The sequence below is a fragment of the Chiloscyllium punctatum genome, chromosome 6 (genome assembly GCF_047496795.1).
Source record: "Chiloscyllium punctatum isolate Juve2018m chromosome 6, sChiPun1.3, whole genome shotgun sequence".
NCBI lineage: Eukaryota > Metazoa > Chordata > Chondrichthyes > Orectolobiformes > Hemiscylliidae > Chiloscyllium > Chiloscyllium punctatum.
Window position 1 is genome coordinate 69,101,760 of NC_092744.1, and position 576,716 is coordinate 69,678,475.

Below are 576,716 nucleotides of genomic sequence, written 5' to 3' on the forward strand. Positions count from 1 at the left end.
TCCCTGGTGCTATAAGGTAGCAGTGCTAACCACTGAACCGTATTGATGCTTTAAATACCCTAGTAACCTGTCCCACTCCCTCGGATCTGTGGACAAGCACCCCCAAAGTGCATAACTTCACATTTCAGGGTTAAATTCCATCAAGCACTGATCTGCCCATGTGGCCACATATCTTAAACTTGCTGTTAATTAAGATCATTTTCCTTGGTGTCAACCACCGAGTCAATCCTTGTCATTTGCAAACTTACCATTCATCCTACCTTCTCATCTTGTTAAGTAAGTTTGATGATGATATGACGATTGGCTGGTATTTGACACTGGCCTCCAGTCACATAAGCAACCTTCTACTACTACCCTCTGTCTTCTATCACTAGCCAAGATTGGATTCAACTTGCCAAGTTATCCTGGATCCCATGTGCTTGTACCTCCTGAATCAGTCTCCCAAGAGAAACCTTGTCAAAGGCATTGCTGAAATCCACAGAAATTACAACAACAGCACTACCCTCATCTCTGCACCTGATCACCACTTTGGAAAAACGTGTTGGTATAACCTCCCTTTCAAATGTCATGCTGATGATCTCTGAACAAATGTTACCTCGAAAGTGGAAGTTAATTTTCTCTATCACTGATGTGAGACCGCTCCTCTGTAAATCCTTGCTTTATCTCTATTACCCTTGAAAAGTGCAGTCATAGTAGCTGTCCTCCAGTCCTCTGGCACCTCTCCAGTGGCCAGAGAGGGATTAACAATTTGCATCAGAGCCCCAATAATTTCCTCCCTTGCCTCCACGGCAGCCTGTGATACAATTCATCTGGACCTAGGGTTCTCTTCACTTTTAAGCCTGATTAAACCTCCAGTACTGCCTCACTCCCTATATGAAATTGCACAATGTTTTTTGCTGAATTCTGTACTTACGTCCTCCTCCCAAGTGAACACAAAAGTGAAGTACTTTGGTAAGATGTTAATATCTTCTGGTTCCATGTGTACATTAGCCCCCTCTTTTCCTGGAGATCCTTTTCCTTTTTATAGAATATCTTTGAATTCTCCCTACTTTTAGTCGTGTTTTCTCATGACCCCTCTTTGTTTGAGTAACTACTTTAAGTTCCCTCTGTATTTTCTATACTCCACAAATGCCTTCATTCATTTGTTCCTTTTGTACTTCTTATCGAGTCCTGAATATTCTTAGATATCCAGGGTTCTTTGGGCTTGTTCCTTTAGGGTGAAATGTAGGAGCAACATGTTAGGCCTATACTCTTCTCATCTCCTTTTTGGATGTTGTCCACTGTTTTGCTGTAGATTTTCCCAACAGAAGCTGTTCCCACTCTACTCTGGTCAGATCCTAACTTATTTTAATTAAATCTGCCATTCCCCAATCCAAAACCCTATTTTTGCAGGCTAACTTTTTTCTATTTCATAACAAACATTTGATGTTGTAATTGCTATCACTAAAATGCTGTCTGACTGCCACCTCAAACACCTGTCTGGCTTTATTCCCCAGAATTAGGTCCAGCACTACATTGTTTCTTGTAGGATCTCCTATGTATTGACACAAAAGGCTCCCTGAATGCATTTCAAGGAACCTGCCCCTTTAAGCCCTTTACATCATAAAATATCCCAATTAATGTTGGGGAAGTTGAAATCCCTTAATATAATTACTCTTTTATTTTTACACACATCGGTGAATTATCTTATGTGCTTGCTCCTCTAATGCCCACTATTTGGGAGCATATGATACACACCCTGAAATGTGACTGCCCCCTTTGTATGCCTAAGCCCTACCCACAAAGCCTCAGTTGAAGACTCTGCCAAGCTACCATCCCTCCTTACTGCAGCATCTGAGTTGTTAATTAACAATGCTTCACCATCTCTTTTATACACTTCTGTATTGCCTGAAGATTCTATATCATTGAATGTTGAGTTGTCAGTCCTGCCTTTCCCTCAACCATGTCTCTGCAATGGTTATGATATGATAGTTCCACATCAATTCATGCCGTTAGCTCATTTGTCTTATGTATAATACTCATAGCTAGAAAAGGCCATCCAGCTCTGCATTATTATGTTGAATCACAACATTGCTGAAATCTCTCTTTCGTTGTTCCTTTACCATATTATGCTGTGTCGAGAGTATGGTGCTGGAAAAGCACAGCAGGTCAGGCAGCATCCGAGGAACAGGAGAGTCAACGTTTTGGGCAAAAGCTCTTTAATCAGGAATGAGGCTTCTTTCCTCTTTCCTGATGAATGGCTTTTGCCCGGAGCGCTGTCTCTCCTGCTGCTCGGCTGCTACCTGACCTGCTGTGCTTTTCTGGCACCACGCACTCAACTCTAATCTCCAGCATCTGCAGTCCTCACTTTCACCTATTTTATGCTGTGTCTGCATTGTACTAAAACTGTGTCCTCATTTCCTCCTCCTCCTCCCCCCTCCTCCTCCTCCTACACCACCACCACCACCACCAAAGAGAGACACAGACCCTTCGGTCCAACTCATCTATGCAGAGCAGGTACCCTAAATGCATCTCGTCCCATTTACCAGCATTTGACCTATTCATATTCATATACCCATCCGGACGCCTTTGTAATGTTGTAATTGTACCAGCATCCCCCTCTTCCTCTGGCAACTCATTCCATACTCTCACCATGCTCTGCGTGAAAACGTTGCCCCTTATCCCTCTTAAACCTTTCCTCTCTTACCTTAAACCTATACCCTCCGGTTTTGGATTCCCCCACCCATGGTGAAAAGATCTTGCCTATTTACCCTGTCTATGCCCCTCATGATGTTATACATCTCTTTAACTTCACCCCTCCTCAGCCTTTGATACTCCAGGGAAAACAGCCCCAGTCCATTTAACCTCTCCCTGTCAGTCAAACTCTCCAACCCTGGCAACATCCTTGTAAATCTTTTCTGAGCTTTTTAAAGTTCCTAAAGGTACAGGTCCCATCTTCCCCAGAAATGGGCTCAATGATCCAGGCTTCTAAACCCTTCCCTCCTGCACCAACTCTTGAGCCACATGTTCATCTGCTAAATTTTCCTATTTCTGTACTGTATACATTCTGTAATGTGTAGAGTATTTGCAATACAGTGGGTGAGTTAGTTGCACAAATCGATATAAAGATATATGATATAGTTGGGATTACAGAGACGTGACTGCAGGGTGACGAGAGGTGGGAACTGAAATTCCAGGGGTGTATGGTTTCTCGGAAGGACAGACAAAATGGAAAAGGAGGTGGGGTATCATTGTTGTTAAAGAGGAGATTAATGCATCTGAGAGGAAGGGCATTAGTTCTGGTGAAGTGGAATCTGTTTTTATATGGCTTACAACACAAAGGGGCAGAAAATGATTGTGGAAGTTGCTTATGGATCCCTCAAGCTGTTATGGTGATGATGGGCATTAAGCAGGACATTAGAGATGCATGGAATAAAGGTACAAGTGTAATTGTGGGTGACTTTAATCTGCACATAGCTTGAGCAAATCAAATCAGTAACAATACCACAGAGGAGGAATTCCTCAAGCGAGGACTGGATGGTTTTCTTTATCAATCTGTTAAGGAACCAATGAGAGAGCAGATCATCTTATACTGGGTAATGTATAATGAGAAAAGATTAGTTGGTAATCTCGCTGTGCATGACCTCTTGGAAGTGTGGTTATGTTATGAAAGAATTCTTCATTAAGATGGAGAATGATTTAATTTGATTCTGAGGCTAGGATCTTGAATACAAATAAAGGAAATTATGATGGCATTTGCCAGCACTGGCTATGATAAATTGAGGAGCATTACATGAAGGGATGATGGTAAATAGGCAAATAGTTCATGTCTGGTTGGAGGTACTGCAATGATTGTTCATTCCTGTCTCACACAAAACTAAAGGAGGAAAGTTGGTTCGAACATGGTTAACTAGGGGAATTAGGGATAGCACTCGTTGCGAGGAAGGACTATACAAATTGGTCAGAGGAGAGAGCAGATCTGGGGATTGGGAGTAGCTTAGATTTCAGCAAAGGAGGACAAAGGGGTTTAATAAGAGGGGAAAATAAATTGAGAGTTAGATTATGGGGAACGTAAACTTATTGTAAAAGCGTCCATAGGAATGTGAAGAGAAAAAGATTAGCAAAGATAAATGTAGATCCCTTATAGTCAGAAATGTTAGGAGTTGTAACAGGGAACAGAGAGCTGGCAGACCAATTAAGTACTTAATTTAGTTCCATCTTCTCAAAGGAGGACACAACTAACAAACTCAAAAATATTGAAGAACACAGGGTCTAGTGAGAGGGAGGAACTGAAGGAAATAAATATTAGTAGGAACATGATGTGAGGAAAATTGGTGGGATTAAAGGCTGATAAATTCCAAGGGCCTGATAATCTACATTCCACAATATGTAAGGAAGAAATACAATATCTAGAAATAGTGGATACATTGGTCATCTTTCAAGATTCTATAGAGTCTGGAGCTGTTCTTAAGGATTGGAAGGTTACTAATGTATACCAACTATTTAAAAAGGAGGGAAAGAGAAAACTGAATTATAGATTGGTTAGCCTGACATTAGTTGTGGAGAAAATGTCTCAGTCTACGGTAAAAGACTTAATGGAAGACCACTGGGATAACAGTGACAGGATCAGATGGACTCAACATGATTTATGGAAGTGAAATCATGCCTGACAAATTTACCAGATTTTTGGGAGGGGGATGTAACTAGTAGTTGATAAGGGGAGCTACTGGCTGTGGTTTGCTTGAACTTTGTGAAAGCTTTTGATAATACTGCACTTAAGAGATTAGCACATAAAACTAAAGCACACGGGATTTGGATCCTGTACTGACATGGATAGATGGCTGGTTGACAAATAGGCCCTTTTCCCAGTGGCAGGCAGGCAGGCAGGAGCTGGTCAAGTGCCATAGGGATCAGCACTTGGACCACAGCTGAGGGAGCTAAATGTAATATCTCCAAGTTTGCAGATGACATAAAGCTGGGTGGATGATGAATTGTAAAGAGGAGGTAGAGATACTTCAGGATGATTTGGACAAGTTGAGTGAGCAAATGCATGGCAAATGAGGCACAAGATGATTATCCACTTTAGTAGCAAAAACAAGAAGGTGTATTATTGTCTGAATGGTGACAGATTGGGAAAGGGGAAGTACAATGAGACATAGGTGTCCTTGTACACCAGTCACTGAGAGTAAGCATGCAGGTGCAGCAGGCAGTGAAGAAGGCAAATGGTGTGTGTTGACCATAATGTGAGGATTTGCGTACAGGAATGCGTTAATTCACAGGATGAGGGCATGCTGGCTAGGCAGCATTTATTGTCCATCCCTAATTGCCTAGAAGGCAGTTTAGAGTCAACCACATTGCTGTGGGTTTGAAATCACCTGGAGGCCAGACCAGGTAAGGATGGTAGTTTCCTTCCCTAAAGGGGCATGAGTTAACCAGATGGGTTTTTCCTGACAATCAGCAATGGATTGATGGGCATTAGTACACTCTTTAAATCCAGTTTCTTTTAAAAATATTTTTATTGAAAAAAGATTTTTTATAAAATTTCAAATTTACAGCAACAATAATAAACCAATGGCAACACGACTTTATATATATAAAAAAGCACATATACTCATGTGCAACATAAACAGTCCTGTAGAAGTAATAAATGAATAATACGGCTCAGTGCAACTAAATAATAGCTCCCAACCTTCAAGAGCAATGAATATAATACCTGTATTAATTTGAAATTCTTCCTCTTGCACTACCAAGTTTGCTAAATCAGATCGTCCTGGCTACACAAAAGCCCTACCTAAAATGGCAGATAAGTCTGCATCAAAGTAATCCAAATAGGGCTGCTATGTCTTATAAAAGTTTCAGTTTTTTGGTGGACTATATTTGTAAGGAGGTCCAGGGGAAAATGTTCCATGATTAGCTTACGCTAATCTGACAGGTCCAGGGGTATTTCAGACACTCAATACATCAAAATGCTTTTCCTCGCATAGAAAGTAAGGATACTAAAAATCCTTCTCCCAAGAATGTCTAAAGAAGATAAATTAGTCAGGCCTAGGAGAAGAGAGATCAGGTCTTAACTTCAGTCCCCCTTCCTATTCCTCCTGCCACAGTGCTCCAGTAGATACAAAGCCCATGGCAGGACCACAGGCAGTGAGTGAGAGTACCAGTACTTACTTTACACTTGGGGCACACTGAGAATACTCCCACCTTAAATTTTGAGAGATGATCTGGTGCCAGATGAATCCTCTCTCCCAGACCTTACGTAGTCGCTCAATATCATCCGAGGGACCATTCCTCAACAGATGATAAAGAGTATTAACTAAGAGAGTGCTCTTAGCATGGAGCACCCTTTTCTCTGTATCAGATCTGTAAGAGTCTGTCAAGAAGGTGGTTCCTTTCTGAATAAAGTCCCTAATCTGAAAAAAATTAAAAATCCATAGGTAATCCATAATTGTGGCTTATTTGGTTAAAGCACATCAAGGTATTGCCCTCAAATAAGTCACCCAGACAGGAAACTCCCCTTGTTGCCGAGTTTGAACCCGGGGTGCATTACCCCTGGCCGGAACCCTGACATACCAACAATAGGATTATGAAAAGAAGTTTTAGACATATTGCCCTCACTCTGCCACATTCCCTCTACACTTTTATAGTATTAATAATTATTGGACACTTTGCTTAGGAGGCATCCATATCCAACTATATTGACTTCAGGTCTTCACAAGCCCAGTTGCTCACAAAAGATAAAAAGGGATCTTAATTGATATCTTCTAATAGCTGTCAGGTCCATTCCCCCAGCCATTGGGGCAAATGCAATTTGGTGAGTTTAACCAGGGGCCACCTGTGGTGCCAGATAAAAGAACTAAACCAGCCATTAAGTTTCCAAAATATTTGCCTGGGAAAAATCAAGGGAAGCATTTGCATAGGGTATAGCAAAATGAGGAAGGACATTTATTTTAATAAGGGCAATTCAGTCTAATCAGGATATTGGTAAAGCCTCCTATCTTTAAGCAAGATCTTCAATTTTTGTCAAGCAAATGGTTAAAGTTAGCCTTAAATAATTGATTACTCCAGTCTTAAATGAAAATACCTAAATAAAGAAAACCCCCTGTGACCATTTAAAGGGAAACCATGACTCACCTTCAACATCAGGTATCCCCCCAAGACCACCACCCCCCCCCCCCCCCCCCACCACCACCACCATAGGCATAGCCTCTGGTTTGGAAAAATTAATCTTATAAAACCCAAAAAAACCCCAAATAAATTAATACATTGTATCAAATGGGGTACAGAAACTATTGGGTTTGACAGAAAGATAAGAACATCATCCGCATATGTGCCTTTGGTCCCACTTCTGGGGCAGTTATGTTAAGGTCCCTACGGATGGCCTCTGCCAGCAGTTCAATCACCAATATAAAAAGTAGAGGCGAGAGAGTACACCTTGCCAACTGCCACTATAGATACTAAAATTAGTGGATCTTACTCCATTGGTGAGAACTGCAGCCAGAGGATCACTATAAAGGACCCATACCCACCTAATAAAGACTTTACCTAGACCAAATCATTCCAGGGTGTAAAAAAAGATATGGCCACTCCACCCAGTCAAATGCCTTCTTTGCATCTAAAGAGATCACTGATCCTTGAAGTGATTGCTGCTGATATGCTTGGACCAAATGAAGTAATCTCCTAAAGTCGTTGCAGGATCTGTGGCACTTTTCTAAAATCCATCTGGTCCTCTTTGCTAATGGAAGGCAACACCGTTTCCAGCCTTAATGCAAGAGTCTTGGACAAAATTTTAAAATCATAATTTAAAAGTGAGATGGCCCTATAAGAAGCACAGTCCTCTGGGGTCTACCCTTTCTTAAGGATGAGAGAGATATTAGCCCCTCCCATGGATGGTGGGAGACAATCATGACTATATGAGTAAGTATACATGTTTAGCATCAGTCCTGACAATATATTTATAAATTCTTTGTAGAATTCACTAGGGAGGCCATCAAAACAAGACACCTTTCCCCCTTTGAAGCTGCTTCACTGCCTCCTGTACCTCTTGCACTGTTAAAGGAACATTAAGAAGAGACACCTGTTCAGAGGTCACTCCTGGGAGATCCAGGTTCTTAAAAAAGGGCTCCATCTTAGCCCATCTGGCCTCACAGTCTTCGAACTCGTATAATGTCTGAAATGCAGCACTGATCTTCTTAGAATCACAAGTAAGAGTTCCAGTCGCTTCCCTGATTGAAGTAATAGATTGTGGGGAGTATTCTTTTTCCTAGCCAAATATGCCAGTTATTTGCCCAGCCTAACACCATGCTCAAACAACCTTTGTTTCGCAAAGGAAAGTTCCTTTCTTGCTGCCTGTGTGAGCATGGAATTCAAGGAGAATCAAAGAGCTGTAAATCACTGCAACTTAGCCACCGCTGGTCTATCAAAATATGCCGTCTCAGCTGTCTTCAGTCATGCCTTGAGCAGGCACTGCTGCTCTCCCTCTGCCTATTCCGACTGGCAGAGTAAGAGATAATTATCCCCCTTGCATAAGTCATAACAATCTCCCAGAGAATAGATGGGTTGCAGCCGTATCTGAATTAATGGCCAAGAATGCTTCAAACTCATTAGAAAAATACTCAATGAACTTACTGTCCTTGAGAATAGAGAGGTGCATTCGCCAACGCTGTGAACCTGCTACATTGCCCTTAATCTTGACCACAAATATACTGCTGTGTGTTTGGAAATGGTGATATTCCCAATTGTGCAGGACATCACTGAATCCAAAAAGAAAGCAGGGGCTAGGAAAAGATTATGACACTTGTGCAGATTAGAAAAAATGTGAAGTCGCTCCCTGTAGGGTGGAGACTCCTCCAAACATCCACCAGTCCCAATTCTATACATAAATCAACTAGTTGCTTAGATTGCAGAGGAAGTTTTGGGGGGCCTTTGGACATTCTATCCACCGTAGGATCCATGAGACAATTAAAATCTCCCCCTACAATTATACGCCTCAATGCAAGGACAATCAGTTTGGAGAATACATCCATCAGAAATTTAAGGGGTGTGCCAGGGGGACAATAAACATTCAAAATACTGTACTCTTCACCATATATTGAGGCTTTAAGAATTCCAAACTGCACATACTTATCTTTAATATGATCTAGTAACTTAAATGGGAGATTATTCCAAGCAAGTATGTCCACTCTCCTCCTCTTAGTATTGAAGGCTGAGAACAACACCTGATCAAACCCATCCTGCTGTAATTTCAGATGTTCCTTATCATCAAGGCGAGTTTACTGCAACAAGGCGATGTCAACCCTCTCCTTTTTAAGACTCGAGAGTACCTTTTTCCCCTGGACTGGCAAGTGACTCCCTTTAATGTTCCAGGTACACCATTTGAGACCACAATTAGCCATGACCCTCTACAACAACCTTTGAACTCCCGAGAGTAAGAATCCGACTTACAACTCGCTGAATATAAATGAAGATGAGACTCATGGATCCTAAAAACTACACACACTAAAACGACTATACCTAACAAACTAACAGAACTTTCAAAAACTACATCTACAAAAAAAATCAACAAACTAAACCAAATACAAAAGGCACTTAATGGGGGACTCTAACCCCTGCCCACAGCGGGCGCTTACACATCTCCCATACACCTTCATAATTCCTTCCAGCTCGAGCCACACCCCAAACTCAAGCAAAAATTAACAAAGAAGTTAAAAGTGAAAGCTCTGCCCATCCTCAATTATACACTACCTCCAATTAACATCGGAAAAAATCCAGCAACACTTTTTTTAAGAAAAGGAGAGAAGTACAAAAAGGAAAAGAGAAAATATTCTTGTCCATATCCTTTAGACCACCTCGTCTATTTTAAACTGTCCAGAGAGTTTTTCGCTTTTTCCGAAGAATCAAATGAGCGTTCAGACCCATCATAAGTAAAATGATGTACTGCCGGGTAATTTACAGAGTACTGAATATCTAGGTCCCTCAGTCTTCTCTTTACCTCATCAAAGGACTTCCTTTTGTGGACCACAGCAGCAGAAAAGTCCTGGAAAGACGTTATCTTGGATCCTTTGTAAATCAAGGCCTGTGGATCCTTCCCTTGCATTCTGGAGGCTTCCATTACTCTCTGCAGCAGTGGAATCACACCAGGACCGAGCAGGGGCGCTGGTCCACACCGGGCCTGCATACTGCAATCCAGTGAGCTCTGTCAACCTTCACCCGTCCCCCCTTGGCCTCCCAACCAAGAAATTGTAGCAGCCAGTCTTCAAGAAAATGTACTGGCTACTTGTCTTCCACTCCTTTCAGCAGCCCAAAGACCCGGATGTTCCTCTGACCTCAGTTTTCAAGGTCATCGACCTGTTCTGTTAAGGCCTGGACCTGCTTCTCGAGGCCCGGATCCACTCTATCGAGGCCTCGATCACAGTCTCTGATGCTGTAGTCTGCCATTCGACCTCCTCCATTCGTTTTCCGAGCCCTTCCAGCTCCTGCTTGTGCTTGTGCAGCACAGCCGAGATCGGTTCCTGCTTGTTGTGACTCTCCTCGATCAACGCCTCGATCTTCTCCCGGATCTTCATAAACTCTGCAGCCAAGGTCTGTTGGGTAAGTGATTCCAGTGGAGTTGCTCTCAGTCGTGGGCAAGCATTGAACATTTTCATGAAGGAGTTACATTCAATTCTTAGGGCTAAAGGGACCAAAGTTTATGGGGGAGCTGTTGGGAAAGGTCCTGTGTTGGGACTTCCCTGAACCTTTACTTTTAGTGATCTTCCCTTGCTTAAATAAAAGGTTTATAATGATTCCACCAATATTTAATTATTGAATTTTCCCAAAATAGCTTCGGTGGGGAGGGTAAAAGCACCACTTTGCCTGGATTGTAGTGCAAAGCTCCGCAATACAGACTCTCAGACCGCCACCATCTTGGATCTCCAAATCCAGTTTTTTTTATTGAACCAAATTCCACCATCTGCCATAGCAGGATTTAAGCCTAGGTCCCCAGAACATTATCTGGGTATACAGTCCAGCATTAATACCACTAACCTATTGCCTCCCCACGTTCTGGCTATAAAGGGAATGCAGCTAGAATTTACCAGATTGATTCCAAGGCTGGCAATACTGCTGCATGAAGAGTGACTGGATCGACTCGGATTATTGTTCAGGTGAATGAGAGGGACCTCATAGAAACTTATAAAATTCCAACAAAACTAGGCAGGATAAATGCAGAAGGCTGCTTCCAATTTCCAGGGGTCACAATCTAAGGATAAGGGGTAGGTCATTTAGGACTGAGATGAGAAAAAAATTCTTCATCCAGAATGTGGTGAGCTTGTGAAACTCTGTTCCACAGAAAGCTGTTGAGGCCAAAGCATTGAACATTTTCATGAAGGAGTTACATTCAATTCTTAGGGCTAAAGGGACCAAAGTTTATGGGGGAGAGCATGAACATGATAGTTCATGATCATACTGATTGGTGGAGCATACTTCAAGGGCCGAATGTCCTCCTCCTGCTCCTATTTACTATGTTTCTGGTACAGTTTCTTGAATGTTGATAAGATTTCGGTTTCAATTACTGACCAATAATGTCTTCCTCAGCTTCACAACATTTGTATTTCAAAATGTTCTGCCTGTCCTAGTTGTTTTACAATTAATCTTTAATCTCATAACTCTTAATCTCCACTACTCTGAAACTGGAAACAGGCTATCTTGATATAGTCTATCTGTTCCTTGCTGTCCTTGTCAGATTACGCCTTAATTATCTTTTATTCTAACATAAACAGCCAGAAAGCAATTTTCTTCTCAGTTATTTTCAACTCTCCCTCCAATGTCTGGAATCTAATATTTAAATGTTTATTGCTTTGCTAGAATTAGAAATTTGTAATTTAGGGTATTGTAATTCAGAAGCAGATATCCACTAAATGTTGTCAACTCCATATCACAAAAGACCATGGTGAAAGAATTACCCTATTGTGACAGTGCTTTGCAAACATTTCCTTATTTAATGAGTATAAAAATGCAACCATAAATCACATTAATTCAGATGTCATTGCATCTGTTGGTAAAGACAAGCCAGCTCTGTTTGCCATATGAGCTTCACAATAAACGCTTCCATTATCCCTTCCAATGTCAGAAACTACACAACCTACTTGGGCTAGTGTGGTAGAGGAAGATCGCATCCTTGTCTAATTAGAAAAGTGATCATGTGTTAGCAGCTAGTTATAAGTTCTATTTTCTGCCTTCCTCACTTCATCAGTAGAGTATTTATGGTTACTATTTCTCATCTGATGGAAACCTTCCTGAACTGCAGGTACTTTTAGAAAATTAATCTACTACCAATTCATCTATTATTTCATTGGTCATCTTGTTAAAGACCTTAGGCTGAAGTTTATCTGGATCAGAGACTTGTCATCCTACAGCTCCATTAGTTTACCCAATACCACTACCCCAATGATTATAATTTCACCAAGTTCCTCTCTCCCCTTCCACCCTCTGATTTACAGCTACTACTAGATTATTTTTGTATTCTCTATATATAAAATATTTATTCATTTCATCTTCTATTTCCTTAATTTCTACTATTACTCCTCATTATCACTCTCTAGAAGGCCGGCACTCACTCAACTCTTTCTGTTTTTGAATATCGACAGAAACTCTGCTACCTGTTTTACATTACTAGCTAACTTCCTCTCGTAATTTAATGTTTTCCTCCTGATTAATCTTTTAGTTATTATCTGCTGTTCTCTGTATTTTGACTAATCATTCAGGCTGCCACACACCTTTTCACAGTTACATGCTTTTTTCTTTAGGTTTGATGCTTTCCCTAACTCCTCCAGCTAACCACATATGACGGGCAGTCCCTTTAAATCTTTTCCTTAAAGTAGTAATATGTTAGCGAGTTTTGAGAAGATTTGTAGATCAGGTTGCGGTTCTGGATGTAAGTTAGCTCTCTGAGCTGGAAGGTTCGTTTTCAGACATTTTGTCCCCATCATTAGTGAGCCTCCGGTGAAGCACTGGTGATATGGCCTGCTTTTTAGTTGTGTTTTGGTTTCCTGGGGTTGGTGATGTCATTTCCTGTGGTGACATCATTTCCTGTTCTTTTCCTCAGGGGGTGGTAAATGGGATCCAAGTCAATGTGTTTGTTAATAGAGTTCCAGTTGGCGTGCCATGCTTCTAGGAATTCTCGTGTGTGTCTCTGTTTGGCTTGTCCTAGGATGGATGTGTTGTCCCAGTCAAAGTGGTGTCCTTCCTCATCTGCATGTAAAGATACTAGTGAGGGTTGGTCATGTCTTTTTATTGCTAGTTAATGTTCGAGTAGTAATGTTTATTCTGAATATTCTGAACTATCTGCTGAAGCGTCTGCTGCTGTGTCTATTGCTCTCTCCTTTAGCAATCATTCCACTGCAATTCAGCTCACTTAGCTTCCGTGCTCACATAGTTGCCCTTATTTAAATACAAAAGTTCTAGTCTTAGACCTAGTCTTCTCTCTTTCAAACTAGATGTGAAATTCAATCATGGTTGCAGCTGCCTATTAATTAATCCTGTCATATTACATAATATCAAGTCTAATATTGTCATATTACATATTACATAATATCAAGGCTGGATGGTTCCAGAATGAAAAGAATGAAGGACATTCCTGATGAAGGATTTATGCTCAAAACATTGATTTTCCTGCTCCTTGGCTGCTGCATGACCGGCTGAGCTTTTCCAGCACCACCCTCTTGACTGATCTCCAGCATCTGCAGTCTTCACTTTCTCCCGTGGTTCCAGAATGTGCTGATCCAAGAAACTGCATTCAGAAAATTCCATGAAAGCCTCATCCAGGCTACGATTGCAAATCTGATTATTCCAGTTTATATGTAAATTAAAAGTCACCTGTGATTATTGCTATTCCCTACAACACATACCCAAATTAGTACTTTTATACTTCATCTCACTGTTAGGTTACTGTTGGGGGTTCTGTAGACCACACACATTACTGACTTCTTTCCCCTACTATTACTCATCTCCAATTTCTACATCCTCATCTTTTATAAGACCATAAGATCATGAGGCCAACCGGCCCATCAACTCTGCTCTACTATTCAATAAGATCATGGCTGATCTGCTAATCTTAAATCTACGTCCCTGCATTTGCATTTTCTCATCTCTACCTTGATTGTTGATTTTAATTAATTTATTTATTGTCACTCTATTTATTAAAAACACAGCGAAAAGTGTTGTTTAATGTCGTCACTCTTTGGCGCCATCTTAAAACACAGAAAATAAACTAAAACACAGAATATAAAGCCAGAAAAATAACACAATAAAGTTTACCTTCTAGTTTTATCTTAGTAAAGTTTCTATAGTATAGTGATCTTTGGAACAGCTCCCACTTCCAGCTCAGCTATAGGCCCGGAACCGGGCTCCTCCAAGCTGATGTGTTGAATCCCTACTGCTAAACCATTGACATTGCTGCAATCACACTTTGCTATAGTACCACTGCTAGGACAAAGAATTGCTGCTGTATGCCATTGTGCCTCCACCAACACCACTGCCAGCATGAGTTTACACTGGATCAACATCACTAATGCAGCTGCAACTGGTGCCATAGGGTCCCTGGCCTTCTGCAGTAAAGGATTGCAAAGGTTCTTTAGGTCTTTATTACTACCTTCCCAGGTCCACCAGATTTATTCTGGATATCAATAATCCAAGGCAAATCAATCAATGAAACATATGCAATTCAATCTTCATTGAAGCCAGGTACACTATAAGAATACTGCAATAATAGTGATGCATCATAAGCTTGCCTATACAATGCTTAAAATCATAAATGACTTGGTTCATGTAGACTTAGATCTGAGGATCAGGTAGAAACAGGTGATCAGACTATTTTGTCTTGACCTCTACTGATTGATCTGATGGCTCCTGTTCCTGAGCTAGCTATTGTTTTGAGTCACAATTCTTTGTATTTTCTTCCATAGAAGCAGCCTGTGTGATCAAACTTTGACACTGTCCAGTCTTTAGCGAGTGTTCAGTTTGACTACTGGCAACCATCACAAATATGTCATCTCCCATGGTCAGCAAGTTTTCACTCATCAGGACATCTGTTTGTTTTCCCTGGAAGGAGGTTTATCCCATGGTTTTAATGAGTCTTGACCTCAGGCTAGCTCGCTCATAGCTGCTGCAGCCATTGTGTCATCTAATCGCATCTATAGTATTTACAAAGCATAACCCTGTGGTCAACCATACTTTGTTTTGCTGACAAATGGTGCATCATACATCTCATAAACCACTTCTATTTTAAATCACGACTTCAGCCAGACACACTGTATCATCCGCCTTGTTCAACACTTAATTGAAATGCAAATATGTTCCTTCAGAAAATGCAGAAAATGTTAACAAATGGCCCATTGCTTTTCCAGTGACCAGGTTACCATCTAACTGATTAACCTTCCAATAGAGTAGGCTTCATTTGTTTTTTTCTCATTTCAGCAATGATCAGAAGTTCCAGACAAGGAAACTTTTCAGAATATTCCCCATCGAGCCCTAGAAGAATTTTATGCATTATGGAACCAAAAGCTGACCAGATGAAGTTAACATATGAATCTAGCCATGATCTATTTGAATAGCAGGACAGCCTTTTGAAGTTGCATGGTCTTTTTCCCTTTCCATGTTCTTTTATACCAAGTGATTGCCAAATGAAGATCTAAAACATGAAACTGTAATCTGCTTCATTTTGGCTTGTCCTGCATATTAACTTCCCATGTTTTCCTGTTCCATTCAGTCTTTAAAATCACAAATAAGCACGAGGATTAATATATGGCTCCAACACAGCCACTAACAGCATGTGTTTCATTTGAATTGATGAGGTGATTTGAAATTTTATCTCTGTAACTGTATAAATATTTAATTGAAATTTGTTACTGAACAGAAAGAATAATAGTAGTGCCAGACTGAGGTTTTTGATCCACAGACTTTGCACTTGAAACTGAAAATAAAAGTTCCAAGTAAAATATAATGTATAGCTAACATTTAATTAGAAAAGTTGAAATAAGAAAAGAGAATGCTGGAGAAACTCAGCTGGTGTGGCAACATCTGTGGAGGAAGAAACAGAGTTAACGGTTTCAAGTCCAAAGACTTTTGTTTAGAACTGGAAATTAGAAAAGTTATTTGAATTGTTATGTTTTGTGTCAAGCAATGGAACTAAATATTCTCTAATGGATCATAACACATTTTTTAATTGACATGAACTGTTCAGGATACTTTCAAGGTACTGACTACACTATAATATATTGAATGTATGTTTAAAAGATTTAAACCAAATGATATTTGGTCTCATGAGCAGTTAGTACCAGTGAATACTGCTGGTTCCCAATTGGTTATCGTTTTGACAATTGTCACGAATTGGGTGCAATGGAATTTTTTTCAAAAGCAAATATAAACTGTTGATGATGCAAACCATTAAATAACCAGGTAAAAACAATGACTGCAGATGCTGGAAACCAGATTCTGGATTCGTGGGGCTGGAAAAGCACAGCAGTTCAGGCAGCATCTAAGGAGCAGTAAAATCTACATTTCGGGCAAAAACATTCCAGTAGATTCCCCTGGCCTCTGTAACTGCTCAGACGCAATTAGCCATGCGGCTGGCGCAGCTGCCACCCCCACGCTGATTAATGATGTCACTTCCGCCCCCCCCCCCAACATGGCCACTCCCACAGCCACTTCTGCCCCTCACAATTCCTCATGCACCACACGTGACATCACTTCTGCCCCCACATCATCGCTGATGTCACACACTCAGTGACTTCTGCTCCCCCTACTGCCGTGTTTGCCACCACTTCCGCCCCCACCAACACCACTCACCTGCATTCTGCTGACATGCCCCCCACAGATCCCACTGTCACCATCCCCACCCACCAGAACCCTGAGGGGAACACCATCCCTGCTCATGACTCCACCCCCATTCCCCTCACCACCACACACACTCCAGTTACGGGGTCCGCCCCCACTCCCAGCTCCACACCCACACCAGATCCCAGCACCTGTTGAGTTTTCACCATCCCTCCAGACTCCCCCTCACTGAGGATGAACGATCAGTCCTCAGCAAAGGACACACCTTCATCCCCCTCCGTCCACGCATCAATAAATTTAACACACGCCATGACGTCGAACACTTCTTCCGCCACTGCCGCCTCCGAGCTTACTTTCACAATCAGGACTCCCGCCCACCTCCAACACACTGCATCCACCTGGACACCCCGCGCTGGCCTATTACCTGCCCTCAACCTCTTCATTTCCAACTGCCGCCGGAACATTAACCACCTCAAACTGTCGACCCCCCTCCCCCTCCCCCACTCCAACCTCTCACCCTCACAACACACAGCCCTCCAATCCCTCTGCTCCAATCCCAACCTCACCATCTAGCCAGCGGATAAAAGGGGCACTGTGGTGGTCTGGTGCACTGACTTCTACACCGCTGAAGCCAAACGCTAACTCGAGGACACCTCTTCCTACTGCCCCCTCGACCATGACCCCACCCCCATCACCAAACCATAATCTCTCAGACCATACAGAACCTCATCACCCACAAATTCCAACCTCATAGTCCGGGAACCCGGCACTGCCCGGTTCTACTTCCTTCCAAGATCCACAAGCCTGACCACCCTGGCCGACCCATTGTCTCAACATGCTCCTGCCCCACTGAACTTATTTCTACCTACCTTGACACTGTCCTATCCCCCCTAGTCCAGGAACTCCCCACATATGTTCGAGACACCACCCATGCCCTCCACCTCCTCCATTTCCCTGGCCCCCAAAGCCTCATCTTCACCATGGACATCCAATCCCTCTACACCTCCATCCGCCATGACCAGGGCCTTCAAGCACTCCGTTTCCTCATCTTCCGACGTCTCCACCAGTACCCTTCCATCGACGGTCTCATTTGTTTGGCTGAACTGGTCCTCACACTTAACAATTTCTCCTTCAAATCCTCCCACCTCCTCCAGACCAAAGAGATAGCCGTGGGCACCTGTGTGGGCCCCAGCTATGCCTGTCTCTTTGTTGGCTACGTAGAACAATCGATCTTCCGTAATTACACCGGCACCACTCCCCACCTCTTCCTCCGCTACATTGATGACTGCAGTGGCGCCACCTCATGCTCCCGCGAGGAGATTGAGCAATTCATCAACTTCACCAACACATTCCACCCTGACCTTCTCCTGAAATTCACCTGGTCCATCTCTGAAACCTCCCTCCCCTTCCTGGGCCTCTCCATCTCCATTAATGATGACCAACTTGACACTGACATATTTTACAAACCCACCGACTCCCACAGCTACCTGGATTACACCTCTTCCCACCGTACCTCTTGCAAAAATGCCATCCCATATTCCCAATTTCTCTGCCTCCGCCGTATCTGCTCCCAGGAGACCAGTTCTACCACAGAACACACCCGATGGCCTCCTTCTTTACAGACCGCAATTTTCCTTCCCATGTGGTTAAAGATGCCCTCCAACGCATCTCGTTCATGTCCTGCACCTCCGCTCTCAGACCCTACCCTTCCAACCATAATAAGGTCAGAATCCCCCTGGTGCTCACCTTCCATGCTACCAACCTTCGCATAAACCAAATCATCCGCTGACATTTCCGCCACCTCCAAACAGACCCCACCACCAGGGATATATTTCCCTCCCCACCCCTTTCCGCTTTCCGCAAAGACCATTCCCTCCGGGAATACCTGGTCAGGTCCATGCCCCCCTACGACCACCCTCACATCCTGGCACCTTCTCCTGCCACCGCAGGAATCGCAAAACCTGCACCCACACCTCCTCCCTCACCTCTATCCAAGGCCCTAAACGAGCCTTCCACATCCATCAAAATTTTACCTGCACATCCACCAATATCATTTATTGTATCCGTTGCTCCCAATGTGGTCTCCTCTACATTGGGGAGACTGGACGCCTCCTCGCAGAGCACTTTAGGGAACATCTCCAGGACACACGCACCAATCAACCACACCGCCCTGTGGCCCAACATTTCAACTCCCCCTCCCACTCTGCCGAGGACATAGAGGTCCTGGGCCTCCTTCGCCGCCGCTCCCTCACCACCAGACGCCTGGAGGAAGAATGCCTCATCTTCTGCCTCAGAACACTTCAACCCCAGGGCATCAATGTGGACTTCAACTGTTTCCTCATTTCCCCTTCCCCCACCTCACCCCAGTTCCAAACATCCAGCTCAGCACTGTTCCCATGACTTGTCCTACCTGCCTATCTTCTTTTCCACCTATTCACTCCATCCTCCCCTCCTCGATCTATCACCTTCATCCCCTCCCCCACTCACCTATTGTACTCTATGCTACTTTATCCCCACCCCCACCCTCCTCTCACTTATCTCTCCACCCTTCAGGCTCTCTGCCTGTATTCCTGATGAAGGGCTTTTGCCCGAAACGTCGATTTTACTGCTCCTCGGATGCTGCCTGAACTGCTGTGGTTTTCCAGCCCCACTAATCCATTAAATAACCAATCAATTCCTCAATCTTTATGGGCCTTCATTGCATTTACAAATCAATACTTGCAATATGCAATGATAAAGATTCAAATTAATCACTGTTAAAATCATTTCCATATTTCTCAGCTGTCCAGTTCTTTTAAAAATAAAAATCTTATAACAGAATTGGGTAAAAATGTTACATAAATGTTCTTCATGGTCTATGCGACGTAATTATCCAAATCAGTACTCTCCAGTACATGTTTATTTATTTATTGTAAAGTAATAGAAAATTTCTCAAATAGTTGGGGTTCAACAGCACAATGTTAAATTGAGTTATTCTGAGCAAATGACACAAACTTGTTTATTCCTTGCCAGGTCTGCTTGGAGTCCAGATAAGATCACAAGTGATTGAATAGCAGTCCATGTGTTGCAAAGATCACTTGAGGTGTCAATGCATGCAAGAAAACCTGCCATAATTGAAATCAGGGAAATAAATATAAATAACTGCTGCCCCCCCACCCCCACACTTCACATCAGCTCTGATGAAGAGTCATCTAGACTCAAAACGTTAGCCTGCTATCTCTGCACGGATGCTGCCTGACCCAATGTGATTTCCAGCATGTTTGTTTTCGGTACTGATTCCAACATCTGCAGTAATTTGTTCCAATAAATAAATGATATAAATTTGATTTGTATAATTTTCATATAAATCCACAAGGCTTCTGCTCGAGCATTATGTAACTCATCATGTACGGAGGGAAGAAGTGTAGGGTTGCGAATAGGTCATTCGGTCTATTATTGTGTGTTGTTCTAGTACCTTGAATCTCATCCAGATCATCTCTAATGTGTTTTTGCTTATCTGGTAGATTATTTATAGTGTGATCCATGTTTGGATTTTGAGCAACAAAAAAAACCTATCCGTGCACCATAGCAAACCCTATGTATTTAAGATATATTTAGAGTTTCATGCAGTTTATGTGTGACACGAAAGATGCAGCTTGTGTGCGTGAAGCTCCAGACATATTAGTATTTTGTGCCAGCAGAATTTAATCAGGTAATTCTTGTTTATATAGCAGGAAGCTTGACCAATCCAGGAGAACAGCGATAGATCTAACTAATGCTTTCCTTGTTGCCATGACAACAGTCGGTTGCTATCAACTCAGGGCTGGCAGGGCAGTGTATACAGGATTTAATTAATGGCTTATGTCGGTTGTAGTTTCAATTCTAGAGGAAAAACAATATCAATCTTTTGGGGTGTGTAGCAAATGAGGAGTTTCATTACCATAATGCTTACACTATTGCATTAAACTGTAAGATAGCAAGAAGGTTTCAAAGTAGACACCTCTCTCTGAAAATAATTGTTTATTGATACGTACCCTGTAAGTGCAGGACTGCATCTCGTGAGAGATACAAATTTAATGAATGGACACATACAGACACATGTCTATCCTATACTTGCTCTCTTATCCCTATTCTAGTTCAACCTTGTAACCTTCACTTAAATGAACAAACATGTAAAGGAAATGACTGAAATCACTATTACAATGAAGTGATATTTGGATTCCTTAGTAGAACCAGAATGTTTAGGGAAGGATGTCTCTATGGTCACAGTGTAAATGCAGGACATTTTGCCAGTGCTAATACATACGTTTTTCTTAGCTGTATTGAAGTCTTGTTAATTTACATCTGAATGCATGAAAGAATACCTGTTAAATGTGGTGTTTCAGGTGTTTATTTTTAGTAAACTCACCCATCATGCATGCATGATTGGTAAACTATAAGGAGGTTCAATTTTGCTTATAGGGCAACTCAGCAAATGGCTTGTGATTGGACACTAGCCATCATTCACAGCAATAGCTGCAATTATAATAAACTGACTTCTGCTCGCTTGCTGTTTTATGCACTGGTTCCTTAACCATTTTGCATATTTTCTTAAAATGATATCACCACCTTACAATATTGCTTACATTGTGACACCATTTTGTCATAGGCCACCATTCCAGTTGGTGTCTTGCTGGGGGTTCCAGACTCTGTAATGCTTAAAAATATTGTTGAACAGAAAGAGGTGGTGGCATAGTGGTATTCTGGAGCTTAATTCTCTGGTGCTATGAGTTCAAATTTCAAAATGGCAGTTGGTGGAATTTAAATCATTATTGTTATAGAAGATAATGTAAACAGTGCTGCACCAGTTAAAGATACTCTACTGGAGGCAAAACATGTCTCCAGGACCAAGCAGATGGACTAACTGGCATTAACAAAGGCACTGGAAATGACCATGGCATACTCAGCCCTGTTGATTCCACAAAGTCCGCCTTACAATCCTTACAAACACCAATACAGGTAACTGCAAATCACTGATGGCTTGCCCCAAAATTGGGATTGGTGCCACATAGACTGTTCAAGTAACCAGCTTAACAGAGTCATAAAATTTGTACAGTATGGACATAGACCCCTCAGCCCAAAATGTATACATTGGTCATCTAACATCCATCTATATTAAACCCATTATCCAGCACTTAGCTCATAGCAATGTATGCTTTGGAATTTCAATTGTTGACCTAAATCATTTTTAAAGGTTCCTGCCTCTACCATCCTTTCAGACAGTAATTTCCAGATTACCCACAACCTTCTGGGTGAACACTTTCTTTCCTTCAACTCCCATCTAAACCTCCCATTCCTTACTATAAAAATGTACCCCTGGTTATTGACCCCTTTTTCAAGGGAAATGTTTCCCCCCATCTATGCCCCATGGAACTCTCCTTAGTCAAGTCTTCCCTCACTCTTTTTTTTGCTCTACCCTGCCCATCTAGTCTCTCATTACAGCTGAATTGCTGCAGTGTCAAGATCTTGGTAAATCTCCTCTGCACCCTCCCTGCCACCAATCACATCCTTCCTATAGTGGGGAAACCAGAACTGCACACATTACTCCATGAAGAGGTGTAGATGTCCTTCCCGAGGATGGGGCATTTCAAGACGAGGGGGCACATTTTTAAGGTGAGAGGAGAGAGAATTAAAAAAGACTTGAGGGGCAATTTTTTTCACACACAGGGTAGTTTGCATGTGGAATGAGCTTTCTGAAGAAGTGGTGGAATTGAGTGCAACTACAATGTTTAAATGACATTTGGATAAGTACAGGAACAGGAAATGTTTGGAGGGATATGGGCTAGGAGCATTTAAGTGGGACTAGTTTATTTTGAGATAACGTTCGATGTGGACTGGTTGGACTGAAGGGTCTGTTTCTGTACTGTATGAGTCTATGTACAGCACCACTATAACTTCTTTGCTCTTCATTCAATGGCTTGACTAATGAAGGTAAATATTTCATACGCTTTCTGAAGCATCTTACCTATCTGTCCTGCTGCCTTCACAGATCCATAGATAAGCAGATTAAAGTCTCTTTGATCCTCTGTACTTTCTGTGGTCCTAATATTCAACAAGATTCTGGGTAATCCAAGATGGGAGACAGGAAAAATTTCTGACTGTAACAGGCTGCTCCTTTTTTGAGGTATTTTAGGTGTTGGAGGTGATTTCCTCAAATTCCAGGAGCAGCAATTGCTGTTTTATATGCTGTTGCATTATTTTGGAACTTTGGAGAAAAGAAAAGTCAAAACAACGGCACTTTTAGAAGGGAGAAGAACAGACAAAGGCAGCACATGGTGAGGACAGTCCTGGAGAGAGAGAGAGAGAGAGAAAGAAACCCACATTGCTAACTGACACAGCAATGAAACTGCACAGTTACTGCCTTTGCTGTTGAATTCATGTATTGCTAGGCATTGGAGTGTGTCTGAAAAAATTCACAACCAGTGAAATTCAAACTGATCTTGGAGGAACCTGTTTGGGAGAAGTCACAGCACAGAGACAGATAAGTGAATAGTTTTAAGTATGGCCTTGGAGAGTCTGCAATAGTGAGTAGAGTGGGTTCTTTCTTAATTATATGTTTTATTGAGATATGTCTCTTGATTAAACTTAAAAATATAAGCCATAACTTTTAATTTAACCTGGAGCAGTGTTTTGCAGAGGAGTCAGACGGGGCCATTTTCTGGGCCTGCAGATTGGAAGAAGCAAAAATAGCCCTGAGTAGAGTGATATGCTCTTCTTGTCGGATGTGGGAGTTTAGGGAGAGTTTATGTGTTACTGAGGATTATATCTGCAATGAATGCCATTGGTTGCTAATGCTATCAGATTGAATGGAACGGTTGGAACAACAGTTAGAGGCATTCAGGAATTTACAAGAGCAAGGCGGTGTGATGGATGGCAGTTATAGGAAGGGAGAAAAGTTGCAGATATAGTTACATAGATGAGTTAACTCCAGGAAAGGTAAGAGAGGTAGGCAGATAGTGCAGGAGTATTCTGTGGCTATCCCCATTTCAAACAAGTGTGCTGTTTTGGAAAATGTAGGGGGTGATGGATTCTCAGGGGAATGTAGCACAAACAGCCTAGTTTCTGGTACAGAGACTGGCTCTCATGCAATGAGGGGTATGTCGGGTTCCAAGAGATCGATTGTGTTAGGGGACTCTCTAGTCCGAGGAACAGACAAATGTTTCTGTGGCCAGCAGCAAAAAATGAGAATGGTGTGTTGTTTCCCTGGTACCAGGATCAAGGATGTCTCAGAGAGGGTGCAGAATGTTCTCACGGGGGAGAGGGTCCAGCAGGAGATCATTATACACATTAGTACCAACAACATTGGAAGGGAAAAGGATGAGATTCTGAAGAGTGATTACAGAGAGTTAGGCAGGAATTTAAAAAGGTCATTGAGAGTAGTAATATCTGGATTACTCCCAGTGATATGAGCTAGTGAGAGTAGGAATAGGAGGATAGAGCAGATGAATACATGGCCAAAGAGCTGGTGTATGGGAGAAGGATTCACATTTTTGGATCATTGGAATCTCTTCTGGGTAGAAGTGACCTGTGCAAGAAGGACGGATTGGATCTGAATTGGAAGGGGAGTAATATACTGGCAGGGAGATTTGCTCGAGCTGCTCAGGAGGAGTTAAACTAGCAAGGTTGGAGGGGGGGGGGGGGGGGGGGGAACCCAAGGAGATAGTGAGGAAAGAGATCAATCTGAGACTGGTACAGTTGAGAAAAGAAGCGAGTCAAACAGTCAGGGCAGGCTGGGATAAAGCAGAGAACGATGTAGGACTGATAAATTAAACTGCATTTATTTCAATGCAAGGGGCCAAAAAGGGAAGGCAGATGAACTTAGGGCATGGTTAGGAACATGGGACTGAGATATCATAGCAATTACAGAAACATGGCTCACGGATGGGTGAAGAGACAGCTTAATGTTCCAGGATACAAATGCTCCAGGAAGGACAGAAAGGGAGGCAAGAGAGGAGAGGGAGTGGCGTTTTTGATGAGGGATAGCATTACAGTCATACTGAGAGAGAATATTCCTGGAAATACATCCAAGCAGGTTATTTGGGTGGAACTGAGAAATAAGAAAAGGATGATCACCTTATTGGAATTGTATTATAGACCCCCTAATAGTCAGTGGGAAATTGAGAAACAAATTTGTAAGGAGATCTCAGCTATCTGTAAGAATAATAGGGTAGTTATGGTCGGGGATTTTAACTTTCCAAACATAGACTGGGACTGCCATAGTGTTAAGGGTTTAGATGGAGAGGGATTTGTTGAGCATGTACAAGAAAACTTTCTGATTCTTGGGAAATAAGGCAGGGCAGGTGACTGAGATGTCAGTGAGAGAGCACTTTGGGGCAAGTGACTATGATTATATTAGTTTTAAAATAATGATGGAAAAAGATAGACCAGATCTAAAAGTTGAAATTTTAAATTGGAGAAAGGTCTATTTTGATGATATTAGGCAAGAACTTTCGAAAGCTGATTGGGGGCAGATTTTCACAGTTAAAAGGACGGCTGGAAAATGGGAAACCTTCAGAAATGAGATAATGAGAATCCAGAGACAGTATATTCCTGTTAAGGTGAAGAGAAAAGCTGGTAGGTATAGAGAATGCCGGATGACTAAAGAAATTGAGGGTTTGTTTAAGAAAATTAAGGAAGCATATATCAGGTATTGACAGAATAGATCGAGTGAGTCTTCAGAAGAGTATACAGATAGTAGGAGTATACCTAAGAGGGAAATCAGGAGGGAAAAAAAGAGACATGAGATAGCTTTGGCAAATAGGGTGAAGGAGAATCCAAAGAGTTTTTGCAAATACAAAAGGGTAAGTAGGGAGAGAAAGGTCCCCTCAAAGATCAGCAAGGCAGTCTTTGTGTGGAGCCACAGGAGATGGGGGAGATACTAAACAAATATTTTGCATCAGTACTTACTGTGGAAAAGGACATGGAAGATATTGAATGTAGGGAAATAGATGGTGACAGCTTGAAAAATGTCCATATTACAGAGGAGGAAGTGCTGGATGTTTTGAAACGCATATAAGTGGATAAATTCCCAGGACCTGATCAGGTGTACCCTAGAATTCTGTGGGAAGCTAGAGAAGTGATTACTGGGTCCCTTGCTGAGATACTTCTATCATCGATAGTTACAAGTGAGGTGCCGGAAGACTGCAGGTTGGCTAACGTGATGCCACTATTTAAGAAGGGTGGTAAGGACAAGCCAGGGAACTATAGACCAGTGAGCCTGATGTCGGTGGTGGGCAAGTTGCTGGAGGGAATCCTGAGGGACAGGATATATGTGTATTTGGGAAGTCAAGGACTGATTAGGGATAGTCAATATGGCTTTGTGCGTGGGAAATCATGTCTCACAAACTTGATTGAGTTTTTTGAAGAAGTAACAAAGAGGATTGATGACAGCAGAGCAGTAGAAGTGATCTATATGGACTTCAGTAAGGCATTTGACAAAGTTCCCCATGGGAGACTGGTTAGCAAGGTTAGATCTCATGGAGTACAGGGAGAACTAGCCATTTGGATACAGAACTGGCTCAAAGATAGAAAATAGAGACTGGTGGTGGAGGGTTGTTTTTATGACTGGAGGCCTGTGACCAGTGGAGTGTCACAAGGATCGGTGCTAGGTCCACTACTTTTCATCATTTATATAAATGATTTGGATGTGAGCATAAGAGGTACAGTTAGTAAGTTTGCAGATGACACCAAAATTGAAGGTGTAGTGTACAGTGAAGAAAGTTATCTTAGATTACAAGGGGATTTTGATCAGAGGAGCCAATGGGCTGAGGAGTGGCAGATGGAGTCAAATTTAGATAAATGCGAATGCTGCACTTTGGGAAAGCAATCTTAGCAGGACTTACACACTTTAAAGGTCCTAGAGAGTGTTGCTGAACAAAGAGACCTTGGAGAGCAGGTTCATAACTCCTTGGAAGTAGAGTCGCAGGTAGATAAGATAGTGAAGAAGGCGTTTGATATGCTTTCCCTTATTGGTTAGAGCATTGAGTATAGGAGTTGGGAGGTCATGTTGTGGATGTACAGGCCATTGGTTAGGCCACTTTTGGAATATTGCGTGCAACTCTGGTCTCCTTCCTATCGGAAGGATGTTATGAAACTTGAAAGGATTCAGAAGAGAGTTACAAGGATGTTGTCAGGGTTGGAGGATTTGAGAAAAAAGTAGAGGTTGAATAGGCTAGGGTTGTTTTCCCTGGAACGTCGGAGGTTGAGGGCTGACCTTATAAAATCACGAGGGGCATGGATTGGGTAAGTAGACAAGATTTGTTTCCCTGTGGTGGGGGATTCCAGAACTAGAGGTCATAGGTTTAGGGTGAGAAGGGAAAGATATAAAAGGGGTAACATTTTCATGCAGAGGGTGCTGCATGTGTGGAATGGGCTGGCAGAGGAAGTGGTGGAGGCTGGTACAATTGCAGCATATAAAAGCCCTGGGTATACGAATAAAAAGGGTTTAGAGGGATATGGACTGGCTGCTGGCAGGTGGGACTAGATTGGGTTGGGATATCTGGTTGGCATGGATGAGTTGGACCAAAAGGTCTGTTTCCATGCTGTACATCTCTATGATTCTGTGTATATCACTGCCTTGTGAGTCCCACAAAAATGCATCACCTCACACTTAACAGGATTAAATTGCATTTGCCACTGTTTCAGCCCATTTAACCCACTTGCTTATGTCATTCTACTCATTGAATCACTGACATATCCCAGACACCACCATCATCAGCCCTGGGCATGACCTGTTTTACCAAGAGAATAGATGCATCAGACGTAGCAGCACAATGTGCAAGGTAAGGAATTCTGAATGTTGATTCTAAACTCTGCGAAGGTCATGGCATCTGGTCAAACAAGGATAAGATGTCCTCATACTGATTGTCACCAAATTACCCCCTCAGTTGATGAATCAATGCTCTTCCACATTGAACACTAATTGGAAAATATAGTGAGAGTGGCAAGGGTACAGAATATGTCCTGTGTTGAGTATGTCAATATCTTTTACGAAGAGGCGCTCAGTAGCACCGCTATTTTGAATAGAATTAGCAGCTCAACTGGATATCTATGACAGACTATGGGCCAGCAGTAGTAGAATTGTAATCAGTATATTTATTTTTTAGAAACTTAGGGTGGCACGGTGGCACAGTGGCACAGTGGTTAGCACTGCTGCTTCACAATACCAGAGACCCGGGTTCAATTCCCGCCTCGGGCAGCTGTCTGTGTGGAGTTTGCACATTCTTCCCGTGTCTGCGTGGGTTTCCTCCAGGTGCTCCAGTTTCCTCCCACAGTCCAAAAAAAAATGTGCAGGTTAGGTGAATTGGCCATGCTAAATTGCCCATAGGTGAAGGGGTAAATGTAGATGAATGGGTCTGGGTGGGTTGGTCTTTGGACGGTCGGTGTGGACTTGTTGAGCCGAAGGGCCTGTTTCCACACTGTAAATAATCTAATAAATCATGAATAATACTCTTTTTCACTCCTTGACACAGGTAAATATATATAATTGAAATGCACGTGTTACATTTTCTTTCTACTTCAGTTGTAAACATAAAGTATAAGCTAAAAACATTTGTCTTGGGTTTATTTATGTCATTATTACACTGTTAAGCCTGTTAAAAATGAAAAAAAAACAGATTGAAAGGTAGACAAAACAATTACCAAAAGTTGTTAGTTGTTTCACTGTTAAAGGAGGGGCTTCATTATCAAAACAGTCACCAAGCCCAGGTAGGTCACAAGCATCCATCTCTTTTACTCAGATCGATAATACAGATGTGAATTTAATTACCACACCTGAGAATGTTACTGAGCTCAAAATCCCAGCTGAAGAAAATAAATATGCCAAGCTCAATTTTCCCTGGGGTGTTTTGACTGAAGGTTATATTTTATTCTGGATCCAGAAATGTGTCTCAGATTGTTAATGTTTGAATAACCTATTTATGAAAGCGGGCATTCAAAGATAAAATTAAACATTGCTGGAAAAGTCTATTTCGTCCAATGCAAGTTAATTATGAAAGAATCAATTGAGAATGGTTTGTAGATTCTCTAACAAACAATTGTTTGCAAACTCTGTCTGCAAACCTTTCTCAATGTCATTAACAGCACTGGATTTATGGGTTTACTTGCTGACAAAATCCTTAGTTAAGAATCACACAACACCAGGTTATAGTCCACCAGATTTAATTGGAAGTACTGGCTTCATCAGGTGGTGATGAAGGAGCAGCGCTCCGAAAGCTAGTGCTTCCAATTAAATCTGTTGGACTATAACCTGGTGTTGTGTGATTTTTAACTTTGTACACCCCAGTCCAACACCAGCATCTCCAAATCATGACAAAATCCTGATGGAGTTCAAAATCGTAAGAATTTTGAGGATTATAGAAAAGTATGTTCACATATTTGACAAGGCAATGTGGGTTGACTTTGAGTTCACACCTGGAGGAACAGATGGGCAAAGGAGGAAGTGTCCTGGAGGCCTGTACTTCAGCATGCTTTTGCAGTTGTATGCACATTAGTACCAAAAATATTGCAAACAATTTATCAGTTTTGATTGATTTAAATGCCTTGGGGGAAAAAGGACAGTTGTGTGAAGATGCACAGCTTTCAGCTGAATAGTTATACTTATATCAAGGAGAATTATTCAGACATAGGACATTTAAGCAACAAGGACCTGTGTCAATTTATCACCCAAGAGAAGACTCAGTTGGTTTTCCCGACTGTGGAAGCAATATTGTGGTTGTTTTTGAGTCCAATGATAAATTGCTCAGGAGGGAGACAACTTTCACACAGATAAAAATTTTAAAATGAATTACTCGTAAGAATGCTGCAAGACAAACTGCCTAAACTTGGCGTTTTTTTCATTTGTTCACAGGACACAGGTAATTAAGAGTCAATCATATTGATATGGGTCTATAGCCACATGTATTCCAGACCAGGAGAGGACAGCTGATCCTTTGCTAATGAGAACCAGCTGGGTTATTACAACAATTAACAATGGTTGCCATTAGATGGGTATTTTTAAAATAAATTCCAGATTTTTAAAAATTGAATTTAAAATTTATCATCTGCTCTTTTTTGGGGGGGCTTTGAACCTATGTCACCCAGGACACAAAGCTGGGGTTCTTGATTACCACTCCAGTGATATTACCATTACCACTGGCTTAATAGTTTTAATGGAACTTTTCCAGTCAATGTATTGCTGTTGGGAGAATTGTGTCACATTACAGCATTTATTCAGCGCCTTGTTTTAAACAAGAATAGAGAATTGCAGTGATGTTAACCTCATAGTTGGACAAACCACACATTGAAATTCACAGCCACATATAGAGTCATAGAGATCTACAGTCATAGTGGTCCAACTCGTCCACGCCGACCAGATATCCTAAATTATTCAAGTTCCAACGACCTGCACTCGGCCCATATCTCTCTAAACCATTCCTATTCATACACTCATCAAGATGCCTTTTAAATGTTATAATTGTACCAGCCTCTACCTCTTCCTCTGGCAGTTTATTCCACACCTGCACCACCCTCTGCATGAAAATGTTGCCCCTTTGGTCCCTTTTAAATCTTTCGTCATCACCCTAAATCTATTCTCTCTAGTACTGGACTCCCCCACCACAGGGAAAAGACTTTATCTATTTACCCTACCCATGCCCCTCATGATTTTATAAAGCTTTACAAGGTCATCTCTCGGCCTCCAATGCTCCAGGGAAAACAGCCCCAGCCTATTCAGTCTCTCCCGATAGCTCAAACCCTCCTACCCTGGCAACATCTTTGTAAATCTTTTCTGAACCCTGTCAAGTTTCAAAACAAGATAGGAGGGAGAACAGAAATTGCACACAATATTTCAAAAGTGGCCTAACCAATGTCCTGTCCAGCTGCAACATGACCTCCCAACTCCTATACTCAATGCACTGACCAATAAAGGCAAGCATACCAAATGCCACCTTCACTATCCTATCTACCTGCGACTCCACTTTCAAAGAGCTATGAACCTGCACTCCAAGGCCTTTTTGTTCAGCAACACTTCCCAGGACCTTACAATTAAGTGTATAAGCCATGTCCTGATTTGTCTTTCCAAAATGCAGCACCTCACATTTATTAACATGAAGTCTTCTGACAACTACATGCAAAAGGAGCAGACACCACAAATAAACCTTGGCCAATATGGCACAAATAGAACGCAGTTTCCGTTCAATATGAAAATTGTCTATGACCTGGATTCACTCCAATCTAGTCCTGTTTACAGTGTTGATAACAGTGAATTCTTTCAAGATTACTGTTGATGATTGCTAAATAATCTTTAATAATCTTAAGCCTTGTTTACACAATGTTTTACAGCCACATTGAAGTACCTCATAAAGTTGTTAATTCAGGGTAAGGACAAAACTTGAGTGATGGTTTAATACTTCTTTCATAACCAGATTTGAATCACAGACTCTTGTCTCACACATACTGGCATAGAATGGATTCATCTTGAACTTTGTCCTGCATGTGATACTGTAAACCACTGTGCCTGCCTTCAGAGACACTAAGAAAAATCAGAGTTGCTGGGGAAAGTGATAATATGATTAATAATCACAACATGCAAAATATTGTCAGCATAAAATACCATCAAAATTCAATCCTGATCTGCCAAAAGCTTGACTTGTTGAAAATAAACTTCAATCAAAGTTTCCAGATGGTATGTACTTGCTAATTGTGCAGCGAGAGTTAAATTAAATGGGGCAGTATGGCGAAACCTTAAAGAATGGACAGCAATGGAGGGGGTGAAGTCATCGAATGTCTGGGCCCCAGTTTTGTGAATGGTGGATAGCGAGCTGCATAGGACCACTACTCTTGTTTCTGCAATGAGTAACGAAGAAGCACATAAATTTGTTAAGGAGGTAGACAGACGCAATTTTAATTGCCCTTTCACACTTACTACAAACACACATGAAACACAGAGGGAAGCTGGGTGATTGGAACTGCAACAGCTTTTATAGGACAGCAATGAGTAGTTCCAACTACCTGCACTCGGCCCATATCTCTCTAAACCGTTCCTATTCATACACTCATCAAGATGCCTTTTAAATGTTATAATTGTACCAGCCTCTACCTCTTCCTCTGGCAGCTCATTCCACACCTGCACCACCCTCTGCATGAAAATGTTGCCCCTTTGGTCCCTTTTAAATCTTTCGTCATCACCCTAAATCTATTCTCTCTAGTACTGGACTCCCCCACCACAGGGAAAAGACTTTATCTATTTACCCTACCCATGCCCCTCATGATTTTATAAAGCTTTACAAGGTCATCTCTCAGCCTCCAATGCTCCAGGGAAAACAGCCCCAGCCTATTCAGTCTCTCCCTATAGCAGCTGGAGCTGCTTTAACCCTGTACTAGGAAACCATGTAGTTAAGCATCTTACTTCCTCTCCCAGAATCTAGACAGTCATTGTTTTGGGTGTCATGGGGGCCCCTTGATGTTGGTTTTGCCTCTAGCAGCTTATATTACATGATAGTTTCTGTTATCCACTATGAGATAAGAGACAGGGTAATGTGGTATTGAAGATTTCAGGAGATATTTATTACAGTTTACTCTGATGTTGAGAAATTACATTGTCTGTGCTAACATTCCAGGACATTTGGCCTTGGACCTTCGGGTGACCATCCTCCAAGGCGGACTTTGGGACAGGCAGCAGCAAAAAGTGGCTGAGTAGAGGCTGATAGCTAAGTTCGGTGCCCATAGGGAGGGCCTCAACCCAGACCTTGGGTTCATATCACATTACAGGTGACCACCATTGCACTACACACACACACAGACACTCCTACACACGTACACACACATACAGGCACTCCTATATACACACATACACACATATACACAGACACGTACCCTTACAGACACGCACATCCCCACACTCATGCAGGTATCCTCTCAGAGACTTAGACCACTCTACATTCATGCACACACATTTACACTGTCTCTCACAGACACTCACAACCTCCCACCTCAGACATGCACACACACTCCCACACGCACACATGCACCCCCTCACAGACTTAAGCCACTCTACACTCACTACACACGCACACATATACACTCCCTCTCACACTCACAACCCCCAACCCAGACAGACACGCACACACAGACAAAGACCCACATGCACACATATATTTTGCGGGGTGAATTTGTACTTGCAGAGTTACATTGTACTTTGCTCAAAAACTGCATGTGTGCGTGTGGGAGTGTGTGTGCATGTCTGAGGTGGGAGGTTGTGAGTGTCTGTGAGAGAGAGTGTATATATGTGTGTATGAGTGTAGAGTGGTCTAAGTCTCTGAGAGGATGCCTGTATGAGTGTGGGAGTGTGCATGTCTGTAAGGGTGCATGTGAATGTCTGTGTGCGTGTCTGTGTATATGTGTGTATGTGTATATATAGGAGTGCCTGTATGTGTGTGTGTGTGTGTGTGTAGGAGTGTCTGTGTGTGTGCATAGTGCAATGGTGGTCACCTGTAATGTGATATGAACCCAAGGTCCCGGTTGAAGCCCTCCCTATGGGTACCGAACTTAGCTATCAGCCTCTACTCGGCCACGTTTCGCTGCTGCCTGTCCTGAAGTCCGCCTTGGAGGATGGTCACCCAAAGGTCTGAGGTCAAATGTCCTGGAATGTTAGCACAGACAATGTAATTTCTTAACATAATAGTAAACTGTAATAAATATCTCCTGAAATCTTCAATACCACATTACCCTGTCTCTTATCTCACAATGGATAACACAAACAATCATGTAAAGCTCTGAGCTCAAAAACTGCATGAATTCACGTGAAACTCTGTTACTCTCACTTTTTAGATTAGAATCAATCTAAACATCATGGCATAGACAGAGAACACAGGGGGCTAACACCTTCAACATATTGTCTAGCTATCACCCATTGTTACAGCTAAGCTGAGAATGCAACTTTTTAAAAAAAGGTTTTGTGATTTACACATGAAAGAAGTGAAACTATCATGGTATTTGAACAGATGAAAGACTCAACAGACAATTAAGGTATTTTTCAATGTATAATTTCAGTTACATCACTCTGTAAATTTTTGCTATAAATTCTGTGCCTTAGATTTGTGTCCTCCACAACCACCTGATGAAGGAGCGTCGCTCCGAAAGCTAATGCTTCCAATTAAACCTGTTGGACTATAACCTGGTGTTGTGTGATTTTTAACTTTGTACACCCCAGTCCAACACCGGCATCTCCAAATCATTAAACTAATAGATTACAACTGAGGAGTATGCTTTCAGAAGCATTGTATGCTTCAAGGGATCCCAAGTTACTGACTGAGACCTTTATAGCCTCAGGTTACACACTATGATACAGTGATGATATCATGAGCTCGTCACTTAAAGGTATACTGATATACTGTCCATGAGACATAACACAATATAAAGTGTGCTCTTAGCAGGGGCCTTGATAGAGAGGGACCTGGTCAGGGTTGTAGGGGTATGTGTGTTTGGAGAAAGGAGGAGATGACTGTTACTGGTTCCAAAATATTGTAGAGATCTAGGCTGGAAGGAGAGGCTTGCCCATGGATTCTGGCAAGGCCTTTCTTCCCAGGAAGGTTGCAGGGGTGATTGATGAGCCAAAGACTGTAAAAAGCAAGGCTTAGGTGCTGGCAGTCTTCTGATCATGTGTGGTGACACTTCCTACGATTTCAGGTAATTCTGTATTCATTGCCTCAAAGCTTGCTTCAGCCCCCAAGCAGACAGTCATCCCACAGAGATCAAAGGAAGCGCAGGGTGCTAGTTTGGTGTCATGAACAAATTTGGAAATACAGTAGCGCCTCGACTTACGAACTTAATCCGTTCCAGGACCCGGTTCGCGAACCGTAAAGTTCGCGAACTGAATCAATTTTCCCATTGTTCAGATATTTCCGAGTCTTTTCTCTTTTTTGTCTCTTGGAGGTTGGTGATGCCACAAGAAAATGATCCAGAGAATCTTGTTTTTTCCTTTGATGCAGAATTTTCCGAAAATGAGACATCACATTGTCATTTAAAATATTCACGGCTCTGTTGGTCACAGTTTTGTTAGGGTGATGCCTCTCAACAAAAGCCTGCACTTCACTCCATTTGCTACAAATGTCTTTGATTTGAACACTTGATACATCTTCCCTCTCGTCTTCCTCCTCTCCAGAATGGTCCTGCTGCATAACCTTCACCTGATCCTGTTGCAATTCAACAAGATCTTCTGTGCTGTGTTCTTGTCTGTGGTCCTCCACCAGCTCCACCACATCATCCTCTTCGACCTCCAAGCCCATATTTTGGCCCAGGGTCACAATCTCGTTCACTACATTTACTGATGTCTCCTACTCAAAGTCTCGAAGTCTCTCTCAGGTACACAATCTGGCCAAAGTTTCCTCCAGGCCGACTGCAACGTACAGAAAGAGACCTCGTTCCATGCCTTATCAATAAGGCTTATACAGTGGAGGATATTGAAGTGGTCCTTCCATTACTGACCAAGGGTCAAATCTGTATCGTTAGTGACCTGGGAAACACCTGGCGAACAGAGCCTTCGTATATAATTTTTTGAAATTTGCAATGACATTCTGGTCCATGGATTGGATGAGAGGAGTGGTGTTGGGAGGAAGGAACTTTACTTTTATGAAGTCGTATTCAATGTCCAAGTCTTCTTCCAAATTTGGAGGATGGGCAGGAGCATGGTCCATTACTAGAAGACACTTAAGAGGCAAATTATTTGTTTCAAGATATTCCTTGACAGCTGGTGCAAAAACTTCCATCAACCATTCCATAAAAATCATTTGCATGACCCAAGCCTGGCTATTCGCCCTCCACATTACTGGGAGTTTAGCCTTCAACACATTATTGCGTTTAAAAATGCGAGAATTTTCAGAGTGGTAGACTAATAGAGGCTTAATCTTGCAATTCCCACTTGCATTCGCGCACAATAAAAGCGTTAACCTGTCCTTCATTGGTTCGTGGCCCGGTAGTGCCTTCTCCTCTTGGGTTTTGTAGGTCCTTTTGGGCATTTTTTTCCAGAAGAGTCCAGTTTCATCACAGTTGATGTGAGACATAACCTTCATCTTCGACAAAGTTATTGAATTCCTTCACAATGTCCTCTGCTGCCTTTTTGTCCGAACTAGCCGCTTCTCCATGTCTTATTACACTATGGATTCCAGTCGTCGGCGAAATTTATCAAACCAGCCTCTGCTGGCTTTAAAGTCTTCAGTGCTAGCAGTACTTGTACTCGGCGGTTTCACCAACAAATCACGGCGTATGTGTAGAGCCTTCTCGCAGATTATAGTCTCGTTAACACTATCTCCAGCAAGCTCTTTTTACTTTATCCAAACTAATAATAATTTTTCAACCTCGCCTAACAATTTAGGCCTTTGCTTCGTTAAAATAGTCACTCCTTCAACCACGTCAGCTGCCTTTAGTGCCCTTTGTTCTTTAGGATAGTACAGATAGTCGATTTCGCCATGTTGTACTGCATAGCGAGATCAGATACGCGAGCACTATTCTCGTGTTTAGCTATTATTTCCTTTTTCATTTCTACAGTAATACATTTAGGCTTCTTAACACCACTAACACTACCACTTTTCACTTTCTTGGGAGCCATAATGAGGGCTAATTTAACGCAAAAAACAAAAAAAAGTGTAAGAATGCTTGGACGTTGGATGTTCACAGCGCGCACGCCAAAGACGAACTGAATGAGATCACGCGGGCCCGAGAACTTTTGCGTTCAAAGCGCGCGTAGAAAAGCAGAACAATGACAATGAAACCACGGGCTTTTTGCGTTCGTACCTTGAATTTCGTATATACGTTGAAGCAAAATTTTACTTACAATCCTGTTCGTAAACTGATTTGTTCGTGAACGGGGTCATTCGTATGTCGAGGCGCCACAGTATTACAATTGATCCCAACATCAAAATCATTTATGTAGATTGTGAACAGTTATGAACCTAGTCACAAGTCACATGACTCCAAGTTATTGTCCAACAGGTTTATTTGAAATCACAAGCATTCAAGAGTGCTGCTCCCTCATCAGGTCAAATTTCATCTGATGAAGGAGCAGCGCTCCAAAAGCTTGTGATTTCAAATGAACTTGTTGGACTATAATCTGGTGCTGTGTGACTTCTGACTTTGTCCACCCCCAAGGCCAACACTGGCACTTCAATATCAAAGTTATGAACTTGGCATTGAATTTTGCAATCCTGAGTATGATCCATTTATTCCTACCCTGATTTTTAGTTTGTTAATCACTTCTTAGTCCATGGTAATGAGTCCCCCCTCAATCTCATGTACTCTGCTTTTATTTACTAAGCTCCTGTTTGTGACTATATCAAAAGCCTTCTTAAAATCCAAATAAACCACATCTACTTAGAGGTCATGCTGCGGCTGTACAGGACATTGGTTAGGTCACTGTTGGAATATTGTGTGTAATTCTGGTCTCCTTCCTATCGGAAAGATGTTGTGAAACTTTAAAGGGTTCAGGAAAGCTTTACAACTACGTTGCCAGGGTCGGAGGACTGAGGGACTGGAGGACTACAGGGAGAGGCTGAGCAGGCTGGGGCTGTTTTCCCTGCATTTGTCAGGGGTAAATGTAGGGGAATGGGTCTGGGTGGGTTGCTCTTCGGAGGGTCGGTGTGGACTTGTTGGGCCGAAGGGCCTGTTTCCACACTATAGGGAATCTAATCTAATGGCACTGAGGATAATAGACTCCGACCATTCTGTATCTCCTCCACATCCTGAGGGGAGCTTCAGATGTGACGTGTTCATGTGGAGGCTCTTTGGCAGCTGCAGGAGGTTGCTGCTGGTCCTGGGCATACTGGTACATCTGTTCCTCTTCCATTTCTCTGTGCCTTCACTGAATCACAGCCACAGCAAACATAACTCCTGCTGTGGCTGGAGCTACAAGTCACAATTTGAATAAGGCTGTGTTGGGAATATCAGAAACAGAACAAGTTCATAGTTATGTAAGCAGTCAGCATTTGCTGACAAATAACTGTGAGGCAGGGAATAAGACTTGGAGGAGTTAGATAAGGAGGGCCATGATATGCCTCTACTTGGAAATTTGACATAGTGGACCTTATTCCAATGTATACAGCCACATGCCACATTGTGCAAGTATAGTAGGAGATTGTAAGTGCAGTAAAGCTGCTTAAACCTTGCGTCCCCAGACCCACATCACCCACATCACTCCACATCGCCCAAAAGAGATGGCATTGAATATAAGAGCAAATTGTTGAATACTTGCAGATCATGGTGAGAGAAAAGCAGCTCCATGCCCTTGAGCCAATGAGGAGTTGAGTTAACTTTGTGAAACGTGACCTGCAGTTGACATGTTTAAGGTCATCTCACATACCTTCTGCTTCATACAGATGACGATAAACTATTTTTAATCACATGGTCAAGATTGCTGGTGGCAAGGATTTATGTTCATCATAGATGGTTACTGCATGCATTTCATGTCCAGAATTCTGTGATTACAGATATCTTTAATCTGTCCTGTGTAATAGCCTCATAAATGCAATTTCCTCTTGAAGGGTCACGCATTGCTCACAATTTAGGGGAAAAAAATGTTTTACTCTGCCCACTTAAGGTATGGTGATAGCCATCAATTTGGATGAGAATGGATGACAACAAATATAGTACTTGCAGAGTTTGTTGCAGGCACTACCCATCAAGCTTGGGGCCCCTCGAAACCTAATATTCTTTTCTTCCTTATATTCGCTGTTAACCCCATCAGTTTGGAGCTTCTACACTCACATCTAACTCTTTCATCTCAGTCTTCATCTCTTAATATTAACACTGTGATATACCACACCTTTCCCCCCCCCCCCCACCCCAACCAGTCACAGCTATATTGGTAGTGACTATCGATGACCACTCTTCCTGCAGTAACCCATCTCCCACCCTTATATGTCGAGTTGTTTCCCCCCCGTCACAATACTGCCTCTCTGCATTCCAGCATGCTGCCTTCAATCCCCACACTTTTCAGATTGTATGAACAAGCATGCAGATGAGGAAAAGGAGGAGACAAATTATAGTTCCTTGAGGAACTCTAGAGTTAACAATGTAGGATACAGAAATAAGATGAATTTGAGGGTGACTCTAGCAATGCCTCGATAAATAAGAAAGAAACCAGGGAAGTATTGGTCCCACTCAACTGGATGAAAGTGGAGATGTAATGGAATGGACTGTCATGGTCATAACTAAAAATAGAAATTGCTGGTGAAACTCAGCATTTCTGGCAACATCTATGTGGTGAAAGCAGAGTTAATGTTTTGAGTCCTGTAACTCTTCATCAGACACTTCCTCAGAGCATCATGGTCAATTCTATCAAAGGCTATCAACAGATTCAGGAGGATGAGGACAGATGGTTTATCTTGTTTGTTACAGTCACATAGGATATAATTTGTGACTTTAGCACATGTATTTTGCTCTTAATTGTGAATATCTAATTCACGTGCCTTAGAACATATCTTTAAGTTTTGGAATACAATTTTTAGTTTTAGAAACTAAAGTTGGATAAATGCAGTTGAAGTCTGAATAGGAGTGATTTACTTAACTGATTTACTTAACTGAAGAACTGGGGATGTGATGTCTATACTACTTGCAAAGACATTCAGTCCAGAGTGATGTTTCTGTTTTGGGAGTTGGAGTAAAATTAGTTTAAAATCATTCACTGAACTATTAAAGCTTGTAAAACCAACTTAATTTACTAGATCAATTCTGAAAGGAAAATTTTGATTGGCAAGCTATTTTTGAGGATGTAACTTGCATTCCAACAGTGGCCTAACCAATGTCCTGTACAGCCACAACACAACCTCCCAACTCATGTACTCAATACTCTGACCAATAAAGGAAAGCAAAAATTGCATTGAGACCACCATGTCATGCTGCAGCAGACTTCATCATGAAAAAAGGCTTCCATTCAATAACTGTATAAATCATCACATCATAGAGGGGTGAATCAAACACGCTGGAAGATGCCATGATACCTATCCGTGCAAGATCCTGTTTCCTTTCAAGGGCCAGATGCCTTACTTATGAGGATGGTTGCTAGGAGATAACAGCTACCCTTTGTAACCATGGCTGAAGACTCCAATATCCAATCTCCTGACTGCAGCCAAGCATAGGTATAATGCCACCCATCCTTCCACCAGGGCTGGTGTGCAGCAAATGATAGTGTTCCCAGAGAGGAGATTCTAATGCTTCGAGCGGTCTTGGGACCCTTATAGTATACTCCAGATAGTGTGCAAGAGCATTTATTGCCCATTTATTCCCAGAAGAAAATGCAACTATTTTTGTTGTGTTTTCCCCCACTTTTACTGTTGTTCAATAGAAGTTCATGTTTTCAGCTGAAGGCTTTCAACGCTTTTGAACAAAGACAAGCTGTTAAGTTACACGGGGCAGTAGGCAAATAGTAGCACTCTTTTACTCTTTTTTTCCCTTCTTTCCTCAAATACAGAAAACTTTAGTCATATTCCACCATCAGGTAGAAAGAACACCCAAGTGGCCAGTGAGAAGCAGTGCCCTTGTCTTCAAGGGCAATGCCTGCATGAACAAAAAAGTGAAGGGTAGGGATTAAATCAAAATAGACTTGGAGGGGGGAATAACACACTCCACACCCTGTGGTGCCCACCTCTCCCTGAAAAACTCGAAGGTGTTAGCAGGAACTGTGTGCTTCTTCTCCAGGGACACCCGGGCCCGAACGTAACCGTGGAAGAGAGGCAGGCAATCGGCCATAATGATCCCCTCCACGGCCACTGCCTGGACCTGTTAATGGCCATCCTGGACAGGCCCAGGAGCAGACCCACCAGGTGATTCTCTGACCCGCCCTCCCTCCTGCCCACATCGGGTTTCCAAAGATCAGGAGCGTGGGGCTGAATTGCAACCAAAACACAAAAGAAGATCTTTAAGGAAACTAAAAAGGGAGTGCAGATGCACACACCCCATCTATATATGGTCCATGGACCCCCACAGCACCACAGAATGAACGCCTTAATCTGCGGCTGAGCACTCTCTAACATTGGGTTCTAACATGGTGCAGTGCTAAGAATGGCTAGCCTCTGTAGCTTCATTCTCACAGCTGCAATTACAGATAGATGATATGAAGAGGCAAGACATTTATGAATGTGAACTTTGCTTTTGAACAAAGTGTCAGCTTGCCAGCTATATGCCCTTAGAACCTGGTGTTTTACTACGTGTACTGTGAATGGCAACTTGTGGCTGGCAGTGTTTTGCACTCGTTGCAAATCCAAATATTTGCACTGCTGGTGAGCACACAACAGAGTGAACGTGGTGATGTATGAAGCATACATAATGAAGTAAGCATTGTACGAGATAAGTCATCATAGTTCACGAATGGAAACCCCGTATGGAACTCCCTGCAAGGAGCACTTTACTGATATAAAACCAAATGTAACTACTTGGAATAAATTTTCATCTTTGGAAAAAGGGGAATGCTGTGTTATATCTCATGGTTAGCGTGTCTCTGAGAGTCATGCTCATTATTTTCATCCTTGTACTATATAATGTGACTGAGGGTATAAAAGATGTCATACTTCATCACTGGGATTACTTGATATGCTACTGGAGTTATATTACTATGTATACTCATAGCTTAATACTAACCCAAGCACTTATGCTCCTGAAAATATAATGATTAAATATAATAGTTAACTGTAATTAACATCTGTTGGATTCTTTAATATCATTTTCAAAACAAGCTTTTTAAAATCATAGAATCCCTACAGTGTGGGAACAGGCCATTTGCCCCATCAAGTTCACACCAACCCTCCAGAGTATCCCACCCAGACCCATTCTCCTACCCTATTACTATACATTTACCCTGACTAATGCACCTAGCCTACACATCCCTGAACACGATGGGCAATTTAGCGTGGTCAATTCACCTAAGCTGCACATCTTTAGATTGTAGGCTCCCGGAGGAAACTCACATAGACACGGGGAGAATGTGTGAACTCCATACAGACAGTCACCCGAGGCTGGAATTGAACACGATCCCTGGTGCTGTGAGGCAGAAGTGCTAACCACTGAGCCGCTGTGTTTCCATGTTAGTTATGGAAAATCACGTAAACATTGCTGTATCAAGTAAAATGCCCAGCTGGAGGCAAAAATTACAAAATTTGATCTTGTCTGGAGGACCAGTGGGGTTAGTAATTACCCACAGTGCTTCAGGTTAGGGAGAGGAAATGGATTAAGATCCGTTATCACTGGCCAATGTTGTTTGTGTAAAAAGAGAATTTAGTTTAGATGTGATATTTCCTGTAATTGAATGGAAAACCTTGGGGAATGAAGTGTGAAAATTGAGAGAAAGGTTGCAAAATTAAGAAATAAAATTATAATCTCTTTAAAAGTCTTTATTTAATTTCAAAAGTCCAAAGCAAATTCAGCGTATGTAAAGCCATGCTATAACACAATCAGCATATTTCACACCACATGATTATTTTCAGCAATCAAAAAAGCACATCATAACAACAAACACAACTTTTATTCATTACATTTCTATAATGGTTTTTATCATTAACAATTACAATACTTTAAAAAATTGAGCAGTTTTTAAGTTGCTGTACAGTAGCTCACATTTTCATGGATGCCCCCAGTGAGTTTGCATAGAGCTAGAATTACTGTGAAAAAAAAATGGCAGTCTTTCAACTCAAATCTTCAATCATATGGTACAGATTGTATCACATCTGGATAATGAGTATGTTTTAACGATAAAAAAGACCTATTGCTATAAATAATCAACACTGGAAAAAGTGTTACTCAACTACGCTGAAGCTTTTCATATTTATTATATAAATTTGTCCAGTTTATCATCAAGAATAAATTGAACATTAATCTCAATCTCAAACTCTGAAGTTGCTTTCCTTTGCCTTTTTTTTATAAAAAGAAAACCCTAACAAGGGAAGGTAGTGTATAAATTTACATGTATTCTAATGCTGAGGTTTCTATATCGGCAAATCACACAGAATAGACAAAACAAAATTCACACTTTTAGGATGACAACTTTTTACATTACTAACAGAGATAACCAAGTACTTCTACGCACATGTACACATTAATTATCTAAAACATCAAGGTTATAAATAAGGCACATTTTCAAAAGTACTTAGTGTTAACAGGAAAGAAATGGCATTTGCAGAAATATTGTACCATATTTGTGCATTTTGGAGTTTCACAGATCATACAACAGAAAAAAGAACACAGATGTATTTTTTTTCAAATCAGTTTGAACCATATCTCTCAAACTGCAGTGTGTTTAAAGCACAGACTTGGCTGACTGTGGAACTATTTTCATTAGTAGACCCACCAACCCAGTCAATTTTCTCTGCTTTTCTATTTCTCGTTGTCACTGCTGCTTTCTTCAGAAACATTCTTTACAGTTGAAACATCCTACTTAACATCAGAGTTGAGAGGTACAGTCTGAACTGCAAGGCAGTGTGAACAAGAAAATAAACCGGGTGCAAAAGGGAGAAATTTGTGTTCAGTGCAAAGTGGTACCTTACTTTGTTTTTAAAAACATAATTAATATGAATCTTAGTTAATGAATGTCACATCGGCTATGTGGCTTTCCTCCTATTTATAAAAAAATCCCAAAAGGTTCAAATATCCTGACTGTGGTCTGAAAGTTGCGGTTTGTTTCCTGAAAGTATAAAATAAATTGTCAAAAGATATAAACAAAGTTCCTCTTCCTCTTGGAATTTTAATTGCACAACAGAAGGAAAATAAGGATCTGTAATAAAATATCCCATCACAAATAAGAGAGCTCTTGGATAGAATCTTAACCCAGCTAACTGCAGTATGGCTTCAATGAACACAGTATGAGGCCCACATCACTACCAGTGCTAGCATAATCAGAACTCCCAAATGGGTTTACTTTAAAAACTATAATCCAAGCCACAACTCAAGAAAGCTGCCAGATCAAGGTGCTACATAATTGGTAATCAATAGGAAAAATAAACTATTAGGAGTTATAAATATCTTTGTCCTGTTTTAGAGAGGTACTGTGATAGCTACTTTTGACCTCTTTGAAATAGAGAAGGTTAAAATTACACCCGTGGTCAGTGGGTTCAGGAGGCATAATTTATCACAATGTTGAGCTCAAGAGACAAATCTTTAGGAGAAGCAGTTTTGCATAATAGATGTGCAACTGAGGACAGGGAAAAAGGGGCCTCTTAAAATACATTTGCAATGTCTTGTACAAGATCCCAGTCCAAAGGTGAAACATTTGTTCCACTTCCAAAAAGGACATTAGACTGAAGAACAATCAAGCTTTCAGGGTGCTGGTGCAGGCTCATACCCCACGTGAACTGATGGCCACTTCACCTGAATGGGGCTAAGGAAGGGAAAAAAATCTTTTTCACTGCAATTAACTATACATATATAGAGCCACAAACATTTATATTGTTAGTCATCAGCCCCTCTCATCACTTGCCTCATTCTCAGTCACAATGGAGAAAATTTGGAAAGATACTTAAATAAGGTGTTTCATATTTTGAGAATTTTTCACAACTAAGTTATGTTAAAATTTATTTTCACACTAATCAGTCTGTTTGATTTGGGGTGTAATTGAAAAGTTTTTCAATGCTTATAATTCCCTTAAAACAGGCAAATTTTAAATAAGTGACAAACTAGGATCAATCCCATTTTGCAACTAAGCATGTAACTAAGATCACAGTGCAGGTAAATCTGTACATCAACATTGGTGCCTCTGCATTCTGGCCTGCTGACCAAAACAAATCATTCTTTTAGTGCAACATATTGCCCTATGTCTCTCATTTTCTAGCTTTGTGCAATTTAATACTGGTTCTGGTCACCTTTTAACAAAACATTCATTTCCAAGTCACTTCAAATAGTATTTTACTGCTAATATCTTGTCATGCATGAACAGCCATTTAATTACTGTGTACAAATTAGATTTACCTACTTGGGAAAAAAATTTCCTTTGCTTAGGATGGCAATTGTAAATGTATTGTAATTTTGTTACAGTTAATGGTAAATAGAGGAAGACATTTTTCATAGTTAGCAAAATGCAGTTGTTTTAACCCTGACAAGTCATTAGTAAATCACAGTTTTATCTGAACAGTATATTTTGCACTATTGCTTCAAATCTTATACATATACTAAATAATGGCTATATTAATTGTTTTTCAAATCAATTTTAATTAGTTCTTTTAATAAAAAGATGGAAAATGGAAGATATTTTCAATTCTGGCATTAAAGCAATAGTTTCGTTTACGTTGTCCCAACAATATGCATTAACTTCCATGTAAAAGTAACATGAATTCTTTTAGTTCCCAGCTATTTTTATAACCAGGATGCTAATTTGAGAAGAGCATGTGTTGTACACACTAACCCATTAGAAGTTGCCCATCTTGATTTAAAAATCTGAGTCTTAGAATAGTTTATTTTAAAGAGAAACATTTTGTCCTATTGGTCTGCCTTCAGTTTGAATCTGTGTCTCAGAGGTGATTGTATAGTATACTTCAGTCTAATAATTAATTACTTATATTTCAATAAACTTGTTGTGAATATGTCACAGTTATGTCTTCTATAATGTCACTGTCATCATCTATCAACTGTATGGCAGGTACTGGTATTCACTGTCAGCTGCTTTCATTCAAAAAGAATTGCTAAGCTGAATAATGAAACACCTATGATGTTAACAGTGCATATTTTTAAAAGCAGCAGACCCCTGGGTTGATTTTAAAGCTGTAATCCTGTAATAAAGCTACTGATAAAGGGTACAAAATAGACCATGTTCTGGTTCCAACCAATTACTCTTGAGTTGATAACTGTGCCGTAATCATTCCTAGAAACTTATTATTCCATGACCAAAGTCAAATGCCCCGAAATCACCCAGTATAATTGCTTAATGCAGCTGTCCAAAACTCTACTTTTGGTTATTTTAGCAGAGGCATTGACCTATTTATTTTAAAAGTGCTAAGATAACAGATTGAGGTATTTCATTCCAAGGCATTCATTTTTTGCTGGCTAGTGCTCCAGTTCAGGACCTTGAAGGTCAAATTGGACCATGGTCTTAGGAGTTTTCAACTATAACTATGTTTCAAAAGTTGGAATTTCCTGACTTTTTTGCGGGAGGTAGAACTTGGAACATAACATTTGGTTTATTCTGTATGTGAGAGAACGGGAATCATAAACTTACATGCTGTGAATTAATCCCCATGCAACGAAATAATAAAAAGCTGTTTTCCAATATAAAAACATTGGTCTTTCAGTCCATCAAACCATTCTTATCACAGACTATGCATGTTCTGAATTATCACGGATTTTACCCTTCCTAAACTTGATGGCAAGTTTATGTAAACACCTCCAAGAGCTAACAAGAGTCAATCTTGGATCCAGCATTCAACCCTGGGTTCAGATGCAAGGAACTAACATTTATTGGTACAAAATACAGCTTCCAATATGATTTGCATGCAACTCCCAAATTCAAGGGGACAAGAATGAGGTACTAGTTGATGCCATTGAATCTATCACAGTGTCAACAATTTTATGTTTTTCAAAGCATTTGATAAAAGATAATCCAATTCTCTGCTGTTGGGCTCAGCACGCGTTTCTTGGTGAACCACTGTTCTCTAGATTCCTCTTCCCCTTCAGAAATAGGTTGCTTTGATAGAGGACTAAATTTGATTTGATGGGATCTGTTTCACAACTGAAATAATCAAGACCTCCTTCCTTAGTTACTGTAAGTGAACCTGCATTTCGCCAAACAACAGCTAATGAAAGAAAATGAACATCTTTTAATAAAAACAAACAGAACATTTTGGGGAATTTCAAAACAGTCCAAAGAACAGTGCTGGAGATAAACACAGACAGCAATTTATATACCTCACTTTATATAATAATATCTGATCAAAATTGCTAAATTGAAATAATTCCTGGAGCTGAGCTGAACTTTTATGATCTTTAACTAAAACATAAGTGTGTCATGACCTATCTGCAATCATCCATTATACTGCTCGCACCTTTTCTGAATTATAGTGATTACACACATGATGTGCTTTTGTATGGCCAGTAAGCAATGCACTGTATTTTAATCTTGGCATGAATCATTACCAGTTAATTAGGCTGTCACATCATAGATTGAGCGAAAATTCCCAGGTCTTTTCCATCCATTGTCAATATTGTTAAGCCTTGGTAAATAAAGTGTTAAACTGGATCACGCAAACAGATGTAAACCTACTGGATAAAACTACTCTCACAGCAACATACAGAAAATGGCTAAGATCTCGGAGAGAGAAAATGTATAGGTAACAAATGAAGCATGTGTGCAGAACAAATATTTGCTTAATTGAGAAAGGGTTCCGACTACTTCTGCAGTTTCAGTTAAAATTTAAGCCAATGGATGGAGTGAATTTGCCTCAAAGGAATTTCACATGGAGATTTCCACTGAGTTGAAATACTGAAATAGCCTATGTGGAAAAGCCTGTCAGCTGTCACAGGAACTAAATCTGCTGAAGATCAAACATATTTTATCTGGCCGATGCAGCAATCACATCCACCTCTTTATATAGCAACTGAAGGGCCCCACACCACACAGCGCTTCAGCGGACATGTGTTTGGGCAGTGTATTATCACAAAATGCCCTTTTCTTTGCACAACATGCACAGGTACAATGACATTTCCTAGTCTTTATAGGAAATGGAAATGACTATGTGAGGTAGTACAAGATATAAGATCAGCCATGATATTATTGAAGGGTAGGTCAGGTCAAAGGCCTAGTGGCCTACTCCTGCTCCTAATTTGCATTTTCATAAGACTTGATGTTTCGAAGTTACATTTTAGTATTTGACCAATGGATGCTGAGAGGGGTAATGCCCCACTTCAGAACTGGGTAACACATCAAATTCAATGGATGGCTACAAAGTCAAATAATAAACAAATTCTCATACTCCAAGATTATATTGACATCAAGACTGCAATCAGGCCATGAAAGAACAAAGTTCAGAGAAAAGAAAAACTCAATTGTGATTCCCATCAGCAACTACACTTGACTATGGTATAGTATTTCGGCAGTACATTTAAATGAAAAGTGCATGGTACCTTTGTTAATTCCAGAATGTTGCAGCAGTCATCTCAAAATACTAAATTTGTCCCCATGTTTACAATATAATCTTGCTGGATTTTGTTTTGTAGTGACAAGAAGATTTTCAGCTTGCCTCCCGAACATAAAACTGCTGCTGCAAATTGGCAGTTCATTAGAGAAACAGCACAATGTTAATTTTCAACAAAATCTTAGAATATCTATTTCTATAAATTAAAGTTGGCATTAATGGTTTTGTGCTGTGTAATCCTCTGTATGTACAGAACTTCTTGTAGATAGAAAATGGCACGTCTAGGCAGCAACAATATGATATTCCAGCAAACTCAGAAATAATCTTGAATAGTATTTTGATTCAGGCAGAAGGAGGGTACAATGATATGGAGAAGTTACAGGCATGAGAATAGCCCTCGCATAGTTGAAAAATAAGGAATCCCTTTAGTATAGTGATAAGCTGTCGGGGGCTGGGATGTGTGTGTTTGTGTGAAAGAGAGAGGGAGGTGTGTCGTTATAGACCTTTGGGGTTGGACGGTGGCTCAGTAGTTAGCACTGCTGCCTCACAGTGCCAGGGACCCAGGTTTGATTCCAGCCTTGGGTGACTGTCTGTGTGGAGTTTGCACATTCTCCCCGTGTCTGCGTGGGTTTCCTCCGGGTGCTCCGGTTTCCTCCCACCATCCAAGCATGTGCAGGTTAGGTGAATTGGCCATGCTAAATTGCCTGTAGTGTTAGGTGCATTAGTCAGGGGTGAATGTAGGGGAATGGTCTGGGTGGGTTTCTCTTCGGAGGGTCGGTGTGAACTTGTTGGACCAAAGGGCCTGTTTCCACACTGTTGGGAATCTAATCTAATCAAATCAGACAGAGAATGCGAGAGATTCTGTGTGCGTGCGTGTTTTTGTGTGAGAGAGAGAGGGAGACAGAGTGTATGTAAGAAAGATTCAATCACAAACAGGACATTAATGAGTTGGACATGGAAATGGAGTAGACTATTCAGCCTATTGAGCCATCCCTGCCATTCAATAAAATCGTAACTGATTGAACACTTCAATGCATTTTACCCACTCCGTCCCCATAGACCTGTTTGCCAATGGTAAACAGGAACCCTTCAAGCTCAACCTGAAAAATACTCAAAGTTTGAGCTTCCACAGCTTCCTGTGGGACACGATTCCAAAAGGTCAGAACTCTCTGAGTAGCAAAAAAACTACTAATCTCTGAACTAAGTGGTAACCGCTATTCTTAAATTATGCACCCTGGTTGTAGACTCCCCAGCCAGGGGACACATCAGACTTACATCTATTTGTCTATTCTTTTAAGTATTTTATATGTTTCAATGTGATCACCTCTCCTTATTTAAAACGCTACAGAATACAGGCCTAGTTTGCCCAAGATCTCATCATAGGAAAATCCCATTATCCTGGAGACAAGTCTAGTGAATCTTCATTGCACTCCCTCTATGGCAACAATATCTTTCATTAGATCAGGAGCCTAAAACTGTACAAAGTACTTCAGGTCTCCTCAAGCTCCTTTATAGTTGAAGCAAGACTTCACTACTCCTGTACTCTGAGCTTCTTGCAATAAAGGTGAACAGACTATTAGCTGTCCTAATAGCTTGCTGCACTTGCAATGTTAGCCTTCAGTGATTTATTCTGAAGGACCTGCTTTATACTGCCAGCATGTTCTGTGCTTTTTGAATATGTATCAGTAATCAGGAATCCAGCGTAGATATTAATGGAAGATTGTTAGGATGATAGGGAGAACAGATAGCAAGCCCAAGTTAAGCATATTATCAGCCAACTCAATTACAACTTTCTAATTAAAGGCCTGTCTTCTGTTCGCAGTATTTTTGATACATGATAGAAAAGAGGACGCTTTCAACTAAAGTCAATTCATATCTAACAATATAATGCATAGCCTTTAATCAGTACCTAATCGTACCTTTGCCTTAGTCTATGAAAATCCTACTTGAAAATCAAAATGTTTTTCTCTACTCAGCATTGTAATATCGAGTTGCTTCTTTCTTCATTGTCAGTTGTTGAAACACTCATTATGGGTTGCAAATAAAATGGCCAGGGTGAGAGGAGAAAGATATTTTGTAAAGACTGGGAAATTCTAGACTAAAAGGAATTTTAAGGGCTCCCAGTGAGATTTTCAGTGTTCAAAATGAATCTCCCTGCCTCCAGAAGCATCATTTTAAAAATTAATTCAGAGAATGTGGGCATCACTAGATGGGCAATAAATGTTGGCCTATCTCTAACTGATCGGGGCAGTTGTGGGTCTGAAGTCGGATTTAGGTCAGACTTCTTTCAGTAAAGAGTATGAGGTTTTCTAGGCAATCAACAACAGTTTCATTATTAACATTAACTCTTAATTCCAGATTTTAATTGGTTTCAAATTTCACCATCTGCAAGATTTGTACCCGGGTCCCCAGGACATTTATATGGGTCTCTAGATTAATCGTCTAGTGATAATACCCCTAGGCTATTGCCTAGTGAAGTCGATTAAATATCAGACTCAATGGCTCAATATCAGATGGAAATTTGAATACAACAGCAAGTGGGAAAGTGCCAAAGATCAGAAATAGTGACCTCATGCATTAAACCAAGAACCGCTATATATTGTACAACATTTCTAAATAAACCTGCCATTTGCAGATATCAGAATAAAAATGAATTGAATTGGCTAAACGATTACTATGCCTTTCCTACAAACGCATATTGACCTTTTAATATTAGTACTTACACTCTCTTCATGATTAACTAGTTAATGTTTGTGACATTGAATTTGCTAAATTTATAAATTTCCTTCAACATTCAGAAACAGAAGGCACCTTGATATGTTTTCATTCTGAATTCATTCTGGTTTTGAGACAGGGAGTTTTATGACTTTACAGTTTTAAGGACTTTGGTCTCTGAAGGGGTAAGATTCGTGTTCAATAATCACACCTGTTTGTCACTTGAGTGAATATAGATTAGATTCTGAAAAGCTTTTAAGACTGAGTAAAAACTGAAGTGGACCAGTAATGAGACAAAATATTTGTGAATTTATAGTTGGCAAAAACGAATTCCTCAGTCAGTAAATATGATTTAAACTGCATCTAAACTGTGAAGCCAGGGTTGTTGAATTAAAGAAGGTATCCTCATAGTAGCAGCGATTGGAGTGCATCAAAAGTGCAGACTGCAGTCAGGCAAATACAGGTACTTGAATGGAACTGCACATGGAAGTAGGAAGAGGTGCCTACAAGAGCCCAAGGTGCAAGTTCAAAAAGGTTTCCTTGGGAAGTTTGTGAATTGAACTCACTGAGCAAGTGCAAGGTACTGAGTCGCTCTTATAAGGAAAAAAACTTTTCTCTTTTCCAATTTGTAGAAACTTCCACAAATGCGGAAATATAGAACATGTAAAGAAAATGGAAATTTGGCTACCTCCTTTGGGCCAGCCAACTGGCTGGTCTGATACTGTGCATTTCATTACATATTTTCCATTCAATGCAGCATGTGCTGATTGGATGTTTTACTATGTTCAAGAGCCATATGAATGCAAATGTCTTGGTGTTGCCTCCTGCAAACAATTAACATATCATTTTATCCAGCTGGGCCTTTACGTTAGGTTTTTCAGCCCATTTGGCTGGTACTGTCTTCAGATAATGAAACCATTTAAAAAAAAATCACAGTGTGAGATTTCAAATACGAAGAAATGAACTTTACCAAGCCTTGATAAGGCACTGAATAATGGATGATTCATACTGGAAAGATGATGACTCTGAAATGTGAACAAGAAAATAAAATGGGAGGAATTAGAAGAATAAGCAATAATTAAATTTGGACAAATGTAGCAATGGACATCTTGTAGAAATCCATATACATAACACTGCATTTTAAGACATATTGCACAAACAGACAGTATTTTTTTGATTTTGGATAAATTTCATTGCACACAGTAAGCATGTACTTCTTTTGTTCTGATATAAAATCTAGCATAATCTCTTCAACAAAAACAACAATATAAACAATTTATTTTCTCTACATGTCTGACCAAGCAATGGTCAGTTCTTAAAGTTGGTGTCTACTGGTCACTCTGACTGTCCAGCAGCTGAGCTAGCTTTGAATTTATGTCGGAAGGTCAGAAATGACAAGTTTGTCCATCTTGTTGCTGAGCTCTGGGGTAGATAGTTCATCTGATTCGTAGTCTTCCTCAAACGAGCTGCAAAGAAGAAGCAAAAGAAAGATTGTTCCTAAATCCAACCAGATCCTAATTGCTGTTTAAGGGCTATTGTTGTTTTGTCAATCACCACCGAATAAGTCAGTCAATTTTAACCCTACCCATTTGGCAGAAACTGAGCATCAAAATTGATGCAGCAACTTCAACTCCCCAGTACCAACGCTTTCACACAGGTTGCAAGTTTACCCTGCTCCTTTTACTTAACCAGTAGTGAATCTTTCAACCCAAAAGAGCCGTGGATGTTTAATTGTTGTGGAAATTAAAGACAGAGATTGGATTTTTGGGGACTGAGGAATTAACGGATATGGATTAGTGCCTGAAGGTGGAGTGGAGGTAGATGATCAGCCATGCCAGTAATGAAAAGCAAAGCAGACTCTCAAAGGACCAAAAACAGCCTGTTCTTGTTCTTCATTAGTGGGTTTTATGCTGTAAGGTAGTAGGGTCCTCTTCCAAATATGAATATCAAGCTTGATCATGTTAAATTTTACAGAAGGTCTGTTTCAGGAACCCACTCTGGCTATGCTGCCAAGCCACCATGAAGCAAGAAGATCCAGAGATGCTAGGCACTCTGACAGGCAAGGCACCATAATTTTTGCATTCTCTTCTCGGCCAGGAGGAGTGTGATAACTCCACTGAGATCCATGTAGAAGCCCTGGGCCTCCTCAGCCTTAGAAACTATTCCACTATATTCTCCCAACTTCTCGTCTAATTGCTTCCCTGGCTCCCTCCCAGGACCTGTTCCTTTGGACTGCTGGCAATGTTATCTAAGTGTGTAAGATCCTGCTCCCAATTTCCTGTTTGCAAGCTGTTCCCACTGGGAATCAGATGGGAGATTGATGCGCGCATATGTAAGTCAGGCTCAGGGATGTAAAATCTCCAAAGTGTGCTGGAGGTATGATGTCAGCAGAACTCCCCCGGGAGTTAAAATCAGAGGTAGAATTGTCTCGGAAAAGAAAAATTCCCTTCTTTCAAATTTTTGAAGTGAATTATTCCATATGGGCATTGACCATTACCTAACACATTACCTAAGTATATTCAACATGTTCAGGCATTTCTTGCCCTTGGCTGACACTAGGAATTCCTATAAGCTATTCATATTTATTTAGATCATCTTTATCCACAAAACTTATATTCCTAACTCCCCACACAGGTCTGCAAGAAATCTGAACCATAGGGTCTTGGTTACTTTGTCTGTATGCTGAGTTTCAAAAAACAGTTGGCGCTGAATATAGGGGGCTGTATCCAGCTATTTCCTGAGCAGGGAGTTCTTGATGATGATTTTCAGATCCCAACATGCATTTCCCAGTTTCTGCTAGGATTTTGCTGTCTTCAGACAATTTCAAAAAGCAGGAGTTCTGAAGAAGAGATACCTGTGGCTTATGAAGTTAGGAAAGACTGCTAGATCTTCTAGCAATGGTGATTGGGCTTTTGGCACAGGCCATAGTGTTTTTTGGTGTTTAGTCCTTGGCCTCCCATAATGGAAGAACGTTCACTAAATGCTGTTGGGGGTGTGGTTTAGGGGGACACTCTGGGCTTGGGGGGGGGGGGGGGGGGGGGCTGCAGAGAGTGGGCAGGGTGGAACTGGAAGAAGAGATGATTCTCAAAGCTGTCTCTCTGCTTAGATCCAGTCCTTTGATTTCCCCTCCCAAATTTAGAACTTGCCCACACTGGTTCACTAGTCAGCAAGGGCAATCGCTTCCCACCCAGCCTAGAACCAAAATAATTACAACTCAGGCAGGACCTTAAGTGGAAATTAACTGATAACCGAAGGACCTCAATTGCCACCAGGGCAGAAAGATGGGAGCCAGAACTGAATTTGAGCAAAGGTGGGAAGTTAAAAGGTTCTGGTCCACCACCATCTCGCCCGATTAAAACACCTTCCTGCTTCTCAGTTAAGAAAATTCTGTTCCTAATAGCCTTTAAGTTGTTGAGAAATAAACTTCAATTGTGCAGTGGGGCATATTTATCATCTTACCCTCCAAAGGTAGGCTACATTGGCAAGATGAATGGCCTTCCTCTTTGCTGTAAATTTCAATGACACACTTACTTCAGTTGGAGGTGCCTATTCAAGATTGCTTCTCTCCACTGTATAGTTTCACCCCCTCTCCTATTAAACTAATGCTTTCCAAACTGGCAGTTTCACAAATTTTTCACATTTTGTGAGATTTACAAAATTTCATTTGAGGTTTAAAGATTGGACCCATTAGAGGACTAACTGAAAGAGGGTCCATAAAAGATTTACAAGGATGGTGCCAGGGTTGAAGGACTTGAGCTACATGGAGAGTCTGAATAAGCCGGGGCTGTCTTCCCTGGAGCATCGGAGGCTGAGGGGTGATCTTACAGAAGTTTATAAAATCATGATGGGCATGGATAGGGTAAATAGACAAGGTCTTTTCCCTGGGGTGGGGGAGTCCAGAACTAGAGGGTATAGGTTTAGGGTGAGAGGGGAAAAATACAAAAGGGACCTAAGGGACAACATTTTCACATAGAGAGTGGTACATGTATGGAATGAGCTGCCAGAGGAAGTGGTGGACACTGGTACAATTACAACATTGAAAAGGCATCTGGATGGGTATATGATTAGGAAGGGTTTTGACAGATACGGGCCAAGTGCTGGCAAATGGGACATGATTAGGTTAGGATATCTAGTCAACATGGACGAGTTGGACCAAAGGATCTGTTGCCATGCTATACATCACTGTGACTCTGCGAGATTATGACCCACAGTAAGAGTTATACTGTCTAGGCAAAAAATAATGGCCGCAAGTGAGAAGAATTCAATGCATTTTTTTCCTGAGTAAAATAGAGTAAGATATAACTTTAGCAATGTCACTGTTTAATCAACAGGTGGCAGCACGCGTGACATTCTATTCACTCGCCTCATCACATCCTGATTATTCACACATATAATGCATTGCATATGCAGCGCAGAAATATGCTCATTTCTGATATTCTTATCTGCAAACTGATAATCAGCTTCTGAAAATCGTGACTCAAATTTTTATGCTTTAAACTGACTTCCTTAGAGCTGTCAAATATAAGCGCTGCAAGTGGCTATAACGTTTAAATTAATAGTAGGTGGTGCCACCTTTGGTTGAAACACTAATACACACAGGGCTAAGTTTGAGTAAAACAACCTTGTAGTTTGATTCTACATCATCTCTGATAATACTACTGAGTGGGGATATAGGTAAAGGCACGAACAGGTTAATCACCACAAAGGAGCTACCGTAAGCACCACAATGTTTACAAATGGTCCATACATAAGCCATTAAGATTGGTTCTGATAGCACCACTTTGAAGAGGCTTAACAGACACTCTATCAGCCTCTTCTGTCTGCTTGCACATGTAATAATTCACACCCCTGAGCCCAAGGTCTGAGTTGTTCTAAGCAAGGGCTGCATTTTTCATCCAGGAGAGCGTTGCTGCAACATGTGGAGATATTTCTGGTCATTCCTCTCCAGTTTTCTACCTGAAGCACTGGTCAGTTGGACTATTTGTCAAGGAGCTCAACAACCACTGGTGACATTAACTTCTACTTTGCTCTTACAATTCTTTCCAATTGAGCTAATTTCTATCTAATTTTCTCCTCATTTATGCTGTGCATTCCATGTTTAATCCCTCAGAGGAAGTGTCAGCAGAGTATGTGACCATGGCTAATCCTCTTTTCACTTGAGTTCCATGCAGGCAACAGTCTTTCCACAAGACTCACTAAATGCTAATACTTGCTGTTCTTCCCCAAATAATGGTACTGAAGCCAACAATGGTGACATTAATGCGCAAAGGAAGAGTAATCCTGAGACCTTCTTGACCTATCAATCTCAGTTATACACGAGGCAGCTCACAAAGTGTAAAATGTACATCTTTTTAACAGATTAGTGTTAGGGCTGCTGTAGATTTTGCAGACAGTAACACATACATCACATTACCTATTCCACCTTGAATAATTGTGTTTGAATTAATTCCCTGGCCAATTTTTAAAAAATCACTTATAGAGCACTGAAGCGGAGAAATTCTTTTCTCAATTCTTTAGGTAATACACTTTATCTCAAAGATGATGAATTCTCCACATAAACAGACATTGTATGAATTTCTACTGATGGCCATGCCAAATTAGAGGGGAGAATTCACTTAAACAAAATTAAATGATATGACATCACTTTCGGCTTAACTGACATAAACAAAGACTTTGAAGGTTGTCAGAGGTTCTACATCTCCCTTGCCTTGGAATGTACCTGTGGAAGCAATGTGAATGGGTCTGCACCATTTCCAAGGGATGTCCATTGTTCTTCCGCCAGAGTTATGGGAAGAGACAAGCAAAATTCATACAGAATACCTAGTGCCTTATCAGATTTCCTTTCAATGAACTTCTTTGCGAGGGACCAATGTCCTTGGTATTTGATGCCACCAAGGTTCTGTGATTCAGTCGTTGTAGTCAGGAAATGTAACCAGTTTAAGACCTGAAGACTAGTGCACTGTGCTTATTGTTGAATTGTTATCAACTACCTTCATCATGTGGAAAATAGAATGATTAATTCCACTTTGAAGCCACTTACCCTTCCTGTAACTGTTCATTGGCTGATTCCTCAGCAACCAAAATCTCATATTCTTCAGCTGCATACTTGTCCCAGTCGGAAGGTTCCGGGCCATCACTCTCAATATCCTCCAAGACACAAAAGGCAACCTTCAGTAAAAATGTACTGACTTCACTCATTAATTTTTTAAAAAAGTAATACTTCAAAACGGATTCCTTATCAAAGCACAGAAAGCTCAAAATTTTCACAATTCAAGTAGACCTCAAATTACTGAAGTGTTGGTTCTGCAAAAATTTCAACTAACTTTTACTTGAAAACATTCAGTCAGGGAAAAGAATCATGCACACTTTCATCAATGTAGCAGTATAATGCGTAGCAGAAGTTGGGCATTATTACATAGGTCACCTGTGATACACCTTGCCCTAATGTCAGTGGGTTCAATATTGGACATGGTTTTTTCTGGTGACCCACTGCAGTAATGTCCACTTTTCTTATCATGTAGAACAAATATAAAACTATGTGAATGAAAGGGAGTTCTGATTGTGTAATATTCATGTCCTTATTTATCCTTTCTTTGTGGTCAACAAAAGTATTGATTGGCTCTTTTATAAAAACTTGCCTCAACAGAAAGGAATTTGATTTAGTTGCATAAAATCATTAACCAAATTGCTAAACAAGTTTAACAAAGCAAAATATGTTCCATTTGTATTCTCTATTTCTACCCTTGTGGCAGAGTATAGCTCTAAGAGTTGAAACATCTCTCTAGATGCATTCCTTATAATATTCTATTATAAGATATTTGACTTTGCAAAAAAACACTCACACACTTCAACACATCAGATAGCACATTCAGATCAAATGAAGCTTTGGAACTTAGATTGATTAACTCTGCCTTAAACCTAAAGTATGTGCCTCTGATCCTGTGTTATTAATCTGCTATCCACTTTTAATCTGCTCCATTTATAATACCTTCTGTACAGCAAATGGATCCCTCTGTTCATGGTCCAGGTACTTCTCCAAGTTGAAACAAGTGTCATAAAAAATATGAGCCATTCTGCATCTCTTTAGATCCCGCATGGTTATTTTACCTGGAATGAAGAACAACAATAAAAATAAGTGATGAAGACAAGAACTAAAATCTCAGATATCACGTAATTGGTAACATATTCGCTGCCACTGCCTTTGTGCTGCCTTTTTGCACTTGCTATTTGGAAATTTGCCAACAAACTGAGTTGGCTGAACATATGAATTTCGTGTGTCTGTATTCAGGTAAGACAGAGAGAGAACTGAGCAGGGGAATGTCCTTTTTCATGTATGAACCCCAACAGAAAGTGTCTATAGACTAATGAACTAAGACGTCTACTTCAGCAAAGCCCGATTTGGCCTTATCCACAGACTCACCTCTGCTGTAGCTGGCCTTTGGAAAGTAGGAATATTGCATCAATCACTTCAGTTTTTCTGCTTCCCCCATTTTTAAGCTACCTCTTGTAGCATTCCACATCTTAAAAAGGTTGAACGTCAACATTAAACTTGTTGTGAAGGGCCTCTTGCTTTTATTTGCTGACCAACTTCAACAAAATGGAAGGTGAATGCTACTCTCTGGCACTTCCTCCTGCTCCAGGCAATGTAAATGTTTCTAAGACTGCCACTGACCTAACCTATTCTAGAGGTTTTCCCTCCACAACTTACTAAATTATGTCACCCAGATCCATACAACATACTGTTATCTCCTTCACAAGAATCAAAAGTAAGACTTGTCTAGCAAATCCATTGTTTTAGCAGTTTCCTGTTCTCTGGAAACTTCATTAACATTACTTCCATTTTCCACCTTGCCTCACCTTCACACAGTTGTCTTCTCTTCCTCAACCTCTCTTGCTTTAATCAATGGAACAACATCCTCAGTAAGCAAGCCCAAATACTCCCACAGCTACCTTAACTATATTTTCTCATATTTCACTTCTGTTCCATTTAGCCAGTTTCGCCCATTCTGTTGTGACTATATGTACAATTCCATCCAAGACAGGCATTTCTGATATGTCTTTGTTTGCCTCATTGGGGATTCCTCCACTGCTGTCTTACCACAGTAAGTTGACAGGTCTCTTAACATCGCGATTATATACAGATTATCCAATGTTCTCCCTCCCAAAGCCAGAATAAGGTTTCCTCTTTCCTGACGTTCCATGCCAGCAGCCTACATATTCAATAGGCCATCATTGCTTTGTTCAACTGAGCACATTGTCCCTTTTCCTCTTCTTTAAACACTCTAAATGGACTATTTCCCCATGAAACCCTAAACTACTCCTGAATCCCTGTCCATCCCAACTGTATTTGTCCATGCAAACACAAGAGATGCAACACTTGCACTCATACTTCATTCCTTTCTCACCATCCAGGGTCCCAAACATTCCTTCCAGGTGAAATCATATGTTTGCACTTTCCTAATAACGTACTAGTTGCTCAGGAATTAAGATTGGGTGGCTACTTCTTTTCAGTCTGACCCCAGACTTCTATCTATCTGTCTTATTTAGTCTTTGCACCAGTTCTGTAATGATCTTTCTGTCCTCTGCACTTTCCACTGTTTAAAAAAAAATGCTTAACATAAACTTAAAAGAGTAGAACATCACCTTTCAAATAGGCACTTCACAGCCTCTGGGCTCAATATTCAATTCAACAATTTCAGGTCACAATCATAACTCCATTTTTTTGACCAGTGCTTTGTTAATAATTTTGTTATGATTGGAACTCTGATAATTGGTAACAAGAATATTTTGCTGTCTGTGCTAAAGACAAACTCCTCCTTATTTTCATAATATCTGTTGGTACCATGGTGTAATGGTTATGTTAATGGAAACACCACCACCTGCAAGTTCCCCTCCAAGCCACCCAACACCAGACTTGGAAATATATCACTGTCCCTTCATTGTTGCTTGGTCAAAATCGATCTGCACCAAACATCAGCGATTCAAGAAGGTAGCTCACCATAACCTTCCTAATGGCAAATGGAGATAGGAATAAATGCTGGTCAGCCAGCGATGCCCATCTCTCGTGAATGAATAAAAATATGGAACAGTAATCCCATTGATAGTAAGTTTAAATACTAAATTAATTAGCAAACTTTTATTGAATCAATCTTTTTTTTCAAAGAATTGACTACAAAAGCTGTTGGATTATTGTTGGAATTCAATTGGTTAACAAATATCTTTTGAGGGAAAGGGAATCATGATCTGATCTCGTGTATTACACAACCAGAATTACAGAATTGTTGTGGTGCAGACAGAGTCCATTTGGCCCATTATGTATGTATTGGCTGTCTGAACATTTTAACTTAGTGCCAATCTCCTGCCTTTCCACATAACCTTACACGTTGTGTCTATTTAAATAATCATCAAATACCCTCTTGAATACCTCAACTGAACTTCCTCCAACACATTTCCAGAAGTGCATTCCTACTATAACTACTTGCTGTATAAATAAGTTTTTTTTCTCAATTTTCTCTTGCTTCTTTTGCAAAACACTGTGAAGTTGTGTCCCATGATTTTTAATCCCTTTAAGAGCAGGAAGCTTCTCTCAAGCAGTCTACCTCATTGTTTTGAAAACATTTATCAAATCTCCTGTTAGCCTTCCCCTCGCTAAGAAAACTCATCGCAACTTCTCCAATCCTTCATCATAGCTAAAGTGCCACATGCCAGGCACCACTCTTACAAACCTTTTCTGCACTTTCTTCAATACATTCATATCTTTCCTGTATCAAAGAAAAGCACAGCCTGTCAGGCAGCGTCCAAGGAGCAGGAAAGCCCTTCAACAGGCTTATGCCCGAAATGTTGACTCTCCTGCTCCTCGGATGCTGCATGATCGGCTGTGCTTTTCCAGCATCACACTCTTCAACTCTGATCTCCAGTATCTGTAGTCCTCACTTTTTCCCAGTCAATTACATCCTTCCTGTAGAGTTGCCCAGACTGTACAAAATGCATCAGCTGAGATCTAATCAGTGTCTTGCTTAAATTTATCATAACTTCCCTGCTCTTGTATCCTATGTCCCTATTAATGAAGCCTAGAATACTGTACATTTTGTTAAGACATCTCTCAACTTATCCTGCCCATTTTATTGACTTATACACAAATACATACAGGTTTCCCTACTCCTGCATACCTTTAGAATAGAATTCTTTAATCGTTCTCCATGTTCTTTGTACCAAAGTGTATCATTTCAAACTTCTTCACACGTTGTCTGCTTCTTGTCCACCTTCTCCACAATATGTCAGTCTTTTTTATGTTCTACACCATCTTCCTCAAAATTTACCATTCTCTTAAGTTTTGTGCTGTTTGCAGCTTAGATCCAGATTACTTACAAACCAGGAAAAGCAAGGGTCCCATACTAATCCCTGGGAACACGACTATAAACCTCCTTCGGTCTAAAAGATACCCATTAACCATTTTCTTAGCCCTCAGGCAATTTGTATCTACATTGCTACTGTCCATTTTATTCAATGAGCTATAACTTTCTCATAGGTCTGTTGTGTGGCATTGTATCAAATACCTTCTGGTAGCCCACATGCACCATGTCAACAGCCTTATTCTCATTAACCCTCTCAGTTACCTCTTCAAGAAACTCCAGCAAGTTAGTTAGACTTTATTTTCCCTTAACAAAGCCATTCAGACTCTTCTGAATATTTCTCCAAGTGATTATTAATTCTATGTCAAATAATTATTTTTAGAACTTCCCACCAAAGTGAAAGGGATTGGTCTATAATTCTTGGTAAAAACAACCCCAGGGCATCAATGTGGACTTCAACAGCTTCCTCATTTCCCCTTCCCCCACCTCATCCTAGTTTCAAACTTCCAGCTCAGTTACTGTCTCCTTGACTTGTCCGACCTGCCTATCTTCTTTTCCACCTATCCACTCCACCCTCTCCTCCTTGACCTATCACCTTCATCTCCTCCCCCACTCACCCATTGTACTCTATGCTACTCTCTCCCCACCCCCACCCTCCTCGAGCTTATCTCTCCATGCTTCAGGCTCACTGCCTTTATTCCTGATGAAGGGCTTTTGCCCGAAACGTTGATTTCACTGCTCGTTGGATGCTGCCTGAACTGCTGTGCTCTTCCAGCACCACTAATCCTATAATTCTTGGACCTATCTTTACAATCCTTTTTGAACAAGGGCATAATGTTTGTAATTTTCCAGCACTACTTCAAAATCCAAAGAAGACTGAAATATTATACCCAATGCTTCTGCAATTCCCACGTGGAATTCCTTTAATTTACCTTACATGCATCTCACCTGGTTCCTCTGCTTTATCAACTTGAAGCACCAATAGCTTATAAAATATTTCCACTTCATCAATTTTGAACTCTTAAAGTCAGTGAGCTTCTGCCTCATAAGTAAAGGCAGATGCAAAATATTTATTCTTTTTCCAAAAAATATACTTTATTCATGCAAAATATTTATTCTTTTTCCAAAAAATATACTTTATTCATAAAAAAACTTTATCTTCATTTACATGTACGAAAGTAGTTCTGTACAGTCTTTGCAGAACAAGAAAAGCAAACACTGGAGTTTGACATTCTCTACAGTTGCAAATAAAATGGCATTTCTTACTCACGCAGGACACTATTTACACACGTCGAGGCAACAAGAGGGTGTGATACCAGAACATACCCTTGTTATACTTCAGCACAAAGAACTCAACCATGCCTTTTTGTCCCTAAATGTAAATCCCCATTTTGACATCTATCAGGCCCTATTTCTTCTTTGACTACCCTTTTACTATGAACATGTTAATAGAAGACATGAGGCACCAGTACATACCACATGGTTGATGCCCTTGCTAGTCTTGCCTGGAAGAGAAAAAAAAAAGTCTGTTTGCTTCCCCTCTATCACTCAAAAGCGCTGACATTTGGTCTCACATCCTCATTTACCTCATCAAAGCAGCCATTCTTCAGATATGTGTCTACGCAATTAACATGAACCACAGCAAGAAGGCAGGGGCGAAGTGGGAGAATCTAAGACAAATGGTTGCACCTGTATGTGATTTCATATCTTCAGAGTGTGACCTTTCTGGCAATCATTAACATATGGTTAAAACACTATTCCAGAAGTTGAGTGCTCTTGACAAGTCCATGAAAAGGCAACGTAGTCATTTTAACAGTATGAAGTAAAGCAAAGTTAAAACTGGATCAGTTATGAGGCATTTAACTCAAACATCAAGGTGAGAGATGGTATTTTCAAATGTTGATGCGCTTTCAACATATTTGCATGTCTGCTATTTTAGGATAGGGCAGTAACCTGTTTGCTTTAAAATAGAAGAGACAGAGAAAGAGAGGGAAGTGATAATTGGGTGTTATATTTTACAGTTGCAGAGAGGAGTGTGATATGCAGGTTCTACTTCTTAAAATAACAGAGAGCAAAGTATGTATGATACTGGGTGCTAATTGTTCACAGTCATTTCCAGTTTAGGTATAATGTGGTTTCACAAGAGATTCTTTTGATTTACATCATTCCATAATGGAGATGGGACATCAATGAGGAGCACATCTTGAAAACTGTGTACCTATAATCCATGAATTTTGACTGAATTTTCAGAGATCACCTCATTGTTGTGTTGCTTCCTGTGGAGGCATTGAATTTGGGAATCACTTCAGTTGAATTCTACTCCATTTATTTACCTTCACATTCGGGTTTCACTAAATCCAGCAGTTGACAGAGGAGGTCATGGAATGGCAATGGTTCAATGCCCATTCCCTCCATGCGTTCACATTGCTCTTCATAGAAGTACTCAAGCTCATACATCGAAACTATGCCATCCCCATCGATGTCCATGGCTCGAAACCAGTATTCCATGCTAAAGAAAGAAATCAAATGCTTATTACTTCACAAAATTGTTGTCCATGAAATATGGTTAAAAGGATACATTACCAACAATTAACAAAAAGGCACTTTCACCTTATGTGAATCACAATCATACATTCATCCTGTACATTAAACCTTAAACAAGGGAATCAGGTTGCAATTTAGTGTGCTTTAATCTTTAGTGAATCTTATTTTCTTCATCACCCCACCACCTCCACATAGAGTTCTTTGTGCATTGTACACCAGTTAGCTTTTAGAAAATAAATGACTAGCTGTAAGGCTACGATGTCCATGACCTCTTGATGACCTAAGAGAATGCACTGTTATAATTCACCCCATGTCATTTTCTCATGAACTAAGGGCACTTTTAATGTAACCTTCATTTACTGCTTGAAAGAATCTTGTAAAGCACATAGAGATCACTTATGTTAAGGTAATCAGATATTAGGAAAAGATACTGCACTTTACCTGACATAATCCTGTCCATAAACTCTCAAAATGAGAATCACAAACATAAATGATTTGTCATTGCAGAACAAGAACACTGTTTTCCTTCAAAATGATCCCTGTTGCAGTCACTGACTTTTATAACATGTAGTTATAATGAAATCTTTACTTGATTAAAGATGATCAGGCTTCCAGGTTTGCTATATCTGCCACACGGTTGAAATCTGCTTCCACATGTGTCATTAATCAGGCAGTGAAGAGAAGCACCTTAGTGAAAATGTTTTATTTCATATTTTTGAGTTAAACAAATCTACTCTTCTTTCTCTCTGAATCACCTCTTTCCTTCACTCGGAACAGGTTCTGGTAGTCAATGAGGAACTACTAGCACCTTCACTAGTGGTGGGTGCCCAAACCTGTGTGGCGTTATAACAGTATCCAAGTACAAAGAACTCACTTACCCCTATATGTGATGTATAGACATGTAAATCTAGGAGAAGGAAGGTGGCTTCTACAGAAATGTAGCTGTCCAGACCTGAGAAGGGGCCTCTCAGGTGTTGTTGCAGAGCAGGGGTAAAGTTCTCTGACTGCATGTATAAACTAACTAAGGGAGTCGAACCTCCATTCACAATTTCATTAGTGTTATTACCTGGTGGGATTCTTCTTATCTTCTTCAGAAAGCAGAAACCAGACAAAGTCAGCATAGCTCATCCGACCTTCCTTCTGCACACAGTTACCCCTGAAATTGGAAGTGTTGTATTTACTAGGCCAGAGCAGAAAGTTCTTGCCAAATTCTTTTTCAAAATGACACATTCAAAATGGGCTTTACAAAAACACTAAGTTCTTCAATGCATGCAAAAGTTTTTGAAAGTCATGGCTTGCAACTGACCAGTACACCCATAAACTCTGCCTCCATAAGAGGCTGAGGCAGGACAAACAGATCATGTGGACAGACTGATTGACAGACAAATTGACATAATTTCTACGTAACCAATGTTTCTTATTTCGATTTATAATTGGAGCATAGATGACGGTCATTACTTTAAGTGAGGGGCAGTAGTATGATTTGATTTCTTTCTTCAGGAATATAACTGATGTTGGGGTGGCAGGTAGCACAATAATGTAAAGCAGGCATAGCCCCTGCACAGTACATCAGGATGTACATCCTGATATGAAGTCCTCGTATAAATTGTTGAAACCATAATGCATAAAATTAGTGGATATAATATGAGCTTATTTATGTAAAATATCTTTGTCCATTATTTTAATCGATGCCTCTGTTAAAATGACCACACAACAAATAGCAGTATGAGTAGATCATTCAGCCAATTAGCAGAATCAGGGCTGACCTTCAACCTCACTTCACCACCCCAGACTATCATATTGTCCCTTAATTCCCTTAGTATTCAAAGATTTATCAAGCTCTGTCTTGAATATGTTAAATGGCTGAATGTCCACAGCTCTGTGGGATAGAGGATTCCAAAAATTCACAACTCTTTGCGTGGAGAAAGTTTACCTCAACTTAGTCCTAAATGACCACTATTATTCTGAGATTGTAACCCTTGGTTCTGAACTCCCTAGTCAGGGGAAACCTCCTTCCAGCATCCACTGAAGCCCTTTACACAGATTATACACTTTCAATGAGCTTAGTTCTTGTTTTTCTCAGGGAATGAAATACCAGTCTACTCAATGTCTCCTGATAAGACAATCCCCTTAGCCCAGGAATCAGTCAAATGAGCCTTTGTTCAACTCCCCCAGCAGTGGTATGTCCTTTCTTTGGCAAACAAAAGGTTTAATAACTCCCTTCAAAGGGAGACAGAGGAGTTCCCTGCAAAAGTATGAAGCACATCTCCATGTGAATGAAATAAAGTGCTGCATAGAAATCTTCCTACATGTGATCTGTTTTATGGAACACATTTTTCAGTTTAATGTTTACGTACCTTGTGACTGCTCCAGAGAATATCCTTTCAATAATTCTATTCGAGATAGCTATGGAGAAAGAAAGAAAGCCAAACATGAACATTTCAGTTTCCAAATATGACTCTAAGTGAGGATGGATATTACATAATAATTCGTTTTTGCACGGGCTGAGGGGTTGAAAAAACATCATACCATGCCAGTCTGCTACTCCACGGCTTGCTGGGTATTGGAAGCTGGAGGGCAAAGGCTACAGAAACATTATATCTACAATACAAATTTTGTCCAAATATCAAGGAAAGGGCCATACTATTTGGGTAGCGAGGGAAGGGGGGCAAGGTTAAAACCAGCCCATATGTTACTTCATTTTTGACATAAACATATCCACAAGAAGGATCATGCCACTTGTTAGAAACGTATGTTCTTAACAAACAGCTTAATGGTTAAATACGGGCTGTCTGATAAATAGAGAAAGTAGACGTGAAGCCACAGTAAATTCTGTCTGGTCTCTTCAGGTGTCAACTGATAACACAAGAAAGAACTGAAGGCAACAACTTTACTTTTACTGCTTGTTTATAGGATGTGGTCATCACTGGCTGAGCCAGTATTGATTGTACATTAATAATTGCTTTTTTGAACTACTGTAATCACAAGGTGTAGGTATACATATAGTGCCATTAGGATAGAGTTCCAGGATTTTGACCCAATGACACTGAAGGAATGGCGATTTATTTCCAAGTCAGGATGGTGTGTGGTTTAGAGGGGAACTTGTGCATGGTGGTGTTCCCATGCATCTGCTCCTCTATCCTTCTGGCTGGTAGTGGTCACAAAATTGGAAGATGATAAGGAGCCGGGGTGAGTTATTGCAGTGCATCTTGTAAATGGTACAGACTGTTGTCAGTGTGTCATTGGTCAAGGCAGTGAATTTTGAAGCTCAGTCACTTTTGAACTCCTCATTTTTACCTCGTAAATGGTGGATAGACATTAGGGAGACAGGAGGTGAGTTACTTGCTGCAAGTCCAGGATTAGCAGGAGCGTTCCTGTGGGCTGCACAAAGAAATCTTCATCCTTACACTTCCTCAAAGATCCATATTGGCCTTAACACAATTGACTTGGTTGACTTCCTAAAATCAATTCAGCAGACTTCTCAATGCCATGCTCAGCTGACACCTGCCTACCAGCCTCACAGCTTTAGTTGCAGGTTTGGGCAGGAAGCCTTGCCCAAAGTATACTTAAACAAGGGACCTGAAGATTGCTCTTTACAGTCCCATGAACACCCAGGGTTAAAACCGTAGCTAATTTCTCTGTAATCAAATTGAAGAGAGTGAAGCCACGCTGAGACAATGATCAAAAAATGGAATTTGTCAACCCAGTTATTGTCTAAAAATTGCTAGCTGGAGGTAGGATGAAGGTTAGCCGTCTTATCACTCCTGACTGAAGATCATGAGACAATGAGCAGAAGTAGGTCATTCTGCCCAACAAGTTGGCTTTGCCATTCAATCAGATCTGATAATCTTCAACTCCATTTTCCTGCCAATTTCTTATGACCCTTGATTCCCTTTCTGTTTAAAAATCCATTCATATCCTCCTTGAATAATGATCCAGCCTCAACAACCCTCTGCAGTAAAGAATTCTACAGATTCACTATGCTGTGACAGAAGATATTCCTCCTCATCTCCATTTTAAATGTGCTACCCCTTATTCTGAGATTATGCTGTCAGGTCCTAAACTGTCCTACAAAGGGATATTAACCTTTCTACATCTACCCTGTAAAGTCCTCTGAGAACTTTTCAATAAGGTCGTCTCTTGTTCTTCTAAAGTCCAAGAAGTACAGGCCCAATCTACTCAGGATCTTTTCATAAGAAAATTCCTCCCATCTGGTGTCAGTCGAGTGAATTTCTCTGGACTGCGTCCAATGTCAGTACATCTTTCATTGAGTCATAGAGATGTACAGCACAGAAACAGACCCTTCGGTCCAACTCGTCCATGCCAACCAGATATCCCAACCCAATCTAGTCCCACTTGCCAGCATCTGGCCCATATCCCTCCAAACCCTTCCTATTCATACACCCATCCAGATGCCTTTTAAATGTTGCAATTGTACTAGCCTCCACCACTTCCTCAGGCAGCTCATTCCATAGATGTACAACCCTCTGCATGATGAAGTTGCCCTTTAGGTCTCTTTTATATCTTTCCCCTCTCACCGTAAATCTGTGCCCTCTAGTTCTGAACTGTCCCACTTGAGGGAGAACATTTTGTCTATTTATCCTATCCTTGCCCCTCACAATTTTATAAACCTCTACAAAGTCACTCCGCAGCCTCCGACGCTCCAGGGAAAACAGCCCCAACTTATTCAGCCTCTCCCTATAGCTCAAATCCTGCAACCCTGGCAACATCCTTGTAAATCATTTCTGAACTCTTTCAAGTTTCGCAACATCCTTCCAATAGGGAGACCAGAATTGCACGCAATATTCCAACAGTGGCCTAACCAATGCCCTGCACAGCTGCAACATAACCTCCCAACTCCTTTACTCAATGCCCTGACCAATAAAGGAAAGGATACCAAACACCTTCTTCACAATCATATCTACCTGCGACTCTACTTTCAAGGAGTTATGAACCTGCACTCCAAGGTCTCTTTGTTCAGCAACATTCCCAGGACATTACCATTAAGTGTATAAGTCCTGCTAAGATTTGCTTTCGCAAAATGTAGCACCTTGTATTTATTTAAATTAAAACTTCATTTGCCACTCCTCAGTCCATTGGCCCATCTGATCAAATCCTGTTGTAATCTGAGGTAACCTTCTTCGCTGTCCACTACACCTCCAATTTTGGTGTCATCTGCAAACTTACTAATTATACCTTTTATGCTCACATCAAAATAACTTATATAAATGATGAAAAATAATGGACTCAGCACCGATCCTTGTGGTACTCTACTGGTCACAGGCCTCCAGTCTGAAAAACAACCCTTCACCGCCACCCTCTGTCTTCTACCTTTGAGCCAGTTCTGTATCCTAATGTCTGGTTCTCCCTGTATTCCATGAGATCTAACCTTGCTAACCAGTCTCCCATGAGGAATCTTGTCGAATGCCTTACTGAAATCCATATAGAAGATGTCCACTGCTCTGCCCTCATCAATCCTCCCTAAACTGTTTGCAGTAATTCAACTGTGGTCTGAGTAGTGCCTTGTACAGATTTAGTAAAACCTCCCGGGTTTTATACTCCATTCCCTTTGAAGTGAAGGCCAACATTCAGTTTGCCTTCTCAATATCCATGGAACCTGGATGCCAGCTTTTCGTTGATTCACTGATGTGAGCTCCCAAAGACCCCTCTTCTGTAGCGTTCTGTAGTTTTTCTTTATTTAAATAATATTCAGCTCTTTCATTCTTCAAATTTTCCCATATTAGATTCCACCTGCCAAATTCTTGTCCACTGCTTAAATTGCTTATCTCTCTGCAGAATCTATGTGCCATCATTACCACTTGTCTTCCCACCTATTTTTGTGCCATCTGCAAACCTGGCCATAGTACATTCACTTTCGTCATCCAAATCATGAATACATACTGTAAATAATTGTAGTCCCAGTACTGATCCCTGTAGCACACCATTAGTTACAGGTTGCCATTCCGAAGTTATCCCCTTTATCCCAACTCTGTCTTCTATTAGTTTGCCATCCCCTATCCATGCTAATTTACTACCTCCAATGTCATGAGTTCTTATCTTAATCATGTGTGGTACCTTATCAAACAAAAATCCAAATGCATTACATCCAGTGCTTTCTATCTATCCTGCATGTTACCTCCTCGAAAAATTCTAGTAAATGTGTCGGGCACAACTACCTCTTCATGAAGCCATGCTGACTCTGTGTTACCATATTATGCATTTTGAAATGGTCTGCTATTACATTCTTATAACAGATTCTAACATTTTCCAACAACAGATGTCAAGCTAAGTAGACCATGGGTAATTACTGTTTTAAATTTCTTTCTTTTTTAAATCGAGGCAGTTTTCTGATCCTCTGGGATTCTTCCCGAATCTAAAGATTGTGCAAGATTAGTATCGGAGTATCCACTATCTCCACAGCAACTTTGCTTCATATCCTAGGATGCATGCCATCAGGTCCAGGCAACCGATCAATTTTTAGTACCACTAGTTTCCCTAGCACTTTTTCTCTAATGATAGTTATTTTGTTTACTTGTTATCTTTCTTTCGCCCCTTGATTATTTCGTTATTTTGAAATACTGTTAATATCTTCTACATGAAGACTGATGCAAAGTATTCATTCAACTCCTCTGCCATTTCCTGGTTCTCCATTATTATTTCTACAGCCTTGTTCTCTAAGGGGCCTATGTTCACTTTGGCTTCTCTCTTTTTATATATTGAAAGAAGCTCTTGACGTTCATCTTGATGTTACTTGCAAATTCTGGCATGTTGCCATCTACTATCTGGACTCAGAAACAAGGAATGATCCCAAGTGAGAGTCTGATGGGTTGTGTTCATGTTGGGTGCAGAGAAAAAGGTGAGCCAAATAAACTTTAAAAATTAAAATTGCAATACTTAACTGAATCGGTTAAAATATTTCTCAATGAGAAACATAGAATAATAATAGCACAATAACATACATAACGTTACAGGAAAAATAAAATGTACAGAAAACATATTGGCACGTCATTTTTAGAGAAACTCACCATGGTCATTGTGTCTGGCCAAGTCCTTCTGGTCAATGAAGAGGTCATGGTCAGTGTCTAGTTCCCAGAACTTACAGTAAATAACATAGAAATGTTCATAGGAGAAGTAGTCTGTAATTTGGTTTATATCATCTTCTTCCTCCAAAAGGGCGAGAGTCTGAGGAAATCAAGAAGTGATGGTTAATAATTGTTAGAAAGTAGAAAGCACCAATGGTGAGATCACTGACAGAATCACACAAGGAGAAAGTGAGGACTGCAGATGCTGGGGCTCAGAGTCGGGAGTGTGGTGCTGGAAAAGCACAGCAGGTCAGGCAGTATCCGAGCAGGAGAATTAATGTTTTGGGCATAAATCCGTCATCAGGAATTCCTGAAGGTCTTATGCCCAAAACGTCAATTGTGTTGCTTCTCAGATGCTGCCTGACCTGCTGTGCTTTTCCAGCACCACACTCTGGACAGAATCACATAGGTCCAGCAAGGCCTATCCTGATGTTGGGAGCAAATCACTATGTCTTTTAGGCAGCTTGCCAAGTTTGGCACTGTGCAGCGGTTGCATTGCCAACTAAGGAGGATTATAGCTTGTAAAATGCCTTAGTAATGCTGCAACTCACCTCGTTAATTTTCAACTTTCTATCTTACCAAATACACCGAACAAGCTGAACATTGGGAATTCTTTACATGGAAGTCAAAGAAGGTACCAAAGGCCATCTGCATTGACCTCCGGGCGCCAACAACTCATGGCATATCCACGGGATAATGGCATCTAAATAAGAACCCTCGTTGTATATCTCCAACCTACTTACATTATGCTTGTGCATTTCAATGCTATACTGGAGAGTACATTGTCAACTATTGCACAGAGCCATGGTAATGGGGACTCCATAGTGAGAGGAACTGACCGGGATTTTTGTGGCAGCAGGTGGGACTTAAGGATAGTGTGTTGCCTTCCTGGTGCCAGGGTTAAACACATCACAGACAGAGTGCAGGAAATCCTCAAGGACGAAGGTGAAGAGCCAAAGGTGGTGGTACATGTTGGCACAAGTGATGTCAGGAAGAAGAGGAGGAACATACTACAGCGGGGCTTCAGAGAACTAGGAAGAAGGCTGAAAAGTAGGATGTCCAAGGTGGTTATCTCCGGTTTGCTTCCAGTTCCTCGGGCTGGTGAGGCCAGAAACAGGGAGGTAATGGACTTGAATGTGTGGTTGGGGAACTGATGCAGGAAGCAAGGATTTAAATTCTTGAATCACTGGGGTATGTTTTGTGGTAAGCATAAGTTATACAAGAGAGACGGTTTGCATCTTAATAGGTTAGGGACCAGCATTCTGGCAGGCAGGTTTGCTACTGCAACATAGCTGCATTTAAACTAAGTAGTTGGGGGGGAGGGGACAAACTGGATGTTTAAGAAGGAAATTGAAGGGAAAGTTAGAACAAGAGAAGTCAAGAAAGACAACTGTATCAATGAGGCAGAAAACTCAGAAAGGGATCATGCTGTAAAGTTGAGTGAAATAGGAGTTAATGGGAAGGGTGAGGCAGTAACAAATTAAAAATACTATACATGAATGCACGAAGCATTAGAAATAAGATGGATGAGCTTGAGGCTCTTTTGGAAATTGGCAGATACGATATTGTGGGGATAACTGAGACTTGGCTTCAAGTGGACAGGGCCTGGGAAATGATTACTCAAGGCTACACGTGCTAACGTAAGGACAGACTGACAGGCAGAGGGGGTAGGGTGGCCATATTGCTAAGGGATGATGTTCAGTCCCTTGTGTGGGGGGACCTAAAATCAAGGGATGTAGAGTCAGTATGGATAGAGCTGAGAAATTCTAAGGGTAAAAAGACCCTCTTGGGAGTTATCTATAGGCCCCCAAACAGTAGTCTGGATGTCGGGTGTAAGTTGAATCAGGAGCTGAAATTGGCCTGTTGCAAAGATATTACTACAGTTGTTATGGGGGATTTCAACATGCAGGCAGACTGGAAAAATCAGGATGGTACTGGACCTCAAGAAAGAGACTTTGTGGAGTGCCTCCGAGATGGATTCTTTGAACAGCTGGTGCTGGAGCCGACCAGGGAGAAGGCAATTCTGGATCTGGTATTGTGCAATGAACCAGATTTGATCAGGGACCTCGAAGTGAAGGAGCCATTGGGAAGTAGTGACCATAATACAATAAGCTTCAATCTGCAATTTGAGGGAGAGGATACAATTGGAAGTGACAATATTTCAGTTGAATAAAGGGAACTATGGAGCTATGAGGGAGGAGCTGGCCAAAGTTCAATGGTGCAATACCTTAGCAGGGATGACAGTGGAGGAAAAATGGCAGATATTTCTGTGTATAATGCAGAAGATGCAGGATCAGTTCATTCCAAAAAGGAAGAAAGATCCTAGGAGGTGGCCGTGGCTGACGAGGGAAGTTAAGAAACATATAAAGTTAAAAGAGAAAAAGTATAACATAGCAAAGATAAGTGGGAAAACGGAGAACTGGGAAGCTTTTAAAGAACAACAGAGGATTACTAAGAAGAAAATACGCAGAGAAAAAATGAGGTACGAAGGTAAACTGGCCAAAAATATAAAGGAGGATAGTAAAAGCTTTTTTAGGTATGTGAAAGGCAAAAAAATGGTTAAGACTAAAATTGGGCCCTTGAAGACAGAAACAGGGGAATATATTACGGGGAACAAAGAAATGGCAGAAGAATTGAATTGGTACTTCAGATCTGTGTTCACTGGGGAAGACACAAGCAATCTCCCCGAGGTAACAGTGGCTGAAGGAACTGAACTGAAGGGAATTTATATTTGCCAGGAATTGGTGTTGGAGAGACTGTTAGGTCTGAAGGTTGATAAGTCCCCGGGGCCTGATGATCTACATCCCAGGGTACTGAAGGAGGTGGCTTGAGAAATCGTGGATGCGTTGGTGATTATTTTCCAGAGTTCGATAGATTCGGGATCAGTTCCTGCGGATTGGAGGGTGGCAAATGTTGTACCACTTTTTAAGAAAGGTTGGAGAGAGAAAGCAGGAAATTATAGACCAGTTAGTCTGACCTCAGTGGTGGGAAAGATGCTGGAGTCTATTATAAAGGATGAAATTACGACACATCTGGATAGTAGTAATAGGATAGGTCAGAGTCAGCATGGATTTATGAAGGGGAAATCATGTTTGACTAATCTTCTGGAATTGTTTAAGGATGTAACTCTGAAGATGGACGAGGGAGATCCAGTGGATGTAGTGTACCTGGACTTTCAGAAAGCTTTTGATAAAGTCCCACATAGGAGGTTAGTGAGCAAAATTAGGGCACATGGTATTGGGGGAAAAGTACTAACTTGGATTGAAAGTTGGTTGGCTGACAGGAAACAAATAAACATCTCCATTTCAGAATGGCAGGCAATGACCAGTGGGGTACCGCAGGGATCAGTGCTGGGACCGCAGCTTTTTACAATATATATTAATGAAATAGAAGATGGTATTAGTAATAATGTTAGCAAATTTGCTGATGATACTAAGCTGGGTGGCAGGGTGAAATGTGAGGAGGATGTTAGGAGATCACAGGGTGACCTGGACATGTTAGGTGAGTGGTCAGATGCATTGCAGATGCAGTTTAATGTGGATAAATGTATGGTTATCCACTTTGGTGGCAAGAACAGGAAGGCAGATTACCACCTAAATGGAATCAATTTAGGTAAAGAGGCAGTACAAAGAGATGTGGGTGTTCTTGTACACCAGTCAATGAAGGGAAGCATGCAGGTACAGCAGGTAGTGAAGAAGGCTAATAGCATGCTGGCCTTCATAACAAGAGGGATTGAGTATAGAAGCAAAGAGGTTCTTCTGCAGCTGTACAGGGTCCTGGTGAGACCCCACCTGGAGTATTGTGTGCAGTTCTGGTCTCCAAATTTGAGGAAAGACAATCTGGTTATTGAGGGAGTGCAGCGTAGGTTCACGAGATCAATTCCTGGAATGGCGGGACTACCTTACACTGAAAGACTGGAGCGACTGGGCTTGTATACCCTTGAGTTTAGAAGACTGAGAGGGGATCTGATTGAGACATATAAGATTATTAAAGGATTGGACACTCTGGAGGCAGGAAACATGTTTCTGCTGATGGGTGAGTGCCGAACCAGAGGACACAGCTTAAAAATATGGGCTAGACCATTTAGGACAGAGATGAGGAGAAACTTCTTCACCCAGAGAGTGGTGGCTGTGTGGAATGCTCTGCCCCAGAGGGCAGTGGAGGCCCAGTCTCTGGATTCATTTAAGAAAGAGTTGGATGGAGCTCTCAAGGATAGTGGAATCAAGGGTTATGGAGATAAGGCAGGAACAGGATACTGATTAAGGATGATCAGCCATGATCATATTGAATGGTGGTGCAGGCTCGAAGGGCAGAATGGCCTACTCCTGCACCTATTGTCAATTGTCTATTATCATTATCGCACTGTAGCAAAGACACTGCACACTCACGGATATATACCAACTCTTGGGAGTGGTACAGGCTGTATCTAAATTGAACAGGTGTTCACTGGCTTGCTTAGCACTCACTTATTCTGAGCCTAACTAGATACTCACAGCATCCGGCCCTGCCTTTTGTATTTTGCCCCTCAGCCAGGAATGTCAAGCTCATAGTACTGCTGCATTGCTTTGTCTTCGAGGGAAGATGTAAAGTCAGGAAGCTTGCCATGGTTGTCAGTAGTACTCAGTCAAATGAAAGGAAATGGTCATTGGTCAGGGTGTCCTGGAATAGTAAGTCAAGGGAAGCATCTGATACCATTCCAGTGGTTTGGACATGGTCAGTCAGTTGTTCAGAGCAGTCAAAGTCAGGATAGAGTCAGAGAGATGTACAGCATGGAAACAGACCCTTTGGTCCAACCTGTCCATGCTGACCAGATATCCCAACCCACTCTAGTCCCACCTGCAGCACCCAGCCCATATTGCTCCAAACCTTTCCTATTCATATTCTTGTCCAGATGCCTTTTAAATGTTGCAATTGCACTAGCCTCCACCACTTCTTCCGACAGCTCATTCCATACACATATCACCTTCTGCGTGAAAAAGTTACCAGTTATATCTTTTATATCTTTCCCCTCTCACCCTAAACCTATGCTCTCTAGTTCTGGACTCCCCTAACCCAGGGAAAAGACTTTGTCTATTTATCCTATCCATGCTCCACATGATTTTATAAACCTTTATAAGGTCACCCCCTCAGTCTCCGACGTTCCAGGGAAAACAGCCCCAGCCTGTTCAACCTCCCCCTCTAGCTCAAATTCTCCAACCCTGGGGCAACATCCTTGTAAATCTTTTCTGAACCCTTTTAAGCTTCACAACATCTTTCTGTTAGGAAGACCAGAATTGCACACAATATTCCAACAGTGGCCTAACCAATGTCCTGTACAGCCGCAACATGACCTCCTAACTCCTGTACTTAATACTCTGACCAATAAAGGAAAGCATACCAAACGCTTTCTTCACTATCCTATCTACCTGCAATCCTACTTTTAAGGAGCTATGAACCTGCACTCTTGAGATCTCTTTGTTCAGCAACACTCCCTGGGACTTTACCATGAAGTGTATAAGTCCTGCTAAGATTTGCTTTCCCAAAATGCAGCCCTTCTCATTTATCTAAGTTAAACTCCATGTGCCACTTCCTAGCCCATTGGCCCATCTGATCAAGATCCCATTGTAACCTGAGGTAACCTTCTTCGCTGTCCACTACACCTCGAATTTTGGTGTTGTCTGCAAAGTTATTAACTATACCTCTTATGCTCACATCCAAATCATTTATATAACTGATGAAAAATAGTGGACTCAGCACCGATCCTTGTGACAATCTACTGGTTACAGGGCTCCAGTCTGAAAAACAACCCTCCACCACCCCCCTCTGTCTTCTACCTTTGAGCCAGTTCTGTATCCAAATGGCTAGTTCCCCCTGTATTCCATGAGATCTAACCTTGCTAACCAGTCTCCCATGGGGAATCTTGTTGATTGCCTCACTGAAGTCCATATAGATCACGTCCACCACTCTGCCCACATCAATCCTCTTTGTTACTTTTTCAAAAAACTTAATCAAGTTTGTGAGATTTGATTTCCCATCTACAAAGCCACATTGACAAACCCTAACCAGTCCTTGCCTTTCCAATACATGTAAGATTCTCCACATAAGAGGATAGGAGCTAAATATTATGCATCCTGTCACCCACCCTGACTCTTTCTGCCCATTGTAGGTTGTTCTCCTCGTGAAAAGAGAGCAACGCCAATAAAAGTGGGTGACAAAGTTATTGCTGTTGGGTCAGATGGGTAGGTGCACTGAGCGCATGAGTAGCCAGTGCAGAGCACATGCAGGGTTTGTGATGTTGGGGCTGAGATGGGCGACAGCAACTGAGGGAAGATATTGCAGGCAATATTGAGAGTAAGAGAATATGAGGTGGGTATACTAGCAGAGGTAGAGTGTTAGTTTGATTTATAGGAGAGATGATGAAGTGGGACTTATATTGGCAGAGGTGGAGAAGGTCAATCAGTATGTTGCTGTGCATTCTTCCAGGTGACAGAAGCTGCACTGTCTAAGATGGCAAACGTAGACCAGGCTGACATGGTCTGGTGTCAAGACCTCCACCTGGTCCTGTGTACCATTCCATTCAGTAGGACCCCCAGGTCCCTTCCCACCAAATGGGCTGCCAAATTTCCCTTGACAATATTGTCCAAGCCAAATTTACTGAACCATGCAAGGCAATTCCAGACTGACAGCACTTGTGCAGTACTTATATTGGCCTTTTAAAGGTGACACCAGCATCAGGAATGCAGTCAATTGCAGAATATCCGAGGAGCAGGAAAATCGATGTTTTGGGCAAAAGCCCTTCATCAGGAATGAGACTGGGAGACTTGGAGGTGGAGAGATAAATGGGAGGGGGGAATGGGGCTAGGGAGAAGGTAGCTGAGAGTGCAATAGGTGGATGGAGGTGGGGGTAAAGGTGATAGGTCGGACAGGAGGGTGGAGCTGATAGGTGGGAAGGAAAATTGACAGGTGGGACAGGTCATAAGGGCAGTGCTGAGCTGGAAGGTTGGAAGTGCGGTAAGGTGGGAGGGGAGGAGAAATGAGAAAACTGGCAAAGTCCACATTGATGCCATGGGTTTGAAAGGTGCTGAGGCGGAAGGCCCCCGGTTATGCCTGTCTCTTTGTCGGCTACATAGAACAGTCCATCTTCCAGAGCTACACTGGCACCAGTCCCCACCTTTTCCTCTGCTACACTGATGACTGCATTGGTGCCACCTCGTGCTCCAACTTCACCAACACATTCTACCCTAACCTTAAATTCATCTGGACCATTTTTGACACTTCCCTCCCCTTCCAGGACCTCTCCATTTCCATCAATGATGAGCGACTCAACACTGACATTTTCTGCAAACCCACCGACTCTCACAGCTACCTGGATTACACCTCCTTCCACCCTATTTCCTGCAAAAATGCCATCCCATATTCCCAATTCCTCCACCTCTGCTGCATCTGCACCCAGGAGGACCAGTCCCACCACAGAACACACCAGATGGCTTTCTTCTTTAAAGAATGCAATTTCCCATCCCATCTGGTTGAAGATGTCCTCCAATGCATGTCATCCATGTCCCACACCTCTGCCCTCAAACCCCACCCCTCCAACCGCAATAAGGAGAGAAACCCCCCGCCCGGTCCTCACCCCACCAACCTCTGCTTAAACCACATTATCCACGAACATTTCCACCACCTACAAATGGACCCCACCACCAGGGATATATTTCCCTATCCACCTTCTGTAAAGACCGCTCCCTCCGCGACTACCTGGTCAGGTCCATGCCTCCTAACAATCAACCCTCCCCTCCTGGCATCTTCCCCTGCCACTGCAGAAATTGCTAAAACCTAAGCCCACACCTCCCCCCTCACCTCTGTCCAGGGTCCCATCAAAGTTTCACCTGCACTTCCACACGTTATTTATTGTATCCGTTGCTCCTGGTTCGGTCTCCTCAACATTGGTCTCCTTTACGTGCCTTCTCGCAGAGTGCTTCAGAGAACATCTCTTGGACACCTGCACCAATCAACCACACCGACCTGTGGCCAAACATGTGAACTCCCCCTCCTACTCTGTAGAGGACACGTAGGTCCTGGGCCGCCTTCATTGTCATTCTCTCACCACCCGACAGCTGGAGGAAGAACACCTCATCTTCCGCCTCAGGACTCTTCAACCCCAGGGCATCAATGTGGACTTCACCAGCTTCCTCATTTCTCCTCCCTCCACTTTACCCCAGGTCCAACCTTCCAGGTCAGCACTGTCCCACCTGTCAATCTTCCTTCCCACCTATCCGCTCCACCCTCCTCTCTGACCTATCAGCCTTACCCCAACCTCCATCCACCTACTGCATTCTCAGCTACCTTCTCCCTTGCCCCACCCCCCTACCATTTATCTCTCCACTCCTGAGGGTCCCAGCCTCATTGCTGATAAAGGGCTTTGCCCGAAACATTGATTTTCTTGCTCCTCGGATGCTGCCTGACCTGCTGTGCTTTTCCAGCACCACTCTAATCTTGACTCTAATCTCCAGCATCTCCAGTTTGCAATTCTGCCTAACTGCAGGTTATAATGATAGTGGCACATTATCCTGGGAATGGCACGGCGTAAGATAGGGCAATAATTGGATGAAAGGGCATGATAGGGATAAGCTATGTAATTAATGAAGCAATTTTGGTAAGATACAGCATGAAAATCTGGTCGTCTTTATGATGAAAAAACCCTCTGAAAAACCCAGCACAATTCGTATTTCGCCGAAATGAATTCAGCCTATTTCTTCAAAGATAACAATGAAAGCACAGCTGACTATAGTGAATTGGCAAACTAGGTTAAAGTATAGATCAATAGGATGCAGTGGTTGACACTGAAGTGGATTTTTCTGAATATATAGAATAGCTACCTCACAGTAAGGTGGAAAAATTCAAAGGGAACTGATCTACAATCCATGGTTACCTAAAAAGGTTAATATAAGACTTAAATTAAAAAAAATAACTGTGCAATTCTGAAAACTGAACAGGACAAAAAAGCAAAGCATGAGTAACAAGTTAACAGAGTAAAAAATAGAAAACAAAGGAAAGCAAGCCAGAAATATAAAATCTGATCTTAAGAGTTTATATAAATATTTTACAGAAAAGGAGTAAACAAAGTGAGCATCGATCCTATAAAATTTGAATCTAGAAAATTGATAATGGGGCAAAGAATTGGCAGATGAATTGAAGAGCTATTTTGCATCAGTCTTCAATACTGCGGATCCAAGAAGCAGCTATACACCAAGACATGTAAGAAAAGGAGGAACTCAATAAATTACAATCAGCAGTTAAGTGATACAGAGTAAACTATTAGAGCTGCAAGCTGATAAATGATTGAGTCCTCGGACTTCATTTTCAAATTGCAAAATAAGTGACTCATGGGATAGTTGATACATTGGTTTTAATTTTCCAAAACTCCCTATTAAATTAGAAGCAGGCAAAACTTACTTCTGTAGTAAAAAATGAGGGATGACAAAAAAAGCAGGAAACTACCAGCCAATTAGTTTTAACATCTGTACAGGAAAAGTGTTAGAAGCTATTATTAAACAAGTTATAGCAGGACCACTAAATTAAGTTCAAGATAATCAGTCAATACGGTTTTGTGAAGGGGAATTCATGTTTATCAAATCTATTGAAGCTCTTTGAGGAAGTCACATGTGCTGGAGATGAAAGGTAACCAGTGAGTTTACTGTGTATAGATTTCCAGAATATCCTCGTGTCTCATCAAAGGTCATTGTGGAAAATAAAATTCACGGTGTAGGGTGTATCATATTGGCATGACTTGGAGGTGCAGGTGTTGGACTGGGGTGGACAAAGTTAAAAATCACACAACACTAGCTTATAGTCCAACAGATTTATTTGGAAACACTAGCTTTTGGAGTGCTGCTCCTTCATCAGGTGGTTGGCATATTGCCATAAATAGTAGATTGGTTTGCTAAACAAAACCACAAGCAGAGGGTAGGCATATTTTTCAACCTGGCAACACATAATAAGTAGTGTGCCACAAGGGTTAGTGCTGGGACATCAACTGTTTGAAATTTAAATAAATGATTTGGATAAAGGGATGGAAGGTACTGTTGTCAAATTTGTTGAAGACACAAAGAAAGGTAGAAAAGTAAGTTGTGACGAGGATACAAAGGAGCATAAAGATATAGTTAGAGTATGCAAGTGGACAAAGATCTAGCAAATGGAGTATAATGTCGAAAAATGTGAAACTGTCCACCTTGGAGGGAAGAATAGAAAGGACATTTCACCTAAACAGTGAGAGATTGCAAAGCTCAGAGGATATCTCCGAGAAACCACAAAGGATTCGTATGCAGGTACCACAAATAATTCAGAAAGCTTACAGAATGTTATCATTTATTATGAGGAGAATTTAACACAAAATTAGGCAGGATATTCTTCAGTTATACAGGGTAACGGGGAGACTCTATCTGGAGTTCTGTGTACTTCTTATTTAAGGAAACATACAAATGCAACTCAGAGCAGGTTTACCAGACTATTACTTGGAATGAGTGGATTGATTATGAGGGAGTTAGATAAACTAGGTTTGTAACTGCTGGCGTTTAGAAGACCAAGAGGTGAAGAGACTTGACTGAAGCAGAATCTCACCACTTTGGTCGTTAAATGTGGGTCAGGACCCTGATGGTGCCTGAGGTTCACCTGCCTGCAATGATCTTCCTGGAGGTAGTCAATTAACAGATCTGGGGGTTCTGTCCAATGAGAGGCATGGGCAAGCAATATAACTGGGAAAACCAATTGGAATGCCTGAGGCAGTACTCAGTTGGCAGCCACACCTCAATGTGGAGGTGCCCCCGAAGGATTGAAAAATTGAAGTACGTATGGCCATTGCTGCCAAGCTGTCAGTGTGGATGGCGACAGAGAATGGGCTACGTTCACCTCTGTAGCATCTGGTACCTTGAGCTCCAGCAGTCAAGGGAAAGATGGAGTGCTGTTTAAGGGGACCTCACAGATTCTAAATTCTCACCAGAGGACCACCTCCAGGAATCTGAGTGGCATCCTCTTCAGTGATGGACCCATCCACTGGTGCCAAGATTCCAGCAGCATTGTCATTTGCCTGTGGAAAGGGAACTTTATTGCTTGTAATTCACAATCGATATCTGGTGGGCAGGTGGCCATTTAGCCTTCGCCTCTGAACAATTTTCTTGGAAGTGGACGCTACTGTAACACAACATTTTCTGAAAATCTGCATCTCCTACCCTGCCCCGCTTTCAGAGCCGCTCCCATTGCCTGATAAAATTCCGAACAACAGTAGTCATTCTGTTGTTCGCTAAGATTCCACTGCTACCTCTCTTGTCAGCTCACATCAGGAGGTTTGCGGACAAGCAAGTTTTAAAATCAAAATCTCTGTGAACAATTCCAACTAACAGGACTGGCCATGAGATTCACTGTTACTGCAGACTCTCACCCAACATAGAGAATCTGAATTGTCAGAGTGCATTAGATCTTAAAACTCAATTATCCCACACTATTACTAGATAAGGCAGTGGTTTTGAGGAGCAGTAGGTACCACTGAGCCAGAATCTGTGTTCAAGTTCCACTCAAGGATTTGATGGCCATGGAAGGTATGCTTGTAACTGGCTAAACAGTTTTGACTACCAACCTATAAATTTTTTTGACATGCCTTTCACAGGAAGCGTGTGTGAACATCTCTTGCCAGCTATACTTGATGTGCAGTGACAACCTCAAGTTACAGATTCTGGTAGCATGCTGGTGACCCTCTCCCAGAAAAAACCTAGCTATGAAAAGAGATGTAAGTACGTGTTTTGACTTCCTCACACGCCACTGCGTGTAAGAATAGAAAAGAGGGATGTGGACAGTGAAGATGCATATCCAGTGCTGACTTCGGCAGTGACAGCCTTTATAAGCATAAGGCTATAATAATTCTAATTGCAACCACGCAGAAGTAGCAAAAGGTAACTTAATATTGAGGAACATGTTCTTCATGACCCACATATCAAGTTAGGAATAGGATGAAAGGTTTAAAGGACATTTTAGACATATTGGATCAAAAGCTGCAAGTTGTCAGAACTGCTGCATTGTCAAAATATAACTAGGTAAATTGCAGCATTAGAATGATATACTTGAGTTTGGTTTTGTCTTTTTTAATTTAGTTTGATAAGTTTTAATTAATATTACTACCATGTTTGGATAAATGTAGCTGGGTCCATGCTCGGGACAGTTGCATTTAGTCAATGGAAGGATTAGAGTTGATATAATAAATGTCGAATTAATTTTTAATTCAAAGAATTTGCTAATGCCATTGGAGGGGTCTTGTGGAAGAAAATTGTGCATTTCTACATCTCCTTTGCTATGAAATCCTTAAATACATTTTGTAGAATTTGACACGCTCAACTCATAATTTTTGTTTCTGAGCTCTACTATTAACAGCATGTTGGACAGTCTGAGATAAATCATGACTGATTTCTGTGGCCTTTGGCAGAGGATGTACATACTTGTAGGAAGTTGCTCTTCCTCAGCTCTGTCAGAGTTATCTTGCCAGACCAGGATCTGTTGACTGTGTAGAATATTCTCTGTATGACCTATGGATTTAAACAGTAGGTAAACCACAAATCAACCTCACGATAAAACCATATACAAATCAGACAGATCCTATTACCAGGAAATAAGAGAAAGGGCAAATTGGCAGCATGGTTACATGCCACAGTTTATAGACAGATGTCCTATAAAACTGACAGCATAGTCTTGCCAACCTCACACGTCATTCAATATGTGTGGCCTCCAAGGAGAAATTACCATTCTATTTTAAATCACCTCACTATGACTTGTTAACAAACAGAGGGATTAACATTATTCACACATCAAGAAACCAAATGACAAACTACGTACCTAATATGGAGAGTCACAGGATAGAGATCACCTTCAAGCACTCTCACTCTTTCCATGACATGATAATTTAGAAATCCTTGCCACTTACTCATGCATACACAAATGGTTACTGTTGTCAGTCCTTTTCTTTTTTGGGTCTAGTCATGCGGATCTCTTTTTTTGATGCCAGGAATTTAAAATCCTTCCTCCTTTCTACTACGACTGGGATTGGTTTGTTGTGTCACCGAGGTGCATTTATTTACATATTACTGGATATTTGGAAGCATCTTTAACATTTGGGGGAAACAATACAGTGGATAAAGAAACAATTTTTAATTAGTCTTGCGGCTACAAATCCATGTAAGGGCGAGAAAAACAAAAAAAAGAGAGAGAGAAAGAGAGAAACAGGCATTCACTATTTCCAAAAGCTGTGTGGTCAACTCCTTATGGCCTGCATTGTTGAGAGGGGCAAGTTAAAAATCTGCAGTGATAACTTTGACCTATAATCAAGAAGGGGAAACTATTGGGCCATTTAGCAGTGAAGCATAAGGTTAATAAAAAGTGTAAAAGTCCCAACTTCTGATTCACTCTGGCCAAATGTGAAATCTTCTGAGCTTGGTTCAGAAATCTTCTTGAATTAAACTGAAATATGTCAGTTACCTCCCCCCCCCCCCTACTCCGACATGCCTCCAAAGATATTCACTACAAATGGAGATCCACAACAGCACTGTGTAGTAACTAAGTTAAAGTGGATGGGAAATAAGATTTGGCAATGGCAATTCAAAACTAGTTATACTTGAGTTAATGCCATGGAATGCCAGTAATGTGACCTGCATTCATCAGCAACAGTTATCTGTATAAAAGTTGGACAGAGACAGAGTGCAGACCAAATGGACAGTTCAACAAAGGATTATTATTTATGGGAGGCAGGGCTTGCACGAAATTTAATTTTTAACCTTCAGAGAATCTTGGAAGGGTGGATTACTTAGGAACAATGTCAGTTTAAACAATATACATCTTGAACTCGTGATAAATTATCGAATCCCAACATACTCAAGATGCAGCAAAATATTTTACTGATTTAGGAAATGTCATGGAAAATAATCAGAATAATAGTACGGAAAAATAATATTGGTTATCTCTCTCTACCAACTGTGACTAAGTGACTTTATGTAGACGCTGTTCAACTGTTGCATTTAACTTTGACTGTGTGTACCTATTATGGGTAAATATCTTCTCTCTCTTCTTGCGGGCCCACAGATGTAAGTATCCTGTGAAAAAAACATTAAACTGGCCACAACTGGACTATTGTGTTTAATTCTGGGTAGCACACGTTAGAAAAAAACATGAAGGCTTTCAGAGTGTGAAGCAGAGATTTAAGAGAATTATCCCAAAGGATGAAGATTCATTGGTCGATCAGACATCCCTGAGTTGCTTTCCTTAGAGCAGAGAATGTTGAAAGGAAGTTTGATACTTGTGTTCAAAATCATGTGCATCTGGATAAAGTAGATAGAGAGAAACTGTTTTGCTTGGTGGAAGTGTTGAGAATCAAAGAACATAGATTAGCAAAAGAATTAAAGGTAATATGAAGAAATTTTAAAAATAAGCTGGAGAAATTCAGCAGGTCTGGAAGTATCCCTGGAGAGAGAAACAGAATAATGTTTTGAGACCAATATGACTTGTCTTCAGAACTGGGAAGTAATGTAATAGTGATATGTAGGAAAACCTCTTTAGGCAGCAAGAGAGATTACATTAGATTCCCTACAGTGCAGAAACAGGCCCAACAAGTCCACACCAAACCTCCGAAGAGCAACCCACCCAGACCCATTTCCTCCAACTAATGACCTAACACTATGGGCAATTTAGCATGGCCAATTCACCTGACTGGCACATCTTTGGACTGTGGGAGGAAACTGGAGCACCCGGAGGAAAGCCATGCAGACATGGAGAGAATGTGCAAACTCCACACAGTCATCCAAGGCTGGAATCGAACCTGGGTCCCTGGCGCTGTGAGGCAGCAGTGCTAACCACTGAGCCACCGTACCGGTCATGATTCAGAATGTATTGCTTCTCATCAGGGAAACAGACAAGGGCATGAAAGGAAAAAAAAATACAGGGCGACATGGAAAGAGCAGGTGTCCAAAAGCTGAAATGCTCTTGTAGAGGGCCTGCAGAAACCAAATGGGCTGAATAGTTTTCTATTTTGCTGTGACCTTTCTACAACCTCGCCTGATCAAGGGCATAACATGGGCAGTCTAGTGAAAATTGGGATCTTGTTGAGTTGCTGTTTGAATTTGTACCACTAGTGCATTTTCTTTTGGATCCACAATGAGAGACTGAACTTACACTCATGGCAACATGTCTACCAAAGGAAAATAAACTATTGCCCATTTTAAAAATTAAATTGGCTGTGTGTTTGGACAGGAGACACACATATTGGAAGTGTGAATCTCAACCCACAAACTCTCTCTCTTTCCAGGCACGAGAGGGTCAAGTGTCCCTGACACTGGCAATGTTCCAGTTTTGCTATCTTGAGGGCACTTGGGACTACTCTCATAAAAATTCCTGCAGATGTCACGGAAACAGATTTAAAAGTGCTAGCATCACTATATCGTCATTTCCATCAAGTTTGCGAACAAGGGTCACAAAGTGATGGAAAACTACTTGAACTACTGTGTCGAAGTTCACACACTAAAACTGAGTAGCCAATCAGTAAATGCATGAGGACTGTCCACCCTTAAAAGTCCACACATGCAGAAATGCTTGAGAAGCTATTCATGACTAATATCTCCTCATTGAATCATTAATATTCCTTTCAAGTCTCTCTGAAAAATGTCATGGAAACTCACGCCAGGTTGTTTCCAAAATATCGACTAACTGTATTGTAAAGTGACAGGAGAAGTTTTTTAAAAACCCATCAGCTAGACTTCAGCATGCAGGAACTATTTCACAGCTGTCTGTTCTAGTGGTTGATTCCAAAACCTTCCTGTATGGAGATAGAGGGATAATCCACTACAAGCACTGCCACTTTTTTCAGAAGATTAGTGTCCAATATCCAAAGATATCAAAGCATTACCATTGTTGAAAACTATTTTTTTAATCGGGATATGGGAACAGAAATAAGTTTAAGAAATTTGAGAAGATAATTGCAAGAGAGAGAGAGATGCCTGATGATCCTGGGATTCCAGATTCCCACAAGGAGTTCCCTCCGGTGTAGGGGGTCCCAGCTTGAAGCCTATGATTATTACATGCTACCTCTCCAACCTGATCTTACCGTGGTAATGTAGCGTGAATGGAATTCTGGTGCATCCTTTAAAAACGTTAGACCTGGATGTGTATCCACGATATCCTGGGGAAGATATTTTAAAAAATGGAATTAGTCTTTAGATCTGGAGATGGTTCACCTGGCAACATTACTACTGCCTTCATTTGGCATTGTGCAGATGAAGACCCCAGACCACAGCACAGGGGAGGAGTAGGACAGTGAGTTCCCCTGTTTGCTCCACTACAGCTGATCTGCACCTCAATTGTTCCTTATCTCGACGTCTTCAACAGATAAAAATCTAGTGACCTGAGTTATGAAAGCTCCAGTTAACCCTGTATTAATTTGTGGGAACAAGAGTTCTGTATTCCTGCCTCCACCTGTTGAAGAGGTGCTCCTGACTGTACTAGCTCTCATTTCAGGTTCTCTTTCTTTCCCCACCAGAAAGACCGGGTCATTCACATCTATACGATTGAAGCCTTAAATCCACCTCAACTGGGATCAGTCACTGTGTTCAAGATTGTTCTGGAGCAGAAGGTTCTCCCTTGGTTTAGAGAGAAGTTGTAGAAAGAGGATTTGTGAACCATGACGTTTGTCCCAAAATCACTGCAATGTTTCACAGCCAGGGATTTGACAAATTGCTATTCATTTTTCAGTGCATGACTATGTAACATTCTATTGGTGTAAAGTCAAGTGAATTAAATATCGTTGATCAGATATCTCAGATGATTAGAGCAATAGATAAAATTATTAAATTGCTCCTGATAATATCTACAGAGAAGCACAGACTTCATCAATAAGGTGGATTTTAGGATTACATTTTTTGTTACTGCTCTATATAACGAGCCTTTTGATTTCTGGGTTGTGTTCACAAGCTATCTGGCCTGAACATTCTGTAGGCCTTTGAAGGGAGTATTAGTGCTGGCCTGGAATCAAATCCTGGAGTGCAGAAGTTTAAATCTTTGAAGTAGGTACCCTGAAGTGGAGAGGTTTGCTTTGAAAGGACAATTCTGAAGTATAATCAAGCAAATGTTGCGCAAAATATTTGCACTGCCTGTCAGGGTTGTATGGTATCCACTGCCTTGATGGTCCTATTAGTAGCAATTTTCAGGAGATTCTTGGCAAAAAGACAGTGGATTAATGACACACCCTGAGGTGCACCAGTCCTCTGATTCCCCACAACTCCTGTTGGAATAGGACATAGAAAAGTACAGCACAAAACAGGCCCTTTGGCCCACGATGTTGTGCCGAGATTTAATCCTAAATTAAAATATAGTAACTTAACCAACGCACCCCTCAACTCACTGCTAACCATGTGCATGTCCAGCAGTCGCTTAAATGTCCCCAATGACTTCGCTTCCACCATCTCAGCTGGCAACGTATTCTCAACTCTTTGCATAAATAACCTACCTCTGACGTCTCCTTTATACCTTCCTCCTAATATCTTCAAATTGACTTCTTGTACCAGTCAATCCTGCCCCTGGGGAAAAGTCTCTGGCTATTGACTCTATCTATTCCTCTCATTATTTTGTACACCTCGACCAGGTCTCCTCTCTTTCTCCTTCTCTCCAGAGAGAAAAGTCTGAGCTTATTCAACCTTTCTTCATAAGGCAAGCCCTCCAGTCCAGGCAGCATCCTGGTAAACCTTCTTTGCACCCTCTCCAAAGTTTCTGTATCTTTCCTATATTAGGGCGAAAAGAACTGGACACAATATTCCAAGTGTGGTCTCACCACGGACTTGTAGAGCTGCAGCAAAACCTCGCGGCTCTTAAACTCCAGCCCCCTGTTAATGAAAGCCAAAATGCCATATGCTTTCTTAACAACCCTATCCACTTGGGTGGCAACTTTGAGGGATCAATGTACTTGCACACCAAGATCCCGCTGTTCCTCCACACTGCCAAGAATCCTGTCTTTAATCCTATATTCAGCATTTGAGTTCGACCTTCCAAAATGCATCACTTCGCATTTATCCAGGGTGAACTCCATCTGCCATTTCTCAGCCCAGCTCTACATCCTGTCTATGTCGTGCTGCAGCCTGCAGTAGCCCTCGATACTATCGACAGTACCTCCAACCTTTGTGTCATCTGCAAATTTACTAACCCACCCCTCAACCTCCTCATCCAAGTCATTTATAAAAACTACAAAGAGCAGAGGCCCAAGAACAGAGCCCTGTGAGACCCCACTAAACACTGACCTCCAGGCAGAATACTTTCCATCTACAACCACTCTCTGCCTTCTGTCAGCCAGCTAATTCTGAATCCAAACAGTCGAATCTCCCTGTATCCCATACTTCCTGACTTTATGAATGAGCCTACCAAGGGGATCCCTATCAAATGCCTTGCTGAAGTCCATATACACCACATCCACTGCTCGACCATCATCGACCTGTCTTGACACCTCCTCAAAGAACTCAATAAGATTTGTGAGGCAGGACCTGCCCCCCTCAAAGCCATGCTGACTGCCTTTAATCACACTATGCTTTGCCAAATAGTCATAAATCCTATCCCTCAGAATTCTTTCTAAAACTTTGACCACAGACGTAAGACTGACTGGTCTGTAATTGCCAGGGATTTCCCTATTACCCTTCTTGAAAAGAGGAACAACATTCGCCTCCTTCCAATCCTCCGGTACGGCTCCTGTGGAGAGTGAGGAGACAAATATCCTCACCAGTGGCTTAGCAACCTCCTTTCTCGCTTCCCGGAGCAGCTTAGGATAAATAATTTTGTTCCCGTGCCTCTGGCTATTCCCTGCTTACCAACCCCAAATTGGAATCTGTAACATTTTTCTATTTTAATTAACCATGGTGCAAGAATACAATATGTAGAAATTGGGCCTTGTTGCTTCTGTTTATTGTGAGAGGAAGGAACCAGCTCAAAAGCTCAACATCATCTGCCCAATCTGCATTGGTGCTACATTACAGGACAAGCTACCATGTCACTGCTGGTGAAGATAAGAGAGTGCAGGCTGTATATTCGAATGATTGAAATCCAGGGCCCAATTTTGGGCATTCTGGCTGGGCCACCTAATCAGGACATTTCAACTTTGACTAGTTCCTTTATGTCTGAAGTAATTACATGGAGGCCAGTATCCCATCACCAAGTCACTCTGTATTTACATGTGCACTGTACATGGACTCTGACCAGCTAATTCAGAGTTGGATCCTAGAGTAGTGAGAATCTCCTGTTTACATCTGTCAGCCAGGGCTCCCCAATTGAGTGCGGGGTTGTTAACCTGGCCTAATGAGATTCACCAAGCCAACCTCATTCCAATCACAACATTCCTCTCCTACCCTCAAGTCCGGGGATGTAAGGCTGTTCTTGTTGCCTTTCCAGGGACAGTTTCACCACAGGTCTGCTTCCTCCGACCCTGACTAGGACCAAGTGGCATGTACTGCACCACAGCCTGTCTCTTGTGCCTTGGAAGAAATTCCTCCTGTTCTTCAGGCGCTAACAGCATAGAGGCTATGACATCAAGTGCAACCATCTTGGACTCTGAGATTTCTTCCACGCCAGATGGAGAGGGAAGAACCCACGGTTTTTTTCTGACAATGTCACTATTAGGGTGCTTGTAATTAGATATTTGGTGCCATCTATAGTTGAATCCAAAATTTGCGTTCTAATCCAGATCTGTTTCCGAACACTCCTCTTTGACAAATGAAATCATGGATTATTCTGACAGCATTTTCCACACAGCTTTATTTTTCTTCATTGCTGGGGTGCTGGAATTACAGGCAAGGCTAATATTGTTTCCATTCCCACCTGTCCTTAAGGTGCTGCTAGTGAATCAGTTCCATGAATCGCTGCAGCCTACCTAGTGTAAGGTATTCCACAGCATAGCTAGATAGGAAATTTGAGGTTTTTAATGTATTCTTAATGTCAGAACAACAACATAATTCAGTCAAAAATCACATGACACCAGGTTGTAGTTCAAGATGTTTATTTGAAACAGCAAGATGTTGGAGCCCCGCTCCTTCCTCAGGCAGTTAGTGAGAGAGAATACATTGGACACAGAATTTATAAGTAAAAGATCAAAGGGTTACCTCACCAAGAGCTTCTCACCGCCTCCACATCTCGCCTTCAAACAACTGTCAAACCTTAAACAGACCATTGTTCACAACAAACTACCCAGCCTTCAGGTCAACACAGACCACAACACTACACAACCCTGTCACAGCCACCTCTGCAACACATGTTAAAGCACAGACATGGATACCACCATTACCAGTGGGGACACCACCAATCTCACACATAGCAGGTACTCATGTGACTTGGCCAACGGTGTTTATCTAATACACTGCAACAAGGATGCCCTGAGGCATGGCACATTGGGCAAGACCAAGCAGACGCTACAACAATGGATGAACAGACAGCGTGCAACAATCACCAGACAGGGATGTTCTCTCACTCATTCCCTCCCCTCATTCTCTCTCTCCCCCTCATGTAAACAAACACACCTCCTCACTCTCTCCCTTTCATGCATGCCCCCTCTTAATCTCTCTCCCTCACGCGTGCACACACCCCTTCTCACTCACTCGCCCTCACGTGAAAGCACACCCTGTCACTTTCTCTCCATCACGCTTACGCACACCCCCCTCTCACTCACTCTCTCTCCCTCCCTCCTTCATGCTCACACGCACCCTGCTCACTCTCTTCTTCATGTGCGTGCAAATCCCTCTCACTCCTCTCTTTCACACACACATACATATCCTCTCTCTCCCTCAAATGCATGCACACCCTGCTCACTCTTCTTCACGCACATGCACACCCCCTCTCACACACCCTCTCACTCTCTCCCTCACACGCACGCACACCCCGCTCACACTCTCACGCGCATGCACACTCCCTCTCACTCTCGCCCCACACACACACCCTCTCATTCTCTCCATCAGAAGCATGTCCACCCCTCTCACACTCTCTCTCTCCCCCTCACGGACACACACTCCCCTCTCCCTCATGGGCACACACACTCCTCTCACACTCTCTATCTCTCTCTCTCTCTCTCCCCTGACGGGCACACACACTCCTCTCACTCACTCTCTGTCAAGTGGACACCCCTCTCACTCTCTCTGGCTCCTCACACACACACACACGCCTCTCACTTTCTCTACCTCACACGCACACACACTCCTCTCACATACGCTCTCCCTCACACGCACTCATACCCCTCTCACAGACAAACACACTCCTCTTATACACTCTCCCTCATGCGCAAACACACCTCTCACAAACTCCCTCATGTGCTCACGCAAACCCCTCTCACACACACACTCCTCACACACACACACGCACACACACACCACTCCTCCTCACGCGCACACCCCCTCACTCTCTCTGGCTCCCTCACACTCACTCACACTTTCTTCCTGATGAAGGGCTTTTGCACGAAACGTCGATTTCGCTGCTCGTTGGATGCTGCCTGAACTGCTGTGCTCTTCCAGCACCACTAATCCAGTATCTCACTTTCTCTACCTCACGTGCACACACACTCCTCACATACACTCTCCCTCACACGCACTCATACCCCTCTCTCACACACACTCCTCTCATACACTCTCCCTCACACGCACTCATACCCCTCTCTCACACACACTCCTCTCATACACTCTCCCTCACACGCACTCATACCCCTCTCTCACACACACTCCTCTCATACACTCTCCCTCACACGCACTCATACCCCTCTCACACACACACTCCTGTCATACACTTTCACTCACGCACACACACCTCTCACACACTCCCTCATGTGCAAACACACCTCTCACACTTCCTCATGTGCGCACACACCCCTACACATTCTCCCTCATGTGCTCACACACACCCCTCTCACACACACACAGACACTCCCTCACGCGCGCACACACTCCTCTCACACCCACACTCCCTCACCGCGCACACACTCTCCCTCACGCGCACACACTCTCCCTCACGTGCACACACTCTCCCTCACACTCCTCTCACACACACACACTCCTCTCACACCCACAACTCCCTCACGCGCACACACTCTCCCTCACGCGCACACACTCTCCCTCACGCGCACACACTCTCCCTCACGTGCACACACTCTCCCTCACACTCCTCTCACACAGTCCTCTCTCACACCCTCACTCACGCGCGCGCGCACACAGTCCTCTCACACACACCCTCCCTCACGCGCGCACACACTCCTCTCACACACTCTCCCTCACGCGCGTGCACACTCCTCTCACACACACTCTCCCTTACGCGTGCGCACACTCCTCTCACACACACTCTCCCTCACGCGCCGCGCACACTCCTCTCACACACACTCTCCCTCACGCGCGCGCACAGTCCTCTCACACACACTCTCCCTCACGCGCGCACACACTCCTCTCACACACACCCTCCCTCATGCGCGCGCACACTCCTCTCACACACTCTCCCTCACGCGCACGCACACTCCTCTCACACACACTCTCCCTCACGCGCGCTCACACTCCTCTCACACACACTATCCCTCACGCGCGCGCACACTCCTCTCACACACACTCTCCCTCACGCGCCGCGCACACTGCTCTCACACACACTCTCCCTCACGCGCGCGCACACTCCTCACACACACTCTCCCTCACGCGCGCGCACACTCCTCTCACACACACTCTCCCTCATGCGCGCGCACACTCCTCTCACACACACTCTCCCTCACGCGCGCGCACACTCCTCTCACACACACTATCCCTCACGCGCACGCACTCTCCCTCACACTCCTCTCACACACACACACTCTCTCTCACACACACACTCCTCTCACACACTTCCCTCACGCGCACACACACCCCTCTCACATACACTCTCCCTCACGCGCGCACACACTCCTCTCACACACCCTCCCTCATGCTCGCACAAACTCCTCCCACACACACCCTCCCTCATGCACGCACACACTCCTCTCACACACACCTTCCCTCACGTGCGCACACACTCCTCTCTCACACACCCTCCCTCATGCTCGCACACACTCCTCTCACACACACCCTCCCTCACGCGCGCACACACTCCTCTCACACACATCCTCCCTCACGCGCGCACACTCCTCTCACACACCCTCCCTCACGCACGTACACTCCTCTCACACACACCCTCCCTCACACGCGCACACTCCTCTCACACACCCTCCCTCATGCGCGCACACTCCTCTCACACACACCCTCCCTCATGCGCGCACTCACCCCTCTCACACACACCCTCCCTCACGCGCGCACCACACCCCTCACACACACTCTCCCTCACGCGCGCACACACTCCTCTCACACGCGCGCACACACTCCTCTCACACACACCCTCACGCGCGCGCACACCCCTCACACACACCCTCCCTCACGCGCGCGCACACCCCTCTCACACACACCCTCCCTCACGCGCGCACACACCCCTCTCACACACACCCTCCCTCACGCGCGCACACACTCCTCTCACACACACCCTCCCTCACGCGCGCGCACACACCCTCACGCGCGCGCACACTCCTCTCACACACACTCTCCCTCACGCGCGCGCACACTCCTCTCACACACACTCTCCCTCACGCGCGCGCACACTCCTCTCACACACACTCTCCCTCACGCGCGCGCACAATCCTCTCACACACACTCTCCCTCACGCGCGCGCACAGTCCTCTCACACACTCTCCCTCACGCGCGCGCACACTCCTCTCACACACTCTCCCTCACGCGCGCGCACACTCCTCTCACACACTCTCCCTCACCGCGCGCGCACACTCCTCTCACACACTCTCCCTCACGCGCGCGCACACTCCTCTCACACACTCTCCTCACGCGCGCGCGCACAATCCTCTCACACACACTCTCCCTCACGCGCGCGCACAATCCTCTCACACACACTCTCCCTCACGCGAGCGCACACTCCTATCACACACACTCTCCCTCACGCGCGTGCACAATCCTCTCTCACACACTCTCCCTCAGGCGCGCGCACACTCCTCTCACACACTCTCCCTCACGCGCGCGCACACTCCTCTCACACACACTCTCCCTCACCGCGCGCCGCACACTCCTCTCACACACTCCTCTCACACACACTCTCCATCACGCGCGCGCACACTCCTCTCACACACACTCTCCCTCACGCGCGCGCGCACACTCCTCTCACACACTCTCCCTCACGCGCGCGCACACACTCCTCTCACACACTCTCCCTCACCGCGCGCGCACACTCCTCTCTCACACACACTCTCCCTCACGCGTGCGCACACTCCTCTCACACACACTCCCTCACGCGCGTACACTCCTCTCACACACACCCTCCCTCACACGCGCACACTCCTCTCACACACCCTCCCTCATGCGCGCACACTCCTCTCACACACACCCTCCCTCACGCGCGCACACACCCCTCTCACACACACCCTCCCTCACGTGCGCACACACCCCTCACACACACTCTCCCTCACGCGCGCACACACTCCTCTCACACGCGCGCACACACACCTCTCACACACACCCTCCCTCACGCGCGCACACACTCCTCTCTCACACACCCTCACGCGCGCGCACACTCCTCTCACACACACCATCCCTCACGTGCGCGCACACTCCTCTCACACACACTCTCCCTCACGCGCGTGCACAATCCTCTCACACACACTCTCCCTCACGCGCGCGGACACTCCTCTCACACACACTCTCACTCACGCGCGCGCACTCCTCTCACACACATCCTCCCTCATGCGTGCACACTCCTCTCACACACCCTCCCTCACGCGCGTACACTCCTCTCACACACACCCTCCCTCACACGCGCACACTCCTCTCACACACCCTCCCTCATGCGCGCACACTCCTCTCACACACACCATCCCTCACGCGTGCGCACACTCCTCTCACACACACTCCCTCACGCGCGCACACTCCTCTCACACACACACACTCTCCCTCACGCACACACTCTCCCTCATGCGCACACACTCTCCCTCACACTCCTCTCACACACACACACACTCCTCTCACACACTCCGTCACGCACACACACAGTCCTCTCACACACTCTCCCTCACGCGCACACACACCCCTCTCACACACACTCTCCCTCACGCGCGCACACACTCCCTCTCCCTCACGCGCGTGCACAATCCTCTCTCACACACTCTCCCTCAGGCGCGCGCACACTCCTCTCACACACTCTCCCTCACGCGCGCGCACACTCCTCTCACACACACTCTCCCTCACGCGCGCGCACACTCCTCTCACACACACTCTCCCTCACGCGCGCGCACACTCCTCTCACACACACTCTCCCTCACGCGCGCGCACACTCCTCTCACACACTCTCCCTCACGCGCGCGCACACTCCTCTCACACACCCTCCCTCATGCGCGCACACTCCTCTCTCACACACCATCCCTCACGCGTGCGCACAATCCTCTCACACACACTCCCTCACGCGCGCACACTCCTCTCACACACACACTCTCCCTCACGCACACACTCTCCCTCATGCGCACACACTCTCCCTCACACTCCTCTCACACACACACACCCTCCCTCACGCGCGCGCACACACTCTCACGCGCGCGCACAATCCTCTCACACACACTCTCCCTCACGCGCGCGCACAGTCCTCTCACACACACTCTCCCTCACGCACACACACAGTCCTCTCACACACTCTCCCTCACGCGCACACACACCCCTCTCACACACACTCTCCCTCACGCGCGCACACACTCCTCTCACACACCCTCCCTCATGCTCGCACACACTCCTCCCTCACGCGCGCACACACTCCTCTCACACACACCCTCACACGCACACACTCCTCTCACACACACCCTCACGCGTGCACACACTCCTCTCACACACACCCTCCCTCACGTGCGCACACACTCTCCCTCACGCGCGCACACAGTCCTCTCACACACCCTCCCTCATGCTCGCACACACCCTCCCTCACGCGCGCACACACTCCTCTCACACACACCCTCACGCGCGCGCACACCCCTCACACACACCCTCCCTCACGCGCGCGCGCACACCCCTCTCACACACACCCTCCCTCACGCGCGCACACACCCCTCTCACACACACCCTCCCTCACGCGCGCACACACTCCTCTCACACACACCCTCCCTCACGCGCGCGCACACACCCTCACGCGCGCGCACAATCCTCTCACACACACTCTCCCTCACGCGCGCGCACAGTCCTCTCACACACACTCTCCCTCACGCGCGCGCACACTCCTCTCACACACTCTCCCTCACGCGCGCGCACAATCCTCTCACACACACTCTCGCTCACGCGCGCGCACAATCCTCTCACACACACTCTCCCTCACGCGCGCGCACAATCCTCTCACACACACTCTCCCTCACGCGAGCGCACACTCCTATCACACACACTCTCCCTCACGCGCGTGCACAATCCTCTCTCACACACTCTCCCTCAGGCGCGCGCACACTCCTCTCACACACTCTCCCTCACGCGCGCGCACACTCCTCTCACACACACTCTCCCTCACGCGCGCGCACACTCCTCTCACACACTCCTCTCACACACACTCTCCATCACGCGCGCGCACACTCCTCTCACACACACTCTCCCTCACGCGCGCGCACACTCCTCTCACACACTCTCCCTCACGCGCGCGCACACTCCTCTCACACACTCTCCCTCACGCGCGCGCACACTCCTCTCACACACACTCTCCCTCACGCGTGCGCACACTCCTCTCACACACACTCCCTCACGCGCGTACACTCCTCTCACACACACCCTCCCTCACACGCGCACACTCCTCTCACACACCCTCCCTCATGCGCGCACACTCCTCTCACACACACCCTCCCTCACGCGCGCACACACCCCTCTCACACACACCCTCCCTCACGTGCGCACACACCCCTCACACACACTCTCCCTCACGCGCGCACACACTCCTCTCACACGCGTGCACACACACCTCTCACACACACCCTCCCTCACGCGCGCACACACTCCTCTCTCACACACCCTCACGCGCGCGCACACTCCTCTCACACACACCATCCCTCACGTGCGCGCACACTCCTCTCACACACACTCTCCCTCACGCGCGTGCACAATCCTCTCACACACACTCTCCCTCACGCGCGCGGACACTCCTCTCACACACACTCTCACTCACGCGCGCGCACTCCTCTCACACACATCCTCCCTCATGCGTGCACACTCCTCTCACACACCCTCCCTCACGCGCGTACACTCCTCTCACACACACCCTCCCTCACACGCGCACACTCCTCTCACACACCCTCCCTCATGCGCGCACACTCCTCTCACACACACCATCCCTCACGCGTGCGCACACTCCTCTCACACACACTCCCTCACGCGCGCACACTCCTCTCACACACACACACTCTCCCTCACGCACACACTCTCCCTCATGCGCACACACTCTCCCTCACACTCCTCTCACACACACACACACTCCTCTCACACACTCCGTCACGCACACACACAGTCCTCTCACACACTCTCCCTCACGCGCACACACACCCCTCTCACACACACTCTCCCTCACGCGCGCACACACTCCTCTCACACACCCTCCCTCATGCTCGCACACACTCCTCCCTCACGCGCGCACACACTCCTCTCACACACACCCTCACACGCACACACTCCTCTCACACACACCCTCACGCGTGCACACACTCCTCTCACACACACCCTCCCTCACGCGCGCACACACTCTCCCTCACGCGCGCACACAGTCCTCTCACACACCCTCCCTCATGCTCGCACACACCCTCCCTCACGCGCGCACACACTCCTCTCACACACACCCTCACGCGCGCGCACACCCCTCACACACACCCTCCCTCACGCGCGCGCGCACACCCCTCTCACACACACCCTCCCTCACGCGCGCACACACCCCTCTCACACACACCCTCCCTCACGCGCGCACACACTCCTCTCACACACACCCTCCCTCACGCGCGCGCACAATCCTCTCACACACACTCTCCCTCACGCGCGCGCACAGTCCTCTCACACACACTCTCCCTCACGCGCGCGCACACTCCTCTCACACACTCTCCCTCACGCGCGCGCACAATCCTCTCACACACACTCTCCCTCACGCGCGCGCACAATCCTCTCACACACACTCTCCCTCACGCGCGCGCACAATCCTCTCACACACACTCTCCCTCATGCGCGCGCACACTCCTATCACACACCCTCTCCCTCACGCGCGTGCACAATTCTCTCTCACACACTCTCCCTCAGGCGCGCGCACACTCCTCTCACACACTCTCCCTCACGCGCGCGCACACTCCTCTCACACACACTCTCCCTCACGCGCGCGCACACTCCTCTCACACACACTCTCCCTCACGCGCGCGCACACTCCTCTCACACACACTCTCCTTCACGCGCGCGCACACTCCTCTCACACACTCTCCCTCACGCGCGCGCACACTCCTCTCACACACTCTCCCTCACGCGCGCGCACACTCCTCTCACACACCCTCCCTCATGCGCGCACACACTCCTCTCACACACACCCTCCCTCACGCGCGCGCACACACTCTCACGCGCGCGCACAATCCTCTCACACACACTCTCCCTCACGCGCGCGCACAGTCCTCTCACACACACTCTCCCTCACGCGCGCGCACACTCCTCTCACACACTCTCCCTCACGCGCGCGCACAATCCTCTCACACACACTCTCCCTCACGCGCGCGCACAATCCTCTCACACACACTCTCCCTCACGCGCGCGCACAATCCTCTCACACACACTCTCCCTCACGCGCGCGCACACTCCTATCACACACCCTCTCCCTCACGCGCGTGCACAATCCTCTCTCACACACTCTCCCTCAGGCGCGCGCACACTCCTCTCACACACTCTCCCTCACGCGCGCGCACACTCCTCTCACACACACTCTCCCTCACGCGCGCGCACACTCCTCTCACACACACTCTCCCTCACGCGCGCGCACACTCCTCTCACACACACTCTCCCTCACGCGCGCGCACACTCCTCTCACACACTCTCCCTCACGCGCGCGCACACTCCTCTCACACACCCTCCCTCATGCGCGCACACTCCTCTCTCACACACCATCCCTCACGCGTGCGCACACTCCTCTCACACACACTCCCTCACGCGCGCACACTCCTCTCACACACATACACTCTCCCTCACGCACACACTCTCCCTCATGCGCACACACTCTCCCTCACACTCCTCTCACACACACACACACTCCTCTCACACACTCCGTCACGCACACACACAGTCCTCTCACACACTCTCCCTCACGCGCACACACACCCCTCTCACACACACTCTCCCTCACGCGCGCACACACTCCTCTCACACACCCTCCCTCATGCTCGCACACACTCCTCCCTCACGCGCGCACACACTCCTCTCACACACACCCTCACACGCACACACTCCTCTCACACACACCCTCACGCGTGCACACACTCCTCTCACACACACCCTCCCTCACGCGCGCACACAGTCCTCTCACACACCCTCCCTCATGCTCGCACACACCCTCCCTCACGCGCGCACACACTCCTCTCACACACACCCTCACGCGCGCGCACACCCCTCACACACACCCTCCCTCACGCACGCGCACACCCCTCTCACACACACCCTCCCTCACACGCGCACACTCCTCTCATACACCCTCCCTCATGCGCGCACACTCCTCTCACACACACCCTCCCTCACACGCGCACACACCCCTCTCACACACACCCTCCCTCACGTGCGCACACACCCCTCACACACACTCTCCCTCACGCGCGCACACACTCCTCTCACACGCGCGCACACACTCCTCTCACACACACCCTCCCTCACGCGCGCACACACTCCTCTCTCACACACCCTCACGCGCGCGCACACTCCTCTCACACACACTCTCCCTCACGCGCGGGCACAATCCTCTCACACACACTCTCCCTCACGCGCGGGCACAATCCTCTCACACACACTCTCCGTCACGCGCGCGCACACTCCTCTCACACACACTCTCACTCACGCGCGCGCACACTCCTCTCACACACATCCTCCCTCATGCGTGCACACTCCTCTCACACACCCTCCCTCACGCGCGTACACTCCTCTCACACACACCCTCCCTCACACGCGCACACTCCTCTCACACACCCTCCCTCATGCGCGCACACTCCTCTCACACACACCATCCCTCACGCGTGCGCACACTCCTCTCACACACACTCCCTCATGCGCGCACACTCCTCTCACACACACACTCTCCCTCACGCACACACTCTCCCTCATGCGCACACACTCTCCCTCACACTCCTCTCACACACACACACACTCCTCTCACACACTCCGTCACGCACACACACAGTCCTCTCACACACTCTCCCTCACGCGCACACACACCCCTCTCACACACACTCTCCCTCACGCGCGCACACACTCCTCTCACACACCCTCCCTCATGCTCGCACACACTCCTCCCTCACGCGCGCACACACTCCTCTCACACACACCCTCACACGCACACACTCCTCTCACACACACCCTCACGCGTGCACACACTCCTCTCACACACACCCTCCCTCACGCACGCACACACTCTCCCTCACGTGCGCACACAGTCCTCTCACACACCCTCCCTCATGCTCGCACACACCCTCCCTCACGCGCGCACACACTCCTCTCACACACACCCTCACGCGCGCGCACACCCCTCACACACACCCTCCCTCACGCGCGCGCACACCCCTCTCACACACACCCTCCCTCACGCGCGCACACACCCCTCTCACACACACCCTCCCTCACGCGCGCACACACTCCTCTCACACACACCCTCCCTCACGCGCGCACACTCCTCTCACACACACCCTCCCTCACGCGCGCACACACTCCTCTCACACACACTCTCTCCTACATGTGCACACACACCCCTCTCATACACTCTCCCTCACGCGCACACACCCCCAATCACTCTCCCTCATACACACACACCCCCCTCACTCCCTCCCTCACGCACCACCTCCTAACTTTCTCTCCCTCAGGCACACACACCCCACCTCTCACTCTCTCTTACCCTCACACGCTAACACACCTTCCCTTACTCTCTCCCCCTCATGCATGCACACACCTCCCTTACTCTCTCTCCCCCTCACGCGCAGACACTCCCTTCACTCTCTCTCCCTCATGTGCATGCACACCCCCCCACTCTCACTCTCTCCCTCACACGAGCACGCACAAACACTCCCTCTCATTCTCTAATGTGCACACACATCTACCCTCACTCTCTCACCCTCACGTGCACACACATCCCCTCTCACTTACTTACTCTCCCTCATGTGCTCACACCCCCTCTCACTCACTCACCCTAACGCGCTCACACACCCCCTCTCACTCACTCTCTCCCTCAACTGCGTGCACACACTCTCACTCATCCTCTCCCTCACGTGCGCACACATCCCCTCACTCTCTCCCTCAAGTGCTCACGCATCCCCTCTCACTCACTCTCTCCCTCATCCCCTCTCACTCCATCTTCCCTTAATGCACATGCACACCCCCTCTTACTCTCTCTCACTCACACGCATGCACACCCCTCTCACTCACTCTCCCCCTCACTGTAGGCACATTCCCTCTCACTCTCTCCCCCTCATGCATACAAAAACTCTCTCTCCCCCTCATACACATGCATACGTACACTCCCTCCCCCTCATACACACGCACACCTCCACTCACTCTCTCTCCCCTTTACGTGCGCACATACCCCTCTCACTCTCTCGCCCCCTCACGCGCACACAACTCCTTCACTCTCTCCGCTCCCCCTCACACCACACACCCCCTTCACTCTCTCTCTCCCCCTCGCACCACACACCCCCTTCACTCTCTCTCTCCCCCTCACACCACACACCCCCTTCACTCTCTCTCCCCCTCGCACCACACACCCCCTTCACTCTCTCTCTCCCCCTCACACCACACACCCCCTTCACTCTCTCTCTCTCCCTCTCACACCACACACCCCCTTCACTCTCTCTCCCCCTCACACCACACACCCACCTCATTCTCTCTCCCCCTTACCCGCACAACACACCTTCCCCCCTCACTCACTTGCACACATCCCTCTCATTCTCTCTTGCTCCCTCACAAGCGCACACCCCTCTCACTTTCTCTCCCTCCCCCTCAAATGTGCACACACCTTCCCTTGCTCCCTCTCACTCTCATACGCACACAGACTCCGCTCACTCACTCACGCTCTCTCACACGCGCACACACCCTCTCTCTCACTCATTCTCCCTCACACACGCACACACCCTCCCTTACTCACCCTCACTCTCTCTCCCTCACCTGTGCACACCCACCCCAATCTCTCCCACACCCACACACCCCCCTCTCACTACCTCTCCCTCACACGCTCACACACCCCCCTCACTCTCTCTCCCACACCCACACACCACCTCTCATGATCTCTCCCTCACCCGCGCACACATCCCCTCTTACTCACTCACTCTCCCTCACCTGCGCACACACTCTCTCTCACTCATCCTCTCTCCCTCACACGTGCACACATCCCCTCTCACTCTATCTTCCCCAATGCACACGCACACCCCCTTACTTTCTCTCTCTCACACCCCTCTCACTCACTCTCCCCGTCTTGAGCTCGCACATTCCCTCACACTCTCTCCCCCTCATGCATACGAACACTCTTTCCCCTTCATACATACACACGCTCCCCTCACTCTCTCCCCTTCATGTGCGCACATACCTCCTTCACTCTCTCCCTCTCACTCACAAACACCCCCTTCACTCTCTCTCCCCCTCATGTGCAGACACCCCCTTTACTCTTTCTCTCTGCCTCATGCGTGCACACCCCCTTCTCTATCTCCTCCTCACGTACACACTCCCCTTCTCTATCTCCTCCTCACACACCCCCTTCACTCTCTCCCTTATGTGCACACACAGCCACCCCCCCACTCTCTTTCCCTCACACGTACACACCCAATCACTCTCCCTCATCCACGCACACACCCCCACTCTCTTCTTCACATGCACACACACCCCTCACACGCTAACACACCTTCCCTCACTCTCTTCCCCCTCCTGCATGTCTCACACCCCCTTCTCTCTCTCTCTCTCTCTCCCTCACGTCACATACCCCCTTCCCTCTCTCTCTCTCTCCCTCACGTCACACACCCCCTTCCCTCTCTCTCTCCCCCTCACGTCACACACCCCCTTCACTCTCTCTCCCCCTCACGTCACACACACCCTTCCCTCTCTCTCTCCCCCTCACGTCACACACCCCCTTCCCTCTCTCTCTCCCCCTCACGTCACACACCCCCTTCCCTCTCTCTCTTCCCCTCACGTCACACACCCCTTCACTCTCTCTACCTCTCACGTCACACACCCCTTCACTCTCTCTCCCTCACGTCACATACCCCTTCCCTCTCTCTCTCTCTCTCCCTCACGTCACACACCCCCTTCCCTCTCTCTCTCTCCCCCTCACGTCACACACCCCTTCCCTCTCTCTCTCTCCCCCTCACGTCACACACCCCTTCACTCTCTCTCTCTCTCTCCCCCTCACGTCACAGACTCCTTCACTCTCTCTCTCCCCCTCACGTCACACACCCCTTCACTCTCTCTCTCTCTCTCTCCCCCTCACGTCACACACCCCTTCACTCTCTCTCTCCCCCTCACGTCACACACCCCTTCACTCTCTCTCCCTCATGTCACATACCCCCTTCCCTCTCTCTCTCTCCCTCACGTCACACACCCCCTTCCCTCTCTCTCCCCCTCACGTCACACACCCCTTCACTCTCTCTCTCCCCCTCACGTCACACCCCCCCTTCCCTCTCTCTCTCTCCCTCACGTCACACACCCCCTTCCCTCTCTCTCCCCCTCACGTCACATACCCCCTTCCCTCTCTCTCCCTCACGTCACACACCCCCTTCCCTCTCTCTCTCTCCCCCTCACATCACACACCCCTTCACTCTCTCTCTCCCCCTCACGTCACATACCCCTTCACTCTCTCTCCCTCACGTCACACATCCCTTCCCTCTCTCTCTCCCTCACGTCACATACCCCTTCACTCTCTCTCTCCCCCTCACGTCACACACCCCTTCACTCTCTCTCTCCCCGTCACGTCACACACCCCCTTCCCTCTCTCTCCCCCCTCACGTCACACACCCCTTCACTCTCTCTCCCTCCCTCACGTCACACACCCCTTCACTCTCTCTCTCCCCCCACGTCTCACACGCCTTCACTCTCTCCCTCACGTCACACACCCCATTCCCTCTTTCTCTCTTCCTCACGTCACACACCACCTTCCCTCTCTCTCTCCCTCACGTCACATACCCCTTCACTCTCTCTCTCCCCCTCATGTCACACACCCCTTCACTCTCTCTCTCCCCCTCACGTCACAAACCCCTTCACTCTCTCTCTCCCCCTCACGTCACACACCCCTTCACTCTCTCTCTCCCCCTCACGTCACACACACCTTCACTCACACTCTACCCTTCACGTCACACACCCCTTCACTCTCTCCCTCACGTCACACACCACCTTCCTTCTCTCCCTCACGTCACACACCCCCTTCCCTCTCTCTCTCCCCCTCACGTCACACACCCCCTTCCCTCTCTCTCTCCCTCACGTCACACACCCCTTCCCTCTCTCTCTCCCCCTCACGTCACACACCCCTTCACTCTCTCTCTCCCCCTCACGTCACACACCCCTTCACTCTCTCTCTCTCTCCCTCACGTCACACACCTCTTCACTCACTCTCTCCCGTTCACGTCTCACATCCCTTCACTCTCTCCCTCACGTCAAACACCCCCTTCCCTCTTTTTCTCTCCCTCACGTCACACACCCCTTCACACTCTCTCTCTCTCCCCCTCACGTCACACACCCTTTCACTCTCTCCCTCACATCACTCACCCCCTTCCCTTTCTCTCTCTCCCCCTCACGTCACACACCCCCTTCCCTCTCTCTCTCCCCCTCACGTCACACACCTCCTTCCCTCTCTCTCTCCCCCTCACGTCACACACCCCTTCCCCCTCTCGCTCTCTCCCACTCACGTCACACCCCCTCTTCCCTCTCCCCCTCAAGTCACACACCCCCTTCCCTGTCTCTCTCTCTCTCCCCCCCCTCATGTCACACACCCCCTTCCCTCTCTGTCTCCCCCTCAAGTCACATACCCCATTCCCTCCCTCTCTCCCCCTCACATCACACACCCCCTTCCCTCTCTGTCTCCCCCTCAAGTCACACACCCAATTCCCTCCCTCTCTCCCCCTCACGTCACACACCCCCTTGACTCTCTCCCCGCCTCACGTCACACCCCTTCCCTCTCTCTCCCCCTCACGTCACACACTCCCTTCCCTCTCTCTCTCCCCCTCACGTCACACACCCCCCTTCCCTTTCTCTCTCCCCCTCACGTCACACACCCCCCTTCCCTCTCTCTCTCCCCCTCACGTCACACACCCCCCTTCCCTCTCTCCCCTCACTCACTTCCATCACCCGCGCATGCTCTCTCTCTCACCCTCATGTGCACAGACACCCCCTCAGTCACTCACTCTCCCTCATACGCACACGCACATCCTCACTCTCTCCCTCACGCGCGCGCACACCCCCTCTCTCTCCCTCGCTCGCGCACAACCCCTCACTCTCTTCCCCCTCACGCGTATGCACATTCCCTCTTACTCTCTCACCCTTCGTGTGCGCACGCACGCACGTCCTCTTGCTGTCTTTTCCCCTCATCCGTGCGTGCGCGCACACACACACACACACATACCCTCTCCCTTGTGCTCAACCCCTCTCGCGCTCTCCTCCCCTAATGCACTCATGCACGCGCCCTCTCACTCTCTCTCTCCCTAACGCACATGCACACATGCGCCCCCTCACTCACCCTCTATCCCTCGCACGTGCCCTCCTCGCTCTCTTCCCCTAATGTACACACGCACGCATGCCCTCTTTCACTCACCCGCTCCCCCTCACACGCAACTCCTCTCACTCCCTCTTCCTGTAATGCGTGCGCCCTTCATTCTCTCGCTCTCACCCTCGCACCCTTCATTCTCCCACTCTCGCCCTCGCACTTGCCCCCTTCACACTCTCGCCCTCACCTGCACCCCCTTCACTCTCTCACCCTCACCTGCATCCCCTTCACTTTCTCGCTCTCGACCCCTTCACTCTCTCACGCCCACGCCCCTTTCACTCTCTCGCTCACGCCCCTTTCACTCTCTTGCGTGTGTGCGTGCCCCCTCACTCTCTCTCCCCCTGATGCACACACACACCCCCTTCACACTCTCTCAACTTCACGCGTGCACATCCCGTTCACTCTCTCCCCCACCCTTGTGTGCACATCCTGTTCACTCTCTCCCCCCACCCCTTGTGTGCATCCACCCCTTCACTCTCATGCGCGCATACACCTTCCCTCACTCACTCCCTCCCTAGCGTGTACGCATCCCCTCGCTCTCACACATACACACACACTCTCTCTCCTACGCACACATCATCCCCCTCTGAATTGTTCTGGTCGAACTGAAATGGGGTATTGGTGATTAGATAAGTATGTGCTATTTCGTTGTCCTGTTGAATTCTTATCACATGTTGTTGATGATGATCAAAGAGTAGTCTAATGGTGTGATAATCAGCACGTTTAAATTTGTCCTGCTTTGTGTGGGCAGGGCATGCACATGCATTTTTCCATTGGGTCAGGTAGATGCCATTGTTGTTGCTGCATTGGAACAGATTGGCCAGAGGTATGGTTAGGTCTGGAGCACAAGCCAGATCTACATGTTCTTAGCAGTTTCTTAAATAGCATGTGGAGTAAATAGAATTGGCTAAAAACTGATTTCTGGACCTTTAGAGGATGCTGAGATGGATCGCCACTTGGCACTTCTGGATGAAAGTGATTAAATGTATCAGCTTTGACTTTTGCACAAATATGATGGACTCCACCTTAAAGATCCTCCTCTTTATGTTAGCTGTTCAATTGTCCACTGTGATTCATAACAAGATGTGGCAGGACTATAGAGCTTTGATCTGGTCTATTGGCTGTGGAAATACCTGGCTGTGCCTAAAGAACGTACTCCATCCGAAGTTGTAGCTTCACCAAGTTGGCATTTCGTTTTTTTAGGAATGACTAGTACAGCTTCAGGCATGCCCTTTCAAACTGCTCATTGAGCCAGGGTTAGTTCCTTGGCAGGTCAGCAGGGGAAGAGATATGCTGGGCTTTATCATTGCAGTGAGATATATTTCTGCTGCTACTGTTGATAAAACCACAGTGCCTTTTCTGTTGCAGCATCTATCCTGAATTTTTCCCATTAATTACAGAGACAGTGCCACGAAAGAGAGAGGATTGTCCTCAGTGTGAATATGCCAACCTGAAAGCTCCCTGGTCACAGTTACTGATTCCACTTCATATATAAATGCTAGATTTATTTAATTAACAATATTTAATTTCTCTGGGGGCCGGTGATGGGATTTGAATGCGCATCTCTAGGTCAGTGTTCCCGATTACTAGTTCAATAACACAAACACTTTATTACTGTATCATTGCTGGTTTAAACAGAGAATTGGGACAGTAGTCTGAAGCTAAAGGTAGCACACTGGCATGAAAAACTGAAGATCTATTATTGTGCCAGGAAGTAACAAAACACAGGTTCACATCATTGGTCTCTGCTGACTTCTTGATTTTAGCTGTGCTGCTGCTGAGAATTGCTATACAGAGTCCAGAAACTGCTGAGCAATGAGGAGGGAAAATGAGCTGCACTGCTCTTGCTCGTCTAATTCATGCAGTTTAGATTATGGGTGGCACAGGCCTAGCATAAAGGTGTGCATACCCTTTAACTCAAAAATACGACATGAATATCCAAGTCCTGGGAAGAGAAAACATTTCTGAGATTGCACTTGCCAAATCCAACCAGCATGTGTCATCTGAAATCTAATATGAAAAAAATTCAGGACTCTCTCATATTCACCCAATCTGAATGATTCAGATAAAATTCATCATCAACACCCTAATTTATAATGAGCGGCACCAGCCTCCATTTCCTTTTTAATCACAACATGCTGCACTCTTTGTTTAATGTTTCTGTCATTAACACATAATATAACGACATAAGTATGTACTGACTGAAACGTGATAAATATTTTGGTAATTGGGAATATTTTATGTCCGTTCCAGCAAAAGCTGAATGGCCTGCTCTTTGCAAAGTGCTGTAATATGATTAGTGGAAAATTCTCCCAGTCCAGAGAGTTTTATTTAACACACTCCACAGTAACATTGTGGAAGATGATCTGTTAACTGTCACTGCAGTTAAAGCCTTATTGAAGGACTACTTATGAAAGACAGTTCACTTAGCTGCATTAGAACACTCCAAAGCTAATGATCATGGCCTGCTAGTTGTAGTGGTCAATCACATGTCTGACTCAGTTGCATATTCCCAGGCCTGTCACAATGCCAAATGATGGATATCTGGTCACATTTGTACAAGTAGTCAGAAACGCCATTCCTAAGTCGATGTGTGAAATAATTTACTTCAAACTACGTTGCAATGTATTTAACAGGTTTGGGGTGGGGGAGGTGACAGAAGAGTCTTGGTATTGGTGATGGTACAAGAAGGAAGCAGGGAACTTTTGGCAAGATAAGGTTATTAAGGAGGAGCAACTATCCGATAAATAAAAAAAAACAGCTTGTGTCATTTAACGTTACAGAAGCTATAACATCTTAGAATGGAATGGAAAGGGTCACTGGGCTCACTACAAGGAAACACATCATGCAGCAATCTGTGCTTTAACAGATAGAATATTAGCACATCAGCAGGCTCTCTATTACAGCTGTCATATCTAACAAAGACAATGTTTTCCAAGAAAATCTTCAAATCCTCATGGGCCCCCCCTACAAGTGAAGTTGGAGATATGATCAACGCTGTGGTAGTGAGTAGGCCATGTAAAGTCAGCTCTGAATATTACCTCAGAGGACTTTACAGAGCCAATTAATACCATTTTCACTGAGACTTTTATCGTTTTCGTCTGTACACTGACATCCTAGGGTCAAGGCAAACCTGCAGGAAGGTAAGCACAGATAATTTCCCTGAACTGTGTGGCATCCTTCTGTCTGGGCTTTTCCAGTTGTAACAGATAGAGGAATTTATCTTTGGAAAACCTTTTGATGAATCATTGGTGTGAGGTAGCATGTTATACACCTAGGTTTGACTCTTTAGTTCATTGCTATGTTGAAGAGGGGGCTGATCTTTGGTCACAGATCTTTCCCTATGCAGTTGGGTGCAATCAAACTCCATGGACACACCGAAAAGACAAGTAGGGCAACTTGGCCTGGTCCGAACGTACCATCAACCAAGAAAACGGATTATCTGATCACCACGGTTTGTCGTTCTTTGTGGTATTTTAACTGCCACTTTAGCTTATATTCTAAAAGCGGTTAATGAGATGTAAGGGACTTTGGAAAATAAAAATGTAACAATCATCCTTTGTTAATGGTGCAACCAACTGAGTCAACCTATTATACACTGGACTACAACCATTCAGGCATAGTAAACATTCAAGACAGATTCCTTAACTGTGATTAGAATCTAGAATGTGGTGCCGGAAAAAACACAGCAGGTCAGGCAGCATCCAAGGAGCAACAGAGCCGATGTTTCAGGCAAAAGCCCTTCACCAGGAAGTGATTAGAATCCGTATTATAATTAAAGATCTCTGCTATTACTAGTCACAACTTCCAAGCATCTTATAGTAAGACTGCAGTCAAGAAAAACATTTAGACTCCACCACCAGTTCACCATAGCTGGACTGAGAGCAATTTTCTTTTGATAGAAATCTGATGTTCCTTCACAAGGCTTTCCCGTTTTATCCTGAGCCATCAGTACTTGCTTGTCCTCATAACTTCCTCCTTATTCTTTGAGATCTCCAGGGTAGATGTCGCTGTGCCAGTGCTTACAACAGCTTGCACAGAACGCCAAGTGCTGATTTCTCTTCACGTGTAGAACTGTTAGCGGAATCATAAGCCAATCAGGCAGTTGACAGGCCAACAACTGGGTCCTGCCCTGGGATCAGGTCTATAAAGGCAGAGTGCTTGCCTGCTGAGCAGCCATTTTGCTCAGCAGTGCCATGGCATGGTGGTGGCTGCTGTTGGAACCATATCCACTGAGGGACAGAGGTTAGGTAATGAGTCAACAGTGTTGCAGGGTAGTGGGATAGGTGATGTGGGGAAAGAGTAGGCATCACTGGGGAGGGTGTGCTTCTCGGAAAAAGTGAGGACTGCAGATGCTGGAGACCAGACTTGAAAAATGTGGTGCTATAAAAACGCAGCAGGCCAGGCAGCATCCGAGGAGCAGGAGAATCGACGTTTTGGACATAAGCCCTTCTTCAGGAATGAGGCTGGTGTGCCAAGCAGGCTGAGATAAAAGGTGGGGGGAGGGAATTGGGGGGAGGGGTGCTGGGAATGCAATAGATGGAAGGAGGTGAGGGTGAGGGTGAGGGTGAGGGTGAGGGTGAGGGTGATGGTGATGGGCTGGAGAGGGGGTGGGGGCGGAGAGGTCGGGAAGAAGATTGCAGGTAAAGAGGGCGGTGCTGAATCTGGGGGTTGTGACTGAGATACGGTGTGGGGAGGGGAAATGAGGAAGCTGGAGAAATCTACATTCATCCCGTGTGGTTGGAGGGTTCCTAGGCGGAAGATGAGGCACTCTTCCTCCAGGCGTCATGTTGCCATGGTCTGGCGATGGAGGAGGCCAAAGACCTGCATGTCCTTGGCGGAGTGAGAGGGGGAGTTAAAGTGTTCAGCCACGGGGTGGTTGGTATGGGTGTCCCAGAGATGTTCCTTGAAACGTTCCGCAAGTAGGCGGCCTGTCTCCCCAGTGTAGAGGAGACCACATCAGGTGCAGCGGATACAGTAAATGATGTGTGTGGAGGTGCTGGTGAATTTGCAATGGATATGGAAGGATCAGTTGGGGCCTTGGAGGGAGGTGAAGGCGCAAGTTTAGCACTTCTTGCGGTTGCAGGGGAAGGTGCTGGGAGTGGAGGTTGGGTTGGTGGGGGGTGTGGACCTGACGAGGGAGTGGTCTCTCTGGAACACTGATAGGGGTGGGGAGGGTAATATATCCTTGGTGGTGGGGTCTGTTTGGAGGTGGCGGAAATGACAGAGGATGATACGATTTATCCGGCGGTTGGTGGGGTAGAAGGTGAGGACCAGTGGGGTTCTGTCCTGGTGGTGATTGGAGGGGCGGGGTTCAAGGGCGGAGGTGCAGGAAGTGGAGGAGATGCGGTGGAGAGCATCATCGTGGTTCTTGCTGATTTTCCCTAATCTTCCCTTCTCCCCACCTTTTCTAATCTCAGGTCTCTCGTTCAGACACTGAATACCAAACAAGCTTGCTAACAGCTTTATGTGCCATGCATAACATGTGGCAACAGGCCCATCTGTATCTAGGTTAACATCAGTGGTCATCATTGCCTGTGGTCATCACCTATAGGCCTCAGTGGGAGGTGGGATGCTGAGACTGACCACAGGATTTCATGTCCTGTACTTAAAATTGGGGCTGAAGGCAGGAAGCTGGTGGGGTTTATAAAGTACCCTCTCTGCCCCCAGTCATGCCACTAGTGAGGCAAGAAGACTGCCCACAGATTCAAATGATGACACTGTTGTTTCTAGAGCATATGGCTATGTGAGAAGGAATGGGTGAGGAGAGGGAAAAAGGTACAGCAACAGCAGGATGGTAACCATTCGAGTCCTCCCAGTTTCAATCTACCTCAGTCAATGGTGTTTTCGACATCCCGTGAAGGCAGATAAAAATTTGACATTTTGCAATTTTCCTCAGCTGGGGCTTGGTTATGAGCTACCTTTTCCTGAAAGTGGAGGGGATACCTATTCCGATGTTTTGAGTTTCAAAACCGTTTGCAGTAGTAATGCCCGAATACTCATCTTACAGTTCATTGAATGCATGAGTAAATAAGCATGTTTGAATACAGATAAGTTTTACTTTGAGTTGAATTATGAACTGCAGCCTGAGTGGGTGCTAGGCTCCTATGGGGCTGTGGATACTGCACAATGAGAATTGAATGTTTTGAAAGATACAGCAGGAAAAAGTTAACAGAATGCAAGGAAATCTTGGTACCATGCCTATTTAAAGCAATCACTTGATATAAGAAGCAACAGTATATCTTTGGCAGTTTTCTAAAGATCACATATTTATTTCACAGAGGTGAGATTTTCTGATTCAGACACAAAGTCACAGATGTGTAGTGTGCATTTATCTTGGTGGGGTTTGAAACTGGAGAGTACCTGGACTGCCAAATATGCCAGTCTTCCTTGGGTCATATTCATGCAGCAGTGCTTCAGCTGCTGCTTCCCTACATTGGGCCGCACGGTGCATCCACTTGAATGCTGGAAATGTGGCCACTTTGCTTTCAGTTCACAATGCTTGTTGCTGAACTAACAATGCAAGCATTTAAATTCTGTTGCAGCCCTTTCAACAGTAACAGCAATATAGCAAAGTTCTTTCTACTGTCCATCTGCTCCCATGGGCAAGTAGGGAGTTCAACATGAACATACTTGGTCCAAAGCCCAGAACTCTGATTGAATGTCCACAAGTGAAAAGTCTACAATGTTCCTGTCTGAAGCAAACAAAATTAGTAAGATTTACCCCAAATTTGCTCAGTTGCTTCAACAGGACAGTAGGTGGCACCCCTTCCTAGGTCATGTGCAGTGAGGCTTAACCCCCCCACACAGAATAATTTCAGAAAGATTAGGAACCACATTTACCATCAGAATAAACCTGTTTAAATAATTTTATCTATTCTTATTTTTAAAATATGTTCAAATAGGTGACCCTTGCAACTCAATGACTGAATTTCCTCTCAGATGAGGAATTAGTAGGTTTGTGTGTGATGGTCATAATGTTGAAGTACGTGCAGAATCTCATCAAGTGTGGGAGAATGCTGTTTGAACTTCAGGGTTAAATTCAAAAGCTCCTTTCCAGTGATTCATGTAAATGCTTACGACACCTACACCCTCATTATATTCTCCAATATTTCTAAACTGAAAAAAAGTTTAAAAAAGGAAGGGGCCTTCACTCTCCTAGAATCCCTACAGTGTGGAAAAAGGCCATTTGGCCAATTGAATATATCACACTTCCTTCAATATCACTGGGTCAATATCCTGGAACTCCCTCCCTAACAGTATTGTGGGGTATCTGTGTACATTCCTGATGAAAGGCTTAGGCTCGAAATGTCGACTCTCCTGCTCCTCAGATGCTGCCTGACTTGCTGTGCTTTTTCAGTGCCACATTTTTTGAGTCTGTGTACCTACATCAGTTGGTCTGCAGGGGTACAAGGAGACAGCTCACCGTCTTGTCAAGAGCAATTAGGAATGGCCAATAATTGCTGCTGCCTCTGCTAGTGATGTGTACATCCCTTGAATTAAAGAAAGTCCAGTGACATTACCATCATGACACGGTCTCTTGCTATGCATTTCATTTTCTTATGTGGACAGGGGAATGCCTTCACTGACAGCACTAGATTTTCTCCAAAACTGTGCTCTGGTGTCATATTAGATTTATCAGCCTAGAACCTGTATAATGACAGGCTAATCATCCACAGGTGGCATAATCTCAAGGCCCATGTTGCTCTGATATCCACTGCTAGAAGCTGTTAGGTTAAGGTCAGCATCATGTTCCTCCTCTGATCTGGTTAAAAATCTGAGGTGTGAGCTCACTTCACACCTCTGTGGGGTAGTGTACTGACACACCAGCATGCTGCTTCTGCACAAACAGCTTGTTGGCTTTTAGAGGTTTAACCAATTCAAATCTTTGCTCCAAAAATAGTCTTATCTTCAATTGGATAAGATTGCTCTTGCAAATCACAGCACTGCATTCAATGGAGAAGATTAGTTGCTGTGCTAGGCACCTACAGGAATATGGTTGGCACTAAACCCAGGGGTGTGATTTTATAATTCAGCAACAATTACATATCACAAAAGCTTCGGATCACACTATTTAAATGCAATTTGAAGACTGTTGACCAGTTTGGCTGTCATTTGCAGAGGGGTAAGTCAACTTTCTTTTTAGAAGAAAATCACTGGAATTAAAAGTTATCCTCCCATCACTGCGACACATCAATTATAGGAAACAGGCAGGAGGCTGGAAGAACACAGCAAGCCAGGCAGCATCTGGAGGTGGAGAAGAGTTACACATAATTCATTGACTTCTCCACCTCCAGATGCTGCCTGGCTTGCTGTGTTCTTCCAGCCTCCTGCCTGTCTACTTTGGATTCCAACATCTGCAGGTTTTTTTTTGTTTCTTAGCACATCAACTATAGCCAAACACTATAATGTTACCACTTTCTTTGGCTAATGTGTATTTCAGCTGAACCCCACTAAAGTTGGTCAATTAATCACCGTGGGCAGCACTTTGATTAGATTAGATTCCCTACAGTGTGGAAACAGGCCCTTCGGCCCAACAAGTCCACACCGACCCTCCGAATATTAACCAACCCAGATCCATTTCCCGCTGATTAATGCACCTAACACTATGGACAATTTAGCATGGCTAATTCACCCGACCTGCACATGGTTGGATTGTGGGAGGAAACTGGAGCACCCCAAGGAAACCAACACAGACACTGGGAAATGTGTAAACTCCACACAGACAGTTACCCAAAGCTGAAATCGAACCTGGGTCTCTGCCGCTGTGAGGCAGCAATGCTAACCACTGAGCCATCGTGCCGCTGTAAAGTGCGGCTGCTGCCGTTGTTTACGTAGCTATCCCTTGTGAACAAAGTCCTTCAGAAATCACACTTAATTTGCATCCCAAATAGAACATGATTCCTTGAGAGGTTACAAAGAGTGTTGTTTGAATTTGCTCATGCAGTGAATTAGCGCCATTAAATATTTTCCTCATAAACACATTAAGCTTTGCCTTAAATTGAAACTATATTGATTAAGACACAATCATTTCTGAATGTCAGTTTCCTGTTTTGCAGTCCCTAAAACCTTGGGGTAACAGAAGCAGGAAGCAATTTTGTGCACGTTGAAAGCTGATGTGTCACTAGTACAAAAAGCAATTTTACTCAAAAAGGAGATCAAGCTCAGACAACAAATTTAATCCAAAATTTAGGTATTTAACATTTGATAACAATAAGGAGAGATGATAGATTAACTTTCATCACAGTGATATTTATCATAATTCAGGACTGTGCTGTTAAGCTATCACACCTATAAGTAGTCACAAGGGGTCAACTGAGAACAAAGCAAAGTATACCATACACAAAGTGTAGGAGCCGCACCAGGCACATCGAAAATGAGGAATCAACTCGTTGAAGCTAAAGCACAGGACGACTTGTGTGCCAAATACAGAAGCAGCACGCAAAAAGACCATGTTGATATCACACAACAACGTATCAGATTCATGTTCCGCAGTCCTACCTCATCCAGTCATAAAATGATGGTGCACAATTAAACAGTTCACTGGAGGAAGATTTCACAAATATTCCCATCCTCAATGACTGGGGAGCCCAGCACATCAGCGCAAAAGATAGGTCTGAAGCATTTGTGTTCATCTGAAACTAAAATTGCTGAGTGGGTGATCCAACTCAGCCTCCTCCGGTGGTCTCAGAATCACATATCACCCGGAGGGGCTGGTATCAAGAAATAGCTGAAGACACCGTGGTCCCTGGCAGCATTCTGGCATTGATATTGACACCTTGTGATCCAGAATTAGCTGTGGCCTGGCCAAAGTGTCCCAATAGAGCTAAAACACTGGAATCTACCCAACAATGTGGAAACTTGCCCAAGTATGTTGTGTTCAGGACAAATCGATCCAGATAATTTCTGCAATATTAATGCACTCTTGCTCATCAGCAAAGCGTGGAAGGGATTGTTAACAGTGCTATCGAGCAGCATTTAAACAAACCCCACTCAAAGATGCTCAGTTTGGATGCTGTCTACCACTAAGTCTCTGACCTCCTCACACTCTTGGATCGAACATGGACAAAAAAGCTGATCTCCAGAGACATGGTGAGAGTGATTGCCTTTGACATCAAGATAGCATTCAATTGAGCATGACAGAGTTCAAATTAGTCAATGGGAATTGGAGAAACCGTCACGTCTGGTTGGAGTCATACCTGACACAGAGGAAGGTGATTGTGCTTGTTGGAGGTCAGTCATCTCAGCTCCAGGACATCTCTGCAGGAGTTCCTCAGTAGTGTCCTAGGCCCAACCATCTTCAGCTGCTTCAAAGACCAACCCTCCATCATATAGTCAAAAATGGGGGCGTTTGTAGAGAACTGCATAATGTTTATTAGCATTCGAGACTCTGATACTGGACCAGTCTGTGTCCATATTCAGAGTTGTCTGGATAACATCCAGGCTTGGACTGATAAATGACAAGTGTCAGGCAATGCCCAGTTCCAAGAAGGGATAATCTATTATGCCTTAATTGGCTCAATAGCACTACCATCGTTAAATCCCCTCCACTAACTATATCCTGGAGATTACCTGTGACTAAAAGCTGAACTGCAGTAGCCATATAAACATCACTCACCAACAGATCAGATCCACGCACCATATTCCTATCTCATCTGCTCGGAAATTAAACAATTCAGTGGAGGAAGAATTCATAAACACCCCATTCTCAATGATGGGGGCACCCAGCACATCAGTGCAAAAGATAACAACTCCAGTCTTCCCAAAAGCTGTCCATCATCTATAAGGCAGAAGTCTGGAATTTGATCAAATATTCTCCACTTGCCTAGATGGGTGCGCTCCAAGAACACTCAAGAAGCTTGGCACCATCCAGAATGAAACAACCCATTTGACTGGCACCTTAATCAATACCATCGGAATTCATTCCCTTCCCCACTGACGTATAGTCACATCAATGTATATTATTTACAAGATGAGCCTCAGTAACTCATGTTCTTTTATCAGCCAGTGACTTCTATCACCTAGAAGAATAAAGAGAACAAATACATGGGAACAGCTCAATTCAGGTAGAGCACTTATCAGGGACACCAAAACCTAGCTTAAAATCTTGCAAGTTCTGGCATCTCCAACCTGAGAATACCCTTATAAAAATGTTCTTCACATTCCACACAAACAGTACACTGCACAGGGTGGCCAGTCAGCTATACAGTCAACAGCTATTTTTATTTCTGATGCAGCTGCCTCAGGAGACACCTGATTTCAGTTTGCAAACTTATTTCTTTTGTTTCATACACAAGGCAGATCAAGCAAGATCTATGGAGGGAGAAACAAGAGTTGCCATTTCAGGTCAATGACTAGCAGGATGGTCACCAACCTGAAACATTACCTCGTTTCTCTTCCTACAGATGCTGCCTGACTAGCTGAGCCATTAAAGCACTTTGCTCAAATTTCATATTTCATATTTCTAGTCATTCTCATTTTGCCTTATCTTTGTTTCAGTTGATTTCTCATTTTTTACATTTTAATTAGAGGTTTAATAATTAAATTCAACACATTATGAACAAATCTAGGAACATAGAGGAATAGAATTTGTTGACACATTGTTCCTTTTTTTATAGGAGCAGGCTAGTGGTCACATCAAATGTTTATAGTCTTGCCACGTAATTTAACGTTTATCATTCAGAATCAATCTCATATATCCACACTGTGAATTTGGTGTGGTGTCCAGAACTAAACATTGCACTCAAGCTATGGTTTAACCAGCTTTGTACAGTTGTAACATGACTTCTAACCCATTGTATTCTAATCCCTAAAGCTCAACATTCCATTAGACGACTTTGTAAACATCTGTTGTTGACATTCTAAAAACCTTTGTTAGTGGCATTCACTGGAAAACTACTTAGGGCCAGTTGAGATATTGGAACTTTTAACCATGCTACAGAGAATTTAAAAATACTTCCAGGTTAATTATACTTTATTTCTTAAAAAGGTAATTGCAGATTTTGAATTTAATTCAAGTTTCACCATCTGCCCTAGTAGGATTTGAACCCATATCTCCAAGATCATTGGCCTGTGCCTCTGGATTACTTGCTTAGTGACATTACCACTATGCCACCACCTCCTTCATTTGCATTTACTCAACTTTTTTTCTTATGCTCCATCCAATTATGCAGAGAACTCATTGCTGTGGCACACCTTCCTTCTGCTCTATTGTTATTGTACTGCTTAGTTCTCTCTTACTCGTCTCCTGATTTAATTGCTTTGCACCTTTTTAGGTTTCCCTTAACCTAAAATGCCCAATGCACCATTCCTGACTATGACTGTAGTCTCTTTCACATCATTTTTACTATCTTATCCAACTAAGATTTGGAGATGCCGGTGTTGGACTGGGGTGTACAAAGTTAAAAATCACACAACACCAGGTTATAATCCAACAGGTTTAATTGGAAGCACACTAGCTTTCGGAGCATCGCTTCTTCATCAGGTGATAGTGTTGTGTGATTTTTAACTTTATCCAACTAAGATTGCTCCACCAAAATTTACTACATTGAAGTGCTTGCACAGCCTTATTTATTCTTCCCATTGGCTCTTGGACCCAGCCTTGTTCAAGTGGAACTCATCTCAAGGCAACAGTCCCTTACTATGTTGGTGTAGTATGAAATACAACCTCTCATTCTGACAGCACCTCTTCTACCACATATCCCTTTGGCATGTGCAGATCCTTCAAGTAATAAGCGACAGAATCCAATCCTGGAGGTTGTTCTGCAAAAAGAAAGATCCCCTAGTATTTGCTGAACTGGACCTCCCATCAATTTCCCTATGTTGTTGAACCTATTGTAGGCCACAATAGCTGAATGCTATACTCCTTGCCCCAGTATCCTTGCTCAAGATGTCATTTACCCTGGCATCAGATTACACGTTGTGTAGGACTCTGTTCTGAATCTGCATCCTCTCAAGCAACACTTAACAAGTTACACTTCCCTTCCGACTCCATTGGAACAGTCCCCGCCCCAAGGGCCATGGTTCGCATTCTGGCCATCGTTTTGATCATTTTTATCTTCATACACGTAAATACACTGGACTTAATTCTACCAGTTTCTGGTGACAAACTGAGAGGATTGATCAAACAGCAGTTAATGAAATAAGGAGGGGAGTCCAAAATCTTCCTTCTGCCATTGCATATCACCAGCATTGGGAACCTTACTACCCACTGTGGAGTCAGCTGCATCACTTAAGGGCCAAATTAAAAATTTCTCACTACCCCATTGCCATTTTGCTCACATTAGGAGGGAACACCACCTTGGCCAAGTCTACGATCCCTTCACAGTTTTAATTGATTCTTATCAAGGCACCTCAGAGTCTCCTCATTTTCAACCTAAAAGGGGAACCTCTTATTTTTAAACTAACTATCATCCCCTAAATGTCCCCTAATTATCATCATCCTCTCAAGAGGAATCGTCATCCCAATGTTCATCAATTCAAGTCTCCTCAGTATTCCAAGCCAGTCACACACAATTTTTTTAAAAAACTGCTCATAAATGATCATGAAAAAAAATGGCTTTGTTAAATAGTATGTTGCACTGAAACATTCACAAGATGACAAAAGAGTAGGTGCAGACCTGCAGCAGTGGGATGAAGTCTTCCTGTTCCAGATAGTTACAGCCTGGTTTGGCAAGAAGATAAACAAACTTAGATGCATCATCATAGTAGTTCTGCAGTACTCTGTGAAAGATAGAACCATTGCACATATTACTCAGGGACAGTTAAAAACACACATTTTGTACAGATCAACAAGTAGTCCTGCCTTAGATCTTTTTTCGTTTCATCTTATATTAATGTCCTCTTTATATACCAATCAACCACTAAAGACAAGCCGTTTCCATCCAATGCAGCTAAAAGGCTCACGGGAATGAACAGGTGTGGGTGTCTAAGCCAAAAGCTCTTTTAAAGAACTAGCACAGGCCCATGGGTTGAATCTCCTCCTTTCTGCGCTGTGATTCAATGATTACTTCACCAAGTGAAAAAACTGAATCAAATCACCTCATTGATTCCCTCTTAAAAACTGTCCAATGCCACAATAAATTTTAGAAATTTTCTATTAAATTTTTCTAGTAACTCTATATTCCTCACTTTGTTCAATCACTCTATGACCTTTGTGTGAAATGATCTGCCTGTACTGCTTGCAAAACAAAAAACTTTTCATTGATGTGTAACTGACCAAAAAGCTGAGAAATTGTGCCTCCAGCAGCCTTCTTAGTTAAATATAAAAAAATCTCAAAGTATTATTTGAAAGAGGAGCAGGGATGTTATCCCTGGTGACTGGGTGAAGAACTATTCCTCCATCACCATCAGTTTAAAAAAAAATCTTTACCACACCATTATCAAATAGCTTTTCATGGCAGCTTGCTGTGTGCATATTGGCTACTGTACTTCAAACAAACTTCATTAAGATATCCAGTTGTCAAAAACAGCACTATAGAAATGGAAGCTTTACTTTCTCCTTTTAGTTTTGTACTTTTATCATCTATTAGATTAGATAATATTAATAAGAAAGATGAATTTGTCTACATTATTCATTAACTATCCACCTTAAAGGCAACTCCAAAAATCTAACAATGCTGACTTTGCCCCAGTGTAAGTTTTCGCATTTATCAATTTAGTTTTTTAAGTTCTGAGGATTACAACAAAATGGAACTTTTGAACTCTAGCCAGTGTAATTCACCTCTGCTGAAGCTCTGACATCATTTAGATAATCAAAGCCATTATCCTAGAGCTGCAAGATAAAACATCAAAGAAGGTCCCAAAAGTAAAAACAAAGTTTTATATCCATATTCTTCAGTTTGTCAAGTGAAATTTGCCTTTACACCTCAGTCTATAAAATATAGGAAGCAGTTTGTCTTATATTAAGCAGTATAGTTTACAGTTTGCAACATTTTCACTACCTGTGTGCTCCTTATATTACATTAAACGACTCAAATTACCATTAGACCTTTTTGACCTATGTGAAGGGCATACTTATAAGTATAGTATGCACATTATTGCTTGGTGCCAATAGATCAAAACAGGTTTTCCAGAATCCTAATGGTTTCATTGGCCCAATGGAAAATGTTCATAACAAGAGCCAAGAATATGAAAAGGCCATTTTACCTAGCGCATTTTATCCCCCGATCACTCAATCCCCAAGAAATTGCCATTTACACTTACAAGATTCAGCTTGTGTTTCTTCCTCTGCTAAACTATCTGTAAGACTGTTTCAAACATACATAAGAGTAAAAATCATTGATCTTTAATAGCAATTAAGAAATTTTTCATGTTAAATTCAAACTTGTTTATTGCTAGACTAATTAAGCGACAACTTTGATAAATTTAACAGAAGTTAAAGCGACATACTAAGGGACTAAGGATTTGATATTATATCCACTAGGATTTGGAAGGAAGTTTTATGAACTAAAAGCTAAAATCAAAAGAAAAATAAACAAAAGTCCTGGAAAGAAAATTTCCAGATTTAAATAGGAGATTGAATGAAATACAGATCTATTTTGAAAGGAAACTTTTATTCTTTCTGGGATGTGGGTCAATACTGTGGCCTTTCATTAATTGCCCTTGGGATTGAACCTGTTGGGATTTTAGAAAAATCAATGCGAGCTTCATGGTCATCAGTATCAAGATTAGCTTTCAGTTCCAGGCATAACAGCTGAATTCAAATTCCACCAGCTGCCATCCCTGGGATTGGAACCCATGATTTGATTTATTATTTTCACACTCACCTAATTACAGTGAAAAGTTTTGTTTTGCAAGCAGTACAGGCAGATCATTCCACACAAAGATCACTGGGTGCTTGAACAGAGTGAGGAATAAAAAGTTACAGCTCCAAAGAAGGTGCACAAAAATCAAGATCAACATTAGATTTGAAATTTGAGAGGCCCATTCAAAAGTCTAATAACAGGAGGGAAGAAGCTGTTGATGAACCTCTTGCTACATGCGTTTAAGCTTTTGTAAGATCTAACTGACGGAATCGGTTAGAGGAGATCATGGCCGTGGTGGGAGGGGTTTTTGATGATGTTGGCTGCCTTTCAGCGGCAAGGAGAAATGTAGATGGAGTCAGTAGATGGAAGGTTGGCTTGTGGAATGTTCACAACTTTCTGTAGTTGTTCCCAGAACGTTAGCCTGGGCCACTAAGTTACTAGTCCAGTGACATTACCACTATGCTACAGTTTCCCCATGATCAGACAATGCCCTGGATCACAGGGCTGAGAATTGCCAGCGTGATGTCTGATGATGGGATTCCAATTCAGTTTAAACTGATAAGAAGTTTTTTACTGAGAGCCATGAAGGTCCTGTAAAGCCACATTTAAGAATAAAAGAGCAATTCAAACAAAAGGAATCAGGATAGTATAAATTTCTTGCGCATCCCCTTCACTTCATCACTGGTGGTTGTGCCTTGCACTATCTGAAGTTAACTCCTAGATTCACTCATTCAACATTTTTTTCCTTTCTAATTCCCTTTCTTCCTTTAACATACATTTCAGCAACACGTTTCATCAGATAGTATCTTTTGACATTGAGCAAGCTGCTTCACAGAAGTGTATACAAACAAAATTTCAGATCAGTTGACACAGGAGGAGATTAGGACAGGTAATCAAAAACCTGGTTAAAGAGCTAGGTTTGAATGATCATATTAAGGAAGGAAAGAGAAATAGGAAGCAGAGGTCTTTAGGGAAGGAATTCCAGTCACAAGCTAGCTGAAAGCAGGACTGCCAACGACAGAGTAAATTAAAATTGGGAAAGCATAGAAGGCCATAGTTGGAGGAGTACAGAAGTCCCCCTGACCAAAATTATAGATGTCCCCCCCCATGTGCCTCTTTGTTTGATTTGGAGTCCAGTTTGAATTGACTATGCTTCTATCTGAGTACCTTGGGATGTTTCTCTCTGTTAATGATGCTAATAAATGCAAATTGCTTTTAGACCTATGGTCTGTTCAAACTGCCTTCTAAAAATAAACTACTCCAGCTTGCAAGAAATTAACCTGCCCAAAAGCCATGTGGAGAGGATTAGTTTGATGCGCGCAATAAGATTAATCTGTTTTAGGATTCTTTCACATTTCTAAACAACATTCAGGCAACTTCGTATCTCATTCTAAAAGTAACATCATGTAAAAAAAGTGACTTATTTAACAACAAAATGAAATAAGTGAAAAGAATTGACTTAGTTAACTGTGGCTCAAGGACACGCTTCTTGCCTCACATTTAGAAGATAATGACTTCAAGCCCCATTTTCAAGAGAGATACATATATACTCAATCCAGATTAATACTTCAAACAGGACAGAGTGAGTGCTGCACTGGCAGATGTGCCATTCTCTCTTTAAACCAGGCTCCCATTTGCTCTCTCTCAGACAAACATAAATGATTCCCTGACAGTTTTGAAGAATAGAGGAGTTTTCCCAATATCCTGGCCTTTATTTATATCTCAACTAGTATCACCTAAAACAGATTATCTGGTCAATAATCTTATTGTGGTTTGTGGGATCTTGCTGTGCTCACAGTTCAATGCGACGGTTTAAAGAAGTGCCCAGTTGGCTGTAAAGTGGTTTGAGACGTCTGGAGGTCGTGCAGGGTGCTGGAGTCATTTTCCATGAATGTGAGGTACACGCATCCTTATATATTACCTGCTGGTGACTGCAATAGCAAAACACAGGACAGGGCTGATACTCACTTTCTCCACATTGTTACAAAAGAGCGTACAGACACAAATCCTGTCCGTTCTCCACCAGCAGAAATGAACATGGGGGCTTTCCAGTACAAAGGGCAGCTGCATGCCTGAAAAAAGAAACAAAAATCAAAACTCCATATATAGCTTTCCTTTCACAGAAGCCAAAAGGGAATGATGAATCTTTGAATAAATCTATCACAAACATATTTAAATTAAAGTGGGGTTTTCACTGCAATTTAGCTGATATTGGTTGTGATAAAAGCATGCTTTATTTCTTCAATTGCCCAACATTTTGAAATTTTCTCCATCCACATTTGTCCTTTCACTTCTCTAAGCTGGGTTTCAATACAGCCCGAATGATTGATTCTGTATAATGACAGGCTTTTAAAAAAAACTAAACTAGTGTTTACTCAGTACGTTAAAGTAAACCCTGGTTTATATTAAAGTCGGACAGTGAAATGATTGTTTTACGAAGCTGACTATTTCTAAACAGATAGTAGCAGTGGTGCAGTAAAAGAAATACTACAGGGCTCAATCTTGATATGAAAAAAGTCATTTTACTTTACCCACTTTACTTTATGATGATGTCTGGTAGAAAATGGAAACATTAGAGTCAAAAGCATTGGACTTCAGTTAAAAGAGATTTATGAAATATTTTGGCTTGTATTAATAATTGTATCACTGGGTTACTTTGAGGATTTAAAAAAAAATTCTCTTCTTGATTTGGCTAAAATAAATTAAAGTTTGTTGAATGATAAATTTTTAAGGTTTATAGGATCCAATATTACTCTGTCCTTTGTTCTGACAAAGAGACTCAACCCAAACCTACCTTAGATAATGAGAGACTCACTCAGTCTGATTTTCACACTTTTAATCAAAATGTTGGGGGGGGGGCAGGCATTAGCTGGGCACCAACACAGCAGTTCCACCATCACGATATTGTGACCTATCAGGTACCAATCAGCTAAATAAGCGCTGACAAGCAGCTTAGGCGAATTCTTTCACCTATTGCAGGCTTTGTCATTGGTATTGATGACAGCCAACAGGCAGACCTTGTCAGCTTGTCCAAACAATAGTCAGTCAAGGACTATTCCTCAGGGGATCCAGCCATGAGAAGGTAAGTGTTCTTTATATTCTTCAGCCAGGGTTAGGGTCATAGGGGATGTGGGTCAGAGAAGTCAAAGGCAGTGGTAGGAATTCTGCATTGCCCCTCTTGTGCCTCCGATTGCTTCCAGATTGGGGCAATTCCCAGGCGGGAATTTAGCCACTTTTCCAGTCTACCGGGATGACAGGTATTTGAGGCAGTGGTGAGTTGAGGCCCTTAACTGGTGAACAAGGTAAAGTCATTACAATCCCAGAGGACCATTGGGCTGCTCTCACATTAGAGTGAGATGGCTGGCATAGGTTTAATCTGAGAGTTGCTATACCTCAGGTGAGGGGAATGGTCAAGTAGATGGGACCTTTGTGGTGACCTCAGCTGATGTGGGAATTGAACCCATGCTGTTGACATCACTTTGTACAGTAAATCAGCTGTGCAGCCAAATGAGCTAACCAACTCCCTTACTACGAATGGCACCTTAAGGTCCTTTAACTGGCGGAGGGATGGGAATGTGTGGGCATCACAGTGGTACAGCGGTTAGTACTGCTGCCTCACAGTGCCAGGGACCCGGGTTTGACCAAGCCTTGGCTGACTCTGTGGAGTTTGCATGTTTTTGCCGTGTCTGCATGTGTTTCTTTGGGTAGTCTGGTTTCCTCCCACAGTCGAAAGATGTTCAGGTTAGGTGGTTTGACCATAGTACGTTGCATCAATATAGTGGCCAGGGATGTGGAGGCTAGGTGGGTTAACAATAGTAAATGTGGGGTTATGGGGCTAGGGTGGATACTGTTCAGAGGGCTCGTGCAGACCCAATGGGCCGAAAGAGCCTCCACTTGTACTGTAGGGATATTATGATTTGAAGTCCCTAAAGAATATTCTCATATAGCATTTAATTGATATGGATGGGTATGACATGACCTGTGTCGAGAGGGTGATGCTGGAAAAGCACAGAAGGTCAGACAGTTTCCAAGGAACAGGAGAATCAACGTTTCAGGCAAAAGCCCTTCGTCAGGAATCATGACATGAACTGTGTGCTAATTTACGGAGTTGAAGCAGTTAAGTGCTGAGGGAAATGAGCCTCTCCTTTGTGTTGCTAAAATCTTATTTTCAACCCGTTGGAATTGGTTCTTACTCTTAAGTATTCAATTTATAAATAGGAGAAGGAACTAATTGGTGAGTAATGAGGGGTAATTTTATTTTCTACTCTGCAATCTGCAGTTTATTGCAAACAGCCCTGAAGTAAGCTTAAGGTAAGGCAGTGCAGTTCTGTTGTGTGGAATGGTTATCCTGTGTCACGTGGGGACTTGTGGTCTTATCACATAGACAAGCATATGTGCGGGTACTGTCACTGGTTGCAAGCACTTGTGCTGTAGGTTTTTAGAGCTTGAACAGCAGCTGGAGACATTCTCGTGCATCTGTGAGGCATTGGACTTTGCAGATAGCATGTTTAGCTAGGTGGTCACACTTCAGGATAGGGGCATATAGGCAGCTAGGGAATGGGTGACCACCAAGCAGGTACTACAGGTGTCCCCTGACATTATTTTGCCTACTAATCTGTTCTGGATACTGGTAAGCACAATGGTTTCACACAGGAATGTGAGTGAGGATAAGCACATGGTACTGCAGGTGCCTCAGTGGTATAGGAGAGACTGAAGAGTGAAAAAGCATTAATGAGAGATACTTGTTAGTTTAGGGAACAGACAGGTGCATCTGCAGCTATATACATGACTCCAGAATGATAAGTTCACCCCCTCCCCTTCTGTACTGTATGATTCTATGCATACAGAAATAAGAGGGCACACAAATGCATTGCTGAAAATAAAGTGGGGAGCACTTCGGATTCTCGGACACTATCTGGCTATGGGTGAGATGGCACCCATAAGAGCCAGATAGATTGCACCTAAACAGAGTCAGAACTAAATTCCTGGCAGGGTGTTTTACCAGTGCAGCTGAGGAGGGTTGTAACTATTTCAGCATGGGTGGGGAACCAGGAGTATATAGAGGAATACCAGGGTGAAATATAAGAGAGACCATTAACATCAGAGTAGAGAAGAGTATGCTTTATGTAGCATTAGAAGTAAGGAGAAATCTAAACCAGGACTTTGGTGTATGAATGTGAATGCACAGTGTATAGTAAATAAGATTGGAGAGCTATAGATGCATTTTGCCATATGGAATTACGGTATTGCAGTCATTACAGACACCTAGCTCAATGAGGAGCAGGACTGGGATATTCTTGGAAGCAAGATATTCAGAAAAGATAGAAGAAGAAAGAGGGTGAGGGGGTTGCTGGTATTGATTAAGGAGAGCATTGCTGTGCTAGAGAAAGAGAATGTCTCAGAGGATTCAAGATCAAAATCAATTTAGTGAGAGCCAAGGAACAGAAAAGGTGCAATTACACTGCTTGGTGTAGTCTATAGATCATTGATTAGTGGAAAGGATGTAGAGGAACAAATTTGCAAGGCAGTTACAGAAAGATGCAAACATTATTGTGCTGTTATAATGGACAATTATCCAAATGCAGACTGGAACAGAGGTGGTGTAAAAGCAGAGAGGTAAGCATTTTTCAGTTGTATTCAGGATTATTTTCTACAGCAATGTGTGTCCAGTCTAGTGACAAAGAACACAATACATGATCTGTTTCTTGGAAATGAGGTAGGCCAAGGAGATCAAGTATCAGTGAGTCAACATTTAGCAGACAATGATCATTTTATAAGGTTTAGAATGATGGTGGAAAAGAGTAATGGACAATTCAGAGTAAGAATTATTAATTAGAAGAGAGCTGATTTCAATGAGGCAAGAACAGAGCTCTGTCAGATAGACTGGAACCAAAATTTTTATGGGAAACATTTTAGCCGAATAATGGGCCACCTTCAAAGAAGAGGTGGTCTGGAAAAGGTATATTCCTCAGAAGGAAAAGGTGTGGCAAGCAAATCCAGGGCTCCTTGGATGAATGAGAAAGAAATTAAAATAATGTGGAAAAAATTTACATGTAACATGTGACAGGACAAAATACAGTTGAGAAACAACCTTAATACAGAACGATCAGAAAGGAGGTGAAAATAAAACTGAGAAGCAAAAAGAGGTTATGAAGAGAGACTTGGAATTAATATAAAAGCATACCCCAAATATAGGCAGATAAATAGTAAAGGTTTATTAAAAGGAGGAGTAGGGACCAAAATTGGGGATTTACACATGGAGGCAAGAGGCATGACTGAGGTATTAAATTCACACCCTGACTTTTCAAAGGAAGCATCTTCCCCATTCATACTTACATGTGACAAAAGGTCATTCATCTATCCACTTCTACCTGCAGAGAAGTGATAATAGGGTTTCAATACTGATCGGACTTTTGATAGTGGCCTCCCCTCCCCTTATAGGGCAAATCAGTGAATTTATTGTGAGAACTTTTATTTCATAAAATCCTATAGTGCTGCAGTGTCAAGTTTATGCTCACACCTGAAGTATATTTGTGCTGCAAGTTACTTGAACATCAATCCAAGGCCTCACGTTCAAATTGCTTGCAAAAGCAGCAAATGCAATGTGAGGGAAAAGAAAATCTTCACAGACTAGTTATGATCTGGAAATGTGATGGAGGCATGTTCAATGGAGGCATTCAAGAGGGCATTAGATGATTATTGGAAGTGAAACAAGTGCAGCGTATTGTTGAATGGATAGCAGAATGGCAATAAGTCATAATGTTAATTTGGAGAACTAGTGCAGACATGGTAGTCCAAATGGTCTCCCTCAGGACCATAGAAATTTTGTGATTTTAGGGTGAGCTGTAGAGATTTTATTTTAGAATTAGAACCCCTACAGTGTGAAAACAGGCCCTTCGGCCCAACAAGTCCACACTGACCCTCCACAGAGTAACCCACCCAAATCCATTCCCCTACCTTATATTTACCCCTGACTAATGCACCGAGCCTACACATCCCTGAATACTGTGGGCAATTTAGCACGGCTAATTCACCGAACCTGCACATCTTTGGATTGTGGGAGGAAATCAGAATACTCAGAGGAAGCACACGCTGACATGGGGAGAATGTGCAAACTCCACACAGAGTCGCCCAAGGCGGGAGTTGAAGCCAGGTCCCTGCCACTGTGAGGCAGCAGTGCTAACCACTGAGCCACAGTGCCACCATACAGTGGGAGTATCTCTCCAATGTGGGAGGATCTCTCCAAGGAGCAACTCCTCCCAACAGTTCCCTTTCTTGTCACCTCTTATGAAACCTCCAGGGAAGGGATCATTCCAGGCAAAGTGGAACTGCCAATAATTCCCCAGCATACAGCAGCTGCCAAATTATGGGTGGCAATTCAGACTCACCTGTAATTGACTCAGGTCTTTACCTTACTTATACTACTATACTGTTACCTTGCAGTTAATTTTGTTTTGCCTTTGATGAAAATATACTGAAACAAGGGTGAGCAGGAAGCACAGCAATCACTACGTGCAATGACTGAAAAATCATGGAATTGAATCAGTTAGAGCATTTCCATCTGGGTCAGAATGTTGTGGCCCATTCGAGGAAACTGGAGTTCAAAATCTAGGCACACTTTCTTTCTGTAACCCCTTTCTTTTAAAGTCATTGCTCAAAGGGATAAACCATTGGGCATGATATTTGATAGATTGCAGATGCAATTCTGACCTTGGACTGATGTTCCAGCAACCTAGAGCATAAATATATAGCAGTCTCAATTGTGAGCTTAAACGTTTACTTGACAAACTGCAGCAATACAGAACATTATGAAATAAAAGTTGTCACAATAAATTCACTGATCTGCCCTATAATTTGGGGGTGGAGAAGCGGAGGTGCCAAAGTCCAATCAGTATGGAAACTCTATTATCACCGCTCTGAGGTAGCTTCCTGCAGTATAGGCAGGGATAAATGATTGACCTCTTGTCACATGCAAGTAGAGCTGACGAGGGTGGCAAGCTGAAGTTTAATGATGGAAGATCTCTCAATCTGGTAGAAAAATAATTGGCAGACAAGAATCGACCTTTAAAAGGGTAATTTAACACCTCCAGTTGGCAATATTTTGCTTTGGAGGCCAGTGACAGTACACAGATTCCTGATGATATTCATGACCAATAACTAAACAACCACAACAATAACATTAATTTTAGAATTCTGGTGGAGTAGATACAAGGGAAAATTTAAATTTACATTAAACTGGGAAAAAAAAACCTTTCCTTGTCATGCATGATTTTTGATTAAAACACACTTGGCCCTACCTTTGTGATTTTGCCCATTTCATAAATATCAGCTTTCTCATCCTCCAGTTCGGCAAAGGCTGCTTGAACCTTGGAAATGGTCTCGTCGTGGTTGTTAGTAGCACTTGGAAGTCCTTTCGGGAAGTAGAAGCGTGGAATGTTTATGGATACAGGAGTGCTGACAACAACTTTATTTGAAGGGGGAGGACTGGGAGCAATATTTGTCACAGTAGGGGGTGGAGTTCCAGGTTTCTTTTCTTTACTGTTTTGGACCTGTAAAACAAATAACAGAACATGCAACATAAGCTCTGCACTTGTTCTCTTCAAAGGTTCCAATGGGCATGGTTTTACATCGTACATACATTAATTTAAATGCTTCTTTCATGTTTAATGGAAATATGTATCACTGATATGGGACCACGTTATGTAGACAAGGAGGCTTTCCAAACTGATGGAAAACATAGGGCACAATGCTGTTTAATCAGAGGAGGAACAATGTTTTATTTAGCATCAAGCTTTATCAGTTCACATTTTACATATGCTCAAATATTTTATAAGTGCAGCCTCGCTGATTAGTGGGCCCTTCCAGAGCAGTCTTCTTGCTAATTTTATTGGCTCAAAGTAAAATAAGTACAGGTCAGGTGGTTGTGAAAGAGATTGGAAATTTGGGAAAGTTCCTGACCCCACAAATCCCTCTCCATTAAAGAGGTTTTAGGCTGCTATATTTTCATTCCAGTGAGATGTCAGGATGTGGGTGAGATGGAGGTCAGCCTATTGCCTTCAGTGGTCGCCCAAGTAACATTGAAGGCAAACTGTATAGTGAGATAGTGAGGCTAGAAGGACTGCCTTTATTCACTGAGACACCAACTCAATTGTACTCATGTTTGTCAGGCCTCATGTTGCTCTCCCTTGCCCCATATCTCACATGTTCACTCCATGCTCCCCCACAATTCACCATGTACCTCATATCTCTTATCATCCTTTTATAATTCATGCGTCATGAATCCTCCATATACATTCTTTCAATATCACCATGTAGAGATAAGCAGTTATAATGACATCATCTGGAAATTGTATCTATAAAAGTGGACATCTGTGACTCTTTTACGATCTCCTGATGCAGACATATGGGTCTTTCTTTTCCTCTGGTTAGAAATAGTTAAAACGCCCAAGAGTTAATGTAATCTGTGTATAGTTACTAAGTTGGAACAACATTTTGTTCTCAAAAACAAAAGGTCTCTTTGGCTAAAATTTATTATTGTCTATTCTTCATCACAAACTGCTGAATTGCCTCTTAGATTAGCACTGGAAAGAGGATTGGTGACTTTATTCTACTCCAACTGCAAGGCATCAATGACATTTTATTGTAACAAGAGGACATCAATGACCTTCTCGTTGTTATAACATCACCCACTTACTCAACTTACCCTAGTATTTGCTGACCCACCTCAGCCAATCACCCATCCCTGCCCACCTTGCACCCTACCAACTCATCCTTCTGCTACCACTCACTCATCTATATATTCACTCTTTGATCTACTCACTGACAGTCAGAATCGTAGAGGTGTACAGCACGGAAACCAAAACTTTGGTCCAACTTGTCCATGCTGACCAGATATCCTAACCTAATCTAGTCCCGTTTACCAGCACTTGGCCTATATTCCTATAAACTCTATTCATATACCCATCCAGATGTCTTTTAAATTCTGTAATTGTATCAGCCTCCACCAATTTCCCCCCTTGCAGCTCATTTCATATATGCTCATTCTTCCATGTGAAAACGTTGCCTCTTAGGTCCCTTTTAAATCTTACCTGTCTCACCCTAAACCTATGCCCTCTAGTTCTGGACTCCCCCACCCTAGGGAAAAGATCTTGTCTATTTACCCTATCCATGCCCCTCACGATTTTATAAACCTCTATGAGGTCACCCCTCAACCTCTGACGCTCCAGGGAAAAACAGTCCCAGCCTATTCAACTTCTCCCTGTAGCTCAAATCCTCAAACCCTGGCAACATCCTTGTAAATCTTTCCTGAATCCTTTCAAGTTTCACAACATCCTTCTGATTCTGCACTCTTATTTTCTTTGTAATTCATGCATAGGATATGGGCTGGACCAACATTTATTTCCTATCCCCAATGACCCTTGAGAAGTTGCCTTACTCAATATAAAGCTGCTAATATCATAAAAGGGGTGCAGGTCCTGAATTCCCCTAACTGTAAATTCCACTCTGACAGAATTCTTAAAGCTATGCTGTGCTTTTATGAAAGCTCTACTCAGAAGATCCCAGTAAAAATCCACAGCAGCTCAAGTTTGAGGGAATCTATGAGCCCAGTGGCAATTGACTATGTCTGGTCCCATGTAGAAGCATAAAGTAACAGCACTACAAAATTCACAACGAAAAAGTAGTAACTACAAATCATTTCATCGCTTGTATATTAATATCATTTCAGTGAAAGTGAGTCATTGCAGTTCTGCCTCCCGACCAAAGAATTTTTGACATGCACCTTCCTAATTAAGACATTGCCACTTTAGTCATGACTGTAATATTTAGCAGGAAGCCGGGTGCAGATCTGAGGTTCAGAACAGCAGGGAATGTTGTTAAAAGAATTCCATGGCACCAACATAAGATTGAAGATCTCGAAGACAACACGCTGCTGACGACGGGGGTGGCTTTCCTGTTTGGGAAGTGTGCCGCTTGCACGAGTTTGCTAGAAAGTGAGAAACGAAGCCACAGGAAACCCCAGAGAGCAGCGGCCACAAATCAGTTCCGCCTGTCCCGCAAACCAGTGTTAAAGTAGGAACTGTGGACCCGACATCCGACTGTATCCAGGATGGCTGGCCAGTCAGGAGAGGTACAACACATTCTCTCCAGTGTTTTCCTGCACAAGGGAACAAAGCTGCTGATCTTAGATTTTCATGAACACTTCCTGTGATGAAACCCTTCCTTAGGGTAGTCCTACAATAGGTAAAGGAAAGGATTCTGCTCATTCATCATTACAAATCAATTAAAAGGGTGAAAAGTCACTCCCATATCCATAGTAAGGAGTACTAAATCTCCATATAATTCAACTAACGCGGGCAACGTAAATCAGATAAAAAACACAAACACAATAAACTCCACAGATTCCCTTCAGACTTTAACCCTTTGAGAGCTCGAAAATGCTGCCACGCACCTTTTTTCTTTCGTATAGCATCTGCAGAAATTACTTTCTGTAAATTCTGAAAGACAGACATCGTGAAGAGTAAGTCGCAGAACGGACAGGAACCATCGACAGTGCTTTGGAGTGAAGAGCCAATACTGGAGCCCGGCGAGACCCCCGGGGACAGAAAATGCTGCTGCTGTCCTCAAAGGGTTAAAATGTTAAAACCAGGGCCACTGGACCAGGTACAAGGCGAATGTCGGCTGGAGTGCGCGGTGAGGTTTGAGTTTGCAGTTTGCGACTGAGCGCCGTCTATCTCCCAGCACATTATTCACTGCTCCATTCATTGCCAAGGAAAGATTGAACAAAGAAGCTGATAAAACCCCCTCCCTTTCCTCTCAGGACCCCAGTGTACCACAAAGATGCCTGCACTGAAATAAACTTATCTACACCCTGAAGTGGTTAACCACAAAACGAATTGGAATTAAACAAATGGCAACATTTACCGGGTGGGGTTAATGTGTCAAATTTGCATCCTTCTAATATCATTGTGGTCAGGCTTCCTTTCATCCCACAATTTGCCGCCTTTTCAAATTCCAGCTTGGCTTTGTTTAGATCAGAGTGGTGCTGGAAAAGCACAGCAAGTCAGGCATCATCAGCTGATGAAGGGCTTTTGCCCGAAACGTCGATTTTCCTGCTCCTCGGATGCTGCCTGACCTGCTGTGCTTTTCCAGCACCACTCTGATCTAAACTCTGGTTTCCAGCATCTGCAGTCCTCACTTTTGTCCATCTTGGCTTGCCTACCCGCTGTTGCTTATCTTAACTCACCTCCTTTTATGGAGTGTTGATCTGGGGATGCAGCTCTCCAACATTGTGCATACGAGACCATATATAAATGGTAACATGTTTGCAATGTGATATTTTAATGCAACCATTAAAACATTTAATTGTAAAACGTTGGGTTGTTTTCTGGATTTTGTACAAATTTTGTGGTGAGGCTTAGTGGGTAAGATTTTCAAAACATTTAAAAGACAACTTTGAAGTGCTCCTAACATAATGCTTACCTTCGCTTTAAACGAAACTGAAGTTACCTTTATTCCCCCACCCCCTTTCAATTTCACGGTTGGATGAACAAAGCTAAAGTACATGCTCTGCATTTCAGAACTGTGCAAATGAGGTTTTAATCTGGGAGAAAGTGAGGACTGCAGATGCTGGAGATCAGAGTTGGGAGTGTGGTGCTGGAAAAGCACAGCAGGTCAGGCAGCATCCCAGGAGCAGGAGAATAAATGTTTCAGGCAGGAGCCTGAAGGGGTCCTGCCTGAATCGTCGATTTTCCATACATTGCAACAGTGCCTACTCTTCAAGTATTTATCATTGTCTGTAAAATGGTTTGGGATACTCTGAGGTTATGAAAAGTGCATAAAATAGAAATTATTTCTTTCTTTCCATTTGACAAAGGAATAACAAAATGCCATCGTCATTATTCAACTTTAAAAAGTTGAATTCAACACATACTTAACATATTTATAATGATAATGATTGTACAGCTTCCACCTTTGCTAGTTCTTCCTGGATACATTTCATGGCTGATTCAACATCTGTCACATCTACTTTCCTGCCATTTTCCTGTAACCCTTGATTTGCCATCTGAATTCTGAGCCTAACAGCCTTTATCTTAAAGAAAATGCAAGTGAGGGATTTTTGCCCATTAACCACATATTAGCAAGATTGCTGATCATTGCCTGTTATTTATTAATTAGTTGACTTCAACATCTCTGACAGTGGAGCATTTTTCTCTGTGGAAAATAACTAATTGTGAACAAACATACTACAGGAAAAAATTCTCTTGTCGCAACATTATAATTCATAAATTCAGCCCAATGAAGCCTAACAATTTTCTGTTTGGATATTGAATTGCAGGAGGTGGGAGAGGAAGGAAGAAATATATTCGAGCTATTAGTCTAACTCCTGTTTGAAAGGTGCTTCTTAGTTCAGGATAACAGTTAGTGTATACGGCATGTTAATCTGCGATACTACTTGTGACATGCTTATAAAAGAAGTACACCAGAGGAGTTATTTTGTTTTGGGAAGCTTGGGCAGTCTCCCAGGCAGGAGTTCTATCCAGCCTGATTGGTGGTGGACAGAATTAATTCTCTATCTGATAGCCAAAGAACATTGGAGCAGATGAGGAAGAGGTTTAACAACATGGTGTCAGCTGCCAAGGTAGGACTGGCCAGTGTTGCACTGCACTAGATCTAATAGATGGGCATAGTTTGCATGGCAGGGCTTTCTCCTGCCCTTTTAAATAAAGAGTATTGTCTCCTCTTTCCAAGTTTCACACACAAGCCTGTACTGCATTAAGACTGCCATGCAGATTTATATTGTTGTCACAATACTTTCTTTAGAAGTGAAGCCCATAAATCAACCTTGAATAGTATCTGCACAATGCATGTTCATTTACTTGTATAAATGCTAGGATGTAGAGTGGGAACTTGATCCTCATTTTATCAGTGCTCCTCTAACATCTTGAAGCTCACTCTTCACATGTGTTACTGGAAAGTGTATAATACGGCAATAAACAAACTGGAGGACAGCATCCTATTTCTAAACCATTTGGATATTTTCAAGTGACCTGTTGGAACCCAAGTGCCTATGAAAGCAGACCAAGATTATATTTTCGCGCAACAAAGGAGAAAGGCATCTATCTATTTCTCACTTTTGTTTCATTCCTCACATGCATTCATTTTCTCTTGTTGTAAATAATATCCACTCTCTTTACTGGTAAACCCAACAGCCCTCTGCAGGTTTCACCACACCATATGTCATTCAGTCCTTCTGCAGCAAGAATGAACTCAGTAATTTTCATTCCAGGGATTTTGATCATTTGTTTACTAGGTGAGAGACAGTAAGTGAATAGGTAGACAAGTAGGAGGCTGGGAGAACACAGCAAGCCTGGCAGCGTCAGGAGGTGGAGAAGTCGACGTTTCAGGTCTAACCCTTCAGGCAGGCCTGAAGAAGGGTTACACCCAAAAACATTGACTTCTCCACCTCCTGATGCTGCCTGGCTTGCTGTGTTCTTCCAGCCTCCTGTCTGTCTACCTTGGGTTCCAGCATCTGCAGTTTTTTTGTCTCTAAGTAAGTGAACAGAAACAGGCAATGGTAGCTCATGTCCTTCCTCAACTGCAATATCTGGACTCAACTCATAGGGGAGCCATCAAAAAGCAACTTTTTTTGCTGTTATTGGGAATTAAGCCAAGGACAGGCATAGTTCCCCATCTTGCCATTTAGTGCAAATTCTTTTAAGTTCTCTATCAAAGTTATTGCTTTGAGCTCAGTCAAAACCTTTAAATGTTTGAAACACAATCAAAAACTCTGTATATTTAAAATGTTATATCTTATTGTTACATACCCAAGACTGGATTTTAACACTTCTCCCGCTGGCAGGTTTCAAGGTGGTGAGGGTACCTAAAATCTAGTGGGTGGCCTGCTTGCCAATGACCAACATGCCCTTGTCCCCATCACAATTTTCCTAGTCACGGGTGCAGTGTTGGATTAAGCTGTGGCAGTAAATACCCTGTGAAGTCACCAGCCTGGCAGGTTTCCCTCCTTAACTGGACCGAATTAGAGCATTCCTTATAAGGTCTTAACCACCCACATTTTTTTTCCAGCCATGTCTTCTCCAGGTCCAAACCACACTACACTTGCCAAGGTACGCCAACTTGGCAACTGGCAAGACATTCAATCACTTGCAATGTAATCCACCCAAATTTCAAAACTTTATACATCATATATGTATAGATTACACACTTTTCACCACAATCTGAAATTCAAAACCCTTGAAGGAAGTAATGAAACTCTTACAAATGTACATACAAATGTTTTTTGTCTAAAGGCACGGTGGCTCAGTGGTTAGCACTGCTGACTCAATTCCAGCCTCGGGTGACTGTGTGGAGTTTGGACATTCTCCCCGTGTCTCTGTGGGTTTCCTCTGGGTGCTCCAGTTTCCTCCCATAATCGAAAGATGTGCAGGTTAGGCAAATTGGCCATGCTAAATTGCCCATAGTGTTAGGTGCATTGTCAGGGCTAAGTATAGGGTAGGGGAATGGGTCTGGGTGGGTTACCCCTCAGACGGTCGGTGTGGATGTGTTGAGCCAAATTGCCTGATGCTGCAGTTTTCAAGGGATGAAACCTTTTGAGGTGGCTTCACACAGAGAAATAATATCAACCATTTTGTCTTGAAGGAATTATTTGGATTGGACCACTGTGTGGAGTTTGGGATAGCAATTTTCCACCAAATTTTGCACCCTTTCTTGCAGAGAACTGCCTATACTTTGCTGAGCTGCACATTCTACCAATATGACCAAGTCTGGAAAATTAATCTTTGACAATGTCTGGTAGGAAACTGTTATCAATAGATATCTGCTAGGTAAGAGAATTAAGGCAGGAAATAAAGACCGGGCGCGACCTGCCTTGTTCTAACTGAACGGTGGAGCAGAACTGAAGGGCTGAAAGATCTTCTCTCATTTACACGTCAGAAGCTGTAGAATTATTTCATCCCATAGAAAATGTAAAATAAGTTAAATGGAGAAGCGGGGGGGGGGGGGGGGCTGGAATTTGAAATAAACAAGTACACAAAAGGGGCACTAAATCAAAGCAATTGAAATGTCAGAGGAGAAAAATATGCAGAGTGGAAAACCCAAAAAGAAAGAAAGCAGAAATAGCAGTTGGAATAAATACAGTATTACACTAACTAAAAATAGCAAGCAGCTGTAGAGAGATTAACAGGAAGGCTTTGTGACAATAAACAGTACATATTTCAGATAACGAATTCCTATATGTACTGTTACAAAGCCACGCTTTCTGTCAAAAATGGCTTTGTATATTAACTGGCAGAAAACCATAGATTGAGTTATACAAGATCGAAACATCATTCTGGTCAGCTAAGATAGCAGTTTATAAGATGATTTAACATCTTCATGATTGTACCTGACACATTTCAAAGACATTAAGTGAAATCAATTTGTCTGGAAAGCCTCAGAAGAAAAAAATAATTACTTTACAGAAGTGTGAACTGGGTCATTTCCTAACTCTTCACAGGACATCTAATCACTAGGTGTTTTCACCTGGGTGGGGACTGTGCCTTAAGTAAAAGCACCTCTGGGCACTGAACTCCTACCAAAAAAGAACTCATTCAACTATAACCTTATCAAATTGAAACCATGGACTTGGAATCCACAAATCATAGATGTATCTGGGCGACTGGTCAGTTGGGGAGTGTGGATCACGTGATGAGCCAGCTTTGTTGCAGAAGTTGATTTTGTCAGAACAGAAATGAGAACAGAAGAGGCTGAAAACAAATGTCCTCAAGCCCTGTTTGCTATTTGACCATCCACACAACAAAAACAGTTATTAAAAATAAACCCAGCAGCTGCGGGCTCTAGAAGAAAAGATAAATTGACCATCAATATCATCCAATCCTGGCCTCAATGCCAAGAGAACACAGAGTCCTGCCTGGAACAATCCAGGTTCATCAATCTACAAGAACTATTTACCTTTAATATTTTTATGGGATTCTAACAAACTTACTTAATTTGTTCTCCTACTCATTTTGCCTGAACGTGTGGTATGTGTGTGTGAGTGAACTTCGAGTGCATGTGTACATGAAACTCAGAGGTTTATTTAGACTTGGGATTAATTACAATAAATATCCTGTTTTCTTTTTAAGAAAATCTACAATGGAATTTGACTGTGTCTTTTACTGTCATAGCATGCAAACAGTTGCAGTCATTGAATTAGCAACAATATCTTGTTAAAAGTCCTGTTATAGTCAAACAACAAAGAGGAAGAGAAAGGCGCAATCCTAGCCCTAAGGTTTATAGCAGTAATAAAAATAAAGTTTGCTATAATCCCAGAGATCCATAGGGCTGCTCTCAAAACCAAGGCAGAAAGAATTGAAGCTGTTGGTGAAAAGATTATTTCAGTAGCAATTCCTCACACAGGCTGTAAGATTTCTCCATTGATATCATTGAGACAATGCACACTCACTGTAGAGGTGGTGGCCTGTGTGTGCTGCCTGCCCCAGGGAATCAATGTAGTCTGTGTTGTGTGGTTTTAAAGCAGGGTAACATGAATGAATCACTTCCCCCCACCGCCCTCATTATGTATGTACTTGATATGCTAAGCATTTGTGTGCACAGTTAAAAGAAATGACCAGAAAAAAACCTGAATACAACAGGAAAAACACAGGGGCCATGGTGTCTTAGAAAAAGGGTCTGAATGTGAGAATGTTATGCTTAGTCAAAGATCCCGTGATGAGTTTATTTTTTAATAAACAGAAAGCTTTAAAAGTACATATATTTGTAGGAGCACACACCGATAAAAATCCATTTGAGTGCCAAAACGCATGTCAGAACAGAGTATCAATATACAATCCATACTGAGAGATAACACTCACATGAGTATCTTTGTGTCGTTACTCAAATGTCTGATTTTATTTTTTTAGAACAATAGCTTTAAATGCAAATTCAATCTACTCAGCCATCTTTATATCTACTGCCTAATTTAATGTAATTGATGAAACAACAACAAAATAGTTAAAACACTGACACATGTCGCAATCAAACTTGGGCTAGATATTTTCTAATCCATCTGTATAGACATGGTATTCCACATTTGTGGAGCGTGTTGGACTTGAACCCAGGCCTCCTGCTTCAGTGTTAGGGACACTACCAGTGCATTATGAGAGCCCTCTAAATATTTTCTAATTAACCAGTTCAGAGATGCTATGATGCATTTCTGGGGCAATTGGGACTTGAACCCAAGTTTTCTGACTCAGAAGTACCACTGCGCCATAAGCGACCCTGCCAAGCTTATTATGTACAGCATCTGTGAGTGAAATGCTCACAATTTAATCCTGGTGACATAAGGCTCCCAAAGAGGACTCTGTTCCTGTTTAAAAATTATGACATTAAAACAATATTTATCATTGACTCTAAAGTTATCTTTTTCAGTGGCTAAAAAGTCTTGGCGAACTTAAATTAGTTTACAGTTTTTCAGGGTGTAGTTCACTGATATTTCCTTATCTTTTCTAGATGGGATTTATTTCTGAACTCCTGTTTCTTAACTTGTAAATCATTGAAACTTTCCTCTGGAACCTTTTGTGCTGAGCAGTAATGTCTCTGATCAGTCAGGAAACTGAAGCCATACTCCCATTTACACAGTAATGTACAATAGTATCACCAAGAGCTTGGCTTCTTTCACTTGTTCTTATGTTTGAACAGAAGCTCAAATAAAAGGGCATTTTGGAAAGAAACAGGAACATTCAGCTCACATTGTCCATTTAATTCTTCTCCTCTGTTGTTCTATAGCTTTTTACTGGACTGAAATGTCTATGATTTTTAAAAGGAAAAAATTAACTTGCATTACACAATGCTGAATGAAAAGACCTCTATTATGAACAATATTTTCTTTTAATTCCATATAAACCACTTATTCTCCTGCACAAAAATGTCTGTTAAATCAAAATGAAGGGAAAAAATGGAAATCCACATCCTGGAATAAGCCACTGGCTATTCTTAACATGACAGGGGCTGACTTGACTTCTTGGACTGCAACACTGCGATATGATATAATATGAGCTTTCCCTATGTGTTACACATCTCTAACAGATATCACAAAAACTGTGTTCTTGTTGAGACTGATGTCTTGAAGTTTATTAAACACACTATGTACATTTCACTGTTATCTCAGACTTACACTCTGTGTACTGGAAGGCCAAATGTTGTGATGTCAACTGTTGATTTGAAATCTATATAAAAATACACACCCCCCACCTTTTCTTCAGACCTGATAAACAGCTAGAAGGATGCATACAGATTCGTTATCTTCACACATGAAGCTCACACTTCAGTGGATGTATGACATAACCAGTTCTAATCCTTATACAGTTATCATGACTTGAATGTGCAGCATCACTCTGCAACATGCTGTCTGTCATGACAGATGGATATGTGTCATTTATTATAATTGTGTGGCTGAATTCTGGAACTAATGATGTACTTTCAGCATCTGAGTCTTCATCCTTTTTGATGAATGGTTGATTATATGCAGTTCATATGTGTCATTTATTTCTTTGCAAGACTCAACCATTGCTCATAACAACTACGTATGATCTAAGCTGAACACAACATTGTAGCCTTTTGGAGTTTGACTTCCTGCTTTTTTCCTCAATGATACCCTGTCAGAGTTCCAGTTATTTAAAATAAATATTTGCTTCATGGATCAACAAATAGTTAATGAGGGGAAAAGCAGGTAGTCAAATTCCTAATTGTCTTGAGAAATGAAGGATTTAAAAGTAATTCCTCAGGAATTTCAAAGGTCCTGACAAAAGTTTCCAAGTTTTAGAAGTCTAGTTTAAAGTTTGGGACAACTTCAGTTGACACTGGCTTGATTTCAGCTTTTCAAACCAATTAGCTGCCACTAAATGCCATCATTACATATTTTCTTGGGCATAACACTATTGTCAGTATCATATGATTTCAGCGTTCCTTGAGCCCTTGTAACATATATGCATGAAGATTTGTTTAGGCAGATATTTTGAAGTTAATTAATAACACTAACTATTTAGGCAGTTATAAAATATCAGTCTTACAAATAGTCTGGGTCATATGCATACTGCTGCTACTATGGTCACTGCTACAAGAATAATAATAGCAGTAACACTCATGGGAAAACCACATTGCTGCTTTCCATAGTTCCCTATACTCTTCTTCTTTTTGCTATTGTCAGCAGTTATTGAATCCTTCAGTTTGGTTTCTCAATTAATGGACTCTTCCTTATTTTCTTCTTCCTCCTCTTGTTGATTTTATGGATAGTGGTCTCTGATTGTCTCTGATTTAAAATCTGAAGCCCTCCTCATTTTAATGTTGAGCTCTGCCATGCATCCTCAATCCTTAACTTTATAAAGGGCTGTTTATTTATTTTCATCTCCCTCTAGTCCAATTGTTTTGTTGTAGTAGTTGCTACCTGAAGCTGAGATCACTGGTACATGATCATGGCTAATACAACTCAAATTCTCCGCTGGGGTGGTGGGGGGGAATAAGTGATGCTTATTCTGACATCACAATTCTCTGTCATCACAACTATCAATGAATGTACTTCCAGATTCCATAATAACCCAGTAAGGCCTGATGTGTAGGGAATTAACTCTCTGTAATAATTGTGCCAATCAGGGTCAGAGTTGTTAGAGCGAGCAGAATTAAATCACAGGGTGTTTAAAAATGTTTTACCGAATTATAGTGTCTCTTGTCAGAATCTTGCTCCTTTTCACAGTCAGGTTCAGTATCTCCTTCCTTGTTTCTTCATGTTGTTGAGTTCATAAGCTAATTTTTTTTTACCATTTCGGGAAAGGGGGAGTCTAGAAGAGATCAGTGTAACTTTTTCATATTGTTGATCTGTGCAAGGATTGCAGTCATTATTTTGCAGTGTTATGATCATATTTCAGTTTGAATTGTATCATTGCCAACTGTATTCCTAGGAACACTTGGAAAGTATTCCAATGATTTTCCATTTAAGACAATCAACATTCAACACAGTTATGATTACACATTGAGAAAAAGCAGGTTGTCAAATTAACAAGAGGAATATGGCTTTTAACAAATGAGAAATAATTAAAAGTTAGTAGATACTTGTCATTCAAGTAGAAGTGGGTGAGCGTACAGATCACAGTGTACTGCAATAATACTGAACCTAGTTGTATGAAGATCCTCTGCTAATTTACCAAAGACATAATGCATTTAATGACAAACAGGGTTATGCTTTTGTTAAATAAATAAATAAATTAATTTTACCCAGCTGTGTAAACATGTTCACCTATTAATGATTACGAGTACTGTTTCAATGTCATATCTAATGACAATCATAGTTAGAGTCTAGTGCTTCTAGCCCTGCTCACCTGTGAGCCAGTTCCTGGGACTCCGATCTCTCAGTATGCTTTCTCATTGAATTAGCAAACCTGCAGACTCTCATAAAGAAAAAAAAATTGGACTTGTGACTTGAGTAAGGGAATAGGTAGCAGATTAAATATAATTTAAAATTTCTGTCTCTGAACTTAATGTCACTATGATGCAGCTGTGTAGGGTATGACATAGTACTTAAGATGACTAAGTCATATAGAACAGAAGGTTTGGTAATCGGTCTGTATGGGATCAGCTGCATTCAACTTACACCACAAGACTATAATTACAGGAGCAGAATTAGGCCATTTGGCCCATTGAGTCTGCTCTGCCATTCAATCGTGGCTGCTATATTTCTCAACTCCATTCTCCTGCTTTCTCCTGTAACTTTTGAACCCCTTTACTAATCAAGAACCTATGATTCTCTGTCTTAACTATACTCAGTGGCATGGCCTCCACAACCTTCTGTGGCAATGAGTTAGAGACATAGAGATGTACAGCACGGAAACAGACCCTGCGGTCCAATGCATCCATGCCAACCATATGTCCTAAACCGATCCAGTCCTATTAGCCAGCATTTGGCCTATATTCCTCTGAACCCTTCTTATTCATATACCCAGCCAGATGCCTTTTAAATGTTGTAATTGTACCAGTCTCCATCACTTCCTCTGGCAGCTATACACACACACCACCCTCTGCGTGGAAAATATGGCTGTGATATCCCTTTTAATCTTTCCCCTCTCATTTTAAACCTATGCCCTCTAATTTTGTACTCCCCCCACCCCCACAGAAAAGATCTTGGCTATTCACTCTATCCATGGCCTTCATGATTTTATGAACCTCCATAAGGTCACCAGGATACTCCAGGAAGAATAGCCCAAGCCTGAAGGGCTTTTGCCCGAAACGTCGATTTCAAAGCTACTTGGATGCTGCCTGAACTGCACTGCTTTATAAAATGCAGTGCACCCAGCACTGATCCTTGTGACATACCACTGGTCACTAGCCTCCAGTCTGAAACTCAACTCTCCACCATCACTCGCTGCCTTCCACCTTCAAGCCAGTCAAGTGGCTAATTCTCTCAGTATTTAAAATGATCTAACCTTCCTAACCAGTCTACCATGAGGAACCTTATCAAACGCCTTACTGAAGTCCATATATGTCAGGTCCACTGCCCTGCCCTCATCAATCCTCTTTGTTACTTCTTCAAAAAACTCAATCAAGTTAGTGAGACTTCCCCCACAGATTCACTACCCTCTGGCTAAAGTAATTCCTCAACTCAGTTCTAAAGGGTCATGTCTTCACTCTAAGGTTGTGCCTTTGGGTCCCAGTTTTTCCCACCAGTGGAAACATAGTCTCTATGTCCACTCAATCCAAGCCTCTCAGTGTTCTACAAGTTTCAGTCAGATTTTCCTTCATCTTTAGTTCAGATGCAGAGATCTCAATCATCCCTCTGATGACAAGCCCTTCATCCCCTTTCTTGTAAACCTCCTCCAGATCCCCTTAAATGCCAGTACAACCTTTCTTAGATAGGATCGAAATACATCCTTTCTTAGATAGGACTCCAAAACTGATTACAATATTCTAAAATGTAACCTGACTGGAGCTTTATATAGTGTCAGCAATACATTCTGCAGAATTCCACTAGTCACTGGCTTCCATTCTGAAAAAGATGAGTTTATTCCCACTCAATGTTTTCTGTCAGTCAGCCAATCCTCTATCCATGCAACTATCTTGTCCCAAACACTATGGGCTCCCATCTTACTTACATTCACTGGCTCTCCTTTGTCTAACTTGCTTGTTATCTCATCAAAGAAATCTAACATTTGTCAGGCATGACCTCCTCTTGATGAAGCCATGCTGACTCAGCTCTATTTTACCATGCACTTCCAAGTACTCCACAATCTCATCACTAATAATGGAGTCTAGTCTCTTACCAACAATCGAGGCCAGGCTAACTGGCCCACAAATTTCCATCTTCTGCCTCCCTTTCTTTTTAAACAGAGGCGTTACATTTGCCATTTTCCAGTCCTCTGTGAACCTCCCTAACTACAGTGATTCCTGAAAGATCACCACCAATGTTTCTACAATCTCTTCAGCTGTCTCCTTCAGAACCATGGATGTAGTCCATCAGTTTAGGCAATTTATCTAATTTCAGACATTTCAATTTCCCTATGCTCCTTGATGCTCATGAAATTCTGGTATATTACTTGTGTCTTCCACTGTGAATACTGATGAAAAGTATCTAATCAGATTCTCCCTCATTTCTTTGTTCCCCATTACTACTTCTCCAGCCTCATTCTCTAGCAGTCCAATTTCCACTCTTGCCTCTCTCTTACCTTTTATATGTCTAAAATGCTGTTGTAATCTTCTTTACATTACTAGCTATTACCTTCAAATCTCACCTTTTCCTCCCTTGTTGCTTTTTTAGGCTGCTCTGCTGGTTTTTAAAAGGATTCCAAATCCCTTGACACCTTACTAACCCTCACGATATTGGAGGACTGCAATTGCCTTCAATATTTCATATGGTATGTGCGGATGGGGTCAAACATAAGCTAAGGCTATGTGTGTGGATGTGCAAATGTCTCATATGATACTTCCATTGCTAAAGTATTACACTGTTTAAGGTTTTACACTCAATGTCAGTGATCCATTATAGAATCCCTACAATGGAGAAGCAGGCCATTTAGCCCACTGGGTTAACCTATTTCTGAAACCCTGCATTTCCCATTGCTAACCTACCTTGTCTGTACATCTCTGGACATAATGGGGCAATTCAGCATGGCCAATCTACCTAACCTGCACATCTTTGCACTGTGGGAGGGAACCAGAGCACCTGCAGGAAATCCACGCAGACCTGGGGAGAATTTGCAAACTCCACATGCACCATCGCCCAAGGCCAGAATCGAACCTGGGTCCCTGGCGTTGTGAGGCAGCAATACTAACCAGTGAGCCACCATACCACCTTGCATCCTAACTGCTGACCTCACAACAGATAGAAGCCAATGGGCTCTCACCACCCATTTAGAAATTTAAGCACTTCACTATATCACCCATAATTTGTGCTGTTCCAACAAAGAAAGCCTTATATTTTCAAAGAGTTTTGAATTTTATTTTATCTGTTCAGACTATTATATGAAGAATGCCTAGTACCACGGTGAGTGAGTACCATGGAGCATTCACCCATCATTGAGGTAAAGGGAGATATTACATTTATAATTTTGGGCTGATGAGGTATGACAATTTTAAAAGACTGATCCTGACTCCAATTTTCAACTTTAGTAGAGCCTGGATAGTTCTGCGACACAGGGGTGGGATGGAAAGAAACCAACTCTCTTTCAGAAAGAATGGTAAATATTAAAGTAAGGTTACATATCTAAATTCAGCCACTAGTTTAAATTTGACTGTCACTGACTTTGGGAAGCTCAGGGAGGCAAGATCTGCTGAATCCATCGACAAATGCCTTTCACATATGTGCTGGATGTAGTTTGTTTGCTTCAGCACTAATTCTGTTCATCCTCTGATCTCTGTTTTTCCCTCTGGCTCCAATCATTCTGCATAAATCCCTTCCCTACACCCCCCACCCCACCCCCAAAAGTCCAGACATTATATTTACTGGGTAAAGATGCAATTAATGTTTAAAGTCACACATTTCAATTCTGAAGACTCATACCAGATTCAAAACATTAACTCTGTTTCTCTCTCCACAGATGCTGCCAGATCTACTGAATATCTCTAGCATTCTCTGTGTTTGTTTCAGATTTCCAGCATCTGCAATATTTTATGTTAATATATCAATAGTGTTTTATCATTCAGGTGAAACAAAATTATATGAACATTATACCTCTTGCATTTAAATACACTGAGGATTGCACCTTGGAATTTGGGCTAAGTTACAGAATGAATACTTTGAATCTGCTGTTACCAATGAAGAATCCAAAGTTATTGGGCTTCTTAAATCTTGGCACAGTTTCATTTTTGTTACGTTTCATAGTGACTTCCTCTCCCCAGCATATTTTCCTGAGTGACCATCCTAAACTCACCTCATTAACTACCTACCAAACCCCTTTGGCACCACTCATCCGATGCTGACCTGATTCTCCGACATGACATCGCTGGAAGTACTCACCATTGTGGGGACATCCCTGCATGCAGACTATAACCTTTTAACATTAGATAGAGAGATGATCCCAGAGGACTGGAGAAATGGGACACACTTACTCAAAAGTATAAGGATAAGCCCAGTATTTAGGGTTTAACATTAATGGTGGGAAAGCTTTTTGAAGCACTAATTTGGGACAAAACTTATAATCACTTGGTTACATATGGTTTCATGAGCAAAAGTAAGCAAGGAGTTGTTTAAGGTTGATTGTGTTTAATTAACTTGATTGAAGTGTTACCAGAGAAGGTTGATGATAATATAGTTCATATTGTCTATGTGGACTTTCAATAGGAATTTGATAAAATGTCACTTAATTTACTTGTCAGTGAATTTAAAATGCATGAAACATCAAGGACCTTGGCAACTTTACATCTATTTAACAGAGGGCCTGTTGAATGTACAACATCAGTAAGCTTCTCATGGTCAGGAGGGAGAGATCAAGTCCAGAATGAGATGCAGCCTGAGTGAGTATATTGTTTGAGGAATTTGGAGGCAGTGTGGGAATTCGGTGCTTTTTTGGCTCATAGTTTGCAAGGCTTTTTTTTTTAAACAGGATATATTGAAGCCCAGGATCAGGGGCCCAGCACAAAAATGTGACATCACAGATAAACCGCATGTTCATTGGTCTGTGATAGATACTAAACTCAGTATGTCAATAGTCCGACGAGGGAAGGGGCCACATTGGACCTGGTGTTGGGGAATGGGCCAGGCCAGGTGGTAGAAGTTGCAGTGGGGGATTTCTTTGCGAATAGTGACCACAGGAAGTGGTGAAGGCTGGTACAATTACAACACTTAAAAGGCACCTGGGATGGGTACATAAATAGGAAGGTTTTAGAAGGATATGGGCCAAGTGCTGGCAAACAGGTCTAGATTAATTTAGGATATCTGGTCAGCATGGATGAGTTGGATCAAAGGGTCTGTTTCTGTTCTTGTACATCTCAATACTCATAGACAAAGATGAGAGTGGTCCTAAGGGAAGAGTACTAAACTGGGCCAAGGCCAATTACATCAAAATTAGATGGAACTGGGAAATGTGGATTGGTCACAGCTATTTAAAGGGAATTCCACATTTGCTATGTGGAAGGCTTTCAAAGATAGTGCAGGATGGGTATGTCCCTTTGAAAATAAGGGATAAGAAATGAAAGGTCAGTGAACCGTGGATGACAGGAGAAATTGTGCCACTAGCCAAGAGGAAAAAGGAAGTGTACATAAGGTCCAGGAGCTAAGAACAAAACGGGCCTTGGAGGAATATCGGGACAGTAGGACCAATCTTAAATGAGGAATCAAACAGGTTAAAAGGGGTCATGTTATAACTTTAGTGAGCAGAATTAAGGAGAATCCCAAGGCCTTTTATTCTTATATAAGAAGCAAGAGGGGAACTAGAGAAAGGGTTGGTCCACTAAATGATAAGGAAGGAAGGTTGTGTGTCGAACCTGAGAAAATGGGTGAGATTCTCAATGATTACTTTGCATCAGTGTTCACTGAGGAGAGCGACATGATCAATGTTGAGATTAGATACAGAAGTTTGTTTACTTTGGATCATGTTGGCATGTGTTGGGTAGGCTAAAGGATATTAAGGTGGACAAATCCCCAGGACCGGATGGGTCTGTCCCAGGTTGCTGAGGGAGGCGAGAGAGGAAATAGCTGAGGCCCTGACAGATATCTTTGTAGCATCCTTAAACGCAGGTGAGGTGCCGGAGGACTGGAGGGTTGCTCATGTTGTCCCCCTGTACAAGAAAGGTAGTAAGGATATTCTGGGTAACTACAGACCTGTGAGCCTAACGTCGGTGGTGGGGAAGTTGCTGGAGAAGATACTGGGGGATAAAATCTATTTATATTTGGAAAAGAATGGGCTTATCAATGATAGGCAACATGGTTTTGTGCAGGGGAGATTGTGCCTCACTAAATTAATAGATTTCTTTGAGGAAGTGACCAAATTGATAGATGAAGGAAGGGCTGTAGATGTCATATACATGGACTTTAGTAAGGCATTTAATAAGGTTCCCCATGGTAAACTAATGGAGAAAGTGAAGTCACATGGTGTGCAGGGTGTTCTAGCTAGGTGGATAAAAAACTGGTTGAGTGACAGGAGACAGAGTGTAATAGTTGAAGGGAGTTTCTCAAAATGGAGAAGGGTGACCAGTGGTGTTCCACAGGGATCAGTGCTGGGGCCACTGTTGTTTGTGATATACATAAATGTTCTGGAAGAAGGCACTGTTGATATTATCAGCAAGTTTGCAGATGACATGAAGATTGATGGAGTAGCAGAAAGCATAGAGGACTGTCAAAGAATACAGGAGGATGTAGATAGACTGGAGAGTTGGGTGGAGAAGTGGCAAATGGAGTTCAATACAGGCAAATGTGAGGTGATGCATTTTGGGAAGTCTAATTCGAGAGCGAAATATACTGTAAACGGAAAAGCCTTGGGAAACTTGATGAGCAGAGAGATTTGAGAGTTCAGGTCCATTGTACCCTGAAGGTGACTGAACAGGTGGATAGAGTGGTCAAGAAGGCATATGGTATGCTTGCTTTCATTGGACGGGGTATTGAGTATAACAGCTGGCAGGTCATGTTAAAATTGTGGAAAATATTGGTTCGCCGCATTTAGAATACTATGTACAGTACTGGTCGCCACAATACCAAAAGGATGTGGATGCTTTGGAGAGGGTGCAGAGAAGGTTTACGAGGATGTTACCTGGTATGGAAGGTGCTAGCTATGAAGAGAGGTTGAGTAGGTTAGGATTGTTATCATTATAAGAAAAGAGATTGAGGGGGGACCTGATTGAGATCTACAAAATCATGAAGGATATAGACAAGGTAGATAGAGATAAGCTTTTTCCCAGGGTGAGGGATTCAATAATGAGAGGTCACATGCTCAAGGTGAGAGGTGAAAAGCTTAAGGGGGATACACACAGAAAGTACTTTACACAAAGGGTGGTAGGTGCCTGGAATGCGTTGCCAGTAGAGGTAGTAGCAGGCATGGTAGATTCATTTAAGGTGCATCTGGACAAATGCATGAGTAGGTGGGGAGAAGAGGGATACAGATCCTTAAGAATTGGGCGATAGGTTTAGACAGTGGATTTGGATCGGATCAGGCTTGGAGGGCCGAAGGGCCTGTTCCTGGGCTGTAAGTTTTCTTTGTTCTTTGACTATCTATTGTAGCTTACTTTCTAATTGAAGGAAAATATGGGAAATGTTTACAGAATACAAACTAAAAGACAAGTATGAAATTTTAAATATTGAATTAAGAACTAAGTAATTAAAACAGAGATGCAGGGCCAAGCAATGTGCTGTAACTGCATGATGCGGGAGCTGGTGGATCCCATTGTGGTTCACAGTGACCATATCTATAACGAGTGTTGGTTGCTTGTGGAACTCCAGCTCAGACTTGATGAGCTCGAGTCTGAGCTTCAAATACAGCGACACATCAGGGAAGGGAAAAGTTAGAAGTAGTCACACCCCTTAGATTAACTACCTCACATTTGGTCAGTGTTCAGGGACGAGAAGGTGTGACCATGAGGGATCCCAAGAGGAAGTGCTGAATGAGGCTCAGCCCTTGAGATTGTCCAACAGGTTTGGGATACTTGTCGCCTGTGTTGATGAAAGTGGGGGCTATAGGGAGGATGTGCAAACTGATCATAGCACGGGGGCCATTCAGGAGTCAGGAGAAGAGGGAAATGTGGTTGCAATTGGGGATAGTGCAGTCAGGAGAATAGACATTGTTCTCTGTGGCCAGGATCGAGAGTCTTGAAGACTATGTTGCATGCCCAGTGCCCAGGTTCAGACTATCTCATTTAGGCTGCAGAGTACCTTGGAGTGGGAGGGGAAAGATACAGTTATTGTGGTCCATGTAGGAACCAACAATATAGGCAGAAAGAGGAAACGGGTTCTACTGAGGAAATATTAACAGCTAAGGGCTAAACCAGAAAGCAGAACCAAAAAAAAGCAATACTCTCTGAGCCATGAGCAACTTGGCACAGAGTTAACAAGATTAACGAGGTAAACACATGGCTCAAAGATTGGTGTAGGAAAAATGGGTTTGAAAACATAGGACATTGGCACCTACAGTGGGGAAGGAGGGAATTGTTTTGATGTGAAGGCCTCCACCTGAATCATGCTGAGATCAGAGTCCTGGCAAATTACTTAATACGGGCTGTGGGTAGGGCTTTAAACTAAATAGGGCAGCAGTTTAGATGCATGGAAAATTATGGAAGAATTTAAAGTGTGGTGGTGGGGGTGGAAGGGTTGAGTGGTGGCTATTAAAGTTTCCAGAGAAACTGGCCAGGAATATAACTTCAGGCACAGCAAATAAGGGGGCAGTTAATGCAGGACTGAGGGAGTAGTACTTAAATGCATGCAGAATACAAAGCAAGGAAAATGAGCTTGTAGCGCAGGTTGAAGTTGGCAGGTACGATGCTGTAGGCATTACAGAGACGCGGCTGCAAGGGGATCAGGGTTGGGAACTAAATAGTTCCCAAGGATAGACGACCTGTCAAAAATACAGGCAGATGGGCAGAGGGGACTTGGTTGCTTGTTGGTAAGAAATCAAATGAAATCGATAGCAAGAAGTGATATAAGTTAGAAGGAGTAGAATCTGTATGGGTAGAGTTAAAGAACTGCAAAGGAGGAAAGACCCTGATCAGAATTATGTATGGGCCTCCTAGCCGTAGTCAGGAATGTGGGGATGAAAATAAATCAATAGATAGATAAGGCATTCAAGAAAGGCACTATTGCTATAATCATGGAGGACTTCAAATGCAAATGGACTGGGAAAATCAGGTTGGTTGTGGAGCATAAAAAAAAGAAATTTGTGGCATATCAACCAGATGGTGTTTTCTGGAGCAGCTTATGGTGGAGCCCACTAGGAACAGGCAATTCTGGATTTAGTATGTGTAATGAGGCAGACTTGATTAGGAGCTTAAGGTGAAGGAACCTCTAGGGGACACTGACCAGAATACGACGGACTTCACCCTGCAGTTTGAGAGCGAGACACTGGATTCAGGTGTAATTGTATTACAACTGAAGGAAACCACAAAGACATGAAGGAAGAGCTGGACAGAGTTGATTGGAAGGAGAGCCCACCAGGGAAGACCGTGGAGCAGCAAGGCCAGGTGTCTCCAACGGTTATTCAGAAAACAAGTAGAAATTCATCCCAAGCAAAAAGAAACCTGCTAAAGGGAGGGAGAGGCAACTATAACTGACCAGAGAAGTCAGGGACAGCATAAAAGTGAAAGGAAGTATGCAATGTAGAGGGGGGTTAATGGAAAGCCACAGCACTGGGAATTTTTTAACAACCAGCAGAAGATAACTTTAAAAAAAAGCAATAAGGTGGGAAAGGTGAAATATGAAAGTAAGCTTGCTAGTAATATAAAAGATGATGCAAGAGTTCTTTTAGATATCTGAAAGGGAAGAGAGAGGCAAGAGTGGACATTGGACCATTTGAAAATGAGATGAGAAATTGCAATGAGGAACAAATAAATAACGGATGAACTAACTAGATACTTTGAAACAGTTTTCACAGTGGAAGACACCAACAGCATACCAGAACTTCAAGGGAGTCAGGGAGCAGAGGTGAATGTAGTGGCCAGCACCAAGGAGAAGGTGTTGGGGAAGCTGAAAGGTCTGCAGGTGGATGAATCATCAGGACTGGATGGACTACACCGATAATTCTGAAAGAGACAGCTGAGGAGATTGTAGAGGCATTGGTGGTGATCTTTCAGGAATCACTAGAGTCAGGGAAGGTCCCAGTGGAATGGAAAGTGGCTAATGTCATACCTTTATTTCAAAGGTGAGGGAAGCAGAAGACAGGAAACTATAGACTGGTTAGCCTGACCTCAGTTGTTGATAGGATTTTAACAGTCCATTATTAAGGATGAGATTGCAGAGTACTTGGAAGTGCATAAAATAGGGTTGAGTAAGCACGGCTTCGTCAAGGGGACATCATGCCTGACAAATCATTGAAATTCTTTGAGGGAGTAATGAGTAAGTTAGACAAAGGAAAGTTAGTGGATGTGATCTATTTGGATTTCCAGAAGACTTTGACAAGGTGCCGTACAGGAGGTAAGGCCATCTAAGACCCCATGATGTTAGGGGCAACACACTGGCATGGATAGAGGATTGGTTAATGGACGGAAGGCAGAGTGTAGAGATAAAGGGGTCTTTTTCAGGATGGCAGCCAGTGAGTGGGAGATTTTTGCAGGGATCAGTGCTGGGACACAAGTATTCACATTCTCCATTAACAATCTACATGAGGGAACTGAGGACAATGTGCTATGTTTACCAATGTCACAAAGATAGGTGGAGGGTTAGGTCGTGTTGAGGAAGTGGGAAGGCTACAGAAAGACTTGGATCAACTAGGAGAGTGGACAAAGAAGTTGCAGATGAAAAGCAATGTGGGGAAGTGTGAGGTTATGTACTTCGAGAGGAAGAATTGAGGTATTGACTATTCTCTAAATGGGGAATAGCTTTGGAAATTTGAAGCACAAAGGGAAATAGAAGTCTTGGTTCAAGACTCTCTTAAGATTAACATGCAGGTCCAGTTGGCAGTAAGGAAGGGAAATGCAATGTTAGCATTCATTTCACGTGGACAAGGATATAAAAGCAGAGATGTACTGCTGAGGCCGAATAAGGCTCTGGTTAGATCGTATTTGGAATATTGTGAGAGTTTTAGGCCCCATATCTAAGGAAGAATGAGTTGGCATTGGAGAGGGTCCGGAGGAGGTTTATAAGAATGTTGAAGGGTTTGTCACACGAGGAGCTGATGAGGACTATGGGTCTGTACTTGACAGAGTTTAGAAGGATGAGGTGATGATCAGTTTGAAATTTAGGCAATACTGAGAGGCCTGGGTAGAGTGGACATGGAGAAAATGTTTCCACTAGAAGGAGAGATTAGGACCTGAGGGCACAGGCTCAGAGTGAAGGGACGACTCTTTAGAACAAAGATGAGGAGGACTTTCTTCAGCTAGAGCGTGAAAGATCTATTGCCACAGAAGGGCTGTGGAGGCCAAGTCATTGAGTCTACTTAAGACAAAGATAGATAGGTCCTTGATTGCTAAAGGTGATCAAAGGTTACAGAGATAATGGGGTTGAGAAACATGTCAGCCCACGATCGAATAGTGGATTAGATTTAATTAAACTCGTGACTTAATTCTGCTCCTATATGTTCTGGTCTAACTTGTATACAAAGTTGGGTTATTGACAAAAAAAGTGTAGCAGTGAATAGTTGTCTTTGGACTAGACAACAGTATACAGTAGGGCCCCCTAAGTTACTAGAATCATTATTTTCTTGAGATATATTAATGATCTAGACTTGGGTATAGAGGGTTACAATTTCAAAATTTGCAGTTGACACAAAACCTGCAACTGTCATGAACTGTAAAATTGATAGCGATAGACTTCAAGAACATATAGATTTGCTGATAGAATGGGCAGGCCCATGGTGAATGGACCTCAATATAGAGAAGTGTGACGTAGTCAATTTGAGGTGAAGAATGAGGAATGGCAATTTAGACTAAAGGGCAACATTGTAAAGAGGAACACATGACCAGGGACACTTAGGTGATTAAATCATCGACAGCAGCACAGCAGGTTGCAAAAGTAGTTAAAAAGTTAGCTAGCATCTTTGGCTTTATGGACAAAGTGTGGTGACTTTTTTTGCCGTATGCAATTTGTGATTTAAGCCAACATTCTGTGAAACTGGTAACTTTTAAAGGAATCAGGAGTTCTAAGAGTGATCCAATTGAGCATACCGAAATATTAGTTACTTTGGATTTTGCTGAGCAATAAGGTTGGGCTTTCAACTGATGACTCAGGACTGTTCAGGGCTCACTGAAGAGCAATTCCAGGGGCATAGTTGGGAGGAGACAGAGAGTAAAGAGAAACATACTGCACGTTAAGAAGGGCTGCTGTAGTTTGTACTGCTAAAAGAAGCTGAACAGCAGCATATGTTTTGCTACTCAGGGAAGTTTTAACAATGCAGTAAGGGCTCAAGGAAGTCTTAGGAAGCCTAGAAAGCTTGAAAGAACATTGTGTGCGATAAGTAGTTCAATGTAGTTGAGGATGTGTGTTGAAAAGCTCACAAATGGTATTTGGTTGAGTGCAATTCAGGAAAAGATTCAGGAACAGGACTGGCTCAGTTGAGGTGAGCTGTCTGTGAGGAGCTGGATTTATGCCTGTGAATGCGTGCTGCAGTGCAGTTTCTAGAGTGTCAGGGAGAGTAGACCAGGCAAAGACAACCAACAAGAACAGTAGAAAATCATTGAGGCAGTCCATGATGGAACAGCTCTTTTGAGAGGAAGTTTCAAGGCCAGATCAGCAAAGATAAGAATTGTAATCCCTTGTGAACTTTAATGAGTTTTGATGACCTACCATGCCATTGAAATCACGATTTGCTAAGACAGCTGTGTGATCTCTCTTGAAGACATTTGCTATTTGTTGGGGGGCTTCCAATAGCAGTCTATTACCCAAATTTCCCCACATTAATTGTGTTAGAATACAAGTTTTATATCTATTGTAGACTGCATTGCGGTTCTAATGTACAGTTAATTTTACCGTTGCTTGTTCAATATTGTGGAAATATGTGGATGTATTCACTTTGCAAGTTCCCTGGACTGCACAGTTTGGCTACTTTAAAAAACATGTTACTGGTCCCTAACCTGACATAAGAAAATTGGCGATCTGGTCTAGGATTACAATAAGAGGTATCGGGTACAAATCCAGATGACCTTCAATAAAATTCAAGTAGCGTCTTCAGTCATGGGGACCATGCTTCAGAAAGGCTGTGAAGGCTTTAGAGAAGGTACAGAAAAGGTTTGAGATGCTAGTTATATTTTGGAGATGCTAAAATTGTTCTCCTCGGAGAAGAGAAGGTTGAGAAGAGATTTGACAGAAGTTTTCAAGCACATGAGCGGTCAGAAGTGGGTAGAGATTAAACTGTTCCCATTGACAAGAGGCCCGATAACCAGAGGACACCCATTTAAAATGCATGTCTAAACAATCAAAAGCAACAGGAGGAAAAATAATTTATTTGACAAGTGGTGAGGAATGCGCTGCCTGAGAGCATGATGGAGGTGTATACAACTGGATCTTTCAAAAGGAAATTGGTGAACACCTGAAGAGAGAAGATTGCAGGGCTACAGGAGTAGAGGTGAGGGATTAGCAGAGTTGCCGTGGCAGACAGCTAGCATGTACAGAGGCGCCTGAATGGTCTCCTGTACAGTAATCATTCTTTGTATCTATGCTTCTAATCACTATGAATAATGTACACATTGGGAACATCAAGCTTACTTGAGACAAGTTACGCAAGGCTACAGACATTGGTTTATTGCACTGCCGTCATTTAATTAATAAGAAACAGCTGTCTTCCATATTTCAAACAGCATAATGGAAAGAAACATTCATGTGTATGTGGGTGCACGAACTGTCAGTGGCACAGTCAAGGAGTTAAGAGGATTTAATAAATAAATTCAAGCTAATCTAATTTCAGAATTCTGTTTGGTGCCTTGAAGCGATGTCGATGGACATATTCAGTTATAGTTTTGGGCAGAATACTGGGTCTGTTCTATGTTACCATAAAACTGTCATAGCAGCACAACTTGTTTGGACATTAGTCTTTACATTCACCACTGAGGCACATGACACACTTTAATCTATTTGCTTTACCTAAAAGGACAAGGATCTTACTAGCAACTTCACGTTTGTATGTGCCAGATGCTGTTTGTGTGAACTGCAGACTGAAAAATTGAGGCAGCAAGAGACAAAAATAGGAATTTCAAATAGTTGCTCTGATATATAACTGTTCAGATTACGTTCTGAAAGGGTGATTTTAACCTTTTATTCCCCCTTAGGCCAAAGAGACTGAGGTTTCTTTGTTAAAACCGTACTCATGCATGCACAGGAGATGTTCTTAACCAAAAATGGTGCACAGCTCCAATCTTTGTTTCAAAAACAAAAGTTTTAACAAAGATATTGGAGTCTTGTCTGGTATAAGATAGAGTTAAAAACAGTCAGTGGTGCAATGACTCAGATCGGTTGGATCTCAGTGAAAGCGAACAGTGATTTGCAGAGTTTTTATTTTTGCATGCTCACTGGTCATTGCCTACTGGATAACAGACCCAATAGGGGCAATCCAAACTTTGGAATAAAGGGTTGAAAACCACCCTTATAACTCAGAATTAACCACTGAGTGCTTCACACCATTCAATTGCAACCAGAAATACATTTTTCCTAGTTGGGCTGAGAGGGACACCTTTTTCCCCCACTTATAACATGGTTTAATGTGCAAAGTCTCCAACACATCGTTGAATTGCATCAAGTAGGAATGGTCTCAAGTTTGATCCCTTCTGTGTGTTGAGTTAGCTAAGCTCAGTCACGATGGTCTGAGCAAAAAAAGTTTAAACAAGACAAAACAAAAAGGCCTCCCTCTTTCCTGAGGCAGAGAAGAGAAATCAGGCCATGAGAAACTATAATGCTTCAATAAAGGATGACTGTGAAGCTCCAGTGACAATTGTGTAAGGGCAACAGCATCAGGGCACAGAGGAAAATATTGAGCTTCCTTGAATATTGCCACAGGATCCCTACTGCTCTCTTAACTTCAACAACGATAAGCCAAGATCCTGGATTAACATCTTATTGAGGGACAGAAGCTCCATGTAGACTTGACTGAAATGTTGACCTCAACATGAGCTCATATTTTGGTACTGGGCTTCAAACCACAAGTTTCCGACCAATAGGTAATGGCATGCACAAATTAATCCCAAACTGACATTGTTACTTCCACAAAATGGTACTGATACATTGCTCATAGTCACAAGCTTGGAAGTTAGATTCCTGATAACATCACAGTGAGTATAAATCAGAATTTAAACTCAAAGCAAGGAGTGAGGTGGCTGATTTAATGCTTAACATCTGCTTCGTTTAAACAACAAAGAGCATAAGAAATTACATTAAATTGAAAATCAATATGTGTAACACTTTCATTAATTCTTAATTGTTCCCAATGCAACATTGAACAATTACCTCTACTAAGCAGTGATTTTTGTTTGCATTGATTTGGGAATACATTTATATTCACAGTATCCTGCTGAACTGATTGGAACCTAGATGTTTTATAATAAGACACTGGAGTTAAAAAATGAAGTCCTTGGGATGCACATCAAACAGCCTGGTTTGCCACACATTTCTATAGTTCACAGAAATTGCAAGGTGACAAAAGACTAAAATCGATCTCCCATTCTGGTTTGTGGATACCAGACTGCCTATGAAGAACTGAAGCTGGGTGACAGTAAAATATTATGTACCTTTCCTTGAAATTCAACTTTGGTCAATAGTTCATGTTGAATTCAATGCAAAGTTATCCCAATAATTAAGCCAAAAGTCCTTATCAGAACATATTTTTTCATTGTAATAGGATATGAGCAGAGTTAAAAATTGCTTTTATTGTCTCATGCATTTCACAGGCCTTTGAACCAAATCCTATTGATGTAGCAGGAGCCTACATTTCTGTATATTTCAGCTTAAAAGTAGGCTTACTTGAATTTTGAATTTAATTTGGCATGGTAACAGAGTAGTTCTAATACCGGATTAGTAATCTCGGGATCCAGAGGCATGAGTTCAAGTCCTGTTAAGGCAATTTAAATATAAAGATATGTGAAACTGAATAATTAATAAGGATGACCATGAAATCCCCAGATTGATAGAAAGCCAGTCTAGTTCACTACTTCCCTTCTGGGCAAGGAAAGCAGCTATCCGTACCCAGTGTCACCTTAATGTGATTCCTGACCCACAGGAGTGTGGTTGACTCTTAACTGCCAACTAAAACTGCCTATCAAAGCAGCTATAAGGGTAAGTAGGGATGACTCTACTTTGAATAAATAAATAATAGCAAATATATTGCACTGGCAGGAGGGTTAGTAACTCAAGGACACTGATTTAAGGTAATCAGAAAAAGAGCCAGAGGGAGGATAAGGAGATTTTTTTCCCCCTAATACAAATGTGGAACATACTGTTTGAAAGCATGGTGAAATCTGAATCAGTAGTAATTTTCAAAAAAATTGACATGTACCTGAAAGGAAAGAAAAAAAATCATAGGGCAATGTGGAAAGAGCAGGTAAGTCAGACAAACTGGATTTGCCCTTTCAATGAACCACATAGTCTTGTGGAACCTAATGGCCTTCTGTACTCTATGACTATGTAATAACGTTAGCGCAATCAGAGAGAAAACCCCAGCAATATAAAATAATTTAACCAAATAACAAGGGAGAGACTACTAAAACTAATACTGCTATTCATTGGCTCTATCAGGGCAGAATCAACTTGTAAGGGTTAAGTGTTTTATATGACATTTTTGAATGTGAAGGAATAGCTCCTGCACATTTACTTTGTTATATTTTCTCCTGATTAAATTAGTTTCTTGCCTTGCTTTTGACTGTCAGTAATGCTGTCGTTTTGACTTCTTTTAGGAATATTGTGTTTAAAGGGTTAACAATGGGCAGAATACAGTTTCATGATATATGACACAACTTGAAGATTTCAATTCAACAAATCTCCGTATAAAAAGCAGTACCCATAGAAGTGTAAGGAGATACACAGACCAACCCTCCCTTGCTCCATGCACTAAAGATTAAGTCTATATATGGTTAAGATTGAAACTGTGAAAAAAACAGTAAAATATTTTTTAAAAGTAACCAACAAAATACACTTGCTCTTTTTCTCTTCTTGACCTCCCTTTGAAGGATGAAACAGTCTCAGTACTTTTAACCAGATCCTAGGGATCTATTTATAAACCTGTTGGTACAGTGCAAATAGCTGTCTTTAACAGCATTCATGCACTGATAGCAATTAGCAGACAGGACACGGTCTAAACAGCAACAGAACTTAAACTCAAGGCGTGGAGAATCATTTCAAACCTGTGCTTGCTGGAACGATTTCAACCTCTTCTTGAATCGTGATGGCAGAACAAAATCACATCCACGGGCAAGGAAAGCAAACTCCCCTCGTAAATCGGGGTCCCTCCGCAGAGAAGTTTCCTTGATCATCATCTTGAAAAGCTTTGCTCAGCAATGCTTCCGTGTGTTTGTTAGTATGTCCTTTTGTAATGTGGTAAATATAGACTGAACAGCACTCAGGGTCCCAGTTTGCACAGAAAAGTGAGAATTGCCTCCTGGAAAGACCACACTGTTTCCTGTATTCTCACAGCCTGACAATGTCCATGCATTGTACCCTGCCACCGAGGTCAGAGTCCATTTATTCTTGTCTTTGAGTCTCGATGTTTAACTGCTGTGTTGTACCCAGAAACATGTCCTGCAATGCGATCTGTTTGAGAGAAGGGCTTCTCGACAATTGATCTGTCCAGGACTGGTGCGAGTGCATTGTGGGAAAGGAAGAACCCTCTACCAGAAGAGCTAAAGTTAGCACTTGCTGAAGAAGACCCGAGAATAGTCTTACCTGCTATGACACTGTTTACACTAATAGACTCTCAACTGAGAATGTGAGGCACGGACTTCAATAAATCACATGGCTTTTGCAGAATGTGAAAAAAGGCTCTACACTGCTCAAGAAGGCATGTGGAATAAATCATTACACAAAAGAGAAACAGGGAAATATCTTCCAATAAACAGACTGACATAAAAAGTTATGGAAAACTTCTCAGAATTGCTTCTCAGACAGAAATCTGACCTGATGAATCTGTTTGATTTTATAAACAGCTTTCTGCAAGTATTTGATTCACTGTCGGAAAACTATCGTCCTAACGCACCCTTTCTTCCCCCCCCAAATCTGCCTCCCTTTTTTGCTATGCTCCATCCCTAGCCCAGTGTATAAATAACTTCCACACTTGCTGTTGGCACAGTCTCCTGACATTTCAGTTCAACTGCAGTCCCAGATTACTCCACCAATCAACAGCAGCTGTTTGGAGAATATCAAACACATCAAGATTCCGAGGCACCAATGTGTTTGGCCCCAGCCAGGACTCTATCCCCTTCAGCCTCTGTGAGCAGTTTTGCGACATGGAAGCTGGTCCCACTTGTCCGTGGCTTTTAGAGATATTCCCATGAAAATGAGCTGAACTGCAAAGGAGTAAGTGCTGCATTTAGTGCCGTGAGGTTGCACTCATTAGAAATTGAAATCCGGGAGCCTCTGCCATCAGTGGCTCGTCCACAAAGCCAACTCTACTCCATAGCAGTTGAAAGTTTTCCCCTGGACTTAATCCAGACCGCATTCAATAAGTACTTGTCCAATTCCTTTTGCTATTCAATCATGCATTTCCAAAGGTTATTTTAGCATCGGGCTTTCCTGCACTCCATTCTCAGTTTGAGTTACAACGTTCTTGAATAATTACAAGATTCTGAGCTGCTTCCGCAAGTATTTCTTTATCATGGTTTATCTGACAGCCACCACTCTGGGCTGATCTTGGCAAAGGAATCCATTTCTGACTCAAAGGAGCAGCAATTTGATGTACGCACTCAGGTATCTCAATCTCATCAAGATTGCTATAAGAGCTGGAATAACTGGCATGGCTCAGGAGTCAGAGACAAGAATCTCCTATGTGAACTTTGATTTTGCTCGCTAACTGGGAGACCCTGTTACAACCCCCAATACTTCATTGTATACATGCAGTTATGAGTTAAAGTTAGACAGCTATGATGTAATTTTACTAGAATTGTACCTGGGATCACAGTCTTGTGGAGCTGGCATTGATTTTAAAGCAGACAAGGCTGAGAGATGTCTAGCAGAGGCGTTAGAAATTACAAAGATTTTGATGAGGTAAATAAGGTCGAACTGGCTGTGAAATTCAGCTGCTGAGTGTGTGCATGTTTTGGGGCTGTAAGTGTCATTTTGTCTCCAAAACAATGGGTCAGATTTTCCACTCTGCCCCTCTTTTTGGTGACAGGAGACAGCTCTGCATTTCTGAGAGGATACTCGGATTAGGGTTTCCCTTAGAACTCCAATCTGACAGCTCTCTCATAACACCAAACAGGGAATTCATACCGTGCTCCCATTACACAGCAGTCAGGTGCAATATCCTAAAATTTAAAAGTCCAGAAACACAGCCACTTTTGGGGAGTGAGGTTAAGGAGGGCAGGGTGCTAGGTGGGCAGGATGCCATAGATAGAGGTTAGGGTAACAGTTTTCGGGGCTTCATGGACAGGATATTAAGGGGGCAGGGGTGAGCATTCCAATAGTAGAGTGCCAGGTGGGATAGGATGTCAAGTGGATAATTGCCAGCTGGTAGTGTAGTTGGCATCTGTGTAAAGTAGCAAAGGGGCCTGGTTAACCATGCAATGTAGTATTTAGAGTAGGATAATGGTGGTTGGGAGAGATAACATGTCCTGTGGTGAGGGTGAGTGTGGGGGGGGGGGGGGGGGTTTGGTGGTGTCAGGTCCCATGGGCAGGGGGAGCAATTAGCCTCCAGAAAAGAGAGGGGGGGGGGGGGGAGAGAAACAAGGGTGGAGGGAGACAGGTCCTGTCCAGGGGAATGGCAGGGGGAAGTGGATGACAGCAGATCTGGACTGGGTGACGTGGAGTCCGCTTTCTGGCAAACTGGGTCCAGAGTGGGTGGAAGTTCGGAGTCGGGGAGTGGGAGAAAGGGTAGAAAGGGGAAGGCAGCATCTCCAGGGTGGGCTGGGGCTTTGGCGGGGGTAGGGAGAATTTCTGAAGCAAACTGGGCCGAGGGAAAATACGGAGGTTTGCCAAGTCAGACTGTCAGAATGTGTAAAGTAATGGTAGTTTAAAGGGTATTCCCAATTTAATTAATAAAGTCAGACCAGAAGAGATCAAGCTATACAACAGCAGGTGGGCTCAGACTTGACATTCACAATGTCTCAAGAGACACATTCTTGTCTTAGGAGGTAAAGTTAAATTAGTTTAAAAACATTCTGTGAACTCTGAAAGGATGCAAAACCCTTTCATAATTTCTTCTTTGATCTGATGAAGTAAGTAAGGGACAATTAACCTAGAAATCTGTGTAACGGCAATCCAGAGCAGGCTACATGATTATGGAAGTAGAGTATTGCAGATGCTGGAAATGTGAAATAAAAATAGGAAGTGCTGAAGAAACTCAACAAATCTGACAGCATCATTTGAAGTAAAACAGAGTTATTGTTTTGAGTCTGATTTGGCTCTTCCTCTTAATATTCTATCTTTCACTGTTGCTGAATTTCTCTCATGCTTTCCACTTTTTTACACCATTTTGGAGATGGGTGCAGCTTAAGGATATTTTAAATTATTTATGATGAGGAGATGCCAGTGTCAGATTGGGGTGGACATAGTTAAAATTCACAACACCAGGTTACAGTCCAACAGGTTTATTTGGGAGTACTAGTTTTCAGAGCGCTGCTCCTTCACCAAGTATCGAGTGAGGTAAGATCTTGGTACATTGGCAAGACCAAGCAGACGCAACAACAACGGATGAATGAATACCTCACAACAATCACAGGGATGTTCCCTCTCAATCGTGGAACACTTCAGTGGTCAGGGACATTTGGCCTCGGATCTTTGGGTGACCACCCTCAACGATGGACTTCAGGATATGCACTAACGCAGAGTGGTCAAACAGAGGCTGATAGACAAGTTTGATACCCATGAGGGTGGCTTCAACCAGGACCTGGGGGTCATGTCACATTACAGGTGACCACACTACACTCTACACACTCTCTCTCACATATACACACACACAATCTCACACTCACGCAGACCCTCTCTCATACACGTGCTCACACACACACAGTTAAATAATCTATTATTCTATTAAGTTTTCCTGTAGAATTAAGATATTCCAATTTCTGATTTATTTTGTGTATTTAACTGTGGTGTATGAATAAAGTATGTTTTGCTTCATGACTGTTAGCTTGACCAATTGAATTGCATTAGGAACGCAATGTCTGGCATTTGCCTTTAAAGTAACAAAACATTAGGGTCTAGGCTAGATTCTTAATAAATGTTGAGGGGTTTTGATCTGGTCCCAACATCATTATACGGGTTGTAAATAATTGAGGGTTCAACACTGACTCCTAATTTGCACCACTCATCACATACTGCCAACTGTAAAATGAGTCATTTGTGCCCACTCTTTGTTTTCTATTAGCTAACCAATCCTCTATCAATGCTAACATGTTATCCCCTACGTCATGAGTGCCTATGTTGTGAAGTATCCTTTGATGTGGCATATTGTCAAATGTTTCTTGCAATCTAAGTACAAGATATTCACTAATTCCTGCTAATCTATGTTGCTTATTAAGTCCTTAAAGAACTTGAACAAAATAAAACACAATTTCCCTTTTACACAAGCATGTTGACTTTGCTTGATTGCATTAAGATTCTTTAAGTGACCTAGAATTCTTCTTATGCCAGATGTTAATCAATCAGCTTATAGTTTCCCACATTCTGTCTGCCTTCTTTCTTGAATAGAAAAGTCACATTTAATATTTTCCAATCTGATGGGACTTTGCAGAATCTGGGGAATTTTGGAAAATTAAAACTCATGAATTTACTTTGAACAATGAAGTCTGTCAAGCCCAGAGACTTGTCAGATTTTTGTTCCATTAATTTCCTCAGTAAACATTCTCTGGTGATTATAATTGTTTTAAGTTCCTTACTCACTTTTATGTTCAGATTCAGAATTACATTGGCGGTGTTATTGTGACCACCACATCCACCACAGTGATGACAGATATAAAATGTCTATTCAATTCATCTGCCAATTCTCTAACTTGTATTATTAATTTTGCAAACTCACTTTCTGAGGACTAACAGTTTTTTTTTTACATAATCATCTTTCTAAACATTTTCAGCCAACTAGGCAGCAACAGGCTCTAATTTCACACTCTCCTTAATCTTTAAGGAATTCTTTGCTTTTTCAAAAAATGTTTGCCCATTTTTCTGACCTGCACACTGTTTTGCAAAATTACAAATTTTTTTTCTTCCAGCTTGATGCTACTTTTAGGACCCTTAGTTAGCCGAGGATGGTGTGTCCTCCCCTTAGAATCTAACTGATAGATATTTTCTATATATTCTGAAACATCTCCTTAAATGTTCGTCTTCTGTCCTGTAACTTAATCCAGTTTCTCAGCTCAGTGTAAATAGCTCTGTTCTCAGAATTGCTTTGTTTTATGTTTACAATGCCAATGTTTGATTAGCTCTTGGTCACTGTTATTTAGAGTTGCGAGGTAGCTAGGGATTCACTGTAAGAAGAGGAATAATTAACTTCATCATTCAGTGCTGAAAGGCTTAATTATTGCGAGAGAACAGAAACTAGATTGTGTAGTTTAAACAACTGAAAATATCTACAATCATCTTTCATCAAGTCTTGTGGCAAAGAAAGCAACCAGCAGATTAGCGTGGAAAACAAATGGGTGGCATGGTGGCTCAGTGGTTAGTACTGCTGCCTCACAGCATGGGGGACTCAGGTTTGATTCCACCCTAGGGTGCATGTCTGTGTGGAGTTTGCACATTCTGTCCATGTCTATGTGGATTTGCTCTGCTTCCTCCCCACAGTTCAAAGATGTGCAGGTTAAGTGGATTGGCCATGGGATATGGAGGGTCATGGGGATAGGATAGGGCATGGATTTGGATGAGATGCTCTTTGGAAGATCAGCATGGACTTGATGGGCCAAATGATCTGCTTCCACAGTGTAGGGATTCTATGATTTTAACTAATACAACCAATTGAGGCATCCACAGCCAAGGGATGGGTAAATGAAAGTTTTACTTCTGAGACTAGCTGGAGCTGAGGTGAATTATCTCGAGGACTATGGCATACAGTAGTGGTCCCTCCAGAAGTAAATAATTTTAAGACTGATGTGGCTTATAAGAGAATTCTTGGGGGTAGTAAGAAATAAATTTAAATGCATAAATACATAGATCTGAATCATACTGATAAAGGGAACATTTTGTTTGCCTTTTATATACAGCAATATTAGTGTTTGATTAAAAAAAGGGGGATTATGAATTGTAGTTCCATTGATTAAAATGTTTGAATTTCTAAAACTAAAAGTTCACAGTCCCAATCAGATTGAACAACTATAACTGTAAGTGTAACTGAAGAGCACGGGAGTCAAATGAATGGAAGAACTCTTTCAAAGCACATGCCCAAAGAACTGAATGGCCTCTATCTGCTGCTGGATTTTGATCGAAAATCTTGCTGTTATTGCCTGCAGTAGCTGCACACAGTCCTGGTGACATTTCTCCATTTTGGTGAGGCTCACTATTCGTTGGATCTAATACCAGGGCCACTGCTACACAGTTTAATATAATTCCAGGATTTTTAGACTGTGTTTGGGGAACCATGTTTTACAAATTGATCCACTTCTGTAATGCTGGACTTTTTATTTCTTTATTTTTCTAATTGTCTTTCCCCTAAGAGTTTGTACTTAAGAATCCATACCTATGTATCTGGTGCCATAAGTGGTGAGTTGTAAACTTTACACTGCACTCATTTAAATATAGGGGACAATAAATCTAATTTTCATTCTAACTTTCCAGAGAAAGTGAAAATGAGAATCTTTGCCTATTAGATAATAGGTTAACTGTTTAGTTGTAGGTAGGTTATGCACATAAATTGTGCATTATTTGGTCCTCCTATAAGAACACTGCAGTGGCACAGTGGTCATGTTCCAACCTCTGGGTCAGGAGTCCTGTGTTCAACTCCCAAATGCTCCAGAGGTGTGTAATAAATCTCAGAACAAGTTGATTCCAAAATATCTTGAGCCTTCTATGAATAGACAGAGATTAAAACTAGACTTGTTGGGTTAGACAGCCTGTACTTGTAATGTGTCACTATGAAAATAAATAGTTCAGCACCAGCTTTTGGAACAGAATGTAGCCCCTAGTTTTTTGGTATCTGGATGGAGTGACAAAATCTTATTCTACAGTGTTTTGAGCAGGTTTTCACATATCCTACATTAAGACTGCATGGTTGGAAATTCAAGTGATCAAAACTTGGTTTCAGGTGCGTTTTGGCAGTAAATGAATCTTTTGCAGCAGAGCAACACTAGTTATGCTGATGTCCAGTTTCTGCACTGTTAGTATCACCTGTATCATGACTCAAGAACCTATACCTGACATCCATCTAAACCCAGAACCACTTCCATCTGGAAGGATAAGGGCAGCAGATATATGGGAACACCACCACCTTCAAGTTTCCCTCCAAGCCACTCACCATCTTGACTTGGAAATATATCGCTGTTCCTTCAATGTTGCTGTATAAAATTCCTGGAATTCCCCTCCCAAACTACATTGTGAATCTACCTAGAACACATGAACTGCAGAGGTTCAAGAAGGCAGTTCACAACCACCATCTCAAGGACAATTGGAGACAGGCAATAATCATAGAATCCCTACAGTGTGGAAGCAGGCCATTTGGCCCAACAAGTCCACATCGGCCCTCCGAAGAGTAACCCACCCAGACCCATTCCCCTATTCTATTACTCCACAGTTGCCCTGACTAATGCACCTGACCTACGCATCCCTGAACACTCTAGGCAATTTAGGATGGCCAATTCACCTAACCTGCACATCTTTGGATTGTGGGAGGAAACCGGAGCACCCGGAGGAAGCCCACACAGACATGAGGAGAATGTGCAAACTCCGCATGGAATTGAACCCAGGTTCCTGGAGCTGTAAGGCAGCAGTGCTAACCACTGAGCCACCGTGCCGTAAGTGATGGCACAGCCAGCGATGCCCATATCCCACGCGTGAATAAAACAATTTATAGAAAAAAAGGTAGGCTATTTGGTCCATTGTATCTCTGCCAGAGAAAAAAGAGCCATTCTACTGAATGCCACTTTCCAGCTTTTCATCCATAGTCCTGCAGCTCAACTGCATTCACCAAGCACTTTTTAAATGTAACAAGGCTTTGTGTCTCTACCACCCCATCAGGCAGGGAATGCTACACCCCACCACCCTCTGGGTGAAACAATTTGTCAACTCCCTTCTGATTTTTTTTGGCAATTATTTTAAGTTTATTCCTACTGATTATTGAACACTTAAAATAAATTAACATTTCCCGTCAACCTTATCTGGCACCAGAAAATCATTCTTTTTAGTATATCTCAGTTAATTCTCTGCTCAGTTCCCCCAATTCTGAAGAAAACAGCTTCTGACTATCCAATCTTTCATCTTGGTTGAAATATTTACCTCAAGAGTGTGGTGCTCGAAAGGCAGAGCATGTCAGGTAGCATCTGAGGAGCAGGAGAATTGATTTTTTGGGCATATGCTCCGTGATTGCTGCCTGACCTGCTCTTCTTTCCCAGCACCACACTCTTGACTCTGATCTCCCGCATCTGCAGTTCTCATTTTCTCCTGAAATATTTACCTGTCTTAGTTTGCCTTCTATCACTCCTACGGTTGCATTCTGAAGTAATGTTCGGGTCAAAAGGTAAACATGGCATCATAACACATTCCTGAGTTCAGGAGAGGCTAAGGGAATTGCTTTACAACAATGCATTTTGCGTTTAATCATTTTTGTTTATTTTTAAAATATGATGCTCTCTCGAGGATTCCATTCCTTTCTCTTTGTACATTTTAAAATAAGAAAATTATCTTCTTAAAATTGTTTCACCTGAACAGACTTGCTGATTACAAGACCAGCTCAAAACAAAGCAAAACAGAAACATCACTGGGTTTGAAACGTTAACTTGGTTTCTTTCTCCACAGACGCTGCCAGACCTTCTCTGTTTTTTCCAGTAATTTCTGTTTGTGTTTGTTTCAGCTTCTTGTCAGATCCATGCCGCCCACCAGTCCACACCCCACTCCTGGCACCTTTCCCTGTCACTGCAGGAAGTGCAAAACCTGCGCCTACACCACTCCCCTCACCTCCGTCCAAGGCTCCAGAAGATCCTTCCACATCTAACAGAAATTTACTTGTGCCTCCAGTAATGTCATCTACTGTATCCGATGTGGTCTCCTCTACACCAGGGAGACAAGATGCCAACTTGCGGATCGTTTTAGAGAACATCTCTGGAACACCCGCACCCACCAACCCCACCACTCCGTCAAGGAGATGCAGGTCCTGGGCCTGCTCCATCACTAAACCCTAACCACCTGATGTCACAAGGAAGAATGCTTCATCTTTCACCTTGGGACCTTTCAACCACATGGGATTAATGTGGATTTCACCAGTTTCTTAATTCCCCCCCCCCCCACCTTATTCCACTCCCAAGTCTACAACTCAGCACCACCCTCTTGACCTGTCCATCTTCGTTCCCATCTATCTGCTCCAGCCTCTCCCTGACTTATAATCTTCCCACCCCACCTTCATTTACTTAGCAACTTCAGCTATCTTCCCCCCAAACCTACCCCCCCTCCCATTTATCTCTCAGCCCCCCTGCCCCACAAGCCTCATTCATGATGAAGGGCTTATGCCCAAAATGTTGACTCCCCTGCGCCTTGGCTGCTGCTTGACTTGCTGAGCTTTTCCAGCACCACACACTTGATAAAGTAAAGTTCTGTCCTGATGAGCTCACAGCTTCTCATTTGGAGGTAGAGACAAAACAGAATGTTTTCATCTTGCGTAGTCATATTTATGCATTGTTTTTTTTTTGCTAATTTGTAACTCAGATTTAGGGATTCAGATTTAGTTCCAGATTCAGGTCAGATGAAGTCCAGAATGTGCAGTCAGTTTGACATTGCTGCAACACAGACTGCTGTTATAAACTCCATAGGCTGACATGTGTAGCCAGCATCAATTTCTTAAAGTAAGTGAAAAGACCAGAGCCTGTGCAACATGATAGGTACTTATCTTGGGCCATACATATCTGACTGAAATTTTGTTTCACTGGAGCTTTTCAATGCTAACATGAATATTCAGTTGCTTGTGGAGTCATTGCTAAATTAATGCAAAGAACGGTGAAGAAATTTCATTTGTGATGATTGAATTACTCAGTTCACATATTAAATACATCCTGAAAATATCATTGTTTTGAATATTCAAGGCACTGGCATCTCCAGTAATAAAACTTTGAGAGCACCTTTAATCGCTTCTGGTTGTGCAACATATCGTCAGCTATCATGTTTGGATCCCTGCCTACTTAGAATACAGGGTCACTCTTTAAGACAGAGATGAGGAGCAATTTCTTCTCTCGAGGGTTGTTAGTTTGAGGAAGTTTTTACTTCAGAAGGCTGGTCATTAAGTATGTTCCAGGCTGGGAAAAACAAAATTTTAATCAGCAAGAGAATCAAGGGTTGTAGGGAATAGGTAGGAAAGTGAAGTTGAGGATTATCAGATCAGCCATGATCTGAATGAATGGCAGTGAGTACTTGATCAGCCGATTGGCCTAATTCTACTCCTATACCTAACATTGTTTTTCCACATTGCTGGAGAGTTTTATAGCGCCACAGAAAAAAAAAACGCATCACATTGGATGTGCAAAAGATGAGCACAGATCAAATGGATGAGTGATTTGAAAAACACATCCTTGGATAGTCTATTCAGTCAGCTGTATATTTGTACAAAGCAGTTGTCTATGTCTCCAATCTATCTGGTTCATTTTCCAAACTATGTAATTACCCACTGAGATATATCAGTTTTTAAAAATGTATTCACTGATGGGATGTGTTTTGCCAGCACTTGTTGCCTGAACTCAGTTACCCTTGAACTGAGTGAATTGCTAGAGCATTTAAGAGGTCACTTAAGAGTCAATAACATTACTGTGGTTGCACATGTAGGCGGGACTAGATGAAGTTGGCAGAATTCTTTCTGTTAATTACACTTGTGAATCAAATGGTTTTTATGAAAATCTATAATGATATCATGGTCACTATTACAGAGACTAGCTTTTAATTCCACATTTATTAATTAATTTGTTCATCGAAATTTCACAAGCTGCTGTGTGGGATTTGGCTCCAGAACATTAACCTGGTCTTCTGGATTATCAGTCCAGTGACATGACTAATACACAAACTGCTTTAAAAAAAAGACACTTGACTCCATTTTCTCTTTCTGCACACTAAATAGAGAGAACATTTTGCAAATACTTTTAAAGTTGAGCTTCATTCTGCCTTAATGAAACAAGTTAACAATCAGGTAAAGGACACATTTAGTCCTATGAGGAGGAAGTCACGACTCAAACATAACCTGAAAAGGTAGAAGACAATGTTACTTTGGCTTGCAAAATGATGGCTAAATTAGGTCAAAGGAAGAGCCTTCCCCTTGAAGGGTTTTAAAACTGCTGCTGCATCTATAAAAAGCTTCAAATCACGCACTGTCTACCTCACAAACTATCATTACTGACGTAGTTTTAAATTGCAAGCTTCAGCTTCTCCAAGCGTAAAGTAATTTTACTGAAATAACACCCCAAAATGGAGGTTTTTAAACTAGCCGTGTTCAAAATCATTAAACGACAGCTGTTGTGTTTATACTTAGAACAAAGGTCGCGCATTACAAACCAACACACCAGCCATGCCTAACCAAGGAAGTATTTAAGGAAGTCAAGCGCTGTCTTGTGGTGAGCAGCGTTGACCTCTGAAGGGAGACACATAACTTCCTACTGCTTAGTGACAAGGACATGCACTTTCAACAGAGCAGATTCTTTGCTGACACTGAGCGGCATATGTCCTTTCTATTTGCTAATAAACTTAGGAGAGGAATGTCAATACTTCCAAAGCTTCACGTGTCACACTTTTAAACATGTTTTCAGTCTCCAATCTATTCAACTGAAGGATCATTTCGGCTGCTGCCTGTGTGTAGAAAAACTTAGCTTTCAGATACATTCACAAACCTGGGAAGTGCACCATTCTAATGTATTTCTTCATAATATCTTTGGGACTCTTTATCTAATTCATAAAAATAAAAGAACTTGCATTCATCAAATATTCTTATGCGCTCTCAATGTACCTTATAGCCAATAGTTATGAATTGTCACCAGAGTTGAAGTGTTGGAAACATAGCAATCAATTTACAGTATACACTAAAAGCAATGTGATAAATGACTAGGTCACCTATTTAAGGCAATTCTAAGTTCTTAGGTAGTGTCATTAAACCCGAAATGTTAACTCTAATATGTCTCCATAGATCTTGCCAGACCTGCTGAGCCTTTCCATCAATTTCTGTTTTTGCAGCTATTTAAGAGGTTGTTTGAGACGGAGATATTGACAGGACAGCATGAAGATCTCCCCCACTCTTCTTTGGAATAATGCCACAGGATCATTTATCACCTAGAGGGGAAATAGGGCCTTTCTTTGATGTCTTATCTGAAAGCCAGCATGTCCAACTTTCTCGATAACTTTACTAGAGTTCCTGCCTGGATAATTGGCTCATATCTCTGGAATGAGATATGTTACTTTTGAGCCATGCTTCTACTTGAAATAGGAAAGTATCCCCAATCTCATTGATAGCTTTGCAAATTCCACAGTATTTTTTGTGCGTCTTGGGGAGATAATCACAGCATAACTATATCAATGGTTTACTAATTCAAAGGTTTCAGCATTCCAGGCAAATGGGTTCAAAATCCCATCATGCCTATCAATACATGAGAGGGAAAAGATTAGCTGGAACAAATGTGAGCCCATTACTGGTGGACACAGCAGTACATGTGGTGGAGAAATTAAACAGTTACTTTGCATCTTCCTTCAAGGAAGAAGATTCAAATCTCCCTGAAATACTAAGCAACCAAGGGACCTGTGTAACGAAGGAGCTAAAAGCAATTAGTGTTAGGAAAGCGGTAATATTTGAAACATTAGCTGGATTGAGGGTTGATAAAACTACCTGACCAGTTGAGCTTCATTCCAGAGTGTTGAAGATGCAATTGTAGAGGTAATTGCTGCACAGGTGATTATCTTTCTTAATTCTACAGATATTGGAAAGGTTTCTGCTGACTGGATGGTAGCAAATGTAAGCCCACGATTTAAGGACGATGGTAGGGGCAAAATGGAGGACTACAGATCTATTCGCTTGATCTTATTGGAGGAAGATGTTAGAATCTATTATGAAGGCTGTGATAACTGGACACATTTAAAATGAATGACAAAAATGGGCTGTCAACACGGACCTTTGAAAGGGAAGTCACGCGAACAAACTTATTGGAATTTCGTGAGGAGTGATATGTAGCATGAACAAAAGAGAACAAGTCATTATGGTTTACTTGGACTTTTAGAAGGTTTTTCAAAAGGTCCCACACAAGAAATTAGCCAATAAAATTAGAGCACAAGGGATTTGGGAGAATGCACCAGTATGGGCTGAGAATTGGTTAACAGACAAAAAGAAGAGAGTTGGAAAAAACACATCATTCTCAGGGTGGCAGGTTATTACTAGTCGAGTACCATAACGATCAGTGGAGGTCTACAACTGTTCCCAATCTATAGAAATGATCTGGATGTGGCACCAATTGTAATAGGATGGAGTGCAATAGATGTTCACTGGATTAATCCCAGGATAGTGGGATTGCCTTACCACTGATTGGATAAACTGGTTCTGTCTTCTCTAAAGTTCTGAAGAATTGGAGAAGATTTCATTGAAACTCAAAATTCTTTCAGGGCATGATGGGGTGGAGAGAGTTAGAATGTTTCCCCTGGCTGGTGTTGGTAAAACCAGGAGATGTAATCTCAGGATAAAGAGTTAGGCCATTTAAGAGGGACATAAAGAGAACTTTCTCCATTAGGGTAGTAAAACTTCCAAATTCTCTACTCCAACTCTGTTAACACCAAAATAAAGTTCCTCTGGCTCTGAAAATAAAAAAAAGTTCCCTAATTTCAGGCCCCATCAAACACTCCCAGGATAGGGATCACAAGGGGTGACTGAAAAATTCTCCTCATATCAACCTCATCAAATACTCTAGGACAGGAAGAACAGGGGGTAAAATGAAACAAAAGCCCGCTTGTTCCTTTCAAAAAGTTCAAGATGAGAAAAGGCAAAAAAAAAGCACCTGTGGGGCGCTATATCGGGATCAAACACAAATCAAAGCAAACTTAGACAATGGAACAGCAGCCTACTAAATTAAAATCTTATTTCCTAAGCTGATGATGCACTCCACGCCCCACAGTGTCCATCGGTCTCGAAAAGCCTCAAACGTCCCATTGAGCACCAAGTGCTCCCTCTCCTCTCCCTCACCTGAGTGCAGACATAACATGAAAGAGGGCTGACAATCAGGGATGACAAACACTTCGGTGGCCCGCTGTCTAAACCTGTTAATGGCCATCTAGCCAGACCCAGGAGCAAAGCCACAAGAAGGCTTGTCCACTCCTCTGGAACACTGTGGAAGCTGAATCATCGAGCATGTTCAAAACAAAAATTGTTGGTTTCTGGAGACTAATGATATCAAAGGATATGGAGATAGTATAGGAAACTAGCATTGAGGGGAGAAGATCAGTCATGATCTAACTGAATAACTTACCCTTGCTCCTCTGTTCCCATAGAGTTTGGTGGAAACTAAAAGTTAAATTTAAAAACAATTTGATATATAAAATAGTTTCAATAATGATGACCATGGCAGCTATCACTGATTGTTCTGGCAATCTATCTGACTCACTCATGTTCCTATGGGATCAAAATGTGCCATCCTTACCTGGTTAGGCTTGTATGTCACTCCAAATCCACAGCAATGTGGTTAATTCTTAACTGATTTCTGAAATGGCCTAGTGAGCCATTTAATTTAAGGGCAATTAAAGAGAAGTAATAAATTCTGCCAGTGACACCCACATGGCACTAACAAATAAAATAAACTTCTGATGTTGGGTTTGTAAGTATCTCTTAAATTTCAGAAATTCTTGTGGACAGCTATGGAATCAGTGTATACATTGACCTAATAAGGTAGCATGAGTTCATCAAATCGGCTCACGAAACACTGATTGAGAAACAGTTGAGTGTATGGTGCTGGAAAAGCACAGCAGGTGAGGCAGTCTCCGAGGAGCAGGAGAATTGAAGTTTTGGGCACAAGCCCTTGCCTGAAACTTTGACTCTCCTGCTCCTCGGATGCTGCCTGACCTGCTGTGCCTTTCCAGCACCACACTCTTGACTCTGACCTTCAGCATCTGTAGTTCTCACTTTCTCCTGATTGAGAAACAGCCCTGGTTTTTACAGTTATTCCAGTAGATAACTGGTGCCATTGAAAGTGTAACAGGACATGGGAAGTTAATAACTTAAGCTGCAAGTATATTTGATTGCTTCTATTACAAACAATAAATTATAAAATGCACAACTTGCAACAATTTCAGATGTAACAAGTGACGGAAAGAGTCCAGTAAGGGGATTAATTTTCACGCCTGATTTCCCAATACATTTATTTAATGCATTTCCCAGTTTGAAGAACACTTCTGATTACAGTCTGACAAGCTTCAACTCAACTGTAGATAAAGTTCAAATAATGGGCTAATGATCTTCTTCTAAAATAACAGGCAAATCAACATAAACAACTGTGATAAGTATTCTTTCAGCGAGAGTCATTTCATGTCTGCTACTGAATCTGCTATAAAGGTTTCAGATCAGTGATTGTTGGAGAACTAATACTAACTTGCAGATAGCATCTTTCACGACTAAAGGATATGCTTTTACGACTTGAGGGCTAATTAAGCACTTTTAAACAGTTACTGTTGAATTGTTGGAAGTATGGCAATCAATCTGCACATGGCAAGCTCACATCTGGATGAAATACACACCCAAATATTTTATTTCAGTTCTGTTCATGGAGGGATTGACTAGGACACTCAGCAGAACTCTTCAGTTAATCGTCTAAACTATTCATCATCTGAGACTTGAAAAATCCCATCTATGACAGCACAGTACTCCCTCAGTACTTCTCTGGAGCGTCTGTTTAGATTTTGCTCTCATGTTTTTGGATCCATAATGTATTGACTTAGAGGTGACTGTGTTCCCACTGAACCATAGCTGAATAGACATGGTCCCGTGCTGGGATTTGGAGAGGCGAACGTATTGATTTTGTTGGTGGCATTTGAAAAAATGTTGTCAATGTACAACTCTTGAGGTGTGTTTTCAAATGCCCTGAACTGATTTGATTAGAATCCATTTCCTTTTATTGACTGCATTTGTTTTCCTGGAAAAGCGCAGCAGGTCAGGCAGCATCCAGGGAGCAGGAGAATCGACGTTTCGGGCAGAAGCCCTTATTCAGGCTTATGCCCGAAACATCGATTCTCCTGCTCCTTGGATGCTGCCTGACCTGCTGCGCTTTTCTAGCAACACATTTTTCAGCTCTGATCTCCAGCATCTGCAGTCCTCACTTTCTCCTACATTTGTTTTCTCCCAGTGTCTCCACTCTATAGGTCTCCAGCAGCTGACTTCTGTGCCACACTTTCCTCATGCATCTGGGTGAGTCTCCCTTTGGTTCTAAGTGGAGTGTGAGATGATAGATTTTTTGTCTAGTCCATCTTTTCAGATGTATTTTGACATATTTCTAGAGCTTGTGGGATTAAACTCAGACCTTCTGGCCCAGAGTTAGGAATACTACCAATGTGTCACAAGAGCACTGTGTCTGAGTTTATATGGTTTAGTAATCTGTATGGTAGGGATGATTTGGAGGTGCTGGTGTTGGACTGGGGTGTACAAAGTTCAAATCACACCACACCAGGTTATAGTCCAACAGGTTTATTTGGAAGCACTCGCTTTCGGAGCACTATTCCTTCAACAGATGGTACAAATACCTGATGAAGGAGCAGCTCTCCGAAAGTGAGTGCTTCCAAATAAACCTGTTGGACTATAACCTGGTGTGGTGTGATTTTAACTTTGTATAGTAGGGATCAGTTCCTGCCCATTGCTGCTCATGGCTCCACCGCATACCAAGGGCCCAAAAAAGGTCCTTAAGCACCATCTGCTGGTTTAGTTGCAAAGTGGCACCAATCTTAAAAGAGGTATGGAGATCTTAATTTTGTTGGGTAGGGTAGTGGTGGTGAGAGTTGACTGTAACGTATGGAATTTTGCTTCAGATTTTTGACAAACCAAATCCTATCTCCATTGTCTCACAAGATCAAGTGGTTTGGCAGCCAAAAATACTTTTATTTCCTTTCCTGTTCATACTCGTCCAAAATATTAGAAACCAGCTGCAGATTATCACAAGATGCATTGCTAAAAATTATTAGTTTCATGCTGCATCAGTCAAAGGATATATAATTACACATACATCCAAGTTTAATTTTTTTAATGCTTTATTTACGCTTGATTTCTTTTTGATATTAATGTATTTAATTGCAGTACAGGTAGTTAACTCTGAGACTACAAAATTAGCATCTGGTCCAGTTGAAAGTACGTGAAACTGACCAGTCAAGCCTTGCGATTCCTCTGCCTATTCCTTAGATACAACATAGAAAAGCTATTCAGATCTACACTACTTAAACATAAACAAAGGTTATTTAAGAGCTCCCCAATATTAACTTAATTATCTTAATTATCATAGAATCCTACGGTGCAGAAAGAGGCCATATAACCTATTGAGTCTGCACTGACCTTGCAAAGAGCTTCCAACCCAGATCCACAGCCCCATTCTACCTCTGCATTTACCATGGCTAATCCACCTTGCCTGCACATCTTTGGACTGTAGGAGGAAACTGAGCACCTGGCAGAAATCTTTGCAGACACGGGGACAACGTGCAATCTCCACATGGAAAGTCTCTCAAGGCTGTAATTGAACTGTGGTCCCTGGCACTGTGAGGCAACAATGCTAACCACTGTACCAATGTGTTATCCACAGTAGCATTCCCTATGAAATCATCAAAATGTATTATGTAGGTTTTTCTCTTAGATATCAATAAAATGTTGCAGAACCTGATTTAGTTGCACACATTTACTTTCAATAAAACACACCACTGAAAAACATCAGACTCTGCAGCATCAATCAGATTATTGAATGCATTTGTGTAGTTTCCGTAGTTTCCTGTGTGTCTCTGCTACCTCTTTGGACAGCTGCAGGAGCACTTCGCTCCGAAAAGTGATACCTTGCAAACAAAAAGTAGTTTGGTGCAGACTGATCTACACTCCCATGAATATGCCACCAATCAGCCAAAAGATTTTCAAAATTGCATTTCTAGATGTAGGAAAGTCCAATCTAACACCTGTATCACCAAGCCACTCTTCAAAACCTGTAGCAACCTGCCTCATTTTAGCCTCGCAGTGTTATCTGCAAGGGCTTTTTCCATACAACACTTTGTATGTGGCAAAACTAGTGGTTCCTTACCCTTTGCTTTGCCTCTCTAGTTAGCTTATTTTTAAATTTAAATGCAATCACAAAAACCTCAAGACCATGAGTTTCTGCATCTAGTTCTGATTTAAAACTGTATTGCTGGTGTTATTGCAGGTACTTAATCTCTTTGAGCTACGGCCTCCACTTGCTCATTTCATGTCTACTGGAACTGCAACTAAGAGATCGCCCTCTTGCACTATCAGAACATCTCTCTACTGTACATGATTGCTTTCTGGCACAACCATTGTCAGTTCCAGACCATCATCAGGCATTTCCTTGCATTTTCTTACACTGCACACTTCCACTCAACTCTGCCAGTCCATGGACCTCAATTCTTAGTTATTGTCCTGAACGTCCGGCCATTGCCGGACTACCTTGCTAGTAACTTTTCCTGCAGACTTGACAATTGTTTCACATCACTTCATACACTAGACTTCCAGCTACCAACAACTGCTGGCAATTAGCCTTTGGATTCAATCGCTCTGTCCTGTGCATCATGACCACTCGCGTTACCACTATCCGGTCTTTGGTTTACTGTATCCAGTTCCACAAAACACATTATGATTTGAGGTATAGGGTGCCTCATTCAGACTCGAGGATGTTGTGATTAATTTTGACTAATCATGTGAAATAGTTCATAGAAGTCACAGAATCCCTACAATGTGGAACAGCCATTCAGCCCAACCAGGGCGGCACGGTGACACAGTGGTTAGCACTGCTGCCTCACAGCGCCAGAGACCTGGGTTCAATTCCTGCCTCAGGCGACTGTCTGTGTGGAGTTTGCACATTCTCCCCGTGTCTGCGTGGGTTTCCTCCACGTGCTCCGGTTTCCTCCCACAGTCCAAAAACGTGCAGGTTAGGTGAATTGGCCACGCTAAATTGCCCGTAGCAATTCCATAGGGGAATGAGTCTGGGTGGGTGCACTTCGGCGGGTCGGTGTGGACTTGTTGGGCCGAAGGACCTGTTTCCACACTGTAAGTAATCTAATCTCAGTCCACACCAACTCTTCGAATGGCATCCCACCCACACTCATCCTTGTAACCCTGTATTTCCCATGGCTCACCCACACATCCCTGGACACTACAGGGCAATTTAGCATGGCCAATCCACTTAACCTCCTGCACATCTATGGACTGTGGGAGGAAACCAGAGCAACTGGAGGGCACTCATGCAGACATGGGGAGAATGGGCAAATTCTGCACAGTTGCCTGAGGCTGGAATTGAACTTGGGTCCCTGGGCAGCGGTTTGTTAGTCCTGGTTTAAGTCCTGTCTTACTGTCACAACCCATTGCATTATCAGGACCTTTCTGATCATCATCTTTATAATACACCAAAAGTCCTACATTCTAATTTGGGTGATTGTATGTAAAGCCCTCCCTCACACCTGTCCAGCAATATTAATTCTCCTGCCGACAGTGTTGATCCTCTGCCCCAGTAATGTACACCTTCTCCTCCTCCTAACCAGATAATGTTCACTTAACTCCACCCCAGTTAATGCATATGCTCTATCCTCCCTTCTCCAATGCTCAGCCCCTCTCTGCCATTAGACAGTATTCATCCCTTGGACAGTGCTCACTCCATCCTCACCATCACCTCAGGCAGTAGTCAAGGGCAGTACTTAATGCTTTACATTCCCCACTGGACAGCTGACACCACTGTGACCACAGTTAGCATCCTTAACTAAAAGGGGTGTGAAATAAAACAAGTCTCTATGAAGGAGATAAGAATTCACATTTTCAGAATGTAACAAAAAAAACTCGATTGCAAGCAAATAATTTTATAATTTTGATTGGTTTAGGTTAAATCCCTCCTTGTCCTGAATTTTACTGGGCGGCACGGTGGCACAGTGGTTAGCACTGCTGCCTCACAGCGCCAGAGACCTGGGTTCAATTCCCACCTCAGGCAACTGCCTTTTAAATGTTTTTTAATGGACCCACCTCAACAACCTCTGCTGGCAGCTCAGTTCATATGTGTACCACCCTCTGCAGTGGGCGGCACGGTGGCACAGTGGTTAGCAGTGCTGCCTCACAGCGCCAGAGACCCGGGTTCAATTCCCGCCTCTGTGTGGAGTTTGCACATTCTCCCCGTGTCTGCGTGGGTTTCCTCCGGGTGCTCCGGTTTCCTCCCACAGTCCAAAGATGTGCAGGTTAGGTGAATTGGCCATGCTAAATTGCCCGTAGTGTTAGGTAAGGGGTAGATGTAGGGGTATGGGTGGGTTGCGCTTCGGCGGGGCGGTGTGGACTTGTTGGGCCGAAGGGCCTGTTTCCACACTGTAAGTAATCTAATCTAATCTAATCTAATCATTGAGAGTGGGGGTTCTGGGTGATGTTAAATATTGGGCAGTTGCATCAGGATGGCTCTCGCCTTCTGTCTCCTACTGGGGTATTTTCCCACTGGTAGAATCGACGTTCACTCCGAGAAGGCAGGCAACCAATTATTAAAGAGCTAACCAAGGTCTATTCAAGGGGAGCTGTTGCATTTTGCCAGCAGAGCAGTGGCTTGGGGAGAATAACTGGACTTGGGGAGAATAACCAGCTTCAGACCTCACTGCGGGTGCCCCCGAGGACAGTGGAGGTAGAAGCTTAATGACCCAGAGAAGGGTGATGGGCACCGACGGCAGCTGACAATTCCTGCCACCTTCCAGCCCTCATTGCATTCTGTGAATTTGTTGTTGTGTTAAAATATTCCTGCTGGAAACACTGGGTCTCGTGTGCACCAGCAGTGCCCACCTCTCTCCCACAGGCAGTGCCGCTGGCTTTGTGATTGACTCACCTGCAGCAGAATACTGCCCAGACACTGTCCTTCTTTGAAGGGCGGGCCATTAGGCTACCTCGGGCCAAATTACCCAGCCATCCAACTGTTGGCAAGAAAGGCTCAGAACACAGTTTCCATCATGATGCTAGGATCCTGTATAACATTTAGGCTATCTGTTTTGATAAGTAGCCCTTTGGTGAAAAAAATTCAATCTTGAGAGAGGCTAGTAATGTTATTTTAACTAAAACTGGACTGAGTAATGCCGTGGGCTGTGAACATACCAACACGTTAATATACTCATCTTTGTTTGCTAATTTAATCAAACAACAAGTGGATTAATGTAATAGATGGGGATACAGATGTGGAAGCATAATTAAAATTTCCACATAATTTCCATATACAGATGTGGAAACATAATTAAAAATGAATATTGCAGTTTTTTTTACAACTTTAGGGTCCTCAATAAAATAGCTTTGAATAATAAATGGAAAATAACTTGAGTTATATTATTGAAAATAATTCTAAAATAAGGCAACAACTGGTCGAAGGCAGTTGCATTAAACAAGCTGTGAATCAATGCTGATTTTGGCTTCAACAAAAAGGAAAATTAGATGTGTGGTGTAAAGCAGGTTGGTGATTCATGATCGGTGAGGATCAACTTGACCCCATTAAATTAGTTTCTGATTGCAAGCTTCATCTTGTACATTTTTTAAGGAGTTGCTAAAATGATCACATTCAGATTGAAACACAAAGACTTCCAAAGATAAAATGGACCTCTATAAATTCAAATAGGAAATCTATTCTATCATTTTGGCAGCCTCCTGTGTCAGGTTTCACAGCCACAGACAGTTATAGCCCAATGTACATGGGCATAGGGATCAATGGTATGGACCAGGCATCTCAGCAGCTGCTCATCTTCACAACAAGAGAACTATTACATTTTCTCTGTTGGATAAACTTGAACAATGGTGTTTTGGCAAAGGGAGTGAACGTTTACGAAGGTCACAGAATAATTGCCAGCATCCAAGAATTCAATCTCCAATATCTTCAACCTCCAATAAGAGCTCCAAATTCCCATGTAATGTAATTGCAACTTGACTAACTATGAAGTAGTGTTCCCATGTGTAAACATGTGGAACTGTGAAATTTGCTGCCAAGGAACATTGGTGAAAATACAATGTTAAAAACAGAATTTGGAAATGAATCTGTGACTATCAGTCAGTGGCTATAACCTGTGACTAATATGTAGACAAAGCATCATCTATGAAGGAAACTACCTGCTATGCAACAAGTAAATATTTTGATGTAATTGAACACCATCACCACTGGATGGAGACAGATAATAACATTGTATCAATTAGACCAGCACCTGACAATTATCATATATATTAGTTAATTAAGCATACAATATTTAGCCTATAACACACAACAAAGTTTAATATACCACACTTATGTGAATGTTTTATAATGTGTCATTTGATGCTTTAAGTTAATTAGTTTATTTTCACTGGATTTTCTATTACGTATTCTCTGTTATGGATTTTTTTCCCAGTTGGGTTTTCAGTTGCAATATTCATTGGTGCAGCAAAGAAAATCGGATAAACATGTTAATCTTGCAATTTCTTGACACAACCAAACACAGGCAACACAAGAAATCTGCATGTAGAATACTACAAAAGACTTTTTTTCATGTCCTTCCTCTTTCTCCTAATACTGTGTTGTGAGTCATCATTGCAAGAACTGCAACTGGCAACTTTCCTCAGCCTTTTCCATTCTGTGACCAGTTGCTGGTGGATATGTTATTGAGGGTCAACTAATGTTTTTTGTGGGAAAGCATTATGTCCCACAAATCCATTGAAACCTCATTTTGTGGGTAATCTCTGGCACAGTCCACTCATATCATTTTGAATTAGCTGTAATTTGTCAAGCTTCTAATGGATTCTAATCTTGTGTCTGTTAAATGGGATTGCTAGCCATGTCACAAAGGATAGTAAGAGGTGGTGTGCAGAGGTCATCGCTAAATGCAATGTGACGAATCTCTGTATCAATATTCATGAGCTAAATCAGAAAATACTGTGCAAAAATACCTGACTTGCTTTTTGAGATAGAAATTTCTGCTCTGTTCCTTTTTGTCATTCATACACTTTCCATTCCTAAAAATAGCCATGAGAATAGAATGAAGCTTGAACTCTGAAGAATGTACTATGGAATCATTCTCGTTCACCAGATGCAGATGAAGTTGTGCTGATAAAGAAAGTAAGGACAAAAGGGTTACAGCAATGATTCCTTAGACACTGACTTACATCAACTCTCTTCTCCAAAGAATTCCACTTTAAAATCTTTATTACCACATTTAAATCCTTAAAGTGCCCCTCTCTATCTCTGTAACTTCCTCTAACTCCACAACCCTCTAAGATATGTGTTCTTCCAACAGTGCCCTTTTGCCCCTTCCCAATGTTCTTCACCCACTATCGGTAGCTGTGGACCTGCTGCCCAGGGCCGAATCTCTGGAATTCTCTCCCTACATTGTGCAAAGTCTCACAATGTTGACAAGATCCAATGCATTTTATGGAAGCTTTGAGCGTCTTTCTAAACCATCCATACAGAATTCAGTAGCTTTCCATGACTGTTGCACTCCAGACACCTTGTATGGAATGTGCAGCCTGTGACAAATATTTGGCCCTATTCGTAGACCATGAAAGTATTTGAGAATAGTATGCGCCCAAAGGTTTTTCTGTCCTGTAAGTAAGCAATCACACACTACAGAGTCAGAGTTACATTACAGCAGAGGAGACAGACTATTTGCCTCAATTGCTATTATAAAGTTTTGTTTTATATCAAAAATGACTTACTTTTTAAAACTGAGCTGGAACCAGTTGTTAAAAGACTTAACAATAGCATTTCAGTTCCTTAACACAGCAGGTAAGATGGTTGAACATTACCATTGCCTTCCTTTAAAAATTCCAAAGCCATTAGAATGTAGGCAGCCTACCTAGAAGCTGACTAGAGACAATCACTTTGGTGAATGATCCATCTCCTGAAGCAGTCAGAAGAATCAAAACAATGTATATTTTCATCAGTGTGTAGAACAAACCATTAGACACAGTCACTTTCAACTGGAGGGCCTCACTGACAAAAGGAACATCTCGAGGCATAAGTTAATCAGGTCTAAACAATGGGGCTGGAATTCATCACTATGACCATGTTAGGGAGCCCCTCCTTTGGGAAGAGGAGACCATGTGATGAGCTAACTAATGTTCATTATATTATAAGAATCTGTTTTTCTTAAGGTCAGAGAGAGCAGAAGAGGAAAGACCCCAAGTTTCCTCCTTCTCCTCTCTCTCTGTCTCTCTCCTCTTTGGCTCCAATCATCCTGCAAGATGGAGGCCTGTCTTCTGTGTCATGAGCTACCCACCACAGGCAGCAGCTAAAGCAAACTAACCTAGCAGCTGCTTACTCCAGGAGACAAAGTCAAAATTGTCTTTAAATCATCCAAAAGCAGAATTCAGAAAGGACATCAAGCTGATGCATTTGATGATTTCAGTCGCAACCTACTGGATCTGAAGAAGTTAAATCAAGTACTGCTACTCACTCAAGTGGATGTCAAATATTTCTCTGCACTATTTCAAACAGGACTGAGGGCACTCGCTCCAGCAATCTGTTTAATATTTAACCCTCAGCCAATGCTATTGTCGCTTTCTAACTTTTTCAACAGTACGAAAATGTATCAATTTTCCATCTCTCTTCAGTTCTGACAAATATTCAAACTTGATGTGAAATATTAACAGTTTCTGGAGCTACAGACATACGGAGTTTCTCCAGCACTGGTTTTAATTCAAATCTCCAGTGTCTACTATACTTCTCCAGTGTCAAGTATTTCTCTTTCATTTCAACTGATTGCCTGGTTGTGTGTGGAGAGCATAATGTCTTCTCTTTCTTGAGCTTGCTCAGGATAGTAAACACGCTGCATGATTTATCCATTTTGTGTTTGAATATTCCTGCTGCTACCAAAAGGTGAAACATTTTTTTCAGAATTAATCACTTTGATGACTACTGTGGAAGAAATATCCAATATTCCACCCCTACCAAACTTGGAGGTGCCCATTCTGAAGAAGTAAATTGGGCAGTCTCTCTTTGTCCTGTGTATTGCAGCCTGTTTTGAAATGTTATTGGTCTCCAAGGACTATTTTAATGGTCAGAATCGAGTATTTTTTCATTGGCTGTGAAGTGCTTTAGGATGACCTGAAATCATGAAAGGTGCTGTACAAATGCAACATCTTTCCTCTTTTCTAGTACAGGATGCTAAAAACAAGCATACAATTATGGCGATGTACAGCATTGCCCTTCGGTCCAGCTCATTCAAATCGACCAGATATCCCAAAGTAATCTAGTGCCATTTATCAACATTTGGCCCATATTCTTCTACACCCTTCCTGTTCGTTTACTTATCCCATTGGAAGATACCTTGGTAGCATATTCAACTAGGACTCCAATTTTTTTGTGCTTTGCCTATTTTCATGCAAATTCCCAACTAAATGAATTGAAATCCTAAGTCTTGCAATTGCTTAGTGGTGTGAACGGAGGTCATTCATTTTCCAAAGGGGTGATGATGGTGGTTAGGGGAGTGGGGGGGGGGGGGGGGGGTTAGTGGAAGAGGGGAAATTAGTTGCTAACACATCCTGGGAAGGTTTTCATCTGCTCCGAACAGATGGTGATAGAGTCAATACTAAGCAAGAAGGGATCAATCAATCAGTCAGTCAGTCAGTCTCCCTGGGTTACCTTCTGGTCTCAATGGACCTGGACAGATCAGAACATGAAAGGCAAGGAAAGAAAATCTTACATATTAAAATGAATGAAACCAATCAAAATAAGCTTAACAATTTTGCAGCACCCTGTGTGGCTCACTTCACTGGAATGTTCTAATGTAGGTGAATCCTAATCAAATCTTGACTAAGTCCCAATGTGCAGCCTCAAACAACAAAACTGGTTTTGTTTCTGGCTTATGCAAATCTAATTTAGAATAGCTTTTGTCCCTTGAGTGCTTCCAACTTGTTGCAAATAACAGGGTTTTATGTTAATTGTTAAGGTTTTTACATGGGAAGCCACACTACTATAGTCCTAATCAGTGAACAAGCCACAAATGTAGAAAAGGAAATTCTTATGTCACCATCAGAAAGTTGAAAACACTCTTCACAATAAAGTCGTAGCCCAGATGACCATGGTCAGAAAATAAATTGTTGAATTAAGACCACAAAATCACTGCAGATGTGTTTTAGTGTGTCTTCAGAAGGGCAGTTGAATGTGTGCCAATCCACAATGAAACATGCCTCTTTGGAGGTATCTGCATGCATTTCCTCACTGACTCGATGGCTGAAACCCACTGGAACCCCAATTTGAATGGGAGTATCCAGTCATTTTTCTCTCAGTGCCAAATTGCACAGCACCATCTACGTGGCACAGATCTCTTTCATAGAAATGTGCAAAATAACTCTCATCCTAAAGACATGTTAACTGTTGCTGGCATTATAAGACTACAATTTTATTTCAAATATTGCTAAAGTGCTGAATGCATCAACATGAATAAGATCATTGGATTAATATTATTTTGCATCATGTGATCCTTTCTCTATATGATTTTCTTGGGTTGTTCAAAACAAATTAGCCGCATAAATGCAAAGACATTTTGCATTGTCTATTTTTGTACCCCTCAGGGCATAGCAAAGGTTTATAAAATGGCTACAACTGTATTCTAAATAATAGGACTTAGAGTTTGCAGAGCGCACAAAAAGACCCACCAACATCTGGCCTGAAGTGCCAAGCACCAAGTCCAAAAGTCCGAAGGCAACAGTATCCACGCTATTTGAGAGAAATGGCCGGCCTGTTAATTTCAGTTGTTGCCAGCATGCTCACTGAGCCTAGAACACACAACTCTGAATTTGCAATCGGAGATTCCACACTGTCGGGAACAAAGCTAGTATTCCAGACCAATTGTTTAGGAATGATTTTAAAAATATTGTTTCAGGTTGTCTCTCTATTCCAATAATCTAAATCACAGACATCTTTTCCAATTATTTGCTTGTATCCTTCAGCACACATTTCTCCTCCCTCTGGTAAGAGTTCTCTCCCAAGGCGATTACCACAGTACTTTCAAACTCTCCAGTTTGGCCTTTGGTCTTTTGTTCACCATAATGCTGTTCACCTCAGTCTCACTCTCTCATCTAAATCTATGATGATCTTTCCCCAAGAAAAAGCTTCACACCACAACCTATGTGGTTGTTACCCCCAGTACTGTCTCCATCTCCATTCCAAAGACTTGAAAATATATGGCACGTAACTGGTTAAAATATTTATCTCAGATCTGGTTGGACTGCGACGTGCACAGCTACAAAAATAAAACATTAGGAGTATGAGAAGGCCATTTAGCTCCTCAAGCCTGCTCCAGCTTTTGATAAAATCATGGCTGATTGTGGCCTCTGCTCCATTTCCTGCCTACCCTCTGGCTCCTTGGTCAATCAGCAACCCTAACTCAGCCTTAAAAATATTCAAAGGCCATACTTCCATTACTCTCAGTAGAAAGAGAAAGAGAGAGAGGGAGGGGGGAGAGACAGAGCAAGAGAGAGAGAGAGATAAACAGGTCCTCTGTTAAAACACTACCTAAAGATTCTCTTGCACATTATCAATGCAGACCGATCAATAGAGTTCTGACAGAGTTGTGTACAGTTAAAGATAGCTCTTCTTTATGATGCAAAGTTAAATTCAGGCTTAATTGCCATTGTACTTTTTCATGGCACAGGGAATTCTGTGACCTGACCAACAATAATTCTTCATCTGAAATAATGGAAGCTTATTAAGTGGACAACCAACTAATTTCTGTTTTGTAGAATCTTGCTGTGCATCAGTCCATTTTTCTCCAAGTGCCTACGTTTAACTATGAAGCACTCAGAAGCGTGCTGAGGTCATGAATGGCACTATACAAATGCAAAGGCAATTGTTGGTGGTTTGACAACCTCTGTCAATTTTCAAACCAGCTCTTTAAAACAAAACTCTTCTAGAAAGTACCTTCTTTCCCATAGCCCCATTTTGAATATAAATGTTTTTAAAAATGTATTCACAGGACAAGTTCATTATTGGCTAGGCCAGCACTTATTGCTCAACCCGAATTGCCCAGAGGGCAATTAACAGTCACATCGCCATGGGCTTGGAGTCACATGCAGGTCAGACCAGGTGAGGATGGCAGTTCCCTCCACTAAAGGACATTAGTGAATTACTTGAGATTTTCTAGCAATTGACAATGGATTCATGGTCATCATTAGACTCACAATTCAAGAGTTTTATTGAATTCAAATTTCACCATCTAGTATAGTGGGACTCAAACCTGGGTCCTCAGAACATTACCTAGGACTCTGGATTAACAGTCCAGTGATAAGACCACTAAACTGTCGCCTCCCGAAATCCACAGTCATTTATAAAATACTGATACATTCACAATACCTGATGGTTAATTCATGTGCACAAAACACTATCAGTCTTCTGAACTGAGTGAAGATATTTCAGATTGTAATGGTGAAGACTAGAATTTAACACTGGCATTAACCTTCTACATGACAGTAGAACATATCACAACAACTTACAACTATAACTATGTCAAAACATTTGTTGAGTATACATGGCTAACTGTATCATGGAATGCATGCAATAATGTGTCTATATGGCAGTGCACTTTCAGAATGTCTACCGTTGGAAAATCAAGTCAGAGTCCTGCAGCTACAGCCAGGGTTTTAGTGCCTTTAAGGTGACGCATGTGACAGACTTAATATTAGCAGGGAGAAAATGGGACATAAAAGCAAAACGCAATACTCGAAACAGTCAGCAGTTCTGGTAGCATCTGTTACTATTAAAGTTTCAGGTCAGTGACTATCTAGGACTGAGTTCTGATTGAAGGTCACCAGCCCAGACATTTGCCCAGATATTCCAATGGCTAGATGGATTTTGGAACAGGACAGACTACAGGTGTCCTTTGGGGCCCAGTGGTATTCCAGATGCAGTGGATTCCGTGGGAACTGACCAGGAAGTTGAATATTCCAATGGTCAATTCCCTGTATCTGTAGCCCTCCAAGAAAACTGTCAACGTTGGAGAATTTGAAGCGAACCACTTCTGTTAAATGAATAGCTTTGAAGAAAAGGTTAGATTATTAAAAACATTTTCTAACTTCTGGCTAACTACTGATACACAATTCACAACACTCATGGCCAACCACACATTCCCTAACCCCCAGGACCCCTTGTCAACTCCCCCACCCCTAGACCAGACACCTCCCCCCTCCACCCACCTACCAGGATTCCATTGGGATCTGACACCCTCACCCATCACCTTCTGCTGCCAGCCTGAAGTTCCAGGACCAGACACCCACATGACATTGGCAAACCTTCTCTCCCACCAGCCCTGGCTTCTCAGCCCCTCCCAGTTGACTTTGAAAACCATCCTGGAGCCCCACATCCACTACCCCATTCCATTTCATACGCTGGCACTCTATACACCTGGTATTCTACCCACTTGCCAACCTACCTACTTGGCACCCTAACTGCACCCTAATCTCTCACTTACCCTAAATTTCTTTTAATCTTTCACAGGATCTCGATGTCTCTGGCCAAGCTCCCCTTTATTGCCCATCTCTAATTGCCCACAGGGCAGTTGAGAGTCAACCACATTGCTGTGCATCTGGAATCATATGTAGGCCAGGATGGCAAATTTCCTTCCCTAGAGGACATCAGTGAACCAGATTGGTTGTTCTGACAATCAGCAATGGTTTCACAGTCATCATTAGACTCTTAATCAAGATTTTTAAAAATTGAATTCAAATTCCACTCATCTGCCGTGGTGGGATTTGAACCTGGGTCCCCAGAACATTACCTGGTCTCTAGATTAACAGCCCAACGATAATACCACTAGGCCATCACTATCCAAAATATTTACATGAAGTGGGATAGGAAGAGGGTCTCTGTTGATGTCAGCTAAACTCTGCATTTCTCAAGGAATTAGGATTGCAATTTCCAACTAGAAATGTGTAACTCAGTGCTTAAATGCAAATGAAGTTGGAGAGACAATCCAATTGTGGATTGTGACTCTTCAGAATATTCTGGTTGCTCGTTCTGCTCCCCACTCCACAAATGCTGACTGATCTATTGAGATTATCTACCATACTTTATTCCCATTTTGGATTTCTGGCATCCTCAGTATTTTGCTTCTGCACTAGAAAACTGGGAGGACAGAGTGATGATCTACAAAGAACCACCTTATACAAAGGCCCTCTGAAATATATAACAATTTTAGGATTGCCTTGAATGTAAAGATTTATGGCTTTATTTGCTGTATTATTTTCTCCAGAATCATAATACTTCTCTTTTTTTTAGTGCCATATATCCCAAACCAACAGAAACAACTGTTTATTCTGTGGAATAGTGTAACATTTCTGCCTCTTTGCCAGTACAGAATAGAAGTAGAGAGCAAAGGATGTTTATAAGAGAATTAAACATACAATCTTCACTTACACGAAGGCACTAATGCATGGTTCTTCAGATACTCATGATTGCATAAGATTTAAAGATTTTACTGATGAAGACAGGAAACTTGCTACGAGTGTCAGTTGTAACAAAGTTATCTCTTTGAAAGATTTCCATTTGACAAATCTCATGTCATAGTCATAGAGCAATAGGTTTATTGTTTTGATTTTAATACTAAGGTGATCAAATGTAAATTTCTTGGATTTCTATGCAACTGGGAGAATCAAATTAGCAAGGCTATCAAGAAAAAAATAGGAAGTCATTGAACTGAGTGTATGTGTTGCTCTGGCATGGGGAACTGGCATGGACTTAATGGGTCGAAAGAACTCTCATTATGCCAAAATCACACCATGACCTGTCTGTCATGTTACAAGGCAGTAAGGCCTGAACGTGCCTTGCATTATGTAGTAACAATAATGTTTGTTAGTGAACAGTGACAAAACCAAAGCACAGAAATAACTCAAGTCCACAAATGCTTTTGCTGGATCACAATCAGAAGTACAAAAATATGGGTGCTTCAAACAGAAATGGATTTGTTAAATGAATGAATGAATACATTTATTTGAATAAATGTGTGAGCGATAGACACACACACATGACCTTGAACAGCAGGTCTTCTTTTCATTCTGTTTTTTAGAGTGCTTAACATCCATGTGAAAGCATTCCTAAGTTGTCAGTCTGTTTTTCACTGATGTTGTAGAATCCCATAAGAGCAAAGATCAGTGAAAGTGATAGCAGTACTTACAGGCCACATGTGGAAGCATCTGGCAACATCATTCACATTAGACAGACAACATTCCGAGATCTGTCAAAACCCAGCATCAATTCAATAAAGTCCACAATCAGTCACCAAATTGTACAAGTAAATGGAAAAGGCTGCTAAATAATTTACACTTTGCGGTTGGATCCAATCTGTTTGACAATGAAATTGATACATTCGTACAGAAGAGACAAAAAAGGAAGCAACTAGTCTGGAACAATTATTCTCAGTGGAAAAATGCATGGGGAGGTCAACATCAAACTTTTCAGTGTGCAATCTTGTTACATTGATCTGCCTATCCTAAAAAAAATCAATTACAACAAATCCCACTCCACGTTACGATAACTTCCCTATTGTAATAAAGGGTTGATCTCATGTATCTCTAGGTATTTTCCAATCAACCTGTTCAGACACGTTATGACAGACTTCTGGAGCATGTAGGCCTTTAAAGCCAAGGTTTCTGGCCCAGAGGTAGGGACACTATTTTGTTACATCTTCTGAATAATTGAGTTCCTCTCTTTCTGAATATTTGAAATATGATCTATGGACTTTAAAAATTTGACAAAAAGGTCTAAACCTAACTGAGTCCTTTGTCATGTCAGGTATCCTTTTGGAGAGGTCATACCCCTTGGGGAGTGTTATAACTAGGCATGAATGTGTATAAAAAATGGAAAAGGTTTGTCAATATATCAGATCATTCAAATCTACTGCAGTTTAAATAAAAAACAAAAACAAAACTGTAGTCAAAAAGAAATCTGTGCTTGGAACAGCTATACCTCTTTGTTGACATAAAGGCCGAGGATGACAATTATCATATTAGTGCAGCTTAATTGGTTCTACAATCATTGTCATAGTGGAGGGTTTTAAAATTCAGTTTGATTGACAGCTCTGCGAGGATATAAAGGGATCTGTCTTTCATGTGGGGCTATTAATATAAATATCTGTTTGTATATTAAGTATTTGAAGGAATTGAAATGCATCAAATAAGCTTTTATCGATAACAGCTTTTAAAAAATATATAATTATGTCCCAGAATCATACCATAGAATCCCTACAGTGTGGAAACAGGCCACTTGGCCCAACAAGTCCACACTGACCCTTCGAACAGTATCCTACCCAAACCTATTCCCCTCTCCTATTACTGTACATCTCCCCGACAAATGTACCTAACCAACACTATGTCTGGAATAGTTGCTCAGAAATTTATTTTCTTCAATCTTAGGCTCTCCTTAAATCCCTTGGTATATTCTGGATGAGTTGGTGGAATATAGTAAGGGTAAAGGGTTGTGTATAGGTGCTACAGTCTAGAATAAATGGATACTAGTTGGCATAAGGACCATTAAGGACATTGAGTTAAATTAAGGTCACATGGGTTGACAAGGAGGGTACAAATGACCATTAGGAGTGGGTTATTGCCATAGAGATTGTCAAGGGCCTTGAAAGGTGCCCCAGTGGGTGCTGGTTGGCACAGAGAATTGAGGAGCTGTGGAGCATGGTTGGTGGACCATCAATAGGCATGTGTAAGACATGAAGAATGATAGGTGAGGAGTTGGGAGAGGTGAGAGCTAGAAGGCCTTACTGTTTTATTTACAACTGGAATTAATTCTGAAGTAATGAGAAGTTCTTTTAAACAGGCAGTCTCTGATCTCAATGGGACATTGGTTAGGCCACCTTTGAAATATTGCATGCAATTCTGGTCTCCTTCCTATTGGAAAGATGTTGTGAAACTTGAAAGGATTCAGAAAAGATTTACAAGGATATTGCTAGGGATAGAGGATTTGAGCTATAGGGAGAGGTTGAACAGGCTGGGGCTGTTTTCCCTGGAGCATTGGAGGCTGAGGGGTGACCTTATAGAAGTTTATAAAATCATGAAGGGCATGGATATGATAAATAGACAAATTATTTTCTCTGTGGTGGGGGAGTTCAGAACTAGAGGGCATTGGTTTAGGGTGAGATGGGAAAGATATAAAAGAGACCTAAGGGGCAACTTTTTCACGCAGAGGATGGTACGTGTATGGAATAAGCTGCCAGAGGAAGTGGTGGAGGTTGGCACAATTGCAACATTTAAAAGGCATTTGGATGGGTATATGAATAGGAAAGGTTTGGAGGGATATGGGCTGGGTGCTGGCAGGTGGGACTAGATTGGGTTGGGATATCTGGTCAGCATGGACGGGTTGGACTGAAGGGTCTGTTTCCCTGCTGTACATCTCTATGACTCTATGGCTGATGCCACCACACTGTTTCCTGGCCCCACTTCACTTGCAAATCTCCGAATGCTGGGATCCCCCAGCACCAAAGATCCAGCCTCTTGGGGAAGTTTCTCTTGAATCAGGTTTGAAGTTTTTGTAACTTATCTGGCTTGAGCACCAAGCTGAGTGAAAAACAATCCCTAGTGTAAGTTATTTATTTAAGTGCTCCAAGGTTATAATTTAGGTATGCCAGACATTAAATAATTAGTGTTTTTAAATCTAGGTGCAATTATATTTCAGTCTACCATATTTTCAAGATGCAATATAATTGATGTGTAAGATCATTGAGCTTCATAAGGTACTAATTGATGTCCCAGCATGTTGACTATAGACAAGCAAGATGACTACCTCCCAAAACAATCTCTCATCGACTCTCATTCATTCTAATTTCGAAAGCCTTTGACTCTCATTCATTCGAGATGTCACTTTTTATTCTGCATGAGTTTTATATTCTGTTCTCTAAGGGGAGGAAGTATTTGTGTGACAAGTCACCTCTTCCCGATATTACTGTCAGACCATGGCTGTGAGGGCTTGGAAACCTCTCTTACCTGATATGCATTAATTAGGAATTGCTTGTGTACTATGACGTGAATTAGCCTTGAGGTAGACTCCAACGTATGCAGGATAGTACTGAGAATTGAACTGATATCAGTCCTCAGGAAGAAATTTGTAGGAACTAGGAATAGAACACTGGGAGGCAAGATCAGGGTGACAGAAGCTGAAGCAAGGCCCTGTATGTAGTCACTAGATGGAGCATGTAGATGACTACATTGTAGCTTTGTGACACACTGGATACTGTCCCTATCTCTGGGTCAGAAACTCCTGGTTCATGTCCCAGCTCAGCAATTGATGGCTATAGCAGATGAGTCATAATGTATTCAGCAGGTTCATCATCAATCTGTTAATTCATTCAATGCGCTTATGTAGGTGATTAGAGTGGGGAAACATGTGGAAACTGCAATGCAACATTAGAAAATTCCATGGGCAAGTCCTTACAATGGGGACTACTGCACATATAAAGGGCTGGGTGACGAATTGCATAAATTATCAATTTAATATTGTACCATTGAGAAGGCCTGGTATGGAAGCATCAGTGACGCTTAATTGAAGTTCTGGATCATTGCCTAATTGAGGAGATCATGGTCTCTTGTTCTGTAGTTCAACTGTCTAAGTAACACTTAGGGGTGGCATGGTGGCTCAGTGGTTAGCACTGCTGTCTCACAGCGCCAGGTACCTTGGTTCAAATCCAGCCTCAGGCGACTGTCTGTGTGGAGTTTGCACATTCTCCCTGTGTCTGTGCGGTTTTTCTCTGGGTGGTCCGGTTTCCTCCCACAATCCAAAGATGTGCATGTTAGGGTGAATTGGCCATGCTAAATTGCCCATAGTGTTCAGGGATGTGTAGTCAGGGGGAAATGTAGGGGAATGAGTCTGTTTGGTTACTTTGAGTGTCAGTGTGGACTTGTTGGACCGAAGGGCTTGTTTCCATACTGTAGGGATACTATTTAACTTTGATATGACATTCGTGCAGATGGAAGATTTATTGTTAGACAATATACCAATACTGTTGCTGAAACCATGGCATATGGTACCTTCCCTAGGAGTATGGACTTCAAAAGGAATGCCAAAATATGTGAACCAGCTCTGAAGATTAGCTTCTGAATTTAAATCAGCTTACTCCTTCAGTGATGTAACTATTTATTATCCTTTCATTAACATTTAAATTATAGGTCTTTTTACTGTAGAAGTTCTAATCCTGATACCGAGCAGATTTGGAATTGCCTATAATATGACTGCTGATTTTAGCTTCATAACTTTTACAACCCACTGGGTAATAAACTAACCTTTATTTGTCTGCTTACTGAAGGTGTTGTTCCACACATGCTTAGTTTTAGCAGTGAATCATACTAAATATTTCATATTCTAGCACTCTGCAATTAAAACATATTTTTGTCCCCCCTTCCTTATGCTTCTCATCTCAATGGTGTTGTCTTGTTACCAATTCACCAATTGTAGAAATAATTTCTCACTGTTTGGTCCTCAACTCATCCATAATTTTCAATGTGTCTCTTAGACTTTTATACTCCAATGAAAGTTGACTTCATTTCTTTGATTCCCATTGTAATTCAGCATCTAAATCCAAGTATCATCCTATGGAGTAGTACACTTTCCAGGAATCTACTAAACTTTCTATAATGGTGAGCAGGGCTGAAGGGAAGATTTCTTTTGTACATAATTGAAGCAAAATTGTGAAACTTCACTAAACAGCTTAAGTTTGAACAGACAGTGCATGAGATGCCTAAACCAGTATGCAAATCTCCAAATATGTCCTAACTCGTGTCCACAGACTAATACATCACTTCACATTGTTTACTCTTTTACCATCACACACTCAAAGGAATAGCTACAATGCCCAAGTTCAACACCATGATCAAAATCACACAAACTACAGCCAAACCTGGAGTTAAAAAGGTCTTAGAAAGGGTGGACGCTGGGAATTTGTTTCCATCAGGTGGGGATACTAGGACCCGTGGGCACAGCCACAGAATTAGAGGGGGTCAATTTAAAACGGAAATGAGGAGACATTTCTTCAGCCAGAATTCATTGCCACGGAGTGCAATGGAGGCCGGGATGTTAAATGTCTTCAAGGCAGAGATTGATAAATTCTTAATCTCACGAGGAATTAAGGGATACAGGGAGAGTGCGGGTAAGTGGCGTTGAAATGCCCATCAGCCATAATTGAATGGCAGAGTGGACTGGATGGGCCAAATGGCCTTACTTCCACTCCTATGTCTTATGGTCTAAAAATACTGCAGTCTAATCTCATCAGGATCAATAAGGTTTTCTTCTCTCCCCTGTCAATAGTATCCAGAAGGAATTCACCGAATTGTGCTTGGCCTTACCCCTTGACAAGAATTATGCTTATAAAATGTATCATAGCTTTGAACAATAGAGATGTATGTTTATATTACAAACTGATTGATTTGTCTTTAACTTACAGTTACAAAAACAATCTGTTTACATACCAGACAGTTAAGGTATTTCAAAACTTGTTCCTGAGCCTGTATAGAATTTCAGATTTCAGCTTTGTTGTCTTGATCCATATTTAGACACAGTTTGCCTGTATAAAATAGTTTAGACAGTTTCTCCCTTAGGTGCAATGCTGAAGCATTTTCTTGGCTGCGTAATAAGAATGCTCAGCAGATGTGGGTTATGACCTTGAATCAAATATGTACAGTTGTGTGATTAGTTTATTTTGGTTTTGCCTCTTTCAGCAGATTATAATGTTTTACATTCCTTCAGCCATTCCTTTTTATCCAATTTCTAAACTCACAGTATGCGCTAACCCTTTGAAACACTGCATTTCCTCTGAGTGCTGATGTAAAGTGACATTTTACATTGGAAAAGCAATGACGTTTCCCATTTTGAAAATATTGGAGGTAATTTTTAGCTTTTTGATTGATTTTTCAAAAACATTATGCATTGTTTGTTCCAATATGATTATTGTCTGGTAAAATTCATTTGAGCTTCAAACACCGATGCCATGAAGGTATGGCTTTATACTTTTTGAACTTTTCATTGCTTTACCTTGAGAGAGGAAGGAAAGGCATGTTGCTCTGCATGAGAAGATATTTGGAAAAGGCACTGTCACATTGAATCAAACTGGTTACAAAGAGCTCTTGAATTCTTTAATGGTCTTGAAGAGTTGCTAAAGAAATCGCCCACTGGCTGTGCATCTATTCACTTAAAATATTGCCTGCAGTAATTAAACTACACTCCTGATTCAGTTGCAGCAATTTAACATTTTGTAATAATCTTTAAATATCCTCTTTGTTTTCCCACCTCTTGCTTCTCTACTTCAGGTGGCTACGTTAACAATCCAAGCCATGTATTTTGATTGAATAGATTCTGGCAGATTTAGGATAGATTGTCATTTTGAAGGATGGTATGGCACTTTTCCATTAAAGATTTCTGCCTGCAGGGTAAAACACTTGGCAATTTTTTCATTTACTTTAAGGGAAAAGAAACCAACTATGATGATGAATCTTGATACAGTTTTTTTTATCCCATTTCATGTTGGTAAGTAACCAATAAAAACTTTCCAAATGTATCCCTTTTGTTCACCTCTTTTGATTTCCTCATGTGGCTTGGTGTTAAATTTTGTCTCATTAGGTTCCTGTGAAGTGCGAGATGATGTCCTATTATGTTAAAGGCACTCTATAAATGTTGTTGGTCACATCCTCACTGGCACATAATGATTTTCAATAAGATTTCAAGAATGTCAACTTACTGACTTTAATAAAAGAGACACTGACCAAAATTTCAGTTGAGTTTGGATTTGCACTTTGATGTGTAAGAGGAAATTTGTAATTCTTCGGCATTCTCAAAGGTGCATCATTTTTATTGGACCTTTTCGTGGGTTGGAAATACTTAGTGTGCAAAACAATCAACCATTCTCCAATGAAGGTAGGTTCCTTGCTTTAAATGTGGGTGAAAATTGGATTTTCATTTTCATTACTATTTTCATCTGGTGGTACAAGGTTTTGAAAGCCTGCTGAGGGGTCTGGAACATTCTGACAGGCAAGCCTAAAGTATACTTTCTAATGTCACTGATAGGCTTTTTTGTAACTTAGATGTATTCTTAATACATGAAAATTTTGTTAGACCCATAATTTCAGATTCTTTTTTTAATAGAACACAAATTCCAACTTCTGCTGTGGCAGGATTTGAATCAGAGTCCACAGAACATTAGCTGAGTTTCTGGTTTAATAGTCCAGCATTGCCTTCGCTAATTGACATGCTCATACAATAGATACAATGGCAGAGAGACTATTATTACATGGTGAGACATTTGAAGATGTACTTTACTCTTACCTTTTAGAATACATGGTTAGAGTTTCATGCATTTCCCTAAGGAATTAAAAGTAGTTCCTGTTGATACTGTGCATAGCATGAGGGTTCATTTGTTAGAGATTAGTGCATACTGGGTAAGTGACTTTTGATAACACAAGGGGAAGGCTAGGGATGTCATTGGTGAAATGAGGCGGCATAGCGGATACTTGGAGCAGAGGTGTGGCATGGGGTCACATGATGATCTTAGATGACAAAGGATGCATCCGTGCATAGAATTGGCATGGGTGATCTGAGGGGTCATAGGCTGGCATAGGAATATAAGCATGTGTAAGACAGGTGCAATGTGATACTTAAATGCTATTGAGAGCTGGGATACTGTGTTAGAAAGTCTAGTTAGGCTCCTGAATGGCTCACAAATTAGGCTGTGCTCCTGATCCCCAATATTGGAACCCTGATTTTGGAAGACTATTGCTGTATCCTACGTGCCCTGCCCACTGAAGACACAGGAACAGGGAAGTGATTTTGATCTTTGCTGTAATGCTCACCGTCACCACTACCTCACCTAAATAAATGCGAAAACTTACATGCCCCCATGATCTAATGACAGAAGCAGCCAAACTAAAATAATGTCAAAGAAAACCTTCAAAGTCCATGCTCATCACCCTTGCCTGGAGTTTTAGGTAGATACCAATCATATCAGCTAGTTGTCTGAAAAACCTGTTCTTGTTCTATGGCCAATGAGAGAGGGACTTAACATTTGGAGATGCTGCCTGTTCTATGTACCTGATCGTGTTTGCACTGAAAACAGGGTCAGTGTCACTGCAGGCCCATTAAGCATCTCTCTCTATTAGGTTGGGACCATGTCTAGCTGCTCAAGGAAACCAACAATTGCGTTCAGTAATCCTATCAAATTGACAATTACTGACCAAATCCATGACCCTTTTGGGTTCAAACCCCATCAGATTGGATTGATCAACTGCAGAGTATAGAACATGATCTAATATGTATATCTAAATCCACACAATCTAACCATCAGCTCTTGACATTCGATAGTGTTACCATCACTGAATCCTCATCCTGGGGGTTACCATTGACCAGAAACTCAACTAAACATGTCACGTAAAAACAGTGGCTACAATAGTAAGGAATACTGCAGCGAGTAACTCACCTCCAGTTCCCCCAAAGCCTGTCCACCACCTACAAGGAACAAGTCAGAGTGTGATGGAATACTCTGCATTTACCTGGATGAGTGCAGCTCCAGCAACACTCAAGAAGCTTGACGCAACCCAAGTCAAAACAGCCCTCTCGATGGGAACTGCATCCACAGGCATTCACTGTCTCCACCACCAACGCTCAGTAGCAGCAGTCGCATTATCTAAATGATGTAGTGCAGAAATTCAAAGATCCTTAGCACCTTCCAAACCTACAACCATTTCTATCTAGAAGGAAGAGGACAGCAGATATATGGGAACATCACCACCTTTAAGTTCCCCTTTGAGCCACTCACCATCCTGACTTGGAAATACATTGCTGCTCCTTTACTGTCACTGGGTCAAAATCCTGGAATTCCCTCACTAATGGCATTGTTGGTCAAACCACAGTAGGTGGACAGCAGCAGTTCAAGAAGGCAGCTCACCACCACTTTCTCGAGAGCAACTAGGGATGGGCAATAAATGCTGGCCAGTCAGTGACACCCACAACCCACAAAAATGAATTTTAAAAATGCAAAAACAACCTAAAGTGACGGGCAGGAAAAGACCAGAGAGTCTGTGAAGCCTGTTCGACATCCAAGATGTCTGGAACTTCAGGACGACACACTACCCACTCTGTGACGGCACCACCACCCCAAAATCGTACTCTCATAATTTCCTGTGAGAGAAGGAAAACAGAAAATTTCTCAGGTTCAAATCGGCAAAGAAAGAACTGAGGAAAATTCCTCTCTGACCTCCTCGGTTGCACAAAACAAGCTCCAGAGATCACATTGACCATCAACTATCTGATTAGATTTAACAGTTTTTATTGACTACGCTAGGCGTATAATTTTCCTTTTACAGTTCCAGCAATAATACATGCTTTCAAAGTGTATAAGTCAAACAACAGAGACCCATAGATTTTAATTAAAAAAATCTCGAAGTCAGAGATAAAATCTATAAATCTTGGAATCTAATAAAGCTGGTATTTCCCTGACTGACCTTTTGTTTTTGATGGCATACTTACTTTCACTGCCAGTTCAATAACCATACTACATTGTTCCTAATGATTTTGCATTGTTCATTTTCTATTACTTGGCTAGGATCCTTGGCTGCTCCAGCTCCCTGGTATATTGCAGCCAGTCAATGATTATGTACAAATAGAAAAAAAAATAGCTGGTTCAGTAACTGGATATTTTTTTCAAGCCAAGAAGTAAAGCATGAATAAATGAACTTATAATAAAATATTGCTGAACAAAATAGTAGTTCAGCTTATAGTCTTTTGGTGTCCTTGACCTTTTCAACTCAAGCATTTCACATTGAGTCATTACAAATTGTTTTTATGTTTTCAAGGCTGGAGGATAAAAATAAAATTTGGTTGGAAGGGCTATAGAAGTTTTCTGTGAAACATTCTGCAAGCATACTTATATTAGCCTTAATCTATTGATTTATGCAACTGAGATGCTACTTGGAAAAATTACTTCTCAATACTTATTCGTTACTAATAGGTTGATGGAATTATTTTGAAACATATTCAAATATTGTCTTGTTTTTTCTTTATTCATTCATGAGACAGTCCCTGGCTAGGCAGCATTTATTGCCCATCCCTAATTTCCCAGCAATTAAGAGTCAACTACATAGCTGGATTTTCTTTGGCTTAGAGAAAAAGCTGCTTTTATTGCACCCTTTTCCAAATAATTGGACATTGTTGCTTTAGGATGGGAGATGCATAGTGCTACTGTTACATTGTCCTGAAACTGGTGAGCTTACTTTCAAAGTATTTTGACCAGTCTGTTCAACAGCATTTTCTGCATTTGTCTGTGAAGAAGAGAGTTATTCTGATTATTCCGATCCATCTAATATTCAGTTAGAATAGTAAGGTTTTGTGCTCAAATGTTCAACCCTCCAGGTGAGATGCCTATGGAGATAATAGGAGTTTTATCTTTCAATTCAGTAAAACAAATCCACTTTTAACAGTAAAGCCTTTGCAGGATTAATTTTTAAATTCATTTTTGTGGGATGTGGGCATCACCGGCTGGCCAGCATTTATTACCTGTCCCTAGGTGCCCTTGAGAAGATAGTGATGAGCTGCCTTCTTGAACCACTGCAATTAATTTGGTGTAGATAGACTTATATTAGAGGGAATTCCAGGACTTTGACTCAGCAACAGTGACATATTTCCAAGTCAGGATGGTAGAGAGACTTGGAGGGAAACTTGAGGGTGATGGCATTCCCATGTATCTGCTGTCCTTGTCCTTCTAGATGCCAGTGGTGGTGGTTTGGAAGGTGCTGCCTGCAGACCTTTGGTGAATTTCTATAGTGCATCTTATACATGGTACACACTGCTGCTGAGGTCAGTGTCGGAAGGACTGGATGTTTGTAGATGTGGTCTTGACTTGTGCCTTAAAGACAGTGAATAGGTTTTGGAGAGCCAGGAGGTACATCAATGCTTTTAGATGTTGAATCTGGTTCAGTTTCTGGTCAATGGCAACCCCAGGATACTGATTGCAGTGGTTCAGTGATGATAATGGTTGTATGTATCTTACTGGAGATTGTCATTGTCGGGCATTTACATGGCACAAATATTACTGACCACTTTTCAGCCGAAGCCTGTGTATCATTTAGGGGTGCACGGTGGCTCAGTGGTTAGCACTGCTGCCTCACAGCCTGGGTTTGATTCCAGCTTCAGGCGACTGTCTGTGTGGAGTTTGCACATTCTCCCTTGTCTGCATGGGTTTCCTCCAGACGCTCTGGTATCCTCCCACAATCCAAAGATGTACAGGTCAGGTGAATTGGCCATGCTAAATTGCTCATAGTGTTAGGTGCATTAGTCAGGGGTAAATATAGGGTAGGGCAATGGATCTGGTTGGGTTACTCTTCGGAGGGTCGGTGTGAACTTGTTGGGCCGAAGGGTCTGTTTCCATACTGTAAGGAATCTAATCTAAAAATGTAGCTCTTGTTTCAGTTGGACATGGACTGCTGTAGTTTCTGAGGACTTCTGAATGGAGGTAAAACTAGCACAATCTTCGGCGACCATCCCCACTTCTGACCTCATAATAGAGGGGAGATCAATGATGAAGCAGCTGAAGATGGTTGGGTCAATGACACTACCCTGAGGAAATCCTGCAGAGACATCCTGGAGCTCAGATGACTGACCTCCAACAACCACAACCATCTTCCTAGCTGCCAGGTATGACTCCAACCAGCAAAAGTTTTTCTCTGATTCCCACTAATTCCAGTTTTGCTAGGCCCCCTTTGTATCCCACTAAGCCTTGATGTTAAGGGTGGTCACTCTTATCTCACCTCTGGCATTTATCTTTTATGATGTTGGAACAAAGGCTTCAATGAGGTCAGCAGTAGAGTAGCCCAAATTAGGCATCAGTGTGCAGGTTACTGCTGAGCAGCTAAAGGAATCATAGATTAGGTGCTGTTTTCCAAATGAATGAAGTTCCTGGTGACAATGCTCTGTAAGTTAACATCGTGAACAGCCCATTAAACAGAGACAAAATTTTTGGTATAATAGCTTATTGACAGCTTGATCAGAGATTGGACTAAAGCAACAATATTCACTGTTATGGGATGTTGTCATCATACTCTGGCGAATAAAAAGTTTGCAGTCTTTGATAGTTTCTCTCAAGTTGAAAGTTACCAGAAACTAAATGCTTTGCTTTCAAATACTACAATGCATTAGAGGTTGAACGACATAGGAACAAGCAGGTAAATGTTCTATTTACTGTTGTTTGTACTGCTGGCACAACTCTATAGAAACATACTTCTGTTTGGTAGGATTGTGAATCCATCTATTGGGAATTAACTCTAAATTTTCTGATTTCAGATGCAATAATTGCTGTTCAACACCTGAACGAGTCGGAAATTAGGCCTTTGACCTCTATAATCATAATTCATTGAGAGACTTCAGGGGCACCTGACTCATCCAGTCATCCAAATGCATTAGGAACTGTATTGTGACTGCATCAGTATAAAAGGTATGTATTGTGCAAACAGGTGTGTTCATCATTCAGAAATACTATTCAGGAGTACAGAAGGCACGCTGTATTCTATTAAAATTCCATGCCAGTTGATTACTATCACCAACATCCAAAGAAACTGACATAAAGTAAGAAAATGTTTCATAAAACACAGTGAACTATCATGGTAACTGAGGTTTCCCAACCTAATACGACCAACCCTTCCTCAAACCATACCAGACCACATTGGGTGTGCCAGTCTCCAGCTGTAGAACTGCTATCATCAGAATTACACAGGATAATGGCATCAATGAGCAGGCAAAGTGTTTACTGCCAAACTCCATATTAAGAGATGAAAAGGAAACATACAACACTTAATAGCTTCAACATTGCAAATATTATCAAGTTTCCCAATCTCTCAATGTTGCACAGTGAGTGAAATTTTAGGATCATGAGCTTCAATGCATCTATTGGCCAACTCCCATCTCCTTACTTTATTTGCTCAACTTCTTCCCACCACCATTTTCCTGTCACCTGCTCCCCATCCCTCAAACCACCATCCCACCAGGAATCAGTCTGGTAAAGCTTCGCTGCATGACCTCCATAGCCAGAGCATCCCTCCTTGGAACAGGAGACTAAAACTATACACAATACTCCAAATGTGGTCTCACCAAGGCCCTGTATGATAAAGGCAAATATCCTGCTCCTATACTCAAATCTTTTTTGTCTCCTGCTGCACATGTATGCATACAAGGATACCCAGTTTTCATTGCACATTTTGTTGTCCATCCCTAAATGTTCTTGAGAAGGTGGTAGTGATCCATCTTCATGAACTACTGCAGTTCTTGTGATACAGCTATACTCACAATGCTGTTAAGAAGGGAATTTCAGGATTATGACACAACAGTGAAGCAACACTGATATTGTTCTAAGTCAGGGTGGAGTGTGGCTTGGAAATGAACTTGCAGGCCATGGTTCTCCTAAACATCTGATGCCTTTTTCCTTCTAGATCGTGCAGGTCACACATTTGCAAGTTGCTGTCAAAGGACCTTGGTGTGGTGACTTGTCAATGCTAAACACTGCTGCCGCTGTGCATCATTATAGAGAGAACGAATGTTGAAAGTGGTGAATGAGGATGTCATTCAACCAGGTCAGTTTATCCTGGGTAGCATCACCCCCACCAGTTGGAAGTATACTCATCCAGGTAAGTGGGGAGTATTCCAACACACTCCTAACTTGTGTCTTGTAGATGGTGGACACACTGTGGGGAATCAGGAGGTGAGTTACTTACCAAACCCTTTCCAATCTCTGACCTGCTCTTGTTGCCGCAGTATTTATACAGATATTTTACTTCAGTTCTGGTCAAAGGCAATCCCCAAAATGTTGATGATGCTGGATTCAGTGGTAGGATGCTACTGCATGTTAAGGAAAGATGGTAAGATTCTTTCACGTTTGAGGTGGCACTTATGTGGCATGACTGTCCATTGCCATTTATTAGCCCAAATCTGAATGCCATCCAGGTCTTGCTCAAATGGATATGGACAGTATCTGAGTCATCACAAATGGTGCTGAACACTCTGCAATCATAAGTGAACATCTTTACTCTTGGTTCTTTGATGGAGGGACGGATAAAGCAGCAAGAAATGCTTGGGAATTGATCACTACCCTGAGGTACTCCTGCTGAAATATCTTGAGACTGAAATGATTGGCCACCAACAACCACAACCATCTTCTTTTGGGCTGGGTATGACTCCAATCAGTAGAACCTTTTCCTGCTGATACCAGGTTTGTTCGGGCTCCTTGATGCCATACTTGAGTAAATGCAGCCTTGCTGTAAAGGTTAGTTGCACTCACTTGATGTCTGACATTTAGCTTTTTTCCTCCAATATTGCACAGTAGTATAATGAAAATGGATATGTTGATAAGGATAAAATCGTAGAATTTTACATTACAGGAGAGTATTTGACCCATCATGTCTATACTGTTTCTGATAGAGCTACCCAGCTAGTCCAATTGCCCAAGCCTATCTCTGTAGCCCCTAAATTCATCATTTTCAAATATATATCGCTTTTGAAACCTCACATGAAATCTGCCTCCATCACACTCTTTGGCAGCACATTCCAAATCCTCACAACTCTGACTAAAGAAGTTTCTCCCTGTCTCATTCTTGGCTCTCTTGCTGACAATCTGATGTTGCAACTCTGACAGTCTCACGCTGTCAAGACCCTGAGAAGAGAATTGTACTGGAGAGTTGAAATCAGTATTTTGCACATTAGTATGCGAATAAAAGAGTTTGTTGCTTGACTCTCAGGAGTTCCAATAGTCACTCTTAGATAAGGTAAAGATAGAGTTGAGCAGGCTCAGAGTGGGGACAATCGAACAACCTCAAAAGTGCAGTACAGACATATAATAACCATTACTCATGATAGACAGAATTCAGAATAACAAAATAAGATGTTTGTCTGTGGAAGCAACATAGACAAGGCTGAGATGAGGGCAGAGGCTTAGTGGCCTTGGTGGAACCCAAAAACTACCAATGAACCCAATGAACAGTTTGTTTCTGAGCGCGTGCTACTTGCTAATTTTGTTGATGACACTTTCCATCATTTTACTCATGATCAAGAGTAGATCCTAATTGGCCAGGTTTGATCTGCACTGCTTTTGTTTCTCTGTACTAGAAAGTTAGAGAGAGAGGGACGGGAGAGGTTGTGGAGAAACTTGACCATAATGAGGTGAATTTCAAGATGGAAACTTGAAGGATTGAGAGCTCAAGTAGATCAATGAGCACTGGAGGTTAGGTGAGCGAGACAGTGTGGATTAGAATATGTACAGCAGAATTAAAGATGAACTCAAGTTTATAGATGAGAGAAAACAGGAGACTTGTCCGGAGAGCATTGCAATAGCAGAAGGGGGGAGAAAACAAATGCATGCCTTGTGGTGACAGCAGAAGATAAGCTCGAATAGGGGCAGGAATATCAGCAGCACACATTTGCAAATAATCTATTGAAATAATTCTCAACTTATTTAACTTAATTAATTAGAGTGTATTGAATTGAGACATCAATCTTAACACTGCAAATATTGACAATACTTAAAATATTTATTTTTTCGTAGCTACTAAACACTAATTACAAAGACCGTACACTATAAACTGTTTAAAAGCCAACTGTCAAAATATCAAGTCAGTTACAAAGTCTCAATATCTAAGAAGAGGTTTGTCTCATGAGAGGAAGAAAGTTACAGATACTTTGAATACTAGTGCACTAAAGTCATGGTTGAAGCTTTACTGACAGTTCAAGGGGGCAATGTCCTGTGGATTATCATGCATGCAACAAGCTACTCGTTAACTACTGAGATTAGCACGTCCAGTTTAGTCATAGGCATAAGGCACTGTAAGAGGCTGCCAGTGTAAGTTTTCATACCTTGCTTAGCCAGAAGCAGATCATATTCTGAGAAGGTATTCCAACACCCAGTAATGACCTCAGGAGATGTACGTTTTGGTTTTCATAGTGGCGACAGAGTGTCTCCAGTGGAATTCAGAGCTATGTAGGCTTTCTTCAGCATGAGCCCATCCATCTTCCCTTGTAGGTCAAGGTTGGGAAGCTAAGAAATGGCTTGAAGAGGAGCTTACTAATATGAAGATGATTCTTATTTTAAGTGCCTTCACTTAGTTTTAGGTAAATAACAGGAATTTTTATCATTGTAAAAGAGCTAATGACTGAACAAATTACTCATTTTGGTTGGTAAATAATAAGGCATGTGAGCTGAGTTTTTAATCTTCATTTCATTGTGTAAGTTTAAGAGATTGCAGAGTAGACACAAAAAAGGCATTAATGATGCAATCAATATGCTTTTAGAAAAGGACCTTCTGACTTTTAACTTCAAATATTCCCAGGCTGTGTACTTTCTCTGAGCCTCTATCTTAGAGCCAATGGAGAAGGCTTACTGGCTTAACATTTCACAATCAATTCAACTTTCACATCGTCAGCTGGGGGAGCACAAAAGCTTGATATTTAGAAAGTAGACTGTTGTTCACTTCATTTTTAACCTTCTCCCCAATCCTTCTGCCTGGACATGTGGAGTAAATAGTGCTGAATAGATCACAGTATCTCTTCGGCATAGTGAGATAGTGAGAAAAGTAAGATAGAACATAGAACATTACAGTGCAGTACAGGCCCTTCGGCCCTCGATGTTGCACCGCCCTGTCATACTAATCTGAAGCCCATCCCACCTACACTATTCCATGTACGTCCATATGCCTGTCCAATGATGACTTAAGTGCACTTAAACTTGGCGAATCTACTACCGTTGCAATTCGATACCCTTACTACTCTCTGAGTAAAGAAACTACCTCTGACATCTGTCTTATACCTATCTCCCCTCACTTTAAACTTGTGTCCCCTCGTGTTTGCCGTCCCCATACTTGAAAAAAGGCTCTCCCTGTGCACCCTATCTAACCCTCTGATCCTCTGATTATCTGGTATAATCAAATGGAAAAGTGAGAGAGAACAAAGAACAAAACAGGCCCTTTAGCCCTCCAAACCTGTGCTGACACATTTTGCCTTTCAATACTAAAAGTGTCTTCACTCACAGGATCCATATCCCTCTATTCCCTTCCTCTTCTTCATGTATTTGTCCAGATGTTTCTTGAAAGCTGTTGTGCCTGCTTCCTCTGGCAGCGCGTTCCAGGCATGCATTACCCTTTGTGTGAAAAACTTGCCTCACACATCTCTTTTAAAGGTTCCCCCCCTCACCTTGAACCTGAGTTCCCTATTAACTGACCCCTCCAACCTGGGAAAAAGCACCTTACCTTCCACCCTATCCATGCCATTCACAATCTTATAAACTTCCATCAGATTGCCCCTCAACCCCCTGCACTCCAGTGAAAGCAAGCCCAGCAACACCAGGTTATAGTCCAACAGGTTAATTTGGAAGCAGGAGCTTTCAGAGCACCGCTCCTTCAGGTGGTTGTGGAGCGGTGTTCCGAAAGCTTTTTTTTATTTCAAAAATATACTTTATTCATAGAATTATTTTATGGTCTGTACATTTGATCATGCCATACATATGTCCATATTTACAAACACAGATTCGACTTTATCCTTGTCATTCGCATTTACAATCCTGTGCATTTTTCAATCTTGTACATATACATATATTTGGCTGAGGCATCAGCAGAGCCCAAAAAAACGTCTGCATGGGCCCCCTGTTCTTCTTTAGGCAGGCCGATCTTACACGGTGGTCTTTCCCCACCGCGCCTTGGCGGCAGCTGCCCCAAGCTTCAGCGCGTCCCTCAACACGTAGTCTTGGACCTTGGAATGTGCCAGTCTGCAACACTCAGTCGGGGTCAACTCCTTCAGCTGGAAGATCAACAGGTTTCGGACCGCCCAGAGAGCGTCCTTCACCGAGTTGATGATCCTCCAGGCGCAGTTAATGTTCGTCTCGGTGTGAGTCCCGGGGAACAGGCCGTAGAGCACGGAGTCCCGCGTCACGGCGCTGCTCGGGATGAACCTCGACAAGCACCACTGCATTCCTCTCCAGACTTCCTCTGCATAGGCACATTCCAGAAGGAGGTGTGTGACAGTCTCGTCCCCCCCGCAGCCACTTCGAGGGCAGCGTGCGGTGCGGCAGAGAGTCCGGGCGTGCATAAAGGATCTCACAGGCAGAGCCCTTCTCACCACCAGCCAAGCCACGTCTTGGTGCTTGTTGGAAAGTTCTGGCGATGAGGCATTCTGCTAAATGGCTTTGACAGTCTGCTCAGGGAACCGCTCGACAGGATCCGCCCTCTCCTTTTCCCGAAGGGTCTCAAGGACGCTACGTGCTGACCACTTCCTGATGGACTTGTGGTCAAAGGTGTTTTTCCTCATAAATTTCTCCACGAAGGACAGGTGATACGGAACGGTCCAACTACTCGGAGCGTTCCGCGGCAGCGAGGCCAGGCCCATCCTTCGCAACACCGGGGACAGGTAGAACCTCAGTACGTAGTGACACTTGGTGTTTGCGTACCGGGGATCCACGCACAGCTTGATGCAGCCACACACAAAGGTGGCCATCAGGGTGAGGGTGGCATTGGGCGTGTTTTTTCCCCCATTGCACCGGTCTTTGTACATAGAGTCTCTTCGGACCCGGTCCATCTTTGATCTCCAAATGAATTGGAAGATGGCCCGGGTGACTGCGGTGGCATAGGTCCTGGGGATAGGCCAGACCTGTGCCACATATAGCAATACTGAGAGTACCTCACACCTGATGACCAGGTTTTTTCCCGCGATGGAGAGCAACCGTTGCCCCCATCTGCCTAGTTTCTGTCTCATCTTCCTGATCCGCTCCTCCCAGGTCTTGGCGCACGCCCCAGCCCCCCCGAACCAAATACCCAGCACCTTCAGGTGGTCAGTCCTGACGGTGAAGGGGATAGAGGATTGGTCGGCCCAGTTCCCGAAGAGCATGGCCTCGCTCTTGCCTCGGTTTACCTTGGCCCCCGAGGCCCGTTCGAACTGGTCGCAGATGCACACGAGTCTGTGCACGGACAGCGGATCCGAGCAGAAAACAGCGACGTCATCCATGTACAGGGAGGCCTTAACCTGCAGGCCCCCGCTGCCAGGAATAGTCACCCCTCTCAGGCTCGCATCCTTCCTGATGGATTCGGCAAATGGCTCTATGCAACACACAAACAAGGCGGGTGAGAGGGGGCATCCCTGCCTGACTCCAGATCTTACAGGGAAGCTATCTGATTCCCACCCATTGATTGAGACTGCACTGACAATGTTGGTGTAGAGCAGTCTGATCCAATTTCCGATTCCCTCCCCAAAGCCCATTTTGGAGAGGACATCCCTCATATATGTATGCGATATCCTGTCAAAGGCTTTCTCCTGGTCCAGGCTGATGAGGCAGGTGTCCACCCCCCTGTCCTGCACGTAGGCGATCGTATCCCTGAGGAGCGCGAGACTCTCAGAGATCTTCCTGCCCGGTACAGCACAGGTTTGGTCCGGGTGGATCACCGATCCCAGAGCAGACCTGACCCGGTTGGCGATGACCTTTGACAAGATTTTGTAGTCTGCATTTAACAGTGAGATCGGTCTCCAATTTCTAATTTCCTCCCTCTCCCCCTTCCGCTTGTAGACGAGGGTGATGATGCCTTTCCTCATGGATTCACTCATGGTACCTGCCCGAAGCATACTGACATACACCTCCAGCAGGTCCTGGCCGATCAAGTCCCAGAGAGCGGAATAAACCTCGACCGGTAAGCTGTCGCTTCCGGGAGTTTTATTCTTTTCGAAGGACTCGAGGGCCTTGGTCAGTTCATCCAGAGATAGCGGCTGGTCCAGCCTCTCTCGTGTTCCGTCATCTAGGACCTCCGTGATAGAGGACAGGAACGACTGGGAGGCCGCGCTGTCGGTTGGCTTCGAGTCATACAGGCTGGCGTAGAAGGATTTGCTGATCCTCATGACGTCAGCCTGAGATGACGTTACCGAGCCATCTTCTTTCTTCAGGCTGCTGAGCACGGAGCTCTCTTTGTGCACCTTCTGGAAGAAGAAACGTGAGCACGTCTCGTCCTGCTCCACCGAGCGGACCCTGGACCGGAAGATTATCCTGGAGGCCTCCGAGGCAAAGAGCGAGGCTTGCTGGCCCTTCACCTCCTTGAGGTCCTCCGTGACATCGACCCCCATCGTCTGCAGCAGGAGCAGGAGCTAGTGCTTTCAAATAAACCTGTTGGACTATAACCTGGTGTTGTGTGATTTTTAACTGTGTTCACCCCAGTCCAACACGGGCACCTCTAAGTCATGGCGACCAATCTATTGAACCTTCCTTCATAGCTAAAATCTTTCATGCCTTACAACACCCTTTTCTGTATACTCTCCAAAGCATCCACATCCTTCTGGTAGCTCAGGCAGCTTCCGAGTAGCAGGAAAATCGACGTTTCAGGCATAAGCCCGAAACGTCGATTCTCCTGCTCCTTGGATGCTGCCTTACTTTTCCAGCACCACACTCTCAACTCTGATCTCCAGAATCTGCAGTCGTCCCTTTCTACCACATCCCTCTGGTAGTGTGGTGACCAGAACTGTACGCAATATACCAAGTGTGGCCTAACTGAAGTTCCAGAAAGCTGCAGCATAACTTGGCTATCCTTGTACTCAATGCCTCTTCCAATAAAGGCAAGCATGCCTTAAGCCTTTTTTACTACCTTACCAACCTGCACTGCCACCTTCAGTGATATGTGGAGCTGCACACTTTGAGGTGTTTATTAACACATTCAAATGTAGATTCCTAGAACACAATGATAAAACTGGGAGGCAGTTTTCACCAGTTTCACAGTTACAGCTCCCATTGCCCCAGTGTAAGTTTTTTTAAAGCTCTCCCTGTCTGCTCAAGGAAAATTTATGCCTTCCCTTGGTCACAATCACCAGCACCACAGCTCATCCCTCACCCCACCAAACACGAATAGCTACCTGTGCCCACACATTGTCCAAATGTGAGTCTCTCCCTCCCTGGATGCTCATGTCCAGATTGCCACTGAGGGTCCCTAGCTGCATCTGCCTTCTCCATGTATTTCCTTCTGTCTATTTAGCTAAGAGGACTGGACTGTATAAGCTGTAGGACTTCCACAAAAATAGCAGCAAGACTATCAAGATGGGCAAATGTTATCCTCTGTGAACAAAAGGTCTTGGATTCAAATCTCTGAAGAATGCTTTGGCTAAAATCTAATAAATAAGTGCTCTCAAACTGTTGTGGAGAAATACTCCCTTACAGGTTGGGGAGTGTTATGAGAGGAACACCCAGCACTAGTCATATCACTGGAGTAGGCATTCACCTCAAGGTCAAGCCAAGAGGGTCCTATACAGCAAGTGCTTGAGTGTGCCACTGCCAGCATATCAATACTAACAAAATAAGTTCATCGCAGGGCCACCTAAATCCCACATTGCTCCCACTGCATGGCAACCAGGAGCCTGCCAGCTACTGCATATTACATTAAAGGAGCAATCAGTTACAAGATGACGGGATAGGGGATAATTGTACTGAACACTAAAAGAAAGGACTGTGGGAAAGGATACCAACATCACTCACACAATAAAGTTGTGAATGAATTGGTTGGACTTTACTTGAACTTTGGCAACAAAGTTTCCGGACAGTAAGATAGGAAGTAGGCACTGATTGTAGCTGAGACTGCAGTGGACAGTATTGTGGGAAGGGTGTGAGACACTTTACATGTGGAAAGTAGAATCCCTGAAAGGAGCAGCTCTATCACTTAGCAGATCAAAGGTTGCTGAGTGACTAACCCATCGTTTCCATGCTGTTAGCAATTCTCAACTTCTAACTCTTAGAAAGAAAAACCACTGAATAGATTATAGACAACCACAAGAGCCAAGATGAAAGGGCTTCCATAAAAGCTTTGACACTGAAAATCAAATTGGGTGTCAATTTAAAGTAATTTTTTCCATTTTTTTAAACAAACTAAATGTTGGGATTGATGCTTCTATTTTGACAAAATTGTTTACACAATTTTACAAGTCATTTTATAAATGTCTTTTTATGGGCTCAACCTATTTAAAAATGGATGAGATGTTACGACCACACAGAACATACAAGAATCTGCACAGTTTGTATATGGCTGCTAGTGTTAATTTGTGCAGAGTTTGTGGATTTTGGTGTTAAAAAAATATATAGTTTGCCTTTCAGAGCTGAACCAATAGGTGGAAAAGTGAACTGATGCTCTCACTCCTGTCATTGCCCAGTGGTCCGAGTTGCTTAATGGACTCACTTAGATGTCAGTTAATGATAGGATTGGGCTTGGGTATACTGTCTCACTCCTACATGCCCAATGTCTAACTTTATAACAAATGAAACGGATGATGAATTAGAGGTGGCTGGCATCCAGTGCGTCATCTCCAGTATTAATCTATACCAAGGCAAGAAATGAGAAAATGTTTTTTAAAAAGCGAATGTACGGCAATGCATAATTACAAAACATAGGGAGGTGAACGTCCTTTACATTCATTTGTTTGAGTTTCTTTTAGAATCAAAGCTTTCACCTTTTAAACAGATAGTGGTCCAATGCCTCAGATAAACAGATGCACATTTATGCATTAGTAATTGATCATTAACCATTTATGGAAATGAGGGGCCTGGATTATTCTGCATGAGTAAGTCATTTGGTCAGAACATCTCTACAGAGATTTATGACATCTCACCAAGTCCAAAATACATTAACCAGATATTTTATCTTCAAAGTCTTTCAGCAAGGTTATGATAACTGGACGTGAAAACACATGTTAGAAATGTCTATCATTCCCAGACATCAAATTTGGAAGATAATTTAGGTGCAAAGGTCTGGAGGTAATTTAGGAAAGCATTGAGATTAGCTTTGGAGTTCTTCCGATCAAAACAAGCAGGAATATTCAAAAAATTATTAAAATAGTTTTTGCAGCTTAAAAGTTACATATAAACCAGATGACGAGTCTGATTTTAAAGAACTGCAATAAGGAAAGCGAAGAGTTCCTGTGAATCTGGTAATTGGCAGTTTATGGATATTGAGTCAAGAGTGTGGTGTTGGAAAAGCACAGCTGGTCAGGCAGCATCTGAGGAGCAGGGAAATCGACGTTTTGGGCAAAAGCCCTGCATCAGGAAGATTCCTGATGCAGGGCTTTTGCCCGAAACGTCGAGTCTCCTGCTTCTCAGATGCTGCTGACCTGCTGTGCTTTTCCAGCACCACACTCTAGACTCTGACTCCCCAGCACCTGCAGTTCTCACTTTCTCCTTCTTTATGGGTATTGGTGACCTAGTAACGCAGTACAGAAGTAGTACGCAGATCTGGTATTACAAAGAGTAATTCAGATTAAATTCTGTTGTTGGATTACCAAAATCCTTCCTATGTTAAAAATAAGTTTAAAAACAATCTGCAGGCATTACATTTAGAAGTAAACAAATGGAACTCTCCATGCTGCAAGTGACTCCTGCAAGTTGTCCATATGGTGACTTTTCCATCAGCTGACTATGTTGTCTTTCAGAGGTACGCCACATGCACATCAACATTAAGCACTATCATTATACTATACTGTAGCCAACATGCAGAGTTATTAGGACATAAGACATTTCAGTAATTACTTTGTGAAAAAATAGAACTTCACAAGAAACTGTTGTAAGAACAGCTCTTTGGCAATCCAAAACAAAACGCATGGCTACAGCAATGAAAGTAAACAAACATTAAAATTCTGATCTCAAATAGAATTCACCAAACTGCAAAGATCACTGCAATACTCATTAATACCTTCCACATTGATACAGGCAATGGCACACCTACTTCAATTCAATATATCCAAGTCCCAGAGCATTCCCGTTATTCTGCCACCATTCTTTGCTACTTGCCTCCCTGAGCCAAAAAAGACCCAAAGATGCATCATCACTGTGTCACAACAGGAATACCTCAACTAACAGCTGCCTTCTTCAGCAACATAAATGGCATCAGTGGGATTACTCATAGATCTAATATTAAAATGTTGTTGAAAAGTAAACAGATCTCGCCTTAGCAGAAATGTAGCATAGCACAATCAAATCTGTGTTCGAATGTCTATCGCAGTGTTCACCCTATCAATGATTACACCTGAACTTTAAAGCACATTAAAGAAACCAGTAATGCCTTTTCCATATAAAATATGCACAATTGCAGCTGATTTCCATTTACCAACGAATGAAAGCCAGATTATGCACTGACTGAAAAATTTTGGTTGTTATCAGTATTGCTGTAATGAGATTAAAAAATTAAATATGTATTATCTGATAACTGATCTTTCCAACTTGATCATCAGTAGATTGAAAATGTTCAGATATTATTGGAAAAATACATGACTTTTTTTTTATAGAGTCAGTGTGAACTTAACAGATTCCTCCATGTTTTAACCCATGTACAGATCGATTCCACTCTACGATCCAAACAAATATGCCTTAGAACATGAACTTCTCTTGCGTATAAGCTTCAACTTTATTTGCGGTCAAAGTACCAGAATTCTTTACATCATCTGGCAAAACATAGTAGCATACCTAAATGTAAACAGATTGCATTCCATCAAATCCACAGGATTGTTGAGATTCTCCAATTCTTTCAAACCATCTCTGATTATTTGGATTTTAATTTTCATTTGGCTTGATAATAAAAGTTGTATCAGCATTTCATATATCACATTGTCTAATTGGTGAATAAATCTGTTCTCTAGAAAATTATTTCTGTTTGGCTCCAATGGCAGCTACAATACATTGCAGACAATTTTGACGGACTGTGTACTTTCTAAAGTGCGTGAATTTCATTCACTCATTAAAAATGACTGTTGCAAATCAAAGTAAATCAGTTGAAATTTGTTCCTTATAGGTTAACACATACTTTTTGATTTCCTGAAAAAGGCTTTTATTTTATTTTTATTGAAGTGATTTTTGAATAGCAGTCTCTAATCCCTGTCATTTAATTTCATGAAGAAATGAAGATTTATTTCATTGTATTTACTAGAGAAAACTCATGGAAATGTCTCCGTGTACCACAATGAATTCTGTGACTTTTGTGAATGTGAGTGAGTGCTATGGTGCAGCACAAAGCTTCACAACATTAAATATATTTTCCTATAACCTGTATAGTAATGCTTTTACACACCTCTGGAACAAGTCAACTTGGACCTAGGTCTCCTGACTCATAGGGAGGGGCATTATTACTGCACCATAAAAGCCCTGCACAATATTATTTTGTAGGTATTTTCTTGTTGGTGCTTGAGGCAATACCTGCTCATCAATATAGGCTTGATAGTGAATTCAGCTCATTAGTGGTGTCATTATGCTTTAACTTACAAAATTTATTTGCTGTTTCTAGCCCTTCAACAGAGAGTATATCAACGTATTTTAATTTTTGTCTGAAGTTAATTTTAGTCACCTTACTTGAATGTTATTATGCACTTGGTCACTGAAAGTTCAAACTTGGAGGCCTAGATTTTTGTTCAAAGGTCGAGTGCACTGAGAAAAGAGAATTAATGCATCCATTAACCTAACCTTTAAAAGTGACTATCCAGATGTCAGCTTGTCCAGGTCTTGCTGCATTTGAACATGGACTGTTTCAGTATTTGAAGAGTTGTGAATGGTGCTGAACATTGTGCAAACATTTGCAAACATCCCCACTTATGATCTGATGATAGAGGGAAGGTCATTGATGAAGTTGCTGCAGATGGTTGGGCCAAGGACATTAACCGGAGGAAATCCTACAGAGATGTCCTGGAACTGAGGTGACTGACTTTGGACAACCACAGTCATCTTCATTTTGTGTCAGCTACGTCTCCAACCAGTGGAGAGTTTTCCCTGATTCATACTGACTAAATATTTGCCAGAGCTCCTTGATGTCACACTCAGTCAAGTATGTTTTGATGTCACTCTTACTTCACCTCTGCAATTTAGCCCTTTTGTCTACGATTGAATTAAGACATTAATGAGGTCAGGAGCTGAGTGCCCTGGTACAAACCAAACTGGGCATCAGTGAGCAAGTTATTGCTAAATGAATGTTGCTTGATAGCATATTGTTGACACTTTCCATCACTTTATTGATGATCAAAAGATGACTGTTCGGATGGTAACTGGCTACGAGGGATTTGTCCTGCTTTTTGTGTACAGGAAAATCCTGTGCAATTTTCCCAATTGTTGTGTAGATGACGATGTTATTGCTTTATTATAGAATTTTATCAACAGGTGGGGAACAAACAATCAATCAGCAACTAATCCACAAGTAGTTGATAATCCCTTTAAATAGCACTGGTGAGGGGAGATCCTTTATGCTGCATTGCACATATTGAACTTTGCAAGATCAAGAAAGGCTATCGTTTGGCTGGTGAAGCCCTAAAATTGCAACACTGACATCAATTTAATTTTGCACACTGATAGTTATAATTTGCGCCGGTGAATATTAGTTGTGTACACATTGATACAATCACCAATCTGGAATGTTGTGCAATTCATGGCAGAAGTATGCATGTGTACAGAAGATATCATTTTGATTACCGTAACATTGACATTACTGAGCCAAATTGTGCACTCAATCCATATTGCAAAAGGTGGTGTAATAGCATAATGTATGTTATTTGGGCACATTCACTGGTGAATAACATAGCTGAAGATAAAACATTTCAATCATTAAGACAAGTTGGTATTGGTTGACAGCAAGCATACTTTGTTCCGTTCTTTAATCCCTTTACCAAGATTTTTTCTCTCCACCAACCCAGCTGAGAATAGTGCAAATTTCCCCACTGAAAGCACCTGTGTTTCTAGATTTTATTGCTGAAATCCTGATGGGTATTTTGAAGGTTAGCAGAGAAAATCAATGTCTGATGATTAATATATCAACTTCACGTTTCTGTGGAACAATGTTAATATGTTTAATGATATCAAAATGAGAATCTAAAGAAAAAAAATCAAAGAATTACACTGTATTATCATTTGAAATTTATGTACATCTAAATGTGTTTGAAACTGCAATCCGTTAGAACATAGTGCTTGTTGAACTGATGGTTGGTGTTTAATTTGTCTCCAATTGTAACTTTTATGCAGAATGTAAAATATTAGAATTGATGGAAATATTTATTTTCCTGGGCAATATAAATATTTGACATCTAAATGACAGATTTGACTTTCAACATTTCTCCCTACAAAGAGACACATTGAATGTGTGAAGATTTGCAGCAATATGTATCTGAAACAAATGATTCCATCAAAATGAAGACAGCAAAAATCCTTAGTAAGTCAGAGTCAACAGCTTCTATGGATGCAATGACAATTCTCTCCTTGCATTTCCTTGAAGTTGTCACATATCAATGTTTAAGCCAAACTAATATCTGCAGCTCTGCGTGATGTTCCTTTACTGTCTTTACTGGAATTTATTTCCATGAGTTTAAATTGAGAATTAAATTATAGAAGCACAATGAGTCACACTCAAAATCGGCAACTCGAGGAAGATTTCCTCCTGTCATTTGTCACAAATTTAAGAATATCTGCATCAATAATTATTTGATACCGATTAAACAGGTCTTTCACCAATGTAGTTAAGTACTCCTCAAGCAGTTTAGTGGCCTGTGCGAAGCTTCTATTGACAGCTTCCATTGTGTGCAGTTATCTGTCTGTATTACGAGGAGAGTGCAAAAGAGAAATGGTATTGCAGATGTGGACTTAACAAAGTGGTGCTGGCATTTATATGTCCAAAAGGAGTAGGCAGAGTAATCAGATAATAACAATGACTACATAGTGAAAACAAATTCTGCTTTCCTCTCAAAACTTTTTATAATGAGAACTTTTGACATGAAAGGTTATCTATGAAGACAAGTTATTTTGGTGGCCATTTGTTTCAGTCATAAAAAAGCTTACTTTAGAACACAGAACAATATAGCACAGAACAGGCCCTTCGGCCCTCGATGTTGCGCCGACCTGTGAACTATTCTCAGCTTGTCCCCCTATACTAATCCATCATCATCCATGTGCTTATCCAAGGATTGTTTAAATCTCCCTAATGTGGCTGAGTTGACTACATTGGCAGGTAGGGCATACCACTCTCTGAGGAAAGAACCTGCCTCTGACATCTGTCTTACATCTATCACTCCTCAATTTATAGTTATGTTCCCTCGTACAAGCTGAGATCATCATCATTGGAAAAAGACTTTCACTGTCTACCCTATCTAATCCTCTCATCATCTTGTATGTCTCTATCAAATCCCCTCTTAGCTTTCTTATTTCAAATGAGAACCGACCCAAGATTCTCAGTCTTTCCTCATAAGATCTTCCCTCCAGACCAGGCAACATCCTGGTAAATCTCCTCAGCGCCTTTTCCAATGCTTCTACATCCTTCCCGAAATATGGCGATCAGAACTGTACACAATATTCCAAGTGTGGCCGCACCAGTGTTGTATAGTTGCAGTATGACATTGTGGCTCCGGAACTCAATCCCCCTTCGAATGAAACCTAGCACATCGTAAGCCTTCTTAACAACACTATCAACCTGGGTGGCAACTTTCCGGGGTCTATGCACATGGACTCCAAGATCCCTCTGCACATCCACACTACCAAGAATCTTTCCATTGACCCAGTATTCTGCCTTCCTGTTATTCTTCCCAAAGTGCATCACCTCACATTGAGCTGCATTGAACTCCATTTGCCACCTCTCAGCCCAATTCTGCAGTTTATCCAAGTCCCCCTGCAACCTGTAACACTTCTTCCACACTGTCCACCAACTTTAGTGTCATCTGAAAATTTACTAATCCATCCTCCTATGCCTGCGTCTAAATCATTTATAAAAATGACAAACAGCAGTTGTCCCAAAACAGATCCTTGTGACACACAACTAGTAACCGGACTCCAGGCTGAATATTTTCCATCAACCACCACTCGCTGCCTTCTGTCAGAAAGCCAGTTTCTAATCCAAACTGCTATATCACCCTCAATTCCATGCCTCTGCATTTTCTCCAACAGCCTATCATGTGAAACCTTATCAAAGGCTTTACTGAAGTCCATGTCAACTGCCCTACCCTCATCCACATGCTTGGTCACCTTCTCAAAAAACTCAATGAGGTTTGTGAGACACGACCTGCCCTTGACGAAACCATGTTGACTATCTTAAATCAAATTGTTGCTTGCTAGATGATTATAAATCTTATCTCTTATAATCCTTTCCAAAACCTTTCCTACAACAGAAGTAAGGCTCACTGGTCTATAATTACTTGGATCATCTCTACTGCCCTTCTTCAACAAGGGCACAACATTTGCAACCCTCCAGTCCTCAGGTACTAAACCTGTAGACAATGAAGACGCAAATATCAAAGCCAAAGGCTCTGCTATCTCCTCCCTAGCTTCCCAGAGAACCCTCTGATAAATCCCATCTGGCTCAGGGGACTTGTCTGCTTTCACTTCTTCTAGAATTGATAACACCTGTTCCTAACTAACCTCGATCCTTTCCAGTCTGATATCTCATACCTCATTCTTTTCCTTTACAATATCCTCCTTTTTCTGAGTGAAAACTGATGAGAAATGTTCGTTTAGCACCTCTCCGATCTCCACAGGGTCCACACTCAACTTCCCACTTCTGTCTTTGACTGACCCTATTCCTACCCTAGTCATCCTTTCATTCCTCACATACCTATAGAAAGCTTTAGGGTTCTCCTTTATTTGCTAAAGACTACTCGTGTCCTCTTTTTGCTCTTCTTAACTCTCTCTTTAAATCCTTCCTAGCTGATCTGTAACTCTCCATCACCTCATCTGAACCATTTTGACTCATTAACACATAAGCCTCCTTCTTCTGCTTAACAAGAGATGAAATTTCTGTAGTAAACCACGGTTCCCTTAACTTATCACTTCCTCCTCAAGGACACGCAATATCTGTTCCTTAAACCAGCTCCACATTTCCATTGTCTGATCCCCTGCATTTTGCTACCCCATTCTATGCATCCTAATTCTTGCCCATCGATAACTCTTGACCTGTGGCATGTACCTATCCCTTTCCATCGCTAAACTAAACATAACTGTATTATGGTCACTCTTTTCAAAGTTCTCACCTACAATTAAATCAAACACCTGGCCTGGTTCATTACCAAGCACCAGATCCCCTCTTGTCAGCCTTTCGACATACTGTGTCAGGAAACCCTCCTGTACACATTGGATAAAAACTATTCCATCCAACGTACTGGGGTTATAGCATTTCCAGTCAATGTTGGGGAAGTTAAAGTCCCCCGTAATGGCCATCCTGTTCCTTTCACTCCTACACAGTATAATTTTGCCAATCCTCTCTTCCACCTTCCTGGAACTCTGTGGAGGCCTATAACAAACTCCCAGCAGTGTGACCTCTTCCCTCCTGTTTCTAACCTCAGCCCACACTACCTCAGTAGACGAATCCTCGTCAAAAGTTCTTTCACCCACCATTATACTATCCTTGACTAACAAGGCCATACCTCCCCCTCTTTTCCCACCTTGCCTGTTCTTAATGAAAGATCTAAACCCTGGAACCTGCAATATCCATTCCTCACCCTGCTCTATCCATGTCTCTGAAATGACCACAACATCAAAGTCCCAGGTACCTCTCCATGCTGCAAGCTCACCTACCTTATTTCGGATACTTCTGGCATTGAAGTAGACACACTTCAAAAAATTTGCTGTCTGCCGGCACATTCCTGTGACCCTGAAACTACATTTCAGGTTCCCATCCCCCTGCTGAGCTAGTTTAAACCCACCCAAATAGCACTAGCAAATTTCCCGCCCAGGATATTAGTACCCCTCTGATTCAAGTGAAGACTGACTTGTTTGTACAGGTCCCACCTTCCCCAGAATGAGCTCCAATTATCCAAGTACCTGAAACCCTCCCTCCTGCACCATCCTTGCAACCACATGTTCAGCTGATATCTCTCCCTATTCCTTGCCTCGCTATCACGTGGCACAGGTAACACACCAGAAATAACAACTCTGTTTGTTCTAGCTCTCAGCTTCCATCCTAGTTCCCTGAAATCCTGCCTTACATCCTTATCCCTCTTTCTACCTATGTCATTGGTACCCACATGGACCACGGCTTGAGACTGGTCACCCTCTCCCTTCAGGACCCCAAACATACGATCTGAGACATCACAGATCCTGGCACCTGTGGGGCAACACACAAGGACAGAAGGGAAGGAGGGAATTGTGGGCCCTACTGCACACAAGACTAACTGGACATTTAGATTTTGTATTTGAATGTGAGACAATCTGAATCCAATGAGTGAGTTAGTAATGGTTTTTATGTGAGGTACAGCAATGTCCCAACAAGCTTTACTGCTCTCCTTCCATTAAGATAATAAGAAACAATTGTGCGATAAAGGAGAGTTTTCGAAAAGCACTTTAAGTTATTCATTCATGATGTGGATGATTTTGGTAGGGCCAGCATTCATTACTCTTTGCTTGTCATCCTGAGATGGTGGTGGGCCTTTTACTTGAACTTCATCAATTGATATTTTTTGGATGCCTGACTGGCTTACGAGGCTAGCAAAAGTATCACCCAGACTGATCGGACAGTCCCATAACGTTGGATGTCATAATGGTAGCAGGTTTTCAACTCCAAAAAATATCAGCCACCATCTGAAGGCTACATGTTCATTTTTACCAATTCAAGCCATTTGTTTTCAAACTCCTAAACTGCAATGGTATCTGAACTCATTTTGTGAGACTGTCAGCTCAACAGGCCTTGAAATTATGACTCCAACAATACAGCGATTATACTACAGTAATTATTCTACCCACTCGCTATCTTTTAGCCAAATTTGATATATGCAAAATTTCATGCATTTTGTATTTCTAAATAAAATGGAAAAACATGTTTGGTATACAAAAAAATCCCTCTCACAATCTTGTATGATTTTGATTATACTATACTTTTGCCTGATATAACACATACTGAATACAAACAAGGAACAAAAGCAGGCCAGTCGCCCCTTCGAGCCTATTGCTCAAATCAATAAGATTACGGCTGAACCAAAACTTCACAATGATCAGTAATTTGATTTAATTCAGATAATTTCTCTTTGAGCACAGCTGGTCAATTCAGCTGTTAACAAGAATTAATTTTAATTTGACAAGAGAAGAGAAGAGGATTTTCAATTTTAAGTCATCCAGCAATTGTAGGGCAAAGGGTGGGAATGATCGACAGTTCAGGAAGGGGAATGGTACAAACCAAATATTGGAGTCAGCAGCTTATTTATATCACACTTAATTACCATTTGCATTGAATGGTATTGGAGGTTGGATGGCATGTAAACCATTCAGTTTCTACAACTGCCATTGACCAATTTCACTCTGACATGTTAACCACATGAGACATGCTAATTCACTTTTTTTTCCCATTCCCTTTGGCACAGTTGTTCAATGCAAATGCCATTGACACACACTTGAACTACATTCCTATATCTTTGGACATTTTTAATTTTAAATATAGGCTGAAGAAATACATGTATTTCTCAAATGTTTCTTGTTCCACTCAAAACGAAAGAGGATATTTCCATTCTAAACTCGAAGAAATTAATCAAACGCTTTCATTTTTTTCACCAAAGTGAAATTCTAAAATAAACAAGCAGACTCAATTACTATTCAGTTTGTTACAGTTCTGTGGAACAGCATGACCAGTAACCTCTTTATTCTAAAAATTGCAGGAGTCTAGTGACTATAAATAAATTAGGAGATCCAAGTCTGAAATAGAAAGAATTCTAGTATGTTCTTGGAAGAATTCAGCATAGTCCTCACTTGCCAGATCCATAAATTACTCTAGATAACACCCTACATTCAAGTTTAATATTTAAGCTTTGAAATACAACATTGGTTAACATACTCAGGTGAGTCTAATCACTACCAATTCACTAGTGAGGATGACAAAATCATCAGAGACAGCAACAAGATAAAAATTAGGGTTTCCAAAGTGTTGTATTTAAAAATGATGTAAGGGAGTATCTCTCAAAGAGTTCTGAACAATAGATTGAAGGGATGGAGTCCTTTTAAATTTCCCCTTGCTGGTATCTGGAGTTATTTGAAATTATGTAATGCTTAACAAATGAATAAGTCTTTATATTATCAAATTAATATATGAATTTGATATCTTAATACCAAATTAATTGAGTCTTACCTTGATTACCTCTGGTGTCTGTTGAACTGAGAGGTGTGAGCCTGTATCTTTATCCACAACAGCCGGTATGGAGTGCGCAGATTTGCAAGACTCAGAAGCCTGTGATAGTGTGTCTTGGAGTATCCGCATTACTTCTGTTTCTCTTGCCAAGATACCCTTACTACTCCCACGTTCAACCAGCTCCTGAGCAAAACCCTCAATACTCTCCAAGATGCGTAACAGCAAGGCTGCATCATCCTCTTCATTTTTGTTATTTCTAGTTACGTTAGTTCCATTTGTGGAAGAAGGCAATGACACAGTTTCACTGGGTGACACTTCTCCGTGCTTACTTCCTGACTCAGTGGTCGAGAAATTAACTTGTCCTGATCGTTCACTATAAGTCTTCAAGTCTGTATCATTGTTTCTGAAAGAATCATATTCCTGCCTGGAGTTTATGGTTTGAGAAAACGATTCTAAATCCATCAGTAGCTTTTCAATGTCTTCTTGTTGCATTACTTTATCATTTTCTAATTTAGTTTTTGTTCTTGTTATTGAAGGCTCCATGGAGTTATGGTTTTTACTTAGGTTTTTGAAAAAGCTAGGAGATTCAGAAGTTGGCTGCACACACAGTCTACTTTCTCCCAAATTATCTCCAGTTCCAATGGTATCAGCTCCTGCTCTCTTGCAAGTGTCAGCAGGAGAGGCCTGTTTTTGAGGCTGAAGATATTTTTCAGTCATTCGAAAGTTGAAATAACCTTTGCCTTTTGATTTCTGCTCCAAAACCTGATCAATGTCACAATCTTCTTGAATATAAAGAGGCTCCATAGGTATCTTCGAAATACCATCAACATTCCTGGACAGAAATAAATCTTGAGAGGAACAACTGTCAGAGTGATTTAGTGGACTTATATGAGGTAGTACTCGGGATTGAGTTACAGCAGTTGAGTTATGTTGTTGGATACCATTCTCTTGAAGATGGCCATCATACGAAGGACCATTAACATTTTCCAAAGGTATCATACCATTGCCACTGGTAGCTTTATGGACAACTGGAGTGTCCACTGGAGGAAGAGGTAGATTGATTGATAGGGATGGTGATGCCTGGACAACATCCTCATATCTGGGTGGTTGATCATTCCCAAATGGAGGATATGGCATTTGCTGCAAACTGTGTAAGCTGTTTACCAGTTCAGCAAGATCGTGCTGATTGCCCCGTCCAGATAACCCATGTTCAAGTTCAAAAGGCAACTTCTTCAGGTAGCTTGAGAGTCGTGCCATTACATTTTTGTAGATTAGATCAGAATTATTGGTGGCATCGCTGTTATCATTATTATGGGATTTGCTCTTAATGCATTGCTTAATTATTTCTGTACATTTCTTTAGGTCTTCTGAGCATTTCAACAAAATATCTAAGCAAATCCTTATGTCCTCTCCTGAATCTGAACTATCTGCTTTGTGTTTTCCTAAAAACTTGGTGAGGAAGTTGTCTTCTGAGAGACTTTGAAGGTATAATTGCGTGGCATTGGTGACATTTTGTTCATGTAATGTCATAAAGTTTGCCTCTTTTTGCTCAATGGCTGATTTCTGTGCAAAGCCAAAAGGTGGACAGTTTTCATTGCTACCAATGTGGTTGTATATCATATCAAAGTCAGCAGATTTTCTGCTGGCCACATCTGGTTTTACTTTCCTTCCTTTCCTGAAGGTCACGTGGCTCGTAGGACATTTAAGTTTTTCAAATGAAAACTCTTTAATTTTGCCACTGGCCAGATTGATGGCATCACTGGTGATGTCTTTTAGATTGGATATACCTTGTGTAGCCATTCCCTTTTTGACCCTGCTAGCACCAGGCAGAAGCTGGTGCGCATCATCAGTAGTGATATCAGCAGAAGTTGCCATGCTTTCAGCAGTTAGAAACCTATGGGTCAAGTCCTGCACACCTAACAATCTTGGGTTTGACAAAGGAAGGGGTGACTGACTCAGCAGTTCTGAACAGGTGGCATGGTGGACCACATTGCAGTCAATGCCAGCAGCATTCAGGAAGGCTTGGCAGGACCCATTACAGTAATGTACAGTATGCTGGAAACGTTGATCAATTAAAATGCTATTGTAAGAGTTTACTGTGCTAACAACAAGTCTGTATGTTGCTGCCATTGTGGAGAATCACGGGGAAGTTTATTTCCAACCGTTAATCAGAAGGTGACTTGCAGCCTCTAATTACATTAGCCCATTAAATAGATGGCCATGAGAGTTCCAACTGTGACATTCTCAGTAGAAATCTGAATATCTTTAGTATTTTCCAAGAACAAATCAGGTTGTAACTACAGATGTAATATCTAAGTGTTTGGCTCTCACAAGCCTTTTGAGGCTTGGAAATGAGATGTGTGGTCAAACTGCAGCTGCTATTACTGTGTCAGTCAAGGCCTATCTGGGTCAGAGGATCACATGTCATTTGACAATTCTGTTTGCTTCACTTAGGAAATTGACACAAAGTTCACGGCAGTCAAGGTGTCAATACCCATTCTCGATTGTTGGCCATATGGCCTAGATACAGGCCTGTCAAAGCATCGAAACGGCATCACAATCCACAACGAGACACTCAAGCGTGAAATAATCTTGTCAAAGGATGGAGTCGCCTGCTGAGTTCCAAATGTGTGCAACAGATGTGCTTCAGAATTCAACAGACATGTTCAATGTTAGCAGAATTTGTTGTGTTTCTCAAGCACCAACTGGAAGAGAGAGAAAAAGAGAAGCAATAATGTGACTTGAGAAATTATGAATTTTCTATATGAGAATGAAAACTGAATTTTGTGTTTCGTTATTTAATGATGTCAGTACTAATCAATCGAAGTTTAATATCAGCTGTGGAGGCATCCATTTATTAGTATTTAAGTTAGCTCACTGAGCTTGAACGTTCGTTTTCAGATGTTTCATCACCATATGGCAACAAAATGTTAAAAAACAAACCTTCAAGGTCAATGAGCTAACTTACATAATTACCATCAACTTGTACTACAAATCTTCTCAAAAATCGCTAACATCTATTTATCTTGTCACTTGTAATTAAAATATAATTTTCTAAGTGCACTGATATTGCTGAAAGGGAACAATAGATATTTACATTACTGGAAGTGAAAAAAATAAAGTAAATATTGTTTTCGGAATAACAAATAATTATGCTGCAAAACACATCTTATAACCACAGTCCAAAACAATAAGGAAAAGATAGAGTCATAGAGTCATAGAGATGTACAGCATGGAAACAGACCCTTCGGTCCAACCCGTCCATGCCGACCAGATATCCCATCCCAATCTAATCCCACCTGTCAGTACCAAGCCCATATCCCTCCAAACCCTTCCTATTCATATACCCATCCAAATACCTCTTAAATGTTACAATTGTACCAGCCTCCACCACATCCTCTGGCAGCTCATTCCATACATGTACCATCTTCTGCGTGAAAAAGTTGCCCCTTAAGTCTCTTTTATATCTTTCCCCTCTCACCCTAAACCTATACCCTCTAGTTCTGGATTCCCCGATCCCAGGGAAAAGACTTTGCCTATTTATCCTATCCATGCACCTCATAATTTTGTAAACCGCTATAAAGTCACCCCTCAGCCTCCGACGCTCCAGGGAAAACAGCCCAGCCTGTTCAGCCTCTCCCAAAAGCTGAAATTCTCCAACCCTGGCAACATCCTTATAAATCTTTTCTGAATTCTTTCAAGTTTCACAACATCTTTCCGATAGGAAGGAGAATAGATTTGCACACAATATTCCAACAGTGGCCTAACCAATGTCCTGTACAGCCGCAACATGACCTTCCAACTCCTGTACTCAATATCTGACCAATAAAAGGAAAGCATACCAAACACCTTCTTCACTGTCCTATCTACCTGCGACTCCATTTTAAGGAGCTATGAACCTGCACTCCAAGGTCTCTTTGTTCAGCAACACTCCCTAGGACCTTACCAAGTGTATAAGTCCTGCTAAGATTTGCTTTTCCAAAATGCAGCACCTCGCATTTATCTGAATTAAACTTCATCTGCCACTTCTCAGCCCATTGGCCCATCTGGTCTAGATCCTGTTGTAACCTGAGGCAACCATCTTCTCTGTACACTACACCTCCAATTTTGGTGTCATTTGCAAACTTACTAACTTACCTCTTATGCTTGCATCCAAATCATTTATATAAATGACAAAATGTAGAGGGGCCCAGCACCAATCCTTGTGGCACTCCACTGGTCACAGGTCTCCAGTCTGAAAAACAACCCTCCACCACCACCACCCTCTGTCCTCTACCTTTGAGCCAGTTCTGTATCTAAATGGCTAGTTCTCCCTGTATTCCATGAGATCTAACCTTGCTAATCAGTCTCCCATGGGGAACCTTGTCGAATGCCTTACTGAAGTCCATATAGATCCATCTGCTGCTCTGCCCTCATCAATCTTCTTTGTTACTTCTTCAAAAAACTCAATCAAGTTTGTGAGACATGATTTCCCATGCACAAAGCCATGTTGACTATCCCGAATCAGTCCTTGCCTTTCCAAACACATGTACATCCTGTCCCTCAGGATTCCCTCCAACAACTTGCCCACCACTGAGGTCAGGCTCACCGGTCTATAGTTCCCTGGCTTGTCTTTACCGCCCTTCTTAAACAATGGCACCACGTTTGCCAACCTCCAGTCTTCCGGCACCTCATCTGTGACTATCGATGATACAAATATCTCAGCAAGAGGCTCAGCAATCACTTCTCTAGCTTCCCACAGAGTTCTCGGGTACACCTGATCAGGTCCTGGGGATATATCCACCTTAAACCATTTCAAGACATCCAGCACTTCCTCCACTGTAATCTGGACATTTTGCAAGATGTCACCATCTATTTCCCTACAGTCTTTATCTTCCATATATCCTTTTCCACAGTAAATACTGATGCAAAATATTCATTTAGTATCTCCCCCATTTTCTGTGACTCCACACAAAGGCCGCCTTGCTGATCTTTGAGGGGCCCTATTCTCTCCCTAGTTACCCTTTTGTCCTTAATATATTTGTAAAAACCCTTTGGATTCTCCTTAATTCTATTCGCCAAAGCTATCTCATGTCCCCAATTTGCTCTCTCCTGATTTCCCTCTTAAGTATACTCCTACTTTTTTTATACTCTTCTAAGGATTCACTTGATCTATCCTGTCTATACCTGACATATGCTTCCTTCTTTTTCTTAATCAAACCCTCAATTTCTTTAGTCATCCAGCATTCCCTATACCTACCAGCCTTCCCTTTCACCCTGACAGGAATATACTTTCTCTAGATTCTTGTTATCTCATTTCTGAATTCCCATTTTCCAGCCATCCCTTTACCTGCGAATATCTGCCTGCAATCAGCTTTCGAAAGTTCTTGCCTAATACCGTTAAAATTGGCCTTTCTCCAATTTAGAATTTCAACTTTTAGATCTGGTCTATCCTTTTCCATCACGATTTTAAAACGAATAGAATTATGGTCGCTGGCCCCAAAGTCCTCTCCCACTGACACCTCAGTCACCTGCCCTGCCTTCTTTCCCAAGAGTAGGTAATGTTTTGCACCTCCTCTAGTAGGTACATCCACATACTGAATCAGAAAATTGTCTTGTACGCACTTAAGAAATTCCTGTCCATCTAAACCTTTAACACTATGGCAGTCCCAGTCAATGTTTGGAAAGTTAAAATCCCCTACCATAACCACCCTATTATTCTTACAGATAGCTGAGATCTCCTTACAAGTTTGTTTCTCAATTTCCCTCTGACTATTTGGGAGTCTATAATACAATCCCAATAAGGTGATCATCCCTTTCTTATTTCTCAGTTCCACCCAAATAACTTCCCTCGATGTATTTCTGGGAATATCCTCCCTCAGCACAGCTGTAATGTGATCTCTGAGAACTGTACACAAAAAAAGGTTTTCATTTCTAATCAGCATTGAGTTATTTCTTTGAAGAGAAGATTGGAAATGGAACATACGAAACCAAAATTGGAAAGGGTGTCAGTATCTACCTAATTCAACAAAACATTTCAAAGCAAATAATACCTGAAAAGCTTACACTGACATTTTGAGTTCTTTCCTTTAAAAGAGTATCTTCATACTATGAGGATTGAGGGTGGACTTTAGTACAAATTCCCAAAGCAACATGAAGAACATAAGGCTATTCTTCAACTTGGAGATATTTTATGTACTGCATAGATTAAGGTCAAATTACAGGAAAAACAGAACCCACCATTAGATTAACAGGCTATATACCATTTGGAAAGGCCAAGTGGGTGATTGTCCTACAGATCAAAGGTTTCTAATGTTCCTGGCAATAAATCTGATGATCGGTTGATTAAAATATACTCCCAAATTCCATTTATAAGTGATTTGATGTTGGGCCTGATAGCAGTAATACATAATTCATTGAACTGAATATCAGGAATGGGCAGATTTAATTGGTTAAAATTAGCAAATGAACAAATGTTAGTAATTAAGGAAGAAATGATGGCAGGGTTAACTGGTGTGGACTATGAACGTTTAGCAGGAAAGATGCTTGAGGAACAATATACACTGTAAATAGTTCATGACTCACAGCAAAGATATATCCCAGTAAGGAAGGAGGATTGTAGGAAGGGGATAAAGCACCGTAGTTAGCCAAGGAAGTTAGGTAGGATCAAATTGCAAGAAACTACAAACAATATGGCAAAGATTAGTGGTAACCCAGATATTGGGAAAGTTTTAAAATACCAACAAGAAAATGACCAAAAAAGGAAGAAAATAAATGTGCGAATAATTTAAAAACTGACAGTCATCAGTTTTCATAAAGACACTAATAACATTCCAACAATACTAAATAATTAAGGACGAAAAAGAAAGAAGAAATAAATTCAATAATCAGTGAAAAAGTATAATGGAAACTAATAGGACCAAAGACGGATAAGTTTCCTGGACTGGCGGGTTGCACCCTAGGATATTAAAGGAAGTAGCTATAGAGATAGTGGAAGCACTGCTAGTAATCTTCCAAGAATCCATAGATTTTGGCAAAGTCCCAGAGGATTAGAAGACTGTCAATGTTTTCATTCAAAAAGGCAAGGAGACAAAAAAGGTAACTATAAGCTAGTCATAACAGAACATTTAGAAATACATCATATCAATTTAAAACTTACACAATACCAGGTTATAGTCCAACATGTTTATTTGGAAACATTAGCTTTTGGAACACTGCTCCTTCATCAGGTGGTTGTGGAGTATAAGATCATAATTTATAGCAAAAGTTTACAGTTTGATATAACTGAAATTATACATTGAAAAAGATATGGGTTGTTTGTTAAGTCTCTCATCTTTTAGAATGACCACATTAGTTTCAGGTCTTTCATGTGTAAATCCCAGAATTTTTTTTAAAAGTTACATTCTACGAGGCTACGGTAATGGATGAATGGACACTGGACAACAAACAACAGACAGGAGTGTTCTCTGCCAGTCGGGGAACATTTCAGCGGTCCAGACATTCAACCTTGGACCTTCGGGTGACCATCCTCCAAGGCAGACTTTGGGACCGACAACAATGCAAAGTGGCCAAGCAGAGGCTGATAGTCAAGTTCAGTACCCATGGGGATGGCCGCAATTGGGACTTTGGGTTCATGTCACACACACTATGGACCCATACACTCACAAATACACACCCACACGTGCACCCTCTCACAGACTTATTCTGCTTTACACTCACACTCTCACACACACTCATATCTCCCCCAACACACACCCACATGCACACACACAAATACAAGTTTGTGGGGTGAATCTGTACTTGCAGAATTATATTTTATTTTACTCAAAAACTGCATGAATCCATGTAAGATACCGTATATCCTTTTTTTTAGAAATAGAATCAGCCTGAACATTGGGGAACAGACTGCCTCACACAGGGCACCTTCACTTGAGAATGCAACTTCAAAAAAAGTTCAGGGGTTTACATAAGGAAGAACTGAAACCAACATAATCATTCTAAAATATGAGTGACTTAAACAACCCAGGTCTTTTTTCAATATATAATTTCAGTTGCATCACACTTTAAACTATTAGGTTTTAAGCAGGTAGGTTCACTTTAATTGGTGAAAGCATTGCCTTGAGAAATGAACCAGTAAACGTCTGAAAAGAGCATATCCTTCTATATTATTATATGTAGGTTCCAGTTCATGCAAGTGGATCAGATATACTTTAGCTGTTAGCTGAATAGCAAATGCTGTCCAATCACAGAATCACATTTCATGTTGTATATGGTTTTCAGTTCTGCAAACATGGGCTGGTTACATACTTATTTGGCAGCACTATTTGATGAATATTTCTTCATCCATTCGTCCATTCTTCATTTGCAGGCCTGTGAAGATGTCTCCACTTCCTTCTCAGAACTCAGCTTTTAAAAATAAAAACATTCTGGAATCCCTTCAGCCTCAGCTTCAGAATGAGCTGCCTGTGCTAACCTATTTCACTCTGGGTCTGCTTCCTGAGCCTCATTTAATGAAGAAATGTCAAATAACTCTTCTGAGCTATGCTCATTCTCAACTAAAGTTGGTGCTACCTTCACACCTGCTTGCAGTATTACCGTGACCTCTGGTGATGGACTTTGTTTAGCTATTGCTCTGGTTACTATACATCAGGGAAAAGCACCCAGAACCTGTTCCTGCAACTATTACATCTCTTTAGCCTCACTTGAACTTGCTGTGGTTCGACGAACCTGTGATTTTCACTCACCAAATAACTCCCTAGAAGTAATTCAATTCCATCTACACGTAATTTATTAACTATCCCAATGACCCCTTATCTAGTGAACAAATCATACTCCAACTGTACCTTGTACAATGGAACTGGGATATGTTCTCCACCTATCCCATTTACCAACATTTTGGCATTCAGGTAGGTTGACTTTAATTGGTAGAAGCAATGCCTTGAGAAATGAACCAGGAAATGTCTGTAAAGAGCAGAGCCTTCTATATTAATATATGTAGGTTCCAGTTCATGAAAGTAGAGATAAAACAAAATCCTTCTCCAACATAAGACTTTGCATAGGTCGCTAAAATTCTGTGTTATTGTTAAATTTTAACCTGCAGCATTGCATGCTTGTGTTTCAATGAGAGACCACCTTGTTTAATATGTAAAAAAACGTGATCATTCAGTCAGATTTCAGTTTTGAATCTAACTTGCCCAGTAATATCAGATGGAATCATAACAAATTTTGAATCAGTTCCACTCTCTCCATTGTTTAAGTAGTGAATGTATAGTAAGTCCAAATCCATCAATAGCATGTTTAAAAGTGTCCAGTAGATCCCCAATTTTGATTTGGAAACAATATTTTGTTTTCAGTGACTGCAGCTGATCAACAGATCTCTGCTTCCAGCTGGTTTAAAATTTAGCAGTTTAATATGAAAGAAATCCACATAAAACATTGTACAGAAACACATTTAAAATTTTAAAAAGTGATTAACTAGTCCTCTGTTGCGTTCTGCTGGCAGCAGACTGACTACATTTGGTGTAATGAACTTTTTAAAAACACACAGATACTTTAGTAATGTTTTATCTTGGGACAGGATTTGGTGTTTGAGTGTTTTGTTTGGATCAAGAGTTACATAGAACAGGAGTGAAAAGGAAGTGGTTTAATAAATTCGAATTGTATTCCTGGATTGGAACTATGCTAGAGTAAGGCATGTGTTTATGCAGAGCTGACAGATTTGAGAGCAAACATTTCAACACAGTGTGAATTGCATCTAGGAAATCAGTCAAAATGTAATGCTGCGACCAGGTGGGGTGGAGCCAAAATTGTGCTCTTTTATCTCTGAGAATTGGGTTCAAAGTTAACATAGACAGCTGCCTGGAGTCATCTCTGGTAGTGTCATGGGTCCCAACTAAAATGTGTTTGAAACCAAAGTGAAATTCTATGGGTGAAATTGCCTGTACTTCTAAAGGGTCAGGGATGGCAATGCAATTGAGTGAGTGGCAAAAAATCAGCATCTTGATGGCAAAGGTTCTGCCATTCAGTTCTCACAGACTTTCAGGTGGGTTGGTTTGGAATCTGTTTTGCATTCATTAGCATGTCATTAATACTAATTAACATCCCAAATCACTGGAATTAAGTTTGTGGGAGAATCTTGCTCATCAAGAATGGGAAATAAAAGTCCACTCACAAACCAGATTTCTTCCCTCAAACCTCGCTGAGTCCAAACCTCTTCAAAACTAAACATTTTCTTTGCATAAGCACACACAATATTAGGGGTGAAAGCACTCCATGTTGTCCAGCTCATGAGAAGTCTCAAGTCGTATGTAGTCAGGCTTGTTGTTGTTGTTAAGTCAACAAGCCAATGGGCTGATAACAACAAAACTGACCAGGGCAGTCTAGCAAGTCTGAACTTTTTAAAAAAGGCAATTCAAAAGGCAATCTTTAGTTGTTTTGACCTTGTCACTTGCAAGCCTTTGTTGAAAACCTAACAGATGTGTCTGTGTTCCCAGTAGTGATGAGACATCAGTGAGTTGATCATGTGTGAGCTGTTGAGTATTGTTATAGTTCCTTTTATGTTTTCAATGGCTCCAGTAGTTAGCACTGCTGCCTCACAGTGGAAGGGACCCAGATTTGATTCCATCCTCGTGCGATTGTCTGTACATCCTCCCTGTGTCTGTGTGGGTGCTCCGGTTTCCTCCCACAGTCCAAAGATGTGCACGCTAGCTGGATTGGCCATGATTAATTGCCCATTGTGTCCAGGGATGTGCAAGCTAGGATGAGCGATGGGAAATAAAGGGCTACAGGGACAGGGTAGGGGTGAGTCTGGAAGAGACAGTCTTCAAAGGGTCGGGGTGGACTCGGCGGGCAAAATGGCCTGCTTCCACACTGTAGGGATTCTATGATAAGTGTGAACCTGATAGGCGTGTGAGAGGCCACTGTGGAGCCTCTGGTACTACACTGGTAGTTGCAATGATGCAACGGACATTGACAGCACAAGGTATCTGTTGGAGATCCCTGGTATCAAACCTCTTCTGTGATAGTCGCTGCAGCAGTAACCTGACAATGCTAATTCGAATCATGAGAACATGCTATGTTGAGTAGAGAATGACATAAACCGTAGCAGAGAACAGTAGATCATCCATTCTTTTGTGGCACTGGGACCACCAATAGGCATTGACCTCTGCAGCCACCTCTGTCCCAGCTGCCATCATCAGTTGAGATGGTTGTCTTGCTGCTGTCCCTGGTGTCACATGTGGCTAGGGTGAGTGGGGTTGATAAGCGGAGGCTGACTGATGGTCCTACATTGCAGAAAGTGAAGTGCTTTCCAGTGATCTTTTAAAGATGTACACCATGGTCCTAGCAGGGGAAGAACTTTTTGCCATTTTACTCAAATAGGCATACATAACAAGATAAGAACAATGTAACTGTGTATGTAGGTATATGCAGAGAGATCTAAGAAAATGGACAACTAAAATATTATAGCTGTTTTTAGCTGTGTTTCTCTGAAGTCACTACTAATTGCATTTTTTAAGCAGAAGAGGTTCATACACCTCACCCATAAAGCAATTAGTTGTCAATGTGTCTCAGTTGGTAGCATTCTTGTATCTTACAGAAAGTCATGAAATCAAATCAAAAGTCAAAAACTGAAGTGCATCTATGGAGACAGAAACAAGAGTTAGAGTTAACTCTGAACTCTGTTCCTGGCAGTGAAGGGGAGAAAGAATGGGGAGGAAATTCAGATTATTTGCCTTATGTAGGAAGAGGGAAAAGCACTTTGGAGTGGAGAAGAATGACTGCCAAGATTAACTGAAGGAGTAGGAAGGGATGGTGACAACCTAAAACTGGGGATGAGGTTTGAGTTGTGAATCTTTAACTGCTAGCGATTATTTTATTTTTACAACCTGTGAATATTTGTAAAGGCAAAAAGATTTTTGCCACATTCTTTAACATATCTTCCTCAGCATTGCCTTGAGGTGAAATTTATTTTGAAAACTTGGTTTTGTACTTGTCTATCCTCTAGAATGCTAAACTAGTGAGTTAAGCTCTTGATCCCAACAAAACAATCTAACAACAAACCAAACAAAGAAATTTCCTGGTGTACCCATACTCTAGAAACAAGTTTAACAGATGGTAATTTGTAATCCTACACTATTAAAGTATGTAGTGTAAATCTCTCAAAACAACAACTATCTTGAAATTGTTTCCAAGTCTGGACGGTTTTCTAGGTGATCAAACCATTGAGTAAATCACCAAACAGCTTCAAATTAAGTCATATTTGGATAGAGATATGGTATAATTCATTTGACTTTATTCAGTAATCTACAAATCCAAGACTGCCCCAAGCTGACACTGTTTTTTGTCTCATGAGGTCTCAGGTTCTACAAATGTTCCCATACTTGCCAGTTGAAAAAAAAATGACTGACTTTGAAAGTCTGTGTGTTTAGTTTTGGGTTGGGGGTGCAGGAGGGGAAGTGTCTGGCAAACCAAGAGAATTCAATGTCTTTGTCAATTGACTGCAGAAAAAATCACCTTATTGTCAGATTTGATGTTTTCACCAGATTTGAGAGTTTCTTATGCTTATACTTAAACATTTATTGTGTGTGTAGGAGAGCTGAATCATTAAATAATTCCCGGCCATACATTCACCTGTGGGTTTGAATTCAGTCCAGAGAAGCTGGAATGGTATTCTGTCTGACTGTTGCTCTCTCTAATGATGTTTAGAAGGGGAACAGAACACACCGCTATGGTTTTCCTCTTCTTACGATAACACTTTCCTATTTTGTTTACTGACATGAGATAAATCAATATTCAGACAAAGAACAGAATGTAAGGCTTTCACTACTTAAACCACCCAATTAGTTAAACAGCAGTAAACACTTGCCGTGGCCATTATTTTCAACAACAAGGTTATTACTTAAAATAAGTACGTAAACATTTCAGATAGATACACATGCTCCACAAGGGGTCTTCGCTTTGCTAAGTTGCAATTACCTACAATAGCTCTCAGCGATGAAGCAACATGAGAAATTTGCCTGAAGAGAAGCTGGGAAAAGTTGACTGATCTCTGTGGATAGCATAAGTGGCACAGTGGTTAGCACTGCTGCCTCACAGTACCAGAGACCTGGGTTCAGTTCCTGCCTCAGGCAACTGTCTGTGTGGAGTTTACACATTCTCCCTGTGTCTGCATTGGGAATGGGTCTGGGTGGATTGCTCTTTGGAGGGTTGGTGTGGACTTGTTGGGCCGAAGGGCCTGTTTCCACAGTGCAAGTAATCTAATCTACAGCTGAATTATATTGCAAAATCTGAGACAGTGGAGGCACTACAACTAACCATTTATAATGCTGATTTTCTTGTATTTTTGTCCAGTGCAAGTTCTACCATAGCACTGTATAACTTATTCCCAGTGCTCAGACTGACAGGAGAAGCACCTAGAATTGTAAAGTTACTTGCATTTAAGATTAGATTAGATTATTTACAGTGTGGAAACAGGCTCTTCGGCCCAACATGTCCATACCAACCCTCCGAAGAGCAGCCCACCCAGACCCATTCCCCTACACCTAACACTATGGACAAGTTGGCATGGCCAATTCACCTAACCTGCACGTTTTTGAACTGTGGGACGAAACCGGAGCACCCAGAGGAAACCCACGTAGACATGGGGAGAACGTGCAAACTCCACGCAGACAGTAGCCTGAGGCAGGAATTGAACCCGGGTCTCTGGCGCTGTGAGGCACCATGCCACCTAGAGTACTCAGTGACAAGTGATATTAATGGGCTATCAAAAGCTAATAGTAGGAAAACTGTGTTAGCAGCAAGTCCACTTTAAGTGCTGGGTACTGCAGTTACTTTTTTCAGATCACTGTTATGTGTCATTTTTGAAACTTGTTTCAATTAAATTGGGAAAAAAAAGGAATTTCATGTTTTGTCAAAAAAAACTTTCATAATTTCCATGCAGTTAACAAGCTGTTTATTGTACACAAACGATGAAAAAATTATTCCAATCTTTGTGAAAAATTTAAAAAATATATTTTCAATGGTATAACACACAAGGATTTGTATGAAACATGTCCATTATGTTCATTAAAATGTAATGCACAGTATTATTACTGTAATACTCTGTGTTTATTTCTATATTTCAATGGTGTTTGGCTTCCATATAGTCTTATTCTCTAAAAGACTTTTTTAAAAGTTCGAATTGCATTTAGAAATGTCACAGTGCAATGGACAAGCACATAAGAATGCAAGCACTAGTCAAAGAACTATACTTCTTTAAGTGTTTATTTCCTCGTACTTATTTTTGTACAGGGCTAATCCTTACCAGCAGGATGAAGTATTTTTAGTGTTCTCTGTTGCTAATGAACACTATTCATTCTTATCTGCTTTACAGACTACAGACTTCTCTCTTCTTCGCTTCAGTATGCTTCTTTATTTATGCAGTAAAGATTATAAAGTCGAATCAGTTGAGCTATGTTGTAGATTAACTTTATGATTGATTGCTCCAGATTTTGCACTGGTAGTTTCTGTGAAACTATCAGTGTTTATCCTCATTACTTCTGAAACACAGCCACTTCCACACATGCGCAGTTAATACAAAGGTTGCCGTCAAAAATTCATATTTTTCCAGATGTTGTACTGTTGATCAATTAGAAATCACTGAACTGTTTAGACCATTCTCTTTATGTTATTAGTCTCATGTTAAAAATCCTTGAAATAATTACACCTTGTAAAATGAGGTGTAACCGAGCTTTAGATATTGTACTACATTCAATATCACTGATGAAAATTCCTTCTGATATTGGTAATCTAATTGATCATTTCAGGAATGTCAAATTCCTCCATGACAAAAAAAACTTTCAAACCAATATTTTTTTGAAAAAGTTTATTTCTCATACTTCAGCTTCTAATTGATTCTTGCATATCTGATTGAATAATTGACTGCTTTCTGAGATATTGTTACTTTAAAATGAAGAATAATCACTGTCTTATATCCTGGTTTGCTATCTAAGACTATTTCAATAAGAATGGCTATTGACTCTTCATGGGTGAATCTGTCCCCAAACCCAACAATGAGAAAGCTGGCTGGATCAAGTAACAACAGCCAGCTTCCTGTCTTGCCAGGAAGGTCCAAGTAGGGGCCACTGAAACAATGAGAAGTTATAATTTTTGGACGGAGTATCTTGAGATGAGGTTTCCAGGGCAAAAGAAAGAGTCAAGAGTCAAAGGCATGGGCTGTGAGATTGCTTATAGCCTGTCATGCTTGCTCCCCAGTGCTCCAATATTGGAGCACATAGACGCACCCACAAACCCAGTAATCAGGCTTCCTGTATTTCACTGTTGAGAAATCAGCTACTTTGTTTGCCTGCCAGGAAAGCAGATAACTGGCCAATTGTTAGTCAAGGGTCTTAAGTAACCATTAACTGACCACTTAGTGACCTTAACTGAAGGCACCGTGAACTTTCTTACAAATGCATTCAATTGATGATGTGGCAAGTAGGCAGCAACTCATCCAATTATTTGCTCTGCTTTCCACCTCCATGCAAGGAAAAAGCATCTGTCCAAAGATGTTCCAAGTGAAGTGGCTTTGCACAGAAACTGGGAATCATTAATCGCTGTTCTGTTAAATTTAAGATGACATGCGGGCCTCTGCAGTGCCCTGGAGTGGTCACTATTCAGCTGCCATTTCACCAGTCTGGTGCCCGCACTTGAAAATCAGCACCAGAGCCTCCAGCTTGCTTTTCCAGAACTAAAGCAATTACATTATCATGCCCATTACTGGAAGGGAGGGAAGTTTCTGGAAAATCTATCCTAATTTCTTCATTTAATTAACTGAAACTCAAGAATATTTATCTAATCTTAACTGTACAATGTATGGTGTACACTATGTTATTTTTACCTCTAGTTCATCCCTACAACTATTAGTTCAGTTCCATATCAACATAGTAATCCTATGAAATCATGGGATACTTTCTGAACATTTCGTTCTAGTCTTCACCAACAAACAATAAATCAACATGAAAAGAATCCGCGGCTTGCCAAAATCATTGATGGACTCATATGAACATAAAACACATATACTTACGTGCAAAGTTCTATTTGAAATTTATTGTATGTCTGACTAAATGTCCTTTTCATTGCAAAGAACAGGTCTGTAATAGATTACCACCATTTCAGCTATTTGAACTGTTTGTAATATTATCCATAATACTTTAGTTCTTAACTGTGTTCTTGAGAAAGGCATACACTAAGCAGTATCATCGCAGATGGTTAAGCCAAACAGATACTTAAGGGGCTTGACAGTGTAAATGCTGTTGGATTTTTCTCTTATGGGAGCCTAGGGCTAGAAGGCTTAGTCCCAGAATTAAAGGGTGCAAATTTAAGACTGAGATGAAGGGGAATTTCCTTTGTCAGAGGGTTGAGTGTCTTTGGAACTCCCTAACATGGAGATGTGGGAACAGAGTCGTTGTGTATATTTAAGGTTGAAATATTTATATTCTCCATCAGTAAGGTTATGGGGTAAATGTTATGGGGCAAGGGCAGGGAAATGGACACGAGGAACATCAGATCAACCATGATCCTATTGAATGGTGGGAATAGGGGCCAAACAGCTTACTCCTGTTCCTCTTTCTTATGTACTTGTAGTCTAAGCATAGCAATGATTTGGCTGGTTATTAGGATTTGAGAGTTAATTACTAAATATACTGCCAAGGTGGTATGTTTGTTGTATTGATCACCAACTCACATTAGAGCAAAGCTGAGATTGCCCCCAGAAAAGACATACCCAGCCACTGATAAGGTTTTTGTCGGACTGGATTAGATTCAAATTTTACGTTGTAACAATGGAACTTCTTACATTCTTTATTGTCCTAATTGAACATATAAAGCAATGCTCCCATGAATTGCTTTTGTATTAAAGGAAACTCCATGATGAGCCCCTGGTAAATAAATCACAGATGTGTGTGATGTTAAACATGTTCAATACAGCATACACATGGAAAATGTTCAGAAACAAAGAGCAGATTTCACTGTTAAAAAAAAGTTAGAGTAACGTATGCAGACATTAACATGCTAATTTTCCAGCGACTTGTAGTAAGAGATACCTCGTCGTTTGCATATTGCAACAAGTTGATCATCAATTTACACTGGTCTGTCATTAAGTTTTGAAAAGTGATACCTTGAATTTTATCTCTCAGTCATTTAATGAAGTTATAGAGTCATAGACTCAAACAGCATGGAAACAGGCCCTTCGCTCCAATTAATCCACGCCAACCATGTTCCCAAACTAAACTAGTCCTACCTGCTTACCTTTGGCCCATATTCCTCCACACTTATTCAAATGTCTTTTAAACATTGCAACTGTACTTGCATCCACCACTTCCTCTGGCAGTTCAATCCACACACGAACCACTTTCTATGTAAAAGAATTGTCCCTCATGTCCTTTTTAAAACTTTCTCCTCTCACCTTAAAAATATGCTCCTTTGTTTTGAACTTCCCCCAACTTAGGGAAAGACCTTTGCTATTCACTTTATCTATGCCCTTCATGATTTTATAAACCTCTATAAGGTTAATTCTGAACCTCCTATGCTGCAGTGGTAAACATTCCTGCCTATTTTTATAACTTAGACCCTCCATAACCTGCAACATCCTGGTAGATCTTTTCTGAGCCCTCTCCAATTATTGCGGTTGCAAATGAATTATTAACTAAACTTGCTCTAGAAACTTAAAGCTAGTAATTGATAGCGTAAGTAACTCATGAATGAAATAATAAGAATTTCTGATAGGCTGACTAACGTCTTTGCCCAGAAAATGAGCAAGTGAATGTTAGAATTCATTTGATGTGAGGTGTTTTCAGATATTTAAAAATGCTAACTGTTAATTATTTTCTTAACTTGTCTTTAAGAAATTTTAAAATGATCTTAATCCAATATTCTCCCCCTCTTTAGTTGACTTTGTAAGCCATTGAGTTCACTCACGACAATTAATGCTCCTGAACTCACCCTCTGCCTCAATCCAGCCTCTTTATTTCTCAATCTTTAACCCCCATTGATGAGGAGATTGCTTGTTTATCCTGATGTTCACTGTTGTCTCAGCTGCCCTGTTGACCTGAATATGCTTTTATCAGTTTATACTTATACTTTGCTGAGGGCAAAATGTCCTGAAACCTAAGCATGCTAAACTAGTTCTACTAAAAAGGACACCCTCTAAGATGTCCTATCCAGCAAAACCTGGCTGTACGATTTTCACTTAGTCTGACCATATTTCAGTAATCATTGTGGCATTCATGACCATTTGTGCTGGAGCAGTATGGCTTTGGGTATGGAATTGCCTGAGTATTTTGAACCCCAGATCAATGACTGCCAAGATATAGCTCAGAAAGGAAGACATTTGTCAATGATTTACTATTAATACGTTCATTTAATGATCCACCTACAGCCAGTGGTCCAGTCTACTGACATTCTGATGTTACCATTCAGCTGATAACACATAATTGATGTTTGCAGGAAATGTTGGTTTCCCTGTGCAACAGCAGTCTATTATATTTTGTTGAACAGAATCCAATGTAAATTTAGAATGGCAATACAATACAGTTCACTGAACAGTTTAATTAGACTTGACTCTATCATACTGTGAAGCAGCACTTTCTTCCTGTTTTCAACTTGCAATTGGATTATTCTACATACAACCGATAAGTGTAATGGAGCAAAAACAGGTTTCTAAGGAAAGAGTCAGGAATAATGTCCTAAGTAAGCGGAGGGTGGAAACTTGGAAGAAGTAATGCTCTGCCAGCTCAAGAAGGATCATAAGCTTATGGTGCCACAAATGCCAGCTCCTTCCTAAAGATAGTGATGTTGTAAAGCTTTGAGGATTTCCACAGATGTTGTCTTTATGATATTGTAACAAACAAGTAACAGTATGCCAATCAAACTTTAGATCAGTGTTTCGATTGATTAACTACTAAAATCACTAAATGAACAAAAGTATTTTTGTTCTGGGGAAGGGGTTGAATGATATTTAAAAATGTTGATGTGGACATTGATGAAAAGGAAATGGGATTAAGTTCCCCTGATGCTGATTAATTCTCAGCAAGGGTTTCTTCAACGCACTCTGATAGCTTTTGGCAATACTTTAGAAATGGTTCTGTTTTCAGCTATTTGTCATCCTTCAATTAACTACTACAGAATTTGCAGTGTACAAAAGATTATGTTTTTTGATTAAAAATGAATCACAGAGAAAATAAGTCTTCATAATTCTGAAACCCATCAAGAAATAGAAGAAATACATACAATGGATTTTGACAATGTTGCTGATTTCTATAGTAGCATCTTGCACTTTAAAATAACTATTCAGAATAGGTAGTCACAGAGATATTGTCATATACAGTGATCCTTATTTCCATTAAAAATTTATATACTGTATATCCCATTATTGGCCCTGTTCTTGACTTGAAAGTGAAAAGTGGCCAGGAATAAGGAAATGATTACTAACTGCTTACTGTTGCATATTTGAGTTGTATAACTGGATCAACCAGATGGAAATTGGTGTTTTAGTGATTTAAAATATTGTCCTTTCACTTTTGGGGATGTAATTTGAATGCAGCCAAAATTGTTTGGATAGAAAACCTTTGACTTTGCACATTTGAAATGAATCCAGATAATCTCAATTCTATTGGCGTTGTTTGTAAAAGAGTGCTGTTATGACCTGATATTAATGGGCATTAAATCAACAGTATGACACCAAGATAGCTGGCATGAGAAAGTGAAGTGCTAATCTCACACAGAGTTCGGTTTTAGTTAGCTTTGTTGAAATGGTGCAGAAAAAATATTGGATCTAGCAAGTTTCCTTCAACATCAGACGTCATACAGTTGCCATAAAAAACTGTTGATAATGCAAAATAGTTTTTAATTTTTAAAAAAGGAGAAAGAAGGGATTTTCTGGAAGGGATTAGCAACCAATAGCCAAATTCAAGAGAAACAATCATCCTTCAATTGACTACTAGATAAATGCCTGTCAAAGGAGATGACCCCGAGCTGACCTCAGGCCTATTTACATAACATATGTTCCATATCCTTAAAGGAGTACTATCCCAGTTTAGTAGCAGAATGATACACTGCAAATGAAAGGACTAAAAATTTTCCTATTCTCAATTAATCCAGTCCTTGACATGATCTATTGCAGATATATATTTTAAAAATAAAGAAGATATGAAAAATGGCACCAGAGTTAAATCGTTTTTGTGATACAGCCAAACATATTCAGTATATTACAAGCTTGACAACAATTTTATCCTGTTTGCAATTGATTCTGAATACCATGTTTGTTCGTGTAGTATGCTTCAACCCTGTAATGATACACCCCTTTCAGGACATGCCTACTGTTAATGGATCCAAATTTCGCACACTGCATTGAACATACTTTTGCAATGTTGCTTTAATATATACCGTATATATGTATGAGAAATTTGACTTAGATATTACAGGGGTGAGTGGAGATTCAAACAGCAATCCCAGATGTCTGAGTTTCCCCACAACCTGCTGAAACCTCATTTCCAAAACCCCTGACACCCTCCCCTCATCATCACAACCCAAAACGTGACCTACTGTAGTCTGTTGCTTCCACATTGCAGCCTGCTCATCTGAAGCAATTCTGTGGCTCACTTAGATTATTTTTGTGATTGTAACCCAATGTATATTCCAAGCTTATGAAGGATTTCCCATTTCCCAGATTACACTGAATCTACCTGAACCTGTCGGCCTCTGCTTAACCAGCACCTTAAATGAGATATCGCTGTCCTGGAAAGTGACCTGGTAGAAAGTCCTCTGTGTGGCCTGTTGACAATGGTGAGGATGGTAGGTCCCAACCAAACTTACACTGACCACTACAATTCACAGAAAAATAAAAAATTCTGCCCTAATTTACTGAACTGCCTCCTGGGAGTGGATGGGCTGCCTAGTCTTCAGCATACCCCTGTTGAGCTGGAAATGGATGCGTTGGCTCTGGATTAGAGACTTATACAATTTAACATATAACCTGACCCAATTCCAACCCATCCATTTTTAGCTGTGAGGATCCATCCAATGTAATTAGCTTTGGCATGTGAAGAATCAAGTGTCGGATTTTCTTTGAACTGCATGAGCATAAAACTCTACATCTCATGGACAAGACATCAGCATATCTTCATGAGATATGCTCATGATATTGCCACTATATCACTTCATGTGACCTGACAGTACAAAAGATTACATACTCCATTTTGAATGGGATCAGCTGTAATAAATATCAATTGGATTCTTCAATTCCACAGTATCCAAGTTTAATTTCTTATATTACAAATGATAAGAATTGTTGCATCCAATAAATATGCTGCTGGAGGCAAAACCAAATCAGATCTAATTGTATCAGTTCTTTTTCAAATATTAGCACTATATTTCTGTTTATGCAGTTGCAGAAAAGTAATGCCAATCCTGAGAACAGTAGACCATGTGGTGGCTTGCACTGTGTGTATGTTGAACTTTTGATGGCCTCCATGTACACTCTTGTCATTTACTTTGAAGTGGGGGTGTGAAGTTTAGCCATTAATATTGATGCAATATTATAAATGCAATTTTATTTTCTCCAACAAGTGTGCGCTAATAGCATCATTCAGAAACTGGATTAGGGTAGGTGCGGAACTCACTAACCCAAGCCAGAAGCTTGGGTGGCACGGTGGCACAGTGGTTAGCACTGCTGCCTCACAGCGCCAGAGACCCGGGTTCAATTCCCACCTCGGGCGACTGACTGTGTGTGAGTTTGCACGTTCTCACCGTGTCTGCGTGGGTTTCCTCCGGGTGCTCCGGTTTCCTCCCACAGTCCAAAGATGTGCAGTGTCAGGTGAATTGGCCATGCTAAATTGCCCGTAGTGTTAGGTAAGGGGTAAATGTAGGGGAAGGGGTGGGCTGCGCTTCGGCGGGTCGGTGTGGACTTGTTGGGCCGAAGGGCCTGTTTCCACATTGTTAATCTAATCTAAATTAACACACAGTCAGTAGAGCAAGTTTCTTATTACAGCCTGGTCTATTGTTGTCTATGGATGTTTTATTTTGAAACCTTTGGCTCATGATCCCTCTGAGGTTCCATAAACCGGGGCTCCATTAAAACATGCACCAATTTAACTAGATATGGCAGAGCACAGGCAGGCAGGCAGGGCTAGTTTAGTTTGGAATTATGCTCCTCCTTCCAAGGCCCCAAAGGATCCTTCCACATCCGACAGAGATTGACCTGTAATTCCACACACATCATCTACTGTGTTGTTGCTCCCAATGTGGTCTCCTCTACATTGGGAAGAGGGGACACCAACTTGCGGAATGTTTCAGAGAACATCTCTGGGACATACTCAACCCCACTGCCCTGTGCCTGACCATTTTAACTCCCCCCTACTCCCAAACTCCGCCAAGGACATGCAAGCCCTGGGCCTCCTCCACCACCAAACCCTAACCACCCAAAGCCTGGAGGAAGAATGCCTCATCTTCCACCTTGGGACTCTCCAAACACACGGGATCAATGTGGACTTCACCAGTTTCCTCATTTCCCCTACCCTCACCTTATCCCAGATCCAACCTTCCAACTCAGCATTGCCCTCTTGACCTGTCCTACCTGTCCATCTTCCTTCCCACCAATCTGCTCCAACCTCCTTTTCAATCTATCACCTTCACCTCCAACTTCATCTACTTATCGCATTCCCAGCTATCTTCCCCCTCAGCCCCACACCCCTCCTATTTATCTCTCAGCCCCCTTGGGCTACACACCTCATTCCTGATGAAGAGTTTATGCTTGAAATGTTGATTCTCCTGCTCCTCAGGTGCTGCCTGACCGGCTGTGCTTTCCCAGCAACATATTCTTTGACTCCATTATGGCCAGCATGGACTCATTGGACCGAAGGATCTGTTTCCATGCTGAATGACTCAGTAATCCCACAAACAGTGCAGTGGACAACGCCATGGTCATCTCTGGAATGGAGCTGATCAGGCTGGGAATGCTGGTTGTCAGCTCACAAACAGATCCAGCTGCACTCCTGTAAATTGGGTTCCAGTCACACTTTTAAAGTGCCCTTGAGTCAATGCAACACAGCAAGGCTCAAGCTTACACACGAAAAAATTCAATGCCAGTCATTTATATCAGCGTGACCTGGTCATGTTCACTCTGCCTGGAAATAGCTGTACTGCTTCATGTAGTCAACATACCAAACCATATTCTTATTCATTGACCATGCTAGTTTGTGTGAAAAGATTTGGCACTCTTTTTATATAACTGTAGAGGAGGATGATATAGGTATAGAAATCAGGGAGAAGGGCTGTGATATACTGGAACAAATCACAATTGAGAGGGAGGAGACATTAATGGTTTTTGCAGGCTTAAAAGTGGATAGATCAATGTTTAATGACTGTCACAGACACAATGGGCTGTCTGGAAAATCCCCGTGACTCTATAGGACTCTAAATCTGTTAAACGTAGTGCCAGTAATGGTGACCATGAATCTATCAATTTGTCTTAAAAATCCACCTGCCTCACTAATGTCCTTTAGGGCAGGAGCTATGCCATCTTTATTTACTGTCTGAACTTCATACAACTCTTGACCCCACAATAGTGTTGCTGACTCTTAAATGCCTTCTGGAAAGGCCTGGGAAGCCACTCAGGTGTATTCATGAAGGAGGTCCCCATACCTGATCTTAAATGCTGGTCTTACCACTGACTCCTATATCCCATCAATGAAGAAAGGAGAGGTTACTTTTTTTAAATAGCTGACCGAGTGACATTAAAGATTTACATAATCTCCTTGCAATCATTATGTGGGAAGCTAAAGAAGTGATTGCTGATCACCGATAGTCACAGGTGAGGTGCCGAAAGACTGGAGGTTGGCAAACGTGGTGCCACTGTTTAAGAAGGGTGGTAAAGACAAGCCAGGGAACTATAGACTGGTGAGTCTGACCTCAGTGGTGGGAAAGTTGTTGGAGGGAATCCTGAGGGACAGGATGTACATGTATTTGGAAAAGCAAGGACTGATTAGGGACAGTCAACATGGCTTTGTGCGTGGGAAATCATATCTCACAAATTTGATTAAGTTTTTTGAAGAAGTAGCAAAGGAGATTGATGAGGGCAGAGCAGTAGATGTGATCTATATGGACTTCAGTAAGGCGTTCGACAAGGTTCCCCATGGGAGACTGATTAGCAAGGTTAGATCTCATGGAATAAAGGGAGAACTAGCCATTTGTATACAGAATTGGCTCAAAGGTAGAAGACAGAGGGCGGTGGTGAAGGGTTGTTTTTCAGATTGGAGGCCTCTGACCAGTGGAGTGCCACAAGGATCGGTGCTAGGCTCTCTACTTTTTGTCATTTACATAAATGATTTGGATGCGAGCATAAGAGGTACAGTTCGTAAGTTTGCAAATGACACCAAAATTGGAGGTGTAGTGGACAGCAAAGGGGGTTACCTCAGATTACAACAGGATCTGGACCAGATGGGCCAATGGGCTGAGAAGTGGCAGATGGAGTTTAATTCAGACAAATGCGAGGTGCTGCATTTTGGGAAAGTAAATCTTAGCAGGACTTATATACTTAAAGGTAAGGTTCTCGGGAGTGTTGCTGAACAAAGAGACCTTGGAGTTTAGGTTCATAGCTCCTTGAAAGTGGAGTTGCAGGGAGATAGGATAGTGAAGGCAGCGTTTGGTATGCTTTCCTTTATTGGTCAGAGTATCGAGTACAGGAGTTGGGAGGTCATGTTGCGGCTGTACTGGACATTGGTTAGGCCACTGTTGGAATATTGCGTGCAATTCTGGTCTCCTTCCTATCGGAAAGATGTTGTGAAACTTGAAAGGGTTCAGAAAAGATTTACAAGGATGTTACCAGGGTTGGAGGATTTCAGCTATAGGGAGAGGCTGAACAGGCTGGGCTGTTTTCCCTGGAGCATTGGAGGCTGAGGGGTGATCTTATAGAAGTTTACAAAATTATGAGGGGCATGGATAGGATAAATAGACAAAGTCTTTGCTCTGAGATCGGGGAGTCCAGAACTAGAGGGCATAGGTTTAGGGTGAGGGGGAAAGATATAAAAGAACTTAAGGGTCAACTTTTTCACGCAGTGTGTGGTACGTGTATGGAATAAGCTGCCAGTGGATGTGGAGGAGGCTGGTACAATTGCAACATTCAAGAGGCATTTGAATGGGTATATGAATAGGAAGGGTTTGGAGGGATATGGGCCGGGTGCTGGCAGGTGGGACTAGATTGGGTTGGGATATCTGGTCAGCATGGATAGGTTGGACCGAAGGGTCTGTTTCCCTGCTGTACATCTCTATGACTCTATTATACTGAAATTTTAAGGTTGTTCCATTCTTGCATCTACAATGTGTAATAGTGATGTAAATGTCTCAATTTCAAAACTGTAGAATTTATAGATTTATATTACTTCTTAAAAAGTAGAACTCCTAGGGGAAAACTTGATCTGTGAAAAAATTTGGTACTTACAGAAAATGCATGGTATACATGTTTGTATTTGATACTAAAAGAAAAATCACGGAATGCTTTACAGGCTGACGCCAACACATGGTTTGGAATGATAGGATGGCACCCATAAACTTGATACAGGAAAAGATTGAGAGCTACCTGTCAAAGAGAGATGGCAAGCAGGATATCAACACTTTCTCCATAGACAAGCCAAAGTACAGAACTTCCCATTTACCATTTGTGCCTCTTGTACTATAAATGAGATTCAAAAAGCCGGCATATGTTTTTGTTTTCTTTATATTTCTCTCCTTTTTGTTTCCTCAGGTAGAATTTACTCAAGGTTGAATCTTCCAAAACCCTGAACAATATGACCATTGGCAAGACAGTTAGGAAGGTATGGCGAGATCTAAGATTCTCAACATCAAGGGAATCACAGTTCAATTATGCGACCAAGTTTTTAACAGTGAGCTGAGAGCAACGACAGGTCTATTTGTAAATAGTACTTAACAGAGGGATACTAGATGATAATTCCTAATTTGCAAATCCAAGTAGGTACCTGATAACTCCAGATTATTGCTTGATCCTTTGATCTCCAACTTGGAGAGCAGTCCCAAACATCTCAGGACATGCTCCATGGGCAGCGACTGCTTATCACCCCCATCCACGGAAATTGGCATAAGACACGTACCAGTCTCATCCTTGTGGCACATCCCCGACCCACTGAGAATACAGTTCTGCACTCCAGTGCTGCAGTTGATTGCACCAGCATCTCTCTTTGGAATGCTCTTTCATGGACTCGGTCATATACGTCTCAGAACGTATAAGACATCAATCCAGACTATGCATATTTGTTGAAGAATGTGGTGCTGGAAAAACACAGCAGGCCAGGCAGCATCCGAGGAGCAGGAGAATTGATGTATCGGGCATAAGCTCTTCTTCAGGAATTCTAGCATGATATTTATCATTGATAGAGTCTTCACCTTCCCCCCGACTGTTTTCTTACTGAAACGTGTATGAATTGAATCAGTGCTTGAACAAATTTTCCTTGAAGCAAACATTTCCAATTAACGGTGTGTCCACTGACTAACACAGCTGGGGAATAAAATCTACTTATGATATTGTTGTTTTTTCCTGAAACACTATTCAAGATGTTACGTATTGTGTTTCTCCTTCTCCACCACCATGTATCAACTTACACTGTGGCGACCACAGTTCCGGGATCGCTATGTTTTCCGACATTACCTATTCACTGTTTTGGTCCTGTGAAAATTGAAGGGCCCTCATTGACAAACTTGTTGAGAAAGAGGTTGTGACATGAACTTTCGGGCAATTGCAGTGAATTGCTGCCAAGTGTGCTGAACATGTGTACTTTAAATAGAAATGATTGCACAGAGGAAACACCTTGATTGCCTCTAGTATATCCCAATGCACTTAGGCTAAGTGAATTAATATCTGATTGCTTTCAGCCAGTGCAAATAATTATACATAATTTACGATAGGAAGGAAGACAGACACATGAAGCAGCATCTTAAATAATTTTACATGAAATAGCATTGGTCTTCATATTGCTCCCAAGGTACAAGAACACAAACAGAAACATCCTGTTCCACTACATTACTCAATTTTACAATTTGGCTTTCATGGAGACTGACAGCACTGCCTCAGACAGACTGTACACTAGGGTCAGCCCCCGAACTGCAGCCTGCTTTCATATCAGCACTGCATGTTAAATCAATGTTTGTCATAAGACAAAATAAGCTTGGTAATATTGGTGTCAATCTGCGATGGGAAGAATCAATTTTAGAAAGAAACCTTCCACTAGATTTGGAAGACTTATGAAATAAAGTGGGGCCATGCTTCATACCCAATTTTGCCCCACTTTCTGCTGTTATATAACACACCTATTTAGGCCCACAGGTAAATTGCTCAAAAACTGCATCTATCCATATAAGATTCTGAGACTCCCACTTTAGAAATAGAATCAGTGTGACCCAACAGTGGGACACAGAGAGACTTTAACTTCACACTTCCAATGCACTGAGCTGAGATGGCACCTATTGTTAAAAGCTATCTTGAGAATGATTCGGAGATGCCGGTGTTGGACTGGGGTGTACAAAGTTAAAAATCACACAACACCAGGTTATAGTCCAACAGGTTTAATTGGAAGCACTAGCTTTTGGAGCGACGCTCCTTCATCAGGTGATAGTGGAGGGCTCAATCGTAACACAGAATTTATAGCAAAATTTTTTGCTATAAAGTCTGTGTTACAATCGAGCCCTCCACTATCACCTGATGAAGGAGCGGCGCTTCGAAAGCTAGTGCTTCCAATTAAACCTGTTGGACTATAACCTGGTGTTGTGTGATTTTTAACTTTATCTTGAGAATGTAACTTTAAAAAGGTTCTGGGATTTTCATATGAAGGAACCGTAACTAACATGGTCATTCTAAAAGATGAAAAGCGTAAGCTAAATTGTTTAATATTTCATTCCATGACACTGCAATCCTGTTACTATAAAGTCTGTGTCGTATGATTCTGCTCTACAACCACCTGAAGAAACTGCGCTTGGAAAGCTAGTAAGGGATAAAGTTATTACTCTTCTAGTGTCCTTGGTTGCTCATCAGGATTGATTGACTTGTTGTGGTTTGGAGTAGAAGTGGAGATTTCTGCAGTTAAGTAGAGAATGTTTTCTCATGAGATAAGGCAGTTGCTGATTTGAGACAAGAGGTGTAGAGAAATTAGATAGCAATGTATTTGTTGATGTGACAGTAACTGTCAACATTCACGTGCAAAAGCCTGAGAACAAAATTGAAATAGTCTACACAAAGAAGAAATGTATGTACTTAGAATATACGAGTTTGGAAGAAACTTTGCCACAAAACTGTCAGTCATAAGAAGAAGGAAAGTCATAAGTGGTCAGTCATAAGTAGAAGGAATTCTAAATTAGTGGTGCTGGAAGAGCACAGCAGTTCAGGCAGCATCCGGGGAGCAGTAAAATCAACGTTTCGGGCCAACCTTCCCAATGGAGAACATGCCGTAAGTTACTTAAAGAGATATCTAAATAGTATTCAAAGTGGAATCAAACCATAACCACAAATCCGAAGATAGGTATATATCTAACATGAATAGTTTTTCCCGATTTTTTGTCTGCAGACAGATGCACTCTGAGACCATATGTCTACATATCAGAACCAATTTGGATATGCATTAAACTACTGGGAGAGATGTTAAGTCATATTGAAATATAATAATCCATTCAAGGTAAATGTGAATTATATATCCCAAGAGGATTTCTCAATGAGATTAAGATTTATATTCCCTTTTTTTGTAAGAACATATTTACATTCCTTTATTATACCTTGTCTCTGATCAACAATCCAGAGATCTGAGTACAAAATTGAGACGGACACTCCTGTACAATGTTGGCAGGGTTCTGCATAGTTGTTGGCACTGATTTTTAATATGAGGCACAAAATTAAGGCCCTATCAGGTTTACACTAAGGATCCAATGGCACTATTTTGAAAAAGAGAAGACAAGTTCTTAACAGTGGAGTTGATCAATATTTATCACTCGATAGACATAACTGAAAACAGTTTACATTAACACATTGCTGTCTGGGGCAACTTAATTTCAGTCTTATATCTGAATATTTTCTTCAAGTCAAAATAGTGCCAGAACATGGTGACCTGTTACACTTTTCACTGTATTTATTTGTTAAATACAAGTGACAGTAAATCATTCAATTCAATTCAACATGCAAATTAACAATAGTGACTATATTTTGGGAGTAATTCATTAATTCGGGCGTAAAAGTGTTCAATTGTGAAAGACACCATATAAATGGAAGGTTTATGTTTTGTTTTAAATATAATTTATACAATGCATAAGAGATAACTATGATACTGGTATCCATTGCCCAGCATTTATTCTCCATCCCTAATTGCCCTTGAGAAGGTCTGCCTTCTTGAATCACTGCAGTCCATTTGCTGTAGATAGACTTACAATATTGTTTAGAGGGAGTTCCTGGATTTTGATCCAGTGACACTGAAGGAATGGAAATCTATTTCCAAGTCTGGGTGGTGATAGTATTTCAGGTCTAATTCCTGCGTTTGAAATTTTAAACAAGGTTGTTTTGAATATAAAACTGTGTGTGATTGTGTTTGGAATACTCTGGTATGTGGACCATATTCTTGAAAATTAAGTTTATTCCACAGTGGAAGAAAGAATATGAAGGAAGAGTGTAGAGAATTTAGGCAACAATTAATTGTTCCATTTGGAGTTGGGTCCAAATTGAAATGCAGAACCACAAAAATCCCTGGATATCTAATGGAGCTAAGTGCAAATCAACATTGAATCACACATTGAATTAAATGTGTGGCTTAGACAGCAGTGGAGATGGAGAAGGGTACTGGCATTACCTATTCCATTGAGATGGATCCACTTCAACAGGATTGGAATAAAGTCCTGACAAAGTCATACAACTAAGTTTCTATCCTAATGGATGGGAGTAGTTGGAGGGTCTGAGGCAAGATTAATGTGAAAAAGGATTTCGAAACCAAAGGAGAAAAACGGAGACAATAGAACAGTAAAGTAAAATGAGTAAAACAAGCAGAGTGGGACAGGAAGGTACATCAGTCCTGAAGAAGGGCTATACCCAAAATGTCAACTCTCTTGCTCCTCGGTTGCTGCCTGACCTGCTGTACTTTTTCCAGCACCACGCTTTATCAATTCATCAGTTTGCAGGGGCATGCGGAGAATGGTTGTAAAAACAAAATTAAATGTTCTTTATCTGACTGTGCAAAGCATTTGAAATAAGTTGAATGAATTAATAGAGCAAATGGAGGTTCCTGACTTAGATTTAATTATCATTATATGATGACAAGGGGCTAGATCTTTCAGCTCCTGCAAATGAGTTGTCAGGGAGAGGAGGGATAGTGTAACATTGAATGCTGCTCAATGGATGCCTTTCTAGGCACCTTCCTGGCTGTTCAGTGTGAGATGCAGGAGGCCCACCCATCTGTAGGCCAATTACGCCTTTAAATGGCCCTTAAAGGCTTCCCCGCTGGATCCATAATGCTGTGTCCACCTTGATGGAAAATTAGCTCATGCTTAAAGGGAAACCACTTCATTAAAAAAGCATATAGTTTGTTGAAGACGTTGACTTCAATCATTCAACACTTGACTGAGTTTCTTCCCATATCATCATGGTTAATAAAGCACCATGTTATCTTTAAGGAATGCTCAGTTGAGACTGTGAGCATCTCATCGATTTTAATGTGTAAGTACCAATACTATAAAGTGACAAACTCTACCATGGTTAGTTTTCACAACTTCTCTCACTCCTGCAGCACTCTTCAAGCTTTGACTATGTAATTATTCTGGCTTTGGGAGTGACAACAGCTCTCAAGCTCCAATGCCATCACCCTGAATAGGTTCACGTTCTTCAAAGCTAAAGGAAGAAGTCTTGAAGGAGTAAAATGTTTCAATAGGCCTACCTTCAAGAGCGAGGTTCACAGCACAGCACAAAATGTGAATGATACACACGCCAGTATCCTTCATTATTTACCAGGTTTGAGGAGATGAAGTGGTATGGTCATGCTCCTCGCATCCACTTGTTAATTCTGCTTATTTTACTAAATTTGAGAGGGTTTCCATTTGCAATCTGCCCAAAATATGCTGAAAATGGCCTGAATCATTTCAAAACATAGAATCGCAGAATCCCTACAGTGCAGATGGAGACCATTCAGCCCATCAAGTCACCAAAGACCTTCTGAAGAGCATCCCACCCAGATCCAATGCCCACTCCATCTCTGTAAAACTACATTTACCATGACTAATCCACCCAGCCTGCACGTCACAGCACGCAATGGGGTTATTTAACATGACCAATTTACCTAACCCACAAATCATTGGACTGTAGGAGGAAACCAGAGCACCCAACAGAACCCACGGAGACGTGGGGAGAACATGCAAACTCCCCACAGATAGTCACCTACGGCTGGAATTGAATCTGGGTCCCTTGCACTCTGAGGCAGCAGTGCTAACCTCTGTGCCACCCCTAAGCAAATCACCAAGCGAGTTGACTCTGCGCTATGGATATCAAGCCCAGTCACTGTGAGATGCAAATTTGGCGAGCTTAGACTCTACATACACATTAAAGGTGGTCAACAAAACAATAATTCCAGACCATTGTCCACTTATGATCCAAGAGTGACTGGTGTAATTTCATGACTGCACATTCTTTACAAAGCTCATTAGGCAATGGAGTTATCTTGTTACTCAAGAAGGTGTGATTCAATGCCCTCTGGACTTTGCTCAGCACCAAGCATACTCCAGCAGGTTAGTTCCTCAGGCCATTCACACAGAGGGGATGCTCAAACTACTTGATGATATTGTGTTGTACACGAAAGAAACAAGACAGATGATGAATAGTGGTTACCAGCAGTCCCCACTCAGCTTGCATATATAAACTGATGCTCAATAAATGACAAACATAGATTCACAGCATTAGAGGTGCATTTCCGAGATTACAGCGTGAGGGCAGCTGGAGTAAAGCCACTTAGAAATTTCTGACCCATTCTAACATGTCATCCTTCTTCAGTACTACTAATTTGTATCACAAATTTGTTTCTAAGTGCTCGGAGATCACAGAGCCTCTCCGAAAGCTACTATACAAAGATACGCAGTGTGAATGAACAATCACACAGCAAACTATACTTGTCACACTGAAGATGAAGACAACAGCTCCTCCTGTGTTCTCAGATTTTAACCCACTTGTGAAATATATGCCTCAACAGATGCTGTCAGAAAGTGCAACTGAAGCTGTCCTCTTTCAATATATTGAACGAAGTGAACAGCTAATGCCTAGCTCATCACATCCCTCATTGGAAACTGAATGCAAATATTCCACTGGAGACCAGGCAACATTAGCCTACCTACAATGGGGAACATTGGCACATATGTCATTACACTGAAAAGCTTGCTCTTCACACTCATCACCAAGTACTGATTACATTGACCAGATCCCCATGTGGCTAACATTGACCTCTGCACATCTATAAGTCAGATTATCTTCCTCAATACAACTTCCAGTTGAGTATCTCCCAGGCTCACAAACTGACTAGCTGACGTGCTTAGCTGTAATACTGCAAACCGCACGAATGATAATGAAACAAATACTAGGGAAACTCAGCAGGTCTGGCGTGTGATAGCAAAATGACTTCCAACATTAAAAACTACATGATTGCAGTGATTTCACACAAGTAAGAATCTTGTTATGCACAGGAACTGATGGCAGAACTGGTGTCAGGCTTACTGCACAATACTGCAGAAACTAAGGCTATATTAAAAACTGAGCAGCCAGTGCATAGAGAAAGAAAGTAAGTAGAGGGTGAACTGGCCCCTAGATAGCTCCTATGTTTTTATTATTCCTTTTTTGAAATGTTATAAGGAATTGAGATTTTCACATTAAAAATCTGTGCCAAATGCACCATTTTTATGAATTTAATAAACATTTGTTCCTCCTGTAAAAAAATTTGCTTCAATAAGTACTTATTATTCCAATGCAATTCCAATGCATTGCTATCTTTTCCTTTGTCTTCCATCTATATTCTCCATCCATTGGATTTCAATCTTAGGGTCTTAATAATCACATCTTCTCAAAGGTTTGAGACAGTTACATGTAGCTGCTAAACTTCAAATAACTTTTCTCAACAACATCCTTCATTGCTCATCATGTATGTGCATGGACCATTCTTTTGACTAATGAGCTAGCCGGAATTTTTCACAATCTAGTGTGTGCTGGCTGCATGAACAATTTTAAAAGTTAACAGTTGTACATGAAGCCCTTTACCTTGGAAGAACTAAAATAGATAAATTATTACAAGCTAAATTATCAAGTTAGGAAAGTCTGAACCGCATTTTCCAATAGACTCAAGTGTGGAATAATAATAATATTGAACACCAAGATGTAGGTACACCAGTTGTGCATAATGCACAGGTTGCTATATGGAGGCAATACCTCAACAGGAAAAGCAGATGACTAAACTGATTCTACACCCATTAGGTGGAATTTGGCTTTTTGTTTGAAGGTCAGACTTTCTGCTTGGGGATGGGTGAGATTTATATTCTTTTCAGTTCATTGCTGATACATGCATATGGAAACCACCACACTTTATGGGCAGGAGGTTCTATTGCAATTCATTCCCTTCAAGCCAATAGCATCACTCAACCTCTGCTCATCACCTCCACCCACCCACCTCTGGAGGTGTCAGAGACCAGGGTGGCATGGTGGCTCAGTGGTTAGCATTGCTACCTCACAGTGCCAGGGAGCCAGGTTTGATTCCAGGCTGTATGTGTGGAGTTTGCACATTCTCCCCGTGTTTGTGGGGGTTTCCTCCGGGTGAACTAGTTTCATCCCGCAGTCCAAAGATGCGCAGGTTAGGTGGACTGACTGTGGTAAAAATTACCCCCTAGTGCCCACAATGATGTACAGGTCAGATGAGTTAATCATGATAAAAAAAATCCCCATGTGGGGTTATAGGGATGGGGTGGGTCTGGGTGGGATGTTTTTCAGAGGGTTGGCACGTAATTGATGGGCCCAATGGCCTCTTTCTGTACTGTAGGATTTCTATGATAAAATAAAATGTAGTATCATGCTTTAGCGATGCCTCCACAGAAGGTATCAAGGAGAGAAGGAAGCTCTTTTCCCAAAGGATAGTAACCAGCGGCCATCCCAAATGATAAAGACCAAGATGGCTGTGAACATCACTGGCCACGGGTTACTCAAGAGAATCTGGTCCCAGTATTGCAAGAGGATAAACTCTGACAGGATGTGTGATTCAATACGTCATGCTCCTGAGGGTGTGTGAGAGGGAGTTAGCTTGTTATTACACAGGACTGTCACACAGGATGTTGACTACCAGATATCTCCATCAGCAATTTCACTTGGAAACAATGTCTGTCACTTCACTGCTCCTACCAATGGGGTACCAGTTGCAAACACAGTGGTATTGCCTCTCACATCTAGCAGCATTTGTCACTTGTTATCTTTCAACGGCTCACTGGCCTTTATTCACAACTAGGAGGACTGATAGCTTTTCGCCCAAGGGTGGCATTGGATAAGGGCACAATCACAAAAGATGACTTTGAGATGACCAGCTCACAAGTAACCCAGACACAAACATCTTATAATGCTTCGATTTTCATCAACTTGAATTCTTTGATGATGCTCAACATGCAGGTTGCTGTATGGAGGCAACACTCGACAGGAAAAGCAAGTAGGGCTGATGACTAAACTCATTCTACACCCATTAGGTGGAATCTGGAGTTTGTTTGATGGTTCACCTTTCAATCAGAACTCCTCTCATAACCGCCACATATTTTCTTATTAGTAATGAATGTGGAAATTCACAGACCTGGGAGAGTGACTTTTCCCCGCATCTACATGTGTGGGACATTCTAGGAATCCCTGCAGTGTGTAAGCATCCTATCCAATCCACCCTTCCCCTCTGAAGAGCATCCCACCCAGAGCCACCCCTCTTTCCTATCTCTGTAAACCTCATTTCCCCATGGCTAATCCACCTATCCTGAACATCGCTGGACATCATGGGCAATTTAGCATTGCCAATGCACGTAACCTGCACATCTTTGGACTGTGGGAGGAAACCGGAGCACCTAGAGGAAACTCAAGCAGACACAGGGAGAACATGCAAAACTCCATACAGACAGTTGCCAGAGGCTGGAATCGAACACAGGTCTTTGGTGCTGTGAGGCAGTAGTTAACCACTGAACCACCCATGCCTTCCGCACAAGAGTGCTCACATCTCTTAATGCTTCTTTTCTTTTGTGGGATTAGAATGTAGACAGTGAGAGCAAATGTGCCCAGACAAGGAGAGAGGAACTCAGGAGCTCTGGCAGCATTTGGAGAGAGACAAACAGTTAACATCTCAAGTCTGATAACTGCATTTTAAATGTTAACACCATTTCTCTCTCTACAGTCTTCAGCATTGTTTTTAATTTTAAATTTTCAGGATCCAAAGTATTTTCCTTTTATTTGAGGTAGTAAATACGTTGGTGTTAATTATTTAAAAAATCACTGAATTCTTCCATCAGATTGGAAGCTGGCATGTATTTGAGAAGGGAAGAAGGCAGAAAACAAGAAATTATAGACTAATCAGCTTGACGTCTGTTGTGGGGAAGGTGTTGGAATCAATTGTTAAGGAGGTTACAGCTGAACTTATGGAGAACCTCAAGGTAACGGGGCATAAGCATAGTTTTGTAAAAGGAAAATAATGTTGGCCCGATTTATTGGAGTTATTTAAAGGAATAACATGTGCTATGGATAAAGGAGAGCTTGGAGATTACTTGAATTTCCAGTCGGCATTTGACATGGTGCCATGTTAAAAGTTGGAGCAAAGTAGAAACTCATAGAGGTTAACATATTAGCATGGATCAAAGATTGACTGGCAGAAATAAGAACTGAGGGGTGACTGTATCGAAGTTTATAAATTCTCGAGAGGCATAGATAGGACAAATAGACAAAGTCATTTCCCTGGGTGGGGCTGTCCACAACTAGAGGGCAGAGGGTTAGGATGAGAGGGAAAAGATGTAAAATCGAAGTAAGGGGCAACTTTTTCATGCAGAAGGTGGTGCATGTATGGAATGAGCTGGCTGAAGAAGTGCTGGAGGCTGGTACAACTGCACATTTAAAAGGCATCTGGATGGGCATATGAATAGGAAGAGTATTCAGGGATATGGGCCAGGTGCTAGCAAATGGGACTAGATTAGGTTAGGATATCTGGTTGGCATGGAGAAGTTGTTTCCATGCTGTATAACTCTATGACTCTAAATGCCTGATGCAGGAATCCTTCTAGGTTCTCTGTCCCTTAAAAGAGTGAAGGAGTTGCCACTGTGTATTGACCAGGAGGGGGAAACCCGCCAGGGGTTCTCCTCTCAAGAACCTCTATAATGTTCCCTTCCAAACTGCCTCCATCTGCCATGGACCCAGGTTGAGGAGGTTGTACTGGGGACAATGCAGCAGGCCAGCGTTATCTGGGTTCGGATCACCAGATGATGACCGCCAGTGGTGAGGCAGCAAAGCAGTCAGCAGGTTCCTCAAGCTCAGCTGCAGCTGCGAAGATAGTGGAAGGATGCAGTGGGAGGGCGAGTTGGGTTAATTTGGGATGCACGTGTGGATCAACTTTTCTGCACAACCTTATATATATTGCTCAATATGACCGTGGTTTCTCTCAATTTAAGGGGTCTGACAACTTACATTTTCTCAGCAGAATATCTCGAGTGGTGTTGATCACTTTACACACATTCGTGCACATCATGTGGAAGAGCGGAAAGAGAACAGAGGCTGTCATTCCTTGCTGTCTTTTGGGAGGAACATAACCTCTCGAAAGTGGGAACTTCAGCTAAGTGTTTGGGAGTCAAGCGGCATAGTTTAGATTTTGTGCATCTCGATAGCAAAATGCTTGCAAGAAACATTTGGAAGTTTGAGTCATATAAGTTCAGAACTCACGTGATCCTGCATAACTCCATGCTGATGCTCTGTTCAGTTTCTTGGCCAGAAGGTTTTTGGTGCAAAGGGAGCAAATTAATTTCCAATTAAATGGCAAAACTACATTTTAAAGTATTAAAGCAAACATGCCCTTGAGGGCAAGAACACCTTGACACCATAGCTGGCTCACAGTTCTGATTGTTGGCACAGTTTAATGCAAAGTCAGTCATTCACCCTTCAACTGAATGGTTACCAGGTTCTTTAGCCATGTCTACATCATCTCAATGCTGCCCTGACTTCTTTAGCACCCTCATCACCAGCCCTGGCTCACTCAGCATCTGCCAGATTCCTCTTTCGAGGATATAAGTGGCTGGTCCATCTCTCAGTCTTCACCCTGTCTTTGAGTGAGGTCGTGCAGGGTACATACAACCACTATCTAGGAGATCCTGTCTGGTAAGTACTGGAATATTCCTCCTAAGCAGTCCAGGTAACACAAGCACCTTTTTCGTCAACCAACTGTCCGTTCACTGATAGCCCAATGGATACAAGGGCAGTGTGGTAAGGAAGCATGGCAGTGAAATCCCTTCCCACTCAAGAATATAGTTTGATGATATAATGAAGTTCCAAGCACCATGTGTGCAGTTGATGGTCCCTTGTACTTGAGGGACTGCAAATTGGAAGGTTTGGGCGCTCTGGTCCTCGGGTTCCATCGTGAACTGAATAAGCTATATTGCTTTCTGCTAAATGACAAATCAGTTAACCCCTGAATGCACTTATGGGCAGCTGACCGGGGGATGCCACACATCTCGCTGGTTGAGGATTGAAAGGAGCAGGTGGCTCAGAATTTGATGCCATATTCAATACCATAGGCATTGCACCACCCTACAAGCTGTCCAAATGGAGCTCTGCCTGCTGGAGGTGGCAGGTGTAGGTAAGAACTTTCCCTGTCATGTGAAGATGTCTCCGACACTGCCTTCTCTCATCTGCAGGTAAATGTAATGTCTTCAGTGCACTCCCTCTCAGGACTCTGCTCGAAGGTGCCGAAGACCCTGGTTACTTCTTCAGGTGCTACCTCTTCATGCACAGCATGGAAAACAATCAGGTTAGTCTGACCCTTAGTGGCTTTCATGATCCCCTGTGATACAGACTACATATTGATTTCATGTCCATGTTTTCAATGTTGAGACAGATGGGCCTGTGAATGGTCCTGCATGTCTGACTGTAAAATAACTACAATAAATACTATCCCCTTCCCCTCCCCCACCCTTAGCACTGTTGACGAACCTTAGGTTGCCTGCTTCTCATGGTTTGATGAGTGATGGTTCTGGTTGGGATCAGTGTTCAGAGCTGATAGCCCTTATTCAGCAGTGAGTAATTCACTCAGTGCAGAATCCTTAAGCGTGCACTCATTCAATAATATTTTTCAGTTTCGTTTTTGATTTTAATAAATTGGAGAGGTTCCCGCTGCACAGTAACAGATCACCAGCTCCTCGCATTTGTATTCCCATTTCGTTTGTGAGCAGACGTAATGAAGAGGAAAGATGGGTTTGTAAAGAATGCGAGTGAAAGACTGACCAATTTAAATGGTGTGAATAAATGTCAGTGATGTACAATATTCGTGCTTTGCTTCAGCTGCAGTATAGTATAACTCCAAGTGCAAGTTCTCATCACCCTTCATTGTATTGGCTGTTTTAATATTTATATTCAAATATCATTCACATAATGGTGACTGCATTAAAATGGCCAAGAAATAACATCAGTGTAACTGTGGTTCATTCACCTTGCATTCCTGCTCTGGTTTCAATTTACGATTTGAAATATACCTTCACCTTTCCAATGATTCTCCCTTCTTACCAGTTGCAACTTATATATACTCATTGATTATTTTTCCACTGTGAAATCAATGCTAACCACTCTAACTTGATTTTATATAAAACTCCAGGTTTACTGGAACTGATTGCACCAACACTTTGTAGGATGGGCTGTGGGGGGGGGGGGGGGGGGAGGGGGGAGGGGGGAAATGTAGTTTTGATTTCAATCCTAATACTGGTTCACCTCTCCCAGAGAGAATTGACTTCGGATATTCTCTATGCTGTACCAAACCGCACTAAACCTAATACAAACAAACCAGCCATCAGTGTTATGAATATAACCAGTAAAAATAAAGAACACAGCAAATCTGGCCAAATTGCAATAGGCGACAGTCTTGGGAGGAAGCTGGAGATCAGATTGAAGACCTGTTTTATGTAAATGCTGACGGCTTAGACCCATCAAAGAGGAGGTATATAATGTTTTCAAGTGAGATCCAATGCCCTTTAGAACCTAATGACCTAGAAACCTTGTGCAGACAGCAGCTCATCCAGGAAACAGATGTATAAAATCATTCAGAGTTCCTGTGTCTCCTGGGCAACCATTGATGCAGTCAATTACCAGAACTGGAGTCACTGACCCCCAAAGACAGAAATCCAAACACTTCTGCCTCCATGGACAAATTAGATTCAGATGCTTAATGGCTGTTTGGAGATATATTTGTTTTGCAAAGAAAATGCCATAAAGGAAAGAATTTTTTTTTTAAATCCTTGATAGAAGTTTGAGCAAACCTCAGTAGGAATATAAAAAAAAATGACAACTGGTTGTTCAGCAAAGGTAATTATTAATTGATAGATTAGTTCAGGAGTAAACTGAACTCTTACACAAAGTAAAAGCATAACAGAATCATGTGGCCTAAAACAGAATGTATGGTCACTGATAACATTGCCAGATCCTTAGAGGAATGGTATAAAGGAAGGCTGTAAATAAACAACAAGATGGGCAACTTGTCTTTGAATGAAGCAGTTAATTTGTTCAGGTATAGTGAATACACTGGTCTGGCTTGGAACAAAGAGATGTCATTCTCCATTTAGTCAATCAATATTGTCTCAGTACTATTTTATTCTCAATGTTGCATAACATATGGCCAGTATTGATTACAATGAGCATAATAGATGTGCCACTTAATGTCTGAATGCGCATTTATTCATTGTATGTTGGCCAATTTCAAGATTTAAAGTTCCACTTTGAAGTATATCAGGAACAAGGCTTAAAAGTCAACTTGGGCAGCAGACAAAGATTACTAGTGACAGGCAAACTTGCACATTTATCAGGAAGTTGTTTTGTGCAAAGACTGACTGACAGTTAGGATTGGGTGACCATCCTACTTTTGCTTCTAACATTATACTGTGAGGATATTATAATATGTATTTCTGCTGGGATTCTCCTGCTCACACACTGTGGTAGCAGCTTTGTGTATTGTGGAAAATCCCAGGGAAATAACCTATGCTCTATTCTATCAGTTTTCTGCATCGTCAACATTACAGTAAACATGGCAGAGACTATACATGAATATAAATGCTAGCCCTCAGGAGACTCAGAGGGAAATTAATGAAACAATGCAGGGGATTTATCTTACACTGAGAATTGGTGCAAATTTCTGGGAAAGAAGGAACATTTGCAGATATAAATTTCACTGTTATGGATCCTTGATGATAAATATTGGTTTCAAGCCAGTTTTCTAACAAAGCACATCAAAAATTAATCTGGACCCAAGTGTGCTCCATTTGGGCCTCTGTACTAAATATTTATTTCCAACTTCCCATTATAAAAAGAATATGCCTGTTGTTAGCAGCCTGGATCCAACAGACCTGGGTGGAATTAATGTGTAATTTCTGTGGACATGCAGGAATTCATGTAGGGGATGAGATATATTATAGGACCTCATGGAATTGATATTATCCAGCACCAAATACTGACTGAATTCTCTGCACTCATTTCAGATTAAGTTCATTTACCGTTTCTAACATTATTGTAGCTTAGAAGTTAGTTGAATGTGTGTAACTGAAAATAACATGCCACCATTTGCAGACTGCCTGGGATAAGTGGGGGAGGGAAGGAGGAGATTCTGAGGTACCAGTATTTCTGTCTGTGAACACAGTCAATTATGAAATCTCTGGCATAATTTAACCAAACTTTGTAGATATGCTCACAACATCGAAAGTATGAGATACAGACTTTGAGCTAAATTAACAGATGTCATCATACTACATGAATACTGTCTGTTTGGAAATCTGTTGACTGCCTTCCCTCTATTTAAAGGCTTTTCGCTACAGAGGTGCAGCTGACTAAAGATGCACATTTCCCCATTCATCAGTGCTCTTTATGGCTTAACTAAATCCAGGATCCAGGAACCATTGGTGCCAGAGGTACGTTAAAATGTAGATCTACGATTGCCCTGTCAAGATAAAGGTTTCATGTCTGTCTCATTTCAGGATTGTTTTGGCCATTTATCACATAAAGAATTTAATATTAAATGTTATGTTTTCAAATAAAGTGGATTTGCACAGGAATTAAAGAGGAAGGCTACAGGAATTTGCAGCACACATCTTAAAGCTGGGGTGTATATGAATGATAGTCAGGGTTTCATCTCAGATACTCAATAAGGATTAATATGGGAGTAGGAATGCTAATTTTTGTCGAACATTTCATTATGTTTGTCGTACATTTAGAGGTTATTGAAACAGGTTGAATCATCAGATTTACTCACTACCCCTAAATGGAGAAGTATCTCAGTTTCCAATGGGGACAGGAAAGAAGTTAATTGCAAGATTTGCTAATGGGAAAGCTGTGGAAGACTGATGAGTCATAGAGTCATAGAGATGTATAGCATGGAAACATACGCTTTGGTCCAACCTGTCCATGCCGACCAGACATCCCAACCCAATCTAGTCCCACCTGCCAGCAGCCGGCCCACAACCCTCCAAACCCTTCCTATTCATATACCCATCCAAATGCCTTTTAAATGTTGCAATTGTACCAGCCTCCACCACTTCCTCTGGCAGCTCATTCCATAGACGTATCACCCTCTGCATGAAAAAGTTGCCCCTTAGGTCTCTTTTATATCTTCCCCCTCTCACCCTAAACCTATGCCCTCTAGTTCCAGACTCCCCTATCCCAGGGAAAAAAAAAACCTTGTCTATTTATCCTATCCACGTCCCTCGTGATTTTATAAACTTCTACAAGGTCACCCCTCACCCTCCGACACTCCAGGGAAAACAGCCCTAAGGTGAAAGTGTTTGAAATGCTGAACAATTGTTTTAAAGCAAAAGTACTTAAGTCAAAGGTGACCCATTCATGTGGGGAAGTTTGGACAGTTCTTTATTTTATATAATTGTGACAAAGTAAAGTTTTACCAATTGAACAAAATGACTCTGAACTCACCTGATCAAGGGTTTACATAGTCCTTTTAGGAGTTACTGAAGAAGGCGGAGAAAAGTAGCCCACAGTGGTCTATAGCAAGAATTCCTTTCACAAAACTAGTTTGAATCCAGCACCAAGTCAAACCTAGTGTCCAGCAACAGTGCTGACAATGAGTAGGATATGCAGCAGATTATATTGAAGAATTCTCACTGAACAGTAAATCAGGAAGTACAATGTACTGATGATCCTTCCCTTTTTAATATAATTTTACATGTAACAAAGTGGACTTTATGTATGTCAAGTGCTTTTATAGCCAGTCTCATGTGCAAGCTCTCTCCTCATTTCAGTGACTTTTTAAACCTAAAATGCTGTAGATGTTGGAAATATGAAATAAAATGAAAGTTCTTGAGAAACTCAGTAGGTCTGACGCCATCTGTGGAGAGAGAAACAGAATCAATTTTTCAGAGAGTCATACTGTATTTGAAACATTAACTTTGATTTATTACTTGATTGCAGTTTGGGGGAAACTTCGCACACACACTGTGGAGAACCACATAATCATTGATAACAGTATCTGGATTTCCACATTTAACTAATTCCAGATGTTGTGTTCGTTTCACAGCAATAACAAACATTGCTAGTTTGCTGACACCTCGAGTCCCAAAAGTGATCAGTTGTTATTATTTCTATTTAAACAGCTCATTGGCCACATATATGTTAGTTGTTGACTGGTTTACCTGTTTAGTGTGCTGGTTAGCCACAGCATTATAGAGAGTCAGAGCTTTAACAGCACATAAAAATGCCCTTCAGCCCATCATGTCTACACCAGTCATCAAGCATCTATATATCTCAATCCTATTTTGTTGCACTTGACTTTTATGCGCTAGGGCATTTCAAGTTCTCACCTAAGAACTTCTTAAATGTCTCATGGACTCCCACTTTACCACTCTTTCATGAGGTTCAGATGCCTATCATCCTCTGGGTGAAATAATTCTCCTTAAATCCCTTCTATACAATCCACACCTTACATTAAAACTCCTGTACTAAGTCAATGGCTCTCCCTATCTACATTATCTACACCCCTCATAACATTATAGTCATACAGTCAGTGTCATACAGCATGGAAACAGATCAATCAATCCAACTAGTCCATGCTGACCATATTCCCAAAGTAAATTAGTCCCACTTTCCTGTGTTTGGCCCATATCCCTCCAAACCTTTCCTATTCATACATTTGTCCAAAGGTCATTTAATTGTTGTTACTGTACCTGCATCCAACACTTCTTCACAAACCAGCCACTCTGTTAAAAAAAGTTATCCCTCATGTTCTTTTTAATCCTTTCCCATCTCACGTTAAAAAACATGCCCCCTATTTTTGAACTTCCCCCACCTTAGGGAAAAAGTCCTTACTATTCACCATATCTAAGCCCCTCATGATTTTATAAACCTCTGTTTGGTCACACGTCAACCTCCTACACTCCAGGGAATAAAGTCCCAGCCTATCCAGCTTATTTTTATTACTCAAAGCCTCCACTCCCAGTAACACCCTGGTAAATCTTATCTGGACCCTGTCCAATTTAACAATATCCTTCCCAAAGCATTGCATACCTTAATCAGGATTCCCTATTCTAAGAAAAACAAACCCAGCCCATTAATTTTTCTTCACAGCTAAATCGCACCAACCCAGGCAACAGTTGGCAACTACCTGCTCTGACCCCTCTCTGAGTGATCTTTGCCTTACTTTCTGACTTATAAAACCAAATTGTGACTTCTGCTAAATATATGCTGGTGCTTCCCTGTTTATGACCATTGTCACAACAATTTTAGCATAGTCATGAGTGGCCTGGGAGAGCTGCATTTGGGAGGCCAGCTGACAAGGCTTAGCAGTCAGGAAGGCAGGAGAAGCCTGGAGAAGTGGAAGGGGGAGGACACTGGACGGAGGTGAATCCCTCAGGGCTATTTAGTAAGAACATTTCAGAGGAATAATATCTCAGATGCCTTGTTCAGACCAAGGTGGTGGTCACTGAGTTTAGTCACCGGCTGCAGATATAAATCCAGTGCTGAATCATGGCAAAGACTACACTGTCTGTGACCAAAGTCATAGTGTCATTTAACTTTTATGCAGCAGGCTTTTCCAATCTGTAGGCATCAATGTCAATAACATCTCACAATTTACAATCTAATGCTGCAGCAAGGTGGTTACTTCATCATAGACAGAGCGAAGCAGAATGAGTGATCACTGCCTCGATTTGTACTGCAGGCACCAAGTGCCAGAGAAGGCCATGCACTAGCCTTGCAAGCTCCCGATCATCAAACTAACACCTTCCTGAATTGAAACAGAGCTGATTTCTTAAAATCTAGCTTAATTACAACCACAGGCAGTGCTAAATGGGTGTGAAGACTTTTAATTATATGCTGCATGCAGAGAATAAGACAGTACTATTCTTTGCTTTTACACCGGTGAGCTTATTGATCTTCATTTGGCATTTCAGCCATTTCTCAAGAGCCAGGCTTACTTGATACCATCTGCAGCCCCACTCTGTGGAAGAGTTATTGGCTGAGGGTCTTTCTGTCCCTTGAGGTGGAGTAGAATCTTGCTGCTTCCATCATCGCCTAAAGCAACCCTCTAATGTGGAATAATATCTTGCCGAGACATCTTTCAGTCAGCTTCTTCAATCTAGGAAGTTTCCTTGCTGTCTGCATGCAGACTGCCGCTCTCCTGTGAGAGGTACTAGCAGCTTTAAATAGTGTCAAGATATGCAGACCATCTTGTCCTCCCTCTCCCCAAACAGGTGTGTAGACATTTGAATTCCTGGCTGGAAACTGGAGTCATTTTAATATCAGACCTCAGCGCAAATGTAGGCTGCAATATGGGACATGGAGAAAGGTGCTTGCATTGTGCCCCATCCTCCTCCACTCCAGTGGCCAGGAACTATTGAGTTTCTAGGCCAATTAACATTCTATGAATTTAACAAATGCCCAGTTGTACTGCAGAGAAAATTGATTCTCTCAATTGCATTGTTAAATAACCTTTAGCTGATTCAAATCACAAAAGAAATTGCAACATAGTTTTAACCAATTTGCTGCTGTCTGAGGTTAAAATGTCACTTTCATTGATTTACTACATCTTTCCCTTGAGGTCTAAAGCCAGTCACATGAATCATGCCATATGGTAGCTCTGGGAAACAGAAACCTGTAATAAGAATGACTGTAAACAGGATTTCTGATCATGAATGTAAGTATTAAAAACAAAGAAGCCCCAGGGCACGATAACAGTTCTTTGCCATAATAGATCCAGTATTCAAGTCCAGCCTCTGAGAACACAGTGACCTGTGTTAACCTCTGCCAACCTTCTGGAAGTATTCCCATAGCAGAGCCCAGCCAACTTCTATGACAATAGGTCCAGAGGTCCTTCTCGGTGATGCACAGTTACGTGGCAGGTAAGCCTGCTGGGATATCACCGTTCCTGCAGGAGCTGTGCAGGAATGCCCTGGAGGAGGAATGCTCTGTGTGGGAGGCCTTCCTCATAACGAACAGCTCAATCCGAGTCATCCTGTTTTCCACGGAGCGTTTGAGAATTAACTGGTTGACTGTTAATTCTGGATTTTTGAAAATCTTGCTGAATCAGTGAAAACTCCATCTCAATGAGGTCTGCAAAACATCCTGTATTTAGTGGATTAGTGGTGCTGGAAGAGCACAGCAGTTCAGGCAGCATCCAACGAGCAGCGAAATCTACATTTCGGGCAAAGGCCCTTCATCAGGTTTACACCATCCTGTATTTAGTGCCAGTGAATAACATCCACTTGGAGACTGCAAAGATCTTGCACATCAAAATCAATGCATAATAATAATTCCATGTTAAATTAACATGATTCCAAACTAGGTTAAAAAAGTCTATTTAGTTCTATTAAATGTTTGTAAAGTATGTTTTACAAACACTTGGTTAAAAGTAATGAGGCTCATGAGGTTATGATGACTAAATTCTGTTTGAATATAAAGAGAGATAATGGAGATATCTTGGATATGTGTCCTGCAAAATTACTTACATATTATTTTGCAATAGCTTTCTGTTTAAATGGCCAAGGAAATGAACTTGTGGGCCTCTGCTTCCTTCCTAATTGATCCCACTCAATCATTCTTCCCTCTTTGTCCCAAATCCTCCTCTTTATCGGAGTTCCAATGTTGACATCTAAAATGCCTGACCTTTACTGGCTGGCGGTTGACCATTTGGTCTATCTGGATGTCAAAATGCTACTAAGACCTCGGCTTTAAATTTGACCAGGCCTCTCACATCAACTGCCAAGTAAATGCTGCATTCCAGCCTATTTACCCTTCTTTCACCCTGAAATTAAAATCTCTGCTCAAGTCTCAGAAAATGATTAAGTATGAACCAAGCCCAGCATTGTCCTGCACCTAATGTTCAGATAAGCATTCCTTCAAGTGGGAGGGGGGGAACCACTTGCTGTCAATTAGATGCCCAAAATAGTGCCTGATCTTTCTCCTCTGGCCTTGACAGCAACGCCAAGCCAAATAGAAGATCTTCAATTGACTTTGACTATTATTATAATAATTGAAAGTGCTCCTGCTCAATATTTTGGTCCTCCTTTTCACTCATGGTTAAGTAATGTATAAAATTACTGTTATTATTACTGATGCATGAGAGAAAAGGACCAGAACACTTTAACAGAGAGTCCCTTTGCATTGCAATAATTGTCACACTGAAGTAGTTATGTCGCGTCAGGTTCTCTATTTGTCATCATTGAGTCACTAGCTGTAAATATTTAGAAAGAAAAGCAGCAAACTCTCACACCCAATTGTTATGTTGAAACACACACAGAATAACTCAGAATTAATTATTTTGAGGCTTCCTTCATACTGGTGTGCACTAGACACTCAATTAAATGACATTTTTGAACTCACTAATGTTTTTCAGCTCAGTCAAGTCTTCTCTGTCCCATGCAAGAATTTAAGATAATGAACTCCGGATTTGGACTATAACAGATTCAGTTTCAGCTGAGATCTCTGCTTTAATATCACAATGCTGCTCCATGCCAAGTAATTACACATACTGTACCCTACAGAAAATGGCCTTCCTAGTAAAGTGTGCTAGAAACTGCAACTTCAAATTCTGTAAATTCTTAAAACAAAACTAATTCCATAAAATGGTTGTTTTTCAGTCATCATCAAGGATCAAACCGCCCAAGCAGAAAAGGAAAATTACCATATTCTGTGCTTTCTAACCCAAAAAGGTTTGTCACAATCAAATGTCAATGGTCAAAATGAGTCGCACTGATGAGTAAATAACTTAAGTCACCAATCACAGTGCGCTATTGTTTTATTAACAGCTCCCATTTTCTCAGTGATGGCAGAGAGAGATAAAGTGGGATTCTTTCTTGGTGAACATTTACGCACTTTTTGTCTTTTGCCTCTGCTTTTCTTCAAGTCTTCTGACATTAATGAATATCTGCTAAAAGCAACAAAGCATTTCCCTCTGCCTTCACAATGGGAAAAGTGGCTATAGGCTACACTCAGCATGTTCCTCATCAATTCCGCTGACGTCTTTTAACTCCCTGTGTGATGAATCCTGGCCAGGAACCTGTGTGATACCAGTTCCATAGGAATTGCTGGTTTAAATGGGATTACTTTCACAGAACAAAGCAAAGACATGAGGATTGAGAGTCACAGTGTAAACCGATACAGTATCTCCTCAATTAAAGCAAATTCTGAACTTGATGTCTTCTTTGAAACAAAGTAGAAATTCAATTACCATTGGTCAGTTTGGCTGTTCAGAGGCTATGATAACTCCTGATCTTTTCTGGACTGCCTAGTCCTTTTACAGTTTATGCACGTGTAAAAGAAATCTACTTCACACTTTGCATAACCTTTGGTCATCCCAAGTGCTTTACAGTCAATGAAGTATGTTGAAGCGTATTCACTACTGCAATGTAGGAAACAGCGCTGTCAATTTGTCACCATCAAGCTCTGTCCTACCAACTGCAACACAGAATCAGATCATTGGTTTTTTTTGAGGAAAAATTACTGCACAGGACATCTGACTGGGGCAAGGGGAACACCATATCTTCTATAAAACAATACCTAGGGAGCTCTTAGACAAGAGGAGGCATTTAAATTACAAATCTGAGAGGAAGTATCTCTCGAGAGCTGGCAGATCTAACCCTTAGTAGTGTAATGAAGTATCAGTCTGTATATGTGCTCAGACCTTTGGCATGGGAATTAAATCCATAGATTTTTGATTCAGAAGAGCAAATGGGACCAACTCTCAGGAGGAGGAAAAGTGAAAAATTAAAGAGAAGTGACATTGAACATCTGACTGACAGTGCGTACCTATAGGAGGTACAACTCAGGATGACTATTGTTAAACAATAGCAGGCTAGGATGAGATAATAAGAAATATATATATGGCAGACCCACATTAGGTAAATGTCTGTACTGTGATATTGGGCAAGGTAAATCAATAATGATATGCCATGGTATCCTGGGCAACTTTGGCCCAAACTATTTGAGAGGGGGCAAACACCAATGAATTGTCACTCTGTTCCTTATTATTTTAGTGGTCCAACAGTGTGCATCATTTCTGGACAAGGCCACTTCTGGGAATTACTTGCTTTGGAGTCTACCTTTATGATGGAAGATCACCAGGCAAAATCCAAGCCACGTCCCATTTTTAGGGCACTAGCTTCCATATTCTATCAATGTTCCAGAAGCCTGTTTGAAAGCTATTGGAGAAGTTAAGTGTGTAAGGCAAGTCATGATGGTACACAATAATTTACAGCTGAGGTTGCAGGGGTGGAACATGGTTTGGGGCTAGCATGGCAGGGGGTTAAGGGGGTTGGGTGGCAGGTGGGTGATGTTTTTACATGGCAGGTATTTGAGGGTGCTGATTAACTTGAGTCTAGTTCAGTAGAAGAGAGGGATTGAAGACAGGGATTGAAGGGTGAAGAGGGTAGTTGGTGATTCTCAGAGGGAGTCGGGGATCTGGGGGACAGTCATGATGTCTGGGGCATAGCTATAGGTTTATGGGGTTGTCAAAGGGTTGAGGAATGGGAACAAATGGAGAGTCGGGGGAGCAAATGGGTTGGGCCAGCAGCCATTACCAAGGAGTTAGAAATGGCTTTAAGTTTTGTTAACATTTCTTGGATATCAAACAAGGAAAGCAAGTGAGAATCCTCTGAAGTCTCCAATTCTAGCTGAGAGTCAAAACCACTTACAGAGGGTTCCAGATGCCAGCTAATTGTCCATCAATAGTTTCAACATCCCAGCAATTACCATGGAGTCAGTGCATTGGGACCTCTATGGGATCCTGGCATGTAGCTTAGGGCCAACAATCAGCCCCCTCCTCTCCAGAGTCGACCTGGGTCAATGTTGTTAAAGTATTATGAAAAGCAATAGGTAGGTTGGGGTTGAAAGAGATAAGCAACCAACTCAGAAAGTAAACAAATCTGCTCATTTTAACCACTGCAAGATGCCGGTCTAACTGCTTGGTTTCTTTCCTTTTTTTAAGAATCAACTTCCTCCTCATTTCTGAGAGCATTTAAATTATGACAGAGTTATCAGCTGTATGGCTGCTCAACTCCCTTCCAGTATCTTACCCCCATGGGTAACATTTATTAAGCTTTGGAGAGGATGTGCAGCCGAATTAATCAGGGGAGCACTGTAGTTGGATTTAATCTATTCTCATCCACCATCTTTAACATCAGATTTCCAACTGGACCCTCTGCATCATTCAGTGGAGGTTGGCGTCAGCATCCTAACTATAGTCAGTTATTTTGTTACACAAAATGCGTTCTTGTGCAACTGTTCATTATAGACAAGTGTTGGTGGTGTACTTGCGTTTCAGGTAACACACGTTTTAAAAGTTCGCGCCACAGAAATAGCATCCCAATTTGACAACTGTGTTCCAGCAAATTCACGTTGATGAAACATGCGTTATAAAAGAACGACCTGTACTTTTAAGGGTTCAAGGAGCACTGAAGGCAACGCTATGCAGCCCTTCAAACATTGTCCCAGCTTAGCTCAGTGCAGGTTGAATCTGGCACCATGCTGATCTATTTGGTGCTCAGTAGTATTGCTGAATAAACTAGTGTAAAAAAAAGCTTGCACTCGATAGTTTTAATGTCACCATATTTCTCTGAACAAACTGGAATTATAATTTTAAATTAAATAAAGGATAGATACATAAATTACTTGGTGTTGCATTGCAGGTAAGGAAGGCCAGAAGTAAATGGACACCACCAAGTTGAAACCAGATGGGTGGGAAGCTAAACATGAGTGGTTTACTTTTGTATTATTTGGATTTTAACCTGCAGCTGAATGAGGCATAGACCTAAAACAGGCAAGTGTCTCAAGCTTCACGCAAACATGCAAACAAATCCAAACTCCCTGAATTACGAAAGAGGGAGTGTGAAATAAAGGAGAGGCTGAGAGTTTGACAGCTGCCAAGATGTTAATACAAGTGAGAACCAGGCTGAACACAGCAAATGCAGATGAGAAGGGGAAAAGATCGTAAGAAAGACAAAGAGAATACAAGAAGCAGTCAATAGCCAACATGAAAATGAATCCAAAAGTCTTCTGCAAATATATAAACAGCAAAAGGTTCATAGGATGAAGTGTGGGGTCGACTTGGGATCAAAAAGGAGAGGGTATGGCTGAGAGATTAAATGACTACTGTGTGCTTACTTGTTTATATCAATTAGGAGCTGCTGCTGGAGTCACCACTATCCATATAAATACATACAGATTACAGCATGGAAACAGACCTTTCGCTCCAACTCATCAATGCTGACCAGATATCCTAAATTAAACTACTGCCATTTGCCAGCACTTGGCCCATATCCCTCTAAACCCTTCCTATTCATATACCCATCAGATGCCTTTTAAATGTTATAACTGTACCAGCCTCCACCACTTCCTCTGACAGCTCATTCCATTCATGCACTACCCTCTGTATGAAAAAGTTACCCCTTGGGTCCCTTTTAACTACTTTCCCTCTCACCCTAAACCTATGTCCTCTAGTACTGGACTCCCCTACCCCAAGAAAAGATCTTGTATATTTACCCTATCCACACCCCTCATCATTTTATAAACCTCTCTAAGGTCATCCCACAGCCTCTGACGCTCCAAGGAATGAGGAGGATAATGAAATAATAGGTTGGCTAAAAATGGAGGACCTTGAAATGCTGACTGTATTGAAAGTTAATAAATCACCAGGAAGATATGGGATGCATCCAAGGATGCAGAGAGATACAAGGAAAAAGACTGAGAACACACTGCCCATAATCTTCCTATTTCCACGGGTGTGGGAATTGTTACCAAGGACTAGAGAACTTCACATGTTACATGCTTGTCCGAGAAAACGGGTGCAAGGATGAACTCAGAAATTCCAAACCAGACTAATGATGTAGCAGTTTATGAAGTCTACTTGCCACATGGACAGCTGAAAGAACTGCACTCATTTGAGTACTTGGAATCTGAAGTGTGTTAAATTTATGGGAACTAGAAAATATAGGATGCAGAGTTGACAACTCTCCCAGATTTCCCTAGATTCTTGTGACATTTAAAAACAAACTGTAGCTTGGAATAAAGATTGTTTAAAAAAAAACACTTGGTAACAAGTGTTCATTTGCTTTCCAGTTGGCACGGGAAATTTATAAAGTCATACAGCATGGAAACAGACCCTTCGGTCCCCCCATAATCCCACACTAAACTAGCCCCACCCACCTGCACTTGGCCCATATCCTTCCAAACATTTCGTATTCATGTACTTTGATGCACCACGTAAATACATGTCTCAGACAAGCAATGGTAGGATGATTGGAGGGGGAAAAGGTGTCTGATTAAACTTGCTGGAATACATCCAACCAGAATTAGCAAACTTAAGTCAGACTATTGTGTGTAGCTTTGGGAATCCCAGCAAGGGGCTGGATTTTTGCCACAGAGATTGGGAAAAAAAATCTAGGCTTGTTTTTGGGTCAGATATCTGCCTTTGGTGGGAAAGAGATTAAAGTTAAGATTGTCATGTGGGGAAAGCCCTTAATTGATCTGAATACTGATTTCCTGTCTACTTAAAGCCGCTGAGGATAGGACTGTAGGTCAATCTGATAAAGTGTGGGACTCATTCAGACCCTCCACTTCAATCACTGTTCATTCCAAGGGAACAGATCTGCTGATTGGGCCAAAGGCTTCCACAAGACTAAAAGGGAAATGAAACATCACACAACTGCCAGAGACTTGGTATTCAAGGCAGAACAGTCACTCATTTCATTAATGCCCAACCCAGGATCTCATGCTGGAGGCTGACAGGGAGTGGAAGGAGTTTCTCTTCCTGGTGGGTTTCAGGTAGATATCACATCATCGTATATCCTTTTTATTTCTCTACCTGCAAGCTCCTGCCCCACCCCTGAAGATCTGTTTCCCAACAGGACCACACTATCTACAGGTACATATGTCTCTGGAAGGCCATGATTTGAGAGTACAGTGGACCTCCACAAAGTTGGAGAACCTTGCAACAATGCATAAGAGGGTATCAATCAAACAGTTTAGGTGACAGAATGGTACCCTGAGCAGCACAGTGGTCTGCTCAATGGTTGTCTGCCTTAACGGGTATATCTTTCTGTTACTATTTCCTGTGTGGTTTTGTCTGAGGTACTGTTCAACCTCAGGATTCATTCACACACTTGAGGTTAGGATAAAGGTCTGAGGCACCCTGAATTGTCAGACAGCAAAGGGGTCATGGCAACAGCAAATGGAGGAAACTCTTGTTGTCACACAGCAGTTGCAGTTTTAGGAAGTAAAATCCCTTCCTGTTCTCCAGTGAGTGGGCAGTTGCTGGATGCTTTGGTGGGCATGTGGGTGCAGTAGATTATGCTGTGCACCTGACAGAATCCAATGATGGTTGAGAAATCCACTGGCTTCTGTTGCTACATGCTGTCTTTGTCAAGAAAGGAGTGGACTGCCCAGCCTGGCAAAAGAGTTATCATTGACCAATGTATCGAGTGTCTCGTAAGTTTGTGCTAAGGTCCCTGGCTGATAATGATCTGAAGAATTCAAGGCAACTGTGCCTTTGAAGGTTGTTGGCAAGATAAAGCCACTAATGTTGTGAGGTTCAAGATCTGTTGAGTATATCTGCTAGGTTCTCCTTTTCTGGCTCATCACTCATCTTGGAGAAAGTCAGGACTGCAGATACTGGAGGTCAGAGTTGAAAGTGTGGTGCTGGAAAAGCACAGCAGGTCAGGCAGCATCTGAGGAGCAGGAGAATCAATGTTTTGGGCATAAGCTCTTCATCACTTATCTTGCCTGATTCTGTCTCCATGAAGGACCCATGCTAAACATTTAATGAAACAGCAAGTGGAGGACAAATTCATGAATGTCATAAAAAAAGGAATTAATGGGGAAATTAATAAAAAATGTTGATAATTGGAATAGAGAATTTTCAGCCACAAACTGTTCCTGTTGCAGACTTTATTAATTGATTCAATTGATATCACATGGCTCAAAAACAGGAATTCTTAAAGTGTATGGAACAAAGAGATGTTTAATTACATATCCGTGAGTGAAAAAATACTTGATTTGATTATGCTCATGACCTGTGCAGAATGTTGTATGGTTCTAGGTCCTATCATTGTATGCAAGAGAATACATGCATCCACCACATATTAAATCAACAATTTGTAAAGTCTTACAAGTACCGTCAAACCAATGTGATTTAAGTTTCTCTGTGTATATATATATAGACTTAAGAGTCATAGAGATGTACACATGGAAACAGACCCTTCAGTCCAACTCATCCATGCTGACCAGATATCCCAACCTAATCTAGTCCCAATTGCCAGCACAAGGCCCATATCCCTCAAAATCCTTCTTTTTCATTTACCTATCCAGATGCCGTCTAAATGTTGCAATTGTAGTAGCCTCCACCACTTCTTCTGGCAGCTCATTCCAGACACATACCACCCTCTGCGTGAAAAAGTTGGCCCTTAGGTCTCTTTTATATCTTTCCCCTCTCAGTCCTCCAGGACTGGACTCCCCCACTCCAGGGAAAAGACTTTGTTTATTTATCCTATCCATGTCCCTCATGATTTTATAAACCTCTATAAGGTCATCCCTCAGCCTCCGACGCTCCAGGGAAAACAGCCCCAGCCTATTCAACCTCTCTCCATAATTCAAATTCTCCAACCCTGGAAACATCCTTGTAAATCTTTTCTGAACCCTTTCAAATTTCACAACATCTTTCCGATAGGAAGGAGACCAGAATTGCACGCAATATTCCAACAGTGGCCAAACCAATGTCCTGCACAGCCGCAAAATGACCTCCCAACTCCTGTACACCATACTCTGACCAATAAAGGAAAGCATACCAAACGCCTTCTTCACTATCCTATCGACCTGTGACTCTATTTGCAAGGAGCTATGAACCTGCACTCCAAGGTCTCTGTTCAGCAATACTCTCTAGGCCCTTATCATTAATTGTATAAATCCTGCTAAGGTTTGCTTTCCCAAAGTGCTGCACCTCACATTTATCTAAATTAAACTTCATCTGCCACTCCTCAGCCCATTGGCCCACCTGATCAAGATCCCCTTGTAATCTGAAGTAACCTTCTTCCCTGTCCACTACAACTCCATTGTTGGTGTCGTTGCAATCTTACTAACTATACCTCTTTTGCTCATATCCAAATTATGTATATAAGTGAAAAATAGTAGTGGACTCAACACCCAATCCTCGTGGCACTCCACTGGTCACAGGCCTCCAGTCTGAAAAACAACCCTCCACCATCACCCTCTGTCTTTTACCTTTGAGCCAGTTCTGTATACAACTGGCTAGTTCTCCCTGTATTCCATGAGATCTAACCTTGCTAACCAGTCTCCCATGGGGAATCTTGTCGAACGCCTTACTGAAGTCCATATAGATCATGTCTACCACTCTGCCCTCATCAATCCTCTTTGTTACTTCTTCAACAAACTAAAGTTTGTGAATCATGATTTCCCACACACAAAGCCATGTTGACTATCCCTAATCAGTCCTTGCCTTTCCAAATACATGTACATTCTATCCCTCAGGATTCCCTCCAACAACTTGCCCACCACTGACGTCAGGCTCACTGGTCTATAGTTCCCTGGCTTGTCTTTACCGCCCTTCTTAAACAGTGGCACCACATTAGCCAACCTCCAGTCTTCTGGCATCTCACTTGTCACTATCAATGAAACAAATATCTCAGCAAGGGGCCCACCAATCACTTCCTGAGTTTCACACAGAGTTCTAGGGTACACCTGAACAGGTCCTGGGTATTTGTCCACTTTTATGCATTTCAAAACATCCAGCACTTCTTCCTCTGTAATATGGACATTTTTCGAGATGTCACCATCTATTTCCCTACAGTTTATATCTTCCATGTCCTTCTCCAGAATAAACACTGATGCAAAATACTCGTTTAGTATCTCCTCCATCTCTTGCCGCTCCACACAAAGGCCACCTTGCTGATCTTTGAGGGGCCTTATTCTCTCCCTAATTACCCTTTTGTCCTTAATCTATTTGTAAAAACCCTTTGGATTCTCCTTAACCCAATTTGCGAAAGCTATGTCCCCTATTTGCCCTCCTGATTTCTCTCTTAAGTATACTCCTACTGCCTTTAAACTCTAAGGATTCACTCGATCTATCCTGTCTATACCTGACATATGCTTCCTTCTTTTTCTTAACCAAACACTCAATTTCTTTAGTCATCCAATATCCCTATACCTAACAGTCTTTCCTTTCTCCCTGACAGGAGTATACTTTCTCGGGATTCTAGTTATTTCATTTCTGAAGGCTTCCCATTTTCCAGCCATCCCTTTACCTGCGAACATCTGCCCCCAATCACCTTTTGTAAGTTCTTGCCTAATACCATCAGAATTAGCCTTCCTCCAATTTAGAACTTCAACTTTTAGATCAGGTCTATCTTTTTCTATCACCATTTTAAAACTAAAAGAATTATAGTCGCTGGCCCCAACAAGCTCCCCCACTGACACGTCAGGCAACTGCCCTGCCTTATTTCCCAAGAGTCAGTCAAGTTTTGCACCTTCTCTAGTAGGTACATCCACATACTGAATCAGAAAATTCTCTTGCACACACTTAACAAATTCCTTAACATTATGGCAGTATCAGTCTATGTTTGGAAAGTTAAAATCCTCTATGATAACCACCCTATTATTCTTACAGATAACTGAGACCTTACAAATCTGTTTCTCAATTTCCCTCTGACTATTAGGAGGTCTATAATACAATCCCAATAAGGTGATCATCCTTTTAATAAGGTGATCATCCTTTTTTATTTCTCAGTTCCACCCAAATAACCTCCCTGGATGTATTTCCAGAAATATCCTTTGTCAGTACGACTGTACTGTTGTCCCTTATCAAAACGCACTCCCCCTCCTCTCTTGCCTCCCTTTCTTTCCTCCCTGTAGCATTTGTATCCTGGAACATTAAGCTGCCAGTCCTGCCCATCCCTAAGCCATGTTTCTGTAATTGCTATGATATCCCAGTCCCATGTTCCTCACCATGCCCGGAGTTCATCTGCCTTCCCTGTTAGGCCCCTTGCATTGAAATAAATGCAGTTTAATTTATTAGTCCTACCTTGTCCCTGCCTGCCCTGACTGTTTGACTCACTTCTGTTCTCAACTGTACCAGTCTCAGATTGATATCTTTCCTCACTATCTCCCTGGGCCACAACGCCTTCCCCCTCCTCACTACCACCACCGTACTTGGTTAAATCCTCGTTAGCAGCTCTAGTAAATCTCCCTGCCAGTATATTAGTCCCCTTTCAATTTAGGTGCAATCCATCCTTCTTGTACAGGTCACTTCTATGCCAAAACAGCTTTGAATGATCCAAAAACGTGAATCCTTCTCCCATACACCAGCTCCTCAGCCATGCATTCATCTGCTTTATCCTCCTATTCCTACCCTCACTCACTCGCAGCACCGGGAGTAATCCAGATATTACTACTCTTATAGAATCATAGAGAGGTACAGCATGGAAACTCTTGAGGACATCCTTTTTAAATTCCTGCCTAACTATCTATATTCTCCCTTCAGAATCTCAGACTTTTCCCTTCCTATATCTTTGCTTCCAATGTATACAATGACCTCCTGCTAGTCCCTCTCCCCCTTGAGAACATTCTGCACCCTCTTTGAGACATCCTTTATCCTGGCACCAGGGAAACAACACACCATTCTGCTTTTTCGCTGCCGGTCACAGAAACGTCTATCTGTGCCTTGGACTAGAGAGTCCGCTAACGCAATCGATCTCTTGGAACCTGGCTTACCCTTCATTACATTACAGTCAGTCTTGATACCCGAAACTTGGCTGTTTGTGTTACATTGCCCTGAGAATCCATCACTCCCTACATTTTCTCAAACTTGTTTCCTTATTTTAAATAATATTTTGATTGGTTACCATTTGAGGTGGATTCAGCAAAACCCTCTTTGGTTGAACTATGCTATTGTTTTTTCAAGGTCCAAAGGATTCATTAAATGTTTGAGGATGGTAGAAGTCTCATGTTAAACATCACAAATACACTTACCTTCACTCAGTGTCGGTTTCTTTGCGTGAGGCACAGACCATCTCATTCAATGTTATTACAATGCAGACAAACCTCAAGAGGGCAGTGTCTAAACTGAGGCATCAATCTCTGAAAGCTCCTTTCCACATTTGATTATAAAGTAAGATATCAGCCAGCTGGGCCACAATCAAGTTGAAATCAGTTCAGCTCACCACCATAGGCTTAAAATTCCCTGTTTATCAAGTCATCTCACTTCATAACTAATAAAAAGATTGGAAATGAGCCCAGTTTGCATTAATATTATGGTCTTTGATTTTGCAGTTTGATGGTTTACAGCACTTGTTGCATACAATAGGTTGGTGGCAACTTGCAGAGAATCCAGACTAAAACTCCAAACCAATGGTTATACAGTTGGTCACTTTATGCAACCTCATTTTTACCATGGAACACTACTGTCATAAGAAACTGAATCTGCAACACATTCCTTACTTGAAAGCAAAAAAAAACTGGAAAATTTTAACTGTTGAAGCTCAGCAGGAGTGGACAAATGATTAACAATGGAATTGCTCTGTGCCTACTGATCTTTTAATTGTAATGACATTGTGCTTGTTAATTGAGATTTCATTCCAGCTGAAGTCAGGAATTCTGAAATCTGCAATCTTATTCACTATCTGAATAATTTTTGAAAAAGTAAATGGACATAAACCAGAAGAAGAAAAGTTATTTTTAACTGTGATTTGGTTTCAAAAATACAATGATATTGAGATTCACTTTTTAAAACTCTGACACAGTATTGTAAAGAACTGAGGAAAACCTGATAGATTAGTTCACATCTCCGTTCAGGATATTTGAGAACTCCTGTTCATAAATGGCACTTGATTTGCTTCAGAAGACAGATCTCACCAGGATAGTTGGTCACAGAGATCTGAGAACAATTTTCATTCTGCAACAGAGTTGGAAAATGTTTTTCTCCCCTCTTCAAATGATAGAGTGTGTGATGGATGAGGAAGGACAAACAACTGCTCAAGAGGACCCTATATCCTTCTTCAATGCACAGGGGGACTAATCTTGCTCCATAAACATTTGCTTTCAGAGTTTTTAGATTCATTGTATTGGCCTAGTTATGGTAGAGACATGGCAGACTTGCTGGGGTACTGCCATAACTCTTGTAAAATTGACAACAACATTGAGTCCATACTCCAGCAGAACGCTATCACCAAACACATCTTCCCCTCACACTCCCATCTGCATTTTCCAGAGATTGTTATTTTCTGGGACACCCTAGTCCATTCATCAACCACTAAAACCATCTCCCCCCTTCCCACCACACCTTCCCATAACCTGCCCCTTCACCTCCTCCCTGTTCACTATCCCAGGGCCTAAATAATCTTTCCAGGTTAAGCGACATTTCACCTGTATCTCCTTCAATCTTGGGAATTGTATTCACTGCACCCAGTGTGGCCTATTCCATTTTGGACAAACCAAACTCAGACTGGGTGACCACTTCGCAGAACATCTCTGGTCTGCGCACAAGCATGTCCCTGATCTTCCCACAGCCAGTCATTTTAAACCAGGGTTCTGTTTGCATGCCTACATCTGTCCTGGGCACGTTGCACAAACTGTAGGATTGATATCTTCGGACTAGACACTGTACAGCCTTCTGGACTTCATATGGAGTTCAATACCTCAAATTGTGAAATTTCTTCCCTTTCTTTTCGCTTCACTTGTTACATTCACTGTCACCATGTCCTCAGTCCCTTCCCCCACCCCAGTGGGGCTGTCTGTTCTTTCAAGTCTGGCAGGTAGACACACCATTGTTCTACCATTCTCACATTCTGATTACTTAATCTGAACTATCGACATCCTTTCTCCGCCAGCACTCTACACTCCACCCCTCGCAGCTACAGCATAAATTCTATCCCCTCCACGCTTCACTTCAGCGCTGATGAAGAGTTGTCTAGACTTGAAATGCTAGCTTGCTCTGTCTCTATGATGCTAGCTGTGATCCCCAGCACTTGCAGTTTTCAGTCAAGTCCACATAACCAGGTAAACACAGAAACCCCAATGCTGATCTTACTCTTCTCTGTAGAGCTGTGATGTGGAGGTGCCAGTGTTCGACTAGGGTGGACAGAGTTAAAAATCACACAACACTAGGTTATAGTCCAACAGGTTTATTTGAAAGTACGGGCATTCAGAGTGCTGCTCCTTCGTTAGATAGCTAGCTTGTACTTTAAAATAAACCTGTTGGACTATAACCTAGTGTTGTGTGATTTTTAACTTTCTCTGTAGAGTGCACTGTTGAAACCTCTTGGTCCATGATCAATCAAAAATGACTGAACTCACAAGAAGTTTTTACCAATTAGTCTAGCTAGGAAAACCCTTGAAAAACGTTGAATCCTTTGGACTGCTTTTTAAAAGGTACATTAAAGTCATATTTACTGATGAACAGCTTTACTGGTGTTAAAAAAAGTCTAATTTTATACAGGCAGAATGCCAAATTTCACCATTTTGTTTTAAAAAGTCCATATGCACTTAAAGTATTTTTTCAATGCTTGTTTCTAATTCAGTCTCCATCTTAATGCCATGCATATGTCTCAATCATTATTTTGATCTCTGCAGAATATTATTAAATGTGAAATATGGTCACCACATTTTACTCCTCTGTTTGCTGTCTGAGAAAATTCAATGTGATTGGCTGCTCACATTGGCTGATGTCACTGTTTGATAGCTGACTATTTTCTTGACGGCACAGATTCCAGCTAACACAGGAAACGTGGATATCACATACAGAGATCACTGGCCAGTGCCCTTCTATATGCCAGTGCCAAAGGTTTGTCACTGATCCGAAAACCTGGCGGTATATTCCCCACAAGCTCCTATCATCTCAAAGCCACATTTCACAGTCAATGAAATGTCGTGAATGTGACTTTGTAAAATTAATCCAGATATCTTTTGAACCGAGTTAAGAGGTTAAACTTTTTCTAAATGAACTGGAAGATAGTGATTCCTTATAAGTGTTGAAGTTTTACTTCTTTCAAGACAGTAGTCCAACCAAAAGGCGATCGCATAACCATGGAAGCTTCTGCAAGTTAAGCCCTGAGGACTGAGATCCAATTACTGCATTCAATTCACTTTCAACATTCTCTGATCATTTATAATAGTACAAAGAGTCCTTTTTGTAGAAAAAGGACTTATTACACCAGGTGCACCATATTTTCTGATTTGAATAGTTTGATACTACAAATCTTCTTTTCTCTTTGCTGAGTCTAGGGCTGCATTATCACAAATAGAGGTTAGACCTCTGGTAAATGGCAGAGGCACTTGTCTGACATACCTGGTGCTTTATTACACGGTAACATTAAGCTGCTGAGCATGGTGGCACAGTGGTTAACACTGTTGCCTCACAGCACCAGGGACCCAGTTTTGATTCCATCCTTGGGTGACTGTCTCTGTGGAGTTTGCACATTCTCCCAGTGTCTACATGGGTTTCCTCGGGGTGCTCCGGTTTCCTTCCACAGTCCAAAGATGTGCAGGTTAGGTGAATTGGCCATGCTAAATTGCTCATAGTGTGCAGGTTAGGTGCATTAGTCAGGGGAAATAAAGGGTAATGGGTCTGGGTGGGATACTCTTTGGAGGGTCGGTGTGGGCCAAAGGGCCTGTTTCCACACTGTCGGGATTCTTCAAAACTATTGCCAAGGACCTACAAGTACAGTAAAGGATTTTATCCTCTTCCTTTGAGTTCATGTGCAGAACTCAATTGCCTCCACCCAAAAAAAACTATATGATATTGTCAGATTAGGTACAATTAGGTCAGATTAGGGCGGCACGGTGGCACAGTGGTTAGCACTGCTGCCTCACAGTGCCAGAGACCCGGGTTCAATTCCCGCCTCAGGCGACTGACTGTGTGGAGTTTGCACGTTCTCCCCGTGTCTGTGTGGGTTTCCTCCGGGTGCTCCGGTTTCCTCCCACACTCCAAAGATGTGCAGGTCAGGTGAATTGGCCATGCTAAATTGCCCGTAGTGTTAGGTAAGGGGTAGATGTAGATGTAGGGGTATGGGTGGGTTACGCTTCGGCGGGGCGGTGTGGACTTGTTGGGCCGAAGGGCCTGTTTCCACACTGTAAAGTAATCTAATCTAATCTAATCTAATCTAAACATGAACATTAAATCTTTCAGAACCATTGTCTTAAAAAACACTACCCACTTCAATGAGATGAACATTTTCTGATGTCTGTGAATTTCAAAGAAAATGCCATGACTCATTGGTTAGAGGCTTACTGCCAGTTTCCCAAACTCAAACTATTTGGAGTGTTGTTACTCAATCTTACTGTACTTCCAAAGAGATTACAGGGAACTTATAGGTCACAACTGAGTGAGTGAGTGAGTGACAGAGATTGCCATTTACAGGAAAGTAATGTAAATCATTTTAGCATATCATTATACAATTGATTCATATGATGTGTGTGGATTTTCCATTGATGGTCTCCTATGAGTGACTAATCTTTGTCAAGACCCAAAAATACTAGATATTCTGACAGTGATTTTTATGTCAGTGTAAATGTCACAACATGTGGAAATAATAGTTGAGATAAATTCATAGAAATGGAAACGCCTCAAATGATAAGTATTGCATTTAGAATATACACAGGCTGTAAATCAACCACTTGTCTCATGCCTTACACTATATTATGCAGCCAGTGTCATACAATCATTTATTGGCTCTATACTATTGACCTTTGTGTACTCTTTGCAATATTTGCAATAAATAAAGTAAAGGTTCCCATTAGTGAGGCAGCAACCCAGTATGTCTTTCATTGACTGTTATCAGCACTTGTTATGTGACTGAAAGGACCAATTTCTATTTTGATCATTGCAGGAAAATGTAACTTCTTAAAAAAAGCATTGACAATTAAGTTGGGCAGTAAAGGGGTGCAGGATAGCAGTGATGAGTATTGATAGTTGAAAGCAGGAAAGAGCTATCAAAAATGGTGATGTTTGAAGATACGTTTAGGACAACTGCAGCAAGATGAAGACATTCACTTAATTTACATGTAATGTGAAATTCTGCAGATCAGAGAAAAGAAGGTAGATGGAAGAGAAGTAGATCAGTGTTGAAACAGATGATGATGTGAGAAGGGACCAATGGTTGGAGGAAGTTAATGTGACAACTGAGCCCAATAAGGTCATGGTGAACAAGGTTTTCTGAGGAATAGCATTTGGGCCAGAGATTGTGAGAAAAATTGGAGTTAACAAAAAGTGGAGTTTGCAAAAAGAGTGAAATGGTTATTGGAGAAGCTGAATCTGAAAGTGGCAAAGGAATGGATGGCAGCAGCAACAATGTGGCAGGGTAAAGACAAGCAATGTTTGGAGCCTAAAGCCATGGGTGGGTTTGGTGATGGATTAAGTGTGGTCTTTGAAGCCTTGTTGTAGGTTGTCCAGAACATTGAAGGTACATTACCATCAATTGGATATTGATTGGGCACCAGAAACAAGTATGGGTTTGGGGCTAGAACAAGGGCTGCCAGTAGGGTACTGAATAAATTATTTTGTTCTGTCAATGTTGATCTCTACAAGAAATTCTGTTCCAGTCATAAATTTAACGTTGGACAAGTAGTCTGGCAACATTGTTATATCTTGCAGTCAAGCATGGTATTGTGGAGGTAAAAATAGGAATATCTGGCATAATGAATGCATACCTCAAGCTTTAAAAATGTCACTGAGGGGGAACATGTGGTTGAGGAATGAAAAATAAACATAGAATTTGGATGTGAGCATAAGAGGTATAGTTAGTAATTTTGCAGATGACACCAAAATTGGAGGTGTAGTGGACAGCGAAGGAGGTTACTTCAATTTACATTCTTGATCAGATGGGCCAATGAGCTGCGAAGTGGCAGATGGGGCTTAATTCAGATAAACGTGAGGTGTTGCATTTTGGGAAAGCACATCTTAGCCGAACTTATGCACTTAATAGTAAGGTCCTAGGGAGTGTTGTTGAACAAAGAGAACTTGGAGTGCAAGTTCTTAGCCCCTTGAAAGTGGAGTCGCAGGTAGATAGGATAGTGAAGAAGGTGTTTGGTATGCTTTCCGTTATTGGTCAGAGCATTGAGTTGTGAGGTCATGTTGCGGCTCTACAGGATGTTGGTTAGGCCACTGTTGGAATATTGCGTACAATTCTGGTCTCCTTCCTATCGGAAAGATGTTATGAAACTTGAAAGCGTTCAGAAAAGATTTACAAGGATGTTGTCAGGGTTGGAGGATTTGAGCTATAGGGAAAGGTTAATTAGGTTGGGGCTGTTTTCCCTGGAGCATTGGAGGCTGAGGGGTGACCTTATAGAGGTTTATAAAATCATGAGGGGCATGGATAGGATAAATAGATAAAGTCTTTTCCCTGGGGTGGGGGAGAGGGGAAAGATATAAAAGAGACCTAAGGGGCAACTTTTTCACTCAGAGGGTGGTACATATATGGAATGTGTTGCCATTGGAAGTGGTGGAGGCTGGTACAATTGCAACATTTAAAAGGCATCTGGATGGGTATATGAATAGGAAGGGTTTGGAGGGATATGGGCCAGGTGTTGGCAGGTAGGACTAGATTGGGTTGGGATATCTGATTGGCATGGACGAGTTGGACTGAAGGGTCCGTTTCCGTGCTGTACACCTCTATGACTCTATAACTTGGGACACAAAGGTGGTGGTGGCGTGGCAACAGAACAAAACAATGTAGGAGCTACATAGAGAATTAGGACAGGAACCTCAAGAAGGCAGTGCTATGAAGGAGAGACAGGGGAGGAGGAAGATTGACTCCATCAAAGTGACAGATAGAAACTTAGGAGGCATGGTCTGAACCACAGTCAGTCACATTTTGGATTGGGTACCTTGTTTTGCCATTATGCACGAATCCCCAATGAAACAGAAAAATAATGCTCTTGTTCTCAGTTTTATCTTTTCAATTTATGCTGATTTTTATCTGCAGTTATCACACGAGTTATTTCTACAATTACACACTGAGATCATTGAGCACAGCAGCTAAGAGAAGGCAGTGTGATGTTAGTGAAAGACTAATAAAGCTGGAAGTGACCTGAAAGAACATTGCATTACACAGAGACTACATTACATTTTCTTTTTAAAGAGGCAGTTTAAGACTATGCAGTACAGATGTCTGGCTGACATTAATAAGTTCCAGAAGATTTTTCACTGCCCAAAGCTCACAAGTGTGAGTTGTTATTCTGACTGTAACAGCATCTGGAATTTACCATTCTGGTGAAGATAACGTGATGATTCTCTACGGCTGTTCAGCTGAAGCAAAACACATACAGCTAGTATTTACTGGAGCAAGGTCTTGCAGTTAATTCAAACACAAGCACTTTCTTCTCACAGGGTTTCCTTAATGCTAGTAGAAAGTTTAAGTTTCACAGAAAATGAGAATGCAGAGATGACTTACATGAACTCTCATAATAAAGTCATGGTCAGGCATGTTACTTGCATTATAATTTGATATAAATGCAACAATTGCTTTGTGTAGGGAGCTGGAACATTTTGTACTGTTTCTGACCATTAAGCAGCTGATCACATGCAATTTTGAGTTAAACTTGAGCATCGGGAATCCAAGAACATTAATCCCCGAAACTGAGGCTTGATCATTGATTGAAGATAGTGAGGACTACAGATGCTGCTAAGTCAAAGTTGATGAAGTGTTGACCTGGAAAAAGCACAGCAGTTCAAGCAGCATCAGAGATGCAGGGAAGTCGACGTTTTAAGTTGGGACTTTCATTAGGACTGGGGAAGGGGAAAGGGGGCTGAGAAATAAATAGACGGTGGGGGTTGGGGCTGGGGAAAGGTAGATGGGGGGATGTAGGTAGATGATTGTGATTGGTCAGTGGGAAGGACAGGTTAGAGGAGGTCAAGGGCATGGGGCAGAGAAGGAGGGGCTGGACCTGGGATGAGGTGGGGGTAGGGGCAAGATTTGGAAGCTGGTGAATTCTACGTAAGCTCCTGAAGCACAATACGAGGGGGTGCAGTTCCTTTCTATAAGTTAAGAATTCAATGGAACAGAATGGTGGCTGCTAGAGATCTCATCACTTCAGAAAGTTGAATTCACCAGCGACTCACTTTGGTTTCACATTGAGCTTTCTCGATACCTAGCTTGTTTGGAGAAATTGTAAAGAGGAAATCTGAATAGTAATGTGGTGAATTAGGTAATCAACACGTGGCATTTAACAAGCAATAGTCCCCTTAGCTTTCACCTTGTCAGGGTTAATGAGAAACTTGCTGTGCTATGTGTGAAAAGCATAAAAGTGTTACCCATATTCATCTCCCATAATACCTGCCTCACATTCCAGGAGGGAAAAAAAATGCATAATCCCCTTGAATTGACAACGTGACACCACACTCCATGTGAAATGCATAAAAGATGCATCCCTGGCATTAAGTTAGGACTTCTGATCCAATGCTATAAGATTCTGCCCACAGTCTTTCCAACTTTGTGTCTTGTGACGGTCCCTCCAACATCAGCTGGTTAGAATAATAAGCTCCCTGGTTCTATTTCAAAATTATCTCAGCTAACTCTGCTGATTCCTGCTCTTGTCATGAGATACCTCTTCCCTTTAGTTGCACCTGCAATGTCTGGCAAGGCAATCTTTTCGTTTTGTGACTTACACATTAAGTTGCTTTCCGTGATGCTGTAGTTAGACCTATTCCACCTATTGACTGTTCTTCAGTCAACGTGGTTTGCAAAATACTAAATCATTCCAGACATGATCAGAGTTACAAGTCCCAGCTTTCAACTTGCTTCTGCTGAGCTGAGTGACCTTTTGTCTAATATCTGGAATTTTAGATCTTCATTCTTCTTGCCTTAGACTCATCTTGGGTTCTCACAGTAACTTATCCTCTTGGTGTGAGCATCATTCCATCACAGATCAAGTGAACCTTTGAGGTTTTCATATTTGGATCACCATTTACAGCTGCTTTACACAGATCTGTGAAACTCAGAATGTTACAGAAGGCACCAGCATTGATCTGGTTGTTCACATCTCTCTTTCTGAGGTTTCATCTCGATAGATATAAACCAGGTTTTCTCCTTTAGGAGTGAGGTTGCCACCATGTTCTAAGGTGAATAATTATAGGATCCTATAGGGATGTCAGCAAACCTATATGAATGATTTGTAAAGACAAGCATATGGAGGTTATTGGGCTAGTGTAGGTTAGGTAGGCTTCGGTCGGCGCAACATCGAGGGCCGAAGGGCCTGTACTGCGCTGTATTTTTCTATGTTCTATGTTCTATGTTCTATCTGGGATGAAATCAGAATGGCATCGTTGTTAAATCAATTGAGTGACGTGGGATATCCAATGCACTCAAAACAAAGTAGATGTTTCTTGTGGGATGATATGGCCAATAATGATTGCCGATGAAAGTAATGTGAATAATCCACATGATGCTGTCATTCAACAAGCAGATTGGGACATGATGCTTGGGTCTGAAGACCATTAGAGAGGGTGATTTTTACAGTATTAAATAAACACTCAGTGCATGCTATACTGCAAAGTAGCTTCCTTTCCTATACTGTGAAACAAATGGAATGAAATTGTTTAAATGTGCTTTGTTTTTGATGAATTTCATAAAATTGATTCATGCCTATACCATATCTGTCTAAAATACTTCTCATGCAAAGTACAACCACCTACTTCTGACAAAACATTTCAGCTCAGAGACACAACCTTTGCTCAAGCATATGCAGCGTGTCTCCCAGTGTCTTCCCACTAGCTGACAATACAAGAATGAGAGGACACAGCTTTAAGGCTTGGGGCAAGAGATGATGCAGATAAAATAGGAAGAAGAATGTGGTATGGTGCGGCACAGTGGCTCAGTGGTTAGCACTGCTGCCTCACAGTGCCAGTCACCTGGGTTCGATTCCACCCTCAGGTGACTGTCTTTGTGGAGTTTGCACATTCACCCAGTGTCTGTGTGGTTTCCTCTAACAGTCCAAAATGTGCAGGCTAGGTGGAATGGCCATAGTGTCCAGGGATGTGTGGGCTAGGTGGAATGGCCATAGTATCCAGGGATGTGCGGGCTAGGTGGAATGGCCATAGTATCCAGGGATGTGCGGGCTAGGTGGAATGGCCACAGTATCCAGGGATGTGTGGGCTAGGTGGAATGGCCACAGTGTCCAGGGATGTGCGGGCTAGGTGGAATGGCCACAGTGTCCAGGGATGTGCGGGCTAGGTGGAATGGCCACAGTGTCCAGGGATGTGCAGGCTAGGTGGAATGGCCACAGTGTCCAGGGATGTGCGGGCTAGGTGGAATGGCCATAGTGTCCAGGGATGTGCGGGCTAGGTGGAATGGCCATAGTGTCCAGGGATGTGCAGGCTAGGTGGAATGGCCATAGTGTCCAGGGATGTGCAGGCTAAGTGGATTAGTTATGGGAAATGAAGGGTTATAGGAATAGGTTAGGGGGTTGGGTTTGGGTGAGAAGCTCTTTGGAGGGTCGGTGTGGACTTGATGGGCTGAATGGCCTGGTACCACACTGTAGGGAATCTATGAAGAGTGTTTTATTACATTCTGGAACTCACTACCCACACATTTGATGGAAGCAGAAACAACCAAGGAATTCCAAAGAAAAATGAATGGGCACAAAAAAGAATTAACTTGGACAGTGTGAAATGGAGTGGGAGATACTGTATTGCACAATGGGTAATCAGTATGAATGTGAACTGCCAAACAACTTCATTCTGTACTGTAAATGACTTGTGACTCTGGGCAAGAACAGAAATTTCCAAGAACTGGTCTAATCAAGCAAATCAGTATCTCTGGATGGGTGAAAAAATCAATGGAGAAGGACACCGAGTCCCTCAGACCCGTTTTGCCAGTCAATTTGACCATTATTGGTCTGTATCTTAATTTGTTCTATCTCCCTTACTTCCACACACCTTAATATTTAACCTCACAATAATCTACCATTCACAATCATGAAAAATGTAAATGCTGTTTAATAAAGTAAGAACTGCTTTTCATGAAACATGACAGATACACAAATAATACACAAACATAAAGAGGCCCCTGTGTACTAAACTACTATCAATTTTTTGAGAATGAACCCAGACAAAGTATAGCAAATTCAATAAACCCACAAGCTTCGGGACTAATATGGAAAAGCATTGAGCAAATAGTGACTCATTTCTCATCCCTCTGACATATCCAAATTTTTTCTGGAGTTAACCTTATAAGGCTAACAAAAACATTTCCAAAACAGTTATTCAGTGACAAAGTAAGCATTTTTAATTGTGATACAACTGGAACTGCCTCTGCAGCTCTGCAGAACAGCGAAATACTGTGGATGTAGGGCAAGTTGAAATAAAAACAAAAATTGTGAGGAACTCTCAACAGGTTTGGCAGCAACTATGGACAGAGAAACAGTTAACACTGAGATGAATGACCTCCTGTCAAAACCGGTGTGATAGAAGGTTATTGATCTGAAATATTAAATTGTTATTTTCTCCATAGATGCTGCGAGAACAGCAGCATTTTCTGTACTTTTAACTTTGTTTTTGATGACTGTGATCTTCTTTCTTTTTATTGCAAACACATTTCATAAAGCAGCCCCAGGTAAATATTGATTGGCCCGATTATGCACTTATTGCTTTTCCATAGGTAAACAATGGGGAAACATTGCTGCTGTAAGTTGCCAACTTAAGGCAAAATGCTCTAAGGGAAAGATCACAGAAAATAATCTCAATGTTGTATTAAAAACCATTGAACAATTCAGTTTTATTTAAGTGCAATAACATGCATATTATTTAGGTTACATATTATTTACAACATGATGTCCAAGCAGAATTCAATGTGCCATTTGTTCCGAATTTAACTTTCAGACATACTAATCAGTGAAACATGCACTTTATTGAGCGTGCTAAAGTGCTGCATGGTTATGGCTTGTCATAAAGGGATATCTGTGGTGGGCAAATGAAACAGTGTCTGCAGCCAAACTGGCATCCAGCTTTTCTCCAGGGATAACTGAACAGTGAATGAGATTTATAATTTGGCTTTAAAAGTTTAGTGGAATCCCAGTATGTACAATGGAATCAGTAAAGCAAATTGCTTAACACTGGACCTATATAATAGAATTGGTTTTTGCTCTATCAGAACTGTCATGAACTTGCAAATTAAATGGTTTTGTCAGACATGCATAAAAATATTCCCTTTCATTCAGATATTCTTTCTTTAACATCACGGGCATCTCACTCATGACAGGGCTGGATTATTTCTGCTGCTGATTTGGTCTCCATAATGTCTTGCTTAACATTTTCAAAGGTAGAATCTGATTGTAATGCCCACAGAATAGTCAACTGCAAATAGAATAGAGATTTCAACTATAGGCAGTCTCGCTGGTTAACTGTGATATTTACTGACAAGGAGCCAATGCTGTAGTTTTCCAACTGCTGAAAGCTTTATTCCATGACAGCTGTAAGTGAGATTTGCATACTTTTCTCAGAGTACAGTAATTAGACTAAAGTGTAATTTGAAACAAACATGTGACAAATAACAGGGTAAGGACAATAATAAATCTGAAGATCTCAACTTCCCAGGATTAAATGCATCAGTCAGTGCTTCAGTAACTGCATGGTCCACTGGTTCCATATCTAAGTGTCAAATGTCGCACAGAGACCACATTCTTTTTTATAGAATCCTCACAGTTGGACCTTTCAGCCCAACAAGTCCACACTGACTCTCTGAAAAGCGTCCCACCCAGACTCATACCCAATCCCTGTAACGTCCATTTCCCATGGCTAATCCACTCAACCTATACATCCCTGAACACTATGGGCATTTAGCATAACCAATCCACCTAACCTGCACACCTTTGGACTGTGGGAGGAAACCAGAGCACCCAGAGGAAACCCATGCAGACACAGGGAGAATGTGCAAACTCCTACACTGTATTTGCCTGGAATATAGAATTTAGAACATCATATTATAAATAAAAGCACGTAGAGCAGAAGAAGTAGACACAGGAGTTGGCTACACACCTTATTGATCTTGCTTCATCATTCAATAGGGTTATGGCTTACCTTCAGCTCCAGCTGTGCTGACCCACCCACTCCCCAAACTTCTGATTCCCTGACAGACTAAATCAGCTTTAAATATATTCAATGATGGAGTTTCCACAATCATACTGGTGTAGGGAAATCCAAAAGTTTACAGCCCTTGAACTGAAAACATTTTTCCTCATATCTCTTCTAAGTGATTGCTTCTATATCTTCAGACTGCACCTTATATCCTAGATTTCTTTGCCAGGGGAAACATTTTGTCAGTTTGTACTTGGTCAATCCCCTTCAGAATCGTGTATGTTTCAATGAGATCACTTGTCATCCTTTTAAACTCCTGTAAGTGTAAATCCAGTTTAGTCATTCTCTCATCATGAAACAACCTTTTCGAGCAGAGACCAATCCAGTGAAGCTTTTAGTCCACTGCCTGTAACAAAAGTATATCCTTCCATAAATATGGAGACCAAAACTGTACACAAAACTCCAGATGTGGTCTCTCCAAAAACCTGAACAATTGTAGCAAGACCTCCTTATTCTTGTGCTCCAACTGGCTGGAGTTTAGACAGGATTTGAAGGAGACATTTAGGGTTCTGACAGAGTTTGCCAAAGTAGATGCTCAGGTGTTGTTTTCCCTTGGTGGAGGTTTGAATATGAAGGAGCATTGCCTTTAAATAAGAAATCAGCCATTTTGGACAGTGGTGAGGAAATATTTCTCCACTTACAGTACTCTGCCCTAGAAGGTATAGATATTCCATTGATGAGTATATTCCATTGATGAGTATATTCCATTGATGAGACTGATAAGACTGGAGTTCAAAGGAAATTTTAAAATTTGGAATCAGATGAGAAAGTGGAATTTTGATCAGCCATGACCTTATGTATGCCAGAGAAACCGGAGGGGATGCAAGATGCACTCCTATACCTATTTGTTGAGACCCCCTAGGTTACATTGTTTTGTTAAAGTGCCGCACCAACTCAGTCACCTATACATACTATCTCATTCATTAACTACAAAACAGAAACTGGAGTTAATGTGGCAATCATATCTGTAAAGCTGCATATATTATATGCTGCTTTGTGAGAAATAAAATTGCTTTTTCCTACCTCTTTTCATGTTAGCTTTCTCCCCACTGTCCTTTCATGCTCAAAATATCACTTGCTTCCCAAAATCTCCTCTCCAAGATTGACAGGCCACAGAATTCACTTTGTTCTCTATAGCCAGACAAGTGCAAGGTGATGTATTTTGGGAGGTCAAATGCAAGAGAAAAGTATACAGTGAATGGCAGAAATTTTTTAGGATCATTGATATACAGATGCAAGTGATCTTGGGATTCAAGTCTATAGCTCTCTGAAAGTGGCAACAGAAGTGGATAAGGTAGTAAAGATAATGTACGGAATACTTGCTTTCGTCGGTTGAGGTACTGAGTATAAAAGTTAGCAAGATTAGAGTGGTGCTGGAAAAGCACAGCAGGTCAGGCAATATCTGAGGAGCAGGAAAATCAACGTTTCAGGCAGGAACCCTTCATCAGGTTAAAGGAAATATTTCTCCACTTAGAGTACTCTGCCCTAGAGGGTATAGATATTCCATTGATGAGTTCAAAGAAAATTTAAAAATTTGGAGTCAGGTGAGAAAGTGGAATTGTGAACACTGATCATCCATGACCTTTTGTATGCTTTCCTGATGAAGGGCTCCTGCCCAAAACGTCGATTTTCCTGCTCCTTGGATGCTGCCTGACCTGTTGTGCTTTTCCAGCATCACTCTAATCTTTACTCTAATCTCCAACAGCTGCAGTCCTCAATTTTGTCATAAAAGTTGGCAAATCTTGTTGCAGCTATGTAACACTTTAAAGTAACCCTTTATCTTCGCTTCATTTTGGAATATTGAGTGCAGTTCTAGTCACCACTCGATAGGAAGTATGTGAAGACTTTGGATAGGGTGCAAAAGGGATTTACCAGGATATTGCCTGGATTGGAGTCTATTAAATATAAGGAGGGTTGGACAAACTTGATTGTTTTTGCTAGAGCATCGGAAGCTGAGGAATGACCTGATAGACGTATAGAAAATTATGAGAGGCATGGATAGGATGGATCAGTTGGAATATTTTCCCCAGAGTGGAAATGTCAAATATTAGGAGGCCTAGGTTTAAAGTGAGGGGAGGAAAGTTTAAAGGATTTGTGTGGGGCAAGTGCATTGTGCAGAGAGTGGTAGGTGCCTGGAAAGTGCTGCTGGGGGAGGTGATGGAGCAGATGCGATAGCAACGTTTAAGGGGTATTTAGACATTTAAGTGAAGAGGCAGGGAGTAGAGGGATATGAATCATATGAGGCTGGTGGGATTGGCTTAGAATGGCATCATAGTCAGCACAGACATGGTGGGCTGAAGGGCTTATTCCTGTGCTGTACTGTTCTAAGTTAATTACTCTGGAACTTTTCTCAATGTAAAAACCTCCAGCAAGATTTCTTTGCAACAAAACCAGAGGATTAGTTTCCTAAAAGCCCAAGATGATTATGTTTACAGCTGCTATTACATGTGTTTCTGCAACCAGGGTGAGGGTCTTTAGGGTCCTTGTCCAGTTATATTTAAAGTTTACTTTACTTATTAACATCCCTAGAGGTACACGATATGCACTGCAGACATCTAGCCTAGCAATACACAACATGATAACTGGAACTGCATGCCACTTTATTTTCTCTCTTTTTGCCTTTTCCCACATTCTACTGTCTGCGATGTACATGCAAAACACATATGATTTAATTATCAGCTGACAACTCTGCATCCACAAGTGACCTCTTAAAGAGTTTCTGGTTTAAACAGCAAAGCTCAGCATAATGGCCACAACTTTCCTATCTAATTCTATTGTCACTCCCTTAAGACTTGAGAGCACAAAGGTAGCACAAAATTTTCAAATTTCACTCAAATATTTCATACTGCATTGTTTTCACCTTACTCATGTGCACATCATTGTTGTTTGTTGACAGTAATTTATTTAGAGTGCTCCAAATATACTGGTATGCCTCATAAGTGGCTTGCATTAGCGGTTTCAGAGGAGTTAAGGACATAGCCGTTATTATTGTAGAAATGATGCGTTTTTGTGAAAGTGGGGATAATTGTAATGTTGTGGATGAACACAGAGCTGTGTAAGATCTCTGCTAGCCAATACCTGGAGATGAACACACATTTGGACAGTCCTGACACTGCCCTCTAGGCTCCTCACATTCTTACCTTGACTGACTGACCACACTGGCATTCCCCTCCCTCCCAAATCTAGGATATTAGGCCATTTCCACTTCTCTCTTCCATGCTCTGGCTCCCTATCAAAACCCTTTCACCAGTGCCAGCCCTACATGTCTACACATGAGCTATTTCCCTTGCTTTCTTCACTTGTGCTGCCGAGTTTAACAAGGAAAATTGCTGGCCTTGCATGGAAGAACAAAAGCCAACTGGAAGAAGCTTCTTGTAAACAAAATAGGAATCAAGTGCCATTATATTCCTGAGCACTCTGACTTTATCTTGAAGATAGGACTGTGTTGAAAGTTGTTGGAGGCTGGTTAATACTTACAGCATACAAACATATTACAGATATGAACCTGCATCATTCTTAGTGCTGTAAACACACCATATTGTTGCATCTGAACTTGCCATCAGAATATTGGATTTTGCATCAGCTTAAGTCAGTCACTCACACACATTTCCCCTTCTGGTGGATTCTACATAATTACTCCCATAGCTCTCCATTATTGGGGTTTTCCTCACATCATGTTTGGATCTGCTGTAGATGAGCAATTGATTGATTTGTTGACTAATAATAGCAATCATTACAACCTGTGAACACCAGAGTGGTAAAACAGAATGAGATGAATTTTGATCTTGCTTTCTCTGGTAACTGCCACAAATACAGTAGTCATGAGAAGCTTGGTCTTCACTGCACTGGGTTATCAAGTGACAGAGAGGTGCACATCAGCACCATGGAAAGGTTCCACTCTTGGCAAGTGGAAAGCAGGTCCAGAGGAAATTAGGACAATCAGAGGGATTCGCAGCCTGAATGGCCCTCAAACACTTGCTTGTCATTACTGCAATAAAGAAACAATATATACTACTTTGATGCTAATTCTAATTTACTGCACAAATTATTCTAGCTGAGAAAATTATGCTTTTTATATTTGAAGGTGTCGATGAGCATTGTACATTTGATTACATAGCAATTTCTACTAATGCTTTACTCACACTAGATTATAACTACATGAAACCTACAGCACGTGCTTATAATGTCATTTCCCATATTCCAATTACTGCTAAACTGACTCCTCAACAGATGACTAAACTGCTATACTTCATTGTAAATATGTCTTTAATCCTTTATCCAATAGTTACCACATTTTGTTTATAATGGAATATATTGTATGTATTCATGAATCATGAACCTCCGTGTATAACATGCGTGTACATGAAGACATATTGAATTATTGGTAGGTGGATGGCGTGTTATGAGTCTGTAACAGACAAAAAGGGTAAGGACATTTCAAATCGTGGTTTGTACTTCAGAAAAAATAATTGGATGGGGTTGGCACAACACAAGTCTTGAAGAAGAAAGAATCAAAATTCACGTTAAAATTCTTATCATGCAACTGTCTTATCTGCTAAAAACATGACGAATGTGAAGCACTTGAGAGAGATTACCTTGATTGGACATTTGCAAGCAATTCTAGGCAGTGACGCAAACCCCACAATTTTTGGCAAATGTGAATGCCTGTGGTAAGGTTACACTTTATTAACAAAACAAGATACAGCTTGTAAAACAGACTCCTTGCAACCTTGGCACACAAATAAAAAGCTAATTTCTTTCCCCTCATGCTGATAGTGGCGCAGACACGGGTTGAGACTTTGATGTTCTAACATGCAGGATTTGGCTGGCAAGGCTGATGACAGCCAGAACACATAGGAATTGAAACTGTAATCAATGAAATCAGATTCTAATTATCTAAACTCATGAAGTAGGAGATGAGATCAGCAAATGAGTAATGCACATAAAGACGGCTCTGGACAGGTTAGCTTTCCAACGTCAAGTTTTGTCTGTTGTTTTCACCTCAGCCTGACATTGTAACCAAATTTCAGTTTTGGCCTTTTAGAACATAGAACATAGAAAAATACAGCGCAGTACAGGCCCTTCAGCCCTCGATGTTGCGCCGACCGAAGCCTACCTAACCTACACTAGCCCAATAACCTCCATATGCTTGTCCAATGCCCGCTTAAATGACCCTAAAGAGGGAGAGTCCACCACTGCTACTGGCAGGGCATTCCATGAACTCACAACCCGCTGAGTAAAAAATCTACCCCTAACATCTGTTAACAAACGGTTAAGTTTACTTACACCATAAAGTAGACATGTTCTTAAGAGGCTGAGGGAACTTAGAATGGCAACATTTTTTTCGAAGATGGGGATATAAAGACTTGAATAAGCCAAAAGAAAACTATGCCATGATTTCTTTACTTTACCCATTGGAAAACAGTGGCCTACCCTCAGAATGATTTACCAGAGTTTTATACAGTGTCTGTGACTGTGGGGGTGGGAGCTCTGACAGACATAATACTGGATTTACACCCACCTTCAGTACACCCTGGGAGAAATTTAACGCAGCTCATCGTGGTAGGAAACAGAGGCAAGCCCAGTACCTTTCAGTAAAGGCCGCACAACAGTGCAATGGTGGGAAAAGTTAATGGAGGGATCTCAGTCAGGATCATTTGAGGTCCACTTGATACCAATTATCATGGAGCCCACTGGAGTTTAATGACAGCACTGAGGTTTGCACTGCTTTCCCATGCCTCCTGAATGCTGCTCAGGATTTGTCCGAGGCTTGCAAAGGTGGGTGGCCATTTGCATGGGTACTTTAATTCCAATCGAATGACTTGGCATCAGGAAACATGGCTCTGAAAGCCATGATTTCATTGAACGGTGGCACAGATTCAATTGGCTGAATGGCCTGCCTCCACTCCTATATCTTATGGTCTTAAGGAAAGCCACTATCCTGTCCTGGCTTCTGGGTCACTCCCAACTATGACTGCCTCAAAACATCTATCCTGTTCCTCTTACTGCAGACCAGGGATAATTCCTGGGCAGCTCCCCACTATTGCCTTCAGGGCAAGTAGAGATGGGCAGCAAATGTGGGCTTTCCTGTCACTCTCATGTGACTTGAAAGAGTAAAAGAAAATTGCACCCCCTTCACAATAACACCCCAATAACACCACAGGAGCCAACTTCTGGTCACTGTCGGAGGTGCAGAAATACACTAGTTCATATTCTGCCTCAAGTAGTGGACCTTCCCATCTGGGTAAAATCCAACTGGTACAGTCTCCATGCCAGAAGAAAAACTGACGATCAGTAATGTTTGCAAAACAGAACTAACCTTAGTGGGGACTATCCCATTGTATAATGTCATTATAAATAATAAGCACTGACCAAAATCAGAAACTGGAATCACAACAAATGCACAACAGTTGAAACTTTTAAAATATTACCATTTTCAATTTTAATTGTAGCCCTGTAGTAAATCTGGACAAACCAGAAATCTGTCAGGTATGTACATACTAATCAATAATCCAATGATTCATGTGCTAATGTGGCACAGATGAATGCACAATTAAATGTTAATCTGATGCTCATTGTTAGCCACTAATTGAGTAACAAATTCAATATTAGACACTAACTTGCTAATCACTTACTAAATATCAAATGCGGATTGATCATGAATAATTTTAGTGTTGTCTGTGGTATATACCAATATTAGTATCTCAGTCATTTGAATTGAAAATCAAACCTGACTTCGAATATAGAGTCTCTTTGTTGCTTTACATCACTATGGCAATAAATTTTGCATCATCAAAAGCTGCAGATCTGTTTTTATTTGCTGACAACTGCTAGAAATCCAATAGAAACAAACTAATCTAATATATTTAAAGAAGGCAAATGGTTACGATTGTATATTTATAATGATCTGTCAACATTAGATTGTGTATCACTTGCAATATCTGATGGCAGAAACGGTTCTTGACATACTGACAGTGTTTTCAAAGATAAAACACAAAGGTCTGACTCAATTGCTCTGCAGAGAGCCAGCATAGACTCAATAGGCCAAATTGTCTTCTTCTGTGCTGTAATAATGGCTATAATGACTGTAATTATATTGAGCGCTGTTAATGCTTCATTACGTCTCAGTATTTGTATTATTGGAATAACACTTCCTCAGCACTGAGAAATGTTCTACCCTACTTATTCCAAACCTGTAAATGATGTGGTTTTATCAGTTGAAAATGCAAGCTTCTACAATTTTCTTTTATTGATCTGGAGTTCATTTCTTGAAATGGGTGGTGGAAGCAAATTCAACAATTTCATTAAAAGCTGAAACTGAATAAAAAGCTGGAAATGAAAATTTTGCAGGACTTTAGCAAACAACAGTGGAGTTGGATCTAACAAGGTAGCTAACTTGACAAGTACAAGATCAAAAGTTTTGACTTCAAGTCTCTTCTTAATGATGGATGAAACAGCTCTTTCAAAGAGCCAGAACAGGTATGCTGGACCAAAAGGCCTCTTGTGCTGTAGGAGTTCATTTTCTATTTATTTTAAATAATGTTTAACACATACATTCCCAGTCTGTACCCACATACAGAATATGTTTGCAAATATACCATGGACAGACCTTTCAGTCGTGAAGTTAGGACAAACTTCAACAAACCAAGGTTAGAGGTTCAAAAGTCTCTTTTGTAAACCATGCTTGGTACTATATCAATCGCAAGTTTTAAATCCAAGATTAATTGCAAATTTTAAATGCAAGATCATTAAAATTTTCATTATCCAACATTATTAAAGGGACAAAGAGGTTCATGTGGAGCTAGGTCTCAGAACAGCGACGATTTCATTCAATGATGGTATAGGTTCAAACAGCTAAATGGTATATTCCTGTTCCTAAGTTATATATCGAATACCAGGCATTGTATTTCTCATTAACCACTATTCAGCTCTAAAACATGAGCATGGCTTGAAATTATGCTTGCACTGTCTGAATGGAATATCAACTATTCACTGAAGTCTGCTACAGGCCATGCATTGCATTAACCTGTTTTTAGTGAAGGACTTCTATTGTTAAATTCTACATGGTAATTAGTATACCTTACATGTGGGACTTTGTTGAATACATACCTTGTCATACATATATTCAGCTTTCTAAATTTAAGACCAAAATCAATTTGTACAAAAATTGGATCTTGTTGCATTAAAGATGCACTGTTTAATTGAGTGAAAAGCTTATGAGTTGTCAAAGTAAGATGAATTATAACAGTAACATATATGTTTAAGAACAAACATTAAACACTCAAAGCTTTGAGTTGCTAGATGGACTGAGCATTGATGTGACACATACAAGATCGATAAATGGAGAACTGGAAGAATAAGACACGCAAGCAGCTATTGCATATCTGGTAGTGTTGAGACAGATCTGGGAATAACAGCTGCTCACTTTCATTCTATGGCCATTGTTCAAAGTACCAGGAAAGCCAGGAATTTGAAACTTATTGAAACAACATAGGAATTTTGCAAACATTGATAACAATTTGGAGTAAAATTGATATTGCTCAGTTACTCCAAAAAAGTAATGTTAAAATACTGTCATCTTGAGTATGAAAAAATATTTCAATAAAGTGTTTAAAGCGAATCTGATAATTGCAGCTGATTGTTAATTGTGATTTCAAGCTGCTTGTGTATTTCTGGCTCCAGGTATGAGCCTCAGCCACAGAGTCATACAGCACAGAAGCAGACCCTTCAGTCCAACTAGTCTGTGAATGACTTATTAGGTGACTTATAAGTATGAGGTCTTGCATTTTGGAAAGTCAAATCAAGGTAGGACTTTCATGGTGAATGGAAGGGCCTTAAGGAGTGTAGTGGAAGAGGGATCTTGGAGTTCAGGTGCATGGTTTACTGAAAGTGGAGTTACAGTTAGACAGGGCAGCGAAGGCGGCTTTTGGCAGACTGGCCTTCATCAGTTAGGGCATTGAGTATTGAAGTTGGGCTGTTATACTACAGATGTACAGAATGTTGGTGAGGCAATACTTGGAGTTTTGGTTACTTTGTTATAGGAAGGATTTTATTAAACTGTAAAGAGTGCCGAAGAAATTTACAAGGATGTTGCCAGAACTCAACTGTCTGAGTTATAGGGAAGAGGTTGGACAAGTTAGGACATTTTTCTTTAGAGTGTAGGAGACTGAGGGAGGAACTTATAGAAGTATATAAGATCATGAGAGGCATGGATAGGGTGAATGTACTCAGTCTTTTTCCCAGGGTTAGGGAATCACGGACTAGAGAGCATCAGTTTAACGTTTGAAGGAAAAGAATAAAAGGGAATCTGAAGAGCAACTTTTTTAGATTAGATTAGATTAGATTAGATTAGATTACTTACAGTGTGGAAACAGGCCTTTCGGCTCAACAAGTCCACACCGCCCTGCCGAAGCACAACCCACCCATACCCCTACCCCTACATCTACCCCTTACCTAACACTATGGGTAATTTAGCATAGCCAATTCACCTAACCTGCACATCTTTGGACTGTGGGAGGAAACCGGGGCACCCGGAGGAAACCCACGCAGACACGGGGAGAATGTGCAAACTCCACACAGAGGCGGGAATTGAACCCGGGTCTCTGGCGCTGTGAGGCAGCAGTGCTAACCACTGTGCCACCATGCCGCCCACTGCAGAGGGTGGTACACATATGAACTGAGCTGCCAGCAGAGGTTGTTGAGGTGGGTCCATTAAAAAACATTTAAAAGGCATTTCGACAAATACATGAATAGGAAAGGATTTGGGCCAAGTGCAGGGAAATGGTGTTAGCATATTTTGGTCAGCATGGACCACTTTAGGCCAAAGGGCCTGTCTCTGTGCTATAGGTCTCTATGAATAAACCTCAACACCCCACAATCCCTGGCTTTGAGTGGCACCATTTTCAGGAAATTGAAGGCCTCTCCCAAATCAGCAGACAGGTCATGCTGAGACCCAGCTGGGAGATCAACCACATTGAATCTTAGCTGGGAAGGCTGGTAATTAGGCAGTGAGAGTTGAAGCCCTTCAGTGATGATTCGCTCACGTCTTAGGGCCCTTAACTGGTGGCAAGTCAAATCAAGAAGCTCCCCAATAGATCTCACTGTGCTGATGAGAAGGGCAAAGCCCTTTATGATTCATCCTGGGAGGGAAAAACCATGCCCATGGTTTAATCAGTCAGATTAAATCAAAATGTAGGAGTGAGTGGCTGCATCGCTCACTCTGTTTAAAATAGTAGTGACAAAAATAGGAGACAAAGAGAGCTATTTGCATTGTGGTATGGGCCTTATGTTGTATACTTTTATGACTTCAGGATATTTGACAACCATCATGACAATTTTGTCAAATTATGTAAGAAAATGTCTCTAAGTACCACAGACATTAAATTTCACAGATATTAACACACATTTAAAGCTTTGAGAGAAACTGTGACGTGTATTTTCAAAATTATCCAGGACTGTAAATAAACTACCAATAAAAAATTGCTGCATACTTGAAGTGCCCAATAAAATATGTTCTCTGATATTCAAAAGGACAGGCATATCTTCTTAAAATCTCATATCAATTATGCATTTGGATGTTGACCACTGATCCACTAAGGATGTTTGTGTACGTCCTAATCACAATGAAGTTGATGTTTATCACTTTCAGGTCAGATGATAAATAAATTTGTAATGAGAAATAACTCTCGATAACAGAACTATCCCTTTGGGAGTGAAATTCTGCATTAGTAGCAGGGGGCTTGCACAATTAAGAAAATCAACTCTCCATCTCACATACTTCATTATGTCCAGAGCTGTATCACATAATCCATATCACTGAACCATTTCAAAAACTACATGAGCTCCCTGATTTACGACTGTCTGATTTAACGAACATTTGTACTTACAAGCGTGGTCCCATAAAGGGCTGTCATTTTAAAGATCCAATACATGAACAGTTCCTGAACTTATGAACAGCTGCTTTACATTGTTCTGCATTGTGTCCCAACTTACAAAGAAATTGACTTGCAAACAGACTGGAACCCATTCCCAGGCCAGCAACTGCCCTTATCAGATTTTCCCTCCCCATAGAAATGCATACAAGTTACAACATCCATACAGACCACTTGACATAAAAGTCTTTGTCAACATTTAATCCCTCTTTTCCTCCATTCAGCCACATTTTCCACAATCTATAATTACTTAGCTGGATGCGCAGCTCTGCATTTTCTAGTTCACCTGTCATTCTCTTAAGCACATGGCTATCTGCTGTTTGAAATGAACCCAAGTATTATTCCATTTGATAATTTCTTACTGAGTTCTCTTGAATTTGAAAACAGCATTCAAAAAATTCTTAATCTTCGACCTTATTTATGCTGCCATCAGACACAGAAATCTACCTATGAGTAATACATATTGATTTTGCTACTGATAGTTTTGAAGGGGAATGAAGCTTACTCTCATATGGTGGAATTGCTTGTGGTGGAATCTGCGTAGGGGAATAGGTGATTGAGGACAAAGCAACTTAGAGGAACAAAAAGATCAAGAGTACAGTGAATGATCGTCATGAGAAAGTTCACTGTGAATTTATACTGACAAGTGTCTGTTTTCATTGAGATTTGACTTTCACTACTCTCTGGTTTTCATGCCAACTATCTTAAATTGGTGTCCTTCAATTATTGACTAACCTGTTGATGGAAACAGGTTTTTTCTTATTTTTCTGACCAAAGCTTATGATTTTGAACATTTTTCTCTTAAATTATCCCTTAATTTCTGCTCCATATAAGGATAACATTCCAAGCTTTCCTCTCACCATTTATCCAATGTCTCATATCATTGATATCATTTTGGTGAATCTATTCCATACCCTCTCCAAGACCTTGGCATCCTTCTTAAAGTGCCTAGAGAATTAGTCTCATATCAGAGGAGCCCTACCTAATGATTTATAAAAGGCGTGACTTAACTTTCCTCCACCAATTAAATATAACTAGAAATGAAAGTAGTCTGGAAACAACATTGTCCCGATGGTCTGTTGTGTGAAGGTGGAGAATCTAATCAGGTTAGAAAAAGAAAATAATATTGAAGATCAAAAATGAGAAGTTTTATGATTAAATAGGTTATAAAATTCAACTTTAATAAAGCATAATCGCTGATCTTTAATTCTCTTCACATGACCTGTAGCTATCAGATTTAAACGATCACTGTCATACATAGTCAGCTTACCAGACAGTCCCACATTAACTTCATGATATAATCAGTTGTGGTTTCACAGAATCAGTTTCATAAAGTTTGATTAAATAATCTTCCAGATCACAAGATTAATATGATTGAGGGATGTAATTGGACTCTCTTAGTTCATTTGTTCAGAGAGATCCTACTGCTCTCCCTGACAATTCCAGTGTTTTCACCTCCATTGCACTGCTCAGTAACCCAATCAGAGTGCTAATCATTGTTCGTACAAAGAACAATTTCCAGTCATTGGTCCCAAACTTGTATTTTTCTTGTTTACAACTGCCCTCTCTTGCCTTAATCTTGTAAGTGAAGTTGAAATAAATGTCCAGGTTTACCGTGATTATGATTTTATACCTAGATATATGCCAACATTTATATTATTTAAACCTGACTGATTAGAAAACAAATTCTGTCAGCCAGCAGAAATAGGCAAGGAAAGCTCTCAGAATGGAAGCACACATTACTTAAACATTAAAAGCAGATAAATTGTTCAATAACTGGGGATAAATTGAGCCTTTAATATCCATACCGTATACAAGATGGCATATTGCAGTCTGATTCAAACTTGACACACTTGATTATCTGAAGAGAAATCACAAAATAAGACACATGAGAAAGCTTACTTCTGTTTGATCTGCTAACTGTAGCTGAAAGCAAAATAAAAAGAGAAAAAAAAAATCAGCATATACCTAATGGAGTGTTAACTGGCCGCTCAAAGGAGAAGTGTGCTCCTTTTGTATTACTGATGCAGTTTTAGATTTGGATGTGCCCTTTGGCCATTGCTTCAATTTAGAGATGCATTCTCTGTATACATTGGACTGTTGAAATTAAAATACATGTATTTGATACATCTTACACCACTGTAGCAAACATTATTCAGAAGCAGATTCCTTTGTTGCGCCATCGAAGTGCAGACTGGCAGGTGACCTAAACTTGTCCAGAGACAAATTTAGGTCCTTGACCAAACATGGGCTAATGATGACTTTGATCCCTTTGTTCTCCATCATAAAACTATAATGCCTCGTTAATAAATGTTAAGATTAAATTCCTTGGTTCACTAAACATTAACAAGATAGGTATTGTGAATGAATAGTGTTTACTAAAAGATTATATATCCTGGTTATGTTGCCAAAATTCTATAATAGAATCCACAATATGGTTTCAGGTGTATTATTACATAACTCTACGAATGAATCACAAAGAGATTACCCATTGACTAGACAGATTCCATGTGGTGCTAGGATCAAATGAAATGCTTTTAAATAAAGTCCATGTGTGTTTTGTAGACTTTACCAAATTGAAAAAGAACTCATTCATAATAACACATTTCCTAAATGTTGTCACCTATTGTAAAATACCTTATAATGACAAATATTTTATTTCAAGTACACAATCCCTTTATTTATAATAAAATTCAAGCATAAAGAAGGTGCAATGATTTTTATTATTTCCTCCAATACATGACATTTCCATATGGATGGGTGTTACAGAACTGAAGAAACTGAAATGGAACTGAGGTCCTTAACTGAAAGGGGAGTTTTATTGAGCCACAAGTATAAGAACCATAGTGCCTGGGATGACTTAAAGAGGCAGGATGCAAACTTTGAATTTCCTGATGATGGGATGAGATGCAGAGATAAAATCAACAGTAAACTTGCAAAGCGCTGAACATTACACTGGCCTGTGGCAGGTTTGTACCTGCAATGCATTTGCATGATAACAATTTTTATCAGTGTGAAAGGGTTTTTAATAAAAATTGCATTCTCAGGATCAAGTTGGTGGCACACAGGATTCACATAACAGATTATAGAGGGAAGGAACTAAGTATCATTGGGAAGGTCAGGGAGGACAAGACTGAAAAAAAATGATAGGAGGAAGGTGAGTGTTGAGAACAAACTTTACAATGACAAATTCTGTACTGTTGCCAGAAAATATGCAGAGTTTGAAGTGGAGATCATTGCAGGAGATGCTCAGTGTGGAACGGATGAAGTTTTGGCTGTTGACAATCAAAGCAGTTGTAAAACTCACTCTGCATCGGCTCATGGGTGAAACTTGTGAACCCACGTTCTCAATATCATAGTCCGAAATTAGTTGCTGGACAGTGGATGGGTCTCATACACCCAGTAAAGTTGTGTTACAGAGCTACTGTTTTTGTCCAGCAGACTGTATTATAGTCCAAAAGTATTTGCAGCATTGTCAGCTGATGGTAGGTTTAACCAAAGATTAGCTTTCACTGCTGCTTAGTCATATGCATTTTGCATGCATGCCCATAGTTCTCAAATTTTAATAATTATGTGGAAACTGTAAAAAGAGAGAAAGCAGAGTCAGCACACAGCTCCGAAAATGATATTCCTGAAGAGCCATTCCTGAAGAAGGGCTCATGCTCGAAACGTCGATTCTCTGTTCCTTGGATGCTGCCTGACCTGATGCGCTTTTCCAACAACACATTTTCCACACTGACCCTCCAAAGAGTAACCCACCCAGACCTATTTCCCTATCCTGACTAGTGCACCTTACACTATAGGCAATTTAGCATGGCCAACTCACCTGACCTGCACATTTTTGGACTGTGGGAGGAAACTGGAGCACCCAGAGGAAACCCACGCAGATATGGACAGAATGTGCAAACTCCACTCAGGTTATTGCCCAAGGCAGGAATTCAACCAAGGTCTCTGGAGCTGTGAGGCACCAGTGCCATAAGTGATGGCACAGCCAGCGATGCCCATGTCCCACGCGTGAATAAACAATTTATAGCAAAAAAGGTAGGCCATTTGGTCCATTGTATCTCTGCCAGAGAAAAAAAACAGCCATTCTACTGAATGCCACTTTCCAGCTTTTCATCCAGCCCTGCGGTTCAACTGCATCGCCAAGTACTTTTTAAATGTAACAAGGCTTTGTGTCTCTCCTGCCCCTTCAGGCAGAGAATTCTACACCCCACCACTTATTGCGTATAGTTTATTTGTCTGCTACGTGGTAAGTTCTGAACTGCAGCTTAGCAATGCACACCAATTATTTACAGTGAATGTTGCTAAGAAAAAACTGATTTGTAGTTTAAAAAATTTCACATTAAACGAAAACAATTCGGAGTAACATTTTTCTGACACATAAATAGGGATTACAGCTAACATAGTATCTTTCATAGAATTATAGAATCCCTACAGTGTAAAAGGCAGCCATTCAGCCCGTCCAAAGAGTATCTGAACCACGCCTACCCTATCCTTGCATTTCCCATGGCTAATCCATTTATCTGCACATTTTTGTACTGTGGGAGGAAACCAGAGGACGCAGAAGAAACCCACATAGACACAGGTAGAATGTGCAAACTCCACACAGACAGTCGCCCAAGGCTGGGATTGAACCCTAGTCCCTGGTGCCATGAGGCAGCAATGCAAACCACTGAGCCACCTTACCTCCCTTGTAAAATTGGCCTAAACTTTGTGTGTATAATTAGGGGGAAATTGTTAACATTTGCTGACATTACTGCTCTGAAACAGACAGCCACAGTTGGTATCTTCACATGCAGTTAAATGAAGTGGAATTCTGGAACTTGCTGTCAGTGATTCACCACCACTCTACACAGGATACTTTTGAAGTCTTTGTAGATGGAAAACAATTGGAAATGATAGAGTTCACATGAACGTATACATTTTATGCCATTATTCCTGCTATAAAAAGTCCTTGAAAAATGTGTGTCTTATTGAATGAGAAATAACTGACTTTTTAATGAACTATTTAACCATAATTATTGCTGACAACCTCTCTCACCCGAGAAAATAACTCAATTTTTATGAAATGTCAAACTTTTCCATTCCATGATAAAAATCCTTAGCATTTAAAGTAATTTTTAAAAAGTGCTTTTTAAAAACAGTTACAATGTTTCTGCTTGTGTCTTAATCCCATGTGTACATTCCAATCTTTATTTCATTTGTCTATAAAATTATTTTTAAAAAGTGAATAATAAAACGTGTTTGTCACTTCCTAGTCTGCTGCCTGGGAGAATTCTTCAATGTGATTGGCTGCTTAGCCCCAGGAATGACATCAGTATTCTTGGTTGCCAGAGCTCCCCACAGCTGATGCTGAGATGAAATTAATGTTGGTAAAGCAGAAATCTGTGTCACAGAGCTTTCTAATTCAGTGACCAGCTGCTTTTGAGGTCAGTGGAATACACAGTGACTTCACCACTGACTTCAAAATCCTGGTCAATATTTCAACTGCTCTCTCACTTCCTCCCTGTTATTGTTAAACAGGATCATGTTGACTCCATGCCTGTGATGGAACTACCCAACAACTGCTTGCAAGAGATACAAAACACATTTTGGAAGAGACCCTTCATCTTCCTCTCAAGGTGAGTCACCTTTAGATTTAATATCTATTGTTTAAAGCTACAAAATAAATCTCCAACATTCAGAATTCAATTTTAAGTTTAGAACCACAAAGCTGTGAAACATTAATATTTATTTCATGTCTTTCATTTTTAAAAATACAGCTTGAGGAGGTAATGAGCAAATACATAGAATCCCTGCAGTGTTGAAACAGGCCATTTGGCCCATCAAAACCACATTGATCCTCTGAAGAGCATCCTACCGAGATCCACCCTTCTATCCTATCCCTGTAACCCTGCATTTCCTGGGGTTAAGCCACCAAGCCTGCAAATCCCTGAACACTATGGGCAATACAGCATGGCCAATCCACCTAACCTGCACATCTTTGGACTGTGGGAGGAAACCAGAGCACCCAGAGGAAGCCCATGCAGGTGTGGGGAGAATGTGCAAACTCCACACAGACAGTAGCCAGAGGTTGAAATCAAACCCAGGTCCTTGGCACTGTGAGGCAGCAGTGCTAATCACTGAGCCACAACTGAGAGCCAATAGACACGATCTGTTTGAAGTTCCAGAAGGCCTTTGACAAGGTGGTGCAGAGGAGACTGCTGAATAAGATAACAACCCGCTGTGTTAGGGTCTAGAATACAAGAGCGAAGACATACTGCTGAGGCAGGATAAAGCTCTGGTCAGACCGCATTTGGAATTTTGTGAGCGGTTTTGGGCTGTGTCTAAGGATGGATGTGCTGGCCTCGGAGGGGATCCATAAAAAGGTTCACAAAAATGTTCCCAGGGAGGAAGGGCTTGATGGAAACTCTGGCTCTATAGATGGAATTTAGAAGCACGAGGGGGAGGTCAAATTGAAACTTAGAGAATCCTGAGAGGCTTGGATAAGATGGACATGGAAAAGATGTTACCACTAGGAGGAGAGACTAGGATTTGAGGGCACAGTTTCAGAGTGAAAGGGTGACTTTTTAGAATGGAGATGAGGAGGAACTTCTTCAGCCAGAGGGTGGTGAACCCGCAGAACTTATTGCCAAGTCATTGAGTGTGTTTAAGACAGAGATAAATAGCTTCTTGATTAGGAAGAAGATCAAATATTATAGGGAAAAGGCATGAGAATGGGGTTGAGAAACATATCAGCTAAGATTGAATGGCAGTGCACTCTATGAGCTCAATGGTCTAATTCTGCTCCTACATCGTTTATTCTTATAGACTGCATTTAAATGGAGTGGATCACAGGCCTTCACAGGCAAACTCTTAGACTCAGTGTTTTGAGTTGTTCTGTTGAGACTCTGGTCTGCATTTTACATCAAGCCAGCAAACATGGCGACTATTTCCTAAGGCACTTACACCGTCTACGTTGCATGTACACTTCATTATTGTCAGAGCCTGGGAAATGTGTTGATTTATGAAGATTGAAAATCTAAAAATAAATCAGTTCGCGCCACGGTAAGGGGAGGGAAGCAGCAGCAACTGGCTATTATCTAAAAAACTATGGGCCTCTACCTGATAGTCAGAATCATAGGTTAGATGGCTGCATAACCACTAAATTACAGTACTATTGCTGCAGATAGCACTAATGAATGCTTTATAAAATGTTGTTTTTCGAAATCCAACTGTGAAAAGCAGTTGTCTGCAAATTTCTGCATGTTTTAATATGTGTGTTGAATGTCACAACTGTGCTGCAGATTGCAGACTACCCAAAAGTATTGCCAGGGCAGGTCAGTGTTAAAGTCTTTCAAGATGCGATGTAAAAATGAAGGTCCCATCTCCCTTCTCAGGTAAATGCGAATGATTCCAAGGCGCTATTTTGAAGAACAGGGGTTCTTCCTGACGTCCTGACCAGTATTTACCCCATAGCAATGAGTGAAACAAATTATCTGGCTATTCGTACATTGTGGTTTGTAGAACCTTGCTGTGTTCTTAAACTGACTGACATTAAAACAGTGACTACTTTTCAAAGCTATTTAATTGGCTGTAAAGTGCTTTGGAATGCTAGAGTTTATAGGATGCACTAAGCTCTGGTTCTTCTGTCTGAATTCTTGTTTCTCTTTTGAGAATTAGATTGAAATGATCAGACATAACTTGGACTTTTCATATTTGTTGGAAATTCAATACCTTTTCCAATTATAATCCATTATGTTTTTGCTAGTCATGTGTTTCTTCAATTCTCAACAGGCAACAAGAGGTTAATATCAAGGTGAAAGTCAGTTAAATTTTAACAGGTAATTATTATGGAATACCAAAGAGAATTTAAAAAAAATCAAAATTCCATTGATTTTGGGACATCTTTTGGACGCACAATTAGAAGTAGTACCATTTCAGTATCGGTGAAATAGGAGGACTGTACGTCATTGGGAATATCTAAAAATGAAGCAAATGCACTATAGCATGTAAAGTCTGTTTAAGGTGCTATGGGCTAGCCTGTAAACCAGACTTTTAATTGATGACTAATTCTTGGTCTGAAGCTGATGGCCTACTCAAAGGCTCTGCTCTGCTGATGCATTTTGGCATTCAACTTCAATTTATCTCCTGGAAGATAAATAAACACAGCAATCCATATTTATATGACAGACCCACACATGGCTGGGTATTGACTGAGAAGTAAGTCTATGTCGAACTGCTAATATGGCAGAATCCAACTGTAAGCAACTGGCTGACATGAATAAAAATAGTTGCTCGTAAAAAGGCTGGCTCGTGAAAGCTTCTATTCATTTATGCTTCTGAGTCTGAGAAATCTGGATTTTCATAATTTGTCATTTGTAGAATTTTCACACATGGATGGTATTCACAAAGCAGCGTTTGTCGTACGCACAACATTGCTGTAGAATGGAAAATTCCATTATAATTTGGTGGCAACCCAGAATAGATCAGCATATATAAGGTATTTGCAACGCTCTGCCAACATGCGTACTGGAAGGCTCCAGTAAACACTAGTAAAGATGATGCCCAATACATAGTTACAGAGAGTATCAAGTTTCCCTAGCCCAGGCCCAAGTTTTACTGATGGTACAAGATTACTACGTCCTATTAAGAAAGTGTAACATCACGTAGCTTGAATCCTGGATCTAGCGGATAAATTAGAAAGCACGCACATAATACTGAATCCCTGTGATTGTTTAGAGGGGCGATACCTTTAAACTCCTATTCTCCCTGAAGTTGCAGAATCCGCGGATGGCAGGACTGATGAATGTTCTAACACGACTAGACAAGGTAGATGCACAAATGATGTTCCTGATGGTGGATGTGTCCTGAATCAGGGGTCACAGTCTGAGGATTCAGGATAGTCCATTTAGGATGGAGATGAGGAGGTATTTCTTCACCCAAAGAGTGGTGAGCCTGTGGAATTCGTTAACACAGGAAGTGGTTGATACCAAACATTGAATGTATTCAAGAGGCGGCTAGATATAGCACTTGGGGTGAATGGGATCAAGAGTTATGGGGAGAAAGCAGGATTAGGATATTGAGTTGGGCGATCAGCCACGATTGTGATGAATGGTGGAGCAGGTTTGAAGGGCCAAATGGCCTCCTCCTGCTCCTATCTTCTGTGCTTCTATGTTTAGTACCTTTGTCTGAGAAAAGCCTGCTGATTAATTCCAACATAGTGATCAGATTCTATTGCATATTTCATTCAGAGAAAGCAGATCATTGTAGTATTCCCCAATGATATGTGAATTTAAAAGAGCAGATCAAGTTATTGGGCTCTGTGATAACTGGCTGAAAAAACACAAGTTCTCGGTTCACAAGCCTTCAGTAAACATCCTTCAGTATTTCAGGTCATGTAATTCTACTTTTAAAAAAAAAATGCTCCTAATGCTAATGATATATTCGCTCCTTCAGTATTCATTTATATCAAAAGAACACCCAGTCTCTTGCTATTGCTTCGCTTCCCAGGTGACAGGTTAGTGACATAGCCAGATATACAGGTTGATCTGTTATAATGCGTGTTTTGGTGAATTGGGGACGCCGTTTCTACAGCACAAACTTTTAAACCGGTGTTGGCTGTATCCTGACTACGTCGCCAACATTTTAAGTGCTGTTTCTAAAGTGCGCTTTTTCTCTAATGTGGGGTCACACAAGAATGCTATCATTGTGGTATAGAAGAACTGACTGTATTCTTACCTCTCTTTCATAAATTGTTTTGTAACCTCATTGGTTTCTGCGATGTCTCATTTCAGTTGGAAATTGGGGATTTCCTGACATTTCTGTTTGTGGTCTCTGCATGATATTTTGTCTGGTCATAATTTATTTTAATGCCAATGATTTCTTAAATGAGACTGTACATGAGACTGAAATTGATTTTTGATAGTTATATTAAGTGGATGACAATGAATTGGCAGCTTATTTTACATACTGCTTAAATTTCTTTTCCATTGACTTCAATGAAGAAAAGGTTGGACATGAGGGCTGCTCACTTGCTAATATCTATTAATGTAGTTCTGCCAACTTCACAGACATACCAACATACTTTTCCTACTTTCAGAATAAGAATCACTGCACCCAAAATGTTAACTTTGCTTTCTCTCCACAGATGCTGCTGAGTTTTTCCAACTAGTTCTGTTTTTATTTATAATCATGCTGTTGGTGTTACTGAGTGGTACTATTTCCAACTGAATCTAGAGTTTGTGGTCTCAAGTCCAACTCCAAGGATTTTGCCTATTCTTGGGACTGACAGTTCAGTGCAAGATAGAGAGAAACAGAAGATTTGTGGCATCGTGCACAACATCCCTGCCTCTGACCAAAAAGCTCCAGATTCAACTTTCAATCCAGGACTTAATGACCAAGAAAGGTGAATTTATACTGCAGCCACATAGGGCGAGTAGCAACTTAGAAATCCTTTTTAACACCTGCCATCGGCAACTGGTAATAGTGGGAGGGATTCTTGGTCAACCACATGATGGAAAAAAAATGGAGTCTCTGTCATGATTATCCCCAGATCCAGACTGTAACTGGGACTCTTGGGCAGGGTGATTGTCTCAGTACATGGATGACCAGTGTGGAGCAGATTACTACCATCAGTAAAATGTTTGATCATCATTCTGACTGGAGTGTGAAATAACTCCACAGAGGTCAGTATCCCATCACCAAGTCTCCCAATATTTACATGTGGAGAGTCCTTGAACAGATCTAGCTCCCTCAGTGAGCAGAACCTTGGACACTCATTTATATCTGTCAGCTAGGGCTCCCAGCTTGGACCAAGTTAACAGCCTCCATCAGGGAACTCATATCCCACGAGCTCCACCTGGCTAACCTTGTTACAATCACCACAGAGTCAACTTGGGAAATGGATCTCTGTCCTAGATATTACAACAGTGAGTTAGGACTGCCTTCACTCAGAGGACTTAAGGTGAAAGAGAAGAGTCTTCCATTGCCAGAGCTGCTAAGTGAGAAAATGGACATTTTATGTAGAAATGGCTGACTACCACCTTTCCCAGTTTGATACGGACACAAACTCCACTGCACTGGTTAGGTTAGGTGAACCCCACTATGTATCAAGTGTAATGCAAAAGCAAATGCGTGCAACAGCAAAAGATCCCACGGCACAATTTGGAACATTATTTATTGATAACAAGGCAGTAAATCAGAAACAATTCTCTGCTCATCTGTGATATTCTGACAATGATAAATTGCTTTGCATAGAAGCAACTTCTTTCTTCCAAACAAAAATTGCTCCTCCACAATCTGTTTGTCCCTGCAGGATAACATTTTTGGTGCACTTGATTCCATTTCCTCAAATGCTTGCCTCTAGATTCTTACGATTGCATATTTGAACAACAGTCAGCATTTTACTATGTGCTTGGCATACTTGTTGAAGAGCAATATATTTTAAAATGTTTAGTAAATTAACATTTGCTATCAACACTTTGATATTCAAGAATTTATTGATACTAGAAATTATGAGCGTGTGGATTTGATTTACAACAATATTGAGAGGAATTATGAATTGATGGAAAATTTAAAGGCTGGTGTACTTTTACACACCACATCATGTGGAGCATTAAGCATCTGGGGTCAATAAATTACTACTAGCTTTCTGTTCTCCTTTTTGTAGGTTTTCATTGGAGACTGAAGTAGAACAACATGCTGATGGTGAGATATGAATGTGTCTAGCATGTGTGGATGATATCATACCTCAAGAGCAATGAGCTCACGAGAGATACTTTATATTGGACAAAGCAAGTTCTAAGCTCTGACCATGTGGGATGCTGTTTATAACATTAAGTGCACCACATCGATTCACATATACAAAACAGTTTAAAAAAATGCAGTTCTGCTCTCATTATTAATCATATTTCTTACTGTTAAGAAAGTCTCAAGTTTGGGACCTGTATGTTTTCATTGTCAGCTGTGCCTTGATTTCTGAATAACACACAGGGAGTATTCAATTTACAAACATGCGACTTATGAATACTCACACTTACGAATGCAATCCCATACTTGGTTTTAATGTTCATATGAGTAACTCCCGGACTTACAAACAGCTATTTTCCATCACTGTGGTTCGACTTGTGTACAATTCAACTTGCAAACGGACTCCAGAACAGACCCCATTTGCGACCTAGGGACTGCCTGAATGTGCAAAGTCATAAGTTTCTGCCACAGGTTTCCATGGGACTGAATAGACAAATTCTCAAGCCACAGCTCTCATGGGGCAAAATGTTCTATGAGGTAGTGGGATCTGGAATGCAGGATTTGTTTTGTGTACACTAATAGAGTGGAACTTGAATTTATCATAAATTGATACTTTCCACTTTCTACCATCACACACCCTTCAACTCTCTCCAGCAGAAAGATTAAGCAGACGAATTACTCAGAGGCCATCATTTCACAGTTGGGTGTCAGGACTCCTTTTTAAAATAATTGAGACACTTCAACTCAAAATCCAAGGAAGATATTTGATTTCCTCTCTCACAAATCCTTGTGGGAAATAAAAGAAATGTCACCCAATCAACAATCTTGTTTCTTTCCCTCTTTTATTCCTCGCCAACCATCTTTCCCACTCTGCCATAATCTTTCTATCCTGTCACATTGTGTCAGTGGTGCTCAAATCAGAATTCTTTAAAAAGCTTTCCTCTAATTTTTGCTTGGCTGAAAATAAATGTCTTTCTTCCAAATACTTTCTTCATTCGTTGGGTTAAATTTTCCAATATTTTGGTAAAGTGTCAATATGAGCAAGCTTCACGAATGAATACTCTCCCCAAGTCCTGGCAACTTAGCTCATTCAATTCTCTGCTGTTCACCGACTGAGTTGGCTAGGGCTGTTTTCCCTGGAGCGTCGGAGGTTGAGGGGTGACCTTGTTGAGGTTTATAAAATCATGATGGGCATGGATAGGATAAATAGACAAAGTCTTTTCCCTGGGGTGGGGGAGTCCAGAATTAGTGGGCATGGGTTTAGGATGAGAGGGGAAAGATATAAAAAAGAGACCTAAGGGGCAATGTTTTCACTCAGAGGGTGGTATGTGTATGGAATGAGCTGCCAGAGGAAGTGGTGGAGGCTAGTATAATTGCAACATTTAAAAGGCATTTGGATGTGTATATGAATAGAAAGGGTTTGGAGTGATATGGGCCAGGTGCTGGCAAGTGGGGCTAGATTGAGTTGGGATATCTGGACAAGTTGGATGAAGGGTCTGTTTCTGTGCTGTACATCTCTATGGCTCTCTGTCCTCTATTAGGGTTGCTGGATGAAGCCATTGTAGCAACCAGGATCAGCACAGGATCTGCAGTCTGGAGCATTGCCTCAAAAAGGTTAAATGACGTTGTAAACTCCACTAGACTGGTGTCACCTTCTTCTTTATGATAACTTAGACTCTAACTCTGCGAAACGCACCCACCCTTTATAAAGACTCAGTCTACCTCTCTCACCATTCAATGCAACACCTTCCCTCAATGGCTGGCTATCATTCCACCTCCCAGATCACTAACCCCTCATGCCCTCACTGCTTCCTGCCCACCCCCTTGGGGCACCTCATCACCTTTCCTGACTGACCATGGTCCCTTTTGACTGGACTAAAGTTTACTCTCAATAGACTTTCAGACTGGACCATTTTGTTGAAGCTTATGCACTGTGGTTGCTGCAGGACAGCTCATATACTCTATCAGTGAGACATTATGTCACTCAATATCATACACCAACATGTTAATCCTTTTCACTGTATAGTGCTGGCAATCATGACAAGCCAGTGTCTGCACAAAAAGACAAGGTGGAGACACGAGCAATCAAGTAAGCATGAAGTGAATGTGTGCTAAGAGCCCTGAGATGCATCCTTTTCTGATGCCTGAGATGTTTCCTGTCCGTGCTCAAAACGCTATCTGGCAGCACCTTTGAATTGTAAGGTATCGGTGAGCTCCCAAGTGCAGTTGTGGAGTGCTGAACTGTGTGGTTAATCAGAGATATGCCACGATGATAGAGTGGTCCTCAGATGTTGGACAATTCTTGCCAAGACAGATATCCAAAGAAGATGCCAGTGAGCTGCATCTGCCAGGTTGGATTTTCAAGTTCTAATTTCTCACTAGTACCTGGGAGAATAGGAATCTGCATATTAATAAGGTGAGTTTCGGTAATAATGAGACATTAATTTGTAGTGGGCCTCTCCACTGACTGGCAAGACTTTCATCTCATCAAATGAAACCTTCAAGGGAAAGTAGGTTTTTTTTCTTTGACATTGAGAAACTCACTTTTTCATTCTTGTAACATTTTGGCATCTTACTTGCCATTGCCCAATGTTGTTTAGATGCTGGGAAAATTCACCCATTGTTTCCAAGAACTTTAAAGCTCTGGAACTCCTCAACTCAGCCTTACCTTTACCCCAGGGCTTCAAGCTTTAAAAGAAAAACCAAGCTTGGGACTATTTGGTCACAGGTGTGAGCGAGAGTGAGTGGCATAGAGATTTTACAGCATGGACAAAGGCCCATCTACCTATTCCCCCTATGCCAATTGCATCTATTTAATCTAGTCCCATTTTTCTGCACTTGGTTACAAAATCTTGTTTGCTATGCTGTTTCAAGTGCTCATATAAATACTTTCTAAATATCTTAAGGTTCTTGCCTCTATCACTCCTTTAGATAGTGGATTCCAGATACTCACCACCATCTGGGTGAAAATAATCTTTCAAATCCACTCCTGTTCCTTATCTTAAAATTATGTCCCTGGTTACTGAAGCCTCTCTGAAAGGAAAATGTTTTTCACTATCTAGCTTGTCAATGACTCTCAGAACTTAGTACATAAGCCACCCCTTAGTCTTCTCTGCACCAAGGAAAATTGCCCCAGCCTCTTTAGTCTCTCTTCATAGAAGAATGGCTCCAGCCCAGGCAAATCTCCTCTGCCCCCTCTCTACTTAGTGTAATCACATCCTTTCTATAGTGTGGTGACCAGCACTGCACACAGTACTCCAGCTTTGGCCTAACTAATATTGCATACAGCTCTGTTGCAACCTCCTTTCTCTTGTATTTGATGCCTTGACTAATGAAGGCAAATATCCCATAAGTCTTCTTAACCTGCTTTATTTACCTTTACGGCTGCCTTCAAGGATCAATGGACTTTCACATCAAGGTACCGCTTATCCTCTGCACTTCCTAAGGTCATACCATTCAACATGTACATCCTTGCCTTGTTAGTTCTCCCAAAATGCTTCAACACACACTTTTCAAGTTAAATTCCATTTGCCACTGTTCAGCCAATCTATGTTATCCTGTAGCCTAAGGCTTTCCTCGTCACTACTTAGCACCAATTTTGCGTCATTTGTGATCATACAACCTCTTTTCATGTCTAAATCATTAACAGACACAACAAGCAGCAAAGAAACTAACACTGAACCTTGTCATATGCCTCTGTATACAAGCTTCCAGTCACAAAAACACCCTGCTGATTCAATAGTAACTTTTGGAAAGGAATGGTCTGCTTATTGAAAGTGATGAATTTGCAAGATTTTGGGGAAAGAACAGAATAATTGGACTAATTGATAAACTCTTCCAAAAAGCTGACAGTAGTCTGGTGTTCTATAGTGTACCAAACTTCATTGTCAGTGAAGTGATAATTCCTACTCATTGAATTATTTATATCGAATTGTCCAATGGTTTATTAGACATACAGCATGAGCTGTATTGGTGATAAAAGAACATTACCTTTGAATTATGAGATAGACTGAATAGCCTCCTTGGTGCTTGGTGTCGGAATCCAAAACAGTAAACACAATCTATGTAGCATTCTCTGTTGGCCATTACATTGGCATAATTTTCATGGTAATTCCATCACTAATAATGAAAAACCACATGAAAAACCTTCTTGATTATGTCAGTTGTCCGTAACATAATAAACACCTGACACACTATACCTTGTGAATGGTTCAAAACATTGTTCCTCAATCTATGCAGGTCAGAAAGTTATTAAGCTACTTATATATTTTACTTTCCTTTGATCTTAATAGTTCTGGTGTGAACAGCTGGGAAGAATAATGTTGCTCTTCCCAGGTGTCCAGACAATAACACACCTGCATGTGATCTTTGCACTTCAAAGCAATCTTGTGATTCATTTAAAACAGAAAGAAATTAATCATGATGCATAGCATAAATGGAAACAAGTCTGTTTTTACCAGCTACAATGATTCACCTTAGGTGCTTAGAAAGCTTTGCACCAGAACTGATGATCACATTTGTAAAGATTATATTAAGCAGCTCTTTCTGCTCTGTGATCAGTGTGTAACTACATCCACATAGCCTTTAAACCAGCAGTCCTCTACTTACTGGGTATAGAGCAGACGATTAGGAATAAGCAATTATTTATTTCTAATAATAAAAACTAATGTTGCTGGAAAAGCTCAGCAGTTCTGGCAGCATCTGTGGAGAGAAATCAGAGTTAATATTTTGGGTCGAGTGACCCTTCCTCAGAAATTTTGGTTTTTATTTATTTCTATAATTGCGTTACTATATGCAGACTGTTCACATTTAACAGCTTTTTATGTACTGCTCAATTCTTCAGTCACATGAATTGATGAGCAGTCTACTTGAAAAACACAGTCCAGCAGCTCAAAGGCGAATGACTGCTTACGTGGGAGAACAGCTAGTCCTTGCTCAGAATCTGCTGACAAAAGGTGGTCAAATATTGGTACTTATGGGTGGCAAATTGCAGATGCTAACCAGCATATTGCTACTCAGTGCTACAGCAAAATTTCTACGATATGGATGCCTCAATGGAACACACCCATTTTTCTCTGAGAGACTTCAGCCAGATTGGCTAATGTGTTTTGTCATTCCATCCGATGATACACAGGAGGACCCCTGATATCTGTCCTGATTTTAATCTCTAAACTAAAGTGAAAGGTTAAACCAAAGGTTGAAAATACGAAGACAAAGAGAAGTAAAAGTGGAATGTGAAAGATTGGTGGGATATGGGCCGGGACAGGAAGATGAGATTAGTTTGGGATTACGGTCGGTATGGTCTGGTTGGATTAAATGGTATGTTTCTGTGCTACATGACTCGAGGAAATTTTAATCAAAACTTGAATAAAATACAGAATTAGCTAGAATTTACAGTTTAGAAATAGGCCATTCTGCCCTAATGATCCATGCAGCACTGATGCTGCATATTTGAACCCATCCCTTGCTCATTCATCTAACTCTGTCTGACAGCCTTTTCTTTCATTTATGTATCCAAATGCCCTACAAATGCATCTTTATGATTTGCCTCAAATACTGTGCTTGTTGGAAATTTCTAGATAAGCATTCTCCCAGCAAAGAATCCCCTCCTGAATTCCTTAGTGGTTTTACTGGTGACTTTCATATCTCATATTCTCGTCCTCCACAAGGAGATAATAATACTTTTAATTTCCTGCAAACTTCTACAATTTTCCTGTATTTGATTAATCAAAATACATTTAGAGTTAAATTGTTTCGATATTATCCTTGCTGTGTCGGAATCCAAAACAGAAAACACAACCCAACAAGGACATTACTATGGAAAGGTCCGGTGAAAGTTTGAAAACTTTTAATCTCAAAACCTCAAGTGCTCCTAGCAGGGTATTTCTCAGAAAGATACACCTTTTAAAAAAAAATTCAATAGAAGTTTAGACCCATTGAGCTGGAGTGGTGGATAGGGATGCCTGTCACTATCTTTAATTGTGTCCAATTGGCTCCTGAAAATGTTCCGGGAACATTCCAGGAATGTCTACCTCACCCTTTTAAGGAATTGAGTATGTCTGTTAGCAATTTAAGACTCCAGTCTGATCCATGCGCTGTTCCATGGTCATTGATCTCAGCCTGGGGTTTCAGCAGGGGATGCTGCAGTTGGTCTCTGTCTTTGGCCAGGGAAGATAAATCAGGCTTTCACTACCTCACAGAGCATCGACACACCAGTAAATCAAAGCAGCATTGCATTTACTCACAGACTGATGGCCTAAGGGGATTTTGGGGCCTTCCTGTTTCAGTGAAATTGAGTGAGGTACCATATCCTGGAAAGGGTGAGTGAACTGTACGCCAGTGTTAGTTATCGTGCAGGGAGGAAATGTAAAGAAATCAACAGGGGGTGAGTGAGTGAGCAAGGGGGAGACAGGAGTGGAGGAGAATATGGAGGAGGGCGTTAAAGGTGGTGAGAAGGAGGGAATGGGCCAGGGAATGAAAATGGTGAGAAGAAGGTGGGGGTGGGGGGAGATGGAGAAAGGGAGGGCTGTGGTAAGAAATGCTGCTCAATCTTTCTCTGATCCGTGTGCTGTATCAGGTAATAAAATTGTTTTATTCATTAGAAATAAAAACAGACTACTCAGGCAGCAAACAATATTTATTGCAAATATTGGCAAGACTCCCCTTCACAAGACTCTTTAGTGCATCATTATTTTTAATTCAAAGCTCATTTCAATGGATCCCTCCTAAAACCACATAAACCAACTTGCTTTATAAAAGTATCTTTGGTAGACAAGAAACACTTCTGTTTGACTTCCAAAGACAATGTTATAAAGAGGGCCCATAGTGACTGAAATTATGTCTAGACAACACATTGAAGAAAAATACAATATTAGCACTCATTTAGCTCTGAACAGTGGTGCAAAACCAGTGAGATTCTTGATACAACAATATAACCAAACATTATTGGGTTTTTAATGTGTGGGTATAATTAAAAAGGTTCTATGCCTTTGTTCAGTAAATATACAGTTTTATTTTGCTGCATTTTAAATTAATGAAATTACATCTGTAATGTTTACGACCATTTTTACTTAATATTGCAGCAGATCTTCTTGCTGAATCTCAGATATATGGGGGCTGGGGCCAGCTCCCCTGAGCCATGTAAAATGCAGAGTAAAGTTTGAACATCTACCTCCTGGTGGGATACAGAAAATAACAGATAAAGACCAGCTGGTCCGTTCAGGTGGTCTCTTTCAATCAATTTGCAACTATAGCTCATGCAACCCACCCACTATCAACCATTTTGCTTCCCGGAAGAGACAACAGAAACAAAAGCCTCAACTAATTCAAGGGAAAAGGAATTTGGCAACCCCATTTCCAAACCCATGGAGCTCCCTATGTTTCAGAGATCACAGTGATCATGACGCACATATACCAGTACTTCAACTACGCTAGCCAGAAAATTCAGCCAACTCTTGAATGTTTGCCAGGAATCAATGATCCTATTCCAAAGCAAACACCACGAAACATCTAGCCCCGTATTTGCTCAATGTTCCTTCAAGATAATGCACTGGTACTTTGAGATGTTATTACAAAACCTAAGCAGTAAACCAAGAACTTTGCAACAGGATGTTTTCAGCACTAAGGGAAAAAAGACTTGATGAGGGAAACCAATTTGAGATTAGATGGCACCAACTGTTAGAAACTATAGATTACAAGGAAGAATTGAGGCTGTGAATTGACGGGCTTTCAGAATGTTGAACATCTACTTCTTGGTGGGACACAGAAAATAACAGATAAAGACCAGCTGGTCCATTCAGATATCTCTTTCAGTCAATTTGCAACTATAGCTGATTCAACCCATACACTAAGAAGCATGTTGGGCCTGGAAAGTTAAATAATGTAATAAATATGACAGTGCTGCATTGTGGAAAGTTGAGACATCAAGTGTGAGATTGTCACCAGTTAGTCATGATACTGAGGGAATATTGAGCAAAATAATAGCACGGAAGACAAGGGGTAGTGTGGGAAAAGGGGTGGCATTGGAAGTCACTACCCATCTGGCTTCAGTATTTGGGTGTGAAGAGGCCATGAATAACAATGTTGGGCACGACTATGCTGTAGGCCTACAGGTTTAGTCAGAAACCTGTGATTATTAATGGTTATAAAAATGGGGTCGGATGAGACATGGGAGGCTCAGAGTTGACAGGAACTGTTAAAAACAACAGAACATGAAGGATGGGTTGAGTCACCTGGAATAACAGGCCGATCCTGTAAGTCATTGCAGAGAGGCCCTGAGAAAGCCTTCCATCTTCAACCATACCTCAGCTGTGCAGATGAAAAATGGCCACCCGCACGTATAAAGTTATTTGTTTTGCTTTGGCTATGGGAGCAGGCTCCACTTAGCCTTCAAGGGGCAATTGCATTAGATTAGATTCCCTACAGTATGGAAACAGGCCATTTGGCCAACAAGTCCACACCGACCCTCCGAAGAGTAACCCACCCAGACTCATTCCCCTACCTATATATACCCCAACTAATGCACCTAACACTATGGGCAATTTAGCATGGCCAATTCACCTGACCTGCAAACCTTTGGACTGTGGGAGGAAACTGGAACACCCAGAGGAAACTCACGCAGACACAGGGAGAATGTGCAAACTCCACACAGACAGTTGCCCAAGGTGGGAATCGAACACAGGTCCCTAGCGCTGTGAGGCAGCAGTGCTAACCATTGAGCCACTGTGCCACCCTAATCAGGCACTCAAAGATTTGAAATTAATGTCAAATTGTTGTGGTTCTGTTCGCCGAGCTGGGAATTTGTGTTGCAGACGTTTCGTCCCCTGTCTAGGTGACATCCTCAGTGCTTGGGAGCCTCCTGTGAAGCGCTTCTGTGCTATTCCCTCCAGCATTTATAGTGGCCTGTCTCTGCCGCTTCCGGTTGTCAGTTCCAGCTGTCCGTTGTAGTGGCCGGTATATTGGGTCCAGGTCAATGTGTTTGTTGACAACAACCTGGACCCAATATACCGGCCACTACAACGGACAGCTGGAACTGACAACCGGAAGCGGCAGAGACAGGCCACTATAAATGCCGGAGGAAACAGCACAGAAGCGCTTCACAGGAGGCTCCCAAGCACTGAGGATGTCACCTAGACAGGGGACGAAACGTTTGCAAGACAAATTCCCAGCTCGGCGAACAGAACCACAACAACGAGCACCCGAGCTACAAATCTTCTCCCAAACATAGATTAATTGCAAATGCCATTACATCAATCTGCATGTGAAGCTCATGCATTGGCCAATAAGATGAATTCTGTGAAGCAGAAATTATAACAGGCAACCTTTAAAGTGTGGCTGTTAATTCCCAAACACATGCCATTTAGAGTACAAAAGTAAGGAAGTTACGGAATGATGAGACAGCATTTTGGCTTCAACCGGAGTAGCATGTCCAATTCTGGGTGCTGCACTGTAGGAAAAATGTGAAGGTATTTAGGTAGATGCAGAACAGAAAAGGATGGGAATGGTTCCCGGGATGTGGGACTTCAGTCCCACTTAGAGAAATGAGAGGTTGACAGGTGACTTTTATAGAGATACTCAAAGTCATGAAGGCTTTGTACAGAATAAGTAGAAAGAAACTGTTGTGTTGGGCTGAGGGGTCAAGAACCAGAAATCACAGATTGAAGGTGATTGATAAATCAAACAAAAGTTGATGCGAAAAGATTTTTTTTTATGCAGTGAGTGGTTATGATTGAATGTATTGCCTGCGAGTGTGCTGGGGGAGATTGGATTGTGGTTTTCAAAAGGGAGCTGGAGAAAAACTTAAGAAGGTATTAAATTTATAGAGTATGAAGTTTACAGCTCTGCCCTCAGATGTAAATGTAACTGCCAAAGACAAGGATTGGTGAAACAATAACATGGATTATTCAGTTGAAGGCAAGATTATATACAAATAATGTTCACAGGAGGACATCCAACTTCTACCACGGCTGCTTCAGACAGCCTGCAAGTATGTCACACGGTTGAGGTATATAACGATTGATGATAGTTTAAGAATGACCCCCTTATAGATGCATGTTAACCTATCACAGCAATGGGGAAAGGGCAGAACAGCACTTGAGTTGTTTAGCTTACAGACAGCAAGTATGGACTCAATGAGCCAAATTGTTTCCTTTTGTGCTGTAACAATTTGATAAAATAAAACAGGTTAGAACCTTTAAACTCTCACAAATTCATGGTTGTAAGTTAACATAAATGACACAGAACTAGCTTACGGCTACTTAGAACATCTCAGAAAATGAACATTTAAAGCTACATGAGAGGAAGCAAAATTTTCAGAAGTTTCATCAAGTACTTATACCATGTAACTGAAAAACAGACTTGTAGTGTTCTTCTTCACTTTAAACTTATCCTTCATTAAAATGTTGAAACTACTCAGTGTTCACCAACTGGTTGCACACTAAAACCCATGAGTGCAAGTCGATAAATAAGACCAGATCAATCATAGAAATCAAAATTCAAAAGCTTAAATGTTTATTGATGAAATGGGGCACTGGGTCAATGTTAAAGCAATACTAAATTATGATACATCTTGTGGGATCACTGGGCATTTTAAAATAATTGACATTGGCTAAATGTCCAAAAGAGATTAATGGGCTGCCTGGTTCTCTCTTGTCTTTGAAGGCCTGTGATTTGAAGGGGATCTGAACAAGCAATTGTAAGCTGATAGCTTACTGCAGCTGCTCCCAGCAAAGCAAGCTTCCTGCCTCTTTAAGCCAGTAATGCCCAGTTTATATGTCTGTAAAGGGGGTGAGATTATAGAATCCATCAACATTCAAATCAGTCTAATTTGCACAATTTATGAACATGGCTATAAGCATTCTACCATGCTACCATTCATGGTCATAGATAATGTGTATAAATCTTTAAACATTGGTCACTGATGCTACTGAAATAAATTACCACATCAAATTCAATGAGCTTTTAATTTGTTTGTTTTAAGATTTAAATATTTAAACCAAAATATTTAAACAATACCATGAAACATAAGGTAGAAAGAACAATAAACCAGTACCACTGATGATGAATAATGACCAAAGATTAAACTCCATTTAAAACAAGTGAAGAGGACACTCAGAAAAGTCCATACACACTGTGTTTAATAGTATAACAATTTTTCCTTGAGGCTTTTCATTGCTGTAAAAGATTTTTCATTCATTGCAGTTACAACATAGAAGGGAACACAATTTCTTTTTACTAACAGCTTCAATCTCACTGACATGGTTTTTGGCCAATCTACATGCAATAACCTGACCTGAAAACTCTGCTCACATTGAGACAGCTGTGAGAAATTTCATCACAGCAGCTTTTTCGAGATACAACATTCTAAATTAAAAGTCAGTTTGCCTTTTCCCAACTGAAAAAATCCATTAAAATATTCCATAAACAGATTTGCATTTTTGCAGTATTTTGTTCTTTCTTGAATTATATCCTGTCCGTGTACCAAAACTTGTTGGACTCCATCAGTAATATCTCTCAAGATTTAACATACAGATAACAAACAGACTCCAGGAATGAAGGGTACTTTCATTGGTGGAGTAACAACCTGCTAGATATAATTACAGTTTGAAACTAAAGACTTTGCTTCAGTATTCTAGTGACCAGAATGTAATCAGTTAGTCATTGGATCATTTATTATTTCACAGTTAGTTAAGCAGTTATAAATCTTTCTCAACACTATCAGGTGGGATGTCCACATGTATTGACCTTTTGCATGGTTGTGCAGGTTTTCATCAACTTCCTCTCAAGCATCTCCAACTGAGGAAGTTTCCCATGTTCAAGATCAATTTCCCATAGTTTGGGTATGTTTCAAAGGAACGTCATATGGCCTACAATGCTTTGGGACACCTCGAAGCTGTGAAAGATATTACATACAAAACATAGAACAGTACAGCACAGACAAAGCTGTTACATTGTTATGTCTTGACATGCTGAAGCCAATACATTACACCTCTCATCATCGCATTGTGCTTGTTAATGTCGGAGGCAGATGCGGTACACCTGTATAGAGACCAGAAAATACAGACAGAATTGTTCAACTAACGGAGCACACAAAGAGGTGAACATGCTTTATGAGAGCTAATCTGTCAAACTATTGCTCTAAGTTGAAGGCGAGAGCTATGTGTGATACAATAACATAATTTATCGTCCTGTGATTTCTTATAGTGACTTCCCTTTAACTCTGTCCACAAAGATACTCGTTATAGAACTTGGTAAATATTACTGCAGGCTTAAGCTAATTTCTACAAATTAAAAGGCAACTCCCAATACTGGACCTTCCAAATCTCTCAAAATAGGAAAGATATATCCCAATTCAACTCATATTCTTTAGTCTGATCTTGGAATACTCTTAGCAATATGAGCTGAGCTGTATGTGCAGTGGCTTCTAGCAATGTGGCTTCAGGCCCTAAGCATTTAGTACATTAATCAAGTTCTGACAATGAGTGAAGAGAGAAACTCATAAAAATAAAACTACATATGTGATAACAACTCAAATAATGAGGCCAAATGAATTTACTAAATGTCTTGTATTCAACATTTTATTTTTTTAAAAATTAATTCTTTGATGATAATTTAGTAACTGTTAATGTCACTACGATTGGTGGATATTCTGCACATTTGTATTTTTTGTTTGAGATTAAATTTATTTTCCATAACCTATCAGCCTTCTTCATAAGCTGTGCTTTTAATATTGTTGCACATGTCACTTATTCAATATTCTGCTACTATCACTACTTGCTGTGTAGGGATAAACTCAAATAGTAGAGGAAATCTAATCTGAGAGAATGAGAAGTGAATTGATTAGAGTGGCTAGAGTGACAGGGAGAGTTTGTTTTCTCAGTTGTGTTTTGATTTGCTTAGTAACAGTTATATGCAACCCAGAGTTGGACTATTTTCCCGTATGTAAGTAAAATCATTTGAAGGAATCTCTTGAGGGGGTCTCAGCTTCTCAGGGTCCATTCAAAGCATTTGTTGAAAAATCGGAGTGGAACTGCTTAATCTAAAACAGGACTAATTTCCTTTGGATACAGCAGCAAATGTCAAAAGTGGGACAACAAAGAAATTGCTTCTTCTAACAGAAGAAATCAAATCAGAAATTTCTCTCCACATTTATAATTGATGTCCCTTTAGTCATTCTTAAGCTTTATAAATTGCCTTCAGTCCTGACCTTTTCCTTTGCAGCTTCCCAAACTGTGCAGCATAGATTCAGGCTTGAAGGATAGATAGTCAGGGTCATTTTAAAGGTATTTTTGATGTTTGCCTATGGCATGTTGAATCATCACAACGATCTGTTGGTTTTTCTTGCCACCCGGTTTGGAAGGGCATGGTATTGAGCCTTACATCCTAAATGTAGACTGCCAAGCAGTCCAACCAAGGGGGAACCCATGGATAAATATTCATAATGGTTCTGATTTGAATTTTATGCAGCTATAGGGAGTCTCATGGAAGGTATAAAATTAGATGCGATGGTGGGGGGATCATAGTACCCATTACCTTTCCAATTCTGTTGGCACTCTATTCATGGTAGAGAATTGGTCACAGCTTTGACTCAATGCCATCCCTTACACGATCATTACATTTTACCAGTGGCAGCAATCCATTTACTGGTGGAGGAGGGAGACCATTCTAGACAATAAGGCTAGGAGAAAATGAGGACTGCAGATGCTGGAGAGTCAGAGTTGAAAAGGGTGGCACTGGAAAAGCACAGCAGGTCAGGCAGCATCCGAGGAGCAGGAGATTCGACATTTTGGGCATAAGCCCTTCAGCAGAAATTCAGTCTGACCTGCTGCAGCATCTACTACAGTTGGCATCTGAATGCATTTTATAAAATTACCTCGAAACTAGGCGTGCCATCCAATTGACACATCTGAGGCACAAATGCTTAACACACTCATACCTATGTCTGTGTTGTTCTTACAAAATTGTTAACCCGTTTGAAACAAATGTGAGAAAAAAAAGTGGTACAAGCATTTTAAAACTGAAAATGTCCTAGTGGGTTCTCGTAATCAGTCACCACAACTTCTGGAACCACATATTAATCTCTTGGGCCCTGGTTAGCCAGGAGAAAGTACTAAAGTAGACTTGATGTACAGTGACACAGCACCAGTGAGGTGAGGCAAGGCTTAGGAAACAAGCACAAAGAGCGTTTCTTTTTACATGTTGGACAATACTAGAACCTATAGGACTGAAGGCAATACTAGCACTGTAGGCACAGGATTCCCAACTAACAATTGTGTTTAGGCTAAAGTTGTTACTGTAGCAACCAAATACTTATGGTGACTTTATTATTCTTGCTATTTTGTGTATTGTTTCTGAAGATGATGGTTACTTTTAATTAACCTGTTTAGATAAAATATGATGCATTTCCAGAAAGGTTGGACTTGAATCCAGACCTATGGCCTAGATGTAGGGACACAACCACTGCATCACAAGAAACCTCCCTGGAGGCTGCTGCCTTACTGCAAAGGAACTATCAAGACATCATGGGAATTGAGTGATTGGAAATTAAGTGGACGGACTTTTAATTTTTTTTCCTTGTAATAGGAGAAAATATATCGTTTTCCTTTGAACTGAAGGAAGAGTAAAATGGTGTTTGAATTCACACCATTATGTAACCAACTTTCCTGGTTTAACTGGGATTATCCTGGAGTGGAAGATTAATCTCCGAGGCATGTGGCCAGTAATCCGGGAAATGCACATTTGTGGTTGTGATTACATGCTTTTGTTGTGTTAACAATGTTTTTCTGTTTTAAATGAGAATTCCTCTCTTAATCAAGCTATTACAAAATAAAGGAAAATAAATATTCACTGCCAGTTGTATCTTGACAAACCAGTGAGTGTGCTGTCAGGAAGCTGCATGACAATGCTTTCAATAAGTATGTTTTTTCAATTATTGTGACTGTTTCAACAGTCTTCAGAAGTTGAAACGCTTCATTGGATATGTCAACATATTTTGCATTATTTTGTAGAGTTCTCATGTTGATGCTTTTCATGGCTGAGATTCGGAGTGAAGCTCTGAAATTAGCACAGTTAACCTAAGGAGGATACTGTATATAAAAGGTGGGGGAGACATGGTTTGGGAGATTAGTTTTCATGCAATCCAGGCCAAGCAGCTCTGACAAAGCCATCTAGACTCAAAACGTTAGCTTGCTTTCTTTCTTTCTGCAGATGCTACCTGACCAGCTGTGATCGCCAGCATTTTTTGTTTTTAATCACTTAAACACAGCCTGGTCATTAATTTAATGGCTCTTTGTAGTTGGTTTGCTAAATAGTGGTATCTTTCTGAATGATAAACAGCAATGGCATTTTATAAAATAATTCAATGGTCATAAAGACTGCAAAAGGCGTGACGTAAATGTATGTTCTTCCTCTTCATACTTTCACTTCAGGCCATATGTCAATAGTCATTACCAACAGCATTAACTGTGCCACCTCCAATGGCTGTTACTCTTGACAGGTAAATGCTGAGAGGATGGTACTGTTGAATGTCCACATGGAACACCTTGCATAGCACGATCCCAGACTTTGGTCTATTAACTGCTGAAGTGATTGACAGCAGAACTCCATTGCTTGCTGAAGTACTTACAAGTCCATTAGTGGGTAAAATAATGTGTTACAGTGAACCTTACTTTTAGTTGCCCAGGATTGGGATTTTAATCCAAGTATAGAAAGAAATACTGTGCTAGGCTGTTAAATAACACAGTATATATTTGCAAATGTTTTATAAAATTCAGAGAAAAAACAGTGGTCCATAAACAACTGAGCCACAGCTGTCTGAAAGAACTTGCAAACATCTTGTTAAACTTAATGAACAGCAGATGGGATATTAATTAATCATATAAACTGAACACTATCTTAATGCAAAACATTAGCTCTTCAATGTTTCAGGAGACACACAGTTTTCCTTAAGTCCTTCAAAAGGAGATGAGTGGGTATGCGCAAGGAAGTGGTATAAGAGACTGTCACATCCTCAGGGTTTTATACCAGATTTATGGTTGGAATGAAGAAAACCATTCATTTTGGAGCTGTGCTTACTCTCTGTCCTTAGGACAGAATTACATAGAATTTCACAGCATGAAAAGATTGTTTTGCTCCATGTGCCCATGCCTGTGTTTAATGATCCACATAAGCTTCCTTCCATGCTACACCACCTAACTCTACCAATATACCAGTCAGTTCTTTTCTTCTTTTTTCCTTCCCTTCATGAACCTGGCCAGCTTCCCCTTATGTGTCATCTATGCTATTCATCTTAATGACTCCTATTTGTAGTATATTCTACATTCTGGCCAGGAACAGATGCATAAGGATAATTTTAAACAATGCTACTCAACAGAAACAGGGCAACCGTGTTGTTAAAATCACAGAGTACTTAAAAGTGCTAGTTCTGCTTGCATACCACTTGCTGCCTTTCTAATTTGATCTTTCTCTAGAAGACACCCAACTGAACTCAGGCAGCAGCCTCCGTAACACAAGCAAATTTGATCCCTAAATTTAATTTAAATGATAAATATTAAACAACACATAACTTCTAGCAATATCAACAGATGATAAGCAAGAGCAGGAACTTTAGCTGAATTTATTTTTCTTCCTTGGCATGAGTGCATTAAGTCAAATTACAAAGTCTGCACCACTGGAAAGGGATCTTATACTAAAGGGTCTAGTAAAATAACATCTCGCTCAAATGACTGGGGAAATCGGCAGTGCAGCACTCCCTCCATACTGTTACTGGATTTTCTGCCTGAACAGTGTGCACGAGTCTCTGCAATGGGATTTGTACCCATTTCTGACTCGAAGGTGAAAGGGTTACCACTGAACCAGAGGCTATGATTTTCAATTTTGCCCATGAGAACCAGAATAAGAATCTTTGGAACTGGCACCCTCAGATAGCAAGACAATGTCCAAAGACTTGCGGATATGCTTGAATTTTATAAATGAGAGCAGGTGATGGGAGGAAGCAGGGGTGAGGGAATCAGGAACACATGCTTTTTCATCTAAAGGCATATTTGAGCTCTTGGAGGAACTTGTTAACAGGCCAGGGAGGACAAGAAGGCAATTGTCAATTTCCGAATCACCACATCGGAGCTGTCTGGTGCGTGCTAGTGAGCAACTGTCAGGTACCATGCTGACAGACGTTAAAGGCCTATTGTAATGTTGTAAACAATTGGGACCTGGGGAGTCTCTGAGATTATGCACTTTATCTTGCATTTACAACTAGGTCACGTTTGTGCTCAACAGCTGGCCCCTTCCTGGATGCGGTGTGTCTTTGCTGTTCTACACCTCAGATTTGATGCTGAACTCACAGAAATCTAAATAGGGCATTCACTTTTGATGATTACATCACATGAACATCATCGATGTGGAGCAGGGTCAGGATCTAGAAATTATCCTGGCACCAAATTGAAAGTCCAGGCTCATTTGTTTGATAATTTCATTCAGAAGAGTCAGTAAGAAATTGCATAATACAGCATTTATGTTTCACATACATGTTAACAGCAGAGTTAAGAGTTGGACCTGGGGTAGGCTACTTTCCTGCTGATTTTCTCTCTGCACGCCTACCTTTTTTATAAAATGCTGGGCAGTCTGCTTAGATATCTAAATGTGATAACTCCACCAATTTAAATTAATTTCAAGTAATAATATCAATAAACTGCTGGAGGGAGCATCAGCAGATTCACTAAGTAGCAAAGAAACAATGATTTCTTGGATCATATGACGTATACTGTACCATGCAAAAGTCCAAGATTCAACCTTTTGTGTTGAGTTGAATAACATCACCCTTCCACGGACACTGTGAACACTGACCTATTAGTCACTTGAGTTAATCAGAATGTGTACTGATCAAATATTGATTGTGGTTTTAACACTCTTCATTTCCATTTTCATTATGTTTAAATCATGTTCGCCCACAGTGCTACCAGCATAATCTAACAAAATGCAGCTCACAGCACTATTCCTGTACTCTTTAACAAAGCAGCGTCACCAATAAGTTGTGCTACTAATGAATGTGTGAAACTTTCTGATAGATTTTCTGGATGTGCAGTCTGAGATTAGAAGTAATTAATCACCTAACTTGCAAACATTGCCAGATCCCTCCTCAACAGTGCTGTGATTTGTTTACAAAAACATATCTATTTCAAGCCATCCAAAGCTATAACTGTAGATTCATTTGGACACAGATTGCATGAACAGATTTCATCATATTTCTGGATTTGTCCCCACAACACTTTCCTAAGTGACACAACATAGGGTGCAGTGCCTATGACATAATGTTGGCAATCCTCTGTGCCTTGGTTAAACGTGAAAATCTAAAAAAAGCGAGTGAATTTCAGACTATTCAGAGTATGCAGAAACAAATCTGAGCCAAAGTCTTGTTTCTCGCCAATACCTACACACTTTCCTGCAGACTCCATTGTTCAATGATCATAAGTGAGAAATGTTAGATTTGTTTTCCCTGTTCCTTAGCCGGAGGGGCCAAGGCCAGAAAAGTGTCCCAAGTGTTGCCTCGGTTGTGATCAGTTAACTCAACACAGACTCACCTGGGACTCTTCTGGCATGTATGACTCATTTCCATGGTGGGATTTATAGAGTTACTAATGTCAGGAGCTCAGTTTCCTAACTGGAGCCATGCAGTCTCTGGTTGATGAGGAACATGCAGTGAAATTACAGAGGTCTATTTCAGTCTTCAGACAACTGTGCTTTACTTAAGGTGAACTCTGATGTGTGCTGAAAACAGCAGGTAGAGAAAATGACTCAAACTTTTAAGAGATGGCACTGCATAGATAAGAGGATAGAAACTGATATAGATTGTGTTCATTCTTCTGATAAACTGGGCACAAAGTACACCAACGTAACAGCAACATGGCCAATATTCAATGCTGGGTTTAGATCAGAGTGGTGCTGGAAAAGCACAGCAGGTCAGGTAGCATCCGAGGAGCAGGAAAATCGACATTTAGGGAAAAAGCCCTTCATCAAGAATGAAGGCCCTATTGCATCATGGGTGGGTACCAAGTGCAGGAGCCAGATAGTGAAATATGTAAACATCTAAACATGCACTGCAGTAATTGATCAAGGTTCTTGCGACAGCACCTTTCAAATCCATGTCCTTCTATATGGTAGAGGTTAACAGCAACAGATACAGATACATGGGGAAAACTGCATCTGCAAGTTCCCTTCCAAACCACATAATTCCCTAATGTGGCACTGTGCCATTATTCCTTCACTGTCACTGGGTTAAAATTCTGAACCTCAATCGTAACATCACTGTGGCTGTACCGATAGGACATGGAGCAGTGCAAGACAGCTCCCCAACACTTTCTCAAGGGGAATTAGAGTGATGACCGAATAATTTAAAACTAAATCCATTAATCCCTTCCCCTCCCACCTTCAAGTCACTTCTCCTGTGAACTTTGTGGGACAGGTGGAGCTGAAAGTGAAACCTCTTATAGGTTGAAGGTTATCTAGAGGCACGCCTAACATCAGCAACAGCAGCACCCACTGAATAGGTGGGTAAGACCTAAGGGTCAGTTTTCAATTGCACATTGCCCAATCTATTCTAAAATATATGACAGGAATCTCTGCTCAGTACAGGAAAACATCCTTAGAAAGAAAGGCAGTTGATTGTCAATGATATTATATCACAAATTTATCATTTTATTTTAGTATTATAATAAAACTTAGAATTAAATGCAAGTCAAATTAGTTCCATTGATCTTTCAGTTTTGAATCCTAATGACAAATCTAACTGGGACTGATTAGATGTAAGTATTTTTCTGCTTGCTATGAGGAAAATCAGCTGGATAAGTTCAAGACATTTAGTAGGGGATATAGATCAATAGCCCAACTTAGCCCATTGATCTGTATGAATTTTCACAAACGTTGCAATGATACTTAACAATTATTGATGTGGAAACTGGAAAAATATAGTACCGTGTAATTGATGATGCCTATTAGAAATTGAGTTAAAAGGAGTTCCTACATCTCATTCACTAGGTAGTTTTGGCTTATTTTCTGACAAACATTACTTCAAAGTTGCTTTTTCTTGCTTTAAAATGAGGAAACAGTATTGCAGTTCACATCTCTAATATTAAAACAATGCCACTTTAATGACATTACTATATAATTGTTATGCGAGTGGTATTCTTTCACTAATGGAATACTGATCACCATGTGAAGAAACAGTCTCCCTTCCAAACAATTGAGCAATGTTACTTGGGTATTTCACTGCTTGAAAGCAGGTACATAGCTTTTCAGTCCTAACAATTGACTGATAGAATGAAATTGTACGCTCTTCTAATTGTTCATTACTGGCAGATTGCAAATTATAATCAAATGGCGCGTACTTACAAAACTTCACACAAAACATCTAGTATTATGTATGATTCCACAACTGGACAGCACTTGGTCAACAACCCATTGCTCCACTGACAGCCAATTTACAAATCATTTGAGCTCGCAATGTGTCTAATCTAGATTTGCTCAAAGTTACATAAACACATTCAGGGACCTGTTCTCTGCAAATAAATCTATTCAGATCTTGAGACTTTTTGAATTGCCCAGGATTTTGAGTCTTTATTTTACTGTTGCATTCTTCATGGCAATATCTAGGTCAATCAGTCTTGACCTGTCATCCAATCTCACGGTTTTTCCCTAAATTGTTGAGATTGCTTGAAATCAGGCATTTTTTTTCAACAAGTATCCTGATGAAAAGTTTCTTCAGTAATGTTAAAATTATATTTGTATATAGGTTTTAAAAATTTAATCCTCTCATCAGAAATGCAGGAGATTGTCTGGGTTGTCTTACTCTCTCAAATAGTTCATGTCATACAATCTGCTGAGGGCTTCAGATCAAAGTCATCTAAATTGTTTAGATGAGTTTTAATCAATTAAAAATGGCCTAATAAGTGTCCATAGAACAGTATCCAAGGATTCAATTGCATAACTGTTTGGTTCATGTATATAACATAGGTCTCATATTTAGGCAAGAGAGTCACTAATAAATCCAATGAGTAGTTCAGGGGAAACCTTTCTAGGTAGAGGGTGGCTAGAATGTGGGATTTGTTACTTTAAAGAAAAGTAGAGGCAAATAGCATGTAGTAGCACTTATGGAGATGCTAAATAAAACAAGTCAGCAAGTAGGGAATCCAAGGATGTGATGGTAGGATTAGATGAATTAGGTTCAGAAGGTGCATTATGTGAATCACAATAAATTCCTATTAAAAATTTGGGGGAGTTACCATTAATGAGAAACTGAACTGTTTATCTATATATGTATCATGTTTACAAGGGAGAGGCTGAATAAGCTGGGGCTGTTTTCCCTGGAGTGTCTGAGGTTGAGAGCTGACCTTGGAAAGGTTTATAAAAATCATGAGGAGTATGGACAGGTCTTTTCCCTGGGAGTAAAAACTAGAGGGCATAGGTTTAGGGTGAGAGGGGAAAGATTTAAGAGAGACCTAAGGGGCAACATTTTCACACAGAGGGTGGTGCATGTAAAGAATGAGCTGCCAGAGGAAGTGGTGGAGGCCACATACAATTACAACATTTAAAAGGAATCTGGATGGGTATATGAATAGGAAGGGTTGAGAGAGAAAGGGGCCAAGCGCTGGCAAATGGCACTAGATTAATTTAGGATACCTGGTCGGTATGGATAAGTTGGACTGAAGGGTCTGTACATTTCTATAACAGCAGGTTAGAGGTTAGGAATCCTGCAGCAACTAACTCATTTCCTCTGCCTAACATCTCCAAGTTGAGAGTGAGGAGTATGATGGAATGCTCCACACTTGCCTGGATGAATGCAGCTTCAACAATGTTTAAGAAGCTCAACACCATCCATGATTAAGCAGTCCAGTAATTTGGCCACCGTGAACACTCAAGCAGCAGTGTACCATGTACAAGATGCACTGAAGGAATTCACTGGGGCTCCTTAAACAACCCCTTCTAAACCCATGATCATTACCATCTAGAAGGACAAGGGCAGCAGATATACCACCACTTTCAAATTCTCCTCCTAAACACTCACCATCCTGACCTGAAAACATGTTGCTTTTCATTCAGTGTCACCGGATCAAAATCCTGGAACTCCCTCCGTAACCACATTAGGGGACGACCTACACCAAATGGATTGCAGTGGTCCAAGGTGGTAGAACATGACCAACTTCTCAAGAGAAACTAGCGATGGACAATAAATGCTGGCTCAGTTAGTGACCCTCACATCTCATGAATGAATGAAAATAAAATGTAAAATGCTTTGCATCCAATACTGTAATTTGTATTGGAGTAGTCTTTCTGCTCCCTTGAGCTAACTACCAAATGGCTACTAGAATAAGTTTGGATAAAGTGTAATCTTTGTTAGTGAAACCATTATTTAAATATAACTTAATTGTAGTGATTAAATTTAATGTGATAGTAACAAGCTAAAACTTATACAAAAATGTCAGTATTTTTTTCGGTGCAGACATAAAACAGGCAAAGATATTCTATGTCATGCCTTATTTTGCTTGACCTGGAAATATTCAGTACTAATACTGTTGACATCAATGAGAGATATGTTCAAATCCTTATTCTTCACTTTATTAAACATCATCTTCATTAATAAAATTTAGTGAAGACAACTTACTGTGGAACAGATTCAGGGTTTTTGACTACACTGGTTTTCAAGGCTGTGATATTGATAGAATGTTTTGAGCAAATTATCACAGAAACAGTGCTTTTTGCTTTCCTACGTGGCTATGAGTTACTACCTGATGAAAATAGGAAGTAATGCATTGCATGTTTGGCTTAAAAGAATCAAGAATGAATTAGTAAGTAAACATTTCAAGAGTTTTATCTGAAATGCTGGAAAAAATGCTCAAAAAGAGTATTACATTTTCTAAGATTCTCTAGAAGCTAAAGGGAGACAAATTCTTTCAACTCGTTAATTATAACTTAGGGACTGAAGAGTCCAATGCATGACCAACAGACCTTGGCACAGGGGAACAGGTGATGGTTTTGGGTAGGGGGTGGGGGGGGGGTGGTGGTGGTGGTGAAGAAGAGGTTGGGGATTGGGTTAATGGAATGCTTGTGTTACCAGAAGAAAGTGTAATCACTATCTTGTTTGTTGAGCTGACCATCCCTTGTCCACTAGGTCTCACTTAGGACCACAATGTCAATGTTGAAGCATAAATGCTCCTGGGCTATGATGACAGCAAAACAATCTAGTCATTCACTCTTGCACTGTCCATTAGGATTCCTGAACATTGTTTAGAGGGGTGGAGAAGCTACCATATGGGCTTGGTCAAGCTTGGCCTTGATCCAGATGCAAGAATGTCCAAGATGACTGGTGACCAGGCTCTGCTGTTCGAGTCAAAGACACTCAAACTCTTAGTGTCCTCAATACTGCCTAAAGAACATTCCCTCCAGTATTCACAAGTGTATCTTTGCGCTGTATAGGTAGCTGCATTTGTCAGAGTATTCAACAAACAGTGTTAAAAGTGAACGCACAGTATAAAATCATGAGGGGATAGTTTGTTATTCACCCTAAGTCTTTTCCCCAGGTTAGGGGAGTGCAAAAACTAGAGGGCGTAGATTTAGGTTGAGAGGGGAAACTTATAAAAGGGACCTAAGGGGTAATTTTCCAAACAGAGAGTGGTGCATGTATGGAATAAGCTGCCAGAGGAGCTGGAGGCAGAGGCTGGTACAACTACGACATCAGGATGGGTATGAATAGGAAGGGCTTTGAGGGATATGGGCCAAATGCTGGCAAATGGGATGAGATTAATTTAGAATATCTGGTTAGCATGGACTGGTTGGACCGAAGGGTCTGTTTCCATGCTGCACATTTCTAAGACTGAACTTTCTCCAAACACACAAATTCTGTCCTCATCCACCCACAATGAAGGGACACATGGGCAAGGCAGTGCAAGGTTGGGGAGGTGGTGAGGTGACTAGGACTGCCTATCAGTTATGTCTGAATTTCCTTCAATCTGTTGTGAAAAATTACAACTTAACCACATGATAACACCCTAACCAAATTCCTTTATTTTGTCTACATCATGTAGGTATGTGGTAACTAATATGTGTTGATTCATTTGCAGTGTAAATGTTTGAACATGTTCCATGATTGTGATCATCCTATGTTTTTCAGCTAATGCCCACTAGTTCAACTTAGAGTTTGGGTGAATTTCTCTGCAATACTGTTCTGAAAAAAATAAAAAGCCCCAGAATAAGAGGAACTAGGTTGGTTCTCTAGGTTTTGCATTCTAGACAGAGATTTCTGATCCCATCTCATCCATGGGAAATCAAAGGTTATTGAGATAGGTGGAATGTGCAGTCAAGGTCACAAGCAATTCAGTCATGAATTCTATTGAATGGTGCAGGAGGCTAGAAAGTCAAAAGGCTTATTCCTGTTACGAACTTGTATGTTCATATGTAAGTTCATCTTTGAGCCATAGCTTGGAACACATCCAGCATGCTCTTCAATGAGTCAGCACATTTTACATTCTCCGATTTTGATAGCAATTGATTCTCTGTTCATAATTTCGTGTCAAAACAGTCTACTTTAACTGGTGGAAATTTCTAAAACACATTTTTTGCAATCACTTCCATCATAAAACATTTTGAAAATGCTATTCATGATCCAAAACAGTAAAATAGTATTTTCTTTTCCTCTTCCCTGAGTTGAACTCCAGCTGAAGGTGTGGAATTGCTAATAGTAATCAAATTGGACATGAGGGATAATGAGTAAGTAGTGATTTGGAGTGACTTTTGTTGCTTTCTGTTCCTATATATGACAGAATATGTAACTTCTGAAATAACTCCACAGAGGCCAGTATCCCATCACCAAATTATTCTTTATTTACAAATCAACACTCCATGACTACATGCTGGCCCATAGGGAGTCAGTGTCATTATTCCTTGCACTCAACCTTTTTGTATCAGCCAGGGTTCCCTGATTGGAACAGATTAACAGCACCAATCAGGGAACTCCTATTCTGTGGCATACAGCTGGCTGACCTTGTTATAATCATTACAGTTTCCATTTGTTTCTTACTACATCCTGATGGAAATCTGCCAACTCCGTGCTGAGAGTGGGGAAGAAATTGGACATAAGTGACACTGTCTTGTCTTTTTGTCTAAGACCGTCATAGAGGGTCAAGATCCCCAAACCCTCCCCATCTCCTCCCTTAAGCTCTCATAGTCAGCAATCAGGAATTGTGCTGAAGAAGTATATAACCCCAGAATCTCTCCTTATTAGAAGGGAACAATATCCTGTGCACTGGAGCACTTCAAACTGAAAACTCTGAACCTCGTTATATACTTACAGCCAAAAGCACCAGTGATGTGCCATAAGATGCATTAAGTTTGTTGTTTATGCTATGACTGTAACTCATCCCCGACTGCTGGGTTCAAATGACCGAGAGATTCCCTGTCTCCAGATGAGTGAACTATGGCTGTGAATTTAATATCCCTGCTTCTTGCCAAGAATCCGAATGGCAAACCCACTGCACACTGGGAAAATAGTTCCATCTCAATCATATTTTGTTTATCTCACCATAACTGACATTTTTCTGATAAATAAAATAAGCTTTCACGTTTAATGGAACACTTGGGAATTCCACTGTGAAGCCTTTAGTTTAGATGGTGCTGGAATGTGTCATGGGAAAAATATTTTAACAACTGAAGAAATCAAACATAAGCTAATAGCAGATCTGTGGGTGGAAATAATTGTGCGTTATTCTGTTTAAATCAAAGAATGATTCATTGGTATTTGTGTCATCTCTTTTTAGTTTTTATACTGATAATTTTCCTAAATTTTTCCTGTTTTTTTAAATTCAACACATAGTATTACGACCCCAGAGCTGAGTTTTGGCCCATAGCCTTGTGTCAAAGGCAGTGGTGAAGGAAGCACCTTTAGGGACAAAGGAAAAAAGGTCCAATCTCTTTAATGCCACTCTTTTCAAAGAAAAATTATCCTGGAAGATATCAATAATCATATGGTAAAGGGTTAACTATTGAACATGTAAAGAGGAAATGGTTTGTGTTTGATAATGATGTCATGATCACATGATAATACAGTAATAGTGAGAATGAGTGACAGCCTAGTCCAGGTCCTGCTCAAACTCCAGGTCTACAGTTCATCTGATTAATGCAGAATTGTCACAGCAAAGGACAAGGCCTTTTGACCCATCACACCTGCACTGATTCTAATACGTAGTGCCAGTCTCCTGCTTTTTGTTCATATCCTTACAATTATATCCAAATAATCATCCAATGCCCTCTTGAATACCTTAAATGAACCTGTCTCTGCCACTTTTCTAGGAAGAACATTCCATACCCTAACCAACCATTGGGAAAGGTTTTTCTCATTTATTCTTTCTTCATTTGCTCATCACTTTAACGTTTCCCCTCTTGTTCTTTTTCATTTTATGAGCAGGAACAGCTTCTCCCTACCAACTCGATCCAGCCTCTTCAGGATTTTGACAGCATCTGTCAAATTTTCCCTGAGCCTTCTTTTCTCCAAAGACAGTTCCACCTTCTCCAAACTATCCTCGCAGCCGAAGTTTCTCACTCTTGGAACCATTTTTCTAAAATCTTTCTTTTGCCATGTGTCTGTCCACGTATGGAAATGACCCTGATCTACCAACCTTAGCTCCACAGTAGGAGGATTAAACGGTGTTTACTTCACTCACGTTAAAATCGATATTGAAATTATGAGGGATGATACAAAAATGCTGGCCATCCTGATTAAAACCAAAGTAAAGCTGTATTCAACAAGTGCTCCGACAAAATGCCTTGGATGGTAAGACTCAGTTCATCTCAGTGTATTCCTTGGTCAGGCCCAGGTAAGACTCCTCTTATGGGGGAATCTAGAACTATTTTAAAAAAGCATTCTATTAATTTTTACATGCAAAACAATAATTCCATAAATTTTATTTTAATTTTATTAAAATTAAATAATTTTGTTGAGTTTCATTAACTTTTACATGCAAACGTTCTAGGCTGTCACTCATTCTCATTGTTACTCTATTATCATGTGATGATGACATCACTCCCAACATAAATAGTTCCGTGTTTACATATTCAATAGTTAACCTTTACCCTATGATTATTGATCTCTTCCAGGATAAATTTCCCTTTGAAAAGAAGTGTGGCATTAAATTGTTCTGCTTAATTCTGTGGGAAGATAGGGTCCCTTGCTAAGATACTTGCATCATCAACAGTCACAGGTGAGGTGCTGGAAGACTGGAGGTTGGCTAAGTTGGTACCACTATTTAAGAAAAGTGGAAAGGAAAAGTCAAGGAAGTATAGACCGGTGAGCCTGACATAGGTGGTGGGCAAGTTGTTGGAGGGAATCCTGAGGGACAGAACTTTCATGTATTTGGAAAGGGAAGGACTGATTAGGGATAGTCAGCATGGCTTTGTGTGTGGGAAATCATGTCTCACAAACTTGAGTGTTTTGAAGAAGTAACAAAGAGGATTGATGAGGGCAGAGCGGTGGACATGATCTATGTGGATTTCAGTAAGGCTTTCAACAAGGTTCCTCACGGGAGACTGTTTAGCAAGGTTAGATCTCATGGAATACTGGGAGAACTAGCAACTTGGATACAGAACTGGCTCAAAAGGTAGAAGACAGGTGGTGGAGGAGGGTTGGTTTTCATCCTGGAGGCCTGTGATCAGTGGAGTGCCACAAGGATCGGTGCTGGGTCCACTACTTTTCATCATTTATATAAATGATTTGGATGTGAGCATAAGTGATATAGTTAGTACGTTTGCAGATGACACCAAAATTGGAGGTACCTGAAGATTACCTCAGAGTACAATAGGATCTTGATTAGGTGGGCCAATGGGCTGAGGAGTAGCAGATGGAGTCTAATTTAAATAAACGGGAGGTGCTGCATTTTGGAAAGGTAAATCTGAGCAGGACTTATACACTTAAATGATAAGGTCCTAGGGAGTGTTGCTGAACAAAGAGACCTTAGAGTGCAGGTTCATAGGTCCTTGAAAATAGAGTTGCAGGTAAATAGGGTAGTGAAGGCAGCGTTTGGTATGCTTTCCTTTACTGCTCAGAGTATTGAGCACAGCATTTGAGAGGTCATGTTGCAGCTGTACAGGACTTTGGTTGGCCATTTTTGGAATATTGCATGCAATTCCGGTCTCCTTCCTATCGGAACGATATTGAAATTTCACAAAGGGTTCAGAAAAGATTTACAAGGATATTACAAGCGTTGGAGGATATGAGCTATAGGGAGAGGCTGAATAGGCTGGGGCTATTTTCCCTGGAGCATCGGAGGCTGAGGGGTGACCTTATAGAGGTTTATAAAATCATGGAGGGGCACGGATAGGCTAAATAGACAAGGTCTTTTCCCTGGGGTGGGGGGAATCCAGAAGTCGAAGGCATAGGTTTAGGGTGAGAAGGGAAAGATATAAGAAGAGACCTAAGGGGCAACTTTTCCATGCAGAGGATGGTATGTGTATGGAATGAGCTACCATAGGAAGTTGTGGATGCTGGTACAATTACATAAATTTAAACAACATCTGGATGGGTATATGGATAGGAATGGTTTAGAAGGATATGGGCCAAGTGCTGGCAAACTGGACTAGATTAGGTTAGGATAGCTGGTTGGCACATTCGAGTTAGACCGAAGGGTCTGTTTCCATGCTGTACATCTCTGACTCTAATACAAGTAAGAGCAGGGTAGAAGATAATTCACCCAGCCTCCTTTGCCATTCCAAAAGATTATGACTGATCTTCTATCTTGAAGGATCTCACACACAATTCCTAAACTCTTTCATATTTAGAAACCTGCAAATCAATAGCTTGAATACTCAATGACTGAGCCTCCATAGGCCTCCATATGATTCATCATCATGTGAATGAAATAATTCCTCTCCATCTCAATACTAAATGATCTCTCTCTTTTTGCGGGACCATGTCTTTTCATTGCCTTCCCATGCAGCCAGGAGAAACATATTACCTGCATCTTCTCTGTTAAGTCCTGTAAGAATTATATATGCTTAAATGACATTAGATCTCATTCTTATAAACTGGAGAATATTTTCCTCAATCTCTCCTTATAGGGCAGTACCATATCCCATGGATCAGTCTGGTGAAACTTTGTTGCTTTTCCTCTACAACAAGTATATCCTTCCTTTGATAAAGGGACCAAATCCCCAAAAGAAGGGAGCATCCTAAAGGGGGCCTATCGTGCAATTTCTGGTGTGGATCTTTACAGAGTGACCTCTGACCTTTAAAAATGGCAGCCAGCACCTGATTCTGGCATTTCCAGCCCTGCTCCTAGTGCTGCCAATTTTCACCAGTGTGGTAGAAGGGGACAGGCTGGTGCAGTCCATGAGCCCAGTGCACAACTAGCCTGGCCATGTCCTTGATGGGGATCAAAAAGTGTGGAGCTGGAAAAAGCACAGCAGGTCAGGCAGTATCCGAGGAGCAGGAGAGTCAACATTTCAGCATAAGCCCTTCATCTGGAATGTGGAGGGGGAAGGGGGCTGAGAGACAATTAGAATGGTGGGGGTGTGGGGGAAGGTAGGTAGGATGGCGATAGGTGGATGCAGGTGGGGGGTGATTTTAATAGGTCAAAGGGGAGGGTGGTGCAGATAGGTGGGAAGGAAGATGGACAGGTAGGACAGTTTAAGAGGGTGGTGCCGAGTTGGAGGGTTGGATCTGGGATAAGTTTAGGGGGCGGGGAAGGAGGGAGGAGATTTGGAAACTGAAAGTTGATGTTGTGTGGTTGAAGGGTCTCAAGGTGGAAGATGTGTTCTTCCTTGATTTGGTGGGTGGCTTTGGATTTGGCTGTGGAGGAGGCCCTGGATTTGCATATCCTTAGGGAAATAGTTGACCACAGGACAGTGGGGTTGTTTGGGGAGTGTATCCCAGAGATGTTCCCTGAAATATTCTGCAAGTTGACACCCTGTCTCCCCAATATGGAGGAGACCACATTGAGAGTAACAGTAGATGAGGTGGGTGGATGCACAGGAAAATCTCTGCTGGATGAGAAAGGTTTCTTTCAAGACCTTGGACAGGTGTGGATGCAGGTTTTACACCCCTTTTGGCAACAATGAAAGGTGCCGGGTGTAGAGCTTGGTTGATGGGGAGCATGGACCTAATGAGGGAGTCGCAGAGGGAATGGTCTCTGCAGAACAGATAGGGGCGGGGAGGGAAATATATTTTTGGCACTTCCCCAAGGACATGCAAATCCTGGGCCTCCTCCACTGCCAAATCAAAGTCACCTGTCAACTGAAGGAAGAATATCTCACCTTTCACCTCGGGACCCTTCAACCACATGGCATCAACATTGACTTCACTAGTTTCCAATTCTCCCCTCCCCACACCTCATCCCAGAGCCAATTCTCCAACTCGGCACCACCCTCTTTGACCTGTCCATCTTCCTTCCCACCTATTCAGAACAGCCTCCCCACTGACCTATGACTATTACCTCCCACCTGCATCTAACTATCGTCATCCCAGCTACCTTCCCTCCCAGCCCCAACCTCACTCTCCTTATTTATCTCTCAGCCCCCTTCCCCCTTCACATTCCTGAAACAATTGACTCTCCTGCTCCTCGGATGCCACCTGACCGGCTGTGCTTTTCACAGCAAAACACTTTTCAATTCAGACTTTCCAGCATCCACAGTCCTCACTTTCTCCTCTGTCCTTGGTGGGGGACAGGCATCTCCTGGTCTCTCTTTCCCCACCACAGCCCCTCACCAGGTTTTGTGGAAACAGGCCAGCTTTTTTTTCAGATATTGCAGTTCACAGCACTTCAGAAGTACCTGGGCAGCGGAACCGTTAGAAAGGTATAGTCAAAAGATCTTACCCAAAGCCCCTTACCAAGGCCCCCACCCACACCTTTTCTGGCCCCTCAAGTCCTCCCTACTTACAGAAATTAACCATGCTCATTCACCCATACACACAATGTACAGAAGCAAAAAACCCTGTAGAACTGATTAGTTTTCTACAGCTTTTCCACACATCCATCATTCATTAATAAATTTCTACTTCCTTTAAAAGAAGCTGTGTGGAGTTTACACATTTTCCCTGTGTCTGTGTGGGTTTCCTCCAGGTGGTCCCACAATCCAAACTGTGCAAGTTAGGTGAATTAGCCATGCTAAATTGCTCATTGTGTTCAGAGATGTATAGGTCAGGTGCATTAAGTCAGGGGTAAACGCAGAGTAATAGGGTAGGGAAATGGGTCTGGGTGGGTTACTTTTCGGAGGGTCGTTGTGGACTTAGTATCATAGAATTCCGACAGTGTGGAAACAACCCATTTGGCCGAACAAATCCACACTGATCCTCCAAGGACCCATCCAGACCCATTCCCCTACCCTATAACTCTACATTTCCCCCGACTAAATACACTTAAACTATGCATCCCTGAACACTATGGGCAATTTAGTATGGCCCTCACCTAACCTGCACATTTTTGGATTGTGGGAAGAAACCAAAGCACTCAAAAGGAAACCCACACAGACACTGGGAGAATGTGCAAACTCTACCCAGACAGTTGGCTGAGGCTGGAATCAAACCCAGGTCCCTGGTGCTGAGAGGTAGCAGTGCTAACACTGAGACACCATGCCACCCTTAACTTGTTGGGCCAAATGAACTGTTTCCATGCTGTGGGGATTCTATGAAGCTAATTTAGTACAGTACTATAAAAGTTTCAGTCCTTCAGACCTTTAAAGTTTCAATACCAGAAGTGACAAATACTTGACAATTCTATCTTGAATAAATAAATATTGTATCATTGACAGAATAAAACACAGAGAAAGGGCCATCAGTCAAGTAACGTTTTACCTTGAAACTATAGTATCAAATAGACTGATGGCTATCTGTACTCTAAGCTAAGCCTCATGATACATTCCTTTTATAAATGCCTTACTTGGTCCTGTAACAGTGACTCTGAATGTGGATTATAGGTTATATTTTTTGCATTGATTTAGATCTCCTGTGAATTGTGTTGGTATGGCTTTGCAGCTGAAGCTGTGTGTTTAGAGCTCCAGATGCGTTAACAGATACTTGTTAAATCAACAGAATAACTTGACATGCCCCCCTTGACAAAAGAACAAGCCTAATTTTAGGCTAACAGAGTTAGTTAAAGAGAATTGTCTACTTTTTCTTCTTGTGGAATTTGCACATATCCTGTGAGAGTAACCGACTCTGTCTCAATTTAGTTCTCAAATTGGCTTGCAAATAATTGCAACCTAAGAATGAGTTGTCAGTATGTAACTAATTCAATTGCAAGGTTTGTAGCTCAGGTTGAGGTTTAGGGTGTAGGTTTGCTCGCTGAGCTGTAGGTTTGATATCCAGATGTTTCATTACCTGGCTAGGTAATATCAGTGGCAACCTCCAAGTGAAGTGAAGCTGTTGTCTCCTGCTTTCTATTTATATCTTTCTCCTGGATGGGGTTCCTGGGGTTTGTGGAGATGTCATTTCCTGTTCATTTTCTGTGGGGTTGATAGATGTTATCTAGATCTATGTGCTTGTTTATGGCGTTGTGGTTGGAGTGCCAGGCCTCTAGGAATTCTCTGGCATGTCTTTGCTTAGCCTGTCCCAGGATAGATGTGTTGTCCCAGTCGAAATGGTGGGTTTTTTCCTCCATGAGTAGGGCTACGCGGGAGAGGGGTTCATGTCTTTTTGTGGCTAGCTGGTGTTTGTGTCTCCTGGTGGCTAACTTTCTTCCTGTTTGTCCTACGTAGTGTTTGTGGCAGTCCTTGCATGGAATTTTGTAGACGACATTGGTTTTGTCCATGGGTTGTACTGGGTCTTTTAAGTTTGTTAGTCTTTGTTTGAGAGTGTTGGTGGGTTTGTGTGCTACTAGGATTCCGAGGGGTCTTAGTAGTCTGGCTGTCATTTCTGAAACTTCTTTGATGAATGGTAAGGTGATTAGGGTTTCTGGCTGTGTTTGGTCTGCTTCTCGTGGCTTGTTCTTGAGGAATCTGCGGACTGTATTTTTTTTTTGAGTATCCGTTCTTCTTGAATATGTTGTTTAGGTGGTTCTCCTCTGTTTTCCGAAGTTTGTCTGTGCTGCAGTGTGAAGTGGCTCGTTGGAATAGTGTTCTGATGCAGCTTCGTTTGTGTGTTGGGCTGGTTGCTGGTGTAGTTAAGTATTTGGTCAGTGTTTGTCAGTTTTTTGGCTAAGCAAAGACATGCCAGAGAATTCGTAGAGGCCTGGCACTCCAACCACAACGCCATAAACAAACACACAGATCTATATACCATCCATCAACTCCTCAGAAAATGAACAGGAAATGACATCTCCACAAAGCCCAGGAACCCCATCCAGGACAAACATAAATAGAAAGCAGGAGACAACAGCTTCGCTTCACTTGGAGGTCGCAACTGATGATGTTACCTAGCCAGGTAATGAAATGTCTGGATATCATACCTACAGCTCAGCGAGCAAACCTACACCCTAAACTAATTCAATCATTTGCAAGCTTAAAGAAACATCTTGAATGATACCATCTGAAACCAACCTAAACTTTGAACTCACTTTCTGTAAAATGATGCTTTAAATAGTTTTTTTTAAACAATTAAGGATTTTTAAAAGTTCCTAGAGCTTTGACAAAGTTGCTCATAGCAAAACATTGTGAACTACTGCATCTTGCAACCAGTGTTTAAATTATCATTATGCAATTGACAATTGGCACTGAGTTGTTTGTTTTCCAGTGGCTGTATCCTTTCAAGTGTTCTCATATAACAAACAATTTATTTTACAAAGTATCCATTCCTAAAGTGATTAAAATCATAAGAAGTGCAGAAAAACATGTTTGCATTAAAACATTATCTGAATGATTTCCTTCAGCCACATGCTGCGGTGATAATAACTGGCTACAAACAAGTAATACAGTTTATTTATAATTGGCAAAAGTCCTTAGTGAAACAACACATGCTTATTTTCTTGAAGTCAGAAATCTTGAGAGATGAATACTTTGCCTGTATTTTGTTGAAGACATCTTTTACGCTAGAGGCTTTGATGTCTGGCTGTTGGAGGCATAGATGAAAAACACGGTTACAATGTCCCTGTGTATACCCATCTTTGGATGAACATGTGTCCTCACCACCTGATAAGCAGACTGTCTCAAGTGTCTCCCTGTTCAAGACCTTGTAGCTACCACTGTCCAGACAGTGATGTCATCACAGCAGGACAGAGATGAGCAACAGAATGAGTTGAGAGTTCCAACTGGAGAACACAGGAACAGGAGGGAAAACTGAAAGATTGTTTCTTTGACAAGAAAGTAATGGTTAGGGGAATGTTTCTGCTGTGGAGTGGGAGGTTAGATAGGGGAAACATATATATACGTAAAACTTATGCATCAATTGTTTGTGTTGAACCTTGATGAAATGTTGAATATGGCATTAGTTCAATGTTTTCTGGTTGTCACACTATCAGCAACTCTGAACCTGTTAAATGCATTACAATTCTCACTTTAAATGTTATATAAAACACAAGTCAAGACTCATCTAATCCACCATTCCTGTACTAAGTGAGCACCATCAAGCTCTGTGTATCTGTGCTACCAATACAATTACAAAGATTACACAAGTGGGTGGCAGCTATGGCGATGACAATTGTCGGTATTATTTTACACATCCACTGAATCAATGCTGTCCTGAACAGCAACAGAGCAAAGAGTTTGTAAGTTATAGGGATATATAAAATATTTACTGCCAACAAAAATTATCACAGTATCATTCAAGTCTCAGTGGACTGGAAATATTAACTGATTTCTCTCCACAGATGCTGCAACCTGCTGAGATTTTCCAGCAATTTCTGTTGTTTCAGATTTCCAGCATCTGCAGTTAGTTTAGGTTTTTATTAGTCAATTCTCTGTATTTTGGAAAACAGAACCTGCAGAAATCTAATGCAGAATAGTAGGGTAAGCTGTCAGCAAATGGACATACTACTACAGCACTCTGGTTCTTGGCTGGTCAACCTACTCGGCAGATAGGAAGGAGAGGCCAGCTAGCAGTGGGCCACTTTATTTTGTCAGAACCGGAGGCACAATACAGAACCTACTAGCTTCATAAAACAAATTGGGGTTCTTCTCCCCATGAAGGAACAACCAGTTAAAAAAAAACAAACCAGGTAATACATAATAATTTACAGACTGGTCACATTGGTGCATGGCTATCCAGTCCCTTGAAAAGGTAGGTAATGGCTGAACTGCCAATGTACACAGAACAGTGGCCACTTTTGGGTCTTTACTACCCCAATTACACCATCCACCCCTTTGAAATTTAAACCAATGTGGTTTCCCCGCAGCACATGCGCTTGTTCCCATATGCACAAAATAAGGCACACATACAAGTCAGAATGTATTGACGGCATTGACCGCTCTGAAAGTAACACAGAGGCATTTTCTGGAAGCTTGGCTGAACAGAATTATCTTCTTCAAACTTTCAAAGCAGCTCCATTGAGTGAACATTTAGAGGTGGGGGAAGACTGGTGTATCAGCATTACAGTTCCACTGAAGCCTGGGCAGAAAAATGCCTTGGTACATTGTTTGATGGTTGGTTTAAGAAATTGTAGCTGGACCCCAGAAAGCATGATCAAATAAGTGCAAATAAGGTAATTATTTATTCAGGGGAATCTCATGCAAAGCTTTAAGTGACCTCAAAAACATGGCTTGCATGAAGATAATCCTTCCATTACATTTTGATGCTGGTGAACAAGCTCTCTGATTGGATTTTTTAAAGTAAAAATAGTGAAAACTTCAAGGTGAAGTTAAAATAAATCTATCTTCCATAAAGCACCCTTACTCTGTTTCCTGCTGAGCGACCTGTTATGGTCAAAAAGGCAACATAGAAACTCCAACAAAAAGATTCAAACCTTGATTATTGCTATATCAATGATACCAGCTTATCCAGTATAAATAGATGCACCTATCACAATGAGATTTGCAACTATGTTTAAATCCAAAGTTAGCCTTTCAAATTAGTCACTTCGTACATTATCTATCTTGCTTTCATATCCAAAGGAAACTCAAAGCATGGAAATTATTTTTGCTAACAATTTCATTTCATAATAAATAAATTCATCAGTCCAACATACAAATGATCCTAAACAGCTTAAAAGATAAAGCATACACATTAATTTCTTCTTGATGGTGTTAATCAACTTGTCAGGGATCCACGGCAATTTGAAGAGAAATATCACTACCACTGGAACACAGAGGCTTGTGTTTCAGATCCATGTCAAAGTGAGGTTGCAGGATAAATTAAGAAAAATATTAGAACACTTCAGCAGCCACTCACCACACAAATCTGTTCTTGCTTCAAGTTTCCAATCTGGTGCAGAAAGGCATTTGGATATCGTTCAGTGACACAAAAAATTCATTCTCAGATTGACCCAGGCTGTTGACAGGACCACACTGAGGTCTCAAAATAGTGTGGAAAATAGACAGGAACAAATGGCAAGAATTCCTTTGCACTGTCCTGTCCTGTCCTATTTGTATCCAAAATGCCTACATATATTACACACATACACTTTAGAGTTAAAACTGTCACGCTCCAAATGAAGACTGTATCTGAGCTAGTCATGGTGTTGCCTGGAGTGACCATAATCCTGCTGACACATGAAATTTATTTTGTCCTCATTAATGAAAAGATTAGATGGAGTTAGTTAGGGTAAGAGTTTAAGATATTAAAAATCTAAGTCCTGATTGCAACCTGCCTGTGAGTCATTGGTTCAGTGCAGGGATGTGCAGGTTTCCAATGTGCTCCCAGGAGGTGATTGAAACCTCAACTCTGATCCTTATGATCCCCACCTGCCCCCCTCAACTCCAACCTTGAGTTCTTGCATTTCTTCCACCAGGGCGAACATCCTCCAGCACCAAACCCACCGGTGAAATCTCTGATCCCTCCCGATCCCAGGTATTCGGGAGGTTTACAGGCTATTCAACGGCATAAAGTGAATAATGAGAGGTCTCAGGGTGAGAAATGAGGTGGTGTGAGGGAGGAGGACATTTAACATGGGCTCAGCTGTTCATAGAAGAGCTTCAGGTGCAAGTTTATGTTGGAATACAGGTGGGCCTTTTAATCTGCCTACTCTGGACTCTGCCCACATTTATTTCCTGCCTTCCGCAGAAGGCTCATCTCTGGACTACTTAGGATCAAGAGCCCTATACCAGAACACATGCTTGAAAAGGGCAGGGGTTTAGTCCCATTTCCTGAATGCCACATTCAACATGACAAACTCACTCACAAAGAACATCAAAAGGAATCAATAACAACAACAAGCATTTATACAATATATTGATTAGATTTGCTCTCATTGATTAGTAGGACATGCTCCAGGGACTGAAAACTTCCTGCTGTTCCTACATTCCTGCAAAAAAATCTTTTTAAAGCAGTGAAACATCCAAAGTTGTTTCATACGTGTCTTATCAGAGAAAGAAAATTGAGAACAGGGTATATTTCTCAAACACCTTTAGAACAAAATGTGATATCCAACCTTTTAAAGTGATACTCAATCAGATGTTCACAAGCTTGGTCAAAAAAGATAGTAGTTAAGGAACATCTTGAAGAAGAAAAGCAATGGAGAGATAAGGTGGTGTACAAAATGTCAGCCACTGTTCACTCTTGCCACCCAAACATTTTCCTGGGTCAAGTCTAGGACTCAAGTGTATAAAAATCAAAGCTGGCATGACAGTGATTAAGGAGCATTAGATGCCAACTTTTGAAGGAGATGTTTGGAAGGTAGCGGACGGTGGGTGGCCAAGGGAAGATGCGAGCATGAAGTGAAAAGGTCAAAAGGTAGAACAGGGTCTCTCCTTTATTTTAAGGCGTTTGGCAAGCTTTCTGCTAGCGTTGGTATCGGTTTCTGACAGACCAGAAAAAGGGACTTTTTCAGGAAAATCACAAAGTCATGGATATAGGCAGAAAATCAAGCCTATAGGTTTAAACTGTTAATTCCTCCTGCTTCCCTGTGAACTCTCCAGAGAATTAAAGCCCCTGAGCTGAAAATCACTGTTGGTGAAAATCACAACACACACTTGAGTTCACATGTCTAATAAATAAAATAGAAAACAACTGAATTAAGTCCTTGAGGACTGCTGATGGATACACAACGACATTTTGGTATACCATCAAGCTGTGATGCTCTTTAACAAGGACTGTATAGAAACTAGCTGTTCACATTCTTCAGAGCTGAAGCAAAGTTAAATTTCACTTGCTTTGTTTCTGGACATTTAAGTTGGTACTAAAATCGCTACACAAAACCAAATCATTTTTGTTTTTGCAATTTGGTTCTGAGCTGATTAAGTTCAACTCATTCTCTTGTCCCTCTATGTTGTCAAATAGATTTTATTTCAAGTAAGGTCCGTTCCAGCTCATAGATCCACTAAATTAGAAACTGCTACAAATGATTACAATTAATTTTCTTTGTGATTTAAAGCAAAAAGGTAACCTTAAAGAAAATTAGATTCCGCAAGAAAGCAGAGTTTGCAGTTTCTTTAATTATTTGTTGTTTTAGTGAAATGCTATTCAGATACCAGAAATGTACATCTCTCAAACTGAACTGGTGCATAAAATACTTTGATGGGTGGTAGGGTTATATTTATTTCAATAGGTAATCTTGTTCAAGCTAACGATACCAAGAAAAAATTTCAATCTAGCTTTCACAATTCTATCAACTGTGAAAGAGAAGAATATTTACTTTTCATTGGCAGTAAATCTTCTCAAGTCTTCATGTAGATCATTAGAGTGATGAAGCATCTCTCCCCTGTTTGGAATCATATCGATCACAAAGGAACACAGGTCTGGTTGTTGAAGGTTAATTATTTTAGTCCCAGGCCATCACAGCAAGAAGCCCTTAGGTCAGTGGCTCTTCCATGAGTAGCTGCTTCATTAATAACTTTCTCTCCAATGGATTCTCCCCAGTTTCTCAACCTCAACTCTGCAGGCGATTTTATGATTCTTTTGTAAGTATGCAGATGTGAACGGTTTTCTAAAACTCTTCATTTTGGATAGCTAGACCATTTTTGTAGACTCTCAACACGGATGCTTCACAAACTAGAAAAGACTTCTACTGTGGTGACCGATTCCCCTGAAGTGAAACTTAATTTTCTGGCTTTGATGTTAAAGACCAAACCAATGCCCTGATCTGTTGACTCAGCCTGTCATAAGTTTAGCAGTCTAAACATTTCCTCTACTAACACTCCAGGGTTTCTTCCAAGTACTTGACTGCAATCACATGCTTTCTTGGAACACAAACACTTAGGACACCATCCAAATCACTCCCTAACCATTTTTTTTTTAAAATGGTCACAGAACTGACCCAAGTTTGGCCACCTCTACTTTGTCTTTTGTATTGGAATTCACTATTACCATCTTCTATACTATGTTTCCTTCCATTTTATTCAATGTACAGAATTTTGCATTTTCTAGCAGCCAGATCTCAAGTTTTTTTCTTTCCCAGATTCTGATGATTTATTGGATTTTTCCAGCAGTTCCTTGTTGATATTTTACCAGGAGTTGAGTTTCCACTGACATCCTTGTGATTAGTGCATTCACATACAATTTCTTTGTTGCTTTTGGAATGCCAGTTGTTAACCAGCATCTTTTCCAATAGGTAATAACTGGACACAATGGAGTTGTGTAAGTAACAGCTAACTACCAAAGGAAGTTTTAACCCTAAAGTTACTGCAAATCTTTGACTGGTGAAACATCTTCTGACGCAATGTTGTGTTTGGCATCTGGGCAATCACTGTCAAACTGCTTCTCACAGGGTGGACTGGATTCGACTCACTGTTCCATTCTACTTTAAGATTATCTTTTATTGTTCAGACCTTGGGACACAAATTGAACAGGCAGTACCTCAGTTTTCAGCTTCTAAATTGGTGACCCAAGTCATGTGCCCTTTCTCATCCAGCAAATAAAATGCATTGTTCTTGGTCTCCACAGTCCAAAGCCTGCCATTTTGTGGGATTTGTGACAAACTGTTTGTTCTAGTTTTAGTATGCCTTAACTAATATCTCCCCAGTCAATTGATGACTGTAGCAAAGCCACTTCCTTGCCCTAAAATGGAAAGTTTCCTCTTTTACTTGTTCAACACTGATTCATTAGGACTGGAAAAAGTTAAAAATGTAAGATGACAGGCCTGAAATGTTTTTTTTATCTCCACTGTAACAGTCAGACCTGCTGACCTTTCCCAAAATTTTCAGTGTAAATTATTTTTACACAGATTTCCAACGTGTTGGTATTGACATGGCTCTGAAGATTATTTCCCATAGTGCTTAGTCCATCACGGAGATGGCCATAAGCATTAGCCATCATGCTTCACCCTTTCTAACAGCACTGTGGATGTTCCTACATGCCAAGAATTACAACAGTTCAAGATGGCAGCTCACCACCAGCTTCTCCAGGGCAATTAGGGATAGGCACCTGGTTGGTGAAGCCCACATCTTGTGAACACATATGAACAATATGACATTAGAAAATCAAACAAAGTTCTTCTGTCTTGAAATGATTCTAGCAACAAAAATTGGTCCAGCGTTTGAAATGAAATTTCCAAAGGCTGAGCTTTAGAGAGTGTGCGCAACTTTAAACTTTGGCCTTGCGGTTTCTTTACAGCACAGAACGAGGTTATTAAGTCCAACCTGTTCACGCTGGATTTCCAAAGAGCAATCTAATCAGTTACATTTTCATATTTTTGTCCAAGTCATAAAATATAGTGACTCCTATTATGGTAACACCACGAGAACTTTAAGTGAGCCCAGCATTCCCCTATATAAGGTGTCATTAAGTTTTATTGCTTCTGACAACCAGGGATTGTGTAACTCATAATAACTAATTTTACTTTTTAAAAAGGTAAAGAAAACTGCCAAGTATGTTTAATCACAAATGAAATGTTATGGCCATTGGAAGTGCATATATATTTTAGCTTTTATTGCTAAATTTCTGACCTCTACCTTTATGGTAGCATAACGTTCTACTGGCCCAGCCTTCCAACACTTTGCCTAAATAGCCACTGTAATCCTTTCACTAACACAGAATTTTATAATGCGGTGTCACCATGTCAGCTGATATTCACAATGAAGGTTAGACTAACTGCTGCATTCAACACTTTATATGGTCGTAAAAAGTTATTTGTTGTTGGACAGCACTCTGGTTGATCCTGCTCTTATCTGCCATATCCTCAAAACTTCCCTCCCAGACCTTGATGTGAGGGGTGGGAGGAATGTCCTGTTTAGGAACACAGAGTCCGATTATGAGACTGATTATTTTGCATAGACCAGAAGAGAAAGTTGTGAGACTCCTCTTGTTCAGTAAATGAAATGCTGAGTCACAATGATCAAGTTGCACTGCTGACTCTTCAGGTCTGGAGAAACAGAGCCCCCTATTTTCAAATGGGCTTTGAATAGTTGGGGTTGAGTAATCATTTTCAGGCTGACTGTGTGGTTCTGTTTTCGCAGTGGAGCAGGACCCTCACCTATTGCAATGCTGGTCAGGAGATTGTGTTGACTCGTGCTCCATGATTTAAGTGAAAGGAAGGTCAATCATTGCAGGTTTACAAATTCCCAATCAGGAATGCAGAGAGCTGCCTAATCATAAAATCAGCCAATCATCTAGCCAAAAATCACAACTGACAGTATTAACATTTATGTTAACAGTACCACGTATTAAAATAGTTAATTCAAGGCATGACAGCTTTATTTCGGAGCAGAAGCTGGAACTGAAGAGTAGAATCAAAATAACATTTATTTATATAGAGCCTTTCAAAGCCACTTGACTTCTCAAAGCAATTTCTGGCTGATGAAATACTTTTGAACAGTAGTCACTGTTGTAACATAGGAAATGCACCAATCAAGATGCACTGCAGTAAGCTCCTTCAAGCAGCTATGTGATAATAACCAGGTAATCGGTTTTTTGGTGATGTTGACTGGCTGTGTCACTGGAGACAAGCCTCCTCCCACTCTTTGCAATAATGCATGGATCCCCAATGGCCAGCTGCAAGGGCAAGTGGGATCATATCTCATCTGAAAGACAGCATTTCTGACACTGCAGCATTCTCTCAGTGCAGCATTTGTGATTTAGTGTAGAGTTGTGTGTTCAAGTCCTGGGAGATAAACCGATCTTATTTTTACAGTATCAAAAGGTGCACTCAAAATTAATTTTCCATAACTTATTTGGTTGAGCATCAAGCATTGAATGGGACTCACACCACACCTGCATTCGGAGAATGTAATTCAAGTGCACTGCTTGTTTATATCCAATTAATGTAACATTGGTCAATCTGTGGGAATACTTGGCAACAGACCTCCATTGAAATGAAGTTACCCTACCCTAAAAAAAATGCTTTTCTCTCATCCATCACAATGCAAACTAAACTCACATTCAAAAACGTTCTCTGTATTGCAAGTGATGCTCAGATCCATTGATGCATTGTGTTTCGGAGGAATGCGAATCACTTTATGATGCATGCAAACTGGGAGCCAGTGACTAAAACTTTTTTAAAAAGTTAAAATGTAAATTGATGTTGCTTGATATGGCATTCAGGTATTGTAGAATGTAAATGAAAAGCTGCTAAACTGACCTCTCTTTTGAAATCTACTAATCTGGGCCCTCCTCTGAGGGATAGTGGTCTAAATAGACACGTTGTGAGGATGGTTCCAAGTCTGTTGCTGTTTAAAGTTTCTGTAGATTGGCAGCTGCTTGACTCTTCCCTTTTTGAGGGGTAAAATTATCAAAGGTAAAATACCAAATGAGTGGTTTTTGCAGTCAAAATGGAAGAGGAACTCTGAATGCATTATAAGAAGATTCCATGTCAGGTCAACAGGACCTGGAAATGTTCAGCACTCTCAGGCATGGTTAAGTTATAGTGAACAATCATTAGGGCCAGAACCATGCACTAAACCCATACCTTCACACTTAGAGTTTTAGTTGCACAGGAGTCCTTCCTTACTTGGTTTCATTCTTGGACTAAAATAGCTTCCAAAATTTTTGACATGTATATACAGATATAAAGTGATTGAAAACGTCAGATTTCCTAATTATATTTACACATGGAGTTCAAATCTAAAAGGGATGAGATCACATGTGGTGGTATAAGTGTTCTAACTTGAGCAAGAAGTTTGCTCCACAAAGCTTCAAATTAATCATTAAACTCTTTCACGTACACAGTCCAAAACACACACCACTAGTTTGCAAAAAAAAAATGCAAACACTAAAATAAGTGATATAAACATATATAAATCACATATCTTACATCAAAAGGGTTACAGATGTTGAAAAGGTAAAAAAAAAGCTTTTTTGCCAGGATGTGTGAAGACCTGTGGGTTTCATGGAGTGAACTACACGTGAGATACGTCACATCATGAGGAATGGTTTCAGAGCTACATACATTCCACTCCATGACATGCAAATGCACGCTCTCACTGCTGTGTTTTCTCTTCAATGATATAGGATGGGTTATGTACAAATACTTTAACATTATTTCAACTGTAGATAGCATTCATACATTAACATGGATAAAGTGAACTTTAATCTGAAAGATGAGAAGTGAAGCGAAGTGAAGAGTAGCAAACCAAGTTAGGCATTTCTTTTACTCAAAACAGGTAGATGCCAGCCAGAAAGCAATTTAGATGCACAAACAATCAAATGAACAGTGATTCTGGTTAGGCTCTTGATGTTCAGCCTCATTTTCATCCTCAGTGGATTGCTTGTTAATCTGTATCCAGGACATCACCCTTTTTGATAGCTCCATTTGAGAAGGGCACAATATGCCAGAATGAGAGGAGTTACTGCATCTGGGTACACTGTAAAGCCCTACTGGAACAGTCCAGCCACTTAGACCTCAACTTCGGCCCAACACAGAAACCCCAAGTTGCTTGCACTGGATCTCGAGGATTGACCACGATGCAATCCCCTGGACCGGAATCTGACCAGCCTCTCGACGGACACCACAGTATCCTTGTTTGACTGGAGTCCATCTACACCTCATGCTACACTTATTGAAACTTCACTCCTCAGGCACATGGCAGAGGATTGTTGCATAATCTACTAGCACATGGTGCCAGTTCCAACTTTGAGGTACCATTGTGCTGTATAGCTGCAAGTCACCCCGTATATATTTTCTCTTCAGTGTACCTGAGCACAACCAACAGTCTGCCTTTCATACTGTGCAGGAAAACAGGCGAAGCAACAGAGGCTGCCTGCTATTCCTTCAGCACCAAGGACCTTGTGCACTAAAAAGAAGGCTAATACAGATGCTTGGCTCTTTGTCAGCATTAAGAATTCTATACAGACACATGAGATATCTGTCTGTCCCTCACCACAAAGTAGTCTGCCATAGGAACACATGGCCCGGCACTCACTCCTCTCCAAAGTAAAATGCTTTAAGGCTGAAGTTGGACTGCCAGCAGGCATGACATTGCAATACCAGTACTTTGCGGATGTGTAGTTACATGGAGAAGGGATCCATGAAGGGCGTGGTCACTGTCCACAAAGGCTCGTTGTGCAAGTGAAACTATTCCATGTCAAGAGAAGCAACTTGGCTGGCATACCCATTCTCTCTGAGCTGAAACAGACACTGATAAGCTGATAAAAATCAGGTGAGGTGATCGCTGTCCAGACTTGCTTATGGGGTGGTGTACAACAATGGCTCAGCTATTGAATGTCAGTGATGTTAAAACATCTGGTAATCTTTCACATGCTAATGGAGCTACAATCAATAGCTTTCAAAGGAACAGGCATGGGGATTGAGAAGATTATCCCCCGTTAGTCCAGTGTGACACATGCAGCACATCAACATCACACTGAATGCTCGTTGTAATGATTGCTACTGCAAGCCTGTGCTAGTTATGCTGTAAAATGGCTGCATGTTCAATATCATTACTTGCTAACATTGCTTAAAGTTAACCTGCAGCTCCTCAACATGGGGGTGCGTAGAGACTCTTGGAGGTGCTGAGAGTACATTGGAATAGTGCTGTGAAATATAAACATTAGCTAACCACAGTGGAACATGTAACAAGTTTTCTAATGATGTGCTGGAGGCCTTTCTGGACCAGCTGAATGGATCTCCTATCTGCAGTGGGGGAATGGGAACGAGGTGGATGGCAAGCCTTCAGACAATCAGAAGATAGGAAGAGCAGAATTTAAGCATGAAGACCTGAATGCAATGACAAATCTGATAGTGTCACAAGTGGTCAATATTAGCAAATACATCCATAAATACCACACCCTGCCAACAGCATGACTAACTTCACCTGTCAACAATCTCCATCACTCCAGGCTCACGACCAACACTCACCAATATCTCACAGGTTGTGCACATTGACCATTATTCAACCACAACCCTCAATGACACATTACCAGGTCTTATACAGCACACAAGTAGAAATTTTAGGAACTAACTGAAGGGGGCGTGGGTGTTGGGATACCCGAGTTACCAGATTCCAAAATCTCACCAAATCAGAAATTCAAAACTGAAGCTTTCTATTCACAAGCAGCACTGAACTTTACTCCTAGTGGAGTTTTCTCTTATGCTATTTTATTATCGCAATCATTTAAGCACATTTGGATTTAAATCATGCTCGACTATATTTATAACGAATATAGTAGTATGTTGGTTTCATTTCCCTTTGCTGCCATTAAATATTAATGAATCCATTTCTGATATTGTTCAGTGCAATTTTATCCTCAAGAGAAATTTAAATGAAAGTTGTTTAAAATGGAAATCACAAACTGATTCTTTAAGTGCATTCCTGTCACTCCCAACAGCAACACATGAATGTCCCAGGTTTTCAATAATTCAATAAATTTGCTTTAAATTCTGGTGTAAATTTCCATCACAGCTCCCTGTAGAAAGAGAAAGGTGAGCAACCTTAGGCAGACCAAGTGTTACGAATCCATTGATATAAAATTACTAGGTGACTGCACTGTGTTTAAAGCCAATGAGGTTGTAAAATGAAATCTCTAGCTACACTGTGAATATTGTTTTCGTGCAATAATTTCCTATGAACCAGAGTACAGTAAAAGGAGTGAACACCCACAGCCTAACCACTGCCATTGTAACTCTTTAGATTCCCACTAAGCAGTCATTAGCTTCATTTGTTCTTCAGTTTCGTGATTCAGTTTCAATGCTGCGGGAGGCCTGTGCATATCACGCTGTACAGCTGCCTAACCGTAAAGGTTGCTGGAGGGTAAGGATCTGTCTCCTTCCCAGATCACTTGTATCAAATCAGAGACATACAGTTTTATCTCCTCACATCCACCATTTCCCACTAAGCCCATATTCAAGCTCTCTCTGTCAGCAGGGCCTCAGTGTGATGCCAGTCATGTCTGAATCTCTAGTTTCAACCATTGAACATGCTTGACCTTGACCTACCTGCAATACTAGCAGTAGCGACCAACCCTGCCTGCTATTACCAATATATAGAGCTGCAGCTTCTGATGAAGCTGGCCAGCTCTCGGAAGTTGATATCCTCTGGGTGATGGACCAAAACCCCACCTCATATGAACGAGGCGAGTACTGATGCAGGAAGCCCATCCTTAACATAACATCCAGACCAAATTTTCACTCGTCAGTACAGTGATAAATACCTTCTGTTTTAAAAAAAATGGATTGAACTGAGATTAGTCAAAAGCGCAGGGCTCTAGGATATTTAAACCTTGTTACATTTTATAATTGAAACATAATTGGAGGAACAATACTATTACTTCTTTTTAAGTGAAAGAAGTGTGAATGTGGGAAAAGCTCTCTTTGGATATGACAAACTTCCTTGGATTTTACAGGGCTAAACGTCGTCATTTATTGACATTTAGTGACACTCACTACCGACAAAGATTGATTCCCAAGTGAGAGACTTGTACAAAGTCAGTACTGTTTGTCATTTACAGATCCTAACACGTGTTTAACATTTGTTCCACAGATATGCATTATCCAGCTACGATAACTCCAGTAACTATCATTACAGTGCCTGTCTGTCCCGTGGGAAACTATCCAATGATTGATGGTGGTCTAGATGCAGATCACTCACCATTACAGACTCAGCCCCATCATTAGTAAAGGGATCTGATGGCTAATGGTGTTTTGATCATTTAGAGCCTTGCGAGTTACCTGACATTTTTACGCAAACACCTTTGAACGGTTTAGTACAAAAACGAGCTACAATAACAAGTTGAACTTTCAGCTTATTTGAAGTTTTGTCAAGGTTCCCTTGCCCTTGAGGAAATGAAACTCATCCCCTTTTTGTCACACAGTAAATATGGACGGTAAAACTGTATCGCATCAAGCAAAGTCTTTGTTCATGTTCCTTTTATCCTGCTTGAATTTGGTCTTTATTCCAGCATTACAGAAAATCCTCAATCCCATGTTTCATACAGAGAACAATAGAAACCTCTGTTTGAGGAACCAAACGCATTCAGGGTCTCACAACATAGCAGTAAGTTGTTCACTGCACAAAACAAAAATGACTTTGAAACTTCAACTGCCTTTTATGACTATTATGAATACATTGAGAGTGAACAATACTGATCACTGGGCCTTGTTTAAGCCTGCCATTCTTTCAATCATTTGAAAAATGATACTATTGTCAGTTTGTATTTGCACCACGGTAGAAGCTGATATCTCTCGGCAGTAATCAAATAATATACTTACCAGCCTGTGCCAAACTTGACCATTTCAATTCTTCCCAATAATCTAAGATTACAAATTAATCCTGGATGCCCACTCCACATGCTAATGATTCTGAGTAGACATCCCATGTGCTCCAATTAATTAGTATACAAATTACTCCCACCTTCAAATTAATACTTCAATAAAACTTCCCCTGTTGGGTTCTTATAACAGTGGGTTTGCCTCCTTTTGATTGATACAAAAATGATAGAGATCTTGAATTATGGATCTCCACCTTCTTTTCTAGCTTGGATTTCCCAATGTAACTCAACTTTTGTGTAAGCTAATTACTAAATTAAAAATCAATATTTGCTATGGCTAACAGATTCATTAAGTAGACAGGCAGGAAGTTGGAAGAATACAGCAAGTCAGGCAGCATCAGGAGGTGGAGAAGTCGACGTTTCAGATATAACCCTTCTCCAGGGCTGGGGGTGGGTGTAGGGGGAGCCGCAGATAAAGGGGGTGGTGGGGCGGGGTGGTGGGGCAGGGTGGTGAAGTGGGGATAGGTGAAGACAAAAATCGGACTGGACCTCCCAGTCACCGCCCATTTCAATTCCTCCAACCACTCCCTTTCCAACATGAGCATCCTTGGCCTCCTCCATCGTCACAGCAAATCAGACTGTAAATTGGAGAAACACCACCTCATCTTCCACCTAGCAGTCGACAGCCCGGAGGACTCAACATTTCAAATAACCTCCCTTCCCATTCCCTGGCTCCCTTCTCGGCCCCTCCCCTTCCCTTCCACCTCTCCCAGCCACCTACCTAATTCATTCCTCCCATTGACCAGCCAGGTCACACCCTCTGCCTGTCTTCACCTATCTCCACTTCACCACACTGCCCCTGCCACCCCCTTTATCTACAGCTCCCCCTACACCCACCCCCAGTCCTGAAGAAGGGTTATGCCCCAAACGTCGACTTCTCTACCTCCTGATTTTGCCTGGCTTGCTGTATTCTTCCAGCTGCCTGCCTGTCTACTTTGGATTCCAGCATCTGCAGTTTTTTCATCTCTAACAGAGTCAACTCATACAGCATGGGAACAGATACTTCTATCCAACCAGGTTTCCCAAACTAAACTAGTCATGTTTGGCCCATATCCCTCTAAACCCTTCCTATTCATGTACCTGTCCAAATGTCTTTGAAATGCTGTAACTGCACCTGCATCCATCACTTCTTCTGACAGTTCATTCCATACATGCACCACACTGTGAAAAAGTTGCTCCTCAGGTCCCTTTTAAATATTTCCCTTCTAACATTAAACTGATGCTCTCCAGTTATGAACACTTCTACCCTCGGGAAAAGACCTTTGTTCTTCATCTTATCCATGCTCCACACGATTTTATAAAGATCTAAGCTAACCCCTCAACCTCTGACGCTCTGGGGAAAAAATCCAAGCCTATTCAGCTTCTCCATATAACTCAAACCCTCCAGTCCGGATAAGATCCTTGTAAATCTTTTCTGCATCCTTTCCAATTTAATAATATAAATATCCCAATAGTGACCAACAATACTCCAAAAGAAGTGCCCTCACTAATGTTGTGGCTGGCCAGGACAAGACATCCAAACTTTTATATTTTGTACTCTGACCAATTAAGGCAAGCATGTCAAATGCCTTCATCTTCACCCTGTCTAACTGTGATGCCACTTTCAAGGAACGATGTACCTGAACCTCTCGGTCTTTCTTTTCGACAACACTCCCTGAGGCCCTACCATTAACTGTGCAAGTCCTGCCTTGGTTTGTCTTCCAACATCTCGCATTTTTCTGCATTAAACTTCACCTGCCATTCAGTTAACAACCAATGGAGACCAAATGGGCCAGTTTAACAAGTACGTATTTGGCTTAATTTAGAGTATTGGCTGGATGTCATAGAGATGTACAGCATGGAAACAGACCCTTTGGTCCAACCCATCCAGATATCCCAACTCCCACCTGCCAGCACCCAGCCCATATCCCTCCAAACCCTTCCTATTCATACGCCCATCCAAATGCCTCTTAAAATGTTTCAATTGTACCAGCCTCCACCACTTCCTCTGGCAGCCCATTCCATACACGTACCACCCTCTGTGTGAAAAAATTGCCCTGTAGGTGTATTTTATATCTTTCACCTCTCAACCTAAACCGATGCCCTCGAGTTCTGGACTCCCCAAATTAACAGTCTTGTTCCTCTACAAACACTGCCCCAGGTTAAATTAATAGTTATGGCTTATATTTTAAGTTTAATCAAGAGACATACCTCCAAAAACATATAACCAAGAAAGAAACCACTCTACTCACTACTGCAGATTCTCTGTAGGCTACACTTAAAACAATTAACTTATCTGATTCTGTGCTGTGAACTTCGCCCAACACTTCCTCCAAGATCAGTTGTGAATTTCACTGTTTGTTAATTTTCCCAGACACACTTTGATGTCCAATACGTTAATTCAAACAGCAAAGGCAGAAACTGTGCAGGTTCTCTTTCTCTCTCTCCTGCAATGACCTCACCATGTGCTTCCCTTGTCTGTTCTTCTCCCTTTTAAAACTGTTGTTTTGACTTTTTTTTCTCCAAAGTTCCCAAACAACGCAACAGCATACAAAACAGTAATTGCTGCTCCTGGAATTCGAGGAAATCACCTCCAGCACCTAAAATACCTCAAAAAAAAAAGGAGCAGCTGTTACAGTCAGAAACTTTTCCCATTCTTGGATTAGCAATTCAAAATCTTGACCTATGATTATTTAGTGTCTTTAACTTTCTCCTACATTTTGTACTGAAGCAATAACTCAATAGGAGTCAGGAGTAAAATATCTTGTAATATTATTACCTGTTGAATTCAACAGTGTATTAGGAACTTACTGTGTGATCTGTGGTAATTTTTACAGTGGAATATCTGTTGCTGTGCAAATATCAGTGTAAAACAGAACAATGTAATCCATTTTCCGGAGAAGAACTTAATGAGCATTTGTCTTTGATATTTTGGGTTTACACATAATGTAGATTGATCAAAGTTCCAACACTCAGTGCATTTCCAAACAGAACATGTGCCCAGTTGAGGTGGTGCACCACTTTAAAGGTAAATGGCTAAAGAACCAAAAGTGGCATGAGGAAATCCTTTTACTATGTAAGCATTTTGGATCTGAAGTACACCGCCTCAGCGTGTGCTGGAGGCTAATTCAATCTTAGTGATCTAATTCTTTTTGAAAACCATCTGAAGAGAAAACATTTGAGGTTACACACAGGCAAAGGAATAGGGTAATGTGAGTTCCTCTTGCAGAGGGCCAACATAGACCAAATGGCCATATTCCATGCTGTGATAATTCCATTATTTTATAAATGGCTTGGAAAGCCTGTAAAACTGCAAGCATCCTGACTTGCGCATTTAAGAAAACCTCTGCTGTATGCCATGCAGGCCCTATTAGGATGACAATGCTGCATCAGCGCTAACACCTCAGGAATTAATGGATTGAAGACTTAATCTTATTGGAAACATTAGGCATTCTACACAGAAGTGACTTGTGCAGCAAACCCAGCAGAAGACAGAATTGACTCCTCAGTCAGCTGTCTGTGAAACACAAAGAACTTCTATTATATATGAGTAAAGATGGCAAATCTGAAGAAAACTTAAGGCAATATAAAATAATGCTTTTCTGGGCTAAGTTGCTCGTGCAAGTGATGTGTATTAGTGTTTTCTGATAACCGGTCACTCATTTACTGCTGTTGATACAAAACATTCCAACAACTTTACAACTCATTAGATGCGTAGCATGTATGACCAAACTTCAACAAGAAAACTAACAAACTGAAACTTTAATCTGAAACAACGACATTAGGTTGAAATCTTAAATGGTCTTCAGACTGCAGTCGGTCAAAAGAAACTAGTTGCATTTTCATTTAGAGACACACAGGATCAGCCAAAGGATGGACACAATTTTGTCACTTGATTTTTCATAAGCTTACAGTATCTGAGGTGTTGTGTATGCCAATTAAATGACTTCCAAACCTAAAACAATGCAAACTTGAACTGTTTGAGGATCATACAAGTTACAAATCTTTGTTTTCCTTTCATTAAGAAATCATTTAGTATGAAAGTATGCAGAGTAAGGAAGGAAGAGGCCTTTCTCAAATGTGGAGCTGGTACCATTCAGTCAGTTCCACCCACATTAAATTATCTATTGCTCAGTCAGAGTCACAGACAGACATACTTATCAGCAAAACATTGCTTAGAACCTACTGCAGTGCAAGCACTGTTAACAACTAGCTTCACCCATTTTGCTGTGGGAGAAGATCCATTTAAAACTACAACGTTCAGAAGCAATTCAGCATCTCACAGCAATCCGCATCACTCTCACCAATCTCTGCAAATGCCATTGGAGATACACAATGCACACATTGCTGTTGCAAAGAACTGAAATCAACTTCTGATAATCACTCATGAATTCTCATGCTATTTTGTACTGTAGTAGATGAGAGAATCCTGTGATCTGTGTTTAGCATGGTGGGGGATCAAATTAAGTAAGGTTTGAAGCAGAGCTTGAAGATTTAATTTCTGTCCATGATGTCTATTGCCAAAGTCAATAGCACCCAATTGGAGTAGACAAGGTCTAAAGTGTTGTCTCTCAGGATTGTGCAAGCTGTCTAAAGATATACTTGATTTGGCAGAAAGTGGATAAAGAGGTCTTTGTAGAGACAGGAAGAGAACTTTGATTCTCCTGCTCCTTGGATGCTGCCTGACCTGCTGTGTTTTTCCAGCACCACACTCTTGCAAGTTAAAAATTACACAACACCAGGTTATATAATCCAGTCTAGCTACCTGAAGGAGCAGCATTCCAAAAGCATGTACTTTCAAATAAACCTGTTGGACTCTAGCCTGGTGTTGTGTGATTTTTAACTAGATACAATATAGTCCACTGTACTTCATAAAATTCAGCAGTACAACGGATACCAGGAGCACAGTCATGCTGATGGTGATTAAGAGTAAAGAATATAGGACTGAACCACTGTAAACACATCAGTGGAGAGAGAGTTGGCTGATACTGCTGGCGTCTTCAGAACTAGTTAGCAAGGAGCCGCAAAGCTATAAATTGGGGGCAGCTGTCGGTAAAGCTTCCATGTTAAAAGTTGTCTACAGATCTTTGACACAAATGGTACAGATTTCCAGTTCAGCAAATCTCAGCTGACATTCAAATCTGACTTTTAAGTAGTACAAGGAACCATTCATGGCTGTTTTGTTGTGTCGTGTCTGTGTGTTATTATTTTTTCAGTCAGTGCCAATTACGTACGCCTGAACCTGCAAGCAAGCTGGGTGTGGCCAGACAACCGTAGGTACCATCCAACATCTGCTCAAATGTCACCCTTCTTTATTTCTGAAATACCAATCAATGTAATGGCTGGGGAGGAGGGTGGCAAGGACCATACACACTCTATAGGTAACACAGCACTCCACATTGTGTTGTATTAGGTGTCAGCCAGGACTCATTGGCAGCACCCTCACCTCCGAAAGTTGTGGACACAAGTCCCATTAATTGAGATAGGATCACAAAACCTAGCCAGTCAAAATTAGCATGAATGTTGCACTGAACGGATTTTCCCAGTTGATCACTGCTCGCACCTAGTGGTGTTTGCCACCTCTAGCAGTATGGGGTATGGAGTAAAGATTATTTGAGGAAGCTTGCTGCCACACACCTTTCTTTTTTCTTGGCTTACCTAATGATTAGTGGTAGAGGATATAACCCCAGTGAGTGTCTATAGGAGCAACATTGTTCTTAGATGACAAGGGATTTCTTGTTTAGCAATCAATGCAGCTACACTTGGTCAGGTATAATTGCTCGCATCTTAAAAGAGCTGGTACAGCTGCTCACTTTGAAAGTTGGGGGAAGAACTCCTAGTCTCCAATCACAGACGGTATGTAACATAGAAAAAGTATGGTGGAGTCAATGTAATGTGAACATTAACCTCATCAGAACTGTTCTGTTTTACAACATATTGTCTCATCCATGGAACAGCACCTGCCAAAAACTGAGTTCTGTGGTGAATGTAAAAGATCCTACTGGGCTATTTTGACAAAGAACATGAATGTTTTTCACCATACATTAGTTAACATCTACCCCACAGTCAACTTCCAGCAGAGAGCATTAGGCTCTTTATCTCATTATTGTTTGTGGGAGCTTGCTGTGTATAAATTGGTCATCCCGTTTCCCACATATACAACACCCACTCCACTTTAAAACCACTTTATTGATTGGAAAGTGCTTCAGGACATACTGAAGGCAAGAGGGGTGCTAGATAAATGCAAATATTTTTCTTTCTGTTTTGTTTCAGTTTCGGAGATATAAGAATCTGGCTGGTCATTTTTTTAAGATGGATAAGATTAGCACACTGGACACTGTGATCCTTTATTAAAAGCAAAATAAATATTCTAAACAGTAATGGTGAGCATAGTCAAACTTATAAAGTGATAAAGTATACTGTCAGTGTAAAGTTGATACAAGTTTAAAGTGTTGTATTTAGTGGTTGTAAAGTGTAACTTGAAGATTTCATGATAATACCATGTTTATCCACACAATTGTTCTCTACATCTGCAACACTCATCCTGAAGAATGAGCACAGTATGCTGAAGGCTGAACACCTTTAGTTTGTGCTACATTGCCTAACAACCACAGAGAAAAGCCTCAACTATGATTATTGTCAAGGGAAAGCACTTTCATGATCTTAGATTAACATCTGTTCTTACAAGTTTAACAATTTATATTTGACCGTGAGCTCGATGCATTTAGGCCTTTCAAGACCAACTCAAATATTGTACAAACCCAAAACGCTCAACATTATATTGTAACATTCACTGTGACTCATAATGTAGTTCTATTCACATTGTGACAACAACCAGAAAACAAATGTATTAGAGGTTATTTCCATTGGATCATTTGGAAATATAAATAATATGACATCACATCGAAGATAAATTGAATGCAGAATGATTAGGTTGACATTGTTCTGCATTAGAAGTCCTGAAGATTTTATTAGTACTCAAAACAATTGTGCTATTTTAATAAATACAAATGTAAAAATGTTATATTTCAGACATTATCTTTGAGCAACATATTTTCTGATTGTACCCAAAGAACCTATACTTTGAAGAGGTATCAAAGATGTTTTGATTGAGCCAAGTACGTTTAGGGAGATGCCAATATTAAACTGAGACCAAACTAAGCTAAGATCGGCAAAATCCCATTAAGTGGACCCAAGACTGTGGAATGTCAGCAATGATATTTTTCTTCTTGATTTATACATTATTTAGAGTATTTGGCCCAAACAGAAATCATTCTAAACCATTTCTGTTAAATATTATTCAGTCGTTACAGAACAGATGAAGTACTGACAGAAACTAGGTCAAACCACCTGATGAATTCTGGTAAAGATCACCAATTACTCTACTGGTTCTTCTCCAACATTTTCATTTATCTTCATGTAATGGAGACAATACAAATATTATGATTTTAAGAGAAGAATAAAATTAAATGTTATTTCAGCTGGACAAGTAACATGCTTTCCATATGGAAATATTTAATGCCATATTGTAGTTTGATTTTGAATTGGGCCTACAATAAACTCAAATCCAACCTACAGAATACAATGTCTATTCTGAATGATAAAGCCATTTGCTTTACTGATAATTGATTGCATCTTCAAGCCCAGTACCATGATGGCCTTGGTTCAGATGTACAAATATGACTTATGTCCTTTTGTTTAAACAGAGGGAATGAGTGAAGAATGACAAGTCTGGAGTGAAGGAAAAACCATATGAAGCCAGAAGCACTCATGCTTTTCATGGCCCACATTTTAGGTAAACAAAGAAAAATCCCTAAAGTTGTTTCACGGCAGCCATCTCCAAACCATTTAAGACCATAGGAGTGCCTACCATGGGTCTGAGTAAATTAACTGTAGCATATACATAATGTTGAAGAGAGGATCACAAAACTACTCATGCTCCCGATATGAACAGGTTATGAGGTCAAGATAAGTTTAGGTGGGCATTTTGGGTGACCATAGGGCATCCTAATGTAATTCAGTGTGCTTCCAGACTCCAATGGGTCCACAATGTTTCCTTGGATACTTTGTTGCCTGAAAAAGGGATGCAGCACAAGCAAAAGTCCACGGCATTATATTGACATCATCATGTGTTTCACTAACCTTTCTTTCTTTGGCAGATACTTCAATCCAATGATGCAGCTTGTAATGAAGTGAGCAAAGTAAATACGTCAGGCACGTGATTCCATTTTGAAGCCAAACATCCAACTGTTTTGCAGTGCTCTTTCCACAGTAATAGGGCAGTGTCCCTTCAACAACCTCTTAGGAGAGAGAAAAAAAGCCAATTATATCAAAGACAACATTCAAAAAGACTTTAACAACAGGATCTGTTATTTAATTGGGGTTTTTGTGTGGAATAATGAAAAGGCAAAAAAGGAAATTGCAGGAAACTGCTGTACTGTTATTTAAATAAAAGCCATAGACTATATTAAAGGCCAACTGTGTCAGAAAATCTTGTCCTGCCTGACAATACGACATTGAAACATATTGTAGCACATATCCTCTATAACAAATGAAGAAAAGTACTATTTTTCAATAGGCATTGAGTATTAGTCAGCAGTTTTTACTCTCAAATTTTCTTTCTGATCTCTTGAGAATAGTCTTAAACCGAAATAATGTTTGCAGAGATCTAGGACTCCTGTATGAGAGGCAGCATTATCATGCATGGACCTCCCCGAGAAGGCGACTGTTCCCTTTTATTCATTTATCATACAGGCTGATAGCAATGTTGCTAAGACTGTTCTCAGATACTAAATCTATGGTTGTCTTGGCCTTTTGCTGCATAAGTATCAGGTCAGGTAACATAGCCTCTGTCTCAAACAGCCATTTACTTCTCTAATTTATCCCGTTCAATGCCACACAGTGAGTGAGTTCACTATTATCCTTCATAAGTGTACACACATTAACAAATTTTCAATTCCTGTATGCATTCAGTGGCCTGCAGGCAGTTTCCCCTGTCCTCCATTCTTTATATAACGAACAGTCTGAACACTAGGGATGCACTGGCATTGTCAGGGTGCACCATTAGAGGATAGAATAGTAGAAATTATGTTGTTGCCATAGTTCTGCCATTTGAAATAACTGGGCAGGTGCATTCGTATCATGGTAACTTTCAATGGAAAATGCTTGGTGGTGGTGCTTGCGAGTACCATAATAAATTTTACTGAATAAGGTATTTTGTCTTAGTTCACTTGCAACATAGGAATTCTCTTTCACCTATATAAGGTGACAGAGATTTTTCTTGTAGCTACTGCTTAAATAGATTTGGTCAACTGAAGCATATCAGTACAGTAATCTCACATTTTGTCAAAGTTTCGAGTCTATTACATGCACTCATCAGGACAATTTGCAAAGAATATCAATTTAAAAGGAAAACCGATATTTATAGTATATATGATTATTTTATCTGTTAGTTATTGTTAACTAGTGCACTTTTCCAGAGTTGAAAAGTGTGGTGCTGGAAAAACATAGCAGGTCAGGCAGCAGCCGAGGAGCAGGAGAATTGATGTTTTGGGCATGAGCCTTTCAAACTAGATTCTCCTGCTCCTCAGATGCTGCCAGAACTTGGGCACTTTTCCTGCTTTGACTCAACCAATCATAATCTGGTCAGCCCATCAGTAATCTCAATTTGTATAGTATGAATGTTGGTTTCCTTAAAAATTGGTTTACTTGTGAATTGTCCTGATGAGAACAAGTTAAAAACCTTCTACAAAATAGTGTCTTTTTTCAGTCGTACTCAAGTGGTGCACTACCAAATGACCATACACTTTAGTAATTTGAAGTAAATTTGAATATCTTTGTGGATAATGTGTAAAATATTTATGTTGATCAACACAACATTTTGGAAATAGTCAAGGACTGCACTACAAAGTCATGTGTACTTATTTAATAGTTCACACTAACTATACTGTAAAAACAGGAAGAGTACATTTGAGCTGCAGAGGTGCTACCATGTAATTGGACTATTTAATTTCCAATATATTTAACAGCCCATAATTACCTAAATATTAATTTCGTTTTGAAAATGTAGGTGATCTCCATTCAACTGTTATGACATTGTCGCAAATTACAAAGGCAATACAGTCGTTGTTCCATTACATTAGTCAATATTATATGGGATTCAGATTAAGGCAGCAAGAACTAAAGGTTATTCTAGCAACAAGTGGGTTCTCAAAGTCTGAAAATTTCACTAATATGATACAATTGAAGATTCCCCCTGAAGACTGTAAGGCAGTTACTACTTCATCACCACTTGGAATCCATAGATAGAGTGTTGTGATATTTTATGCTCTGTTGAGTATTTGAAGTATGAAGTAGTAACCTGGTATGTACTTAATGGAACACTATGCTACCATGGGATGGTAACATTCAGTGGCACACTAAATGGTGAAATCCATTTAAGAAGGAATATGCTAATAAACAGGATATGTAACATGTGACTAGCAGCTATTGTCAGTCTAGTTGCAGCATGCACGTGTCAGGGTGTGTAACTGTCTGTAACATGTACTGAATTTCTGTAACAAATCTGTCTGCTAAGTTAACCTATAATTAGGTCCTCAAACAAGCACAGCCTATATTCATTTACCAGTCCTTGAGAGAGCTTGGAAACTTTGTTAGGAAGGCATAAAAAATAAACAAATCAACCTTGAACTTACTAAATTCTGCAGTTGCTGGAAATCTGAAGTGAAACCAAAATTCTGGAAATACTTAGCAGGACAGGCAGCATTTACTGACAGAAATAGAGTTAACAACTCAAATGATGATGACCAGCTGAGGAAAGATAGAAATGGAGTAAGTTTTGAGCAAGTGAAAAAGGGACAGGGGTAGAGTCGACAACAAAAAGGGAAGGTATGTGCTAGGTCTGAAGGCAGAGACATGAAATGACAAAGTGTATGGCAGTTAATGGACAAACACAAGAAGCAATAGGTTGTGTCCTCACAAGGGCTGAATGGAAGCTGTCTGAACGTAACGTGAAGGAACAAAGAAAGAAACGAGAAAAAGCCAGCCCACCCAAAATGAAATAAATTAAGAGCAGATCTAAAATTATTTAGCCCAGAGATCTGAAGAGTGTCATGTTGAAAAATGATATGCTACTCCTCAGGTTTGCGTGAGAGATTCATTGGAAAACTGCAACAGGCCAAGGACAGAAAGATCAGAGCGGGGAATTGAAATGAGAAGCAACTGACAGCTCAGGGTTATTTTTACAATGAATGTAACCTAGAATTGAGATTTGGCAGGAATGAGGCTCGTTTAGGTGATATGGTATACAAATGTCAGGCATAAATCAACTTTGATAGGAAGTTAAAAATAGGACATGATTTCAGACAATTGGAACATGCTTCGTTCCAGTCAGGTGGATTAGGTTCAAATGATTCAAATTGTCACCACTCCTTTCAAGATAACTTCTGATAAAAAAGGTCAATGATGTAGAAAGTTAACTGTTTGTCTAATTCAAATATTGCCAGGCCTGCTGAATATTCCCAGCAGCTCTACTTTCACAACTCTTACAATTTACTATTTGCAGGATTCAAATTGAGCTACCTTTCTTTTTCTACTTAAAATGATGTGTTCATCTCTGGACCGAAATACTTCACATTGCAGAGCAGCAGCAACACAATGAACATAGCAAGTGAAGGAACAGGCTTACCATTACTTTCTTAGGATAACCAAGGTGAGACAATAAATACATTATTGCCATCATCTACACCCCAAGCATAAATGTATTAAAAAATACAAGCTTCTGCACCAAAATGTTTGATCTCCTTAATGATGATTGCAAAAATACAGAAAAAAAAAATCACAAATTTAAAAGTATAACATGGCACAAATTTGTTTTTGCAAATGCAGAATTTCATTTTACCATTAACTCAATCAAGAATCTCAATTATGAAATAAGTCTGTAATTTAGATACATTCTTAGTAAGCATAACATTTTCAGAGAAATGGAAAGGCAGGTCTCAGAGAAAGACTAGTCAAGACTAGCATGTGGTCCCTAACTTTACAGCCATTAATTCTTATGGTTGGAAAATCATGATCTTTAATTGTACAATTTCTCAATCCACACTCCTGGTGAGTGCCACTCCTTACTGACAACAATTGAAGGGGGAAGGAGAACTCTCAGTAAATCACCTGAAGGGGAGAAGACTTTATTCATATGGAGATACATGGAAAATTAGGATTGTTCTTCAAACAGCAAAGAAAAATGAGAGAAATGCTCAAAATGTTGTGTCCATTTATCCCTCATAAAATCTTAACTCTTACACTCAGTTCTCTTCTTTAAATTGCATTAGGCAAATCTGCAACTAATGAAAGAAAGAAAAGAGACCATTCTCTGGTACATACAATCTATCAATACAGGTAAAAGACTTAACCTATTGTTGATGCTACTGTCACATAAGAGCAACAGCACAGTTATTCCAACTGTCACTGCTGCATTTCTTTGCAATGAATTATTGCTTCAGTTGCCTTCGTGTATATACATTCTAACAGCTTGAGCTTTTGTGGTTCTCATCACTCAGCACATTTAAACAGCTAAGCAAACATCAGTAACTTTAATTTCAAATGTTGTTAATATAGAAAGGCCACACAAATATGACTAGTCTCTGGGAACTATACAACTCTTGGACAATAGTCTCTTTTCCTCACTGATTGACTGACAACTTCCTTAACTGTTGACTTCACTATATTACTGAACCAACATAATATCTGGTGTTACCTGAATAAATCCACCTCGTTAAGTTCACAATTCTCTGATTACTGACAAGTTGCTGCACAAATCCCTGTTGGAGTTTGATTATTTAGGAGAACAGTGTAAATTGATCTCAGTTTTAAAATTTCTATTATAATATAAAAGAATTAATTGAGACATGGAAATAATCCATCATTTTATCCAGCACTCAAAGACAGCTATGTATATATACACAAAGCAAAAAAATGCTGGAGATTACAGTGGGTCAGACAGCATTCAGGGAGAGAGCAAGCTAACGTTGAGTCCAGATGACTCTTCAGAGCATGCAAGTTATTTCCTATATTATTACTCCACGTTGAACATTCCTACAGATATGGTAAACAGACCACAGAGACTTTCTAAATTGAAATTTTTGCTTCTTAAACACACATGTACTTAACTAAGTGGTAGTGCCAATCTTTCCAAATATGCAAAGTTATCAACGTAATTCTACGTCTGCGACTGAGACAGACAGGTGAGGGTAGTCTCAGATTTTATTGCTGATCTGTGCAGATCTAGCCACACTCAGCTCAACTTGCCTCAGCACCTCAAGGTGATTGTGGAAGAAATCAAATCAGGCAACTGAAGTAACTTTGTTGGAAGACATGGATCAGGTGAAGTTGAGATACATTCTGTGATGAAATTACTTGCTTTCACTCGCTGTCCAGATTAGTGGATAAAAGCGATCATCCTGGGGTGTGAGGATATATACAGCCAGTAGGTGACAGATCAGTGGGACTGTAGCCACAGTCAGGAAAGGGTGAATAAAGCCCAAACCTTCTGAAAGAAAACCCTTTACTGTTTCCTACGTCAACAGCTTTAAATTCAAATGGTTTAGAAATAGAATTGCCAAAAATTTGATTTTCCTAACTTTTTCACCTGACAAGAACCTGGGAAGATTATGAAGATCCCAGGTAATTAGTATTCATGTGAAAAGGTTTTCAATTAAGGTTATATTTGAAAAAACCCAAAAAAAAACAAAATTGCTGGAAGAACTCAGTAGATCTGGTAGCATCCGTGGAGAGGGAATGAAGTTAACATTTCAAGTCCAATGACCCTTCTGCAGAACTTTGAGACTGCTCTGCCATTTGATTATGGGCCGATGTGATCTCAACCCCATTCTCCTACCTTCTCCCATAACCTTTAATGTCCTTATTAATCAAGAACCTCTCTATCTTGGTCTTAAATGCACTCAGTGGCTCAGCTGTCTTCTGCAGCAATGCGTTCCACAGATTCACCACCCTCTGTCTAACAAACTTCCCCTCATCTCAGTTCTAAATGATCATGCCTATCCACCAGGCTATCACCACTCTTCATCACTACTGATTAACTGACATTGCAATCAAGGACAGGAAGTTCCTGCTACAAGTAATTCCTTTGTTGGTGGGGAAGTTGTGATACTGCAATTTTTGCCATTTAATAAAATGAATTAAGTTACATGTGAAAATAATTCACATGCCTATTTATTTTTACTAACAAGATCCACTTAACATTTTGAATATTTCCGATCTTCAATTACATCAACATTTTGCAACAAGCCTCCCCAAATGAGAAAAAAAAACTTATTTTATAAAGCAGGCAAGCCTTATATAATTCCCTTTCCAACAAACATTACACAATTGACTAAATCCATAAGTACTCTATTATGCTTTTAAAGCTGATTGAATGTCCTGCAGTTGTCATAAATCAATGCAAAAAATCATAACTTATTCCTCTTTGTACTGCTTTCCCACTTGTAATTTTGGCTTGTAGTAATTGCTATAATGGAGCATAGTTGGTAATTGAAGACAGCAATCTAGAACATTTTTGTAATAATGTTGTTTTTAATGAATCTGTTTCCCTTAACATAGTGAGATTCATAATATCAGACATTGCATTTCATTTCCTGTGAATGTCAATGGTCATTCAGAAGCCAAGTGTCAAGCTCCAACATGGGGATAGCTTTAAGTGGAATCTAGTTACTCCTGAAGTTTGGTTTAAACTGAGATTTCCGCTGCTTATATTTATTCAATCTTTCATTCTTCATCGTTTCCACATAAATAGCTTCCTCACGTTCACTCTGTCAATTCCTACCATTTGAGTTCATTGAGAAGTAAGCATCACCAGCAGGGGCAGTATTTGTTCCCCTTCCTGAACTGATCTTGCATTGTCTGTGTGGCTCATTTGGGGCATTTTGCAGTTAACCACGTAACTATAACTTCAGATCCACTGTAGACTGGTAAAGGATGGCAGATTTCTCATGAGCCAGATGGGGTTTTATGCCAATTGACGATTGTTTCATAAGCACCATTACTGAGACATGCTTTCCATTCCAGATTTTGTTTCCTTTTTAATTTGAATTCCACTCAGTACTATGATGGGATTTGAACCCAGAGATATACTTGGCCTCTGACTTACTAGTCCAAGAACATTAACACTGCACCATTTCCTCAGGGAAGGGAAAGAGGAAGCTATATTCTTTTTTTTACAGTTTACTGTCAATGGTTTTGTGGATCACTACTCATTATCTTCTCTTCTGACCTCAGGCCAGGGGTTTTGTGGATGGGAGCTGGCATTTCTTTTCCTATTCGTGTTTTATGACTATGCCTCGAGTTATTGCCCATCCCAGATGATCTTGAGGCGGTAGTAGTGAACCACCTCTGAAGATCCATCCACAGACTTGTTATTAGGGAGGGGAATGAGGGCCAGATTGAAGAGACTGGATTTAACTAGTATCTCAGGCTGGGCATCAAGCCATCATTCCTCTGTCATTTGGAACATTTTGGCTGCAAGTTAAGTTTCTAAATGAGGACGCATCCAGGTAGTAAATGATTTCGAGAAGATGCGTTAAAATGTAATTGCCATACTGCCTTTACTTGCTCACTCATGAGTTTGCATTCAATGGCTCCTAGAGGCTAAGATTTTTAATTGGCTTAAACTCGAATACTGAAATGCTCGATTTCTGACAACGTCCTCATTAATGAACTGTGTTGTCTCTGCAGATGGTGCCTTACTAGGGTGACATGAAGTATTAAGCCCAAGGTGTTTCTACTGTAGGGCTTTAACGCTGACACAGACCTCTGGGCTGAATGGCTTGTTTCTGTGCTGTACAATCGGTGTTCCAGCTATTTCTGTTTTCCTGCCGGAGGTCTTTTCCCGATGCCTTTGTAACATTCACTGAGCCCGTTCCAGTGTTCTCTCGCAACCCCTATCACAAATACCAATGGAAAATCCGGCCTGAAAGGTTACACTGTCGAGCACTTGTTTGACAGAATTCAATTAGCGGGACCTCACCGAGTATTTTTGTGACATTGTATCCCAAGGCGCCAAAGTTAAAATTTCCCTGGTGCAGGCACAGTCTTGCCGAGCATTGATTCTGCTGCCTAAAGGGCATTTAGTTTTCTAACGTCTTTAAGTCCTTTCCCTTCAAATTAATCTCACAATAAAAAAGTATTTGAATTAAACAAGAATAAGCAGGCGCAGGGGTGTAAAGAGAAATCACACAGAAGCTCTATCAGCTCTGCACTGGAGGCAGCATTGCAATATAACAGAATCATAACAGGCGCTCCTTCGATGAAACTACTTTTTTTTTACAAAAATGACACGAGATTAATTCATAATCAGACATTTCCTCATGAGAGATTCAACAGAACCGAACGACAGTACAAAGATTTCTGGAGTTCGGCTTGTAGCTCCTCCCACTGGCAATGACTACTCCCTCCTTACATGCTGCATACACCATTACAACCACCAGGGTCCACATACACACACACACACACACAGGGATATGGCACCAGCAGATAAAAGGCATATGGTCAAACAGATTGCAGCCCAACCACAGCATCCCCGATAACTGATGCACCCTGAACAACTGAATGCTTTTGAATAAAAAAGAGTGTAGGTTCTTGATACGATGGTTAACAAGCCTGTCAGGACCATAATTGGAAGAAAAAACACTGATGTAACAAGTCTCAGAAATCTCACGGATAGTTTTTCCATTGTTGTAAGACGTGCCGAAAAACGTAGACAGCAAACCGTTTCCTCAGTAAAACAGATTTAAAGACAATGTGAATGGGCAGGAACGAGGAAGAGAAATGGAAGTGCCGGCAAATAATGAAAGCTAAATGTCCGACGTAGTTGTTAAAGGGGCAGTGTCATCGAGAAAAACGGAGGGGAATTGAAAGGAGTCAAAGTGTGTGATCGTTTCGTCACATCGATTTCACCTAAAATTGAGCGACCCAACCGGGGGTGGAAAGAGAGGGGGAAAAGGAAGAGTTTCCCCAATTAAAAAAAGATAAAGTCAATATCTTTTAAAGTATCAGACCTCAGGGAGTCAGATAAAGGCTACAATACTGGTACTTAAGCAAGGGTTTCAGATAACATTTATAAACTGCTCGGGCGACACTTACTTTTTATGATGCCATCTGAACTCCCTCGATTAAATTACACAGTCTGGCCACTAGGTGTTCAATTATTTTATAAATACATCTAACAGACCCCCCCACCCCCACCAGGACAACATGCACTGTCGAGCAGTAAGAGACTTGGTCACGTGGATCCTGCTCACTGCCCTGTCTAACACTGTTTGATGCTGTGAGGCATCAGCTACACTTGTTTGTTTGTTGTCGCTGTAACTATATTGTGTAAATGGAGATAGCTCCCGGCGTGACACAGCGAAAGCGGATTCGATGGGACTGTGCGCGCGCGCTAGCAAGCAGAGCCATGCTCGAGGTGACACCACTTCAGAACACCCATCCCTGTAGACCAAACACACTTTTCAATGTCTCCAGGTAAGCAGATCGTCAGAGTAACTTCAATGCTGCCCATCCTGCTCAGCACGAAACTTATTTCTATACAATTGTGATAACAGCACCCCGATTACTCAGGATTCAACACAGCTCCAAAGTATAACGAAGAGTGTTTACTTATACCTTTAGGAATCAGTAAATCTTTCTCCAGATACCCCTCTTCACTCCAAACGCTCTGATAGAAGCCCTATAGCTTCTAATTTCAATCTCATAATTACTTAAACACAAAACAAGCCGAGAGCAGTACATTTAAATATCATGCTACCAGGAGCTCTCTTTAACACATATTTTCACAAAAGGCTTTCATCATGGTTACAATAAGTACAATCAAAGCAGCACTGTTGCATCCAATTCATTTGAATAAATCAGTCTCCAAGACTCGTTTTTTAAAAAAATGATCATTAACGACAGTTTGCACAGAACATAAATATGTATACTTCACATACCCTTTAACTTTCAGTGATGTTCTTCTCGCTTAGCTGATGAAGGGACTACACAGTTTATAAAAGAAAAAAAGTCTTGAGACAGTTCCTGCTGTTTGCCTCGGGACTTTTACTTTCTTTTCTGGGTGAGGTGTCTGCAAAAAAAACAGGGAGGAACAGACTTCCACTGGCAAGCTCTGAGAGCCGACTACACAACCCTGCTGAAACTCTTTAACTTACTCCATTCTAACTGGGAGAGTCATAGGCAGGCAGATGCCGTAGAGGAGATTTCTCAGAGGAACTCAGGATTGTGCTGGTGTTGGAGGGGGAACCTCTGAGGGAGTTAATGAGAGCCAATCAGAGTCTGGAAACTCTGGAGCGACACTGAGAGTACCACATGACTTGGCTGGAGATAGTGTACACACTAGGATTTAAAAACCAGTTCAGACTGATCTATTATAAACGTACTCTAAAAATGGCTTTCAGCAAATCAAACCAAAAGCAGCGTGCGTACTTGAAGTTTTTTTTTACTCTGAGTTTATGCGACATCTGTTTTCAGAAAGAATTCAAGTAACATCATGAAAAAATATTGAGTCAGGATCTGTTGAATAATTTGTAATTTTCCCTTTAAGTTTTTCTCACTCTTCGAGTTTACTAGGAGATGGAACAACTGCTGTTGATGAATACCTGTAACGAATATTCTTCAGCTCAAAGTCTAAATGGAAGGTGCTGATAGGCTGGTTAATCATGGGAAAGGGGTGGGGAGGGGGTTCTCAATCCAGCTTCTGAACTGATGCCAACTTAGTGAGGGTCGCAGATTTGGAATTAAAATTATTGTCAATTGTATTTTTCATTAACTTAAATATTTTGGGGGTGATGCAGTCCTGAAATAAAATAAATGCAGGCTTGGATTTATAGATAATGAACCTGACCACTGAGTGTCTCAAAGCTCTTTACATCCAGTGATGGGCTATTGAACTTGGAATATATCAAATGTGGCAGCAAACCTCCCCAATAGCAATGTCATATAGCCTCACAATCTGATTTTTGTGATGTTGATTGAGTAAATGCCAGCTAGGATAGCAAGGATAAAGCCAAAATTCACACAACACCAGGTTACAGTCCAACAGGTTTAATTGGAAGCACACAAGCTTTCGGACTATCACCTGATGAAAGAGCATCGCTCCGAAAGCTAGTGTGCTTCCAATTAAACCTGTTGGACTATAACCTGGTGTTGTGTGATTTTTAACTTTGTACACCCCAGTCCAACACCAACATCTCCAAATCAAAGATAAAGCTGATAGTGTCCAATTAGAGTCATAGAGGTGGACAGCACGGAAACTGGTCCAACTCATTCACGCCAATCAGCTATCCCAAACTAAACTAGTCACATTTGCCAGCACTTGGCCCATATTCTTTTAAACTATTCCTACTTATATATCCATCCAGGTGCCTTTAAATGTTGTAATTGTAACAGTCTCCACTACTTCCTCCCTTAGCTCAAAAAATTGCCACTTACATCCCTTTTAAATGTTGCTCCTCCAGCCTAAACCTATGTTCTCTGGTTCTTGACTCCCCATCCCAGGGAAAAGACCTTGTGTCTTTATCCATGCCCCTCATGATTTTATGAACCTCTATAAAGTCACCCCTCATCCTCTGATACCCCAGTCTATTCAGCCTCTCCATAGAGCTCAAACTCTCCAAACATCATTGTAAATCTTATATGAACCTTTTCAAGTTTCACAACATCCTTCCTATAGGAGGGGGACCAGAACTGCAAACAACATTCCAAAAGTGGCCTATCCAATGACCTGCACAACTGCAACATGACCTCCCAACTCCTATACTCAATGCTCTGACCAATATAGGAAAGCATACCAAACACCTTCTTCAATATCCTACCTACCTCCATATTCAAGGAGCTATGAACCAGCACTCCAAGGTCTCTTTGTTCAGCAAAGCTCCCCAGGACCTTACCTTTAAGTGTATAAGTTCTGCCCTGATTTGCCTTTCCAAAATGTAGCACCTCACATTTATCTAAATTGTTCTCCATTATAATGTGAGTCTGTTTACTATTGATACCTGACTTTACTTGATTCCGTAAACCCAATGTGGACTCAGAACAAAAATGAACAAATTAGTAGGAGCTGCTGGAATCTAGAGCTGTAAGCATGGAGCTGACATTTTAAAGCAGTGTGAATAATTCTGCTGTGCATACAAGTTGGTGTGTCACCGTTCACTGCTCAGAAATACGACATTTGCATCTTCCCTTTTTTGCTTTTAAATAATACCATGAGATCATTTACATCCATTTGAGAAGGGAGCTTGGAGCCTTGATTTAAGATCTCAACTGAAAGGTGGCACTTCCTCTAGCACAGAACATCCTCAGTATGACATCGAATATCAGTCTTGATTTTTGTTCTCACGTCCTGGAGTTGGGCTTAAACTGTGAGAGCCTTGTAATTCAGAGGTGACAGTGCTGTCAAGTGAGCCGTGGCCAACATCTAAAAATATTCCTAGCTAAAACTTAGTACATTCAGCAAAGGTCAGAAGCTCTGCCTGCAACTCTTTGGCTTTGATTGGCTTAGTTTCAATAGCTGATCACTTCCTTGAATCAAACTCAATTGATACTGCCCTTCCACTCCCAACCATACTTCCTCTGCACCCTTGGAAAAATAACTTTTCCAATTCACCAACAATTGCACTTTCAAAATCCTAAATATCTTGCCATTGGCCCTCTGTTCATGACTACATCCATGCAAGTTATCAACCTGCTGAGCAATATCCTCAGCTCCACTTTTGATGCCCTGATCCCCATGAACATCATTACTCTGTCATGCAGCCATTCCCCTCTGTTTGGTCCTCACCCCCATTCCCTTAACTCCACGGGCACAGATTTTACTGGATACTGCAAATAACTGGTTCAGCCATTCACTGCTTGATCTGCATGAACTGCATAAAGTATTATTGGGTCCTCTTCTCATGTGCTGAAATTGCCTACTGAACCCAGAAAATATTGGAATGTAAAGATGCCTCAACTTCTTTTATCTGCTGCCAACTCTCAGCTGAAACCCCTCAGCTGTCCTTTCGCTGCCCTTGCCTCCAACAATCAGGCAACTATAGATCAGTGAGCCTGACGTTGGTGGTGAGCACATTATTAGAGGGAATCCTGAAGGCCAGGATGTAATGTATTTGGAAAGACAAGGACTGATTAGGGATAGTCAACATGGCTTTGTGTGTGAGAAATCATGTCTCACAAACTTGGCTGAGTTTTTTGAAGGAGTAACAAAAAGGATTGATGAGGGCAGAGCAATAAATGTGATCCAAATGGACTTCCGCCAGGCGTTTGATAAGGTTCCCCATGGGAGATTGATTAGCAAGGTTAGATCTCATGGAATACAGAGAAAACTAGCCATTTGGATACAGAACTGGCTCAAAGGTAGAAAACAGAGGGTGGTGGTGGAGGGTTGTTTTTCAGACTGGAGGCCTGTGACCAGTGGAGTGCCACAAGGATCAATGCTGGGTCCATTACATTTCATTATTTATATAAATGATTTGGATATGAGCATAAGAGGTATAGTTAGTAAGTTTGCAGATGACGTGAAAATTGGAGGTGTAGTGCATAGTGAAGAAGGTTACCTCAGATTACAATGGGATCTAGATGAGATGGGCCAATGGGCTGAGAAGTGGCAGATGGAGTTTAATTTAGATAAATGCAAGGAGCTGCATTTTGGGAAAGCAAATCTTAGCAGGACTTATGTACTTAATGGTAAGGTCCTACGGAGTGCTGCTGAACAAAGAGACCTTGGAGTGCAGGCTCATAGCTCCTTGAAAGTGGATTTGCAGGTAGATAGGATAGTGAAGAAGGCATTGATATGCTTTCCTTTATTGGTCAGCGTATTGAGTCCAGGGGTTGGGAGGTGATGTTGCGGCTATACAGGACATTGGCTAGGCCACTGTTGGAATATTGCGTGCAATTCTGGTTTCCTTTCTATCGGAAAGATGTTATGAAACTTGAAAGGGCTCAGAAAAGATTTACAAGGATGTTGCCAGGGTTGGAGGATTTGAGCTATTGGGAGAGGTTGAATAGGCTGGGGCTGTTTTCCCTGGAGCATCAAAAGCTGAGGGGTGACCTTACAGAGGTTTATAAAATCATGAGGAGCATGGATAGGATAAATAGACAAAGTCTTTTCTCTGGGGTGGGGGAGTCCAGAATAGAGGGCATAGATTTAGGGTGAGAGGGGAAAGACATAAAAGAGACTTAAGGGGCAACATTTTCATGCAGAGGGTGGTACGTATATGGAATGAGCTGCCAGAGGAAGTGGTGGAGGCTGTTACAACTGCAGCATTTAAAAGGCATCTGGATGGGTATATGAATAGGAAGGGTTTAGAGGGATATGGGCCGGATGTTGGCAGGTGGGACTAGATTGGGTAGGGATATCTGGTCAGTATGGACAAGTTGGACCAACGGGTCTGTTTCTGTGCTGAACATTTCTATGACTCTGTGTGCTTGGAGCTCATCAACGTCTATGTTGCGAGAACAAACAGGCTGTTCAACAGACTCTCCAATTTCCCTCCCCTTCTTGTCTCATTCCATAAAGTAATTTATACCCCCCAACTCTGATTCAGAGCTAATTTAGATTGATATTACTCCAATAACTTCTGTCTGCTGAGTTCAAGCCAGCCAATTCCAAAAACATGTCAAGTTTTGGGCTTGAAAGATTTACATAATCATCCCTTGGGTTCAAAACTGCCTAAGAATGTCACCATCCTCCAAGCAGACTCTTTAATTTTAATAAACCTTGACTATGCTGTAAACATCATGGATATTTTAAAGATCTGGGATTTTTCTCTTCAGAAAATATGCTTCCACACTTCAGAAAGCATCTTACGATATTAAGATCATTTCAGTTGCAATTAAAAACACTTAACCCAGACAATTGACTTCAGTTATTGTAATTGAGATGTACAGCACAGAAATCAACCATTCGGTCCAAATTGTTGATGCTGACCAGATAACCTAAATTAATTTAGACACATTTGCCAACACTTGGCCCATATCCCTTTAAAGCCTTCCTATTCATATCCCCATCCAGATGCCTTTTAAATGTTGTAAATATCCCAACTTCCACCACTTCCTCTGGCAGGTCATTTCATACACGCACCACCCTTTGCTTGAAAAAAATGCCCCTTAGATGTCTTTTAAATCTTTCCCCTCTCACTCTAAATCAATGCAATCTAGTTCTGGACTCCCACCCCAAAGAAAAGACCTTGTCTATGTACTCTATTCATGCCCCTCATAATTTTATGAATCTATATAAGGTCACCCGTTAGCCTCTGATACTCCAGGGAAAACAGTCCCAGCCTATTCAGCTTCTCCCTATAGCTCAAACTCGCTAACACTGGCAACATTCTTGTAAATCTTTTCTGAACCCTTTCAAGTTTCACAACGTCCTCTCTGTAGGAGGGAGACGGGAATTGCAAACAATATTCCAATTTTGAACAGAAACTCTCAGACAAATCACTTTTCACAAGTAACTTTGTACTAAAACTATTAAAAGATCAATCTAACAGAATCCAGTTTGATCTTGATTTGGAGATGCTGGTGTTGCACTGGGGTGTACAAAGTTAAAAATCACATAACACCAGGTTATAGTCCAACAGGTTTAATTGGAAGCACTAGCTTTTGGAGCGCTGCTCCTTCATCAAGTGGCTGTGGGCTGCTCCTTCATTAGGTGGTTGTGGGCTGCTCCTTCATTAGGTGGTGGTTATCCATAACCATCTGATGAAGGAGTAGCACTCGGAAAGCTAGTGCTTTCAATTAAACCAGTTTGATCTTGTTTATAAATATTCAAGAATGTCTAAGAACATCAAGGAATAGCTAAGAATAGAATACCTATCAATATTTAGAGTTTTACCTTCAAGTCCCAAGCAAGTGTGATACGTTCTCTGTTGGGAGAAAATTTCTTTTGTGAAGTAATATCTAAGAGTTTCTATTACATCCCAATTTCAGCAAAAGGATCTTTTTTTGTAGTAATTTGATTTCTACTGAGCAAGATGGGTGTCAACTCTCTATATGGGCTTCTCCCAATTTCAAGTGGTGTTGTATCTATTAACATTGTACCAATTTCATTGTGTGAAGATTCCTGATTGTGTGAAGATTCAGACTACCACCCGATGAAGGAGCGTTGCTCCGAAAGCTAGTGTGCTTCCAATTAAACCTGTTGGACTATAACCTGGTGTTGTGTGATTTTTAACTTTGTACACCCCAGTCCAACATCAGCATCTCCAAATCATTCCTGATGAAGTTGTGAACTGTTATCTAGTCAATTTATTTGTGATGTTTCATACTCCTTTCACCTCTCCCTTTTTTTTAAGCTTAAAAGAATCCTTTGTTGAAAGTTTACCAATAGAGATGTTTTACTTTTGTAAAAGGATCTTCCTTTCATCTTTACCTTACTCTTTCAAGCTTAGAGTAATCATCATTAAATGATTATCAGTAAAGCATTTTAATTTCTCTCTCTCTTTGAGTGTTGTTTTAGCCTGTTTTCTAATGGAATTCTTGTGATAAGGATCTTTGCCATTCTTAAAGTTTGATGATCTCAGTATTTTGTCTGTAATTAACATTTTACTTTTATGCCTGGGTGTGAGGTTGCCAAGTGTCACCTTTTTTAGCGATTAAACTATTGCTTGCTATGGAGCACTATTTTAACTCATAGAATGTGTTTCTGTTTATTATGTTTATTTATTCTAATTAGTTATGCTTATTTCTCACTCAAATCTATGTTCCTAACCAGATATTATTAAATCTCCACTCTTTACCAGAACTAAACTTGCATATTTCTTGAGTTCCTCCCCTGTAACCCATCATACCTTCTTCAAGTCCTATGCTGCCTCTCCCAGGCATGAACGTAGTCACAGAGGAGAGAGAAATCAGTTTAGTTTTCGAGTGCCCAAACCAAATCACCTATTTCATAAATTAAACAATTAGTAAATTACTTTTTGTAAACACATTTCCTGTCGTGGGACAATCTAGAACAAGGGGTCATCGTTTTAGGATAACGGATAGCAGATTTAAAATAGCGACGTAGAAATTACTTTTCTCAAGGGATTGTGAATATGTGGAATTCCCAGCCAGAGTGTCATGGTTGTCAAGACATTGAGTAAATTTTAAGGAAGAGATAGACATTAGTCAGTCATAGGTTAATGGATTATGGAGCGCATGCACAAAAGTGGAGCTGAGACCAGCCATGATTGTATTGAATTGTGGAGCAGGCTTGAGGGGCTGAATGCTACTAGTACTTACATTCTTATGTATAAATACTGCCCAGAAGTGTGTCATGGCTTGTCTAAATAGTTTGCTTTTAAAATGAAGAAGAGCTGAGTTTCATTTCCCCTTAAATTTTTTTTGATGATCAGATCAGCCATGTCTTCATTGAATGGCTGGAACAGACCCAAATAGGCTGAATGGCCAATCTCTGCTCCTACATCTTATGGTCTCAATCCAACCTATTAATTTGACCTAAGATCAGACAGAAGAGTGTTCCTCAGTTGCAGTTGATTCCCAAATGTATCATGACCGGTTCCTGGGTGAAGTTCCCCAATTTGTGACGATGCTTGGTGAGAAGAGACGCGCAGGCTCTCCTTCTCTAACCAACTGCCTCCCTCTGTTGGTCATATCAAAGTTACCTTAAAATAAAGGATCCCTTCCTTTGCAGATACTTTTCCGAATTCTAATGTATATAAGTTTCCAAACGAATCAACGTAACAAGGCTTTCTTGAGATAAAACAGAGTGAGTTTATTGCTTACTAAAACATGAAGAAATATTAAAGATAACACATATGCAAACATTAGAAATGAGAAGGGATTAAACAAAATACTTTAAAAGAAGTTCAAATCAGTCATTATGGAGTAGATGGTGAAACTTTGTGGTCATTAAGTAGGATAATTCCAGTAGCATTGACTTTTGTAGCTGAGCAGTCATTTTGGAGATTCTGTAGTCTTTACATCTTAAATTTTAGAAGAATCCCTACAGTGTGGAAACAGGCCTTTGGCCCAGCAAGTCCACACCAACCTTCCAAAGAGTAACCCACCCAGAACCTTTCGCTTATTTTCCCTGGCTAATGCACCTAACATTACTAGCAATTTAGCATGGCCAACCCACCCTGACCAGCACATCTTTGGATTGTGGAAAGAAACCGGAGCACCCAGAGGAAACGTAGTGAGAAAAGTTGTCCAGTTTCCTCTTCAACTGTAGCTTTTGATGGGTGACATGCTTCCAGCAATCAGAGAGAGAGAGAGAGAGAGAAAGGTTGTACATTCTTTTCCATTTTGCAAAAAGTATACAGGGAGTTTGTAGGTCTCCTTCAGCTGTAACTTTCACAACACTCTAACCTTGTAGGCTAGCACACACAGAGACCAGAGGTGCATACGATTTTTAACCCCTGCTCTTGTGAATTGCTGGCAAGAGGAAACAGACAAGCCTCTAACCTAGACTGCTTTCTGTTCCAACACTGCCTGGGGACGAAACTGGCACAAGGTGGCTCAGGTTTTTACATTGTACTCCTCCTGTAAAAGTGCCTCTTTGAAATTGCCTGACACTTTTCCAGATCCAACACTCCATGATCTCTCTCGACATGGGTGACAAGCACACAGGAATTTAAGAGACAGTCACTGAATTACATTCTCAGCCATCTCGGCCTCATATGCTTTTTTAGCCAAAGCAACCTATTTTACTTAACAATTTGATATGTCTGTATGTAATTCAAGGGCTATGGTCCATTGTCATAACAATACAACACTCATCATTGCATTTAAGTTATCATGTCATCCTATGAGTGTACAATGGGCCCCTTTTGTGTAAGGCTTCTTACAAGATGCAACAGTAAATTTTCCTGTTAACTGGAAACCAAGATGCATTCTCAATTTAGTGATAACAGACAAAATTTAGCATCATATTGTCAGGGAGAGCTGTTGCTATCTGTGTTGCCAGGTTCATGCTTCCAGCAATCAGAGAGACAGAGAGAGAGAGAGAGAAAGGCTGTACATTCTTTTCCATTTTACAAAAAGCATACAGGGAGTTTCTAGGTCTCCTTCAGCTGTAACCTTCACAACACTCTAGCCTAGTAGCACTAGAACAGTAGACTAGCACAACAACACTAGAACATAAGGCTAGCACCCAAGTTCAGGCTCTGGAGTGGCAGCAAGATCTCTTCATGACTCAATCTCCTAGAATTGATAACAGTATCATGGCATATACTCTGTTCCACAATGAAACCAAAAGCACGAGAACTGTGGTTGTCGTGTTTCTCAGCACAACACTTGCAACTTGTATTCACATGGCCCTTCAAGTAAAATGGTTCAGGGTGTTTTACAGGAACATGATCAATATTTGATTCTGAGTCATACAGTGTTATATTGTGAGAGAAGATACAAAACTTAATCAAACAAGTGGCTTTTCAGCGGCAGTTAAAGGAAGAGAATGAAAGGTAAAGAGGTTTAGGGAAGTAATTCCAGAATTTAGGATCAAGAGACTGAACTGTGACTGCCTATTTTGTGGTGCAATTAAAATCGGGGATGCACAAGTTCCAGAAATGAAGCTGAGTAAATATCATGGAACGTTGCTCAGCAGAAGGAGGTTATATGGATCAGGAGGGGTGCAGTCATGGGAGGATTTGAAAACAAGGATTAAATTTTCAAACTGAGGCATGGCTAGAATACCAGCCAATGTATGTCAGCAGACACATTGATCTGCACAATGAACTTTCTGCAAGTTAGAATGCAATTAGTAGACTTTTGAAAGAGCTTGAGATTGCAGAGGGTGGAAAATGGCAGACCAGCATGGAAACTGCTGTATTGTGAAATCTAGAGATCAACAGATCAGCTGAGACAGGTTGAAGTCAGGTATTGATTCAAAGCTGGAAATAAGCTGTCTTAGTGATTGTGTAGATGAAAGACTTAACAACAATTGAGGTTTGTTAAATATGTCATTTTACTTGCATGATACTGTAATATTTTGCTGTAAATTTTGTGTACTATGGTCCTGCTACACAACCATCTGAAGAAAGAGTGGCGCTCCAAAAGCTAGTGCTTCCAAATAAACCCTGTTGAACTATAACCTGGTGTTATGTGATTTGTGCCTTTCATTGTGTGGAAGCTCAGTTCAGGGTCAAATATGGCATTGAGTTGCAAACAGCCTAGGTTAGCCTCAGAAGTTGCCACAGTGAGGTTTGGAGTCAGTGTTTGTGGCAGGGATCAAAGGCCTCAGTCTTACCAATATTTACTTGAAGTATGTGACATTACAGTTTGTCAAGTTAGTGCTAGATCTTAGTGGTGTGATAGGATAGCAGGTCTTGCTGCCTTTGTGTATAGAGGTACAACATGTCTTAATCATCTATTGGAATGAGATATACTAAGTGCTGTCTGCAGATGCAGATACACATAAGTCATTGGGTAGGCACACACCAATGCTTATGCAGACTGGAATTCTCCATTGATTTTTCTTTCCAATGATCTCACATAGGGAATTCCTATTGATGGCAGTATGTTGCTAGAACAAAATATATTTTTCATAACAACTGAGCAAACAAAATGAAGAAAAAAATGAATAAGGTATGGTTGAATTATGTTTACATTACTGTCAGTATTTACTTTCCCTCAGCTTATTTTTACTCACTAGCCTTGAATGCCCATTTCTCCTGGATACAATTAGCAATGGGGTCCTGCATACTGGAATATTGGGAAATAGTGTTCAAGGCATCTTTGTTCTCAGTTTAACATATGATTGGGCAACATGTTTGTTTGCGAGAAGTCCACCTTACATATTTCACATCCAAGAAGAATTACTTATGAAACATTGAAGAGATGTTCACCCTAACAAATCCTTCTCTTTCAATTTTCTGATCATGATTACACAATCTATGAGCACTATCATTTCTTCCTACAATCAGGATGTTCAAGCTGATGGATTTCATTTCCAAAGAAGCTTCTTTTTTTTCAAAATTTGTGCAAATGTGCGAGTATACAGATTTAGTATCCTCACCACTAACACTGATTAAGCATAGAAATATGTTCTGGTCATTGCCTGATGATTAGACAACTTTGATTTAAAATTAAGACTTTGCAATTCCTGTATAATTTGATGAGGATACATGATGCTGAAATAAATCATAAAAATAGGCTTGGATGTGGTTAAATTAATTGGCTATTTTGTTACAAGTTTGTCTACAATCACACATTTGACATTGACAATTTGGAGTGTATAGAAATCTGAAACAGATGTGTTTAACAGACACTTGGACACAAACATTATACATTTCCCTTATGTCGATTAAAGAATAAAAACTGATGTAGTTAGATTTTACACTTGTCAACTAGGTGTATATCTGTGTGTAAGATTGGCTGCTCATTGAAAAGATAATGGAAATGAAAACCTTTTTTATAGTAGGTGTCCAGTTTTACACCTGTTGGTGAGTTATTAATGTAGCTGCATTCCTGTCTATCCCATAAATAGATGAACTTTGAAACAATGACAATTAAAAAATACTCAAAAATGTATCATATTTCCACCTTAGGTAAATGTTTTTCCAGAATTATTCAACTATTTATTTTATTTGCCTGTAGTGCTTTGAGACTTGACAACAATTATTAACTACATTGATAAGGAGAGTTGCTGGGAACAATTGAATGTCTTTTGTTCATGTGTATAAGTGACAAATGCGACATTTTGAATTGAGTAATTTTACAATTCAGTAATGACTTTAGGTATTGCGAAGCTACTGTATCTTGTGCAATTTCAAAAGATGTTCCTTTAAGATACCACAGTGAGACTGGATGCATTGTTCAATGAAACAGATGCTTATTTTAATGACTGCAAGTACATCTCACAATGGAGAAGCACTCCAGATATCAGGGTCACATGCTCCCCTACAAAGAGGGACCGGAAATTGAAGAGAGACTTCTTTTAAGCTACTCTTAATTATTATGCATGTATTTAAGGTGCATATATTTAATACAAGAAGGTGAAAGTTCAAAGGAGGTGTGAGGCTATGTCTTTCACACAGACAGTGGTAGATACCTGGAATGTGCTGTCAGGGGTGGTGATGGAGGCAAATGTGATTGGGGCAAAAAAGGGGCTTTTAGTTGACCACATGAATAAGCAAGGAAGAGAGGGATATGGACCAAGGGTAGGTAGAAGGGATTAGTTTAATTTGGCATCACGTTTGGCACAATATTGTGGGCCGAAGAGTCTGTTCCTATCCTGTATTGTTCTATATTCTATTAATAATTATTAATTATTACCGATAGCTAGCAGAGGTCAAGGGGCATGCAAGTTAAGTGAAGCTTTACAAATAATTTTTTCACTTGTTACCTGAATAGAATTGAATATTATACTACATTAAGAATCAGAGACCAGCAGTGAAATGGTCACTCCCATCACCAGTGGAATATAGATAGCATGATTCAATGACTATGAATGAGCTACAGGGTTCAACACTACATTCTTTGACCTTATCCTGGGATTTGCATGTCCGAATGCCTATCTTACTCACTTGAGTTACTTGCGAATGCAATGTGATGGCTGATACAAGTGCTGAAAAGTGAGAGAGTACAGACCCAAGAAGCCACTCCATTGACACACCAGCCATAAGGGTGCTGACAATAAAGGACACAGGAAATAAATGTGAGCATTTTTGATCCTGGGGAGAGGGAGGTGTAAGCATAGGGGCACATCCGAAGACAGAGGAAGAAACATGGGAGCAAGAGAAGATGGCTGCCATGATATGTGATGTGGGGAGTTGTGAGTGTGAGAGTCGAAAAACATAAAGAAAAACAGAAAATCCTAGTACAAACACATGTGCACGAAGAATGGATTCACAGGCTTCCCGAAGGCTTAGAAGATAAATACACCGTGCAATGTGGTATTAATTCTCACAGGCTAACAACTCTCAGATTTGATCCTCATGTCTTAAATTAAGCTGTGCAAAGATTTGAATGCAAATGCCTTTTCCATTTGCTTGCTATTATAAGGAGTCACTACTTCTGTTGAAATAGCAGATAACGGGGGGAATTGCTTCGGAATGTAATAAGTTTGAATATTAATATACACATAGCAGAAGTTCAAGGACTTTTAATCTGCGCTGAATTATCAAGAAAAACACCAGCCTCCATTACTGCTCCCCCTAAGCAGCTCTCTGATCGACAACAGAGGCAGCTGGAAAAATGCATTGACCTACAAGGCATTAATGCCAACAAGTTTATTTTCCTCTTTAAAAATTGGTTTTGCAGCATCAGGAAGATGGAACAAAGATCCAAATTGTGCACTTAAATATATTAAAACTATTGTGTTTATTTAAAAATATCTGATTTGAAACTGCATGTGAAACATGTAATTATAATTTATCTGAGCTGGCCAAGCTCCAGTATAGCAAACAGCCCAGAGGATTAGGAAAATATTATCTTCCCACCACCAACTTGCCTCCATTTTCTTCCAGATTTGTGAACTGAAACTACATTCATGACTGAGAGTCTGGTTACGACTCAGTTCCCTATCTCCTCTCTTTGGTTTCATCTAAAAATCAAGATGTCCTGTAAGGTCACGTTGCACAATGATTTCACCATGCATTCACTGCTACAGCCTGGATAAATAACAAAACTTAGGGCAGAGTCGTATAAGGTCCTGAATGACACAGAGTATGACGGGAAATCTGGGAGAACTGAATAAGAAGTCTAATGAGACCTATCTTGATGTCACATTTTCCAGAAAGAAGTGATGAATGAGATGACTATTTGCAGGGATTAATGCTCATTATCACCCTCACCAGTATCAATTCTTGCCTTAATGTACAGATTCCTGTTCTATCAAGGGCTGGATAGAAACAAGATGTCAAGAAATCCCAACATGAGAGCTGGAGTGGGTACTTGATGATGCCAGCTCATGACTGCTCCTCTGGACTACCATCTTGGACACTGACACCAGCATCTCAGGGTACACTGTACACACCCCATATCCATGGGTCTTGGCATCTGACACAAAGGCATGACTGTCAGCTGGCATCAGCTGAGTGAGTGAATATGTTGGTGGATGGCCATCTGCTCCGTGAGTCTCACATCTGCAACATGTGCCACCAACTGATGCACCAGGCATACCATGTGTGTTTCAAGCAAATTGTCATGTGTCAAGGGAGACACTTTTCAATGAAGGGGTCTTGGCACAGTTGGTCAAGGACAGACTCCATTACCAGTGCAAGGGATTGGGCACTGTCCGGTACCTGCCCTGCCTCTTTCTGCCCTTTGTTCTATCTTCTCCTGTGATGAGACAAAAGGAGGGATTGAGTATGGTGGAAGTTGGTGCCACAGCTTTTAGTGCTGGTTGGGGTGGGGGAAAGGTGGTGAGGTGATCCAATTGAGGTGGTTACGCTGCACAGAGCCCATGCAGTGATAGGATTCAGGAGGATTGTGCAGCTGGGAGCAAGTGAAGGAAGATGCTTCATGCAATAGTGAGAGTGGTAGAGCATGAACCTTGGGAGGAGGTGGGTGCTGTAGCAGAGAAAGAGTGATTGTGAGGTAGCAGAGAGAAGGTGGTGGCACTTACCCCGGCCAACCAGAGAAGATAATTGGCCTTCTTTCGAAACTGCTGGGCATTCCTTCAGATGACTGAGGCTGCATTGATCCAGGTTGCAAGCCAGGACCAGACTGGCATGGCCTCCACTAGGTATTCCAGGTCCCTGTCTGCAAAGCAGTGCACCAAATACCCTTTTGCTGTTATGTCTGAGGCTGAGGTCACAAACTATATAGGGCAGCTCCGAACTGCTCGAGGCTGTCTGGGACACATCAGCCTTTTAAAGACGACAATATCACCAGTGTGACGGTCTAATCCAAGCCTTTCCACAGTGGCAAGTTCATCTGGCTATGCCAAGTGTAAGAATCAGGCAAGCATTGGATGAGAGAAGTGTCAGAGTGACATGGCAGATGAGGTGAAAATAAAGATCCAAAATAGGGCAAGATTCAGCCCATACAGCCCATTCATATTGATAGGCATGGGCAAGAAGTGGCCATTGCATGATTTAGTAACTTCCACTATGACTACGTCAGGCCAACCTTGAATGGAAAACTCCAAGACCAATTTCTCAAGTGGTTACAAAAATTATCAAAGAGAGATATGTAACATTTGCTGTCTGAGTCATAAAGCACAGAAATATCTTCACATCCACTTGCCAGTCAGCCCTTTACTTGCCCTTTACAATGTTTGTAGTTATTTTATTGCTTTTAAAGTCAACAGTATATAATGTTTTTATTTACCTTTCATTTAATTAACTATCAACTTGTCTTGAACTTTTTTCTAGTTGGAAGATGAAAAACAGACCCAAGTTAGATGTTGAAGATGATTAAATGAGTCGATAAGGTAAATAGAGCGATAAATTGTTTCCTTTGCTGGGGGAGCCCAAAACAGGACCATAATCTCAAAACTAGAGCTAATTGTTTCAGAGGCAATGTCACATTATCACACACAATGGCAATTTCCCTCAGGAATGTGTTGACGTTAGCTCAAATAAAAATGTAAACAAAATTGATTTTTTTTGTCAAGCAAGGGAATCAAGGTGGGTGGATAGAGTTAAGATACAGAGCTACCATGATCTAATTGAATGCTGGAACAGCTTTAAGGGGCTGAATGGGCTACCACTGTTCCTGTTGTCCTTTCCTTCATCTCACATACTTTGGGCCATATTCAATCAAATCTTGAAAGGTTGAAAGATGCAGTCCCAGCAACTGATCCTCTGAAAGCATTCATTGTGATAAATAGAAATCTCAGCTCCGATTTCCTGCCACTGTCTGTGAGGAAGAAGTGAGGAGTCTCTCTAGATTGATATGGCCAAGGTAGTAAAAATACTTGAAGATCAATCTCATTTGCTCTTGCAATAGCATGCAATAGCACTCCAGAATACTCCCTCATTAAAAAAAAACCTTCTTTATACCTGTTTCTGGTGACAAAGATTTCATTGGCTTATTATTTCACAGCACAGAGGATTTCTATACGTAGTGTTATTGCCATGGAGACTCTATTGTAGCAAAATAATTTTTTTCCATGTTTTCATTTTATTTTTTGTGTGAGCATGCTTCCTGCTACTCCGAGCTTTCTCTTGATTGATTTGGAATATACAGAGAAATATGTCATCTATTTAATCTATAGAAAATTGTTTGATGCACAGTCATATTTTTTGATACATCTTTTTCTCTTTTGACTTCAGGGGTAGGAGTTGGCATGATTTTCTTATTCAGTGCCCAGTTAAGGTGCCATGCCAAATCCAGGCAGCAAGTATGTCATGAGAATTGAAGCTATTTCCCGAGCTGCTGAGAGTTCCATTCCTGAACACTGTGGAGACAGCCCTGTGATTTGAGAGCCCTGGCATGACATAGCAGCATTGGGGAAAATACTTTAATCTGTGAAATTGATGAAATAGAGGTTTCTTTGACGGTATGGGATTCCAATGTGGTAAATCTTTGACTGTATCATTACAAGTTCCAGTGGTGAAATGTTCCTTTTAAGGACTTGGACAGAATTCACCAACAATTAATTTAAAGGTCAAGGGAGAAATGTATTCCATGAAGTGGATTCATAAATCTACTAAGAAAGAATACAATTTTTCACGTTCTGCAAATAGAAACAGAGAGAAAATCATCCTTTTATATTTTCATTGTAGAAATGATGTCAAATAACCATTGAGTGTAAAAGTTGGCACATGATGTTGATGTTGTACAAGATGTTGTTGAGGCCATTTTTGGAGTAATGTGTACAATCCTGGTCACTCTGTTATAGGAAGGATACTCTTAAATTGGAGAGAGTTCAGAAAAGATTTACCAGGATATCGCCAGGATTTGAGGGTTTGAGTTACAAGGAAAGGCTAGAACTTTTTCCACTGGAGCGTAGGAGGTTGGGGTGACCTTACAGAGGTTTATAAAATCATGAGGGGCATAGATAAGTTGAATAGCAAAGGTCTTTTTCCTTGGGTAGGGGAGTTTAAAGTTGAGGGCATAGTTTTAAGGTGAAAGGAAAAAGGGACCTGACAGGCAACTTTTTTATTGAGGATGGTCCATGTTTGGAATAAACTGCCAGAGAAGAATTGGATTAGATTACCTACAATATGGAAACAGGCCCCCACCAAACCTAGAAAGAGCAATTCACGGGCCTATTCTGCCACATCCACCCATGACTAATGTACCTAACATGATGGGCAATTTACCTAACCTGCACATCTTTGGATTGTGGGAGGAAACCCACACAGACACAAAGAGAACATGCAAATGCCACACAGACAGTCACCTAAGATGGGAATTGAACCCAGGTCCCTGGCACTGTGAGGCAGCAGTGCCAACCACTGAGCCACCGTGTCATCCTGACATTTAAATTACATTTAGATAGCACATGAATAGGAACAGTTTAGAGATGGCCAAACACAGGTAAATGGCACTAGTTCAATATGGGAAATTTGGTTGGCATGGATGAGTTGGAATGAAGGGTCTGTTTGCATGCTGTATGACTCTATAATTTGGCTACTAACCAATTTTAAACCCTTGAGTTAGTCAGTTCTATTTTATGCACAGATTCTTTTTAGCCTATAGTTCAATTGTAGCCCTTTTAATTACATGGAAAATACTGCAAATGCCAGAGGTCTGAAAATGAAACACACAATTCTGGAAAAACGGAATAGGTCAATGAGCATCTGTGGAGGGCATGTCTGACGTACTGCGTGTGTCTAGGCTGTGAAGAGAGAGACTGACAAATCTGCTGCTTGTTTCCAGCTTTTTTCCTCAACTAGCCCTTTGAGGCAGCCTGAGGCAATGCTATTTGTAGCTGCTGCTCATTAGGCAGGAAATGCGCTATGCATTTAGATTGGCTTATTTGAGTTATTGACTCTTCAACATTGTAGAGTGAGCATCATTTAATAGTAGCCTGTGGTGAGCTGGACACCTGATAGAATTGCTTTTCATATACTACAACACTAACCTATGCAGAGGGGAGCTTATCATTTGCTTATTGAAACCAAAACGTTATTTTGTATCTGTGCCTGTTTTACTTCTTCAACTTAAAAAATCTACCTAACTAATAACATGTATTGCTACACAAAAAAAACCCTTGGTCTTAAATTGCTGAATGTATGCACTACGAGAAAAGAAAAGCTTTCACGGTTAAAAATGACTTTGCAAGGAAAACCCTACAAAGTAAAAGTGATTACTTATTGATAATGCTTGAATTGCTAGGTCAAGCTATATTTCCAGTTGCAGTCACTGATTTATTCATATAAGGCAACACAAGAACAATAAGAGTAATCTAGCTCATGATGTTTGTTGAGAGCTCAATTTCAGATCAGGATACAGGGAGAAAATGCATTGCTTTTGTCCAAACTAATACTGTGGGATATTTTATACATTTTTAATCAACCCATTCAGACATGTTATGACACACCTCTGAACAAACAAGACTTGCATTTGGATTGAGAGGGCAGACATAGCCACATATGAATTAAGAAGCAGAAGTGGACTATTCCATGCTTTGAGCCTGCTCTGTCATTCAATAAGATCATGCTGATCTACTTGTGTTTCTAATTCCCAACTCCCGATAACCTTTGATTTCCTTGCAAAGCAATCATCTACCAACTGCTGCCTTAAAAATATACATCCTTCAGATAGAGTGTTAAAAAGTCGCACAATCTTCTGAGAGAAAAGAAAATCAACATTTCTGTCCTAAAACGGTAATCTATAATTGTAAAACATTGCCCCTGGTTCTGGACTCACCCACCAGAACAACAACATTTCCTTGTTCACCTTGTCAAGACTGTTCAGGATTTATATAGTTCAATCAGATTACCCGTTGCTTTTCTAAACTTCAGTGGGAAAAAAACAAATCTTTCCAGTTTTATCTTAATAAAACTAACTCATTCCAGGTATCATTCTTATAAATGTCCTCTGAATCTTTTTCAACACATTTACATCCTTCCTGAAATGAGGAGACCAACATTGCACACAGTATTCAAGATGCAGTCTCACCAATTACCTGTATAACTGAAGAAGCACTTCTTTACTTTTATGTTTAATTTATATTGTAATGCAGATTGCATAAAGATAAGCTTCTTAATTACTTTCTGCTTCTGCCTACTAACCTTTTATGATTCATGCATGAGACAACCTGGATCCCTCTGCATTCTTATGCAAAAGTAGGCTCCTCCAATCAGTGCTGCACTCCCCGACTGACGCATTGAAATGTCAGCCCAGATTTAATACACTGGTGTGGATCTTGATCTTACCACACTCTGAATCAGAGATGAGAGTGCTACCACAAAGTCACAGTTGACATATGAAGTTAAAAATCACACAACATCAGTTTATAATCCAACAGATTTATTTGGAAGCACTAGCTCTCGGAGCACTGCTCCTTCATCATGTGGTTGTGGAGTATAAGATTGTAAGACACAGAATTTATAGCAAAAGTTTACAGTGTGATGCAACTGAAATTATACATTGAAAAAGACCTGGATTGTTTGTTAAGTCTCTCATCTTTTAGAATGACTATGTTGGGTTCAGTTCTTTCATGCGCATATCCCAAATCTTTTTTTAGATTACATTTTCAAGTGAACTTTAACAATAGGCTGTCTGCCTCACATAGGGCCGCTCACACCTTCAATGCATTATCTGAGCTGACATGGCAACTAATGTTAAAGTTCACTTGAGAATATAACTTTTAAAAAATGTTCTGGGAATTACATATGAAAGAACTGAAACCAACATGGTAATTCTAAAAGATGAGAGACTTAACAAACAATTCAGGTATTTTTCAATATGCCATTTCAGTAGTTAAAAATCACACAACACCAGGTTATAGTCCAACAGGTTTAATTGGAAGCACGCTAGCTTTCGGAGCATCACTCCTTCATCAGGTGATAGGAGCGGCGCTCCGAAAGCTAGCATGCTTCCAATTAAACCTGTTGGACTCTAACCTGGTGTTGTGTGATTTTTAACTTTGTATACCCCATCCAACACCGGCATCTCCAAATCATTTCAGTAAACTTTTGTTCTAAATTCTGTGTCTTATGATCTTATACTCCACAACCACCTGACGAAGGCGCTTTCATATAAACCTGTTGCACTATAACCTGGTGTTGTGTGATTTTTAACTTTGTACACCTCTGTCCAACTCCAGCATCTCCAAATCTTGACATATGATGTATTTTCACTCACACTTTAAAACAATTGTGGGCCATTCCTTTGTACCCGACTGGCGGGGAAGAGAAATGTGTAAATGAATTGAAGCATCGGTGGGGGAGGGAATGAACATTTGTGGATGTGTTTTACCCACACCCTCCACCAACTCAAAGACTTCCGCCACAGTGAGACCTTTATCTAGGTTAGAATCAGGAGCAGAGTCTGGTAAGCACATCACTAACAGGTCTCCACAGCTGGTTGAGGAGGAAACACCCCAGCTTGCTGGCACTTAGAGGACTGTTGGAGACTAGGCACCTGCTGAGGGCCAGGCAGCATATGATGTCACGGTGCCAAACATTAATTATTTATTTGCAAATGCACCGAGAGGCAGAGGAATAACAGGCAAGTCTGCCTCAGGCGTTCAATAAACTTGACCAAACATTGAAGGAGCCCATCGATATGATGAATACTTTGTTTGCTCCTCATCTGGGCAGACCATTGTGGAAAGCCAGATCTAGCAGAATATTTTTTGGCTGTCCCAGCATCAATGAGGGGGTAAGAGAGGGAACAAGAACTGTCAATATTATTCCAGGTGCCCCTTCTGCTCAAATACAGCATGTGGTGCCAGCAAGCTCCCAGACTGGGGTGGAACCACATCCAAGTCCTTCAGACGGTGATTCCCAACCCTGCAGAAGTTGTAGTCAAGGAGAAAGGGTCTACATCTGGAAAGGACGCTGTCAGCAATTCTCAGAATTCATGGCAGAAATGACTCCATGCAGATATTCCAGGGTTAGCTGCAGGGCAGACTGCCTCCTCTTTAGCTGCAGATCCCAAAACTGAACTTGGACTTCATGGGAGGGCAAGGAAGAAAAGAAAGCCATTGCAGATCCATTGGCTGATGGATTGTTAATTTAGCTGTAGATATCATGTCAGTGTTAAGCAGCCTCTTCATACATCTCAGGGTTGATAGAAGTTGTGTTGGTAAATCATTACTCATCTCTGACAAGCATCGCAGATTACAGCAGATGTCAGGAATCCTTCAACCCTTGCATTTATGAGTGCAGATAAGGTGTTGTATTCTTTAGTGAGGAGAGCACTGAGGCCACAGTTAATGCGAGTGCCTTGTGACGGGGCCTAGCCGCAATTCACACTCCACACTTGTGGCCATCTTGTGTGTGTCACGATGTAATCATTCATAGTGCACACATCTCTGGAGGGAAGAATTCATTTGTTTTGCAAGGGCATGTGCACATTCCTTCAAAGATGGGCAATGTCTAATGCCCCATTTACATCCAAACCCTACCTTGTAATAAATTGTTCTGGTGGAAAAAGATGCTGAAAGTAACCTCTTGCTGAATGTCAATGCTGTAGCGTAATACACTGACGTTGTCATTGCCCGTTCAGCAGTGTATGTGAATTCATAAATGCTGAGGACTGAACAACAATTGGAAGGTCATAAGGGTCTGCCTCAAAATGCCTCAAACTGATAATAATTCATAGGAGAATTCACTTGGATTCAGTAACGTGAATGAAACCTTAAGAGTTAACTTTCCTCAGCACCATTCGATATTATCTGTCTGAACGATAGTTTGGGAAAATGTAGCAGTCAACAGAACATACAATGTTTTCATTCTTGAAGATGGGAACAGCAGTTGATATAAAGTATTCAAGCAGTTTTATTGGAAACTTAAACTTAAATGTCCTCATCTTCATCCTCGGAAGACTGCTGCCATTTTCAGCATCCATAACACCTATCCTTTGCTTGTTCCAGCTCAGCAGAGCATAGAATGCCAGAGCTATGTGGCATAATCTAGCTGCAGCGTACAGTAAAGCCCCACTGCAGGATTTCAGGCATCGGAACCTCAGCTTGAGGAGCCCGTTGGTCTGTTTCATGATGACTCTAGTGGAAGAATAGGTTGAATTACACCTCATTCTTCAAGGGTGGCTTGGGACACTAAATGCCAGTGATGCCATGAGTGAATTTAAAAAAAACACCCTGCATTAATTCCTGGGTTCTGTAAGGCTGTCTTCAACTACGTCTCTCTGTAGGCATTCATTTATAACATGTGGACCTTAGAATGAGACAGGAATTTGTGAGCTATCAGGAATATAGGCTTCATTGTGGCTCTCAAGATACTTGAAGAGAACCTCCAAGGTGTGGCAGTGATGATCACAGACGAGTTGCACAATAACTGAATGGAACACGTTTTCTGTTAATAAATTCTGCAGCATTGTAATATGGAGCTTTCAAAGAGACATGGGTACAGTCTGTAGTGCTCTGTACCCAGGGGAAACCAGCTACAGTGGAGAATCTCACAGCTTGGGAATGTTCGACTGGCCTTATCGTGGATTAATGAATTTTCTTCAGCATGCCAAGTCCTGCAGGCAGCATGTCACCATTCCATTGTGGGGCTACAGAGTCAGTACCTGCAGCAAGCTTCAGACATCTAAGATGACAAAAAAAACCATACAAAGTAGGAACAGAAGTTGGCTACTTGGCCCCTCGAGCCTGCTCTGTCAATCAGTAAGATCATGGCTGGACAAACATTCCTCACGCCCACTTTTCTGCCCTTCCCCATAACCCTTGTTTCCTGACTAGCCAAGAATCTATCTACCTCAGCTTTAAACATAAATAAGAACTCTATCCCCCACCAGGTCTCTATGACTAGGAGTTACAAGACTCTCAACCCTCTGAGAGAAGAGATTCTTCCTCATCTCAGTCATAAATTGGTGGAAGAAGTCACAGCAAGAACAGTAGATTCTGGATGTTCTCATCCTTGTCTGTATCCTAAGGGACTTTCTGCTGTAGCTTCTCCCAATAGAGGATGTGCTGCTATGGCTGGAAATTCCTGTTGGCTTACAATCCCAGCTAATGTTACTAATGGACAAGTCAAATCCCAAACTGAAATCTGGCTGGAGATATTAATTTTTTGGTTGATTTTTATTCAGCCATGTGGTCTTTCACTGAAACACAAACACACAATATTTCAGATTTGCCTCCAACAACAAAACAGAAGCTTTTTGTACAAAAGAAACAAAGAGAAAAATGGAACCAACCAAGCTGTTTACATCTAACACAAATTGAAAGATTCCAAAACACACAATCTCATCTGTCCCAACTTCACTATTTTACAGTGTTAGCATTTAATAAGGTCTGAAGGGATGAGAGAACAAGAGCAGGGATCTAATGAAACAAAATAACAGGTCATGGATATATTGATTACAGGTAAATTGGCTCAGTATTTGTGGTATAAGTGTTGGGAGCTGGTAATTATTGATCTGTGAGTTTTATGGAGTATTATTACTTAAAATAAAACTCCCAACAGAAGTGTGGACTTGGACTCTATTTAAATACAGTTGTCTCCTAGTGTATAACATACGTTTCTCAAGTATAAAAGAAAGTTCTAGTGGTATGTTCTGATGAAATTACTATAGCTTACTATGGATTTGCTTACAGTTAATGTACTCCTTATTTTGTAGGATTTATAATTCTGGAGGTAAATTGCAATCACTTGAGGTGAGCAATGTGAAGTGGAATTGCATCATATGGAATAGCAGATCACTTGGTTCAAAGTGCTATCCATAATATGGTAACTGATCCTGACAATTTCCATGGCCTTTGAAGAAAGAGAGGAACAAAATGAGCCAGAATTTCCAATCCTGCTCACGCCTCAAGTTAACTGTGCTGTTAAATATAAATGTGCAGGGTTGAGGGCACGATCAGTTTGTGAAACTATCTTATTTTCAAAGTTCATTCCAACACACAAAATGCACGATTGCCCATGAAAAATAACCTTTTTTATGAGAAGTACAGTGACAACCAATGGTTTTGAAATCACATGGGAAAGGGAAATCAAAAATAAAGTTCTTTGATGACACTCAGCGTGACATGCGTTCTTTAAATTTATTGCAGAATTATCTAGCAACTGCTCCCGTTTACAAATGACCATTATTTCAACAGTTGCAGATTTGCTCTAAATTCCTAAATGCTATGTTACCAAATAAGGGTTTGTGCTCATTCACTCATCTTTAAGACAGAGCTTCCCAAAGTCAGGGTCAAAACACCCAAGTGGGATCACAAGCTGAATTTTTGGGATGGTCAGCTCAGAGCTAGCAATAGTGCCATGTACTGAAAACAACAAATGTTGGAAAGAGCGAGAGAGAGAGAGAGAGAGAGAAGGCTAATGTTTATATCAGAGCTCTGATGAAGACTTGAAAAATTTGCTTGCTCTCTCTCCATGGACGCTGCCTGACCCACTGTGATCTCCAGCATTTGTTGTTTTCAGTACAGATTCCAGTATCAGCAGTAATTTGCTCCTACAATAGTGCCATGTAACTTTCCCCTCTCCTCACTCCCACAGGTCTTTGTCCCTTGTCCTTGCTCTCAAAAGTCTTCCCACCACACATTCTGCTCCCACAGTTCTTTTAGAGGAGTTGCACAGTGGGATACTATAATGTGACTGAACGCATCTGCAGCATCCCAACTGACTGCTTTTTTTCCCATTAACGGGCATGGAAATATTGTCATAGGTTCTTCTGATGATGGAATGACTAACCTCTACCTCAGGTTCATTTTAATTTCATGCTATGTTAATGAAAACCAGTGATTATGATGTAGTAGATTACTATCCAGCACTGTTTCGAAGACTAGCTTCAATATATCAACCGGCCTTGGATGGAGACTGTTCTTGGATGATCACAGATCGGCACAGGGACTGGCAGGAATTGAAGCAGTGCATCCAAATTACTTCAATCGTGAAATGACAAAACCCCATCCAAATGTAAATGAGGAAAACAAAATCTGAAATGATTGAAAGAGCACTGATGCATATTTAATAAGTAAGTCAGAAGAAAATCAGTTTTTGTCATACAACTTCTGTAGTTTATTACTTCAGCTGAACTCACTGTCCATCTGCCTCATTAGTCACTCATAACCACCTAAAACCATATGTTTTGAACAATACTGTTTAAACAGACTGTCATCAATCTAAAAATGATAAAGAAGAGCTTTGAACAGACTTTAGTTTTTTTTGTCAAAATAGTGCAGCAACAGTTTCCTCTCACTTTATCTTATAAATATATATGGTAATAGTTGTTTAGCTATTCTGTCCCTATTTGTTGTTCAACAGCATGCAGAGCTTATTTAGTTAGATGGACTTTTAGGTCACCAAACCTTGACTAGAACAGGAAATTAAAGCAAGTTGTTTTCAGCTATCTGCAGCACTAGAATCTTCATTTGAGAGAAGAGTTCAGTTCTTATTGTGATAGTTATCAGACAATAGACAATAGAAGTAGGCCATTCTGCCCTTTGAGCCTGCACCACTATTCAATATGATCATGGCTGATCATTCTTAATCCTGTTCCTACCTTATCTCCATAACCCTTGATTCCACTATCCTTGAGAGCTCTATCCAACTCTTTCTTAAATGAATCCAGAGACTGGGCCTCCACTGCCCTCTGGGGCAGAGCATTCCACACAGCCACCACTCTCTGGGTGAAGAAGTTTCTCCTCATCTCTGTCCTAAATGGTCTACCCTGTATTTTTAAGCTGTGTCCTCTGGTTCGGCACTCACCCACCAGCGGAAACATGTTTCCTGCCTCCAGAGTGTCCAATCCTTTGATAATCTTATATGTCTCAATCAGATCCCCTCTCAGTCTTCTAAACTCAAGGGTATACAAGCCCAGTCGCTCCAGTCTTTCAGCGTAAGGTAGTCCCGCCATTCCAGGAATTGACCTCGTGAACCTATGCTGCACTCCCTCAATAACCAGAATGTCTTTCCTCAAATTTGGAGACCAGAACTGCACACAGTACTCAAGGTATGGTCTCACCAGGGCCCTGTACAGCTGCAGAAGAACCTCTTTGTTAATACTTGCTAGGGATTGTAATGTGTACCAGTTTTGATCCCTTCTCTCATATTTCATTTCTTCCTTCAAACATCACTGTTTTCAGACTGCCAGAGAGGATTGAAAAATTTGAGTCTCAGTTTGTTTCAAACTAAAGGCAGATTTAAGCTGTGGATCCTCTGACCAGTAGGTACTGGCCCAGACTGATGGATTGCATTCGCTTTAAACCTTATTATTCTGTTAATAGAAAATAAATCTTTGTTGCAATTACATAGCAACAATTGATCTCAGGCTGATATATGTGTAGTGGGATAGTTTTGCTGCTCAGTGCATATTGTAGTGGCTCAGCCACAGAGAAGTTATGTGCTTGTGTGTTTCCGTATTGAAAATTTCTTCTGTTCTGGCATCTAATTTTTAATGGAAGGCAACATCTACTGGGAGTTTAAGCAAATGCCATTCACAGATTTCAGATCTCCTCTGGTCCACCAGGCTGCTTTGTGCTTTTGCGATGCAGCTTACCATAAATACGTAGTTAAATTGAAGCTTGTGCAATTCAAACCAATAAGTGACAGTCTCTGGGGGACGGGTTCTGTGACAATAAACCATCTCTTTGCTAGATTACTTCTTGCATTTTGTTTTTTGCAGATTATAACATAAGCAGAGTAAAAGTCACCAACAATTAGCTAATTTTTCAAGGTTAATTTTCAATTGAAACATCCTTATGTTATACAAGTCAATGTTGTGCAATTGACAGCACAGATCAGAGAACCAGCACTCTCAATTGTGCAACATTTCCCTTGCAATTCAACTATTTCAACAGGCCACTGGATTCTTGGGCTCCCAGTCACAATGAAGGATGAGATTTGCTCAAGTATCCATCAAAATACTGAAACAACTGAACCACAGGGGAAACATTTCATGACTGACATCTCTGGGTCTCTGATTGATGCTGTCACCATGCACAATGTTTATTTACACCAAGTGCTAGTAACTTCAGCTGTTGACATGTGAAAATGTCTGGATGGTTGACACTTCCATTGGCCTGTTGTGAAAGGAGTTTCTTTTGAAGAAAGTGAATTAAAGACTCTTTTTAAAGTTGTTGTAAGACACATCCTATTGTTATTAGAGGGTTCACTGCTTCTGCACAGAGGGTGCATGGGCCTGGCAGTGGAAGGTCTGAGCAGCAACAGAAACTGAGTGGATAGGCAAGGGAAGTCATATAGGGGTGAGGATGTGTTATAGGGGTGAGGATGTGTGAGAGATTAGAACCCCCACAGTTTGGAAGCAGGCCATTCAGTCCATATTGACCCTCCATAGTGCATTCCACCTAGAACCACTCCCCTAACTCTGCATTTCTCATGACTATTCCACACATCCCTGGACACTATGAAGCATTTTAGCATGGCCAATGTACCTTTGTACTGTGGGAGGAAACCCACACTGACACAGGGAGAATGTGCAAATGCCTCACAGACAGTTGTCCAAGGTTGGAATTGAACCTAGGTCACTGGAACTGAGAGGCAGCAGTGTTAACCAATGAGCCACCGTGACACCTCAGTCACTGAGACGAGCACTAGAGGATGTGGAATGATGTACCACAGCACTTAAGGGCATCAACAGCAATCTGCTTTGGTACCCAACCACCTTTATAGCTGCCTCCTAACTCTTTTCTGGCTTAACTGGCTTCACTACAGCCCACACCTCAACTCCTTCAGTGGGAATTCTGTCTTTTTCCATACTTTCTCCTGAGGCAGTTGAAATGAGCCAGGAAAATTTCTGAACCCGCCTTGGAAGATGGAAGTCTAGTTCTTTACATCACTGGCCTCTCAATCTCCATTTTATTTGCTACTTTCATCCTTCACATTTCCAACAGATCCAGATGACTTCCTGTCTCTTCAGTTGGCAATTGTTTAGTTTTCCAGGGGCCTCACCATGATGTGGAAAACAAAACAAACCCTGTGGTAACACTCACATGTAGTTTATTAATATTGTATTAACCACAGAAGGCACAAATAAACTATGTGAAAAAATGTTAACTAATTAAAAAATATGTTGAAATAGAATTTGAAAAGCCATTTTTTATTCAAGGTTTGAGCCATGGGCTTTAAAATAAATCCTTACCTGCACTCAGTTTTGGGAGGTGGATGGGAGAAGAAATTTGAAATGTATGCACAGGGAAAGCAACCCCAGCATGTTATGAGGCACCTCATTCCGTGGCCATTTTAACCACAGGGGATATTGGATCATTTCAGAGACATTAAGTGCTTGACTAACATATCTAAATCAGGTTTCCATTGCTCTATTTTAAAGTTAACCATGAGTTTCTCAGAGGTTGTGGGATCCAACATGAAACGGTGATGGGAATGATTGGCTGGTGGGTCTAAAGGAGCAGGAGTGTCTCTGCTGATCCCTCAGTCAAATCTTCACTTTGTACCAGCCCCTCCTGTCCCTGCCCCCCCCTTCTCTTTTCCTGACTGCTGACCTCACCCCTTTCAGCTCTGATTGCTGTCCCCACCATTTGCTGGATACCAACTCTCTTCCTTACAACTGCCTTAACCCATGCCTCAAACTCTGGCTCTGATTGTTCACTGAGCCCCTCCTGTCCTCAGTTGTTGGAGAGGTGACCCAGAGTCCTGCCTCGCTGAAAATGAAACAAAAAAAAGATGGTAATCCCTGCCCTTAAATTTGGTAAATGTTCAGGTTCTTCAGTCACTGTCTACCTCCTTGTCACCCCGTAGTTTTTGAGGCCATAGTTTTCATGCACTAATTAAATTCCAGTATGATGGGATGGTGAATATGTCTATGGTGCACTAAGGGTTAAAAATATTCAGCAAACATCGACTGAAAATTCTATCTAGACTGAAAACGTATCTAGTCTGAGGATATTAAGGCTGTCTTGACGATGACTATGATAATTATTCACAGCTACCCATCTGACAGTTGAAATACTGTTTACTGCTTCTTCCCATGGTAATTTAAAGCTAATGGAAAATTAGACCATCCAATGAAACGTAATATGAAATATTGCAAATTAAATGTCAGTATATAAAGGATTTTTCGGCTTAGGAAATGCCACTCACCTAGACAGTTGTTTTTTGATTGATTCTGAGGCTACCTAATCAGCTTTAATTATCACCAGCCTTTCAATCTCCTAAATCTCTTTCTCTTTCCAGAAAGACATTGAGGTAGAAATTGTGATGCCTGTCTTGTGGATTTTAAATGGATCTAATACATTCCAGTATAACATTGCAATAGTTTGTGCCTAACCTTCAGAAGCATTGATTACACTGCTGCCTTCATGGGGCTATGTTTGTAGGTATCTTCAATAGATGTCTAAACCTTGTCCCCTTAGATAAGAATTGAACATTTTTTAACCTATCCCTTTTAAAAATGTAACTGACACTGATAAATGACACAGAAGAATCCATATGTGTGAATAGATGACCAACGTCATCGGTAAGCAATGGAAAGCAGATGCCACTCTCAAAGATGGTTGATATGAAATGTGGATCTAATAACATCCTTCAGATTTATTTTCTTTTATATATAAATACATAAGCAACTAACGCAAAAATTGCCCGTAGTGTTAGGTGAAGGGGTAAATGTATGGGAATGGGTGTGGGTGGGTTGCGCTTCGGCGGGTCAATGTGGACTTGTTGGGCCAAAGGGCCTGTTTCCACACTGTAAGTAATCTAATCTAGTGCAGGTAAGTAATCTAATCTAATCATGTACAAAGGATGTCTCCCAGTGCTGGCCTTACTCATAGCCTGCTCCTGGAGCAGGCCTCTCCCCATTCCATGTTCCTGGCACAGGCGTCCACACATTCCCAGTTCAGCTTTCACTCCTGGTGAAGACCACCCTTTGCCCTCGTGCCAACCTTCATTCCAACTCCTGCTGTGGTAATGTCAATGGCACATGGTCCCCATGGCTTGTTCGGTTGAGGGCAAACTTACATCATGGGACATATCTGTGCCTACATGCCCATTTTGATGTTATGGATAATTGCTTTGTTAACAAATTTGACTCCAAAGGCCACCGATGCAAAGTAAGTAATGAAGTGCGTTTTGTAAAAAGAGAATTCTTTGTATGGAATTATGACGATACTGTGCCTTTAACAAGGTTATGTTCTCCTCGCTTTTTTTCTCAGAGGGGTCATGAACACAGACTCTGGGAGGTCTAGGCTTGAAGGGTTTTAGGGCCAGTTTGATTATAGCTAACAAATACTGCCTCAGAAAAAGGCTTTCAAGTTTAAAAGAAACACTTGTACAATGAAAAGGGAAGTGGTCAATTCTCTCAGCTCAGCTTTTCTCTGGTTTGGTTTGGTTTTAGTTTTAGCAGGCAGTCAGTTGTGAAGCTGCTGAACCCAATGAAACAGGTCCATGCTCATCCTCCCTCTTTCTGACATCGCTCCTGTAAGAACCTATGTTGCTAAGGGTTGTTTATGGGGATTGTACCAAGTATTTGGAACAGCATCATTATGTTGGGATAACCTATTGGGTTTTCAGATGGGTTAAGTTCTTCTACATTTTGTTCTCTTTGTGTGTGTGTTTCATTCAATAATCTTGCAAATAAATTCAGTTTTGTTTAAAACTAAGAGGTTGGGCCAGTTGTACCTCTTGGAATATCCACTTTACACCTGTTTAAAAGAACTGGCAAAGTTAGGGTCTGGGTTATTTTCTTGAAATGTTTTGAGGGGGTCTTGCCTGGGTCATAATAGAACAAGGGAAACATTCTGCTATTCTAGGTTTGTATGTTAGTCACATTGCATGTTCTTTAGGAACATCATTGCATTTTTGAGGAAGAGCAGCAGTACCAGAAGAGTCAGAGATGCATCAGGAAAGTCATTGAATTGGTAACCTTAAGACTTATACTAGAACTGTCAAATATGAGGTCAAATCTCACCATGGAAATTGTGAATTGAAATCAAGTAAGTCTGGCAGTAATAGTGGCATTGGTGGAATCTTATAAAGGTCCACATGGCATGGGCTAATGTGAGAACTGTGGTAGAGTCATGTGAGAAGTCCCAAGACGCCAATCTTGATATCAGGAGTGACTTGATACATCTTGCAACTGAGATTCTTACTGGGCAACAGCCAGTATTAAGGGGGATTATTGCTTGCTGATGACTTCATTAACTGCACACTTCCTGTCAACTTGCAGATTCCTGTCCAACCACCCACTGTGAGCAAACAGGATGCTAAAGATTCTCGATATAAGAGTTAGAGCAACTTCAGTCACCACTCCCCATGAATGGCCTCCATATTCCATGCCACACAAAATAACTCAGGAACAATCCATGGGCACCGATTTCATGCACTCCACATCCACAGGCATTGGCATCTAATAATTGCCAACCCCTCAGGATCTTTATGGAATCTCTGATATACTTGCTGGATACTTCAGAAATTCAGACCTGTGCACTGGCAACTAGCATTGAAAGGTTGCATTCAGGATCAGACACTTAGTTCTCAGATTGGACTAGATTGCGACTCAGGACTGCCCACTTGCTGTCTTAGCATTTGTTCACTTATTGTCTACCCACATGTTTTCGGTATCCATGCATTGCCTGGTTCTGCCTTGCCTGTTCATTTCAGCTGGCGTGTAAATGTGGTACTGCTGTACTATGATGTAAACTTCAGGAATCTGATTCTGGAGTCAGTAACCTGTGCATTTTCTGTATGGTGGCACAGTGGTTAGCACTGCTGCCTCACAGCGCTAGAGACCCGGGTTCAATTCCTGCCTCAGGCGACTGACTGTGTGGAGTTTGCACATTCTCCCCGTGTCTGCGTGGGTTTCCTCCGGGTGCTCCGGTTTCCTCCCACAGTCCAAAGATGTGCAGGGCAGGTGAATTGGCCATGCTAAATTGTCCGTAGCGTTTGGTAAGGGGTAGATGTAGGGGTATGGGTGGGTTGCGCTTCGGCGGGGCGGTGTGGACTTGTTGGGCCGAAGGGCCTGTTTCCACACTGTAAGTAATCTAATCTAATCTAATCTAATCTTAATGTAACTATGGCAATTATGTATAAAGCAGATTTTGAGGCCTGTCTGTGGAGTGAATGGATGTTCAGATTATTTTAGATTGTTTTGTGCATCAGCAAGTTAATGTTTGTTAGAGACTCAAGGTTTGTTGGAGACTTCCGGAACTTGGTTTTTAAGCTTAAGGGTATTGCCCATAACGTACAGATGGTGACTTTTGGTATCCTGTATATACTATTGTGCTTTGAGCACTCAAATGAAGTCCTTAGAAAAGGATGGGCTGCAGACCAGAGTTCCTGAGAAGGGAAGGAGATGTTGTGAACTAAGTTACCTTAGAGTGGAGAGTTAGTGTTAGTCCTAGACCAGAAGCTTGACAATAAAATGCAAAATAGGTTACTTAAAGCTGAGTGCATTTAAATATGTGTGTGATAGCTCCAGGAAGACATCATCTGTCATTCCTGTCTAAAAGTTGAAGTCACAAGTGACTTAAACCTGTTGAAGAGTTAGATACAAGTGTATAGTGTGAGTGTTGTATGAGTGGTGTTTTGGGTACTGTACCAGGGCTACATTTAGGGTACTATACAAAAGTCATTTTGTGTATTTTCAATTTATGAAGAATGTTTTAGGATTAATAAGATTATAACTTTACAGTGTATTTGAGATCTTTGAATTTGTATTATAAATAAATGGTTTAGTTAATTCAATTTAAGTTTGATTTCTTTTGGAAATAAACCTCTGTTTTGTCATTTAAGCAAAACTTGTAGCATTGTGTCACTATATGTAGCAAGAGAACCACTTCATTAAAACAAAACAAATCATAATATGAACAGGTTCTTGTGATCTGACTTTTCTGATAATAACTTCAGCTGGGACTTGCTGCTTGGACTTACTATTTTGTGCAGACACACAGAACGAATGCTTGCCAAAGGCGATCTGTCAGCTTGAAGGGTTGGGGGGGCATCCTGTTGTATAGCAAATTGAGACATCAATGTTGTACCCACAGCAGGTGCCAGCTGCTTGCGTGGAAAACAGACTGCATATTCATTCGACCAAATGACCATGTTGGAAAATAAATGGGGACTGGTCCACAGTCTGACCAAAGTTGGAGGGGGCCTGTGGTACTGTCGGTTACAGGCACAGTCTGAACACACTCCAGGGGCTTATCCACAGTCAGTCATCCACACGGGCCGGTCGTGGTCAGGGGATACGTCTGACTACACTCCAGGAAGCGTGCAACGTTCAGTCCCCTAGGGCCAGCATCAGCAGTCAGGGTTATCGCTTTTTATCAGTCAGCGAGTTGTAAAGATGGTGTTCAGAGATCTGGTCAGTCAGGTTTAGGTTCCCTTTGTTTGAGTCAGTCAGAGGTCCGGGGTGAATGCAGGCCTGGGGATCTGTGCATCTACCATTGAGGAGTTTGCAAGTGGCAAGGCTGAAGAATCAAAGGGGAGGCAAAGCTAGGGGGGAAGTAGGAGGCGTGTGTTGAGGTGGGGAAATAGTTGGTGATGGGGGGAGGTCAATGTATAAAGGGAGCAAGCAAGAAAACATCAGAGGAAAATGGTAAGCTGCAGGAGGGTTGCAGGAAGAGCGTTGAAGAGCTGGGTAGGCACCCTTAATCTCTAATATCAGTCCCTTCTGAGGATGGCAACTACCCATTTAGGCACTGATGACACTGAACCCCTTAGTAGCTCAGGGTCTTTGTAGGCTCCAGACCAAAGTTGAGTGTGGGTGATGTGGGGATTCACAGATGGGGGATTGGGGCTGGACCAGGGGGAATCTGGGAAGCTGGGAGGTTGGAGATAAAGGCAGGAAATGGCATTCAGCAAACTGCCCACCCCACTTCAACTTCCTAATGTTTAAATTACCTGAAAATGAACAAACGCATTCCCAAACACACTGAGGGGAGCTGCTGAAACAACATACAAAAGGGCATTGATACATTTTACACTGAACAAATAACTAGCAAATGAAGTTCAACACAGATCTATATGAGGCTGTACATTTTGGTGAGAAGAATAAGGATCTCGGCCCTTATTAATGGAAGGTGGATGGAGTAGAGGAACAATAGCATCTCAGTTACACATACAAAAAGCAAAAGTGGAATCAGACAGCAAGACCACAGTAAAGCTAAGCAAGCACTAACGTTTTTTTATTTCTAGAGAGTTAGAACTGAAAGGGAGGAAGGGTAAGCTGAATATCATAGAATAACAGTCATTGTGGTCTACAGCACAGGAAAAGGACAGCACCACTAATTCAGAATCTGGTTTCCAGCATCTGCAGTCATTGTTTTTACCTAGCACAGGAAAAGGCCCTTTGGCCCATTGTGTCTGCTCCAGTCCAAGATAATCATCTAACTTTATTGAGCTTTTGTGTAAAAATGTTATGGAATCAATGGAGATGGTTCAGAGAAGATTTACAAGGATGAAACCAGAAATGATATCAGGACAGGTTTGATAGGCTGGGTCCCTTTTCTTTTGCATAAAGTGGTCTCATGGAAGAGCTAAGTAAGCCCTTTAAGATTCTGAAATGTTGTGATAGGCTTACATTTTCCAAACATCCATATCATCACTGCGTGTGTAGATTCTCCCAACCTACTGGTGCTGCACGTTTCTTACAGATCCTCTGATCCAGGTCATCAAGGAAATGCAATGTCCCATTGCAAGAATCTTTGTCAGAGTGGAGTTGTGCCCGCTGTATTGTGGTCAATGTTTAAAGGTTCAGTTTTTAATAAAGATATTGGTGGATGATTGAATGGGTGAGCGAGTGAGTGTGTATTTAGTTTTGGAGTTATCATGTGGTCACAGGGGTTATTTGAGTCCTATTGGGGCAGGTCAGGGGGTAGTTAGGTTTGGATGGGTTTAGTTGCTCAGAGGGTTTTCAGATACTGTCAGGCGGCAGACATATCAGGTTGATGCTGTAGTTGTGCCATGTCGGGGTAAAGCTAGATGGTCAAGATTGGTGGTCATGTTCAGTTCAATTCAGATGGGCTGGGGCAGGTGGGTAATTGATTGCTGCAGTCTAATTAGGTCAGGTTGGCAGGAAGTGGTGTGGGGGGAACAGGGACTTTGGATACTGAGAAGGGTATGATTGATTGGGCCAATATTCAGTCTTAGGGCTATTACGTTTACATGTAATATGCTGCTGGGGGTAGGTTGGGTTGGAACAGTGGTTAGGTAGTTGGGGTATGGGGAGAATTCAGGGGAGGGTGACTAGGGGTTTGGTTGTGCAATTACCGGCATCTTAAACCAGCTTTTAAACTATCGAACATTGCCTGTTAACTATCCAGGTAAGTACTGTGGAGCTGGACCAGGGCTCTGATTCTAGCTCAGAGTCCTGGGTAGCAGGAAATTGTGAATCAGAAATTTAAATTTCCAGGGTGATTTCCACATTGGCCCATGCATCAGAATCTCAATTAATCCTGATGGAAGTCTGGTCTCAGAAACTGGAAGATTTGACCCAAAGAGTGGATGCAGAGAGAATGCTTCCTTTGTCGGACACAATCTAACTTGAGGTCAGCAAGAAATTCATAAGAAACTTCACTCGCAACCATAGGGTTACAGAATGGACTGGTTGTGTGAATGATCTGTTCCTGTACAGTATACCTTTCCTTTTTCCTCCAAGGAGTCTCTGCTGAAGATGGCTCCAGCTCACAAGCTTGCAATTTCCATCACAAGCAGATTGGAGATCAAACCCGTTGCTGCCTTCCCAAAGTCTGCCCCAGGCCAAATATCCAGCCAACTGAACCACCCTCCTTGGCCACCAAGTCTTGGAGTGAGACTTGAATCTGAAGCCTCTAATACAAGAGATGGGATGCTCCCCATTGTGTCCCCAGATCTCCCTACTGTATAACCCATGCAATCTGATGTAATTAGGGAGACAAACAAAGCAAGGGAATACACAATAAATAGTAGGATTATGGAAGTACAGAGAAGCTTTGGACTGTATGAGCACGGTAGCAGGAAAACATTTGTGGCAGTGAGGACTCCAGATGCTGGAGATTAGAGTCGAGAGTGTGGTGGAAAAGCACAGCAGGGCAGGCAGCATCCAAGGAGCAGGAAAATCGATGTTTCAGGCAAAAGCCCTTCATCAGGAATGTGGCTGGGACCCTCAGGGGTTGAGAGATAAATGGGAGGGGGGTGGAGCTGGGGGGAAGGTAGCTGAGAGTGCGATAGATGCATGGAGATGGGGGCAATGGTGGTAGGTTGGAGGGGAGGGTGGAGCGGAAACGTGTGAAGCAAGGTGGACAGGTGAGACAGTCATGAGGGTGGTGCTGAGCTGGAAGGTTGGAACTGGGATAAGATGGGGGGAGGGGAAATGAGGAAACTGGCGAAATTCACATTGATCCAATGGGGAATCCCAAAGCAGAAGATGAGGCATTCTTCCTCCAGGCGTTGGGTGGTTAGAGAGTGGCGATGGAGGAGGCTAAGGACATGCATATCCTTGGTGAAGTGGGAGGGGGAGTTGAAATGTTTGGCCATGGGGTGGTGGGGTTGATTGGTGCGGGTGCCCCAGAGATGTTCCCTGAAGCGCTCTGCGAACAGGCGTCCTGTCTCCCCAGTGTAGAGGAGACCACATCGGGAGCAACAGATACAATAAATGACATTGGTGGAAGTGCAGGTGAAACTCTGATGGATGTGGAAGGCTCCTTTGGGGCCTTGGATGGAGGTGAGGGAGGAGGTGTGGGCACAGGTTTTGCAATTCCTGCAGTGGCAGGGGAGGGTGCCAGGAGGAGAGGGCGGGTTTTTGGGGTGGCATAGACCTGGTGAGGTAATCGCAGATGGAATGTGGAATGGTGTTTACAGAAAGCGGATGGGGTGGGGAGGGAAATATATCTCTGGTGGTTGTAGATGGCAGAAATGGCGGAGAATGATGGGATGTATACGGAGGTTGGTGGAATAGAAGGTGAGGACTGGGTGTTATGTCCTTGTTGCAGTTGGAGGGGTAGAGGTTGAGGGCGGAGGTGTGGAAAGTGGATGAGATGCGCTGGAGGGCATCATCAACCACGTGGGAGGGGAAATTGCGGTGTTTCAAGAAGGAGGCCATCTGGTGTGTTCTGTGTTGGAACTGGTCCGCTTGGGAGCAGATGTGGCAGAGGCGGAAAAATTGGGAATTCAGGATGGCATTTTTACAGGAGGTAGGAGGAGGTGTAACCCAGGTCGCTGTGGGAGTCGGTGGATTTGTAGAAGATGTCAGTGTTGAATTGGTCACCATTGATGGAGGTAGAGAGATCCAGGAAAGGGAGGGAGGTGTCAGAGATGGTCCAGGTGAATTGAAGGTCAGGGTGGAATGTGTTTGTGAAATTGATGAACTGTTCAACCTCCTTGCGGGAGCACAAGGTCACGCCAATGCAGTCATCAATGTAGCGGAGGGAGAGGTGGGGAGTGGTGCCGGTGTGACTACGGAAGATGGACTGTTCTACGTAGCCGACAAAGAGATAGGCATAGCTGGGGCCCATACGGGTGCCCATGGCTACCCCTTTCATCTGGAGGAAGTGGGAGAATTTGAAGAAGAAATTGTTGAGGGTGAGGACCAGTTCAGCCAAATGAATAAGAGTGTCAGTGGAATGGTACTGTTGGGGAAGTCGGGAGAGAAAGAAACGGAGGGCTAGGAGGCCCTGGTCATGGCCGATGAAAGTGTTCCTGAAGAAGGGCTTATGCCCGAAACGTTGATTCTCCTGTTCCTTGGATGCTGCCTGACCTGCTGCACTTTTTCAGCAACACATTTTCAACTCTGATCTTCAGCATCTGCAGTCCTCACTTTCTCCTCGATGGAAGTGTATATGGACTGGATGTCCATAGTGAAGATGAGGCATTGGGGGCCAGGAGAATGAAAGTCTTGGAGGAGGTGGAGGATGTGGGTGGCGTCCCAAATGTATGTGGAGAGTTCCTGGACTGGGGAGATAGGACAGTATCGAGGTAGGTGGAGATGAATTCGTTGGGGCAGGAGCAGACTGAGATGATGGGTTGGCCAGGGTAGTCAGGCTTGTGGAACTTGGGTAGGAGGGAGAATCGGGCAGTGAGGGGTTCCCGAACTGGTTGCGCCTCAACCTGTCCACCCTTCCTCACCCACTCCAACCTCTCACCCTCACAACACACAGCCCTTCACTCCCTCTGCTCCAACCCCAACCTCATCATCAAACCAGCAGACAAAGGGGGTGCAATGGTAGTTTGGCGCACTGACCTCTACACTGCTGAAGCCAGGCGCCAACTTGAAGCTGCCCCCTCGACCACGACCTCACCTCCCATGACCAAGCTAATCTCCCAGACCATACACAACTTCATCACCTCAGGGAATCTCCCATCCACAGTTTCCAACATCATAGTTCTGGAACCCTGCACTGCCCGGTTCTACCCCCTACCTAAGATCCACAAACCTGACCACCCCATCGTTTCAGCCTGCTCCTGCCCCACCAAACCCATTTCCACCTACCTCAATATTGTCCTATCCCCTCGGTGCAGGAACTCTCCACGTATGTTCGGGACACCACCCACATCCTCCACTTCCTCCAAGACCTTTGTTTCCCTGGCCCCCAATGTCTCATCTTCACCATGGATATCCAGTTCCAAAACACCTCCATTGGCCATGACTAGGGCCTCTTAGCCCTCTGTTTTTTCCTCTCCCAACATTCCCACCAGTACCCTTCCACTAACACTCTTATTCATTTGGCTGAACTGATCCTCACCCTCAACAATTTTTCCTTCGAATCCTCCCACTTCCTCCAGATGAAAGGGGGAGCCATGGGCACCTGCATGGATCCCAGTTATGCCTTCTTCTTTGTCGGCTATGTGGAACAGTCCATCTTCGGCAGTTACACTGGCACCACTCCCCACCTTTTCTTCCACATGTTCCACTTCCACACATGTCACTTACTGTATCTGTTGCTCTCAATGCGGTCTCCAGTACATTGGGGAGACAGGATATCTACTGGCAGAGTGCTTCAGAGAACATCTCCAGGACACATGCACCAATCAACCCCACCGCCCCATGGCTGAACACTTCAACTCCCCCTCCCACTCCGCCGAGGACATATAGGTCTGGGCCTCCTCCATTGCCACTCCCTAACCACCTGGAGGAGGAATACCTCATCTTCCGCCTCAGGACCCTCCAACCCCAGAGCATCAATATGGATTTCACCAGTTTCCTCATTTCCCCTCCTCCCACCTTATCCCAGTTCCAACCTTCCAGCTCAGCGCCATCCTCATGACTTGTCCTAGCTGTCCATCTTGCTTCCCACCGATCCGCTCCACCCTCCTCTCTGACCTACCAGCCTTACCCCCACCTCCATCCACCTATTGCACTCTCAGCCACCTTAGAACATAGAAAAATACAGCGCAGTACAGGCCCTTTGGCCCTCGATGTTGCACCAATCCAAGCCCATCTAACCTACACTAGCCCACTATCCTCCATATGCCTATCCAATGCCCGTTTAAATGCCCATAAAGAGGGAGAGTCCACCACTGCGACTGGCAGGGCATTCCATGAACTCACGACTCGCTGAGTAAAGAATCTACCCCGAACATCTGTCCTATACCTACCACCCCTTAATTTAAAGCTATGCCCCCTCGTAATAGCTGACTCTATACGTGGAAAAAGGTTCTCATGGTCAACCCTATCTAAACCCCTAATCACCTTCCCCCCAACCCCACCCCCTCCCATTAATCTCTCCACCCCTAAGAGTCCCAGCCACATTCCTGATGAAGGGCTTTTGCCTGATACGTCAATTTTTCCGTTCCTTGGATGCTGCCTGTCCTGCTGTGCTTTTCCAGTACCACACTCTCGACTTTCCATTGTCAGCTGAGGCAGAGGAGAGATTGACGGCTATGCTCGAACTTTACTGTATTAAACAGTAATTAGATCATTGCTAGAATTCTGAGTACAGTAATGGTGACCAGGCAGTAATCATGCTCGGGAAAGTACAGAGAAGATTTACAGGAATTTTGCCAGGAATTGAAACTTTCAGGAATGAGGAAAGATTGGATGAGATTTTTCTTTTGGAACAGAAGAAGCTCAGATGAGAAAGTTGAGGTATATAGAAATGTACGAGGTATAGAGTGGGTGGGAAGTAATCATTTCTCTTACCAATATTGTGGCATTGTTTTAATGTATCAGCTGAAGGGTAGAGTGTGGTTGCAGGGAATGTTTTTCAATAAAATTTGTGGATGATGGAACTGATGGCCTAAAAGGTAGTTAAGATAAAAACTCTCATCACACCTGAATAAGTCTCTGAAGTGCTATAACCTCCAAATTTGGTAGACTGAGAGCTGAAGAAACAGAAGGAGCTGTTTTTTCTGCTGATACAGACACAATGGTCTGAATAGCCTTCTCCTTTGCTGTGAAATTTCGATGCTTCAATGTTTTATAATGTACAGGGATGATGAAGGAAAGCCATAATGACACAATATGCTAATTTATCACCTTGTGCATTAGCAATCCACAGGAACATTTCACAGAAGTGGCAGTTTCCTTCAGATCCAAGATATCATGTGGTCATAATGCGCTCCCTTCGTTGATGCTATCAAGCATGTCAATAAGCAAGGGTTCTTGTCTTTCAACACACAACCAGTTCAAATGAAATTAACCCTGACAGCTGCCACAATGTTACTTCATTAGAGCATTCCACCTTGCCCACAATCCTAAATGCCTAACAGCAAGCTGCTAAATGTATTCCTTTATAGCCATGGCTAATAAAACACAAATGCTTTACCAAGAACATCTGTGTGATGTGATAACAAGGTTGTGACAATATTAAGGGTTGAAGACATATATTGTCCTTTTGTTTATGAAGAGAGGTTGAGTCAGAGGCACCAAGTGGTCTGTTCCAAGCCAATAAAGTAAACACCTTGTGAGGTCTTGTTTTTTTTTAAAGTTGGAACAATAGAAGCAGCCTGAATGGGTGGAGTCAGGCTGTCACAGAACCAGGGTTTTAGCTTCACATACAGCAATTTTTGGAAGCTGGATGTGGATGCTGGCACATCTCTCTCTTTTATAACAAAGAGCTGGATTCTATTAGCAACCAGAATCGCACATGAGACAATCTGTTTTACCCAATTTGTCTTTGTCAAGGGTGTGTTTATGTGGTGTTACTATATTAGAACAGTTACTGTTTAGTATTTAAAAAGCAACTTTTCTGTTAAGTTTTCCAATAGAGTTAAAAGTTAGACCAACTCTTCTTTCTATAGTTTGTATTTTAACTGTAGAGTAAGAAAAAAGTTTAAAGCCGAGTTATGTAACCAATTGAATTACATTTAGAACACAGCACCTTACGCTTGCCTTTAAATAAGAAAGGTTAGGGTCGAGCTATCTCTTTGATACATTTGAAGAGGATTTGGTCTGGTCCATAAGAAGGTCCATTTTGTCTGAGTTTTTCGGCTTTTGAAGTTGTGTTTCAAGTGTCTGGATTGATCTGATCGCAAGTTTAGTCCTGAAGGCCTTAGTGATAGCATGGAACATAAAATAGCCAAAGTCCCAGTTCATAAAGCAATCCAAAGAAATGATTAGGCAATCTTGATTGAAATGAATCACAGAATCTCAGACATAGATTTCGACTTAATTTGATAATATAAAATGGTGAAAACACATTTTACTGATAAGCTCCTCAGCTTCCAATTATTAATCAGAATCAAACTATATTCCCTTAAAACCAGACTTACACATTCATCCTGGGCCTCTTTTTTTTTTAACTGCATTGAGGGTATACCTGCACCAAATAGACTGCAGTGGTTCAAAAGGCAACTCATCACCTTCTCCAGAGCAAAGTTAAAAATCACACAACACCAGGTTATAGTCCAACAGGTTTAATTGGACTATAACCTGGTGTTGTGTGATTTTTAACTTTGTACACCCCAGTCCAACACCGGCATCTCCAAACCATGACTTCTCCAGAGCAATTAGGGATAGCAAGACAATACTATCCTGCAGAGCTGGTATGAATTCTTAATAAAAGACAAATGTGAAAAATGTCCAGGGCCAAGGGTCTAAACTCAGAAGATAAGAAAAAGGGAAGACATTTCATTGTCCCGTCAATTTCCTGTCATTACAAGCACAATGCTAACAATTGTAGAATTGAAATGATCTTCAGATCAGACTTTCATTTAGATAGAAAATCAGTTAGATTTAGATCTTTGACTGAAAGCATCAGTTCATGTTTCAGAATTGAAAGATTTGAGTCTTGGAACTTTCTCAGAAGATACTTTTGGATATATTTTGTTGAGCCAGATCTGTGCATCTTGCTGTGCTGTGGGGTTTCTTTACCAGGAGAGATTGAGATCTTTCTTTTTCCTGCCAACTTCCTGGAGGTTTGTTCCTTTATCTGATATCCCTGGGTGCATACTGAAAAATAGCAACTTCAGTTCAGAGACGAGTTGCTCAGGGCACCTTCAGTACGTAGGCTCCCATCTCTTCCAAGCCAAGTTTGTCAAGTGATTAAAATCATAAAATCCATCCCTTGGCTGTCTTTAAATCCTTGTTTATTGCCTTTCCACAGTTCTTTTGGAATAATATCAAATTTCAAGCAATCAGATTAATTTACTGGAGAAAACATTGCTGATCGGTTGACAAGCTGATTCTGACTGGCAGAGTTAGTTTGAAATTTGATATTCTTGCATTTGTCTTGATGAGTCAAAGACAAAAATCATTGGCAAAATGTCTCTATTTTTAGTAATATTTTAATCTAATATGTAGAACAATGTTTATTTACATGAGCTGTTGCAGAGTAAAAGCAGACTTTACATCAATTCATGATAGTCTCATGGTCAAGATTTCACTTGCATATTTCTGACTTTAGATTCCATTAACTGACATGGTGGGATGTGAGCCCAAATGAGCAGAACATTAGCAAGGGTCTCTCTATTGCTAGTCTCATGACATTAACCATTACATTACTGTCTTCACTGAAACATAGTCTTATTAATGAACCCCCCCCCCCCCCCCCCCCCCACCCACCACCCAAGAATTGACTGTTTCAGTTCAAGGTTAGATGAGATGTTGGAAAATAACTGAAGCCAATGGAGCAACAACACTGGAAGCTGAGACAGTTCCACTAACAACGTCCCAAATCTCTAGGTTTTGCACTTTCACCCTCGGTGGAAGGTTGAATTCATTTCAGGTCCAAAAGATCCGACCAATGAGAAAGTTTGAATTGAATTGGATCCTAGCTGTCAGAGAATTAGTGAACAGCTTAGTGCTGATTAAATATCTTAATTTACTGTCTGTGCCAAAGTATGCTGTTGCATATCCTAAAATGTTGCATTCTGCCAGCTGTAGTTGAGAGCATTTACTGACAACATTAACAGCTGCCAGGCTCCATCTTGCTCCTTTCTCAAAGAGGTTCAGTACATATAGGGTTAATATGTTGGAGGTGACAATGTCACACTGTGCTGTTGGAAGGAAGAACCAAATCAACTTTAATTAACGTCCTGTACAACGTGACTGAAAAGTCAAAGAAGTCATTACTGGTAAAAGGCATATTAGAAAGGCTGTAATAATTGTGGTCATCAGAGTTCAACGGAAAAGATTACTAAACAAAAGTAACAACTCCCCACTGATCTGATTAAGCTGCACGACAGGCAGCCCTCAATACTTTGATGCAGCTTCACCATGTCAAGCACCCTGCTGATTTAAGTAGAAGTTTGCCTGTTGAAACTCATTTGAAGTAAACAATGGAAAGTAGCAGGTACAGAAATACTCGAGCAAACCCAGAACAGATGAGGTAATTTGTCCTTTTTTGATGTGTGTGTGTTCTGACTTGTACATGGAAGCAGTGCTGCGGCTTTATGATTTATGAACTTTGGATTTGCATTTATCAAGCCAGATTATGGACCTCCTTAACTGAAGAAAACACTCTGAAAAAACATGGGCCTGTCACATTTAATTATTTCAATACATATGACAGGCAAGTTGCTATTCTGTTGCCAGGAAATGTAGTGACCCTCTATTACAAAAAAATCAGCAAAATAAAATGTAATAAGAACAAAACAAAATCACGAATTGTATTGTATCTAAAACCTGGACCCTTCCATAAAACAGATTTGCTTAAACCTTACAAAGATAAGAACATAAACAGTACAATCCAACTTTTTGACATCTTATTGAAGTAGGATCAAGAAGGGCTAAGATGAATAATGTTACAATTAAGGTTCATGATAGCCCTGAAATAAGTGCTGTACCTCTGCTCAACCTCTTCCATGTTGTAAGAAGAACAGCCTATATAAGCATATCGTTCATCGCTACACAGAGAAAGGAGATAAGGGAGCCTGAAGGTGAGACAAGATGGTTGAGTTGGGATGGAAATGAGCAGATCCAATGTATATTAAAAAGAAAGTTTGTTTCCTTCAACCACACAAACTAAATAGTGGTCATTCCTCACCATGGGTGTAGCCAGCAGGGTCCTTGAGGCTCAGAGACCGACACTGGTTGAATTTTGGACATCAGATAACAGAGTTAAAAATTGCACAACACCAGGTTATAATCCAACAGGTTTAATTGGAAGCACACTAGCTTTCGGAGCGCTACTCCTTCACCAGGTGGGTTGAAGGAGCAGCGCTCTGAAAGCTAGTGCTTCCAATTAAACCTGTTGGACTATAACCTAGTGTTGTGTGATTTTTAATTTTGTACACCTCAGTCCAACACTGGCATCTCCAAATCATCAGATAGCAGATAAGCATGGTTACCTGCCATGTTGCTTTTGAGAAGCATAAAAGATGGTAAGAGTTGGTCCCGATGGCATGACAAACTTTATGGCTTTTATCATCCAATTCTGCCATGCATTCTACCATAGCACATGGTGCTCAGAACCCTGTAGTATTTTGCTTACCATGTCTGATAATGGTCTCCCATGCCTACTGCAAAGCCTAAAACATTTCCCTAAAATGCACAACCAAAAATAAGATTTAGAAACATGACATTTTGGAGGCTGCTTTGTCCTGGATAGGGAATTAGAATCAAGAATCTCTACAGTGTGGAAACAGGCCCTTCAGCCCAATAAGTCCATAGCAACCCTTTGAAGAGTAACCCACCTAGACCCATTCCCCTAACTAATGCACCTAACCTACGCTTCCCTGAACACTATGGGCAATTTAGCATGGCCAATTCACTAACCTGCACATCTTTGGATTATGGGAGGAAACTGGAGCACCTAGAGGAAACCTGTGCAGACACAGGGAGAATATACAAACTCCACACAATCACCAGAGGCTGGAATCAATCCCAGGTCCCTGGTGCTGTGAGGCAGCAGTGCTAATCACTGAGCCACTGGGCCGTGGTGAGCTTCTTTGAACTGCACTTGTCCAGGATAGTGGGGAGTAATCTATCACACCCCTGACTTGTGCCTTGTAGATGGTTGACAGACTTTTGTGAATCAGGAGGTGAGTTATTCACTGCAGGATTCCTAGCCTTTGAACTGCTCTTGTAGCCACTTTATTTACCTGATTGGGCTAATTCAGTTTCTGCTCAATAGTGGTTTCCAGGATAATGATGGGGATTTCAGCAATGGTAATGCTATTGAATGTTAAGGGGGGATTTGTTAGATCCTCTCTTATTGAAGATGGTCATTGCATGGCACTGTGTGACATGAATATTGCTTGCCTCTTGTCAGTTATTGTCCAGGCCTTGCTGCATTTGGACAAGGATTGTCTCAGTATCTGAGGAGTTACAAACAATGCTGAAAAACGTGCAAATTTCAACGATTTGATGGAGTAAAATTCATTGATGAAGCATGAAGATAGTTGGCTACTCTGAGGAATTCCTGCAGAGATATCCTGGAGCTGAGATAATAGTTTCCAACTAGCACAACCATCTTCCTTTGGACTAGGTGTGACCCAGCAAGTGGAAAGTTTTCCCCCCATTCCAATTTTCTTTTATTCACTCACAGGATGTGGGCATCTTTGGATAGGCCAGCATTTATTGCTCATCCCTAATTGCCCAGAGGGCAGTTAAGTGTCAACTACTTTGCTGTGGGTCTGGAGTCACATGTAGGTCAGATTCAGTAAGGATGGCAGGTTTTTGTCCTTAAAAAAACTTTAGTGAACTAGATGGTTTTTTCCTGACAATCAACAATGATTTCTTGGTCACCAATTCCAGATTCTTTTACTGAATTCAAATACCACCTTATGCCATGATGGGATTTGCACTCGGGTCCCCAAAACACTAGTTGAGTTTCTAGATTAATAGTCAACTGATAATATGACTAGGCCATTGCCTCTTCCATAATTTGCTAGGGCTTCTTGATGCCACACTCAGCCAAATGCCTTGATGCCATGGGCAGTCACACTCTCCCCCCCCCCCCCCCCCCCCACTTTCTAGAGTCACATTTGCAACTGCCTGGTGAATATTGATAAAATGCTCACCCAGTCAGTAAGTGTATTGAAGACTTCATTGTGATACAAGCAGGTTTCTAAATTGAAAGAATTAAATGTCATCTTTGGTTCTCCTGAGAAAATGTTTGGGCTATGCAAAGTATGAAGGAGATAAAATGTTTGATATTTCTTTAAATTATAATTTACTCTCTCTTTCCTTAATTCCTTCTTCTCTTTCTTTTTGAAAAAGATGCATTGCAATTCTATAACTTTTTTTTCTATAATTTCTTTTGGAAGGGCATTACCCTGAAACATTAACTCTGTTCCTCTCTCCACAGGTACTGTCAGACCTGATGAATATTTCCAGCATTTTCTGTTTTTATCCCATCCTGGTCTATATTGATTTTGTCCTTGTGTAGTAGAAAGGCAAGGCACAATTATTGTTCCCACAGTAATATCACTTTCTTAGATCCAGACCTACTGTAAATCTTTAAATTATAAAATTGCTTAAAGCATCATTTTTTGTAACCTGAGATTTATCAGTTACGTGATCATGTGTAATGTAAAATTTACAGTCTGCCAGATTCCAGACAGAAAAGAGTAAGACTGAGGAGACAGCTGTAGTACAAATAGTCCCATACTAATTCTGTCTTTAACTCACTCAGACAGTTTGGAAGTATCAGCATTTCTTCCGGTGTCGTAAATACGTTGTAAATTATTTAGAAATTGGATTGAATCAGAAATAGGACTATTTGCTTCACTCCTCTGGTTTAGCAACTATTCAGAATCAAACTCTGTCAGTTTTGATTTCATTATCTTTATTCTCACCATTACTGTTTGACAGATCACCAATGATGTTCAATCATTTCATAATTTGGGAAAAACATCTTTAAGAATTACTGTAGATTTACAGCTACTCAGGAGGTCAGGAAACATCCATGGCTAGCCAGATCTCTATCTGACCTTGTTTCAGGCCTAAAGAATTGTCCTCAGCATTGGAAGATTTTACAGATGAATAGCAGTTTTAGAAAAAAACATAATTAAGGGATGAAGGAAAGAGAAAACATTCTTAAAATGTTTGCCAAATGCTGCATTGTAAAACTTGCATTGAAATGCACTACAAACTTTTACGAAAAACCTTTTGCTCTACAACTCACTCATGGCATTGCAATGAAAATACCTCACAGCTGTTTTTTTCCTCATTGACATGCTTCTCTTTACAACCTTGTAGAATTACCTGTTTCTACATAGAAACACATCTTTGTTCAGTTGTATCTGTAACAGGCAATGAATCTCCACAAATACTGAATTGTTCAGCCTAAATTTTATGCAACGAGCAGCCAGTAATTCATCTTTATTAGAGAAACAGACAAGATAGCAACAGAATGTCAGACCACAATAAGCAGGGAATAAACCGTTCTCAAAGATCAAAGGAGTTGAAGGCTAACGCAGATATACTTATCACTGTTGACTAGCCTTTTATTTCGTCTATGCCTGCTGACTAACACTGCAGGCAGGTCAGAATCAATCACAGTAGGAAGTACTTTACATGAGACAAATCTGTCATCAGTCTGTACTACGAAGCTATGCGAGTTACAGCCTCCTAAAATATCTGCATCCTCTATTGGCAGAGTTAGCCATGATGCTTTAAAATAAGCATTAGTTGTAAATTGAGTATAGAACATGCTGCGATTCAATGGTTTCTATTTTGGTGAGTTATTAACTTCAAACCACTTTAACATTGTAGGAGAGGAGGGGATTAATACAATATTAGAGGATTGAAAGAAGCTAATGGCAATTATTGGTTCCAATCTGTTTGGTGACAAACATTGTGCTTTTTCAATAGGAAGGTCCAGAAGACAGAAATTTAACTTTCAATGACACCTTTCACTGCCTCACCACATCAAAAATTGATTCCAAGCCAACGGAAGACTTTTGGAGAGTAGTCAACATTATAATAGAGAAATGCGAATGAGGAAGATAGAACAGGGGCGACATCACATCACCTCTGCCTGCTAGTATTTTGATGCATGCTTCTTAGTTACAGATGGTCATTACAGTGGTATTTAAATATTAATGAAAGAAGATAAATGCTGTGGCAGGGGTACAATATTAAAAGAAATAAAATTGGTTTTGAAATGATTGCTTCCATTGGGCAGGTGGCATGCAGAGTAGAGTTACCTTTTGGTAGTGGTCAAAAGCCTTGAAAAAAAAAACACACACACACACACACACACAGTAAATCATCAACTTATCCATGAAACCATGGTGAGCCAGCTAGATTCAAGGGCAACAGTGTTGGTGAACTTTTTTGGGGAGTTTTTCTTCAGCTCCATTTATTAGTTTTTCAAAGCTTCATCATGTCTTATTGACATCAGAGGATCCTGAGTTTCACAGACTGGTGAGGCTCCTGGCAAAAATCCACTTCTTCCTGGGCCCTGAGGTTGGATAGATGAACGTTGGAGGGTACCTCCATCAGCCATTTAATGTTGTCCAACAAAATAGTGACTGCAGTCCACTGTACAATTTAAAGTGGGTACGGTAGGCATTGACAGCCCTGTCCATGTTCCAATGTTGACTACCTTGGTCTATGGTTTCCCCAAAAACAAAATTATAGGGTGTGCCATTAAAAATGTGTGTTTGATGGTACTTAACATGACCTTCAGTGATGAAGGGAGAGTGCCGTAACTGTGACCATAACTTTCTGTAGTGAGGGCAGAACGTTCTTACTGCCTACAAAGCTGCTTCTTGCTGTTTTCATTCAGCAACTGGCACCATCACTTACCTGGATATCCAAGAAATAATGGATCAGTAAGGGAGCAACTTGGAGCAGAAGAGTATAAATCAGGGCATTGAAAGGCTGCCAACAAGGATAGATCGGGACCCAGATCAAGGTTTGGACAAGAAAGCATCACTTGCTTTTAGCTGTCACTCACTTAATGCCGACCTGCATACTCATGACATTCCTGCTTTACCTTGTTATGTCTTGCCATGCCTGTCGGCCTTTGGCTCTGGCTAAGGTTCCAATAGGTTATTGTCATAGAGTCATGAGTCATTCAGCATGGAAACAGACCTTTGGTCCAACTAGTCCATGCCAAACATAATCCCAAACTAAACTAGTCCCTCCTTCCTGCTCCTGGCCCATATCCCTCCAAATTGTTCTTATTCATGTACTTATCCAAATGTGTTTTAAACATTGTGATTGTATACATATGCACCACTTCCTCAGGAAATGCATTCCACATGCGACCACTTGGTATTGCTTATTTGGTCTGGCTAAATTCTGAGAGATGTTTTGTGAACCATTTGTACCAGCCTAGTGACATATACCCCTTTCTCGATTCATTGGATGAGTGTTTATATTTTCTACTTGGGATCACACCAGTTGGAATGAATTATTGATTCAAGGACAAATGAATGGGATCCAAAGGGTGATGATCTAATCCCTGGCTTTTAGAGAACAGTCAAGCTTGCAAAGATCACTGACAAAAATCTAGAGCTGCAATGTTGCACTTCAAATGTCAACCATATCTCTTGGTATTGCTCTTGCCTGAAAGTTAAACTTGGAGTTCATGCTCAACTGCAAGGACTTGAGCCAATAATCTTTGAATAATAGGCCAATGCATTCCTGAGGGAGTGCTGTATTGGCAAAGGGGCCATCTTTCAGATGAGGTTTTAAACTGAGCTCCACATGCTTTCTCAGGTAAAGATAAAAGTTTCAACAACACTAATTCAGAGAAGAGATGGGGAGCTCTTTCCCAGGCCACGTTCAACAACATTAAAAAGAATTTGATCCATTTGTTATCTTATTGCTGCATGAGATCTTGCCATGCGTACATTGATTGTCAGATATCCCTATATTACAACCAAGATCATGTTTCAAAGGTACTTTGTTGGTGGTAAAACACTTTGAGATGAGAAGAACATTCAGTCACTGCAACTCCCCCCAGAAGTTTGAGATTGCAGAACCACCTTCAACTTCCTTCAGTTTTTTTTAAAAATAAGAACAACTACCAATGATTTTTCTTAATAGATGTGTGAACAAACTTTCCCTGGCATGCCACATTCCTATGTGTGACTGTGAAAGATAAATCTGTAAGTGGCAGTAGAAAGCAACGCTTACAGAAGCGATTCTTTTCACATACTTCGAAAGGTGCTAATGAGTCACTTGACCAATATAAAATTCTGACACTCCCTAACAGTGGAATACAGAACAGAAGGGAGAAATGACAGCTAAGAAGACCAGCACAAAGCAAGTTCCAACAAAAAACTTCATAAGTATTGGCAAGCACAGTCATAAGGAATACCAACACATTTTTCTTGGGCGCAGGTCAACAACAAGTAGAGTGTGGCAATGTGTTACTTCAGGGGAGTAATCACCAAATTCTCTCCAACTATTGGGGCGATGAGGGTGGTGGTAAGTTGGATCAGTGGTTAGCACTGCTGCCTCACAGTTCTAAGGACCCAAGTTCAAATCCAGCTTTGGATGACTGTCTGTGTGGAGTTTGCATATTCTCCCCTTATCTACATGGATTTCCTCCCATAGCCCAAAGATGTTCAGGTTAGGTGGATTTGTCAGGTGGTTTTTGAGGAGAAACTACTTCACCCAGAGAGTGGTGGCTGTGTGGAATGCTCTGCCCCAGAGGGCAGTGGAGGCCCAGTCTCTGGATTCTTTTAAGAAAGAATTGGATAGAGCTCTTAAAGATAGTGGAGTCAAGGGGTATGGAGATAAGGCTGGAACAGGATACTGATTAGGAATGATCAGCCATGATCATATTGAATGGCGGTGCAGGCTCGAAGGGCAGAATGGCCTACTCCTGCATCTATTGTCTATTGTCTATTGTCATTTTGATTTGTCCCATAGTCTTGAAGGATATGCAGGCTAGGTAGATTAACCATGGTAAATGCAGGGTTATGGAGATTTGGGGGTGGGTCTGGGTCTGGATGGGATGCTTTTCTGAAGTCAGTGCAGACTTGATCAGCCAAATGGCCTTTTTCCACCCTGTAGGATTCTATGATTGAACTCTCTGTTTCATGTCTATGGGTAGGTACTAAAACTTCACGATCATAGGACTTCAGCTCCTAGTCCTGTTGTGAGACTGCTGTGCAGCCCTTATTTCATAACTTGATCTGTTCAAATTGCAGCTTGAATTTGTACCTGTCTGTTGTCCAGACTGTGAGATTTTCCTCTTGCACTATCAGAGAATCTCTCTCTCCAATACATCATTGTTTTCTGATGCAAATGTCACTTTAAGGCTTAGTATGAGTATTTGCACAGCACTTGCTTACTCTCCACTCTTTCACCTCATTCTACCAGTCCATAAGTACATTTAACAATAAGAAGCAGGAGCACAACCAAATCATATGGTCCTTGAGACTGCTGTACTATTCAATAAGGTTGTGTCTGTTTGTCAGTGTTACCTGACAGTGGGAGAAGATGGCCTAGTGGTATTATCACTTGGATGTGAATCCAGAGACCCAGATAATGTTCTGGGGACCTGGGTTAAAATTCCACCCTGGCAGATGGTGGCATTTGAATTCAATAAAAAAATCTGAAATTAAGAGTCCAGTGATGACCATAAATCCATTGTCAATTGTCAATTGTCAGAAAAACCCAACCAGTTCCCTAATGTCCTTCAGCAAAGGAAACTGCTGTCCTTACCTGATCTGGCCTACATGTGACTCAGGCAATGTGTTTGACACTTAACTGCCCTTTGGGCTGTTTAGTTCGTGACACCCTCATCCTGTGAATGAATTAAAAAACCCTCCATTTTCCTGTTTGCTCATCATATCTCTTGATTACCTGGGAGAATGAAAATCTGTCTGTCTTACACAGCTCACTTCTGGCCATCGTCCTGCACATTCAACTAATATTTAATCTTGCCAGTAGTGTTTTCTGTACACTCGACAATTGTCTCATTCTGACCATTAGCTAAATTCTTTTGGAATGTACCACCGAGGGTGCTCAGACATGGTAATTGATCTGTGGATGTAATAACTTTGTTATGATCACTCACATTGTTTGTACTTCATTTTGTTCTTCAGCACTTTCATTCCTTGATCACTTGAGTTATGGAGGTGTGCCATTTACCTCTGCTAGCTAATTAAAATCTAAAGTTTAGAAATGAATTCTGATTGATCATGATGAGCGAGTAGAATACTGATTGTTGCGAGTGATAAGCATTGTTTTATAATCCTGACCTACTACATTACGAGAGCCTTTCCATTCCAAACCTCTATTGTAGAGTGTATCATGTCTCCTCAATGCAGCCTCAGGTGGTCTAATATGATACCTTGTGTGTTTTCCAAATCCGAAGCTTCAATAAGACCCATTTCCTTGTGTGTAAAAGAATCAATAAGCAGAAGAAGTTGAGTAAATTTTAGTGCTTTCTAGTGCAGGAGGACTTTCACACAGCACAGAAGGCAATGTGGGATTTCACCCATAGACTAATTAAACAAGGTTATATCCTCTAACAATCTGGAGTGAACTCTTTGTATGAATTTTCTTTGCCAGCTCGAGTTGTTGTCGACTGGAGGTCTGTTTGATCATTTTAAATTTCATGTCACATTTCATTGATCATCACATAATTTCTTTCACAAAGTTCATTGATAAAAGCATTTTCAATGCAGTATTCAGTACTCAACAATCATATTTTCACACATGCTTCTAAATCTGTCATTGATAATAGATGGGAATTTGTCAATCACAAACTACAACTGGCTCGACAAGTGGGGTAAGCAAACCGTAAATGTAACTTTAAGTCAATTCTATTTTTCTCTCTGACTCTTACCACCTGAATGCCATTGAGTGGTTGACTAATCATTTAATAAGAATCATCAGGTTTTGTTCAGGGAATATAGTAATGTCTTGTCTGGGTGAACTACAGATAAATTGACTATCGAAAATTCGTTGCCTTATCATAAACCACGCTAAATTTCTTTTGAGCTTTTTTCATAGATACCCAACAGCGTATGTATCTCACTCAGCACCAAGTCAGGGCTTACAGGATGGCTGAAAGCTACTTTGCATATGAGTTACAACTCTGCTTAGTGACTTCAATGTGTTGACATCAACAAATGTCAAGAAAGTAGCATTTTTATCACTTTTACCCTTATGTCAATCCTTACCACACCATGGATCTAGACCAGTCTGCCCTACATACTATTGAATTCCAATCACTGGGGCAATGCACTGAAAATCAAGATCTGCTATTCCTGCAGTTATGTGAAAAATTAATACAACTATTGAAACTTCCAATCTGGGTTTAACTAACTGTTCCCCTGGATAAAAGCTAATCACCACTATGTTTTTCAGTAACAGTAAAACTATATTTATTGTAATGCTCTTAACTTTAACAAAAAGAAGAAAAGAACAGAATTTCTAATTTATGTGAGAAAATCCAGCACAAGGAGTCATAGTTTAAAAATAAGCAGTCACTCTTTTTAAACAGAGGTGAGGAAATATTTTTCACTTAGAAGTTTGAGAGTCTTTGGAATTCTCTGCTCCGAAAGGCAGTGGTAGCAGAATCTTTAAGTATTTCAGTGGCAGAGGTATACAGATTTGTGATTACCAAGAAGATGAACATAAGGCATATATGAGAATGTAGATTTGAGCTTAAAGTCAGATCAGCCATGATCATCTTGAGTGGTGGAGCTGGCTGCAAGGGCTGAGTGGCTTGCTCTAGTTCCTTTCTATGTGTTCATACTGTGAGTGGAAGGAACAAAATTAGGCAGAGGAACACAGTTCTGCATCACTAGTCCAAAATCAAAAACTACTAGATGGGCGGGTTTCACAGTCTGCAATTCGATGATCTATCTGCAGTTCACTGGTTGAGTGAATGAATCTGGGTGCTTAAGAATCATTTCTTTCAGCATCTCTGAAGGTAGTTTGTTCTGTTGGTTTTCCAAAAAAATTGCATATAGAAACTTTACTGAGAATGGGGAAAGAGAAAAGATTAATGCAGCTCATTTCAGGAGATCTCCTTGCTTCACTCTGTCTGATTCACTCCCCTCGCAGAATCAGTAATAAACTACAATCTGACCAATGGGAAGCTTGTTGCTATAATGAGCTCTCCTGAACCTGTAACCAATGGTGCTAATTGAAAAGCTAATAAAATCAACTGTCTCAGGGCCGTGCACACACACACAAGTGGTGCTATTTTGTTGAAGACAATGTTCCCAAAAAATAACATTGGTACATTTTCACTAATGAGCTTCACTAGTTTTGCCAAAGCTGTAAACACGTCCCCACATTGTCCCCTTTTTATAATTGTGTCCTTTTTCTTATTTTCAGCCTCTCGTTCAAGAATCAAAGAAAAAGTGAGTTTGAGTCTGCAACTATTACATTTATCGCTAGGTTAAAACCTGTTGTGACTACATAATTTGTTCAGATACATTGTTGTCTTCATGATTTGGAGATGCCGGTGTTGGACTGGGGGTGTACAAACTTAAAAATCACACAACACCAGGTTATAGTCCAACAGGTTTAATTGGAAGCACTAGCTTTTGCAGCACCGCTCCTTCATCAGATGGTTGTGCTGTACACGAGAGGAAGCCACTCAGCCCTCCACCACTCAAGAAGGTCATGGCTGATCTGACTTTAAGCTCAAATCTACATTCTTGTATATGCCTTACAATCGTTCATCCCCTTGGTAATCACAAATCTGTTTACCTCTGCCATTAAAGTACTTAAAGATTCTGCTACCACTGCCTTTCGAAGCAAAGAATTCCACAGACTCTCAAACTTCTAAGTGAAAAATATTTCCTCCTCTCTGTTCCAAAGGAGAGACTGCTTATTTTTAAACTATGACTCCTTGTGCTGAATTTTCTCACATAAATTAGAAATTCCGTTCTTTTCTTCTTTTTGTTAAAGTTAAGAGTGTTACGGTACAGTGTACAGTGTCATAACCACCTGATGAAGGAGCGGCGCTCTGAAAGTAGTGTGTTTCCAATTAAACCTGTTGGATTATAACCTGGTGTGTGATTTTTAACATTGTTGTCTTCATCCTTTTCCTCATATCTTTGTCTTGTGCCATTTCAAAGACCCTAGTTTTCTGCTGTAAACGCCAGATCTGCTAGATGTGCCTTTACCTTCATTCTGTTTGTCTTTAATCATTAAGCATTGTAATGTCAAAGTTTGTGTGATAATTGGCTTGTTATTGAGTATCTAAGCTATTTCCAGTTGCAATTCTGGCAATCATTAATTATTCTAATCTTTATTTAAATGCCTAATTTATTTCATGAAGACTGAAGGAGAGGATTGTTTCCCAGGATATTTTTTCAAGCATCAGATATCGGATACAAAGTCATGGCTGATCTGACTTTAAGCTCAAATCTACATTCTTGTATATGCCTTACAATTCTTGTATATGCCTCACCAACAGCTGAACATCAATTACAACTAGTAGCCTGTCCATATGAGACAACCATGCAGAATGCAATAACTTAAACACTAGAACCAATCCAGGAACCCTCAAGTTAAATTTTGACAAGCATTTATACAATCTGTTAAAGTCATGAAGTATTCTTCTACAGAGTGCCATCTGTTTTTCAATATCCATCAAAATCTGACCATGTCTCAAAAACATTTAATATATCATCCTGCTCTTAGATTGCATACAGGTCTTCTAAACGTGAGTCTAGAATTTCATCACTAACCAATTGATAGGCATCTATCTCACATAACACTTCTGTTTCTGGCTTTCTTTCTTACAGAAATTGATAACCCCAAAATTATCCTTTGCTCCCTCTTTGGAATAGATGAGCCTATCCACATGCACTTAATTCTTACACTGGGCCTGTAGTTCAGGCTCCAAGAACATTAAAGGGCAATTTTAGCCTAACAATTTCCACTTGCTTTCTGCCATTCTTCACAAATAGCCATGTAAGGGGATAACAACCAGACAGTGGCAATTCCAGAGCTGTAACACGGTGATTCCACTTGTTCCTCCAGACCTCCATTATTCACCGACATCTCAGGGCACAATCCCCATGGTGGCAACTGCATGCATCTCCCATCCAACACAACAACCAGGACCCCCTTGGCAAAGCAGGATGCCAACCACCCTGGTATACGACATGTCTGCATCTTGTTTTTTCACCTGGTTTCCAACTATCAGCTTTTGGCAACCATCTTCTGCTAACATGATAGAATCCAAATAACCAGAAAGTGAAGGATAGAACTGGCACTAATCTTCACACACTTTTTTTAAACATTGATTTATGTACCTAGCTCTCCTTGCACAATACCCAAGGGCTTAATCTTACTTGAAATTGGTTTGGTATCATTTTTGGCAAATTTCAGGGAAACATTCTCTCCAGGCAGCCTGGAAAGTTTTCTCATGCTAGCCTTCCAAATTTGCCTCAGCACCAATGCAACATGCACCTACAGTGCACTTCTCATTGTAAACTCCCAGGTAGCCCAGATGGACATACTGGCTACTGCTGGGGCTTCCTGGGATACCTGGCACTGTTATCTTCCCAGTTGCTCACACAGTCAAGAGGTGGCAGTCAGCAGCTGCGCTGCATGGTTTGGTTTACTCAATGCAGACATGGTGTACACCAGGGTGGTTGGCATCCTGCTTTGCCGAGGGGGTCCTGGTTGTCATGTTGGATGGGGGATGCCTGCAGTCACCGCCATAGGGATTGTGCCCTGACATGACAGTGAATAATGGAGGTCTGGAGGATCAAGCGGCGAGCTGGAGTCATCATGGAATTGCCATTGTCTGGTTGCTATCTCCTTACGTGTGGGAGAACGGGAAACTATATATCAGTGAGGTGAGATTACATCATAATGAGATGCTGATGCATGCCAGCAAACCTCTTGCCACTCACGAGTGAGAATCTTACCTCACTGTTCACCACTTGCTTGGAAAATATGACTTTTGGCTCTTGATGGGGAGATGCCCCTCAGTGCCAATCTCAAGTGATTCTCCCAACTTTTCACGAATGCCCACACAGTTCCATGCTTGTGTAGATTCCCCTAACTTCGCTTTTTTATGTTACACCAGGGCACAAGTGAATCATCACTTAAAACCAATCACCTGTATACGATTAAACTCTGTTAATATGCAGTTAATACCCTGACCCAATCTTTGCATATATCGATGCCAAATCTTGTTTGGTAACTCTCCTGTGACGTGCCTTGGGACTATAGGCTCTACGTAACTACAAGTTGCTTTTGTTATGGAAATGTCTGTTGCTGCTGTCATTGAATCTTTCACACACTATATTTCGTGTGAGATTTATAAATGTTTCTACATTAGTTTTTGACATCCATCCACCAACAACTTCATCGAGTTTTAAATTAAGAGGTTTGAGTAATGTAGAAGGAAAGGGCCTCTCAGATGTGTCTGATGCTGTTGGAATATATATTCCAGCTGGATAGTCACAGTCTGCACATCATTGGTGCCTGCAATTGGATCATTCTGCTTATATTTATTTTCTCGACTGCTTGGTGTTAATGATAAAAATGGAACTCTACAAGCTTTCTTATTTTTATCCATCTTTGCCAAGATTGAAGTATAGGCTGCCCTACCGGAAACATATTATCAAGGATTAGACTGACATATTACTGTTGAAGTCTCGCTAGCACTAACTGCACCACAGAGATCTCCCTTCTGACAGTCTGTTGTTTATAATGCATACTGGATATATAAAATATAGTTAGTGCATTTTATCAAATTCAGACTCTGGGATTGGAAGTCTGGTGAGGTAGAAAACTGAGATAAGAAAGTCTTCCACTGGTTTTGTATCATTTTTGTTCATTGAAGGTTCATTGGTCAGAAGATAAAATTATCTTGATTTTATTATCTGGGAGAAAGTGAGGACTGCAGATGCTGGAAAGTCAGAGTTGAAAAGGGTAGCACTGGAAAAGCACAGCAGGTCAGGCAGCATCCGAGGAACAAGTAGAGTTGACATTTTGGGCATAAGCCCTTCATCAGGAATGTGGAGGAGGGGCTAGGGGGCTGAGAGATAAATAGGGGGTTGGTGGTGGGACTGCAGGGAAAGGTAGGTGGGAAGGCGATACGTAGATGTAGGTGGGAGGTGTTTGTGATTGGTCAGTGAGAGGATGGATTGGATAGGTGGGAAGGAAGAGGAAAGGTGGTAAAGTTCAAGAGGGCAATGCCGAGTTGGAGGGTTGGATCTGGGATGAAGTGGTGGGAGGGTCCACTGTCCCTGGGAGTGTCCACCCTCCCCACCTACTTATTACAATTACCTCCTACGTACATCCACCTATGACCTTCCCAGCAACATTCCCCCTAGCCCCACCCTCTATCCACACACACCCTTTTTAACTCTCAGTCCTCTTCACCCTCCATATTCCTGGTGAAGGGTTTATGTCTGAAACATCAACTATCCTGCTGCTCAGATGCTGCCTGACATGCTGTGCTTTTCTAGCACCATACTTTTCTACTGTTAATCTTCCTATCCCTTAACCAAGGTTTGGCAGGAAAGTAGAGCAAGGAGAAAGTGATGTTTGCAGATGCTGGAGAGCAGAGTCGAGAGTGTGGTGCTGGAAAAGCACAGCAGGTCAGGCAGCATCAGAGGAGCAGGTGAATCGACATATTGGCAAAAGCCCTTCATCAGGAAGGTAGAGCAAAACTTGCTTACAGTTTTGAAGTGGTGTAACTACTTTAAATGTGATTCTTTTTAAACATTGCGATGCTGTTATTTCAAGAATAAAAACAGAAATTGTTGAAGAGACTCAGCAGGCCAGGCAGCATCTATGGAGAGGGAAACACAGTTACCTTTTCACGTCAAGAACTTTTTGCATCAGGACCTATTGAGCTGAAATGTTAACTCCCTTTCTCCATAGTTGCTAAGTCACCTACTCCTTATTTCCAACGTTTTCGGCTTCTGTAACAGATTTTCAGCATCTATAGTATTTTGGTTTTTGTTTTTATTATTTTCTAGATTCAGTTTCTTGAACTCTTGTGGATTGTTGTGTTAGTCTGACATCACACTTGTCAGAGGGGCTAAAGGATTTCCAGATATTATGATTGCAATTATATATGGTAACATACAGTCGATTACAGAGAATTAATATGAATAATAAATATTTTTAGCTATTCTTTAACTATTATAGCTATTGTCTATAACCATGCACCCAAAATCTCATGGAAGTAATGTATTCAAGCAGTACTTTTGCCTAGGCTTTAATGCAACATTGTCTGTTCTGGCATTTGCTTTAACCATGTCAATGCAGATTCTGAATTGCTGACATAATGGTACTGCTCACACTCATTACTGTGTAAAAATACGTGATGATGGAATTACTGCTCCTTCTTTGAAGGCATTGAATCATGATGCACACTGTTTTATTTTAATAATACAGAAAAATGCAGATTGGTATGACTGGTTGGCGCAACATCGAGGGCCGAAGGGCCTGTACTGCACTGTAATGTTCTATGTTCTATGTACAGCTTGCAACATTTCACATAGCGTCCTCTTGATCGGCAACCCATCTACTCACTTAAACTTTCTCGCTTCTGCACAACTGAGACAATATGGCTGCATGTATTATCTGCAGGATCCATTGGCAGCACCTCCCTAACCAGCGCAAGGTTGGGTTGACTCAGAATCCATTCCACTCTCACAAAGGTAAATTTAGCACCCTAGTTGTTACTTTGCTATTTTATGTGGGGAAAACCTGATTCAGACAACATAGTATTACAGAGTGGAATGGGGAGAGATATGAAAGGAACCATTATACATTTAAAAAAAAACAGGTGACTAAGTTTATTTGATGCCAAGCTGTTAAAGTTTGATAATGTTGTCCTGAAGTAGTAGTTAATTAATAACAGGCTTGAAGTTTGTACAAGGAAGTCTTTGAAGAAATCCTTGAACTTTCAAACCATTTTTAAAAGTGTCTCCAACAATCCAAATAGTGCAGTTGGTAGCTTTTGGTTGAATTGTTGACTCTGCAAAAGCCTTTGATCCTTCAGGAGCTCCGATACCAATTTATGATGATCACAATGAGAGATAATATATTTTCATAAGGAATGGAAAGGAGCTGGAGTTGCTTGTTTGAATAATGTAAGGTTTCTTATCTGCAAATATAGGAAACATGACTTCTACACTAAATCTCTCTAGGTTTATCCTGAAAGTGATCATAAGCAAACACTCCATGTTTCCAACTACTTAAACAGTACTAAAAAAGAATGGCAAAAAGGAATTTAGCTGAATTAACTTTAAGTAGATTGGGATAGTCAGATTGGCAGAGTAAGCCATGAGGAAGGATACATTCAGGTCAGTTTCCTAGAATAATATGAGGAGGATCCAACCAGAGATTGGACTCTTTTGAATCTGATGATGTGTAATGAGACTGGTTTAATAATTATGCCAGATTATTACAGTGGTAATAATATGGTAGAGTTTAGCATTCAATTTGAGGGGGAGAAACTCGGGTCAAAAACAACTGTGCTAAGTTTAAATAAAGATAACTGCAAAAGCATGAGGACAGAGCTGTCTCGAATGGACTGGGGTAGGTGTTTAGCAGCAAAAGTTGTTAACGATCAATGGCATATGTTTGAGAAAATAGTTCATGGTTCTCAGCAAAGATACCTGATAGTAAGAAAGAAGAATTCTAGCAAAGTGAAAAGTCAAGCAATGTTAACCAGAGAAGTTAAGGATAACATCAAATTGAAAGAGAAAACATACCATGTAGCAAAAGTAAAACAGGAGGATTGGAAAAGTTTTAAAAATCAGTAAAAAACAACCAAAAATGAATAAAGGGGGAGAAAGTAAACTTTGAGGGTCAACTTGCAAATAATATCAAGACAGACAGCTTTAAAAATATAAAAAGGAAGAGAGAAGGGAAAATGAATATAGATCTCTTCGAGAATGAGGTTATGGAAAAAAAGTGGAGAACCAAGAAATAATGGAGGATTTGAAACAACCTTTACAGTAGAAAACACTATTAGATTCCAAAATTACTAAATATTCAAGGAGCAAAAGAAGGAAAGGAAATAAATGGAATAACTATCATGAGAAAAAAAGTACTAAGGCAACTCTAATGGTGCTAAAGACCAAAACAATCCCCTGGACTTGATGGACTGCAACCTAGAATATTAACGGAAGTATTTACAGGGATAGTGGATGCACTGGTAGGAACCTTCCTGAAATCCTGAGATTCTGGTAAAGACCCATAAGTTTGGAAAACTGCCAATGTAAAACCTTTACTTAAACAGGGAAGGAGGCATAAAACAGGTCATTGGGTAGGTCAATTGGACTGAATTCCTATTGTCAGAAAAATGCTCATTACTGATACAATAGATGTAATGATGTGTCAGGAAATGTGTAAAGGCCAGATGCATCAGCAGCACTCATAAGGTAGACCAAACATCACCCAATCACAATGCAATGCCATCCATGCTCTCAAAACCATCGCAACAGTGTCATCAAATCAGTAGATAAAGGAGAAGCCATCATCATTCAGGATAAAACGGACTACTGCAAGGAAGTGTATCAACAACTGAACAACCAGGAACACTACAGGCAACCAACCAGAACACACCTGTGAACTGAACAGATTGATCAAGACTTTTGATCCAGTCCTTCAGCGTTCCCTACGCACTCTCATCAAGCTGTCTGTCTTGATATTATTTGCAAGTTTACCCTCAAAGTTTATTTTCCCCCCTTCATGCATTTTGTACTTCTCATGTGAGGGACTTCTACTGCGTTCTGAAGATACACAAAGTCTACACACCTGAACATCCCATTGTATCAAGCAATGGGACCCTGTGTGAGAACCTCCCTGACTATGTCAAGGGCATCTTGAAACTCATTGTAGAGTGGACCCCAGCTTCTGTCACGTCACTAATGGATGTAATGGCAGAGCATATAGAAATATTATCAAACAGAGTTCTCTTTGAGAATTTTTAAAGAATTCTTTGAAGACAGAACATGCAACATAGATAAGGTTGAAGCAGTAGATGTATCATATTTAGATTTTCAAAAGACATTTGATAAGGCACCACACATAAGGCCACCTGATACGATCAGAGCCCACTGTGTTGGGGGTAATATAGTAGCATAGATAGAGGATTGGCTATCTAATAGAAGCCAGGGAGTTGGGATAAAGGGGGGCATTTTCAGGGCACTAACCTGTAACTCGTGATGTGCCACAGGTATTAGTGCTGTGATCATCATTATTTACAACATACATTAATGACTTGGATGAGGAAAGTGAATGTACTCTATCCAAGTTTGCAGATGACACAAAAATAATTGGGAAGGCAAGTGGTGAGGATGACACAGACAGTCTGTAGAGGGGTCTAAACAGGATAGGTGAATGATGGATTATAATGTGCGGAAATGCGAGGTGATACACTTTGACAGAAAGAACAGTGGAGCTGAACATTATTTAAATCGAGAAGGAATGCAAGATGCTGCAGGATAGAGGGATTAGGAGTCACTGTCCATAAATCACAAAGAGCTTGAATCCAAGTTCAGCAGGTAATAAGGAAGGTAACTGAAATTTGGTCTTTATATAGAAGTATAAAAGTAGAAACGTTTTGCTAAAAGTCTACAAGGCATTAGTAAGACTATAGCTGTAATACTATGAACAGTCTCCTTATTTAAGGAAAGATATTAGCAAATTTGCTGATGGCACAAAGCTGGGTGGCAGGGTAAAATGTGAGGGGAATGTGAGGGAGAATACAGGGTGACTTGGACAGGCTAGGTGAGTGGACGGATGCATGGCAGATGCAGTTTAATGTGGATAAATGTATGGTTATCCACTATGGTGGCAAGAACAGGAAAGCAGATTACTATCTAATTGGAGTCAAGTTTGGTAAAGGGGAAGTACAATGAGATCTAGGTGTTCTTGTGTATCAGTCAGTGAAAGCAAGCATGCAGGTACAGCAGGCAGTGAAGAAGGCTAATGGCATACTGGCCTTCATAACAAGAGGAATTGAGTATAGGAGCAAAGAGGTCCTTCTGTAGCTGTACAGGGCCCCGGTGAGACCTGGAATATTATGTGCAGTTTTGGTCTCCAAATTTGAGGAAGGACATTCTGGCTATTGAGGGAGTGCAGCAAGGTCAGTTCCCGGAATGGAGGAACTATCATATGCTGAAAGATTTGAGCCATTGGGCTTATGTACACTTCAGTTTAGAAGGATGAGAGGGAATCTGATTGAGACATATAAAATTATTAATGGACTGAACACTCTGGAGGCAGGAAGCATGTTTCCACTGATGGGTGAGTCCAGAACCAGAGGACACAGTTTTAGAACAGAGTTGAGGAGAAACTTCTTCACCCAGAGAGTAGTGGATATATGGAATGCTCTGCCCCAGAAGGCAGTGGAGGCCAAGCCTCTGGATACATTCAAGAAAGAGATGGATAGAACTCTTAAAGATAGTGGAATCAAGGGTTATTGGGATAAGGCAGGAACAGGATACTGATTGTGGATGATCAGCCATGATCATAATGAATGGTGGTGCTGGCTCGAAGGGCCAAATGACATACTCCTGCACCTATTGTCTATATAATTGCATTGGAAGTAGTCAAGGGAAGGCTTCAAACTTCTGCAAATAGATGAGTATAATATGAAGAGCAGGGACCCCAAATATGAGGAATCTAGACTGATATTCAGTATACAGGGACTATCTTATGAGGGGAAATTGAGTAGGTTGGGCCTGTGCTCATAGGATTTTAGAAGAATGTGAGTTCACCTAATTCAAACATACAAGATTCTTAGAGGACTCAACAGGACAGACATGGAAAGGTTGTTTCCCCTGTGAGAAAGTCTAGGACCAGAAGGCATAATCTCAGAGTAAGGAGTTGCACATTTAAGACAGAAGTGAGGAGAAATTTTCACTCTCAGTGAATTGTTTTTAGATTAGATTCCCTACAGTGTGGAAACAGGCCCTTTAGCCCAACAAGTCCACACCAACCCCCCGAAGAGTAACCCATTCAGTCCCATTTCCCTCTGACTAATATACCTAACACCATTGGAAATTTAGCATGACCAATTCACCTGACCTGCACATCTTTGGACTGTGGGAGGAAACCGGAGCACCTGGATGAAACCCACGCAGACACGGGGACAATGTGCAAACTCCGCACAGAGAGTCGCCTGAGGCTGGAATCAAACCTGGGACCCTGCTGCTGTGAGGTAGCAGTGCTAACCACTGAGCCACTGTGCGAATCTGTTTATTTTATTGCCGCAAAGGCTTGTTGAGGCTGTGTTGTTAATGGTATTCATGGCCAAAATAAACAGATTTTTTATTATTATTAAGGGAATCAAGAGATATAGAGAAAAGGCGGAAATGTGGAGTTGAGAACTATCAAATGAGCTTTGATCTCATTGTAGAATTGGTAGACTAAATTGGGTAAAAACAATGACTGCAGATGCTTGGTAGACTAAATTGCCTACTTCCGCTCCTGTCTTGAATCATTGTTGAATTTTGTTGATTAAATATGAATGTCAAGCACACAAAACTAAGTAAAATTAATATTACTGAAAACATTTAAGTACTTATCCTCTTCACACAGACAATACATATGGAAGTTGTGGCTCATTAAAGTCTATTGTAATGTATACCTTCCTATTCCTCCAATATCATGTTTCAGTATAACTTTCAAAGCAGGTGTTTCTTTTTTAAGATAGGTACTGCATATAATTTCCAGATTCCATTGGGAATTTTGTATATAAATTCAAGAAGTTGGCAAGGCTTTAATCCCAAGGGAATACATTCCTTTGTGTTTGCATAAATTGTTCTGAGGAGGGACAAGTAAACCAAAATGAAAACATGTTCTTTTCTGAATGAGCAGGAATGTTGAAGTCTTTTTCACTCATTGGCACTATATTGCACAGCACTATTGATAAAATGTACCCGATTGCAAATACCAGAACTGACAGTAGAACAGACTCATGCCCTTATTTCATGTGGCATATAAATTTGGAGTGAATGCTATGTTGTCCGGAGATGCATTTTATTTATTTTTTACTGCATCACACCCTGATTAGTTATTATTGTGGCTATGACACCGCAAAATCAAACGAATGAGATGTGTAAGACATTCTGGCTCTGTGTCAATGGGGCTCTGGCTACAAGAGGGTGAAAATCGTCAAAATGTAATTTAATATTTATACCTGTACAGCAAAGCATTATATTATGTGTCCTGTTCCAAGCATCTGCCTGGTTACGTTCAATGCCAAATGGCAACGAAGTTGGGAGAGGCAAAATAATTAGTAACAAGAAAAAAATGTGAGCCATTTTCTTGCTATGCACTGTTAAGGCTCTATATGGTTCTGGTCAGACCACATTTGGAATGTCATGCTGTTTTGGGCCACATATCTGAGGAAGGGTGTGCTGGTGTTGTAGGGGGTACTGAGGGGTTTTACAAGAATGACCCTGGAGATGAAGGGCTTGTCGTATGATAAATGGTTGAGAACTTTGGGCCTATATTTGATAGTGTTTGGAAGGATGAGGGGATTTGACTGAAACGTGCAGAATATTGAGAGGCCTAGAGAAAGTGAATCAAGAGAAGATGTTTCTACTAGTAGCAGAGACTCAGCCTCAAGGGCACAGCCTCAGAGAGAAGGCATGGCCCTTTAGAACTAAGATGAGGAGGACTTTCATCAGCTAGAGGGCAGAAAATATTGCTGCCGAAGGCTGTGGAGGTCAAGTTGTTGAATGCATGCATATAGTGTCAACAGATACGATCTTCGAAATCAAATACCTTGGACTCCTTTGAACAGAGTTTTTTTCCCAAAGCCTCTCTCAATAATTAGTTGACCATCTTCTCAGTTTATTTCTGCCTTTGTCCTGAGTGCTAATTATACTTGAAATTATTAGCTTCAAGAACACAGCTCTGTAATACAAAAGAATCTGAGAGTTCTTGCGCATGAATCACAAAATATTGATATGCAGGTACAACAAGTAATCAGGAAAGTTAATAGAATGTTATCATTTATTGTCCACGGAATTGAATATGAAAGGAGAAAGGTAATGTTTTAGTTATACAGGTCATTGTGGGGCCATATCTGGAGTAATACGTACAGAATTGATCTCTTTATTTAAGGGAGGATATAAATATGTTGAAACTAGTAAAGTAGAGGTTTATGAGACTAATACTGGCCTGGGCAAGTTATGTATGAGGAAAAACTAGGCTTGTATCCAATAAAAAGAGTAAGTTAAGAAAAGGAAGAAGTGAATTGATTGAAATGTATAAGATCCTGAGGGAGGACTCTTGTAGTGCAGTGGTAATGTCCCTAACTCTGAGCCAGAAGTTTTGAGTTCAGGTCTCACCACTCTAAACACATCTGAATAAGTTGATTAAACATTTCTCTATGATTAGGAGGGGCCTTGATAGGGTAAATGTGGAAGTGATGTTTCCTATTGTGGAAGGATCTCTGTTTAAAAAGAAGGGTTTGTCCATTTCAGAGATGAGGAGACTTTTTTTTTGCATGGGTTGTGAGTCTTTGGAACTCTCACCCCTCAAAAGATGGTGGAACCAGAGTGCTTGAATATTTTAAGGCAGAGGCAACTAGATCCTTGTCAAGCAACTAAATGAAAGATTCGGTAGTCAGGAAGCTGGAATTGAGATTGATATCAGATAAGTCATGACCTTATTGAAGGGCTGAATGGTCAACTGCTTTTCGTAAAACATATAGTTTTTATGTTTCCCTATTGAGTGACTTCAATTGACAAAGTGAGGATTGTCTAAAATCAAAATTGATGTCACTGTAACTATTCTGTACACGACTTTGTGATTACCAATGACTCAATCCAATATTTCAATGCTTATTGAAATACCTGCCAGTATCGCGTCACCAAGTCGCCCTTTATTTATATAAGCACAGTCCACTGGCTGTGGTCAGCCAGCTCAGAGCCAGTCCCTGAAATCAGGAGACCCTCTGAATCCCCTGCTTATATCTGTCAGCCGGGGCTCCTTGATTGAATTAGGTTCACTACCTCAAACAATAATCACATAGTCACTTGGTTCAAATCACTACACTCGTATTTCGACTAAAGACAAATTTAAATCTCTTTTAAACTAATTGACTAGTTCGCAGGATCATCAAGGAGTATCAGGTGACATATCTGGCCAACATTTGGAGTGGCTTTTCTATGGTGTTTTGAATAGAATATCAAGTGTAAAGTTAGTTATGGGAGAATGCTAATCTCGAGCCGAAAGTTATTATTTCAGGTTGGCATTTCATCTTCTGGTCTGGCTTCAGACCAAACAAGCATATTTGGAACCACAGAATACAATGGTCTATTCAGGCAGCTATGTACTCATATCGTATCACAATTCAAATTTCATGAAAAACGTACTGCAGCCTTGGCAAATAAACAAGAATGTTCTGGTAGATGGAGAAGATAGAACTACCATAATGACAAGAATGTATGCTGCTTATTAAATCCAACTTGCTAAAATGCTATTATTATCACACCAGAGCTCGAAGATAGCTGCAAGCTAACATCATTTTCAAATAAATTCCGGTGACCCATAGAAAATTGTCAAGTCCTTATTCAACATCAAGCCCCAATCCTATCATTACATCCCTTAGCAATGCATATCAAGCAGGTTTCTCCCTGCAGTTTCATTGGCTCTTCAGTGAAACAGCAGTAGACAGGAAAGAAGAATCAGCAGGGGAACTATTTCATTATCACCATGCTATGGGATGTTAGTATGCAATTTCCTGTTGAAAACAAATGGGATGGAACTTAACTTTCAAGCATTCTTGGGTTTGGTAGACGGTAGTGGTAACATGGACATTGACAGTGAGTAGAAAGCTTGTTTCAACCCATTGACTTATACACTTAATTGCAATGTTAAACTGTGTGGGAGGAATTACTTGGGAGAGATTGATTATTAGCTTCAGTATGTTCATCATTCAGTGACAGTGATATGAGCATTGCCTTTTGGAATTTAGTTTGTCACTGGTTGGGCTTATTGGGCATCCTCGAACTTGCCACTTAACACAGTTAACACAGCTTAGTGGCTGGAGATTGTTAAGAGTGTGGTGAGAGATTGCTTCCACAACTTTGGATTTTGTACCTCTATTCTGCACTTTGAAGCTGTTTTACTTTGAATTTCAAAAAGTTTAACCTAACCAGCAGCAACAATATATGCAGCAGAAGCTGGAGCAGAGTGTTTGCCTCAGTCCACAGGAGAGATGGGACAGGCAGAGAGCTAGCAGGAAGTCATATCTTCAACACAGGGTTCACAGGGATAGGATACATTTTGTACACCAACAGAACACCAGCAATTAGGAGGACTCCCTGCATCTCCCATCAGCAAGTGGCAGGCATTGGGAGCCTGTTGGACCAAGACCTATTGTTAATATTGAAATTAACAACTTGACACACCAAAAATCTCCATTTCTAGCAAACTGCTTAAAACCTATTGGCCATACTTTATGAGTGGCTATCCAAGTCACCATTATTCTCAATGGCTTTGCCTTCAGCTCCCTCCAGGCCTCGAAAAGTAAAGTGAAAAATAACATGCCAACATTGTGTAACTCAGCTGTACTTTTGAGCTGATACATTTCTTTTTCTCCTGCTTCCTGGTTTCACAGATGTAGATGTTCAGATCCTTTCTCTGATTAGTGGGGTATCCTTGGCCATTAACCTCTGGGCTTTGAATCCCATGAGAACTTTGCCAAAAGCAGTGCAGAGGCAGACTCAACTGTCAGCATATGAAGTAACATGAGAGTTCCTGACTGAGGGAAAAGCAGCATGTGAATAATGCATTGAGTTGAGACCCCAACTCCATGCCTTCTTTCATTGCCATCTCTCTCATGGCCCAGCCGCACTGTTAGTAAGGAGCTAGAGTGCACTTCTCAGTGGAATACTGAACAGACAAGGCTAGGGTTTCATGAATCTATTTAAGGCAGAATCTGGAGTTTACAGGCCATTGGAAAGAGTAGACAGGCACTCATTTTATTGGAACATTTGATTCTACATCTAAGTGATCACTCTTTCCTTGAAGAAGACATCTCCTAAAAGCCTGTGAATGTATGCCATTCATTGTTAACACAGACTCATCCCGTTTCACTCTGTGTACACCACTGGCTGGAACACCTGCCAATAAATGGCATGTTTTTTGGTGCTCTTTAACCAGAAGCATCCTGCTTGCTGACAGTCACCAAGATTTGGTATCCCTGTCCGGTAGAGCAGAGCTTGGCGTATCCTTTGATCTCAGATGCCAATTGCTGCACGTGTCCCTTCTCCATTGCCTGCATGTATGTCAGACACCAAGTGAAAACCAACAATCTTCCTTACTAATCCCTTTGAAGAGTGAGTATCCGACTGGTGCAGGGCCTGCATGTTTCCTGTGCTGATATACTCTCAAAGTGAGTGACTGCCTCTGAAGGAGCGTTATTGTACTACTGGACACAGGCCAAATGCCCCACTTCTGCTCCAAACTTTTAGTTAGCAAACTGAGGACTGATATATCAAAGACTGGTGCTACAACTATTTTCTAGCTAAGGACTCCATTCAGTCAGCTCATTTTTTGACTGAAGGTAACATCCATTTTGAACTACTATTAACCATCTCCCGGGATTATCATTAAGTGGCAAATGAAGCCCTTTGGAAGTTTAAAGATTTGTATTAGGTAAAAATGTTTTGAGAGATCATAGAATCAATAGTATCCCTGGAATGCAGAAAGAGGCCATTTGACCCATCAAGTCTACATTGACCCTCTGAACAGCATCCCACCAAAATATCTAAATATTAGAGGTGAAATTAATTGATACTGTTTGGCATGAAAAACCATAAGAGAAAGTGAGGACTGCAGATGCTGGGGAGTCAGAGTCAAAAGATACGGTGCTGGAAAAGCATACCAGGTCAGGCAGCTTCCGAGGGGCAGGAGAGTCGATGTTTCAGGCATAAGCCTTTCATCAGGAATGTGATGCTTCCTGATGAGTGGTTCACGTCTGAAACATCAACTCTCCTGCGCCTCAGATACTACTTGATCTGCTGAGCTTTTCCAGCGCCACACTTTTTGACTCGTTATAAATCATAAATCATAGAAGAAGAATTAGGCCATTCGACCGATCAAATCTGCTTCACCATTCGATTGTAGCTGTTTATGTTCGCTCAACCTAACTGGTCAAGACATCTCTCAAGTGATAAATTAATACAGTAGCGAAGTTAAAAAGCACATGTATTTTTCTGTATGCACTCAGAAATTCAACCCCAGTTAGGGCCACAGTCACTGCAAGATTATCCTGTTCCAAAGTCTGAATCCAGAAAACTGACATTTTCTTCTATCCAGTGTAGAACTTCTTTCAATTCTCCAAGGTGGCAGAGGTTCTAATTCTATACTAAACTACAAAAATCATACTTAAGAATGTTCATTTTTAAGTATTTACATAGCAATTGAATTTTACGACCTGTAGCAGGCGAGCAGATGCTCACCCATAACAATTTATTGCTGTAGGCTATAGATTTAAATTATATATTCTCACAAAACTGATCTTAATGACATATTTTAAAAATAGCATTCTAACTTTACATGTTTCTTTTATGAGTGTCATTTTTACTGGTTATAATTGAGAATGATGTATTAGAGAGATTAAAATTAGCTACCCTCCCATTCTTTGAACAACACAAACCGGGTTACTGTGTAAATTGGGCTGGTTACAACACTCCTCTATTTCCCAACTCCTCGCTTACCTTAGGTACAGTGTGATGATGTTGGGTCAGCAATCTGTCTCCAATGTTATGGAAGATGAGCAGGCACTGGAATTGGAAGCTCACCCGCCATTTTTGGAGCAACAATTAACAAGCATTTGATGTTGATAAAACATTATTGACTGCAAGTGTTTTGTTGCACACTCCATTTTACAGTAAGACAAGAAAAAGGATGGGAGTAATTTACACCTGGCATGAGGACACAGTTCAAGGGCAAAAGAAAACCTGTAAACAGGAGGATGGCTCGCTGCAGCATTTGGACATTATAAGGCTTTATTTCTTCACTGTTTTTAGGCTGTTCTAACAACGGAGTAGAGAGCAAAAGGGCAGGGCTCATTAAAATGGTGGCCATGACCAAATTCTGGTTAACAATATAACTCTTCCCCATCCTGAAATACTGGTCTAGACATAGAGCTCCCATTCTCAAAGGAAGCTAATCAGCTTCTGACTGGGCTGCTGTTAATTGGCTACCTGATGTTGTTAAGGTGTGACAAGAAGTTGGGGGTGGTGTTTGGAGCAGGTCAAGCACTTCCCATTCTGCCTTCATTTTGTTTTATTTCAAAAATATACTTTATTCATAAAATATTTTGATGATCTGTAGTTAATTGGTCATGCCATACATATGTAAACATTCCATTTCTTGGCATACAGAGACAGAGTAGTCATTCATATATACAGGTCTGTACAATTACTATCCACATATCTAGCAGGGGGGGTCTGCGGAGTCCCCTAACTGAGTCGGACCCCTGTGCTTAGGCAGGCAGATGTTACACCGTGGTCTTTCCCCACCGCACCTTGGCGGCAGCCGCCCCAAGCTTCAGCACATCCCTCATCACAGTCCTGGACCTTGGAATGTGCCAATCTGCAACACTCAGTCGGGGTCAACTCCTTCAGCTGGAAGATCAACAGGTCTCAGACCACCCAGAGAGCGTCCTTCACTGAGTTGATGATCCTGCAGGCATAGTTGATGTTCGTCTCAGTGTGCATCCCGGGGAACAGACCGTAGAGTACAGAGTCCCATGTCACAGCGCTGCTTGGGACGAACCTCGACAAACACCACTGCATTCCTCTCCAGACTTCTTCTGCATAGGCACATTCCAGAAGGAGGTGTGTGACAGTCTCGATCCCCCCCACAGCCGCTTCGAGGGCAGCGTGTGGTGTGGGAGAGAGTCCAGGCGTGCATAAAAGATCTCACACGCAGATCCCTTCTCACCAACAGTCAAGCCAAGTCTTGGTGCTTGTTGGAAAGTTCTGGTGATGATGCATTCTGCCAAATGGCTTTGACAGTCTGCTCAGGGAACCGCTCATTAGGATTCGTCCTCTACTTTTCCCAAAGGGTAGCAAGGACACTATGTGCTGACCACTTCCTGATGGACTTGTGGTCAAAAGTGTTTTTCTTCATAAATTTCTCCACGAAGGACAGGTGATACGGAACAGTCCAACTACTCGGTGCGTTCCGCGGCAGAGAGGCCAGGCCCATCCTTCGCAACACCGGAGTCAGGTAGAACCTCAGTACGTAGTGACACTTAGTGTTTGCGTACCGGGGATCCACGCACAGCTTGATGCAGCCACACACAAAGGTGGCCATCAGGGTGAGGGTGGCATTGGGTGTATTTTTTCCCCCGTTGCCCAGGTCTTTATACATCGAGTCCCTTCGGACCCGGTCCATCTTTGACCTCTATATAAATTGGAAGATGGCCTGGGTGACTGCAGCGGCACAGATTCTGGGAATAGGCCAGACCCGTGCCACATATAACAGCAATGACAGTGCCTCACACCTGATGACCAGGTTTTTTCCCGCGATGGAGAGCAACTATTGCTCCCATCTGCCCAGTTTCTGCCTCACTTTGCTGATACGCTCCTCCCAAGACTTGGCGCACGCCCCAGCCCCCCCAAACCAAATACCCAGCACCTTCAGGTGGTCAGTCCTGACGGTGAAGGGGATCGAGAATTGGTCGGCACAGTTCCCGAAGAGCATGGCCTCGCTCTTGCCTCGGTTTACCTTGCCCCCGAGGCCCGTTCGAAATGGTCACATATGCACACGAGTCTGTGCACGGACAGCGGATCCGAGCAGAAAATGGTGATGTCATCCATGTACAGGGAGGCCTTAACCTGCAGGCCCCCACTGCCAGGAATTGTCACCTCTCTCTGGCTCGCATCCTTCCTCATGGACTCCTTCATTACCCTGCTGGAGAGCTTTGTAACCAGCCCATTTACTGAACCCTTCTGCAGGTAACTCCAGAACAATGCACAAAGACATACCATTCTACAGTGAGATACTGAGGGATGCAGATCACATGCCGCATACAGCCAATGTTCTGCATTTCCTTTACAGTGAAGACATTTGTGAATCTGCTTTTGCCCTGAATTATTTTCGAGCCTGCCACAAGAAACATCAATATGCTTAGTTGAAATGCGGTTCATTCAAGTATAAAGAAGACAATTCACATTTGGCTTGCAACTTCTGACATTTTTAACACTTTCTACAAGTGAACTCAGAAGCAGAAGTTGGACTTCGTGAGAGTTAACATTTAGGCACTGACCCCGAATTAAATAAATTCTTGACAATTGAATGTGCAATGCATTTGCTATCTCACTAGCTAAATTTTTTAAGATTTTAGGATGGAATCCATTGGCACAGGGTCTTGTCAGCCCAGAGCTCCAACATTTTACTCAGTACCACTACTTTGGTGATTATATTTTTCTTGAGTTACTCTTTTGCATCAATTTCCCGATTCATCAGCACTTATTTATATATGTTATTTATATATTGTGACATGAAAATAAATGAAAAATACATGTCACTGCTTTTTTAGTTTCCAATTATAAGTTCTCTAGTCATAGCTATTGTGATTAAAAGCTCAAAAGCACACTGTTAATGTGTTTAACAATCGATCGTACTCAGATAGTAGTCCTCTTTTAAAAACTGAAATCTCGTGGCTCAGTGGTCAGCACTGCTGCCTTACAGTGCCATAGACCCGGGTTTGATTCCAGTCTTGAGTGACTGTCTGTGTGAGTTTGCACATTCTCCTCGTGTCTGCGTGGGTTTCCTCCGGTTACTCCAGTTTCCTCCTACAATCCAAAAATGTACAGATTAGATGAATTGGCCATACTAAATTACCCATAGTGTTCAGGGATGTGTAGGTTAGGTGCATTAGTCAGGGGTAAATGTAGAGTAATAGGGTAGGGGAATGGGTTTGGGTGGGTTACTCTTCAGAGGGTGGGTGAGGACTTGTTGGGCCAAATGGCCTGTTTCCACACTATAGGGATTCTGTGATCTATGTATTACCATCCTGTTCAGCAGAAAATGAAAATGATCTGTTCTTCTAGAGATCTGATGTGTTTTCTTTATTTGTCCCAGCCATTATCACCTCTCATGAGTGCTCTTTTAGCACTTAGATCACTCTACTCAACATCACTGTCTCAATAATACATTATTAATACTTTTGAGCAGGTACTCAGCTAGGATTAGAATAAGTGTCAGTACCAGCTCTTCAGCCTTGGCACCTTCTACTTTCTTCAAACTGTCTCTGCCCGCGATTGAGAGGATATGCTTTTATAAGAGGAACAAACATTTAAGGAGTCCTCTCGTATGTGGCATCGCTCGCTTTTATTTTGGACAGTATCTCCCTGCAATTAGAGTAGAATAGATTCATAAATGATGCTGCCAAAAATGCTTGCTTTCATCCTTCACCATATAATTTCCTTCTAACTACAGTGTGAGATGATGGAAATGCGCAATATGCAGTCTCATTGAATGGTAGGAGTCGCAGGATGTGCAGACGTTCAAATTGCAAATTAAGACAGTAAAATAAAGCTTCTTGCTACCTAACAATCAACAATTGAAGTGTACCAGGAAGTGACAGAGTGCCAGAAGGCAATGAGGAGTGGAAACAATGAGACCTGTAAGTGAGATTTCCTATCTAAGAACACCTGGTGAGGGCATTTAATTTCTTCCTGCATTGCCATCAGCACAGAATACATTCTCATAACATTATCATGGTTGCCATCTTCCTAACAAACCCCTTCTCCAGTTCTCCAGTGCTATATCCATCCAAGAGAAAGGCGGTATTCCAGTTCTGGTCCACTTAAAATATTCCACCCTGCTCTGAAGTTGAAGTGGCGTTTCTTGACTTGACCCTTGGTGTCTCCTCATTTCTCATTCTATTCTGGTGGAGGAAGCGTGTAACAATCATTTAAGCCGCTGCAGACCCGAAAGTTTCTGACTGGATTGGCAAACTGCCAGGATTATAGTTGCACCTGCAATGTACCTATAATATGCGAATGAAGCCAGTCCCCAGAATCTCAGACTGGTGCTAATCTCATCACGTCTGACTCTTTCTGGATTTCAGCCAGAAAAATAAATGGAATCATATAGCTTAGTTCACATAGCTTTATGATCATTAGCCGAGAAATTGCTCTCAGCAGTCTCTGTAGGTGATTGCTCAGACATTTATATAGGATTCTTCTGTTATCATTTCAAAAATTTTAGAATAGAATGGAATAGAACAGAACAAAAATTTATTGTCACATGTGCGTTTACATGAAACATGCAGTGAAGTGTTTTATCTGACTCCCCACCATGGTGCCTACATCAATGACAGAACTCATACCTAATAATAAAAAGAAGGAAAATTAAGGCAAATTTCAACACAGTTCAGTTAATGGCTCCTGGGCTTGGAGAAAGCCAATTAGGGAATGATGGAACACAGTCAGTTCTTCTATAACACAATGGTTGCATTCTTGTGTAAGCCCTATATTATGGAAAAAACGCACTTTAGAAACAGCGCTTAAAGTATTGGTGATGTAATCGCATTACATTCAACACATATTTTAAAAGTTTGCGCTTTAGGAACAAAGTCCCCAATTCATCAATCGCATTTCAGTGAATTTGTGTTGATGAAAGATGGATTATAGCAGAACAACCTGTATCCTGAAGACGCAACCAGGATGAGACCGTCGTGCTGGGCTACTGGAACACTGGGCTGGAAACCTCCGAAGATGATTGCCTTGCCAGGCCCGAGACTGCAGCTCCTGGTCGAGCCTGCCTGCTGAATAACTGGACACTGAAGACAAAGAAGACCTCCACACCAGACCGTTTCTCTCCTCCTGCCTGGGCATAGATGTGGACCTGGTGCATTGGCCTAGAGTCTGGCTTAAAGTGAAAATTAATTTCTGGACTAATATTTTCATTGAATATGTATAGAAAATATACTACAAATGTATAGAAAAATGTATAGAAAATGTATAGAAAATATACTACAAATGTAGAGGTTAGGAACATTTGTATGGTGACATGGAGGGATAAAAACTTTTGGTTACTCATTTTGAGCATCATTAAGTGACAGCTTTGGAACTGTTTTCATAGAGACAGAGAGGATAACTTATTTTTAGAAATGTTGAGTAGGTGGTTGAAAGGTAAGAAATTAACAGTGTTGAATGCAGGAGCAGGAAAATGGAATGAAGTTGCTAGGTCCAGTTGAAGAGCCAGCAGCAGTAGAAGAACAAAGAATCAAAATGTTTGCTCCTTTGGCATAAATTCACAAATTCCATGAGAGCCTGGTCAGTTTTTGGAAACTTAGCCAAATGGCTTGCAAAAAGTGTTAGAAAGAATCCTACAGTGTACCTAATTTGAATAATTCCATATCAGAAATGTAGAGACATTTTGAACAGCTAAAATCTGTAATAGTAGCGGCCAAATTAGACATTTAACTGAGAGGCAAAGTGTTGGCTCAATTTGAAAAGCTATCATTAAATTACTGAATCATTGCAGGTCGCCATGATTTCTCATGACAGCTTGTATCTGTTAAGGATTTGAATCATAATGTGCTCTAAAGCGGAACAGAGCCCAAAATAGAAATTACTCACTAGTTTGGGTGATGGAACCATACAGAAGTTTGAAAGAGAGACATCTGGAAGTGGATCCATTCTCCACTGCATTATTCCTGATTTAATATAATTGGGAAAGACACTGAGCTGCTACTGCTCATTAAATCACCTAACGGAAAATATGTTTTTGCAATTTGGCAGCTAAATCAATTCAAATGTGGGGAAATTCCTTCCATGATAGCCTTGATAGGTCATGGACTCTGCCATCTCCAGCATTCAAGTCTTTTCCCTTAACTAAGGAAGAATTGATGTAATTCACTGAATGTCTGACAAGTGACGTGATCTGTCAGGAATATTCAGTCAAGTACTTTACAATGCAATATTGTTCCACTTTGGTTTATGCTTCTGACATTCCCCATCAGCACTGAGGACTGAGCATTTCTTTCTGCTCAGCTTGATCGAGAGTCTCAGGTCACAAAGGCTTGAAAATAAACAAAAAATGGTTACAGTAATTTAAAGAAAGAAAACACAAGCGCACATTTGGCTGTTGTCAAGAGCACACAGGTGTGTGGAGTGAAGGAAAAGCAACGTTTGAAATCCAAGGATTAGAATAAAATCGCACATTCATTGGACATCTGCATCTGAAAGAAAGTGAAACTTATCTGAGGTAAGCGCTCTGGTGAAAAATGAACATTGTCAAGGAAAAAAAAAACAACTTTATTTGAGCATATGCGAAAAAGATCTCAGTCACCCAAAGAATTTCTAAAAAACAATCAGCGCACATTTATAATTCTTAACTTCATGTAGCTCCCTAATGTCTCAAACTTCAGCTTTGGCTCTTCTTGTTTCCATAGAAACTCAACCATCTTTGCCAATCCTTCAGGCTCCCTTCTTTCCATGCTCCTTATGGCAATGAATAATATGCTGACACAGGTTGTTACTGTTACAATATGGAAGGAATCAAACATAACTGCAGCACGTATTTCAAGACTCTCATTCACATTAATTTTGACCTTACTAATGTTTAAACCTCTCATCCCTGCTTTCATCTCTCCTTTTCAACCAATGGCCAGGCACAATCAGACCCAGATGGAACATTCCCAATTGGTCTACCCACCAATAGCTCCAAGAGTGCTGCTGGGGAACAATGGGCTTCAGATATTCAAATTTACCATTCTCCTAAGACTTCACAGAACTCCTAATAACCCAGACCAGGTCCAGAACTGCCACAACAAATTCCACATAAATGTCTCCAATTTTCTGGGGTCCCTGGTCCATCAGATTTGATGGATACTGGAATGCATCCTTAATGAACCAGTATTATCATTGTCACATTCTGGAAAGCTGTCAGTCCCTGTCAGTCAGCTTAGAAATAAATACTGGTGACAGCCAACAGGACCATAATGGACACAATGGCTGCTGCCACCCTTCCTCCTTCTCACCAGTCATCTGGCATTCTTGCTGCCTTATTAATAACTAGCCGAGTCCTCCATTGGCTGCATTTCTGTGTATCACACCATCTAAGATTGCTTGTTAAGTTAGTTCAAAAACTCCTTGATGGTGGCTTGGGCCCACAGCCATGTCTGGCCCCTTTTGTGCACTTTGGCCCTCACCCTTTCTTTTCCCTCCCACATCGATAGGGTCCCTTGGTCCTCACTTACCCACCCACTAGCATGTAAAAGATGATAACTTGCTATTTTTGCAATCTGTAGCAGGATTCCACCACCTGACACATATTCCCCCTCCCCCCCCAACCCGCCCCCCCACCCCCCCCCCCCCCCCCCCACCCCCCCACCCTCCCCACACCCCATCAGCATTCTGCATGAACCGTTCCCTCCAGGATGCCTAGGTCCACTCCTCTTCCACTCCAAACACCTACCAACATATCCATGGCACCTTCCCATTCAATCACAGAATGTGTAATACCTGCCCATGAATCTCCTCCCTCTTCACCATTCAAGGTCCCAGATACACTCTCCATGTGAAGCAGTGATTTACCTGTAACTCATTCAAACAAGTCTCCTGTATTCGCTGTTCACAATGTGGTTTTCTTTACACTTGGGAGATGAAAATCAGACTGGTCGACTGCTTTGCAGAACACCTACATTCTATCAAAAATGATCCCGAACTTCTGGTTGCCTGCCACCTCAACACACCAATGTGTTCCCTGGCCAACATCTCTGTCTCAGGCTTGCTGTAGTCCTCCAGTGAAGCTCAGTGCAAACTGGAAGTAAAGCTTGGAGGGATAAAAAAATGAAATATGTCAAGATGATGCCCAGAGAGAGAGAGAAAAAGAGAGAGAGTGAGAGAGAGATAGAAAATGAAAAAGAATAGACAAAAAGAGATTGCTGATGATAAGCCAAGAAAGAGAATTGCTATGATGGTGCTCAGGAGAAGTGATTGAGGGAGGAGGAAGAAGGTTCACGGGCAGATATTACACCTTCAGCTTTCAGGACTCAATATTGAATTCATAATTTGTAGAGTTTGAACACCTCCTTCCATGTCCTTTATCCATCCCTACACCTCAGGCTCTGTCATCACATAGATTGCTTTCACCATAGCCAGCCCATGTTTACCAACTAATGGTCTGTATTACCAGCTTTTCTTTCTCACTGGCTCACCATTGTCCATCCTTTTGCCCAACTGCTGCTCTCTCTGGGTTTCATCTTGATGAAAATGTCAGTGGAGTTTGTGGATAGAGTAGAAGGTTGTCAAAGGATGCAGTAGGATATAAATCAGTTGCAGATAAAGGTGGAAAAGTGGCAGATGGGGAGTATAATCTGGGTGGGTGTGAGCTGCTGCACTTTGGGAGATCAAATGTTAAGGAAAACGGTACAGTTAATGTCAGGACCCTGAATAGCATTAATGTACAAAGGGATCTTGGAGTTCAAGTGCGTACCTCTCTGAGAGTGGCTACGCAAGGAGATAGGGTGGTAAAGAAGGTGTACGGCATGCTTGCCTTTATTGTTGGGGAATTGAGTACACAAGACAGGATGTCATGTTTCAGCTTTATAAGACTTTGGTTAGGCTACACTTAGAGTATAGAGTTCACATTATAGAAAGGAAATGAAGGCTTTGGAGTGGGTGCAGAAGAGATTTACCAGGATGCCTGGATTAGAGGGTATGAGCTTTAAGGAGACAGAAAAATTCGGGTTGTTTTCTCTGGAGTGGCGGAGGTTGAGGGGAGGCTTGATAGAAGTCTATAAAATTATGAGATGCTTTGATAGGGTTGACGGTCAGAATCTCTTTCCCTGAGTTGAACTGTCTAATGCTAGGGAGCATGTATTTAAGGTGAGGGGGAGAAGTTCAAAGGAGATGTGAGGGGTAACTCCAGAAAATTCCAGTTTTGTTTCAGATTTTCAGCTTCCTCAGTTCTTGGTTTTTGTCTATGTACCTTACAGCCTTTGGGAATTAACATCGAGTTCAACAATTACACAAACCTAACACCCTCTCCTTGTATGTTACCTTCCCTCTGTCCCCTAGGTCTTGTTGCATTTGGGCTGCTCCAGCAAAGCCAATCCATTTCTAACCATTTAGCACATTCCTAGCAATTATCTTTCTCAGCTTATCATCAGCAATCTTTTTGTTTTGCCTTCATTTTTCATTTTGTATTCCTCTCTCTCTCTCTCTCTCTCTGTCTCTGGGCATCAACTCTACATATTTTATTCTCTATCATCAACATAAATACCAACCTTCCCCAGTTATTTTTAGTTCTGATGAAGGGTCACTAGAGTCAAAATGTTAATTCTCTCCCTCTCTCTCTTTCGATACTGCTGAGTTTTTTCAACACTCTATCTTTGTTTCAGACTTCCAGCCTCCACAATCCTATGATTTTAACTTAATTCACAGCTTGATTCCTGTTGGAGGGCTTATGCTCGAATCGTCGATTCTCCTGCTCCTTGGATGCTGCCTGACCTGTTGTGCTTTTCCAGCACCACTCTCTTGACTCTGATCTCCAGCATCTGCAGTCCTCGCTTTCTCTTAATTCACATCTTGTCAACACAGAGACCAGTGGAGATGTGAATAGAATGATATGCTTCATTATTACAACATACTACAGACTACAACACTATTTTAAGGTAGACTACAAAGGGGTACTGGAAGACCAAGGATATTTAGGGCAACTGTGGCAAATAAGTCACCTTGCGAGGTTCACAAATAATTACAGAACAGTATGTGATGTTCATACCCTCACCTGAACTCTAATAAGACACTATTATCATGCTATAGCAATGATTGCACCACATAATCGACTGGAGAATCCTCCATTTAACCATTAGGTTGGAGGTAAGGGTAGTACCACTGAGCCACAGCCTGTAACATTAATTGCCTAATAAGTAACAATATTTGCAAGGTTCTCTGTCAACTTGCCCCCTCCCGTAAAAGAACCCCCTGATTTACCAGTTGGAGTAGCTCTGCCTGACCCTTGGGTGGCCGATAGTAAAAATACACATAAACATCAGGCAATTGATGTTCTGTCAAAAAGAAGCCAGTGAGACAGCTGCTTTCCTCTAATATCTCACCCACCCTAATGTTTACTAACACTTGTAGAACACGTCAAAAAGTCAGCTGCATTTTGTTTTGCAGTTCAAGTATTTGATATGAATCCTTGGTCCCTCGTCCTGAATTAGCTCAAAAACTCTTCAAGACCATGTTCTCCATTATCTACTGATCTTGTGGAAGCCCTGAGCTAAAAAGAAAACAATTAAAGAATGATTGACAATTTCTGGGGGAATGATACTCAGAATAGTGTTTCACAGCTTCAATTGCCTAGCAAATACATAATTGCAAGTTCATGTTTCATCTTTCTATTCCCTACAGGCCAGTATATTTAGTGTGATTCAGACACAAGCCCAACACAACTGGAGTATAATTTTAGTAGCTTATATACACAGGCTTGGGATACACCAAATGTCACCCTGGAAATATACATAGGAAAATAATTGGTGTCCAGAATTGGTAACATTTCAGACATTAAAGATTAATCCAGTATTTATTCTGCTGAAACACTGTAAGTGTTCTTTATTAACAGATATATTAGGTTCCCTGAAAACAGTGAATGCAATTGAAAATGCTTTGATTCTTATTTACCAAAGTTATTACTAATTTCTATCCAAAATTGTCACTCAAGGTTTCAAGTTTAAAATCCAGCAGTGAGCTCATGCTGCATTCTCATCTACTCAGCCTTGCAGTCAAAGAGCCTGACAAATTTCTTAGAAGAATCCCTACAGTGTGGAAACAGGCCCTTCGGCCCAACAAGTCCACACCAATCCTCTGAAGAGTAACCCACCCAGACCCATTTCCCCCACCCTATGTTTACCCCTGACTAATGTACCTAATCTCCACATTCCTGCACACTATGGACAATTTCCCATGGCCAATTCACCCTAACCTGTACACCTTTGGGGGAAGAGACCAGAGCACACCCACGCAGACACAGGCAGAATGTGCAAACTCCACACAGACAATCACCAAGGCTGGAATTGAACCCAGGTATCTGGCACTGTGAGGCAGCAGTGCTAACTGCTGAGCCACCCTGCCAAGTGATTTTATATTATTACACTTATAGTATAAAATCACTTGACCTGGCATTGCACAAATTCCTTGCAAATAAATCAGACTCTTCATAAGAAAGAAGGAGAAAATTGGATGGGAAATGGAAAAAAAATGTAATTGGATTGATATGGTAATAATAGGTTCTTCCTGCAAGATGTGAAAGTCTTTCACGCTAAAGAATTGTTTAACGAAAATCAACCATCTTGTTTAATGTCATTGTCATTATCTAATGATCTGAAAAGCTGAGAATAATGTTGAGATATAGAAAACTGGAGATTAAAACTAAACTAAATGACTTTCAAAGAAATCAAAAGTAGCTCTATTTTAAAAAAAAGATGTGGCTGTCTGACTTTTTCAAAAATTGCCTTTGTGGATGTATCTTCCATTACGAGTCAATCCAAAATAGACACCTTGACAGTCTTTTTTTAAGATTGACAAATATGTTTCTAAGGAGAAAGTGAGGACTGCAGATGCTGGTGATCAGAGTTGGGAGTGTGGTGCTGGAAAGGCACAGCTGGTCAGGCAGCATCTGAGAAGTATTCGGACATTAGCCCTTCATCAAGTTTCCTATTTAAGGACTTCTGCCCGAAACATTGATTCTCCTGCTCTTCGGCTGCTGCCTGACCTGCTGTGCTTTTCCAGCACCACGCTCTCAAATATGTTTATAATGTTCAGATTATGAGAGAATGAAGGAATTAGGGCCTTCTCACTATAAGTCTGGTGTTTGAAATGTTTGGGGACATAATTTATTGCATAGGTACATACACAAACACACATATATATGGTTAATTGCATAGTCCTTTCAAACCAGGTAGAAGGGCAATAATCTTGTAGTGCTTTTAAAAGTGCCAATTAATTTTGTTCACATGGAGATAGCATACACATTTACACCAGCTGAAGGTGTTTGCTGGAGTCTGCAGAAGCAGTTTAATAAAGGAAGCCAGTTTTAGCTTGTGCAACTTTAATTCTGAGCGCCTTGATTCCAAAATCTTCACACTGACAATTTGGATTATGAAACATTTGAAGCATACCTCAAGACGTGATCTTTTTGCAGGGTTTTGCTAACTCTCCTCAGAGGAGGTAACAATTTAAATAATAAATCAGGAGATGCATTTCAGCTGCGTTCGGTACACACAAGCTCAGGGGTAACAGGGAAAGCTTTATAGAGGATTTTAATCAGTGTTGCTGATGAATATAATATTGTGCACAATTTACCATCTTTTTGACAAAGTTTTGGAAAACAAAACCTTTATTGGCAAAAGTAGCTGTGACATATTAATGTTGCAATTGGTTTTGAAATCATAGGTGACAAGAGAACGAAAGACCCTGTTTATCCATCAAGGTGGTGAAGAATTGTTGAAATGCATACAGCTGAGCAAAATAACTGCAACCAAGCTATAAATGTCCTAGTTCCTGTCCCCAAAAATACAACAAAAATGATTATCTGTCTTCCAAGGGTTTAATCAAGAAACCAATGAGAAAATTGATTCAAGGCAACTAGCAACAAATTGTGAGTTTTGCGATTTATTGAATAGGAAATCAAAAAATTGATAATCAAAGGTTATTTCTGTAGTCAGCTATGCTGACTTGAGAAAGATAGTAAACTGTCAGAGGTTTTGGAGTTGGGAAGATTGCTATTACTTTCAGAGTCTAGAGTTACTGAAGTTGAGGCTGCCAACTGTAGCTATGTTAAAAATCACACAACACCAGGTTATAGTCCAACAAGTTTATTTGGAAGCACCACCTTAACCACTGCACTCTTGAGTTCAAATCTTTTGAACACTTTTCTCTCTGCTACCTCACCCTCTTCAACCTCTGCTACTATACCCATCTTGTGCCATGACTCATGTTCTACAACTCTCACTTTTTTTTGTTTTATAAACAGCTCTCACTGTTACATGTAGAATTTTCCAATTTACTGAGGACACCTCGCCATCTTTCCCCACCTGCACTAGCACTAGCTATGCCATCCACTTTCATCTCACTCAACCTTACCCTTTGTATTAATCCTGGGGAAAACAGCACACACTAGGGCAGTAAGAGATGTATGTATTATGGGATGCCTGATGTTTAGCTCCCCAACCACTACAAGAAGAGGATCCTGAATCTAATCACCCTCAGCAAACTGCCTGTACTGGAATGATCACTTATATCCAAAGAGATCAAAACCAAATAATTCAGTCAGTGTCAAGAAAGTTGCACAATCACAAATGCATGATAATTTCACATATTAGGAGATGAAAGGCAAGTTAATCAGCTCAGAAAGAAAATGGAGCAAAACTCCAGAATACAGATTCAAACTATATTTCACCACTTCGAGGGGTGACTTAATTGACAACAATGAGGGGCTTAGACAACATGGACAGGGAAGACCTGATGCACTTGGAAAGAGGTGAATAAGAGTGCATAGATTGATTGTAACTGCGGGAAGAATTAAGGGGGGTAAGAAGGAGAAAAGCCTCTCCACCCAGAAAGTAGTGGGCATCTGGTAGTCACTGCCCAGTTTGGTGGTTGAGGCAGAAGCTCTCAACTCATTTAATAGGAGCCTGGATATTCACCAGGAGGGCTGTAACCTGTACCAGGTGCTGCAAAGTGGGATGAGAATCAGTGCTAGCTTTCTCAGCTGGCATAGACACCAGGGGCTGAATAGCTTCCTTCTCTGCCAGGTTTAAGCACAGGTTCTCATCAGCATCATCTAACATTTGAATAGTTCCCAAAATCCAGGGAACAATGCCCGAACTAAATGTAAATACGAACCCACCTCTTCAGAGTGGGTTTCCCTGACATACTCAAATCCACCATGCTAAGCTGTAGGGAAGTACATTCGTAGCTAGTTTTGCTTGGAAAAATTCACCACTTGAATGCATCTTCAGGTTGATCCCCAACAACACTGCACAACACATAATTCAAATTGTGAAGAAATGGTCTATTTTAAGTAAATATTTGTTGCTAGATTGCCTCAAAATGAATTGAACAAAGAGAGCTATAGCCATAAAAGCCACCATTTAGAATACTGGTGAGCTTCCTTCGTAAACACTGCAGTCCATCTGATGTAGGGCTACTTACAGAGATGTTACCAAAGGTGATCCAGGATGATCCTGTACATTTGAAGGAACATTGAATGTGTAGAAGTTGACTTGGAGACCTGACTTTACCAGTGTCAACATTTCTATTTAACCATATAATTGGTGTACACATTGAGGAGCATTCCTTGCTGCCACTTCCTGTTACAAAATGCAATATTTTCTGTCAGAGTGAATCTCAATGTTTTACACACCTGATAAATCAGTGCATGGGAACCAAGCAAATGATATGGGGGTGTTTGCCAAAAAGATAGGCAACAATTTAAATCATTCCCACGCAAAGAAGGCAATGTATTGTAAATTCATGATATCAGTAAGGTGTTCAACAAGGTTCCTCATGGGAGACTGGTTAGCAAGGTTAGATCTCATGTAATGCAGCAAGAACTAGCCATTTGGATACAGAACTGGCTTGAAGGTAGAAGACAGAAGGTGATGGTGGAGGGTTGCTTTTCACACTGGAGGTGTGTGACCAACGGTGTGCCACAAGGATCCACTGCTTTTCGTCATTTATATAAATGTTTTGAATGTGAACATATGAGGTATAATTAGTAAGTTTGCAGATGACACCGAAAATGGAGGTATAGTAGACAGGTTACCTCAGATTACAATGGGATCTTGATCAGATGGACCAATGGACTGAGGAGTGGTAGATGGAGTTTAATTTAGATAAATGCGAAGTGCTACATTTTGAGAAAGCAGGACTTATATACTTAATGTCAATATTAGAGTGGTATTGGAAAAGCACAGCAGGTCAGGCAGCATCTAAGGAGCAGGAGAATCGATGTTTTGGGCAGGAGCCCTTCATCAGGATTCTTGATGAAGGGCTCCTGCCCGAAACATCAAATTTCCTGCTCCTCGGATGCTGCCTGACCTGCTGTGCTTTTCCAGCACCACTCTAATCTTGACTCTGATCTCCAGCATCTGCAATCCTCACTTTTGCCTTATACATTTAATGATAAGGTCCTGGGCAGTATTGCTGAACAAAGAGAACATGAAGTACAGGTTCATAGTTCCTTGAAAGTAGAGTCGCAGGTAGATAGGATAGTGAAAAAGGCATTTGATATGCTTTCCTTTATTGGTCAGAATATTGAGTATAGGAGTTGAGAGGTCATGTTGCGGCTGTACAGGACTTTGGTTAGGCCACTTTTGGAATATTATGTGCAATTCTGGTCTCCTTCCTATTGAAAGAATGTTGTGAAACTTGAAAGGGTTCAGAAAAGATTTACAAGGATGTTGCCAAGGTTGGAGGATTTGAGCTATAGGGAGAGGCTGAATAGGTTGGGGTTTTCTTCTCTGGAGTGTCAGAGGCTGAGGCATGACCTTATAGAGGTTTTAAAATCATGAGGAGCATGGATAGAGTAAATTGACAAAGTCTTTTCCCTGGGGTGGGGGAGTCCAGAACTAGAGGGCATAAGATTAAGGTGAGAGGGGAAAGATATAAAAGGGACCTAAGGGGCAACCTTTTCATGCAGAGGGTGGTGCATGTATGGAATGAGCTGCTGAAGGAAGTGGTAGAGGCTGGCACAATTACAACATTTAAAAGGCATCTGGATGGGTACATGAATAGAAGGGTTTGGAGGGATATGGGCCAAATGCTGGCAGGTGGGACTAAATTGGGTTGGGATATTTGGTCGGCATGGACGAGTTGAATCGAAGGGTCTGTTTCTGTGCTGTCCATCTCTATGACTATCAATGGCTCTAAATGGTGAACAGAAGTGAGTCCTCCCGCAAAAGAAAATTAAGCTGGTTTCAAGCTCAATGTTGTAATTTCTGCCAACTTGGCAATTAACTGGGCTTGTAGTGGGGAATTTCAATATTGGAGAATAGAAGAGGAAGGAATATGCCTTGAAGAAGACGTCTGAAACCAAATATACTGTCAGAAACAAGGCGCAGCCAGTGGTCTGAGCTTGGGAAACATAATTCAGAATAGCTCCTCAAATATTGTTGGAATATTTATATAGTCACCAGAGATACAATGTCTCAAAACACACTTAAATGGGTCAAATCAAGTTACAAATTTTTGAGCAGTAGTTAGTCGGTGTAGTTTTTTTATGGAAGGAAAGTGTCTATTATTGCAGCAGAAGACCAAAATTGTCCAGGCAATACCAAAAGATATCAAAGCCAAAATCACCAGTTTCTCAGGATTAATTATTAGACAGCAATGACCACACAATGTGCCCATTGTGTCACATTGCAGTTACACCAGCTAAAAGCTACGGTTCAAACTTTAGGTATGAATCTTAACATTCCATTTGAGAATCATGTTCATGCCAAATGGATGTTTGCTGGAGAGAATGTCTTTGAAGAACAAGCACTGCCTCACTTGAAACAGAAATTGCTGGAGAAACTCAGCAGGTCTGGCAGTACTAAACTGGAATCGAAATATTAACTCTGCTTTATCTCCACAGATGCCCCGAGACCTGCTGAGTTCTACCAGCTGCTTCTCTTTTTGTTTCAGATCTTCAGCAACAGCAGGTATTTATTTTATTTTACTGCCTCACTTAATTTTTTGTGTGGTTTTATTAAGAATTGGTGGGATGTTTCTTTCAGATGGGAGTCCCCATGTCTCCCTCCCACCTACGCTTTAGAACTGAGTACTGGCTATCAGCAAATCTGGGGAAATGTTTCCATACTTCCCAAATGTAATTGTGACAAAACACACTTCATCAGTCATGCAGATACTAGTAAGGGTGTGCTCCAGAGATAAAACTATGGCCTTATGGTATTATTGCTAGCTTGTTAATCCAGAGACGCAGGGAATCTTCTGGGGACCTGTATTCGTATCCCACCACGGCAGATAGGGGAATTTGAATTCAATAAAAATCTGGAATCAAGAGTTTAATGATGACTCTGAAATGGTTGTTGGAAAATCTGGTCTGATTTGCTCATGTTTTAAGGGACGGAGCCTTCCCTGGGCTGACCTCGAGATCCACAGTAATGTGCTGACTCTTAATTCCCCTTTGTGAAATCAGGGTTGGGCAATAAATGCTGGCCGAGTCAAAGACTCCTACATCCCGTGAATGAATGCAGAAAAAAAAGCATGTGGCTTATTTGAAATACACTTAAGTTATGTGTCCAAATTTCAGTTGATTAAGATGTGCGTGTTGTACGCCTGGATGTGTTCTCTCTTGTGTTCTTTTGTACAAATTGAAGTTGGAGGTTGTGTGTTTCTAGCCATACCCATGGTTAAGTTTCTGTGGAAATGAACTTTTCTAGATGAAGGCAAGTTAGCCCTTCTCTTTCCCTCCCTCTTTCTCTGTCTTTGCCTCTCTCACTGCCAGAGTTGATTGTTTTTCCAGGTAGGATTTTTCTATTCTTGCTGGAGAAATGGTCCCTTTTATTCTGATGATTTCCAGTCTGTCTTGCTTCAGGTTGCTTTTTGGTATAATACGATCTGTATTCTGAAGTCAATTTCAGTCATGTGACTGACCACATGATCAATACCTCTATTGTCCACACAAGCAATTTGAAGATAGAAATGATTGCTACACAATGGAAGATGAATGGTGCCTGTTCCCACCTGCTTGTGGTATTGATTTCTTCTCAACTCTTTATGTTTTGTGTTTAGTTCACAGACACTGCATCAGGGATGGTTATTGATGTTGAATTCTGGTAACTACCCAGTCAACAAGGGCTTTAAATTCACAAGAGGTTTTGCACTGTGATTATCTATTGAAGGGAGGGCATTTCCCTATAGTTACATTTTTATATATTTTTGCAAGCATGTTCAGCACAAGTTAATTCTGTTGTTTATGCAGAAAGTCACCTGGTTTTTGGTGGCCAGCATTTAATGCATGCTGTTTAATGCATATGAGGAACAGCTGAGGATCCTGGGATTGTATTCATTAGAGTTTAGAAGATTAAGGGGAGACTTAATAGAGACGTACAAGATAATACATGGCTTGGAAAGGGTGGACGCTAGGAAATTGTTTCCGTTAGGTGAGGAGACTATAACCCGTGGACACAGCCTTAAAATTAGAGGGGGTCAATTCAGAACAGAAATGCAGAGACATTTCTTCAGCTAGAGAGTGGTGGGCCTCATTGGAATTCATTGCCGCAGAGTGCAGTGGAGGCCGGGACGCTAAATGTCTTCAAGGCAGAGATTGATAGATTCTTGTTGTCTCGAGGAATTAAGGGCTACAGGGAGAATGCGGGTAAGTGGAGTTGAAATGCCCATCAGCCATGATTGAATGGTGGAGTGGACTCGATGGGCCGAATGGCCTTACTTCCACTCCTGCGTCTTATGGTCTTATTGTCTTATGGTCAGTTTTTAAAAGCAAATTTTAAAAAAGTCCATACTGGGTAGAGTCCATGTCTTGAAATGTAGGAATATTATGTATTTACCAGAAATGACATGGCATTAATGTATAAACCTTGACGCACAGCCAGCAGAACTCAAAAGGGAACATTGCTGCTGTTGCTGCAAAAGCAGGTCAGAGGCTAGGAATTCTGCCTGTTCATGAGGCACATATCAGGTGTGCGATGGAATACGCACCACTTGCCTGGATGAACATTTCTCCAACAATACTTAAGAACCTGGACAACATCTAAAACAAAGCAACCAGCTCGATTGGTAGCACATCCACAAACATTCATTCCCTGCATCACTGGTGCTCAGTGGCAGCAGGGTGCACCATTTAGAAGATGCACTGTGGAAATTCTCCATGGGTCTATAGGTGGCACCTTCAATAATGCCCATATCCCATGAATGGATGAGAAAAAGATTACTGTATATGAAAGCACCACAACTCGGTCCCAGCCATTCTCCTATACATTATCTATTTGTAATGCTTGATTGTGTTACGACCTGTTCCTGGGCAAGGTTTCACAAATTGTTACAGTTCCAGGTGGGATACCTCAAACCATGAATTTCTAGATGGGTAGAGGCAAACTGCTTGCAAAAAACAAACAAAGAAAACAAAAAGAACCAAACTGCCTTTGACTATTCATCTGCTGCCCTTTGGTTGGTCGCAACAAGATTTATTTTAAGAATCACATCCTTTTCCCTCAGACCTGAATTACCTTATGTTTTAAAAGCAAACAATTTAACTACGCTGTCTTCAAATAACAGAAATACAGAGTTTATTAGTTACTAACACAAAAAGAAGTAGTAATGCAGCACAAAAATTAGAAAGGAGAAGTAAGCCCTCAAAAAAATTAAAAGCTATACATTTCAATTTCTGAGTCACTTCTGAAGATTGGATAGTAGAACATTATGGCTGTTAAAGTCAATGCTCCTGGTGGTGTTAATGTTGGTAGTTGAACAGTTGATGTCACAACTCTTTTCTTTGTAGTTCATTAAAAAACAACTCTTTTATCTTGATTCCTTTCAGCAGCGGCTGACTGGTAGCACTTAGAAGGTCTTTTCCATTTTCCTTATCTGTAGTGTCAGGATATTTAAATGCAGTTCTTCGAATCATAACCATCACAGCACATTAGTTTACACATAAGCATGTCAAGCCACTAACACACACACACAGACCAAGATTGAAGCTTACTTTTAACTCCTGCCATTTCATCATTTGATGCTGAATTCCTCTCTATTCTTACATGTGTTCACCTGGTGATGTTAGTGCCTGAACGAGTTGATTAATTAATGAGCACAAGTGTGGTGTACTACTCATTCCCTTTCTCTTTACCCGCATCTTCTTACAAACTTCCTTGGTGCTTGTCACCTGAATTTCTTCATAAGTGACAGAAATGTTTTCCAGTTCTGACAATCATATGTAATTGCAGATTTCACGATCAGTTACAAGACCTTTAAACTCTCTTGAGATCTTCAGCTCTCACACTGCTCACTAAGCTTTGGCTATATACCCAGTGATGCCAAAATGACCCCAGTATTGTCTTTCCAGGATATCTTCCATGAAGCTGGAATAACCTGACTTCTGTCAAAGTAATCGATGATAGTGAAATGCTGTAGGTGCTCAAATAATGTGTTCTTAGCTATTACAATGCACTCTGATTGGGCAATCCTTCAGCAAAATAAAAGTGTGTGGTGGCACATATTTGTGTAATCTTTTGTTTTTCTGAAATTTGCTTGAGCCTAATTTGGTTTGCTGGCCACCGGTTCTTCTTAGCCATATGAAACATATTTTTTATGCCATCTCAGAAATCTCAATGCATTTGTTCTTCTTCTTGGGTTCCATATAACGGAGGCGATGGCCAGTGGTTTTATCTCTAGACTATTAATCCAGAGGCCCAGGTAATGTTCTGGAGACCTGGTTTGAATCCCACCTTGTCAGATGGCTGATTTGTGGGGAACAACCCATCCAGTTCACTATTGCTCCCTGGGGAAAGAAACTGCCACCCTTACTTGGTCTGGTCTGCATGTGATTCCAGACCCACAGCAATGTGGGTGACTCTTAGTTGCCTGCTGGGCAATTAGGGATGGGCAATAAAAGTTGGCACATCCAGTGATTTCCCCATTCCTGTGAATGAATAAGGAAAAAAAGAAGCTCAGTGAAATGTTTTACTGATTGTCCTTTGACTGTTGTTCCTGAACCAGTTATTATCTAACTGGCCTGTCTTTGAACAGACTTGGCACAATTTGGTCTCTTTTCACTGGTTTATGGCCACTTTGTTGAACTCCTTTTGCTACTACAAGAAGTTGATTTGAGAACTTGTTTGCATATTCAGGTGTGACGTTCCTTGATTATGAACTCTTTATACATTATCTACTGTCTTATCCCTTTTGTTATGTAGTGTTTCTTATAGCATATCTTTAATCTTGAGAGCTGTTTTACCTGGATGATGTAGTTTTATCACTATAGGTTGTAACTTCTTCACCCATTGTAAATGATCCTATGAGACAATATGTCCCTCACTTCCATATCAAGATTAAAATGAATGAAATGTCCATTGACGTATATTGTTCTGTCTAATTAGGGTCGGTTGGATCACCGAATTCTGCGAGGAGTGCATTATCATTGCTAATGCTGGTGGTTGTATTACATTAACATGTTTGTATGAGAAGGACTTTTACTTTTTGCTGTCCATTTGGCTTAGCAGCAAAACTCTCTGTGAGCCACCGGTACTCCTTTTTAACTCTGTTTGCAGCCTGTTTTGCATTGTGAATTGGTAGTCTTTTCTTTGCTCAGTAGAGACGTGTAACTTCACTCACAGAGTTTTAATGGCTATTCCCAGATACTGTATTGATGGATTCTGTTACTGCCAGGTGTGACTAGCATTGACCTCACATTTGCTTTTGCGCTGCCTCCCAGTAAAAGACTGTTGATTGTTCCACGGGTTTGTCAGCACATTGTTGATAGTTCTGCTGCTACACCTGCTGCCTGTTTGAAGGGATTACTCTTACATGCTTAAAAGCTTTAAAATTATGAATATTCCTGGGCCCACTGGTATTCTCAGCTCTTAGATCCATTGGATTTCTCACTGTTAGTACCTTGTTGCATTCAGCAACAATGCCCACCACTTCTACTACAATTGTATGCAACACCAACCAATACCAGTTTGTTTTGGAGAAACTTATTAACTCCAATCCTTTCCCTAACGAGACTTAAGTGTCTACTTAGTTTACAATGGTAGAGGAACCAGGTACTGGATCTAACTGAAAAAAGACTCTTAATTGAACATGATATAGTTTCAGATTAGATTATATTAATTACTTACAGTGTGGAAACAGGCCCTTCGGCCCAACAAGTCCACACCAACCCGCCGAAGCGCAACCCACCCAGACCCAATCCCCTACATTTACCCCTTCATCTAACACTACGGGCAATTTTGCATGGCCAATTCACCTAACCTGCACATTTTTGAACTGTGGGAGTTTATTGAATGACAGGAATCAAGTTCTCATTACATTAGTAAGATAGACACAGCTAATAAGACTGTGGGGAAAGCAAGACAACAGGTCTGTCCTATTTGAGGTCCCAGGCCTTTTCTACCCAAGTGCTTTCAACATCATCAGTTTGAGTGGACCTCAATGCAATCTCCACATTAACCTTTCCAGAGTTATTACCTGGAAAATAATTAACACATTTTTCTTATCCATATCACAATTCTTTCTTTAGTAAGAGTTCACCAGGTAAGAATATTTTAAAGGAACACCATTAATATCCTGATCCATTCCCTTTGAAATCTGCCTTTTCCCTGGCGTGGGGGAGTCCAGAACTAGAGGACGTAGATTTAGGGTGAGAGGGGATAGATATAAAAGAGACCTAAGGGGCAACTTTTTCACTCAGAGGGTGGTATGTGTGTGGAGTGAGCTGCCAGAGGAAGTGGTGGTGGCTAGTACAATTGCAACATTTAAAAGGTTTCTGAATGGGTATATGAATAGCAAGAGTTTGGAGGGATATGGGCCAGGTGCAAACAGGTGGGACTAGATTGGGTTGAGATATCTGGTCGGCATGGACGAGTTGGACCGAATGGTCTGTTTCTGTGCTGTACATCTCTATGACTCTATAACTTGCAAATGTTTGTCACAAATTGCTAATTTTAAAGAAATTCTTTAAAACTGACATTGACATGAGATGAGATGTTTGGACAGTTTTTGGTATTTTCTAATACAGATTTCAAATATTAAATAGATCCTCTATCCAATATACTGTAGTTAACTAGAAACAGAGGGCAGCAGAGTAACGTTAAGAGGAAGCAATAAGAAGAAAATGAAAATGAAAATGAAACAAACAAGTTCAAGAATGTGGCATTTTTGCTTTGAAATGGTTTTCTGAACTCAAAATTTTCAATGTATTCATTGTGCAATAGTACTTTAAATCCAGAAACTGCAGGATAATTGGTTTGGATTGCTTTTTGCAGACACCTCCCCACCTTGTTTAGTCATCAACAGATGGTAAAGCACAGGGTTTAGGAAAGTTCATCAAAATTCTTCTGCTCTTTTTAATTTTCATTGTTAAATATGTGCAAGTTTGAATATCTTTAATGTTGTACAGCATCTTTTCTTAGCAATAAATTAAGAGTTTTGGATGCAATCATTCTGGGTGCCAAGACTGTGATACAATGCAACTGAATCTTGTCAGTCAGAAAATTGGTTTGTCCAACTCATCTGTTTGATTGTGGTCCATGTCTCTGTAACTTCAGGGATGGTTTCCACTTCCTAACGTGGCAAACAGGCTCTGTATTCTAAGTCAAGGTGAAGATGAGGCAATCTGCTTTTACGTAAAGGCAGGGTGTGTCTTAAATGGAAATTGGAAAACTAGATTGGTGCAATAGAAATTCTTGAAAAATGAACCTCAGAGCAACAGAAGACTCTGGACAATTGAAAACATTGGTGGCACCAGTGGTGGAGATTAACAGGAGGCCTCAAGAATGATGCAAGGGACGATAAAGAACAATCTTTAGGAGGGAATGGAGCTGGTAACCAAGAAAGTCAATTTCCGAAGTCTAGATTCAAGAATTTGGCAACTGGGCCATGGGAATTCTCATGACTGCACAGCAGTGGTCCAACACAGTGACATTTTCAAGACATTTTCCACTCAGTGTTCCAACAGTCTAGAATGTCCACAATGCATCACACCTTCATCACCCACTCGGCAATACTTTGCAGCTTTCAAGACACAGGTCTACCATCCAGATACTTTAACCTCACACATTGGCCAATGCTACTAGCCTCAATCCCACCTCTCACTATCGACATATACCTCCAGCTATTCAGGTATATCCCCTAAACACGGTGTTGCAGAATCACTGGCATTCTGATTTCCTTCTTGCAAGAACAGGGGCCAAGTCAATGGAGGCCAAGAATGGCTTCATCTCCAGAGTTGAGAGAAAATGGTTTCCCTCATCATTACATTGACTGGCTGCAAAGGAGCCTGCAGCTTGTAATATCAGTAAACAAAAATGAAGATGAGAAATCTTCCAGTCTAACACCTCTTCTCAACAGTATGCTCTCTAGCATGGTCTCTTATTTTCCATTTCATCCTCCTTCTCTCATCAATTTTTCCCTTAGATGTTCCTGCTATAAGACACTCGACGTCTGCCACCCACCCAGCTTCTGCAGCTCCATAAAGTAGGGATGCAGCAACTGCACGATGAAGAGGCAATGATACTTAGTCTGAAACCTATAGCTACCACCTCGTTGACAGACACTGTACTTCTTTTGGAGGAGAGCATGCAATTGGAATTGAAAGCTGTTGAGTCACAGCATGAGTAGATTAGGTCCAGGGTAAAGGATGGTTCATTTGGTTAAGGAGCCCAGTGGATTGGCACACAGGAGAAGGTTGAATGGGTATTCACACCGTGATGTGGGTTGTGTTAGTTAGATGCCAGATTGCCTCCTATCTCTATCTGGAAGCACAGAGGACTCCAGCTTCATCATGACAGGGCACAAGGCATGATGCGGAACTTTCCCTTTCCACAGCTTCTGCTTCATTCCCTATCATGCTGTAGATCCAGCAGCATTGGCAATGTTACCCCAATATCTGTTACTGTCTTTATGTCACATCCCAATAAAGGTACAGAAACGCTCAATGACAAATGTGCAAAAATACCTTCATGACCAGCCCCGAGTACTTTCAGACAATTCCCAGCAGAAAAAGTTCCATGAATTTAACTCAGCTGCAATCATGGTGCCCGGCCATTTAAACAACTCTGCAGCAGAACCCATCTTGCAGTATTGTGTTTCTTTTCTCTTCACTGGATAGGTGTTGCCCGAATCTGCATTATTACTGAGAATCACATCATCTGGCTGGCTGTGTGGAGACAGGATATTACCATTTACTGTTTGGGCATGTTTAGCTGTGTACACCCATATCAGTGAGGAATGTCACACAGACTGTGCAGCAGCTGCATTCTCTGCCATTCACTTGGGTCAAATTGCTAAAAAGTAAATAAATGCAGTGGCTCACAGAAAGTCCCCACCACCATCTATTCAAGGGAACTAGGGATGGATGATAAACACCAGAAGCATCAAGATCATCAGGCTTATTTGAAATTATTTGAGGAAAGCTTTATGAAGGCACGTGTTGTTTGTTCAAGGTGTGGTGTTATGTCAACAGGATTCAGAGGACTCCAGCAGCTTTGGATTGTAATAGAGTCATAGAGACCTACAGTATGGAGACAGGCCTTTTGGCCTAAACTGGTCCATGCCGACCAAAATGTCCATCCATGTTAAGCCCATTTCTATGCGCTTGGCACATACATAGTCACAAAACTCTCAGTCAGCACCCGATACAAAAGCAATCCATAAACTAATGATAAATAATGGTTTATTAAAAATGTGGAAAGAAGTTCAAAAACCAGGCTGCTACTCTGAAATGAGCAAAGTGGGCTCGAAAGTTATGTTGAGAAAACTTAGTCTCATAAATCAGTCCCACGATGTTCATTAATACTGGGCAGAAAGGATAGTTTCAGTGGCCTACCAATTTCATTTTTAATTGTTACTCAATTGATAAAACTATGCTCAGACAGTCCTGAACACAATTTTATTGCATTTTCTTCTGCACACATCCTCTCCTTGGGCCCCATACACATCACTGCTTGTATGAATCAATAGATTCCAATTTGTTTACCAGATTCTAAGTTGAGCAATGAATGGAACCTGTGGCATTGCAGCTGGTGGTTTCCTTCACACATTTAATGTTACAGGTTTCAGCACCGTGGGAGGTTTCTGTACAGTTGGGTGCTTGTCAACAGATAGACATTTGTTTGCGGAAACTCCACCATTTCGCTGTAGGTGCTGTGGGTAGCAGTGTTACTTCTGAGTCAGAAGGTCCAGGGTTTAAGTTTCACTTCTGAGGTTTGAGCACAAAATCTAAGCTAACAATCCAGGTCTGTATTGTAGGAGTGCTGTACTTTCTGCGCTGTCAGGTGCTATTTCTTGGGTAAAACTTTAAGCTGATGTCCCATCTATTCTCTTAGGTGAGCTTAAAAAAAACCACATAGAAGTACATTGAGAAAGGACAGGAAAGTTCTTGTCATGATGTTGTTTTTGTTGGGACAGTGCTTAGTCAAATTGGCACAGTGTTCCTTACATTACGGCATTTCAAATTCCACTGATCATAAATCATTTTGAAACGTCCTGATGATGATGTTGATAGACATGCTATAAAAATGCAAGCTTTTCTTTTCTTAACTGTACTGCCATATGTCAGCAGAAAAATTGATGTTGGGACATGGGGTGAGTGCCTTGTTTGACATGTGGGCAATGCATTTCAGTCCAATCATTTCTTATGGGTCAGATAGGTCATTTGTTGAGATTTACCCATTATAACTTTAAGTATCTGGCCCAAAATTGCAATGTGACATAATTTTCCAACTTCACCTTGTTTATGCAAGAGTCATCAACATTCTAAAGAGTGGAGTCAGAACTACACAACTCAAGCTGCCATAATGAGTAAGTCCATGTAAATTGTATTGGTCACTCATTTACTATGTCACCACACCCCAATCCTCCACAACTGTTTGGGATGTCTTTCTACATTACAGCATTGAAGCAAACTACTCAGACATGAAAAGAATTGCTTGAAGTGGAAGCTTAATGGCTTTTATCATTTCATCTAAAATAATCAGATCTTTAAAAATGGAAGGTAGAGACTAGTCGGGTAACTGCACTTTAATGAACTGAAAAAATGTGTATTGAAGTGCCTAAAATAACTGAAATACTTAATATGTTGTGAGCAATGCCTTTGCAGCTGATTCCTTTGTTGATGGAAGAGGATTGGTCATGATAAATATAGTTGCTGAAGTACATTAATTATATTTTGATTACATCAGTTTAACTAATGTTATATGGCAGCTCAGTCTTCATAGCGAGGTGCAGAAGGTGTCAGGTACTTCATTTAATTACATTATTGCCTTAGAGTTGGAAGAATGTGTATCCAAATCTCACTCCAGGACATGACACAAAGACATAGGCTGACAATCTACGTGCAGTATTGAGAAAGAACTACACTGTCAGAGGTGCCGTCCTTCAGATGAGATGGAATACTAAGGCCCCACCGACCCTTTCATACAGATGTAAAGAATTCTATGGCAGTATTTGAAAGAAGAGCAAGGGCATGATCCTTGATGTCCCAGTCCATGTTTACCCTTCAATCAAATCACAAAATCAGATTGTTTGGTCATTATCACACTGCTGTTTGTGACAACTTTCTGTGTGCAGATTGGCTAGGGCGTTTCTTACATTACAACGGTGATTACACTTCAGCAGGATTTCATCAGCATTGAAACTTCTGGTGGTTATGAAAGACATTATACCTTTCATGCTCCTTTTCATGGAGAAAGTGAGGACTGCAGATGCTGGAGATCAGAGCTGAAAATGTGTTGCTGGAAAAGCGCAGCAGGTCAGGCAGCATCCAAGGAGCAGGAGAATCGACGTTTCGGGCATAAGCCCTTCTTCAGGAATGAGGAAAGTGTCCAGCAGGCTAAGATAAAAGTTAGGGAGGAGGGACTTGGGGGAGGGGCGTTGGAAATGTGATAGGTGGAAGGAGGTCAAGGTGAAGGTGATAGGCCGGAGTGGGGTGGGGGCGGAGAGGTCAGGAAGAAGATTGCAGGTTAGGAAGGCGGTGCTGAGTTCGAGGGATTTGACTGAGACAAGGCGGGGGGAGAGGAAATGAGGAAACTGGAGAAATCTGAGTTCATCCCTTGTGGTTGGAGGGTTCCCAGGCGGAAGATGAGGCGCTCTTCCTCCAACCATCGTGTTGCTATGGTCTGGCAATGGAGGAGTCCAAGGACCTGCATGTCCTTGGTGGAGTGGGAGGGGGAGTTGAAGTGTTGAGCCACGGGGTGGTTGGGTTGGTTGGTCCGGGTGTACCAGAGGTGTTCTCTGAAGCGTTCCGCAAATAGACGGCCTGTCTCCCCAATATAGAGGAGGCCACATCGGATGCAGCGGATGCAATAAATGATGTGTGTGGAGGTGCAGGTGAATTTGTGGCCTTGGGGCCTTGGAGGGAAGTAAGGGGGGAGGTGTAGGCACAAGTTTTGCATTTCTTGTGGTTGCAGGGGAAGGTGCCAGGAGTGAAGGTTGGGTTGGTGGGGGGTGTGGACCTGACGAGGGAGTCACGGAGGGAGTGGTCTTTTCGGAATGCTGATAGGGTAGGGGAGGGAAATATATCTCTGGTGGTGGGGTCCGTTTGGAGTTGGCGGAAATGACGGCGGATGATACGCTGTATATGGAAGTTGGTGGGGTGGTAGGTGAAGACCAGGGGGGTTCTGTCCTGGCGGCGGTTGGAGGGGCGGGGCTCAAGGGCAGAGGAGCGGGAAGTGGAAAACATGCAGTGGAGGGCATCGTCGACCATGTCTGGGGGAAAATTGCGGTCTTTGAAGAAGGAGGCCATCTGGGTTGTACGGTATTGGAACTGGTCCTCCTGGGAGCAGATGCGGCGGAGACGAAGGAATTGGGAATGCGGGATGGCGTTTTTACAGGGGGCAGGGTGGGAGGAGGTGTATTCTAGGTAGCTGTGGGAGTCGGTCGGTTTATAGTAAATGTCCGTGTTGATTCAGTTGCCCGAGATAGAAATGGAAAGGTCTAGGAAGGGGAGGGAGGAGTCTGAGACGGTCCTTGTAGAGGGAGGAAGAGAGCTTCTTCAAGGAAGTCATCCTTGCAAGAGGATTACCACTTTATCAAACCTTTCACCCCGACCACTTTACCAACAGCTTCCACCCCGACCTCAAATTCACCTGGATCGTCTCAGACTCCTCCCTCCCCTTCCTAGACCTTTCCATTTCTATCTCGGGCGACCGAATCAACACGGACATTTACTATAAACCGACCGACTCACACAGCTACCCTGACTACACCTCCTCCCACCCTGCCCCCTGTAAAAAAGTAATCCTATATACCCAATTCCTTCGTCTCCGCTGCATCTACTCCCAGGAGGACCAGTTCCAAAACCGTACAACCCAGATGGCCTCCTTCTTCAAAGACCGCAATTTCCCCCCAGACGTGGTCGACGATGCTCTCCACCGCATTTCCTCCACTTCCCGCTCCTCCGCCCTTGAGCCCCGCCCCTTCAACGGCCACCAGGACAGAACCCCATTGGTCCTCACCTACCACCCCACCAACATCCATGTACAGCGTATCATCCACCGTCATTTCTGCCACCTCCAAACGGACCCCACCGCCAGAGTTATATTTTCATCCCCTACCCTATCAGCGTTCCGAAAAGACCACTCCCTCCGCGACTCCCTCGTCAGGTTCACACCCCCCACCGACCCAACCTTCACTCCCGGCACCTTCCCCTGCAACCGCAAGAAATGCAAAACTTGTGCCCACACCTCCCCCCTTACATCCCTCCAAGGCCCCAAGGAATCCTTCCATATCCGCCACAAATTCACCTGCACCTCCACACACATCATTTATTGCATCCGCTGCACCCGATGTGGCCTCCTCTATATTGGGGAGACAGGCCGCCTATTTGCGGAATGTTTCAGAGAACACCTCTGGTACACCCGGACCAACCAACCCAACCATCCTGTGGCTCAACACTTCAACTCCCCTTCCCACTCCACCAAGGACATGCAGGTCCTTGGACTCCTCCATCGCCAGACCATAGCAACACGACGGTTGGAGGAAGAGCGCCTCATCTTCCGCCTGGGAACCCTCCAACCACAAGGGATGAACTCAGATTTCTCCAGTTTCCTCATTTCCCCTCCCCCCACCTTGTCTCAGTCAAATCCCTCAAACTCAGCACCGCCTTCCTAACCTGCAATCTTCTTCCTGACCTCTCCGCCCCCACCCCACTCCGGCCTATAACCCTCACCTTGACCTCCTTCCACCTATAGCATTTCCAACGCCCCTCCCCCAAGTCCCTCCTCCCTAACTTTTATCTTAGCCTGCTGGACACATTTTCCTCATTCCTGAAGAAGGGCTTATGCCCGAAATGTCGATTCTCCTGCTCCTTGGATGTTGCCTGACCTGCTGCGCTTTTCCAGCAACACATTTTCAGCTCATGCTCCTTTTCATACCATAACTGCTCCTGCCAACCCGGAACACTGTCAGCAATGGTTGCATGTGCACCTGTTGAAGTATGCACAACCATTCCCGATGCCTTTCCAGTGGGAAGAGCATTCACAAAATTTTTTTAAAATTGCTTTAAAAACTCTGAAGACTGCAAAGAACTGTGCGGCAACTATCGTATTTCCTTGCTGTTGCAGTAAACAGTTTGATAAGTTTTAGAGGTAATGCAAATGTTTTAGTGCAGTCAAGGCTTTGTGAAGCAAGTTCTGACACAGCCTGATGGCACTCTTCATCCCAGTGTCATGGCAGGGAGCCCCCCACACTGAGTGATAATTTGCTTTATGTCACATTTTATTTAAGTTGATAAGTAATTTTGAATGAGCCAATTTTATTTTTTGGTAATGTAGTTTGAGCACAGTTCCTTGGCTGATATAATTTGTGTCATATTGAAATGTTGTAGCTGACAGATTCACATTCATTGGAAGGCATCTGGAGTTAACACCTTGGAAACTGTTATTGTCATTGGTTTTGCAGCTGTTTTCTCATCAGCATTTTCCTACTTACTTCATCATGGCTTTACTATCCTCGTATTCACTTTTAGGTTTGTTTTTACAGTGGTGCAAGTAGTCGATGCAACACTAAGTGCTACCACTGTGACAGTATCCATAGTAACACTGTAACATGCACAGAATGAGCTCCTCTTTATCACTATTGTTGTCAGCAGTCCATTGATTCTCAACTACCTTCCCCTCAACCCCACCCCCCACCCATTTATCTCTCAGAACCCCTGGCCCACAAGCCTCATTCCTGATGAAGGGCTTATGCCCGAAACGTCAATTCTTCTGCTCCTCGGATGCTGCCTGACTTGCTGTGCTTTTCTAGCACCACACTTTCGATTTGAGGATAGTATCTACTCTAGTGTCTTCTCTACTCAGTCTTTATGTGACTGATAGGGCCAATGTTCGACACGCAGGCACATGGAGCAGGATGACCCAGTAGAATTAGGTGAGTGGGATTTTCTTCCTTCTCTTTCTTTCTCTCCCTCATATTAAAGTGTTTGGACACAAATCCTGATGCACCTTGATGAATAAATTGATGTTATTTTGTACTATTAATTGAAAGCTCTCCCCAACGTCCATACTTCTGTTATCTCAAGTAGAACTTCAGAGTGTCTTTGGAACATTTTATTTGTGCTTCCTTGAGATCTGCCATTTGAAAGTTGAGAAAACAAGAGCTGTTACGGGAGATGCTTTACAACTATCTAGACACTACTCCATAGTCTTGTGGCATAAATAAATATAATCTTCTTCCTGACCTCTCCGCCCCCACCCTCCCTCCGGCCTATCACCCTCACCTCGTCACCCTCACCTTGACCTCCTTCCACCTATCGCATTTCCAATGCCCCTCCCCCAAGTCCCTCCTCCCTACCTTTTCTCTTCGCCTGCTTGGCACACTTTCCTCATTCCTGAAGAAGGGCTCATGCCCAAAACGTTGATTCTTCTGCTCCTTGGATGCTGCCTGACCTGCTGCGCTTTTCCAGCAACACATTTTCAGCTCTGGTACGGGAGATGCTTTACAACTATCTAGACACCACTCCATAGTCTTGTGGCATAAATAAATACAATCTTCTTTTCACAGTGTGGGATGAGTAATAATATAGTACTTTGCTGGTTTCCATAAGCTGCATAATTGGAGGTATGGCTCTGCGGTATTTTTGAGTATGTTAGGTGGAGGAGAGACATTTTTCCAAGGGAGGCCCTCAAGGTACACCTGAGAGGGAAGTGGCAGCAGGTGAGCAGGCAAGTCAACTCATGAAATCTCATCCCATGGACCTTCCTTCCGTGTTGGAGCACGTTTAGTGATTTCACATGGTCGTCAATATTAGTCAGTGCATCTTCAACCACCATGTCACCAACTTCTCAATGCTCCTCAGTGCCTCACAGTCTCATTATTCACCGAACAGCAAATAGGACTCACCCATAATATCCAGATACTTCACCTTGTCAAGACACGTTTCTGGACACTGCTAGGGTCATACTAATCTCTTTGTGTTTCTGTGTTCCAGCCCTTCATCTAGGGCAGGGATATCAGCCATCCATATTGAAATAAATCATTGACTTTCCTTCTTCTCTCTTGCAGGTCAAGACTGCACATAACTCCAGTAGAACCAATGGATAAAAGATTCACCTTAGCTCCGCAGGATTTAAAAGAAAGTTGTTATGTTTTTCTTCTAGACACAGGCATAGCAAGCACTCACAGAATTGGTGAAACAATAATGTATGTTCTTTCTTGGAAGAGAGGACTATACAGAGTTTATGCTTGCTGGGAGACTATGTACAGTACACCTGACTCCTATCACTACTGCTTCAGATTGTCCAACAAGCCATGGAACTGATACATCCCTTCCAGCTGAAGTAGATAATGATTGACCACAGTTTAAGCTATGGCCCCTCAAGGCAAATACACATCATATCACAACAGGAGCAAGGTTCAGCATCATGCATCATGGAGCCATCTAGCAAAACACGTTACAGAGTCCTTTATGCAACTGAGCATGTTTCCTGTATAACTGACTATGTGCTCAATTGGGAATGGTTAAGAGAGATCATTAACAGGAGTTAGAATATAATAGATTCCTTACAGTGTGGAAACAGGCCATTTGGCCCAACAAGTCCACACTGACTGTCCGAATAGTATCTCACTCAGACCAATTCCCCAATTACTCTACATTTCCCCTGACTAATTCACCTAGCCTGTACATCCCTGAACACTAAGGGTAATTTAGCATGGCCAATTCACCTAACCTGCACATCTTTGGAAACCCATGGAGACATTGGGAGAATGTGCAAACTCCACACTGACAGTCGCCTGAGGCTGGACTTGAACCAGGGTCCCTGATCTTGTGAGACGGCAGTGCTAACTGCAGCCCAAAATGGCAAATTATACACTAAATCAGAGTTAAATACTGTTTGATATCACATTAACTCATTCTACATGCTTCTGACACATGCAACACATATCCTTGTTAATGTCCTATTAGTCAGGTGCATTGTATGGTCTGTACTGGATGTAATCGAAAGACTTGGTGCCAATATTTTACGAGTTTCAGGTTTATGCAGCACTAGTGCCAAAGGTTACCTTCCTCCATCCAACCATTTCTGAAAATGTCACTATCATTTGAGGACTGCAACTAATTATTTATTTCCTAAACAAAAATCAATCCCATCTTTATTTGAATGAATCAATAAGAATTGATTTTACAGACTTCCTTCAGAGTCCATTGAATAGATTAATGACACACTCACTGAATTACTGCTTCTGCAAGCTCATTTTAAATTTGCACTCTGTCCTAGCATATACCATTCCCCACTCTTCTGAATAAAGTTTCTAATGAGTTATAAAAACACCAATCACATCTTTTCTGTGCTACCAAGGCTACCCCTTCAGGCTCAGAAATTGCCTCTTTCGGAAGCTGTATTGATGCCTGGAAATATATGGGAGAGGGCATTGTCCTGTCTTGTTAGTGCTTTCTGGTCTTTTAGCCTAGCAGTGACAAAAGATAGACAGACATTAAAACAGTTATTGCAATGAAAATACTGACCATGTATGCTGCCTATGTAGTTGTGTACTTCTGTGGCACTAGATGAGATCCAGATCCAGATATGAAGGAATACTTTCTCAATGACAGGCACACACCCAAAGCCTGTAGTTCAATAAATGACACTTTAACAAATAGCAAAGGTGTGATATGATTTAAACAGTTCCTTGAGGATCTAAGTGTGCTAAGAAAATCAGTTGTAAGTTTCAATTTGAAAGGTGACCTATTGGAACATGAACTTGCAATAGAAGCAATGTAAGGTCTGTAAAGATCTGTTGGTTGACAAAAAAAAGTGGCAGCAAACTGACAACAAATTGATGGGGCGGGCTTGCATTATATACCTGGGTAATCCATTTCTAAATGGAGTTAGTAGATAGTCTTACCTAGGAAGCTTTCTATGCCATCATTTCTAAAGTTTCGTCCAGATGGTATGGGAGTGTGTAGACATTAATCATTATTACCTGCTCCTATTTAACAAGTGATGCTGCTGTCTTCTGGGAAGGCACACTGAGGTGACAAATAAGGCACGTTTCCTTGTAGCTTTCTCAAATTGAATCACTTCCAAGGTACTGAACAGCAAAATAGCTGTGTGGAGCTGTGAGTTGGACTTAACCAGTCTACTAAGGATGGGCTCGGAGGCAGAGAGGCCTGTAAAATGGTGAGGGAAGGTGAAGGGAGTGAAAAGGTCATCATCTTCATGCTGTCATGCTATTTTAAAGTGTGTCTGGTGTTGCTTCTCCACAGCCACATGAAGAAGGTAGATGGGTTACTGTCAGGGGTGGGAAAGTGAACTGGCAGGCAGTGCATGGATATCCTGTGGTGGCTCCCCTCAACAGCAAGTACACCGTTCTGGATACTGTTGGGGGGTGGGGGGGACTTACCAAGTGAGTAATGGGGCACAGGTCTCTGGTGCAGAGTCTGTCCCAGTTGCTCAGATGGCAAGGGGGAAAAGGAGCAGAGCTTTAGTCATTGGGGACTCCATAGTTAGGGGGACCATTAGGAGATTTTGTGGGAACCAGAGAGGCTCACGGTTGGTGTGTTGCCTCCCAGGTGCCAGGGTTCGTGATGTCTCTGATTGTGTTTTTGGGATCCTTGACGGAGAGTGGGAGCAGCCCCAAGTCGTGGTCCACGTAGGCACCAATGCCATAGGTAGGATGAAAGATGGGGATGTAAGGCAGAAATTCAGGGAGCTAGGGTGGAAGCTTAGAGCTAGAACAACCAGAGTTGTTGTCTCTGGTTTGTTGCCCGTGCCACATGCTGGTGAAGTGAGGAACAAGGAGAGAGTGGAGCTGAACACGTGGCTGCAGGGATGACGTAAGAGGGAGGGTTTTGAATTCTTGGATAATTGGAGCTCTTTCTGAGGAAGGTGGAACCTCTACAAACAGGATGGTCTTCACCTGAACTAGAGGGATATCGATATTCTGTGGGGGGATATTTGCTAATGCTCTTTGGGGGTGTTTAAACTAATGCTGCAGGGAACCTGAATTGTAGCTCCAGTGTACAGGAGGTTGAGAGGAGTGAGGTCAGGGATAGGTTTACAAGATCGCAAGAGGGCACCGGCAATCTGGGTGTTGGTTTGAAATGTGTGTACTTCAATGCCAGGAGCATCCAGAATAATCAGTGGGTGAACTTGCAACATGGGTTGGTACCTGGGATTTCGATGTTGTGGCCATTTCAGAGACATGGCTGGAGGAGGGACAGGAATGGTTGTAACAGATTCTGCAATTTAGATGTTTCAGTAAGAACAGAGAAAATGGTAAAAGGGTGGGGGGTGCATGGTGTGACATTGTTAATCAAGGGTAGTGTTACAGCAGCTGAGATAATATTTGAGGACACATCCACTGAGGTAGTTTGGGCTGCGGTTAGAAACAGGAAAGGAGAGGTCACCCTGTTGGGAGTTTTCTATAGGCCTCCGAATAGTTCCAGGAATGGAGAGGAAAGGATAGCAAAGATGATTCTTGATAGGAGGGAGAGTAACACAGTAGTTGTTATGGGGGTCTTTAACTTCCCCAACATTGACTAGGAATACAATAGTTCAAGTAGTTTAGATGATCAGTTTTGGTTCAATGTGTGCAGTAGGATTTTCTGACACAGTATGTAGACAGTCCAACAAGGGGCGATGCCATATTGGGTTTGGTACTGAGTGTTGGGTGTGAAGGTAGGTGAGCACTTTGGTGATGGTGACCACAATTCGGTTATGTTTACAATAGCAATGGGCAGGGATAAGTATATACTGCAGGGAAAGGTATAGCTGGGGGAAAGGCAATTGTAATGCAATTAGGCAAGATTTAGGACTCATAGGATGGGGAAGGAAACTGCAGGGGATGGACACACTTGAAATGTGGAGCTTATTCAAGGAATAGCTACTGTGGGTCCTTGATAAGTATATACCTATCAGGCAGGGAGGTAGTTGTCAAGAGAGGGAGGCATGGTTTACTAAGGAAGTTGAAGTTCGTGTCAAGAGGAAGAAGAAGGCTTATGTGAGATTGAGGTGGGAGGGCTCAGTTAGGGGGTTTGAGAGTTATAGCTTCGTGAGAAAAGATCTAAAGAGAGGGCTAACATGAGCCAGGAGGGGACATGAGAAGTTGTTGGTGGATAGGATCAAGGAAAACCCTAAGGCCATCTATAGATATATCAGGAATAAAAGAATGACTAGAGTAAGATTAGGGCCAACCAAAGATAATAGTGGAAAGTTGCGTGTGGAATCTGAGGACATAGGGAAAGGGCTTAATGAATACTTTTGGTTAGTATTTACATTAGAAAAGGGCAACATTAGGGAGAATAGGGAGATACAGGCTACTAGATTAAATAGGATTGCAGTTGACAATGAGAAGGTTTTAGCAAGTTTGGAAGATTTGAAAATATATAATATCCCTGGGTCTGATGAGATTTATCCTCAGATTCTCTGGGAAGTCAGGGAGGAGATTGAAAGCCTTTGGCTTTGATCTTTATGACATTGTCAACAGGAGTAGTGTCAGAAGACTGGAGGATAGCAAATGTTGTTCCCTTGTTTAAGAAGGGGAGTTGAGACAACCCTGGTAATTATAGGCCAATGAGCCTAATTTCGGTTGTAGGTAAGGTGTTGGAAAAGGTTATAAGAGATAGGATTTATAATCATCTGAAAAGGAATAATTTGATTAGAGATAGTCAACATGCTTTTGTGAAGGGTAGATCATGCCTAACTAACCTTATTGAGTTCTTTGAGAAGGTGACAAAATAGGTGGATGAAGGTAAAACAGTTGATTTGGTGTATATGGACTTCAGTCAGGTGTTTGATAAGGTTCCATGTGGTAGGCTATTGCACAAAATATGGAGTTTCGGAATTGAAGGTGATTCAGTGAATTGGATCAGAAATTGGCTAGCTGAAAGAAGACAGAGGGTGGTGTTGTTGGGAAATGTTCATCCTGGAGCTCAGTTACCAGTGGTGTGCCACAAGGATCTGTTTTGGGGACACTGCTGTTTGTCATTTTTATAAATGATCTGGATGTGGGCGTAGAAGGATGGTTTAGTAAATTTGCGGATGACAGAAAGGTAGGCAGAGTTATGGATAGTGCAGAAGGATGTTGTGGGTTACAGAGAGACATAGATAAGATGCAGATTTGGGCAGAGAAGTGATAAATGGAGTTTAATGCGGAAGAGTGTGCAATAGTTCACTTTGGAAGAATTAACAGGAATGCAGGGTACTGGGCTCATGGTAAAATTCTTGGCAGTGTAGATGAACAGAGAGACCTCGATGTCCAGGTGCATAAATCCCTGAAAGTTGCCACCCAGGTTGAAAGGTTTGTTCAGAAGGCATATGGTATGTTGGCATTTATTGGCAGAGGGATTGAGTTTTGGAGCCATGAGGTCATGCTTCAGCTGTACAAGACAATGGTAAGGCTGCACCTGGAGTATTGTGTACAGTTCTGGTCACCACATTATAGGAAGGATGTGGAAGCTTTGGAAATGATTTACTAGGATGTTGCCTGGTATAGAAGGAAGGCCTTATGAGGGAAGGCTGAGGGAACTGAAGCTGTTTTTGTTGGAGAGAAGAAAGTTGAGGGTTGAAGGGGCTGTACTGCGCTGTAACATTCTATGTTCTATGTTCTACGGTAGGTCCTGTGACACATGTGATGCCTTCAGTTAGATTCTGTTATCCTTCCCTCATAACATCCCCTGCTCTCACTTCTCTGGCTATCGATCTGCCAGATCCTATTTACCTGCCTGAGAGAGTGGCATTCTGCTGTGGCATTCTCTTCTTGTGGAGGTAACTTGTGGGATGGAAACGTATCAGAATCTTAAGGGGCTTGACAGGGTATCTGCTTTCCAGATAGCACGTTACTAGTTGCCTGATGCTTGCAAAATGTGATTGGTTGTCCCCAGTAGATGCAGGTGTGGTCACCCCTGACTTTCTGTTTCATTGGTGGGACACCTCTGCCAGAAAAATCTACCTTGTTGGGTAGATTTGATCTTGTAGGAAAGTGCAATATGCATGATAATGAATTGGCAGCCCCTGTGGAATATAAAGTTCAAATTACCCACTGTCACTCCTTCTCAGTCTCTATGTTCCGTTTAGCAGTGTTATTTTTGTTAGCTATTTTGTATTATTCAACACAGCCTTTGAAAATGCTCCAGAATTTATTGTCTTTGTAAAGGCTAATGATTTTTTTTTCCATGTATGTGATCTCTTACTTCAACGTTTTTGTGCCAACTTTTTAATTGATACACAATTTTTCTGACTTCCTCCCTTTGCTCACAAGCCGCATTGGTGAGATTACTTCAAATGATTAATTAGAGCCAGCTACAGAGAATCCTGAAAGCTTGCCCTAAGGGGATGTTGCCCCATGATTCAGTCCCATTTTGGATCTGCTAGTACCAGAGCATTTAAATTTCTGTGTGCAATTTGTGTGGCATTCATTTAAAATGATCCCATGCTGGGCAAGGGCACTTTCAGTGTGCTTATATCTAACATAACAACATGTTTCTCAGGAGAACAAAGAGGAAAAACAGGAGACAGATCCATTTTATTTCTTCCCACCTTAATAATATTCCCTGCCGATGTGTTTCAGTGCATTACATTCCCCTGAGCAAATTATTGCAAGTCTGCACGAAACCTTTAAGAAACGTCAATCTCCGTAACGTGTATAGTCCATTTGATGTACATTCACATATTTAAAGTAAGAGTGTTGTCATTACTACAGTGCCTTGTAAGATAGTAAACAGTTCTTTAAATTGGGCCACATATGCTGGCAAGCTGAAACAGGAACAGAAAACTCTGAAAATACTCAGTAGGTCAGGTTGCATCCATTGAGAAGAAACTGGAGCCAATGCTTTGGATCTGTTCTGGTGAAGGATCCCATGTCTTATGCATTCGTTTTGTATATTTATCCACAGATACTGGCTGATCTCGGAGTGTTTCCAACATTTTCTGTATGTATTACATCAAATTGCGGATGTGGAATGATAAGTTTTTGTGTTGCAGTTCCTTTTGTGTGTTTAATCTTAGTTTTAATATGATTTTAGGTTAAAGAGAACTTTCAATTATGTCAATCCTTTCACAAACCTAACATTTCAGATAGTTTCAGAATCAATGTGTACTCTTAAAGGTGCAATCACTGTTTAAACTAGGAAACACGACAACTAATTTACACAAATAAGATCTAACAAATATCAGTGTGACTCAAAAATAGAAATTGCTGTAAAAACTCAGCAGGTCTGGCAAATCCATGCAGAGAAAGCAGAGTTAATGTTTTAGGTCCAGTGACGAGTGATCATATTTCTATTTGTTCTAAAATAGTTATGGCAAAAGATAAGCCTACCATAAAAATCAAAGTTTGCAACTGGAGTAAGGCATCTCTTAATGGTATGAGACAAGTACTTTCCAAAAAGTGATTGGAGTAGACTATTCACAGGTAAAGTGATGTCTAATAAGTGGGAGGTTTTCAAAGTGATATCGAATAAGTGGGGGAGTTCAGAGTCATTGTGCTCCTGTTAGAGTGAAGGGTAATATCAGTAGGATTAGAGAACAATGGATGAATAAATTGATGTTCTATTTTATATATTTTTGATCATGATTTTATTAGCACCTGTTTTTACAGTAAGAATGCAATAAAATACAGTGAAAAGCTTTCATTTGGCACGTCGAAATGGTGCCATTTTAAATAATTTAAGAATTAGGAAAAAAGAAAAAGGAAGAAAGATACAGTTTAAAGAGAGTTCGTCAGTTCTGAGCCAATTCATCACCATCAATGACGCCTATACTGCTATCCATTATCCCTTTGTCACTGCTTTGCCGCATCTACACCAGACTCAACCAACATCAAAGCTTCTGATCCTCAGGCGCTATCTTTGCTGCTTTCTCATCAAAAATATAAAAGAATCATACATGTGATATGAACAACTGGGTTCAAATGAGGGAGATTAGCAAGACACAGAGACAATATGAGCTAGCCTTGGGAAATAAGGTTGAGGATAATCCAAAGAGATTCTACAAGTACATGAAGAGCAAGAGAGCCACTAGACAGAAGGGGTAGGGTGTCTAGAGATCCAAGAGATCATCTTTGTGTTGAACTTTAGGAGATAGGAGAGATATTAAATGAATATTTCATGCCTTTTCTTTGACTGTGGAGAAAGAAATGGAGATTAGAGAACTCGGCCAAATAAATATTGATGTTTTGAAAATAGTTCAATTACAGAGGATGAAGTGCTGGATGTCATAGAATATAAAGGGCTGGAATATTCCTGGGACCTGATCTAGTGTATCCTAGGACATCGTAGGAAGTTAAGCAGGAAATTATCAGGCCTCTTGCAGAAATATTTGGATCATCTATAAATACGGGAGAGATGCCAAATGACAGGAGAGTGGCTAATGCTGAACCTTTGTTTAAGAAGGGATGCAAGAAGCCTGGGAACTGTACACTCATGAGTTTGACTTTGGTGATGCTAAGTTGTTGGAAGTGATTCTGAAAGATAGGATGATATGCGTATGGAGAGACGAGGAATGATTAAGGATCGTCAGCATGGTTTTGTATGAGGGAAATTGTGTCTCTCAATATTGATTGACAGTTTTGAGGAAGTGACCAATAAGATTGACAAGGACAGAATGATAGACATTGTTTATGTGGACTTTAGTAAAGCCTTTGTCAAGATTCCACATGGTGCGCTAATTAGTAAAGTTAAGTTACATGGGATTCAGGGTGAGCATGCCAATTGGATACAAAATTGGCTTAATAGCAGGAGTTAGAGAGTAATGGTAGAGGATTACTTTTCGGATTGGAGGCCTGTGAGCAGTGGTGTTCCACAGGGATTGGTGCTGGGACCACTTTTGCTTGTCATTTACATACATTTATGTGAAAAAAATGAACAAAGACATCTTGATCAATTGGCTGAAGGGTGGAAACAGGAGCTTAATGTGGATAAATGTGAGGTATTGCATTTTGTTAAAACAAACATGGCAAGACTTATACAATTAAAAGTGTAGTGTTGTACAACGGCGACACCGAAGGGTTCAGGTACATAATTCTTTGAAGATTGCATCACATATATATAGAGTGGTTAAGAAGCCATTTAGAAGAGTCTACACTGAGGCAGGGAATCTGGGCTGAGGCTGGAGGTCCGCGCTGAGGCTAGCGGTCCGCGCTGAGGCGAGTGGTCTATGCTGAGGTCAGGAGTCTGCACTGAGGCAGGGAGTCCGTGCTGAGCTTGGGAGTCTGAGCTGAGGCTGGGAGTCTGAGCTGAGACTGGGAGTCCATGCTGAGGCCAGGAGTCTGTGCTGAGGCTGGGAGTCCGAGCTGAGACCGGGGGTCCGCGCTGAGGCCAGGAGTCCGCGCTGAGGCCGGGAGTCCGCGCTGAGGCCGGGAGTCCACGCTGAGGCCAGGAGACTGTGCTGAGGCTGGGAGTCCGAGCTGAGACCGGGGGTCCGCGCTGAGACCGGGAGTCCGTGCTGAGACCGGGGGTCCGTGCTGAGGCCGGGGGTCCGTGCTGAGGCCAGGGCTCCGCGCTGAGACCGGGGGTCCGTGCTGAGACCGGGGGTCCGTGCTGAGGCCAGGGGTCCGTGCTGAGGCCAGGGCTCCGCGCTGAGACCGGGGGTCCGCGCTGAGAGCGGGGGTCCGTGCTGAGGCCGGGGGTCCGTGCTGAGGCCAGGGCTCCGCGCTGAGACCGGGGGTCCGCGCTGAGACCAGGAGTCCGCGCTGAGACCGGGGGTCCGCGCTGAGACCGGGAGTCCGTGCTGAGACCGGGGGTCCGCGCTGAGACCGGGGGTCCGCGCTGAGGCCAGGAGTCCGCGCTGAGGCCAGGGCTCCGCGCTGAGGCCGGGGCTCCGTGCTGAGGCTGGGAGCCCGTGCTGAGGCTGGAAGCCTGAGCTGAGGCTGGGAGTCTGAGCTAAGGCTTGGAGTCTGTGCTGAGGCTTGGAGCCTGTGCTGAGGCTGGGGGTTCACGCTGAGTCAGGGAGTCCGTGCTGAGGCTGGGGGTCTTTGCTGAGGCTGGGGGTCCATGCTGAGGCTGGGAGTCCGCGCTGAGGCTGGGAGTCTGTACTGAGGCTGCGAGCCTGTGCTCCGGCTGGGAGTCCGCGCTGAGGCTGGGAGTCCGTGCTGAGGCTGGAAGTCCGTGCTGAGGCTGGGAGTCCGTGCTGAGGCTGGGAGTCTGTTCGGAGGCTGGGGGTCTGAGCGGAGGCTGGGGGTCTGAGCGGAGGCTGGGGGTCTGTTCGGAGGCTGGGGGTCTGTTCGGAGGCTGGGAGTCTGTTCGGAGGCTGGGAGTGTGTGCTGAGGCTGGGAGTGTGTGCTAAGGCTGGGAGTCAATGCTGAGGCTGGGAGTTTGTGCTGAGGTTGGGATTCTGTGCTGCGGCAGGGAGTCCGCACTGAGGCTGGGAGTCTGCGCTGAGGCTGGGAGTCTGTACTGAGGCTGCGAGCCTGTGCTCCGGCTGGGAGTCCACACTGAGGCTGGGAATCTGCGATGAGGCTGGGAGTCTGTGCTGGGACTGGGAGTCCGTGCTGGGACTGGGAGTCCGTGCTGGGGCTGGGACTCTGAGCAGAGGCTGGGGATTCTGTGCTGAGGCTGGGGGTCTGCACTGAGACCAGGAGTCTGCACTGATGCTGGGAGTATGTCCTTGGGCTGGGAGTCCGCACTGAGGCTGGGAGTCCGCGCTGAGGCCGGGAGTCCGCGCTGAGGCTGGGAGTCCGTGCTGAGGCTGGGAGTCCGTGCTGAGGCTGGGAGTCCGTGCTGAGGCTGGGAGTCTGTTCGGAGGCTGGGGGTCTGAGCGGAGGCTGGGGGTCTGAGCGGAGGCTGGGGGTCTGAGCGGAGGCTGGGGGTCTGTTCGGAGGCTGGGGGTCTGTTCGGAGGCTGGGGGTCTGTTCGGAGGCTGGGAGTCTGTTCGGAGGCTGGGAGTGTGTGCTGAGGCTGGGAGTGTGTGCTAAGGCTGGGAGTCAATGCTGAGGCTGGGAGTTTGTGCTGAGGTTGGGATTCTGTGCTGCGGCAGGGAGTCCGCACTGAGGCTGGGAGTCTGTGCTGAGGCTGGGAATCCGCGCTGAGGTTGTGAGTCTGTGCTGCGGCTAGGAGTATGTGCTGAGGCTGGGAGTCTGCGCTGTGGCTGGGAGTCTGCGCTGGGGCTGGGAGTCTGCGCTGGGGCTGGGAGTCTGAGCAGAGCAGGGTGTCCGTACTGAGGCTGGGAGTCTGTGCTGCAGCTGGGAGTCCGCACTGAGGCTGGGAGTCTGAGCAGAGCAGGGTGTCCGTGCTGAGGCTGGGGGCCTGTGCTGGGGCTAGGAGTCCGAACTGAGGCTGGGAGTCTGCGCTGAGGCTGGGAGTCTGCGCTGAGGCTGGGAGTCTGCGCTGAAGCTTGGAGTCTGCGCTGAAGCTTGGAGTCTGCGCTGAGGCTGGGAGTCTGCGCTGAGGCTGGGAGTCTGCGCTGATGCTTGGAGTCTGCGCTGAGGCTGGGAGTCTGCGCTGAGGCTGGGAGTCCGGGCTGAGGCTGGGAGTCCGTGCTGAGGCTGGGAGTCCGGGCTGAGGCTGGGAGTCTGCGCTGATGCTTGGAGTCTGTGCTGAGGCTGGGAATCTGTGCTGAGGCTGGGAGTCTGTGCTGAGGCTGGGAGTCTGCGCTGATGCTTGGAGTCTGTGCTGAGGCTGGGAATCTGTGCTGAGGCTGGGAGACCGTGCTGGGGCTGGGAGTCCGCACAGAGGCTGGGAGTCCGCACTGAGCATTGAAGTCTGCGCTGAGGCTGGGAGCCTGTGCTGAGGCAGGGAGTCCACACTGAGGCTGGGACTCTGTGCTGGGGCTGGGAGTCCGCACTGAGGCTGGGAGTCCGCACTGAGGCTGGGAGTCCGTGCTGAGGCTGGGAGTCTGCACTGAGTCTGGGAGTCTGTGCTGGGGCTGGGAGTCCTCACTGTGGCTGGGGTTCCATGCTGAGGCTGCCAGTCCATGCTTGAGCTGAGAGTCTGTGGTGGGTCTGGGAGTGTGTGCTGGGACTGGGAGTCTGTGCTGTGGCTGGGAGACCTCACTGAGTCTGGGACTCTGTCTGATGAGTCCTCCTCTGCTCCCATCTTGGGGATTCGATGTGAAGTTGACTGGAATACCTACATTCAGTGATGTCATTTGAAGGATAAACATGGCTAGGATTCTCCCTTTGCTTTTCTTTGAAATGGTTGTAGTGAATCTTTTGCATCTCTTGAATAAAGCAAATAGGACTGTTGTGATTGTAACGAGGTCAGCCTGATGGATCTCAGAGAATATGAGTTCCTTGATTGGAGCTGTTAACCTTGTCAAATCAGTGAGCCCTTGCTGACAGGTCAGGACAGGGGTGTCCATACAGCTGTAAATGTTAATTGTTTGTAAACTCAATTTTTTAATAAAATAAAAAAAGAAAGAAAAAGAACAGGAATGCCAGAGGTTCTGTTAACTCTGAGAGCTGGCTCTGAGTGAGCTGCAAAAGTGTCAAGGATTCACCATTTTGTGTAAGGGAGGGGACAGACTCTGAGCTAGTTGCTCATATCCGATGTGTACTGATGCTGTTTGTTTCTGTGTTTTCGGGGGAACCTGATTCCTAAACTGGCTGAACCATATAGCCATTTTGTTAACTGGTATTCCTTTTTATTGGGTACTGATTTTTAAACTGCCTGATTTACACAGTCAATGTGTTTCGAGTGTAGTTCAGTTCTCATTAGGGAACTGTTGTTTCACTGGCTGGTTTAAGCCTGTGTGTTACTCTTTTTTCCTTTACTTTGAGAAAAGGACAATGTTGATTTTGTGGCAGTGCTCAGCCCTTACACTCTGGTTTTCTTTTTTCTTTGCATGTGTTTTCACTGTTTGTTGGTGTTTGGACTGAGCCCCCGTGAGAAAATGCACCTTTCCAGACGAGCTGTTCCTGTATGGGTAGGCCTGGCCCTTTGTGGGTGACTAGGCCTCTGTAAAGACTGAACATTTGTGTCTGTGCTGGGAGGTGAGCGTTCGCTGCATTCTGGAGTTCCGGAGTGGACTCTGCCATCAGGAGTGGACCAAAGCCCTGTGTGTTAACTGTACCTTCACAATATGCTGTGTTCCTATGAGTGAGCCCAGTTCTCTATGGATGGGCCAGGCCTCCATGGAGACTGAACACCTGTGTGTGTGCTGTGAGGTGTGCATTTGCTGCCTGTTGGAGTGGTGTCTGCCTTCGGGCATGGACTCTCCCTTGGTACTGGAAACTGTATTGTGAGGATTTTGTGAATTAGAGTCATAGAGTCATAGAGATGTACAGAATGGAAACAGACCCTTCGGTCCAACCCGTCCATGCCGACCAGATATCCCAACTCAATCTAGTCCCACCTGCCAGTACCCGGCCCGTATTCCTCCAAACCCTTCCTATTCATATACCCATCCAAATGTCTCTTAAATGTTGCAATTGTACCAGCCTCCACCACATCCTCTGGCAGCTCATTCCATACACGTTCCACCCTCTGTGTGAAAAAGCTGCCCCTTACGTCTCTTTTATATCTTTCCCCTCTCACCCTAAACCTGTGCCCTCTAGTTCTGGACTCCCTGACCCCAGGGAAAAGACTTTGTCTATTTACCCTATCCATGCCCCCCATAATTTTGTAAACCTCTATAAGGTCACCCCCCAGTCTCTGACGCTCCAGAGAAAACAGCCCCAGCCTGTAAAGCCTCTCCCTATAGCTCAAATCCTCCAACCCTGGCAACAGCCTTGTAAATCTTTTCTGAACCCTTTCAAGTTTGACAACATCTTTCCGATAGGAAGGAGACCAGAATTGCATGCAATATTCCTACAGTGGCCTAACCAATGTCCTGTACAGCCGCAACATGACCTCCCAACTCCTGTACTCAATATCATGACCGACAAAGGAAAGCGTACCAAATGCCTTCTTCACTATCCTATCTACCTGCGACTCCACTTTCAAGGAACTATGAACCTGCACTCCAAGATTTCTTTGTTCAGCAACACTCCCTAGGACCTTACCAAGTGTATAAGTCATGCTAAGATTTGCTTTCCCAAAATGCAGCACCTCACATTTATCTGAATTAAAGTACATCTGCCACTTCTCAGCCCATTTCCCATCTGGTCCAGATCCTGTTGTAATCTGAGGTAACCTTCTTCGCTGTCCACTACACCTCCAATTTTGGTGTCATCTGCAAACTTGCTAACTGTACCTCTGATGCTCGCAGCCAAATCATTTATGTAAATGTCAAAAAGTAGAGGACGCAGCACCGATCCTTATGGCACTCCTCTGGTCACAGGCCTCCAGACTGAAAAACAACCCTCCACGACCACTCTCTGTCTTCTGCCTTTGAGCCGGTTCTGTATCCAAATGGCTAGTTCTCACTGTATTCCATGAGATCTAACCTTGCTAATCTCCCATGGAACCTTGTCGAACGCCTTACTGAAGTCTATATAGATCACATCTACTGTTCTGTCCTCAGCAATCCTCTTTGTTACTTCTTCAAAAAACTCAATCAACTTTGTGAGACATGATTTCCCATGCACAAAGCCATGTTGACTATCCCTAATCAGTCCTTGCCTTCTCAAGTACATGTACATCCTGTCCCTCAGGATTCCCTCCAACAATTTGCCCACCACTGAGGTCAGGCTCACGGTCTATAGTTCCCTGGCTTGTCTTTACCGCCCTTCTTAAACAGTGGCACCACGTTTGCCAACCTCCAATCTTCCGGCACTTCACCTGTGACTATTGAGGTACAAATATCTCAGTAAGAGGCCCAGCAATCACTTCTCTAGCTTCCCACAGAGTTCTCGGGTACACCTGATCAGGTCCTGGGGACTTATCCACCTCTACCTATTTCAAGACATCCAGCACTTCCTCCAGGTTTTGTAATTAATTGTGTTTGAGTGCAGGCCAGAGCGGGCTAGTCAGTTAGTGGGGCAGCCGGGCGCTGGAGGGTCAGGCCGGGGGGGTTACTACGATGGGCTAGACAGCTGACACCGTGCCCATAGGAAAGTTGGTCAGGCGAGGGGCAGCCAGTCCATGAGCTGGCTGGGGGCTGGAGGGTCAATGACTGGCCTGGAGGAAAGTGGGTTGGAAGGGGCCTGTCAGTACATGGGGCGGGTGGGACCAGGCAACTGATAGCATCCCCGCAGCAAAACTGGTGTAGGGCAGGCTGGTCAGTATGCGGGCAGCCTATAGGAAGGCTAACTGGGGGAGGACTAGTCAGCACGCAGGGGTGGGGTGAGGCGAGGTGCTGGACGGCCGATGGCCAGTCCATAGGAATGCTGGCCAGGAGAAAGGGTCAGTCAGTACCTGGGGCGGCCGAAGACCGGAGGGCCAACAACTGTCCTGCGGGACGGTCTGATTAGTAAGTGGTGCGGATGGGTGTCAGGTGTCTTTTCTACAGATATATTGGGTCTGCGTTCTATGCACTGTTTCTCACTTGATTGCACTGCCTTGCCTGTGTTTGTTACTATTATCTTTGTGGTGAATGGAAGTGGGATTTGAGGTTTGTCCTCTTCTCCCTAAAAACTGGTTGAACAGTGGAGTTTGGGGTTTGACTTTGCTGCCCTTTCCCCTGTATGTAGTGCTTTCTTTTGTGAACTGCTGCTTTCTGTTCATTGTTAATGGTATTTTGTACAGTTTAGTAAAATAAGAACAGGAGTGTCAGAGGTTCTGTTCATTCCGAGAGCTGGCTCTGAGGGAACTGTGTCAGTGTCAAGAACTCTCCATGTGTAAATAAAGGGATGAATGGATACTCTTTGGAGTTATTTCAAGAACTTTTATTTAATATGTTACCTGAAATGTGGTATCTCTAACAATAAAGGTATTTCCTACATTACTGTAGTTGGAGTGCAGTCAGATTTTGGAAAAGTGCTTAAATCTACAGCCTTCTGATTCAAAGGAAAGGATGGCATTGCTGAGCCACAGAAATATACATATCACTTCCTTGAAACTGACATCATAGAAGGTTTGTTGCTTTACACCCTTTCCACAGCTACTGCCATGTGGCAACAAATTTCCTGAAACAGCTGTCCCTGACAGTTCACCGCTGAGATTGTGTAAAATTCCCTTCTGCAGGAACAATGAGGAATTAAATTCTGGGGGGGTTTTGATCCTGATCACTGGGAATAAATCGACAACTACATAACACATGAAATGACCGCATCCATTACCTCTTCATTACCAACTTTTAAAAATATAAACATGTAACATGAGTTTTAATAGGGAAACCTGTAAGATTTGAATGATGCAAACATGTCATAGATAAAATGTGCTCAGCAAAATCTCTTAGCTGTTTACTTCTCGAAAATTTAATGTGTAAAACAGGGCAGATCAACTCCATTTTGTCTTTGTGACACAGTCAACATTAACATGCTAATATCAATCTTTTAAATATCTTTGGAATGGTCTGTGATGAGATATATCAGCATAGACCAGTGCCCTGGACTGTTATCAAGGAAAGTGCTCAATTTCAGATCAAGTTGTTCACATCAATAGCTTTTTCGCCCCGACAGCTGAAAGATCCTAAAATAATGAAACCAAACAGTGACTTGGTCAGCACAAGTTAAAGGAAAATTTATGGTCATGGTTAAGTCATAAATAACGTGGATAAATAACTGTGTGTTATTAAATAACCGCAGCAGATCTGGTTCCTCATTCCAAGGTGATGGGCTGTTTACTACCTCTATGTGTGCTTGCTTGACAGTTGCTGAGATTAGTTCATGCACAATGCCCATTTTCATTTGGCTATTCAAGTTGAACCACTGGGATGAGTAAACTCCATCCAACTGTACGAACAGCATATCTTGGATAAATGTGGTGACTTTTTGAAATGAGACCCAAACTGATGAGTTAGGTAAAAATAGCTGCCATTTTCCATGTGGTTCAAACCCAAATAGCTTCCTCGGAATCGGCACAATTTCCATGAAGATAGTTCTCTAAACTCCCACTGGTCCAGCATGTTCGAGTCTGTCCAACCACTGTAGTGAAAGTTAATCCCTGTAAACATCTTTTTATGAGTCATCTTTTTATGAGCTTTGTCAGCTCAAATATGTCCAAAAGCACAAGTTGTTTTTCTCAAAGACACAGGGGCAAATATCTCTGATCCTATTTTAATTTTGTCCCTCCATCCCCTTCATGTTCACCTCTCTGAACACGTCTGAGAAGCTCAACAAAAATGCTGGCATCAAGTGTATATGCTGTCCTCACATACGGGCAGATTTAAGTGAATGAACAGGGAGAGAGAGAGGACATTTGCTTTGATCCTGTATCTGACTGGATTGCATGTGCAAATGCAACCACCTCACATCTTGAAGTGAGAATAGTTCTGATCAAGGAGATCTTCTGGCAAGCATTTCCTGATCAGTATTAAATGGTTGTAAAAGGTGTTTGCCATGTTTAAGCCCAATCAAGCAGCTTGCCTTTGAATAGTTAAGGTTGTCTGACTCGATTTTTTCAGTATTTAATTTGAAGTGTGATTATTGAATCCAGAAATTTGCTGTTTGGTGACCTGTGCGTTGAATGCAGTGAGCTGAATTTTCACAACATTTGTCGAAGTATCCATTTGGGCAATTTCATGGAGGATTTCTCTCCTTGAGTCCTAGTGACATTTCACACACAATTTGATGTGACTGTCTGCCTTAGGAATGCAGATGCCTGCACTTAGCAATGGCTGAAGTGCTGACCAGGCCAAGGTTTTATGGCACTCATGCCATGGGTGCCACAATTTAAATTCCAGGTGTGCGCCATATCAGATGTTGCCAGCTTGCTATGAAGCAGCCGCCTGGGTTAGTGGAGTTACCACTGTCTGGAGGAATGCACCCTCAAGAAGGTGAATGACTCAACCTGTCTCTGTCTCTGCACCCACTTCCCACTAAAGCTTATGGTCGACCACTCTCGCTATTTCATGTGGCATCCTCCCTCAGTGGGTCATATGCACTCCATCCTCCACAGCCTGCTAACCCTTCCTGCCCTCTGTGCTTCTGACACACTTGGTCAGGACACATCGCCACAACCTTCCTAGCTGAGGACGGGCTAGACCCCTGACTGACGATCGACCCCTTGACTGAACTAAGGTTAGTCCCTTTAGATTTTCAGACACGGCCATTTGGTTGAAGCATAAGCAAGTATCTGCCATGTAAGATTCTGGGACATACTGTTGGTGTGACACTGATGTAGTACTGTGCCATACAGCAACGTGCACGTCCATGAATGATCATTGTTGGTTTTCTATCAGAACTAAAAGACAAGGTCTGGCAGAGTTGCGAGCATTCAAGATGACATCAAATGTGTGAGTGCTGAGAAAGCAAGTACTAGCTCTAAGACGTACCCTGTTCTGATGCACGAGATAGATGCATCAGTCAGTCTGGCTGTAGCGTTACAATGCAAAGTGTTACTGAAATCCAGAGTGCAATATTGAAGTACTGAACTGTATTATACATTAAGATGAGCCGCGATGAGGCTGATGTTTTGTCGATGCCAGCTTCCATGGACATGGAGAGCAGGCAGCTGCTGCTCTTGGAGGATGCCCTGAGATGCTGAGGAATGCTAGCTAAGGTGGATACCCCGAGAAGCTGCAGCTTCCACTCTTAATTCTCAAGTTGGTGCTGACCAGTTCCTCTTCATTTCCTGAGAAAAAGGCAAACTGTGAACAAGTGATGTGTGATTGAGTAATAATGAGATGCTGATGGATCCAAACAGATGTCTTGCCTCTTTTGCTATTGAAACTGAGATGGAAAATGCAATGCTGTCATTGTATTTTTTTCAAATATCCCACTGTTGCTCACATCGTTGACAGGCTGAGAATATTCCACACATTGACCTTGACATTTTTGGGGCCTCCTCCACTGTCACCAGCATAGCAGAGCAACACCCCAGTTTGCTGTAGCTCCATGGTGGAGACTCTATCCCCAATTCCTGTGGATGATCTGCTGAGGACGAATCGATGAGTGCACACTCATCACTGTTACTAAGGCATTACTTGATCTACCTTTTTCAGGTAGAGATGACACTTGGTGCTCCTCATGAGGCTCAAACATGCTAAAGAAAATAAAAAGATTTGCACCCCCAATTACAGCTACTCCGATTGCATGGAAAGCCATTCATCCTCTTGCCCCTTACAATTCTAATATAAGGGTGGAGTTTTCAGAAGACCATTATGTCCTGTTGCCTGAATGTTCAGGTTATTATGCTGTTATTATTTGTTGTACTATCTTTAACAAGGGATCACTACATCACTACCACTGCAGGACTAGGATTAATAGAGACACCCAGTTTGATACTCCGTATGTATGTTTTGCATTTACTTCCTGTTCTGCTGCAGTGTCCATAGAAATAGTGTTTGAAAAATTTAAGGATGTTATTCCTGAATCTTCACATCTGTTACTTTGAATATGATCTGAATGTGACAATCACCCAGGATTGAGTTTATAAGTTCACATAAACCGATAACTTAAATACATTTATATAATTAAAAATATTATTCAACTACTATAATAAATGATAGAATATCACCGTATTTAATTCAAAAGTACACAGTCTCTCAATTATAATTAGGCCTTGCAATACACTGGCCCAGTTTTATTCAGGATCAAGAAATTTGACTAATAGCAGAAACTGGCAAAATCTGGTGGGCCGATGTGAATGAATGTCCAAAGATCTGGGCGTCAGGCCTGCTTTAAATTACGCCTTAGACCTCATCCGCACAAAGTTGGAAAGCCATATCCAAATCAGACCCATGGGACACTTGAGATTTAGAAATTTCCAATTTGGCTGCTAAAGCAGCACAGGTGGAGTTTTAGCTGTGAGAAGTCGGACTGACAATCTGTTTCCCTGATACTTGTTGGGTCACCCCAATAACGGGCTCAATAAAGTGCACCATATTCTCCAATATCTTTACCATGTGCTCACATTTTTGGTGATAGTCATTCTGAAAGGATGTGACTTATGAGTGACTGAATGTCCCAAATGTTGAAGTTTCTACACTCACCATTTGCAGTGACAGTCATAATTTTGATGAAAAGACGGTGAAAATACTGGATTGCCCGTTGATTGAAAATTGCATGCCATAATCATTCTTTGAGTGCTTAAGGAATCTTTAAGATTCCACAGCATTGGCAGATATTTTCCTAATCAATCCATTCAGAGATGATATTACACATCTCTGGAGCAGGGAACCTTGAACACAGGTCTCCCGACTCCGAGGTAGTGTCAATCATTGGACTACAAGAGCTCTCGCCAACAGTGATGGTAAATACATATGTTCTCATCAGTCTGTCCAGAGATGGTATGACAAAAGCTCTGGGATAGTCAGGAGTTAAACAAAGAACCTTCTGCTTCAGAGTTACGGATACTATCACTGTGCCACAAAAACCCATACTCAGTGCTGGTATTAAACATGTGAAAATAGAAAACAGGTGCTGTTTTACAAGACTGGTCTATCACATTTTACTGTTCATGATACCATCAAGTTACACAGATGACTACTAAACTATGAAGAGCATGATATATCTGGTGATTGCACAACCTCAACAAATGCAGGAAGGGATTTGCAATAAAGATCATCTTATCTCCATTAACCGTCACCATCAATTATTTATAGTCTGCAAATGAACGTTTTCTTTCTCTTTGATACTTTCCTGAAGACAGAGACCAGCATTGTGGTTCCCCACCACTGAGTACTCTCCCCGACAGTCTCGCCCAGCAAATGTTATTAATGTACTGTGTGGAATATGATCTAAGTCCCCTCACAGGCAGAAAAGACCCAGCAGAACATGCTGGAGGTTAAAGGTTTAGCAGTAACTTTAAATCAGCACAAGGATTTATTTTTGTCAGAGACATTAATGGAGCATTGGATCTATAAGCTATGTGAGTGCATTGGAATTAATTTACAGCATTGAATATTGCAGTTAGTTGGTTAAGGTGGCTGGTCAGCCGAGCTAAATTCTCTTGTAGAATCAGTTTTGCCATGTGAGAAATAAAAAAATGACCCAGTTGAACAATTGTGATAGCACTAGAATTGCTGGAGTTATGACAGACTTTAATAGGAGTAATGTCACTGTGATCTATGCTTGCTAGCATACCTTCCTTTTATGAGGCTAATTTTTGGCAACAAGCAATAAATGACCAATGGTAAAAACTATGCAATAATTACAGTTGTGGAACATTTTATAGCTCTCAGTAGATAGTTTAATTGCTTTTGAAACCTACGAATTAAAGTTATTAGAAATTATTTGCTTTGATGTCATTGTGCTGAAACTAGTGCTCAAGAATTTGTTACAGGGGAGAATCTTATGTGCTTTGGCTAAGTGTCAGTTTTGTTGGATTTCATGGAAGATATTTCCCCATGAGACCCAGTGAGAACACTCATCTGTGTTTTACCCAACACACTCCATTCACAACCTACACCATCCCTATGACACCCCATCATCAAATTCTAGCTTCATCCTGCTACCTGCTGGAAGGACTCACCATTCACTGGATGTTTGCCTGAAAGACCGGCATCCCTGGCATCCAGGCCATTCTGAAGCTGCCTTGCCTGTTGAAGAAAACTCATTCTGAAGATGTTGGAGAAGGGGAAACTGGAGCTGTGATTCACCGGCAGTGACCTGGAGGTCCTAGTGGGTGGGATAGTCCAAAGGAGTGCTGGCCTCTCTTCAGATAACCAGGGGAGGACCAAGGGCTTGGCCAAAGGTTGCTGCCTGGGTCAGTGTTGTATCTACAGTCTGCAGAAATAACCAACAGTGTCACAAACTCCACTGACTTAAGTTTTTTTTTTGTGTGTATTTTGTTCACTCACAGGACGTGGGCCTCACTGGCTGGTCAGCATTTATTGGCTGTCCCTAGTTGCCCTTGAGAAGGTGATGGTGAGCTACTTTCTTGAACTACTGTAGTCTACCTGCTGTGGGTTGACCCACAATGCCATTAGGGAGGGAATTCCAGGATTTTGACCCCAGTGACTGTGAAAAAACAGCAAGACATTTCCAAGTCGGATGGTGCGTGGTTTGGAGGGCTACATGCAGGTGGTGGTGTTTCCATGTATCAGTCCATAAGAGGGTGAAAATAGACAGGAAAGGTTGGGGAATGCCTGACATCACCCAGTATGAGGATAAAATTGTGTCTTTCACAGGTGAAGACTGGGACTGCTCCTCCATGTCCTGCCAATAGAGTAAGTACCGCTCTTCACTCCACTGCAATTTTCAAATTAATCTGTTAGCGGTGTTCTTCCTTGTACACTACTTCAAACTATTGGCCACCGTGCCTTCTGTCTCTTGTGTCTTGCAAGTGTCAGTGGGCTGGTCAAGGCTTTGGCAGAGAAAATGGCCTGCTCCACCAGAAGGCACCTCCTCAACCTCTGGTGGACGAGGATTCAGAGGCCTCAGAGGAAGCGCCCTCAAGGATCCCCAACAAAATCCTCATCAGCTTGGATATTGACACTCATTGGGAATGTCAGGTTTAGAAAGTTTGGGAGCATGAGCTGGTAGAACCTCACAGTGACAGTTCCACAGCTGGTGGGGGATGAAACAGCCTAGACTGCTGGCAATCAGAGAACTACCCGGAGCCCAGGCACCTGCTCAGACCCAGGCTGGGTAGGGCTCAGAGTTGTCAGTGGTTAGGGATTTTATCCACATGCATGGTGAGGAATAGGAGTGGCAGACAGGTATGTGGGAAACAATGACCCTCATCACCCAGAGGCTGAAAGAGTATACCTACACTCTGGGCACTCAGCTGCCTCAGCATGTGACTGCCTCCCTGGCTGCCTGAACAAACAGGCTGCTCTGAAAGGCCAGGCCCCACACCGTTAGGATCTGCTGGCTCCGTACAAATCATGCACTCCATCACTCAAGCCATTGGCTCTCAGCACTGAAGGCATGGCGACAGGGAATGGGGAGGCTTGGTGATCATCTCACTTGCTGCTTCCTCACGGGGAGACAGGGTAATGCCAGGAGGTAACAAGCCAGAGGCAGAGCTACACCCAGGCACTGCTGAACACTCGGGTCACTTCAGAGGAGGCAGCTCCTCCGTCTTCACCTCCATCGTCACCTCGGCCTGCCCCTCTCTGATGCTTTGACATTGAAGGTTGCAGTTGCCTCTGGTAAGAAGAACCTCAGCATGTCTGCACCATTGGGGCACAAACGTATTCATATGGGATGTAGATTAGATTAGATACCCCACAGTATGGAAACTGGCCCTTCGGCCCAACAAGTCCACACCGACCCTCTGAAGAGCAACTCATCCAGACCCATTCCCCCACCTTATATTTAGCCCCACCTTGATTACCCTATGAGTAATTCAGCATGGCCAATTTCACCTGACCTGCACAACTTTGGATTGTGGGAGTGAACTGGAGCACCCAGAGGAAACCCACATAGAGAATGTGCAAACTCCACACAGACAGTCGACTGAGGCAGGAATTGAACCTGGGTCCCTGGCGCTGTGAGGCAGTAGTGCTAACCACTGAGCCACCGTACCGTCCTGACGGATTTACAACAGATCAATGTCTGTGTTGAGAGTCGGCTGCGGCATCTGGATGCAAGATGAGAAAGGTTCTGCTAGCATGATTATCCCCCCTCTCTGCCATCTTAAAACATCCCTATTCTTCCCCTAGCCTCTGTCTGTAGAAGTGTTGACATTTGATGAGATGGCCAGCAATATCTGGGGCAGCGAGTTGCACATTGTAGTGCACAGGGAGCCCATGCATTAGGATGGCCAGGGCTTTGGAAGCCTGCAGGTCTGTCTTCTGTACACTGCATGGGTCTGTGTATGATGCTCTTTCCCTTTTAAAGACATCACATCGTTGGGTCCTAGAGCCACCATTCCCCAACTCCCCTCACCACCTGCCCAAACAGGTCAAGTCACTCTGCCCCATCCACTTGAGAAGTGCCTGCACCCATTTGCTTTCCCAATACGTAGTTTCAACTCCCAGCACAATTGACGGTAGCAATGAGTGCAGCTCAGGCAGTAGTCTTCAGCCTTCACCAATCTTTCCTCCCTCTCCCAGCTCCTGCCATATAGGATAACCATGCCAGGTATGGTCATACACTGCTCCCTGATGAGGCCAGGGTTTCCTGTAACCTTGAATGACTCCTTTGTTGCATTGTCCCATTCCCATCCATCTTTTAGAATATCTCTCCCTCACATATACAGTTACCTCACCATCATAATTGTCATTCCCCTTTCCCTGAATCTCCAGACTCCATTCACCACAAATAGGTTCATGAGTCTGCTTCCTGCAGTGGTGGCACCCTCTCCTCAATCCTTGCTCCCCAAACCCCTGTTTCCCATCAGTTTCTTCAGATGGAGCCGATGGATTGACCATGGCCTACTCCCTTGAGCAAGCTATGAGACAGCCCTGAACAAGAAGTGTCCACATGCCTACCTGAAGTCTGTTTGCCCACATTCCCCCAAATGACCACTATGGAGTCATAGGACTGGCCGTGACCCATTCTCTGGACTGAAAAGGCATGGACTCTCTGACTGGGAACACCCTGACTAGGCACTCGACTGTGGTCAATCCCCTGGAGCTGCCCCTAACTGAATGTTCTGGGACCCCCTGACTGATGGGTGATGTAGCACAGTGCTGTACAACAAGCTGCATAGTTGTGTGACTGCGCGAATAGGCATGGCATAGCATGGAACATAGAACTTTTCAGCGCAGTACAGGCCCTTTGGCCCTCGATGTTGTGCCAACCTGTAAAATTGATCTGAAGCCCAACTAACCTACATTATTCCATTATCATCCACATATTTATTCAATGACCATTTAAATGCCCTTAAAATTGGCGAGTCTACTACTGTTGCAGGCAGAGCATTCCACATCCTTACTAGACTCTGAGTAGAACCTACCTCTGAGCTTGACATGGCAAGGCAGAGATGTGTGAGCATGCAGATGTATAGGATGGGCTGAAGGACTAACATTGTTGATGATATTCAACAGCTGCATGACCTTGAATGAGTCCTGAGAACATTCCTTTTATGTGCCGAAGATGGTACCAGTAGTTTGTTTTTGTTCTGTAGTTGTTTCTGTACTGTCTGTTTTGAAATTGTATCAGAGAGAGAGAGCTTCGTCCCGAGAGAGGGACTTCACCTTGAACTGATATCGTGAACGGTGCTGGGAATGTAACTAAGCCTCGAGACCAGGCATCGATTGAGGGGTCCCCAACAGGCAGAAGGGTGTGAAACTTGTTGCTTTTTCTCCTTTTCTTTTCCATTTACTACTCTCAGTATTATCATTATTATGACTTGATAAACATCCACATTTAGGCATATTGTTGTTATTGAGTCTTCTCTTAACTATGTTTAACTGAATCTGAAGAGAAGTGCTTGGAAACACCCTGTGATCCAAGACAGCAGGTAAACAATAAGTGAGTAAGGACAGAGAGAGCATGAGTAGCTCTGCAAAGCAGCCTGATCTAATCCATGAGCTGGTTGTCTGTCCCTGCCTGCAAAGTGTCCTTGCAGCAGCATTTCAATATTAATGGCCATGGCACCCTGCATTGTACTTCCTCAGCATTCTGTGAGTGAATTGGATAGGTTTATGAACATCCTGAGGGGTTGGTAATTTTGGGATGCCAATGTCTGTGGATGTGGAGTGCATGCGGCCAATTCCCATGGATTGTAACCTGACAAAATGTTGCGTAGTGTCCAACACGGAGGCTCCTAGCTGAAGTCATCAGGTGTCCGCTCTGACATCCATATGGAGAATTGAGGATATCTCGTCAGCATGGATGAGTTGGACCAAGGGTTTGTTTCCATGCGACATATCTATGAATCGTCAGAATCTAGACTATTCACCCTGGGAGGTATACAAAGATGCAGATGAATGAGGTGAGATATGTCATTCACAAATACATTCAGGACAAAAGGGTAACTAGGGAGAGAATAAGGATCAGCAAGGTGACCTTTGTGTGGAGCCGCAGAAAATGGGTAAGATACTAAATGAGAATTTTGCATTAGTATTCACTGTGGAAATGGACATGGAAGATATAGAATGTAGGGAAATAGATGGTGATATCTTGAAAAATGTCCATATTACAGAGGAGGAAGTGCTGGATGCCTTGAAACACATAAAAGTGGATAAATCCCCAGGACCTGATCATGTGTACCCGAGAACTCTGTGGGAAGCTAGAGAAGTGATTGCTGGGCCTCTTGCTGAGATATTTGTATTATCGATAGTCACAGGTGAGGTGATGAAAGACTGGAGGTTGGCTAATGTGGTGCCACTGTTTAAGAAGGGTGGTAAAGACAAGCCAGGGAACTATAGACCAGTGAGCCTGACGTCGGTGGTGGGCAAGTTGTTGGAGGGAATCCTGAGAGACAGGATGTACATGTATTTGGAAAGGCAAGGGCTGATTAGGGATAGTCAACATCTTTGTGTGTGGGAAATAATGTCTCACAAACTTGATTGAGTTTTTTGAAGAAGTAACAAAGAGGATTGATGAGGGCAGAGCAGTAGATGTGATCTATATGAACTTCAGTAAGGCGTTCAACAAGGTTCCCCATGGGAGACTGATTAGCAAGGTTAGATCTCATTGAATACAGGGAGAACTAGCCATTTAGATACAGAACTGGCTCAAAGGTAGAAGACAGAGGGTAGTGGTGGAAGGTTCTTTTTCAGACTGGAAGCCTGTGACCAGTGGAGTGTCACAAGGATCAGTGCTGGGTCCACTACTTTTCATCAATTATATAAATGATTTGGATGTGAGCATAAGAGGTACAGTTAATAAGTTTGCAGATGACATCAAAATTGGAGATGTAGTGAACAGCAAAGAAGGTTACCTCAGATTACAATGGGACCTTGATCAGATAGGCCAATGGGCTGAGAAGTGGCAGATGGAGTTTAATTCAGATAAATGCGAGGTGCTGCATTTTGGGAAGGCAAATCTTAACAGAACATATACACTTAATGGTAAGGTCCTAGGGAGTGTTGCTGAACAAAGAGACCTTGGAGTGTAGGTTCATAGCTCCTTGAAAGTGGAGTCGCAGGTAGATAGGATAGTGAAGAAGGTGTTTGGTATGCTTTCCTTTATTGGTCAGAGGATTGAGTACAGGAGTTGGGATGGTCGTGTTGCGGCTATACAGGACATTGGTTAGACCACAGTTGGAATAATGCGTGCAGTTCTAGTCTCATTCCTATCGGAAAGATGTTGTGAAACTTGAAAGAGTTCAGAAAAGATTTACAAGGCTGTTGCCAGGATTGGAGACTTTGAGCTATAGGGAGAGGCTGAATAGGCTGGGGCTGTTTTCCCTGGAGTGTTGGAGGCTGAGGGGTGACCTTATAGATGTTTACAAAATTATGAGGGGTCTGGATGGGATAAATAGGCAAAGTCTTTTCCCTGGAGTCAGGGAGTCCAGAACTAGAGGGCATAGGTTTAGGGTGAGAGGGGAAAGATATAAAAGGGACCTAAGGGGCAACTTTTTCACACAGAGGGTGGAACGTGTATGGAATGAGCTGCCAGAGGATGTGGTGGAGGCTGGTACAATTGCAATATTTAAAAGGCATCTGGACGGATATATGAATAGGAAGGGTTTGGAGGGATATGGGCTGGGTGCTGGCAGGTGGGACTAGATTGGGTTGGGATATCTGGTCAGCATGGACACGTTGGACCGAAGGGTCTGTTTCCATGCTGTACATCTCTATGACTCTGTAACAAACAACAGATCCTTCAATAAGCAACCCACTGCTGCCTAGCAATAAGTTCACCTTGATGTCCAGAATTTACTTAAAATATGCAGTGAGCTGCTCCAAATGTCAAGATAGGCCGAAGTGGCCTTTTTGTGTGATTCCGTTACATTTCTTGCCATTACCCCCTTTGTTCAAACTGTTATAAAGCTTCAAATTGCAACCTTTTGCTTTCTCTCTCTACTGAATGAATTCTTTCTTATTGCTCTGAATTATTTTAGGGCGGCATGGTGGCACAGTGGTTAGCAGTGCTGCCTCACAGCGCCAGAGACCTGGGTTCAATTCCCGCCTCAGGTGACTGACTGTGTGGAGTTTGCACATTCTCCCCGTGTCTGCGTGGGTTTCCTCCGGGTGCTCCGGTTTCCTCCCACAGTCCAAAGATGTGCAGGTCAGGTGAATTGGCCATGCTAAATTGCCCGTAGTGTTAGGTAAGGGGTAGATGTAGGGGTATGGGTGGGTTGCGCTTCGGCGGGGCGGTGTGGACTTCTTGGGCCAAAGGGCCTGTTTCCACACTGTAAGTAATTTAATCTAATCTAATTTGTGGGCGGCACGGTGACATAGTGGTTAGCACTGCTGCCTTATAGCGCCTAAGACCCGGGTTCAATTCCCACCTCAGGTTACTGACTGTGTGGAGTTTGCACGTTCTCGCCGTGTCTGCGTGGGTTTCCTCCGGGTGCTCCGGTTTCCTTCCACAGTCCAAAGATGTGTAGGTCAGGTGAATTGGCCACGCTAAATTGCCCGTAGTGTTAGGTAAGGGGTAAATGTATGGGTGGGTTGCGCTTCAGTGGGTCGGTGTGGACTTGTTGGGCTGAAGGGCCTGTTTCCACACTGTAATGTAATCTATTTTCCATTGTTCATACAACTTACAGAGATGTCTCTTATGCATTGTGTTTTGCCCTCTGTGAACTCAAGACTTATTGCATTTTCTTTTACATGATTCTTCCCCTCAAGTTTCATCAAAGTTGTGGTTCTCTTCATAATTTACATTTTTTCCCCAATGTTTTCTAATTTACTGGTTTCTAAACCTTAATCCTGTGGTCACCTTACCACTAATTCTGGTTTTAAACCATTTCTAATTTTGCTTGTGTCCTACATATCCCTTATTCCTTCACAAAACCAAATTCTTTCTTTATTTGCTTGAGTATATTCATTGCAATTTTATGAATTACAAAGTACTGAATACATTTCAGATGTTGTCAGCGTTGTTTCTTATTCCACTATTTTAAATCAAACAGCCTTTCTCTTTAATCCTTTCACGACAATCATGAAGCACTTAAATCTCAGCCCCACATAAATAAACCTTCGAAACTCCTGTAAATGTCATGTAATCGATTCATAAATCAAGATGCTGTCTCATTTCTGTAGACCATTTACTACTTATTTTGTTGGATTTGTCTTGAGGCTGTTTCAACAGTAAATAATCCTTTTTGTAGGTACAATCCTATGGTATGGAAACAGAAGCCCACTCAATGAACTAAAGTTAATGAGTTAGTATTAATATGACATTTACATTGTGACCAGTGTGTAAAATTGTGAGCCTGGAACTAGCAGTTAATGCGATGACTTATGTTAGTAGCAATTGTTTGGTTAGGGGTAATGATTATTTAGTATAGCCAACGCCTTTGTTTCCTTTCACACTGGAATACTTGTCACTTCCTGAGCAAATGCCTGAAGGGCATTTTAATGAGCTGTGTACTTTCTGTCCAGACTGTACATAACAATCATTTGGCATGCAAACCTACTCAACATTGTTTTCTTTGCATACAACCTCAGTTGTGTGCTGTTTGGGGTATTCGTTAGAGGTCAGCCAGTTTTGCTCATGTTGTGATCTCTAACCCCAATATTTTCTATTGACTGACTATCAGTGCTATAAACATGGCTAGGTCATTCAGCCCTTCAAAAGAGTTTGATCATTCAGTTGAGCTATGGTTACTCTGTATTTTAATTTCCCTGTCTTAATTTCTCAATTGTTAACATCCATGTCCAATAAAATCGATCAATCTCAACTTTGAACTTTTCTATTGATTGAACCTCAGAACCCTAGTGACTTAGAATTGGGTTTTCCTTTATTGTCATGTGTACTTAAGTACAGACATACCGGGAGCGAAAAGTTTTACAATGTCACCTCTTCTGATGCCATCTTACGTACGAGTACCGACATACAATTCTAATTGTAATCGTAATTCTAGCTGTAATTGTAATTGTAACTGTAATTCTAATTCTAGTTCATCTATAACAACGACACTGGAGATGCTTGTACCCAACAAGACAATCAAATGAACAGACAGGGAAATCTAACACTATGGACTACAGCGTGGGCAAAAGATAGGCTGGATTTCAGCCTGGTTCCTTGCTTCACAGAGCATGGCTGACCTCCTCAGTCCTCCAGCAGTCCTGAAGGAGGGTTACACTGAAATGTCGGCTTTTTCACCTCCTGCTGCTGCCTGGCCTGCTATGTTCTTCCAGCCTCCTGTCTGTCTATTTTAACCTTGTAAGCAAGCATTTCATGAACTGTTTTTCTTTTGGTATGAGTGGGCAGGAATTAACTTGTTTAAATTTTTGTTTTACAAATTATTAGTAACATTTGGGAGATATATACTTTCAGGCAGGTAATTGACACAACAAACTTGACTGTAGACTTAAGCCGGAAGTGTTCTTTAGATCTGCCATGCCTTTGGGTTTCAATCCTGACTTGTGTTACATTGGGACTGTAATGGACAAGATCGAGTCTATCCTTGACTTGCTGCATCAGTTGTTTTTGTGCAAGGCAATTTCAGTTGCTTTCAGGACATTGTGCTTTTCTCTTCCTTCTTCCCTCATTCATCTTCTCCAGTGGTGCATCATTGAATGGTGTGATCTGAGTGAACATTCAATGTAGTCACAGCAATCCCATTACTGCTATTCCTGGCTGAGGTCGTGCCTGTATAAAAATAATTTTGAAGCCATTCAGATGATCATTGGTGGATAAATCGATTCAAATCAAATGACTCCGAGCTTCCGGTCGCCTGTCACTTCAACACCCCCGCCGTGTTCCCTGGTCAACATCGCTGTCTCAGGTTTGCTGCAGTGCTGTAGTGAAGCTCAGGGCAAGTTGGAAGAATGGCATCTCATTTTCCACTTGGGACCCTGCAGCCTCCAGGACTCAATATTGAATTCAGTTATCTGAGATCCTGAACACCTCCTTCCATGTCCTTTACCTCAGGTCCTGTCATCACATGGGCCACTTTCAGCACAGCCATTTTCACCCACTAATGGTTCCTATTGTCGGCTTTTCTGTCTCCCTGGCTCACCATTTGTCTGTTTTTCTGTCCCTCTGGGCTCCATCTCCACCTATCATTTACTCCTTTACCCATCCTCTTGACTCTCGCAACCTTTTCATATCTGCCAAAACAGAAGTTGCTGGAAAAGCTCAGCAGGTCTAGCAGCATCTGTGAAAAGAAATCAAAGTTAACATTTCAGGTCCGGTGACCCTTCCTCAGAACCCATAGCTACTACTAGTTCTGAAGTAGAGCCACTAGACCTGAAATGTTAACTTTGGTTTCTTTGCACAGATGCTGCTAGACTTCACAGATGCTGGTAGAGCTGCTGAGTGTCTCCAGCAGTTTCTGGTTTGTTTCAGCATCCACAGTCATTTGTTTTATTACATTGTAATAAACACAAGACAGGCCATGACCATTGATCTGAACAATTGTCTATTACTAAGGATTACTGAAAGCAAATTATATTGACAGTGATTTCAGTTCAAAACTAAGTTTAAAAAAAAATCACCCGTACCAACTTAGTGCTCATATTTTTTCAATCTTTTGTTGTTTTCTACAATGTTGAACAGCAATCTTGGCTTCAGCGGCTGAGATGCAGGCAGTGTGCCCATTGTGTAATCTGCTGCCAGGGATGACCCTGGTGTGCATCCTTGGGAGAGGGAGACCTTAAAGGCTCCATCCTCCCGGAGTTGGAGGGGGACGGCGGGTCACTGGTGCAGATAACCCCTCAGCCTGGCCTGTTGGAGCTGTTAGGATCAGTGATGGAGGGGATGAGGAGATGCTCCTCACAATACCATCTCCTTGCCTCCCTGAGTGTGAGAGGCTGCTGGAGGGAGATTCAAGGACTTTAACCACCTCTTACCCTCATCAGCGCTGCACCAAGCCCATGGCTAGAGAGGTGAAATGCAGACCACAGCACATCTCGAATGGACACTCAATCTGGCTCACCATGGTCATTGTTTTCTGTTCCATTGGTGAAGGCAGGTTCTCAAAGGTCTGTGACATGCCAGGTTTTTTATGGCAGGGCAAGGACTCCTCTATTCCCTGTACAAAGCTGTTCTTAATCCATGAGCAGAAGCCCCTAGCCACTGCTAAACATTTGGTAGCTCCTGCTAGCCATCCCTAGAGACCCAACAGTTTGGGTCCCAGCAGGGGACTGAGTACCAGCAATCCTCCAATCATCTGTGGGAATGGCTGTTGTATTCACCCTTAGTTTTTCAGGAGTGTTTGTGGTGTACTCATCAGACTGAATCTATGTGTAACCTCCCTGTGGATGGTATGGGTATCACTGTACAGGTGGAGGTGGATGATGAGGTAGAAGAAGGTGCATCCTCTGGGGCAATGTCTGCTTCATCTCCAGATGTGTCGTCTTCTGACGTCTGTGGCCTGGTCCTTGGATGGTGATGATGTGAAGTGGAGAATAAGAAGAATCATCACAATTGGAGTGTTTTGCATTTCATCACACCCATTCTGAATGTTCACTTGCCATCACCTTGCCCCTTGCTGCCCAGCCTCACATCTGCCACTAATTGTGCACACCCCTCTCAATTTTTATTGCCTCCTTGGCTACGATGAGATCTGGAATCCCCTTTCCTCCTGTGTCTTTCCTCATTGATATAATGAGTCTGCCCTTCTTTTGTGACCAAGTACAGACTTACCAACATGTCAAGTGATACCTAACTCCCTCATCTGCACGGAACCCTATCATACTTATATGAGCTTGTTGTTCAAATGTTGCATTCCCAGGCAGTCAGTTCGAAAACACCCAGCAGCTTTTGTATTAGTTACTGTGTTGCATGCAGAGTGGTCCTACCTTCACTTTTCTAGTATAACTGCGCAATCACATGTGAACGTTATTGATGCCTATACGTGAGATTCTAATATAGCATAGCACTTGGAGATTGCAGATTGGAGAATATTTTTGTCCCACTGAACCAAGGTTTAGAGGGTGACCTCATGGTGGATCACCTCCTCTGCCAATCTTGTGCAGGCTGCCTTGACAAGGGCCTTCTGATGCCATCTTCAAGGAGCCTTTCACTTTTCCCTGATCGCCCTGGGGAGGATGTGCAGAGTGGCATCGCTGAACCTTGGGGCTGGTCTGCTGCACCAGGCAGACATTTTGACCAAGGTGAGGCTACATTCAACTGGAGCTAGAGCTGGAGCTGGAGGTTCCTGGCAGTGATGCACAGCCTCCCCCTTTAAATAGAAGGCCTGTTCATCGATCACTTTGCATTGTGAGTTTCATCAGTGAAAGGGTTCCATTGCCGCTAGCTCATACCTGTTTTGAATGTTAATTGAAACCATGTGAGAAAAGGCAATAACAGAGCAAGTACAAAATGGCTGACACATTACCAGTTATAATATTGGCAATGGCATGCTGTGTTGACAAACCTCCAGTTGATGGATGGAATCTTACATGAACTGTCCATAATGGCCACATATGTCCACTGTCGAAAGTACACCAGGTTCAGCACCCCTTTAGATTTAATTGGAGTTTGATTCATGGAATTTTACCCATGTAGGGGAGACATTAATAACATTCTGGCATATTTCCTGATAGTGGAGAGTATTTGTAAAAGAAAAGCTCTATATTAGCCTACAATGTCACTCTACTGAATGGATACAGGAGTCACCATGTTGAGAATCACATTATGGTAACATTTTAGGTATTTATCAACCAAAGAAATACCTAAATAATCACATGGGCCAAGTAACTTTAAGTCATGTGCTAGTGGCCTGTCAAAAGATAGCAGCTGTTAACTCAGGCCTACCATTGCACAAAGTTACATTGGTTTTGCCAGGTCAAACAGCCTTCGGCAGCTTTCTATTTGATGTTTGAGGTATGTATTTGTTGTTTGTGGTGTCCTTTTACCTAACCCGCCGCTCAACTCCAACTCTCCCCACTCACCCGGCGGTTCTGAACTCTGTTCGTTCATGTGGGGAGTGCAGTAGAGTCACCATGGATGCCTCAGATGTACAGGTGAGGGCAAACAATACGAGAACATACAACGGTGATTCAATGGTTAGTGGGACAGGCAGCTATTTCCTCAACCACAGACTGGAATCCAGGGATGGTGTGTTAGCTCCAGGCTCGAGGATGTCATTGAGATATTGCAGAGGACTCTGAGGGGAGATAATGAAAAGTTAGCTGTTGTGGCTCACATCAGAATCAGTGACACAGGCAGTGAAGTTTAGTAATCAGAAGTTGGAAACTTAGTTAGAAAATTGGCAAACTGTGCCTCAAAAATTATAAATCTTTGGATTACTCCAGTGCCATGAGCAAGCAAGTACAAGATTGGGAGGATAAAACAGATTGATGTGTAGTTTGAAAGAAGGGAAGGAGGGTTTAAATTCTCGGAATATTTGGACCACCTCTGGGCAAGGTCAGATTTATATATTGTCTGGATGGTCTGCACCTGAACAAAGCAAAGGCTGAATTCCTTGCGGATCGTTTTGCTAATGCTATTGGGGAGGCTTCGAAGAATCTTGATAGAAGTGTGGGAACAAGGAGAAAATGTCAGTAAGGGGCATCTGTGTGCACAGAATTCTAGGAACAATATTAGCACTAGAGAACAGCATATTAGTAAGTGAGGCCTAGAAAGGAAGTAAGTAACAATGGTCTAAATCAAGTGTATTGTGCATATATGTGAATATATGGAATGGAGTAAATAAGATCGGTGAATTTCAGATACAGTCTGCTGGCTAGAATTGCGACATTGTGGCTACTTGAGTTAAGAAAGGATAGGCCTGAGTTTTAAATATTCCTGGACAGAAGATGTTCTGGGAAGACAGGCAAGGAGGGGTGATGGTATTGCTGAACGAAAGTACTGTATTACTGGAGAAAGAGGCCGTCACCAGAAAGGTCAAGGATAGAATCAATTTGACTTCAACAAAGGAATAGTAAAGGTGCAAACACACTTTTCAGTGTCATCTGCAGATTACCAATCTGTGGGAAGGATGAAGGGGAAAAATAGGAGGGAAATTGTGGAGAGATACACAAGTTCTAGAGTGGTCATGGAGTTGGTACTTTAATTATTCAAATATATATTGCAGTAATAATAACACAAGCGACAGAGAGAGATGAATTCCTGGAATGTGTTCAAGAAAATTTTCCAGAGCAGTTTGTATCTAGTCAAAGGGAAACTTTGCACTAGTTGATGTGGTTCTCAATAAAGAGGTGAGGCAAACTGATCAGGTGTTAATGGAGGAACATTTTGAGAGTAATGATCACTTTATCATGGTATTTAAGATAGTTATGGAAAAGAATAATGAAAAATCCAGAGTAATTGGGTGAAAGCCACTTCAGTGAGTATGAATGAATCTGACTGAATAAACTGGTGCCAAATAGCCAGGCATCAAAAGGAAAAAGTAGGACAAACAAATCCAGTGGGATGACAATAGAGGAAGAGAGTATCAAAAAGGAACAAAAATATAATTGGGAAGCAGGCCAAATATAGACGGTTGGGAGGGTTGGATTAAAAAAAAGCCAATTAGGGAATCAAAGACAGAGTATGAAAACAGACCAGCGGCTCACATAAAAGGGAATTCTAAAATCTTCCATAGGCACATACGGTGTACAAGGGTGGTCAAAGGAGGAGTAGGACTGATTAAGGACTAAAGAGGGATCTCACACATGAAGGCAGAGGGAATGGAGTATTAAATGAATATTTTGCATCTGTCTTTATCAGTGAGGAGGATGCTTACCAGGCTGTGGTTAAAAAGGAGGGAATTGATTTGATGGGGAGGGAGTAGTTATAATTGATAAGGTGGAGATATTAGATAGGTTACTTGTAATGGTAAAAATAAGGCTTTTCAGCTGGAGGAAAGTTTTGTAGTGGAGTTCCAGGAAGTATTGATGAGTTCCTTGCTTTTCCTGATAAAGTAATGGTCTATGGACCAGGGTGAGCCGGAATACTGTGTTGAATTCTGGGCACTACACTTTAGAGAAGATGTGATGATATTAGAGAGAGTGCAGAAGTGGTTTACAAGGTTGCTTCCAGGGATGAGGAATTTGGACAAGCTGGGACTGATTTCCTTGAAGAGAAGACTGAAAGAAAGCAGACCTGATCGAAGAGTTCAAAGTTATGAGGGGTCTGAACAGAGTAATGAGGGAGAAATTGTGTCCACTTGTAAAGGGGTTGATAAGAGACAGCATAAGTGTAAAGAAATTGGTGAAGAATTGGTGAAGATATGAGGAAAATCTTTTTCACAACAATAAGTGATTAGGGAATGCACTGTCTGAGAAGAAAGGTTCAATCAAGGCATGTTGTAATTAGATGGTGATTTGAAAAGGAACAATATACCTAGTTTATGGGAGAAGGCAAAAGAATGGCATTAAGTGAAGTGTTCATTTGGAGACCGAGTGCAGGCATAAGGGATAAATGAATTCCTTAATGCTCCAACAGTTATGTCATTCTGTTAAAATTATGAATGAAAATTAGACTTTTGCACACTGCCAGTGAAATCCTGACTTCATTGTTGTTCTCATCAATTCTCACAGGCTACATCACTGAAATTCTCTCACTCAGGAGCTTGATTTCTATTTTCCTTGAGACCACTTAGGAGTCAAAATTCTGGAACTCACTTTTTAACAGCATTCTACTTCAAGGTCTGTGAGGGTTCAATAATATGGCTCACCTTCACCCTCTCAAGCGCAACTCAGAATACAAAACAATTGTCATCATTACCAGTCACACAAGAATGAAAGCAAAAATATATTCATTCTTCCAAAACATGAGTGAACATTTGAATAAATACCTTATTAGTGTGTCAGTGAGGAACCAATTATCTCAGTCAGTCAGATTTTTGTGTTCAATGAACCATTTGCTTAATTTATTTTTGAGCATGAGTTCAGATTTGAGTCTTTCTGGCTATTATTCAGTCCCACACAGCTGCATAACCCTGAAGGACCTACAGCTGTTGGTGGTTTGGCAGCACAATGATCAAGTTGTTCACTTCAATTATGTGGTCTTCAGTCGGTCAGACTTCCAGCGATGCTCGATTTCCCAGTTTGCCAGTCAGTTACAAGTTGAACTTTGTCACTCCATCACCAGGTTACTGCACTGGATACATCACAGCAGTGGAGTGCGTTGCCTTAGCGTTGGCAAATGTGACACCTCAGTTGAAAATGAGAAGAGCGATAAATCAAGCATCAGTAGGCCAAACAACCAATCACACTTAGTCACAGGACATATAGTCTAATAAATGGCAGTCAGCATTAGCTTATCAAAGCTAAATCATATTTGACTAACTTGATTAAGGCACTTGATGAAATAAGGGAATAGGTTGTTGAGGGTAGTGAGATCAGTACTTAATGTATGGATTTTCAAATGGTGCTTTAAAGAAACTACGTATTAGTTTTTTAGCATAGACTCATAGAATGATACAGTATGCAAACAGGCTTTTTGGATCAACTTTTCTATGCCGACCAGATTTCCTAAACTGAACTAGTCCCATTTGCCTGCATTTGGCCCATATCCCTTTAAACCTTTCCTATTCATGTACCTGTCCAAATGTCTTTTAAATGTAACTGTACCTGCACCTACAACTTCCTCTGTCAATTCATTCCACATATGCACCATCCTCTGAGTGAAAGTGTTGCTCCTCAGGTCTTTTGAAAATCTTTCCCCTGTCACCTTAAATCTATGCCTTCTAGCTTTGGACTCCCCTACCCTGGGGAAAGGACCTTGGCTAATCACCTTATCTCTATGCCACTCATGATTTTATAAATCTGTGTAAGGTCACCCCTCAGCTTTCCATGCTCCAGCGAGAAAAGTCCCAGTCTATCCACTCCTTATCACTCAATCCCTCCAGTCCCAGTAACATCCTTGTAAATCTTCTCCGTAGCTTTTCTAATTTAATGCCATCTTTCTTCTTGCAGGGTGACCAGAACTGTACACAATACTCCAAAAGTGGCCTCACCCTGCATAGCTGCAATATGATATCCCAACTTCTATACTCAATGCTCTGACCAATGAAAAGTGTCAAACGTCTTCTTCACCACCCAGTCATGCCACTTTCAAGAAACAATGTACCTGCACCTTGCAATTACCTAAATTAAACTCCATCTGCCACTCCTCGGCCCATTGGCCCAGCTGTTCAATCTTCTTCACTGTCTTGAATTGAAGTCCATGAGATGAAAAGGTCAGTGGCATTCTTGATAGAAAATTGATGGAAGGACAGAAAGCAGAAAGTAGAGGTTACTTAGAATCATAGAGATGTACAGCACCAAAACAGACTCTTTGGTCCAACTTGTCCATACCGACCAGATATCCTAAATTAATCTAGTCCCATTTGCCAGCACTTGGCCCATATCTCTCTAAATTCTTCCTATTCATACAAACATCCAATTGCCTTTTAAATGTTGTAATTGTACCAGCCTCTACCCTTTCCTTTGGCAGCTCATTCCATACTTATTGCTTTTAAGATGAGAGGGATGGTATTTAGTGGTAGCCCGCTGTGGAGGAATATGAGGACTACTGCTCTCTTTTAAACAACAGTGGACTCTGGTACACATATCAACAAAATACAGATGGCACAAAACTTGGAGACTTTCGAAACTATAAAGAGAATAAGAATAGACATTAAGAACACATAGGCAGGCCAGGAAATGTGCAAACAAAAGATAGATACAATTTAATACAGAGATCTGTGAAGTGATACTATTTAAAAGGAAGATTGAAATGGGGCAATCGAAAATCAAGGGCAGAATTTTAAAGGGAATGCATGACCACAAGGCCTGGGATTAAGCAGGTACAAAGCTTTGAAGGGCAGTTAGAAGGTAGTTAGAAAGCGATGGTATCCTTGGCTTTATTAAGAGGGAAATAGTGTATAAAAGTAGGACTTAATGCTAATCCCTTATAAAACATTGATTCAGCCTCAGCTGTGTTCAAATAGGTACCACATTCAGAAAGGATATCAAGGCTGAGGGATGGGGGAGTTTAGTTATGTAGAGATGGTATGACACTTGGGTTATTCTCAAGAGCTGAGAAAATTAAGAAGGGATTTCATGATGTGTTTATGATTGTGAATGGCTTTGATGCAGTAAACAGAGAAAAACTGTTCCCCATAGCAGCAGCTTATGAAGCTTTCCTTGTCAGCACCTTACAAACATGCATTCTACCATGTAGAGGAACAGGAGCAGGAGACATTTGGGATCACCGACACCTGCAAGTTTCTCTCCAAAGCCACACACCACCCTGAATTGTAACAGTATTGCTGTTCCTTCAGTGTTGTTGAGTCTAATTGCTGGAACTACCTTCCACCTACACCATGCACACTTAAAAGGTTTTGGAAGATGGATCATTACCATCTTCATAAGGTATTAAGGACTAGGCAATAAATGCTGGCCTTGCCAGTCACAGTTTGTGAAAGAATGAAAATAAAAACCACAGTAACAATAGAATACAGACTTAAGGTAACTGAAAAAAAAAATGGGGGACATGAGGAAATATTGTTTAACTCGGTGAGTTGTTGTGGTTTGGAATGCACTGCCTGCAAGATTAATGGAAGCAGATTCAATAGCAACATTTTTTTAAAAAGAACTTTGATATATACATGGAGATGAAAATATTGAGGAAAGATGTGGCAAGTGGGATTCATTGACAAGCTCAAACAAAGAGTACAGTTAGGAATAATGGGCTGAATGGTCTTTTTCTGTGCTGTGTCATTCTATAATTCTAATTTACCAACACCATCTGACCTTACAGTGTAAGTAGCTTAATTTAGTAAGGGTACTGAGTGACACTGATAAATTAACAGTAAAAAGGCGTAAAGTTTATCTTCCTACTTTTTGTCATCATTGCTTCAACTGGGGTGTGAGTGCTGTATTTAGAAATGAAAGAGCCTTTTGAAGACTAGAAATAAAAAGATCAACAAACAAATTATACCGCAGTGTTATATTCATGGAAGGAAGACTGCAAGAGGAAAAGCAGCTCACAATGTTTCCATAATATTTTCCAGCTCTGTTTTAAAGAACCACTCCCTTTGCTGCTGATGAGAGAGAACAGCTGGAAACAGCTGCTGGTCACATACAGTGTAATGATGTCATGCTAAAGTGATGTGAAGATGTTTGTGGTGGAAATTTTGTGCTTCGATGCAAATTGCTTTTCCTGAAACTACAGTGTCTGGCAAACACAGGAATAAAACAGTTCCCCAAACAGTTTTGAAGTTGTGGAAAATCCTGCCAGTCGACGGAAGTCATGCAGGGTGATAATTCTGAATAAAAGCCTGTGGTGGGGAAAGGGGGGTGGGGAGGCATTGGGGGCATTCTGGTGTGGGTGCAATTTCCAGCAGGGTTTTGAGTGGGTAGTACATTTGATTTCACAGCCTCAGTGTTGAACTTAATCTTCCTACAAGCTGGAGGATTCTACGAGCTGGAGGATTAAGTCTATAAAAGATATAGTAATCATGCACCACGTGAACAAGACATCAATCTTGCCCATGTGGAATAGGCATTCGTGCTCATGCAGATCCTTGTCAGTCTGGAAGTTAATATTAATTGGAATGCTGTGATAACCATTTACGGCAGTCAGACAGCTCACTGCCAAATTGATTAGCTTTAATGCACCCATCATTTGATTTGGCGGAGGAGGATATGTCGAGCAGTGAAGCATTCAGATGCCAATATCTCAACCACTATATGGACAGATCTAGCTGCTATCTAGGGGATCCATGTCTCCAGATGCTCAGGTCTAGAAAGGGTTAGAGACAAATAAACTGCAGATGCTGGAATCCAAAATAGATAGGCAGTAGGCTGGAAGAACAGGCAGTAAAAGTGTGAAAAAGAGCTGCAGAAATTCTGAGCATAAAGACAATGCTACCATCTTTATTTATTTATCTCTCTGCAGGCTAGTACAGGAGATGGCAGCTATAATATTAGTTATGTGCCATAGTCTGACATTCAACAGGGCTGTCACATTCCCTCACCTTTCTCATGAAACAGCATCAGTAAGATGAGGGCTGCCCAGTTAGCTAGATTGTTTGGTTTCATAAAGTGACAATCCAAGATCAAAACCAGATCAGAACATGGAAGCCTTTTCCTGACTCCATTCCCTAGGCTTTGATTATTCAGAATGTCTTTGTGGTAAAGGTTGATACAGGTCACAAAATTAAAAATAACAGCCAATTTCTCCTTGTCTTTTAAAAAAAACCTCCTTTTCACGTACAATAAAAGTGTCAGTCGTCAATGTCCTTAAATGTTCTTTGGTTAGCCCTGAGGTTGAGTATTGCTGAGAAAAAACATAGTATTATGATTATGGGATCACCTCTGTGCCCATCTCTCACTTTTTGTTGGGTTCAACGAGAGGTGTGTCTTTTGATGGAATGACATGTAATCTCCTACCTCTCTGTCTTTCCATTGTGTAGATGATATGTTTGCTATATTTAAATCTGCAGCTGCACGTATGAATTTCCTTACACTTCTTAATGGGCTCCATCCTGCACTCAAACTCACCTTTGAAGTGCAGCAGTCAAATTGGTTCCACTTCCTTGATTTGCTTGTTGAGACAGCAACTGGGCTTTTCTACTGCTGCCTACTGAAAATCTACCTTCACTGGTCAATAAACCTAGTGGGCTTCCTACAGTTCCACAGACAACAAGAATGATTTATTGGCAACTAGAGTCCAGGCTTATGGCTGAAATGTGGCATGTCACAGCCATCCTGCATGAAGTGGCCACCTGCATCAGATCATTTCTCATGAATGCACCTAATGCTGACACTTGCAGTCCTGAAAAGTGTCCAGCCCACCTCAGATTGCCCTGGAAGGTATCTCAGAGTATTTGAGCAACAGGTGAAACTGGCTGCTGTAACAAGACAAGAGATATTCACAGCCAATAGGCTACCTGCCATCAAGTCAAAAAGACGTGCCCTGAGGAAGGGTCACTGAACACAAAATGCTAACTCTGATTTCTTTACACACCTGCTGAATTTTTCTAGCAATTTCTGTTTTTGATTCTGATATCCAGCATTCCGCAATTCTTTCAGGTTTTTTTTCCAACAAGAGGCTCTGCCTATCACACTCTGGTATATAAATTTCATTTACTGCAATATGATGTTAGCTAAATAGGCCATTTGGCAAAAGATTAGTGGATGATATCTAATGTAATGTCTCTTCAGCTGTTTGCTGACAGAAGCCAACAAGCTCACCCTTGTAAATCTCAAAAGACAGTGTCCAATATTAGATGCAATTCCATGACTGGACATCATTTCTTAAATAACATTGAGTTTTTGAAGAATTACACTGACAGCCAATTTATTATGATAACCAGTAAGGCTCACAATGTTGTGCACTTGCACATATTGAAAGCTATACATATTAATACACAAGGCTCCATTCTAAGCAGACAGAAAGAACATATACATACACATTGAGTCAGCTTCAGCTTAACAAATATAGTGATAGCCTTTATCTGGTTCACTCTCACAGGAATGCCTTGACCAATCAGAATCAACTTATCTGGTGTAAATTTAAACAAAGCTTGACAGTTAACTGCCAGCCATCATCTAAATGTTGCGTTCTCTATGGCAATACCTCCTCTATTTATCAGCCTTCACTTCACATAAAGTATAAAATGTTGTTCCCTTTGCACTGGTAATCTTTCAAAGATCTTGATGAATGAGTGGCAAAAAGTAAATTTCTTTTCAGTAATAGTCTTTAAAATATTATTAACTGAACTTCAAGCATTTGAAACCTCTTACTCTTATGTAACTGATCATTGTGAAATCAACAATAGAGATCCAGACCTGTCAGTAAAGCAGTCCATCAGGTATTTAAAAGAATAATGGATACCTGGGTTCTCAACCAAGATGTATAATGAGGCAAATTAAGGGGATGTAGGGGTGGACAGAGGCATCAGGTGGCACAGATGGAGCATGGAATGTTCATAAGGGGTGAGAGGGTAAGGCCTGGAGGACTATTCTGTTTCTATTGTAATTGGGATGTAGTCCCATCGGCTTGAAGCGAGCAGTTTCTCATACGGCTCCTGCTACCCTACTGAAGGGTGAAAAAACCCAGGCCAGAGTCTGAGCATTGAGATGTATTTATAGAATTATCAATACAATCAGAGACTTGTGTATAGGCATTTACACACACATTATACATTTTTGAGATATAATTAAATAAATGTGGTGTAGCAAGACAAGATCTTACTCGTGTATCAATTCATTTTATTCAGTTGGTGTGTATCAATTGGCAGCTCATTTGTGTTCACATGCATGAAGATGAATGATGTGCAAATATGTCCATGTAAATAAAAGCTTGCCATTGTGTAAAGATGCGGTTCCAATGTTCTAGTTTTCACCTCCAGGATTCTAAAACTCGAACAAAGGGAATATTTGCACAGTGGATATCCCAAATATTCATAAATGCTATGCTGACAGTGTACCTGTTCCAGTGAAAATAACCCAAGAGCTGCACATGCTTCCTTTCAGTCTGCAGCGTCGAGAACCATCAGTTCTCTGGGTGTGTTCCTTGCATATCAGGACTTGCTACTTTTCATTCAGGCAATGGGAATCATGCAGTGCCAACCCTTCAAGACCATAAATGTATTTGGTTATTGTATTTACCACGATTCAGTTCATAACTGTGATCTCAAAATAATGCATAACTGAAATGTGAACTAAAATAAGTTCATGAGACACAAAGTAGTTTTGAGAAGTGTGGATTTCCCTAGTATCTCATTAAAAATAAGAGCTGGTGAGAGTGACCAGATGCAAGAGCACATTTAACTATCAACACAAACACCTTGCAAATTTGGAAAGTTAGAAGTCTGCATTTGCTGCCTGAAGAAAATTAATTAAATTTCTCACCCACTAAATTGCTTTAGTTAAAGTTGCTGAATAGTCCATATTAAATGTCGCCACGTCACTGTAAGAATGCAATGTATATGGGCTCACCCCAGACAAGATACTTAGACAAACATCCAGGCCACTCCTCTTTCACACAATGTGCTGAGCATTAAAATTCCTGTTGCGTGAATTATGATACCATTCAGACAACTCCCTGCCCTCTCAGTTGTGAATTAGAAAATGCATTTAAAAATAAAAGGAAAAAACAAATATCTAATTTTGGTTTTGGCTAGAAGTGTAAAATGAATAATATGGTATCAAATGTCCAATGCATATCTTGCTCAAATCTAAAAAATCCAGAGAGGAATACATTTGATAATGCCAAACAAAATAATTGCATTTGTTCAAAATTAAATGTAGAACTGTGTCTAATGAAAAGATCTTTATATAGTTCTTTCAATAATGAAATATTCAGGACTCCATATTGACACAATGAGATTGTGGTTATTGAGCTGTCTCAGAAAAACTTAAACCACATCTGGCAATCTTTTAAAATAAGTGTCAAGCCAGCAACTGGGATTAAGGTTGACTTAGATCATTCCAAATGAATTCACAATGAATTCTAATAAAAGAAACATCATTTTCAGTCAAAGGCAGGGGGGATTTGAGAACGAACAGACATTGCTAATGTAACAGAAGGAAACAAAATCCGGATCAGGAAGACCATTAGAATGCATTAATAGTGACAAACTGTGATCTGATTGACACCAAGTTATTACACTTAAAAAAATTAAATCCTAATTAATCTGTGACTGCACTTGCCTAACATGACACAGAGTGACAATTGCATTGTTACCTGGTTATCCTTGACAGATCTTGTAAAATCTCCATAATCCAAATCCATAGACGTGAGTCAGTATTTATTAGGAGCAGCTCTTTGAAGTCCTGTGATTTCTAATTACCATTTGCCTTTTGGTTGTTTGCAGAGGGGAGGATAATACAGTGCCTTTAATATAAAAAGCACTGTGCTAATTATTCCTGAAATCATTCAAGGCTGAGAGAGATAGATTCTTGATCAATAGGGGAATCAAGAGTTATGGAGAAAACACAGGAAAGTGGACGTGAGGAGTATCAGATCAGCCGTGATCCTATTCAATGATGGAACAGGCTTGACAGGCCAAATGGCCAACTCCTGTTCCTAGTTCTTCTGGTCGAATGGTCTTTATATAGGCAAAGCAAATCAGATGGAATATGTGGTGAGATTGGAATGTTACAACATTCTCAACATTGAGAAAAAAGGACTGATTCTTCTCTTAAAGTTTTAACCATGAGACAAGAATTTCATGAGTAAGCAGTGAAGGGCTATTTGTATTAACATCTCAATATTGCATAACTACACCTCAGTGATATATAGTTTGTCATTTTCCCTTGGAGTTGCGGGAAACTAGATGGTTACAATTCCCGATCTGAAAGTCTGAGCAGATAGCTGATGGCTCTAGCTTGCTCCTTCTTGCATTGATTTTTGGCAAGCATTGCTCAACATCTCAGAGTTTGTGCCATTGGCAGTGACTACCTGCATCCTTCAACCAAAACAATCAGCATTAGACACACACCAAAATTATGTAATTTCTGTGCTGCTTGAGGTTACCATGAAAGTCCCACCTTCTCAACTTTACCCCTCACCTGAGGTGTGGTGACTGTCACATTAAACCACCACCAGTTATTTCTCTCCCTGTAATGAGTGAGCATTCCAATGGTCCTCAGGGGCCACGTTGACTTTATTTTACTGACCACCTCATTCTGGCACATGTTGTGAAACTTGAAAGGGTTCAGAAAAGATTTACAAGAATGTTGCCAGGGTTGGAGGATTTGAGCTATAGGGAGAGGCTGAACAGGCTGGGACTGTTTTCCCTCGAGCATGGAGGCTGAGGGGTGACCTCATAGAGGTTTACAAAATTATGAGGGGCATGGATAGGATAAATAGGCAAAGTCTTTTCCCTGGGATCGGGGAGTCCAGAACTAGAGGGCATAGGTTTCGGGGCAGAGGGGAAAGATATAAAAGAGACCTAAGGGGCAACTTTTTCACGCAGAGGGTGGTACATGTATGGAATAAGCTGCCAAAAGAAGTGGTGGAGGCTGGTACAATTGCAACATTTAAGAGGCAGTTGGATGGATATATGAATAGGAAGGGTTTGGAGGGAAATGGGCCAGGTGCTGGCAGGTGGGACTAGATTGGGTTGGGATATCTGGTCGGCATGGACGGGTTGGACCGAAGAGTCTGTTTCCATGCTGTACATCTCTATGACTCTATTTCTGACTTTCTTATAATGCAATTCATCACTCTATTATTACACTTTGGAACCCAGCGACGCTTTTTATTGCATTACGGATGATAGGATGCTTTGCACACAGGGACAGGCGCACATCTCATGTATCAGAGCAGGGTGTGTGGCCCATCCTATTCTGTTAGGATGGACATTGGCTGTGTCCAAGGATCCACTGGAGACCTGTGTGGGATCTCTCAATTTACAAATGTATCAAGGCTGCTAGTGAAGGAATTTGTGCCAGGTCACACCACTTCATCTCATTTCCTGTGAGAGTGTCAGTGCTGCAGCTTGGGCAATGGGTTTTGGCAACATTGCTGGCTTCCCCCAAGTGCAGGGCACTACCGATTGTACACATTGCATTGAGAGCACCAAGCCATAATGTGACTGACTTCATTAACAGATTAGTATTCCATTTGGACAATGTACAAGTCATTGGTGAACATTGTTATTGCATCTTAGAGGTTTGTGCCAGATATCCTGGAAGCTGCCATGATGAATGTGTTCTTCTATTTCTAATGAAGTATTACTTAGGCCACCTTTTTAAACCATAAATGCTTTTCATTTTGTTTCCTTCTCTGAAGGGCAATTCCTGCCTGCTAGGCAGCACAAACTTTGAAGGAAGTACAGTACTTTTGCTGCTGGCAAGTGCATTATAAACACAAGTGTGGTGTTATAGAAAGGTGGTGCATATAAATATACAATGAGGTGAGAAGCAGACAACTACATGAGAACACGCTAGAGCTCACTGAGAAAAAAAATCCATTAAACTCCCCAAAACTGACATTTAGTTAAATTGTGGTAAAATTCAGCTTGAACAAATTTATTACAATATCAAATGAGTTGGATTTAAGCCATAGATTTAAGATGATCAGCATAAAAAAATTCTCATTCAGCCCAGTGAGTCTTCACTGACCCTCTGAAGAGCATCCTACTCTACCCCTGTAACCTTACATTTCCTATGGCTAAATCACCTAGCCTGCATATCCCTAAACATGATGGACAATTTAGCACGACCAATTCACCTAACCTGCACACCTTTGGACTGTGCGAGGAAACCCATGCAGACACGGGGAGAACATGCAAACTCCACACAATCTGTCACCCAAGGCTGGAATTGAACTCATGTCCGTGGTGCTGTGAGGTAGCAGTGCTGACCTCTGAGCGCTATGCCACCCAAGTGATACGGGGGAATTTGTTTTTCACACAGCATGTTTTAGTGGTCTGGAATACCTTGTCTGAAAGATGCAAACAGACCAAATGGTAATTATTAAAATGGACTTGAATAAAAAGGTGAAGGGGAAAATCTTCAGATGGGAATGATGGGTTAGCTCTTTCACAGAACAAGCATAAGACAGATGTATTAAATTCCTGATGAAGGGCTTATGCCCGAAATGTCGACGCTCCTGATTCTCGGATGCTGCCTAACCAGCTGTACTTTTCCAGCACCACACTCTTTGACTCTGATTCCCAGCATCTGCAGTTCTTACTTTCTCCGAGATGGAGTGCGGGTTCGTAGCTCCTCGAAAGTGGAGTCGCAGGTAGATAGCATGGTGAAGAAGGCGTTTGGTATGCTTTCCTTTATTGGTCAGAGTGTTGAGTACAGGAGTTGGGAGGTCATGTTGCGGCTGTACAGGACATTGGTTAGGCCACTGTTGGAATATTGCGTACAATTCAGGTCTCTTTCCTATCGGAAAGATATTGTGAAACTTGAAAGAGTTCAGAAAAGATTTACAAGGATGTTGTCAGGTTTGGAGGATTTGCGCTATAGGGAGAGGCTGAACAGGCTGGGGCTGTTTTCCCTCCACCGTCATGAGGGGCATGGATAAGATAAATAGACAAAGTCTTTTCCCTGGGGTTGGGGAGTCCATAACTAGAGGGCATAGGTTTAGGGTGAGAGGGGAAAGATATAAAAGGGACCGAAGGGGCAACTATTTCACTTAGAGGGTGGTACGTGTATGGAATGAGCTGCCAGAGGAAGTGGTGGAGGCTAGTACGATTGCAACATTTAAAAGGCATCTGGATTGGGATATGAATAGGAAGGGTTTAGAGGGATATGGGCTGGGTGCTGGCAAGTGGGACTAAATTGGGTTGGGATATCTGGTCTGCATGGATGAGTCGGACCAAAGGATTTATTTCCATGCTGTACATCTCTAAGACTCTATGGTTCTATGTATTAAATAGTCTCATTTTGTATTGTGTGAATCTGTTTTATGTAATGTATCCCAGGGCACTAACCTTTCTAATCCACTGTAACTTGACAACTTATTTGGATCCACTAATTATTTCACATTTATGATAAACTCTAATCACTACTTACTAAGCATATGCATATTGGCAGATTAATTCCTGGGAAAGTGAAGTAATCTAATGAAGGGAAATTGAGAATACTGGGTCTGTATTCTTCACAGTTTCAAAAAAATAAGAGTGGACCTCATTGAAATTTATAAAATTCTTACAGGCGTGACAGGGCAGCCTTCGGGTACAATGTGCTTCCTTATGCATCGACTCACTTCTGCGATAGATTTCAGTACATGTTATCAAGAGCATGGAGTGCGAAAGTGGCATTGATTGCTTAGCTATGATCTAACTGAATGGCAGAGTAGGCTTGATGGACTGAATGTTCGGAAGTTGTTTGGATGCTCCACTTCTGTTGCCATGTTTATATTACACCAATACAATGTGTTTTTTTCCAGACAGCTAAGTGTAACTGTACATCTTAAGAATCAGATACCAATCTAACTCCAAAAAATTTTGTGCTGCTTCTTTAGCAGTTAATCTCATGTTTTTGAACATAACACAATATGGAGTATAACCTCTGGGTGGAATTAAGCCAAGTTTTAAACAGAGGTTCCCAGGACATTTTATGAGCTTGATCGGAGTTTCTGTAATGCTTTAAACATGTAGGTGGTCCTTCCAGCACTGCTACAACATGTGTGCCTGGATTTTCTGTGTCATACAGCAAGAAGTTGGTGGAACCCCCACAGAAGTAATGTTAATGTCCAATATGTCAATTTCCCTGGGTGTTCCATTGATTTCTTGCCAAAGCCATTGCAAATCAGGAGAATCCAGTATAAATTCAAGTCCTTCATATCTGCTAAGGAAGAACAGACTTCAGTATACATATGGATGTAGGTCTGTCCTGGTCATCAGAGTACAATCTGGAGACTAATTATGCAATTAAGTACTTAGAGTCATTGAGTCATGGGGCACTGAAACAGACCCTTTGGTCCAACTCGTCCATGTCGATCAGATATCCTATATAAATCTAAACCCATTTGGCTGTATTTGGCCCATATCCCTCTAAACCTTTCCTATTCACATACCCATCCAGATGCCTGTTAAATGTAATCGTACCAGCCTCTGCCACGTCCTTTGGCAGCTCATTCCATCACCCTTTGCTTAAACAAGTTTCCACTTAAGGCCCTTTTATATTTTTCCCCTGCCATCTTAAACCTATGCCCCCTCACCTGATCTGGTCCTGGGGATTCATACACCCTGGGGAAAAGACTTTGTCTGTTTATCCTATCCATGCCCTTCATGATTGTATAAAGCTCTATAAGGTCACCCCTCAGCCTCCGACGCTCCAGGGAAAACAGCCCCAGCCTGTTCAGCCTCTCCCTATAGCTCAAATCCTCCAACCCTGGCATCATACTTGTAAATCTTTTCCGAACCCTTTCAAGTTTCACAACATCCTTCCCATAGCTGGGAGACCAGAATCACATGCAATACTCCAAAAGTGGCCAAACTAATGTCCTGTACAGCCACAACATGACTGTCCAACTCCTACCCTCAATGCACTGACCAATAAAGACAAGCATACCAGGTGCCTTGTATACTATCCAATTGCCTGCGACTCTACTTTCAAGGAACTATGAACCTGCACTCTAAGGTCCATTTGTTCAGCAACACTCTCCAGACCTTACCATTAAGTGTATAAGTCCTGATCTGATTTGCTTTTCCAAAACGCAGCACCTCACATTTATCTAAATTAAATTCCATCTGCCACTCCTCAGCCCATTGGCCCATCTGACCAAGATCATGTTGTTTACTGAAGTAACCTTCTGGTAGTCCACTACACCTCCAATTCCGGTGTCATCTACAAGCTTACTGACTATATTTGCAATCTTACTGACTATACATCCTATGTTCACATGCAAATCATTTATATAAATGATAAAAAGCAGTGGACCCAGCACCAATCCTTGTGGCATACCACTGGTCACAAGCCTCTGTCTTCTATCTTCGAGCCAATTCTGTATCCAAGTAGCTAGTTCTCCCTATATTCTGTGTGATCTAGCCTTGCTAACCAGTCTACCATGGTGAAATGTGTTGAATGCCTGACTGAAGTCCACCATTCTTCCCTCATCAATTCTCTTTGTTATTTCTTGAAAAACTTAATCAAGTTAGTGAGACATGATTTCCCATGCACAAAGCCATATTGACTATTCCTAATCAGTCCTTGCCTTTCCAAATATATGTAAATCTTGTCCCTCAGGATTCCCTCCAACAATTTGATGACCACCAATGTCAGGCTCACTGGCCTATAGTTCCCTGGCTTTTCCTTACCACCTTTCTTAAATAATGGCACTACGTTAGTCGACCTCCAGTCTTCAAGCACCTTGCCTATGGCTATCGGTGATACAAATATCTCAGCAAAGATCCCAGCAATCTGTTCCCTAGCTTCCCACAGAGTTTTTGGGTACACCTGATCAGGTCCAGGGGATTTATTCATCTTTCTGTGTTTTAAGATGAACAGTACCTCCTTCTCTCTTATATGGGCATTTTATAGGATGCTGCTATTTATTACCCCACATTTTATATCTTCCACGTCCTTCTCCATAGTAAACACTGATGCAAAATATTCATTTAGTATCTCTCCCATCTCCTGCAGTTGCACACGTAGGCAGCCTTGCTGATTGTTAAGGGGCCCTAATTTTTCCTCAGTCAGCTTTTTGTCCTTAATGTATTTGTAGCATCCCTTTGGATTCGCCTTAACCCTATTTGCCAAACTATTTAATGTCACATTTTTGACCTCCTGATTTCTCTCTTAAGTATACTCCTACTGCCTTTGTGCTGTTCTAGGGAATCACTCGATTTCTTAGTCATACAGCATTCCCTATACTTACCAGCCTTGCCTTTCACCCTAACAGGAACATACTGTCGATGGACTCGCATTAGCTCATTTCTGAAGGCTTCCCATTTTCCAGCCATCCTCTTACCTGTGAACATCTGCCCCCAATCAGCTTTGGAAAATCTCATCTAAAGGTCAAAATTGGCCTTTCTCCGATTTAGTACTTTAACTTTTAGGTCCAGTCTATCTACTTTTGAGTTAAGTTTATTGTGCAGCTACCACTCTCAGGTTAGCTGTTATATAAAGTTGAGTTATTTTTTAGTTGATCAATTTACAAATTTGAGTTAATATTTTTTCTGACTTTATACTGTGAATGCTGAAAGCAAAATAATTAGATTTTCTCTCTAATATCTCCTCAGTGTCTCCTACATCACTTTGGTTCCATTAGGAACCTTCTTGCCGTTAATATAAATGGTGATTTTATTTTGAGGCGAGTGAAGGTTGTCAAAATGCATGGATAGCAAAGTCCAAGCTTGAGTAAAAAAATACACCAATTAGTTACAAGCTGATCTTGATTTTGCCCTCAGCAAAAAGTTGATTCTTCACATGGAACATTTCAAGTCGGCATCAGTAGACTGTTCTGAGGAGTGGAAGTTGGACTTGATTTTGTATGGACACTCATTGTTCAGACTTGGTGATTTAAGGCAGTGGCATAGCCCTTTGAAGTAGAAATGTTAAGCTATCCCCAAATGAGAAGTCTCCCCATGGGAGGCATTTTATCTACTGTTATACGGCAAAAGGAATGTAAGAAAGATGAAAAAATATGGTGAGAATGAAATTATCCAAATTTTGACAAAGAAAATAACTTTTCCTGACTTTCCTCACAACCTTTTAATGGTGACTTTGGAACCTCACCATTGCATGACTTTGACCTATTTCCATGCATTTGCTTCTCCTTAAAGCCCCATCTCAGCTTGTTTCTACACCACCTCCAATTTCCTCTCCTTCACCAAGGATCTAGATGGTGCCGTTTCCAGACATACAAATCAGGCAACTGCTTCTTCACAACAATATCCCTGTATACTCTATGGATACCATTCTCCTCGACCCTTTGTCCACACAAGTCAGCAAATCACCAGCCTCACTACACCATCATTGCCTGCTCTCGATTCGGCCCGATTGCGCTTCAACTCTTCCACACCTTACTTTGTGGCTCAGAGACATCTATGCTGCTATCATGTAACTTTGTGCACTGGGACACCACATTTACCTTATATGTCTGCAAAGTATGCATCTTATGATTATTAACTTGCTTTCTTAACACACATGTACTGACTTCAAGACTGACTTCTGGGCATTTTGGTCTCTCTATGGGTCACGTCGCTTCTTTAGAGTAGGATCTTCAGCACCTAATTAGAGGCTGCCAACCTTTGCAACCTATCTTTCTTTTTGAATTAGAATTCAAATTAAAATCTCTACAGTGTGGAAACAGGCCCTTCAGCCCAACAAGTCCACGCTGACCCTCCGAAGAGTAACCCACCCTGATTCATTCCCCTACCTTATATTTACCCCTGACTAAAAACCTATACTATGGGCAATTTAGCATGGCTAATTCACCTAACTTGTACCTTGTTGAACTGCGGGAGGAAACTGGACCATCTAGAGGAAGCCCACGCAGACACAGGGAGAATGTGTAAAATCCACACAGTCGCTCAAAGCTGGAATTGAACCTGGGTCCTTGGTGCTGTGAGACAGCAGTGCTAACCACTAAGCCACCATGCCACCCCAATTTAAGACAAAAGAAAACCCTTGTAGCTTATGATGTAGTGCAGCACTGAGCAATCAATCAATCGGACAGATAAAGGGTACACATGTTGCTGTATGACATCAAGCCACGTTAACATCACACCTGCAGCATTTGTCACAGGTTAATGTGATAAAAATACTGCATGTACTTCAAGCAAATGACCTTGTAGGAAAGTCAAAAAGGAGCAGTCCTTAGTAGGGAGTAAAAGGATGCCAGTAAGTGGATACCAGGTGTTCAGCCAAGGGGCTCGCCCTATTCCAGTGCACAGCGTTGGCTACCGTCAGTCAGCCTCTTCATTCTACCAGAGTCCAGAGATTGGTGTGCTTGTTGTCCAGAGCTTGAGCTCTGGTTAGTCCTGCACTCAAATGAAAGAAAACCATGGATTACAGGAGATCAATTGAGGTTTTGTTGACACATCAGTCTAAGGGGTTGTCCAGTTAATCCTGCAATGAAACAAAAGGAAGGATTGAGCATAATGGAAGTAGATGGAAGAGCAGCTTTTGGTATCCCTAGTGAAAGAGTAAGGCAGGTCAGTAGTTTGGGAGGATGGAATGGTTGAGAGTGGACGTGATGCACGCAAAGGTGGGAATTGCAAACCATGAGCCCTGTTGAGAGGCAGACATAGTGTCAGATTTAGAATGAGTGGTGGCCCGATAGGTGTGATGCAGGGGAGAGAGAAGGTGGTGGAACTTGCCTTTATAGCTTTCAAAAAAATCATTGACCTTCCTTGTACACTAGTGAGTTTCTTGATTCATCTGGGACACAGGACAGTCTCCTCTCCAACAAACCCTCCACCAACATCTTCAGGTTCATGTCAGTTAAGCTGGGAAGAGGCTTTCCTTTTCTCTGGGCCATGTGTTGAATGTTGAGACTCAAGCACTGGCAGCATGAGGACGGGTTTGGGGCTTGCAGCGTGTGAAGTGATGCACAGCTGGGTTATATATATGGGCACCAGGGCATGAGAGTGGGAAGGTCTTGACAGTCCCATTCCCCTGACAAAGGTGTGCAAGACCTGGTTGTATAACTGATGAGGTGGAGAGGGCAAGAATGCATGAGAAATGACACTGCAAGCCAAGTTGGACCAGGAGTCATGAATCTCAATTGACAAAGCATTTTAATTTAAAATGGTAAAATTTAGTCCTTTATGTGGGTTGTTAAGTCAAACAATTAGGACACTTGAAGCCCACAGATAGAATACCTACAATGTGGAAACAGGCCATTTGGTCCAACAAGTCCACACGGACTGTCTGAAGAGTAACCCACCCAGACCCATTCTGCTACATTTCCCTTGACTAATGCACCTAAACTGCACATCCCTGAACACCATAGGCAATTTAGCACAACCAGTTCACCTAACCTGTATCTCTTTGGATTGTGGATGGAAACCAGAGCACCCAGAGAAAACGCACGCATACAGTTGCTGGAATTTAACCCAGGTCCCTGGCACTGTGAGGCAGCTGTGCTAACCACTGAGCCACTGTGTCACCCCCACAGCAGAGGATACTATACGTTGCAGCTCCTTATGAGAAATAAATTTTGAAACCTCAGTGCCATTGTTAACTACATGAAATGAATTTTAATTCCAAATCCCCAAACATGAAAGATTTTGGTTAAATACTTCTCACAAGTTTTTGATAATACTTTTAGAATTGTGTACATTGAAATTCTCCTGACAGAATTATTTATCAAGTGAGAAGTAGTGACATGAACCAGCTTCAGTATTTTTTAAATGTATCTTGGTAAAAACAGGAAACATTATCTTTGGCTGATGTTTTAAGAAAGAGTAATTCATTTCCGTGAAGATTGGAAGTTTTGTTTAAAAGTATAGATGGGGGAGAATCAGAAAAATAGAAGATGTTACACTGTGGAGAGTTGTTTCCATTTTAGTAACAATACTATGAGTCACATTGGAACACTGTTTTCTCCTGTGATATATAGTAAAGACATGTGAGGGAAGAAAAATGTACTACAAGGTAGAAAAAAATCCCTTGCATTTTCTGTTATTCTTGCTCCTGTAATGTGTGCTTGTGTACAGCATAAACTGTGGGGTTTAAATATATGTATTTTTAATATCAAGCGTTCTAAATTTAGGTTTCTGCATTGTGAATTAATAACCTGTGGGTTTGTTTTGTGTGTCTGAAGACAATAATTAACTTGTAAGTATTTATGAAGCTATGGTGATTTCTTGTTCAAAACAGTTCTTGAGCCTGGCTTTGGAGTGAATGGATTTTGTGCACCACTGATGGTGTTTGTTGATTGTTTTGAGACCCATCAAGGTAAATAATGGTGCCTCAAGGTGCTGGAGAGTTCTCGAGTCCAGAATTTGAAGCTACAAATGTCTTAAACCTACTGAGGTGTTAAATACAGGGCGTTTGGCATAAGTCTTGTACGAGTAGTGTTTTAGATCCATACAAAATCTATTTTTTTCTTTTAATTTATAAATGAGTGTTTTGGGATTACTGAGATTATATTTTTAATGTGTGTTTAAAAATCTCTGAATTTGCATTTTTAGTTGATGGATTGGCTTATTCTATTTTATATTAATTTCTTTTGTTGACAAAGCTGTGTTTTATCATTAGAGCAAAACATGCAGCATTTATGTGCTTTTTTTCTTGTTTCCTTTCCTCTGTTTCCAGGAAACGGTGGGTGGAAAGTGTACACTTCTCCAAATGAAGATGTCGATGGGAGCACAGAAGCAGAAGGACCCCAGGTTTCAAGTGCAGAATTCTCTGAAGCAGCCAGGCAAATTGAAACAGTGGCTAAGAGGCCTACAGGATCTTTGGATTTATACATAGAATATAGAACCAAGGGAGTGATTCTATACCTGTTACAATCCTTGGCAAATTCATATTTGGAATACTTTGTTCAGTTCTGGGCACTTTATTTAATGAAGGATATTAAAGCCCTGGAAAGAGTGCAAAGGAGATTTACTAGAAAGATACCAGGAACAGGGGAATTAGATACAAGGAAAGGTGAGAGAAATTGGGCTTATTCTTCTTGGAGCAGAAACAATGAAGAGGTGGCCTTACTGATGTGATCAAAATTATGAACAATTTGGACAGGGTAAAGAAGGGTATTCTGTTTCTGCCACTTGGTATGTCAGTAACTTGGGGTCACAATTTCAAGATTGTCAGCAAGGGAGTGAGGAGTGAGGTGAGGAGGAACTTCTAAACTCAGAGGGTTGTTAGGATTTGGAATGCGCTGGTACGACTTATATCATTTGAAAACTTGTTAATTTAGTTTATTGTTAGTTAAATGTCCAAATTGGGTGGTAGGGATTTGAAGTAAATCCTTCAGAATATCAATCAGAAATCAGAATTAGTATTATAGTAACATTCCCACTCAACTACCATCCCCATTTAATTTTTAGAAGCATATTGGGATCTAATTCATAGTTTACATCAACAAATTTCATGAGATTTAAACAGAAACCAACTGTGCATGTATGACCGATTAACTCATTTTTGAACTGCACTAACGCTCCTGTGTAATAGACATATCATGTATAAGACACAGTCAAGGAATTTGTTTGGAACATCCCCTTTAGCAACTAGGGCAGTAATCTCCACTCTGAGCCACACCATCTGGACAAGATATAACCTATGATGACAGTATTGTGAATATAAATATGTGTTGAGGAGTCCAGCATGAACCTGAAGTTTATTCAAACAGAACTCTGATCCAAGCTCAAAACACAGACATGCTTGGGAGGTCAGGACTTTGTGGAAGGAAGAGACATAACAGCATTGTCTAGCAAAACCGAATGATAAGCACTTTGACCAGGTTCAAAAGCTAGTTTTATAAATATAGATCACAATGTGTGGGCTTTCTGGATTACTAAGATTACTTTCCCCTGCTTCACACACTGCATCCCACCTCCACTGCCTCCCCCCCCAAACCACCCACTGCTATGGGTGATTAGACTAATTTACTGGAAAGTTTACTTTAGTGCAAGAGGACACTGACCTTTCCATATGGTTGTGCTTTTTCTTTTTCTAGTCCATTACATCCCCTCCCTTCAGCCCATAATCCAACCTCACTTTGAGACCGATTAACTAGTTTTGATAAATAGATCAGAATTCACTCTACATCATGAGCACTTCCTTCGAATATGGCCATGGTTCCTATTCCTTCTTTTGTCAGCTGTCTGAGGTTGCTGTGGATTGCTTGCTTCTGACATAACTTGGCAGAGGTCTGACGAATGAGCAGCGCTCTGAAAGCTAGTGCCTCCAAATAAACCTGTTGGACTATAACCTGGTGTTGTGTGATTTTTAACATTTAATAAAGTTATCTCTTGTCCAGCCACATCTCATAAATACATCTTTCCTTGCCTAAAAACTTTGTGGTTCTACAAACTGGCAAGTCTTTATTACTGTCTGTAGTGCTCAAGGAACGAAGTTGTTCCTCTGTAATGTCAAGGCCTTTCCTTCTGACTGTCAGCCAATGATCTGCAAAAATATCACTTATCTTTTCTTAGCTAATTCACATAAAAGTTGAATATCTTTCTCTGGCGTGGTTGGGTGAAAATTCTGTATGTTACTTAATATCCGACAAATATTCCTGATTTTCTTTATATTTTGTGACATAAAGTGTTAGAACCTGTAGTGAATCATTCATTGGTCAATTATGTTGAATCACAATCTACACTTAAATCCTTCTTTTCAATTCTGGAGCATTTTCTGATTATATTGTTAACATACTCTTTTTGCTGCTGTTATTGATATTTATATATATCCCTTTAGCACTTTGAGGCCCTTCTGGACTGGTGCTGCCAGGCATTTTAGTCTCACCAACAGTGCTGCTGGGACAGGCATTTCAGGATTTTGACCCAGTATCAGTGATGGAATTGAAAGTCAGGATGGTGAATGTTTTGGCGGAGAATTCGCAGGTAATTGTGTTCCCATGCATTTCCTGTCCTTGTCCTTTCAGGTGGTAGAGGTTGGGGTGATTGGAATGTGCTGTCAGAGGAGCCTTGGTCAGCAACACATTTTCAGCTCTGATCTCCAGCATCTGCAGTCCTCACTTTCTCCTAGGTTTCTGCAGTGCAAGTTGTAAATAGTACACAATGCTACATTGTGCGCTCGTGTCGGAGGGTGTGAATGTTTAAGTTCGTGGATGCATGCTGATCAACCAAGCTGCTTTGGCCTGGATGATGTCGAATATCTTGAATGTTTTTGGAGCTGCATTCATCAAGGCAACTGGGGAGTATTCTGTCACACTCCTGGCTTGTGCTTTGTGGGTGGTGGGAGAAAGTGAGGACTGCAGAGTCAGAGTCAAAAAATGTGGTGCTGGAGAAACACAGCAGGTCAGGCAGGGAGAGTTGGTATTTCGGTCATAAGCTCTTCATCAGGTGCACAGATAGTGGACAGACTTTGAGGAATCTGGAGCTAAGTTACATTCCTCAGCATTCTGAACTGTTTCGATAGCTACACTATTTATATAAGGGAGGCAAGATCCTTGAGGTATTATTGCTGGACTTTAATCCAGAGACCCAAGTAATGTTCTGGGGTCCCGGGTTTGAATCTCACCATTGTAGTTGGTGGAATTTGAATTCAATAAAAATCTAGAATTAGGAATCCAATGATGATCATAAAGCCATTGTTGATTGTTGGAAAAAACCTGTTTGGTTCAGTAATGTCCTTGAGGGAAGGCAAATGCCATCTTTACCTGGTCTGTTCTACACGTGACCCCTGACCCACAGCAATTGCTCTCTGGGCAATTAGAAATGGGCAATAGTTCGGGCGAAGTTTACAACACAGAATCAGATAAGTTAATCGTTGTTTTAAGTGTGTCCAATAGAAAGGCTGCAGTCATGAGTAGAGTGGGTTCTTTCTTGATTATATGTTTTTGGAGATATGTCTCTTGATTAAACTTAAAATATAAGCCATAACTATTAAGTTAACCTGGGGCAGTATTTTGTAGAGGAATAAGACGGTGTTATTTTCTGAGTCTGTAGATTGTGAAGGAGCAAAAATGGCCTTTAGTACACTGATATGTACTTCTTGTCAGATGTGGGAGTTTAAAGAGAGTTTAAGGGTGGATTATGTCTGCCAGAAATGCTGTTGGATGCGAATCTTATCAGATCGAATGGATCGATTGGAGAGACCGTTAGAAGCAATGAGGAATTTGCAACAGCAACAATATGTGATGGATGGCAGTTATAGGAGGGTGGACTGGATAGTCTCAGATACAGTCACATAGATGGGTTATCTCCAGGAAAGGTAAGAGAGTTAGGCACCTAGGGCAGGAGTCTTTCGTGGATATACCCATTTCACATGGGTATGCTGTTTTGGAAAATGTGGGGGGTGATGGATTCTCGGGGGAACGTAGCACGGACAGCCAAGTTTCTGGTATTGAGACTGGCTCTAGTGCAACAAGGGGTACGTCGGCTTCCAAGAGATCAATTGTGTTAGGGGATTCTCTAATCCGAGGTACAGACAGACGTTTCTGTGGCCAGCAGTGAAATATCAGAATGGTGTGTTGCTTCCCTGGTGCCAGGATCAAGGATGTCTCAGAGAGGGTGCAGAATGTTCTCACGGGGGAGAGGGGCCAGCAAGAGGTCATTGTCCACATTGGAACCAACGATATAGGAAGGGAAAAGGTTGAGATTTTGAAGGGAGATTACAGAGAGTTAGGCAGAAATTTAAAAAGGAGGTCCTCAAGAGTAGTAATACCTGGATTACTCCCAGTGCTACGGGCTAGTGAGGGCAGGAAAAGGAGAATAGAACAGATGAATGCATGGCTGAGGAGCTGGTGTATGGGAGAAGGATTCACATTTATGGATTATTGGAATGTCTTTGCGGTAGACGTGACATGTACAAGAAGGATGGATTGCACCTAAATTGGAAGGGGACTAATATACTGGCAGGAAGATTTGCTAGAGCTGCTCAGGAAGATTTAAACTATTAAGGTGGGGGATGGGACCCAGGGAGATAGTGAGGAAAGATATCAATCTGAGACTGATACAGTTGAGAACAGAAGTGAGTCAAACAGTCAGGGCAGGCAGGGACAAGGTAGGACTAATAAATTAAACTGCATTTATTTCAATGCAAGGGGCCTAACACGAAGGTAGATGAACTCAGGGCATGGTTAGGAAGATGGGATTGGGATATCATAGCAATTACAGAACATGGTTCAGGGATGGGCAGGACTGGCAGCTTAATGTTCCAGGATACAAATGCTACAGGAAGGATAGAAAGAGAGGCAAGAGAGGAGGGGGAGTGGCATTTTTGATAGCATTACAGCTGTACTGAGGGAGGATATTCCCAGAAATACATCCAGGGAAGTTACTTAAATGGAACTGAGAAATAAGAAAGGGATGATAACCTTATTGGGATCGTATTACAGACCCCCCAATAGTAAGAGGGAAATTGAGACACAAACTTGTAAGGAGATCTCAGCTATCTGTAAGAATAATAGGGTGGTTACGGTAGGGGATTTTAACTTTCCAAACATAGACTGGGACTGCCATAGTGTTAAAGGTTTAGATGGAGAAGAATTTCTTAAGTGCGTACAAGACAATTTTCTGATTCAGTATGTGGATGTACCTAATAGAGAAGGTGCAAAACTTGATCTACTCTTGGGAAATAAGGCAGGGCAGGTGACTGAGGTTTCAGTGGGGGAGCACTTTGGGGCCAGTGACCATAATTCTATTAGATTTAATATAGTGATAGAAAAGAATAGACCAGATCTAAAAAGTTGAAGTTCTAAATTGGAAAAAGGCCAATTTTGACTGTATTCGGCAAGAACTTTCAAAAGCTGATTGGGGGCAGATGTTCGCAAGTAAAGGGCTGGAAAATGGAAATTCTCCAGAAATGAGATAATGAGAATCCAGAGAATGTATGTTCCTGTCAGGGTGAAAGGAAAGGCTGGTAGGTATAGGGAATGCTGGATGACTAAAGAAATTGAGGGTTTGGTTAAGAAAAAGAAGGAAGCATATGTAAGGTATAGACAGGATAGATCGAGTGAATCCTTAGAAGAGTATAAAGGAAGTAGAAGTATACTTAAGAGGGAAATCAGGAGGGCAAAATGGGGACATGAGATAGCTTTGGCAAATAGAATTAAGGAGACTCCAAAGGGCTTTTACAAATACACTAAAGACAAAAGGGTAACTAGGGAGAGAATAGGGCCCCTCAAAGATCAGCAAGGCAGCCTTTGTGTGGAGCCACAGAAAATGGGGGAGATACTAAATGAATATTTTGCATCAGTATTTACTGTGGAAAAGGATATGGAAGATATAGACTGTAGGGAAACAGATGGTGACATCTTGCATAATATCCAGATTACAGAGGAGGAAGTGCTGGATGTCTTGAAATGGTTAAAGGTGGATAATCCCCAGGACCTGATCAGGTGTACCCGAGAACTCTGTGGGAAGCTAGAGAAGTGATTGCTGGGCCTCTTGCTGAGATATTTGTATCATCGATAGTCACAGGTGAGGTGCCAGAAGACTGGAGGTTGGCAAACGTGGTGCCACTGTTTAAGAAGGGCGGTAAAGACAAGCCAGGTAACTATAGACCGGTGAGCCTGACCTCAGTGGTGGGCAAGTTGTTGGACAGAATCCCGAGGGACAGGATGTACATGTAGTTGGAAACGCAAGGACTGATTAGGGATAGTCAGCATGGCTTTGTGCGTGGGAAATCATGTCTCACAAATTTGATTGAGTTTTTTTGAAGAAATAACAAAGAGGATTGATGAGGGCAGAGCAGTAGATGTGATCTACATGGACTTCAATAAGCCGTTCGACAATGTTCCCCATGGGAGACTGATTAGCAAGGTTAGATCTCATGGAATACAGGGAGAACTAGCCATTTAGATACAGAACTGGCTCAAAGGTAGAAGACAGAGGGTGGTAGTGGAGGCCTGTGACCAGTGGAGTGCCACAAGGACCGGTGCTGGGTCCTCTACTTTTTGTCATTTATATAAATGATTTGGATGTGAGCATAAGAGGTACAGTTAGTAAGTTTGCAGATGACACCAAAATTGGAAGTGTAATGGACAGCGAAAGAGGGTTACCTCAGATTACAATAGGATCTTGACCAGATGGGCCAATGGGTTGAGAAGTGGCAGATAGAGTTTAATTCAGATAAATGCGAGGTGCTGCATTTTGGGAAAGCAAATCTTAGCAGGACTTATACACTTAATGGTAAGGTCCCAGGGAGTGTTGCTGAACAAAGAGACCTTGGAGTGCAGGTTCATAGCTCCTTGAAAGTGGAGTCACTGGTAGATAGGATAGTGAAGAAGGCATTTGGTATGCTTTCGTTTATTGGTCAGAATATTGAGAACAGGAGTTGGGAGGTCATGTTGCGGCTGTACAGGACATTGGTTAGGCCACTGTTGGAATATTGCGTGAAATTCTGATCTCCTTTCTATCGGAAAGATGTTGTGAAACTTGAAATGGTTCAGAAAAGATTAACAAGAATGTTGCCAGGTTTGGAGGATTTGAGCTATAGGGAGAGGCTGAACAGGTGGGGCTGATTTCCTTGGAGTGTCGGAGGCTGAGGTTTACAAAATTATGAGGGGCATGGATAGGGTAAATAGACAAAGTCTTTTCTCTGGGGTGGGGGAGTCCAGAACTAGAGGGCATGGGTTTAGGGTGAGAAGGGAAAGATTTAAAAGAGACCTAAGGGGCAACTTTTTCACACAGAGGATGGTACGGGTATGGAATGAGCTGCCAGAGGAAGTGGTGGAGGCTGGTACAATTGCAACATTTAAGAGGCATTTGGATGGGTATATGAATAGGAAGGGTTTGGAGGGAAATGGGCTGGCTACTGGCAGGTGGGGCTAGATTGGGTTGGGATATCTGGTCGGCATGGACAGTTTGGACCAAAGGGTCTGTTTCCATGCTGTACGTCTCTCTGACTCTATGCCTCTAAATGCTGACCTAGCAAATGATGCCTTCTTCATGTGAATTAATAATTTTAAAAAAGTTGTTTCATTCTAGTCTCTGATCAATGGGTAAACTCCAAAATGTTTAATATCAGGGATTCAATGATGGCAATGTCATTAAATGTTAAGGGGTGACAAATTCTCTTGTTGGTCTTTGTAAATAGTTGATATTTGTGTGTCAGACATATCATTTGTCACTTCTTAGCCCAGACTTGAATGTCATTCAAATTTGCTGCTAATGGACACATCTTGACTGACCTAGTAAGGCCATTGATCTTCTCCCTGTGTTACTTTGCTGTGCATGGAGTTGTGGGAAAGGCAATGACAGTGAAGGTGCCTTCTCCAATTCCCTACAAACAATTTTTTTAAGAGTCACTACTGACAACTGGTTCATATCTTCCTCTAGTAACATTCTATGGCTCTCAAAGTGAATTTGACCACTCTTGGATCCTTCTGTTTCTTTGAGACACACTTTTGCTATTTTAAAAGCAATGGTTACCTGCAGTAGTTCAATAATTTCCCATCATCTAACAGGTGAACTCCAATGGACCGTCATACTTTCATGAGGCCAATCCCATAACCACTACTTTATTGTAAGTGAATTATCATCCTGTCTCATATTCAACGTCATTGCATTATGATACTTGTTTGACAGCGTGAACATATTATCAAGGTCAATAATAACGTTATTATAGGAAAAGGTGAATCCTTGCTCAAGCAGCATTCCATTTTAATTGATCGTTTATTATTTCCACATAAACTTTCACACGTTTAAGTGCACAGACGCTGCAACATGTCAAGCCAATTTCTACATTCCTCACTAATTTATAATAATTAGTACCTCACTCCACCTTCTTGGTGTTGAAATGACACTTTTTCAATTTTATGCAATCATAGATTATTCCACGTAAACACAATGAAAGACAAAATCAAGTAAGTGCAGTCACAGGCAGATATTGTGGGTGGAATTTAATGAGTCTTGCAAGAGTGGGAAATTTTGGGAGGCAGGGGATTTAACTAGGCGATCGCTGAAATTGCTGTCTTCTGACATTGGGTTGAGATGGGGTAATTAAGTCAATGACATTGTAGTAATGGCTGGGGCCTCACATATGCATTTACTGTCCTTGTCCTTTGAGGTGGTAGATGTATTTGCATTCATGAATATTCATTACCTTGTATTTTCACAAATTAATTCCTAATTTTGAGATTAAGTCAGCAACGCATGGGGAACTTGTGGCACCAGTTTCACAGTTGTTTAATAGAGTCGTGTACCTGTCAGGTTTGTTTGTTTCAATCTGAGGTGATTGATTGCTTTGGTGAAAATCTCTAGCACAGGGGGACAGCAGCAACTTGGATGAACGACCAAAAGGGGCATGGACAATTTCGGGGTGTAGGGACTTGGATCGGGAGATCTCTCAGGGCCAGAGATTTTTGAGAATGAGAAGCAAGTGGAGTTGGCCTGTGGAAGGGAGCAAAAGGGCTTCATAGAACGGGACTGGGCGGCATCTGAGTGTGGACATATGCATCTTTTGTTATGGTTGGAGGGATCAGGAAATGCAAAACGTTACACCGAAGAGTACATTTCTGTTGTGTCCAATGTCCTGTTCTGGATGTCTGAGTAAAACAAACACAGAGGAGACAGAGGTATAAGGCTGTGTCCAGTCAGAGGTAGGAATAATGGAGGGTCACAGAAGGAAAGTCAAGGGATTGTAATGTTGCAGGAGAAAGTGAGGACTGCAGATGCTGGAGATCAGAGTCGAGACTGTGGTGCTGGAAAGGTACAGCTGGTCAGGCAGCATGTGAAGAGTTCCAGTATCAATGTAACGGAGGAAGACTGACTTGACACCGACATTGTTTACAAACCCACCGACTCCCACAGCTACCTGGCTTACACCTCTTCCCACCCTACCTACTGCAAAAATGCCATCCCATATTCCCAATTCCTCCGTCTCTGCCGTATTTCCTACCAGGAGGACCAGTTCCACCACAGAACACACCAGATGGCCTCCTTCTTTGGAGACCGCGATTTCCCTTCCCACGTGGTTAAAGATGCCCTCCAACGCATCTCGTCCACATCCTGCACCTCCGCCCTCAGACCCCACCCCTCCAACCGTAACAAGGATAGAACGCCCCTGGTGCTCACCTTCCACCCTACCAACCTTCGCATGAACCAAATCATCCGACAACATTTCTGCCACCTCCAAACAGACCCCACCACCAGAGATATATTTCCCTCCCCACCCCTTTCCGCAAAGACCGTTCCCTCCGTGACTACCTGGTCAGGTCCATGCCACCCTACAACCCACCCTCCCATCCTGGCACTTTCCCCTGCCACCGCAGGAATTGCAAAACCTGCACCCACACCTCATCCCTCACCTCCATCCAAGGCCCCAAAGGAGCCTTCCACATGCAAAGTTTCAGCTGCACATCCACCAATATCATTTATTGTATCCATTGCTTCCGATGCAGTCTCCTCTACATTGGGGAGACTGGACGCCTCCTAGCAGAGCGCTTTAGTGAACATCTCTGGGACACCTGCACCAATCAACCACACCGTCCTGTGGCCCAACATTTCAACTCCCCCTCCCATTCATCCGAGGACATGGAGGTCCTGGGCCTCCTTCACCGCCACTCCCTCACCACCCTGGAGGAAGAACGCCTCATCTTCCGCCTCGGAACACTTGAACCCCAGGGCATCAATGTGGACTTCATCAGTTTCCTCATTTCCCCTTCCCCCACCTCACCCTAGTTCCAAACTTCCATCTCAGCACTGTCCCCATGACTTGTCCTACCTGCCTATCTTCCTTTCCACCTATCCACTCCACCCTCCTCTATGACCTATCACCTTCATCCCACCTCCATTCACCCATTGTACTCTTTGCTACCTTCCCCCACCCTCCTCCCTGACCTATCACCTTCATCCCCACCCCCACTCACCTATTGTACTCTATGCTTCTTTCTCCCCACCTGCACCTTCCTCTCATTTATCTCTCCACCCCTCAGGCACTCTGCCCCATTCCTGATGAAGGGCTTATGCCCAAAACGCAATTCTCCTGCTCCTCACGATGCTGCCTGACCTGCTGTGCTTTTCCAGCACCACACTCTCGATTGTAAAGTTGCATCAAGGATTGATGGTGGGAGGGTCCAGGAGCTGAGAATAGAGTCCATGGTGAGGGTGATAGGGTTAAAGGGGAGAGATACTCACTGTCAGTGTCACAGGGCTAACAGTGATGACAAGTTATTGGCGACTGACAGAGGGAAAGCAAACAGTGATGGGCTCTATCTTGAATGTGATAGATGGAGGATTGGCAGCGGCGGGTTCCAAATGGTGGGTGTTCTGGTTCTGTTGTGGGCCAATGGTCCAAATGCATGATCAGCTGGCATGAATCCAGGTCCAAGTGAGAGGAGGCTGGGTGGAAGGATTGTGGAAGGAATATAGGGTGCGTCTCATGAGTGGATTTGAAAATCTCATTGCTCAGCAGCTATATGGATGAAAGACATGATCGCAGCACTGCTCACCTAATTGCCTGCATCTTCACACAGTTACCTTGGCGGGTTTGCCATGCTGACCTAATATTCTTGAAATGTCAGGAAAGGGTGAGAAGATGTAACAAAGGAGGCTGTTGCTGGCTAACAAGAGAAGCTGTAAAGCCAGCAGGAGGCAGCACCAGAACAGCAGATTGGTCAGCAAGCAGACATTTAGGGAAGACTTCAGAGAAGACAGGCTCTTTCACGTGTTCAAGATGAGAACTAACTACCTACAAATATCAAGGAGGCAGTTGAGGCTGTGCTGTGAAGCACTCACCAGACTATGGTCCTGCAGCAAGACCTGGAGCCCCTGGGATTTGGTGAGAAACCCATTCCAGTGGCCTCCAAGGTGTCTGTGGCATTCAATTTTCCACTGGTGATTGTTTGCAGGACTGCACGGGTGAGGTGTTGGGCATTTCACAGTCTGCTGCACTCAGGTACAGAAAGTGGACCATTACCTTCCTCTGGGAGATAGTGAGGACTGGACAGCCATAGTCGATAAAGTGTGGTGCTGGAAAAGGCACAGCAGGTCAGGCAGCATGCGTAGATCAAGACAGTCAACATTTCGGGCATAACCCTTCATCAGGAGCATGTGAATAAGTGCAATGACTCCACAGCTGAGGACAGACAAAGAGCAAAGCCTTTGCACTTTGAAGCCATTACTCATTTCGCTGGAGTGTACAGGGTCATTGCTTGCACCCTTGTTGCCATTCTTCCTGGTAACAATCACCTGTGAAAAACTGAATGCCATAGACACCTTGGTGCCACTGAAGTGGGCTTCTCACTAAATCTCAGAGGCTCCATTTCGTGCTGCAGGACCATAGTCTGGTGAGTGCTTCACAGCACAGCCTCACAATGTGACTCACAATGATTTTCACCCAATGAACATAGAACATAGAACATAGAACAATACAGCACAGAACAGGCCCTTCGGCCCACGATGTTGTGCCGAACTTCTATCCTAGATTAAGCACCCATCCATGTACCTATCCAAATGCCACTTAAAGGTCGCCAATGAATCTGACTCTACCACTCCCTCGGGCAGCGCATTCCATGCCCCCACCACTCTCTGGGTAAAGAACCCACCCCTGACATCTCCCCTATACCTTCCACCCTTCACCTTAAATTTATGTCCCCTTGTAACACTCTGTTGTACCCGGGGAAAAAGTTTCTGACTGTCTATCTATTCCTCTGATCATCTTATAAACCTCTATCAAGTCACCCCTCATCCTTCGCCGTTCCAACGAGAAAAGGCCGAGAACTCTCAACCTATCCTCGTACGACCTACTCTCCATTCCAGGCAACATCCTGGTAAATCTTCTCTGCACCCTCTCCAAAGCTTCCACATCTTTCCTAAAGTGAGGCGACCAGAACTGCACACAGTACTCCAAATGTGGCCTAACCAAAGTCCTGTACAGCTGCAACATCACCTCACGACTCTTGAATTCAATCCCTCTGCTAATGAACGATAATACTCCATAGGCCTTCTTACAAACTCTGTCCACCTGAGTGGCAACCTTCAAAGATCTATGTACATAGACCCCAAGATCCCTCTGTTCCTCCACCTGACCAAGAACCCTACCATTAACCCTGTATTCCGCATTCTTATTTGTTCTTCCAAAATGGACAACCTCACACTTGGCAGGGTTGAACTCCATCTGCCACTCCTCAGCCCAGCTCTGCATCATATCTAAGTCCCTCTGCAGCCGACAACAGCCCTCCTCACTGTCCACAACTCCACCTATCTTTGTATCATCTGCAAATTTACTGACCCACCCTTCGACTCCCTCCTCTAAGTCATTAATAGGAGAAGGATCATGCAGATCGTTGCTCATTTCCCAGTGAACAATCTCAACACATATATCTGACCCCGTTCCTTGTTCACAGATAGTTCTGAGGGCCCATCTGACAAAGAAAGCTGCCTCAGCCACTAATCACATACATCTCGCGACCACCACCAACTATTTAATTTGAATTGCAAATGCATGTGGAGTCCTCTTACATTCATCCGCGGGCAACATGTCTTTTATTGACTGACTGTGTGTCAGCAAATATTTATTGTTGATAACTATTTTGCATGCGAAGTCTTACTGGAACATGAACTGATTTGTTTTAAATTACAGGTGCCAATGGAAGTCTAGAGTATTATCGGAGGAGAATAGTAAAAGAAGCACTAAACAACTGAGGCAAGGTCATGGAAATGAATTTGATTGTTTCAGTTAAGACATTAGTGTCTGTGCAGAAATGAGCTAAAGGTGGCAGAAGGGAAAAATCTTTAATATACAAAATTGTTAATATCTGGAATCGACTGCCCAGAAGAGTGGTGGCAGCAGGTCCAATAATGGGATTGCATAAATTCTGGACTTGGAAACTTTAGTAGGGCTATGGGGCAAGAGTAAGGGAGTGGGACTAATTGAGTAGTTAGAAATCCAACACAGTTATGGTGGGCCAAATGGGATTCTTTTCTGTTATATCATTTTATGATAAGCTGAAGTGGGAATCTGACTGTTCTCTTCCATGTAACAGCCCACTGAGACTAATGGTTATGGCAAAATTGCTGCTATATATTACTTGGCACAGATCAAGGATTCTGAATTAGGTCTTTATGTTTTGCATGACAGAGTCGTGCACTGGTGTGACTTTTAATGTATTTAATTAAATCCACTCCCTTAATTTCATTAATTCAGCCTTTTCTCATTCTGTCTTTATGTATGGCTCCATTGTATTCCTTCAGAGACAAGCCAAGGTGTGGGCGGCTGGGAATATAAAGTTTCAGACTACACAGGCCACCCACATACCTAATGATTATGTGACAGAGTAGAAGTTAATAGTTTTCAAATCACTGTTAATGAATGGGTTTTGATTTAGCAATGTCAGACTTTCAAATCTGACCATTTCTCTGTTAAGGTTAGAGAACTTTATTGTCAAAGTTTTAAAACCATATTAGGAGGCAACCAATTTGCTGATAATTGCACTGAAAAATTGAAGTAGGAAGCATTGCTTCTAATTTTTTCCAGTCTTTAGTTTTCTTATTGAAATGACAACTCAAAAAGAGATTCATCGAAGATTTCCAAAATATAAAAAAGGGACTTTCTTTCTTCACCAGCCTTACTCACTGGGCATGTCAGAAGTTGCCTTTGTATTGAGATACAAGTTCATAAGAAATACTGAGTTGCTTTATCCCTCTGTACTTCCATTTTGCAGGATTGTATAATGAACACATTTTTTCGTTCAATTCCCTATGCTCCTCAAGAAATTGATATACAGGAATCTTTCCATGTAGCGATCATTCTAAACACTACTTTGGGACGTTAACAAATGAAAAATACTTTATTAAACCTTCTCCAAATCTGAGAAATGGCTTAGGCCGCAACAGAATCTCAAAGCCTTTTGAGGCTTGAGGTTATCTATGAGGTATGATGTGGAGGTGCTGGTGTTGGACTAGGGTGGACAAACTTAAAACTCACACAACACCAGGTTACAGTCCAACAGGCTTATTGGGAAATACTAGCTTTCAGAACACTGCTCCTTCATCAGATAACACTAGTGTGGGGTTGTTCAATATATCATTTTAATTGCACGGTACTGTGATCTTTTGCTAAAGATTCTGTGTCTTCTGACCCTGCTCTGCTAGTTACCTGATGAAGGAGCAATGTTCTGAAAGCTAGTACTTCCAAATAAACCTGTTGGACTATAATCTGGTGTTGTGTGATTTTTAACATTATCTATTAGATAGTTTTAGTTAAAGTTGTAGATTCTTCATATTTAGAAATGTTCCAAGATGCCAAAGAAACAAATAAAGCTTATAGTGCAACTTCATGCTTGAAGACTCACGTTAAATATACAATTGACTATCACTGCTTTTCATTTCACATTTCATTGTTAATTGCATGCAAAACCCCTTTCAAACATGTGATGGGTGGCCACTTTGCATAATAGATTGCAACACCAGTTGACCCACTAACATGTTAAGGATTAACTTAATAACATTCCTGAACTATCAGTGATGTGTTCAATTCTGGGGACCACATCTTACCAGGCGTGTTGAGGTCATATGGTGCCAAAGGTGAAGGATTTCAGCTACGTGAGAAAATGGAGAAGCCAATATTGTTGGTAGAAGAGACTAAGGTTTAATACAGAGATGTTCAAAACCAGGAAGTTTTCAGGGATAGGGAGAAATTGTTTCCATTAGCTAGTGGGTCATTAATTGGAGGACATTACATTACTTGCTCAAGGGTAGTTGGAGATGGGCAACAAATGCTGGTCTTCCGTTGTTGGAAAGCCTGGTGTTAGTCTCTTTGGACCAGAGGAAATAGAGAGGAGACAAAAGGTGTCATTTATCGTGACAGGCTTAGATAAAGTAGACAAAAAACAGTTCTTCCCATCAGCTGACTGCATAAAAAATATTGATGGGCATTTGAGGGCAATACATTTCAGGATCACTGGAACCAAGCAAGAGAGAGTGATTGAATGGATCATTCCTCAGAGAATCAGTATTGACCCAATGGGCCAAATGGCTCCTTTCAGTATCATTGATGATCCTATGAAATAGTGCCACAGGGTGTTTTTCACTCATGCAGTATGATAAACAGGGTTTCATTTTAATGTTGCACTGATAAGTACAAAAAGACAGCAAAAAGGAAGTTACCAGTTTTGCTTTTCCATTTAGACAATGTGATTCTTAGATTGTACATCCGTATCCCAGTTTAATCGTTCTAGTATTAATTGTTTGACATTCGAGCATCGTCAGTACTTTGTCTCTCATTCATCCCAAATTTCTTTCTTTCTGCATTTTCCCTATATAAGTTCATCAAACAGTCCCCTATTCACATTCTTTCCCAAGACAGATACTTTGAAATTCCTAAACCTCTACTGAAAATCTTCTGCAACACAAGATACTGTAATAGGTGAAACCCTAAGTGTTGCAGGTATGATTCAGAGACTGAACAGTAAATAAAATAATTTGTTAGTTGAAACTCAAACATGACTGTAAAAATTTGTATAATTACAGTATGCTTCAGGTTCTGACCTTTAATTGTTTTACAAGTAATCCCGGGGGGCAGCGGGGTGTGGGGGAGGTGGTGAAATCTAATACTACACCTCAAACAAACTTGGCAGGTAGGGTAGTTAAAATTTCAAATGATGCAGAACCTGCTTGCAAACTGCAAAAATCCCGCCATATAACATTTTGATCCAATCTACTCAGTCAGCAGCAAGGATATCAACTGAAGCTGTTGGAGTCCATCGCAACATGTACATGTCAGGCATTGCTCCTCTTTCCATTCTCTGAGGATCACCAAAATGATTCAATATTTCCCTTTGGCAGGCCTCTTCCTTTCCATTACTCATGAAACTCATCAGAATGTGCACATTGCAAGTTATGTCTGACCAAAACTGGCAATTGTAGTTTTACATACACGCACATAATAAATTGAGTGGCACGGTGCCTCGCAGCACCAGGGACCCAGGTTTGATTCCACCCTCAGGTGACTGTCTGTGTGGAATTTGCACGTTCTCCCCGCGTCTGCGTGGGTTTCCTCAGGGTGCTCCGGTTTCCTCCCACAGTCCAAAGACCGGCAGCCCAGATGAATTGGCCATGCTAAACTGCCCCTAGTGTTAGATGTATTAGTCAGGGCTAAATGTAGGGTAGGGGTATGGGTCTGAGTGGATTACTCTTTGGAGGGTCGGTGTGGACTTGTTGGGCCAAACGGCCTATTTCCATGCTGTAGAGAATATATAAAGTGGCTCTTGACTTCCATAATTAAAGATGAAAGTGAGGACTGGACATTAAAGTCGAGAGTGTTATGCTGGAACAGCACAGCAGGCTTTTGATCAAAATGTCAACTCTCCTGCTCCCGGATGCTGTCTGGCCTGCTGTGCTTTTCCAGCACCACACTCTTGACTTCCATAATAAAGGTGTTATCCAACTGAAATGGGTGAGCAGTTTGGACAATTGACAGCCAGCCTTTTCATTTGGGGGGGGTGTGTCACCAGTGTTAATGATTGTGTAAGGCCACAAGCTTCATTATAAGTCATCATTTGCCCATTAGAAGAAGGTAATCAAACTCGTAAGCAAAGTAAAATGCTTGAACAACTCAGCAAGTTATGGCAATACCTGTGGAGAGAGAAACAGCTATTCAGGCTATTGACCTTCAATCAGAATTGGGAAATGATAGAGGTATGATGGATTTTGATCAAGGGCTAGGAAGGACAAAACATTCTGAAATAGCGTGAACAACTGGAGTAATTAGATGACAAGGGAGATCGTCCTCCAAAGTCAAAGAGAACAGCAATGGGGAAAGAAAAATACCTAAAAAAACTGGGGTGGCAAGGCGACTCAGTGGTTAGCACTGCTGCCTCACTGCGCCAGGAATCTTGGGTTTGATTCCAGCAGTCTGTGTGGAGTTTGCACATTCTCCTGTGTCTGTGTGGGTTTCCTCCCACATTCCAAAAGATGTGCAGCTCAGGTGAACTGGCCATACTAAATTGCCCATAATGTTAGGTGCATCAGTCAGGGGTAAATATAAGGAAATGAGTCTGGGTTGGTGTGGACTTGTTGGGCTGAAGGGCCTGTTTCCACGCTGTAGCGAATCTAATCTTATAGCAGGTGTGCTGCTGACTGCAAAAAACAACTGGAATGGGCATCAAAATTATGTTCCCAAGTTGTTCAACTCAACTTTGAGCTTCAAAGGTTGTAAAATGCCAAATTGTAAGACACAATGCTGTTCTTCAAGATTACACTGAACCTCATTGGAATGGTGCATTAAACAAAGGACAAAAATGTCTGTGTGAGAAGAATGTGGAGAATTAAAATGTTAAGTGGGTTTGAATGGTGATGCAGTGGATTGCTGGGTGCACGGCTGAATGAATGCATATATGAATGTACACAATTGTGTAACGTTATATACCTTTCCTAATCTGGTTAGGTGATTACACTAAACCTAGGAGTGTGGCAAAATGCTAACCTCCCTTTTGGTTGTGACAGTAGATTTCTCCCTCCTATTATTATAGAAGATTGCATCTCTCCAATCTTCATTATACCCAGCAGTGCACCAGGCAATGCATTGAACCGAAGCACAGCCTTTGACCATCCTGAATCCATGATGATATTTGATGAACTGGAAAATTTCTGCACAATGAATCTGGATCTAAATGTGGTTTTGCTTCCTGAAATGAAAAGAAGCATTAAATATTGACACTGAATTTATTTGAATATTATGAACATTGAATCCTACCCATCTTATATAGCATTTATTAATAAAGTACTTGTTTATTTTATGAGATTTTATGTTGTATTCATGTTACATTGCAAACATTGATAGTATGTTTATAGCAAAACCTTATTAACAGAAAAGGTTTCTGTACTCTCCATTGGAAATATGATTACTGAGTCAAATCTTGCCGTTAAATGCACATTGTAGAATACTTAGGCTATTAGTTAAATAAGCAGTTCCATTAATAGGTTGCTCATTAAATAGCGCACATCCTGGCCTCATGTTATTAAAATGTTTTCCAAGAGTTGTTGTGGGGGAAACCTAGCTCTAATGAGTATCTGGGGACTTAGGTAAACTTTTATGGATTAGCAGTGACCCAGTAATAGCTCCAGTCAGCACCATTCACACATTATTGATGTTGATGCTTCATACAGGGTGGCATTACAGTACACAAAAAATCAAGCAATAGCTAAACTGAAGACAGGTCTATTTCCTTAGAATTTTGCCTAAATCTCAACATTTGATATTGTACATGCACTGATATGCTTGCTTGTTCACAAGTAAGCAATCAGACTCTGAAAATTTAGAAACACCATACAAAAACATACATACAGATGAGGTGCTGCAATTGTTAACATGATTAATGGCCACAAGGTAAATATTATAATATGAACTAATCTGCCTAATTATTCTGGAATGCAATCACATTAGCAATTTATAGTTCTCATTCACAAACCAAAAACAAAAATTGCTGGAAAAGTTCGGTTTCTTCTGGTCTTGGATTGATATAAATTTCAAAGTTTTGGAGTCCCAATCGATGCATAACACTGTAATGTTTGGAACCAAACACCATTTAATTAAACAAAAAATGGTGGAGATCAGAGAGGGTCAGGCAGCATCCATGGAGAGAAAGCAAGCTACCATTCTGAGTCTAGATGACTCCACACTAGGAACATTAGCTTGCTTTCTCTCCATGCATGCTGCCTAACCTGCTCTGATCTCCAGCATTTTGTGTTTCCAGTATTGAAAAATGGTATTTAGTTAGAATATTAATGAATGACATTAGCATGCAAGAAAGTCCCACAAAGTGGTGTTCTGTACAAACCTTAGTAAGTCTAATAGTTTTAAAATAGTCACGGAAAAGTATAGACCAGATCTAAAAGTTGAAGTTCTAAATTGGAGGAAGGCTAATTTTGGTGGTATTAGGCAAGAAGCTGATTGGGGGCAGATGTTCACAGGTAAAGGGATGGCTGGAAAATGGGAAGACTTCAGAAATGAGATAACGGGAGTTCAGAAGTGGTATATTCCTGTTAGGGTGAAAGGTAAGGCTGGTAGGTGTAGAGAATGCTGAATGATGAAAGGAATTGAGGGTTTAGTTAAGAAAAAGAAGGAAGCATATGTCAGGCATAGACAAGACAGATCAATGAATCCTTAGAAGAGGATAAAGGCAGTAGGAGTATAGTTAACAGAGAAATCAAGAGAGCAAAAAGGGGACATGAGATAGCTTTGGCAAATGGAGTTAAAGAAAATCCAAAGGGTTTTTACAAATACATTAAAGACAAAAAGGTAACAAGGGAGAGAATACAGCCCCTCAAAGATCAGCAAGGTGGCCTTTGTGTGGAGCCACAGGAGATGGGGGAGATACTAAATGACTATTTTGTATCAGTGTTTACTGTGGAAAAGAACATAGAAGACATAGAATGTAGGAAAATAGATGGTGATATCTTGAAAAATATCCATATAACAGAGGAGGAAGTGCTGGATGGCTTGAAACACATAAAAGTGGATAAATCCCCAGGACCTGATCAGGTGTACCCTAGAACGCTGTGAGGAGCTAGGCAAGTGATTGGTGGGCCCCGTTGTATAATCAATAGTCACAGGTGAGATGTCAGAAGACTGGAGGTGGGTAAACGTGTGCCACTGTTCAAGAAGGGTGTAAGGACAAGCCAGGGAACTATAGACCAGTGAGCCTGACATTGATGGTGGGCAAGTTGTTGGAGGGAATCCTGGGGGACAGGATGTACATTTATTTGGAAAGGCAAGGACTGATTAGGGATAGTCAACATGGCTTTGTGCGTGGGAAATCATGTCTCACAAACTTGGTTGAGATTTTTGAAGAAGTAACAAAGAGGATTGATGAGGGCAGAGAGGTGGACATGATCTATCTGGACTTCAATGTGGCATTCCCTATGGGAAACTGGTTTGCAAGGTTAGATCTCATGGAATACAGGGAGAACTAGCCATTTGGACATAGAACTGGCTCAAAGGTAGAAGATAGAGGGTGGTGGCAGATGGTTGTTTTTTCAGACTGGAGGTCAGTGACCAGTGGAGTGCCACAAGGATCGGTGCTGGGTCCACTACTTTTCATCATTTATTTAAATGATTTGGATGTGAGCATAAGAGGTGCAGTTAGTAAGTTTGCAGTTGATACCAAAATTGGAGGTGTACTGGACAGCTAAGAAGATTATCTCAGATTACAATGGGATCTTGATCAGATGGGCCAATGGACAGAGAAGTGGCAGATGGACTTTAATTTAGATAAATGTGAGGTGCTGCATTTTGGGAAAGCAAATCTTAGCAGGACTTATACGCTTAATGGTAAGGTCCTATGGAGTGTTGCTGAACAAAGAGATCTTGGAGTACAGGTAGATAGGATAGTGAAGAAGGCATTTGGTATGCTTTTGTTTATTGGTCAGAGTATTGAGTACAGGAGTTGGGAGGTCATGTTGCGGCTGTACAGGATGTTGGTTAAGCCACTTTTGGAATATTGTGTGCAAATGTGGTCTCCTTCCTATTGAAAATATGTTGTGAAACTTGAAAGGGTCAGAAAAGATTTACAAGGATATTGCCAGGATTGAAGGATTTGAGCTATAGGGAGAGATTGAATTGGCTCGGGCTGTTTTCCGTGGAGTGTCGGAGGCTGAGAGGTGACCTTACAGAGGTTTATAAAATCATGAGGGGCATGGATAGGATAAATAGACAAAGTCTCTTCCTTGGGGTGGGGGAAGTCCAGAACTAGAGGGCATAGGTTTAGGGTGAGAAGGGAAAGATATAAAAGAGACCTCATGCAGAGTGTGGTATGTGTATGGAATGAGCTGCCAGAGGAAGTGGTGGAGGCTGGTACAATTGCAACATTTAAAAGGCATCTGGATGGGTTTATGAATAGAAGGGCTTGGAGGGATATGAGCCGGGTGCTGGCAGGTGGGACTAGATTGAGTTGGGATATCTGGTTGGCATGCACAAGTCGGACTGAAGGGTCTGTTTCCATGCTGTACATCTCTATGACTCTATGCTAATGGCATTTTATTTCATAAACTAAGAAGCACTGTGCATGCGGCTCACACCACAATATACATATTATTCTGCTGCTAAGGTGTGCAACTATTAAAACTGAAGGTCTGGTCACAGTTTCTGCCTGAAGTCAATTAGAGGTGAACTGATTTTGGCATGAGCTAAGATTAGAAGAATACCGCATGTCTGCTAATGTACAAAAAACATATCTCCACATTTTTATCAATGTAAGGGAGATCTCATTGCTGTTGCTCATGGTTAGCAAGATGCTGTGATATTTTATGAAGACAACAGTATTGTGCGAAGTAACTCACAAAAGATTCTGTTAATGGTTAACCAAATATAGCATTTCTTTTTCCTTTAGGGTCATATGATAAAAGTCTTATAAATTCTGAATTTGCTTTAGATGCACTTTAATCTTGGACACATTCTAAGCTCAATAAGCAAGTATTTTGCCTACTAACAAAATACCTCTTTAAATTGTAAAGATCTGGCGCTGTTTTCCTTTGTTACACTTTTGAGTTTGATAAAGATATTTCAACATATTGCAGTTGCAATATGATAACTGCGCTTCGAAATGTTTGCATGGATAGACATACAATAACTTCACTATCTACCTACACGTTTCTGAGTATTTCAAGGAGAAACCCATTTTGCTGAAGGAGACATTTAGTTAATAAGGTTCTAAAAGAAGATGGGGAAAAGAAAGTACCTTTCAAAATGGCAGTGTGCTAGTGTATTACAGTCACTAAAGTCCTTTAATATCTGTGGAGGTGGTGGTGTAGTGGTAATAATTAGTGTCCCAAACTAATATTCTGGGGATATGGGTTCAAATCCCTCCATGGTAGAATTTGAAATCTTTGAAAATCTGGGGTTAAAAGGCCAGTCTAATGGTGACCTTAAATATATTGTTGTAAAACCCTATCTGGTTAACAAATGTCCTTCAGGGAACAACATCTGCTGTCCTTATCTCATCTAGATTACTCATGATTTGACAACATTGTGGTTAACTCTAACTAGCCTCTGAAATAAGCTACTGACCTAATAGATACAAATCCAGTCTGCAACACCCACATCATGTGAATGAATAAAGACTAATAATGTATGCAGTAGCCAAATTGTACACAACTGTTTCACAAACAGCAATAAAAATATTTTTTTTCAGGAAATTATATTGTGAAATTTTGTCTAGCATAACACTCTAGCTGGTCTTCAAATAGCTCTGTCCACAGAGAAAGCAGATAAAACATTAGTTTAACATTTTATGTGACATATCAAACAGTGAACAAAGCCCCTCAACACTGCACTGAAGTGAGTCAAGACTCTGTGCAATTAATTTACTTAGAAGCTATCAGTCCTCCATCCAAGTAAATATAATTTTCAATCTCCATATTTGCTTTGATCTTCACTTCAGTGAGTTCACATAGTAAGCATCCCAATGACCTTCACAGGAATGTGAAAGTACTGGTGGTCTTGTTTTCAGGTGAAATCTCCAAAAACTCCGAGGTAACTAACTCATACATTTTCTGTACATAAATATCAATATAATCCAACAAAAATCAGTAGACATTCAGCTAAAATAAACAATATAGGTACTAAATTATTTTAGAAAAACAGTTTGCAATAGGTAAACGCTCTGGAGTCCCACCAACTGGGCCAATTAAGCAGAAGTTTGCTAACATAATCATTCACCACTTTCTTTAGCTGTAATTTAATAGTTAGGCCAACAGAGGGCATGTGGTCACAAAGGAGTTGATTTGATCTCGCACTTTTGTTTGGAGACATGTTCTGCGATAGTTCATGAATATCTGGATGACCTCCTCATTATTGTAAGTAGTCAAGCTAAAAAAAAAACTTTGGTGAACAGTATGAATTATTTCCTTAATAAAAACAGAAAGTGCTGGAGAAATTCAGTATGTCTGGCTGCATCTGTAAAGAGCCAAGAGGGTGGTGTTGGAAAAGCACAGCTGGTCAGGCAGCATCCGAGGAGCAGAAAATTGACGTTTCAGGCAAAAGCCCTTCATCAGGAGAGAAGCAGAATTTATTTGTCAAGCCCAGACACTCCTCTTAGAATATGAAGGGCATTGGATAATGTGTGGTTTTTAAAATACTTTTTACAATGGGGGTGTGTGTGTGTTAGGAATGAGAGAAACAGATGGTGAGGGTGCCCAAAGATATATTTCTTTGTTTAATTTTATTCTGGAGGGTATCCTTGACTTTCTGAAGATGAAATTTCCACTTGAAAAAGAATGAACATCTTTGTTAACTCAGTTGCTTGTGAAACATTAATTTATGCTGAATACTTATGTAAAATTAATCAATTCAAATAGATTAATGAATATGTTTAACTTTAAATGGGTGGTCATTGACAGCTATGACAATTTGTGACAACCTGTCACATTTGAATCTTTAGGATGTGCCAGAAATCACAACAATCAAATAAATGAAAAGTAGCATGTGTGACAAATATGCTTGATTGCTGATTATCATTCATAAAGAAATGGACTTTCGACAGATTAGATTCCCTACAGTGTGGAAACAGGCCCTTCGACCCTCCAAAGAGTAACCCACCCATGATCCATTCCCCTATTAATGCACCTGTCACTGTGGGCAATTTAGCATGGCCAATTCACCTGACCTGCACATCTTTGGATTGTGGGAGGAAACTGGAGCAAACCCACGCAGACACGGGGAGAATGTGCAAACTCCACACAGACAGTGGATTCGAACACGGGTCCCTGGCGCTGCGAAACAGCAGTGCTAACCACTGAGCCACCATGCCACCCCGATCTTTGTCTAGGTAATGTATTTAATAATCAATTTATTAAATAAATGCTATGATAGCTATTGATGTACAATACACTCACAACACAGAACATATCTGCAGTCAACTTACATGCTCAAATTCTAAAATGTATTTTGATTCCAAGAAAGGTTATTCTTAACCCACAATGAACAGAGAAGGGTCATATTAGAATATACAACATTTAAAGGGTGGCATCCTGAAATACAGCATCACTTCCAAGGAGTATTCTATGTGATTTTCACCATTGGCAAAACATGTACAAATTTGCCAAATTTGTTTGCATTACAACAGAACAATTTAATCAACTTATTCAGTAGATTAGGGTAAAATTGTACTTTGCATTTGACAGATGTAATAGTTGTACACCAATTTTGTACAGAAAGGATTTAAGCTTGACAAATCTATTTCACATCTTGAAGCTTACAGCTAAATATTCTTGATACATTTCTGCCAGCTTTCTCTTTGCTGTAATAAAATAAATACTGATTTTTTTTAGATACTTCACATTTTAAGAAAGAGGAACACAATAAATTATTTCAGCAGAAAGGTTCATGTCGACCCAATATTAATTATCACCAATGTCTTTATAATTTTACCTCAGCTACATTGGTTGGGATTACTTACTATGTAGGGTCATGACAACAATGTGCTGAGATCAACAAGGTATGAAGAATCAAAATAATATTGCATATTGATTAACAATTCAATAGAAGCAACAATGTTCTAGCCTTGTATAAACTGAAAGTATAACATAAACACAATCTGACAAATTTTAATACTAGTTGAACAAATTAGATTAAGTGCCATGCAGTTTTAATACATCAATAGTTAACTGACACAATACTGCAGTGTGGTGCACTGAAGCATTAACCCACTAGAATTCCATGCTCTTATAAATGTAACATTTGTACAAACAGTTCTTTCACATTTTATGCTTTGTTGTGAGCGAAGTTTTGACTAGATTCTTCTCCACTTAAAAGGAAACAGAGATGGTGGGAGACACTTTGTCACACAAAAGATAGCAAAAATCTCCAATTTTCTCCTTACAAAATCTGCTGAGGCTGTGTCAAAACTTTTAAAGCTGAGATTGACAGATATTTGTTTTGCAAGTATCTTGTGGAATATGGAACGAGTGCAGGTATAAAGCATTAAGACACAAAGCAGTCATGATTTCATTAAATTGAAAGGCTGAATGGCCACCAATGTTTCTGTGTTCCTAATCCCACAGAATGACAGTGGAAAACACAGATCAGAACCTGACCAGTAAAACATTCATGCAATCACTTTGATCATTCATGAGTATCTTTCAGCAGTTTGTGTAGATGAGGAGAAATACATAAAAATATTTAATATACTTGTGTAAGTCCTAGTGTAGTACAACATAACACTGTATATTATTATTACTATTCCCATTAAATGCTCAGCAGATGACTACTTTCAACAAAAAGCTGCTAATGTTAACTGGACGAGGTAACTCCAGCACTATTCCACAAGCAAATTTAAATGGTGACTTTCCAAATATCATTTACAATTTACTTAATAATACTAGAGAGTGCACACTTTTTTCCATGCTCTTCCAATGCTTAAACTTAAGTATTTGGTTACTGGAGCCCCATGGTTGTATGCTTTCAGATGCTTGTTCAACTCCATTAATATCAGGTAGAGAGTGAGACAGATTTGTTAGTATAGCTCAGGAGATCGAGTATTACAGGCATCAAGTGAACCCAGTCTTATCAATGCTTAACATGCTTAATAAATTGTACAAATTATCAGTTTAATTCTATAAAAGACTTGCATACTACTGTACAGAAATACATGTTGCTTAAGCATAAAAACATCAAAAATTGCAGGACAATCAAATTTCATTTTCAAATGATTGGTTGGCCAGCCAGAGTCAACTTGCCAATGTTTTACCACGGAAAAAATCTGCAGGAAATTATACATTGTCCAGCTAAGGGCCTTTAAGGAAGGGAATATGCTGTCCTTACCTAGTCTGGTCTATATGTGACTCTGGCCCCACAGCAATGTAGTTGAATCTTAACTGCCTCTGAGCAGTTAGGGATGAGGAATAAACGCTGGCGTATCCAACAATGCTTGTATCTGATGAATGAATTAGCATCTTTTCTAAAAGAGGAATTTTTTTACCTTGGCATTGGTGTTCGTCCCGATGCATAATATGACAGGTAATACGTCTCTCTTTTGAGAAATATACAAGTCTATAAAAAGGTTTGCATTTACAGTATTCTATCCCATATCTCAGAAACCTTAAGTAAGTATATTATATGGTGCGTCAAGCAGTTCCTTCTTGGCAAATTGCTGCAGCCATTGACTAGAGTAACAATATGGAGACAAAGTGCAACTAAAATTAATTAGTACTGTCAGACAGTGAAAGAACAGCTGCAGCAATGACCCACATTCAAGATGCAAAAATGTAGCATATTCTCCATCCAGCTTCACAAGACAAATTAGCAGACTAACTTCCACTGCTACTGACTTCCCTATTGCTACTTGCCCTCAAACTGCCCATTTTTTAGTAAAAAGTCATCATGTCAGTTTGCTTTTCCGGATATTATGCTACCTAAATTTCCTGTTTGCCAATGAAGTATTGATGCATTCTGCCTATTTTAAGCAGGTAGCAGACAACTGGCATAGAGATGATGCCAATGAATTACAAAATGCTAGTCTGCAACCGAAATCTTCCAAAACCTGCTAGGGGGATTGATATACAATTGACATTCAAAAAGGAAGATTGCAAATTCACTATCTTTTAACTTAGATGCATAGATACTGCAACCAAGACTTAACCACTATTTATATCTAGAAGGGCTCTTTAACTACCACAAGTGATGGAGAAGGACAGCATTTATTCAAAATCTGGGAGTTTATGCTAATTAGTTGCTGCTCAGTGAATGACAAGATTGCTATATATGAAAGATTTGCCACTTTTATTGTTAACAGTTTGAGTTTGTTGAATGCAATTATGAATAATAAATCTCATGACTTCAGCCAGTCCCAATAGATAAATTTCCTTGGTAATTTCCCTGATTGTTTTCAATAGGGAGAGAGTCAGCTGAGCTTAACAATTTTAGACCATTCTCCAGTATTTTTAAAAATAATGTTGTAGCATGTTAATGAAAGCTTCTTGCACCCAACCATAATAAACAGGGATGAGTCTACCTAATTTATTAGTTCATTTTAAAAAATTATATTCTGGTGGGTGTGTATTGAATAATGAGTTTGTGGAAAACTCTGAAGCTGAAAATAGCAGATGCTTGTCAAATGGGGAATTTGCTTTTGGACCTAATTCAAGATTTCTTGTATCTAATTCCAACTTGGGGAGGTCAATAAAGGCAAGTATAAGAGATGTTTGAAATTTGGAAAGACACGACCATTCCATGTATCCTTCTGGTTTATGTTTTGGTTTTAATCTTTTCTTTTCAAGTAATTTCTAAAGTTTTTTTTTGGAAAAGGTATACTCTTTTTGTATTGACACTGAGGGTATTTAGACTATAAAAAATAGGAACAGGAGTAAGCCATTCAGCCCTTCAGGCGTGCCATTCAATAAGGCCCCAGTGGTTCATCTGAAATGCCTCCTGTACACTTGCCTGCCCTTTCCCTGTAACCCTTAATTTTCCCCTACTGATCAAGAATCTATCTATTTCCCTGAACCTTAACTAGCCTCAAGGACTCTGCACCAACAGCTATTTGTGGCAAAGAGTTTCAAACATTCAGAAGAAATTCCTCTTCAATGGCGCCACTTTACTTTGAGACTATGCCCTCAGGCCCTCGACTTTCCCATGAGAGCAAAAAACCTTTCAGCATTTACCCTGTCAACCCCCTTAAGAAACCATACTTCAATGAGATCATTCTTCTAAGAGTCCCAACGTGTTTAACCTCTGCTTATAAGGTAATCCCTCCACACAGTGGATCATCCTCGTGAACCTTCTCTGAACTGCCTCCAAGGAAATAATATCTTTCCTTAAATAAGGGGACCAAACATGCTCACAGTACTCCTGCTATGGTCTCACCAGTATTTTGTACAGTTGTAGTTAAACTTCCTAACTCTAATAATTCAATCCCCTTGAAATAAGGGTAATATTCTATTAGCCTTCCTGGTTACCTGCTGCAGCTGTGTGCTAGCTTTCTGTATTTCATGCACAAGTACCTCTCAAATCCCCCTGTGTAGCAGCTTTCAGCAGTTTTTTTTTTCCATTTCAATAATAGTGTTCTTTTGTTCTCCTTTTCAAAATGAACAACTTCACACTTTCCCACATTACATTCCATTGCCAACATTTTGCCCATTCATTTCACCCAACAATATCTCTCTGCAAACTGTTTGTATTGCTCTTGCAATGCGACTTTCCACCTAGTTTTGTCTTGTCTGCAAATTTGGCTACAGTACATTTGCTTCTTCCTCTGCGTCATTAATGTATATTGGAAATAGTTGCAGTCCCAGCACTGATCCCTGTGAAACCCCAAAGGTTACAGGTTGCCAACATGCTTTTCCCCACATGCATTTTCCTGCCCATTTAAGCATAGCTTATGCTATTGCACTAAATGTTTGGGAACACGTTTTTAATTAGCCAGACATTTAAAAAAAATGAACATTAAAGTCCTTTAACCCAAATGCCTTGCTTACCCCATATTTCAGGGATTGGAGTAAAACTGCCTCTTTTCCTTCCCCATCTCTATCCCCCCCACACCCCCACGCCCTCAACCCTTGTATTTTAAATACTTGTTTGTGAGTTAGCCATTTATGAGGACTTCATAAATGTGTTTTAAACAATCTGGGGAAAGGTGTTTGAAAAAAATACATTCTGGATCTTAATTATGGTGGGCTTTCATCTGTTCCATATGGTTTTACAATACATTAGGTATTAACAGGACACATTGCAAAGGTGAGGAGGGAGCCCGTAAAGCTTCAACATGTATCTTCTGTGTTTGATAGGTTCCCCCAGATCGTAACCTATCTGGATACGATTCACATGTTTGACATCTCACTGCAAGGGGAGACCATTCCTGATGAAGGGCTTTTGCCCGAAATGTCAATTTCCCTGCTCCTTGGATGCTGCTTGAGCTGCTGTGCTTTTCCAGCACCATTCTAATCTTGACTCTGATCTCCAGCATTGCCTAAGGGGAGACCTTTGTCACGCAGCTGGGGGAAGGATGGTAGAGGGGGAATGGTGAGTGAAATTGTCCAATCTGTGAGCCACAGTGTCTGACAGAACAAATAATATCACAATCATTTCCCCAAGAATGTGAATTGTTTCCTATATTCTGGATTAGTGGTGCTGGAAAAGCACAGCAGTTCAGGCAGCATCCGAGGAGCAGTAAAATCGACGTTTCGGGCAAAAGCTCTTCATCAGGAATACAGGCAGAGTGCCTGAAGGGTGGAGAGAGGAGGGTGAGGGTGGGGAGAAAGTAGCATAGAGTCGAGTCTGTTTCAGGATAGTCAAGTCAAATCACCATAGCCTTGCCAGACCATAGGGTTGCTCTCTTATTAGAGAGAGAGAGAGAGAGAGGACTGGTGGTAGTGGTTCAACTTGAGGGCCACCAATCCTCAGGCGAGGGGAGATGTTTAGAAGGAAAGTCCTTCATGGTAACCCCAGTCAGTACAGGGATTGAACCCAAGCTGTTGGCATCACACTGCTTTGCAAGCCAATCGTTCTGTACCTAGCTACTTGTACCTAAGATGGTGCCTTGTATGGCAATATTATACACTTTTCACTGTACTTTTGCACTTTTGTATTTGAGTACATGTGACAGTAAAGTCAAAATCAAATCAGATCAAATCCAGCCAACTGTGCTAAATCGACCCCTTACCTTTCGTGCTACAAATCCATCTCCATTTTGCACAATGGTGATTTCCTAATGCCTAATGGAACACCGAATTAATATAACCTGCTCTGTGTGAAGTTGGGAAAGGTTGCTATCGTGAGCTCCAACATTCAGCCTGAAAAGTATAGCTGCAAATCCCACACCTAGACTTGAACAAAAGGTCAAAGTTGTCCCTTTGGTACTTGAAAAGCAGATTTCAGACAATGCAGCATGCACCAAGGGAAATGTTAATCCATATACTCACCTGTTTGTTCAATTGGGGAAATCAAAACTTATACATGTTTAAAGAACAGTGGAAAGCTCTTCCAGTGTCCTGGTCTCTATATATATATTCCAGCCAGGAGGAAAAACCAAATTAACTACACATTTATCTCATGGCTATTGTTGGATATATAGCAAGTACAAATTGGCAGCCGCTTTATCTCAAAAAACAAGAGCGAATACTTCAAAAAGTTGAATATGAAGTGATTTAAAACACCTAAAGTACATGAAAATGGGTATATAAATGCAGTCTTTACAGGATGAAAGTCTTAACAAAGGTAATGTGTTTGTAAAAGCATGGGGGTGAGTAAGAAACTACATAAATTCATTCATTCAATTTTTTCCACTTCATGAAAACTTTCCAGAAACATATTTTTACAATAATGTGTTAACATCAACTCGTTAATTCCAAGCCTGATTTGTGTGCCAGTCACAAGACTAGGTATTTAAAGAACAATACTACAGAATCTGGAAGATTGAAATAAAAACAGAAGGTGCTGGACAAACTGGCAATATTTATGGAGAGGTAAACCCAGATAATGAATTGATGCCAATAAATATGGTTCTTCTTTGAAAATGGATATTTACTGGCTTCCAGTAAGCACTGGGAGATCTAGACCTGACTTTTCTCCATCTGTGGTGAGCGTTGTTGTAGTTCACTCACAGGCTTTTTTTGTTTATGTTCTGGGAGTATGAGTTAGTTTTTGCCTTGCTCATATAAAGTGCCCTTTACCAAACTAAATTCATCAACGACACGTATTGTGTTCAATTCTTTTCATCTCACTACTTTTTCTGAATGACACAATTGCTGAATTGGACAGTGATCCATGGGGCTTCAGCAACCACACGAAAGAGGGCATCGGAAAGCTGCTCCCCCATTTCCCCTGCCTGACTCTCCCCGGTGGGTCCTGGCAGTGGAACCTGAGGAACTGAGCTCAGGTGGTCTTTTCATAGGACAGGAGGAAGAAGGCAGCCCCTCCGGTCAGGCAGGTGGGATGGTAGTGGCTGCAGCATTCAGCAAAAGAGTCTGGTTTCTCAAACTTAGTGACAATGCCCAAAGAGGACTCAAGACCTCAGAAGTGCAAAAGAGGTGAGTGACTTAAGGTGCAAAGCCCCACACTCTAACTTCCCCAGAATTCTCCTGCCCAGCACGCAGTAGCTGCACTTGTTCTTGGTCTCTTTGTAGCTGCCTCCCCACATGTTCCTCATCTGAGGTCCGTGGCACTGTTATATAAACTGCTTCATGAAAAGTAGTCAATGCTGACAGCAGTGACCTTGCAGATTGAAATGACTGAAGTCCAATACAGGAGAAACAAATTCTAAGAGACTGGAATCACCTGCCAACCAGTGAAACTTTTACTCATCTATTCATTCAGGGGACATGGGTGTCACTGGCTAGCTGGCATTTATCACCTGTCCCTAGTTGCTGTTAAGAAGGTAGTGGTAAGCTGCCTTAATTATCCATTGCAGTCCATATGCTGTAGGGAGACCCACAATAACATTAGGAAGAGAATTCCATGATATTGAAGGAATAGCAATATATTTCTAAGCTAGGATGGTGAGTGACTTGATGGGGAACTTGCAGGTGGTGGTGTATCCAATGTATCTGCTGCTCTTGTCCTTATAGATGGAAGTGGGTGTGGGTTTGGAAGGTGCTGATTAATGAGCTTTGGAGAATTGCTGTCGTGCATCTTGTAAATTGTACACACTGCTGCTACTGAACAGCAGTGGGGGGACTGAATACTTGTGGACATGGTGCCAATCAAGTCGATAACATTGTCCCAGATGGTGTTGAACTTCTAGAGTGTTATTGGAGCTGAACTCATTAATCAAGTATATTCTACCACACTCCTGACTTGTGCCTTATAAATGACGGACAGGCTTTGGGGGTCAGGAGGTGAGTTACTCGCTGCCAGCCTTCCTGGCTGCTGACCTGCTTTTGTAGCCATTGTATGTATATGATGAGTCCATTCAGTTTCTGGTGAATAGGAACTCCTCAAATTTGGGGGATTCAGTGATGGTGATACTGCTGAATCGCAGGAGATCTGATTCTCTCTTGGAAATGGTCATTGCTTGGCATTTATGTTTTGTAAATGTTTCTCACCACTTCTCAGTCCAAAGTTGGATATTGGCCAGGTCTTACTACATTTGAACATGACTGCTTCAGTATCTCAGGGGTCACATGTGTTGAATTTTGTCTAAACTTCTGACTTCATGATGGAGGGAAGGTGATTGATGCAGCAGCTGACAAGGTTCAGGACACTGGCCTGAGGAACTCCTGCAGAGATGTCCTGGAACTGACAAGAGTGACCTCCAGCAACCATCTTCCTATGTGTGGGTTATGACTCCAATCAGTAGAGAAATGCTCCCTGATACCCACTGATTTCAGGTTTGCTAATGTTGTCCCATTCCCCCCACCTCAGTCAAAGCAAAACGCTCAGAGGCACAGTATAGTTTTACCTCCCTCATCTTTATTCCGGGCCACTGAGGGAGAGAGAATGATCACCCCTGTGCACAAAGACACGAATTTACAGTCTTCTCTGGAACAGCAGTTTCTCAATGAACTATATAGTCATTTTACAGGGAGGAGCATCCAGATAAGGCAACATATATATTAATTGGGTGACCGTTACAATCAATGAGTACCAATAGCAGAGACCAAGCCCTTTACTGGTATACAATGAATGTTTTTAACCTTGTAAACTAGATTCATACAATGGATACTTTTTCCCTTGTTAGCTGACCTTGCATACTGAATGCTTTCAACATTGTTAAATGGTTCAACATAATGGATGCTTTTCCACCTTGTTAACCCATTACCCTTGCCTCCAGCACCCCATTGTTAACTGTAAGTTCTTATCTGATCTGAGTAATGCTCAGCTGAACTTCTTGTTTCACAAAACTCAGAACTTAACTCTTTCCCTACCTGCTCATACCCAATACACATTCTCATTCAGGCTCCTTGATGCCACACTCAGTCAAAGGCAGCCTTGATGCCAAAGGCTGTTACTCTTACCTCACCTCTGGAATTCAGTTATTTTGTCCATGTTGAAACCAAGGTGAAGTCCATGCATATGACATCTACAGCCCTTCCCTCATCAGTCAACTTTGTCACTTCCTCAAAGAACTCTATTAGGTTTATAAGACATGACCTTCTCTGCACAAAACCACATTGCTTATCACTGATAAGTCCATTTTCTTCCAAATGGGAATAGATCCTATCCCTCGGTATCTTCTCCAGCAGCTTCCCTACCACTGACCTCAGGTCCACAGGTCTATCATTACCTGGATTATCCTTGCTACCCTTTCTTAAACAAGGGGAAAACATTAGCAATTCTCCAGTCCTCTGGGATGTCACCCATGTTCAAGGCTGCTGCAAAGGTATCTCTTAAAGCCCAGCTATTTCCTCTCTCGTGTCCTACAATAACCTGGGAAAGAACCCATCTAGATCTGGGGACTTATCCACCTTAATGCCTTTCAGAATACCCAATACCTCCTTCGTCCTTATGTCAACATTACCTAGATTAATCAAACTCACCAAACAGTATTTCAACACCATCTCAAACATCAAAAACTATAAGTACAACAAACTTT

At 41.7% G+C, this 576,716-nt stretch overlaps 1 protein-coding gene and 1 long non-coding RNA gene across 6 annotated transcripts; one reads left to right on the top strand and one right to left on the bottom strand.

Moving 5' to 3' along the window:
* Positions 1–42,143: 42,143 nt before the first annotated feature.
* On the bottom strand, positions 42,144–384,413 carry ppp2r3a (protein phosphatase 2, regulatory subunit B'', alpha). 5 transcript variants are annotated; one of them, XM_072572891.1, is made up of 16 exons: positions 384,093–384,413; positions 374,236–374,393; positions 308,504–308,556; positions 224,936–227,640; positions 130,634–130,885; positions 124,305–124,408; positions 120,210–120,312; positions 86,678–86,752; positions 83,031–83,117; positions 70,516–70,672; positions 65,848–65,896; positions 64,557–64,646; positions 63,280–63,455; positions 57,583–57,701; positions 56,635–56,741; positions 42,144–52,060 (listed from the first exon to the last, which is right to left on the bottom strand). In XM_072572891.1, the coding sequence occupies exons 4-16, from the start codon at positions 227,063–227,065 to the stop codon at positions 51,967–51,969; spliced, it is 3,543 nt and encodes a 1,180-aa protein (XP_072428992.1). In that variant the 5' UTR covers positions 227,066–227,640; positions 308,504–308,556; positions 374,236–374,393; positions 384,093–384,413; the 3' UTR covers positions 42,144–51,966. The 5 variants fall into 5 exon arrangements, with proteins under 5 accessions (XP_072428992.1, XP_072428994.1, XP_072428993.1 ...); XM_072572893.1 differs by lacking the exon at positions 384,093–384,413 and adding an exon at positions 383,248–383,270; XM_072572892.1 differs by lacking the exon at positions 308,504–308,556.
* LOC140479068 (uncharacterized) lies at positions 383,418–403,504 on the top strand. The gene is made up of 3 exons (XR_011960934.1): positions 383,418–383,628; positions 399,414–399,472; positions 400,317–403,504. It is a non-coding gene; the product is annotated as an uncharacterized lncRNA (long non-coding RNA).
* Positions 403,505–576,716: the final 173,212 nt, after the last annotated feature.

What these genes read in the sequence shown, in the direction of transcription:
- ppp2r3a (XM_072572892.1), bottom strand. Translation starts at nt 227,065, where the DNA reads ATGGCAGCAACATACAGACTTGTTGTTAGCACAGTAAACTCTTACAAT. An exon ending in AGACACCAGAGGTAATCAAG is followed by an intron (nt 130,886 to 224,935) that starts GTAAGACTCAAT and finishes TTTGTTTTACAG; the next exon opens with GTCCAAAACAGTAAAGAAAA. An exon ending in AGTGAAACCCGAATGTGAAG is followed by an intron (nt 57,702 to 63,279) that starts GTAAATAAATGG and finishes TCTTCATTCCAG; the next exon opens with GTAAAATAACCATGCGGGAT.